Raw genomic sequence first — 576716 nt, 5'->3', positions numbered from 1 at the left:
CGACCAAAGCGAATTTCACAAATAATACAGTATAATAAGGAGTTTATCCACTTTTCCTTTGCTTGCATTTAAACCTATTTTGATCATCAGTTTACAACCATGAAAACATTCACGTTTACATTTATGCTTAGACATATGTACATATGTATGTACCGTAAAATACTCGTCAATATTAGTATATAGTATAAATATGTATGTCCGCACGTTCTGAGTGTAGTAAACTCTTACATGCTAAATACAATTTACGTTCAACAAGAGGTTATAGCATCGGCATCTCAACCAAGTGCCATAAAGTAACAGTTTTCGCTATAAAAGTTCGCATTGTTACAGTTAAAACTTACAGTACTTAAAAGTAACACTGTCACCGTCTAAGGATCGGGCAGGGCCATAGCGTCCCACTGCCAACAAACCTCAAGACCTAGACGATAATACTGAGCGGTAAAGTATGTCCCTTACACTCTATATTCGAACTACGTAAATTATGTACTTAGACCTAAGCCTAAGCCTAAGCCTATGCGCATGTACCAGTATGCACATTGACCCGATGTCGAAAAGGACCCCTTCCGTTTGGACCGTTCACTGAGATGGCAATCACGTTGCTCAGCTGAAACGAATATCTAGTTTGCCAATATTGAACCTATGGAGAGCTGCGTAAACGGGGCTTCGAACTAAACATAAAATCGCAAGTAAGGATAATAGTCTTATTCCAAATTCCAAATACTAATATCAATGTTATTGCCAGATTTCTTTAGAATTGTTTCGGAAATTGTCAAACACAGTCTAATAAAGTAACAAGCTGTTTATATAAAATGTATAGCCTTGGTGTAGACCAAAATAATATTACGCGTAATTCCCTAAAGTAATTAAAAAAATATGGGAAGCTGAGGTACATATTGCTTTACGATAGTATCACCTGAGTAGATCATTATTATAGACAATCCTAAAGACCACTTAGTTATTAGCCCTTCTCCGTTATCAGTCATGTTTTGTTCAACACAGTATTAATAAATGAATTCAATGTAACAGAAATTATAACCCTACTATACTTCAATACAGTCATATCCTTTGGTTGCATTCGTTTGGCATTAAAGTTCGGAAACATTGGTAAATATTTTAAATTTCAGATTGGAGTTTTGGGAGCATTGATGAAAAGTCTATGTTCATCAAAAAATTGCTTTACAAGGCTAAATGCCGAATCGATTTAATTGATTAATAAAAGGATTTCGGGTAAAATAAATTTGTATATTAAAATGAAATTAAAAAGAAAAGCTGATAAAGGGATATTAGTTTGATAAAACCGTTGAATCAGACATATTTCTAGACTAATACGAAAAACAACTATTTTCTTATTTAACATTTTTCAATGGTAATTGAACCCATTCGCCTAACAAGACCATATTATAGTTGACAAAATACATTTTTCAAAGAAATGAAAGCTTCGCATAATGGCTCAGCTCAGTGGACGGTCCAGAAGGTCTGTTTCTCATGGGGCTTTTGTTAGCACATTGCATATCTACCCAGAAGGTGTTTATCCTTTGCACATGCCAGTTTAAAATGTCTCTTACACACTAAACAGGAAAATGTATGTTTTCATCTGTACACGTTACATACACAATAATTTGATGCACTTAATTTGTAATATATTGAATGCGTTTCTGCGCTTGCTTTTGTTAAATAAAATTGATATGTCTAAGAACTATTATCAATCGTTTTCAAAAGGTTTTGTATTGTATTTCGTAATATAGATACTTTTCAAATTCTGCATTCTGTGGCAGAGGAGAGCCGATCTTGCCACTTATTTTCACCCTCACCCCATCATATATTGTAGCATGAGGTTTCGTGTGTTTGAAAATATGGCTAGAACTTAGGAGAACCGCTATATGTACTTGTATACATTAGGGTTTCTTTTTTAACCAACTGTATTTGAATATTTTATACAAGTATAATTCACTTGAGCACATGAGTTCGAGTTGAGATTTGAATTAAATTTGTAGGTAAGAGTGAATCGAAGGCCGGGGTGTCACCCGCAGGACCTCCCTCGCTGATTTATTGCGGCCAACATATCGTAGGTTTATGTACAGCTTAAACATGTATGTATTAGTACGTGTGTATAATTATGTATATCTTTACATACACTTAATGAACAATCACAACGCAGAGTATTCGAATAAAGTGGCGCCGCTGACTTTTACAGTTTAGTTTTTCCTATTTTTTTTTTGTTTGCTTGGAAATTAGGAAAAACAAGTGTGAAAATAGCACAAAATACGAGTACCTTCCTCAGATTGTCATTTCTACTTTGTTTGCGTTTTGATCAAAGCAAAGAGAGTAAATGAAAAGCATAAATAAAAATGCAACCAAAATTCATAAGGAAATAATAGCAAAAAACGTTTAATTCGAAACAAAACCCATAAAACGCTTGGCACAGATAACATAACAGATACCTTAACATCTAGAATTGTAACAAAGGTGGGAAAACTGCATTTGACTATTTGTAGAAGAGAACATAACTTTCGGATTACTTAATCTATATATTTGCCTCTTTGTTTGTCTTTGGGAAAATTTGCATTTGAAAAGCAACGAAGGACGCACTTACTTCTAAATTATTTACTAATTATGCAGCTACTTAAGTAGACTTTCGCCATAATTTATAATATTATAATTTATGTCTACATCGCATTATATTTAAACGTACATATTGTGACTTTTAAGTTACTTAGTACACGTACTTAAAAATTACGCTTGAAGGCATTTTTTTCGAAAATTTTTTAATTTTTGCGTAGAGAACGGAAGGCGTATGAAACGAGTGTCGAGCAGTTCTGTATATTATGGCTTTGAGAAAATGCAGACAACAAAAGTTGGCCATAAATTAAGGTCTGTTCACATGCCAAATATACTTGTAAAAATAGCTGTAAGAGTCTTTAAACGGCTTTCGAGGCCCACAACAGTTTTGAGGATGCTTAGTGGTGGGTTGCTTTGGCATTCGCTATTGCTTACTCCTATGCATTGTAGTATCTATACTCGTATATACTCGTATATACTCGTATGTACAAGTATGTATGTTTGTCACACCAAACATCAAGCATTTATTGATCGAGCATTAACTAAACTATGGTTATGGCTATAATAATGGTTATGGCTATGGCTATGGCTGTGGTTGCGGCATTCTAATGCAGAACACGAGACAAAGAATGAAAAACAGACATTCGGACACAAGTGGTGGTGGCCTGACCGTGGGTCAGAGAAGACTAGAAGTTCGAATATCTGCGTCTAATATTTACACTAGCAGATTTCTTTGTCAGTTAAAAGTTTTTATTGCGAGTACTTGTATGCATATAACTATTTAAGTACAACCATGAAAATTGCTAATAGGTTTGCTTTGTGTTCCTGTTCTTTAGCCCAAAATTCATTAGCGGGCGTGTGGATGTGTAGTGTCTTTGGACGCGTATTTTGGGTGTGTGCGTGTGTGTGTGTGTGTGTCAAGATACGGTCAGACCCGTAAACTCTCGGTAATTAATACGTGGCAAGTCTGAGAAACTGACTTGCGTGTATTTGCTTGTTGACAAATAAAAAATCGTAAACAACGAACCATTTATGGGTGAAATTTGAAAGCCGAAAACAAATACTGATTTAAGAGAAGGAAAGAAGTCATCGGTAAAAGCTACGTCTTAGCTACAGAGTTTGCATGCAATTTGTTTGCCTGTCTGACCGTAGATCTTGGTGTGTGTCTCTTTAAATTACATTAATCATATGCCATCGGCTTCGTACATGTTTTTTGTTTTTGTTTTAATCATTGCTGTCAATTTAGTTTACACTCAAAATTGTTCAAAATCTTTTGTAGTACATTAGCTCACTGTCCAAATGGAAAACGTGTGATTCTTGTTGTTTTACTGGCAGATATACTGTTTATCGTTTAAGTAGCCTTTATATAGATGTATGTATGCATATATGTAGGGTTGGCAGCTCTTGAACCAGCAGATAATCATCGGACTATCGGGGTGGTCAGTCCAGGGTAGTCTAAGAAAGTATATCGTTTTAGGAGTAAGAGTTTGACTTCGGAAGCGAGCAGACGTTGTGAACAAGTTATGAATAAACTTTAATTTAATTTGATTTAATTTGCACATGAATAAATATTGTACTCAATTGATTAAAACGACGACGTGTGGTGTACTTATTATTGACGGAGTTTCTGGAGCAGATTTTTACTCACTCGTAGGGAACTCACTAAAGATCCCTACAATTTTGGGGGCTCGTCCGGGATAGAACCACAAGTGAATGTGCAAATTATAAATTAACATTAAGAAATTGTACAAATGAAGCATTTAATGTGTGTGTACGTGTATGTATAAGTTGCCAACCACTAAGTTTTGCGCAACATTGTGAAATTATCACGAACGACGCAACGAAGATCAGACGAAAACAGATGCAGAGAATCAGCATTGCTAAACGCAGTAAAGAGGACGTAAAATGACGCCATTCGTTTTCGTCCAAAGTGTAGAACGAAGAAGTAGCTAACGACGAAGAGCTAAAATACGACGAGGCTACAGTACGACGCAAAGACGAAGGTACTGTAGCAAACAGTAGAAGCAGAGCAGAGAGAAATCACAACGACGACGAAAATAGAAGGCAAAGAAGACTTAATCGACGCTATTCGTTTTCGTGCAAGGCGAACGAAAGAATAGCGAACGTTAAGGAAAGGAGAAAACGACGGATCTACAGACCAAGAAAGGCGAAAACCGACATTATTCGTTTTCGTCCGCATTGCGAAAGTAGAGGAAATCAGCAAACAACGAAAGTAAAGAGTAAAGAAGATGTAAACGACGCTATTCGTTTTCGTGCAAGGCGAACGAAAGAATAGCGAACGTTAAGGAAAGGAGAAAACGACGGATCTACAGACCAAGAAAGGCGAAAACCGACATTATTCGTTTTCGCCCGCATTGCGAACATAGAGGAAAGCAACAGACGACGAACAATACCAGTGGCCATTCGCACGGCCACGTGCGGCTTGTATTCCCTGCGAACGACGTAAAGAAGACCAAGAAGAAAAAGCACCATCTGTTTGTGTGTATTCACATATGATGTCTGTATACGCAAGTATTGATCATATAGAAGAAATGCATGGTGTAGCAAATTAAGCAAGCGGACTCAACTTAAACTTTATTTAATGTAAATTTAATTCACAGACTTTAAAATAAGCTAATATTGTAATATGCAACGCGACGAAATTTTAAGCTTAACAGTGGCAGAGTTGAAGGAAAAATTGAAAGAGTTACAGTTGAAGCATTCAGGCGCTAAAGCAGTTTTACAGGAAAGACTATTGTCCTATTTTGGATTCGATCAAGACGAAAACGAGGAATCTATTTATGAAGAAACGATTAACATAACTGGGGACGAACAGACAGAAGACGCTCAAGTTTTAAATCCAGTAAACGAAGCAGCAGTGGATAGTTCGGTAAATATGGCGTTCACATTAAGAGACATCGAAGATTCCCTTTTAGCATTTACTGGCAATGGCTCTCCGGAAGTTGATGATTGGTTGCATGATTTTGAACTTAATGCTTTAACAGTGAATTGGAATGATTTACAAAAGTTTGTTTATGGCAGGACATTAGTAAAAGGTGCAGCGAAATTATTTTTGAGTAGTCAATCCGGTATTAATGATTGGAATTCTCTGAAGGAAGCACTAAAACGTGAATTTAGTGAAAAGTTAACAGCAAAGCAGCTCCATAAGTTATTGGAAAATAGGAAGAAGAGTCATAAGGAAAGCTTAATTGAATATTTCTATAGTATGTGTACTTTGGCAAGTCAATCCCAGTTAGATGAAGAAAGCATTATTGAATATATTATTGAAGGCATTCAAGATACCAAGCAAAACAAGAGCTGCTTATACCAAGCAAACAATTTCAAGGAGTTTCGTGAGCAACTTAAAATTTATGAAAAGATCAGTTCGAATCAAGGAAGTACACTAAAGACAAAATCAAAATTTGAGAATAGTTCGATTCAAATCAAGGACAATAGGCGTTGTTTCAAATGTGGAGGTAACAACCATATTGCAAAGGATTGCAAAGAAAATGCCGTCAAGTGTTTCAATTGCAATCAGCTAGGCCACAAGGCAAATCAATGCGAAGCAAAAGGTCCAAGAATGGAAAGGGAGAAGAAAATGTCGAATGTCCAGCAATTTTCTCAGACCAGTTTCAATCGGGCTTTTAAAAATGTTGCCATCGGTAATATAGAGATCACTGCATTGTTTGATTCTGGCAGCGATATTTGTACGATGAGCGAGAAAGTTTACAGAAAGATTTTCCCAGTTGCATTGAAAAATGATGTAAAAGAATTGATCGGAATAGGAGGCAAGAAAATCTATACATTGGGTTCGTTTAATGTGGTCACTAAGTTGGACGATGCTCCTTTGGAAATGTGTTTTCACATAGTCCGTGACGATGATACGCTGTACGAAGGTGTGATCGGAAGTGATGTTCTCGATTTTGTCAGTGCGAGCATAGGAAAAAAAGGAGTGTTCTTTCATTCGACAAGTGAAGGGTGCCAGGTTATGGAAGGAATCAGTTCATCGGAAAAAGCAATTAGCAGTAGTTTGGCAAAGGGAAGCCGTGACTTAGAGTTCACTCAACATAGTGATACTCAAGGGACCAGGCCTTCAGAATCAGCGAGTTCAATAAATGATTTGGAAAATGCGTTCCGTCAAATACTGTCTACCAATGTTATCGAAGAGTTTTCACGAGGAATAGAGCTGTCGCATTTGAACCGTGATATGAAGTCAAAAATAGGGAGATTGGTAGAAAATTATAGCCCAGTAAAACCAGAAAGAAGCCCTGTCGAAATGAAAATAATATTGTCAGATGAAGTACCAGTCCGTCAAAGACCTAGACGTTTACCTTTCGTGGACAATGAGAAAGTCGATAGGCAGATCAGGGATTGGTTAAAGGAGGGGATAATTCGACATAGTGTGTCCGAATACGCTTCCCCTGTGGTGCTTGTCGCCAAGAAGGATGGCTCAAAAAGACTTTGCTGCGATTATAGAAAACTTAATGAGAAGATAATTCGCGACAATTTTCCAATGGTGTTAATTGATGATGTTTTGCTCAAACTTCAAGAAGGACGTATTTTCACTACATTGGACTTGTCTAATGGTTTCTTTCATGTCCCGGTACATGAGGATTCTCGTAAATATACTTCTTTCGTCACACAAAGTGGACAATATGAATTTAATTACGTACCATTCGGGATTTCTAATTCACCCCCGGTCTTTATGAGGTATATATTTGCTGTTCTAAGACCATTGATAGACGACGGTACATTGATCCTATATATGGACGATATCATTATTCCATCAAAAGATGAGCAAGAAGGACTCAGAAAGTTAGAGAAGGTATTGTGCCTCGCAGAGATTTCAGGATTGCGCATTAAATGGGGAAAATCTCAGGTGTTACAGCGCAAGGTGAATTTTTTGGGCTACATAATAGAAAATTCAACAATAAGACCATCTAAAGAGAAGACTTCGGCAGTTGAAAGCTTTCCAATTCCGAGAGACCGGAAACAAGTTCAACGTTATTTGGGCCTCACATCTTATTTCCGTAGATTTGTTAAGGATTTTGCTGTCGTTGCCAGACCACTGACAAATCTGATGAAGAAGGATGTTTGTTTCAAAATGGGCGAGGAAGAGTTAGCAGCATTCAATCAGTTAAAAGTTTATTTATCCTGTTCCCCTGTTTTAAAACTGTTTGATCAGAAGGGCTATACAGAAGTTCATTGCGATGCAAGTATGTATGGGTATGGTGCCATACTCTTACAAAAGGACTCGGAGGACCAAAGTCTCCACCCGGTAGAATATATGAGTCGTAAGACAACCCCAGCTGAAGAAAAGTATCCTTCATACGAGCTTGAAGTACTCGCTATAGTGCAGGCTCTTAAGAAGTGGAGAGTTTATTTGCTTGGTAGAAAGATAAAGATCGTTACTGACTGTAATGCTTTTGCGTTAACGATGAAGAAGCAAGATGTTCCAGTGAAGGTATCTCGTTGGGCCATATTTCTGCAGGACTTCGATTATGAAATTGAGCATCGTTCAGGGACAAAAATGAAACACGTCGATGCATTGAGTAGAGTGCATTGTTTATTGTTGGCAGATTCACTAAGACACCGAATAAAGCAAGCTCAGCGTCAGGATGAGTGGATAGCAGCAATTTGTAAAGTGTTAGAGTCCGGTACTTACGACGACTTTTATTTGAAGTATGAAATCTTGCACAAGGACCCAGTTAAGGAATTGATTGTAATACCAACCAGGATGGAAAACGAAATCATAATGACAGCTCATCGTCAAGGGCATTTTGGTGTTAAAAGAACTACCGATTTAGTGCAGCGAGAATACTTTATTCCAGAGTTGTTAGGGAAAGTAGATAGGATTGTTAAGTCTTGTGTAGAGTGCATTGTGAGTGACGCGAAATTTGGAAAGAAAGAAGGGTTTTTGAATGTAATCGACAAATCTGATGAGCCTTTGCAAACATATCATATCGACCATATCGGACCGATGGAGTTGACTAGGAAACAATATAACCACGTTTTAGTAGTTGTCGACGCTTTTTCTAAATTTGTTTGGCTTTATCCAACAAAGAGTACAGGCGCCGATGAGGTGGTTGACAAGTTGCAGAAACAGGGCGAAGTATTTGGAAACCCAAAGCGCGTGATCACCGATAGAGGTACCGCATTTACTGCACACGTGTTTGAGGAATATTGTAAGGAACAGAGTATCCAACATTTGCTGATAGCGACAGGAGTGCCGCGTGGTAATGGACAGGTGGAGCGAATTAATAGGGTGGTCACTACTATGTTAACCAAACTTTGCGCAGAGGATCCGAAAGCCTGGTACAAGCATGTAGGTAGGGTACAATCGTTTATAAATTCCACCCCTCCGAGAAGTACTAAGATATCTCCATTTAAGATTCTGACAGGCATACAAATGAGAACCAAGTATGACAGTGATATAGAAAAGCTTGTAGAGGAAGAGTATATTTTGGAGTTGCAGCAGGAGAAAGAAGATATTCGCAAGACAGCTAAAGAGAACATAGCACAAATACAAGATGAAAATCGCAAGTTATTCAACAAGTCCCGAAAGCCAGAAAAAGAGTACCAAGTCAATGATATGGTCGCTATCAAGCGTACCCAATTTGGCGCCGGATTGAAGCTGAAGGGAAAATTCTTGGGTCCTTATGTTGTGACGCGTAAACTAAGACATGGCCGGTACATTGTTGAGAAAGTGGGCGATGGTGAAGGGCCATTAAAGACCAATACGCTGGCAGAGTATATGAAAATGTGGTCTCCATCATTCGGGTCGAATAATGAATCAGGACGGCCGAATGTAGGGTTGGCAGCTCTTGAACCAGCAGATAATCATCGGACTATCGGGGTGGTCAGTCCAGGGTAGTCTAAGAAAGTATATCGTTTTAGGAGTAAGAGTTTGACTTCGGAAGCGAGCAGACGTTGTGAACAAGTTATGAATAAACTTTAATTTAATTTGATTTAATTTGCACATGAATAAATATTGTACTCAATTGATTAAAACGACGACGTGTGGTGTACTTATTATTGACGGAGTTTCTGGAGCAGATTTTTACTCACTCGTAGGGAACTCACTAAAGATCCCTACATATATATACACACATATATGTATATTATATATAATAATTTAAACTAGATGTCTAAGCAATTTATTTCAAATTGTAATTGTATGGTAAATGGGTATGTCGGTATGTATGTGTGTGTGTGTGTGGGTGTGTGTGTGTGTGTGTGTGGGTGTGTGTGTGCGCGTTGAATTACTTGTAATGTCTTTTATGCATTCAGGGTAACTTTAAAATTATCTGGACTTAGTCTCTATGTACTTCTCGCTATATTTACAATTACAACGTACAGCTTACAATTCTCAGTGTTAAAAGTTAAAATTTTCAATTTGAGTTTCACTTTGTATGTTTAGCTAAAATCGTTTTTTGATCTCACTCAATATCACTTGATTTCACTAGATTTTCAATTTTAGTTTTTGTTTGGTTTGGTTTCGTTTTGTTTTTCCGTTTAGCCATTTATGTATATAGTATGTATAAGTACAATTAGTAAGTACAATAGTAGTGTAGTTAAATAGTAAGTATAATAAGTAAAATTTCAACTACCTGGAGTTGCTGCCTTGCGCTTTTAAAACTAGAACAACAATCATATATCCATGTATCGTATATTTAGTATTTACGCCTAAGCTATAATGTATGGAGACATTTTCTTAATCACTAAACATTTATCGCACTAGTAAAGTATTAGTGTGAGTGTAAGTGTGGGTGTGCGTGTTGGTGTTGGTGTTGGTTTGAGTGTACCTCTGAGTGTGTGTGTGTGTGTGAATGTGAGTAGAAAAACTTCTTGTATGTGTAGTTAACAGTAGTAGTTGTAAGTATAAGTACATGCTACTATTGGATTAGAGTAAGCCTACAGTCGAGTCGAGTTTAGTGAGTTGAGCAGAAAAAACGTCTACTATAAAAATACATATGTATGCATGTAAGGGTATACGTTGTTAGTACGTATGCACGTGTGTATGCGTGTGTGTGTGTGTGTGTAACAGAAAAAACATGTATTATATATGTATCTAGGTATGCCGCTGACTACTACAGTAATAACAATTCAATTTGAACTTTTACCAATCCATGGCTATAGTAATACCTTAGACTAGGACTTGTGGATCAGAAGGATCAGAGACAGAAGAGTGTGTGCTTTTGTATAGAGACTTGTAAATGTGTGTGGTTCGAGAAGAATATTATCAACTATTACGAGTACATAAAATTGTCGGTAAGTAATAGTAATTATATATTACACGATAAATTCTTCTGTATTTATTTCTCTACTTAATTGCGTGAACTGAAGTGGGCTAATTATTAAATTCTAACAGTTTGCTTTGATTTGTAAACAATGCTTTCTGCTTGCTTAACGCGATTGTCAATATATGTACGTATGACTGCCGGGGCTGCATTAAGGTCCTTCCGATCCCTATGCTACTAATGATGCGGACGCCGTGTTGGAGCTGGAACTGGAGCTCGATGGTTGATGATGCTGCTGTTGCTGTTGTTGCTGTTGTTGTTGTTGTTGTTGTTGCTTTGTATTGGGCGACTGATCGGGATCCTGAACACGATGCGTCTTCATATGCGCACTGCGACTCTTGACCTTATTGAAGACTCTGCGAAGAGAGTGAGAGAGAAGCAGAAATGGACAAGTGATTTTATTAGAGTGGTCCGTACACGTTGTGGGGAGGAACGTGAGACTATTTACACACAAACAGACTATGGATAGATAGCTATGTACGATTATATAATACTTATATATACATACGAAGGCACAAATAGACATTAAGATTAGAATATAGATCATGCTTCGATAGATTGGCGTTGATAGAGCGGCATGCAAAAGGTATGAAGAAAAGCGTTGAACTGTTCTCTTTTTCTTCTGTTACTTAACCTTGTGTGGAGTTAAAATTGCTTTGTTGTTATTATTAACAATGGAGAGTAGAGAGGTTTGTTGGTTGGTTGGTTAATTGGTCGATTAGTTTCGGAAACTTAAAACAGAAAAATAGTTGGTTAATAAGTAAAAGAACGCAAGAATAAAGTAGCTTGTTTTTAAAATACGTATATGAGTACACCCAGACGAAAATACTCGTACATTGCAAAATGTAATACAAGTACCTGCCAGATTTTGTGTTCATTTTGCTTAAACACAATTCATTATTTACTTTTTGGGAGTTCTATAAGATCATCAAATTTTAAATTTCAAATATATAAAAAGACAAAGCAAAGCTATTCGAATTGCTTAGCTAAGTAATTTTTTCATTTAGCTTGGTTCCATTAAATGAGGAAACTAGACATAAAGACTTTTTCCATCCATATACAAACTAAGTTTGTTAGGGAAGAGTTTGAAAGATAGAAAACCGCTTATACGTAATCAGGAATTAAGTTCGAGAGACTCTAACGTTCTGCTCGTTCGATTCTGAGTTGACATCTGCTGCTATTACATCCATCTACAAAATACATATTGGATGTGCTATATACTATATGCACTTATGTTCAGCGGGCTTAACGGTGCAATCAACGGAGAGAACAGTCGAAGGCAGTAAGTTCATTTTCTGCACACATTAATGTGCTCGTACCAGTATGTGCAACAAATAAAGTATAAGTTATGATTTCGATTTTGGACACATTTTGTAATCATTTATTATTTACAAGTTTTTGACGAAGCTACTAGTTTTAAACGACAACCAATAAAATTCAAGGCTGAATTGAAAATGTAGCTTCGTTTTTTTTTAGACAGGATAATTATTATAAAATCAATTTATAATCAAATATTAATGAAATTTAAATTAGTCCAAAATTGTTATTAGATTGGAATCAAAAGTGTGTGTACTTATATCGTATAGAACTAAAATATCTTTAACTGGCAACTTATTATAAAAAAAGCTTTGGATAAATCTAGCAGCTCAGTGCCGAAATCTCGATAGATACATACTTGTATAACGAAAACGAAGTTCACGAGTAAATAAAATTGACAATAAAAACCACTTAAATTAAGTTAACATGGAAACGGTTTTATTTAATACGTATTTTCTCTGGGTGTGCTCAAGATAATTGTTAATATGTGCGTTTGAATGTTATAGTACATTTATATAGGATCACAGAGGCGGCTGCCGTTCAGTGGTGATCGCCGGGAGCCATGTTTATAATTTTGCATTATTTTTGAGACCAATTCAGTTGCAGAGGATCACGCTTGAAGCAACAAGCACTGTTATATGTATATTGATAAAGATTTCACATTAAGAATGGATTAATAAATTTGAAAACGCACCCCGAAACCCAAAATACTGTGGCTTGTGGTTATACATAAGTATTTACAAAAGTATTAACTGTAAATGGCATTTGGAGCTGTACGATTAGACGGAAAGAATAAATAAAACGAACACAAACGATTTTGGGACAAATTAGAGAACATATAGTCGATATATAAATGAGCCGTAAATGAAACAAAGAAAGGAACGCAAAGTAAACCCAAATAATAAGCCGTACTTACCGATAATTCTTCTGCATTCTACTCTCTATAGGCGCTCTGTGTCTGTGAGTGTGGGGGCTGATTCAGATTTCAGATTTCAGTAACGTCTATTTGCGACTTGTGACTCTTCGCTTTAAAATTTCGATTTATTTTAATGTTTTATTCAGTTAATGTTTTATATACGTTATATAGTAGTATGCAGTAGTAAGTATATGTGTAGTTTGATTGATTTGGTATTTTGGTTTGGTTTTGATTTTTGTTTTTGTTTTTGTTTTTCAATTGGCATCATGGAACAATACAATACAACAACAATAACAACAATTAATATCGCTTGATGGAAACGCTAGGTAACTAAAATTCGAGGATTGGGAAACTTGTCATACGCAATAAAACGTAACTGAAGAGTTCGATAAAAATGCTACGGCAAACCAAGGAATTGAAGAGCAAGAAACAGAGAAAGATAAGTAGAGAGAGAAGAGAGAGAAAGAGAAATATATATATGGAAATCAAATGTGAATCAACAAAACAAAAATGGCGTTCAATAATAGCGATTTATAACTAAAAGGTCAAACTCAGGTACAGTTGGCACAGCATGGCGTACGTTTTAATGGAAATTAATTACGATATAACGTGCTTTACGATCTCAACACAATACGGGCACTCAAATCGTTGACTATGTTTGCGAATTTTCTGATAACATTATTTTTTTTCTTTTGTATTTTGTATTTTTTTGACAGTTTTGATAGTAGAAATTTGCTTGGGGGAATCTTACTTGCCGCACACCTTGCAGGGGAATTCGCCGTCCTTGGCATTGTTGGAATTGTTGGGTTCTTTCGCATGGCTGTTTGCCACGGAGGATGTGGTGGAGGCAGCATGGCTGTTGCTGCCTCCGCTATTGGAAATATTGGCATTGCTATTGTTGTTGTTGCTACTGTTGCCATTGCTACTGTGGTTGTTGTTGATGATGCTACTACTGTTGTTAGCGTGTATTTGTGCCTGACTCGCATTGCTGCTGTTGCCGGCCAGAGGCGCGCCTGCGTAGCTGTTGTTCGCATTGCTACTGTTGATGCTGTTGGGGGCGTTGGAACTGTTCGAAGTGGCATGCTGATTGTTGTTGCTGCTGGTGTTTCTGCCATAGGCGTGAATGCGCACATGCCCATGCAGCGCCGCCTTGGAACTGAAGCTCTACAAATGGATGACGGGCGAGCGAACGAGCGAACGAGCGGGCGGACGGGCGGGCGGTTGGTTGTTTGAGCGGGATGGTTATGTACAAGAAAGAGAGAGAAAATAAACAGAGAGTCCCAGTGAGGATAAAGGTGAAGTGTGGACATGTGGGCGTGAATAACTATACGTGGATGTGCAGGACTAGACATGCTGCTGCAACTGAAGCACTCCACTTACCGCTGAACAATCGGCTATCTCACAGACATAGGGCTTCTGCTCCACCACCGGTGTCGTGGGTGTCACAGGTTCCATTTTCAAATGCGACACCTTATAGTCCACGCACAGTTTCTTCCAGAAGTAGTACATTTGCACGCAATCCCCCGAGGACTTTGTCAGAAGCTAAATCAAATATTAAATATTGTGTGAGTAACTGGCAATTCTCATTTGGCACTCTTACTATATATGCTGGAACTAAGAAGCATCCTTGCACTCAATATCAAGCCCAACCTTATTATTTAAAATAACAATACTTATCATACAAAATCGAAACCTAAAAGTTTCACTATAACACCAAGTTAGTTCAGCTCCCGACTTAAAAAATACTCATACAGCAGTATTCATCTTTCAAATTTTCTATTTCAATTAATCGTTAAAGGGTACTCGTGAGCTCTTGGAATGCGTCGTAATATTATGAAATTATAAAATAATGTGAATAATGGACGACACTTACTTCATTAGCAATTTTTCCAAAGTCTTTGCCATGCTTTTCTAAGCCGCGCAGAAACAGTTCCAGCTCTTGAGCATTCCACTTCATTTGGAAGGCACTCGATTGGGTCTGCAGCAGCGTGAGAACCGCAGCCGCCGAGTTGCCTTGAGCCTTGAGCAGCGCTTGCAGCGCCACCTCCTCAGAGTGGCTGCCCATGGGCACGGCTGAAGACTTGCTGAGATCTATGTAGCGCATTAGTATCTTTTCGTCCGTCTGCACGCTAGGATCCCACATAAGCTCGGCACCCAACACCTCGTCTGCTGATTCTTGAATTGCTCGACAAGCGGGAATTTGTGCCTGATAGGTTGAGCCTAAATTTACCTTGGACTCATCGGAGAAATCGACGAGTCCTACAGGATCTCCAAAGTCGTCGTCGAATACATCGAACAACCCCTGACCAAGCTGCTTGCGCACATTGCAGTACAAGCCAGTGCCTTTACGGTCCGGATTGAGGATCGGCGCTGGGGTGTAATGCGTCCGTGATGGTTTCCGTAGCTTGGAACGATGAGGCGAAAGCGTATGGAATTTGGAGAAATTATGCGCATCCTGTGAGCCATTAGGTCGCAGCCGTCGCTTAAGTATGGAATTGGTTTGATTGGAAAGTGGTTGCAAGTTCGTCACGGTGGCGCTAGGCGCGGGTGTGGAAGCGACAGCCACGGCAGGTAAAGTCGATAGAAGGGGTTTGTTATTGCAGGCCACATACATCATGCTATTGTCCAAAGGTCCAGATGTACCGATTCGATTAGCATTGGCATTGCAATCGACTGGCAGCAAGGTGACCTTTGCGTCAGAGATGTCTTGTTTAATGTTACTGACCAAGCCACCATCGCTAAAGCTGCTACCGACTACGGCACCGCCTCCACTATATATCAAGGGCTGTAAAAGATTGTTGAGCGCCATCGGCTGCTGATTGCTGGGATCTAAGAACTGGGACTGATTTTGTACGGGCTGAAGATTAGAGACGGCGCCAAATTGCATTCCATTTGTAGCCGAACATCCTCCTCCCGAAGCAGTTGTAAGTGGCAGCATAAAGTCCTGCTGTTGCGCTTGAGCCTCTACTAATTGAGGTTGTCCACCTGTTTGCTGCTGTTGAAGCATCTGCTGGTGGTAGAGTGGCTCCGGTAGCTGTTCCGCCGGCTGCACAGGTGCTATGGGCAGCTGTCGCTGTTGTCCAAACTCCCGCGGCGACGAAGAAAGCAATGGATCCTCAGAATTGGGCATCATTTGGGACTGAAGGCCTAATCCGGGCAGATAGTAGAGATCAATAATATTTTCGCCTTGCTGTTCGCTGCTCATCTGCAATTGTATATTCTCATCTGGTAGCACCTCACGTAGGACCTGCTTGACATCGTCAGCGGATCCTATGCCACTTGTGAAAAATGATTCGGACAATGGGGACGTGGCATTACGGGAATCATTAAGAAACTCCTGATCCTCATCCAGGAACGAGAGATTCGTCTCTGCGAATTCGCGTAAGTCACACTCAGTGTCGTCTTCTGTGCTATTGAGTAGATCCTCGACCTTAATCGAGGAATCGAAAGTACTCTCCTCGAGCACGCTCTTTAGCTTAAGTATTTTCTCATTGTCACTAAGCTCCTGCTGGGTCTGATCGTCCGTCTTGAAGTAGACGTGCGAAAAGTCCGTCTTGTCGCCAAAGAACGTTTGGCTGGCGTCCACAAACTGGGCGGCTGCATCCTCAATAAAAGGTGATGATTGCGCCACGTTCTCGTGGCTTGAAGGCGGTGTCGGATAGGCCAAAGGTGAGTGCAGCGGCGAAGCTAGCACACCAAGCTGTTGTTTGAGGTCGGCGGGCAGGTTAAGCGTGGTGCTGCTGCTGCGCATGGAAGCGATGGCCTGGATCTGGGAGCTGTTTTGCATAATGAGCTCCTTGGAATGGAATTGCTGGAAGGTGGGCAGCGCCGTTGTCTGACTGCAGTGAATTGACTCAGGCTCGAGCTTGACCAGTTGGGCGTTATCAGCATCGCTGATCAACGCAAAGTCGGCATCGGAATGTTCGGTTTTGATGTGCGAGACATCATCGTCATTGAGTAGCTCCATTGTATCCACGGTCTGCAGTAGCATTTCCGTATCGGACACATTGTACACCTCGGCATCATCAAACAGGTCAGATGTATCGGAGGTGTAGGTAACGGTGTAGACATCGCCCCCTCCGGTACCACCACCGCTATTGTTCTCGTGGCTGGGCGCAATGGTCAGCGAGAGCGGGGTACCATCAGAAAGTGAGATGCTAGCAGGCGTTGACGATCGTGCGCCACTGACCCCGGATACAACGCTTCCCATGTTGCTCAGTTTCGTCTTAGTGGAGACCACCTGCACGTCCGACGGTATTATGACCGTTCGATTATTATTCGTAATGATCTGTCGCCCAGCTTGGGTTGTCGTTATAGTAGAGAGATCTGAATTGGTAGCTCCACTGCTAGTGCTGGTCATCAGCAAATTTGTACTGCTTTGCGTTTGAGTTTGTGCTTGGTTCTGAGTCTGAGTCTGGATTTGGGTCTGTGTTTGTGTCTTCTTGGCAGTTACAGCTATGCGGGTGCCCCGTTTCAACAGCTCGATGAGCGTGGAGTCCTTGGGATCGCCCCCGTTCTTCTGACCACTGCCTGTCAATGCTGCCAACGATCCCATGGTGGCCGTAGTAGGTACATTGTTGGTGGTGATGGTAATGGTATTGGCACCACTGCCTAAGTTCAGCGTCTTTTGTTGCTTCTGGCTGCTAAATATTTCAATACTCTGGGGAAGACCAATCTGCTGTATACTCAGGCCGTTACTGCTTTTGATAGTGGTGGCTGCCGGCAGTACCGCCGTTGTGGTGGTTGTACCGCTTGACAATGTCTGACTTAGGCTGCTGCTACTGGCTTTGGGGTTGAGAAAACTCTCCAAATCGCTAATTGATCGGCGAATGGTGTTGCTCGTGTTGTTGGCTACGCTACTGGGTGGTGCAGGAACTACGAAGGCACCCTGAAAGAAAGGGAGATATTAAAAATTATTTTACAAATCAATTACATCATATTCCACATTTAAAAAGACAAGATTGTTCTAACGCAACAATCACTTTGAGTTTTTCAACGCCACTTACCTTAGTTATGTCTTTGCGCTTGCTAATGATTTTCTCCTCGATCAACGCACGCACTCCTATACTGGCGGTCTGCAACGGCGGCCCACTTGAGTCCTTCTTCTCATTTCGTTTCGTATCGGGGTCTTTTTTGAAGTAACCGCCATGCAGACGCATGTGCCCATTGAGGGCGGGTATGTTTTTGAACTTACGGTGACAAAGATTGCACTCGACAGGTTTCTCAATCTTGACAATATTAAGCAAGTGCGGATTAATAGCAGCAACTAACTGCTGACTAAGGTCGTCATCCTTGACATCCACGGGCGAAGCAGTGGACGTGGCAAGCAAATCAGCGCCATCCTCAACAGTTACAGTGACATTTTGTGAGTTGTTGTTCAGCTGTAAATGAACAGGGTAGGACCATAAAAGAAACATTTTTAAAAATGTGGAGTTGTATAAAGTTAATGCCAAATGATAGACAAAGTACAAAGTAACTCGACCTATTCATAAGATTTAACTAAATTTCATAAAATCTATCTTTAGAAGACACATAGCGATGAAAGATTTTTAATATCCATTCTGAGTCGAAATAAAAAAGATGCTGATATTAACAGATTTCATAAGATCAATTTTGGTTTGAGAATTTAAGTAAAGGGGGTGGAAAATATAATCAGAGATTGTATGAACACACTGTAAAGATGATCCTAATGATGATCCTAAAGATGATCAGGTCATAACCCGATAGTGGGTCAAGAAGTCAAGAAGAAGAGGGATACTAAAGCTTGGACAACATATACAGACAGGCCTTAAAATTTTTATACAGATGGTATACACATGTGTTTGTATTCGTACAACCATGTATGTATTATGTGCTTACAGCCATTCGCAGCTCAAAGAGTGCATCTAATACAAATATCTAAATGTTACTTTAAGCTACGAAAAAACCCAAATAACAGAATCGTCGTTTTATTTTTCATTGAACAAGATCAACTGTTGAAATGAATATGGCATCCAAATTGAAATAGATAAGTATACGAGTCTTTATATGGAGTGGTATGGTCACACTGGCCGTTTTTCATGAAACAAATATTTATTTATTTCAGGATCTCTACAATCTTTATTTTAAATTACACCCAATTTAAATATTTGTTAATAAATTATTCAGGGTTGACTTCAAAAGTCCTGCTGGATCCACAAATCAAAAAGATTTCAAGCCAGAGTCACTTCCGTGAATTTAAATCTAAATCTTCTTAAAGTATGATGCAACACCAAGTGCGAAAATATTACTGTGTATGGTACTGTGTAGTGTAGTAATATGCCACCACCATATTACATCCAAGACGATTCACAATCATCCAGCAACCATAGAAAGGTCACTTTAAATGTTCGCAACTGCATCCCGACCGCGACTTAAAACTCTTATTTTGTAAATGAATTATCCGATAATTGTCAAGTACTTGCTTGCGAAGCCACGTAAGTACCCTTACGTTCCAGAGTGAGATCAACATACTATATTCTTAAGATATAAATAGCGAAGAATGTGCATTTTTACTCTGATAATGTACAATATGATATATATGGAATATATTCAGAAACAAAGCACATTGATTTCTAATTATTAGTTTAAACATTAGTTGCATTTGCCGTGAAATAACTAATTGACATCCTAATTCGTTCTTGTAGATCCAGTGTTCTCGCTGATCATTCTAAGCTCATAGTGTGTATAGTAGTATATGGAATGTGTACAGAGTATATACTTGTATACTATTCATGTATTAAGTATTTAGACTACACACTTACCAGTTGCATGTTCCAGGTGCGCGGTCGGGACTGTGTTGGCGCCGTCTCCGTATTTATCTTGTAGGAATTGACGCTAGTTGGGGACGACACGGTGACTTGAGCGCTGGTCTGCTTAGTCTGCTGCATTATCTTGCTAATGAGGTCCAGCTGCTCACGCGTCAACCCCTCACCCTCGAGCGTGGCGCCATCGCTGAGCGTAATAGTGGGCGAACTGGCGAGCAGAGGGCCGCTGCTCGAGGATGAGGATAACGACGAAGATGAGGACGATGCATTCGATGACGTCGACGTTGTGGGCGAAAGCAGCGTAACGCCTGTTTTTACGGGCAAGTTCATGGCTTTGATTTGCTCCTCGGAAAGCGCGATACCTGTCGCAGCATCCACGACCGTGCCGCCCGAAGAGATGTAGGTGCGAATGCAGGTGGCGCCATCTGGGGAGCTGGCATCGCCACTTGCTGTAGCCGGAGAGAGGCTTAGCGAGCTGGTGGCCACACTGCTGCTACTGCCGCCACTGGAGTTGGTGGTGGGTGAGAGCGACTGGTTCGAGGGCGTCACAATGCCGCCATGATGATTCTCGGTGTGGCGGCGAAGGGAACGCGCATCACAATAGGATTTGCCGCAACCCTCCGCCTTACACTCGTAGGGCTTTTTGTTCCGATGGGTCATCATGTGTCCGTTTCTGCAAGAAATGCTTTTAGTGCTCTATACCCAGCCTCGCATTCTCCCCCTCCCGTACTCACAGGTGATCTTGTCGCTTGAATGCCTTCGAGCAGAGCGTACAAATGTATTTCCGTTCGTCGCTGTGCGTCAGTTTGTGCTTGGCCAGCGCCGAGGCATTTCCAAAAATCTTGCTACAAATCTACAATTGTACATAGGCAGAGTGAAATGTAATTAGTGTTGGGCCACATAATTGAAATTGCTGCGGCTGTAGCGGCTGCTTTTGCTTTGGCTATTTTAATGAGCCGCACTGCGTATGCGTAATATTTGGCTCAATATACTATATGTACTTGCTGGGGTCGTTAAAATGCTGCCCCACAGCCTACCGAAACTACTTTGGACGGCGTTTGGACGGCGCTTTTATGTGCCAACTTTGTTATTTCGTTTTTCCCCTAACTATTAATGTTCTTGAGAGCAAGAAGAACCATTGTCTTGGCCCATAACGATTTTCTTCTTGTATGTGCCTCGATTTACATAATTTATTTGGTGTATCTTGAAACCTGCTGCAATATGTTGCCTGACCTTCTCGAAACTGTACAATACATACATCGTGTTTAACTTATAGAATTTAATAGTAGCCTGGTGCTGGACTGGATATTGTTTAGTTTTATTGGACAAAGTTCGATCTAAATGCGTTAAGATCGTTAGCAGTCTGATCCTTTTTGTGTTCAAAACTAAATTTTATGTCACCAATCAAATATAACTTCCAATTTCAAATCCAAAACAAACTAGGCTTCACTATTTTTAGTCAGTCACCGTTTTCATTGAAGTATTTGCATAACTTTCAACTCTTGAAATACGTAAGACGCTATTCATTATATGACCAGCTTAAGACTATTTATTGCAGGCCTTGTATAGCTATGAGTAAGAGTCGTTTCGTCAAATGAACAGGAGAACGTGTACGCCTATTCTGGCCTAACTAGCGCTGCCTGTGAACTGAAAACTGTGGTGGACAGTGAAGTGGCAGTACTTTGTGCGTCTGGCCATTTAATATGCAGTCGGCGCAGACTGACGTCGGCACGTGGGCATTCATTCAGATGCCTCTATAAAGTGTATAGGTAGATAGGTGTCTATGTATAGTACTCGTATGTAGCTTTGAGTGTGTGTGTGTGTATTGGAGTACGCAGCTGATGCCAGCTACATGGGCTTTTCGCTCAATTAGCGTGTTTTATTGGCTTCCACCATAACATATTCCTCCAAGTGGCACTGGCGACTGCTGCCTTTTACGAGCGCATTTACGTACTCCTACCTGTACGCCCACCCATCCCCCTGCCTTTCACGACCTTAATGTCTGTTTATAAATATTGCGCTCATATACTTACGCACGCACAGAGACCGACATCCATTTTAAAGCTTTTCAAGTGGCCACCAATAAATCAGCTATTAAACCGCAAAGACCAAACATCGAAAACCGAAAACCAAAAACCTCCAACCTCGACCAATGTTTCAATACGCACCTGACACTGTTGTGGTCCGTGGCGGGTCGGGGAGGATATTTTTGGGCGGCTCTTCTTGGGTGCGCCGCTGCCCGCCGCTGTTGGTGTGTTTGTGGCTGCCGATGCTGTGGATGCTGTAGTTGTTGTTGCAGTTGTTGTTACGCTAACGCCAGGAACATGTTTACCGTTGCTCTTAAAACTCAAACTATGATTGCTGCTACTGACAGTGCTGTCGTTGCTGCTGCTGTTGCTGCTGCTGCCGTTGCTGTTGCTGCTGGCAATGCTGACACTGCTGCCGACCGATGAGGCGTTGCTGAAGTTGCTGCTGTTGCTGCAGTTGCTGTTATTGTTGTGCTGATTGAGGAGACTGGCTGCGCTGCTCGTGCTGCTGTTGCTCATAATCTGCGCCAATGTGGTGACATTGGTGGCTGTATTGCTGCAGCTGCTGCTGCGAATCAGACAGTTCTTGATGTAGCTGGTGTTTGTCTTGCTGCTGGTGTTTGTGGAGGTGGAGACCGTTTGGACAGTTATCCTGTTGCTGCCGCTACTGCTACCACCGCTAATGTGGTTGTTGCTGCTACTCGTGGCGTTTGTGGTGCGTCGCGTTATCGTTATCTTGTTGGGATTGCTGAGATGGCTGCCAGTCGTTGTTGCTACGTTTACGGTCGCTGTATTGCTTTGAGTTGCTGATGCTGCTGCTGCTGCTGCGCTATTGTGGTTATTTTTGAGCGCTGCAATGAAACAAGAGATATTCTAACAATAATATCTATAACAATACTTGTATACAAATTTATGGATAAGCACTTAAAGAAGTCACTATTTCTATATGTATGTATATCACGTCGGAATATTTGTAGCCCCGAGCGCATTATGGACAAGTGCTTAAGTACTTACAGGCTGTCTGTATGGTTCCCAAAACATCAGCCAACATTTCCGGATCCGGATAGCCAATGGTCAATGCATTTTCTAATGCCGACGACGCCGAGGTCGTTGTTGTTGCCACTGTTGCCACTGTTGTTGCTGCTGTTGCTGTGACGCCATTTGTTTGGCTGACCGCTGTGGCCGTTGTTGTTGATTTGCTAATTGTAGCTACCGCATCCAAGGCGCTCGCATCTCTCAGCTGAAGTGTCACGGAACCCTCAGTGCCCACAGAGGCACTGCACATCAACACACGTGGCGTGCTTAGACTTGTCAATGGCAGATGAATGCTCTTTGGTACCTGCGGGTGGAGAGACTTATGAAAGATGAAATAGTCATGAACTGAAGGCACTGACAACACTTTGTCTAACATTTATCTATGTATATGTACATATACTCGTGTGTGTACTTATGTGTGCGTGTGTAAGTTTAGCCACATTTTATATAGCGCACAGCATGGATGCCAAAAGCGCCTGTCATGTGGGATTAGTTGAGATTATTGATAATTTACAGCAACTGTCGCCTAATGGCTGACGCTTCGCATAATTAATTGAATTTAAATGCATTTCACTTTGAGCTATTTTGCCAAGTATCCATGCAATATGCACACACACACACACATTATACAAACGCATACACATACAGGAGCACTTCTCAAAGTAAACATGGAAGTTAAGTATACGCCAAGTGGCCCAGGCAACTATATCGGACGGAAAACGGCAAATGGCAAGTGCGCCGTAATTCGGGCACCAAAACAAATGTAAAATATTTCGCTTATGAGTTTCATATAAATTTGGCACCTCACCCAATGCTCTTGATATCTTACGTCCAACAACATACAACAATGGCCCCCCATCTAATCCGTCTAGCCCGTCTGTATTTTTAGGCAGCCTTTTGAAATTCTCTGACTGATGCTGCCTCATTGTGTGTCCGTGTACTCTTGTATTAATTTAAATGCAATTAAAATGGGGCCATAATTCACAATGCAGACGACCAAAACGACCAGACACACTCACTAACTGCGGTGTACACTGGCCTAGGTTACGTTTATGATGCCATTTGCCAAATGGACATGAGGTGTGAGGCAATTAAAGCTTTATAAGCTGAAACAAATGCCAATTTAATGTAGCCTGCGATTGGGCAGCATTAGGAATTAAAAAAAAAGAACAACAGCAGAAAGTGGAATAACAAGTGCAAATAAATAAAATGCCAGTGAATATTGTTGCTATTGCTGTTACTGCAAAGCCTCCTCTGGAAACAATCCCAAGACCTGCGACGAAGTCGGGGCATAAATCAGAGCGAGAAACGCATAAAAATCGTGTCGAAAAATAAACATTTTGTTATTGTTAATTTCTTTGCCACGGAAAATAACAAGATATAAAAAATAAATACAAAAAAAAAAAAACAGAACACCCATAATATAGTATGTATAAAGTCTCTGCCGTACTCTGGCGGGGCGAATTGGAGCAACAAAAGCAGCAAATACTGAATAAGCAGCGGCAGCCACAAGTGGCTGTGTTTTGTTAATGCCAACCTAACCAAGATTGTTTATTTTAAATTTTCTACAGATGGGTCTTTCACTAGACCCAACATTAGGGTGGCCACTCAGCACGAGCTTTCCGCCCATCGTCACTCGTAAATGTTTTCCTGCGACTATTACGATAACCTTGCAGGGTCTACGAAACAATTTAAGTGCGCCCTGCCACCTTGTATATATTGAAGCGCATTAAATGTAAAATTACGTGCATTGAGTTTGTAATACACATAACGATTTTGTAAATAGCGAGTTGAACATTTTGCTCGCCAGCTGCAAGTCGTCTTTTATTTTCATTAAACCTTAAATTAAGAATATACGAATAAATGCTGTTGCTGAAATGTCCAACTTGACCAGCTGCCAGAGAGTTGTTTTATGTAATTAAAATTACAATTCCTTGTTAAAACAATTACAATATACAAGTATTTCATTTTCCCTTTTCGTTTGTTATTTATCCAAATGCTTGTAGAAAAACCTGCCGTAATATAATTGCAATATTCAAGATAACAAGATAATCAATTATAATTTATAAATAAGACTCTTTCGACTCTTTTGCTTCGAATCCAATGTTTGATTTATAAAAATTCAATCATGAGTAAGTACATTATCAACACTTTCGGTTAAGTTGAGTTGTAATGACTGAACGTTGGTGAATACTATTTATTTGATCGCGCTGCTCTTAACTGTAACAATCAAGAATGGATCACCCTATCTCGAGTCAGCTGTAACTGTTTGCCCAACTTCTTTGGTATTTACTGTGCTTAGCCATAAATTATGCGAATCTTAAATCATTGAATGTATGAAATACAGCTTTTTTTCTTTCACGAGCTGGAAGATTTATGCTCATGTACTATCTTCAGTGTGCTGATGATATTCGCGGATGTACGCATTGTGGCATCATTTAAAAGGCCCAGCTGCCAGATGCCAGCAATGACAACAGCAACATGTCCGCATATCCTGTTACGACATGCCGCCAAGATTACCTGCTGCATTATTCACATAGCTCGAACGCGCACACACACACACACACACACACAAACACGCACACACACGCACGCACTCACATGCGTTGATTTATTTTTACTGCATGATTCACGTGTCAATCAAATGTCAATGTCACTCCAAAAATTGTGTAATAACCGCATCGACGAGGTCGTGGAAAAGATGAAGCGCAGACTTGACTGCCGGCTCGCCATTTCATTGACGAGCCTCTGGGTCCCGGACTTTGCGGAGCAATTTATATTATTTTGTTCAGCAACTAGTAACGGGGCCATTAAGATCCTTAGGAAAACGAGGACTTAGCGCTTATGCCGCTGAGGTTTTGGCAACCCTTTCATTTTACATGTGTTGTATTTTCTGTTTAAAGACAGATAACTAACACTGTTTGAATTTCATTAATCCTGTTTTAAACTGTCCAATATTTGGCTGACTTTAGAAGTGACTCTTGTTTACTATATTTCCAAATCAGCAGGCAACTCCTTCAGCAAATAATAATAATAAAGTCAAAAATGAAATGCCGTGTGTCCTGTGTACTTGGATACATAATCGACAGCCTTAAGTGCATACTAAATGTCAACGCACAACTTTAATGTGCCCTGCTTGGCAATTTGTCATCGGCTTTTGCTTATTAGTAAAATGAGCTGAAACACATGTCTTCCAAAACGTTTACGCACACAAAGGTGGGGCGGGGCGGGGCGGGGCGGGGCGGGGCGGGGCGGGGCGGGGCGAGGCGAGGCGAGACGAGGCCAGACGAGGAGAGGTGGAACGAGGCTAGGCAACCCAATGGCTTCGTCATCATCAATAACAGATTCATCAACGTCGTCGTCTATACGCCGATCTCTCAGTACACTACCATAGCTGTCTGTTTATTTCAATTTAATTTTTTAGGCATTTCATGTATGTGTATATTCCCATGTATGTATGTAACTATGTATTTATGTATGGGTGCCTTTGAACTGTTAAATTATGGCAGTTTTTGGCACGCAATTATCACAAATTGCGCAATTTTGTTGTTTGAGTGTTTCAATGTATTACATGGCGTATGCGCAATGTTTTGAGTTAAATATTTGATTAGCTCTCTTATTTTAACTATTTTATGGCACTTATACAGTTTGCATTCAATTTTAATGAGCGTTTCATTTGCGCTGCCATGCAACATGGCGCATGAGTAATATCTAAGCTATCGTACTTATATATACATACATATATGTATATATACACACACACAATCGCACACATACAAGCAATTAAATGTTATAAATAAATGATATTTATGTTTAAATAGAGAAGGAGAGACGAATATACTAAGTACAAGTATATGTATATGTATATATATATATGCTATATATTATTGGACTTTATGAATGATTGCACAGAAAAATGGGGTGCTTTGTTGTTTTTGTTGTTGTTGTCGCTGTTGTTGTTCACCTGCTGTTGTTGTTCATATTATTTTTGTTGTTGGCATTGCTTTAGATCGCGTACTTACCGTATTAATGGCTGCCATCGCACTTGACGCAGTTGCTGGTGCTGTTCTTGTTGTTCTTGTTGTTGTTGATGATGCTTGTTGTTGTTGTTGTTGTTGTTGTAGTTGTGGTAGTGGTGGTGATGATGGGGGTACAAAATCAAAAATCTGCAAAAAGTTTTGTATGATTGCTGTTTTGTAAAAGAATATTTGTCTGCATCTTTCTTCTTCTTCTTTCTTTTTTTTTGATTCGTTTCGTTGACGAAAAAACTGAACAAAACACAAATGCTTAAAGATGTGCGCATAAAATCGAAAAAGAGACCCAAAAGCAAAAGCAACAAAAAAACAATAGAAACAAACTCATTCATATGTATATGTAAGTAGCAAACCAAAAACGAGACGCACGACGAATCAGAGGGGGCGAAAGCAACGTAACGCATAGAGCTTGTATGCGGGATGCGAATAAAGATACAGATAGATATATACAGATATATAGGAATGTATAACACAATCAAAAAGTATGAGTTAAGTGACAAGAGCAACGCGCTGGCTTAGCGTTATGGTAAAAGGGGTGGTGGTCATTGATCGATTGTCTGCCAAGCAAAATGATTACTGACTGACTGACTGACTGACTGACTGGCTGACTGACTGTCAGTCTGACTGATTGAATGGCTGACTGTAGTGCTTGGAGTAATGCAGGCTCCAAACTCGTGAATCCCATCATGCAATTGTCAATTTTTTGCAATTCACGAATTGAAGAATCCGCATCAACATCGGCTGCACAGAGGCTTATATAGTACATATGTATGTACATACATATGTCTGCTTTTGTACGAGTATGTTTGAATGAAAGTGTGTATTTTTGTGTCTGTGGCGAGGTTGAGCATTAGGAGTTGGATTAGATTCTGTTTCGTGGCAGTGAAAATATTCTTTAGCCATCTTTTGCGGCCTTTGCAAAACGAAACGAAACCAAACGGAATTTCCCTTTTCCAAATTTTTTGAACGCAAATACGTACCACCCCACAATATGCACTGCATACAGATTCTCAGTTTGGTTTTGGGGTTTTGGGGTGGTGCGGGGTGACGGAGGAAAGGGCGGCATATGACAACAGTAGTTGGCGCACTTACGAAAATTTCAAATATTCTGGGCACTCGTTCGTTTTGCATTGCTAGCAAGTTTCTCGTTCATCCTCAACGCCGCTGTTTGCCTGACGTTGCGCATACACTCTCATATACAAATATACGTACACAATTACAAGTATGTGTATGCATCTATGTGCATATGTACATATGTACTCGTATGTATGTATGTAGCATGCATGGATGTCTCTTCGTGTTTTATTTATTTTTGTACACAATAGTTTTTGCCAGCGGCTTGAATGCTTATTTTTGTTTTAGTTATTTAATTACAATTTTCTGCAGTTTTATTTTTAATTTAATTCATGTTTTCCCAACCCGCGCCGTCTTCATGTTGAAACATGCGCCAGAAATGCCACAAAAGAAAAACTAAGAAAAATTGGCAAAAATGGGTCTTTAATTGGATTAAAGCTCTTTTGTAATACCCTATTCCAATATTGCATCTAAGCATTACATTTCTCACTATGTTTCCAAATACATACGCGTATATACCGTTATATGATCAAACTTAATAATGGCAAATAAGTGAATACGAAGAGAGTCTAATAATTTCATTTATCAAAAGTTTCATTTAAAGTTAATCAAACCACTTCAAAATGTTAACCTGAATTACATATACATCAGGCAAAAAGAAGAGGGAGCTTCACAATACTATACACAAAAATGTTGTTTTATGCTCAAATATATACTCTAACAAGATTTTGTAGTATAACACTAATATAAATTAAATAAAAAAATATTATTTATCTGAGAATAATATATAATATTGAATTAGAACATTTATTGATATCGAAAAATGATTTTTTAGATTCAAGTATCTGTAGGAAAGTATGATAATTTCATTTAGAGGGTATGCAAAAGCGATTGTGAAATGAACATCGACCAACAAACGATCGAGACGAATAGAAGGCGCTGGCAGCTGACTACGGTGGTGTTTTGGCAAAGGACGGGGCAGAGGAGGGACACACGCGTACACATGTTGTCAGACATCAGGCCATCAAATAAACACACATACACACACACACGACCCATGGGAGCTGCACTAGAAAGCAGCGAACAGATGCAAATGCATGCGTAAGATACTCGTGTTCAGTTTTTAAGCAGCATCGACAGCGGCGGCTAATGTGAGGGCCAAGCCAAAGTATCTTTGGGCAGCCACTCGCTCCAATGTGTCCTATGAGTATGACTGTCTGTTTTTTAATTAAAAATATGCCTGCACAGTGGTACGCTGGCACACTGTGACACTGTGACAGTGTGAGAGTGTTACAGTGGGTCGGCGTCGAGGCTAGGGCGGCAGTAAGCGCTCGGAATGTTGTCGAGCGCGACGACAATTTGTTTCTGAAAATGTTTGGCAAGGTGCCCAGTGAAACACACTAATGAAGAAAGCCAAGGCGCGCTACAATAACAACAACAACAGCAGCAACAATATCTAAAACAAAAAAGCCAACGACAACAACAACAAAAAGCGCCAAGAAGTAAAGAGAAAACAAAGAATAATCGGCAGCTACGTCAGCGATAGGAAAGAAGTCAAGAATTCCATAAGAAACAGAGATTTTGTTCCCAAAGACCTTTTGTGGATAGATCATAAAATTGATTTACGTTGCAAACAGCTTTTTGTTCGCACTCACTTAGTGTCCGAGAAGCGCAACAAATTATTTAATTACAATAACAATTGCCATATTTATGGCGTTGAAATGTCCAGCATTGCGCATACGCCCCGTGTCAACAGCTGCATGCATTATAAAACTAATAATATTTATAATAGCACAGACCAAATTAGATGTCAAGCAGAAATATTTTCAATGCTAGGCGAAATACTCGGATTCGTAGGCAAGAATAAAAAGAGCCACTAAAAATATTTCACGGCTGCATGGTCGAGGAAAGACACAAAACGGCCACAATGATGCTGATGATGCTGATGGCGATGATGATGACGGTGTCAGCGGCTTTTGGCGGCGGGGCGGCGGAACATATCGAAATCAAAATCCAATTAAAATCATTCGCGGGCATTGTGAATAAACAAACAAGCGGCAAACGCATGATATACTTCTTTCTATATAAACGCCGATGCCGATGCCGATGCTGTTGCCGTTCCTACCAACTACTTATTTAGCCGGTCGATTTGTTTTTGTTTACACTCGTATTTGTATATGCAAATATCTGGCTGTCGACAATCGTGTTGCATCTGATTTGGCGGCTAATAAACAAAAACAAAAACAACAACATCATTAAAATGGAGTGGACAACGTCAAGTAGCCGCAAAATCTTTGATGATTCAATACTCGTATCAGATAAGTTCCGTGCTCCGTCTGTTCTGACTTTTGCCGCTCCTAATTAGAGTGTTAATTTTGACACGTGTGTGGAAAAACGTTCACTGACAGTTGCCCACCCGCTGGGATTTACAATTTGATTTAATTATCGAACACTTTACCTAACGAGAGCGCTGCGCTCATAAACTGCCTCCCACAGACATATACATACAGTGGCCCACAACTTATTTTATGCCGTACATATTTTCGTCTTTGCAATGAAACTATAATGCCTTAAACGAACATTTTCATACTATTTGAAAGTTCTAAATTTCACGTTTAATATAGGATTATAGTTATTGGGCCCAGTAACCAGTAACATTTTACAAACAAATCCAAAATTTACCTTCCAAGTTAAAAAATCAGAATAAAATGATTGTAAAATCAGTTGCAGAATCAGATCAAAAGCATAAAATTATAAAGAACGCAACATTGAAGTACCATTCCATAAAAAAGTGCATAAAATAAGCTGTGACATAAAAATATGCAGTATTTTTATAGCCTGTACCCAAAGGGTGAAAGGCTATACTAGTTTTGTGCGCATGTATGTAACACACAGAAGGAGGCGTGGCAGACCCCACAAAGTATATATATTCTTGATCAGGATGAGAAGACGAGTCGATATAGCCATGTCCGTCTGTCCGTCTGTCTGTATGAGCGCAAGGATCTCAGTAAGTACAAGAGCTAGGATAACCAAAATTGGTATCAAGGTTATTTTTTCTGATACACCCCCCCACTCCCCCGCAATTCGTATTTTTTCTTATAACTTCCGTAATTCTCGGAATTTAAATTTTTGGTAGGTACATCCAGTTAGTACTAATGTGTCCGTGTGCCAAATTTCATCATGATAGGTCAATTCTGAAGAAAGTTATAGCCATAAGTAAAATCGCTGCTCATGCGCTGCCTGCAGCTCTGTCGGCAGCGCTGCCCGCAGCTGTTGTTGTTGTTGCTGCTTTTGTTCAACTTTGTGCTGCAACATACACGCATATGAACACGCATAGGTACGTGATGTAAATGTATGCTGTTTAAACTGAACATAAACATGTATTCTAATTTAATTAAATTAATTATTTTAATTAATTAATTCATTCATTTTTTTTAATAATTTAATTTTTTTTTAATTTTTTTTTTTTTTAATTTTTCCTTTTTGTGGAGAGTACAGGCTATTTTACTGTCGGGCTTGCTCGACTGTAGCGTTCTATCTTGTTTGTTTATGGTACTATTAAATGGTCATTTATTGCTAATAAATGAAATCCCATGTTAAACTAGAGGTTATGCTTTTTCAAATGGTACCAATATTTTCGTTAAAGGCGTAATAGTTGTTACAGACCTCTAAAGCCGAGAATATACACTGCATAAAATAAACTGTGTACATATATTCCTCACTGTACATAATTTCCCACAAAAACATTTTCATCATACACATACATAGTATGTAAGCACTGGCCATACTTCAATCAAATACGGACTAGTTCCAGAAGATACACACTGGGGCTACTTCGATTTAGATTAAATAATCTAATTAAACAAAATAGTTCGAGTATTATTGTAAAGCCTGTTACGTTTAATCGCATTGCTGTGTCTCTAATCAAATACATCATAAATGGATTTATAGAAACCAAACTGCCTAAATATACTTCTGCTAACTCTTTAATCATTGAAAACCCTGCACAGCGAATAAATACTACACCGGCTCTGTACTTGATACGGTCACAGTTCTCCAACATTGTAAGGTTCAGTTTTGCTCCTGCTTGGCATTCTACACATGTGTCAAACAAATTGAAACAGATTAGTTTGGCCCAACACGCGCTTCATATACAATAAATTTAAGTTCAGTTTAATTAAGCTCATATTTGGAACTCCATTTAATGTAAGAACTAGTTCAAAAAGCTCCAAAATGCTGCTCAACACCAACACACAAATGCACACATTCGCTTCCCGTTGGAGTGGTGGAACTTATTTTTAATTTTTATTGCATATTATGGTTAAATGGCTTCCGAGAGTTTTCATTTTCTTTTGTAGTGAATTGGGTTAATAGTCCATTGAGTATGAAAGCTCGAGCTGGTGGCGTTGATTTCAATTTTGGCGCATGAGCTGTTAATTGCATATGGTTTGAAACTTTGGGTCTCATGGCAAGATTGTTATAAAGTGCGAACACCAAATGGCAAATGCTATGGAGCCTGGAGAAAATTTAATGCCTAATAAAAAAGTTTACTAAATTGAAAACAGCCCAAGAATTTTTGAGGTGGATTGCCTGCATAACTGGTGTATAAAGGCAGAAATAGTGAGGTAAGTATTTAAAGTGGGACATTTTTGCAGTGATTTGTTAATAAAATGAAAAAAACAAATTGTTTACTGTCCTGGTACATGAGTTGACAGAATAACTTTTGACAAGAGCTCAATATAAAGCTCATTCTGATGTTCTGTTTGGTGTCAATTCATTTTGAAAAAAAGTCCCTCAATGTTCAACGATTTGTTCGAAGGTCGTCTAAAAGGCCATTGAAAGATTTTATGAAAATTGTTAGTTCAAAATTTAAAAGGATTTGCTTTTTAATTCGGTATACCAGTACTCAAAAGGCAAACAATTGAAATAATAATTAATAAATATTAACTAATGCTTATAAGTTTCGAAGACTACAAGCCTAGCAGAGTGGAAAAACAATCTGAAACTATATGCACAGATTTGTTATATTCCTTCACTCACCCACGCAATTCGTGATTTTTCATAACTCTCGTAATTCTTGGAATTTCAAACTGACAAATACCTTCATTTAATGATTAGGTGTCCATATACCAAATTTCTTCGTGTTATGCCGATTTATCAAGAACTTATAGTCATAAATGTAATATTGTTCGAATAACAAAGGAGGTAGAATCGAAAATTTTTTTTTTAATTTTCTAAATTTTTTTTAATTTCTATAATTACATATATGTATGTACAGAGTATTTCAATGTTATATATTGTTATCAGGAGAAAAGTATTAATTGAAACTAATTGATTATATCAGCTTTCGTCAAATATTGTATACTTATTGAAGACATACTGTATCTTATAAACAAAAGCGATTACATATGATATAATAAGCTTTGCCCTACCTATGATGGGGTGATCTTAACATATTGTTACCATTTTAATAATGTTATTTCGTCTCATAACAGATGATAGAATATTGCTACTTACAGATAAACACAAAGAAAATAACAGATACCCAAATATGAATTGATGCCAGAGCCCCCCTTGAAAGGTACTCATCTATTCAGGCAATGTTTTCCTAATCTTTTTGTTCTGCCTACAATTTAAATATATGTATGTAAATACTTATATACGATATGTACATTCACTAAAAATAAATTTTCGTATTTTATGCTTTGAGGATTGTGTGAGCCAGCGGGAGAAAAGGCATAAAAATTAATCACATTTTGATGACATTTCATTTCAAGAATGTTTTGCACGAGGCGGGCTGCCTATTGTGTCTTGCATGTGCGATAGGTATATACACATATGTACATATGTACATACATACACACGAATGTACATAGCTACATATTTGTAGTATGTATAAATAAATAAATATCGAGATAAATTGCGAACGCTGGCACAGTAAGTGAAAATTAATTTTATTTTGAAAGACGACATTTCGAACGGTATTTTGCTACAATGAAACAAACTTGCGGCACATCAAAATCAAAAATCAAATTCGAAATGCAAACAATATACGTGTATGTGCAGTTATGTATGCATGGGTGCGAGTATGTACAAGTACTTATATACGATATACACAAGCGAAATTAGTCACACGTTCAGTCAACAATAAAACGAGAAAGATGCGAAAAGTTGACTAATGCATACAATTAATAATAAAGAGAGGCAAAAGAAAACTTGCAGCAACAATAGCGCATAATAAAAATAATGCTCATTGTTGTACAACAGTGCGGGCATGGGGACGAGGCTTGCATGCGCAACAAGAACGGGCCAAATGAAGCTGATTAGAGAAGAAAAGGAGGAGGCACAAAACGCCAGGCATAAATCAACACACACACATACCATACAGTGGGGCAAACGCATACATGCGCGATTACAGACAATGGTGGCTGTGAAAATCCATGCTCATATACATACATGTGTATATGTAAGTTTACACTTGGGCACAGTGGAGCAAATGAAATTATTTAATTAAACAGTAGCCCGCACACATCCATATGTACACTATGACCGCAGGAGCAATCTGTGCTGTGCAATATCCAATTCCTTGGCTAACGCGACGCGCAAACTGTGACGCCGACCATCCATGAACAGCCCCCGACGCATGGCCGCCGAAAATCTTGGCTGACGCCTTCGACAGTGACAGTCCATTCGACAATGTGGCAACGGCAATGGCGACATAGACTGACACGCCTTGTGAGAGACGGTTGCATGCCCGCCCCAGCCCCAGCCCCCGCCCATGTCGCAGCCATAGCCCGACCGTGCGCTGTCCGGTCCGGTCTGGCGACAATAGCTGCGCTTTTCTGCCAACAAGAACCAAACGAAAGACCCAAAAGCCAACAAAATCAAGCAGAGAAATCACATGCATTATTCACTGCAAGAAATGTCGAAATGAAACGCCAAGTTTTGCAATACAAAACATTACATGTGCTCATCATTAGGGCCACACACTCGTGCCGACGGCTATGTGGGCATACTTTGGCACAATCATCCACGTTTCATCTATTGTTAAGCACACATACACGCGTACATATGAATTCATATACACACATATGTACATACTCGTACATAAGTAGTGCGCTTGTGGCATAAGTTCCACTTCAAAAAACATAAAATACGCGCGCATGTGCTATTTTTATCAATCTGCTCATTTGATTTACGATTTCATTAAATCAGCTAATGGATATGAGATTTCGCTTGTTGGATGTTGGCGCGCGGCAAGCGTCCGATCAACGCGTTGGCCAGTCTGCTTTATCAGCGTCCACTACGACCACCTGTCATTGTCTATAGTCCCACCCGTCATGGCCCGATCCGATCCGATCCGACCCGAGTCCGAGCCCCCTCAAATGCCTCCGCCAGACGCCCAATTATGCTCAGGATGTGTGTGAGCGCCTGTGCACATGACAAAAATGCAATTTGGGCAGCACCAGAACGTTCGGAATTGGAGCTCACACATACCTTTACACACACTGACAGACAGACACACACATACATATGCACTTAAGTTGACTAAAGAGGCAGGTCTGTCTGCAAATTTAATTACCAACAACATCAACTTTGCAACAGGCACAGTCTGACACAATTTATTTTGCCTTACCAAGGGTCGAGCGTAAAATACTATTTGTGTTGTTGTTTCATCCTCATTTCTCTCAAGTAATTGGACTATGAGCTGTTCTTTCAGCCAAAGATTTGCTGTAATAACAGAATTCGTTCATCTTTCTAAAATACATTAAGCAAGAACTGCAAATTTCTTCAATTACAGTAGAAGGGTCATACATTCGAAGTCTTAACACCCCTTTCCTAATTCATAATTTATTAATTAATTATTTAATTAATATATACTTTTTGTGATGTTGTTTCGTCCTTATTTCTCTCAAGTAATTGGACTATGAGCTGTTCTTTCAGCCAAAGATTTGCTGTAATAACAGAATTCATTCATCTTTCTAAAATACATTAAGCAAGAACTGCACATTTCGTCAATTACAGTAGAAGTCTTAACACCCTTCTCCTAATTCATAATTTATTAATTAATTAATTTATAGTTTTTGTAATGTTGTTTCGTCCTCATTTCTCTCAAGTAATTGGACTATGATCTGTTCTTTCAGCCAAAGATTTGCTGTAATAACAGAATTCGTTCATCTTTCTAAAATACATTAAGCAAGAACTGCAAATTTCGTCAATTACAGTAGAAGGGTCATACATTCGAAGTCTTAACACCCTTCTCCTAATTCATAATTTATTAATTAATTAATTTATAGTTTTTGTGATGTTGTTTCGTCCTCATTTCTCTCAAGTAATTAGACTATGAGCTGTTCTTTCAGCCAAAGATTTGCTTTGATAACAGAATTCAAACAGAAAACATTTTGCTAAGTAATAAAATACACCAAGTATAAATGTGTAGTAGTAGTAATCCCTTACTTTATACAAATAAATTGTTTTTCATTTTTTTTTAACTTTTCATTTTTATTTCTATCTTACATGCAGGTTTAGATACATGTATATGTACATTGAAAACGAATGCTTCTATCGACATTAAACGTGGAACGCGAATAAAAATTGGAAACGGACAAAGATTTCAACTTCAGTAGAGAGCTTTTATTTTCGTCCGTCCACAACCAATTTTGTCACCAAGTGGTAGAGCGGTTTTATTGCCTCTCAGCTAGCATTTGAATATTTTATGATCGCGCCTTAAGCTGCCATATTTGAAATGATGTTGCCGGCACACGTGCCGCATTTGACGAAAATAAATTTTGCCGCAGCCGCTAAAAATTTCTTAATAGTTCATCAGGAGAGGGCGCTGGCACGCTGACAGACAGACGGCAAGAAAGTCAAGCAGACAAACAAACTAATGGACATGAGTAGAAGCACAAGCTGACGAACATATAAATCGATTCATTCATACATATGTACATACTATATACTCCTATATATGTCCCAAGTAGCCGCTGCTTAGTTGCGCGTGTTATTCTTGATGCTGTTCGTCTGAATTTGTTTGTAGGTGGTATAAGCTTTTGACTTCTGTTGCTTGGTTTTTTTTTTTTTTTTTTTTTTTTGTCCGGCCATGAAGTATGCCATGCCTTTGACTAATTACATTTCTAGCATAACTCGACTTTCACTTCATCAGCCATAGATCAATGTTGCGCCTCCATACATATGAACATACGTATATTCATATACATACATACATACATACAGAAATAAGATGAGACATACACGAATACATGAAAACGGAACTGAGAATGTTTGGAAAATTTCTTCCCTGCTTCGGCGGGTTATTTTGTTTTTGGCAGCGCTTTTGGTTAATGAGGGTCTTACCACATGCGTAATGTCTTAAAAAAAACGCAACAGTGCGACACGTAATACATAAATAATATAATAAATAAGAAATTCCTTTTTATGGTGACGTCAATTGTCTATTATTTCGCTTTAGTCATAAATCTGACAGGCTGACGGTCAACACCGATTATACGCAACACTGGCAACGGCCATAGAGACAGAGAGAGAGAGAGAGAGAGGGAGAGAAAAGAAACTTGGATGTCGCGAGGGTAGACAGATTAAAGCAGCTCAATAAAACAAGGCCATTTATATATCTCTCACATTCTAATTAGAAATGCTCCAGCTGTACTTCGTCCACAGATTCTAGCTGAGCAGCAGCTTATACGTGTCTTGGAAGTTGTGTTTTTAATATTAGTTGAAATCCTTAATTTTATTTAATTACTATGTTTTGCAAAAAACCCAAAGTAAATGAATATATAAACATATATTTTTGAGTCTGTCTCTTTGTGTATAGACGAAGGGGTCTTTAAAAATTTTAGCTGAACTGAACATTTTAGTGTTTGATGTGATTACAATAGACAACAAAAATAAATAAAACAAACTTTTTTAAGTTTTAATATTTGAGCTAACTTACTTTTAGTTTCGCTTGAGTTTCATGAATACCCTGCAATTTCATCAACATTATTTTAATCGAAATCTTTTAATCCTAATCATTTTCACTATCGGAACTACTAAAACGGACCTCGAACTCATCAATCTTTTCTAGAGTAGCGATGGCCTTTAACTTATTTAAAAACTGTGTTGATAGTCGTTGCATTTTACATTGCGACACTTGGAATACTTTATTATTATATAATCTGAACTTATTAATTCTCCGATTATTTTTAAATTAATTTTTAACGGAACTTGAAATCTTTAATAAGTGCCTCTTCTAAAAGTTTACCAACTGGTGATATATTTCTTGTCCGGAAACTAAGTGTTTATACATATATGCCTCCTTTAAATATCAAATATTTAGGAGGTGCTTTAATCAATGAAAAAGGTTTCTATGGAAAGTTATATTCGAATGTTGCGACAAAACATCCTACCAAAATGTTTGAAATATGTTGATATTAAACAATTTATCGCAAATGGTATATTGTTCATGATAATTAAGATTTTGTTTGATTTTCTTTCCGACACCACCCCCCCCCCCCCACCCACTCCGCTGCAATTCGTGGTTTTCCCATAACTGCCGTAATTCTTGGAATTTCCAACTAAAATTTGGTAATTACATCTAGTTAGTTTCATCACGATTGGTCAATTCTGAAGAAAGTTAAAGCCATAAACTGTCTGCAGCTCTGCCGCATACATACACGCATATAAACACGCAGAGACACGATTCTCATGTACATTTATTCTATTGAAATTGTACATTAACAACTATTTAATTAATTAAATATTTTCCATAATTTTTTTTAATTTTCCTTTTTTGTGGAGAGTACAGGGTATTTTACTGTCGGGCTTGCTCGACTGTATCTACTATCTTGTTAAACAAGTGGTTTGGAGGTACTCGTAGAAGGTGGGTTATCGACTAGTTAACAGCTTGCCGTTACTGCAGCCTTAACCTTTTATTTTTAGCTAGAATGCATCAAATTGCCAATGACGACGACAAAGTCATTGAACTTTAAGCGCACATATAAAAGATACAGCTCACAATATACATACATACGAGATTATGTATACATATCTTATACACACATACGAGTAAATGCATACACACATATTTGGAATATAGAGATAGTTGAATTGGCAGCACGTTTCTGCCGCGTGAAACTTTCCAATGCTCAAACCCACTTCTGTGTAGATGTGTATCCATGTGTCATTCAATGTGCGAATAACGATGTAGGTGTTTATTTTTATGGACGAGTTAGTGGGTGTCGGTTTCAGCATATATTTTAAATGCTTGTTAATACCACACATAAATTTTAAAAGCACGGCAATTTCAAGAACAATGCCACTAACAGCAAAAGATCAGATGTGATAGCACAGCATTAGGCGCAAGGTCTTAATTACTTTATAACGCCCACAACATAATTCGTCGATACCCAACCTCAAGGTGTAATTTTTTTACGGTTTCCCGCACATATAACCAAAAACGCATTTTGAAGAAAAATCAAACGAAAACTCATAAGCTGGAAAAATAACGTGCGCCCCTTCCTCTTCTACTCACCTATGACTTTTTTGCTGCATTTGCCAGCGCGCGTTCCACGGTGCGTATGATTAATATTTTGTTAGTTGATTGTCGAGGACAGCAGCGGTGGCGGCGACAACGGCTGCTGCTGGCTAATCCATGCAAAGCACGGCAATAGTTTATATTTGCTTGCTTATGTTTTAAAGACATATACGTATGTATGTATGTGTAAGTACCTATGTTGTGGATATAAATATGTATGTTGTTGGTGTGTTTCCTCTTTGCTGCTTATAATGCGGCATGGAATTGGTTAGTGACTTTTTCTTGTAGTTGTGTCTCTGCTCAATTCTTTTTATTGCTTGTTGTTATTGTGATTGCTGTTGTAGTTGCTGTTGTTGTTGTTGCTGTTGCTGTTGTTGCTCTTGCTGCTACTTCTGCTTCCGTTGGGGTTGGTTTCTATATATTTTATCTCACTGTGCGTTTCTTCACACGCGCGCGCATTACTTGGCCCAAAGACAAAGCGGCCATTTTTATTTTAAGTTTTTGTTTGATTCTTACTCGGTCTGGCTTGGCTTTGCCTCTCGTTGATTGACAAGATACGCCTTCACTTTATATTATTTTATTTACATTTTAATTTAACAATTATATTGGAAAAACGTTTTAACTTTCAGTTTTATAGTTTTATAATTATTTTTCTTTTCATTTCTTTTGTATTGTAAAGAGGACGGCTTGACACGCATTTAGACTACATTTACAGCTAGCTGTGGAAACGAATTTGAAATTATGTAGTAAAATTGAACGTTATCCTATGTCTAGTATTAATCTTGAATAAAGTTAGACCGTAATTCGTGTAAATTGTTATGTACGAGTAGTAGATGGGCTGAGTAAACATCAAAGCTCTCATTTAAAAATTTAGTTAAACATAGGCAATGAGAATATCCATTCTGAAATGAACATATGCAAACATATATTTTGAAATAAAAGATAAAATCTATTAATATTACACTAATTTAAGTGCACTCGTATGTATAACATATGGCTTCAACAGCGATGGGGCAGTCATGATATAACACAAGATTATTTATTTACAAACATGCCAGTTAGTTTTACAACATTTTGATGATGTAAATCCATATCATTAAACAAGCTTAAAATGCATCTAAGACAAAAAAATATCAAGAAATCTATATATAGTACTACATAAGGAAATGGTGTTAACATAAATTTAAGTCGGTTTTCACAAACACATCGTTTTGTAATTTTAAAGAGTAGACTCTACTCAGAAAGCTACATACAGCATTTTTTGTTTATGTTTAGAGTAAAAATTTAATCGCTGTTTTCGGTTTGTTTTGGCTTTTATTTTTATTGTTATGGCAATTGCTGGGCATTTGTTTTTCTGGTATGTATTTCATTTCGGCACTGTCTGCTGAAATAAAAAACGCTCTTAGTCATTCGTTTGGTGTGATCTGCCCTGGCTTTATGTTTATGTAATTGCTTTGCTTCATTAAACAGTTTATGAATTCGCTCATTATTCTCCCTTTTTGTTTTCTTTACATTTTGTTGTGTTTCAACTTCACTGCATTTTCTTTCGTCGTTGTTAGAAAACAAAATTTTTGCATCGTCTGCTGTTCGGGAATAACTCCCAATGGCAGCAGCTGAACCTGCTTCGAGCGTTTTTGTTTAGAAAAGGAAAAGCTTTTAAAAATGTGGACTGAGCTGAAGGCTCGCCTCTGGAAATTACTTAAGTTTTCAATGCGTTTTAGTCAATTTGACTTTCGGTCGTTGCCGAGTTTTTCTTTTATTTTTCAGAAGAAGAAGCTTCTTCTTAGTCTTCAGTTCTTGTATTTTTTGTTGCTACTTGTTAAAATTGGCGCATTAAGCGCAAAACTTTTTCTGGCTATGGACCCCAAAAGCGCCCTAAAGTTACTTTTGCCCATCGTTGTTTTTGTCCTGAATGTTGTAGTTGTTGTTCCTACTTCTGGTGTTTTTCTTATCGTTGTGCTTATATTAAATAATACGCTTGTATGTATTAGCACATGTACATACACATACATACACATACATACACATACACAGCGCATAAAAAGAAGTCAAAATAAATCGATAAATGCTATGCTATATAAGCGCGCGCCTCACACTTACACAAACACACACACACACACACACACACACAGATACACAGATACACACAAATACAGAGGCCATGAAGCAAACAGCAGGCTCCAGCAGGCAACAACAACAAGAGGCAATAAACAGCCTCCGCCAACAACATCACAAAATGTGTTTCGCTTGCCTCCTTGAATCGTCCTAACTGCTCCTCATTCATACACAGGCGGCTAGCAGGCAGCCTCCTCCACACCAGCACTCCCCCCAACTGGCCGCCCACCCCTTCTGAATTCCCTTCCAACAACGCTGTTCGTTAAGTCTGTCGTTGATTTCATTTCGTTTGTGTATATATACATAAAATGCTACATACATACAAACGTTTGTATGTAGCTTTCGTTTATTCGCACGCCTGACTGTCTGCCTCTTCGTGTATTTGTACGTGTGCGTGTGCGTGTGTGTGTGTGTGTGATTGTGTATACATAGATATATCGGATGCTGTCGTGTACTCCACATTTCGCTTCGTTTATTTTTGCGTGTTGTGTGCGTGTAAGCAGGTACATCTCTTTCTATATCTTTCTATATAAATATATATACATATATATATATATATATATATATATATATATGTGTGCATACGTGTGTATGGAAGCATGTGAGTGTATGCGTGTGTTTCCAACTCCTCCAGTAACATTTCGTTGGGAAAAATCAATTAAAATTTAACGCACGTACCCAATGTGCTTAATACGGGTTGCCTTTGGAGTCCCTCTCCCCCCTTCGTCTAACAAAAATGCGTTTACAATAAAAATACAATTTTCATTGAAGCGCCAAGAAAAGCGCATTTTATTTGTCTAATTTGAATTTTAATTAAAAACTTTTATAGGTTCAATAACTCGAAACGAAAATGTTTGTTTTGTGCTCCTCAGCCGATTTGTCAGCCATGAAATGAAATTTGTCGGGGCTTCTATTCCCGTACCTGATTTCCATGTAACAGCTGTCTGCCAACTGTTTGTTTATAATGCCTTAACAAGGGACGATTACCAAGTTGAAAATTGCTTGTCCCTTGCTATGTGCTGTAGGTATGTATTTATTAATACGTATTATTGAATTATTTTTCACAGAAGTGGGGGCAGCCATTTGATTAGGAAAATGTTCAAGGAATAAAGTCAACATCAAGCATCAAGCATCATGTATAAGAGCTGATAGATAAATCTGACCTTGAACTCCTACAATTCCCAGAAGTTCATCCAATTACGGACCTGCGTTTCTAAACAACAGTCCGAAAACTTGCTTACTTTTTCTTCTTTACTACATAATGTTGTTCATAAGTCCCTTATGGCGATGATTTTATTTAGAGATATGAGGACACATAAATACTAACCAGATATATCAAATTTGGATAAACAAAAATTCAAAAAGTATACAATTATGAGGCAGTCGGAGGATTTATTTAGCTCTAACACTTTCTCAGATCCTTCCATTTATACGGACGTACGGATGGAGAGACATATATGGCTATATTGACTCGTTTTGTCATCCTTTTACTTGTTTCAAACATTACTTTAATTGTATATACTATATACCTTTCGGTACAGGGTATACAAATGCAAAATAATAACGTGCATATTTCGCGAACATTTTAGCGGTTATGTTGTCCGTTTTGTTTTGCTTTGCATCGCCAAGAATATAAATAAACATGCCCAAGCTTTAAATATATAGTACATATATTAAAGGCCCAACAACAACTTTTTAACGCAGGAACAATGAAATTGACGCACCCACAAATGCGACGCTCCTAACACACGGCAGTCAGACAGGCAGGCACACAATCATATTGACACACACATCCATACACACAATTCACAACAAACGAACAACACAATAAGCTGATTTATTTTCAATCTTTATGGGATATTGTAAATGGTTCTAATGACAGCCATTGTGGTGCGTCCCCTCTCCGCCTTTTTTTCCGCTGATACTTACACACGGCTCGTAAATTTTTGTGCGCGCCAATTTAAAAAATATATATGTTCTACGTATTTTAAATTTTCTACGATACTCGTATAATTGATCATAACTCTGGGAGCGAAGCGTGGCAGTGGAATTTCGCCTACTCCCATCTTGTTTTACTGTCGGCCACACAGAAACACTCACACATACTCTTACTTACATAATTGTACATGCGTACATACATAGGTACTTAGGTATATCTTTGTATATCACTTTTAATTGCAAAGAGAATTAGAATTTATTGGACATTTGTATTTATAGATTTTTCGAGTACTCGAGCGTTCATTACACCGCAAAGTGCCACAGACATAGTTTTTCTATTCGGTTCGGTTAGATTTTCAATGCAACTGCACGATATTATAATTCCAAAAGGTAAAGCAACTGAAAGTGAACACAAAAAGCGCTACCAAGGCAACTAAAACATAACTGTACTCTAGGCCCCGGGCAACCTGTTCGCAGCATTGCATTGCTACCTGTGGATACTGCTAGTGCACTCCCTTAAAGGCCATCCCACCCTTATATAAGCACAATCCACTCTGGTCCATAATGCCCAACTGCAGCTATAGTCGTCATGGCAATGGCCCGGGACAAGTACTCGCTGGCTCTGCAATGGCGAGAACAATGAAATTTGTATATCTAGCAGCGCATAAGAGTAGACTACACATACGAGGCCAGTTTAAGAGGTAACTGCGTAGGAGTTTTCACTTATGAATTGAAGAACAGTACAAACATATAACCATGGTAATCCATGAGGGTAACTCTCCCACGAAATGATAGGACAACAATTGTTAAGCCTTTTGAACATCAACATTTAGTCCCGTACTTAGATTTCTTTTATTTCTTATTGTAACAATGCATACATATATATATGATTAACCAATTTAAATATTTGTTTTTAGTGTGTATTGTTACAGTGATTTATTTATTAAGTGCTCTTAGAAAAAAGCTATAGTCCGAAGCCTAATGCTAAGTTACATAACTAAATAAGTTGGAACTAATAGCTGGTATCAAACAATTTAAAAAATTTAAGTTAAAAGAGTTTAATCTTCCATTTCATAATATCAAATTTACCGCTTGAATTCGAAGTTACAGAATTTTCTACATGCAAGAAGAGTGATGAGTTGTATGTCATTCAACTCAGCATCTCATTCATCGAATATTCTACCACTATACATATTTGTATTCTATGCATTTGGATTCTAGTATTTTCTTTATTATTTAAAATAAAGTTTACTAAATTCCATAAAAATATTACCCATTCGAACCTCGTATGACCGATGTTAGTTTAGATGGAGGGGCGGAAATCGAACAGAGAAAAGCAAATCGCTATCTTACATCAAAATGGCGGGCACTATGATTGTGTAGGTGTTTGTAAAGTATTGCAAAACAAAATGGCGCCGATGCACACTCGCCAGTGTTGCAAACGGAAAAACAAAAAGCAAGCAAGCAAGCACTCTTCATGGTTGAATGTGAAATTGTCGCATTAAAGGTAACAGTTACGTTGAAAACGGGTTGGAAAAATGGCAAATGAATGGAGCGTTTAACTTACGCTACGTTAGTCAATGGTTAAGTGTCGAAAAATAGGTGAAGGTCGATGGCGCGGCTTCACTTTTGGCCCTACCACCACTGCAGCTGTTGCAGTTTCGAGGTCCTTTTGATCCACCACCACCACCACCAGCTCTCTCCTCCACCTCTTAATGCAACCCAAAGTGCACACGTAGCGCCCGCAAATTGTGGGCTGCAGTAATGCTGGGCCATCAACATCGACAGAGGCACCAGCAAAATGCAACCAATGCGAAGGTAACCAAACAAACACACTCGCACAGCTGCATAAACAAACACAAGCGTGCGTTATACACACAAACATGCGCACACCCACACCGTTACAAGTTCAACATACACATACACATACACTTAGAGAAAACAGCTACCAAACAACCCCCACCCACACATATATTACATATGTATATGGAGGGAGACCCATCAGCAGGCATGCTGCTTACTCAAACCCATACTCAAATGCTTTCATAATTTCGCGTACACACACACACACACACACACACACTCAAACAAAGATAAATCTTCAGCTGGCGCCACTTCACTCCTTTTCGTGCCATAAAACCCAACAACAGCAGCGCAAAGTCGAAGGCAACGGCAAGCCAACGTCTGCTTGGCAGCATGAGTAACATCAATGTTTTGCTTGTTGTCGTTTGCTCTCTAGCCACCACTCCTCCTCTCACAGTGCCTTACCCTGTCGCCCCATGCCACCCACCCATACTCCGCCCCTGCAGTGAGCAGCTGTGGCTACTTGGGCGCAGACAGCATCCTCCAATTACTCACACATTCAACGAGCACTCATTTAAACGAAGCGCACAACGCTTACGAAATAACGGTAAAGTTAACTCCCTGAATCGTTGGAGCGTTCGTACAGCGCTCGTTCCATTCGTGCGTTCGGTCCGTTTGTTCGTGCGTTGTTTCGTGTATCCTTTTCACCATTGGCTGTCTAACTGCACAGTGGTATCGCATGTTGAACTGTTAAATACCCATTAATCTAGTCTCACTTTATTAAAGATCACACATGGCTTTAACTTAATTTAAAATGAGTTAAATAAGATAAATGGCTTAGATAAACAAACATACATTGTGCGCAGCAGCAATTACCCGACCTGGTCGGAACGCCCGAATTAACAGTAACTGATGTACTGAACTGGCAATTGCACTTTTTCCTTTGAAAAAGTTTGCAATTTTGTTCGGTATACGTGTTCAAAACTGCATATACTTTATATACTATATATGCTTCGACTTCCACAGATAAGAAGACAAAACGTTTTAAAAGTGTTTCATATGGGACTCAAACAAAATGTCACCTATGAAAACCTACAAGTACAATAAATAAATAAATAAACAATTTTTTTTCCATCCCATTGAGAAAGCATAAAAATAATTTGAAATATTTACTTTTTCATTTATATTAAATAAAGGAAGGAAAACATTGTTAGACATGGGAGTTCGGCATTTGTAAGAACTATACGTACATACATACATACATATAAGTATGAAATTTAATTCAAAAAAGAAGGCTAAACAATGCTTGGTAAGAAACATTGATGTTCAAATTTGCCTTTTAATTAATATTAAATACCAAATAGTAAATATTTTTTTAAGATCCGAAATTAAGTTAATAAAATAAATGTAGTGCAAATATTTTCCATCAGTATTAGGAAAGGTTCAGAACCAGTAGTTAAATGTTCTCAAAAGTATATAGTCAAGTAACATAAGTGCAAACAAACAATGTTTTATTTTACTGGTGTAGTTTTTGTTCTAAAAGTAATTGAATTTGATATGTGTACATGCCTAATATGCCTCATCTTTAATTTTGATCGATTTTTGGTCAACCTTTCGACAAAAAAAGAAACATTTGATTGACTAAGGAATAGGAAATGCCTATTAAATACTTATCATCGATTCTGCCCACTGTGCGGACATCCATTTATTTGTACATCTTTAGAGATAATGTGTAATATGTCCATTACATTTTTTCTTTACGAATGTTGTTACAACTTTGACACAGTGTGCAGTCGTATGTATGTCCTTTCATTTATTACTGTTGTAAATGTGAGCTTGTATGCTGAATGTATGTGCATTTATGTGTATATGGGCTACTATGTTAAAAGTTTGTTTTCTTCATACAAAAATGCCACACCTCCGCATTAGGGGGATACATCTATATACATATGTATGTACAAGTATATGCGTATGCTGTGAGGATATTTGTGTATATTGATATACAGATATATATACATATACACAGAATGCGGCTTTCAAAAGTTTTCGGCTACTTTTTTATTATTTAATTGCTTAGGTTTTGTTGTTTTTGGTGCCTCGTGTTTGACTTCTAAGTTATTGTTGTTGCCGCCGTTGTAGTAGTTGTTGTAGTAGTTGGTGCTACTTTTGTTGTCGCTCGGCACAACTTCGCGTGTTTTCGTGCTTTTTATAACTTTCGGTTTAACTGTCAATGAAGCCAATTGAAAGTTGCCAGATTGTTATGAGTTGACGCATACCGTTATACGTGTACATACAAACAACCATGCGAGTATATATGTATATACAAGTGTGAATGAATCTTTTAATAAATTTACATTTATATGTAGTATGTATGTTTCTTCCAATAACAATTAAACAGGAATATCAATACTCATTAAAGACTTTACGCTGTATAAATTTAAATGTATGTATGTAAATACATGCCATGCTTTAAGGATGCATTTCGAAACTCTGGCAACATGCTGTCTACTACGAGTTGTACATATGTATAAACATATGAATGTGTAAGCTTGCAAGATATTCAAAGAAAATGAAACCTCATGCGTTTTTGGCATGGCGTGGATGTAGTAAAAAGTTCCTGCCTCACACGCACGCACACACGCACACGCACACACACACACACACACACACACAATGTGACATACAAACAAACGGAGGCATACATTTGTCAAACGTAAAACTATGTTGAGCATGTCTCACTGGCAGCCATCTGGGCGTCCAGTTGCTGGCTGCCACCCAGCCTCCGTTTTATCTGTATATGTGTGTATCTTTGTACGTAAGTACATACATACATATTTATGTTCACGGAGTCACATAATCCCTACTCACACACACACGCACAGGCAGAGCAAGCAACTTACTGTATTATATTATGTATGAAAAATTGAAGTTGTTTTCTTTTTCCTCCTATTTTTTGGTTACTGCTTTGTGCCAAATGCCTGCCCTCTGAAGATTTTCATGTGTATGTATGGGTGTAAGTTGGTTTTAATACTTTGCAATTTTTACAGTTATACAGACGAATACACAAATCTTCAAACAATTTGTTTGAAAATTTCTCGCTGTAAGGTTTTCTGTCAACTTTGTTGGATGCCAGCGCATCACTTTAATTTAACACTCAAAAACTTGTAATTTGAATTATTGCGAAATAGTTAAAACTAAATATTTAGTTAGAGCTATCAAGATATTCAGCTTTACACAAAACACGCACATTTTTCACACGCTACCTTTTTGGCGTTTTTTCTTTTATCGAAAATTATTGAAATTTTATTAATTCTTATTATATACATATGTATATACAAATTATACACGCGCTTCTTCACATTTATATATGTATGCCATGATAAAAACAACAATTTTTACTACAAGTTTTTGCTAATTTTTTGTTATATTCTGATTTAGGTTGTTTTTTTTTCTATTTTTCTCTATTTTTTGTACTGTAGAAAAAATTAAAAACGCGCCGTTGGTATAAAAATGTTTTAGCTTATGCGATTTTAACGTTTTGCATGCGAACCAACAACTATTTTGGCAAATGCGCGCTAGCCATAAACGATGCTGTGAAGATGTTTGCTGGCGCAGCAGCAGATAACGGCTACTGTGCGCGAGAGCAATTGAGAGAGTGAGAGAATAGAGCATCAGCCACTGACAGTCGTGTCAAACAAATGAAACAATTCGGCTCCTTCGCTTGGTGCTTTTTGTTTTGATGCTGCGAGAGAAAGTTGGCGCCTGTGCAGAGGCCCCACAATTAAGAAGAAGAGAACGGTTTAGGCATGTCCACTTCTCTGCCATTCACATAGTAAATGCAGAGCTTGGGCGCGCATTTCAAAAACCAGGCAGTACTGTCCTAATGAGCTTGGCACTGAACAACCTGAGCGCTAATTACATTACATTTACGGTTTCGTAAGAAGTACGTGCCGAATGCAAACAAAAGGTGAGCGCAGCAATAAAATAATGCCGCGTCTTAGGCTGCAAACACACACTCACGCATAAATGCAAACGGACAGGCAAACGAATAGTTAATATTCCAAAAAGGGTCAGTACAGTCTCATTGGTCAATGGTTGGTGATCACGTGAACAAATCGCGTGGCACGTTGTGCTAGACGGAGACCCGAAAGCCGACATATAGGCCGGGCGGAGCTGATAACGCACATTGAAAAACAGAAATTGTTTTTAAAAACAAATACAGTAACGTGCACAGGCAACAACCGCCACCAATACCGCGGATCGCAATCAGTTGTAGTTTTTCCATTATCTGCTGCCTGTTATGAAATCGTTCATACAAACAGACGACACCATAAGCATGAGTTGCGTCTCCGCCTCCGGGTTATGTCCGAGTGTGTCTGTGCACTATAAATAGTCGAAGTCTCGTGAGACTTGCTATCAGTGACAAGTAAAACGTGCAACGACTAGTACAATTCGGAAACGGATTTCAATGGACCTGCTGATGCAATTACTGGTGATAGGGGGAGTGCTGGAACTAGGGGGCACGCATGGTGAGTTGAAAGTATTCCATCTTAAAAGATGCTATGAGCATAGTGAAAAAATGACGAAAAATGAGCTATACTATATACAAGTATATACACAAAGATATCCTCCTCCGTAACTAGAACTTTCTTTGAAAAACGTCGAGGAATAAGTTATTTTTCTTCAACCCATCGCATCCAAAATCAATGCTCGGTTCCTTTGATACCTGAGGAATCTACAAAATAACGAACAGACCAACCTTTCCGCATCCTGTTGACATCTGTCCGTTATGAGCAACTACAACTTTATAGGCTTTTGCAAGGTTGTATATACATACATACCTACAAGTATACATAGCTACCAATATAGTAGCAATATACTCTTTGCACGTTCTTCGTATGCATAGTTTGGACACAGATAAATAGATTGCTTATCCATTAAAGCTAGAGCTAGATGTTTTCACCTCACTTTCGATAATGACTGTTATGTAATCATTTATTTAATCTGGAATAACCGAAAACCATTTTAAATTTCAGTGTTACGGTCAATCAATGAACAGCGCATGCATCCACTATTCACGATGACAATGGAGCAGACGGCGCGTCAAAAACGTGCAATGCCGAAACTATATTTTGATGCGAGCACAGCGGAGGAGCGATATGGCGAGTATTGGTTGGGTCAGGCACAACAGACGCTGGAGCAACAGCTGGAGACCAAGACGCAACTAAACACCCATCTGGCCAAGAATATAATGCTTTTCCTTGGTGATGGCATGTCGATACCAACCATTAGCGCCGGTCGACTTTATCTAGGGGGCGAGGAGAAGCAGTTCGCCTTCGAGCAGTTCCCTTATGTTGGTCTGAGCAAAACCTACTGTGCCAACATGCAGGTAGCCGATTCGGCGTGCACGGCCACGGCTTATTTGGGCGGTGTGAAGGGAAATTACGGCACGGTTGGAGTCAGTGCTGCTGTCCCGCTAAATGATTGTCATGCGCAGGCGCTACGGGAACACCATGTGTCCTCTATAGCAGCATGGGCACAAGAGCAGGGAATGGCTACTGGCCTCATCACCACCACGGCCGTGACGCATGCCTCTCCAGCAGGCGTCTACGCACACGCTGCTAATAGGAACTGGGAAAACGACGCCGAGGTCCTATCGGACAATGGAGATCCGTCCATTTGCCCAGACATAGCAATGCAGCTAATTCACGGCCAAGTGGGGCAGAAGCTGAACGTTATCTTGGGTGGCGGACGCGAGAATTTCTTACCACAAAGCGCTACAGATGCTAAGGGCGCTCCAGGTCGCAGGTTAGATGGACGAAATCTCATCGCGGAATGGAAGCAGCAACACACCAATAGCGCTCACTTTGTTCAGACGCGGGACGAACTGATGAGTCTATCTAATCGAACTTCTCGAGTTTTGGGTCTCTTTGCGCCTTATCACATGCCCTATCATCTGGACGCCAATGCGCAAGAGCAGCCCACACTGGCGGAGATGGTGCACGTGGCGCTGGATATACTGAAGCGTCAGAGCGCGGGACGTGGCTACTTCCTATTCGTCGAGGGTGGTCGCATTGATCACGGACATCACGATACTATGGCATTACGCGCCATCGATGAAACAGCAGAGTTTGACAAGGCTGTTCATACGGGGCGTAGCCAAACCAGCGTGGAGGACACTCTGATTGTTGTTACATCGGATCACTCGCACACCATGTCGTTAGCAGGATATTCCAGCCGCAAGAACAACATTTTCGGCATTAATAACGGCCAGCTGGGTGCCGACGGCCTGCCCTACGCCACTCTTAGCTATGCCAATGGGCCCGGCTATAGTACAAATGTCTTACGGGAGGGCAGTGAAGTCAAACGAAAGAATCTGCGTGCCATCAACATGAAGAACAATGACTTCATGTTCCCTTCCATGGTTCCACTGCCCTCGGAAACACACGGTGGCGATGACGTTGCAGTCTTTGCCAGTGGCCCCTACGCACATCTCCTCACGGGTGCCTACGAGCAAAACTTTATACCCCATGCCATGGGGTATGCATCTTGTTTAGGCGTGAAAAAAAGCCGTAGCATGTGTACGGACAATGGTATTGAGCGTCGACCACGATGAGGCCTTACATGGCTAAGACAACAACAGTAATTACAATAATTTATGAAAATATGATTAGGGTAGCTTAATAAGTTATATTTGTAAATTCTTATATACATACATACATATGTATGTATGTACATATTTATAAGCATATTTATGGATCATCAGGCTTAAGCAGCTTAATAATCAGAAAGATTGTAAGACAAATGTTTAAAAATATTTGTGAAACTATATTTTATAAGATGCTGGAGAACAAGAGAAATTGATTTCTAAGCTTATTAGAGTAGGGAAAACCAGTACGGACTAGTAGGATAATTAATCGAATTAAATCATAAATTAAATGAAGAAATAAAACCACACAACCGAAACCTAATAAACGAAATTGTTATAAAACAAGTGGAAAAGCTAAAGCCCGACATTGAAATGATGTGTACTTATGTGTAAAACAAATCGAAAAATTGTAAAACGTTAACAATAATAAATAAAATCGGAATTGTGAGTGTGTGTGCCTGTGTGTAAGCATGCGTGCAGTACATAGTTGAGCCAAGCATCAACAAAACCTACAGCTGCTGGCTTGCTCAGACATTACATACATACATACATACATATCTATAACTTCCTTTTAAATTGACATACAAGTATGTATGTATGATGAAACTTAACCAAATTGCCAAATTTGAGTTCGAAATTTTACGAATTCCGGGAGTTCTGGAAAATCGCGGATTTCGTGGGGTGGATGGAGGGAAATTCCAAAATACACATTTTCTGCGTATTCACAAAATGCATCTTGGAATAAGATTTGGTGCTTCTTGGTCTTCTAGTCTCCGACAGACATACAAACATACATATGTAGATCGACTCGTCTTGTCATGCCGATCAAGAATATACATACATGTATGTATATATGTACATACTTTGTGTGGTCTGCCACGCCTCCTTCTGTCTGTTACATTTTTCACCTCCCGCAACCTTATACGTACATACATATGTATGTATGTACATATTCTCTTGTACATAGATTATAATAAATACATATGTATGTATATACATACATACATATGTATATGATTATATACTAAGTCTTATCGCGAAAAATCAACTCTTAAGGATGTTATACCCATAAATGCTATCTCCATACATATGTACATACATCGGCAGTTGTTAAACTTTATTCTTTGTTAAATGAGGTGTTTTTCCGCGCCATGCGCAAAATTGGCCGCACTTTTGGGGCTGCCGTATAACATAGCGTGTTATCGATACAGAGTGTGTTATCGATATCTGTGGGAGGTTTTTCTGTCACCTATAATCACTTTGGTACGAAGCAACAAAAGCAAATATTTAGTATATTTAGATGCACGTTTAAAACAAGAAGCATTTACAGTGAGTAAAATATAATACGAATACATTTGAGAACAAGTAAAGACGCGCGCGTCAATGTGTATGTGTTTGCTCGTGCACTGTGGAAACAAACAACTTTCGACTGCGGTTGGTCGGATTCCATAGTGTGTATGTAATAAAAACAATAACAACTCTTATTGCGTCGCCTTCTTCGCTGAACATAGGCATGTGTCAATTTACATTTGCAGAACAGAAATTATAATTTCGTAATATGCAGGTGAAAAGCGCCAGCTCTTTCGCGCGCACTCCCAATTTCAGGGCTCGAACACTCCGCACATAGCTTGATTTATTAATAATTTCTATTGGGTATGTGTACATACATAGGTATATATTGTACATATATTTGTGTGGTGATCTCAATTGTTGTTATTGCGGCTTGCTACTACTGAGTTTGGTAACGTCATTCACCTTGACTCGCAAAACACGTCGTCGTCGCTTTGTCGGGTGCAAAAGTCGTCCGTCCAATAACAGCAAAAATGGTGTCGCTTTTGGTTTTTTTTTTTTTGTTTAAAATCGGTTGCGCTTCATTGGTGCTCTTCAGAAATAGTGCCTCAGTCGCTGCACGTCGAATGCTTTAGGTAATCAAAACCACTCGATGGCCCCTTGGCTTATCAGCTCTGCTAGTTGCCAGATAAGCATATGTTTCCAATTGGACATGTGTATTGGTCAGAAGCAGATGCGTTAGCTGTCCGTTTGCCAAAGTGTCCGAAATGCTTAAAGTATTAACCAACTGCTGGGACAGCCTCCGCTCTCATTTGGCTTCTGTGACTAATACACCATCATTTTTCTGGCCGTCTCTTGATCGTTGTGTGGTGCGGCATGCCAACAATCGTTTATTGGTTGCAAATTTCATATGCAATTTGGCTCAGCGCTTCTGTCAGCTAATTTCTAATTACGACTACATTTTTAAAACTTGCTGTATGTATCTAGAAGTATGCAGATATGCATGCAGCTGCCCCCTGTCGCGCGACCTTTAAACCGATTAATCGTTCATTTTTATATTTCGTTTTCTTTGCATGACATTTCTATTATTAATTGGCCGCCTCGATTGCTTGCCCAATCTCAGAGAGAGAGTGAGAGGGAAAGAGCCATTGCACAGTGGTTTAAAAAGGTTTTAAATTCATTATTTGGATCTTGCACTTCAGTTTTACTTATTTCGACAATACGCTGGAATTTAATTATGATATTTCAGTGGATTTTCATTACTATCTATCTCTCTTCTTGACTGAAAGGAATCAAGTTTTCTCGTCCCCATATAAAACCTCGAAATTTAAAACTTTTGACAATCTGCCTTTTTTCTCGTCAGCACACTTTGAACTTGACAAAATTCCAACAATTGCTATATTTTTCAGCAGAAGCTCGAAAAGGGTTGGGAATTCATAGTGACTGCCAAATCAAATTGAACCCCAGCTTAGAGCCTTATGGCTTTTTTATGTGTTGTACATACTTTTATAATCAATTATATCCTTCGAATTTTTCAATATATCAGTGGCTAATGAATGTTTGAATACAAAAATTTTGAATTCTGAATGACTGATCCAATGTGCTTGCTCTCTTTAGCTCGTCGTGGTCTATAAGTTTTTCTTGGTGCGATCCGCTCAGATAGTTTTTGTTTGTAGCCCATTGCATGCATTTTCTGACGCTGTCCACTTGTTCAGGTGATAAAGAGATATTACATTGAGAATTATTAAAATTGTGTGCGAATTATACAAATACCTGACGTAATCTTGACTCCCTTCTATACAATGCCTATACACCTCCTTAGAGCAACAATAGCCCATTATTTATTATTATTGGCTTGATAATTCACACGAATTGTGCATTTGGTTAAAAGTCATTGAATTTCATGTCCTATTCACTACACGAGTCTGCTTGGTATGAATCTATACTTTATTCTACACTAGTTGCACAGCTCAAGCATAGGCAGATAGAATGGCAATGTGTCTAGTATCGGAGTCGCCGCCGACGTCACCACCGAGTCGGTCGAACGATCAAAGCATAGCGCATGGCGTGCCGATGTCATTAGCTGACGCACACTGTAAGCCACATCCTCGAAGCCAATGCGATTGCTCGGATCCATCTGCCAACAGTTAAGAAGCAGTTGATATAGATCTTCATATACAAAAGCAGGTTGTGCCGGTCGCGAACCACTGCGTATAGCATCCAGTAGCTGTTGATTGCTGGCCAAGCTGGCATAAGGAGTGCCGCCCAAGGCGCAGCACTCCCAGGCTACGCAGCCAAAGGACCAAATATCCGACTTCACCGAGTAATGTTGATAGCGCAGCACCTCTGGAGCTTGCCATCGCGTTAGATCCACTTGCTGCCGATTGCTGTTGACGTAGTGAAGTGGCCCGAAAACGCTCAATTTAAGCTTTGATTCGCTAGCAGTAATGTGAACGCTATGGGAACAGAGTTGACGATGCAGTACCTGGCAACTGCCTAAATAAGCCATAGCGCTGGCTAGTTCGTAGATCCATTGAAGCACCAGCTGTTCTGAAAGCGTTGTTATCCGTTGTACGGGCGCCGAGTGCGGCGCACGTCGACTCTCGATGAGGCGACGTTTCAACGATACCGGCTGGTGCTCAAAGACCAAGTAGAACCAATCGGGGCTGGCGGAGACTCCATGGAAATCCAGTATGTGCTCGTGCCTACGCAACTGCGCCATATTGCGCATCTCCCGCAGAAGCTGAGCCTGAGCGGTGGCAGTCAGCTCGTCCAGGGCCAGAACGTGCAAGGCACAGTCGGAGGACGTATCGCCAGAGCTGGATGTCAGCTTGCCAGTAATAATCTCGCCATAGCGACCCTCGCCAATGACGTCATTCACATTTAGACGCAACGCATTCCGCGGTAAGCGTTTCATCAGTTCCATAGCCTCCACAATTGCCTGCAGCTGCTGTTTAAAATTCTCCAACGTGGGCGGTAGTTCATCCTCCACTAAATAGCCGTTATTTTCGCGTTCTATAATGGGTGTCTGCAAAGTCATCTCGTGTGCATTGCGTCCGCCCAAGCCTCGAGCACGATACGTCTTGTATCGTAAATAAAAGTACGTGATAAGGCTGAGCAGTAGGCAGCTGCCAAAGATTATACAGGTAACGGTCAGGGCTACCACCGACGACCGTCCCTTCTCGAAGGTCGCGTAACTGAAGTCGTCCAGGGAGCTGCCGTGCTGTTCGTGAGTGCTGTGCGTGTAAAGTGTCTTGGTCACTCCATTTAGAGTGCTCACCTATCCATAGGTTTGGATTGTACAAAAAATATTAGCAAATTTAGTTCTTTACTATCGTCGATTTCCGTCACACTTACCACGCCTAAGCTAATGTGTACATGGGCCTTCTCCTCGCCCGGAAGCTTTTCAAGCTGTACGTTGCGATATCGACCATAGCGCTTGCCATCGCCGATCACAAATTGACGAGTTCGATTGTCTTCGGGGCGGTCATAATCCAATTCCGCAGCTATATAGTAGGGCAGTCCATCCTGCTGCGCCTGCTGCCAGCTGCCTAGCAGCTGCGGGTCAAACGGCTGACTCAGTGAGTCATCTACACGCTCCACTATAATGAGCAACTTGCTAACAGGTCCATTGTCATTCCTTAGAGGCGACAGCTCTACAGTCAGCGTTGTGTCTGCGCGTGACAAAATCTTTGGCTGAGGAGGCACCGGGCTCGGCACCCCCACCTGGGTGCTCGCCAGCAGCAAGGCAGAGCCGCAATTCCCATTCAACTGATCCACACATATGGCTGTTACGCTTACATTGTAAAGGGTAGCTGGTTGCAGATCCGTCAGCTCGAATTGTGTCTCCGTACTTTGCACTATGAATTTGGCGGGCAGAAAGGCGGGCAAGGAGCTGTAGGTCTGGACTACTTGCGATTCGATCACAAAATTGGCAATCTGTTGCTCTGGTGGCATAACTTCACCTGCTCCAACAACTAGAAGCTTGCGCGGCTCGTAAGAATCCCATTCCAGACTTAAGCTGTTTTCTGTGCTGTTCGCCAGACGCAGATTATGGGGTGCCGGCTGATTTACTAGTGTCGTAGAGTAATAGGAATGAACACCCACGCCACCACAATACTGTGCCTTGTTGGCCTGACAGCGTGTGTTGCACAACTGCTCGTCCTGTTGTTCCTCGTGTTCTAACTGATTGGCACAAAAGCACTTTTCCGCTGCCAGCACGGCATATTTGTTGCCCTGATGTTCACAGATCTCGATGCAAGTCTGTGGCGTCTTTGCATACACACTCTCCTTAAGAAGATCAGTGCGCGCGGTATAACAGCCCACATAGTAATAGGCCGGCTCATCCACGTTCAATGGCCGTTGCGCGATGACCATCGAAGCCACCAGTAACAGCCTGAACCACGAGGTGAGCACATAACTGTGCCAGCTGGCATTTGGGCGGTGTCCGGTGTTGGTGCTCTTCATGCTAAGCGACTGGCTGGCTGACTGACTGGCTGAGCCTGCCTTTAGAAGTGATGCACCCTCCACAAAGCGGCTACTGCGTTTTTGTGTGTCGCTTTGATTGAGCTAATTAAACACTTTTTGGGGTCTAATTAACCTATTCTATTAATTAAACGTTTATTTTTCAATGTTTTGCGCGCTCAACTATTTTCTTTCATTTTTCATTTAATTTAAAACGCTGTTCAGAACTTTACTGTTTGCTGCTTCCACTTTCAGTTTGCGTTGCTCTCAGCAACCAAAAGCCGTCGACAACAATTCCAGTTGACTGACTAATCGCACTGTCAGCGTCGGCGCTTGCGTTGGCGTCGCTCTCAACTGTTGCTCTTGCTTCATGGCTATATGTTTCAATGTTTACAATTCGTGTTTAGGCCGCTAAGAGCATTGAAACAAACGAGATGGCCAGCAGCATTTTACTTTTTCTCGATCGGATCGTTGGTGGCTGATATAGTTATCCTTTTCGCACCTGAGAGCTCAGCTTGGTAAACAGGTAACGGCTGATGGTCAGCATTGCCAGCCCAGCATAAAAATTTGAATCTCATTGTGGATGTCGAGGGCAAATTAATAGATATAATTTAAACTGTCTCATTTTATTTTCCACGGATTTGCCAAAAGAAGTCCATCCAATGTATTTCTGCTGCCAATACAACTGTTCATGTTTAGAAGTATCCTGGGAATGCTGAGCTCAGTATTCTAATATCATGTATTTATACATGCACATATAGTTGTACGTATACATATTGCTTACGCTCTCTTCACGATCGCTCACTCATTTAACGCACACAAATTCGTTACTCATTGACTAAGCGGGCTCCAAGGCAGAGACAGACACAGAAACAAAAACAACGGCAGCCACCAAGGCAGTCGGTGACTTGCGTGTTGTGCAGTTCGATTTGGTTGACAGTCGTGACGGTCGATGCGTTGCTCTCCTCCGCTAATTCAATTCAATTAAATCACAGCTAGGCACGCAGACTGGTGGCAAAGACTTGTGACCCACATGGAACCTACATATAGTAAACTGAAAGGGTATATGAATATGTATATACTTGATTAGTTTTATTAGTTTTCATCGAGGTACGTGGCGAAGCGTCGCCTGCTTGTCAATTGTTATTTTGTTTTGGGCATGTTTTTAATTAAAGAATTAAAATACTGGTTAACTGCGTAGCCACGAAGACAGTCGACGTCATCAAAAGTGAGTGGAGAGTACCTGCGCGTTTCTGCCTTATTACGTAGCGTTCTGCAAATGCATTTTGAATTGCGAATTTGTCACTAAATCAGCATAGTTGTTGACGTCGTTGACTTCGTTAAGCAGCTGCTCTTGGTACCTTGGCACCTGCGCCTCCAAAGTGCGTCCCAATGTTGTGTTTTTTTTTTTTACATATCACAGTCGAGACAATGTCGCTGTCGCCGTCGATGTCGGCGGCGGCGGCGGCATATGTCACGTCTGTTGATGCCAAGCTAGCGAATTGTTAGGGTTTATTTTTGGCCGCCTCATAATTGCGGAATGGGACATTATGTGCCAAATTCAAAGAAACACATGAACTTCTGCCAGAAAATATTCTAACTATCAGAACTTGCGCAATTAACCATTACACTCTGACACTATTCAGTTGAAAATAAATAGCCTGCCCGCCCTTAAAATTTTTGAAATCACCAACTTAATTTTTTTGTTTTCTTCGTTACAGCTTTTTAACAAAATCCATTTAAATCAAAACTATTTTTTCAACTCCATCTGACTCTACCACGCTGACACCCACACACAAACTCATTAACGCTTACAGGCATATACAGACAATCGGAGCAGCAGGAATGGAAGGCTCGGCAGTGCAGGTAATAAATGCATCGGAGGAGCACACGTTCGTACTCAACGAGGATGCCCTGAGTGAGGTGCTAATGCGAGATGAGATCAAAGATCGTTTCGTCTGCGTAGTGTCTGTGGCCGGAGCGTTTCGGAAAGGCAAAAGCTTTCTGCTCGACTTTTTCCTGCGCTACATGTACTCAAAAGTATGTACAGATGTTTGTTATCATTCGTTAGATAGCTATTTTAATTTAATTTACTTGGCAGTATGTGCGCCATGATGTCGGCGATTGGCTGGGCGGTGAACAGGAGCCGCTGTCCGGGTTCTCGTGGCGCGGCGGCTCAGAGCGCGACACCACTGGAATACTCATGTGGTCTGATATATTCGTGCACGACTATCCCAATGGCGACAAGATTGCCATCATACTGCTAGATACGCAGGGTGCCTTCGACAGCCAGAGCACGGTGCGCGACTGCGCAACAGTGTTTGCCCTCAGCACCATGCTATCTTCCGTTCAGATCTACAATCTCTCACAGAATATACAAGAGGATGATCTGCAGCATTTGCAATTGTTCACGGAGTACGGCCGCCTGGCGCTGGCCGATACTGGCAAGAAACCATTCCAGCGGCTCCAATTTTTGGTGCGTGACTGGAGTTTTCCGTACGAGGCTGAGTACGGTGCCATTGGCGGTGATAAGATACTAAAACGCCGCCTTGAGGTGTCCGACAAACAGCATCCGGAACTGCAGTCGTTGCGCCGCCACATCTCGTCGTGCTTCATGGAAGTCGCCTGCTTTCTGATGCCACACCCCGGTCTCAATGTTGCCACAAATCCACAGTTCGATGGTCGCCTCAAGGACATTACGCCCGAGTTCAAGCAGAGCCTTCGCACCCTGGTCCCCATGCTATTGGCGCCTGATAATCTCGTCTATAAAGAGATAAGCGGCCAACGCGTGCGCGCACGCGATCTCATACAATACTTCCAGTCGTACATGAACATATACAAAGGGAACGAACTTCCCGAACCCAAGAGCATGCTGGTAGCAACGGCTGAGGCAAACCATCTAACAGCTGTAGCGGCGGCTAAGGAACTTTATAACCAGCTTATGGAGGAGGTTTGCGGCGGCACGCGACCGTACTTAAGCACAGCCCATCTTGAGACGGAACACCTACGGGTGAAGGACAAAGCACTCTTTCAGTTCGCAGCGAAACGCAAAATGGGCGGCGAAGAGTTTACAGAGAAATTCCGCCAACAACTAGACGAGGACCTCGAGGAGGTCTATATCAACTACAAGGCGCACAATGAAAGCAAAAACATCTTCAAAGCGGCACGCACGCCGGCAGTGTATTTCGCCTGCGCCGTCATCATGTACATCCTCAGTGGAATTTTTGGCCTTGTCGGTCTTTATACATTTTGTAATTTCTGCAATTTGATCATGGGCGTGGCGTTGTTGACGCTGGCACTATGGGCATATATTCGGTGAGTATTATTCAAACTTTTTTAGTGTCGCACTAGTATTTATTTTAGAAATTCCGTAAAGCGCCCATTTTGTTACTGTTAAAGCTTAAGCTTTTAGCTCAAAATAAATTGGCACTAATTTACATACATATGTATGTATGTATGTATACATTGAAATTCTTAGAGCATAAGGTATAATAAAAGGAGAAGATTGGAAAGTCAATCCGCAATTACATGCTTAATTGCAGCTTTGATTAATAGTTGCTTCAGTCAACTGCATAATTAAATCTTTAGCTTGTTGTAACGATAGATTAGACAAATAAAGCAACCATACAAAACGGTTCAAAACCAAAATTAATTATTTAGGTAATAAAATACATATGTGTATGTACCTTTAAATATATTAGTTATACAGTAGATGTACATTTTTCAATATTTTTGGGGGCACTAACACGAATTTATCAAAATTGTGTGCTCCACAGATAAGGCGCATAATTCGTTTGAATTGTTTAGTTTGTATTATAATAGGGGACTTTACCGTAATTAAATCTTGTAATTACCTGAAGCTAATGATCTCTTGTAATTTGTTTTTACAGATATAGCGGCGAGCTGAGTGATTTTGGTGGCAAGCTCGATGACTTCGCCACCCTCATGTGGGAGAATGTAAGTGAAATGGCCACTATTTAATTAATTCCAAATTAATTGAATCTTCCTCCACAGTTCATGCGACCCATCTATCAGGGCTGCATGGAGAAGGGCATACAACATGTTGCCACACATGCGGCCGAGGCGGCTGTAGGAGGAGGTGCTGCATCGCGATCGTCGGCACTTAATGGCAAGATGAAGCGTTCATGAGAATACGCCCAATCAGCGCAGCTAAAAGCGCAACAGTCGCCGCATCCGCCACGGAAGCAGCTTGCAAATAAGAATAATAACAACAACAACAATGTGGCATGCAAATCAAGCGGCAACCAAAGCTCAGGCAGAGGATTTCTAAGCAATATTTGGCATATGGTCAGCGGTGGTGGTGGCGGCGGAATCGGCAGTCAACAAACAAATCAAATCGAATCACAGACCAAACAGTCGGCCACGTCCTCGACCCTGTCACGAAAAAAGCGCAAATCGAAACGTAACTAAATAAATATATCATTCTGCCCGGCCATCAAACCATCTATGATGCCAATCCCATGCTCACATGTGAAGCCGTAGCTGAAAATTTGCAATGATGGTCCTTTTATTTTGTGTTAGATTACTTTATAGTTAATAGCTGGTATCGACTAATTGAAGAAATCTGTTTTTTATAAAACTCAATATAAAATTGTAGTTGGTCTATATAACTTTATATATAAAATGTAAGCGCAACACAAGTGGCTCATATTTGTTGAAAGAAAACATTTGCAATTGTTTTATATCAAATAAATAAAAAAAACTCACGCTGTAATATAACACGAGAAAATTGCGAAAAAAAGAATTTAGTTCGTTTAGTTCCACATGAAGTTCTTGCCGCACCCAGCTGTAGAAAAATGTTTAAGCCGGTTTGTGTAAACAATCTCTTTTGTAAGAAATGTATAAACTAAATAAATCACATTTTGTCATTTAAACACAGCGCATTAGTTGTTGGACAGTTTGTTATGTCTTCTGGAAACTCTATCTATTCTTTGTTATTTAATTTAGTGAAGTAATTAATTACGATTTTGGAACATTGCCACCCCTAGAATGTAATGAGAAGTTAAAACTGGTGTTCAGGATTACTTTATGTTTGCAGTAAATAATTTGCCTTTAAACAAATAAATGTGTATATACTAAATGTATATGCAGATGTAAATAATATCAGGCGTCAGCCACCTTCCATCAAATTAGTGACATGCATTTGCCCGTTTTCAGCACATTCCAGGCGCTCGTCCTATTTTTTATCGCCGGCACCGCCACAGCAGGTGCTTTTGCCATCCCCTGCCCCAGCCTTCTTGCAACAGCCAGCACCCGATGTTGCAGGTGGAGGATTGGCGCTCCCACGGCAGCCGCACTTGCTCGCCTCCGTGCACTTGCAGTTCTCTGCGCACTTCTCGCTAGTACATTTGCATTCTGTGCAGATAATGTCGAAAAAGGACAAATAGCAGCAGGTATACATCGGTTAAAATTTTTTACTGCTTACCTTTCTCACACCCACCGCAAGGCATTTTTTTAAAATTATTATGTATGTAGATGCTCACAAACTGAAAGTATCTTCAATACTGACGACTGCTCGAAACTGTGAAAATTATTATTCAGTCGGAGAAATTTGACTTGGAGCGGAGCATGCGCGTCAAAATAATTTGCTTTCGGGGTTGAACTCAACAGGTGCAGTTCACGAGCAAAAGGGGAGCGAAAAGCAAGACAGCAAACAGATAAACATTAAATCGAAAGCGCTTATTCCTCTATAAACATCTTATTGCTGCATACAATAGCAAGAAGTGACTTACTTAAGCAGCTCCCGGGTTTGGCTCCCGTCCAGAGTGGAAGCCACCATTGAAGAAACGCAATGCGCCATCTTCATAACGATATTGAACGGTTGTCTACTGCCTATCTAGAATGCCAAGCTCAGTAGTGAGATATACATAAGTAGAGCATGTTTGATAAAATGTCATTATCTTTGAGCGCTCAAGTTGCCGGCGGAGCAATGTATTTTATCAAATGAAGAGACCAAGGGTCCAGACATGCAAACAAATAAATTATTCAAGACATATGTATGTGTCTTGGATTGCTAAATAGAAGAGTCATTATCAGCCTGAGGCCAGGTTTGTTCACAAACCTTAAGTATGATGAAAAGTATTAATGAATCATTTGGTACCCGCTTCGGGAATGAAATGAATAAAGCCATTATAATTATCATTTGAGTTTTTATAAAGGAAAGTATTAGAAACAAAGTGCTGACAAATGGCAAAAACAAGTAGAAATGCTTCCCAATAAAAAATAATTGTTCAGGCACATTGCTTTTTCTATATAAGGAATAAGGGATTTTGTTCAAATTATGTTCCTTCTGTTTTTTGGTTCACACCGAGAATAGCGCATTTACTTGTACTCATAATACGAGTAAATTCAATTCACGTGCATTTAATGCATACTATTGAAAAAGTTGTAAACTATTTGTACAAAGGAACGACTTCAACTAGAATTTACTCTTATATGCTGCATCATTTATTATATACTCAAACTGTGTGTGTACGGGTTTGATATTTAACACACATACTAACATAAATTGTAGTTTTCGTTCGCCTTGCTGCTTACAACTAATAGATTACGATCATTTGTGTGTGTGTGTGTGTGATTATTTTGTGTATTATTATTTTTATTCCTTTCCATTGTCCTTGTTTCACTTGGACAATATTCTAATCTTACATGCTACATTACATTGTATACGAAAATTATTTAATCAAACATCTATCAACTGTTAGCACTTTACACTCAAAGTTCTCGTAATCGATTAAAATTTGATTTTTTGTGTAATATCTGTTCCTTTGTAATTAACATACATATGTAAAGTCGTGCATTAGAGTAAAAGGAAGCAAATAGTGTTATGGGTGGGGGCTAAAAAATTAAATACGTGTTAAGCTTAGCAGCGTTTCGACAGTACCTAAAGGTTTCTACAATGTATAGATATTAGCGTCTCATAAGCCTTTGTTTATTACTTTTTGTCAAAGTTTGTATTCCTTTTTATTTATCGTTTCATTGCCCACTCGAATAATTTTATTTGGCATTGATTATTGTATAATAACAAAGTACTAGTGTGAATTTGTTTAAACGTTTTGCTTAGCTATCTTTAATAGGGGATGCCAAGTGTTTGTTTTGATGCGTGCGAGTGACTGCGGGTGGACTATGCTTATAAACTACTTGTAGTTACTGATTTCTGGATTTCGGTGTATGTATACATATATGTACGGGTATGAGCATGGGCTTGTGTATGCGGCTGTTTGTAGTTGGTGTGGATTTATGAATGATTTGCTTCAATTGTGTATGCTGGCATACATATTTGAATATGTTGTAAGCCTAATTTAAATCTATAACGTTTCTTCAAATTTCTGTGCCGTTTCCAATCCTCCTTCTCCAATTCTCCCCATTTTCATGTTCCTTCTCCTTTTAAGCACTTTCCTCAGCACCAACCTTGGGTTGTTCACATGTATTGTTTTGCGTTTTAGCTTGACCTTTGGCCAGAAATTCCTATTAATTAAGAGTTTTCAAAATGAAAATATTAAATCATGCAAACTAACTTAAGAACTTATTAGCCAAGCCGCGTTCCTCGCACTCGTCGCGAGCAGTGCATCAGTCTAATGTCTTGCCAAAAAACAAAATATTCAGCAAATCATTAAACGACAACTAAATTTGCGTTGGACTTGTCGCCTGCGAAGGGGAGGCTGTGGCCACTGAAGCACTGAGTCCGGCGGACTCTGCACTGGATTCTTTAATCGATGGCTCCTTAGAATGTTCCAATAGCTGGCCGCTGCCGCCACTACTGTTGCTTCCATTGGCTTTGTTGGTTAGGACCGGCGGCTCAGGACATGCTGTGTCCATTTCCATTTGATCCACGCTCGGCTCTGCTTTGGGCTCTGGCGGAGTGAGGGGCTTGAGTTTTCCTTTGGAAGCTGCTGCTGCCGATGTGGACGCCCCCTGATCTTCGTTGTGCGCTCCAGCCGCGTGTGCATTAGAAATCGCATTTGAGTCGCGCTTCATAATGGCCAAAATGCTATGTATATAGGAGTCCATAGTGATTAGTGTGCTCAGACGCTTCTTGCGATCCTCATTAAGGCGATCTTGTGCAGTTTTTTTCTGCGCCGATTTCTTTGACGTTTTCCCGCGCTTTGGTGTCGGTTCGAGCTCATCCTCGAGTTCTGTCTCGTCGTCTGACGATGGGGCTGATTTCTCCAATTTCTCTGATGTACTCTCCATATGCTCATCCTCACTTTGTGCTACGGGTTCTGTACCGGACTTCGGTTCAACGTCAGTCATCGCACTAATGCCTTGCGATTCCATGGCTACTTCAGCGACGGCGTCAACAGTTGCGCTTTTCGCCTCACTGTTGCTTTTGTTTGATGTCATGGATTTGCACTCTGCAAGCTCAGTTTCCGATTGTGATTGTTCTTTATCTTTTTCCTTGTTGTAGGAGTCCCGCTTCTGCTTCTTGTTAGGCGTTTGGTCTAAAACGATATACGATAATTGATTATATTAGACGCATTTAAATGGTGGGGACTGCGACCGTATTTTTTAACGCTTCAACCGCTGAATACAAGGAAAGAATTATATGAAGTATCCGAGACTCGTATTTATATTCTCCTACGCTCAAGTGCGGGAAAGTATTTTTGTTGTTGTTCAACTATAACTAATATTTATTTAATTTTAAAATAATGTTTGCAATCATAGTTGTAGCATACTCAACAATCATACTATATCTGCCGCATAGCCGGGCTAGTCCAACAATCCACTATATACCTGTATAAAAATAGCCGAGGTATATTGATGATTGCTCGAGATTGAATATTTAAAAAACGTTTAAAATACAAAGAGCGATTTAATTATCCTATTTATATTTTGGTATTTCTCTGAAAACATAACACCAACCTCGCTCGGCTTCCTTCTTGAATCGCTCGCTCTTGTTGAGCAACGCACGCAGGGATCCACGTAACTCCTTTCGCACCGATGCCGGCACTCCCGTCGCATTGGCGATGATACGTATGGCAAACAGATCGCCACATAACTCATCAATGTCGTCCTTAGAGTGCATACCATAGTTGATAGTGTAAATCATGCGCGCCACCGGTAGCTGAGTGGCCACCTTCGGATAGTAGGTCTCCAGGAACTCGCGCACAAATGCATCCTTCAGCATGGTCCGCTCGTCCCGGAGCACAATGTGCAGATACTCCACCAGCAGCTGATTCTTCACGAGAAGATCGGCATACCTGTCATGCGTTAAAATGTTTAGATTTATATATTACAATATGAGTGATTGAATAAGTTTGTGTAAGAAAACGTCGGGGAGGTGGACATATTTAGGACCAACCTCGTCGAACGTACTTGATCTAGCGATCACAAACGGGCCGAAGGCGAGTGTATCAGAATGGACAGATACTCTTTCTCAGAACACCGTCAAATAGTTTTTAAAGCCAAATTTATTCACAACAAACTCATAAAGCAGGAGATCCCCTGTGGACACAGAAAAAATGTCCACGAATTTATCAAACTAGCTTAATAAGTAAACGAAAAGAGTTTCTGTAATGAATACAAGATACTGTTACGAAATTTCAAAAAGGAAGTGAAAAAGGCGAAACAAGACTAATGGAGCTATTATTGTGGCAGTCTAGAAAAAGTCAAAGAAACAGCGAGACTCAGAAAGCTGCTGTCGGGAAGAAGAAGGTATCTGAACGAAATGGGGCCTATGCGGAAAAATATTCCTCGACCATCAGCTCAATCATAGATAAACCTCTACATTAGACACAAAAGTGGGCATTAAGCGTCGCCAATAGTACACGTTGAGGGTCAATGTTGAGGGAAGGGTGAACAATGCCACAAGCGCACCCTAGGCATCGCAAAAAATTCTAGGTACTACTTGGGACTCTCACCAAAACTGATACATTGGATCTACATTTCAGTGATGCGACTAATACTGCTCTATAGTGTACTGGTATAATCACAAGCTACAGAGAAGTTCAGGTACTTGAAACTGAAAGAAAGATAATCAATATACGAGTAGGTATCTTACTAAGAGCACTCCACAGCAGCTGGCAGCATAAAGCTTGAAAAAAGGTGGTTAGCAGTCGAATAACACTGCTAATTGCGAAATTGCTCAAAAAGGTTGTCCCTACAGTGATGAGTTCCGAGCCCGACCTGAAACCGGCACACACATTGGTAAAATGTTATATAGGTTTATCTCTTACAAGACAAGTCGCTTGTTCACAAAGTCGAATATGTTACAGGAGTGTATAGGAGTCACATTAATAACTACATATGTATATCCAAAAACATTATAAATATACATATGTAAGATTACAGAAAGGCACCTAACCGTTGGCAAAGTAATTGTCATTATCGTCAACTAAATTTTGTTTGAATTGTTTCACTAAGCTTTTACCAGAATAGTGTGTAACCCATTTTACATCATCAGTCCATAAGGAAATGAGTCGATTTCATTCCGATTGGCGCAGGTGAAATTTCAATCCACGTGATCTTTGGTGACAATTATTCTCCATTCAAGTCCAAATTTATAAAACCGAAATTGCGAATAATTGACCGAGTTAGTATCAGGGCACTACATATTTTCCAAAATTTCCAAAAACCGTCTTAGTTTCAGTTAAGCCTAACTCCAATTTTTTTATGTACCGGATTTTCTCCTTATTAGCATTTATGTTAAACACAATTTATCTCACAAATGAATCGACCTATCAAGAATTGTCACCTCACCCTTTTTTTTAGAGTGGAGGTCTATACTTCCAATAAGAACATGAATTACTGTAACAAATACTTTACAAATCAAAACATGAAAGTTGATTAACTAAAAAATATAATCCCGTTTCCGCAACTCAATATGATAGATTGTATAACCCGATATAACGATATCCGCTATCTTCATATAGCGGATTTCGCATGCATATTACATTCTTGCAGGACAGCCTACAAACCCGAATGTGCAAACTTGTAATAGCATTAGAGCCGAGGGGAAACAGAAAAGTGGACTGATGGCATCTCATCCCGTAGTTAAAACACCAGACCAAACAAATATCGAACCAAACAGGGTATAATAAATAGGGTATAATAAATATATGTTAAGAATAATGGGAATAATGATGTGGGGATATTTGAATATTAACATGAAAACACAATCACTAGTGGAGGAGCTTCAAATTCAGGGGTATTGATATCTAGTACTCACTTGTGTGTTAGCGCATTGTTGTGTATGCCAACCCAGAACTTCGGAAAGTAGTTAAAATGCAAGGGTGCCGATTCAATGGCCACCAGGCAGTGTAGCTTTACGAGAGTGTCGTTAAGTGCGCCCGTGTTAACACACATTCGCAACATCACATCTATAAAATCATGATAGGGTCTATAGAATGCATCGACCTGCGCATCGTATTCAGAATCCACGCCACGTGGTGTTAATTCAGCGGGCGCGATACACATCTGCACCATGGGTCGTGGCGGACGTGGAGAATTCTTTGCACCCAAAGGCCAGGGCGACTTTGTGCCTCGCCGAGGGAAATACGGTCCCAGTGGTCCAATCGCATTCGGGGCATTGGCCACCGAAAGGTGGAAGTTAATCAGTATTGGCGCCAAAATGCTGGTGGCTTCCAGGCTTGTGTTGCGCACTAGCTCTTTGAGCACCTCCAGGGCCATGCGGCTGATTTCGGGCGAGTTGAAGGTGTTCAGAAGAGTGGCCAAGCGCTTGATGGCGTCGGGGAGTCCCTTAGCTAGCGAGGAGTGCTGATGTTGCTGGCGCAGGAAGTGGTGCTGCATCTGCTGCTGTAGTTGGAGGTGCTGTTGCATTTGCTGGTGTAGCTGTTTCTCCTTCTGCTGTTGCGTCTGCGCCTGCGTCGACTGTGTTTGTTGTTGCTTCTGCAGCAACTGTTGCTGCTGTAGCTGCAGCTGTTGCTCCAGTTGTTGCTGCTGTTGTTTCTTCTGTGCCGGACTGTCGGTGCGCGTGCGTAGCGTAGCTAGCAACAATACCAGCTCGCCGAGCAGCTCCAGGAGATCGCCCGCCACATGGCAGGCGGTGGCCTCGTGATGCATGGAATGTAGCGTATGTAGAGCATCAAAGCACATTTCAATGCCGCCATTAAAGATGACCAGCATGCGATCTTCGTCGTTATCCACTGAAAATTTTACAATATAAATATTTTATAACCATGAAGAAAAAACCCACAAATTCAAATATCCGATCTATTTGATTTTCTAATAAAATACCATTTGTTTTAGAAAAAATGAACAAACTCGTCCTTTCTCGGACTCAGGAGAATCTGGATACCAAGTTTGGTTTTACTAGGTCTTATACTTTCCGAGATCCTTGCGTTCATACAGACAGACGGACATGGCTATATCGACTCGGCTTGTCATGCTGATCAAGAATATATACTTTGTGGGATCTGCCACGCCTCTTTCTGTGTGTTCGATGTACACTCGCACAAAAGTAATATACCCTTTTACTCTTTGGGTACAGGGTATAAAGAGCATTCAGAATATTGACCTCATATTGCAGCTATAGGCTTGGAAATAGCATTTTCTAGTAAATGCAATTGCATTTAAATAAAAGCGGTTAAAGCACTATAAGGTATAACGGAAAATGTTTGTATTTAGTCGTGATGAAAACTTGATCCTCAAAGTCGGCAGGAGTGCAACAGCAAGCTACGAATTGTGCTGTTGTCTGCTTCGCAACTAATAAACTCACCAAGTATTTTAAGAGCACTGATAAGTGTGGACCAGGAGACACGCGCATCTAGACTACCCATATAGGAAACAATGGTCGAACGTCGGAATGAAATCACATCGAGTTTCTCCTGATCGCTGGCGTCGGCATGACGCGTGGAGAAGAGTGTCATTAGTTTGAACAGCTCGTCCACGGCCGCTGCGTATTGTGTGGGATGTGGTGTAATATTTTTGAAGGCCCACTGAAGATTTTGATGTTGAGCCAGTTGACGAGTGAGTGCGCGGCTCTGCTCACAGCAAAGACGCAACAAGCCATAGTAGGCGGGCAGCATGGAACGATTATATGTGACTATTTCGGAATCATCATGGTCGGCTCTTTAAAAAGAAATAAGCATTATAGCAAGATTTCGTTTGCCGCTGATTTCAACAGCTTACAGTATATAATTAAATGCAATATTGCGTGTGATCTCCGGACAGTTGGCAACCAGTGTTGCGTTCTCGGGGCAGTCGACGAGCGAATGGTGCCAGAAGGTGAGCAGGGCGTGTTTATTGTGGTGTGCGGGCACGCTGGGTTCGGATAGGCGCGGATGAAATAATTCCCACAATGACCGCATAAATGAACCTATCTGTAAATACGCAAAATATATAAGAGAAGATGGAAAGAAATCCTATTAGCTGGTACTTTATATCTCTCAACACGCTGCAAAACTTGCCATTAGTTTTTCAGTCTTTGAAACCATACAGTAGCTCAGCAGATTAAAGTAGGCGGTTAGCTTGGTGGTGCCGTGTGCACCAATATCGGCATAGACTCGCGCTGGCCTTAGCAGGCGCAACAGCAACGTGATAATCTGATGAAGCACCACCTGGGCATCGTTGTTGATGTCACTTCGGGGCAGAGAGGAAGAAAAAAATATAATTTTTAAAGAACCTAGGCACAAAAATGATTAAAAAAATATATCCACCGTATTCGTATTAAGTTTTACAAAACAAATCAAATATTCAGACTTTTTAAAATAACTTCGAAAATAATTCTTATTGGGAACACCTGCATCACTAATCTGAATTCTTATTGTTTATATTTGGATTCTAACAAGAATCCATATACTTAGCCAGTGAGTACATACAAAATCCATATTTAACTAATTTTTTAAAGTTATAGTCAGAAAATTAAGGAACCGACAGAGATATGTTGTTTGAGATAATTTAACAAATTGTTTGCAGAAATATTAATTAGTATTATTTACCAATGGCCACACCAACGGGAAAACGGCAATTAGTGACATTTAAAAAATTTGTAGGAAAAATAAATTTAAATAATCCAGGGCTACTGCACTACATTTGTTCTATGTATTTTAGTGTTATTATTTCTTATTATTATTATACACAATAACAATGGGTCTGACGACCATTGTAAGAATCACCACCACTTAGTACATATTTACCGATAACTGTGCGGATTGAGGGCCAGCAGTTTATGCTGTGAGTGCGCCCGAAAGTTGGCGCGGAATGGCTGCGAGGGCACAAGAGCGACAAGCAGACAGGCGGCAGCTAGAAAAACAAATTAAACTTAGCAATAACCGAAACAATATTCTATGGGTATTTATTGAACGTTATGGTACCGTTGCGCACGCGCGTGTTGTCATGGGCTAACAAAAACTGCTCTACCCAGCTTTCAGCTGACTGTAGGATCCACGAGTGCGCTATTTTGTTCTTAGTTGCCTGCAGTGAGAGCCAGTCTAGGACCGATTGCGGACAATACTCGGCCGCATCCCACATGCGTGGCAGAACCAACTGCGTGAAGCAGGGGAGGCCAACGGGCCCACCCTGTGTCTCTGTGAGTAGTGTAAGCAGTTTGAAGAAAGGTGCGCACAGCTCCGTGTGCTTGGTGACTGAGGCGAAGAGCATACCAATGATTTGCGTGGCCAAGCGCTCATCCCAACGACAGAGGGCATGGATTAAATGCTTGGTTTGGTGCAGGTTGATACCATCCTTTATTTGTTGATACAAAAATGGAAAGCCCTACGAAATATAAACAACGGAAGCAGAAAACAAATAATGAACACAGTTTGTGCGTGGTTTCCAAGACGATTCGATATTCAAACTGAATACGCAACGCCCTCGAACTTTTTGAGTATCACCTTGCCGCCGGCGATGGCACTGAAATCTTTTGGTGAAAGGCGCAGCCGAAAGTCGGGTCCGCGAGAACGCTCCACCAGACTGGCACATAATGCAATCATTTTATCTAGAGAGGCTGGTCGCATTTTCTCCACCGATAGGGCCTCTTCAGAACTGTTATCTTCGTTGTCGCTGCTGATTTCGATCTGTAAGTGGATAAATCAGGAGAACAGCAAATTGGTTAAGGAATACACCAAGAGGAAGTTAGAGTTTGCAACTAACACTGTCCGTTTGTTTGTGTCCTAAATAAAAATCGACAAGGCTTTTCAGTATTCCAACACGAAGAAGGAACATAGCTTCCTCATCGCCCATGCGCGAAAACTCAAGCAATAGACTGAAATATTCTGACAAATGGCGCAAATGCGACCGGGCACCATGTTCAAGCAGCGAGATGAGCGACGTAATAAAACGTGTGACGCAGGAGGCCTGCCCGATGAGCTCCTTGTCATCATCATCGGTTTCCACGACCAAGTACAAATCCGCATGCGAGCCACTGAAAGACATTAACTGTAACATTGAAACGCCTGACTTTCAACATTAAAGTGTGCATTTACCGTAGTCTTTGTATGACGTGTATGACCAGCCTCTGGAACATTTGACGCACCATTTGATTCGGACACTGTATAAGTACCTGCACCGGCCAGAATGGTTCTATAGACATATGCGAAAGAAACCATTCGCACGCTTCCTGACTGGCATTAAATTGTTTTGTCAAAAGCTCCACCCAGGGAACCATTGTGGGCTGATAAAGAATGAAAATAATTTCAAGAAGTTGATTTATTATTCTAATATTGGGAAAGCAATATATTTTTAAATTGTTATGTAAAGTATTTGTTTATTAATTGCATGAAAATAAAATATGTGTCAGTTATAAATATAATTCGCAGCCATCATTAATGTGATATATCTTAATTGTATTACAGAAGCTAGTTGGTTCGAGTTATGATCACTCACCTTTTCCTTGGCATGTATAAAAGTCTCAATGAAGAACGACATGGACAACTTGGCAGCCATGCAGGTAACATCCGTTTCCGAGATTAGCGTTTGCGGTATGTGCCCGCATATTTGCCACATGAAGCTACAGGAAATGTTTTATAGTTGTTTTTGCTGACAACACGTTTCAATATCTAGAAGCTACTCACTTGAAATATGTGTGCTCAAATATATTGCGGTCTTGAAGAAACTGTCGATTGTCCTGCCATATCCAATCCTCCAGCTCCTTGTTTAATAATGGACGTAAAAGTTGTAGTTTATAGGCAGATTTAGCCTCTGCAATGGCGCACTTGGAGGTCGACGCATGCTGGTCGTTGCCTCCGCTCCCGCTGTTGGCTTTGGGCTTAGAATTATCACAATTGGCTGTTGCTTCCTCCTCCTTCACTGGTAGCGCCGACTCATTGTCGACCATTTTGTTTGAGCTTGTGCTCACCTCTACCTTTGTCGTTTCATCTGCCTCCAGCTTGTCCTCATTGGTGGGACTTGGTGTGGGGGTAACCAACAATTCTGAATGTCGACGCTGCAAATGTTCCGGCAAGCGACGCTCGTAGAAAAGCATGTATGCCGAGTTGGTCTTCTCAAAGCTAAAGTCTAGATACTTTTCTGTAACCGAGTCGTATGTCTTGCTCTGTGTAAAAATAAGAACCGTTAAGCGGACACAGCTCGTCGATTCTTCCTAAAATATTACTCACCGTCATTTCACCCCCAAAACACTCGGCTGCAATCTGCGAGGGATCAAAGGGCTTCACTTCAGCATCGTTGAACAAAAACCAGCGCTCATGCGGATGGTAGCCGGACTTCGTACGTTCCTTTATGAAACTATAGTAGTGTCCCCCGTCTGCAGTGCCGGTATGGACAGTAACACCTACCAGCTCGTACCTGCCATGAGTAAATATAAGTATGATTATCTTAAATAGTGGTCTTACACAAATATCAACAAAGCAGCAGAAACAAACAATATATATAGTGAGGCTATATTAAAATATATATATATATATATATTAAAATTACTTACTCGAAACACTCCTCAATGTCCTCATCTAAAGTTGCTTCAGCCTTTTCGTTCTCGTCGCCGCCATCGCCAGACTGCTCGTTCTCCTTGCGCTCGAGTTCGCGCTTCTCGCGATCCTCCTTGTACTGATGTGGCATTAGTGTCTTTTCTACATAATGACACATGTTTAGCCGCAGTGGAAAGGAGAAATGGGTGTTAACTTTCTCCTTTAACATTGTGACCATGTTAAAAGTATATCGCATTGTGTTAAAGCACAGAATCTGCGGCAGCTTTTTAAAACAAGCGCGTTTCTCAGCGCGCACTTTTTTTCCGCACTGGGAACATGTGTACATGTTGTCGCCCTCGAGAGTGTCCTTCACAGTAACCTCATCTAGGGACTCTTGTAGATTGCGCATGTCTGCCACCTGGCACCGCACTGTGTAAAACTCCTCAGCAGTTCGCGAGACGTGTCCACAGTCCAGCGAAACGACGTTATTACTGAGGATGCCACAGAACAGTCGCTTAACCAAATGCTTTAAGTCGGGAGTCATCTCTTCTAGCTTCGACACGAGATCAATGAAAAACTCGGCCATGTCCTTCTGCTCGCCTGTGTTCAATGGTTGATGATCCATCTGATAGACACGGCAAAAGGAGCGTGGATTATAGGCCTTGCGCTCAGACTCGAGCAAATAGGCGAACATGCGTTGAAGCTCCAGCAGCGTCGGCGCATGTTTCAGTGCACCCGTAGGTGGCACGCGGAGAATTGCGGCACGAGCTTGTGGCATCATATACAAATGCTGGATACACGAGGCCATGTAACAAGTAGCACCTAAATTCGTCAGCCCAACGTAGCCGCACTCGGACCGACCCTCGTCACGGGGCCAATAGTCCCAGGGATACGGTGGTTTGGGCCCCGATTTGTGTTGCGCCAACAGCTTGCCATGGAGGTATCTATAGTTGGTGGCACAGCCGCGAGAGAGTTCCACAAGAAGATCATATGCTGCAGCACGCGACGTCGCAGACTTGCACTTTGGCTTCTGACGATTTGCAGGCGAAGGCATTTCGAAAAGGAATTCGATGATTTGCTCAATGAAGCGCACCGCCTTGTTGGTGTATTTGAAACTGGTATCATATTTGATCAGGTTAGACATGAGATTAAGCAGGCCCACTAAACCATCGTCCTGATAGCCATGACGCAGCTCATGATAGTCACGCGTTAAGATACTTTGTGAGACTGACTCGCACAAAAGCTCAATGTCAATGTCCTCTTCGGCGACCATTTCTGGAGTTAATGTGTCCACGAGCCGTGCCAGAAGCCAGAAATAATCGCGACAGGCGGGCCCATAGGGTTCCTTGCCCTCGTCCGACAACAGGAACTGCGTGTGCTGTGCCGTCGAGGTCATCTTTTCGGCCACGGGCAGAAATGATATGAGCTTGTGGAGCAGCGGAGCCAGCAGAACCTGGTAGCTTGTTGAGTTCCCAAGACAGATGCGATAGAGACCTGCACAGATCTCACGTCGAACAGCCGGTTCTGGATCTTCGAGGATGAACTTTTGCACCCAGCAGCAGTTTTCTGGCTGTGACCAGAGCAGACGTCGGGCCTCCGCTGAGGCATGCACAAAGCTCACCATTATATTCATGGTGAACTGCACTACCTGTGCTCGTCCCCAGAAGCCAGTCCGTAAGTGATGGAATTGGTAAGGAAACACCACGGAGGTGGCAGCAAAATGCTGATAAACCTCATCATTCAATATTGTTGAGAGGCGACGGAGACAGACACCCACATCCATTAGTTCCAACATGAAGGCATGAGGCCGCGCCATCAGCATATGTATGTCATCCGTTTGAAGCTCCTCGAAGCCGAGTAGCCAAAGTATGCGCAACAAGCTCGCCAAGCAATCATGACGCCATTCGTTAAGTACCTCCTTGGGGTGGGCGCTCTGCTGCATCTGACCGCTGCTGAAGATATCGTATAAATGCCGTAATCCGCCGCACTTGATGAACGCTTCACTCCACTTGCTTTCATTGAGCGCGCTGCGCAGCACGGGGGGCGTGGCAGACGGCGGAGGTGCCAAGGATGATGATGGTGGTGGTGGCGGCGGTGGAGGTGTGCTGGCCAGTCCTCGTTCCTTTTCTACGCTGTCACTTTTCTTGTGCCGCTTGCTGTGTGGCGGTTTTTGTGACGACGGCTGGTTTTCTTTGTCACCACTACCAACCTCGCTGGGATCACTTGAATCGAGGGCTGGCGTGGGCGTTAGCGATGGCTCCTTGGTGGGTGAGGCATCGCTATGCTCCTTGCTGGAGTCACCGCCAGCGCTGCTACTCCGCGGAGTCTCCTTGCTGGTCTGGTTGGCCAGCAGCAGTTGCTCATTGCTATTACGACGACGACTGTTTCCACCTCCTTTTTTGGACGAACTGCTACTGCTCGTCTTGTGTACCCGCGGGGAGTGTTGCTCCGTAATTACCAGACTGCCATTTGCGCCTGACCCGCAACAGGAGCCTGCGGCATGTCTGCTCTGTTGCACACTGTTCACTGCTAGACTCTCGACAATGTGCAGCGAGTACATAAATTTTTGCAGATTGCTTGGATCGAGCAAGTCGCTAAGCTTTTGCTTGATCTCCTTGCGTTTATTGGCTTGTTCCTCCTCACTTCCTAGCTGTTCAATATCGCTCAAATCGGTAACAAGACTCTTAAATGCATCCAATATGAGCGGATTTGTAGGCAGCATCGCCAGAATATCCCACACGCGACGGGAGAGCAACTGAGCTTTCGTGTGATGTTGCATGTTGTTGGATAGCGGCTTCATATCGCCAAGAGTCTGCATAAGACAAAATAGCTTTTCGAAGTACTTCGGCTGTAGCAGCAGAACCGTTGGCAAACATTCTTTAGGCGGAGGGGGCTGCATTGATGGGTGCTCCAGATTTGTCTCTTTGCGGCGCGCGCTTCGCCCACCCAGCGACACATACACAATCTGATTGTCCTTGAAGCCTGCATCCCCTAGGCTGCGCTCATCATAGTCAGAGGTAAGTTCTTGACCTTGAGTTATGATGCGTAATGGGCCATCACTTAGCAGCAGACCCAAAACTGGCGCCGCAATACCTGAGTTCGCATTACATTGCAGACTCTCCCACCATTTGGACACCTCGGCTTTGAGATCGGCGATCAGATCGCATGCGTGCATGTGCAATAAACTTTTCTCTGATAAACCAGCCTGCTGCAGCACGATGCGTACGGGCGGCCCCGCTCCTTCGTTTTTTAGATTGCTGTGCGATCCTATTCCTTTGCCCTCGATAGCCCAGCGTCGTAAGTGAAATGCATAACGGCGGCGGAATGTATCCAAATGCGTGTTTAAGAGCAAAAGTCCCCGTTGTACGCGCATTAATGCATTCTCGTCTTCAATGCTAAATATAAATAAAAGTAGAGGTCTTAATATATGAGCGCATGTTTAAAAATGAAGAACGATATAGCCAAAAGATTAGCGGATATAAAAAAACAAGTCGCAAATAGCGCTCATCTCAAGGGAACATTGAACTATATTGGTCATTTTGACTTAATGTAGAAGTAAAATATGTAGAATTATCATATTGACGAGTGGATAAGCTACAATCATGCCTATGTATATTGTTGAACAGGATTTCAGTTCGAGTATTTGTTGACTATGAAACACAAACTAAACTATGAAGTGAAATGTAGAACATCATTATCCTTGGTAATATCACAATTGTTTACTAGAAGCAATCAAAATAAAAAAACAAACTTGACCTGCCTAGGGATTAGGGGAACCTGGATGCCAAGTTTGGTAATTCTAGCTCTTGTACCTTCTGAGATCCTTGTGCTCATACAGACGGACGGACAGACGGACGGACAGACGGACGGACGGACATGGCTATATCGACTCGGCTTGTCACCCTGATCAAGAATATGTATACTTTGTGGGGTCTGCCACGCCTCCTTCTGCCTGTTACATTTTCAGCTCCCGCAAACCTAATATACTCTTGTACATTTTATGTGCAGAGTATAAAAAACCTATAAGCTGTAAGGAAAAGCTGACTTACCTCTCTAATGCTGTGGCCGCCTGCACTAAATTATCCATGCATTGTGACACGAACTCCTTTTCAAGACGCAACTGCTGTCCCATATAGTACATGTTGATATATTGTATGGCCGCCAGAGAGACTTCGTTGCTCTGGGCCCGCAGGGCTATCTTCCACAGATGATACATTCCCACAGCATTGGAGCTGGTCGATATAGGTTCGCTGTGCTTCTCGTACTCAGCCATGGCAATGCGTGCAAAGCTGCACAGCTGCTGAAATAGGCCCAGCGCCACCATAGAGAACTCTTCAGGTCGTAGCTCCGGCAACTTCTTGAGATACAAATGCTGCAGTGCATCCATGCCGAGAGCATGTTGGTCGCCGCCCTTTGCCTGCGCTTGTAACCACGAAAAATAACAATCTGCACACTCCGGATCATGCGCCAGCCACTCCCACAGGGCATCCAGCTGCTCCACAGTCAGGCGAAAAGTTTTTGGAGAACCAACCGTAGAGAAGATAGAAGACAGAAATTGTAGACGGACCGACACCTGCGTCTTATGCGAGTATAGTTGCAAGCCTAGCTGCTGCTGCTGTTGATCTCCATTTTGATTAACCAGCATCTCAGCATGGCGACGTGCATAGTGCCGAATATTGCTGAAAAAGCAATGCATCATGCGATGATTCCGTTCTGCCCACAGTGTCATTGCGTGTGTGTCCGATGGCCGAAATTGCTGAAAGCTGGCGAACAGCTTAGGCAGCAACCGTAAGCTGACAATTACGCTCCGATTATTGGCAACGTTCTGCAGACACCCTTCGATGAACTTGGTCCGTAGCTGACGATCCATGCTGAAACACAGCAATGTGGCTAGCGCTTTCTCAGCCTCCAGTGCTAGAGACTCGCCGAGTTGACACTTTTGAAAAAAAAAAAAAAAAACGTGTTGATCATATAAAGTAGTTGTGTGTTAATTAAATCATATAAGGGATGCAAAAAAGTGAAAACAAGGTTTGGATGGAAAGTACAAGGATACTCTTTTAATATCATAAACTTACAATTTTTTCATCTTGCAGGAGATCCCAAAGCAATGTGTTACCTGGCTGGCAAACATCATTAAGTTTAAAGGAGGGCTGCACAGGTGTACTGGAAGCAGATGTGGACTCCTTGGGCGAATGTTCCTTGCTGACATCAAGCAAATCGACATCCGAGTCCGAGGGACGTTGCGACGATGAGTTTGCCGATGCTGACGATTTCGCAGCAGCAGCTGCAGCAACGGCCTGTTGTCGCATTGCCACTAGAGATTGCTGGGCATTACCTGTGGCGACAGCGGCTGCACAGACGGCTGCGGCAGCAGCCGCTACGTTTGTGTCGCCAGACTTTTGCATGGCCATGGCGGATTGAGCCGCCACCATGGCAGCAGCAGCTGCTGCAAATGCAGGAGGCATATGAACTCGACCCGCATGTGAACTGACCAGCTGTGCCAGCTCTTCCTCGCACGGGGACACATCCTCATCATCGAAGTCGGCTAGATTCTTTTCCGATTTGTTGCTCATGGGTGAGCTGTAGCTGTAGCTTCCATCGTTCTCGGCACCGCTAAGCAACTCGCTTATATTAGTTTCAGCAATGGCGCGTATATATGGACCCTCTCCGTGCAAATGCTTTAAAACGGCGGCGGGAACCACCTGACCGGCACTATCGCTACATTCATCGCTGTCGGCGAGAATCTCGCCATCTCCATCCTCACTGCTTGGCACATCCTCGCCACCATCCCAGATTTCGACCAACTCGTGTGGTAGCATCAGTTGCTTATTCTTCTGCCGCCTTCGTTTGATGGTTTTCTTGCGATGAAGCTGCAGTTCGAGGGCTGCGCGCGACTGCAATTCCTCCTCGCTGCTGGTATTGTCGATTATGTTCACAATTCGATGGTTTTGTATTCTGTAAAGTAATAAATCAGTAGATGGTTAACTTATTCGACTTAAGAAATTTATTGCCATCTTATATTCAATCTTAAGAACGGTTGCTATCTACACATTTAAAAAAGGATGTATATTTTTTGAAAAACATTAATTTAAATTTGTTTATAAATTAATTCATTTCACTTAAATAAATATTAAATCTGATGTCTAATAGATAATAACTCATAGGCAGCTTTAACACTTACTTCATATCTACTTTAGCCATATCTTCCTCGCTGAGTTGTTTTGCCTTCTCAGTGGTTGGGTCACAAATATGCCGCCTGTGCCTGGCTTGTTTGCAGGGCGGCACTCCATCATTGGGGCTTTTGTGGCCGCCCACGCCAGAGCCACCATTGCCACCTCCACCGCTCGCTATACTACTGTCATCAGCACCCACATGCTCATCCTCCGTGTTGCTGCCCTCAATGCTTCCACTGTCCGAACTGGAGGCTGTTACATTTGAGCCTAGCATGTGTTCATGTTGCATTATATTCATTTGGCTACGCGAGCAGTCTCGCGTCCAAATAAGCTTAGTCAGCGCGGATGCGATGTAGATACTCTGTTCAGTGTGTTCCTTGGGATCCATGCGACAAAGCAGCGAATACAAATGCATAGCTGGGCGCGGTGCTAAATTCTTGACAAGTGCAGGCAAAATATCAAAAATTGTTTTGGAGCAATGCTTTAACTGTGTGGCCTGCCAGATGAGTTTGATGTCCTCTTCAGAGATTTGATTTTCGACAGCTAAAAAGTTAAGCAATACATGTGCTTGTTTCACAATCTCAACATGTAAGTTTGGTCCGAACAAATGCTGCACAATATGATTCTCAGTTAACCAATTGGCAATACGCTGGCCAAACAGCTCAACCTCAGTGACCGTCTCTGTGGTGCAGATTTCATTAAAAAGATTGATGTGTGCGTTGATTTGGGCCATGCCTAGGGTAAGAAACAATTGTTGTTAAATTTTATTTAAGTAAGAATAAACTGACACTCACCTGCTAGTCGCATCGTCAGCGTGGTCGAAGTAAAGTACTTAAAGGCCAGAGCCAGACCTTCGGTGTCAAAATTAACGGCCACATCGAGCGGATCGCGCATAGAGGACCACACAAAATCGGCCATAGCGCGTGTGGCCGCAGAACGCAAATTCTGATCTGATAGCTTGCACATATACTGTAAGATGCGACTTCGCAGTGGCACAAACAGTTGCGTGTTACAATGGTAATTAAGCCAGAGCTTCACGTTCGATACTGTGGCGGTCATCGAGTGCGCCGTAGACACAGGCAAATCGGGATGCTCAAAGCACAATGACATGGCGCCAAAGCCGCCCGAGTTGCAGAACAGGCTCACATTGCGCAGCAGGTAAATTGGAAGATCGTTGTCGTGTAAATCACATATGAGGGCCAAATGGTGGGCCTCCTCCGCCTGCAGATCATCCAAACGCGAGTGCATGCCATGCTTATGAGCAATATAGAGCGGAAAATTGAGCAGAAATACTTTGGAGACTAGCACAAGCAGCTTTTCAACTTCTGGCAATATCCACGGTTCCTCGGTGTATTGTGTGTGCGCCTTAGTAGGTGTGCTTGGACCAGCAGCTGGCAGCTTTGAAACCGGACCATCACCAGCACCATGTTTGTCATCTTCACTGGCTTCTGGCGCTGAGTTCTTTTCATCGCCGCCACCATCGGCACCTACAGAAGGTGATGATTCATTAGATTCCTTGCGGTCTGTCTGCTCACTGTCTATCTCATTATCCGCTGGCGAATCCTTCTCATCTGACTGCTGACGCTGCTGCTGGGCTTGAGCAACTACCTGTGCCGCACTGGCTGTCAGCCGCTTATAACTTTCAATCAGATGATCGATGTGCTTTAAATGCTGCACTGTCAGACAAATTAGCGACTGCACCACTAGATTGAAGCGATCATAGTTTTTCGTGTCCCGATACAAGCACATGCATTGCCGCTGTGGCCACGACTGTATATAGTTAAATGTAGTTTCGATTTCGCTCTTTAGAAGTAGCTGAAACTTGATCTCAGAGCTCGCCACGCGTGCTTCATCTGAAACAAAGGTGGAGAATGAAGATGAAGTAGTGGCCGCCACATTGTGTTGTGTGCAATTGAGCGAACTTCTTTCAACTTCGACTTCAAACTTCAATGCTACTTACACAGCTCTAACAGAGTTTGGAAATCGGCGCAAACGTCGCACATTGTTCTAGTTTGTGGGCCGCTACCGCCCCCGACCACCAGTGTTGGTATTCTTAAGCGTCTGCCGCCTCAAGTCCGTGTAGCCGTAGCCGCCTTACCGCTGCCACTGCTGTCGCTGTCACCGCTGTCGTTCGTCGTCGTTTTGCTGGTGCGCTTTTATTTGGTCTGTTCACTCGATCACAGCACTCGTGCAATTCCATTTATTACACGCGTTTTATGCACTAACGCTTCTGCACTACATTTACAAAACGGACCTATCCAGCATTTGTTCACAGCACTTCTAAATTCTAGTAAATAAGTTTTTGCAAAAAATTTTTCTACTTTCTTATACTGCTGCTGCTGCGCTTCTTCTTCCTTTTTGTCAGTTCACGCTAGGGTTGCCCGTTAGGGTTGCGTTCAATTTCGAGTGTGTGTGCTTTGACTCTTTTATGACTTTGTGCAATTAATTATTGTTAACGAATGCAAATCAACCATTTAAAAACTTTTGTGATTTTAAATAATTTTAAAATAAAACGTACGTAAGTGTACGACAAAGATAGACTGATGCTTATTGTACTGCGTGCAGTGCGGCCTGTCAAACTCTTCTTCTTCCGAAAACGCTGCTTCTGCAAATCATTGTGTGTGTGTCCGTTTTTGCGGACATTTGTTTACATGTTTTCTGAATAAAATCTTTGGTATAAATTGTCCAAATTGCTATGAATGAAAGCGAGCCAATGGAGACCAACTCCCCAACGACAAACTCTGAACTTAACTTTAATCTGGACGACAGCAAGCAACCACGCGTTGGCAGTAGCGTCAGCAGCGGCGGCGCGCCGACTGCAGCCGGCTTTTGTTATTGGTACGGTAAATTCACAATTATGCAAATGATCATAGTATTTTAATTACATTCGTCACTTTGCAGCGGGAAGGAGCGTAATCTGAATCTTGTGGAGCTCCTGTGCGCGACATGTGCACGCTGGTTTCACGAGTCCTGCATCAGTTATCAGCTGGGCAAGCTGGTACCGTTTATGACAAATTATGTATTTGTGTGCAAGAATTGCTCGGCCAGCGGCCTCGAGAGTTTCCGCAAGAGCCAGGCTAGTAAGTAGGAACAGCTTAGAGTAGAAAATACACATCTTAATGTCTGCATAAATTACAGCAATTGCCCAAATGTGCCATTGTGCAATTGCTAATATGCAACAGGCTGCTCTACGCGAGGGCAAGCAGCAGATACAGTTCAGCAAGGACAAGGAAATTATACCCTATATTGAGCAATACTGGGAGGCCATGACCACAATGCCCCGTCGCTTGACACAGTCCTGGTACGCGACGGTACAACGTTCTCTGGTCAAAGATGTGCATACACTGTTCACTTACGAGGAGCATGCAGAGCTTGGCGCCATGTATGGACTCTTCAATCAGGAACTGCGCGCCATAAAGCCCAACTACGAAAGCATGAGCAAAACAGGCGCCTTGCGCATCACTGAAGACGGCTATACGCAGGGTGAGATAACAATAGGCACTTTGCTTGTCGCGTTGTTTGTTTTGCATGCGATTCGTTACAGCTGATGGCGCACAGTGGTGCAAGTGCTGTCGACAATCAAGATGTTTTACCTTTTCAACTTTGTTCGAAGCCGCATATTTGTTCATGTTTGATATGACTGCGCTCTCGAAAAAAAAAATAGCAACAAGGCAGGCAGAGCGTCTACTCTTCCGCGCTCTCTTTTTCGTATTCCTCTCTTGGTTTTTGCTTGTATTTTTGTATTGCAACAATTGAAAGAAAGTTGATCGTCATAATTACGTTTCGCGTAGTTTCTGATTCGTCGTCGTGTGCGCCATACCCACACATACACACATGCGAATTAACTTTATCGTTCACATTGGACGCGAGGTGGGGCAGTTGTTGGCGATGCCATTCATTACAATATAATAAATAGTTACACATATGTACATATGTATGTATGTATGTCTGTTCGTACATGTGTGCATTACTTAGTCGCCGCTTCGTTTGCTATTTTAGTGCCTTGTGTGCTTGTTTTGTTCTGGTGATTGTGGTTGCTCTTAGGTTTGAGTTAAGCAATTGATTTTGAACGCGAATCAATTCGAGTTGCCTGCCCTGTCCTGCAATGACGTCAACGTCAACGCTTGGCGCAATAGCGACTGCTAATGTTAATGCCAGTGAGGAGGACTGTAAGTGCACCATCCATTGTTCCGTATACGCCTACCGCACACACACATACCTATCTATGTGCATTACTAGCAGTTAGTCACGTAGTTGATATCGCTTTCGCACATAATCGCAAATATTTCGACCCCTCTTATGCAGCCACACTTGCGAAGAACAATCGGCAAAAGCGAAAATTTCCTGGAACCGACGCGGGCCCCACTGGCAAAAAGGGTCGTCCCAGTTCGGATGTAACAGCCAATGTGAAGTTGCCACCTCATGGTTACCCCCTTGAGCATCCGTTTAACAAAGATGGCTATCGATACATTCTCGCTGAGCCGGATCCTCATGCTCCTTTTCGTCAGGAGTTCGATGAGAGCTCAGATTGGGCGGGTAAGCCTATTCCCGGCTGGTTATATCGCACACTAGTTCCGCACGCAGTGCTTCTTGCTTTACATGACCGTGCACCCCAGTTAAAAATCTCAGAAGACCGTTTGGCGGTGACCGGGGAACGTGGATATTGCATGGTGCGGGCCACTCATTGTGAGTACATATTATTTAGTGGTAGATCAATAGAAAATTGTCTCACAATCAACTAATTCCAGCTGTGAATCGCGGACGCTGGTATTACGAGATCACCATTGAGGAGATGCCCGAAGGCTCCGCCACGCGCCTGGGTTGGGGCCGCGAGTATGGTAATCTGCAGGCACCGCTGGGCTATGATAAATTTGGCTATTCTTGGCGCTCGCGAAAGGGCACAAAGTTTACCGAGAGCCATGGTAAGCACTATAGCAGCGCCTATGTCGAGGGTGACACTTTAGGCTTTCTTATTGAGCTGCCCGAAGAACCGCACATCAACTACCTGCCTAACACATTTAAGGATCGTGTAAGCTCTTATTATAAACACCAAACTTCATCTATCATCTAAAGATTTATTATTTACAGCCATTGGTTAAATTCAAATCGCATCTCTACTATGAAGACAAAGATAAGATAACAGAGACTTTAAAAAATTTGCGCACATTGTACGGCAGTAAGATTGAATTTTTCAAAAACGGACAATCTCAAGGGGTGGCATTTGAAGACATCTATGAAGGCGGATATTACCCGGCTATTTCTATACACAAGAGCGCCACGGTCAGCGTAAACTTTGGTCCTGCTTTCAAATACCCGGAAATTTTAACTGAGCGCAGAGTAAAAGGCGTAAAGACACAAATTCCTTTGAGAGATCCTTATTGATCCTTAAACTAAATTCCATTCAATTTGCAGATGAACGAGCGCGTGGAAGAGCTTATTACGGAACAATGTCTAGCAGACACACTCTACCTCACAGAAAACGACGGACGTCTACGCTTGGACAATCTGGGCCTTTAGCCATGTCAACATATATTTTCCCACATTTGAAATAATAACCACGAACTGAGTTCAATCATTTTATTGTTTTTTGTTTGCACGTTGAGGTTACTTAAAGGCTTTGAATTTTGAGGCACTATATGGTATGTAAAATGCACTGTTCACGTACTCAGATGGTCGCGGATGGTGCACTGCCGCCGATATAGAGCGTCCCGTCGATGGCGTGTTACTCGAGTTAGTTGGCGCATTGAATTGGCGATGATGATAGAATTGATGAGGATACTGCTGTTGGCGCTCCATAGGACGGCGTCCATTCAGCGAGGAACTGTTACTATGGCTGTTATGAGCGCCACCACCGCTCGAATTGCTCTGACTAGTAGTTGCGGTAGCCATCGAAAAATTACGCTGTCTGTTGAGCGAGGGGAGAACAATGGCGTTTTTGTTGTTGAAGAAACGGCTGCTGAAGGAGGCGGCCGCCATAGGCATATGCCAAGCGGATCGATTTCCTTGCCGTTCAGCGCTATTGGCGTGCGTGAGAGCTGCCGACTTAGCCTGAAGCTGTTGCTGCTGCTGCACCTGCGTCAGTTGCACAAAGCTGCGGTTGTTGAGGAGGCCGCGGAAACGGCGATTCGAGTCGAGTACGTTGAGGATAGGAGGCATGCGCAATCGAGAGCGGGACGCTGTCGCCGAGTGTGTATCGTGGAGTGGCTGCTGTGGATATTGGGTCTGCAGATGTGGTTGATTGGTACGTTCGCGGCTGCGAAGCTTGACTGAAGTGATGCGCAAATCCTTGTCTAAAACGTCCATCAGAGTATGCGGCTGTGTCGATCGTAAATATTGCTGCCGGCTGTCCTGATATTTTATCTGTCCCAACTGACGGTCGGCCGTGGGTGTTAAAAAACCATCGTCATCATCATTGTCGTCGGATAGCGAGTTAAGGCTAAGATTAGACATGGAGTCGATGTCTCCCGAATCATCTATCATTCTGTGCTGGTGGTGGCTGCTGCTACTGTCGAAGCTCTGCTGCTTCAGAGGCTGCACTTTTCGACCAACCAACGATGGGAATTTGCGTTGCCAGTCGGCGATTTCATGACGCAGGTCCGGTTCTTGTTCTGGCAACGCCTCCTCCCCGCTTAGCATACGCTCTACGCGATCCCAGTCCAGTTTATTCTTCTTGATGGCATCGTCTGCCCATGGAATAGAAGAACCAATGGAGCTGCGATCCACGCTGCTCGATGAGAATGGTACATCTTGCAGTGATTCTGAATCGTCGTCGTCTTTCTCAATATCCGGTTCACCGTTGGTCTTCTGTTTAACGTGCGCCATTTCATCGCGATTGTCTTTATTGCTACATGAATATGGATACAAAAGTTCATCATCATCGTTGCCTTCAATGTCGCCCGAAGTATTGTATCGTTGTTCTGTTGCGAAATAGCTGCGAAATAGTCTAGCAGACATTAGACGACGTCCTCGTCCTTAAACTGGATCTGTAAACTGGTTGCTCTTGTTCTAGTTCTAGTTTTTGCACTATTTCTAAGGACAAATCGATGTCGGAAAACGTTGCATCTACAAAGATACATACATATATATACCACAAGGCGGCGTCGACGACAGACAATCGACAATTGTTGTGTTGTGGCTCATTCCAGTTTTCTTTGTTATTTATTATCCTTTTGTTGTTTCCCACCACTGCAGCGCACGCGCAATGCATTTCGGTCGTTGTCCTTACGGCATTACCATTCTTATGCAAAGAATGCAGCCGGCACAAAGTCCGCGCTTAGAAAATTATATTCTCATACTTATTGTATTGTAATATTTAATTAAATTGAAGCAGATATGATCGTTTCTGCATAGTATTTAAAAACGAGCCGCTGTATCTCCGACAGTTCGTTGAGCTAGTTCCTGAAATAATCAAGTATTTTTTGGATTTTAAGTGGACGGTCACACTAATACTTTCAGAGTTTAATTTTTTCCGGCCGCAACATTTTTCGGTGCGTGGAAAAAGTTGGCACGTAGATTGTAAACCGCTCAAAGATGTGGCACGAGGCGCGCAAGCAAGAGCGTCTCATCCGAGGCCTCATTCGCATTGATTACCGTAAAAGGGCCGAGAGAAGGCAAGACTTTTATGCAAAAATTGTGAGTGTGGTGGATGCACCCAGTGTATGAGTCGCTCTTCGAATATACATAAGGTTGCAAGTGCAAATAAATAAATTTGTTTCCATTCCAGCAAGCCGATCCCACACAATTTATACAAGTTCACGGCAGGCAAGTATCAAATTACAGACCTACTTCTAATATTATACGTACAAATGTATATATGTATGTACATTTATAATAGTAGAATAACCATATTCTGTGTATATTTGTAGGCGTTGTAAAATACATTTGGACCCAGCCGTTGCTGCCGCCGGCGACGGAGCCGCCATCATGCAAGTGATATATTGAGCCTAAGTTTTATACCCCATATTGACAAAATTTCGTGCGGGAGCTTAAGCTAAATGTCCTTTTCACTTTTCTACAGTGTACCGTGGCAAGGGCAGCAGGACAATCTTATTGATCGCTTTGATGTGCGTGCCCATCTCGACTATATACCGCCCGTTGTGAAGCCCAGCGCTAACGACGGGACAGATGCCGATGCCGATATCACACAAGAGGAGCGTCAATTGAATTACGAACGCTATCGCATCTTGGCCCAAAACGATTTTCTCAACGTCAACGAGGACAAGTTTTTGCACCAGCTTTACTTGGAAGAACAGTTTGGCGCCAACGCCCAGCTGGAGGCTGAACGTAATCAGGGCAGGAAGAAACAAAAGACTGGCGGAGCCACTATCGGCTACTCCTATGAAGATGCAGGCGAGTCAAGTAGCGCCATAGGCCCGCAGCCTTTCGGCCATTTGATGAACGTGGCATCACAGCCCCCAAGCACTGCCAGCTCTGGCGTGGCTGTCAAAACCGAAAAGGAAGGCTCCGACGAATCGGACGATTCGGACATTGATATGGACGTTTCCATCGATATAGCCAAACTAGAGACTGCCCAGGCGCATGAACTTAATGCATGTGGCCGCAACTATGGGATGAAGGGCAACGATTTCTTCAGCCATTTGACGCGTGATGCAGACGAAATCGAATCCTTGCGCATCGCTCGCGAAGAGGAGCAAGAAAAAATGTTACTCAGTGGTCGTAAGTCACGCCGTGAGCGTCGTGCGCAAAAAGAACGAAGAATTGCTAATCGACCTTTTAGTCCGCCCAGCTACGCGGCTAAGGAAGAGAAAGGAAAACACGACAAGGACGAAGAAAGCGATTCGCGATCGCCATCTCCGGCTGATGGTGGCGGTGAGAAAATAACCTATATAACCTCATTTGGCGGCGAAGATGAGATGCAGCCTCACTCAAAAATTACCATTAACATCGCTAAGCCTGGGCAAACTCTGGGAGAGTCGTGCATTAGTGCCAGTAGTGGAGCTGCCGCTTCTGGACATGTCACTTATGCACAAAAGGTGAAGGACAATCTCGATAAATTGAAAATCATGAATGAGACGGCCAAACGCACGGGACGCCGTCGTTCTCAGTCACGCAGCCGCAGTCGTAGTCGCAAGCGAAGCAGGCGTCGTAGCTATCATCGCTCGCGTAGTCACTCCAGGCGCCGACGCAGATATCGTTACTCCCGCTCTCGTTCTAGCTCTAGAAACCGTTATGCCTCACGCAGTCCCAGCTACAAACGATCTCGTAAGCGCTATACTTCTTCTTCGCGGAGCTCCAGTACAAGTTCTTATGAGATGTCTCACAGAAGGCGTACGCGTACCAGCACAATCTCACGTTCTCCGTCTCCTGCACGACGAGATCGGCCGTTAGCAAAGAAAAGGTCACCGCCTACAGTAACTAAAACATTCTGCATGAGCACCACAACCACGACCACAACTATAACAGCGCCTGCTCACGTGCCGACAAAACTTATGCCACAACAAAAGCCAGTTATTAGTCAGGCGGTAGCCCCAACACCACCTATGATCAGCTACCCGTTGCCTACGCGAACCATGACCTTAAGCACCGCAATTTCAGCTGCAGCCCCAATCCCTGCGGCTGCCTTGCAGCAGGTAGTGGAGCCACCGCCGCCGCCCTTGAAACGCTACTATGGACGGAAGCGCGACGACACATCCTCGTCCTCAACGGAGAGCAGCGGCGCCAGTGATGCTGAGACCGATCCGACCAAATTGCAGCGCAACCGTGCGGAACGGGACGATTCGGAGGAGCCTGATGTGGACACTGCGTAAGTTTGGGCGCACTCAAGTGGTAAAGTTGAGCAGCCAAATATGAGTAGCAGAATCAATCGTCATGGAACTGTAGACTTTTCTCTATCGGGATTATCTTCTCTGTTTCAGCTCGGAATGCTCACATCCGCTGCAGCCATCAATGTCGTCATCCACCAGCACTGGTAATCAAACAGGCAAATATAGTTCTGCTACCGAAACCAAAGTCAGTAAGCAAAGCCAAGTGTCTTATTGCCTCACAAAACCGGAGTACAACACAAAATTTCACGTCTCTACCTCCAAAATCCATATCAATGAGAAACATACGATTATCCGAAGCTCACTATTACGACATGAACGACTGACAAAACCGATCAGTACGGGTTTTTCGATAAATCTTATTCATTGCACGTAAATTAAATAACACCAATTAGTTCCCGACTTTTGAAATAAGAGCCCTACGTATCAACTTATACCTATGTGTATTTACATTTTAACACAATTATCCGATAGCCTGCCCAAATCAGACCGTTATTTTTTTGTCTAATTTTCCTACAAAATAGAAAAATCTGTATTTTGAAACTTTGCTTTAACCTTCATTGGTTTGGTGATCTTGACAAAAAAACAACATGTTATTGACTAACTTTTGAGAACACAGATTTATTTATAAACGTGTGATAGAGGAAAATTTGAAGCGGGGAGTTCGTTGGAGCTACATTCCTCCTCACATTCCTTTACTACATTTAATATCAGTTTCATAATGATTACTCGTCAGTCCGGCGGAATATTATTTGTTCAATTATAGCTAAACTCTTTAATGTGTTCATAATAGTTGGGCTAGGATTATTTACACAAAAAAGGGAGAAAAATAATTAGAATTTACCATTCGGACGTAGTACTTGTTTTTTTTTTGGTGAAGTGATTTTAGGTTTAGGCGACCTTTTTGACGTTACTAGTTTGACCGAAAACAAAGAACGCTAAACACTGCTAAACGTTCATTGATGGCTTTTACAGGGCTGTGGACAAGGATCGAGTGCGACAGGCGGAGGTGGACGTCCCAATCTGCGCGAGCGGCTTAAACGCAAGATGCAGAACTTACTTAATAGGCAATGTAAGCCGCAAAGTGTAGTGTGAAGTTAACCAAGAGTACAAAAATTGAAGCTGCACGGATTGTACCTGATACATCTCTTTTTGTTTTGCAGATAAAGCCGATAAGCGTGCAGAAATTGAGAAAACCGAGAGGGAGCGCCAGCAGCAGCAAGTGCGCGAGGATGAGATGCGGGAGCTAGCGCTGAAGCTACGGCGAAGGTGAGTGAATAGGTGTGGGTGGCTCTTGGGAAGCCCTCTCACATCTCTTCATTTACAGGCGACGAGAACTGCGGCACAAGTACGGTACACCATCAAGTGGAAAAATAACAGACAGTGAGGCCGAGTCAGTGGAGTCAGAATCGCAAAGCAAGCTAGTTAAGCCTCCCCGGCGTAGTCGATCGAATAGCTACCGCAGTCCTAGTCGAAAACGAAGCCCACCGGAGGCTCAGTCGGCATCGCATCGTCAGTTCCGCCGCAGCAACAGTCGGGGTATCCGTAGACGCCGGAGCACAAGTCGGGATCGCCGACAACGTTCATGTTCGCGCAGCCGACGTAGCAGTAGTCGCATGGAGCGGAAGAGGCGCTCACGCAGTCGCCGCAGTGTCAGTAGGGATCGCAGACGATCTAGGAGTCGGCGTCGGCGCAGCATGGACAGAAATCGTGATAGAGAACGTAGCATGGAGCGGAATCGTGAGAGGGAACGGGAACGCGAACGGGAGAGGGATCGAGATCGAGAGCGGTATCGACAGCATGGTCGTGGAGATCGAAGGGATCGCGTTGAGGAGCATAGACATGGCAGCGGCACCGCCAGCAGCGGAAATCGTGGCCGCGTTGTCATTTCCGCACCGCCCAAACTTAAAAAACTAGTTGACTATTGATTTTCTAAATCAACATAACAAATTTTCAATTGTTTTAGGCAGTACGATTTTGTATTGTATGATCCAACGTTTATTGTTATTCTATTGTCCTGAATAAAGTTATTTAGGTAAGCACTTGGTAACAAAATTGTTTTCGGCTTTCATATCCTCGAGACAAGCGATAGATTAGTTATAGCTGCATACCTCGATTCAACACGGACCTCTAACACCTTGTGACGAATCTGAGCGCACGGAACTAAGTATGACAACACATCTGTAAAATCAAATTATCTTACCCAGCATTGCAAGCCTTCAATTACAGATCCTTAATCCGCTGCTTGTGCACTTTTTTCAGACGCCAGATATGTTTTCATTTATATAGATATATCCAAGCAATTCATAGGGCATAGCGACATATCTCCGTCGAACTAAAAACGACTTATGTCCGCGCGAAGCTATGTCGTTTTAAAACATCATAGCTTCGATAAGGATATAACTATACATATGTATGTATATAATGACATACATATGTACATAAAAACAAAACACAAAATCATAATAGGATAGCTTACTTGAATTAGAAGCATCCGATGAAAGCGACGATGTCGAATACTTTATTTCACGCAACGGTCCAAATAAATGTTTCATACTGTCAAGCAAGTCCTATTTCAGTGTGCTCGTGAAAATGATAATAATTTTTAAATATTTAATTTAAATAAATGGAATTTTTAATTAACTATCCAAATTCCAAGAATTACAGGAGTTATGGAAAATCACAAATAGCGGTGGAGTAAGGGCTGAATCAGAAAAAAAATGAAAAAACTTGACCTTCCTAGGGCTTTAAAAGTAAAAAAACCTTCGACAATTTTGTTGGGTGGCAGAAGCTTGTTTATTGCATTTGAGCATATGCTCAAAACTTATAGCCGACTTTTTGAAAAAACGTATCGGAGAATTTTCTCTCTTCTTGCCAAAAAGGCTCATTATATTTTCATCAACAAATGCCGCGCGTACATTTTCTGGAGGAGTTGGAGATTTGGACAAGAAAGGCTCTCTTTATTTGCAGGGTGGGTTTGACAGTTTCGTAGTTTATTTCAAAATCCGATTCTCCCTTTGTTTCCCTAATAAATTAAAAAAAAAAAACAATACAGGAAATTAAAGTGAAATTTGTTAATGCATGTTTCTATACATACATATACATATATGTATGTACATTTCATACTATTTGTAAATAAGTAAAAAAAAACTAAATTTTATGCTGAATACTAAGCCATTCAAATAAATTATGCGTCTTATTTCTGAAAATGTATGTTTATTATTGTATTTTCATGTTGAAAAACCGTTTAGATATGTAAGTTAATAAATAAATTAAAATAAATAAATAAATAAAATAAATTAGTTATTCTGGGAACATTTAGGTTGTCTTTTTCGAGATTTTACTGAAATTGACATATTTTTTAAATTTTTTTACTTCATATAAGTTATTACAAACTACCGTGTTTTGATTTCGAGCATAATATTTAACTTATCGCGATTCATCGGTGCAACATTTCATGTTCAGGCCCACATGGATATCTCTTATACGCGCCACATAAGTAGCTCGAACCAGTTTAAAGAACTGAAATTTGACAGGTTCGAGTTCAAGTGTCACCCTGTGCGTCGTGTTTTTGTTTATGTAATTTCTATCAGCTGTTTAGTCAACTTAAAATATGTTCGGCTTAACTTTCCGTCGATTTGTTGGAGTTCCCTCACAAAAACTAAATCAACTATTAGTCTCCGGTAACACATTTGGAAACTTATATCAATTGGCAGCCATGTCGCAAACTCCTCAATATCCGCCAATTGAATCAGCCATGCGCAAAGCTCTGGACACCAAGCTGCAGCCGGTCTACTTAGAGGTTATCAATGAGTCGCCACTGCACAATACTAGACAGGCTGAGTCTCATTTTCGTGTGTTTGTAGTGTCGGCCAAATTCGACGATCTGACCTTAATCAAGGTGGGGAGTCTGCTCTTTATCTGCATTGCCTTTAATTCAACTTTTTTATTATTTAGCGTCACCGTCTGGTGAACGACACTATAAAGAACGCGTTGCAGGAGGCTGGCTTTGAGTTTATGCACGCGCTCTCCATTGAAGCTAAGACGCCGAAGCAGTGGGAGCCCGAGCAGGAGCCGGAGAAGAGTCCGCCTTGTTTGGGCGGGTTTGGCAAATAAATGATATTGCTATTAGCGTAAAAATTAGGATTGAACCAATTTATATTTACAAATGGAATACTACTATGAAATCAACAAATATACACGACAGAGAGGGAAATGTAAAAGTCGAGCTAACAATTTAAGTTCGGAAATAGATGCCACGTTTAGGCGGTGCTTACTGGTTGCAATGCCTCAACCTGCCGACGCGCAGACAAAATCACGTCGTTGATACCCACACCATCGTAGGCAGCGCCACAAACTGATAAAGGCAGCTTGTAGGTCTTTATGTAGCGCCGAATTCCCTCGACGCGCTGCTTGTGGCCCACCGTATACTGAGGGATACACTGATGCAGTGTGTGGACGCGGCTGAACTTCGGTGCCTCCTTGATGTCCAAAATTTTGCGAACGTACTCCACTGCGATATCGAGAAGTTGCTTCTGGGTTGGCCGGTTTCCGAACCATTGATTGAACCAATGTCCTCCCATCATAACCGTGAGCACTGTATTGCCTGCCATTTCAAAGCAGCAACTGTCAAATATAATGCCCAGCAGTGGCAGTTTTTCCACCGGTGGCACCAGTAAGCCAAACCCCTCTCGTTGTAGCAGCTCATCGCTGTCGTATTGCATATTGACCACAACGACGTCTACATAGGGTATGGCTTGCAGTTGCGCCGCCAATGAGGGGTGCTGAGTCTTAACCAGCTGCGCCATCTTGTAAGCTGGCAGTGAGCTCACAACGTGCTCCACCGGAACCTCTGCATCGCGTAATTGAAGACGTACGCCATTGTTGTTGAAGCTCAGACTGCGGCATTCCGTACTCAGCTGCACGTTTACATCATGCTCACCGAGATATTTGCGCAAGGCTCGAGGCAGCTGCTCCAAGCCATCCTCCACGCCGTACATGGCCCATTTTTCTTGGCAGGCTTGGCTGTAGAGTGCAGGCTGGGATTGGGCAAAGAGCCCAGCGCTATCCTTTTTCGCACCGCCCGAGAAGCGGGAGTAGAGAACTCCTTTCAATACACCACCGTATTTCTGCTCCTTTTCAAACAGACTCTCCATCAGGAAGCGGACGCTGATCTCTCGAGCATCGCCTGCACAAATGCCGCATATCATTGGGCTAATGGCATAATCGGCAATCTCCTTACCAAACCTTCGTTCCGCAAAACTGTAGATGGACTCGTCGTCGTGCTTGGCGGGGGTGCTGCCCGTGATCAGATCATGCCACAGTGCCTTGTACAGGGGCTGGGTAAACGGCGGCAGTGTGCTGAATAGGCCCTTGGGGCTGTTCGGCAGCATGCACAACTCTCCTTTGGCATAAATCATGCGATTGCGGGCCGCCACATGTGACGAAAGTATTGGCTTTATAGGCACTTTCAGTTGCTCCACAAGCTCCAGCGTATTGGCACCTGCCAATCCTTTCGGACGTATCGTACGCGGACCACTTTCAAATATGAAGCTTCGGTCCCTGTGCTTTTCAGTACGTATCCATCCACCAACCCTAGGCGAGGATTCATAAATTGTGAGAGGTTTTCCAAACTGGCGCAACAGGTAGTAGCCGGCCGAGAGACCGCTGATGCCGCCACCGAGCACGGCCGTTGACAGGGAGGCCATATCTTGCAGTTGTCCTGCGGCAGTGAAACGTTCCTAGAGCAGGAACAGACCAGGGCAACGGACCCGGCGATTCACAAATTGCTGTCAAAACATATAAGTTTCCTAGAGATGATTATTTCTGTCTATTTCGTTTGTAACGAGTACTGGAAAAGCACAGCTCACGAATAAAATGTAGTGGTATTATTCATAGCTTTTGATTGTTGAATAAGGTTTCAATTTATTTAACAATTGATTTGCGGTGGCTAACATGTATACATATGTATGTATGTACATGCGTACAATCGGAAAATAAGAACATATTATGTATGCGCAAGCGATCTTAAATTTTCTGAAAGATGGGAAAACGAATATTTACAATCTAAGCCTGAAACACCCAAAATCTAAAAAAAAAACGTTATTGCCTAAAACGAATCAAGAAATGAAAACATGATTTAGCTCTTAGTTTATATTTGAACACTCCTTTTTATATAATGGAAAATCAAATAAAGATATTTATATTTTTCTGTTCTGTTCTGATGTTGGACTCCCCAAAATAGAATTCAAAATACAACAGTCTAGAGGGCGGGAATGTCATGTTTGTTTGTCAGTGTAACGAATCTATTGAAGTCTTTGTCGCAGTGAATGAAATTTTAAAGTGGTGCTCACGCACGGTGTTGCCACTACTTTAAAAAAACAAGTTCGGCTTCAATATCTTGTTTGGCTAACTAAAAAAAGTAAAATTTAATAAAGACAGTTAGTATTAAAATATTCATGTATATTTTTCTATTAAGCAGATGCACAAAATTGTATTATCCCCCTTTTATGAACCGCCAAAAAGCTTACAGCGCTTCTGCAAGACTTGGCTCAGAAAATAACACATACGCCATGTGCGCAAGTTACATTTGCAATTAATTTTGGCGCCACTTTCACATACAATGGGGGTACCAGACGCCCCACATCCTCCGTCAACAGGCTCGGCACTCCGAAAAGCTCTACATTAAGCTTAGCTGCATAGCTGTCAGAAAGACGACGCTCGAATTTCCCGAGTCCAGTTTTGGCAGAACTGTATACGCTGCTGACAAGTAAGGTTGGTTGGTTGGTCTGTGCGCGTCGAGTGCTTGTGTGAAAAGTAAAGAAAAATGGCTATTGTACATATACACACACACTCACACAAATGCACACTGTGCCACAAACAAGAAAGTGAAAATTTTTAAAACTGCGTATGCGAAATTAAAAAAGGCTCGAAGCGATGATAAAAATACGCCTATACCAAAATGTGTAACAATACATAATGATATTATGCAAAAATGTTGCGAGCTAGTGATGAAAAAATCGGTATCCATTGAAAATTGTTTGTGTGAATGAAGAAAAAGTGTTTGTGCGACACACATATACAGGAAATTCAATTAAAATAGCAAGCTGAGATGTGCGTGCTGGTAGGCGTGCGTGTGTGGCCCTTCTAAAGGTGCGTCTGTGAGTGTGTATATGTGTGTGTGTGCCCTAAAGCACTAGTACAGAACAAATATTAAAAATTTGAAGCGCAATTAATGTAGGAAAAATTTGGTGGTTTTCCATTGAAATAATAAAATTTCCTTGCCACCGCTTCTTTTCAATTTAACAGACACACACTCAACATTCATTTTAAGCACATATTTATATACATACTTACTCGAATTCATGTTTATGTACACGTATGTACACATGCATGTATGTGTGTATGTATGCATGTACATTGAAACGCACAAAACGAGCACACAAGTTTCTAACGACGACAGCGACGACAACGACCACGCAAGCGAAAGGACACGATGATAAAGTCGATGGGCAGGAGATACACTTGTATCGTCGTGCAGCCCTCCCGCCTCCACCTCCGACCCCGTCCCATACGTGCCAACGCAATTCCTTCGTTGTCATCGCCAATGTTATTTTTGTTGTTTCCCACTCGGCGCGTCGCCTTCGTCGTCGTCGTCGTGGTCGTGGTCGTGTCCGCTTCTCTGTATAAGTGTGTCAGTCATTGCCCGATTGTGTGTTTGTGTATGTGTGTCAGTGCGTGCTAGGGAGTAGATACCTACAAAGGAATTAAACCCAATTCCAAGCGAGTTCAATGCGCGCGCTCACAAGGAGCAGGACATGCCATGCAGTATGTTTACAATTTGACCCACAATGGCAACGCTGGACACTCACACATACGCAACATTGGACACGCACTAAGGCACAGCTCCTTATCTTGTACAATTGCTTCGCCTGCCTATTAATTATGAGAATGCAACAACGACTTGTTGGGAGCTTAGACTAAACCAGCGAGAAGAAGCAGAAAAGTAACTGATTGCCTGGCAGCGAGCTCAATGCTCAGCGTGAATTCATATATCAGTGTGTGCTCATAGATTTGTGTGTATCAGTATGTGTTTGTATGAGTGAGTGTGAGTGCACCACGAAGGCAAACTGAAAACTAGGGCAGTGTGTTTCCGTTTCAACAGCAGGCTACCGCAGCAGCATTGCTCTTGGAAGCGTTCATTGCCTTGCACAAGTCCCACGTCTCACTCGCCTGCTTGCTAGCTGGCCGCACGCCCACTCATCTGCTCGTTGGCCGCCAATATAAAAAGTTATTCTTAATTTCCAATTGTTGTGCATTAACTAATTGTGGTGTATTTTGACATACAAATTGTTTAAATATAGTGGACTATGCTTGGACTGGGCATACGCCACGTATGATTAATATGCACACATTTCATCGTTCAACTCCAACATGGAAGAAAAAGCTTTCAAGCCCATCTCCCCCACACCCATTTGCTCACACATTTAAACGCTGGGACGCATTCGGAGTGTGATAACGGCACATGCGCTCACACTCGCAACCGAGCGAGATGAAGAGAGAGAGAGAGAGAGAGAGAGCTAAAGCATGGGCAATGAGCGAGTCCTAAAAGAATTTTACTCAGCTGCTGTTTTTGCTTTGAAGTTTGTTTCGCGTCTTTATTTATTTATTTACTTGCTGGTCTTGTTTTTGCTGCTGCTGCTACTGCAGTTGTTACTGTCACTCATTGTCGAAGGGAAATAGGAAACAACGCGAATTCCGTTAGCGAAATTTGTATAGGAAAAGGGTAATGAATGCATGTCGCTCAGCGAGACATCAAAAATATTCGGCACTGAAAATGTTAATGGCCGTACAAATATGTAAAGTGGCAATTCGTGGCACAATAAAAAATAAACTAGCTCTTAATCTAGAAAACTCGCTGCAACTAATATAAAAACAAATAATAAATCAATCAAGTCGAATCGAAGCCAATGACTGTGGCATATAAATCGATAAAATTATCCATTTAATATTGCATTATCTTTTCTATGTTAAACAAAACTCGTGCAACTTAAGAAAGTAACGAAGAAATAAGAAAGTAAGAAGTTCGTAGGCAGTGGTGAACAAAGTAAATACTATACATGTGAATTCAAATGAAGCAAACAATCGATCAAAATTAAAACTAATAAATACTGCAAACAAACGCACAATGAAGCTGATAACGGTATTTTAAAACAATAACAACAAAAAGCAACTCAAGTCAAGTCTAGACAAATGCAAATATGAAGTAACAAAATAAAAACACACCTTAAATTAAGACGTGGCTTAAAGCGAAGAAGAAGTAGAACGCCCAAAACCAAACACGTTTATGTCTTTGTCATTTGGCAACACATACGAAATTCAGCAAACAAACAATCCAACCGACAAACCAAAATCGTCTACACATTGATGTGCGATTTTAAAGTGTGAATGTTGGCAGCCCTGGAGCCCTGCCTCGGTGGTTTAGCCTGTACTAGGTAAGTCCTATGCTAGGCATAAATATATTAGTTTGGAAAATAGACCATTCCTATGAGTGAGGACTGTGATTGCGATTATCAAAAAGCATTTGTGACTGGGGCTCATGATCTGCATAGGACAGAGAATTATTAGTAGCATGAATTCGAAATTTTAATTCGTTTTTTTTTAACAATATCCGATTATTTGTGAGATCTTTCTATTACTAATTTAGGATGAATATGTGTTTCATTTAAAAATATATTCTAATTTTAATTTCAATTAATCTAAAAGGATTGGATTATATTTTAATATTGATCGTGTAAAAATAATCGAATTATTATTATCGTCCTACTGTCGAACAACTTTTAAATAAATATTTCCCACACTTTAATGTCGAATGAGTAAGGTAAATATATTCAGTAGAGCTTTTCCAATCGGAAAACCTATTTCAAAATGTGCGAATTAAATAATCCAATTAAGCTCTGTAATAAAGCTAACTTGTTCAGTTCATAAGTCATATTCTTACCAGGCGCAATCGCAACGAATCACACTTTACATATGTATATATAGTATACCACTTATATGATAAATATACATATGTACTTCGAGTGCAGTTGTAAAGGCTCGATTTAACAGCGAACTCTTTGCATTTACACGACGACAAAAACATGTTTTGAAGATGCGAATATGACGACGACATTAGCGGCTGCTAAATTGGCTATAATTGGAAAACAGCAAATATGGAGAACTGGTGTCCAAACTGTCATGAATTGCCTCCTTTTTATCCGCCCATCTCGCCAAAGGTACGAATAAAGCGCCCAAAACAGCAAATCACATAGTAGGCCAGTGGCACCCGCGAGCGTGCCTCCATCAATCAGACAAGCAATCAATCCATCACAGAAGGTCATCATCATTAACGCTATGCCACAAGAAGTTTTATGCGTACTCGTATATAGTATATGTAGTACGTGTTGACAATTCGCAGAGCGCAGAACGACTCGTGCGACCTTTGCACGAATGTGGCACAAACCGTAGACAGTTGCGTTCAATTCCCTGTATTGGCAATTGGCGGGTGAAGACCGAGAACCAGCGGCAGTACCAGGTGGTCGCAGGCAAGTTCGCCACATAAGCCATTTGGCATTGAGTAGGCCGTGTAGCTGCCAGCAATCAGTAGCCACAATCAGAGCAGCAACAACGACAACGTTGTCGGCTAAGTGAGAGCGCGACCCATAAATTGCTCAAAAAGTCGAAGGGTATTTGTCAGAAGCGCTCGCAATATGCCCCAGCCATGTGTCAGTTGATGTCTTTTTGTTTTTTGTCTTGACGACACGCCCACCTCCGCCCCCACCCTGGCATTAACAATTTGACGGACATGCGTCAAGTTATCTTTGGCGCCCCTTCACTGGTCTGCTGGTTCGTTGGTTCGCTGTCCCGCTGGCCCGTTTTCTTAACCAAAATCAATATTTCACAATGTGAATTATTATTATCAAGTTGGTGTACTCCCCCATTCAAATGTCTGAGTCAGCGCGTGACTGGAAGAAACATTTTCGATTGCAGCACGTCGCAATGAAATTTGCAGTTAGCATTTGGCCCGCGACGACTCGCATTCACAGCTTAGTTCAGTCTTGGGACATAATTTATATCGTTCGCTATCTGACATCGGACCCACTGCCGCTAAGCCTATTTAAGTTTAAATTAAAGTTCTAAATAGGCCGCTGCAGCCAAAGCCAAAGTTCATAAATAATTCAATCAAAGCACCATCGTAAAAACACATTTGGCATTTGTGGGAAAACTAGCGGCACAATAGTTCTGCGGCATAAATATTTACAAATTGAATGGTTGCAGCTGCACTTCCACGAATTCTTGGCACTTATGACAAGGTCAGTGCAGTTCGTTGTGAACTCAGCACATCAACCATGAAGTGGTTCATTTCTAATAAGTTGAAAGTGTTTCAAGCGGTGGAAGGTCACACAGCTAGTCAAGACATACCCTAAGATTTAATTCCTTATTTAAATGGATGTAGTATTTCTCAATTTGTCAACAAATTGCTAGTTAAAAGTAGGTAAATGAAATGTATGTAATTATTGTTATTTTATGATATGACAATTTTGATAGGGTGTAGAAATTAAATAAAATTGTGAATTCAAACGTTATCTCCGCAAAGTATTGGTATATATTTTATTTTACTTGTTTTGTGGCTTTATGTGGCAAGTTTTGAGTTTTGCTTAGAACTTTAACATTTTTATCGTAAAATATCAAACAATAAAAAATGTAAAAAAAAATCTAAATTTGAATTCAATAATTTAACAATAATTCTTTAGGAGTAATTTACCTACATTTTTTTCTATAAGTTTCATCTTTAAAATGCACCTAGTTACAAATACGATAGAACTTTTTTATACATGCTTAGGTTTTTATTTATTGCTTTCTTGTTGAAGACTTATTGCTCACACACAGTTGTCCTTTAATAAATAATAATTATGGACGGTTCATAAAATATTGGAAAATGAAACATTTCATTAGCATAGCATCAGAAACATTCGACAGCATATTTAAATTAGATTTTTGTAAACTGTCAAAAGTATTTTTCTATTGCCTGAATGAGAAGCACACATTAATTTTCATAAAAATTACATTACGTATACGTCATGTGTTTTCACAGCAGTGGCGGTCCCTTGAGCGCTAACCATTTCACCATTTCAAGGCTTCTAAGAGGTTAAAAATAGCTGAAAAAGAAAGGCAACGAAATAAATTAAATATAAACTTTGTAATTGGGAAAATTCAATCAAGTGGAAAAACAAACTATAAATAAAATGAACGTCTTACTGAAGATTGTGATTCGCTTCTGGTATTGCTGTCGACGATGATGAAGATGTTCACAATGCTGATTATGAGCAATTATTATGACAGTAGGGAAACTTGTTCGCAGCACTAATTACGCCAATTCTTCCTTTTGTCCTGCCGTCAAGTTGGCCACCCACTCAGGAAATAGCAAACAAAGCGCGTAAATTATGAAATGGCAGCTAGTGGCACACATCGCGTGACTAAAAGACGTTAGTGGGGCAAAAAGTTATAGCCCCGGGCATATGCCGTACTGGTCCCACACTACATGAGCGGGGCACGCAGCCAAGAAAGAAGGAATACAAAAACCAAATGGAAAGTCTTGTAACTAGCGCTGCGAAGATTTTACACTCTTTTACCCGTTACCCCAAGCAAGACTATTTGTACGTTTTGGATGATCTGAGATCTTGCCCATACGAGTATTTCATTGTAAATGGAAAAATTCATTCACGCACAGCCAATTTTAATTTAGTTAACTATACATAAGAATAATGTATTAGTCAATAAAATGTTTAGCAAATCATCAACAGCGCCAATAAATTTAATTTTAATTTTTCTAATAATTTTCCAAAAACAATTCATTACACATTTGCTACTAGAAGTGTTAAGAAACCAAATTAAAATAATATGGATTATGTTTGTAATAATTGCTAGTATTTAAGAATCGTTGTAAACTGCAAACTTTTTAAAAATATTAAGTACCCGTATCAGTTCATGTTCTGATTAATTGCGTGGACCAGTATAGCCAAAGTATGTAACTACATAGATGTTTTCCCCTATCTTTATCATTTTTGATTACCAATTAAATAATGTTTTTTGTTTATTATTCTGTAATTAATATTTACTATGAGGTAGTTTATTCCAGAGAAATGTGTTTAAAAATGTCTACAATTGGCTGTCTTACTGAATTGCTTGTTCTCTTAGATATCTTAAATATATGAACGGCATAATAAGGACAATCCGTTTTTCATACTATTTGAGATCAGGCTTAAAATCAAATATCTTGAACTTTATTATAACTTTTATAATAAATACTGCAATTCAAAAAGATTCAGTTTCTTGTAAATTCTGTAAGTTTGTTACAAAACAACAAACAAATATCATTTTCTTTATAAAGTCTGCAAAACTTCATTTTATTGTAGTTAAATGACATTTGAAAAATATTGGGGCTATTAAAACCAATTTTAAAGCGCTATGCTTGCTGTTCAGGATATACGACATAACACAAGGTGTTTGAGGTTCCGTAAATCAAATTCTAGATAGGTTTTAGTTGCTAGAAGAAATGGAAATATAGGCCGAGATTCCATTAGTATCTTTTGTATTATTAATATAAGTTTCAAACATTATCTCGCATGCATTACAAACATAAGGACGGACCCATAATGCCATTTACAATTGCTAGAATCATAAAAATAGATGAAATAGAGAGGAAAAATGGCATAACTTATTTATTTATTTCGCTGTTGTTGTTACTGTTGTCTTGAATATTGTTGTTGTTGCTACAATAATTCATTGTTCGCGTTGGCAACATATTCACAAACACACGTACACACATTATGCACACAAAGGCGCGGATTAATACCCATGTGTGTTTGTGGCTGTCTCTACACCTAAATATTTTGGCTTTTAATTAAATTCAAGTTTGTCGCCTGCGCCAAATGTCGGCGTTTTTCGCGGTCAACGGCGGTCTGACGGCTAATAGCTAATGGCTGACTGCTGAGAGCCCGAGTCCCCAGGGCTGCCCGTGCCGAGCCGCAGGAGATAACGCTGCTCGCTCACATTTGTGGCGCTTCTGAAATGCGTTGGCACTGCCAGGTCGCTCTGAACGATTCGTTCAGTTCGTGCTCGTCAGTTGGGCCGTGCGCTCGCCTCCTTTATTTTTCCACCATCGTGCGTTTTTATTATATTGCGAAGTGCGGCACGGGCGCGTGTGACAAATATTTGCGTTCCTACCTTCACGCATAGATACAAACACAGATATGTACGAAAATATGTTCGAGTATATTGAGATGGATCCAAACATATAGTATTGGTCGGTTGTACAACCAAGTCATTTATGCGTTTCGGGAATCGTTTCGTGAATCACTGAGTGTATTGGCCTTTGTTCTACGATCATTAATTAATCAAATTAATTATATTCGCAGCAGCAGCAGTATGTTGTGATCTGTCGGTATCTGAAGTGTGTGATAAAAGAGGCCAGAGAAAGGCGCAAATTCCAGGGAATATACATATGTATTACTCGTAGAAAGAAAGTCAAGTCGAGCACAAAGGTGCGTTTGTATAGAGCGAAAAGTGTTTTTAAATACTTATAGATCATACTGTACCATACACGTATATACACGAGCAGCAGCAGAAGCAGCAGCAGTATTAGCGACACTTCGCCAGTTGTCCACTTGTCCACTTGCGAGCCAAACTGTCGCTGCCCGCGTCCGTGTGTGTTGCGCGATCACTTTAAAAATATAATTTGTTTGTCGCTATTTATAAAAACGTGCAACGCGGGCCAAGTTTTCGATGTGATCTCTTTGGTGGCGTCATTGCCCAAACCAACGAAATGCCGCCACTTGGCAATGCCGACCGATGCCTGAAGTTGTGCCACCAGTACCTCTGAGGCCTTTTTGCCTCTAGGCGTGCACTTGAAATCGCAAATTTGTGCCAATTGTACATGTCAAGTGAAAATATTCAAATATTACCAAAAAGAAAACAAAGAAATCATACGCCCTGTTGTGTCTAGGCCAGAGTGCCGAAAAGGGTTGAGTACATGTGCGGGCCTTGCAATGTAAACAAAAACGAATAATCAAATAAAAGCAAACACAACAGCAACAACAAAAGCAACCACAACAACAGACACATCAATAATGGCGAACATTCTGATCAGCACAAATATGAGTGAAGTAAGCATTTAGTTCTTGAGTCAGGGAGCTGTGCAATTTGATAAGCGAGTAAGAATTATTTTTCATGGAAAATAATTTTAAGCATTTTGTCTAGCAAAATCATCAAGCACATTTAGTCATATGAAAAAATTTATTGCCTTCTCTAAGCTTTTATGTATTTTGTTGGCAGCCATTGGGTCTGACGATTTTTGTTTACATTTGTGCGCAATAATTAAAAGCAATAAAACCAAAGACCACGACGCTGACACTGACACACAACAGCAATGGCGGAATGGGTCGATGGAGACTTGGGAGGGGGACGACACAATTTAAGCTAAAATTTTAAATGACAAACATGACATATCAGCTATTTACGATCTATAGTACGTGCATGTAGATAAGTGTGGACACATTGTAGTTTTATCAATTGCTCATCATTATGTTTAACGTCAATATCTATTGCCAAGTTACTAATTCTTACACTATTTCCATTCTTTCTTATTTCTCTCCCCCCACCACTGGGCTTGCTATTTTTGCGTCGTATTGTTTGTAGGGGATGTCGGGGTGTGATCAAAGCACTGTCGAATCATTGGCTGAAGATCCAACAGATTCACCGTTCGATGCCGATGATTGTCTCAAAGTTCGAAAATACTGGTGTTTTCTGCTCTCCAGCATCTTTACATTCCTTGCTGGGCTGCTCATCGTGCTGCTATGGCGCGCATTCGCCTTCATTTGTTGCCGCAAGGAGCCAGAGCTGGGACCCAACGATCCCAAGCAGAAGGAGCAGAAGGCGTCACGCAACAAACAGGAGTTCGAGGGAACATTTATGACAGAAGCAAAAGACTGGGCTGGAGAACTTATCTCGGGTCAAACAACAACTGGTCGAATTTTGGTAAGTACCATATATATTTTTCATAAAACAGCAGGAATCTTCTCTAATGAACAAGAAACAGTAGAAGAGAAGGGACTATAGAAATATATTCCTATATTTATTATTGTATATGTTTTTGTATTTACGGGCCCAATATCTTACATAGACGCCAGGAAATAATGAAAAGTGAATGATATATTCAGACTCTGTACGATGCCAGATCGTTTCGGAAAATGTGTGTATTCGTTGGGGAATCTAAAATAATTAATAAAATTACTTATAATGTTGAGTTGCATATGTATTATGACTATATATTAAGATACTTCTTCATTCTTTCAAATTCCATTGTACTTACAAAGGTGGCATCCAAGACGTCACTGCCCCTCTAGCTGTAGTCAACTCCTCATTTTTTAGTAAACACTTTCATACAAGTGATTAACATGACGAGACGATGGGTTCAAAAAGCATTCTACGGATTCAGCATAGTCTATATGAGAGTCCGGATATTCAATGAAACAGAGATCAACAAAGATCAACTTAAGATTTAATCTTTTAAGGATTTTAAGGATTTCGATTGTGATTTTTCAGAAGGAAACGCAATCAGATGTTTTGAATTAGTATTATTTATAGCAGAATAGAATTTATTTAAAATATATATATTAGTACAAATTGCTGTGCTTAGAAGTCATGAAGGTAGTCAGAACAAGAGAGAACGCTACAGTCGAGCAAGCCCGACAGTGTAATACCCTGTACCCAGGTAAACTTCCGTCACTGAGTTATATGCGCCCATAGCAGCAGCAAAAAGAGGAAGAAGAAGAGCGAACTTGTTGCTGCAGTTTGTGGGGGTTGTACGGTAGAGAATTTGTTTCGCTAATAACTTTTCTCAGAATTGACCGAATTGGATAATTTTAAACAACTGTAGACAATTATATATAAATTATGTGTGCAAAGTTTGGTTGAGGTAGCATTTGAAATGTGGACGCTATTGACGAAATTCTGTAGCGGGGGAAGGGGGGGAAAATTAAAAAAAATAAAATAAACTCGTCCTTACTCGGACCTAGGAGAATCTGGATGCCAACTTTGGTTATTCTAGCTTTTATAGTTTCTGAGATCCTCGCGTTCATCCAGACGGACAGACGGACGGACAGACGGACGGACATGTCTAGATCGATTTCTCTCGTCATGCTGATTCAGAATATATATACTTTATGGGGTCGGAGATGCTTCCTTCTGCATGTTACATACTTTGCACAAACCTAATATACCCTTTTTACCCTACGGGTACAGGGTATAAAAATGACTAGAAATGACACTTTCTTAAAAAATTGATTATTCGTTTGAATGTTCAAATTCTAAATAAACGATGCTCTGCCCAAAACAAATAAAATAATAAAATAAGATGTGCGACACGTAATTTCAATAAAAATAGTTCCACTTCAATTTTGAAAAATATTCTTCCTCCCTTCTATCATACCATCATGTGTGCATGCGTGACTATTAAATACGAGGACTCAAGACCCATGTGGCTCATAGTTTTTTATGTATGGGAGCCATGCATCTGACCTGCCGCCACTTTTCATTGTTTGCACATATGTCGAGTCAGAGCTGTTGTTTTTGGCATGTCCCTCATGTTGTGGAGCAGGTCATACAATTCCCAACGTGAAATGAATTATTCAGAGGCACACGCAAACACTCACTCACACTCACACACACACACAACGTGGCACACATGGTGACACAGTTTAGCTCGTGAGAGCTGCAGCACTAATAATAACAACAACAACAACAACAACAGCAATACCTAAGGAATTTTCATTGGCTAATGGCCGGCCATCATTGCAGCTGGTTAGTTTCAAATGCAGTCTCTGAAGGGATGGCAAAACGGGGAAAGGGCGCCAAAAAAAAAAAACACATGAACATGCTCATCAAATTGTATTCGAGCTTTACCTTTTTAATTAGTGTGAAAGGCAATGCGACGAATTCTTCGCGTGTAACTTGTTCAGCATTCGCGTTTTAATGCGCTACATTTCGATATTATTGTTACTGTCGCTGTTGCTGTTGCTGTTATTGCTGTCGCTGTTGTCGTTGTTGTGGGAGTTGTTGTTGCTATGAGGCATTGCATGTCAACAACGGAAGCAGCCAAGTAAATGTGCCATTTCCATGTACAATAAATAGTTACACACAAAATTGATGTTGGGCGTTCGCTTTATGGAGAAGAGCAAGGGTGGTGGCAGGGCGCGAAAGGGATTGCCGAAAAGGCAAAACTATGTAGCCAACTAAAATTTATGTTGGTTGGTCGTAGTAGCTGGTTGGCTTTATTTCCGAATAATAACAGTTGATACCCACCCATGCTTAAATATTACGTATACGCCTAGTGGAAACCCATCCATTAAATGGTATTAACTAGTGCGGATTTTCTTTAATTATATGCAGCTTTCAAATTTCTATCACTTGCTTTATGTTGCCGACCTTTCGGTTGCCATGTCTACGAATTAATGTCAAATTATTTATTTATTTAACTTACCTGATTCACGTTCTCTTTGAGCGGCACACGCTGTCGTTAGACATTAAACAACAAGCAAATAAGCAGAAGCAGAAATGGTGTCAGATAGCGTTGCTTTAGTCGAGGGCATCATTAGTGTCAGTTAATACTGATACAGTAAACACTCAGAAATGATAATATCAATTAGGAAAGTTATGTTTCTATTTGATATGAAAACACATTTTAATCATGTGTCATTTGTTTTGTGTCTGGAAGAAAATGACAAAGTCTAAATGGTAAAAAGGCGTGCAAAAACACAAACGTTAGAAGTTTGTGATGGGCACAGTCCGATCGTGTTGATGACCTAATATTTATCGATAGAGCGCCATATTATTGTTACATTTACCTTAAATTTTCAAGTCGTTTTTGTGGGTTTGTTTCAAGTTTGTTGGGAATGATCGATTTGGGTGAGATTTAAAATACTGGAAGAACATTACTGTGACTTGACTTTATCCGGGAAATTTTGCAGGCGTAACCAACTTCTTAATAGAACAATTGCGTACTCTAAAATCTGAAAAACTGAACGCTTAGACAGTACAAATGAATTGTTTGGCTATTTTTAGTGAAAATAAATTTCTAAATTTAATATGAAATAAATAAAATTGGTACTTTCTTAAACAGTGTGATAAAGCGCCATTTGAGACATATTCAAATTTTTACATTGACAATCCTAATGCACAAGCGTGTTAATTGTTGTAACACTATATCTACCTTTTCCAATTTCCAAGATGAGCATTTGATTCACTCTACTCTAGAGGACAGAAAATCTCCGCTTTAGTACGTATTTATTATTTAAATTCAGTATGGCACTCAATGATTAAGAAAGTTTGCGCACATTACAGTTCTTTACATATTATTAATGAGTTCTTGGTCAAAAGTCGAAACATATGCAATTCAAGTGCATGGCGTTCGCTGAGCCCAGCCCTATCATGTCTTACTAGTATTCACTTGCCATTTGAATTCTGCCGTTTTGGCTTTGTTGGCCAAGTGATGGGCCTGTGCGCATAGCAAGAGTTCAAAGCTACAACATCCATTCTGACCGAAGCAGCTGCCGTATTATCACATGACAGCTCAATGTTGAACGGTTCTTTGCCGTGACAGCATGGAAACAACAACAACAACAACAAGCTTCAAACTGCGCACAGCAGTCGATGTACGTTAAATGGGTGCAAGCCCAATCCCAAGCACAAGTCAACGCAACAACAACAACATCAATAACAGCAACAACAATTACTATGCTCATGTGCCAGTCGCACACGCCCGCAACAAAACTGCTTTGTGTCTAGGCCATTTATACATACTATACATACATAGATAGTTGTTGTGTCCTATGCAAAGCCAAAATAAAATGGCACAACGACTTTCAGCTAATAAAGTGAATAGGAGAAGAAGAACAAGAAGTACGAAACGAACGAAACGGAACGCAATGAAATGAAATGAAACGACAGCGACAGTGGCAGTGGTTATGCCAGCGGCAGTGACAGCGACAAGCAGCCAAGTCGGATTCATGTGTATGGGTGGGGGCTGGGCGGCCAAGCAACCACAATAGAAATGGCAACAACAACTATTAGTAAATATGTAATACGAAAAATGTTAGTGTTGTGTTGGGAAGATGGGCAGACGAATGGAAGCGACTTAGGGCAGAGTGGACTTCAGGAAGGCAGTAAAAAAATCGATGAAGCGCGCATTTTGGCGCAAAAGGTTTGGCAGGAGCTGTTGGAGCACTGTGTATGTTTATTGCTAGACCTAGCAACATGCCAATTGGCTGCCAGACAACGTTCTAGGCTTCATTATTTTTTGGCTTTTGTGTTATTTGAGCTGCACTCACATCGGGTTTTCGGGCCCTTTGCGTTGTGTTGCTGATGTTGTTGTTGCTGTTGCGGCGCCTAATAAATAGCTTTGCATTTCATGTTAGACAATCCATATATAGCACATACATGCACGTATATTATCGTACATATTGGTATATGCCATTTACGTGTGGACGCCGCAAAGTATGCAACTAATTGGCTTTAAAGTTTATCAACTTACATACTTCGACTGAATGCGGAAGAAGTCTGTCAGGTTACATACCGTTGTATTCAATAGTAGTTGAGGCTTCTAATACCCTATAACCGAAGGGCTATAGCAATAGTATACCCACAATAGAAGGTGTGTGTCACAGGGACTAGGAGTTGTACACTCCATCGCATAGGTACTATCTATACATACCTAAATATAGATTTGATCAGCATGTCCGTCTGTACATCCGTAAGAGCAATAATATCTTTTGGAATTACAACATAAAAAATCAAAGTTCGCGCCTGAGACTCGTCCTATTATTTTGCAGACGAAGTTTTTTTGTAATATGTAGCCTCATTATTGAATATAGCTCGAGTATTTCAATTTGCCTTGTCATATATCAGTTGATTAGTTTATACCAATAACACTTCTGTTTATTATGAATTCGTAACAAAACTTGCTATAACATAAGAGATTAAAGGAATTTCAACTAAAACGAAGCTGGAAATCATTCAATTTTCTTATAAACAACAAAGTTAATTCTACTTGTAGTTTAAGAGAATCAGAGAGAAAGGGAGAGAGATAGAGAGCAGGGCGGTAGTGGAAAATGTGATAGCCCTAGTTTCAATATGCCGTGCACCCCACCTTCATTCATATGGTTATTATTTCCTTTATAATTTGCCCATCAAAAAGAAACTTCTCACTAGGATATAAGTCCGGAAGAAATACTGGAGTCGAGCGGATCCACCTATTAAAAACTTGCACCTACTTACACAAAACAAAAAAAAAATTAAATGAAACATATATTTGATAATATATATATTTTTACTTTGTGTGGTACGCCTTTTTGTGTGTGTTTAATTTAAAACTATGTATATTGTCGAAATTTTTTTAAGTATATTGTATATTATTGCAATACAAAAAAAAAAAATCAATTTGGTTCAGTATACGGCCCCAAATGGCCAGCCACAGAAGGATTTTCGGAGCTCATTGGGGAGGATTGCAGGGGCAGACGAGACTTCGCATCCGAATGCAATTTTTCACACCTGCTTTGATAAGGCAGTGAACAATTTTAAAGTGTTGCGGAAATGCGCCTCATCAAGGTTCATGGCGATTGCGGCGCCGTCGCCATCGCGGCTGCCTTTTTTAATGGCAACCGCCAGCAGTTGAAGCCATTAAGCCACTGGCCTTGTGGCCGCTGCAATCATTTGTTTCGTCACGCTTATTCGCCGTGATGTACAGTGGACTCAAATTAGTAAATACTTCGTAAAATATGTTCAGTGTGATTCATGAATGAATCATAAAAAATTCCACTGTGACTTACAATGTTTTGCCATTCACTCTTATTATTAAATAAGTTATTTCTTAAAAAAAGTACATTTATTATTTCAGAAATTAACCCAAACATACTTCATTTGTACAAAGTTGTTCTGAAGAAAATGATGTGCTGTTTTAATATGGCAATTTTCGGAGAGGGAAGTGACTCAACAATGCTAAATATATGATACATTTTGGATAAAAAGTTCGTTCTAAGCTAGTGCATTGACCCCATTGTACAGTGTTTGAAATTTATGGACATAAATAAATTGATATTTGTGTGCCGTTCTATGGAGTTGCCTGCCAACCAGACTGACATGAACAGACTGGCTGTTTATTTACCCTGAACAATTTTATGCTCCACTCGATGCGTGGCAAAATAAATAATCATTAGTGCACAAATCATATTCAAATGAATACATAAATGAAACAAAACACGTTTATTTCACACTGAATTCATCTTGGCCCAGATTTCTTGTCCGTGCACTTTGCGGCATGCGGCTTAAGTGCTTTTTTCGCCCAATCAAATACATTTCTGTAACATTTTGGTCGATGGCGCCCCTCTCGCTGATGAAGGCTGACCTAGTTTTGAGCCCGCTCCCAACAGAACGGTCGCCAAGGAACACGAGAACAACAATATTAACATTTTTATGGACCCAAGGCAACTTTATGCCTCTCATCTACATAGATTACCATGTCTTGCGACTTTCTTGGGCTGTTGACGTACAAGTGATGACGCCAGCTGAATGAATGGTGCCTTCAGCTGTATTTCGAACAGAAAAGTTGACCTATTCAATATTTGGTTTATTTTTAAACAATCTCACATGAGTTCGTGTCTCCCTGTTCAACTCCGGGGCAATTTGTATAAATTGTTGTACTTGAAATAGACAACACACAAAATTATAAGTTTTAACTGACTATTCATTCGCAACAATCCACAGTCATCCAATGACGTATTCATAATAGTTTGGGCGTTCCTTGAATGGTTAAGCAACTGTTCCCACTGAGCCGTTTACAAAGTTTGCTGCTGAGAAACTTTCTCAAATAACTATACAGACAATGTACTATTGTTTTATTAGTGTTGTGTTTTATTGTGTTGGTTATCAAATAATAAAATAAGAGTAAATAATTTCTCAGCAAAAAAGGTCACTAAAAAAACAGGGTTTGTACAAAAATATATACGAAGGATTATCTCTGTAATAAAAAGTATAATTGTATTGCCAATTCGTAGGTGACAAATATAAAAGAAGACATACAAGATGCGTTCGAAAGTAAACAGGACTTTTTGAATCTAGCGCCTCCTTGTGGCGTTATCTATATGTCGATATGGTGCGTTAGAATCTGCTATCGTTATCGATTGTCCAGTGAGAACTTCATGACATTTAGTCGTTTGGAAGTGAAGTTATTGCGTTTTAAGTGTCAGTATGTTTCTGTTATCGGTGCGAAAATGAGCTTCGAACAAAGAGCCAACATTAAATTTTGTTTTAAAATTGGTAAAACTTTTACCGAAACGTTTCAATTGATGGAACAAGTTTATGGCGATGATTGCCTATCCCGTAGCAGAGTGCACGAGTGGTTTCAACGTTTTCAAAGTGGTCGTGAGGACATAAATGACGATCAACATGTGGGCCAATCAAAATTCGTGATCACCGAAAATTCCATCGAAACTGTGCGTGAATTCATCAAAAATCAGCGAAATCATCATTGAAATTGATGGAAATGGAATTGAACATCTCCAAAACATCGATTTATCGCGTTTTGACTGAATATTTGGGCTTACAAAAGATGTGTGCACGGTTTGTTCCGCACAAATTGACTGACGAACAAAAATTGCCCTCATCGATCGACGTTTGTGACCGATTATTTAACCAAAAATCACATTTTAACCATTAACCACTCGCCTTATTCACCTGATATGGCACCGTGTGACTTCTACCTTTTCGGAAAAATGCCTTTGCCCATGAAAGGAAAGCGTTATGCAGACGTAGAGGCCATTTAAAGGCTTGCACCGGCATACTGACGGCCATACCGGCCTACGAGCTAAAACACTCGTTCGACATGCGTTTGGATCGTGCAAAAAGCTGTATTGAAGCAGAATGAGTCTATTTTGAATAAAATAAATTGATTTTGCCGAAAAACTATTTGTTCTGTTTTTTTTTTTTTAAAGTTTACTTTGTTTACGTTGGAACACACCTTGTACAAGTGCTGATTAATATGGCTTCAAAGTAGAGCTGCACAGTGAAAGGTGTTCGAAAATTAAGCTTACACAGAAAGGATACCTGTTAAAAAAATTATAGCCTGTTGTTTGAAGGATTATGACAACATACTTAATAATGCGAAGAAGTACTTAAAAATACATACATCGTACATACGATGTTTCCTACTGATTGTGTATCGTCTGTAATTTGGAAAAGCTGGCTAACGCAAATATGGATATCATCTAAAACATCATAAACAGCTTTTTTAAATTACAATATATAAATAATGGAAACCAAATGGTGTATACACAAGAACTATAAAAACAATAAATCAATATTCCATCTGTAATTCTACAAATATTTACCTAGGCAAGTGGAATAGTAACTGGTGTTGATGTTACTTAGTAACTGTGTCGATGGTAGCGAGATTTAAAGTGTAGTTTTCCAACGAATTCCTCGTCATCAACGTTTGCAGTGCGGCGTGTCTACTCTTATTCAAGATTCAATTTTTATTTGTAATTGGTTGTGATATCTACACCATTATCGTGGCCGATATGATCAAAAATTTAATGCTGAAGTGACAGTATTGTTTAAACACATATATATTACACACATATAGTATATGCAAAGAAGTCTTACGTCAACGATTGATGTGCTTAATTTCATTAAGTTAGAGTAGCAATTAATTGAACTAATGAATGGGCCGCCTCGCCACATGGCGTATGGGCAATGTTTTTGTCGTCGAGCGCTGGAAATGCCACTCTTGGCAAATGCTCTGAACTTCCATGTAGCTTAACAAACAGTTTGGTTTGCTTATGTATCTTGGCCACTGCTGCTGCTGGTTTAAATATTAAAAAACTTTGGCTCGGTCGGTGAGCCAAAAGTTTTGTTGTGTAAGAACCAGAGAACATTTTAGACACTTTCTTTGCATTTGCATACAAGTAGCGTCGAAACGAGCGCCAGCAACACAACCATCAGAAACAACTACAGCAAATGAGAAATGCGCCCTAGTGACGCATTTATTTATGGGCCTAAGTAGCTTGCGTGTGGGCCAAATGCTTGTGTGCCAAATTTAGCTTTTCCTTTTCTGTTTCGATTATCAAAATAATTACGCGCCCAAGGCTGGCTCAGCAAAGTAGAAACGCAAGCACTGGCAATTATTGTATAATAACATTAAGTACGAGCATATAACAACATATTGTGCCATAAGCATAACCACAACTGAGTCGAGCAGTGGAGCGGGAGGTGCAGATATAGAAGTTGAATTACCTTTGGTGGCCCTTTCATTGGGTTAAGAGCCACAGGCACAAGGCTGGCCAAATGTTGCAGCTGCTGCCTGACAGTCAGCCCTGACATTTAACTGTGCTGGCCCGTTGCCCATCGACCGCTCTAAAACGTAAAATAAAAAGAACTGAAGCGCTTTGCTTTGCGGATGGCCTGAAATTACCTTGTAAAACTTTCATGACTACAGCAGATTTATCAGCGGGGCGCCACGACTGACTAATTGCGCTGTGCTCGACACCGCCCCATTGAATCCAATGAGCCATGCTTGCCAATTAAAAATGCACATCGCCCACCGCGCCCTTTAGGCCCGACTATCTTCCTTCACAGTCATTGTGCAATGGCTTAATGCGAGCGCGCTCAAAAAATGAAAAAGAAAAAAAAAAAACGCCACTGTCCAGTAACCAGTTGCCAAGAACTCGTACTATATATAGTATACTTGTAGTAGTATAGTAGCCAGTGACCATTTGTATAGTTGGGCGCCTGCTTGGGTATGCGAGTTCAATCGTTGAAATCGTTCCGGTTAGTGTGGGTGACAATTTGGCATGCGTTTGATTTATGCGCCTGCAGATGCGACAAATGTGCGGATTGCCGCACTGGCGGGTCTCCAAGTTGGGGCTGCTCCATTAACCACAATTTAGCCGCAATCGTAAAATCTACAAATATAAATAGGATTCAACAAATTTAAGCGGTGTTAAGGATGACGTTACCAATTGAACTGCAAGTTTATAAAACATTAAAAATTACCAAATTCCTAATAACTCCAAATCGACGCTTCTTCTGAATCTCTTAAAATCGATTTACGGGCAGTTTAATTGTTAGTTTCTTCTGTATATGTTTGCTGAGATTTCTCTCTGACAAGAACCAATAAGTACTGGTTGTCGTTTATGTTGCCCTTGATCCAGATATTGCTGGGTCTATATAATTTGTACAATTTAAAAACATATTTTTTATGACTTCTCCCAGCTGTACTGTTTACTTATAAAAGGCTCTGCAATCCATTATTCCTATAATCACAGGCAAACATTGGGTTACAGGAATAATGAGGACCAACACCTAATAGTTTTAATCGTTGTGCCCAAGAATGTATGCAACTGCTTAAGATCATTAGGTGTTAAGTTCGATTAAATTAAATTAATGCTTAAATAAATGTCTTTCTCTTTGTTGCAGGTCGTACTCGTATTTATACTCAGCATCGCATCCCTCATTATATACTTTGTTGATGCATCTAGCGAAGAAGTCGAAAGATGCCAAAAATGGAGTAATAACATTACTCAACAGATCGATCTCGCATTCAATATATTTTTTATGGTTTACTTTTTTATACGAGTAAGTTGCACAGTCACAAGCACACACCAAGTAACACCAACGACAACTTACAGTTTATGATTTACAACTAACATTTACAAAAAAACAACAATAACAATTTTATTGGCTATGCTAATTTGTGTATTTATGTTTCTGAAATTCTTAAACATTATTTTGTTTACTTTTTTACCAAAAATCTTTTGCAGTTCATAGCGGCGTCCGATAAGCTTTGGTTTATGTTAGAAATGTACAGTTTTGTAGATTATTTTACAATACCCCCGTCCTTCGTATCAATATATTTAGATCGAACATGGATCGGTAAGCGCAACAACCCTAAATTAAAAATCAAATCAAATTCTAAACACAATGCATACAAATCGGTTGAATATATTGAACATAATTTCCAGCACACCTATCATATACATGTAAATATAGATATGTATATATGTCTTATACATACAAACGAGTATGTAGTACCCAATTATACAGATACAGAAACACAGCCAGAATCGTACTCAGTTGAACTCGTGGTGGTCGATTTGTATGCATGCAATGTGCTTTACTCCATATATGTGTATAAAAGTGAAAATGAACAGACATTCGAATCAATGCGGCCACTATATATTTATCATATCATCATATCAAACAGGTCTTCGATTTCTTCGAGCGCTACGTCTCATGACTGTTCCAGATATTTTACAATATTTAAACGTACTAAAAACATCGAGCTCGATACGCCTGGCTCAACTTGTATCAATTTTTATATCCGTGTGGTTAACTGCAGCGGGCATTATACATCTGGTATGTAGACACACACATCCACTCACACTCACACTCACACTCATACAGACACACCCAACACTATTGAAAATACAAATTATGATGGCGGCGCGTGGGCAGTGCGACCCTTTTGGGGGGCTTTCTGTTCCAGCAATGCGACGTGCGCTCCAGCCAGAGTGAAGTAAAAAGGACGCATTGCGCATACGCCACGTTGCATGCTGCCACAGAATGCTTGGCCAGCAGCGGCCCCTGCTTCTGCTTCTGCTCCTGCTTCAGCTACGCCTGCGCACGCGCCTTCAACATTCCATTTCGTGTCCAATAGCATAGAGAAATGTGCAAGTTGATCTGTAGCTTATGCATGTTTGTTTGCAATTGAAAATTGCAATTGCATTTACTTAAAATTTAGCTGGAGAACTCTGGCGATCCGCTGGATTTTAATAATGCTCATCGTTTATCCTATTGGACCTGTGTCTATTTCCTAATTGTGACCATGTCAACGGTAGGATATGGTGACGTTTACTGTGAGACTGTCTTAGGAAGAACATTTCTCGTGTTCTTTCTGCTCGTCGGCTTGGTAAGTTTTTGCACTACGCACATATAAACACATCCACACAAATATACACTCACACACTGAAATACACGTTTAAGAACCGAAATAAAAATACTACAAAGTCTTCTTTTAGTTTCCGTCTACGATAAATACTTATTATAAGACGTTGTTTCCCCCTCTCTTCCTCTGAGTCTGAGTCTGATTCTGAATCTGAACCTGTGTCACCGGTGCAAGAGAACGTCCAATGAGTTTAGGTCAAGCAAGCAACGAGCTGTCGCGGGGTTGGGTTGGAAGTGCTTAAGTGTGTGAATGATATCTATATATAGTTTTGATTACCGCCTAACTATCCAACTATCTAACTAGAAAAGTTGTACTCAAAACTAGCTTAGATTACGTACCGAGCGTAGCACTATTATTGCCTACTCGTAACTCGAGAACTAGTTGTAACAACAGTTGCAGTTGCAGTTCCCGTTGCCGTTACCGTTACCATTACCGTTGCCCTTAAACGACCTGTACAACCTGTGCCATGTGTTAACCAACTTATAGCCACAACTTCAATATACTCTTTACTCGATAGATATACAATTTTATTTCCTATTACTTATACATATATGAAACGTATTTAAAACCGAATACCAAAAGCTACGTTTATGTAAATACATAGAATGATATTACTATACGTATGTATAAGCGCTGCACCTTTTTTATTATAAAACCCGTTTTCTTTGAGACTCATTATGCCAGTTTTGTTCTTTGCGATCATCCAAGTTTTTGGTTGATTTTTCTCACCCATGCTTTCGATTTGGCTCCGTTAACGGGCTATTTACCAATTGCATTTAATTTTGCGCATAACGGTAAATATTACTAGTCTCACCCATACAGACAACGACACCCACACCCACACTTACTTACTTGTATACACAGGTGGCCAAGCAGCTACATACTACAAGTATACTCGTCTTAGTTGAGTTTTATTTTCACGCTGCTCCTCATTCGATTCGATTGCGAACAAAACATTTGCATGCCGTTGTCCCTTTTTTTCAATGCCAAACATTTTCAGTTTGAGTTTTCAATTCTGCCTTTGGTTCTGTTACGGTCAAATAGTAGAAATAAAACACACACTCACACACATGCAGAACACACAACGAACACTTACACCAAGACACTGCGCCAGTGATAGGGAAACCCCCGTTTAGGTGTGTGCTAAAGCTGCCCGCCCTCACTTGGTTAATTTTTGTTGTTGCTAGCAAGCCTGAAATATATTCAATGTTACTACCAGCTCGTATCTTACATACTATACATACAAGTACAGTATAAACGTAAACGAGACTTTTTATTATTTGCATGATACATATATAATGCTGGCTGCCGCATATACCTATACTCGTACTTTTATTCACCAAACGCTTTTAGGATTAACTCGTTAAGAACTACCAGTAACCAGTAACCAGTAGCCCGTGTGACTGTCCTTTGGCGTTCAGAGCCGTTATGCACTTAAACGTTTAAGGTTTAAGAAAAGAGGGAATTGGAATGGGCACCTATCGTGCCAAGCTAGCTAGGAGTAGGGCACATCAACAACAACCACCATATATTTACATGTTAACTATTGCATAACAATTTGATAATCTTGCTGTTATTGTATATGTGTATGAAATATTTTAGGCAATGTTTGCCAGCAGTATACCGGAGATAATTGAACTCGTCGGTAGTGGCAATAAGTATGGCGGTGAACTCAAAAGAGAACACGGAAAGAGGTAGTCTATAACAATCCACTTACAAAATCATTAAGCTTTATGTACGATAACTTAAAAAAAAAAACAACAAAAAACATTTGATCATACAAAAATGAAATAACTGTAATATAAAGTAAAAACTAATTTAAAGTAAAGTCAAAAACAACCACAAAACAACAACAAGTTGTCGCAGCCCAACTTCCTTCTGATTTGTATATCTCTCTCTCTCTTCAATGTAAATACTCGAAGCTTTCGAGCATACAACTACATATTTCCTATTTAACACTCAGTTCTATATTTACCTGAGTAGTACTTTCTAAGTCACGTTCCTCAGCTGCAGCAAAGGATTATTTTGATCCAAACTCCTCGATGTGTATTTTACACAGCACCCCGCAACAACTTTCGAATCCAATGAACACCCCATTCAATGGGAAATACCTACTACATGTAATTAGCTACAAAAAAACATACATACCAAAACTACCAATACCTAGCATATATATGATGTATATATATATATGTATATATACAAACATATATGTAATGATTAGTGATGTATAGCCAAATCGATTCTCGATTTTCGATTCTCTTGATTACAAAATTAGTCTGTTACCCTTAAAATGTTACTTTTTGTTTTTGTCATTTACCCGAGTTGTACACCGAATTGTAATTTTTGTAACCAGCATTCGATTTTGACTATCAAGTAATCGTATCTTTGAACACACATTTTAAGTAGTTGCAGTTGCAGTTGATACTGAGAGAAGTGTCACAAATTGTCTGCATTTTTTTTTTTTTGTTAAAATAACTACTCTTACAATAAACATGACATTTGTGAACATGGCGTGACTGCTGTGATAAATCATAACAAATAATAACTACAATTTAAGTAATTTTTTCGATTACTTTGTTAAAACATGGTTTGATTTTCTGTTTCCGTTTTTATTTATAATAATTTTGCGTTCCCAGACAGACTAAAATTTTTAGTTCATTATGTTTTGGTGTTCAGAAAAGTGAGACACAGATAAGTCATTTAGTTTAAACATTCAAGTTTATCCGAACTCCATCAGGGATCTTGTTCTGTTTTTTTGATTTTGATTCTTTCTCTTTTGTTTTTCTTCTTTGCTTTTTCATAAAATACGTTGGTAATTTGTGCCATTAATCACTCAGTAGGCGTGTGTTATAAAAAACATGAAACATTTGATCAAATTTGTTGAACAAATCGCTTTTTCCCTTTCGTACACCTTCTTCGTTTTTATTTCTTGCCATGCTTTAAACGTTATTCCGTATTAACACAAAATTTAATATAAATATGCGTTTATTCATTTTGAATAGTTAAAGGTTCGTTTTGATATCCTAAAGCATATGTGCAAAATATTTAGGCGCATTGTTCTAAACACACACCAAAAGCATCGGTCACGCATTGCCAAGTAAAAATTGCAAGTCGAAGTATACATAACTATTGTTTTCGTTCGAAGAGAGCAAGCAAAACATAATTTTACCCACAATATTATCATTGTTTTTATCAATATTAAGTTCACCTACACACACTTTTATGTCTCAGCCTCACGATAACATTTACAAATTTGAATACACTTTTAGTCCAATGTTCATTAGATATGATCAATCTAAAACAACACTTTCCGAAAAGCTGAATTTTTAGCTACAAGTAATAATGAGCATAAGCAGGAAATTGTGTCTGGTAAAGGGTTTGACGACTATTTACTGATTGCGCTGATTTTATAGGAAATTTCGAAATGTACATTTATATTTGAATATGTAGCACGTTTCAATCCTTGGGATCTGTTTAAAAACTTAAGCACAGCACCTATTCAACTATTCATACAAAGAGCGTAAGTGATCCTTAAATATAGTTGTGCAAGTGACAGAAAACAGACCGGAAAACACGGACCGCAATACAAATAATTTGAATTAATTAATGGACCAAAATCTGAACAGATATTCTGCGCTTTAAAAGACAATCTCAAGACAAATCAATAAATATGCGATAAAAATCTATATCTGCTACAGACAGGAAGTTGACCCATTTCAAAACCAGCTTATTTTTAAAAATAACATGTTAATGTCTTTTTTAAACATAGAAGCTAACAGTTTTTGTCGATTTTTAGAGTTAATTGTTAAACGATATCGTTTGAATGTTTAACTCTGTGCACGAAATGTTTTTCACCTTCGGAAATTGTTTTTGCACTTCGGCTGCCCGAAGCATTCAATTGTATTTTTGTTATCATGCCATTTACGCATTTCAGCGTAACAAATGTCAGCATCATATCTATTGAATTCCTAGGATTGTAAAGTACGGCAAATCAACTAATTACAACCACATACTTAACATCTAGTTCACCACCTTAAAGTACCGCCCGCCCTATTTGTACAAAGAATATTCTCACGACATTTTGTTTATCTAAAAAGAAGCTAACTGTACTGCCTAAGACTGATGAGTACTCGTAATCCTGTGATCCTAGCCGAGAGCTGCCTGTACGTACGAAGTATTCCTAGGCAGAAACAGCGGCCGTAAGCGCACTCACTGGTTAATTGTAAACTAAAAAACTGTAAATTATTAGACGTACTCGTATACAAGTACAGTAAACACATACTACTACATAGCAGCGGTATCTTACACCTGAAACTCCTAACAAAGTCCAACTCTGTAAAATAATGTACAACTAGCTAAGTATTGTGAGTGTCTGTGTGCGAGTGTGCGATGAAAGAGCGAGTGCCTGACTGAGACCGAGTGAGTGTGTCAGTTGTCAATTGTATATAAATACTATACATAAGTATACTCGTATATGTATGCAAGCACCGTGTGTCTGTGTTCGTAGATGTACAAATGACAGTTCGTGCCTGTGCGAGTGTGCGGGGGTGCGGGGGAAGAAGTTCGGTACGGGCGCCTATTCCATGCACTGTTCACGTCGTGCAACTAATCCGCATCGTCAGCCAGCGTCAACGTCGTATTCCTAAAGTGTAACTCGTCGCCGCATTTACCCGACAATTGTAAACACACACCCCACCCATTCCTCAAAAAACAAAAGAATAAGACCCGTCTTGGCACAGCTCTTTTCTAAATGTGTATGTGTGTTGTTGAATCTAGGCTGTGTTCGCTAGTTGGATACCAGAAATCACTGAACTGGCTGCCCAAAGAAGCAAATATGGTGGAACATATAGCAAGGATCCTAGAAAAAGGTACACAAAATGTTGCTGGCTGTACCCACTAAAAACAAATTATGAATTATGAAAAAAAATATGAAAATGCAAATGCAAATACAACAAGACAAACACAACAATGATCAATTACCCAATAAAAGTATATAAAGCAACAAAACACCGCAGCAATCGAAATAACTTGAATTGTTTATTTTTATTCTACATTTTACTAAACTCCAGCAAAAAAAGAACATGCAATATTTTGTTAGTAACGTTATTAATTTTCATTTCTAATTATTCTGTTACTTTATTCATTTATTTCCTTTCTCTGGCGTCACGTGAAATTGCATAAAAATGCTCAAACATTTATTTTCAACATTTGCCCAACAACTGCGCATGGCCAGAAACAGCAAACAACAAACAGACAAACAGACAAACAAACAACAACAACAAAAACAAATCACACAATTGAAAATAAAAATTTGCAAGCGGTTTCCAATATTTTTCAAAACGTACGTTTTTATTGTTTTCATCAAGAGGCAAGTGTATTACGACGAAATTACATCCAAAAAAGGCATTGGTTTCTTGGCGGCATGTGTTGTAATACTATATATGTACTGATATCAGTATAACACCAAATTAATTGTAAAGTCAAGCAAGCAAAGAGAGAGAAAATTACCAAAAACTCACACACATACTCGTATTTTGGCGCAACTACTTACTATAAACTAACCTGAAAATAAGCTAAAGCTAAAATCCGTAATTTGACTCTCAAATCCTTCTGTAAAGTTAATTGTTGTTTCATAAGCAAGTATAATATAATTATTTAATACATACAGTTACAGTACATACGAGTTACATACTCTCGTACATACATACATGCCTACTTAGTATACCTATATATGCATATTTCCTTTCAAACTTGGCTTCATATTTGTGCGTTTCATTAGAGAGACGAGAAGAAAAAAAAACACTGACATGAAATAAAATCGGGTGCGCAAAAAAAGCAGCAAGCAAATTTTGACTTTTTCCTTTTTCCCTCTGTGTCTAGTTCTTAAGCTACATTTTTTAATTGTTTCATTCACAACTAATTACAAGCTAAAAATTGCAGCAAGAGCAGCATGAACGCCAGAGGCTTAGACTTGACCTCTTTGTTTTCCAAAAAGGATAGCTCTGTCCTTCTCTTTGCGCATGATCTCCTCAACTTGTTGTTATCTTTAATTGAAATCCCACCTGTGTTTACACTCCAACTTGTAGCTTTAGGCACATACAGTTAAGCAGCAATCCGTTGCCTAGCTAAGAAGTTTAGAGCAACCGATTAATTTTAAATTTGATCTACCGTTGAAGAATATAAGTGAGGAAGTCTAGTTTAGATGGAGCGCAAAAGAGTTCTTTTAATATATATTTATTTTTCAATAGGTCTTAATTAAAAACAAATGTTTACTATGCTTACAATTTAATTTGTTTTATAGATTTTTAAAATTAAAACAACACATTCATAAAATATAAGGTGTCCATTTTTTTTTTTGCTCTGTTATTGAATAAATATATAATTAAGATAAAGGACCAAATTTGTCCTACCTTATGTAGAGCCAATGTATAGTAAGTTTCAGGATTTTTTAATTTCGCGTTTTTAGGACTTAGCATCTCATTTTAATTTTTCGTATTCTAAACCCTTGAGAGGAAGAGGAAGAGAGAATTAAAATTAAACAAAGCATACTTTTGAGAGTTTTCTTTTATTTCAAAATTTCCAATAAATAGTTTGAGGATATGGGGCTTTAAAAATAGGCAAAAATTGAAAAGCAAAGCATGCAAAAACTGCTTAAAGAACGGACACAGAGCTTCTTTATGTTTTACTATTAAAGATAAAGAATTCACTACAAAATTTGCATGTGAAAAAGACGTTTTTCATAATCTTGCCAAGGCGACTTCTGACATGAAGTGACTTCATAATGCTTAACTCACTTAAAACTAACTCATCTATTGATCCAAACCAACTCAACACAATCAATATTTTGTGGCTTTTTTGTGCTATATACGAGAATAGAAAAGCAAATTTCGTGGCGTGCGAAACGGCATTCATATGCATATTTTTCCCCCTTTCATTTAATTTTGTCCCGATATTTACAGCCTGATATTTGTATTGCTTTTTGGTTGCAGCTGTGCTTATTCTGTTTACTTACATTTTCAACATGAAGCAAAAACACTACAATAACAACTACAGATGATGATTTTGAATTTTATTAAATTATTGCATAACCAAAGCATGCACCTTTTCACTTTCCCCATGAAGACAAAAAGCAAAGCATAAGAAATCAACACAAATAAGGTTTGAAAACGGATGGTTTACAGAAGTATTTGAACGTGTGCGTGTGAGTAGAGTCAATGTAAAGGATACGATAGAGCACGGAGATAACTTTGTGTTCGTGTATATATTTGATATTTTTGATGTACAGCGCGTTATCAATTGAAAATATTTTGGAAACAGCAAATGTAATGACAAAAAGAAACACAAGCAACAACTGACCTTTTTCAGTTTTTACACTACACGTAAGAGGAAAAAACTCAATTTTACTAAATGAAAAATTAGCTGAAAGCTTCTACTTTGAATTTTTAATGTGTAACTACTTATAATGCTATAATTTACTTTTTGTATATACATAGTCGGCACAACAGAAGTATTTGCATAACTCTGGCAAATGCGAATGAGAAATGTTCGTTTTTTTATGCAACTTCAGCAGCGTCAGTTACCGTTACCGCATTTTCTCTAATTTCTCGTTTAGCCTTAGTTCAAACCAGTTGTTAAGTGCTCCCCCTAGTGCTTTTACTTTCTTTGATCCATAAAAACTAAACTGCATTTCGTTGAATTGTTTGTTGAACACATACCGAGTTGATATTCTGTTTCTGTATTGTTTTTGTCTATTAAGAGAACTTCTACTACTCTTCCACTACTACTTTTTACGAATCTAATACATACAAAATACCGTACATACAAAGTGCAGTAGTAACGTTTTTGTAATTTACAATTATAATACGTACCCTATATTTGTAACTATATCTAAAACAAAAAACCAAACAACAGATACTTTACACCTTAATTAATAATTTTCAATTAAAAGTCGTTAATTTGCTTGCACCTACTTTGTATGCCGCAGCCACGCATAAAATAAAAGCGAGCCCCGCCCCTGCTCGCCAGCGGGTGGTGCTCCTAAAACGTAAAGCGAATAATTTTGAAGATATTTGAGTTGATTTTAAACATATGTACATGTCATGTATAAAAACGTATATCAGTTTTACAGTTCCAGCATACATACAAACATATGTAATCGTAATCAGTATCAGTATCAGCATCATGTCAACATTATTTATGACTCTCTCCCAGCCCCCCCGATGTATCGATATAAGTCACTTAAACACATAGACGAACGCACATCATATGAAGTTTAGTTTGTTGAATTGTTTTTTTTTTTTCTCTCTATAGAGTCTACAACAAACACACACATAGACACACTCGCCTTATGAAAAATTATATGTAGTTGTTTTGATATTATGATATTATGTAGTGCAAGGTGTTGTCTGACAGCGTCATAAGCGTCTCAATGATAACCGGATTTGTGTTGATGTGTGTGTGTACTTGGCACTAATTTCTTTGCAGGCATTTAGCGCGATATGTTAAGACCAGAAAGTTTTATATACATAGATGCGGCTTTAAGTTGTTCCAACACACACCCCCAAGAAATCGAAAGCCTACTGCAAATTATTTACTTATGTACATGTACACAACTACCGATCACTCATTAGTGCAAGAAATTAGCTGAAAACTGTATAAACGGTTCGTTAACTTCTATGAAGATGATAAAAAACGTAACAGTCCTATTTTGTTCATTTTGTCATTTAACTCGTTTTAGTTTTCTACTTTCTGCAGCTTAAGTTTATCTAGTATGTTAAACAAATAAAATGGCGCTTGACACCACAAAGAGCGCCAAACAAGAAAAACAACAGCAAAAAAAAAACAAAACAACAACCAACAGCAACAGCATCGAACAAAATTAATCCCACAGCAAAAAAATCTTCTGCGTCGTTGCTAAGTAAATCGAAGAAAAAAACAACAGCATACTTCTGGGGGTCCCATAGCTGAGATACTCGAATTTCACTGCCTCCTGTCTTCTGTCCTTTGCTCTATCGTTCTCTTTGTATCAAGGTCGCGCCAAAATTAAATTTGAGAAAATACCAACCTTTTACGCTTATTTATTTATAATTTTCAAAAAAATAAAAAATAAAAAAATAAAAGAACGCAAAAAAAAAACGAAATACTTCACCATCATCATTGTCTTTCATACTGTAAACAGGCGATTTTTGCAAGTTGTATACCTGAGATTATAGACTTGATTGGAACAAGAGCCAAATATGGGGGCACATTAAAAAATGAAAAAGGGCGAAGGTGAGACAAATGAAATTTTCTTAAAATCAATAATTAAAACCCGATAAAAATGATAAAATAAAACAGACTACTACTACTCTCCAGCTACTACAAAACATAAATACATGCATTAACTCAAGTCAAGAAGCAATTATCTAACAAATTCAAACACAATCACTAGATATATTACTAACAGAAAACTTGTCTTTGTTTCCAAAGGCAAAGCAGAAGAAAAACAATAATCGACCCAAAATCAAAATGAAATTTCCGCTAAAATAAAATTCGTGCAGTACTCGTATTTATTTTTACTCTGCGTTTCATTCTTATGAATTGTTTTCGCAAATGTTTCAAGAGGAAATTAACCTGAAATTTTGTTTTGATTTCCAAACTAACCCAAAAACACATGCATAGACATACCTACACACATAGACATACCCCACACATAATTCTTGCTAGCCGGCAAGGGCCAACAACAGAGCTACTCTGTTTGAAGCAACTAAAAAAATGTACTAGCTAATCAAGCATTGGGCAAAATATTACTTACACTCCATGTGCGCCCGCTTGTCTAGCCGCTGAATTAAAAACAACAAAAATATTTCAGCTCCCATCATCAAACAACATTTGAACTCTGCACTATCAACCCATTAAACAATCAACCAGATATCCACTGAAGTCCTATTCAGACCTTACAATCGATCCAACATACACACATGAAAACTCTACCAATATTGAACAAAATTATAACTGAAAAAAGCGAAAATCAACAAGAAGTTCAACTAAAATATATATGCTTATGTTTTCACTTCTCAAGAACTCATTTTGTACTTCCGTTTGGATTTGGTTTTGGTTCTGTATAACAAATTCTTTTCGGTTATTCTTGGTTTCGACATAGACGTGTCGCCAATGTAGATCAACGTAAACCTTAAATGTATCTAAGCGTTGACGTCGCCTCTTGATAGTTTCGTTTCCTTTAAGCGACCCAATCATATATTTAGTTTGTTTCATTTGTTAGTTTATCCTGTAACTTATGGTTTGAATTGGATTGGCATTTTGAAACTATTGAGAGACGTGTACCAAAATTATTTCCTACTTAAACCATTCTGAGTATTGTGTATGATGTGCGTACTCTTGACTACTCTCTATCTATCTTGTTGTACTTGTAAGTTCCATACATTCTATTCTATTTGAACGCCAATCTTCAATTATAACTATGTACTATCTACCACTAAACACATCTTTCTCTAAATTTGTTTAGATTTTCAGTTCTCTGGGCTCATCAGCGCTCATTTTGCACGTTTTCAGTTATCTCTTATGTTGCCTCGAACCGAGTAATCCGATAAATCAGGTCGGTGGGGAGACCTAAGTAGGGGAGGCGATACGATTGGCTAAACTTATGCAGAGAATATTTTTTTTTTACTTTGTACATCTTTTGTATGCCATCTACCCATTTTGCATTGTATTAGCCCTTGAAGAATCAGTGATTGGTGTTTATTATTATGTGTTACATAATTGTAATTGTCTATATAGTCCTTGATATCGAAGTCGTAATCCGTATATATATGTATATTATGCAAACAATTTTAAGCAATTAAACATTAAACGATAAAATGCATATTACCAAGCTAAATTTTGTACGTAAATGTTAGACATATATATATAAAAGAACGTACACACACATATACATATGACAAATTCTTTCCGTATTTTGAATGGCGTCCATTGGAAATACCAGGCGGGCAATTCGGTATAAATGTATTTTTTGTTTGTTCTTTGTATACATTGATAATATGTTTGTGTATGTGTATGTGTGTGCCACAGTAAAAAAAAACATACTTATAAAAATTTAAACAAAGTTCATATATATATATATACAAGGCCATATTCATACATAAACTCTGCCTTTCTCTTTATCTCTCTCTCTCTCTCTCTCTGTCTCTACCTCTTGAAACAGTTATGTTTCTATAAATGTTGTAGTTCTTGAAAAATATACTTATATTTATAACTCCTTCTACATAAATACATACATATACAAACTCCTACACATGATATTTTTTTATGGCAATCATTATGTTTGATTTTGATTTCTCAAAGCTCTTCTCTTCTATGTTTTCAATCACAACAAATACAATTAACAATATACATAGTATAAACAAGCAATGAAATAATTGAACAAAAAAAAAAAAAAAAAAAAAAAAAAACGAACGCGTATAAATATAATAAAGAGCGACATCAATCACAAAAAGGAACAGCCTGATATACATAAATATACAGACAGAAAAAATTTATTACATACAATAGCATATACCTATGTATATACAATACATACACATATATTTACACACACAACTCTCCACATTACAACTACAACAGCCAATCAATAAGCCTCTCTCTTCCGTATTATCTCGTACATTGTGTGTGGATGCCCCGAATCGAATTGAACCGAATCGAACCGAATCGAACCGAATTGACTTGATTTATGTTCTTATAGTTTTGCTCTTCATACACCTTCAATCATTTAGATGTATGCTCAGTTGCATACACAAACACATCTGTAACCGTATGATATATGATGTAAACACGAAGTTTAGGTTTGAATCGAGTAATGGTTGGTGCAGTTATTATATATTAGCATATAGAGGACAATAACTCACTTCCTGCAAGATTGAACCACCCTAGGTGACTGCGTCCAGTGCTACTGACTGTTTTTATCGTCGTCGTCGTCGCAGTGTACAGGCCAGCAAGTCGCTGTACTCACAGTTAGTGTTACTCAATCCGTAAGCTAATCCGCTTCCGCCATCCGTACCCATGTCCCTCCACACACCCGCATCGATGATAAATAAATCTCAAATCTCTCTCTCTCTCTCTCTCTTTCTCTATCTCTCAATATAATATCTGTAACTATCCTCTCCTGTTTACTAATCACTGATTAAAACCAATTATTTAATTCACTCACTTAATCGCCAACATTCTATCCATTAATGGCACAACACTGAAAAAAAACAGCATATCTGCAGAAAAGGAATTTTTTGTTTTGTGTAAATGAAAAAATTAAAACAAACAAAAATCTGATTGTCATGTGCTTAGACGCTCATGAGCAGCAATTATATGGATATGTAATGATGAAAATGCGTGGCCATGCATCAAGTTATTAACTTTTCACCAAATTTTTCACACAATTTCTGTTATGAAAAATTACGAAAACAAGCAATATAATAAACCTGTTTAAAATTATCACTATTTGTTCTTAGCAGCAGTAAAAACACAAGAACTAATGCAATTTAGTTAATCGTTCCTTCGATCATTTGTTTGTTAAATGCAAGTTCAATTCTTAGTTAATCTTTCCACACCTACAACCACCACCCACCAACCATACGATTACTTTTTTGACACAGTAGCGGTTACTTTTGGATCATTACCGTGCACCATCATCTAACACAGATCTACGTAGCAACCCACAATCTCAGCATATCTCCATCATGGCCAGCAAACTATATAGTATGAAAAATGTAATGAATGGAAAAACTTAATTTGCAGTCTTATTAAGCAGTAAAAAAAGTTAATTTAAAATTAACCACATCTTAAGCTTCCTATGTATATACGTATTAACGCAATTTACATTTGTTTGACAGATATCGAAATGCGGCTATGCACAGAGGATGCAAGCGCGATTCCGATTATAATAAATGATATCGATCGAGCGATAAATGAGTATTGGATTCTTCTGCCTTTCTCATTAGGCCATTTTACCAAAACTGTATAAATGTAACAACATTTAATACCAAAAAGTATATAGTAGCATATTTTATTTATTCTATCTATATCAGGAAAAGAGGATGCTTGCATTCCTGAAGTTATTTTGTCTAATTTCTCTTCCACAACATTTCTTGTCATAAACAGACAATAAAGTCAACAACTTTTCTTATATAGAAAGGATATTCTGTGAAGTGGCTTGACTTTTATTTACTTACTTTCAAGTAAAATAAACCGATTGAAGTTCCTTATGCTGCAACAAAAATTGAACTATAGTGCTATGAAAAGGCTTAGGAGTAACTGTGTGTGGGTAATGCGTTATGAAGAGGTTGAGGGCTTGGGGTTCACACCATATACTGATAAACTCATACTTATACTGATGAAGTACTAAAAAACTTATTCGATAATATGAAAGCATACATCTAATCAGTATATGTACATCGAAGCATGGTTTGTATGATGCGGTTCGATGCTCCACTTACACCAAGATGATGCATGATGACGTAGTTAGTGCACCCCACATTCTAGGTACTAAAGTATGATCGCCCGGTTTGCCTGTCTGCCTGATTGCATGCCTGTGATAATATATGAATACATTTACATATATAAATAGCACCCCATATGTAGTTGGTAGACATGAATTGGAATGAGCGTAGTGTATATAGAGAGCTACTTACTTAATAACAAGAAACCAAAAGAGATTGAAAAGTTTACTCGATGCTTTACTTGATGCATGTAAGTTGAATATATAACAACGATGTGCGTAGATAACCGTATGACTAATTTTGTTTACCTTACTACTTGTATTACATTTTTTGTTCCATTTCGAAAATGCACTTGCAAAGTATGCACTGCCAAGAACTGCTGCTTTGCATATGCATAGCATTTGAGCCAAATTATTTGTTGCCTTCGCTTTCATTTGATGATTATTTAAACAAACTACTGGGGTAGCAGACTAAATAAATGCATATTGCAGTGTTTGTTCATTTTGTTGTTTAATTTTTATGATTTTCATTGATGATTTTACTTCAAATGGATTTCTACATGTATACAAGTTTTACTTTAATACCAATAATATTAAAAATCTATATAACATGAAAAGTAACAACGAGCAGTTGATAACGAAGCAAATAATATAAAAGTATAAATACATATAAACGATTATGAAAATACAATACAAACCTACTATAAATACTCATTACTATACTATATACACCTAAGTACACGCATTCATTAAATACCACAGAAACACACACTATACATACACATGTGCATACCTATATACTCGTACATATTTTATCTATCATACACAATCGCTCTCTACTATATATAAACATACATACATATATATTTGTAGAAGAAATAACATAACAGGAGGCAAACAATTTGGTTCCTAATTGACGTTCAAAACGAAGAGGTTCACATTTCTGAAAAGCATAATCTGCTTTATCTGTTTATCTATAAGAAATGTATGTATATATTTATAGTATATAAAAGGCTTTTAACACAACGCATTGTATGTGTATGAAAGTCTTTTATCAATTACAAATGTATGACATACAACTAAATCTGTAAAGTAATTATCTGATGGATGCGTTAATTCATTTTTTTGGTCGTAACAAGGCGATCTTGCGATACAGCTGTCTGGAGCTCCTGAAGCAGACCAGTGAGAGAAAATGCCCGCTTATGTGTGGGGAAGCGATATTTTTATTTTAATTTTGAACGCCATTATGAACCAAACCTCATTTGCCTCTCACCAAAATTCAGTGTTGTTTGATATAAAAAAGATAAATATGTAATAAAATTTGTTGTGTTATACGACACTCACACTAACACACACGAAAACATAACTACTACTTAAAATCGAAACTTGCACAGCGCTTGATTAATGCATCTTAACTTATACCTAAGAATATTTGTTGCTTACATTCATTGTCTATGATGGCTATTTACTAATGAGGTTTCTTTTCTATGCCACTCGCACACACACACATACACACATTCTCCTGTACCCAACTCGCAGACATATTGTGGTATGTGGACATATAACATACGAATCCGTGTCGCATTTCCTGAAGGACTTTCTGCACGAAGATCGTGAAGATGTCGATGTCGAGGTCGTCTTTTTACATCGGTAAGTCGTGAAAAGCCTTGATTTCAGTACTTTGTTATTCGTGTTGTTGATTTGATGTGCCTTTATTATTTGAATATTAGTTTTCAAAGTACTTTGTGTGTAAGCATTTATGATTTTGTGTTATTGAGCAACTACAACAACAAAAAGAACAACTATTTAGTGCAGTATTTAAGAAGAGAGTAAATACTTAAGGCGAGCAACTGTACCACAGGAGCCCATGTTGGCCCATGTGCGGCAGCTGCTGGCCAGCACTTATTGATGTAGTATCAGTATCCCGATCAGCTAAGTCTATGAATAAATTAGACGGAGGCACTTATTTAAGTATTTCAATTAATTTAGTAATTAGTAAAAGGCACTAATGCATAAAGAATTTTATTAAACAGAAGGCATTTCCATATTAATCCTAAATCTTAAACTTAACTAAATAACGTAATGCAATATTAGCAAAGAACCTGACCTGGAGCTAGAGGGACTGCTGAAGCGTCACTATACAACAGTGGCCTTTTTTCAGGGCACTATGATGAATGCAGTCGATCTGGAGCGAGTCAAGGTACACAAATACACACCAAGGCGCGATCTAAACTATACGACATACACACACACACACACACACACACACACACATAAATATATACATATAACGACATATAGACAGTATACGCACACACACACACAAACGCCAGACACACACACAAACACAAATGTACATGAAGACACTCAATCAGAGTTTGCATTTGCCCGAAGTTAGGAGGAAACGCTCCCTCTCTTTCTCTTTTCCCCCATCTCGCTCTCTTCACACATACTCTTACAACAAATCACAGTCAAATGATGCGCCATTTTGTGAATGTGCCTCACACATCTCACACATTTGTGTCCGTGCTTGTGCCCGGAGCAGGCCTACACGCCCACACAATTACTCGCAACTACTGACTATCGATAGATCTAACGCGCAAATCTATAGTCTTTCACTTGTGTCTGCAAATCTAGAGTATCTCATAGCCCGCAAAACCAATGGATTGTTACCGTTGCCAGCCCACAGCGACCTGCGAAACACCCCCTGTTCTCTCTCTCTGCTCGCTCTACTTCCACTCTTTTAATAAATTTTTCCTTTATTTTATTTTGTTGCAATTTTGAAGATTCTATAATATTCTTTCTACTTATGTATTTGTTTTGATATGCAGCTGCCGCTGAAAATATTTTGAATCGATTTTTAAGAAATTTCAAAGCTTTCAAAATTCAAAAGAAACAATAATATATTGAACAATAGTACCACTAGTTTTGGTTAAAATGTACAACTTAGTTTCACTTTCTTTCATACTTTTTTCGTTCACTTTGGCTTCAAGTTTATCAAACTGCTTATTTGGAATGTCCTCTTTAGCTGAAAATTACAGTTCTTAAAAGTGTTAACCATATAAACAATCCTTTTATGTCATACATAAATATTAGTTCAAACCAATAATATTTATTTGTCATACCCACACTTAAAGCTTCTCCATTTGAACTTCCACATATTTTTAGATGAAAGATAATGCGGACGCATATTTAACATATCGATCTTCCTTTTGAATTGTAGCACTTTATGCTTTAATTATCTCGATTTATCTAATCCGATTGATATGTATCTGTATACTTATATAACCGCCTTTAGTAGTGCAGCACATTGAAAAACTTTTAACAGGCATTTCAAATGCCATTTCAGTATATTCCATTCAACTTTATTAATGTTACAGTAAGGTGCCATAGTGATTTATATATTTATATACTTAATTAATAGTTAGTTAAGAAAATGTTACACCTAAGTATAGAAATGAGTAATTGAGGAAACGTTACCTTTTATATTTATTGATTTTGGTGTAGACCGTCCGACGACCTTGTAACGAGAGTTAGTTAGCATCTTCGGAATCGCCAAAGGTTTCTTACTTGCTAATATACTATATGTACAAAATTTATTTTCTCGAAAAGTTAGATTATTATAATTTAGTTATAAAACATTATACGCATTTGCTTTCGATGCACTCAAATTTTCACATTGATTTATTGTGTTGAGCCCCTATTCACGGAATTAGATTGGCAAGCTAATAATAAAGTATATTATTGAAAACTATGTCTTTGGTCCAAGGTGTACAAAAAGGGTGAATAGTAATGCACAATCTGCTTCTTGATAAACACACTGCTTCTTAGCTGTTGGCTCGCCAATCTTATTCCTGAGGGAGCCTTACTAGAACGACCACAAAATAAGAATTTGCATTTTTTTTTATTCTTTATTTTCATTTTCATATATTTGCCACCCACCTGCACAATTTCTGTAATGTGTGTATTTGTTTGTGTTACATCACACCGATAAAATAATAATTTAAAAAATACAACAACAACAAACCCACGTAAAATTTGTACATTGGAACAACAAAAACAACACGAAATACCACTCTAAAAAACCTCTGTATTATTTTCCCAAAAAAATGTATCGAAAATATAAAACCAATCCAAAAATTCTAAAGTAAACCACCCGATTTGGAACTTGAGGGTTTGTTCAAGCGTCATTTTACCACCGTGGAGTTCTTCCAAGGAACCATTATGAATCCGATTGATCTACAAAGGGTTAAGGTAAAATATTTTATTATTTTATGCGTTTCTCTATATTTTCGTCGAATGATTGTTTGTTTAATTGTTGATTCATTTCAAACCTTTCGTTTGTTCCTTTTCTGTTTGTTATTTTTTTGTTTTGTTTTTACAAGTATGTGTGTTGTATAAACAGTTACTATCTATACTCAGGCTTTAATAAAATCAATACAAGTATCAACACATATACCTTTTAACTAAAAGTGACTAAGCGAGTTGTACTGTACTACATACATATTATCATTTGATTGTAACAAATAACGAACGCTCTTATGTATTGTACTACTTAATACCTACTACCAACATGTATATGTATACTTACACGTGTTTATGTAAAAATAAAAACAATATCATTTAATGTTTATATGTATATGTAAATCATAGCTATCATATAAATGTCCTCATTATGCATTTGCGCGTTCTGTTTGTTCGCTTTGGTTTTGTTCTGTGCGTCGTACCAATAAACAGAAATCACTTTTTTCGTTGGTATCCTTTGGTGTTCTGTAACGCGTTAGGAGCAGCAGAATTAGAATACGCATACATACATACTCGTAAATCAAAATTCCAAAACGGATTTGGGTCCACCCACACCCGCCTACATACCAACACACCCATCTCCATACACACACTTAGTAATTGTTAATTGCTGTTGACGTTGTTGTGTATGCAAAGTGATTAAAGTTATTGTTTTAGTTTACTAAAACTGCATTACTTACCAAGTATCAGACATTGGTATAAATTACAATTGGCTTAACTTATAGGTATAATAATATACGGGTATACTATATTATAGATGTTAAGTTCTCATATCAATATTATTATATGTACAATGATTGAAATGATTTAAAAAAACTACTGTTCGATATCCAAATATTCAAAAAATAAAAAACTAGTTGAATATACTGAAAACATCGTCAGTATCAATGCAAATTTTGATCATATTCTTGATAGTAATACTAATATACGACCTAACATCAGGCGGAAAATGCGGTCGCTCACTCGGAAATATTTTATGTGCTTATAGATCAACCGTCATTTTGAATTTTGAAGAGATTTACTTAGTTATTAAGGCTTTACTTTCCGATTATGTTGTTAAGCGATAGGGTGTAGGTGCATTATGTATTAGAAAATATTAGAATGACTGTGTTGAAATAAATTTGGACCAGCGCCACAAATATTGAAGGAAATTAAGAATTAAAAAGACAACATTTTATATTTCGATTCATTCGCAAGATTCAATTTAATAAATGACAATAACAATGTGCATCGATGTGTTACATTGCATCATGATCCTATAACATTCAGAGATTTAGAATAATATGAACTCATCAGTAATAATCAGCATTTTTGTGCAACTAATGCAGGTCTTGAATTTTTAATTAATATACAATGGTTTTTCAAAAAGTCAAGACTTACAAAAATATAAGTTAGTCATAATGCGTACATTAAAAATAATTGCCACTCGTGGTACCAATTTTGTTGAAAAACTAACTGACCATACTTATAATAGAAATGTAAAAATATTTCCACACAAAACAATCTGCATAACTTTAAACTTAAGTAAAGTACTTCTTTTGTATTGAAACTCGTATAAGAATTAGTTTAAGCCTACCTAGTTATCGTTAATAATGATTACATATCAACAAAAAAACAATGTACTCGTGGTGTACAAGTGCTTTTAACGCGAATTATTTGAAAATCTTTTGTCGATGTTAAATTTGTTCAGGCACCTAAATACTTTTTATTAAAGGTTGCAAACTTAAACGTCCTGATTCGAAGCACATTTAAGATCCAAGCACTTGAGAGAGTCGCATCAACAAACAAACCATTTTCTGTTTATTTGGGATACTTTTCCTAGCAATAATAGAGTATAGCTTAATAAGAAAAAGGGCTTACAGGAAATTATTTATTTCCAAATGGTCCCTAGTGTTCGTCGACTTTTTGTTAGCCCATATTAGCTCGAGTATTTTGTGTAGGATCAACACATTTATGGAAACTTTGGTTAAGATTAATAAATAAAGACGTTATTATTATTCACAAAATGGGCCAATTGTTTTGTCAGCTATAAAAATTCCTGAGCGCTTTATTGACGGAAACACGGTCAGGGATATAACTACAGAGCTTCTCGTGCTGATTATGAATGTGCTACATCATGCCGCCTCAGAGACTTAACACACTAATGAATTGATTCAGGACACTAGGTGTTGATTTAAACGATGCCTGCCCTTGTGTTAAAGGATATAATGAAAATACAGAGCATTAAGCAAAATGGAAGCGCTATTTGATGTGAAGGACACCCTAAAGCTTATTACGTACGGCTGTAAAGCATAAAACGCAAAAATGCCTTTGTGCTTAAATTTATGTAGTGTACCGATATGCAGCAGATAAAAATAATTTTACAATTAACTCATACACTCACGAACTATTACTCGTACACTGTGCCGCATATTGTGGCTATACAGCAATATGAATCTTGTATATAGGTACTATATATATTATGTAAATGAAAGCCGAGCAAAATCAATACACTTGTCACAGAAGATTGCTATCTAACCACACCATTCTTTATTAAACTAATCCAATCCAATCGCACTTGAGCCTTTCCACTGCATGCCTCCTCCGGTCTTGCCTTGCCTTCATTTCATAATTGTATAAAGAAAGTAGAAACTGTTGTTTGATCCGATGTTGTTGCAAGTGTTTTAATTTAAGCAGCCTGCTTGGGTGCCCTCCACCTTTGATTCCTTTTCAATCTCTTTTGTTTATTAATTGCATTGACTGCCTGCTGCTGCATGTTATACTTGCCACTCAGTACTTGCTGCATGTTGGTATTGTTGTTGCTGTCGATGCTGCTGGAAGTCTATGTTGGTAGCAGCTGGAAGCAACTGTGCCCGCTCAGCAGTTCTGAGCCGAGCGAGTGCTGCAGATGATGGCGCTGCGATACGACTTGTGGCACATTATATTGCAGTATCTATTGTCTAATGCCCACTTTATTTGACTCTTTAGTTTGCGAATGGCTTTAATTTTGATTTCGATTTCGATTTGTGTCCACCACCCAACGACACCAGCGTTCTGTCTGCCTCCACTCACTATCGCACCGAGCGTTCGCTTTTTGATTTACTATTCTTTCTTACTAAAATTGAACCAAAGTCCACTAACAGCCATTTACTCACAACTACAAACTCTATCGCTTACTGTCCCCCTATCGCCAATGTTGCCAGCTAAAAAAAAACCTTTAATAAAACCTTAATGTATGGTACTCGTATGTGTAAGCTTTGACAACAAATGCAAGAAGCTGGCAATTATCCTTGCTGACTATAAAAATAAATTACAATACCACCTGTGACATTTTAACTGCATAGTTGTCCAATCAATGTGCGTGTGAACCGCTTGCGTGCAAAAACTACAACATACTTACTACCTAAACATACTTACTCCTCGTTCAACCAAGTACTACTCGTATATACTATACATACGTGACACGTGGGCAACCACATAGGCCAGCCAGCAATCAATCACCCACTCACCAAACTACAGTATAACCATATCATGTCAGACTTATACAACGATCAACAGTTCAACATAACCTCACACGACACAATCATCTAACGTCTATAGCTGTGCCTAAAATACCGATATAGACATAATAACTGAAGCACGAACCGTGCTGGAACCAATGCTAATCGGTCTACTCCACTGTCACCAAAGGTACACGAAGCCGATGCCTGCCTAGTGCTTGCTAACAAATATTGCCAAGATCCCGACGCAGAAGATGCTGCCAACATCATGAGAGTGATCTCAATCAAGAACTACAGCGATGACATAAGAGTCATCATACAGCTTATGCAGTACCACAATAAGGTGAGTGCCTGTCAAGAAAACAATCATATTTTCATTTGCAGTTTTAAATACTAAACACTTAAGTGCCCTTAAGGCATTTGTTCTACAAGTAATAAAAACATATTCCTTGTGTAAAATTTCAAATGCTTTGGGAATTTAAATTATGGTGAACTGGCTTCCAAAGAAGCTGTGTTCTAGTTGACTGTAGACAGACAGACAGATTTTTAACTTTGACATCACAAAATGTAATCCAAGCACATTCTGAGGAAGAATACTACTTAGACCTAATACGAATATGTCAAAATTTGCTCAAAAATGACTCCGTTTTCTTGATCATAGAGTACATGAAATATGTTATAATATTATTAATGATTTTTTCGAATAGGATGCTTTTAATGTAGATGCTTTAACATATACATAGAGACTAATAAAGTGCACTCTGTTTTATGTTTGCAAAATAAAAAGCTTGTTCGAATACAGAGCATTCGTCTGCACATAAAGAAAATGCCCGTCTGTCCATCCGTCTGGATGAACGCTAGGATCTCAGAAACTATAAAAGCTAGAATAACCAAAGTTGGTATCCAGATTCTCCTAGGTCCGAGAAAGGACGAGTTTATTTTATTTTTTGGAATTTCCCCCGCCTTCCCCCGCTACAGAATTTCGTCAATAACGTCCACCTGATCGCGTTTTATTTTCCTAGGCGTATTTGCTGAACATACCATCGTGGGACTGGAAACAGGGAGACGACGTCATCTGCCTGGCCGAACTGAAGCTGGGTTTCATAGCGCAGAGCTGCCTGGCGCCTGGTTTCTCCACCATGATGGCCAATTTATTCGCCATGCGCTCGTTTAAGACCGTAAGTAGTGCAATTGGTTTTCCGTTAAGGAATTACACAACTTTATCAGACACACCTACACAACTCTTTGGAGTCCAATAATCAGCGAAGAGCGCTTTACTTGTTCTTTAAACGCGGGCCAACAAATAATGTTGCAATAAAATACAAGGTTTCAGTGATCTGCGTTTCTGAGCGTTAAGCGTTTCTAATATGTATTTTTGTAAATGCAAAACGAAGATAGAAGCCCAAGAGTCCACTACGAAGTAACAAACAATTCATAAAATATGTGTCTATATTATGTACGTCTTTAACCCCTAGTCGCCAGACATGCAGTCTTGGACAAATGATTACCTCCGCGGCACTGGCATGGAAATGTACACAGAAACATTGAGTCCCACATTTATTGGAATACCATTTGCTCAGGCTACTGAGTAAGTTGCGCAGCAGGCCGACGTTTTCTATATGCTACAACATACAATACTCGTATCGTATCTACTCGTACCTACTACTCTATTCTACTACTTGTTAATCGTGCAGCGTTGAACATAAGAAACACATACACGACACACATACAGTCTGCTAAATGTTTAAATTAAAAAAAAAAATTCAAACACGAAGACATACTCAGAACACACTCGCCTAGTTTTTCAACTCGGTTATGATTGTTGTTGTAAGAATTTTCTTTTATTTGTGGATTTATTATTTGTCGAGCCAAAAACATTTGAGTCTTGGCCCGTTTACACTGACAGAGTTTTGCTTGCAATGTGAACGTGTAAACGTGTGGCCGCGCCTGTTTTGGCTTGCAATACTGTAATTTTATTATTTCTTGATATAAACCGACTCACATACACGCCCCCCGCCCCACACACACACAAATACACACACACACACACACACACACAATTACAACATACATACACCTCGACGTACACTTTGAAAGCTAGTCGTTGTTATAAGCTAACTCTTTGTGTAATTATTAAGTGTTCTAAGTGTTCAAATTGCCTTCAGTGTTTGCAAATACAAATGATATTTTTGCTCAATTGTTTTACTTTTATCTTCAGTTCAACTAAATTGAGAAAATTGTTCAGGCAGCTGTTGCTGACTCTTTGTTTAAGGCTCCCACATCAAACCACATAGACACCCATACAAACACACACGCACACACACAAACACAAGAAGAGCAAAGTGCATTTAAAAGCTATGCATACAATATCTTTGTGAGCTGAGCTCTGTTTACAGACTTGCGTGCATTTTGGGTTTTTTCATTTAACTTGGTTTTGTACTCGTTTCGATATTTTTCTTCCTTTTTATTTTGAGATACATGTATTTATCCCTTGGTTACAAGCTACACGTTGTTCGTTTTTCTCCGAGGAGTGCCAGACGCTAAGCCTAAAATGCTGATATGAGTGCTAGAAAGTGTACAAAAATGCCAATTGCGTATTAAATCAAAGAGATCACATATCCCCATGTCCATATAAATGAAGTATGCCAAAGCTGAAGCTAAGCCTAACCCACACATCTGACCCACACAACTACACCCCCCACGTGCTATTACGAATAATATATATGTATGTACGTGTCTACGAGCGCCTACTTCTTCCCCAGTAGTGCCAAAGCAATGCGTTTGAATGTCCAGCACACTGTCCAGCTACTAGCAAGAAGGCTAAGGTGACAGCCACAGCCACAACCACAACTACAAGTCTACCCTCTATTTACACTGTACCCCAGCTGTGATACCAACAGTCAAACAACCAATCAACCAACCCATATAACAATAATAAACAAACAACAAAAAAGTCACGTAGTTACTTTAGTATACTTACTAAATCCAAACCACAACAAAACCATTTTCTAACTTTCAGTCACCAGACACACAGGCCTGGCAAAATGATTATCTTCAAGGTACAGGGTGCGAGATGTACACCGAAACCCTATCACCTTCATTTACCGGCATGACATTCCCACAAGCCAGCGAGTAAGACTCCAAACTGAGAAATTAGCGAAAAAAACTGTATAAAAAGAAATACTACTCTACTACTTTTTGCATTGTACAATATGTTCGTTTAACAATACTACAGTACTACTACGTTCTTTTTATGATTTCTCAACATGAATTATCGGTTTTGTTTAATATACTCTTTTTAACAAAATACTTTTTGCCCTATTATTACTACTACTTACTTATTTACTACCTACTTACTAATTATACTTAGTTACTCCTATCAACTCCAATGAAAACTCAAAAGAAAACAAACAAAGAGAAACGCATCGATAAACTTGTATATTTAACATTTGTATGAATTGGTTTTTGGAATGACATCGTCTTGCATCCGTTTCCAATACTCGTTCTTAAGCCAGTCACCAGTGATTTAGAAGCAAGAATCCATAATTGAGCAAACATTTACAATTTTGACACTATCCTGTTCACCTCTTAGCCCACCACCACAAACAGCAATTGGTCCCGAACTAAAGATAGAACCCACACCGACACATCTACTTATGTCCTCGTACACCCATGGTACTTGTACTTCCACAATATAGCCCCGAAACAATCAGCGCTTACCAAAACAACCAACCTCAGCAACCGCAAATATCATTGCATGCGCCTTCTAGAACTACTATTCCTACATACATATATAGTTTAGTCTACAACCAACCCACAGCCAATATCAATACAAACACCACAACAGCAAAAGCAAAAGCAACAGCAACCATTAACACTGCGTCCAAAAAGCACAGACAGCTATGCAGCCACTACTGGATGGTCTTCCTCAACTAAATAATTTTACTTTGTAGCAATATTTTGTCTGTAGTTTCGGTTTTTGGAACAGAGTTTTCTTTTTTTTTTCAATATTTTGTACGCATTTTGTCCCGCATGAGTTTTATGTGCGCCGTCGTTGTCCTGTGTTCCCGAACGAAATGTTTTTGTTATTTTGTGTTTGTGTTTTTGGTCTTGGTTTTTTACAATAAATATATTCGTACTTGTATTCTCTAGCCTGTTAATAGCGAGCTTCTGTGCAGACACCTTCAACGCACACGACTGCATGCTAAGTTTTTAATATTTTTAATGGAGCATTATAGTTCTAAGTTTAAATACACTCTGTACGATTTAACTAGATGTAGACCTAAGAAATTCAAGTACGTTTGCCATCATGAAACTAATAACACTTACCGGTTCTACACCAATCCCCATATAGGCTGTGTTTCTCGAAGCTGAAGTTGCTGTTGCTGGCCATTGAGATCAAAGGTGCTGAGGAGGGAGCCGACAGCAAAATTTCAATAAACCCGCGTGGAGCCAAAATACAGGCAAATACGCAGGGTTTTTTCATAGCACAAAGTGCCGACGAGGTCAAGCGGTAAGTTCAACACTTTTCAATCCCTCAAGTTGACATACGGCCCATTTCTCTTCAACTATAACCATTAACTTTCAACTTTTGCAAATACTTGTAAGAACTGGTTTTGTAAGGAAGTTAAGATTAAAATGTGAAAAGTTAGATCGCTTGCCACAAATTGGCAGAGATTTTCATGAGGGGCTACTATTGGCTTTCTAAGGACTAGTTGTGTTGCTTATCATATTATTTATAAAACATATAAATGAACATTTTTTTCAACATAGAATGGTTGATTAACACGTTCCTAAGCATATTTATATTGCATATTTTCGTTGTACCAATCTTATGGCATTCTATACCCGGCTCAAAAAAGTACTTTCATGTAATATTCAAACTAGTTGAATACCCTGTGCGTGGAGAGTAAAAAGGTATCTTGTAATAAACAAAAGAAGACAATCCAATGCTTACCACATTTTGCGATTGGAAGTCTCTAGCATTGCTATGAATATTCTAAAACAAAATGATCGAAATCAAATGAAATCATTTAATAGTTGGTTTGTTGTAATAGTGCTGTAAAAATATGTTACAAGTATTTTCCAGCAAGTAATCTTAGAAAGAACGTTAACATTTCCGAAACGAAATTAGTTGACTGCCATTACTCGGATATTAATTACTTACAGAGCCTGGTTCTACTGCAAAGCCTGCCATGAGGACATCAAGGATGAGACACTCATCAAGAAATGCAAATGCAAAAACTGTAAGTAAATTTTGTTCCATTTCATTCGATGCAACTTATAAATATATCTACGTATATGTATTTGGTTTTACTTATTTCTTTTCACTTAAATATGTAATTTAATTTTGTCATTTGATTTTGGTCGAGCGATATAAGAACAACAAAAATAATCAAATATATACCTATATTTAACAAGCAACGACATCCATATATACATAGCAATAAGCATTTTTAAGGTCAGGCTCTTTTATAATACCACACTCGCAACGATTTTTAATTAAGCAGCCGTCTGCCAGATGCACTAATCCCAACTGTTTGCTCTCTAAAATGTTCCTAAATCTATATACCACATACTATCTATGACTAAATATTTAATACTCAGCATAAAAAACTCAACATATATTTAAAAAATAATTTCTTTATTATGTATTTTTCAACATAAATGTGTATGTTGGCGCGTTTGGCCCTCAAAAACAAAACCAATATGAAAACAACAACAACATCTACTACAATAACTGCATCAAATAACAATCCTGATGGCGTGTTGGCAACACATGCATATGCCAATGCGTGTGCTTGTGTGTGTGTGTGTGTTTGCGACATGGCATAACATAATTTAAAAAAATCAAATCAAAAACCAAATTCAAATTCAAACTAATACAAAATAATACAAACAAATACCATAACTTTGTCCCACAGTGACTGTTCAGCCCAGGAGCAAGTATGACGACTTAGGTAAATCATGCAAAAACCGTTTAACAATAAACACTAACAACAAAAACAACAAACAACCAACAACAATTAACAAACAAACTTTAACCCACTCACACTCAGTTTATGAATTTTTATGCCCAACTTCCGCATACCTTCGTTACCTTTGTTTTTGTGTTTGAGACCGGAAGTAAATTCAAGTCCACAAGTCCGTCTTCCAATTACCAACCAAACCAAACTCAACACCTTCAAGTGCACTTCATGCTGTAATGGTTTTGGTTTTTTTATTTGTTAAATTTGTACTTCCCCCGGTTTCATTGATTTTTGATAGAACAATTTGCCATCATTTGAAGCATTTTGAAAGTGTACTATATATCCATACTGCCCTTCCTTTGCAACAACTCTAATTTTGTTTCTATACCTCTAAACCACACGTACACCCACATATTATTACTTCTACTACTACTAAACTACTAATATATACACAACGAACAACCGTCCCGCCTGTAACCCTTGCCCATGTGCAGTTCCATTTTTTGTCACAGTTTGTTTGAAATGCGCCTCTAAGTATACAATATAATCCACCATACTAAGATATTTACTACAAAATTATTAACTACAACGGTTAACACATAAGACTGCATACTTACATATATACTACATACATATATACCCTACCGATGGCTTACAAATGTACCGTTGAATTTGTAAATATGTTTGTGCGAAATGCAACCCCAGTTTTTTTTTTTTTTTTTGAATACTACTCGTACTTCAGCAACAACCAGCAGCAAGAAATGCTTGAACTTTATCCATTTTTCCACCCAACACACGATTCTAGATTCATTTAGTTGTTTTGAAACTAGAAACTCAAGGAACATTTATGTTTTGCGGATTTGAACCTCCGGACAATGATGGCCTTTTCGGCGAGTATGTTTCATTTTGATGAGCATACACCACCGTGTGATCTGCGTTAACCATACCCTTTCTACTGTCATAAGAATTGGAATAAAATGAGTTATTTAATAAAGTAACACTTATACCAATTATAATATGTATGCTTGAAAAAAAATTGACTCGTCAAAATATTTTATAGTCGATTTGAACGTGTGCATGGAAAGGGTATACGGGTTGGCGCGCATCTTTTGTTCTGTCGTTTAGTTAAATTTTTGGTCATTTCTCGCCGGAAAAATAAAACTTTTTATTTACAAATTTAAAAAAAAAAAACAACATTTTTTTAAACAAATTCTAAGCTGCACTTTGTTAAAAGTCTGTTTCGCTACTCCTACTGCTCCTCTCTCTCTTTTATATTCGTATTTAACTTTCGCTCTATTACAACAATTTATACTTGATATGTATTGCGAGCAGAGAATAATTTAACATTTACTTCATATAAAAAGAAGTGCATGGAACTGAGCACAGAACTCGATTTACAATTTTTATCACACCTACCACAGCCACATACTCGTACAATACTACATCAAAGATAAAAAGTATCTTTTAAATCATTTTGCAGCATACAACTCTAACTACCGATACTAATACAACTAATTTATCTTTGCATACAACTATATAATTGTAACTGTTGAGATCGTATCTAAGAACCTTATAATATACTTATGCCGGGCCGTTCTCTTCAAGCCGTTGCTTTACAGTTAGTGTTACTCGTACCTTATGATTTCCTTGGTGGCACAACTTAACACACTCACCACCAGCAATTGTACATAACTAAACAAGTAGTTGCAGTAAACGCCCGAAAAGAAAACGTGTAAATAATTCTAGAGCAGGTTTATATATACATCTATCTACTTACTGCTATCGCCTTATGACACTAGACTAAGAACTGGAGTATAACTCTTCCTTAAATTCGCTTGTGAAAGCAAAGAACATAAATCGCACACAATCCAGAAATGATGTATAAATTTTAAATAATTTTGTTGTTCTGGTGTCAAAGGGCGATTACGTATGTTTACCAACGTTGTTTAAACATATCCATAAAGCGTGTCACAAGTTACATCCAATTAATCCGAAGACTAACGTTTGTGTATTATAATTTCCTTAGCATAACACTTGTATACGAAACTTTCATGAACTTACACAAATCTAAATACCTACATATACTATCTACAATTAATTTAAATTATAAATATCTACATATATCTAAAGTTTTAGCTGCAATGTTCTCAAGTAGTTAGTAAGTTAACCAATTTGCGTTGCCTGAGTTTGGCTTAAAAATCAAAAGACTGCTGGAAAGCCGCGGTCCGATTGGGCCTGCAACTACCGTTATTTGGAGCTGCAATTATCAACGCATATAATATATATATATATATATATATATATATATATATATATATATATATATATATATATATATATATATATATATATATATACTATATATATATATATATATATATATATATATATATAGTATATAACCAGAGCATTTTAGCGCCTCGAGCTTAAGTTTGAGGCCAAACCATTTGTTTCCATGTGTGCGTTTGTATATGAAAACCGTCATCGTCTTGCAGATGTGGGCATGATTATGATGCAGACGGGCATGGTCAACCAAGGCATCACATCGGTGATGAATACAATGGAGGGTACGCTTAAAATCAATTTGAAAACAACCAAAAACGAATTCCAAATACAAATATTAATCAAAGTTGCAGCGCGCTATACCTATTATCTATATAAATATCTATACGTACATACATATTTAAATACTGCCAAGTGATTTATTTGTTGCTGCTAGCCACATTTAGCTATTTGTGTTTTCTATAAAAAAAATACACTTTCCAAAATATCTAAGCTATTAAAAAATATAAAATATCCGTAGTGAATTGAAATTCCCCCCAGGGGGAGCCTCAGAGAACATAAACAAGATAGAACGCTACAGTCGAGCAAGCCCGACAGTAAAATAGCCTGTACTCTCCACAAAAAGGAAAAATTAAAAAAAAAAAAAAATTAAAAAAAAATTAAATTATTAAAAAAAATAATGAATGAATTAATTAAAATAATTAATTAAATTAAATTAGAATACATGTTTATGTTCAGTTTAAACAGCATACATTTACATCACGTACCTATGCGTGTTCATATGCGTGTATGTATGCAGCACAAAGTTGAACAAAAGCAGCAACAACAACAACAGCTGCGGGCAGCGCTGCCGACAGAGCTGCAGGCAGCGCATGAGCAGCGATTTTACTTATGGCTATAACTTCTTCAGAATTGACCTATCATGATGAAATTTGGCACACGGACACATTAGTACTAACTGGATGTACCTACCAAAATTTATTTCAAAATTCCGAGAATTACGGAAGTTATAAGAAAAAATACGAATTGCGGGGGAGTGGGGGGGTGTATCAGAAAAAATAAACAAACTCGTTCTGCCTAGGGCTTATAGGAACCTTGATACCAATTTTGGTTATCCTAGCTCTTGTACTTACTGAGATCCTTGCGCTCATACAGACAGACGGAGAGACGGTCAGACGGACAGACGGACAGACGGACATGGCTATATCGACTCGTCTTCTCATCCTGATCAAGAATATATATACTTTGTGGGGTCTGCCACGCCTCCTTCTGTGTGTTACATACATGCGCACAAAACTAGTATAGCCTTTCACCCTTTGGGTACAGGCTATAAAAAAGTCTTATGTCCGTCTATAACTACATTAACAATGATTTATACTATATATTAATAATATTCAAGTATATTTTTTGGATAATTTTCAAATTTTCTGATAATTTGTCGAGGACTTAAAAAAAGTGTGTATGTATACATATATATCGATTTAGGCTAAAATACCAACAAATTAAATGCAATGAAAATAAAATTGCTCGACTAGAAATTGGAATATGTATTTGAATTCGGCCAGCCGAAGCTCCTACTTATCAAAAAAATTATTTAAAATGCCTTTGCTAACAAATAAATCCGTGTAAGCCATTTAAATCCAAAACAAACAACTAAAAAATATAAATGCAAGAACTATCTAAAATTCTTTGTAAATTTGTGTTTAAGCGTGTCAGCCAGCCCCAGTGCTAAAAGCTAAACCTTTAGGCTTATGCTTAATGACCCAGCTATCCAACTCAATGCAAACCTATCCACCAGAACTGGCTTAGCCCGACCCCGCTAAAATCCCACGCTACCCGGAGGTGCAGTTAAAAAGATACAGGACACCTCAATTTGACGCTAAGTGGGTCTGTTAGCTTTGAGGGTAGGAGAGCAAGCGATACAATTTAACTGCAAGGAATTATGTACATATATGCATTAGGAAATCGTGCCGGACTATCTATAATAGCGTTCAATAGTTACTTCCTTGCTCTCTTTCTTTTAATGGTGCTATCTATTGTACTTTCAGTGTAAATTAAACATAGAATTAAATTAGCCTTTCAACGAGTTTGTTGGTTTCCTAAAAGAAAATTGTGTGCATAATGCATAACTAGTTAATTTTTTTGTACACACCTTAATATACATATATACCTATTCATAAATATGTACACTTCACAATATATATTAAATGAAATTTTAAATATAACGTGTGCCGTGCGAATTAAATTTTGTAAGTTTCAAATCTGACATTATTTTGGTATTGGTATTATTTATTGGTTTGAGTTTATACTTATATACATTATTATAAATTAATTTGATGTACGAAGTTGAAAAGAAAAGAAGAAAAGAAAACCAACTATCATTACCTTACCATCATTTACCTATTCACACAAATCCTATAAAATTCTGTTTTCATGAAACAAAACAGTGGCCACCTTCCGGAAAGGCGTCCGAGCCGTACAAATGGTTGGGCGTGCAAGTACGTATAACTCTCTCTACTCTCTCTCTCTCTCTCTCTTCTCTCTGTCTCTACTCTACTCTACTCTACTCAACTCAACTCAACTGTACTTCTAAGCATACAAAACATATCAGAGTCAAAAACGAAACATACAATACAGTAAATTCTAACAAAAATCAAAATTACTCCACATTACTTCTGCTAACTAATTCTAAAGATCTGCGCCTCAAACGCCCACTAACTAACCTTAACTAGTACTTACATGTGTTATTGCTAAGCAATCTGTCAAAATTAAACCCACTATGAAACATCGGTCGGTCAGTTAAGCAGAAAAATGCTCAATTAATCTAACCATGAGTAGTCACTCAATTACATTTCCTAGAACCCACACATTACACTCCATTTACACAGTACACACAGACATGCCCAAAATTAGGGATAATACTCATACATACATAGTGGACACTTGTACACACATACTCGTATAAACGTTTCTACTCGTTCGTTATAGTAACTGTATACTTTTAATAACCAACATTATCCTTAGTGTGTGTGTGTGTAGTTGAGTCGATAAAAAACCAAAATGCGTTCAACTCCAAATTAATCGAACTATTCAAACTTTATTCCAATTGAGTCTGCCGTTGTGTTTCTGTATACTCGTATGATCTACTCATATAATCGATTTTGTAACAACCACATATATATGTATGTATACTAGTATATCAAGTCGGATCATATATAATACTTACATGACCCGGCATAAACCGCATTTTGTACAAACCTAAATGTATTTATCGTAACGTAACTATATCTTCGTACTGTCTATTTGTCCTATTTGTCGTGACCTTAGAATTACAAACAAACGTAGTTTAATCAAAATTTCAAAATTCCGATATGAAAGCATCAAGATGTTCAAAAGCTCTTCGTAAATTTCGTAAGAACGTTGACATATAGACAATAACTGAATACACAAAGACATGATCTACAACATATATTGAAGAGAACTTAAAAACCAGAATAATATGAAATGTACATATGTTTCATAATGCGCTGAAGGCAAATTAATAATAGACCGTAAGAATAGACTCCGAAAGAGAGGACTACTTAGTAAGGAGATATACAATAATAATATTTCTTTAATAATATGTACATGACTTTTGTATAGTACTTTTTAATTTTTGTATTTCTTAGGGCCCAGACCGCAAAAGAAAGAAGAGAGTGGCTTCTTGTTGTACAGTTACATAGAGTGACGAAAAATCCATAATGTAAAATGTACTTAGTTAGATATACTTATGTATATTGTCTATGAAAACAACGTTTACGATATAAGAGACTTTTAAATCTTATTGGATCGTCCAATATTATCACCGTTTCTTTGTATGCCAAAATTCGTAGTTGTGCGAAAATATACGTTTCCATTATGTACATACACATAAATATTGCCCACTACAGATAGTATGCCACAGAAAAGTAAATTTTGTTATAAATACTCAATTCCTATTCATTAAAAATGTATTCATAAAATCAGCATTACACGTTCATACAAAGAACTCAAATAATACTTTGACTTTTCATATCCAAGTATTCTCTGTAAATGATCTGGGGCTATGTCCTTTTCCATATATGTAAACGTATCCTATTTTTATATACTTCCCTTATCCTTCTACTCACTTATATCAACTTCTACTACTACTAAAAAATCGTACTATTTATATGTCTGTGTGTGTGTGTGTTTGTAGAAGACGATGAATACTCGTTGTCAAGTAAGTCAAACTAAGTCATATAATCGTATATCCAAATAATATTTCAGCATTCGCATTCGTTTTACTTCAATATAGTCCATAAACAGTTTTATGATTTTTACAAATAGATTTCATTTGACCAAAATATTTACATTACTCGTACAGTGTGCCAGTGCACGGTTTTATTTTCAAATACACAAATATTTTTAGTACTTACATATATATTTTTTTGTAATTTGTATTACATATGTTTTGGAGTGTGACTTGTGTTGTATGTACTTTGGTCGGTTTTTCGTTTTAAAGTTATGTGCAATTAGTTATACAAGTTTAACGTAAGTTTTGTTAAATCTTCAAGCCTAGTACTCAGTTCAGAAGGCGAAGAACAGTATGCATTTCCAAAAAAATTGGTATTGTATTTCCTGTAAGTTGGTCTTTACGCTTGTGCCGAGTACTAGGCTTCGTTTCACTCGTAAAAACCACAAATAATAAACTTAAAGTGTTTTGAAAAGCAACGCAACTGTTGAAAGTTTATCAGCCAATGTTTAAAAATCACCAAAGCGCAAAGCAGCTTCCTGCGTGCACGCCAAAGCCTAAGAAAACAAATGGAGAAGAAAAGAATTGAGTCGGCTATTGGCAATTGCAACGCGAGAAAATTCCAAATTCAAAGCAGTTCAATTGCTGACAAATACAATATTTTATATGTTAAAATGTTCAATTTAGTTCGGGCGTGTAGATAGTGCAACTCGTAGCTGACAATGAGAAGTTTAAGTTGAAGAGAAGTATTCCAGAGGCGTATCTTGAGGAAGTTGTAGTTCATATTTGTAACACCCATAAACGCTTTAACCGAAAGCCCAATGTGACTAAAGTAAATAACCTAAACACTCTCAAGAATAATGCTTTTATACAAGTAGTAGCCTATTACTTAGCTTTTAAACCACCGCACAACTGCACATTGCCAGCGTGCTGCTTGACTAATATATTACCCATTTCAACTAAGAAAACAAATCGATTTGGTTATCTAAACTACTGTTTTAAACGAGACTGCTTGATGCTGTTCCCATGCCTATGCAAATGCCTAACCCGATGCTTATGCCAATGCCTGATTGTGCTTGCTTTTGCTTTCTGTACTGTCGTTGTGTTCGTTGTACTATACAAGTAGTTGTTTCTCAACTCTTTACACTCTCATATTTATTTGCATGTTTTTCTTATGTCTTTAGTTGTACAAGATAATTAGAGACCTTACAATGATCCCAGAAGCCATTTCCCAGACCATCTTCAACACTCTCTTTAATTTCGGTGTGTCCTTGGTTAAACAAAAATTTTATGTTTCCTTAGGTAATCCAACAAAAGACACCAAATGATTTAAATTATTTTATATTTCATTTCTAAAAAATCACATTGATTTCCACTTTTTGTTGTTACAACAAACTCAATTTTTACAATTTGTGTTCCTGAAAATGAAAAAAAAAAAACACACCACAATGTACTTCCCCTCTTAATGAAATTTATGTATATTTCAAAATCAAATTATGAGCTTCACATAAAGGCATATAAACTACACAACAAATGAAAAAAAGAAAACCCACACACAAATGAATTCGACTACCTGAAGCTGTGCGATAACAAAACCAAATATCTTACAGATGAACACCATCCTGCACCCACATTTACGCCACCAGAGCTACCCAAACGGGTGCATGTGCGTGGATCTGTATCTGGTAAATTCTCAGCTTATATAAGACCAAAACAAACACATATATTTATATTTGAAATATCTATATCTCTATCGAATAAACTCGAAAGCAAACGCTTACATAAGTCAAGTTACAGCAACTTGCACCTTGCAAATGATAGAAAGGTTATTTTGAACACAAGACGTCGACGACCATACCACAGTTCTTACACAAATTTTGCCTCAGTTTGACTTTTGCCTAAGTTCGCTTTTTTCGATTCAACATCATGCAGCGCTCAATAAGTCTCAACAACATGCTTTGAAAAAAGAGCCAAGAAAAACTCCATCTGTCCAAGCCAAACCAAACACAATGCGTTAAATCAAATACCATACAGCTCATAATTGTTCTTTAGCTATTCGTTTGCATAAAATTGTTTTATTTGCTTATAATCATATGAACAGAAATTGTTTTTGCTAATGTAAGATGACAACTATTTTCAATAAATTTACTCGTTATACATATATATATGTATCTACTACATACATGCTATATAATGAACTGAAATATCTCTATATATTGAACCTTAACTACTCAACTGCCATTTGATCGATGTCTATTTAACGACTTGTTTACTTTTGTATACATTTTTGGTGTGTTTTGTTTTGCATACAATCTGCTTGTTAACAACTTTGTTTATTTACATTTATTGTGTCGACACTGTTGCAACTCACACCACATACTACAATACTTATACGTATACGAGTACACTTGAAACTGCCCTCAACTACTTACAAAACAATCCAACAAATGTAACTGCCTAACCAATTAATACTTATTAAGATCTACTACATACATGTACATACATACATACGTGTATGTTTAACCATACGCGGCTCAAAACTACCTTTCTTGACTAACTTGACTAATGCAAATACTGCTACATACCCGTAGAGCTAAAGTTAAATCTCCAATCGATCGATAGACAAACACTTGCCAGCCAGAGCTGCCATATTTTGCGCTGTTACTAATCGATTAACGTTTTCTCTTACAATTGCCGCCCCTTATCGCGCTTCCTCATCTCACCTCATCTGCTCTGCCTCAGGTGATATCACACGCGACAGAGAAGATACGAATCGTAAGTTTTGCCGCTCTCCCATGCCGCCCACCTGACTCTTCACGCCTCCTCTCTTTCTTACAGTACTCAATCGCAATGTGCGCCGTCCGAATGGCACTGGAAACGGTACAGGGGCCATGCATCACATGAACAACACTGTCACCGCCGCTGCCGCCGCCGCTGCCGCTGCAGCGGGCAAGCAAGTGAACAAAGTGAAGCCCACGGTGAACGTGAGCAGGCAGGTGGAGGGTCAAGTCATATCGCCGTCTCAGTACAACAGGTGAGTGGGCGCACGGAGGTGTGGGCTGGGCTTGGGCTTGGACTTGGACTTGGGCTGAAGCTGAGGCTGAGGATTGTAAGCCTAGCGGCTCCTGTCGGCCTGCCTCAAGTCTATTCCATTTAAAGACATATACGTACTTACTACTTACTATATAAATATACTTATAAATAAATACACGGCAAACGGCACTTTGTATTACAAAAAATATAGCAACAAACAAACCAAAACAAAAATTCGGTAATTATAATGAGCAAGACAAGAAGCGAACACTTTAGGCCAATGCTGTTCCACTATTCCACTGTTCCATATTTACTCGTACATACTACTATATACATATTTCTATATAATTTATTCAATGGTTTGCCAATTTCCGTTTCCGTTCCACCAGAACTAAATCTAAAGCCAAAAAAAAAAGAGTTTTTCTACTAACACTTACTATCAACTAATGATTTGTGCCAAATTATGTGTTTTATTTTACACCTTTATGTTGCTAAACAACTAACAACAGCAACTACAAAAAAAAAAAACAGCAAAACAATAACAACAATCTCGTACATATGTAAATGCTCTCTACTAATTACACTTCTTATCACTCACACAAAAAATTAAAAGCAGAAGAAAAAATATAAAAATAAGAACTATAGCCACAACAACAGCAACAAGAACATCAACAACAACAACAACAAACAATAAAACTTATAAATTTAACAAGTCTAAATGTATAAAAAACGAAAAACATTTTGTTTCAGGCCACCAGAAAATGATGCTAACCCTTATGCGGGCTATCAACTTGCTTACGAAGTTAAAAAGCTCATGTATGCGTCCATAATTTCCTAGAATCTTTACTAAGCGAAAAGCAATTCAGTTTTAAACTACATACCTACATACATATAACTAACTATAAAACTACTATCTAGCATATTCGTAATTACTCTAACAACATTTATGCGCATTTTGTTTAACACACTCTCAGCTGTTTTGATTGATTGATTCATTGATTGATTGAAAGCTAATTAATCTCGTATTACATACATACATACTACTCGTACATAATTAAAAATGAAATTTGAATACATTTGTGTACGTGTATGTATATAACTCTGTCTGCGTACGTATGTGTTGTGTGTCTGTGTCTCTCTCTGTTTAACAAACTAATCTGAAAAACACTAACCAACATTTTACGACAACAATGCATTTCACATAACTATACGTACAAACTATTTTTTTAACATCTAACACAGTATTTTTTTAATCATAGAACGCCAGATAGCAAGGTCGCCAACTCCTTTTAGGCTTGCAACAATGAAACCAAGCTTGCGTGGAAGAATTTCCACGGCTGCCACTTGATTAGGTTTCTATAATTAGTAAGAGGGCGATGAAGTTGCAGGGGGTATATTTTATTATTATTTCATTTCTATAGTTAGGGTTATAAAGTATAATTCCTACGTTATTGTCATTAGCGACAAAGGTGGCAGAACGAGGTGTTTCAAGATCCAAGTATTCTGGATCAAATGCTATTCATCGATATAGAGTATTCTGTTCATAATAAGGAATAAAAGATTTCGAAAAAGAAGTATGTATATATTTTCGTAGCAAAGGCTGGTGGCAACGGCCCTCCCCTGCCCCCCTGCCTTAAAATTTTTTATAACAATTGCCAAGTCAGTTTCAATAGGACACATTTGAAAAAATAGATTACAATTTGTATCTAATTTAATACATTTGTTCGCGTATAATATCTTTGTACTGAAGGAGAATGAAAGGAAAGAATATATTTTTCGTTGGCTTGGATCAAGTTTTTGGAGAATAAGTAGCGGCAAATGTTTGAAATATTTAATAATTGGATGCCTTCAACTAGGTATTATTTACAAAATTGGGATCGGGTTTTGATATTCATTAATAAATTGGAGCTTATACGTGGCATCTGTGATTGTTTTTCGTATTGCCCAGAGAGGTTGGCAGCCTTGCAAAATCAATAAGAACCGGCCCAAGAGTATGATATGTCTGTGTACATTTTTACTTTGTCAGTGTGTGCCTTTTACTAACTATTCTTGCTACTATTACTAATTTTACCAAAACTAATTCAATTTGTAAATCAAAGCAATTCATAACTTGTGTGTGTAACTAACTGTATTCGTAAATGTAATTAAATGTAACTACGTTTTTGGTCGCATCTTACTTGCCTTCATTCTCAACATACTATTGTTGCATATAATACTCGTAACTACTACTTACTACATACTTACTAACATATTGTAGTTGCATTTTTAAACATACTATTATACTAAAATTAAGACGAGCAGCTGTTCGTTGAACACAAAACCTAACACATACATAAGTAGTATAAGTATGTACTTATGTATGTCGAATCATAAGTCTACCAATACTCGTAAGACACATGGCCAACAGTCAATAGTCAGCGTACACTGAACAAAACAGCATCGACATCTTTGCGTATTCTCTGTACTCTGTGTGTTTCTCGTTTTCATTTCACTTATGGAGCTTGTGCAGACCGTGCACCTTTGGTTCTCGAGCTCCTTCTTTATTTGCTAATTGCGAACGGCATTCATTATAATAGAGTAAATTTTTGTGTTATTCCGAGGCTGCGGCACGATGTGGGGTCCCTTGTGCATGCCAACAATTTGCCCGCACGCACACACACACACACATATACACGTACTACACACGCACACTCACCTGGGGACTGCCGCATGCCACAAGCCGCACTCGGAGCCGGAGATAAGTTTTTAAGCTGAAGTTTTGAGTAGTTGAACGAATGTGTTTCATTTTATTCGCATTGGTATATTGGTATTTGGTATTATCGTACTATATAGTATATGTATGTATTTTGTTATTAGCACAAGCTCTACTCTTCTTTCTCTCTGCCACTACTCGTAATCTCTATCTTACTTACTACTTACTGTACTCTTTTCAATATCAACGAGTTGCAAGTACTCATGCATTTTTTGAACGAAACGTACTCGTAGAGTTACCAGAGCACTTTGCATTTGGATGTAGCGTTTATTTTGATTGGTTGATAAAATGATATGCCAAAAACCCAAACACCACCACCGCATTGCAAGCCGCACAGACCGCCTAGCTAAAACCGATCTCCCGTCTACTTGCGTATTTAGGCCAACGAGTCGCAGCTCTGGCACGGGCACGCAAAATCAAAATGGCGGCGTTACCTTGCCCGCCGGCATCGCGGACGACCAGTCGAAGGACTTTGATTTCGAGAAGACAGAAATGAAGTACGACTCGACGGGCATGTTCCACTGGAGTCCGGCGAAAAGCTTAGAAGACTGCATATTGGTATGTACACGTGTAATATGGACAAGCTAATAAATACGGATCGTCGCATATACCAGAATATTCGAAGGTTTCTCTTCAGTAGCTTCGGGTTACTCGACAGTTTTCGACCAATACTATACAAAAATATATATATTCAAATATTTAGAAATCCATAGTGAGAGCTATTTATAATATATAAGGAATACTCGTAGTTGGTAATCTAATTAAAGTCTAGTTAGAGTTATCCTAAAGATGGAATTAATACCAATCCTGCCAAATTCTTGAATAAAAGATGTTCTGTTGAATGTGCTCTTTATCGCTTAACAAATACTAGCCATTAAACGAAAAGTCCTATAAATTGCAGAAAATTTAGAAATCCATAGTGAGAGCTATTTATAATATATAAGGACTACTCGTAGTTGGTAATCTTATTAAAGTCTAGTTAGAGTCATCCTAAAGATGGAATTAATACCAATCCTGCCAAATTCTTGAATAAAAGATGTTCTGTTGAATGTGCTCTTTATCGCTTAACAAATACTAGCCATTAAACGAAAAGTCCTATAAATTGCAGCCACTTTTTTATTATTTTACTACGGAAACCAAACAAAATCGTAATTTCTCTATAAACAAAAATAAAAAGTAGCTCACGTTCTTTTTTATATTTTTTATATTCGAATACTCGTAAATATGTATATACAAATATCCTTATTGAACTTTATTAATTATGCAGCATATATACGATGTTCGTTTCACCTTAATTCACTTTCAAGTTCAAATACTCCCGAACTTCTCTCAAAGAAATATACGGAGAACGATACTCGGAAAAGTCCTAAAAAAGTTTCTCGGCAGTTAAGAACACTGGAAAACTAAATTTATTGTTGTTCAAAATCAATTCGACAGTGGTGTTTGACAAGGAAAACCTCGTATCAAAATCATTGACTTCATATGAACAATGGTTTTCTGCCTCTTTCAAATATATTCCTCCTTTACTATTAATCGCGGGCTTTAATCGGTATTTTTGAATTTAGGAGCTTTAATTCAATGTATTGATTTTTGATATAGATATACAAGCTCTTAGAGGCCTGTTGTAACTTAATATAAAGCTATACAAGTATACATATAAAGACAGACTCATTGCTGTCTAATTCGGTTTTAATCACATGGCCATGCAAAATTATTACTTACCACTGATCATGAATTTCAGGATCGCAATCAAGCGGCCATGACGGTGCTAAACGGTCACGTGGTTGTCTGCCTGTTTGCGGATCCGGACTCGCCACTCATCGGGCTACGGAATCTGGTTATGCCGCTGCGGGCATCCAATTTCCACTATCACGAGCTCAAGCACGTGGTAATTGTAGGATCGGTGGATTATATTCGACGCGAATGGAAAATGCTACAGAATCTGCCCAAAATATCGGTGCTCAATGGCTCCCCACTGAGTCGCGCCGATTTGCGTGCCGTCAACGTCAATCTGTGTGATATGTGCTGCATATTGTCGGCCAAAGTTCCTAGTAACGACGATCCCACGCTAGCAGATAAAGAAGCCATTCTGGCCTCGCTAAACATCAAGGCTATGACCTTCGACGACACGATCGGCGTGCTCTCCCAACGCGGTCCGGAGTTTGACAATCTGAGCGCGACCGCTGGAAGTCCGATTGTGCTGCAGCGGCGCGGCTCAGTGTACGGCGCCAATGTGCCCATGATAACAGGTAAACTGCATCGCACTAAGTTGGCCGAGTTTGCGAACGACCAAGAGATTAACGCCCGAGCAGCGTGCTTACGAAGCTGGCCAATGCAAGCTTATTTAAAAGTCCTCTGAATTGTCAAGTCTTCACAAGTGTTCATCTGATGATTCATGACAGGGGTGTGAAGTAACAGACAATAGTTTTCAGTTCTAGTCTAGTAATTGTAGGAACACTGGTGTCCCATGCATGCCACAACATAAAATTTATCTCTGATCTAACAGGATTAGAAGACGTGCCAATTAGGGGCATTGGCCAGCTTCATGCGGCAGCTAATGATATCCCACCTGGCGTTGATTACTAAAAACACTTTGTTTTGTTGTTGGTTGTCGTTTAAAGAACTGGTCAATGATAGTAACGTGCAGTTTCTCGATCAAGACGACGATGATGATCCAGATACAGAACTATATCTCACGCAGCCGTTCGCCTGCGGTACTGCGTTTGCTGTGAGTGTATTAGACTCGCTGATGTCAACGGTAAAATCACGCCCCATACCTCCGTCAAGTTATACTCCACTGCATTGTTCTCTTTCTCCTTTTCCCCCCGTCCCCGCTCCCTATTTTATTCACAGACATACTTCAATCAAAACGCCTTAACGCTAATACGCTCTCTGATAACGGGCGGAGCCACACCGGAGTTGGAGTTGATACTGGCCGAGGGCGCAGGCCTGCGCGGAGGATACAGTACAGTCGAGAGTTTAAGTAATCGCGACAGGTACGTATGCACTTATGTTACTTTTCAAATAGGATCTACATTAAACAGAGATCAACTTTAATATGTACTACCATGAAGACTTAATATTTTTAAACTTAATTGACCCAGCACTCCTTATAAAAAGCTTGTTGTATACCTTGGACAATCGGCTTACACCGAGACATTAACTATGAATTATAGTATAACTAAGTAGTATAAAAAGTAATTTTTTGTGGTGTGGCAGAATCACATAAGTATTTAAGCTTTTGGTCCAAAGATGAGCCTCACACTGAATAGAGCTTCTTTGCAAATCTGTGCAAGAATTCCTGACCGATCAGTCAAAGAATTCGTTGAAAACAATTAAGTTTTGAGTATTTTTAAAGCATACATTTAATACGCTTTTAAAAGCTGTGCAGAAGTTCTAAAGAAACGTGCTTTAAAAAATAGTTGTATTTTAAAAAGCGCCTTTTAGAAAGAAATCAATCGGCTACATTATTTTGAAATAAGTATTTGGTTTGTAATGGAATGTTAAGATGACAGACAAAGTAAATAAATGCCTAATTTAAGATCGTTGGAAGCAGTCTTGTGGTTTGCTGATTGTTCCAATGATAAATATAATACAATAAATACAAATTCCCCCAAGGTGTTGGAGGTGGTCATAGACATTACTCTAGTATTGTTAGATTATTTTTGAGGATTTATTTCTTATCATTAAAAATGATCTTATGGTCTAAGGGAAATTTATGTTAGTACGGACACACAGTCGGCTGATAACATAACATATAGTATAGACGTATACTCCTTCTGCCTGTTACATACTAATATTAATTAGTATATCTTACAGCCATTACAAAATTTTGAAAATACTGCATATAGGTTGAGAAACGCTTCGATTTTTATTAAATAATGAACTCTTGATCTTTGCACTTTGAACTTTAATATTTCTGGCTCGCGCTTTCAGATGTCGTGTGGGCCAAATATCCCTTTATGACGGCCCGCTGGCTCAGTTCGGAGAGTGCGGAAAGTACGGTGATCTGTTTGTCGCTGCACTCAAGTCCTACGGCATGCTGTGCATAGGTCTGTACAGATTTCGTGACACGAGCTCTAGCTGTGATGCGAGTAGCAAACGTTACGTAATAACCAACCCACCCGACGACTTCTCACTACTGCCAACAGATCAGGTAAGCTAAGCAACCACACACCTTAGAGTTATCCATCTAGTATTCTCATTATCCTTTGACTGCGATTTGCAGGTGTTCGTTTTAATGCAATTCGATCCGGGCTTGGAGTACAAGCCGCCCGCGGTTCGTGCACCGGCCGGCGGTCGCGGTACCAGCACACAAGGGTCCGGGGTCGGTGGGGGCGGCTCCAACAAGGATGATAACTCTTGATTGTTACTGTGTAGCGCCTTAACTGATGGTCCTTATTCGTACATTTGAACGATGGAGAAGTTAATTGTGTACAGAGCGGCGCATTTATGGCACAACTATTGGCATAAGATTTGGTTCAAGTTGTGGCGGCATCGTCACAAAAAAGCTGAAAAGACATACAATGTAAACGTAAAATAAAAATGAATTAAATCAAAAATTCTTAACTGGGCCAGCTTAGGCGTAGATTAGTTATAAACGTGCTGCACACAAATGCGTTGCTCTGTACTTTTATATTTGTCGAGACACCCGCATAATGTATTTTGTCCAACCTATCTAACAATCAAGGGACAACTGCCACCGACCAGCACGCCCACAAGCCGAACAACAGCTATCAACGTGCCAGGGGGCCAGGTGAAGTCCGGTGTCTCCACAAATATAAAAGACACAGACTGTCAAAAGAACCAACAACTTCTTTGATATCCATCGTTCAATTGCTAACTGATTGCTTCCCACACCATTCCGTATGCCTTTTTAGAACCTTGAAATTAACATACTATTATTATTATTATAATTATTACTATTATTGCACTATACTTATTTTACTTATTTCTTCCATTATTCTTATCCTCTATTTATCTGTGTACGTAATTTTATTAGTTTTTATTTTGTAATTTGCGTTTCTGTCCAAACTTAGTTCATAGATAGCAATAAAAACTGGTTCAAATCATTTATTTAAAACTTATTATAATTTAAATGCCTTTAGTTTGAAAGCAGCAATCATTAGTTATAAAAGGGTATGTATGCAAATTATCATTTACGTGTACATTCACATTTAAAATGCACTTTGTATTCTGAATTCAATTCTATTTTCATGTCTCATTTATTTACATTTTGAGTTCACTTCATGGCGCTATCATTGCATTACATTGAAATAAATCAAAAGCAAATCCATCTCAATGGTGTGAGGTAAGCAATTGGGAACCATTAGTGAGGTAAGCTACACATTAAACAAGGAAAACCCGAAAATCCAACCAAAACAACAAACTCGACTTCAAACAGAGACAACCTATTCTAGCTATAAAAATAAAAAATGTAATATATATACTTATATATATATATATGTTTTTTGCAATTGATTCTAAATGCTAAAATGCTATTATACTAAAAGTCCTTATGTACTTATGTACTGCTCTAAATGCGAAAACAAAACAAGAATCAGAAAAGAAAGCTATATGTGTATGTAAACTTGCTGCAGACACTTACAACTCAAGTCTACACAAGTCTCTCTTGGAAGCAGCAACAACAAATACGCTACAATTAATATATACGTATTGTAAATATAAAGAAATAGTTACAGAAACAAAAATTGAACAGAAAATTAAATGCTACACCGCCACGTCAATTTCGTTATTGGAAAGGGGAGGATCGGTAGAAACCAAACAAAATCTGTGTCAGCATACACTTTCAAAAACTGCATTTAGAAGTTTCTGAGCATGCGCAAAGCGATTTATATATATACATATTGTAATCATTTAACTTTAAACCAACAAACATAAACACAAATAACTCTTAGCGATACTCTATTAAACATACCTACATACATACATGCAATCAGCTAAATATTGAATACTTACAAGAAGAAAAAAAAAACCAAAACATACTCTTGAAACTTGAAACTCTGGCGTGGGGTTTTTAAAACACTTTAAGCATAACGATTGTTACAAATACTGTTGGAAATACTGAGAACAACAAAGGGAGGAGCACATACTTTACGAACTATCGCTATTTCAACGATGAACAATTAGAAAAAACTCACACTTTTAAGATAATTCCAAACTTTCGACAGGAAGGCAATATCAGCCAAACAAAAGCCAATATTTTAGCTGACGCCTCTAAGAATGGCGATACTGAAAACTTCTTGAAAATATATAAAAACAAGAGAGAACGCTACAGTCGAGCAAGCCCGACAGTGTAATACCCTGTACCCAGGTAAACTTCCGTCACTGAGTTATATGCGCCCAAAGCAGCAGCAAAAAGAGGAAGAAGAAGAGCGAACTTGTTGCTGCAGTTTGTGGGGGTTGTACTGTAGAAAATTTGTTTCGCTAATAACTTTTCTCAGAATTGACCGAATTGGATAAAATTTTAAACAACAGTAGACAATTATATATAAATTATGTGTGCAAAGTTTGGTGGAGGTAGCATTTGAAATGTGGATGCTATTGACGAAATTCTGTAGCGGGGGAAGGGGGGGAAAATTAAAAAAAAAAAAAATAAACTCGTCCTTACTCGGACCTAGGAGAATCTGGATGCCAACTTTGGTTATTCTAGCTTTTATAGTTTCTGAGATCCTCGCGTTCATCCAGACGGACAGACGGACAGACGGACGGACAGACGGACAGACGGACGGACATGTCTAGATCGATTTCTCTCGTCATGCTGATTCAGAATATATATACTTTATGGGGTCGGAGATGCTTCCTTCTGAATGTTACATACTTTGCACAAACCTAATATACCCTTTTTACCCTACGGGTACAGGGTATAAAAAAAAAACATTTTAGACATTCGATAATACTTTCAAAAGTAAAGCCGCCTTTAAATGCAATTATACACATTTTTAATCAACTGCAACATACTTTCTGGGCTTACCTGGGTTGTTTCTAATATCTTGCTATACTATGTTTAATGAAACAAGAGAAAACCAAGCATCTAAGGCCATTAAAGAATATTTGAAAATAAACATTTTGCTTGGTGAAAAATTTTAATTTGCGAAACCTCAAAAACAGGATAGCTCTTTATAACATTTAAACAGCAATTTATAACAATACTTAAAAACGACTTCAACTTTAGCGACCCTGATTTGCAAGATTCTAAAGGCGTGCTCTTCTGAAATAAGAAGTAGAATTTTAAATTTATTAAGAGCTGCTAAGGCAGAGCACTCGAGCCGCGTTCCAGGCCTCTTTGGTACTGAATAATAAGCCATTTCTATAAATAGCCATTTCTTTGAAAAGTCTTCGGAAGCATAATACTTCAAGCTTTCTAACACAGAGTCACATTTAAATGAAGTCACATTCACGATGCATATTATAAGTAGCGGAATCGAATCATTATAAATTATACGAGTATGTATATACATATAGCGATATGAAATTCAGCTGATAAACGTAGTTAGTAACAATTTTTTAGTGCATGTGTGCGCTTTTTACGTGCATGCGTAATTCGATTTACGAGCAGCAGCTGTGGTGTTCTAAACAAATTTTTGTAGATAAACGAAACAAAAGTACGAGAAACGAATCAACGGCTACTTGGTCAAATTCTTATCGACTTTCTTTCCCACTTCCGGTCTAGATTTCGCGCGCTCGCACCAAGAGTTAATGAAGACGCCCTATTTTTGTACATAGAGCATGTTGTAAATAATTACCTTCTTTATACTTAAATGTATGTATATGTACATGTACCCTTAATTATCACTAAAACTACTACTACTCGTGCTTATTTATCGTATACTCGCTCGTATACAACTTACAGTCACTTGGTTTTGTTTGTGAAAATGTTCGAGCATTTCTGTTGTCGCTTACGAATTATTCGGTACACATAAAATGTATTTGTTCAAATGAAAAACACTGCCAAAGCGTATAGAAATCACAAATTGCAAACATTCCAGTATACTACTATACTATATAGGAAGGTGCAGACGATTTTGTTCTCGATTATCTCAGTATCATCAGCATCAGCATCAGCATCAGCTTTCGCCTCAGTGCGCTGATGAAGGTTTTGTTTTACTTTAGTTTTGCATAGCAGCGAAAATTTTCGTCACAAACAATCAAAGTATTGCAAATAATAGTATATCATGGGAAGAAAAACAAAACAAAACAAAACAAAATTAAAGTAAAACGAATTCGAGCTTTTAAAATTAATAAAAACAACAACCTATGAGCCTAATTAAGTGCAAGTACGAATGATGGTTTTTTATGTTTTTAAGTTGTAGAGCAAAGGTTTAGTTTAGGTTTAGCGACAAAACAAAACAGAACGTAAATTAAATACTAACGTAAATATTATAATTAAATTGTGAGTATTATGCGCCTTCAAAGTTATGTATAAACGTATGTATGCATGTATGTACTCGTATCGTGCCCGAATCAACAAGATAGCTCGAGCTTTGTACGTACATATATTATACATATATACATATATATAAAAACACACGATTCGGGGGCGTGAACAGTTCATTTATCGTTAGAGCTATATGAAAATAAAAGACAACAACAACAACAAATAATTAAGTCAGCAACACAAAACGCATTTGCAATCCTAAAAACAAAGAAACAAAAAAGCGTAGCAAAAACCCAAAAGTTAAACATAATTTTTAAATTGATACATATTTAGAGTTATAGGTATTATAAATCAGACTCACATATAAACACTCACATACAAACACTCACAGTTACAGTCACAGTCAAACACACACCAACAGCGAAAGCCCACAAGCAACAACAAAAATGAACTCTCGATGTTGTGAAACTTGATAAAATCATGTTTACGCTAATGCATAATTAAAAAAAAATGAAATAAATATCAATGAAAAAATCTATTCAATAAAAGTGCATATATTAAATACAACTTTACAACTATCCGAATAAAACCTTATTCAAAATAGAACACATGAAATGACACAACATTGCAAAAATCGGCATGGCTGCGCAGTTCTAAAGGACAGACGAATTGATTTCATCCACCTACTAGACTGCCAATATAGCCCCGATAAACACGAACTAATTACCATACTTACTATATTGCGTAATGGAATACTTAAAGCTTACAATTAAGGCAACGTTTTTGTAGAAAAAGAAATGGGAAAATGCATTAAAAAAATTATCATACTCGTAAATGTGAAGCTATGCAGCATTTTACTGTAGTTAGATTTTTTGTATAGAATCAACGTTTGCAGCTAAAAAACAAACCAAAACGATCATTTTACAAGGTTAAGCAACAGCAACAAAGAAATGTTCATTTTTTAATAATAAAGGTAAAGAAAACACTTTGAACAGTGATCAAAAAAATCATTAAACTAAAAACAAATAATTCTAAAATCAAGTAATCTTTGCTATTATTTCGCAGCACTTTTCACAAAATACACATACAAATACACACATGCTATGATTATTATTAGACATGCATTCGATTGAAAATGTATAGACATTATTATTTTTTTTTTACTCGCTATTTATATAAATTATATTTACACGAACAAATAAATAAAGAAAACAAAAAATAAACGTAGACTTAAAAATAAATTTAAAAGGCGATAACATAAAAATTATTTACTTAAATTTAACGCAAACAGACAAAGGAAATTATATAAATTATAATGCAAAAAAGAGTTCAGTCTAAAGCGGCATGAGCTGAAGTTAAATTATATTTGAATAAAAACGAGCATTTTAAAATAAAACAAAAACTTGAGAGCTAAACTAAATATTTTAAACATTTGTCTACACGCAAGATAACAAACAAAAATACAAAACAGGACGAGCAAGCAAAATGATAAATGTATAAACTAAAATGGAATAATAATAAAATTATGTTGTTAATGTTTAAAAAACCTTGTTAAAAAATATTTCAAAATAAAATAAAAATACTGACAATTTAACGATTGACAAAATTCCCAATCTACATACTTATGTACATATACTTGTAGTATGTATGTATGTAGCTTCACTCATTAAAAGTGAAATTTCTTTCAGTTATGACAATAGCCCAAAGCCGCCCAAAAACTGACCCACATATAGATATGGCCTCCCTCAGAAATTCCGTTGACCAATTCAGTTTAGAAATTTGCAGTCGCGCGCCGCATAAATCGCGCCCAATTACCCCAAACGGCCCACCGAGCATGTCACGCGTTTCATAAGCGCTTTCAGCCGCTTTGCATAGCTCATTAGCGTTGTATAACAAGCGCGACGCAATGAGTCTTGGCTTAGCCCTAACCCGGCAACACTCATGATATTGCTGGTGTCATTAAAAAATTAAAGGCACTGCAACAAGTGTCGCCCAAATGCCAGACGTTTCGAAACGAGCCCAGATCCAGACACTTGCCACGTCTGGCCGGCGACACAGCCTGCTCCTGTTTACTGATTGCTGCACCATCGCATTTCATGTTCATGCGCGCCTGGTTTATATTGCTTTTTAAGGTAAAGACCGCGAGCTGTTTGTTATTGTTTTCTTGCTACTGGCCGCAACGCTGCCGGCGACAAGTTCGTTGCCTAAGTCTTTTGTATTGGCTGCCCCACCAAGAACAGCTAGAGCGCAAATCACTTTCGTTTACGTTTCGTTTACAAGTATATTGTGCACTTGCCAAGTGGCATTAAAGAGCCTATTTCATCGCTTGCGTTTCATGTTGTGGTCGCGTGCTAAGCCTGACCGCTAAACAAGTTTTCTACCCGTATTGCTTTGCAAAGCGTAGACGACGCTTTGACGATGACGACGACTGCAAAGAAAAGCCGACCACTTTCTTTGCGGCTTCTTCCAATGTGCGTTGCCTCGCACAGTGGCACGTTTGTTTCTACAAAACGCTATTAAAATTTATCTTGTGCTTGCTAATTATAAATACTTCGCTATAACTATGACTTGGATATCCCATATCCTATATTAGACGAGTGCATTTATAGTATTAGATAGCTTGAATTGTGGTAAGTAAGAACTAAGTATACGAGTATATGATATCTCATAATTCTTCAAATATATAGAACGTGCCCCCAAAATTATCTTGTTATAGGAGCGACTTTAAAAGTAACTAATTTGTGTTTTGTAGGATAGATACGAATCTGTATTTAATATTAAAGATGGGTTTGTGAAGAACCTTATTGGTATCGATTACAATGAAATCTCCTGGTTGATCAGTTTTTTGTTCCAGTAATAAAGCAAGTGGGAATTTCAGGCAATATGCGCGAAATCAAATAAAATGACAGTGGATGGGTGAACTCGATAAAGCTTCATTGTAGATCGAAGAGGAGGAATATGAAATGCTTTCCTGTCACGAGGGATCAAAGTGTTGCAAACTATTTGCTAGGTTACAAACCAAGTAAACGGAGCTTGTAATGTCCGTTTATGCAAGCTTAAATTCCCACTAGTGCTGGCAGGCTTTGCTTCAATTTGTGATCAGGAACGTGCAAGTGAGCCACTGTGCGTTCGATATGTGTGCCTGTTCGCACATAGACTTCAAAACGCTGGCTAACTGGCCAACTGGTTAGCTGTCTGGCTGCTTGGTAGCAAGTGCAATCCATCAGTCAGTTGGCGCAAGCGGCGATTGTTTTTGTCTGCACACATCGGCGCAGCACACTTCAGTTGTCTTCGCGACTTCAAAGAGTGCAGACGTCTGCTCAGCTTTAGCTTCGAAACGATCCGATTCCTGGACGAACGACGGTTCTGTGTGTGTTTGTGCCTTGCAACGTGCATTGAGCGTTAGCCGTTGACAAAAGAAAGCGCCGCTCTGTACGCTGACATGAAGTTAATTGATGTGATTATTCACTTAATTGCTATTTTGATCCTCATCTATTTGCTGTTGGAGTAGAAGTGGCAAAGTCTTTCAAAACTAAACGTAAGAGTCACTCATCTATAACCCGAGCTTTCTAGCAATAACTACGTCAACAGCAGCAACAACAACAACAAGATAGAAATGAAGGTAAGTTAATGGAGTGGCTCGAGTTTGTTGGCTGCTGTAATTAAAAATTTGCGGTAGTTGTGTGTGTCATTAAGAAATGCTGTGAATAATATCATGAAATTGAACGAGATTGAATTTAATTTGCATGCCGATCTGCGATTGCTCGCTTTTCCTTTTACTACCCCAGCCAGTACATTGTGCATCGTACATCGACATTCGAGACTCGACATTCACCTTCAATTTCAATTTCAGCTACAATTGTGGTTTTGGTTACCAACGGACAGACAAACAAACAAACAAACAAACGAACGAACAAACCAGCAAGCAAGCAGACAAACAACGTGTTGCCGCTCATCTTCAATTTCCAGCATTGTCTGCTGGCTGTTGATTGAGTTGTCGATTGTTTTCATTTTTGCTTTGAATATTTGTCAAATCGTAATTGCGGCCAATTGCGCGCACTTTCATTTGCGGCCTCTGCTGATGAAGTGCAAGTGCAGCAGCACATTGAGAGCACCGAGCACTTGATGCGCCAAGTTTTCGCCAAAGCAGACAGCAGGCACCAGACAATGGGTTGGTCGCTTTATGCGCACCAATTACAGTCGCTTACTCTATTGTTGGCACTGCCATTGAATTTACCTCGATGTGCAGCGCAGTGTGGCCGGGAGGTGGTGCCTCAGCTGCGTGGCAGGGACTGGGGACCGGACGGGCCGGGACGTGACGGCAGCAAGTGCCGTTTAAACTTGAAAATAAAACGGTGTATTTTACTCGCATTACGGGATATGCTCGTACATACTCAAAAGTTGCATTTCAAGTTAGCCAAACGCGTGTTTGACTCACAACATACATACATGTAGTATGCATGTAGTATGCTGCTCGTCGAATCGGGGTTAGCATAGCTTTTGTTTGGAGAAGCCACACAGTAGGTGATCCGCACTCTAGTTGTTAAACAAAGCCATATATTAAAAGGAAACAAAGCAATTTTTAATTAAAATCATGCTGCGGACAAACTCAATAGGAGACTGTCTCTGTTTACCGTTTTCAATGAGGTTAGCTCATATATTTAACTACAATTTTCAATAAATTTTCATTTGAATTTTGAATAGAAATCAAAACAATATCTAGCATCCATGTGTCTTTTTCTTCTTTTCTGCGAAGGGAACAACAATTTTTATCTTCACGTACAGCTGTCTCCTATATGATCACTCCATCCATTTATATCAATGGGATATGTAGACAGCGTTAAACAAATCCATCGCTCTCGTACCATTTAAGAAGGTGCAGAGATGGTCGACTGACTGATGCGCTAAACACAATTTTCGATATTGTCCTCCCTAATATCATCGGAACAGAATAAGCTACCAACACACTCTTAAGTCTAAGGGAGTCCTCTTCATTATAGAATGCCATCAGCAAAGGATGACTCCAATAAAAACGGAGAGCCAGATAAGGAGTCTACTCTCCAGACCTAGAGATAAGTTTCCTTTGCCGGGCGCATTCGCAAGTAGAGAAATCACAAACATCGACAATTAAATTGCAGCTCTTTACAAGAAGGAAGTCTGTCATAATGCTGCTTCTATATTCGTCCTTAATTTCGCAACTTATTCAAGATGTTTTGAAATTCACGTAACAAGTTCATTTCTCAAATCTTTTGCCTTTGCATTGTCGCTAGGCCTCCCATTTGGCCAGGCCCACGGAAGCAATCAATGACATAAATTTATTAAATACTTGCACATAACTATTTCGACTTTCTTTAAACAAGCTGCAACACTCAATTGCATACCACAAGGCAAGTTCATTCACCAAGCAACATCAACATCGAGTGACACTCTCTAAGACAGCCCGGCTATTATGAATATGCAAACAAACCGACAAACCGATCTGACAACCGAACAACCAACCAATCCGCCAAATAAGGCAGCAATTTTGTCTCAATTACGTCTGCGATTAAGCAAACGCAGCACGTAATCAATAACCAGGCACATTGGCCATTGCCCATTGGTTAGACGTCCGTTTCACCCGAAAGTAATGCTTGATTGACGGACTGACTGCCTGACTAACGGTAATACATACATTGTCATTGCCAGTGTCGTTATGCCTACATACATACATATATATGTATACATATATGCTAAACATATATATATATATATATATATATATATATATATATATATATATATATATATATATATATATATATATATATATATATATGTACATTTTTCTTCGCCCCTGGCCATCTCTTACATATGTACATGTGCCGGACAAGTGAAATTTTTGATGTTACAATTGGCCAAATTATTGGCTTCCAGTAACCAATATGGTTGTCCATCACTCGCCCGGCCACAGAACCAATCGATCGGGCACGCTTTTCACTTTCATTCTACGACGACATCGCATTCGTCAAGTCACGCACGTTCACATATCGTTTGATTCGTCGAATCGGCCTCAGTGAAATGCACTTACTGGGACAACTCTATAGGCGGAATAACTTTTTGAAGACTTTCTAAGCCGGCTGAAAATATGAATTTCGATAGATCGATATCGTAATATACACCGAATATTCTATACTCCATACCAAGTACATATATAGTGTAAGTTAAACTACCTTTAAAATCCTATATACGATGAGAAGCACCTTCTTCTGTTATTCAATAATATATTAAATATATTAAAGTAAAATCTCTTTTTCGATGGATTGTTCTGGTTGTCATATAATATTCAATAACATAGAGCTTTTAATTCAATCTTAAGATGCCACATCATTTTTGTGGGGCCTAGCGTAACTCAACGAACTAAAAGAAATCCCACAATACATTGTGAGATCGTTCGTGATTATACTTGTATGACTCGGTTCGAATCACGGCGCCAATATCACCGCATAATGCATGCTTTAAAAACTACTTGCAGTTGTAAAGATTCTGTATGATTTCATATCAAGAAAAAGAGTCAAACTTTTCTGTTATGGCCAAATCTGCAGACCGATTCCACAGTATAATATTAGAAACATAAAACAATCTACATTTTTAATTTTTATGTCAAATTTGGTATTTTTAATTTTTTTTTAAGCCTCACCAGTGTGACATACATTAATTTATAATACAGAAATTTAAAAGAAATTTTATTGTCCTACTACGAACTAATAAACAAACCATATTTATCCCTTTATATACAGACTGGTACAAGATAAAACGCTTTTAATCGTGACGAACTATAAAAAAGTCGATATTAGAATATAGTATATCTTTATATGTACTGTCAGCAATGTTCCATTTTCCTTATAAACTTAATGAATATCATGAACATCAAACTGAAAATGGTTTCTTTACTTATAAGGGACCGGTATGTTTGTTCGCTGACAAACGAACTGCCATCAGTTGGTTTGTCGTGTTAGGTAAATGTCTCATAACAAGCTTGGGCTAAGAGTCTTAGAATAATGTTTCAGAAATAAAACAGCATTGGTATGAAAATGCCATTTGCCGTGTCAATTACATCAACTTGTAGATATTGGTTTTTCAGGAAGTTACTCTGTAAAACCAAATTTATGCTCTTAGTCAAATGCTTAGAATAAGGAAAGGGTAAAATGTAGAAGAAAGAGCTTTGCGTTAATAGTGTTAAGATGGAAGGATTGAAGGTCCACGAGGTATCTTTATTTATTGTTTAAATGGCAGAAGCTTTGATGTAGTTATTCAATTCAATGCAATGCCCTTGCGTTCGTTGCAGCGTTTGCATGCGTTTCGCTAAGGCATTTACTACTGTAACTTTAAGTATGTGTACATATAGTACATATATCGGGATGTGCCATGTGCATTTATGTATTTCTGTAGCTTCAACATAAACCAATGTATAACACTTTGTTTGGATGTTTGTTTTCGAACCGCACTTAAGTAGCTTTGCCATCGGTCATTTGGTAAGCCGTGACGACGTGACGGCACATGGCGTGGATTCACGGCAGGCAACGTGATAAAATTTTAGAAACCGCCAATTTTTACAAATTAAGTTCATTACTGTGGTAGCCGCGACTGGCTCGTTGAGCGATTACACGCTCAGCGCGTTGTCCAATTGTCGGATTATCGTTAGCAGAGCTTAGAAAGTTTTGTGTTCGAAGTGTGCATTAAGTAATTAAAATTTTGATGAGTTTTCATTTTAATTAATAGTTCCCAGTCACTCATGTCTATGCCCTTTTTGTTTCTACAGCCTTTCGTCATTCTCACCCTGCTGTTGGCTCTGGCCAGCTGTGAGCCACCAATTTCCAAACGGCCACTTATCTTCAGCAATTGGCCACCAAAGAGTGCCAAGCAATTGTCCCAGCCCGGGAAGCAGCGCACACTAGTTGTTCAAATTCGCAGCGATCAGCCCGTGCCGCTGATCCTTAAGGGTCGGCCAGGTTCACAAACACATGCGCACCAGCACCAGCATCAACATCAGCTTCAGCAGCATCATCAGCTTCAGCATTCACATCAGCTCCAGCATCAACTAAATCATGGTCTTCACACTCAAGTGTTGTCGCATCCTCACTCTCACGCTCATCTGCACGCTCACACGCACATGCTTCACGCGCCGCCTCTACAGCATCATCATTTGCGTGGACCACGCCCACTGAAACTCAGCGCCCCCGTGTATCTGAAACCGTCCAGTAATGTGCCGATGCAACAGCCCAGCTCTGTGCGTAAGCCTCTGAAGATTAAGCTCAGCAGTTCGAAACCCAAGTCGAAGCCAACCTTTGGCTACGAGAAGCCCTTCAAGTATGAGAAACCTTCGGCAGTGGCCTACAGCGAACTTCAAAATCTACCGGTAAGTTCTCAACTAAGGTGAAAATTTGGCCTTGGAGTTGTGCAGTCTACTTCTATTTGGTCAACTTGGTGTCTCGCAAGAAGAAAATATTCAAAAGTAGCCATTAACAGACTGCCATCTTAAACAACACTATTTTATACTATCAGGCCTATTTGGTCATAAATGCTCAATCCGAATTAGATTTACACTATTTGCATTCCGAAACAAAATAGTTCGAAAAGTTTTATTCTGGAAAGTCAAACAAATGCTTTCAGACACGTATTTTTCCCCCGTTCTGGTTAACGAGACAGTTCACAAATACTGTAAGCGAATGATTTAAATTATTTAAATTATTTATTTAAATTTATATTCCAATATCTAAAAATAACATAGTTATTGTCGAAGGTCATACCGAAACTCAGCCACGGGATTTAATTGCGCAGGAATTACATTTTCTGTTTAGTATACATATTGTATTTAAATATATATGTCAGATATATATCAGTTACATTTTTAAAGGAGTAGAAAATACAAACTTTCTTAAAACTGTATAAGCCTACTTGAAATGAAGTGAATTCGAAGCCTGATTTAAAACTTGTTATTAGGAGAGCCGATCTCTTTGCAGAATAGTATTTGGTTACATTTAATAAAAAACAGTACAAACAAAGGGTTCTTTTCGAATTCGGCCCTATTGTTAGTTTGGCAATTAAATTTTGGTTATCTTAAAAAATATATATTAAATATGTATTAAGTATGTAAAGCAAGATTATTTAGTTAAAATTATTCAAACCCCCAGTATATAAGTATAAAAAGATACAGAGCTTCCGGTGGTATGAAATAGAACGAATTAATTATGAAATACAGTTATTTTATACAAATAATAATAATGATCGATGAGTCGACAGATTTAAATTAAATGGAGCCCAATAGAACAGCGATTTAGTAGACAAAGTAGCACAACTCTAGCAGAGGTCTGCTTACAAAATGAAATCAACTTTAATCAACAACAATCAAAAAACACCTTTTAAATACTACTTAGTTCAATTAGCCACAATTTTAGAAAACCCTCTTCTAAAATAAGCGTTCTCGTGCGCTGGAAATGGGGTAAATATATGTTTATGTTAGGAAATATTTTCTGCAATGCAAATTTGTTCGTTCTTAAAAGGAAACTATTCCCTATAATAGAGGATTTTAATTAAATGCGTCTTACAAGTAGATACAGATACAATTAGGTTGTTGTATTTAAAGTTGATTTCGCTCTGTGGACAGACCTTTGTAAGCATTTACACATACATACATACAATCATACATGAAACATATCCTCAACAGTTGGAAACGAACCCCAACTTCATATCCGAGCACTTTGCACCCATTTACACGGTTCCTGCACCGAATCTGGCACTGCACGACAATCAGCTGCACGAAAACAGCGGCACCGCCTACCTGCCCCCAACCCAACAACAAGAACACTCTTCCCCAACGAGCACACTCCGACCACAAACCTATTTGCCACCCACACCACAATCCTCAACTTTGGGCAGCCAGTACAGCGTACACGAGGACGAGACCAATGACCAAACCATACGCGATCCCATTTCGGGCTCGCAGAAATTCTTTGCCCCAGATCCCGATCCCTCGCTGCCCACATCGAAGATCCGCCCGGCCACTGAGTCCTTCAACACGCCAAGCAACAATAAGCCATTGCCCGCAGATGTGCAGAGCAACCACCTGCCGGCGCCAGCCCAGCCCCTGGTCCAAATAGTGGGAGCCCAGGCAGCTGCCCAGACGGCTCCAGAAATCTATCCCATTCAGTTCGCTCAGCAAGCGCATCTACAGCCTTTCATTGCGGCTGTGCCCGCAGCACCGATACCCATCTACAATCCCACGTATCTCGTCACCCAATCCAATCAGCTGTACACGCAGCACAAGCAACACCTGTTCAAGCCCAGCACGGAGCACATCATTGAGACGGGGTATGTGAACGCGGATTTGACACAAGAGGTGGCCAGCAACGGACAGATCTTGCAGGCTGCCAAAGATCCCCATCACAACATTCATCCCGTGCTGGACACTGCACCTCAGTTTGCCGCGCTCATTGCGGCTCCCGCGCTAGGCGAAGAGGCAGTATATGAGACGGCGCCGTTCCACCTTCCTAATGTGGCGTCAGCCGTGAGCGCGACGCCACCGGAAAGCGGCTTCGTTGTTTCCAACTACTATGCCAACCCACACGAGTCTTCGCAACTGTTCCAGGCCTATGCCGAGGAGGAGGCTCGTCACCAGCAACTTGAAACACAGCATGCCGCTTTAGAGTTGCAGAAGCAGCAACAACTGCACTTGGAAGAACTGAAAGCTCAAGTGCAGATTCAGGAGCAACAACACCAGCAGCAGCAGCAGCAGCTCCGCCTGGAGGAGCTGGAGGCGCTCAAAGCGCAGGCCCAAGAGCAACACTTCTTGCGCCAGCAACAGCATCAACAGCAGCAACAATTGCAACTGTTGCAGTTGCAGCAGCAACAGGAACGGCAACAGCAACAGCAACAGCAGCCGCAGCCACAACCGCATCAGCTTGTGGCCGAGGATCCTGCAGCAGCCGCGTTTGAGGAGCACCAACGTTTAGTGCAGCAACAATTGGGAAGCAATACGCCATTGCGAATCTTCGTCCCGGACGAAGATCCGTCTACTGAAACGGTAAGAGGAAACTACGAAAAAACTTACCTCTAACCCACCCTCTAAACTTGTTCGAATAATTTACACATTACAGCGACTCCAGAAACGCTCTGACAATTTTAAGAAGGGCACTGTGGAGGATGCTTTAGTAAGCGCAAGTAGCAAGACACCGGACCAAAAGGATTCTTTCGAAGTTACGTCGTCCGTGGAAGTTTCCGGGGATCACTCTGAAAAGGCCAGTAAATAGTTACTTGTGGTTAAGTCGTAGTCTTAAGCTCTGTGCATTATTTAATTTCACGAAACATTTGTACTCATAGAGCGGACAGTCTGTAGTTTAATAAAAAAATATTTATTTTGATTTGTAAATGTTGAGATTTTGTATGAAATATACGGGTAAGTCTTAAAAATTGCTGGATCTAAAAAATATCCTAAATGTGCTAAGTGTATCCAAGACCATCTATTGCATTTTTTCGACTGATACTTTCTGTAGGAATAAAATAACAAATAAGCTGCAAAACGTTATTTATAATTGCTTTGCTGCGTCACTGAATGGTAGTGCTTTTTATACTCTTCACATAAAATGTACAAGAGTATATTAGGTTTTCGGGAGCTGAAAATTTAACCGGCAGAAGGGGCGTGGCAGACCCCACAAAGTATATACATATATTCTTGATCAGCATGACCCTGTCTGTCCGTCTGTCCGTATGAACACCTGGATATCAGAGACTATAAGAGGTAGAGACACCAAACTTTGCAAAAAGATTCCTTATGTATGTACGCTGAGCAAGTTTGTTTTATTTTTTTGATTTTCACCCCCACGCATTTGCCAAAGCCGCAACTCCCATTCTTGTTCCATTCTATGGCTCTAGACGTAGATGCCCTTTCGAAAAGATCTTGCAAACGTTATTCGCGTTCATCGGCATATTCAGCTGCATTTTTATACCCTGTACCCGTAGGGTAAAAAGGGTTTATTAGGTTTGTGCAAAGTATGTAACATGCAGAAGGAAGCATCTCCGACCCCATAAAGTATATATATTCTGAATCACCATGGCGAGAGAAATGTCCGTCCGTCTGGATGAACGCAAGGATCTCAGAAACTATAAAAGCTAGAATAACCAAAGTTGGCATCCAGATTTTCCGAGGTCCGAGAAAGGACGAGTTTATTTTATTTTTTTAATTTGCTGCTATGGCGCATATAACTCAGTGGCGGAAGTTTACTTGGGTACAGGGTATTACACTGTCGGGCTTGCTCGGCTGTAGCGTTATAAATAATATGCAGCATTTTTGAACGCAGTTAATAAACTCGAAGCATACCTAAGAAGTAACACAATGTAACGCACACATTATACATATATCGCGAGTTATACATATATCCAGGAGATGGATTCGACCTCTCCAGTTTGTTCTTGGGTTTGATTAACTGCTTCGTCTGTTCAAATCATGAAAATTTACCAACTGCTTTATTTGTAGTGGAAAACAAGAATGTTTTATTCAATTCAACAGAACTTCCTAAGCACATGACTAAGTAAATACATTTACGAGAAATTCTGCTGACTTCGCTATAGCGGTGCTTCGTTGTTGGTCAAGCACTCCGACGCAGTTTAGAAATAAGCCTATTCAGCATCAACCGATGATTGCCTGTTGGTGCACGGGGTGGTTGTGCTGAGGGGGCATGAGCATGGAACATGGACGCAGCCGCCAAGATGAAAAAGTGCTTACTCAGAAAATATGATAATTCTGAACGTTATTCAAGCGTAAAGCGATTCAATTCATAACGCGGAGATATAACACAAATTTATTTTCAACATTTTCAGCGGAAAAGAGCTGCAACTATTAAAATAACACACATATGATTAAAATAATATATAGACCACCCTGTACTTGTACAATAACCAAATTGTGGTGCAGGTGCGTAGACCGCAGGATATGTGTAACACCCCAGAGCTGTATGCAATATGTCAACATCTTGGAACGCCTTTCTATCAGCGAGTACAGTCTGAGAAGCTTAAGTTGTTTTCTGGTTCTTTTACGTGTGGAAATCATGTAAGTCGTCTGTTCAAGATGAGTCCAAGGCATTTAACGGCGATGTGTAGCCGTTCGGTTGGAATAATTCAAATGCAATGATGCTTCCGTGTTCTGACTCTTTATTTATAGTCAGTGAAGTTCGCTGTTTTGCAGAATATTGGATGTCTAGAATTTCCAGGTGTAACAATATATGCAGATTCATCTGCAAAGGTTCGGCTGCCTTGAGAACTCCTACTCTAATGCTTTTAATGACCCTTCAACGTAAAGGCACCTATCATCCTTGTTATTATTCTTCCCCCTCGGCATCGAATGTCTCTTTTATAGAAATCAAAGAATGCCGATTAGCAGTAGTTTTTGCGTTTTGCGTACTCCACAGTACATTTTAGAATACATTTGCCATTCAATATTATGTCTGCTTATTGGCATTTTCACTTGCTACCAATCTACAAGTTGTCCCTTCAACTATTTAGTAACCTTTCATAGATTATACTCTGGCCTTGTTCGTACAGTTCCGCCAAGTATTTTGGAGATTCAGTATTTGCCTTTGCTGCAAAATAAACAAGAGAGAACGCTACAGTCGAGCAAGCCCGACAGTGTAATACCCTGTACCCATGTAAACTTCCGTCCCTAAGTTATATGCGCCAATAGCAGCAGCAAAAAGAGGAAGAAGAGCGAACTTGTTGCTGCAGTTTGGTGGGGTTGTACTGGCGAGAATTTGTTTTGCTAATAACTTTTCTTAGAATTGACCGAATTTTACACAACAGTAGACAATTATATATAAATTATGTGTGCAAAGTTTGGTTTAGGTAGCATTTGAAATGTGGACGCTATTGACGAAATTCTGTAACGGGGGAAGGGGGGGAAAATTCCAAAAAATAAAATAAACTCGTCCTTACTCGGACCTAGCACAATCTGGATGCCAACTTTGGTTATTCTAGCTTTTATAGTTTCTGAGATCCTCGCGTTCATCCAGACGGACGGACAGACGGACGGACATGTCTAGATCGATTTCTCTCGTCATGCTGATCAAGAATATATATACTTTATGGGGTCGGAGATGCTTCCTTCTGTATGTTACATACTTTGCACAAACCTAATATAACCTTTTTACCCTACGGGTACAGGGTATAACAAAGCCAATGTTTCTTTTGAGTCGCATCTGGCCAATCACCAGGTCGACTGACAACTACATGATTATGGAAACTACTACAAGACAACTGAATCCAAAAAGGACTCCCACTACTTCGATGTCTGATGTCAAGAATGGCGCTGGAACCCCCAAGGAAGCAGACGGGATCGGCAGACCTAAAAAAAAGACGGCAACCTGGCGGCGGATGCACCCTTCAGGAATTCTCCCAGAAACAACAACACCACATGGGACACAGGCAGACAGACGGCTAGAAATAGAGAGTGTTAAGATTGGAAAAATGTCCTTGTAGTAGCCCTAAGCTCCCAAGTGGAGTACAAAGGAAATAATAAAAAAAATGTTTCTTATGTGTATTCAATTCAAATGAAATTTGTGTTTTTGGCAAACGCTTTGCCTGTCTCACCTTAGCTTTAATTACAATATTTAATAACACATTTCATATATATATTTATTAATATGCACATACATATGGTGTGCTGCTTTAGCTACAGCAGAGTGAAAGCACTGGATCCTTGGGCTTTTAGGTTTCATCGTCCTGCAGCTCCAGAAACTGCATGCATGTATCGCGAGTGCAGTCGCCTTTATTATTGAATAGGAATTTATAGTAATGGCCATCGGCGCAAATGGCTATTAAAAAATATATTTTAGTGGAACACATCAGTATAAAAAATGTAAGCAAATAAATGTTTTTGATCATTGTTTTCAAAACTCACCGACAACAGCGTTTGGCTCGGCGCCAAAGGCACAAATACAACGCGGTCCTTGTGGTATGGAGAACTTGACGAAGCTCCATTGACTTAATAAATACTTGGGTATGATGGGCAGCGACGACTCACGCTGCTTGTTGTCTTCGAGATTAAAGACATGTATGGTGCCATGATCGGAGGCCACCACCACCATGGTGGACTGGTGATTGAAATTGATGCAAAAGATGTTTGCGTGATTGCTGCCACGCCTGAGTTCCGAAACCTTCTTGCCGTTCTCCGTGTCGAAAATACGTATAAGAGTACCCTTTTCGCCAGCAGTAGCCAGACGAGTACCCTGCAAGTTCAGGGCAATGCAACTGATGGCTGCCTCGTGGGCTATGACCTCCAACGGTGCACGCTCCGTATTGGCAAGATCGACGATCTGTACATGGCCCGTGCGTCGACCGGGGAATGCAAGTAGACTTTTATTGCTGTGTGGACAAAGGACGCACAGACCGTTTGGGTTGGCGCTCGTCTCATAGACGTGAAGCTGCTGCGGCTGTTGTGTGAACGTAAACACTTTGATGACGCCCTCAAGCACAACGACAATGCGATCGCGTCGCAGACGAACTGCGCGAACAGGCTGATTGAAGTCCAATGAAATTGCCGGAGATTTCTTTAAATCATCCCACACGATGACTTTGTTAGGCGGATACAACGGTCGTATGCCACCGCCAACTAATGCCAGATAATTGCATCGGAAAAGCATTTCCACATGGCTAAGACCGCCTGCAAGTGCCAAGACAATATACAATTTTATGTTAGACAAGACAATAGGGCGTGAGATCTCCCAGGGCTCTAACTCGCGCACACACATACATTAAACTAAAATGAAACTGGGGCACCACACAAATGAACACATGTATGTAAATATGCATACCTTCAGGAAAATATTGGCGTTCCTTTTCCTTCAGCGGGTCGCAATTGTAAACACGAAAGCCCGTGTCCGTAGCACAAGCAAAGCATCCTGCGTCGCAATTAAAATAATTGGGCAGTCCGACAAAAAAATGAAAATACATAATATATACATTTTATTTGATAGCGGGTCAAGCTCGTGAGTGTGTGAATATGTAAACAACAGACCTTGATCCTGGTTAAAACCGGCATAAAGCAGTCCATTCCCATACGGATTTTGCTCCGTCAAATTCATTGTTCCAAGTTTGTGCACCACCGATCTTTCGCTGATTTTCGGAACTCTGCTGTTCTACGAATTCAATCAAATTTAGGCAGCGGTGATTTTTTCTTCGTATAAAAACAATGGTAATGCGCGTTTAAGTGTGACCAAAGTTGAAGAACGAGAAAAAGCTATGGGTCTCATGCAAATAAATTAGTAATAGCGTTATTGCTCAACACTTGACCTCTAAAATGCATGGACATGCCATTCACAAGGGACGCGAACATAGTCTGGGAAAAACAAATAGATTGCTATATTTATGCATTTAAAAAATTGATTGTGTCGAGTTAAAATTGCGCTATAATTATGGAAATGTCCACAGAAATAGACGCGGAAATCGGCATCGAGCCCTGCCGAGCGTGTGGCATCTTCTATACGATGGAGGAGGCGATAATTCGCCCAATGTTTAATAAATCTGGAGAAGGCGGTATCGCTAACATGCCGGAGATTCTAAAACAATTGTCTGCCTGGCACATTGAGGTGGGTGATAAAATAAAATAAGCCTATTTGAAGAAAATATATAAATGCCATCTTGCAGGTAACTCAGGATGACGGGAGACCGCAATACATGTGCGTAGGCTGCATAGGAGAGTTTAACAAGATTTTAAAATTCAAGAGCAGTTGCCTGGAGACTCAGGAGCATTTTGTCGAATTCGATTATAAGCGGCTACACAATGGCATTGTCATAAAGAGTGAAATAAAGCCTCCGGAGCAGTTTTGTGGCTTCATTTATTTAGACACAGACGAGGAGGAAGCCGACAGCGAGGAGGACGGCAGCAGGCGGGTTTGTGCTCCTTTAGACATACCGCATGTGCCCATCAAACTGGAACATATGGCGAGGGTGCCAGCGGGCCAAGATGAGGAAATTAAATTTCAGCCATCTGCCGAAACCACTGCTGACACAATGAAAAGCGTTTTATCTGATGAGGACACCTTTCAAGTTGTCAAAACTGAGCAATTGGCTACTTTAGCCAACGGATATACCTTGCCATCTACATCGGATATAACTGTAATTGATGACAGTGACGACGACGACGCCATTATAAAATTTACATACGACGATGAAGATGCGCTACCACCAGCGCCAATATCTCAGCCCTCATTCCTATGCAAGTTGTGCAATCATGAATCCGAAACGCAAGATCTCCATATGGAGCATATGCAACGCGTTCACTTGGTCAAAGACAGCGAGTGTCGCATTTGTGGCAAAAAGTTTACCAATTGCTCGGAGTCGCGATTCAAGTTCCATATGAAATTTCATAAGCTAAACAAACAAATAAAATGCACCACTTGTGGCTTCCTCTGCAACTCGAAAAACTCACTTAAGGAACACAAGCTGGCGATGCACACACGTGTCAAGTGTAAACTGTGTGGCAAGAGTAAGTGATATCTGTATAATGCTTTCGAAGTCACCCAATATCTGAATAATTTTATGCTGTTGCAGAAATCAAGCATAGGCTTTTACAAACACATTTGGCTCAACACTCTAGACGTGAGTAATATTGTGGGTTTGATTAGGTTCCGAACGAGCACTAATTTCTTGTTTCGTCCCTGTAGAGCTGGATGTGGAACTTGCTAGGAATATGAGCAACCTGTCAACACCACATAGCGACACAAGCATAAATAATTCAACGAGCTCACCTTCCTTAATAGCTCAAAACTCCAGAAGTAAGTAAAATAAAAAACAGGATTGATTATGTTCGAAGTGAGCCATAATTTGTTTAATCCCTGTAGATTTGGATGTGGAACTTGGTAGGAATATTAACAACTTGTCGACACCACTACGCGACACAAGCTTCAATAATTCAATGAGCCCTCCTTCCTTAATGGCTTCGCAATCCAGACGTAAGTTAAAATTTGTACTTATGTTGGAAGGCGGCTATAATTTGTTTAATCCCGTAGTGTTGGACGCGGAACTTGCTCGGAATATGAACAACTTGACCACACCACGAACTGACACAAGCTTGAGTATGAGCTCTCATTTCATAATGGGGCCGCAATCTAACCGTGAGTTAAAATTCGTGTTTGATTATGTTGCGAATGGGTTATAATTTGTTTAATCCCTGTAGCGTTGGTTGTGGAACTTGCTGAGGATATGAACAACTTGTTCACACCACAAGCTGACACGAGCTTCAATAATTCAATGGGATCTCCTTTCATAAAGGGTCCGCAATCTAGCCGTGAGTTAAAATTCGTATTTGGTTAAGTTGCGAATGAGTTATAATTTGTTGAATCCCTGTAGAGTTGGATGAGGAACTTGCTCGAGATATGAACGATCTTACATCACAAAACGAGCCAAACGCCAGTAATTCAATAAGCCCACCTTGTTTAATGGAATGCGCGTTTTGTTCACTCCAATTTGATGATGTGCAGCAATTGCAAGCACATGTATTGGACACACACAGAAATGCTCAGCTACCAACGAGTGCGACAAGTGAGTTTCCTGCTGCAGTCGACGTAATGTCATTGAATATTAGTCCTGATGGAGCAGCTAGCTTTCAAGATGTATCCCCATTATTTGCTGATCATTGGGCTAGTGAATCAACAGCTTCGGAAACGGAAAGTAGGCCGCTTTCCACTACTGAATCTCAGATATCAACGAGCAAAGTACTATGCAAATGTCACATTTGTGATAAGGTGTTCGATTTGCAAATTAAACTAAACAAACATTTAAAGACGCATCAAAAGAATCCCTTTTGATGGGCCATTTACATACTAATAGAACAGCCAACCGACTGGATTTTGTAGTGATTAAGATACAAAAACTACATATAACTACATAGCTTAGATTAACTTAAGTGCTGCTCTTAAATTCCACCCTGCCATATATGCATTATATTTCAGTTCAACTTTTTGATTCAATATTTAATAAGATGTTTCTACAAGCGCGTTATTATTACAATTTTTTAACGTAGGTATATATAACATCCGATCGTTAATATTGCTCCACAATGCAATAATTATTTGTGTACAACTTTCAACCTATAGATCTAGAAAAACTTTACAAATCTAAAAGAACGACAAACAGAAGTGAAAGAAAAACTGCAAAAATACGCTCGCTCTTGCTGTTGGTAGCCTCTGATTTCCCTTTAATTTCCGCTGCCACTGCCCGTATTAAGCACTGCTTGCGGCAATATTTTTTGTGTCAATGTTTTGCCGCCTCCATCTGTGGCAGCTACAACCGTGGAAGATGCCGCGACGCTCACCTTGGCGCCCGTTGCACTTGACATCGGAATTACTTTCATGTTGGAAAGCGGCTTTAGGTTTACGCCCTGCAGCGTTGGCGAAAGAAAGAGCTGACCACCACCACTTTGCACAGCAAAGACCACGTTGTTGGAGGATGTGGTAATATTACTGGCGATCTTGTTCCCACTACCACCACCTGAGGCGGCTGCCACAATCACATTCTTGCCCGATTGCAGCCGTAACGTTTGACCACCGGAGCCAATGACTAACGTCTTCGGGGAACTTGCAATGCCACTGGACGCTGTTGGCAGGCTGGTCGTTGTGCTTGTGCTGCTGGTCACAGTGGTTCCCGTTGCTGTCGACACATGCTGGAGGCGGAGTAACTGGTTGCCCATAATTACAGTTTGCATGGGTGCACTGACAACGGCGGGGATGGAGGAATTGCTGGAAGTGGTCACTTGACGTGGCAGATTTGTCTGTAAGAGAGAAACAACATAGATGAGACTAGTTTTCGAGTAAGGACAAAGCTAAGAAAGAACCAGCTTAGGGTGCAATGTCAACTTTTATAAATTGTTTATCCTTATTGTGGACTTGTGTCCAAAGCTTATGTTAAATATATTCCATTATTTATGGGCAAGGACCTTATTTGAATGCTATGAATACATGCTAGTATGTAAATATGCCTACAGTATTACGAATAATAAAACAGAAATACGTCTGATCAAGAGGGAACTGAAATATTTGCTTCGAAATACATTTTTCTTTCTATACAAGTATGTGGGCTACAATCTTGCTTCACCACTAAGTAGTTCATACCTTTAGTTGGTACCTAAACTGTGCTTTAGATATATACCATGCGTTTGTTTCTACGAACTTCGCAATCGAAACTTATCGGTTCAGTCAAAATAAACAGGGCATAATATGTAAAATAATATAATAGAGTGCATTGACTATTTTCTTTGTCGAAGAATTGTTAGTGCCATTGTAGTATTATGAACTAGGCAATTCCTGCAAAGCCGTAGTTGGTGGTGGTGCTTTACTTACCGCACTCTGAAGCTTTACTGTCTGGCCCCCGATGACAATGTTTTGGAGGTGCGTCGCTCCGCCTAGGGGACGCACTGTCGTTGAAGTGGACGTACTGGCGGCCACGTTCTTAAGAGTCACACTGCCGCCGGCATTCAGTGTCTTGGCGTGTAGAACTAAAGGCTTGCCCTGCAGCTGGGTCGTTCCTCCAGGGATTACCGTCGTCTTGCCAATAATTTTGGGCATGGCGTTTGTGGTCACAATTCGATGACCCGTGGCTAATTTTGTCGTGGTTGCGCCAGAGGTTACGAGACGCTGTTGGGTTGCGTTGCCTGTCGCCAATGTAATTACATTTCGTGGCGATGCCACCACTTGAGTGGCAACACTGGTGCTGGAGGAACTGGTGGCCAGTTGGAAAATGTTGGAGGTAGTTAGAACTTTGCCAGCGCTCGCTGTTTGCTTTTGCAGCAAATTGTCCAGAGTGATGATCTGGGCAGCTTGTGGCACTCCTCCCGTTGTCGCTGTGGTCACTGAAGGTCGTGCTACACGGGTCCCTTGTGTTTGCGAAGCCACCGCAACTGTGGCTGGAGCTGAGCTCACGGGCGTGCCGCTCTTTGCCTCCACAATCGGCTTGAACTGCATCGTCTGCTGCTTGAAATTTTGCAGTAGTATCCGCTGTTGCTGAGGCGAGAGATTCGCGGTGTTTAAGGTTTTAGTCGACGTGGTCGTGGTCGTGAGTATTTTAGGCTGCGTGATGAGCTTGGACTGCACGGTGCCGGTGTTTGAGGCAGCGGAGGTGGGCAGAGCTTGAAAGACGATGTTCTTGTTCGAAGAAATAGCCGTGTTGCCTGCAGAGAAAAATTCAATTTTTAAGTCTAGCATTGAAGGGGGGTTTTAAGACGGAGTCTTAGTTTTTTCTTGAACGCTCATAACTTAAAATCAAACTTACCAACGAGGATGCGCTGTGGCGTCTGCAGTTGCTGTGTCGTGCCAGTCCCTGTTGTCGTAGCAGCCGCCTTGTTCAGCAGTTGCTTCTGCTGCAACGTTGCAAACGCCTGCGGGGACATTTTGACAATCGTGCCGCCTGTTCCAGTGTTGGGATTGGTCGCCGACTTATTGCTGACTATTGAAACAGCACCAATTTTTTGCTGCACCGGTCGCACTGTGGTCTGAGCAAGCACACGTGGTCCAATAATTTGCACAGTGGGATGCTTAGTGGTTGTAGCCCCAGCCGATGTTGTTATTGGTTGGGCAGTTGTACTGTTGGTGTTGTTGCTGGCCGCGGGCAACAGTCGGATAATGTTTTTGGGCATTTGAGGACGTGGCGAAATGGCGCTGACTGTTAATGATTTGGGAGCGGTATCCAGCAGAATGTGTTGCTGTGGTTCCTTGGCTTGTTGTTGCTGCTCCAAAGGAATGATAAAGTTGCCCACCGGCTGTTGTTGTTGTTGTTGCGGCTGCTTTTGCTGCTGTGGAGGATTTGGCGATTTGACCTTGAGCGCTGCCGCTGCCGTTGCTCCTGTAGTTTTGGTCGTCTGGGGGCCCAAATGGTTAATTATAATGGGCTTCTTAATGGCTAGCTTCTTGGTAGCTGTAACCGGACTGTTGGTTTTGCTTGTACCGGCTGCGGGCGAGGTTGTGGCAACGTGTACCGTTTGCAGGCCACTGGGTGTTGATACCAAAATTGGGGTTGTCTGGCGAGCGGGACTGATCTTATTGGTCAGAGGGGTCTGGGGTAGGGGGAAGGTGTACTGCTTATTTCCATGTGGCGTTTTCTGAGCCATTTGTTTGTCCACAATGGTGACCACACCACTCCTCTGGGCAAGATGCAGCGGAGATTTGAGCAGAGATTTCTGTTGTTGTTGCTGCTGTTGCTGCTGCTGCTGTTGGAGGCTAGGCGCAGGTATGTTATATTTGAGGGGCGGCACTGGCGGACATTTGGTGGGCAGGGTCTTCTTCACTAGCAACGTTGCCGCTGGCGAGCCCGTGGGTGTTACTTTTGTTGCTAATGTTGTAGCTGCAGGCACCAGGGCAGGTAGTTCTGATTGCACAGATCCCATGGCCTGCTCTATGCCCAGTTCGCCCTCCTTCTTTGGTTTGCCCTTCGCTCTTTGCACCTTGTGCTGCTGCTTTTTGACCAGCGATTGGTTGTGTTTATGCATGCGCTCGAACTCATCTTCGCTGCGATTACGGTGCAAATATATCCATATCTTGCGCTTGGCATCGTACCGGACACAAGGGTCTAATCCGCCATGCATGCGATCCAATGCCCCACTCACTATCGTCTGGAGCACATTCTCCGCGGCATTATGGTTAATGTACTGAGAGCACTTGAGGAGCTCTGAAATTTCCGCTCGTGTGCCTTCGCCATTGGGCAAACGGGCCGTTGCATCTCGCACCAGAGTCAAAATTGTCACATATGGTGGTCTATCATCCACCATGACGGTGTGTCCGCGCGCCTTGTTCAGCGAGAAAGTCTGCGTGTAGATGCCCTTAACGGGGCCCACAACACTCTCGTAGCCATGCATGCGATAAGTAAAGGGCCGATGTGGTTGCTCAAATCGCAATCGTTCTTGCCGCTGAAATTCGAGTGTTTCCGCTTGAGTCGCCGTGCGCACCGTCCAGCTGGTTGGACAACGAGGCGGAGGTGTTGGCGATGCCAACAGCGCAAAATTATCTACAGGCACTTTGCCAATAGATTCCACGGGACTTAGCAGTGCGTTAGACACAACCACTTGTCCTTCTACTCTAGGTGACGTCTTCAGTGATTGTCCCAGGGCTCGGGGACTATGTGTTGGGGTGTGCTCTTTGAAATCTTTGCGCCGCTGCAGCCAATAGTTGCATAATGTCAACAAGCGTGCATCCGAATCTCGGCCAGCTCCGATCCATTGATATATATTTAACTGGGTCTTGTGCTCTATGTATGGCACATACTCCGCAGGTAGCGCGGCAAAGTCGCCAGAGAGAAAATTAATGCCCGACTGCAGGAGCACAGTCCAATCCGGCAAAGCGCGATACCAATCATTGGACGTGGAGGAGGGCGTGCCAGATAGCACGTTGTTGTCCTTCCATGCAACTAACATCGTCTGCAGCTCGGCATAGGTCATTCGATGATTAGGCGTGGCTACAAAGAAATCGCGCAGGAGCGAGAAAAAGCTGGACTGCTGAGATGACTCCGATGAAGAGGATAATATTGTAGGCTGCTGCTCACGCGTGGGTGAACCAGTGATATGAGTGGTGGCTGTGGTGGTGTTAATAGTGCAACCCTTGATCAGCGCCTTGTGTGGCGATGGGTTCAGGCTGCCCTTGGGGCGTCCCGGCGAATGCACTGCACCTATCGCTCGCACACCTATAGGCTCTAGCTTGGGCAGCGGCTTACTTGCAGGCGTAAGTTTTGGTTGCGGCGTCGTCGTCGGGGTAATTGCTGCATCGTAACCTAAACTGTCCAAGTCCAGGCCTTCATCATCGTCTTCATCGTCATCGCCAATGGCTGCGCGACCATAAACCTGCTGCGGCTCATCTGTAAGCAGTTCCGATTGCGGCGTCTCACACTTGGCGGCACCAATAGGCACCAAGGCAGGTGGCTCAGTTAGGCGCGCTGTTAAAGCTTTGGGCTTTCGTCCGGGCCTGAAAGTGCCAACAAATTGGGCCCGCGTGCAAATGTCACGCAATCGTATGTCCGTTGTATCAAAATCGGGCAAATCCTGCAAAAATGAAAAGTTATAGAGAACTATTCCCTATATTATTGTGTTTGTACTCACCGGCTCAGCGAGTTTTCTTCGCTTGTAGTCTCGAAGATACTTCTTAAAATTCTTATCGTTGAGCCGCGGTATCTTGGCCGCTTGCATAGTTCGTAAAACGTGCTCATCATCCACGCCATGGCGACGCTTGAAGAAGGTGCTGTAAATGCATTTTTTGTCGGCGGCATTCGAAGGTTTGGCCGCCAAAGCCCCTCCATTGCCCACCTCCACAGGCGCCCATTCCTGCTCAATGGCTGCCAGCTCTGCCGCCTTGATGGCATCTTCGTCCTGCTCATCGGCGCTAATATCATCGGGCTGCAGATCCAGCTCTTTTGTCAGCTCGTACAGCTCCAAACAGTATCGTTTACGCGCACGCTGAGCTAGAAACTTACTGTTCATTTGCAACGTTGGGGGCTTTCGTTTACGGGAGCGGGCTGAACGAGAATTGGAGTAGAGTGCGCTATCTGGGGGGGCTGTGTACACATTACGCAGCAGGTGCTCCCTCGATATAAAGAGTTCCTTAGCCAGTTGGCTCAGACGTTCGTATTGCTGAAACCGACGCTCCCGACGTTTGGAATGCTCAATGCTGCGACGCAACTGTAGGACATCGGGACGCAGACTACCATCCTCAAGCTGACGCTGTAAGACTTCTAAAGGGCCTTGACCAAAACGCTCAATGTCACCATTGAAGAGGTCGACAATCGTGCGCTGGAGCTCTTCGGCCGCCAAATCTGGCGTCAGAAGAGGCTCAAATTTTGGCAGCAGCGATACCAACTGAGCCTGCATGCTCTGTGGCAGCATATTCCAGGTCTCCAATGAAAAGAATTCATTGAAAATAGTGGCGCTTTCGCAAAGACCACGAGGTAAGCGAAACGTATGTTCATCCGTGAGCTGCGCCAGCTCCAACTCATTTGATTGCGTGGTGGTGGCATCATCGTCCGACTGCGAGCTGGTCTCATCATCATCGGAATTCGATGTAGACTCATTGTCGTCATCACTTAACGCGCTACTCGAACTTGAAGTTGAAGATTTTGTGCTGTTATTGTCGCTGTTGCTTCCACCACTGGCGCCGCCGCTGCAGTCACCGTCATTGATGTTGTAAGACTCGCTCAATTCCTCATCTTCGTCCGATTCCGGCGCATACGGCATAGACATGGACATGTTGTTATTCCTGGCGATGTTGTTGTTCATTGGTAGCAACGATTTTCACAGTTTTTCGCACTATTAGCACATGCAGCACTCAGTTATTTGCACACTGTGCGACTTTTTCTCTACACTAATTTATAATTTTGCCTCTTACGCCTCGTTATATCAAACATTTAGCTGCTTGTTTTCTTCTTTTGTTGGCAGCGCGCCTCATTGGCCATTCACAGTTAGACATTCGCTGTGGAGCGCCAACATCGCACATAACATCTGTGTGCGTGTGTGTGTGTGCGTGTGTATACCACCAAATAAATTTTTAGCGGCGACTTGACGACGACAACCACGACGTCGGCGCTTGCATTGTTTAATTAACTGCAATTTAATTAAACATCAGCGCTAAATGTAGTCAATATATAGTCGCTGCTTCCTGATTTGATTGAGAGCTATTGTAAACGCTGCTCTCGGGTAACAAAATGTACCGCAGGCAAGGATCCCAAGTAAAAAAACTGGGTAAGTGTAAGTCCAAATCGGTGTGTGTGAGTGTGTGTGTGCAATGTCTGTGAAAACGCGCGACGCTCACTTAAATGTGCAAAAATGTAAATTCGCTTAAAAATTAAGCATTAATACACTGAACAGAAATGCAATCAGAATACGAATTGAAGCCTTTAGGATTGGAAGTTTTTGTGAAATAATAAAAACGCCGACGCCAGCGTCAGCGAACATTGTGCAAAAAGTGATTGAAGAAGAAGCAGCAGTATCTTTAGCGGCAGTTCCTTATACTATGTATGTATGTACATACATACATATGTATGTACAAAAAATGCCGATTGGCAAAGCGTGTGTAGTAAGAAAAGGTTTAGTGCATTAAATGTTTTTTTTCTGCTTCCTCTACTTGCAGCATTCATTTAAGAATTAGAAGCGTCGCAAAGTACAAGCAAGTACACGCTGTTACCTATGGGAGAGGAGGGCACGGCAAAAAATGTCAAAGCTGCGACAAAAACAACAAGCCAGTCGGACACTGACACAACAGGCAACAAAACTAATGGCATTAGCAATGAAAATGGAGCAGCTCTAAGTGACGGATATAACGACGGCACCAAAGCTGATAAAAAGCCTGTATCCAAAATACGCATTGTGCCGCTAGAAAAATTGTTAGCCAAGCCGCAAAATAAGGAACTGAGGAGTCCCATAACTTCCTCCAAACTACTGTCTCGCCCCAGCACGGAGAAAAGAAGCGCTAGGTTACCGCCACGCCGGAGCAGAAACAAAAACGTCTCTATAATCGAACTGACCGACAGTGAAGTATCTGAAGAGGAGGAGCAGTCAGATCAGTCAGAGCAGCAACAGCAAGAGAAGCGACAGGAGTCAGTAATAAAGACAAAGACCGAACGCACAATTCGCAGCGATTCCAGCTCTGAGGAACTGTCGACAAAAGTGACAAAAAAACGAACAACGCGAGGCATAAATTCAAATCAGCCTGCGGCCAAGCGTAGATGCGAAGCTCGTTCCAACACAAGCACTAGCAGTAGTAGCGAGACCATTAATAGAAGAGGCCAAAATAACCGACAACTCAAGGTGCTGGGCGACAGCGAGGAAAGCTGCGGTGCGAGTGTAGTGGGCGATCACGGAAGTGCGCCAAAAAAGCTACGCCGCTGCGTGGTACGTGTGAAGCGCTTGAAACTTACGATTTCGACATCAAACAAAGAAACAAAGAATCACAAGGATAAGCATAGGCAGTGCTCGGCTACACCAGGTGCAATATCCGAGAGCAATAAAATGAGCACCGACGCTGAAACTGAGAAAGCTACGACCTCAACGTTAGCGGCTAAACGTCAGCGACGCAAAAAAAGCGATAGCAATGCAGAGGACAGTGACTATGAACAGGAGCACGAGGAGGAGCATCAGGCTGAGTCCGAGACAGATCAAAAATCCGATGCTGATCCAGACCACGACGAAGATGCCAATAGTAGTGGGAGTGAGGTAATGCCGCAGCGCAAGAAGCGCAACTTTACAGGCAAATCAAAGAAAAATAGCGATGCCGAGTCCAATAACTCCTCGGATTTTGAGCCAGATGAAAAGAAAAAAAAGAAACGTAAGCGAATCAAAAAAAATTCGAGTGACGAAAGCGACGGTGATGGCGATGAGAAGAATAAAAATAAACGTAAACACATACGCAAAATTATCAAGACCAAGGATTTGGATGTAAGCACTAAGGAAGCGGCTAAAGAAGAGGAAGAGCGCCGCAAACGCATCGAGGAACGCCAAAAGTTATATAATCGCATATTTGAAAAGTCGGAGAGTGTGGAAATCAACGAATTGGTGCTGGACTTCGATGAGGAATCACAGAAGACATTGCTCCAAGTAGACAAGGGACTGCTAAAGAAGCTCAAGCCACATCAAGTGGCTGGCGTTAAGTTTATGTGGGATGCATGCTTTGAAACCATAAAGGATATTGAGGAGAAGCCCGGATCGGGCTGCATCTTGGCCCATTGCATGGGACTGGGCAAGACGCTGCAGGTCGTGACTCTCACCCATACGCTGCTCTCCAACACGCGACGAACGGGCGTGGAGCGTGTGCTCGTCATCTCTCCTCTGAGCACTGTAAACAATTGGGCGCGTGAGTTCGTCCATTGGATGGCTTTTGCACATAAACGCGATATTGAGGTCTACGACATTTCACGTTATAAGGACAAACCAACGCGTATCTTCAAGCTGAACGAGTGGTTCGAGGAGGGCGGCGTTTGCATCCTCGGCTATGATATGTACCGTATACTGGCCAATGAGAAGGCCAAGGGCTTGCGTAAAAAACAGCGAGAACAGCTGCAACAGGCACTTGTCGATCCTGGCCCTGATTTGGTCGTCTGCGATGAGGGCCATCTGTTGAAGAACGAGAAGACCTCGATCAGCAAGGCCGTTACACGCATGCGGACCAAGCGGCGTGTCGTGCTCACGGGCACCCCACTTCAAAATAATCTCAAAGAATGTAAGTAAAAGTAATTACCTTTTGATGTCCGTATGAGAACTTATCGACATCTTGATTTTTACATGCTCTTAGTTCTAAGTAATTCTTTTCTTGAATTATTCCCATATAAACCTTGATTACTCTTCACAGATTATTGTATGATTCAGTTCGTCAAGCCAAATTTGCTAGGCACTTACAAGGAGTATATGAACCGGTTTGTCAATCCCATTAGCAATGGCCAATATACAGACTCCACAGAACGTGATTTGCGTTTAATGAAGCATCGCTCGCACATTTTGCACAAACTTCTCGAAGGTTGCATTCAGCGACGTGACTACTCTGTGCTCGCACCCTATTTGCCACCCAAGCACGAGTATGTGGTGTATACCACTCTTTCGGACCTGCAGCAAACACTTTATGAATACTACATGACCACGTATCGAGATCAGAGCAGCTCAGACATTTGCGGCAAGGGTGCGCGTCTGTTCCAGGACTTTCAGGACTTGCGTCGAATTTGGACGCATCCAATGAATCTGCGAGTTAACAGCGATAATGTCATCGCAAAGCGACTGCTGAGCAACGATGATTCCGATTTGGAAGGTTTCATATGTGATGAAACCGATGAAGAAGAGGCCGCATCCAACTCAACGGACAGCAGCAGTGAATCCTTTAAATCATCGGCAAGCAATTCACTTGCCATTGCAGGTGGTAGCAAAATGAAGAAGCGAAAGACTCGCAATGGCACTCGTTCCGGTGTTATAGACAGTGATTCGGATATGGAAATGCAGATCGGTGCTGGTGGATCCAATGCCCAAAAGGACGATCCCTCCGAATGGTGGAAGCCATTCGTCGAGGAGAAGGAACTGAACAACATAAATCATTCCCCAAAGCTGCTAATCCTAATGCGATTGTTGCAGCAGTGCGAAGCAATTGGTGATAAACTATTGGTCTTCTCACAATCACTGCAGTCGCTCGATGTTATTGAGCATTTTCTCTCACTGGTAGATAGCAACACTAAAGGCTATGAGTACGAGGGTGAGTATGAATACGAATATTATAAGAGGGATAATCTGATATAAGCCCATTTCAGGAGATGTATGCAATTGCAAGGGTTGCTGGTCACCTGGCGAGGACTATTTTCGTTTGGACGGATCCTGCTCAGTGGAACAACGCGAGGCCATGTGCAAGAAGTTCAACAATCCCACCAACTTGCGGGCTCGTCTGTTTCTGATATCAACGCGCGCCGGCGGTTTGGGCATAAATCTTGTGGCTGCCAATCGTGTGGTCATTTTCGATGTCTCCTGGAATCCCTCACACGATACGCAAAGTATATTTCGTGTGTATCGCTTTGGTCAGGTCAAGCCCTGCTATATTTATCGACTAATAGCAATGGGCACCATGGAGCAGAAAGTGTACGACCGCCAAGTGGCCAAACAGGCCACAGCCAAGCGTGTAATTGATGAACAGCAGATTTCAAGGCATTACAATCAAACGGATTTAATGGAGCTTTACTCATACGAGCTGAAGCCGAGCGTCGAACGAGAAATGCCCATTCTGCCGAAGGATCGATTGTTCGCCGAGCTCTTGACCGAGCACGAGAAGCTAATATTTAAATATCATGAACACGACTCATTGCTGGAGCAAGAGGAGCATGAGAACCTAACGGAGGAGGAGCGCAAATCGGCCTGGGCTGAATACGAGGCGGAAAAGACGCGCACTGTGCAAACGTCACAATATATGAGCTATGATCGCGGTGCCTTTGGAGCCCAGGTGGTGGCCAATCAGTTTGGCAATGCATCGGGCAGTGTCACATCGAACAAGATTTTCGGTTTCCGCTCGGACATTTTGCTGCAATTGCTGAACATGAAGATTTCCAAAGATCACCCAGAGCTAACGCAGAACCAGGTCATCCAATTGGTGCCTAGCTATTTGCAGCAACTTTACAATGAGATGAATAATGGTGATCCTACCATGTACAAGGACTTACTTCAACTACATGCGAACATTGTGCATCCTAGTGGCATGTATATGAACCCATTGCTATATGCCAATCAAAATCCATCGGCTGCGGGCTATCAACAGGGCTCAGCTATGGCCACAGGAGCGGTTCAGCAAGTGCCACCAGCGTCCAATCCCAATGCGCCAGGCTTTGAGGCGGACAAGGTATACGAGATTGATTAGAACGCTGCCATGGCTGGCGTACGCTTCATCATTTTCAACAATTATTATTATGATTATTTCATTTTGAATTTAAAACGTAGTTAATTGACGACGATACTTGTACGTTGGCAACATTGATCGCCGCGTATCCTTTACCTAAAATTAATATCATTTACTTATGTTTTTTTATATGTAGCCAAGCGATAAGTTTATAGTTTCTACATCAATTAAGTTCAAAACTGTCCTAACACATATTATGAGATATATAGATACAGTAGCTATATATGGGCCCTCTATATGAAATTCGACATTATTTATAGTACGCAAAAACATAAATTAAAACGAACTTAATAATAAATGGCACAGATAATGATAAACCTAAACGGAGCTGTTACAATATATATTTATCATTTATTTATTAACCTTAAACTACAATAGAAAAAGTTGATAATATTCCTCTTAAATTACTTGGGTTTGTTCATCATGCGTAGCTGCTGCATTTGCTGTGCCTGCAACAAGTGCTGTTGTCCAGGCGGCAGTTGGGACACCGGCTGCATCATGCGTGGTGGCATTGGAGGTCCGCTCATTGAGGGTCCAGGCATCATTGGCGGCGTGGGCCGATTGTGGACACCCTGCTGTATATCTGACAGGCAGGCCTTCCACTCCTCCAAGCGATTGTAGTGCTTTTGCAAAAGCGCGTCCTTGCGTTGTATTTCAATGCTCAGATCCTGGTTCTCGTCTTTGATGAGCATGTACGGCTTGAGTGTGGAGACAAGAAAGCGCTTTTGCAAGAAAAATGCCTCCATCTGGCGCGCCACATCAATAAAGCGGTTTGTCGTCTTTTGAACTTCCAGTTCAATTTCCTCCTTGTTTGTTCCAGAATTGGGTTCTTGCTTGGTCAGCGAAAGAAGGCATGCCTGAAAAGCTTCTTCGAATTCGTCCATAAGGTTGCCACCGCCGGTTTCATTGTTAGGTGTAGACATTCTTGAATATACTCTTAATATTTAACTAATTATATTCATTCGCCGATTTAACTTGAAGAAAGCCAATTTCGTTCGTGAATAAAAAGTGCTACCAAACTGCCCTAAAATGTAGCTATTTACATTTTGCATGGTTATTGTTGAATGTCTGGCAGCATTCTAGTGTTGGTAATGATGTTGTTAAGCAGCTGATTAAAATATGCGCTCATATGTAATTGGCAGAGCAACAGAAAAATGTCCGTAATTGCCATAAAACGCACGCTGCATATCCTTCACACATGCATGCGTGCTCGAGTACCACGAAAAGCCAATCCTGGCATTGGCTACCAATTGCAACAGGTAGAGCCCGAGGACGCCACTGAAGATTACGGCGAGTTTGAGTCTGACTTTATGTCCGTCAATCAAAGCCATCGTCAGCATGAGGCGCAACTGCGAAGTGAACGTGATCGGGTGCGTCAGTTTATGATTAAACACAAATACTTTCGCGATGCCAAGCTGCCTAATTTGCTGCTGCACGCGGAGAAGGAACAAATGCGTCTGCTGCACGAGCGCGATCCCGAGGAATGGAGCGTGGAGCGCCTGGCCGAGAGTTTTCCAGCGACACCGGAAATTGTGAAAAAAGTGCTGCGCGCCAAGTGGCGACCACAGAATTTTCAAAGGATACGGGCCCACGACGAATCCGTTATACGGAATTGGGCGGATATGCGGGCGGGAAAATGTGACGTAAACATACCGCCAGCTTTAATGGAACATCTGCGAAAGTTTGGCGCTCGCAAATGGGCGGACCTGAAACAAATGTCACCGAAACAGTGGCCCACACGTCCGGAGCTCCCCATGCCACAAACAAATGAGTTTCGTGCGCTAGTCAGCGGTGGCAAGCAAGATTCGTTTACTACCAGTCCAGCACCGCAGTTGACATCGGGTGCCCCATCATCGCCTGTGCCTCCATCTGCAGCTGAAGAAGAAACCTATTTGCTAGACAAGGTGCGCATTAGGAAAAATATGCGACTACAAGAGCTTAAGGACCTCGTCCCACACATAAACCAAATTGACATCACAGAGCAGGCGGCCCAAACGTTAAAAAACCCCAGTGGCACCGGCAAATTACCCAGCTTTGTTGACAAGTTCCAGACCACAGAGATTGCGATCAGTGCAGCAGATCAGCAACGGTACGAGATAAGCCGTATAAAGGATCGTATTGTTATACCCAGGAAGTTACATCGTAATGGTGCCACCTATCGCGTGAAGGATGCATATTACGACGACGATGGCGAATTCCTATACAGAGTGCCCGGCATGACCGGCAGCAATCCTTTCACCTGAAACAACAACAAGAATCGCATTGTACTTTAAGCCTTTTATTAGCAAAAGATAAAAAATACGCATTACAAAATACACGCATCCAAAAAACTAAGAGCTACATGAAAATGTCATTTTGTGCAATCCCTGTTTTTTCGCCGATTCATTTAGGAAAGGCGTTTGCGATTAGATCACTGCCTGCAAAAAGAGTATCGGAGGCCACAGTGATCTGTGCACCCATTAGCTTTGATACGAAATCACAGGCGCCAACTTCGGCATAGGTCGAGCCGCCAACGACGAAAACAAATAAATTACGCAGGCGCAACGGCAAAAGATCCGTTTGAGATTTGCAGCTGTGGGACTTAAATTGCGTGGCATAGGCCTTCGGTGTTAGGGGCGGAGATTTGTTTAGATGGAGCTGCACGCCCTCCACCATCGATAGCTTGTTGGCAAGCTCATCGGCGCTGTTTGACTTTAGGAGAATGGAGCAGAACTGGGCCACTAGCGGGATGTAAGTGCCATTGAAGACGAAGCTGGGGCATGCCTGCTGTGAAGCTTGTTTGCTTTCTGCGTGCCCATCGGCACCATCAATATCACCATCAGCACAGGACACCAACAATTTGAGACGATTGGCGTTTGCTTGGAACTCGGTCTGCTTAAATTTGGGCAGTGGCAGATTGGACAGCAGCTTGGTGGGCGCCCTCTGCCCTTTATCCTTATCTGGCAGAAGCGGAGGCAGCAGCCCAGCCTGTGCCAGTTGCTGGAACACAACCAACTCCTGGTGGCCAAAGAGATTGCAATAGTTTCGGGCAAATGTTTGCAGCTCTTCTGGAAGAATGCCGGCGCATAAATGCAGCAGGCATAGTAGGCGCAATGTGTTAAATCGTTGTCCATCCGTGATCAACAGCTCATCTATTTCGGATAGCAGCCGCTTGCGCGACACATTGTTCAGAATGTCCTCCTCTAAAGATTGCACCTTGCGAAAATTGCCTGCGAGCATTTCGATTACAATTTCGCTTGCATTCAAGTGGCGCAGCACCTTAGCCTTCATTTCGGTTATTTTGGGCAGCTTGCGGGCCACATAGTCGTGCATTTCGTCCAGCTTCATGTCACTAAGCTTTTGCACCTCCAGGCCCAGGGCTTTGGCTTGCGCCCGGACCAAGCTGCTGGCCTGGGAGAAGTGCTTATATCTATTGTCCCCGTAGATTTCATCACAGGCGGAATTCATACGTATGCTGCTTGCCTTGGCCGGTGCTGCAGTGGATCCAGTTGATTCGGTTTTGAGATCTAGCACCTGCAGCTTTTGACTTCGTATTTTATTCGTTGTATTATCGATGATAATTTCGCCGGCCCGTTGTTGAAACACCTCCAAGAGCAGGCCGGAGTAGATGGCGGGCGTTAATAAACTGGAGGCATAATCCTTGTCCCGATCCACAATTATTATGGCGCCAATTTCTGATTTTGCGGGACTTGGCCAATCGCCCAGTGTCTGTAGCATTTTAAGCAGCTGTGTCGAGTGGTTGCCAAAGGTGACCACAAGTTCCGGACGACCACAAAGGATTTGAAGAATGCGAAGGCTCTGCGCCAGGGCAGGCAGCGGTGAGGTATTCTGTTGCAGGTACAAGCACTCGAAGACATTGGGCAGCTCCATGCTTAGCACGCCCTGGTCCAGATATATGAAATCCCAGTTGTAATGATGCAGTTGTACTAAGCCCCAAAGTCCAGACTGTTCCAGTAACGTTTGAAAATATGCATAGCAGCTGGGCACGCAGATAATGTGGTACGCTGTTACTTGAATTGATGTTTCAGCATCATTTCTTCCGTACATTTTCAGCACATCTGATGCCACATCAGTGGGCGTGGCCGTGGCCTGCAGTTGGCTGAGCAGCGCTTGAAACGTGCTCAGTGTGCTGCGAATCATATAGATGTGCACTTGGTCATCGACTCGTGGGATGCACTGCTTGGCATCGTGCTTATAGATGCGCTGAATGCCCTTTAATCTGTAACACACCCTTTTATAATACATGAAGAATACGGGGATGCAGATATACTCACTTTAACCAGGATGCTGTGCATACGTGTTCAAGCGGTTTTATTAGCGCCGGCTCAAGAATGAGCTCCTTCTTTCCCGGTATGGAGCATAGTATGGCCTGCAGCTTTTCTTGCGCAATTAATTGGAAACCCTGCAGCTTCTTATCCAGCGTTAATGTCAAATCCATTCCTTCCTCGCCCACAATCCACAATAAACAAAATCAGCTGTGCCACTCAGCAGAAAATACTGAAATGGTGAATGCAAAGCAGGTTGGCAGGACTGACCAGTCGTTCAATTCCTGATGGGCAGCAGCAGCGCCAGCTGAGTTTCAGTTACTCGCCGTAGTTCGCCGCGACTGGTTGTGCAAAGTTTGGAGTGTGTTTGCACGCAAGAATTTTTGCGAATCGTCGTGTTTCTGTTATTATTTACAACATATTTTTTGCACGCGTCGCTGTCTCTGTCGTCGTCATCATCAATATCAACGTTGTCTACTTTTATCTGTATGTGTGTGCATGAGTGTGCGCGTTTCTTAATATATGCAAATCAATTGGGAAATTAAATGCTTTTAAGTTCAATTCGGTAAAAGTATAATTGCGAGACGACACAAAACCACAACAACGACTAGTTCGTATATGTACGTCTACGTCCACCTTGAAATAGAGAGCGCACCGCATAATTTTCATAATATACAGGAGAACGTGTCTACGTTACGACAACAAATATTAAAAAATCCGCGAAAAAATTCCAAAGCGCTCGGCGCTTAGCATGAAAATCTGTGAAAATCCACAACCCCACGCAGTAAAACAAAACAGGCACAAGCAGCTGTAATAAAAGTAAAAAGTGTACAAGTGTTTAATGCCGCCCATTCTGCGGATGCGTTCGTTTGTTTGGTTGCGATTGTGAACGTCCCATTGTACTTAAGTTTATGTTTATGTGTGCGTGCGTGCGTGCGTGTGTGTGTGTGCATGTTTTTATGTTAGACTGTTCGTTCTTTTGAAATTCTATAAAATAAATTAAATAATTCTCTCATTGGCCAGCCAGCTCAAGCAACAATAATAAGCGAAGATTACCAAAACCAAATACGTAAACAAATAAAAAAAAGAAATCAATGCGGCAAATTTACAAACAATAAAGTAAAAAAGCGCAGACGTATCGCTATTCACAGTTAGCCACAAGGTGAGTGAGTATTTTGAAATATTGGATATTGGTATTTGAAAACAACAACAGCTCGGCAGAAGCAGAAAGTGCTCTCGCCCTGTTTGCACTTTTACTTTTTCACCAAATATTTGGCACACACACAGACACTTCCATTTGAAATGCGGCCGTTGAAATGCATCAAATATTTTCGCTAATGAGTAAAAATACTTAAGTAAAAAAGCCATTTCATTTGCGTATTATTCATTTCGAATCTCCCATTCCCTGCACTGAGAGAGTGAGTGGGAGCCGCTTGTTGCATGCAACAACTCAAGTGTTGTCGCCCAGTCAGGTCTGTTTTATTTTCATTTTGCGTCGTCGTTGCCGTCGCCGTTGCCGTCACCGTCTTCGTTGTCTCGACGTCATCGTTAGGCATTCGCCGTTTGCCGTTGCTTGAACCTGTCAGCATGTTTTTCTTTTGCTTGCACATTGTTGCATTTTTTGTTGTTGTTTTCGCCCCCTTGGCTCATCATTATCATTGCCTGCGTGATTCTGCTGCTGCCGCTGCCGCTGCAGTTGCTGTTGTTGCTTTTGGCATGCGGCGCGCCATTTCATTATGCAGCTACATACATGTACATATGCATACATACATATATAGTACATTATTTCGTATGTGGTATGTAGAAGGCTTGCTGTTGTTGTTCCTGTTGTCTTCTCACTGCGCTTCACATACTTTTCTGCCGTTTGTTTGTTTGTTTGTTTGCTTCTCATACCGGTTTTCAGAGACAATCACAACAACACCACGGCAGCAGCAGCAGCACCACCACCACCACCACCAACAACAACAACAAAAACTCCAACGAGTTGTACAGGTAGTTGTGTGCGTAGTTTACTTTTAGATTTCCTCTCAGTGCTTCTGTTTGTGTGCGTATCACTCCGATTTTTATTTTAGGCCTTCTTCGCTTTTCCCTAATTAGTATTTGTTTGATTTCTTTCTCTTCCATCAACATTTTCTTGCAGGTTGTTCCCGAAGCGGTTCTTGCAGCTGTTAAAAGATAATTTTGTGACGATTTTTACTTAATTAATTAATCGAATACGAAGCTGCTGTCGCAAATTTTTATTGTTTTTTTAGTTGTTGTCAAGGCTTTTAAACTTTGTTAACGGGTTTGAAAGCTCATGGGCTTTGTGTGGTGTTTTTTTATTTAACGTATTCTTACTTGGATAATTTTAAGCGAGTTCAAAGAACTTGTTTGTAAGTATTCAGGGGGAATGAAAAATCTTGTTTATCTCGATTCTGTGTCGAATGAAAGGTGCAATTTATTTAATTTATATTCCAATTTTAATTAAAATTTTTTTAAAAGTACGAATCGCATTCAATTTGCTTGAACACCTCTGTTATAACCTGTGATTGTTTCGTTCTTAGATCCCAAGACCATGTAACATATTTTTTCAAACGATCATCATTTGCTTACAATCTCTTTGCCTCTCCAGCAGGCAGATCATTTGTCAAACATCCAATTGGACCTAGCCATAAATCTTTTAGACAACACTACCACGATCAGAAGACTGAGGAAACTTCCCCCATTACACTTGCTCTTTAGAACATTAAATTAACCATCTATCCGCCCCTCTATCTGTCATTACATTGCTAAAAACCATTGTTATATGATATACATAGTACACATTATTTTAAAATCTAACATCAAATTGTTCTTTACTTTTAAAATTTTATGGTTGTTCTCTTGAGGACACATTTTCAAAAAAGATCACAAAATAAAATTGTATAGGTGTGAGAGAAATATAATCAGGGTTTTAAAAAGTCTTTGTATGAACATACATACCTGAAGCAGAGGTACTCGTACATTTAGAAGTGTATATAAGTTGCTTTCTGGTAAAGGTTTTACAGGGGTGCCACAAAAATCTCTTCCGCCCAAGTTTCGCCTTAAAAAAAAGATTTGTTTAATAACACTAACAAAGACATTTATTCACATACAAAAAAACAATGTGTTATAAACCTTACGGTTTTTCTGAACAATCGCATCAAAAATATTTTGTATATCCTCTGTAAATATCATTAAATTACCAAATTACTTAATCTCTTGTTAAAACAGTAGCATTCACACACAGCATCCAAAACAACTGAATAATAGAGAGGCCCACTGGGCCCAAATAGAAAATGATATATTTCGAACATCACATTGTGAATGTGAATTGCATAGCTTGACGGAAAATAACTTTAAATATTATGTTGGTGTTTAATTATCAAACTCTTTAATAATATTTTAAGTTGTGTAGCTAATTTACTAAAATTGCGAAAAGGAAAAAAGGGGGAAGTTCAAATAAATGAAATCTTTCAAAGTTCTGTGGCAGCGACGGTTTTTTTTTAGATTTCAAAAACAATTACATCCGAAATCTCAGGAGTTTATTTATTTCTTCTGATAATAACTGTTTAATTAGAACTAAACATTTTGAAGTGTTTTTGGATAGTTTAAGATATTTACTTATAGATGTTTATTTATTTACTATAAGATGTGTGTTTAGTATCTTTTTATATTTAGCATCTTCAAAATCTTCATGCATTTGTGAAGGTGCGCTCTAAGAAAAATTAATTGGTTCTTTTTTCTGCTATCAGCATACGAATCTTGATGTCTCTCTAGCTTTCGCCCACACGTTAGATGATTTTACTGGGATATAGATACTATAGCTTCAGTTAGGACTTTGGTGAATTGGATGTGAATAATAAGCGAGTGAAAAAGGAACTTACACATTAATTATGGAACTTCAAGTTAATTTGTACATCAGTGAGTCGGTCAAGTTTAAATTTAAGTTTAAGATATCTAACAGCTTTCGAACATTAGAACATGGTTGGTGGATAGTGAAATTCATAAAGGACGGGGCAACCTTTAGTACCTTCAGACAAATTTTCCTAGTCGAAATGAATCATCACATATTTTAAATGGGTGCTGCATAGTGTTAGCTACTCGTAGTGTATACAAATACTTTCTACTGCGTGGTTCTCCCATAATTAATTTTATTTACGTTTCCCAACCTTAATTTCACTAAAAAATCACCGTTTCAATTTGATTATATAAACTTTGGCATTCCTATTCATCAAACATTTGTTCATATAGTTTTACATCTTTCGATGTCTTTTCTTTAAATGCGTCAACAGTATTCCATATGATTTATTTAATAAATAAATACTGAAATCTAACTTATGTATATCTAACTAACTCTTGTATTTGATTTGGTTAAATGCTTAAGAAATAGTCTAGAACTTCTGCCTACCGACGCAAAGCTAAAAATAAACAATTTGTTTTCTCTTTTGTTGCTATTGTTGTGATGATAAACAAAACTTTTGCACAAAATGCCAAAACGAGAGCCAGAAAAAATTTGAAGCGAATTTCCAGCCTTTGGCAGACAAAGGTGATGGTGGCGGAGGGCGTGTGAACTTTGTATGCCTTTTATCCGAGTCTATTACCATCTGCGCATATCAAACTCAATTAGTATTGTTATAGAAACATACTAGTTATATACACATGTATATGTATGTAAGTATGTATGAGCACACAATATGTCTGTATTGTGCCGCATTTAGCAAATGTTTGCCTTTGCATTTGTTGAATTTTTATCTAAATTTATTTAGTGGTTTTCCTTCCAACTGTGGGCGCCTTTTCGCACATACCCTCAGCTATTTTCGTATAAGTTTAACATTTCTGCTTCTCATCACTGTCACACAGACACAGACACATCCATAGACACAGACAGAGACAGAGACAGAGGCACAATGTGTTTAATATGTTTATAATTGGACATGATTTATGTGTACATATGTACTTACTTGTATGAATGTATATAGATATAAGTGAATGTGCGTACATATATACACGTGCTCAATGGCTTGGGCTCCCTTGACTCTCCACTCAATTGGTCGCTTTGGCAACCGCGAAAGCTACCGCACATCACGATTAATTCTCTCAAGTCAATGTACTTAGCTCTGTTGTTTGGAATGTGTGCGAGAGTGTTTCTCATAAAGTTGCCTCTTTAAGCCCCTTTCATTCATTACGCATTTCACTTTTGCATAACCCCCCAGCTGCCTCAAAAGTTCTCTGTTTATCTGTCTATGTACGAATGTATGTTGTATCTTATCTTTTAGCTGTTGGCCAAAGTCTCTCGAAGACTTTTGTGTTGCGTGCTGCCAAGCAACTAACTCATCTTTCATTTGGCGCTTAATTTATGTTGCCGCCATAAGTCATGTTTATTATTATGAGAAAATTTTACAAATATACCATGCTCCGGATGTACATACATATGTACAGCTATGTTGATGCTGCAGGAATGAAAAGAATTTTCAGACAGAATTTTGAAGATGAAAAGCAAAGATACAACAAATCGTAAAACTGATTTACTGCGTTAAGGTTTATAAGCGCCATGCTAACCAATGCAGGACTGATTGGTTAGCCTTCGAACGAACTGTAAGAAAGGCAAGTCCAATCAATATCGATATCTGTGTTCGGCTATCTGTCCGTCGCAGCGTATGAACGGCCAAAACAAAGAATTTAGAAAACCTTATGATTTAAGCCAATTATATTTATTATAATTATTTTTTTCAGAAGTCTTCAAAGATACTCAAAAAAACTCAGCAAAGCAAAAATAAAAGTTACTTAAGAAACTTGATTGATAAGGCAATTTCTAATGTTTGAAGCTAAGTAAGTGAACCAAGTTGTATATGGTGTGTTTTTTATTATTATTAGGAGATGGAATACCTGTTTTAAGCTGCAAAAGGGGGTCTGTTCAAAGGTAATGGAACCCTATTACAGCCTGTCTAAGGTGGAGCTTCACAGTCTACCGGTACTGATATAGCATAATGAAACATAATGAAACAAGCAGAGAAGGTGGAACGTGTCATATATGTAGATATCATAGGAACTATCGATTAATTTTCTTAAATTATACGTTCCGTTTTTTTACAAAAGCCAAATCTTTTTAAAATGGGATAACCATATGTTTAAATGAAATAATTTGCTGCATTTGTTAGATAGGCGGCGGGATGAGGTGGTCAAAATTCTAGATTACAATGAATCCGCAAGTCTCTGCAAAACAATGAGGTGGTGACTCACTGGCCTCGACGTTCGCATGGGATGCGCATTCTCCAAAAATAAAGCAGAGGCCCGAGCTGCATTTCTGGCAAGCTCTGACTGACTCACTGTCTGCCTGGCTGATTGACTGACTGACTGACTGAATGACAATGCAAGTGTGAGTGCGCCTGTCTCTGTGTGTTTGTGTGTTGGCCAGGGGCGCTGTTTTGGCGCGTGTCCAACAACAAAAACAAGTACTGCGCACCACTAAGTAAATAATAAATATATACGAATAGTATATAGAGATAAATGAGCCCATGAGCTGGCATATTTTCGCAAATGCAATGCTCTCTCCCTCTCCTACTCTCTCCACTCTCTCCATTTTGTGTTGCCTAAATCAAAAATTTTAAATGAAATACGCTTACAACATTTTTATGCAAAACAGCTACAGGCTACAGCTGCTAAGCTATCAAGTTAACTAGTTTAGGCGTTTGGGAAAAACAGGCTCTTAACCTTCACGCAATTCATTTAGGAGCGATGCCATTTCGAAGTGAATCTTGTCACGTCTGCTGTTGGGACGCTTCGGTCTGTGTTTCCATCTGTCTGCCAGAAACTCGTACTATACATGGGTGTACAATCCACACAACCCACACAGGTATTTCCCCTAACGCCCTAAAAGAGGAACAACAGCAATAACAACAACAACATATAGGTAGACATTTCAATAGCGCGCGCCATTGACAAACAAAGTCAGCACTGACTACGTCATGAACGTCTCTGTCAGGTCAGGTCAGACCAGCCGGCAAATTACAAAATTTTCAGCAATCTAAACTTGTGTGTCGGCTTTCTTTTGAGCAGCGACGACGATGAGAAATACGATGATGGCGACGTGCGTCGCATAGCAAGAGCCGGAAAAGCGTCAGCAATAGCAGAACGTTGGAAAAGAGAGGGGCCCAGCAGCTGTCAGCCATTGTTTGTGGAGCGTTGCTGTCTCGCGCTGTTGTCGCTCCAAAAAACAGAGAGAGAGAGAAAAAAAAACGGAACTAACTAGTTAGTTAGCCGGCATTAGTTGATGTTGCTATTGTTGCTCGCATCGCTTGTGAAAGTGTAGCCCCGCAAGCACAATTGCCCAAGATTCTCCAGTCAACTAAACTCGGCTGAACTCAAGTGAAGTAAACTGCCATCTTTCTTTGCACTTTGACTCAGCGCAATTTCTTTGGCCTTTTGTCTTTTGCTTCGGCCGTCTTCCATGCTCTGTGGCCGACTTCATTCTTTTGTTAATCCAAATTACCGGATATTGCAGATTTTGCGCTGCTTTCTACGCCTGAATTGAGGCGCGCTTCGATTTCTTACACAAGCATTTTATTGCGTTCTCCATTGCCGTCGTTCTCATTGTTGTTGTTGATTTTCTAAAGTTTTCCAGAGCGCTTTTCAAACGCCACACACGTGACGCGTGGGTTACAATTGCCGGCGGCAGTTTGAAAAAGAATCTTGGGAGAGGGGGGACAACGACAGGGAGGATGTGAAACATGCTGAGTGTTTTTATTTAATTGGGTAGATCGTGACAATGACAGAGAGAAACTATGTGTTCAGAAGCTTATTAATTATATTTTTACTGATTGATTGAATCATGGTTGTGTTTTAAATTCCCTTCCCTAGCTATTGTCTTACCCAACTTTAGACTTTAAAATGTTGTGGTAGTTCCAAACTGTAACTTTTGGATGAGATAGACATGTCTAGATCAATAAGTCTCACCTTGTTGATCCAACACACTTTTCTAAGGTAGAACAAATACAAAAGAGAAACCGTGAAGCCCTTCCGGCCAAGCAATGTCTGCTGTTACGCGTAAAGTGAAAAAAGTCGTGCAATATACTATATCTATGTACATATATGCAGCTAGCTATGAGCACCTAACAAGTTGACAAGTTATAAATAAATACATAAATAACATCAAATAACGAGTAAAAATCAAAAAACTAATTTTTATTCCGGCCATCAGACAGACACAAACCTACTACATGGAGAAATCCAAAAAATGCAAACATCGAAGAAATGTTGCACAAAATATGAATAAAGCTTGTGAATTTGAACACATGCTTTGATATGCAAATATGAACAATGCAGAAAGTAATGGCACGGTTGGGGGTGATGACAACAAGAAAAGCTAACGAAAATTTATGTGAAATCACAAAATTTATGGCCTTTTCTTTGTTGATGCCCTGTGGCTCTCGAAGCCCTTTGCAACTCGAACTAACGATTTCTTCTTTTCGGAACTTTTCAGCTTGCAAATATTGATAAGCAAGTGTAATCAAAATTGAAAACAATATGCAGTAAAATTTGTTTGTCACTTTGGTCAATTAGCTATAGAATTCTAGAATGTTTGCAAAAACAGCTCGCTTCGAAAGTGTTAGTACAAGTAGTATATGGTATAACAATTTATTTTTTATAGAACATGTATTTTTAGTTTCGGACGGAAAAAAATTGCAGCAAAATATAAATGATTATATGTACTTTAAATCGATATAATTATTATCTATAAATAGGAAGCATGATGTTTGCTTTCAATGTGGCCGCCCAAGAACGGCAGTTAATAATGCAGTCAATAGGCAGTCCTATTAACCTGCTGATCGAAGTCGCAGAGATAGAGATAGTTCTCTATAGTGGCAGGTCACTAGGGCGCCTTCCTCAGGGTACTAATTGGCTCTGGTCCGTCGCGATTATAGGAACGAGGCTATCTCTGCATCGTTTAGCGACATGCCCTTCGCAGTGGGGGTTTTAAGTTACTTCAGGAGGTGCTGGAAGTAGTATCTCCTTCTCAATACAGCGAGTCTAGAGTTTTAAATGCTATAACGAAGGCTTTCATTTCTCCTCTAATTAGCGAATTCGGGCCACTGAAAAAACTGAAAGTAGGCGCTTGTCATTGGATCCATGAACTCATCATGGCGCAGATATATAAGGAGAACAGCGGAACTAATGAGATCCATGGGAAAATAGGCTATAGATGATACAAAAAATTTAGGAATTGCCGTTTCTGAACAAGCTAGACAGCAGATTAATTTATAATCTATGCTTCATCTTTCGCCATCAAAGTCTCTTATTGCTTATTGCACCTGACCATCTGTTACCAGAATTTACTGTAGTTGTATTTTAAAAGATGGGAAGCGACGCGATAAGGCCAGAGTTGCCCCACCACCTCGTTGGAGCACCTGAAGTAAGCGGTTCAGTTCTAGTTTAAGTAACTATTGGGGCATGTCCGTGTGGGTGTCCAATGTTGAGCGACGGCGACGCCAACTTTGCCAAGAAGTTGCCAGTACTATTTTTGTTCTTGCCTCTTCTGTTGCATTATTTTCTTATTCTCACAGACTTGTTTGCAAAAGTTACACACAGTCTTATGCTGTGTGTACTTTTTGGCACGTGACAATAAATTGTCGCTGTTGTTTTTGTTGTTGGTGTTGTTGTTGGTGCTGGTGTTGGTGCTGGTGTTGTACTTCCACTACTTGCTTTAGTTGTTGTTGCCGTTGTTTAACTTTCTGGCGCACACACACAAATTGTGTGTTATTTTCCAGCTAAAAGAAAAGTGTGTCATAAATGTCATAGTTAATATTTGCTTGCTGTATATTTTTGGCAAGTGATTTAAGCGCACATTTTACAAGTACATATATACAAAATATATGAGTGCGTGTGTGTGTGTGTGTCTGTGTGTCTGAATGTGTGCCACATATTGTATTTATAAATAAAAGCACTCTGCTTGTCAACCTTGACCCGTTAGTCAGTCGCGCATTTTTCATAAAGTTTTCACAAGGCAAAATATTGCAATGTTGCATTTATATGTGGATGCAATAACAACAACTGTCCCATATACAAACGTATGTATATATATATGTGTCTCGTATGTGTATCTGTCCGCTACTTGCCATTGCTACTGCACTCAATCAACAAAATATCTGAGGCAATATGGGCAAACCACAAATGGGAAAGAAAAACCACAAAAGATACATATTTTCAATTAGATGGCAGGCCAAGGAAGGAGCAACAAAAAGTTTCAGATATTTGCCGAAATCTGTTGGGCTGATGCCACTACTTGTACATCGAAATTTCAGGTCCCAATGCAGTTTGCTGCGCGTTTATAGAGCGCAAAGAAAAAATGCGGTCTGTGCTTGTAACTGGATTTGAATTTTAGAGAAAGTAAAATCTGTCCGCTGTACATAGGTACATAAGTATAGCTTTATGCAGCAAATAGAAATTGTATCTTGTGTGTGGATCTCACATGTGTTTGACTGTATTGTGCTGTACAGTTTTATCAAAGTTAATTAATCATAAGCTTATTGAAATGGAAAATGCAATGATACTCGTATGTTCGTTGACTTCACATTGTGCTTAATTCTATGGAGCTAACTGATTGCGTATTGTATTGTTGATTTTGAATGCATTATTGGAAGGCCTGTTTTGTCCATTAGTTGATAGTTCTGCATGGCTAGCTGGTAAGCTTAACTATTCAATTCAACTCTACCTCCCAAAACCCAGTTGCTAAATACAAGAGCCAAAGCAGCAACAACAACTTCTCACAGAGCTTGGGCAGAGCTTATATTAATCTATCACAATGGAACTCGATGCCGGACACATAGGGAATTAATTACCAAGTAAATATTCCAAGAAATAAGGGAGTTATGGGAGTGGGCGGGGAAAATACTAGATTAATCTATATTCCTACCGACCACGACAAATAAATTGGCTATAATTGTTATAAGTAACTAAGTAAATTTATTAATACATTTAACCAAATATTTATAACAAATAACATCATAAATCTACTTGTATTGCTGCCGAGAAGGCACTATCCGTGCTTTCATTTTTTTTTATACCCTGTACCCGTAGGGTAAAAAGGGTATATTAGGTTTGTGCAAAGTATGTAACATACAGAAGGAAGCATCTCCGACCCCATAAAGTATATATATTCTTGATCAGTATGACGAGAGAAATCGATCTAGACATGTCCGTCCGTCTGTCCGTCCGTCTGTCCGTCCGTCTGTCCGTCTGGATGAACGCAAGGATCTCAGAAACTATAAAAGCTAGAATAACCAAAGTTGGCATCCAGATTCTCCTAGGTCCGAGTAAGGACGAGTTTATTTTATTTTTTTTAATTTTCCCCCCTTCCCCCGCTGCAGAATTTCGTCAATAGCGTCCACATTTCAAATGCTACCCAAACAAAACTTTGCACACATAATTTATAAATAATTATCTACTTTTGTTTTTCAATTCTGTCAATTCTAAGAAAAGTTATTAGCGAAACAAATTCTCGCCAGTACAACCCCCCCAAACTGCAGCAAAAAGTTCGCTCTTCTTCTTCCTCTTTTTGCTGATGTTTTGGGCGCATATAACTCAGTGACGGAAGTTTACCTGGGTACAGGGTACTACACTGTCGGGCTTGCTCGACTGTAGCGTTCTCTCTTGTTTTTTTTGGTTATAGTGTAGTTCTTAAGCTACCTTAGCTTGGTAAGACATTCGCCTTTACATTCGAGTGACCATATCTATCTCCCATTTCATCTACAGCTAGTCCACAACAGCCCAGACTATGTCATATTGCACCCGATGTCGTTGAAATAGAAATCCATGCAACGCATTAATCTGCAGAGGAGCACCTTGCACCTGAAAAACCAAGTATAAGGTGCGAAGAGGCAAAAGAAAGATCAGTAGATGTATATGTATATATGTATGTGGAGGTGTGATCCTTTGTGTGTGTGTGCGCGCAAAAATAGACAATAAATTGTACGTTATGTATACAAAAGCACTCGACGAAAAGGTTCATTATTGTTTTTGCAGAGCTTGTAGAGATTGCTGCTGCTGCTCTGGCTGATTGCAGCTACAGTTATATGTTATAGTTGTTGTAGTTTGTTGCCATTGCCATAGTACTTGGCCTAAAGTTGATTGCATGACATTGTTCTTAGTTTTCATTTGAGCTTTCCACTTGTTTGTTGTTTCGTTTGTTTGTGTGAGAGTGTATGTGTGTGTGTGTGTGTGTGCATTGTTTACACTTATTTTGTTGTACATACTTTTTAGTTACGTTGAATCTCCCACAGAAAGCCGGGCAAACAACCTTAGCCCCCACCCTTCCGTACCCCTGAGACCCTCTCCCTTTAAAGCATTTGCAATAATATTGAAAACCACTTGGACTGGTTTGCTGTTGTTGTGGTTGTAGTTTCTGTTTCCACGCTGCTGCTGTTGAACTGTGATTTTTTATTTCATTTGTTTTGTTTTTGTGTTGTTTTTTTCAAAATATTTTGTATGCATTTGTTGAGTGCTGTCTGAGTGCGTTTCGTTTCATTTTGTGTTTTTAGTGATGTTGGTGTTGTTGCTGTTGCTGTTTCTATTATTGCTGTTGCAATGATAAATACTGAAGTAATAAAGTTGAAAAATGTATATTGAAAGCGTCGACTGCGGGTCGGTAGCGCTAAAAATTCCATGAGATTTCCACGTACCTATGTATTAACATTAAACACGAACGCGTGTCGGTTGGCGAGGCCGACAAGTAGTCTTCACTATGCGAGTATACCAGTACCAGTTGCGTGTGAAATGATTTATTGAAGTGTGTCAAAGGAAAATGGAAATGGGGTGCTGAGATAAGCTGAAGCTTTTCATGTGTTGCTAAGAGGCGTGCAACTATGCGCGTATCATTCTTAAGTACTTCTCCATTATGAACACATTATTATGGCCACTATTCAAAGATATAATGGCTGTGTCCAGAAAGGCTAATAAATAAATAACACATGTACATATGTTGCAAGTACAATACTATTGCGAGTTGAATTTGCGAAAGAGTAAGAACAAATCAAGTAAATGTAGATGAGTCTGCAAATGATTTGCCGAAACCCAGGCGCACAATTTTGTTTGTACTTAAATAAATACGTTGAAGGAGCACTCAAAAGTCCCGTTAATTAATAATGCTATGGATGTATTTAATTCTACTTCAAGTGATTTTCATCCGTGCCAGCAATATAACATAATGAGGCTTTAAAGGTTTGTGGTACCTAAGCTTCTATGGGTGTATGGGTGAAGCAAGTCTACATGCCAAGTTTAGTGTTAACTATTAAAGCTCTCAATGTTCATAGGAACGGAAAGACAGACATGTCCTCATGTTGATCATATTTGTACATATACTTATATAATGGGGTCTGTGGCATCTATTTTTTCCACTTACGGATACGCAGAATACAACATTTTAAACAATTTTATAGGTGTTGAAACACACCCACGCATTGCAGTGTTGCGAAGCGCTTTGATTTGTTTGAGAAGAGCTTCCAATACTTGTTGCAAGATGTGCAGCAACATTCATGAAATTGCCTTTCGGAAAGAGAGAATTATACGAAATCGATGTGACAAGTCAACCTCGCCGTGACCTGCTTAGTATGCGATATCTTTTTTTTTTTTGCAAGCTTCGGTTTAAATTTTTTATTATTTTATTTTAGAGTTGTGAAAGCAATTTATTAAGTTTTGAAATGCAATTTAGCACGAAGAGCCATTGATAGTCATAAAGAACAGAGAGGGCCCGCCCATTATTGACATTAATGCGACATGCTGAGACAAACTTTAAGGGGCGTTGATAATAATAAACGATAATGTGCTTGCAACGTTGAAGGAAGTAGGAAGAGTGGCAAGAAAAAACCGCAGCAACAACAACAATAACGACAAAACCGACGACGATGGCTACACTTGACTTGTATTTAATGAAAAAATTACTTTTTTAACAGCGCAATGGGTACGATACAAAAGCCTTGTAGTAGGAAAGTCGTTGAGGCGACTACATCTACATCTACAACTACAGCAACAGCAGCACCAAAAAACGCTCAGTGCAGAGTTTTTCATGACATTTTGTTGCCGCCCGCAGCGACTGCAGCTGCGAAAGAGTTGTCAGCGATACACACACACACACACACACATACTTTGCGCTCAGACGACAGCACCAACGCTTAGCAGCCCGTCCGCTTTTCTGTTGTTGTTGTTCCTGTTGCCCAGTTGACATGCCTTTTGCCACTTTGTCGGTTCTTTTTCGCTTATGGCATATTTTTTTTTTGGTTTTGTTAATTTTAGTAACTAGTTGCATCGTTTAATTTAAGTTTACTAAATTACTATTTGTTGTTGCTCGACTGCCTAATTGAAGTGCCATTAATTTGTATGCATCAGCATACATACTTACATACGAGTACGCACACATAGTACACACATGATTGTGATTATGAAGACAAAGCCAAAGCATGTTTGAAAACTACAAGTTCAGCGAAGTGCAGAGAGAACTTTCGTGTTTATTATAATTTCTTTTTTTATAAGTTAATGCACCCAGACATAATGCAAATCATGTATTAATTTGGAAAATTGTTTTCTCTCTCCATTCAAATTTTCACTGTTGTTGTTCTGGTTGCGCGTCAGCAATTTGTGTATTCGGTTGTTGCTGCTACTGTTTCTGTATCTTCTTCTGCTCGTGCTCACGATCGCTGGTCAGTGAGTCAGGGATGAATTTTAAGTACGTGCGAGGGCGATTTGATGAAAAGGTGGCTAGCAGTGCGATTAAAATTACAAATCTCTATGTTTTATCGGATAATCAGTTAAAACTCACAAAGCATGCCCTGGCCAAAAAGAAAAGAAGAAAGAGTGTTACAAAGGGAAAGTTCGACCCTACGTTAAATGATCGCATAGCAGAACCACCTCTTTGAACCCGCTGCTATACTTGTTTCCGCTGAAACTTTTCTCAGGATGAACCGAATTTTATAAAAATAGAGATGCCCATATAAGAGAAGTGTGCAAAGTTCTGTTTATGTAGCTTTCATATTTCGGACCATATTGCCGACAGAGTCTAGTTATTGAGTTTGAGGTATTAAATATTTTAATGTGTTTGTAAAATTGAGCATCCATTCAGGGTTTATAGATGTTGCAATTTCGAAGAAGCCTCCTCCAAATTCATTGTACAAGTATGTACATATACTATATAGAAATAAAACAAAATTACAAGTACAAATCTGAGCAAGCTATTGAGGAATTCTAATCGTTATTCATGTCAGCACACCGATTTGACCCACATATAAATATATGGTGATTCAGTTTGTTACGAAGAACAAGAAATAAGGTGACGTTAAAACTTGGGTATGTACCTCAATTCGACATGAAAACAATGTTACTCGACTATGGCTCCAACGCACCGGAAATCATCTCCAATCTAACAATATGTTATATGACTTTGACCTTCAATAGCTCAAAGTTAAACATTTTTTATAAGACCACCCTCGTATGTAAGCTTCTATATGCTGCCATGCCCCACCAATTTCACGTGAATATCATGAAAAACGTTTTCCATCAGAGCAGTAGTGTTTGTGTGCGAGTAGTTTTGTTGTTTGTGTTTGATTGTCTGTACTTCCTAATTGTGCATATTTTAATCAAAATTGTTTACTTTAATGCCAATGTTTGAATTTGAATTTATTAAAATTTGTTGGTAAATATAATTCGGTTTGTTGAACTTCCTGTGGATATGCATTGATTCATGCGGTCATTAACTTGGTCGTGGTAGGTCGTAGGTGTAACCGTCAGTACAACACATTTCCTCTCTTCCCCACTCTCTCGTCTTTATCTAAATGGGGTTTCTTCATAGTTTATTTGTATTAGTATACATACTTATATGTATACTTGTACTTGTCGTCATTTATTTCTGTAACATTGCCCACACATTAATTAGTTCAGTACAATTTCGTTCGAGATACTCTGCTTTGGAAACAATTTATAATTACTTTGGCAAAAGGCGTTTTTTATTCCAATCCTTTGCTTGATTACTTGTATATTTCCTTATAAATTAACTTTTTTAAGTTCTTTTTGCCAATTCTCACTAAAACTATCATTAAAATCGTAATTACGATCTCTGAAACAACTTTGGAAATAAGTCACGTATGTATATAAATGTTTATGATTATATAATGAGAGCCCCATCACAACTCGACAGAGATTTATTTTGGAGCTGTCGGCTGCCAAGCAAATAATCAAAATCGCCATAATACGAGAGCGGCGCCTGAGCAAAGGCGCTACCCAAAAACCTAAAAATCAATCTTCGGTACCATCAGAATACGCCCCAAAAATTGTAGTCATTAGTTTTGGCAAGAGGCCAACGAAAACAAAATAACAATGAAAGAATAAAGAGCGGACTGAAGCCCTAAACATGGCGCCGTTGCAACAAGTCAACAAAAGCCAAAATTGGAATTTATAAGTATAGCAACAATTCCATGACCACGAAACTACTTAGGTGAGGGAATTGCGGTGGTGGTAGCTACACTCGAAGAAAAATGGGGGTTCCTTTAAGGAAACATGAATTTATTGTGATTTTTGAATTAACTTTCAGGTATTAAAAAGTAATAAAATTAAATTTTAACGTATTCTTAGAAACATTTTTTTCTTGAAAAGGAATAATAATAAAATCTCGAATTATAATTGATACACCGTAGCATCTTATATATTAAAATGTTAAATTGGTTGATTTTACATGTTCATAAAGTATATATATTCTGAATCAGCATGATCCGTCCGTCCGTCTGTCTGGATGAACGCAAGGATCTCAGAAACTATAAAAGTCGGTATCCAGATTCGCTTAGGTTCGAGAAAGGACGAGTTTATTCTATTTTTTTGTATTTTCGCCCCCTTTCCCCGCTACAGAATTTCGTCAATACCGGACATAGGATACCAAATTTGGTTGTTCCAGCTTTTATAGTTTCTGAGATCCTTGCGTTCATCCAGACGGACGGACGGACATGTCTAGATCGATTTCTCTCCTCATGCTGATTCAGAATATATATACTTTATAGAGTCGGAGATGCTTCCTTCTGCATGTTACATACATACAATTGCACAAACCTAATATACTCTTTTTACCCTACGGGTACATGGCATAAAAAGTAATTAACCGGAATCCCGCAATGTGAGCTCATTCCTTGAGTAGGGACTCGGTTCGAATCACGCCGCAACCATCATTACAGAAGCATGATTAAAAATGTTCAAAGTTATCATTACATTTAATAATTGTCCAACTTAGGACAGATCTGAAATAGAGATTAAAGATATTTACAAAAAGAGAAAACTTTTTTGTTTATTAATTAATAATTTTAAAAAAAAAATTGTTCAATAGGTTTTTTTAGGTGTAGGCTCAGTTGTTGGATCGCGAATTGGGAATGGAGGGACCATAAAACTTTCTTGCCAGCCTGGTCTGGCATTTTGACGGACTGCTGATGATGCGCATCAATCAGTTGTTCCGCAGTTCTGCTTGTATTGAACTTGAAATCGTCTTTTAAATGGGCTACACACACACACACACACACACTGACAGAGAGGAAGACAGACACACACGCACAGTTAGTGGCGGCGCAACCGCAAAAGCCGCAATACAAACTCTGCTTCTTGCTAGCCAGTCATCTAAAGAGCCATTCAGTAAGCCATTCAGTGAGCCATCCTAATGATCTCAGCGTCAGCGATTGAGTTACAGATTCTGCGTGCGAATTCATCAGGAGTCGAAAAATATTGCAACATAAGCAGAGCTCGTTCGTTTGGCTTACCACACGCTCAACAGTTAATCACGACCAGACCGAGAAGGTGCAGTAGAGGAATGCCGACGCCCGGCATTGTAGAGGGTTGTCGTTTCTGTTGGTGCTGTTATTGGTTTAGTTGTTGTTGTCGACGGGATTAAGAGCGCGGTGAACCTGTTTTTGGGGCGCTGATGTAGACGCCGGTTGGCGCTTTAGCCTCGCTAGAGGTTTGGTCAACTGAATGAGCATGCAGAGCATTCCGAGCGTGATGGGAGCATGGTTGTTGATTTTTGTTGTTGTTGTTTTGTTTTTGTAAATCAAGTTTGAAGTTGGAGCTGTGCAGCTATGTTTGTAATTCTGCTGCAATGAGTTCCGCTGGGGACCGCAGAAGCAGTCGTTGAACAGTGGGACATAGGAGAAAAGTTAGAGATAAAAAGAACAACTTAAGTTCGTCTAACTATTGAACCAGTCATGTGTCTCAATATCATTTATTCTATTAAAATTTTCAAACTACATTTATTATTTTTGAAAGCAGAAGTCTAGTTAAAATGTATCATTGGAGCCTGGAATAGCTCAACGAGCTAACAGGAACCACATAATGTGAGTTGGTTCCTGAGTAAGACTCGGTTCGAATCACGGTCTCATATATGTAATGTTAAATAAATCTATAGGGGATTTGGGGAATCGGCCCAAATAATTAAAAATATATAAAAAACAATACAAAATTTGGGAAACTATTTATAATTGTTAATTTTATGTTTCTTATACATATTTAAAATTTAATTTAACAAGTAAAAAAGCTAAAGTCGGGTGTCCCGACTTTGAAATACTCTGTACATATGCTTACAATAATTATAGAAATTAAAAAAAGTAAGAGAATTTAAAAAAAATTTTGATCGCTTTTACCTCTTTTGGTATTCGAACTCACGTATAATAATACATTTTCTGCGTATTCAAATAAGGCATCTGGGACTAAAATTTGGTGTTCCTAGGTCTTAGTCTCCGAGATATAGGCGATTATACGAATAGAAAATCGGGAAAACCCCCATAGGGGGGAAGTGGGGGAAAATCAAAAAATAAAACAAACTCATATAGCGTACATACATAAGGCATCTTTGTGCAAAATTTGGTGTTTCTATCTGTTATAGTCTCTGAGATCCAGTTGTTCATACGGACGGACAGACGGAGAGACAGACAGACAGGGCTAGATCGACTCATCTTGTCACGCTGATCAAGAATATATATACTTGGTGGGGTCTGCCACGCCTCCTTCTGCCTGTTACATTTTCAGCTCCCGCAAACTTAATATACTTCTGTACATTTCATGTACAGAGTATACAAACTGCCTACCTAAATATAAATATTATAAAATGGATTAGCTATTACGGGATAATTCTAATTTCCACCGATTTTTTGACGATTCAGACAAATAGATAATGCCCATTAAAATTTTAATACTTGGGATCGGAAACTTTTTCTTTGACAGTTATTATAAAGACACTAGATTTTAAAATATTTTGGAAAATTACTACTCTATAGTTATAGTGACATCAATGATCAGAATGAGGAGACGAATCGATAGAGTGTGGCGGTTTCCGTGTAATGAACAACTTCTTGGTTTTGATCCTTTCTCTACCGAATTTTATAAATATATTCGACCTTGAACAAATTTCGATATATTTTAATTGCAATTGTAGGGAAGCTTTGTTGTTTCTAACAAAGCTTTAGACAACGCTTCTAAATCCAAACAAAGTCGGCAAAAATACCTGCCGCTTTAGTTTCAATTGCGTTGCATTTCCAGTCGACGTCCAAATCTGGATTTTAGTAATGTTAAGAAAGCTTTCCGATGCATAATTTTGTATATCTATACCACATAAAATGCCCACTGTGTCTTGTGTTGCCTTGCTGGTCTTGTTAGGGTCGTTCGGACGCTGATTTGAGGCTCGGGTCTGGTGGCTGGCCTGGCATATTTGTTGTGCGGGGGCGCAATGAGCAGAACAAACAACAGAAACGTGAGTGAGCCAAAATATGCAACTGCAACAACTAACTGGAAAAAATACGACAACAACAGCAGCACAATGCCAAGAAAAAGAATGCGGTGCCTTTGCCTTTCAGAGGGGTCGTCAGTCGGTCTAGCTGGAGCTCGACTTTTTTCTTTACTATAGTTTGCTTTGCTGCAAGTTGACTTTTTATATTTTGTGGGCTTATGTGTGGCTGCCGCTTGGCTATCTGCCAATTGCGTTTTTGGCAAATTAACAGCCAAAAGGAGTTGGATGTTGTATTTGCTAGTTGCTGCCTACCGAGGTGCACCCACAAGGTTTTCGGAGTTAAGGTTAACTGTTTTGCCGCGCAGCCGCATAGCTGTGTTGCGTGCTTCAAAATGTTGGTAACATTTAAATGCCTTTGTTTGACTTCCAGCTCTCAAATGAGCTTGTCGTGGCCTAAAGTTACCGCCAGTTGCGACCACTCAGATTATCTTGGCATGCAGCGCGCATTTGTTGTATTTGTGGCTGTTGTTGTTGTCTGTGTTGCCTGTGTTGCTGCATCGTTTGGCTGCCTTGCCTTCTCTTGGCTTGTCGGCTCTAAGTTTTTCCCAAGTTTGTTTCTTGCTTGCTGACTTGGCCGGGTCGGCAGCTTCATCGTCTTGGACGTCGGCGTTTTCGCCGTTGTATACGTTTTCTTGGTTGGGTTTTTATTGCGCCATAGTTTAGTGCGTTTATCTTCATTATGCCATTGAATTTATTCATGCATCCATATTTAGTTAAATTACATGTTCGCGATAAGCTTCACTGCTGCTGCCGTTGCCGCTGCCCCAACACTTGCGCCCCACTTATGCAGCCTCCTTAACTTAAATCAACGCAATTGCGCTCTTTTGGAATTTTCACCCTTGCTTCTTAGGTCCGTCTGTCCAGTGGCTTCACTCTCGGCCCAACAGTTTAAACTGATTAGTGAAGTGTTTTTTGGTTTTGTGTCTTATGTTTTTATGTGCACGCTTCCAAGGAATTTTGGTTTTATTTCCGCACATCCATAATAAGGAGGGCTTCGCCCAGAGCGCAGCAAGTTTGATGCTACAATTCTCTGAATTAAATTTACTTAACCACTTTTGTTTAAATTATGGCATTATTTAACAATTTTCTCTTTCTGCCTCTCTTTCTTTGCAGGTAAGCCATGTACAATAACTCATTGCCGTTGGCAACTGCTCCATTCAGTGAGTAAATAATTTCAACTTTAAGTTGATGGGCGCTTCATAACAGATTTAAATTTTGCTGAAATTAAATATATAGCATGTGTGTTAACAACACACGAGTAAATGTGATGTCTTACAATAAGTCTATCACATTGATGTTTTACAAGTAGTATAAAGTAAAGATAGTTTGTAACCTTAAACACAAACCTTAAATACTATACATCAAATAATTTGTATACTATTGGTTCCCTTAAAAAGGATTGAACCCACTAGGAGTATTTATGCTATGGTTACAAAGAGTTTCTCAGAGTTTCTTTGGAATTTTTTAACAATTTTAATTATTATTGAAAGGAAGTACAAGAAGAAAGTTTATGCCGCAGTCTTTCCGCTAAAATACACTTCTAATTCCAGTCGTTACTATCACAGCGATATAATATAAAGATTGATTTTTGTTCCCATGGCAACTATGTATATAAAATAATGTGGTTTGCAATAAATCTTTACACTGCTTATTATGATAAGTCTACAAGCTAAGCGTGTCGTCCTCGACTGCTACGGCTTAGACGAACAAATATGAAAGTGTATCTATAACATCGGTTATGCCACGCTTTTAGCTTTTCCGAGAGCCTCTGAGAGCGAGAGTGTAAATGGCTTATGAGCTAATCTTATTTTTAATAAATTGTTTTTATTTCTTTTCGAACACATCAGCAGTATACTTTACTTACATTAACAATATACTTATATTTCTGGGAAAATATCGTTTATAATAATAATGTATTTAATAAAGCCGCAAAATGGAGAAGCAGATAAAAAATATTTTCCGTCCACAGAATGCGAAAGTAATGTGAGAGCACCTCGTCGACATCATCGACTATTAATAAACACACTGTGTTTTGTGTTCTCCGTGTTGTATAAGCGTATATCAACAGAATAGCACTAACTCGAGCTTCACTATTTATGACAGTAAAACCAGATGTAGTCTGACCAGTAGTATTATTAATCGGCGAATTCTGTTCAACATTTTGAAGCAGCTGGTGGCCTGCAACACACAGTCAGTATTGCCTTATTTAAGTCGCAGCGAAAATCAACGAAGGCAACAACACCTCTCAATGGCATTTTAATTGCAAAACTTTTACAACAACAAGTACAACTAGCACAAAAGCCAACAGACATACTACTATTCTACCATTCACCAAACGGCCATCGTGGCCTCTTGATGGCCGTCTGTTTCCGTTTGGCCAACTTGTTCTGGCTCTTCTTCTTCTCCTTCTCCTCCTCCTCCTCCTCCTTCTTGGCTATAAGACTTAAAATTGATTTTCTCTAAGATAAAGCAATTTTTTATTTTATTATTTTATTGGCGAACAACAGCAACAACAAAAGCGAACAAGCGTATGAACAAACAAAAAGCTGAGCTTGTTTCATATTTATTGTTTCGCCACTTGAACGACTTGTTTTTGTTTTGGTTTTTGTTGTTGCTTTCTTACTGTTTGTAACTCGATCGAGCATAAAAAGGTAAAGTCAGCCAAAGCCAAAGCAGTTAACCTATAAAATTTATATTGTGCATCAATACAAGTATATGTAGCTTTGTGTGTCTGGTTCAAGAGGCAGAGCGCAAACAAAGTCATAAAAATCAGTTGAATGGACCGCTGACGAACTTTGAATTTAAAAATGTTGCTGACAATTTCGGCTACTTGTACGAGTAAAGTTGGCTGCAGCTGCTGCCTCTTTAATCGGCTCTGACGAATTGAACTGTTCAAAAAATCCAAAGACGGCATTGATGCCCATACAGATTGTGTGCTTTGGGGCCCGTTTCAAGCAACCATGTGCTGCTTCATCGACTAATGGTCGCCTATGCATAATTTAATTGCCAAGCTTACAAATTGCAACTGGCCGATTATTGCCAGTGGGGAATGTGGGCCTTGAGCTCCTATTTGGTTATTTGATTATTTGGTAATTTTTTTTAGAAAAAATATTGAGACCTCTTCAAGCTCGATTGCTTTCCTGTGATCAAAATTTCAATATATCTCACTTCTAAGTTCTCATCATTTGGATGCCGTTGATAAACCCATCGTTTGTACAGGAAATGTCATTGCAATAACTCAGGTTAGTTTATATGTATCTACGTTCGAATAATTCCAAAAATGAGTATGTATGTACAGCATAATTTGCTTCCAATACTTTGCATAGACTTTTGCAGCAGCTTCCCTAAAAAGACCCTAACATATGTTTTTTTTTTAACTAAAATTTATATCTTTTGGGGTTTGTATACAATATATGAATACATACTATACAAGTATATGTATACATTTTTTAACATATATCAAATTGCTTAGAAATAGTCTGTAATTTGTCGTCCAAAACTAAGGGATTTACAGCGATCAGTTGTTATTTTACCAAGATGCTTCTATTCTCTAATTTAAACGAGTGTTTAATGCCTTGGTCTAGACGCTAGAGTCTAGAGGCTGCATTAGAGTATTTGTATTTGGTGAAAAATTTAACATTTTGACAGCCATCTACAAACTCAAACTCACGATTAAAACAATAAGCAGTTGTAAAAAATAAAATATTTGATAGATGCCGCAGCTAACTTTCTTAATATTCATAGAAAATGACAAAAAAGACAGCCGATATGAGGCGCTTAAGTCCAAAAGGCTGTTACCTTGGATGCACCATACTCAATTATTTTTATACGAAATCAACTAAGAGTTGATGCTGCCAAAATCAGATTTCATGCAGCTATCTTGCCGATACACCTAAATATCGGGGCAGCTAAGCAAATTATAAGCTATGAAATTCTTTTTGTAATATTTGGAGTGTGCCTCAAGTATTTATCTTGTAGCTCGTGCAACAACTTGCTAGGTTTTCATGGAAAACTTTCTCACCTATTCCAAGATTGTACTTATGTATGTATGTATGTATGTTTTTGACATTCGACATATAAGTACAATATGTAGTATGTGTGAAGCAAATGTCAAACAATCAGCTCAACGCAACTGGCATACAAATGCCGCTGCACACAACATCAATAAATGTAAACTTTATGGCTGTTATTACCCGGCACTTGTCCCATTTCCCATTCCCATTCCCATTTCCATGCAATTGTCGTCATCGTTGCCTTGACTGGTGTGTGAAAAATGTAACAATAATTGAAATTTAATAGCCACGGCGACAGTCTCAGCACCAGAGTCAGCCTGAGTTGTAGCCTCGGCGGCAGTCACGACGGCGCGTTGGCGACACGGTTGGAGGAAGGAACGGAAGGGAACGTCAACGTTGGATGCCGCAAAAATTTGTTGCAAACATTTTAACGGCGTTGACTTCGCATTTATGCGCCGGCAGGCGTTTGGGAGCTGCTATTGGGCCGCGGTTTCCCTGCATAAATGCATGAATGCTGAAGGAGTGATGGGTGGCAGGGGAAGAATGAGAAGGAGCAGAAGCAGAAGGGAGAAGCCACAAAGTAAAAAATCTCATTCACTTTTACTATTATATTCATAGGAAAAAATGCATACGGTTGCTGCTGCTGCTGCGGCTGCCGTTAGCGTCTGCGGCGGCTCATGAAAAGGAGCTGGAAATAAAAGTGGGTCAAAAACTGTAAATGATATTTGTTCTACTTGGTTTAAGATGTTGTTGGACATGTGAATATGTGCATATATACACAAGTATGTAGTGTGTGTGTGTGTGTGTGTGCATTGCCTTTTAACACATGCTTTTATGTAGAGGGGGCACTGCTTCTGCCACACTTGGGTGGGTGATGTTTATGCAAAAGCAATTTGTTTGCACGTCTCTGATGAAGTTGCAGCAGCACGTAAGCAGCAATCCACTTAAAATGAATCGGAGTAGGTGAAGCCACATTCCAGCTTTAATATTTACCTGCTGATAAGTTTCTGCTACAATTATTTAATGGCCGAGACGTGCCAATCTTTGTTTTCCTCCCAAGCGCATCTCACACTTTTACACATCATTTGTGGATGTCCAAAACAAATGATGCCATTGAACTTTGCTCGACGAACTGTTGTCAGTCACATTTGAATGTACGGACGAGCGGATGTTGGACGAGTAGTCGGCGCTTCACATGCCTCAACCACTTGAGGTGAACAGCAATAATTAGCATATAGCTGTTAAATAATCTCATAAACAAAAAGGAAACAGTTGAATGCGTCTCAAAATACCAGTTTGGAACGTATCATTTTTAATCGTTGTCAGTTTATATATACTATATACATATATACATATTTCATTTGCTTATTTATTTTTTGTAACTGAAAAAACTTTTTGCGAGCTCAAAAGTACGGGTACGATTATTTTTACGCAATTCAACTTACTCAGCCCAAGTATTTCATCAACAGATATAGCTTCTGGTTCAAATATTGTGTGTATTACAATATATATTATCTACCATATGATAAAGGTAAAGCTTATTATACTCTGTACCCGTAAGTTGAAAAGTGTTTCTTAGGCTTGTGCGAAGTAGGTAAGAGGCAAGAGGAATCATCTCCGACCCCATAAAGTACATATATTCTTAATCGATTTAGACGTCCATTGAATGAACGCCTGTATTTTGGAAAGGGTTGACCAAGCTTGGTAGGTAACCTCCTCCTCTAGTCCGTAGACAACACGAGTTTATGAAATTTTTGGCTTCTTGCCCCCTTCTCCTCCTGCAGAATTTGGTCAACACTGTCTACAATTCAAATCTACATACATTATACTTTGCATACGAAACAAATATGTATGTATATAATTTTCTACTGTGCATGTGTGCAGTACAGAGGTGAGGCAATACAGCAGCAACAAAAGGCAGATATTACAAATGTGACTATAGCTTTCTTCATAGTTGATTTATCATTATGAATCTTAAAATGAGAGCAGTTAAGCACTAACTAAAAAACACACACACACACACAAACTCAGTCTTATGAGAATCTAGATACCATATTTGGTTACTCTAGCTCTTACACTGTGTGAGATGCTCGTCTTCTTATACTGATCAAGAATTTATATACTTTGTGGGGTCTGTTTATATTCTTTTACCCTCTGAGTACAGGGTATATAAAGAGATTAGCGAAATCAAAATTGTGTACAGGGTATTTCACTCTCGAGCTTGCATGACTGTAGTATACGCTCTAGTTTTAAATCGAATATCAGTTATGCTTAAATATGTTTTGAATTTAAGTGCACTTATTTGAGGGACATAAAAAGAACATTTGAAAAGTACGAATCAAGCGCCTTTATTACGTGCTAACAGATTTTGCAAAGCTTTATGATCGAAGCAAGAACAACAACAATAACAACTATGACAACAACATTTATATGCTAAATTTAATTGCTCGTTAAAGTTGATTGTGCTTGTAATTTGCACTTGACATTTGCAATTATCAATGCAAATGAATATTTTTACAACTTGCGACGCAAACTAAATGACTAAATGGCATATCATCTAATTTCCGGCGAAAGTGGGGAATTGTTAGAAGCAAGAAAAACCACCGTGGCGCCGTTTTCGCAGTCTATTAATTTCTCCTATCCATTTGTTATTGTAGAAACTGGAGACAAACAAACAGTACAACGTGCCTGCGTTTCCTGTTTGGTACTTTAGTCGTTAACATCATTATCACCAACACCATCATCATCGGCATCAACATCAACATAATAATGATCAGCATTATTTTGCGTCACGGCAGGCCCATCATCTGGAACATTTCCTTGGCACATTATTAATATTCAAGTCAAAATATAAAGTTAGCCACAAAAATTTTAATGAAAGCTTTATTAGGTTTTATGAAAACATCAAGCAAACCGTCGCACCACCCCGCCCCCAGTGACCGTCCCAGTGGTGTGGTTGGCAAGGCTTAGTTGAGCTTGATGGGAGGGGGGAGGGTCAGCCAGCTACTGTAAATTATATGAAAGGGTGGCCTCGATGGCGGGTCAGGAGGGGATCGCTGTCGTCGCTTAATTTATGTGGCTTTGGTTTGTTGATTGTTATTTTGTTTTTCACTCCAAGTTTAATTTTATTTTTTCATGCACACCCTTTAATTCAATTAATTAACTACCGATTTTAATTGAGACAAAACCATTTTTTTATGAATTATAAACATGCATATAAATGCAGCAATCGTATCAATATACCCTACACCCACGAGAGGAAAAGGTATCGCGGTATTGTAACAAAAAAAACATATTCTAGATGTATGAGCCTTTTAATGTAAGTATCAGCAAGGATTAGAAACATCAAACTGATATATGGACAGATGACTTGTGTTTTAGGTATCCGAAATATGTACACCCGATTAGAACTGGAACATAGCTCTCAACAATAATTTAATTTAAGATATGCTTTAACATCGCAGGATACCTATAGAGCATCGTAAAGCTAAGTTTCCTCGACTATCGTTTCTATTTAGCTATTCTCTTTTTATTGATAATTCACCTGCTATTCTACTATCTCTATTTCATAAATACGTGTATATTAATTTAATGTCGTGTGTTTGTTAATCAATTGAAATTGTATGCAAATTTATTTGAAGAAAAAATTACCCATCACCTGTGCGAGCTCCATACCTATAACGCATTTGTTTCTATTTGCATAATTAATTACAAATGCAATCAATTTTTTCCTGGTATCTGTCTGTTTTGCATTTCATAAATTTATTTACTTTATCGGGCATTAGGAGTCAAATTTAATAAATGAGCGAACAGTTTGCCGCGGAAGATTTATGCAGCCATCTAATTAATTATAAACAATAACAAATTATGGCGGACCTTAAACATATTGACAGTTTAGATGGAAGTATGCAGTTCTGCAATTAGTACTGAAATTAAAAGTATTAAATACATACTTAAATTTTAAAAAAAAATTTAAGACACTTAACCTTGCTTTCAACTTGCTAAAGTCGCATCTAATGAATGAATTTGTGAATGAAATGTATCTCAGCTTTTAAGTTGATTTTATACCTAAACACCAACAAATAACAGATTTTATATAAGGCGTCTGTTATTTAAAAAGTTTTTCCGGTTTACACTGGAAAATACTTAAACAAGAAATCTATATTGAACAGCAGATATGTCTATCAAATTATTTTTGATATTTTTTCGATCGGTGCCTTTCCCTCCATTTGCAATCTTATACGTGTACATCTCTTTCAGATTCCTTAAGAGATAAGTCGATATTTTACCAAGTGTTTTGCCCGACTCTTATAATTATATATTACTTGAACTTTAAACGCTTTTAATGATTTGTTTAATGTGTAAGCTAAAACAAGAAAGGAATGCTAAAGTCGAGCAGGCTCAACTCTTAAATACCCTGTACCACCCCACAAAAAAGTAATTAAATTAATTTAATTAAATTAATTAATTAATTTAATTTAATTAATTAACTAAATTAATTTAATTAATTAACTAAATTAAATATAAAATATTTCATGCATGCATAGATACATTTACATTTACATCAGAATCGTGCCTTATGCGTGTTTGTGTACTTGTACATATGTATGTATGTGTGCATTGGGCCTGGTTATATGGCTATAACTTTCTTTCCGATCATTCTTTCATAATGAAACTTGGTATACGGATATATAATTACTAACCTAATGTGACTACCAAATTTTAGTTCAAAATTCCAAGAATTACGGGAGTTATAGAAAATCGTTAATAGGGGGGAGTGGGGGGGTGGATCAGAAAAAATGAACAAACTCGTCCTTTCTCGGTCTCAGGAGAATCTGTATACCAAGTTTGGTTATTCTAGCTCTTATACTTTCGGAGATCCTTGCGTTCATACAGACAGACAGACAGACGGACAGACGGACATGGCTATATCGACTCGGCTTGTCATGCTGATCAAGAATATATATACTTTGTGGGGTCTACCAAGCCTCCTTCTGTGTGTTCCATGTGCACTCGCACAAAACTAATATACCCTTGTACCCTTTGGGTACAGGGTATAATGAATCAACAGATCACGGCTGACAGTCAAAATACCCCAAAAAACAAAGTTCTACTCGTATACCATATAGACTTTTCTTTGTATTCTCTTGGTATACTGAACGTTTTTATTTTGTTGTACCCTTCGGGTATTCAGCTAGACTGTAAGCCTTTTGAATTATAAAATATTTATTATTATCCTAGTACTTATCACAGACTTAAATATTTACTACTTGGAAAAATCAAGATTTTCAGACGAGTGTGCACTGGGGGGCCATTAAGTCGGAACACAAACAAAAGGGGCGCCTATATATCGTAAGAAGCAGCTTCGATAAATGTTATGAGTAGTGAATAAACAACCGGTCTCAAAGGTTTATATAGAATACACGTATGGAAATAAGCATACCAAGAAAATGGTGCGCAAATAATGTCAAGGTTTACAACATACTATACAGAGCCAAAGCTGATTTCAGTAATTTATTTCTTATCTCGACCGGCTTGTTTATTCAACTGATAAGGCAGCGGCCTTTGGTGCGTCGCAAAGGCTGGCAAAAGGGCAACATACTTATCACTCAACAAAAATCATAATTAATAATAAATATTAGATAAGTGGTTTGCTGTTTTTCTGTATTTCTGTATTTCATGGCATTTACATGACACGAAAGCGCACCTAAACAAATAATAATAAATCATAACGGAACTGTAAGCACTCGGGATCCCAAAAAATATGAATGATTGAAATGAATGAAAAGAGTCAGTGAGTCAAGTGCAATTGCTCCGGCTGCTCATTCATGCATTCAAATGAAAAGAAGACAGAAAAGAAGAAAAATATTAAGAAAAACATTTCCCTAATGAAAATACAAGTATGTTGCCGAAAAGCTGAAGGACAGAGAATGCTTTTTATTATTGCTATAAACTTTTTCTAAAGAAATCAAAGATGGAAAATTGCGCTCACTTACTCCAATCCAATAAAAGCATTGCGTAAAAAAGCATTTTAAAATATAACTAATCAATGACAAGAGGTAGATTAAGAATGAACACAACCTTAAGCCTACCGTTTTTATACTCTGTACATGAAATGTACAAGAGTTCACTTATATTCGATTTGCGGGAGGTGAGGCAGAAGGAGGCGTGGCAGCCCTATAAAACGTATATATAGTATGTATGTATTCTTGATCAGCGTGACAAGACGAGTCGATCTAGTTCTGTCTGTCCGTCCGCATGAACATCTGGATCTCAGAGGCTATAAGAGCTAGATCCACCAAATTTAGCACAAAGATGCCTGTGCAAGTTTGTTTTATTTTTGTTGATTTTCCCCCCACTTCCGCCTATGGCAGATTTCCCGTTCCTATAATCACCTATACCTCGGAGACTATAAGACCTTGGGATACCAAATTTTAGAAAAAGCTTACATGAATACAGAATATGAATGCAGAAAAAGTGTATTTTTGGAATATCCCTCCCTCCCTCCTCTGCCCGGCAATCACTGATTTTCCATAACTCCGGTATTTCTTGAAAGTTTTTTTTATTGAAATTCAGAAAATCCCTCCAGTTAGTACACTCACAAACACGCATAGAGACGCATAATTATTCTACAATTAATTAATTATGTGCACAGTATTTCAAAGTCGGGACACCCGGTTTTAGCTTCTTCATTAGCCTTTTAAGAAAAATAAACATTGTTGTACCAGTCGCCCCAATGGAAGCTGTATAATGCATTGTGTAGGCTTTCATAAAATTTTCGATTATGTCGAGGCACTAACAAAATACATTCAAAACTTAAACTGAACTTAAACAAAAATTATTGATTCCTGCGCTAATCATTATTTCTACGACAACTATGACCCGGACCTTTGGCTATACCTTTGAAAATATTTATTTAATAATAAAGATCTCTTGTGTCTCTTAATTAACTCTCTCCCATTGCAATACATATTTGCCATCCTCAAAGCAATCCAAAAGTTCTTTTCTGCAATTCTTCGATTATTATTAAGCCTCCTCAATCGATATCAGGCGAATATTGTGATTGTGGTACGATATGCGTTTCATTTGTTGTGATGGGAAGTGATGAAATGTTTTTGGAACCAAAAGAGATTTGACTCTTACGAGACACAAAAGTTCTCTTAAAATAGTGTTGACTGATCCGTCAGCAATGCCAAGATCATCTGCAATGTCTCTTGTTGTCAATCGACAATTTTGGTGTTCAAAGTCGTTTTTAATGTTGTTAGTCTTCCACACGTTCTATCCTTCACACAACATTTAATCGAACTTCTTTGTTGAACAAATAAATAACAAAATTCTCACGTATTGACTTACAAGGACTTGTCTGATTTCACTCAAGGTAATTAGTGCTTAAAAGGCATCGGAAATTTTTTCCAATTCTTTCCAAATTAAATGAAAATAATAATTATATACATACTATAATTGGACTATAGTGTTGAGTGCTCTTCAGCTCCACAAATAAACAAACGAACAACCAAAAATGTATTTCTGTAAAACAATTTTGGAAAGCGTACAAGTATGCTCACATTTTGGGTCATGTTTAAATACAATTTGACTGCTAAGATGCTTATACGCTTAAATTTGATTATAAGCTTTATAGTAGGGTCATAACTGCCTCACTGTTTGTAGGAAAACTACTTGTACATACTTCCTACAAAAAACTTCTCATTATCATCATTCTCAGGCAAAAAAGATTCCGGAATTACTCGTATGTTCCACAATTTTGCGCTTCACTCCCCCCTTCAGTTGCAAAAAAGACCATAAAAAGGACGAAATCAAAGCGCTTTGGAGACACGCAATTTCCAAGATTAAATGCAGCACATTACATCAAGAGCAGCCGTATGAAACTTTTTTGGGGACCTTCCTTTTTTGTGTGTCGCTCGTTGTACGCTCTCTATGCTGACCAGTTCATCTTTCTCAAATAACATGGAATGCCGGCAGCGCAAAACTTTCGACATAATAATAAAAATTTCATGCCTGCAAGGCGACGGCGACGGCTACAGAGCGAAGGAACAAATCGAGAACGCCCCTAAAGGATTGTCCAGCGTGGCGCCTGGGGTAAATTTTTGGTTTGATGATGAGGGGGTGGTTGGCATGGGTAGCGTTAAAGCTGCTTAAAATCATGATTACATTACATACATGGACAACGATATATGCGACGATAACAATGGACAGGGAAAATGACAACAACAATGTGCCATATGATGTGCGAAATGTTGCAAAAAATCGTAGAGAGAAAGCTTGGAGGAGTGGAATTAGGGGATAGCTGGTCTGGCCAGGACTGCTAATGCTGTTTTGCATTTGTACCCTAACCAAAGGGTATCAGCATTTTGCTATTAAACTATAGATCTAGCCAAATGGAAACAGTAACATTTCTAAAATATATTCTCGATTATATTCTACATTAGAGTATTTCACAGTCTTCGACCATACCCTTCTTTCTTCAAAAAGGGTGAACCGCTATGAACCATGCAATTTTTCTATGGAATGTATTATGTAGAACGAGTCGTCGCAGGCATCAGAAAGTATGTATGAACTATATATATTCTGGATCATCATCGCTTGTCAACTCTGTGGGTGGCATTTGTCTGACCGTGTGTTTGTCTGTATGAACCTAAGGATCGGGAAAAGTATAGGAGGTAGGTTATCCGAACTAGGTATGAAGGTTTTTGCTTAGTTCGGGGAGGGGTGCATTTTTGTTTCCGATGCCCATACAGGGTACACAAGAGTCGCAAAAGCGCACACGCCCATAGGGCTGTGCTGCCGCTTATTTTGGGCTACACTTTAGGGCCAAATAAATGAGTTTCTTGGCCGCAGCACGCACTGCTATCCTACAGAGTTGCCTAGTCAACTGGGAGAAGTTGGACTTAAGAAAGCCGTGGTGGCCCCCAGGACGCAACCTAGTCTAAGCCGTTATTGGTTTAATATTGCCGAAGTTTTTGCAGCGCTCGCTCTCGTTGTTACATGGCTTTGTATATATCGGCGCGACGGGCAACATACTTATATCGCAGAACATGCGTTATATCGTACGAGTGTACCATACATCGATATATTTATATACTTATTTAGTACTTGTTGGCTTAACTTTTTTGTCGCTGCTTGCCGCCGCTGAAAGTTGCTTCCTTCTGCCATCGGCGTTCGTTATTCCTCTTACAACTCACTCCTGTTGTTGCCGTTGCTGCTGCTTATTCGCATATAAGAAAGTTAAATTGCGTAGAAATTCAAGTCGCGTCCTCATCTTCCTTGTCGTCGTCGTCATCGTCTGTCTTGGCCACCCTTCTCCAGCCTGTATAGTTCTTTTATGATGTGCGTGCTGTTGTTGGTGTGTTTTTTTTTTTCTTCTTTTTTATTACACTCGTGCCATTTTATTTGCACATCTTTTTTGGCTTATTAGTGGCGGGTTCCGCGACTGTTTGTCTGCCAATAAATTGCTTGGGTCGTCCATAAATTACATTATATTTGTTTATTTTATTAACTTCTCAAAACGAAAGCGCCCAAAACCAAAATTAGTGCACATTTGGGTATATATGTATTTTTAAATAAATAAGAAAATAAGGCAGCCCATCTAATCAAATTTGAAACGAAGAGCAGTTGCATATAAAACAGTTTCCAACTCTTGCTGCTTAAAGGATTTTGTTCGCTTAAGTCCGCTTGACTGTTTTTAGGGACTGCTGCAAATTAATTTTGCTCATGTTTCTGTGATTTTACGACTTTGCCGGGACACAGCGCAGAAATTCTTGTTGATTTATGCTGAAACGTCTGATGGCTATGAGTAGGGAATGCAGAAAACGAATCTAGACGCTTAAATAAAAGCAACATTTACAGAAAGAAAGTAAAACAAATTTGCTTGCTTTTTTTTGTGTTGAAAATTGTATATATTTGTATGTCCAACTATGTGCAGAAAGCTCTCTTCTTCGTTTATGTAATAATTCATGTCATTCAAGTGAATTTTAAGCACTCTTGTCGCCTACTCCCTGCGACACATGTAATAATGTGAAGGCATAAAATGCATATTAATCCTGAACACTTTTCAAAAATATCTATTTTTAGGTGTGAAGACTTTGATGAATTAATTACATCTCTTCCAATATAAATGTTTAATATAAATAGCAATACTATATACATACAAGTATATCGTCGTTATGAAGCGATGAGAACTAAGACAGCATTATGCTCAAATACAGAAAGCGATTAATCAGTCGGTGACGAAATTTCGTGAGCTAAACATACATACATCCGTTAAAGCTTCATAAAAGTCAGTATTTTATAATAATGTATTTTATAATTGTAATTATTGAAATTGAATTCTTAGCTGGTGATAAAAGTCGTCATTCATCATCCCATTGCTCTTTGCCAAGAATTTATCAAATCCAACACAAACTACGAGAATATCTGTAATCACCATGTCCAAGCAAATTACACATCCCCTGTTATGGGCGAACGACAAACAAAAGCAATTAGGGGCAACCCTGACGAATGTTTCTTCATATCTGCTAATCAAACCGACAAACAATTATGCGCATAGTGTTCCATAAAGCGACTGTCATCCACCCAGACATTGCATTGCAATTTTCATGGAACTGGCGACAACTGTTCTCACCCCGAGCTGTGCATTTACCAATTCAGAGATGTGGCGGTGGAGAATTTTCCAACGCTTTTCTTTTTGGCACGCAAAATCCTTAATTACATCCGTTTGGTGTCTGCGCGTGTGTCCGGGGTATAAACCGTCTGGGTTTTCTAGTGGAAAACCGCAGCGAAATACACGTACAAACGATACTCGTACGTACATAGGTAAGTGAACCGCACACTCCGGCTCTAAGTTTTTGCTATGTGTCACGTCGCTATGTGGCACGCAGTCGTCGCACCCACACATTCCCTTCCCTGCCTCGTACCATGTTCGCCACCCATCAACAACAATTGGTTGTCACCAGCTGTCCACGGTTTTCCGTTTTCCGCTCCTGCCAGTTGGACTGCTTGTGTTTTCTTCGCATTTGTCGCACGTATTTTCCGTACTTTGAGTGGCTGCTCTCGTCTCAGCCGAGCCCACCCCTGATCCCAGCTCGGAGAAGCGGCACTCACTCTAACCAATTTAATTCAAACTCACACCACACCACACCCCACTGCACCGCTGTTTTTGTCACCTCATGTGATGTGCGCATTGCTGTTGTTCTTCTGCTTGTTGTTCTTCTTGTTGTTGCTGCTGGTCAGCGTTTTATTTGAGTTGAATGCACGGTGGCTGCTGGGTTAATCTAACTATCGTACCAGTCGCATGCTTCATATTATGACTAAACTGCATAGTTTGTACGGCAAAGGAAGAAATTGTGCTCGTTATTGAAAATTAAGGCAGATAAGCTCGACCCAACACACCCCTCCATAATAAATCTACCGATAGCGTAATTGGATTCTATGGAATATAAATTGCTTTTTAGTAATGATCCCGCTTAATGTGGTTCTGACCCCATAGGAGTGCCCAAAAATAATGATGATACCACATTTGTCTGCTCTAGCAGTCAGAAGGGGCAGAAGAACTCAAGAACGTACAGAAAAAATAATTACGTCACAAAAATAAATATCAAATAGTTTGCAGACAAACCGAAATAAACTAATTTTAAAAGTAACTCACAAATCTTTTCGCTAAAGAAACAATTCCTTGAAGGTGCATAAAATTAGGAACATACTCCAGAAATCAGCCCAATTGATGTGAAAATAAAAACCACAAATAAAGGAATCATGACTGCACACTGTCTTTAATCCAAATCATATTTTTATTTACCAATAAAAAGGTATTCCTCCTCTTCTCTCCTTAACAAATAGCTTGCAGACAAACCAAAATTTAACCAATTTTAAAAGTAAATCACAAATCTGCTCGCTAAAGAAATAATTCCTTGAAGGTGCATAACAATAGGAACATACGTTCGTACCTAAGAAATTAGCCCAATTGATGTGAAAATAAAAAACACACATGAAGGAATCACGACTACACAGTGTCTTTAATCCAACCCGTATTTATTGTAAAAAAAAAGGTATCCCTGTCCTCCTTGTAACAAATAGTTTGCAGAGAAACAAAAATTAAACCAATTTTAAAAGTAACTCACAAATCTGTTCGTTAAATAAATAATTCCTTGAAGGTGCATAAAATTAGGAACATACGTTCATACCTAAGAAATGAAGGAATCACGACCACACACTGTCTTTAATCCAACCCGTATTTATTGCCAAAAAAGGCATTCCTCTCCTTATCTCTCAGCTCACGTTACACTATTCAATGATATCAAAAAACCACAAATTCCATTACGAGACTAAATTGCATGATACAATACAAGAAGAAAGAGCTCAAATTAATCACACCTGGGAACCTCAAATGTCAGGCACTGTCATCCATGTCAACAATGTGGCCTGGGCTATAGGCCCATATAGTCTTACACGCATACGAACATACTATATTCGTATTTACTACACACATATTATATATTGTTTTCAAGCGGCGCTTATTAGATTTTGCCGTAAAGCGCGCGTCCACACACTTGACTCAACGACAACCCAGAGAGCAACCCACGAAACCCACGAAACCCAAGTGCGAGTATTAAGACACACAAACACTCTCTTGTCGGCTGTGTTTGACAAAGTGCGAGTGCGTCGGCGGCTGGTGTTCAGAAATCGCAATGTTTATTGTCAACTGGCAAAGGTGGGGCCTCAAGTGCTCTTTGAGCATAGGCTGGGCAGGAGCACTAGGGGGACGTAGCCTACAGGCGAACCTCTCGAAATTGTAGGTACGTATGTTGTCTGGGTGGGGCCATGGGGTGTTGTCTGGGCAGGGGATGACAGAGTTTACCGTTAAACTTTCATGCCGACGCTTCCGTCTTCCACACTGGGCACTTCATTTCTTCACTCAGTCTTCCTTAAAGGCTAGCGACTACACTTAGCAAAAAATAAAGATCCAATTTGAACCCAACAAGAATCAGTTTAGAATTGAAACATTGCTATGGCATCCCATTGTCTTACTGTGCTGCTCACATGTTGCATGTGTAAAAATGAATTAAATGAGGCAACGTTTACTTGACTTGCAAAATTTAAGTTTGATTTTAACTATATACGAATAGATACTAATCTTATTCTCATATTCAAGTTGCTGTAGTTCGCAGAGACTCCCTAATAGTTGCTTCAAAGAAGCCATCTTCGACCGACACTTATAACTTTATTAGTCAAATCCCTGTATTTATCTGAACATATCCTTCATACGAGGGTCTACAAATATATTGGCAATGCTGATTGTTTTTCATTCCTAAGTTATGGTATTTCAAAACAGCAGTATTAATTCCATAATATATCTGATTTACATTGCCTTTTTAAATAATCGATAATGTCTAGATACTGTAGAGATAAGATTAATGACCCACATTCTACGAATTGCATTATACCGGCATAAAGTCAAAGTCAGATAAAAAAATTGCTTCTGTATATAGATTCCTTTCTTTTTCGCTATAACCTTATGTTCCTTATCCCTTACTGGCCTCATGTTGACAAATTCAAGTCGGTTTTTGCAACTAAGCGAATTTGAATGTCTATTTGTGACAAATGGAAATAAAAAACCAGTAGAAATGGCAAAGCTATTCGTTGTTTATTGTATATATGTATATTAAACTATATTCAACATACTCTCAACACAAAAAATATTAATGGATGTTTTGTTGTGATATATCGTCTCACCACTGATTTTGCTCGAAAGTATATCGATAGTACCAAACATCGATGTTTTGTAATATTACATTTTACAATCCTAGATCAAACTACTTAAAGACTTGTTGAACGTGTTAAATAAAATGTATTTATTGCATTTTAGTTGTACGCTTGGCATATAGTATTAAGAAAGCGAAATTTTCCCCAAAGATCTGGGACACAATAACACTGTGTACCTTTTCCAATGACTTCATTCAATTAAATTCAATTCCGCATTGAACCATAAATGATTTTGTGAAGTGTAGGGAGCCATTTTGTGTGATGACTGAGCTGGGCAGGGTCGCCGTGCTTACTTATACTTTACACTTGTCTGGACATTTGATTAATGATGCTTACGTGTCTACGTGTTTGTTGTTCGTATACTATACTATATGCGATGTTGTTGTGCACTTAAAGCTTTCATGGCTTTTCTATTATATTCATTTGAAAATGCTTGCTACTTTTCTACCCCAGTAACCATGTTGGCCCGACTCGTCGGTCCGGCCGCTTTTGTATGTGTCGGCATTGTTGTCATACACATCCTTGGTTTCAAGTGTTGCCATACTCAACTGATTTTTATTAAGCACCCCTACAACATATATGTATACTTCACTTCGAACTATGAGCAGGCTACACCCCTACACCTGTCCCCCTACTCCACTGCACTCTGTGTCCACATTTGTTGGCCGCTGGGCTTGGGAGACGCCTAATTAAGTTTGTGGCACGCTTAAATGGCCAAGGCTATTATCAAGTCGGGTCTAGCCTTAGGGGTTGTCGCAGTCTCTGTTGTTTGTGCCATGTCTCAAGTGTTTTGCGCAATTGTCTGGCACTGGCTCTGGCACTGTCACGCGAGCCAACAAGAAAGTGAGCTATATGTCTGAATCTGAGTCATGCCAGCGATTGATTGTTCAAGCGATGACGGTGATAAGATAAAGAGCACAACAATTTCAAGCTGATAGGCGATTTCGCAATTTTCCGATTCGCATACAAAAAATAAAGTTTACCGCTATAATTGGCAATCACTAATTTATGCACATTCATAAAGCATGTTTAATTAATTATTTATTGAAATACGTAAATAATTGCAACTAATTGCCTGTACTTTTTAAATCTTAAATCATAAAACCCTTAAATACAATGCTTTTTATTAATTGCTGGCAACAAATTAGCAGAGGATAAAACCTGCTACTGTTTTTTTTTTATTTATTTTAATTTAAGCTGCAAAGAAAACACAATTATATAAATTGTTGGAGCTTTACAACAGCGCTTTATTGCCACACACACACACACATTGTGTAAATAAATTCATATGGCATATACTACAAGTATATATACAAACATATTCATGTATGTATAGTATGTGCGCAGCCCATGTACCTGTAAAATACAATGGGTTCTCGCACATAAACACCTAATGGCGCCACACATAAATGTTGCACATAAACTAAAACTAATTGGGTTGTTGCAACAGCTTGTTCCAATTGTGCATTTGTCCGCTGTATCGTTTGGGCATGCGAAATAGTGATGAAAGGTTGCAACACACGGTTCCATGCCGCCACTGAACAATAACCACGGCATACGAGTATGTAGGTGCAATATTTAGGATGAAAAATAGGAACCCCCTCTACCAGTCTAAATCTTTAGGAAAAATTCCCCTCTTTAGAAAAAGCTGCGTATAAAGATATATACCTACTTCAAAATAATATTTGTATTTCATATTCTTTATCAACAAAATATTAGCTGTCGACATAGACATACGTTATAAATGCTACTTAAAAGACAAGAAAGCGTCAAAAATAAACTGGAAAAGACGTTAACAAACTATGTTATTGGTTCTTCTTGATGACGTGAAAGTAATTTTTTCGTGTAATAATTCTATGCAAGAAGATCAGATTCGCTTTATCCAGGAATCAAGTGTCCTCTTTTAATATTGAAAATATACCGTGCTATGCTACTACGTGCTACTTTTATCTTGTTTTGACTTACAGAATCACAGTTCCCGAAGATTTATATTCCATAAAATAGCAAGGGTGTGAGGCAGAAAATTCTGCGTCAAAGGAAGTCGCCTTAGTGCACTATAGAGCCTTCCAACTGCCTTTAAATATAGTTTTCCATTGTCGAATGTCAATTTTTGGTTGACAAATATAAGTATAAATAAATAATTTCTCCATTAAATCCTGTCTGTGTTAGCTAAGTTGACTTCATTGGGATGGGTCACCTCTAGAGTTATTGCTGCGTTGCCAGCTTATAATGAAGTCTATTGTCCTAATTGTTTAAATATTTTATATTTTCTTGAAGATTTCATTACGTACTGCAATGCACCAAAAAAATCGAAAAACATGATGATGTTTTTGGGCATAGTTTTTTGTGAAGTACTTTATTTTTGAAACCAATACGTGCAGTTGTGTGGCCAGATATGTATGTATATACATAGATAACATTATAGCGGCTGCCATTTTACTTGTATATGAACATAGGTTTTCACTACAATTCTACTTTAACATAACATAAATGTAATTTTGTCTATTTATTTTCCATGCAAAGTTTATTTTGAGTGCAATTAAATGCAACAATCAACAACGATATATTTTCATTCTAAAAATTATTATTTTTCAGAATGTAATTAGTAATTACACACTGTTTTGCTTGAGGGCTGGGTGCACAGGAGCGGCTCAGAGTCACGTTGATTGCAGGCGTCGTCGTTGGCGGTCTGCATTTAAATTGCTGTTTTTTTCTGTTTGAGATGTCAAGTGTTCGTTTTTAGTTGTTGTTGTTGTTGCTGCAGTGGTTACTTTGTGTAAAATTGAAAATAATTAAACTAGAAATTAGTAGAGCGTGACTATGCTCGTACGTGGTTGGGCTGTGGCGGGTTTTCGGACCTTTAACATGGCCTGTATGTGTTAGTGTTCGTTTGTTTCTATAACGCCAGCGCAAGGTTGTTTGAAGTGTTGACTTAATTAGAGGGGAAAACACACACTCCTTAGTTCGTATGTTTGTTGATTTAATTGTGGTAGTTGTTGCTAATTTGTGTATAATATTACATGTTACGGGATTTTTCGCACCGTCTAGACTAATCCCTTGTCAAGTCGTTCATATAAATTATAGATTTTTGCATCTACGATATAAGTAAAGCTCGCTCTCCATTTCGTACATGATTTTATAAATGTGTTTTCTTTGCGGCGGGATTGAAGGTTTTATGGACGCCTTTTTTTAATAAAAGCGTTTTTAACAACCTTTCCGCAACAATATATTACAAAATGTTATTATCAAGTAAACGAAAAACTTGCCGCGCATCATTCGAGCTAACGCTTTTTGGCTCACTTTTTATGGCTGTAGCACTTTAAGCGTCGTAAAACCAAAATACTTAAGCCAAGTTTAACACATTTCGTGTAATTAAAAAGGGGGTTTGACAGCAGCTGCTTAAAGATGATGCCAAACTTGCTACTCACGCTTTATGCCGGCACTCTATGTCTTGCCAATATGCACAAATGGGTTAACAATTTTGCTTGCCTTTGTGTGTTGGTGCTACTTTGTGGGTAGCACTGGCTTTTATTGCAAGTTGCTAGTTGAAATTATTTTTGCTGTTGCTGCTGGTGTTGCTGCTGTGGTTTCTGCTGTTGCTGCGACAAAACACTTAAATGTTGCGGTTTGTTGCTATTTTTGTAGCTGTTGCAGCTCTATGGATTTTGCAGTTGCTCTTTGTCTGCCTGCCTTGCACAGTGGAAGATGCCATTCATTATGTGGCAATTGTTTTAGAGATGGGCCTCTTGTGCCCACAAAACAATTTTGGTGTTGTTTCAGCACTTGGTGCATTTTCGATTATCAATTTCCGGGTGAACTCAACTAACTTTTCTAGAAAGTACTTGACTAATTCACTTATTTCTTCTTCAAGTTCTCTGACAAGACTACATTCATGTAAATGTTTTTATATAAATGTAAAATATTTAAACCTAAAACAAGAAAGGAATGCTAAAGTCGAGCAGGCTCAACTCTTAAATACCCTGTACCACCCCACAAAAAATAAATTAAATTAATTTAATTAATTTAATTAAATTGATCTCTTATATAGTTATATACTATTTTTGCGACACATTTTTTGTGATCACTAAATTTGATATTCTATGATCTCTTACCATTGCATCCAACAGTGACTGATCAGTGATCAAAGTACTATACTCTGGTGTTGTTTTGTGAATTAGATTAGCATAGTAATCAGTGATCAAAAAAATCAGTGGTTAATGAACAAATAACAAATACTTTTTTATTACATCAGTTTATTGAAAAAACGTGAATTTCTCTGTAAAAAATTGTGTGTTGCACATTGTACGAAAAATTTGCAATGCATGGTGTTAATAGCCTTTGGACATGTTCTTTCAACTTCTTTAGTTTTATACCCTGTATCTGAAGCGAGAAAAGAGTATGCGTACATATAGTATTAGGTTTGTGGTTCGAGAATCTGTGCCCATAAAGTACACAAATTCTTAATCAGATATTCATCATTAGACATTTGTGTTTGTCGGAATGAACGCTTGCATTAAGAAAACGGCAGATTCCAGATTGATCAAGACTCTCCTAGTTCCTAGGCCAGAAATGTTTTTATTCCCTGTACCCAAACTAATATACCCTAGTTTTGTGCGGGTGTACATGGAAAACACAGAAGGAGGCATGGCAGACCCCACAAAGTATATATTCTTGATCAGCATGACCAGCCGAGTCGATATAGCCATGTCCGTCAGTCTGTCCGTCTGTCTGTATGAACGCAAGGATCTCAGAAAGTATAAGAGCTAGAATAACCAAACATGGTATACAGATTCTCCTGATCCCGAGAAAGGACGAGTTTGTTCTTTTTCTCCGATTCACCCCCCACTCCCCCTATTCACGATTTTATATAACTCCCGTAATTCTTGGAATTTTGGTAGACACATCCAGTTAGTGATTATATATCCGTATACCAAGTTTCTATATGATAGGGTGATTAGAAGGAAAGTTATAGCTATATAACCGGGCCCAATGCACACAAACACGCATAGACACGATTCTGATGTAAATGTAAATGAATGTATGGAATATTTTTTATGTAATGTAATTAATTATTTAAATTAATTTAATTTTGTTTGTTGTTTAATTTTCTTCTTTTGCAGCTGAAGCCGCAGCAACAACAGCTGCTAACTGTTCTGCCATCTTGCTGCAGCTCCCTATTTCTGCTATTGTCATTTCATAATCGTGCGCACGTGTCACGATTGTTGTTGCAACATGCCAAATATGCAATTGTCGTTGTGCGTAGCACGCATGCGGCGCAAAGACTCCATTTTGCCAGATACGTACCTTTTAAAAGGCGTGCAACGACTCTTATTGTGCAGCAGTTGTAGCGCCGTTGCCATTGTTGCCACTGGTGCAAAAGTCGCTGGTGTTGCCTGGCAATTTGCAGGCATCGCCGTTGCCATTACATATTGACATGAGCTGGCTTCCGCACATGTTTGCTACACCTGCCTGCCTCACTTTCGCTTCACTTCTCTGCCATTCTGCATGTTCGTTCTTTGGCCTCTTGAGAATGCTTGTAGCCGTAGCTGTTGTTGTTGTAGTTGCTGTTGCTGTTGCTGTAATGTCTATAGGCTTATTGCCGCATGTACTCGTGTGCTAGCACCAATTGCGGATCTGCAGCTGGCTACTGTTTTAATTGATTTTCCCCTTTTCCACCAGATACAGCGGATGAAGAGAAATTGAACAATTGCAGCATCCATTGAAACACTTACAATCCGCTCTATTGTTGTTGCCAATTGCCACGTGCTGATTAGCTTTTAGCATAATCCGATTTTCTCGGCATCTCAAACAAATTTAAGTAAAGAATTCTATATTATTTATAGATAGGCGATAGGGCTGGCAAATTTATTGTCCGTTAAATATTGACATTGAAACGTAAGTACATACTATATGTTGACAGTGTTCAAATTAAAAACTCTTTATCGACAAATATTTGCAGAGCAATTAAATTTATTTACACGTTCTCCCATTCATTTTGCAGGTATGTACGAGCGTTTGTGTTAAATGTCCATCCCAGTAGCTGAACGTAAGTAACACACACACAGCACACCTGCCATGAAGGCAAATAAATACTAAAACATTTATTTAAAAAATACAGACAAAAAGAACACACAAATTAAAATAAACAAAGTGTTTCGGCAACAACAATTCGTGCAAATATGCAAACAGGAAAAGAGAACCGCATTTTCGTATCAGCGCTGACTCACTTGGTTATGTCGACCCATATGTGTGAGCAGAATAAATAAATTGCTTACTACCCGTTGTTGAAAAGTTACAACCTGACGCATTTCTGATTGAGCTTTGCTCACAGTTTGTGCTTTTATTTACATTTTAGGGAGTCGTCGAAATCGCATAATGAACTTGACACACTTGCGAACAACGCCACTTGCTTTTTGTGTTTTGAAAGTGCAACAATTTTCATTTGATGTGATTTTATTATGTTGCGCCTCTTCGTCAGTTCCATTAACATAATTGCGCCGCTCAAATTTCAATTTTAAACATAAATGCAGAAATGCGCTCTGCAATAAAGCTGACTCAGCGCTAAGCAGCAGTTGTTCAGCAGGCCCAGATGAAAGCGAATCGGAATCCCAGTTGTTGAGAAGCGTGTACAGAGGAGATGGTATTTATATTACATGCCAGCTGCGATTGCCGCATATCCAAAACTTAAACGGAATTCAAGAGCCCGCAAAGAGTTATGGGTTATTTTAATTTTAGATAATTGGAAAGGCACAAGCTCGTATATCCACTGCAAAATAAGCGAACAAGCGGTAAACTTCTGAACGATGTTAAGAATCTAGTGGGAAAAGCTAAACTTTAAGTTATACGAATATTTTCAATAAACAACGTTTTTTTCTGCCATTAATACAAAAATATGCGAGGGAAGGGAATGTGAAATATAGTATTTATATATACTTAATAAATAGTGAACAGTGCCAACTCACTTAAAAATTGATAATGTTATGTAAAAGCCATATGAATGGTTGTGCATGTGTAGCCAACTATGGGAATATTTTCCATGGCCCAAGAATACTTCCATAATTTTGATTTAGTTGATTTCATCGTACTTTCCCCCCGTTTTTATACCCGTACTTGAGTCGGAAAAATTGCTTGTGCAAAGTATGTAACAGGGAGAAGGAAGCTTCCATATAGTATATATCGATACAGACATGTCCGCCTGCCTGGATGAATGCCCAGATTTCAAAAACGCCTATATGGTAGTTAGAACATGCACTTTGTCATAAAATGTATCGTCTCTAAACTAGTTGTATGTAATAACTTGTTAAATATAATGTTACTTTAGATGGTAGAACAGTGGTAAAGGGGACAGTACTCGATGGAGGTATTCTCAAATTATTTACTTAATTGAAATTAGCTCTGTGTTTTGCGGCATTTGTCAGCCTTATTAAGTCAGTTACTCACACATACTGGTACGGTGATCATTATCCGAACAATTACTCCGAATGTCAGCAATTTTTTCGCATACACTGTAAAGCACTCACTTGTAAAGCACATACCTATTAATATTAAATAATATAATATGCAAATTGTATGCAGCAGTCACATGTTTTAAGTTACACACTCACTAAGTGTGAGTGGCAACCACAAGCTGACAATGACATACAGACACGACAAACGGACAGACGTTCGGCATGGCATACGGGCGCACGGGCCCAGCTCAAGGCCCGACCTGCTCGCACACAGACACAATCAGGCAAGCCTGAACATCTGGTGGTTTCATTAATCTCCAAGGCGCATTGTAGAATATTAAATTGGGAACACGCATTAACATTTAAATTTGTTTTCAATTTTGTCAACCAAGAAATATTTATAAGATGAGCTGCCACTTAGACGCAGCATTAAGATTTAAACTAAATGTAGCACCTCCACAGAAACAGCAACAACAGCAACCATATTAGAAACAACAACAAAGTGTCTTTGGTGTTGGTTATGTAAATCAGATGAGCGGCAGTGAACGTTTTCAGCCCTTGATGACTTTCTAAACGAATAAATTGTACGTTGTAAGAGAATGTGTGACTCTTTTCGTTGCTGTTCCTGAGCTAAGACAAGGCTAAGAAATTTCTATAAATATGTAATCGCTTTGATTAGTTTATGTAATTTGGCAAAACATCAAACATTTTTAGGAGACACATAGAATTGCTGGTTGTGCAGGGATAAAAATTAATATCAGCTTATTTGTTGACTCCTTTTGTAGAAGCACGTAAAATTCACGATACTATTCACGATAAATGTGTGTACATTAAAATGTCCTTTGTCCAGTCAAATTTATATGGAATGGCTTTTTTATATATGTATATGTGAAATTTAAAACGAAAGTTGAGAATATACGTATGCACTTTAAAGGGCGATTCTTCCTTTCACCTGGGTCATACTCTACATATACCTAATACACGTATGTATACCTTGTACTCGAAGGGTAGAAATGTTCTGACTTCCATAAATAAGGAAAATAATAACAAATTTTAATAATATAACCATCAGATCAATTAAGATTGCATTTTCTCTCATCGCACAATACATTCTGATTAACAGGCTATACAATTGCATAAGTTTATTTTTTTTAAATAATTTCGATATAATTTAGGCTGCTGACTGATGAAATTTAGAGAGAAAATTAGTCGCCCTTTTGCTCCGACCTTTCATTTTATGTTCATACTCAGAAAATTTTATTAAAATAATTAATCAATTGCTATTTTAAAATAAATTAAGCTTGCACAACTTCTATAAAAATTAAGGAACGATTGATGATAAGAATTCAGTCATGTTCAATCAAGTTCATTCAAGTGACGAGCAGTGCATTATAAATCTGCCATAGGACCGAAGTGTCTGCCGAATTGGTTAGTTAATTAATTTTGCTCAGTTACTTATTTGTTTTTGAAGATATTTCAACATAAATAATGTATTCGTTCCATAACATACTCCATGTGTTAATATGGTCGAGAACTGCTATCTCTACATACTGGTGTTCTGTTTCCATGTCTGTTATGATTCCAAAATGTTCACTAACGCTATCAGGCCTTCCACTGCACCACAAAACACACCATATGTTTCGTGGTTGGCATGATTCCAACACATGATTCCAACACTCCTCTCACCTGGATATGTGCAAGTACGATATGTTTCTGGGCGCGACATCTAAACAAAGCGTTGTTGGCATCTCTAGTGGTTTTTTGGGTCACTTCTGTTCTGTTGCACCAAAATCGCATTGGTCTGTGCGCAGTAATGTGGAATTAATAAATCGTAGTACAGAGCTCAGAGCCACAACAAATAGAACAAAATAAACACACACTCATACACATACAAATATTTAGCTAGAAAATAAAAAACCCCAATTGTTGCTAACAGACGCGCCAAAGTAGCTTTAGCGTTCAGTTTTCGTTTTGAAAGACAATGCGCTGAGCTGTTGCTATAAAAGCGATTTATTAATGTCAGTCGGAGTTTGGCAGCGTTGCAAGTGCCGGGGGCGTTCGAAATGCTGTTGTTGTTGTTGCGGCTGCTGCTTCCTCGCCACCGCATGTTTGTAATCATGTTGCTAGTGATGCGTTCGGCTCATGTTGCCGTTGTCTCTGCCGCTGTTTTTGTTGATGTTGATGATGATGGTGGCGTCGCTGTAGGTTGCTGCAGATGTTTGCTCAATGCTGCAACAACTCCATGTGAGTGTGTGTGTTTTTCTGTGTGTGCGTGTGGCGCAAACAGAGTGATTCATTCATTCGCTCAACCCTGCAACTGTTGCACACAGACATGGGCCTAGTTTCAGCAGCAACATTAACATTAATGTTGATTACATGCCCGCCCGACACTATCTTATAGAGTTGTCGTTCACAGCGACATCAGCTGCCAATTCATTGTGACTGGCTGCCCCATCCTTTTACTCCCCCCTCCCAGATTCCAAACCCCTCTCCTAGACAACGACATGTCAGTGGAGCCAATTGCCATTCCGCTTTAATTCGCTTTTATTTATTAAATTGTTGCACTGAGATTTTACTGTACGCTGCTCCCCTAAAGCATCCAATTGCTGTTATTGCTGCCGCCACTACTGTTTTTCATTAACGCCGAACTTCATTTCCTACTCCGAGTTCCCGATGCGGTTCGAGTATTTGAATGGCCCCACTTGCAACGAAACCTGTGCGGTGGTTTCTTTTGTAATTCACATTTTGTTTATTTAACTGTTTTTGTGTTTATGCTATTCACTGGAATTCGCATTGGGATAGCAGCACAGAGTTTGTTGTGTTAGTGTTTATTTAGGCTTTGGTGGCATTTGGTCAACCAATGCTCGTGGGCTGCTGTTTAGCGTTTATGTAGTAGTCGCATGCTCGTATCAATGGGGATAGCTTAATATTATCATTTGTATGTGACAGTTGCCAATTAGCAGTTGGCTTTTGTGGGATGCGTTGGTATTGCATGATCGCTCTATTTAAACGTTATCTAGGTTACTTCTATTGAATCTAAAAATTAGCGCTGAAAATTGCGTTTGCGGCGAGGCATCCCAATGAACATTCTCGACATATTTGGTGCCTTCTTCCATTTTGAAACAGTCTAACAAAATACCTAGTGTGCGATTTTCCTTTGGCAATTTGGCAAAAATTTCTTAATGTATGAGATAAAATTTGGATATTTGTCTCATAATTTCTGTTTTCTTGTCTGCCTGTATATTTTTAATGAGCTTTCCAAACACCCAATTGGTAAAATCTTCAGTTTCACGCCCACCTTCAATATTTACCAAAGGCGCAAATACAATTAGTTACATTATGTTAAGCACATATTACTGAACACAAATGCATTATTAGTCTCGAGAAGGTGCGAGATTATTGCCTACTTTTACTCCATAAAACTCGTAATTTATAGGTTAGATTTGCAAAAACAAAACAACACGACAATAACATTTAAAAGCAAAGCCAAACACAGCATAACACATTCATTGATCTACATACCTTTACCGGTGGAAAACACAATGTTTATTAACAAAGACAAAGGGTTAAAATTGAATAAAAAAAAAAACAATTTCAGTAGCAGCAAAATAATTTCAAAGTAATGAAGCATAAAATCATCTGACTTTAAGAAAGCCGTAAAAATACCAGGGCTGCACAAAAAAAATTTTACATTGTATTTTTATCCCTTTGTCTATATTCTATCAAAATACTAAGAGATTTTTTCTGCATTTTAAAATTTTACTTTCTGATGTTATGCCCCAACTTTTGCTTTTTCGGCCAGTGTAGAATGCAGCAAAGCACATGTTTGATAAAAAAAAAGTTTTCAAATGGATATTGATAAAACGCTTTCGTCGGACGATTTCCTCCTCATGGTGCCAGGCTTTAATATGACAATCAATGGCAACGCAACCGAAGAGTTTACGTAATTTCTTTAAAAATTTCTGTTAATACATTGTTCGATGATACAATCAGATTGATCCAACTATTTGCGACCTTTCGAACAACCGTCGGAAAACTTCAGCAGCCATTTTTGCGAGTCTACTCTTACTTCCACATCCGTTGTTGTCCCTCATTCTTTTTGGTCCCGACAGCCTTCGATGCCGGATATTCCTTCTGTCACTTTAAACTTCCAGCGGAGTTATACCGTAGTTGTATCCTTTACCTTTACCACGCCGTGCGGTTGTGCACGGTGAGGGGTACGGGCTAGTTGTCGGACACATGCGATTCTAACATTGAAAACGTTTTTATAAACGACTTTGAAGGGTTTATAGCTTGAACGCCGTCGAGGATAACTTCTAGACCCTTTTTCTTTCCTATTTTGATGCTTCATGTTGTTGCCGTAGTGGCATTCAATTGAGGATTATCTTTGTTTTCTTCTTCTTGGTATTACAAGGCATTCGGTATTGGATAGTGGCATTATTTGTTTTCATTAACTCTTTTTTTCCGCCCGTTCTTGCTATTTTTGCTTCCCCAGTTCTTGCATTTAAATTAAGGCTTCCTTCTTGATGGTTTGTATTCAATGATTGAAATAGCTATTAATAAAAAGCTCCATGCCAGTGCCAATCAGTGGCCGGGAGCTGTATTTCGAGAGCTTTGCCTGTAGTAGTGCCTGTGAGTGAAGTTGTTAGTTGCATTCAATTGCGAGTGGCAACGAACTTATGTAATACGGCTACGAATACTATCTGTATGCGTATTAATTAAAAAATGAGCATAAAAGCAACTGGCAAACTGGAGCTCTCCTGCTGAAGCAGTTCGAAAGTTGGAGTGCTCAACTGAAAAAAGGGGGCCGAGAAACTTTTGCGCTAAAACTTTGGCTTTAATTTGGTGCACGGCCCAGATAAGTGTAAAGAGGCGAAAGAAAAGTGCGTAGAAATAAGGGAAATTTATTCAAATAAAAAAAAAAAACAAAAACAAAATGGCGCAATTTTTACTTAGAATTTACATTAAAATTCGAAGCTCAGTAGTTCATGCACGAGAAAATCAGCATTTTTATGCAAATTAACAAAGTATGTATTTTTATTAGCATGATTACCACCAGCGAAGGCAAAGGGTTCTTTCGACTGAGTTATGCGTTCATGTCCTGGAGGACTAAAAGCACTAAACGGAAGCAGAACACATGCAGATTGAGGCCGGCAAGTGTGGCTAGATAGAAAGAGAAATGAGATCCAGCAATGACATAAATCTCACTCAAAGGCACTGGCAAAAATGTAATCAGTATTTGTTTATTTTCCTCCTACAGAAAAGGAAAAAATGCTTTTGATAAGGGTTAAATATAACAGCCGAAAATTTGCCTGCCCCGCCTTCTTGAAGAGCCAAACCACAACATGCATATTTTACACTCACACACACCCACTTAGCCCGAATATATTTCTAGAGTGACCCTAATTTTGTTGCTTAGTTGTTGGAAGGGAATAAGGGGGCAAAAAATTACGTGCAAAATGTGAAAAATGTGCAATTTCATGTTTATTTTCTGTTTATGTTGTCCAGGCTCTTGGCAATGTGAATGAGTGTCGGTGCCTGTTTCTGGGCTAGGTTTAAGCCTTGGCTTCGGTTCTGTTTCATATTTCTATGCAGTTGTATTTGTTGTTGTTGTCGTAGTTGCCCTTATTGTTGGTATAGTGTGTAATATTGCTCGCACAGTTGAATGAATTTGACAAATTGTGAAACGGCTCAGGGCAAAGGGTAAAACAGCGACAAGCTCCTCGGGTGAAGTTGTTGCCCAAACTATTTAAAGATGGAGGAGCTATTCTCAAACATATACTATATGTACATCTATATACACTGGTCGGCACAATTATTTTGACGAGAAGAAAATCATACATTTTTGTCAATAACTGGTTATTGGTTTAAGATATCAAAGGAAACTTTTTTTCTCAATTCCATATTGGTATTACAAACTTAAAAATAATTCAAAGGATATATTTTTATAAGAACTTTTAAAATTATAAATCAAGGTAATTTTCATGGGTTGGCATAAGTATTTTGACAATGGATATAAACAAAAAAAACAAAGCTTAATACTAAACAAAACATAAGAAATTGATGGTAGATTAATAAAATGTATACCCGCCTTTGGCTTCGATAACTTTTTGAAGACGTCTTGTAACTGAGTCCACTAAATTTTGAAGGACCTCTAATGGTATCTCTTTCCAAAGAGAAGTGACTTCGGAAATAGTTTCTTCTTCGGTTTTATGCAAAGACGCATTTCTTTTACGTTTTACAAGAGACCACACATTCTCAATAACGTTTAAGTCCGGACTTTGTGGTGGCCAATCCAGAGTAGTAACACCAACATCGGTTAAAAATGCTCTTATCATTTTGCTTTTGTGGCATGGGGCGTTATCCTGTTGCAGGATAAATGATTCTCCAATCAGCCTGTCACCGGAAGGGAATGCGTTTTCGTTAAGGGTACTCAAATATTGTTGCTGGTTAATTGAGCCGATGATGGGAACGAAATCACCTAACCCATTGTACGCAATGCATCCCCAGAACATGACTGAGCCTCCGCCATGGCTCACTTTTTGACATACGGGGATATTTTTTTGTCTTTGAAACTGTGGGAGCCTTACAAAAATCTTTGTTTTTGATGAATTATATTCAAAGGAGCTTTCATCTGTCCATAGAACGCTTCTCCAAAACTCTTTTGGCTTATGCAGATGCTCCTTTGCAAAAGCCAATCTTTTGAGCTTGTTCACCTTTGATATGTAAGGTATGTCCTTCGCTTTGTATGTCTTAAAATCTTCTTCTTTTAGGCGTCGCCGAACAGTACGCTCACTGATTGGAGTCTTGGTCGACTTATTCCATTGATCTGCAGCAGCTTGCGGATTTAAATGAATATTTTTTTTAAATTCCCGCAATAGGACTCGATCTTCAATGGGTGTTGTTTTGCGGTTAGCACCTGAACTAGGCAAGTTTTTGACGTCATTGTGGGTCTTATATTTGTTAATTTGATAGTGGACTGTTTGCCGCGACAAATTATATTCATTTGCAATGTCTTTTGGTTTTACGCCGGCATTAAACTTCGCCACTATTGAGGCTCTAACAACATAATTTAATTCTGCTGTTTTTCCCATTGTATTTATAACTTTTCAATCAAATTTGAATGAATTTAATGTTGAAAGGTCAACAAAAATGGTTACAGCAAAGTTATTTTAGTATCACTTGACAAAACGTGCGCGAAAACGGCGACAAAGATTTGGTCAAAATACTTATGCCGTGCCTGAATCCGCAGTCAACTCACATTGTCATTTGTAGAAAGAAGGTGTGAAGAGTAATAGACAAAATATTTTGCCTACATATTGTTGTTGCTATGAACTCTATATCCCGTATGAAAATTGTACCGTTATTCCTTGAAACTAAAAACAACCAGCACCGATAGTCGTGAGTACAGTTCGTCAAAATAATTGTGCCGACCAGTGTATATATATATATATATATATATATATATATATTTATACTAATGATTATTAATGGTCATAAGGATTTATGATGAGTTCTGCGTTGGCGTTTTTCATGTACGTGTGTATGACGTGGTCTTTCAATTCTTGCAAGTCTAGGATTTTCGAGTTAAATTGTATAAAAGATGCGACTATTGCCGACTGTTCTGTGCAATGGAAAAAATGTAATTGAATACCAATAAAAAGATGAAAAGATGAGAGACTGATCGTGCGAATTTTTCACTTGTTCAGGGTAACATCGACTGCCACACTCAACACATCGTAAATTAATTGAGCAATTAGAACACATAAGCGCATAAAAAAGACGCTTTAAAATTGGAGTGCAGAATCAATGAGACAATCAACAAACAATAGAAACTAAATGAGATCGGTAATACCACATATATAAGTATTATCAAATTTGATTAGTTTTAGTATAAAGTAAACTGGCTCTTAGACTAAACTGAAATTGTGGATTATTTTTATAATCACTGATAATTGATTACCACTCTAATTTATATATTTCAGATACTTAATTCTAGAAACCTAAAAACGGTTATACTTTTTTTTTTAATAATATTTGACTTTTCGAACCCTCTCCCAGTTTTGGTGAATGTAAAGAGTTGATGATTTCTACCATGTAACTTTGTTACTACTCCTTAGAAATAAAATACATAATTTTCGAAAAATTACAGAAAATAATTAATATGTCAAGAAAAAAAAGACCTCTTAATTTACTCGATATATTTCGCAACAATTTAGTTATATGATTCTTATTTGTAATATCTATCTAATGGCTCGTATAGATATGCGCGCTTTAAAATAATTGTATGCCGAACAGCGATACCGAACTGAATGCTGCACATTTTTACCAATTAATTAAACCAATATAGATTGTTATTTGCAAATAATGGGAAATAAACGAAATGCTTGCTATAAACTGCTCGTGCGTCTAATTATTTACTAATTACAATTGGTTCAATATATGTATGTAGGAACAAAAACAGAACGGAAACGCATCATACCCAAATAAATGAATACATTTTTATAGCCTGTACCCAAAGGGTGAAAGGCTATACTAGTTTTGTGCGCATGTATGTAACACACAGAAGGAGGCGTGGCAGACCCCACAAAGTATATATATTATTGATCAGGATGAGAAGCCGAGTCGATATAGCCTTGTCCGTCCGTCCGTCTGTCCGTCTGTCCGTCTGTCTGTCCGTATGAACGCAAGGATCTCAGAAAGTATAAGAGCTAGAATAACCAAACTTGGTTTCCATATTCTCCTAAGGCCGAGAAAGTACGAGTTTGAGTTTTTTTTCGATGCACCCCCCCACTCCCCCGCAATTCGTGTTTTTTCTTATAACTTCCGTAATTCTCGGAATTTTGAAATCAATTTTGGTAGGTACATCCAGTTAGTACTAATGTGTCCGTATGCCAAATTTCATCATGATAGGTCAATTCTGTAGAAAGTTATAGCCATAAGCAAATCGCTGCTCATGCGCTGCCTCTGTCGGCAGCGCTGCCCGCAGCTGTTGTTGTTGTTGCTGCTTTGGTTCAACTTTGTGCTGCATACATACACGCATATAAACACGCATAGCTACGTGATGTAAATGTATGCTGTTAAAACTGAACATAAACATGTATTCTCATTTAATTTAATTAATTAATTCATTCATTCATTTTTTTTAATAATTTAATTTTTTTTTTAAATTTTTTTTAAATTTTTTTTTTTAATTTTTTTTTTTAATTTTTCTTTTTTTGTGGAGAGTACAGGCTATTTTACTGTCGGGCTTGCTCGACTGTAGCGTTCTATCTTGTTATACATATACGGAATGCAATGCACGGAAAACAGATTTGTTTGTGTGCGCGCATTGGAATGCATAATTAAAATTATCGCATCGTACTAATTGCTGTTAATGATATCCAATTTTGTTGCTCATTACCAAATTAGAATTGCAAAGCGTTGGTATGTCGACATAGGGAATATCAATTATCGAAAACATCGGGTGCTAACAATAGTCTAGTTCACAAACAGAAAGGCTTGAAAGCCAAATCAGCTATTGAAAGCAGACTCAATCCATAGAGTTTGTCCCTCCTAAAGTCCTCAGAGAAGCCAAAAGGATGTTAATGGCAAGGTTTCTTAGTTTCTGCTAAATGTCAAGACAAATTAACAACAGAATTTGCGCAACAATTGATTTGGGGTTAATTAAAATTCCAAAGAAAAAAACGGAGAGAGGGTCGAATAAAAAAAAGTTAAATTCAGAAGGGTTGCTTGAGGGCCACGTGACCAGCAGGCAGCCAAATTTTTGTTTTATTAAGCTATGGCCAGACTGGAAAATTTGTTTACGTGCAATCTTGCAATGTCTTGCTTTGGTATGAATAAGCAAGCAATTATTCCTATATTTATTACTAAAATAAAAGAGTCCGTTTTTTTACTCTGCTACCAAATTGCGGTTGGCATAACGCTGTTAATAGTTAGATCGCTGTTAATGCATCGCTACTAACATTTCACTGATATTGCTGCGCTGTTAATCGATATGACTGTTATCGGCACTGTCACATCTTAGAGTCGGTATTCATAATTAATTAAAAAGATAATTTGCGCTGGTGCTAACAAATACGAAGTTAATAAAAACAGATAATTTAAAATTAAATTAATATAAGAAACAAAACAGAAACAAAACTAAAATCGTAGCACGCTCGTGCACACACTAAAAAAAATTATAAATATTATTATACACTGTGAGAGTATACCCGCTCTTAGATGTGCACACGAATAAACTAAGTTTTGAGAGTTTGGCTACTAAAAAATGAATGAATGAATATACGACATGTATTTTTTATTTATCCCCTCATTCTCAATACTTTTCATTATTCAAAAAATTTGTATTCAACCCTTTTATATCGGTTTTTTTTTCAACGCAACAGACATGAGTTACGTACAAGCCACGGGTTTACCAAAATACAGAATTGGGATTTCAATAATCATACTTTTTACGTGTAAAGAATTTGTGTATCCGGCCGCACTTGCTTGACTTTTTAACTCTTTATGATTATTATGTTTTTGTTTTTATTAATTTTTTTTTGCGGTAGTGAAGTTGTAAGCCACTGTGACTGCTAAGAGCTGGCTTGTGGGCGTTGGCAACCGCTAAGCCCAAAGTTATGCCCAAGTCGAAAACCCAAGGATGTGTTAAACAACAGACCGTCAAGTTCAACGGCAGCAGAGCAAACTTTTTTGTTTGCTACTAATGATTGTTTGATGTGCAGCGAAAGAGCGGAAAGAAGCCTAAAAGTAGACTTTGCCAAACAAAATTGGTACCACCCCGGCAGCTGTTGGCCTTCAGTTTTTGTTCTCTTTTTTTTTTTGATAAATCAATAAAATGGCAGTAGTAAGAATTTCTAGCCAATAACAACGATGACAACAATGACACCCACACTGTCCATTGATCTGATCTGCTGCACCACAAAAAGTTTTGCAATTAAAATGAACGCTGGCAACCATTTTAAAGAGTCGCAACACTGCCACAGTCAAATTCATGGTCTATTTTATGGCGTCCGCTGTATGGTGCAAAGTTTTTGTGCATGCTGGCGGAAGTTGTTAGTATTGAATTTTATTGGCTTGGGTGCAGTAGGGTCTAGGGGTGGGATGTGGGTGTGTTTCTGCCAGTATGTGTGTGTGTGTGTGTGTGTGTGAGCAAGCGATTTCTGTTTCGTATGGGGTGCTCTGAGGTTGAAGTGAACAGACAGGGCAGACGAAGAGAGATTGTGAACGTGTACTGTCTATTGCTATATGTTGCTATTCGGCTAGACTGTTACATAGTTAGTTGAATGAACTCTGCGGTTGATGGTTGTGCTTGACCTATGCTCCTTTTAAATATTTGATTTTCGTTTTTGTGTTCAAAGGTGAATACATTTTAGCAATTTTGTATTCCGTTTTGTAGATTATGATGACGAGTGGTCAAGAACTTACCGACTTCATGAATAAACCTTGAAGCCATTTAAGTGTTTTATTTTTACTTTTATCTTTACTCACTGGTAGTATCTTGAAAATTGAGCTGAAATTGATGCAATGCGAACTCTTTAAAGTGAACAATTAGTGACCCGTTCTTCGTATCGCTATGAAACCCTTTGTAGTCACCAGACTCAACTTGTATCCCTTGGTACTAATTAATTAATTACATTTCAAATACCTCTGCACCTGCTCTACCGCTATCGAACAGTTCTAATCCGTTATAATACATGTGGGAAAAGTTAAAAACTCGTTTTGAAAGGACACACTTGACCTCTGCTTCACATATCCCACCAGCAAATTACAATACAGACCGCAAAAGTAACATAAACAACGATTATTCAAATTAACAAAATATAGCCAGCTGCATACACACGACACTCAGGCAGACCACACGAGAAACAGTAACAATAATAGTAATAACAACGGCAACAAAGTAACACAAGAGTTTTTAATTAAAAATTACAACCCTGCACAATTCTCTTGCTCCTCCATTCCCATCAAATCATCGTCCTCGTCTGCCTCTATTTGCATGTCTGTGGAGCAAAAATATTGTTGACAACATTAAATTAATTTCACCCTTAGGGCTTTTGGCGGCAACTTACATTCGCTTATATGGTTATACTTATGTGTATGAGTATGTGACGGTCCAGCATTAGAACTCACAACTTGTACACACACTTGTGCTTTGTCGGTTTGGTTGTATCATGTTTGGAATTTTTGTTTAGCCGGCGGCTGAGCAAACAAACAAAAACAGCGAGCCAAAGCAATTAGTGTGGTCTTTGATATGCTCAAGCAAATAGGAATGAAGACAACAAAAACAATCATAAAATCAACACAACCATTTTAGATTTGACTCCGTTTTCAAACTGGGCTTCACCATTTCGATTTGCATATGGGGGGAGGGGGATGCTTGGGCCAAAGACTCGTTGGAAACTTCCCAAAATGTGGCTCAACTACTCAATGAGAAGTGCTTGCCAAGCCCATAAGTTTGCTAACCACATAAATCACATGTCGTTCTAATCTTCCCTTTCCAACAGAATATTTATGCCACTTTCCCCTTTCTTTTTCGCCTCGCCTGACCCATAACCCAATAAGCTGCTTTTCCCAAACTTTGCCGCTTCGAAAACCGCAAATTACTACTGTAATAAACCCAAACTGATTTTGATGGCTGCCGAGGGTGTGTGTGTGTGTTTTGCGTTTATTTTTTAATATATTGTTTTTTGTTTAGGGATGGCTTAAAACCACAATAAAATTTCAATTTCAAACCGTTGCCAAACTAATTTGAAATGCGCATAAGTGTCAGCATCCGATACGGTTTCCATTATCTGTGTGGCTATGCCTGCCAAAATATTTTACGCTGATTTTTATATGGGTTTAGCATCAATCCTATTTCGCAATGTGCGGGAAACTTAGTTCTATGTTATATGTAATTCATTTAACACTGTACATTATTTATGATTTTTATAAGTTTTTTAATTTTTTATTTTTATAGTATACATAGTATTACACCGGCTTAACTGCATCTTTGATTATCATGAGTTACAGATGTTCCCCAAAATCCAAAACATCACGACCATTCTAATTATTGCTCCTATTTAATATTTTATGGAATAAATAATATCTGAATGTACATGTATTATGCCGGTTTTCTTTCCCTATCGATATCGTGAGCTATTCGGATGAAATTATTGTTCAATAAATTAAAAAAAATACAAATTGTTATATGACCCCGACGTGATTTGAACACGCAACCTTCTGATCTGGAGTCAGACGCGCTACCGTTGCGCCACGGAGTCGGGTTGTTATAGGAATGTTCAAAATATACTTTTATTTGATGCGCACTATCAGTTGAGCATGTGAAAATATGTAGATAAGGCATTACGAGTTCCTATGAACTTGAATAGATTTGAGCGAAAAAACATAATATAAACAGTCGTAAGATGATAAGATGTGGTTTAATAGCGATAATACGTATAATATAACCGATCAACACTACCTATACCTGGATATTGCGGTTGTGTATGAGTAGAAACGCAAAATGCCAATAGATACCATTGCCAACCGTTGCGAATAAATCAATCCTCTTTATACTTATACATATGTATAAAACTTTATCTCCTTTAATTGACTGATTCAGTTATAAATTAATGTTTATTAAAATTCCACTTTAGCACGATCTGCAATGTTATTGTGTCTGTCAAAATTGGTAATTAATATAAATTTAATATACAACAGTTCAAAAAGAGCACACATTAACGCTTATCTGACAAAAGAGCTATTTGTTATACTCTGTACATGAAATGTACAAGAGTATATTAGGTTTGCGCGAGCTGAAAAATGTAACAGGCAGAAGGAGGCGTGGCAGACCCCACAAAGTATATATATTCTTGATCAGCATGACAAGACGAGTCGATTTAGCCTTGTCTGTCCGTCCGTCCGTCCGTATGATCACCTAGATCTCAGAGACTATAAAAGCTAGAGACACCAAATTTTGCACAAAGATGCCTTATATGTGTACGATATACGAGTTTGTTTTATTTTTTTTGATTACCCCCCCCCCCCCCCCCCCCGCTTTTCCCCTATGGGGGTTTTCCCGATTTTCCATTCGTATAATCGCCTATATCTCGGAGACTATAAGACCTAGGAACACCAAATTTTAGTCCAAGATGCCTTGTATGAATACGCAGAAAATGTATATTTTGGAATTTCCCTCTCTCCCCCGTAAATGCGATTTTCTCTAACTCCCGTAATTCTTGGAATTTCAAACTAAAATTTTGGAAATACCCCCAGCTAGTTATTATGTGTCCGTGTGTCAAGTTTCACTATGATAGACCGATTTAACAAGAAGTTATAGCCATAAATATATTTGCTGCTGCAGCGCTGCTCAAGCGCTGCCCACGGCTGTTGTTGATGTTGCTGTTTAGTTGACTGCGAAAATGCTTACACAGACACAAATAGACGCACATAAACATATGTACATACACTCACATAGACGCAATTGCTTTGTATATGTGCAATTACATACCCTTTACGTGAGTTCGAATACCGAGAAAGGTAAAATCGATCAAATTTTTTTAAATTTTCTTATATTTTTTTTTTCTATAATTATTGTAAGCATATGTACAGAGTATTTCAAAGTCGGGACATCCGACTTTAGCTTTTTTACTTGTTTTTATAATGCAAAGATTTGGTGCAAAGATAGAATTACCATGATTAAGTGATACACAAAGCAAACATCCCCATTTGTTTTGTGCCTCAAATTTTAATTATAAAATACGGGCATATTTGATCTGCCTGAGGTTTTGTGCATATGCTTCGTTAATCTGTGCTTTTCGGCGAGGATATGTGGAATTCTCATTTAGTCTCCTCCTTGTTTTTGCTCAAATACCTGGTGTTTCTGTCAAACGTCAACGTTAATATGATCAGGATTTCTTTTTTGGTGTACTCGAATAGAAATGGAAGATAGAAACTGACAAAATACCCGCAGTCGCAACGCCATTCCAATTTTGATAGCCAGCACCAGATTCGAAACCTAATGCAACTTGTTCTATTTGCTACGAACATTGTTAAAATGTTGATACAAGTTTATATATCTATAGCAAAGTAAGGTAGATACCACACATAAGTATGTAGAGAGTATATGCCTTGTTTTGTTACAGAAAAGATTAATAGTGTGTGCCAGAAACTACAAGGTGCGTTCGAAAGTAAACAGGACTTTTTGAATCTAACGCCCCCTGGTGGCGTTATCTATATGTCGATATGGTGCGTTAGTATCTGCTATCTTTATCGAGTGTCCAGTGAGAACTTCATGACATTTCATCGAAGTTATTGCGTTTCAAGTGTCAGTATGTTTGTCTTATCGGTGCGAAAATGAGCTTTGAACAAAGAGCCAACATTAAATTGTGTTTTAAAATTGGTAAAACTTTTACCGAAACGTTTCAATTGATGGAACAAGTTTATGGCGATGATTGCCTATCTCGTTTTCAAAGTGGTCGTGAGGACATAAATGACGATCAACATGTGGGTGTGAAAATTCGTGATCACCGAAAATTCCATCGAAACTGTACGTGAATTCATCAAAAATCAGCCGAAACCATCATTGAAATTGATGGAAATGGAATTGAACATCTCCAAAACATCGATTTATCGACGCTTGTGACCGATTATTTGACCAAAAATCACATTTTAACCATGAACCACTCATATTCAACTGATATGGCACCGTGCGACTTCTACCTTTTCGGAAAAATGAATTTGCCCATGAAAGGGAAGCGTTATGCAGCGTTAAATAATGGCTTTCAAACTTTGTTCGTGCCTGGGGAATTTAAAGGATATTATGTTAATGGCACCTCAACCATCGAGGCAAATCTTCAATAACGCCCACAGGCACGTTTCAAGATACACAGAAAAAATTCGCGGGAATGTATGATTCATGATACCAAAGTCCCCACCATGCAGAAGTAAACAAAGCGCCAGCCATTAAAAAGGAAATTAAATTTCAAGGAAATAAAATGTATAAGGACCTGACTGTAAAATGTAAAATGGAAATAGGAGTACAATATCAACAACAATAACAGCTACACGCCTAAAACAAAAGGAATTCATTTAAATGCAAATGACTACAAATGAAAACTTATACAAAACATACGCAACAGAACCAAAAAAACAACAACAAACAATTGGACGCATTTCCAAAGTTTATGCCACAAATGGTTTTGGGAATTTGCTGTCGGTTTCCATAGGTAGTTTGAGGGCAATGATTTAATTACTTTGGCAAGGGAGTTGATTACTCAATAACCCTACAGTTTATATATAAATACGAGACAAACTAAACTACTTCCGGTACATGGTGACCTTGATACTGTCGATATTTTAATGATTAGATTTGATAAGTATCATGCATACTACCTAGAGCATGTTATCTGTCAGGGGTTTTGATTAGAAGGTCCAAATCGCAAAGCGCACGTTACACGGTTCGCGTTAATTAACTTGTCTAGCTGTTGTTTTATTAAAAATCTGAATAACGAACATTTCAAATACGGCAGAGGATACGAGTACTGCGCTAGCTTCAGGCGAAGAACTGCAATCGAATGGTTGTTCTTTTTGATCCCGGGTTCATTTACATATTTTCAAATGCATATAGCTATTATTTCACAATACTCTGATGCTACAAAAGCAGACACACACACGGCATTCGAGAATTAAATAAATATGTACATGCTTCTAAAACATTTGAAATCCTATTTTTTTTTAATTTATGAATATTTGAATATGCTAATTTGTGAGTATGTACCAAATGAAAAGCATAAACCAGCTTAAAAAGATAAATAATGTAGCTAATGCGCCAAATTTTTCATTACTGGTGCTAGGGATGGGTTTATTAATGGATGCGGTTTCACGACGATCACTCCATTATCCGTCTTAAAAGAAGACGAAGAGAAAACTTAATAAGTTAAGCTGTCCTTGGCTTATGTGCACTGTCCTTCAAATTAAAACAAGAGAGAACGCTACAGTCGAGCAAGCCCGACAGTGTAATACCCTGTACCCCGGTAAACTTCCGTCACTGAGTTATATGCGCCCATAGCAGCAGGAAAAAGAGGAAGAAGAAGAGGGAACTTGTTGCTGCAGTTTGGGGGGGGGGGGGGGGTTGTATTGGCGAGAATTTGTTTTGCTAATAACTTTATTTAGAATTGACCGAATTGAATAAACAGTAGACAATTATATATAAATTATGTGTGCAAAGTTTGGTTTAGGTAGCATTTGAAATGTGGACGCTATTGACGAAATTCTGTAGCGGGGGAAGGGAGGGAAATTAAAAAAAAAAAAATAAACTCGTCCTTACTCGGACCTAGGAGAATCTGGATGCCAACTTTGGTTATTCTAGCTTTTATAGTTTCTGAGATCCTCGCGTTCATCCAGACGGACGGACAGACGGCCAGACGGACGGACATGTCTACATCGATTTCTCTCGTCATGCTGATCAAGAATATATATACTTTATGGGGTCGGAGTTGCTTCCTTCTGTATGTTACATACTTTGCACAAACCTAATTACCCTTTTTACCCTACGGGTACACGGTGTAAAAAGAAATTTAAATTATTAAACATCCTACTGAACGAAAATTAAGGATGATTCATATCGACACAAACTATAATTAATATTGTGTTCGTTTTGACGCCATAAATGCATGTCATCATTCATCAAGACTGACGGGAGCACATGCTGCATTCAAAATATCTCTTTGAAATGTGCAAATTACTCGAAACAAAATGTCTGATGCATCTATACAAAATGGCGGTTGAGCAGCGCGGAAGTTGGGGATGAAAATGGCAAAGGGCACATTGAAATCTGCATAATTATGTAAGGATGAAATTTTGGAAGCATGTACCAATTGCTAATGGAGCTGCCAGCAGTCAGAGACTGTTTGTTGGGCACGTCTTCGTCATTGGTGTTGTTGTCGTACTAGGAGTGTAGTTGTAGTTATGGCACTGCTTGTTAAGTCAATTGCGTAATTAACATAAGCAGACTACAGCACATAGATACATACAACCTACTAAATAAACCAACCACTCGCACTCAAGCTAATTGAAATTAGTGTAAAGGCAGCATCGAAATCTACAAAGCATCAGGCCCCGCACCAAGGGGCGGCAGCAGCTCAGTGGTTTCATAATGCATAGTGTAGAGTGTGTATACGTGTGTGTATGTGGCTGTGTGTCTAATTCATAATTTTACAAATGCGCCCAGAGATTTACTTGTGGCCTGTTGGCCAACCCACAATTGTTGTTATAGTTATATATGTACGTAGTAGTTGGGAATGCTTAACATGCATGTCATTAGCATAGTTTGGAGTTGCTCCTATGGATTTGTTATACTTGACAGAGACTGCTGTCAGTCTGAAGTCACTAACAAGAACTATATATCTATATATACTTATGTATGTACGCATTATTGTAAGCTGTCGCATTTGGATGCTGAGCAGAAATCTCATTATTATCAACATTATACTAAAGTACTGGTAGCTTTTTGTTTATTGAAGTACGGTCGTCCTTTACCCAATAATTACATTGATCAAATTCAAATATAACGAGCAATTGAAATATGAGGAATCGTCATTGTTATATTGGGAAATAATTATGAAGGAAGAAAATGTAATACATTTTCAATAAATTTGATTAATAAGCGTACGCATCAGCAGTGCCATGATTGTAAAACATTATTGATTTAATAATAAATTATTGTGGCACAACTGATTCATTATTAATTTGAACATTTCTATATATTTGCAGGTAAGACACGACAAATGAAGGCAATTGTAGGTGAAGCAAGGACAGAAGTCTCTATGTGGTAAGCCGTGGAACGAAATACACGTACATATAGAGAAAGTATAGTCGCAATTTATGACATTGTCAAAGAAAGAGCGATATTCAACCGTTCGCCAATGTTGCCTAAATCACCGAAATACTAGTCTATAGATAGTCGATTGAACCACAGAACTGGCTATAGCGATACTACGAAAGTAAAACTAATGAAGCTAATCTCTCAGTTCCAGAATCGTACAAAAAAGTGGTCCAAGAGTATCTGCTGTATCACAATACAGAATATATTTTTATGGTACTTATTTTCACAACCATGTTTACAATTGAAACCGGAAATTGATTCTAAAACTCAATTTCAAATTGAAAAGATTTTGAAAATATTGAATGTTGTGTTTTTTACAGAAAATGGAAATATATTGTTGGTTAGTTTCCATTTATTGACTCAGTATATCTATTTCCTAGAAATACCACTGAAACTATTTTCTGTGTTGTTTGGAGAACTGATTATAATTCGTAGAAATGTTGTTTCCTTTAGTTTCTTATAAACACCATGTGATTTAAATGATATTCTTTATTCATACACTTGCGCACAAATAGTTGAGTCAGAGCTACAAATAATATTAAATGAAAAATCCATCCAATGATGAAATAAAGATTTCGTGCCTGATATTTTTGTGCCCCCAAACAAAATCGAACAATAGCGTCTTTAAAAGCCACGCTGTGAATTACTTAGCACAATGTTAATTTATTGTTAATTACACAAATAGCGGCCTATATATAATTCTAGCTAATGCATGTACGTAACGTAGAAGTAAACCACAGCATCGTGTTCAAGAGATTGACCAACAATTGAGCGATTTTACATTTTTCGATTAGCGCAGTCAATTGAGTGCACGTAACTGTAAATGAAAATATAGCCACTTGTTAATTGAATTGCTCTGAATTTGTTTTGTTAACGATAAAATGTATACAATAGAACTAAAAAATTATTGTGCATCCATCGCACTTTGAATTCTCTCATCATTAAAACAAGTATATAAAGGAAAGTAAACTGAATATTGAAATTTTGAAGAATTTTCATTCTACATTTTAAAATTTGTCGAAAACATACAAAGGAACACTAATTAAAGGTCTACAAGTATATTTTAAAATTATACCAAGTAATGGTGCGCCCTCAAATATTCCAAATTCAAAAAGACATAGTCACATTCTTTTATGAAAAGTTGCTTCAATTTATTTTCGTTGAATAGAAATAGAGTAGAATTGATTATGTTTTATAACCTGTACTCTTTATTATTAACTAATTATAGATACACTCCAATTTATGATGCCAATTTTTTTTGTGAATAAATGAAATGAAAATTGAAATGGAGTATAAATACAGTGAAAACTCCCTTAATGGACACCTCTTTTATCCGGACACTCTCTTCGCCGGACATTTTTCTAAAAACATTCGATCGATGTATAAAGTATCCCCTTAACCGGACACTCCCCTTGGGTGGACAAAAATTGGACGACCGTGAGTGTCCGGCCAAGAGAGTTTTCACTGTACACAGTTCTATGTGGACGTAAATATTGAAGCATACTTATGGGGTTATGTATAACATTTGAAGCATCTAAAGCCATCGCAATTCGATATCACATACAATTGTTAAGTTACTCTATAATGCTCAATTGCCAGGCAAAACTGTACTAGCTTAACAGAAATGACAACTTATTTATGGGTATTTCGCATTTTTTAGAGTACATAAGCACGAGTACATGTACCTCAATTAAGACATCTATGTACAATTAGTGATTAAATGACTACACATTACAAGCTTCATAATAGATTCAACATACATTTCATTTTAACTAGAGCACAAAGTCATTGTACTAGACTCTCCCTAAAACCAATACACTTGTCACAAGTTTGTTTTTCTTTTTAAGCTCAAAGTTTGCGAGATAAGAAGAACATTGAAATGTCGCAACATAGGTGTGGTTTTCGACGCTGGCCCACCACTCACAACTGTATTACTCATTAACATGCTATTTGAGTCAAATTGAAAAATTATTTAGCACTCCAAGAGCAACAACAAAAACGAAAAAGAAACGACAATTTGTCTCTTGTATACACTTTCGGGATGCTTTTTGTGCCACACAAACACTCTGCTACCATGGCGAAGACTCGCTATGGGCCGAATGTGTATTTGTGTCCCCACATATGTATGTATGTATGTGTGTATGGGGCTGCAAATTTGTGTTTTTCATTAGCATGTTCAGTGCGCTAATGTGCTAAATAAACTCGCGTTTTTTACGTGTCTCGGCGGCGGCGGTGGCGTTGATTTTCCTCTTACATATGCTTTACATGTTTGTGTATTTATGGTATCTTGTATCTAATCCACAAAGCGGGAGCTGCTGCCGCCATTGCAACGTTGTGCAAACCAAACGCTAATTGTGCTGATTACAGTTTTTTAATATATGGCTGTGAATGATGATGCTGGCAACTTCAAAAGTTCAGCAACCTTTGCGCGATCAAGTCAAATGTGGGCCTTTTTTTTGACATAATGATTTCAGTATAAACGTATATATTTTTGTTGATGCTTGCTTATCATCAAAAGCAGAATCAGCTCATCACTTGACTGTGCTACTGTGCTAAAAAAATTGTATAACAAACGATAAGAACTGCGATAAGAACGTGCACTCTAATTTTTTTTACATCACACAGAGAGAGAAATATTAAATACAAATTTAAAACCCAACAGGCAGCCAACTTCCATTTGTTGGTGCAACTATTACATGAAATAATTTTCCCGTAATTAGCTGTGATGCCATGTTCGTCGGCTATTAGTTCATATTTATTATTTGCACGGATCTGAGTTCGCTAAGTTTTGTTGTTACATGACCTTCAGCGTCAATTTGGCAGGCCGTATGACTTAGTTGCCATCATTATATTTAATTGATTACGAACAACTTTACTTGCTGGTTGTTTTGTAGCTGAATGTTGCTGCCTGTTGCCCGCTAATGTCTAATGACTGCCTTTGTTTTGCTGTTGAAAGTGATAAGAGCAGACTTTTCCCCTGTTCAGTCGGGAACAGACTCTGCACTTTGTCGGTAGTAGGAGCGCAGTCCGCGAATTGTGTAAAATCAAGTTTATGTGTATCGTACATGCCTACGGTGAAAATGTGAAAATGCCAGTTCAAATAATTTAATGTGATGTTTTAACAAAAAAATAGTGTTTACAGTCAAGCCGTAAAAACGTTTCCGTTGTGTTCTAAGCATTGTAGAAGCAAAGGAGGGGAATAAATTAAACCGGTTTTGCAACTTTGGTAAATCAAAAATTGTTTCCCTCAAGGTTTTCTTAAGATTTACCCTTTTGATTTAATTGAAAATGGAGAGAGAATTAAATAATGGTGATCAACAATTAACTTTTATACTTTCTGTTACAAAAATTTCCATAAATCTAATAAAACCATTTTACTCTTCGGATACAGGGTATAATATAATTCATGGGCTTTTTTCGGCTCAAATAATCTGAAATAGCCTGTCCTATTGTGTATTTTTAACAAATATTTGATGACAATATTTTGCTAGTATTACTAATGCTGCGCATGGGTGATAATTAACGAGATTAAAAGCCTACTACAATGCTCCACAGCGTTCAATGCTCAGCAAAAAAAGTCAAACATATTTAAAATCTAAATAAACAAATAAGCCGATAAGCATTGGGTTGTTCGAAAAGTAAAGACTTTATTTGTGTGTGTTTTTGTTGTCGTTATTGCACGCATTTATTTATGTTGAAATACGTTTATTCGCACCGTAATTTAAAAATAAAACTCCTAAATACCCTGTACACACCCAAAGATAGGAAACAATTTTTAATTTTAATTTAATTAATTAATTACATAAAAATTATTTAATACATACACACATAAGTGGAAACATATGTGTGAGGTACTGAATTATGTCAACAAACATCATCAATGACAATATTTATGGCTATATTTTTCTTTCTAATTGATCTATATAATGAATAATGAATCTTAATATACGGACACATAATAACTAACTGGATGTGACTACCAAATTTTAGTTAAAAATTGCACAAATTGGGTGAGTTAGAGAAAATCGCGATTAGAGGGGGTGTATCGGAAAAAATGAACAAACTTGCCCTTTCTGGGGCTTAAGAGAATCTACATACCATGTTTGGTTATTCTAGCTCTTAAACTTTCTGAGATCCTTGCGTTCATACAGACAGACAGACGGACATGGCTATATCGACTCATCTTGTCACCCTGACCAAGAATATATATACTTTGTGGCGTGGTAGGCCCTTCTCCTTCTGTGTGTTACATGTACATTCTCGCACAAAACTAGTATACCCTTTTACCCTTTGGGTACAGGGTATAAAAATTTAGGTATTTGACTTGAATTATCTTATCAGAAAAATCGTTAGGAAATATTTTCCTAAACTCTTTTTTGATAAAGGTTTTAATAAGCCTTAGTGTAGGATGGATTTACCGCAATAATGTGGTGCGTAAATGATTTTCGTCCTGAAACAATGGCAAATATGAATTTTTTTCATATCTCATTTTGTAAACTCTTACCAATAATCAAGGCCAACCGCAACAACAAGTCAAGGCCTCTATTAATCAAATTAAGGACTAAACAATAACATACATATTTATGTTCCCATATAATTTAAGATGTGTTTATAAAGAATGTTTAATGAAAAACCAACTGGAGGTAATAATATTAATACATATTAGACAACATTTCATCGAGAGCTCCGGCTGACGTCTTGCTTCTGCAGATGTTACACCGAGAGTGTTCGTATGCTGCCACATCGCCGCTGGCATCGCAATGACGCAGCCCGTGCCACCTTAGGTATATTGTTATTATTATGAAAGATAATTTCTTAAATTCAGAAACCTTAAAACTCTCCTTGTTTTCCCGATCAACGCATTAACTGTTCCTCAAACTTGGGCTTTTGAACATAAGATGAAATATGATATTTGAAAGTGTGTTTTAGAAGAGCTTCAGCCTAAGTGATTATTTCACAACTCCAAGGAAGCCTTCTAAGCTTTAAAGTGGTTTCATGTGCAGATATAACTGCCTAAAATCTGCTTGTCATTATTTCGTAGCAAGCCACATGAGTTTTAATTAAGGAAATACATACCCCACTAGCCGGCAGAAATCACAAGCATAGCAAAATAGACTTTGGCGTTAAAAGCGCAAAGATGATATTGCGAAATAGATTTCCACTCGTACAATTGCCAAATTTGAGTTACATACGGTGTCATAATTGAGCCAAGAATTTCCGTATAGCGACGCGAGCGAAGCTTAAGACCAGCACTCGAATCAAAGTCGAATCAAAGCCCACATGACAAGTTAAAGTGCAATGAATTTTTGAAGAAACAAACACATTTTCAAGGTCCACTTGTGTATGGGGAGCGCGTGAGCTATTTTTAAAATACTTACCATTCTATTGCCTTTTAAGATTTTTATAATAATAGTTGATCAAAGGTATTTAAATAAATTCGATGCGCTTCACAAACATAACACTGACGACAACAATTAAATGGCTCCGCCACAACAAGAAGTGAACGGACCATGAAACACATTTCAATGTCAATGATGATGTTGCTGATGCTGATGACGATGATGACGATGATGAAGATGAAGAAGACAAAGGCACAGCTCGGGGGCTTGTGACTGACTGACTCTTGGGGCAAGTCGAGCGACACAAATGAAGTCACTTGACTAGACTAGATTGGAGGGCAATGAGAGAGAGAGAGAGAGAGGCAATGCTAAAAGGTCAGCACGATTGGTGGTTTGTTGTTGTTGTTGTGGTGGTGGTGGTGGTGGTGGCGGCTATGTGAAGTGGAACGCAATGTAGATGAAGATGGAGCTGTGGATGCCTCTGCTATTGCTATTGCTGCTGCTGCGGCTGCTGTTGGTCGTGCGTTTGCTCATTCGTTCAATTGAATTGTGTAACTTGAAAATGTTTAAATATAATTAAGGCAGCGGCTCAAGGCAACAATGGAACTGCTAACCAAACAGACAACAAACACCAGCATGGAAGCAACAGCAGGCGCAAAAACTCAAGAGGCTTCATTTTATTTGGTGTCTTTTTCTTTCCCCTCTAGTGGTGTTTCCACTAATATCTTTAGCTGTTCTTGGCTTTTGAAGTTGAGCATTGTAATTGGGCGTCATTGTGTCGTTGTCGGCGTTTTTGAGTTATGCATTATATCTTTGATCTTTTGAGTTACGCTGCTTGCTTGTTTTGGTTGCTGTTTAATGTTTTATGGCGTTATTTCACTAATGGCGTGTTTTTTGTTGGATGGTAATTTCAGATATTATAATAAAGTGCAATTACTTTATTGAACGAATGCTTAGCCCATTTTATAGAATCAACTCTCGGAACTATGCCAAATGCAGTCATAGCTAAAAACTGCATTTCCAAATTTGCATTTTATCGAATAACCGCAATGTGAAAAAGAAAATAAAAAATACTATTAATGCTTTTACTTCATGCGCCGATGACTTTCTGAAATGTCTGCGCCCTCTGCATATGCCAAGCATAGCATTAAAATCACAAAAAGAAAAGTATAAAAGAAAGGAAGGAAAATTGAAAAAAATTGAAGCGGCAGTAGAAATATTTCCATATGACCTGCTTTAGATTGCCACGTGTCTGCAATGCTGTGCGAGACATCCATGAGTTCATATTATGCGAATAGCTTTACACATACTTGAAAACAAAACGGAAGGCTGTGTGTGTGATTGTTCAGGGATGGAGACGATTTACAGTGTTGTACACCTTTGCAAAAGTTGAATACTTGAAAACAAAACGGAAGGCTGTGTGTGTGATTGTTCAGGGATGGAGACGATTTACAGTGTTGTACACCTTTGCAAAAGTTGACTGGTAATCAGTTGTTCAACAAGACTTAATTGACTTTGAAAGAAAATGAGATATATTTTGGGAATAAAATCGTTACTTCTAGAACCAAAGGCATATATGTATGTACATATGAGCATATACATTCAGCTGTGTATGTGCAGCACACTTCCTCATGCGCAGAAACTGTGCTCAGAAAACGGTGCACTGAGCAAGTCTGAAGCACATTGTGCAGCAAATAATGCTGCTGTGTACACACTTTCTACATATGACCGTGAGTACAGTCCATGACATTTTGCAATAACGTTTTTGTAAGCACTCCGGTCTAAGCAGGTCGCAACCTTTCCCCGATCACTTGCCAATGCACTATAGTATCATTAAGATATTTACCACAAATTTAGTTTGTACGCATATTTTGGTACCTCAAGACGACATACCAAGTTTGGCTGCCGATATAACCGATATGGCCGACTTTCACTAACTTCCGTATTTTTAACTGTATCAAACCAGAAACTGGCCTGTATTTTTGTCATCTGCAATATATTTCAGTTCACAAAATATAAATAATTATATATTTTTTTTTTATTTCCCCACTCTCCCACGCTACATAATTTCCTTAATACTGTATTTCAAAAAATTTCAATAAAATAAACTTGCACACGTAATTTATATGCAATCATCTATCTCTGTTTTAAATTTCAATCGAATCAGTAAATTTTTAGAAAAGTTATTAGCGAAATAATTTCACTCTAGTTCTACGCCCACAAGCTACAGCATCAAGTTACCTCATTTTCTTCTTTTTGCTTCTGCCATGGGTGTATATAACCCAGTGGTTGAAGTTTATCTGGGTACAGGGTATTTCACTGTCGAGATTGCTCGACTATAGCGTTTTCTATCACGGCTCCAAATTGGAGAATAATTTTACTTTTTCCGATATTAATATAGTATGGTATTCATCTAAGATGCTTACGTTAATTTTCTGCAATATGTTCTGCTTAAATGCGTCTTCTGAGTCTTTGTTGCTGCTACAAATGCAACAATTTCTGCATGCCCAAACAGTAGTTTTGCTGCAACAAACGCAATTTTAGAGAAAACGTGCAAATTGGGACGAGGTTCCTTAGTAATTCCATAATAAACATATATTAATTAGTATTTCCACATTTATAACTTTTTGCAACTCTTTACCATTCAAAAGTACTATTCCACGAAACACTGCGCAACTTATAAAGGTTAATTTTAAAAAAACACATGAACAACACATGGCGCAATTACACGAACACACTTCAACGCTTAAAAACAGTTTTGGATTACATTTTAAATACCTGTATACGTACATTAATGTTTTCCATTATAAAACTTAATATTTGTTGGTTCTTTTCTTAATTCTGCAAGCTCTGAAAGTTTACCAAAAATTGCCGCCAAAATCACAAACACATGTGTTTTATACAATCAGATAACTTTGACTGCGCGCCAACAAAATGGTGTTACCATATCAGCAGGAATTAATTTAATTTTCGCTTAATTAAACAATTTATAATAAAATAAAAACAAAATTTTTTAGATTTGGATAAATTTTTTTTTTGACTTTCTGCACAAAAAAACTGGCACAAAAAACATAGTGCAATGTGGTAAGTAGTGGTGTCCGAGAGAAGGCAAGATGTAGCAAGAAAATGAGATACGGTGTAATTTAATGGAACCTTCATATGGCTCTAGATACGTGTATAGTTGATAAAAAAAAGTTCTGCACTGTCGTTATTTACAAAACTAGGAACATTCTAAATGTAGTATTGACTTTCCGTCCCTGCTGTTTCATTGTACGCCAAGCACCATAATCAAGCCAAAGGCTATCAAAAAATTGCTCATATCGGTTTGTCTGACCATTACTCAACTGATTAACTTTGGCCTAAATGCCGAGAATAGTTGTATCAAGCACTACCAACTAGGGAAATGCAATCACATATACTCGTACAAAGTTTGTCATTCACACTGCCTGCATTTCTTCGATTTCATTGCCTTCTGCCCTTTGATGCGTTCAATTTCGAGTTTGTGCCTTTGATGCCTTCATTTCTATTCGATTTTTGCACTTGTCGATATGTATTCCCCTTTGTGGGCCCTTTCCCTCCCTCTCCTTGTTTGGGTCTCACTTGCTCTGTGAACTGTTTGCACGTAGTCTTACTTCGGGGCATGTTTGTGCTTCATCAAATGCAGCCGCAAGTCGTCAGTCGGTCAGGTGTTCTGTGCCAGAAGAGTGAACGAGCAGAGAAGGAAAACCCAACTAAAATCTATGGTTGATTTTGCCACTTGATGTGTTGCCCTATACAACAGTTGGTTTACCCTGCAGCCCATACCTCAAGTTTTTCTTTTGAACGATCCCATAGTTACTTAAATGAGCCCATTGCATGTGTTAGGAGATGGATGAATTTGCTCGTTTAACTTGGCATTTTGGTCTTGTTCTGGGCCAGCATTGTGGGCTTTAAGTTTGTGTTGTTGGTTTGGAAATGAATTTCAAATGGATGCTTTGTGCAATACGTAGTTTTTTTTTCTCCAGGGAGCTGCTGGTTAGCGTGTTAAGTCAGAGGCCAACTATGTGAGCATAGCGTTGAACTTTGGCTCTTTTAATAGCCTGGGAATATTTAATTATTGCACTTGACTTGATAGGCCGATTTCAATTTCTTAAATAGTTTTTTGAGAAGAAAAGAATTCTCGTAGGTGGATCATGGGGCACTATGCAGTCGGCAGACATTCTGCGAGACTGGGCTTCCCCGATTTCTGTACAAGCTGTAGAGATGAAAAGCACTGCGACTGCCTTGCACTAAACAGGCGCAGGTTATCTATCCTAGTGCAGCATTTCTTGAGCGACCCCTCGGAGATAAGAAAGATCGAGATCGGACAATCCGTCAAAATTTTAAGACAAACTAATACAAATTATATAGTACTCATACTTAAAGGGTCTTAAAAGCCTAAGTGAGCACCATCACCAACCCATGGCAACCTAACCTAAAATGGTTTTTAAAATAGTACAAAGAGCAAAGTCTGAGTTTATTGAAATACTTACGTACTTCAGAGAAAGAATTCCAAACACAATCGGAATGATTCAAAGAATTCCTCAATTCATTGGAATTAAGAATGCGTTTCTTCATATGGTTTGGGTTATCAGCCAGTTTTCAGCGTACATTAGACTTATTGCTTATTTAGCTGTCGGGGAAATTAAACAGGTTACAGCTGGGTTTCAAGTGAGTCCGATATTGTTATATGTCGAATCTGTGGGTAACCCACGCTGCGATAAAAAACCAATACTCCACAAGCAAAGAACAGAATTTGCCTATTCTTCAAAGTATTATCAAAACATTTGATTTATTTTTATTATGTAGTTATTATTGTAAACCCTTTAAACGAAAAATTAATGTGCATTGTGAAATCGTTTCGTATTTTTTAAATAAATAGATCGCACAAAGTGTATATATATACTCGTAGTATTCTTAATCAGTATGACTTGGAAAATTAATCTGTGTGGACTTTTAAGACGGTGTGTAGAAGAACCTAATTCCTAGAAAATTGAAACATATATTCTGCCATTCTCATACTCTACATAAACCAATATGTTTCTGTATATAATTCTCTATCTTATTTTTAATTTCCCATAAAATAGTTAAACCAAAGAAATTGTTTAATTGGAATGAATTCAAATTCAAAATCACATGCCCTTAGCCCGTATTATGGAATCTGTTTTTAAAAATAACTTTAAATGTTGATGATGGTTAACAATTGCTTTACGATTCAACAATAGCTGAGAATATATGAGAGTTCAAAGGTATATTGACAACATTTTGTGATCCAAGCATGGCAAAATAAGAAAAATGGGGCTCTACAAAAAATAATAAATAAGTGGGTTTGTTTTTCGAAATAAATTAGTTGTTCCTCTTCCAACAGAACACAACTTGTGCCGAAATCTCATTCAGCCGGTTAACCACAGGGACCCAACCGACAAATTAGCGTGCATATAAATGTGAGCGTGTGTGTGTGCAAAGCAATTAACAAACACAAAGCCATCCGTGTTTGTACACGCGGTTACTCACGGACAATAAAACAACAACAGGAGGGATTTCGGCTTAATTCGTATTATGATTGTCTGTTGGGATGGATATCCAGCCCATTGCACACTTCGCGATGCCAGAAAGTTATTGCAACTGCCTCGTCCACTGAGGGAGCTGGGTCAAGAGTGTTGCATCCAATAATCGAAGCTAGAATGGCTGTGGCTTCAAACAGTTGCTGGAGTATTAGCCAAATTCAATTCAATTGTCAATCAATTCACTTTGGCCTGCCTAACCCTCCCCTCAGTGATGTGCGAGAGCTTTTGGCTTATAATTAACAGGCTGTTAGCGCTGACCCCAAAATCTCATTCCAACACACATGTATGTGTGTGTGTATGCTTCGTACCATACGTATATATATATTTCACCCCTTTTGAACACTTCGAAAGGCGTTGGCAGTGGCAGCAGGCAATAATTGTTTTTGTCTGCTTATATATGTGTTTGTCTGTGGTCGAAAAGTCGGTCGATATTGCATACTTCATGGCGTTGCCTGCTGCCAATGCTTCATCATGTGGCGTGACGCCTTCACGATGCTTCTGCTGCTGCTACTGCTGCTGCTACTGCTGTTGCTACTGCTGCTCCCGTTGATGTCCTTAATCCATGACCCAGCAATGACCACACCGGCTCAACTCTTTGCAATAACAACTGTGGGAATTTTGTAACTGCATTTTATATTGAAGCCGACCGTTGTCCAGCAATGGGGCTGCATATATACTCGTAGGTATGGAGTGCGAACTCGAGTGTGAGCGTGTTGGTATACGAGTGTGTATGTGCGTAAGTCCCCCTTTTGTAATTTGCTCATTCTGTCCTCCCTCCTCCCCACGCACATCAATTCAAAAATGTTGTGCGGGCGGTTAATGTCACAATTAAGTGCCTTGTCAATTTGTCTGCCCATTTCGTCTTTTCGTCGTCGCTTTGGGCAGTGCGTGAAACTTGTGAAGGTTTTGGGGTTGGGAAGCGAAATTGTTGACATGTTCGGGGGTATTAAGGCTGTACCTCGAGTTGGAGTGGCTGGGTCAGTTGTTTGTTTTTGTGGTTAAACACATATAGGTATGTGCAGAGATAGAGAGAGCGAGACAGACGCTGAGAGAGGGAGAGAGAGAGAGAGAAAGGGAGAGAGATAGAGAAATCTGGAGGGTGAGATAGAGAAAGATAGAACTAATTTAAAAAATTGATTGCTTTTGATAAGAATTCTTATTTTTCATAAAAAATATAAGGGGACCCATTTTAAAAGGGTAGGAAAAATATTCCAAACCGCCTATTTGGGTTACTTAAGGGGTTTTGGGTTTTCATTCACGCTTATATTAAAACACTAGCAGGTATTGCCCGTCTTAACCCGGCTCAATATAATGTTTCCAATTGTATTTATTTTGTGTGTGCATAACCTACCCATATGTTTTCACCAGGAGATAACGCAACGTTTTAAGATAGACTATGTGCAAAAAAGGGGAATAATTGTAAGGGTATATCCTAATTTTAAATTCACATTTGAGTCTTTTCTTGCCATATTGAGTCAATACGGTCACGCACAAACTCGGAATATGAAACACGGCACTCGTGTCAATGCCGTGCAGCGATGAGCCACGATCAAAAAGCACTGACAATTCTCATCTCAATTTGCTAGAGTAAAACTTTCGATAGTTGAAGCCACCGATACCATCAAAATATCGAAGTTTGAATGCAATAAGCAGAATATTTAAATAATGAAATCTAATTATTTATTGAGATCAATAAGAGCATATCATATACATACATACATCTGCCCGCAATGCGAAGCAGAATATGCGTAGCTCCGTTATTCGGTTTCTGCTTTACTATCGCTTACGCAGTCGTTGCCTAGTGACGGTAACTGTAAACTTTTGGCGTTTTGCCTTTGCAATTAACATTAAATGGTCAAAACGAAAGAAGAAGAGCGAGCCAATTACTTGCAGTTGTTGTTGTTTTTAGAGCATTATTTTTTATACCCTGTACCCGTAGGGTAAAAAGGGTATATTAAGTTTGTGCAAAGTATGTAACATACAGAAGGAAGCATCTCCGACCCCATAAAGTATATATATTCTTGATCAGCATGACGAGAGAAATCGATCTAGACATGTCCGTCCGTCTGTCCGTCCGTCTGGATGAACGCAAGGATCTCAGAAACTATGAAAGCTAGAATAACCAAAGTTGGCATCCAGATTCTCCTAGGTCCGAGTAAGGACGAGTTTATGTTTTTTTTTTAATTTCCAACAAAAAATTTAAAAAACCGAGTATGCAGTTTTGTTTGTATTCTTTAATTGATTTTAGAAACTAAGTTTTAAGTCGATCGGTTGAAAAATGCGGATTTTTCTAACAAACTTTGGAGCTCGTTTTCCCCCTTTGGAGCTCCAAAATCCCTTCTTACTGCGCATCTACACCATGATAGGATACTTGAGCCCAAATTTCAGCATCCTAGCTTTTACCGTGTGGGCTGTGGGCTGTTGACGCGGTTTGCTTTTGTGCCCCAACATTTTTATACCCTGTACCCAAAGGGTACAAGGGTATATTAGTTTTGTGCGAGTGCACATGGAACACACAGAAGGAGGCTTGGTAGACCCCACAAAGTATATATATTCTTGATCAGCATGACAAGCCGAGTCGATATAGCCATGTCCGTCTGTCTGTCCGTCTGTCTGTCCGTCTGTCTGTTCGTCTGTCTGTCTGTATGAACGCAAGGATCTCCGAAAGTATAAGAGCTAGAATAACCAAACTTGGTATACAGATTCTCCTGAGACCGAGAAAGGACGAGTTTGTTCATTTTTTCTGATCCACCCCCCCACTCCCCCCCTATTAACGATTTTCTATAACTCCCGTAATTCTTGGAATTTTGAACTAAAATTTGGTAGACACAGTTAGTAATTATATATCCGTATACCAAGTCTCATTATGATAGAATGATCGGAAAGAAAGTTATAGCCATATAACCAGGCCCAATGCACACATACATACATATGTGCAAGTACACAAACACGCATAAGGCACGATTCTGATGGAAATGTAAATGTATGTATGCATGCATGGAATATTTTATATTTAATTTAGTTAATTAATGAAATTAATTTAGTTAATTAATTAAATTAAATTAATTAATTAATTTAATTACTTTTTTGTGGGGTGGTACAGGGTATTTAAGAGTTGAGCCTGCTCGACTTTAGCATTCCTTTCTTGTTTTTACAGGAAAACTCCCATATTTTAGGCCGCAAAAAAAATATCAAAAAACCAAGTATGCAGTTTTTCTTCGAATTGTTTTGAGGGTATACAAACTAAGTTTGAAGTTAATCAGATGAAAACTGTAGATTTTTCATGTTTTCCTGTTTTCCCCCCTTTGGAGCTCGAGTCAAAATCCCTTCTTAGTGGGCACCTAGACTATGAAAGGATACTTGAGTCCAAATTTCAGCTTCCTAGCCTTTACCGTTTGGGCTGTGCGTTGATCACCAATCAGTCAGTCAGTCAGTCAGTCAGGACAAACTGTTTTATATATATAGCTTAATTTGAGCCAAAAACCATATAGCATTATGCTTCAGCTTCGAAAATCAAGATCAATTCTACTAAGATACAGTGTGCAGTTAACTCTAAATTAATTATATTTTGGTTTAATCTATGTGATGTATAGACCAGAGAGGTGCAGTCCTCCTGCGCCTAAAAGTACACCACAAATTTCACACACGAACTATGCATGTGACTATGCAACATTTTTGCATAATCCGTTTATCGATGGTTGCTTTTATTTGTTTATCCAACACAACCATATACACACTCTGAGACATACTCACCCACACACTGACACACACCATGATACATTTTTAGAAAAGCCATGTCCACACTAATGCACACAATGCTTGTCATATTTGCACTGCGTATTATGCGCTACAATTTGCCATGGCATGCTTTGACGGGCGGGATGGTGGGAGGTCCTGACTGCCCAGGCAGGATAGCAGTGAGCTCTGCCAGGCTAGCTGGACAAGTCCTTTGTCAAAATGCGGCTTAAAATATTTTGCGCAAATATTTTTATGACAGGTGCATGAAAAACAGTAAATACACTAACATAAACACGCACACAAACACGCCCAGTCAACTATTGCGCATGTGTTGGTGCCTGTTTTTTCAGTTCCTGTTCGCATACATATACATATGCATGTACACGCATACATATTTGTATATACACGTGCATACCTGTTCGGAATTGTGTATCTAAGCCGTTAATGAAAAGCGCTCAAGTTAATGGAGATTTATTGTTTCTGACGTTGTGTAATAAAGTGTCATAGTTTCCTTGTGGGGTTGAATAGTATTGTTGTTTCTGCTGTCAGCACGGGGTTATCTCTGCTTCTTCGCCATATATCGGTACGTACCACGTGACACCATGTCTTCTCATTTGCCGCGTATGTTGTGTCTGTGTTGTTTGTCTGGCTGCGGTTTAGTGTTTTTGGCAGTTATTTTTCTTGTTAATGGGTTAAGCTCTAAAATGATTTATTATCCATGCTATGTGACACGAGTGGTTTTGATAAGCGAATCATATCTGTGGTGAAAGGCGGAAATCGTAAATGTACATACTTGTATATGTGTCGGTATGTTAGAAGTCGTCTAATTGTTTATATTTCTGATTGTTTTATGACGGATGCCTTCATGTTTATCTAATTTGTTGTTCTTCAACACTTTTTATACCCTGTACCCAAAGGGTACAAGGGTATATTAGTTTTGTGCGAGTGCACATGGAACACACAGAAGGAGGCTTGGTAGACCCCACAAAGTATATATATTCTTGATCAGCATGACAAGCCGAGTCGATATAGCCATGTCCGTCTGTCCGTCTGTCCGTCTGTCCGTCTGTCTGTCCGTCTGTCTGTCTGTCTGTATGAACGCAAGGATCTCCGAAAGTATAAGAGCTAGAATAACCAAACTTGGTACACAGATTCTCCTGAGACCGAGAAAGGACGAGTTTGTTCATTTTTTCTGATCCAACCCCCCACTCCCCCCCTATTACCAATTTTCTACAACTCCCGTAATTCTTGGAATTTTGAACTTAAATTTGGTAGTCACATTAGGTTAGTAATTATATATCCGTATACCAAGTTTCATTATGATAGAATGATCGAAAAGAAAGTTATAGCCATATAACCAGGCCCAATGCACACATACATACATATGTACAAGTACACAAACACGCATAAGGCACGATTCTGATGTAAATGTAAATGTATGTATGCATGCATGGAATATTTTATATTTAATTAGTTAATATTTAGTTAATTAATTAAATTAATTTAGTTAATTAATTAAATTAATTTAGTTAATTAATTAAATTAATTAATTAATTAAATTACTTTTTTGTGGGGTGGTACAGGGTATTTAAGAGTTGAGCCTGCTCGACTTTAGCATTCCTTTCTTGTTTTAAAACTCTAACATTATTTATATATTTATTTATTTATAATATTTATAATATTTATAATATTTATAATCTGCAGGCAAGTGAACATAATTTTCAACCAAATACCAAATAATTTATTTGTGTACTGCTTAGGCGCCGCACATCGCATTCAAAATATGAGTTACCCCTAAATTTCTGCGATTGTTATTGTACATATATTATCTAGGAAATCAAATAAACAGTTAATAAATATTATCAAAAAGAAGCACTTTTTTCTCGGGAAAACGACAACAAACCAAATGAATAAAGGAAAACAAATTGCCTTCCTCAACTGTAACTATTCCGAGCCATGTATAGGGAGATACATTTACAATTAGATTTGCAGTCTGATTTTATTTTCCATTTACGCATAATTATTTTGCCAGCGTCATTCGTGTTGATTGGGCAATAACTATAACAATTAAACTAATTAGTGGCTGGGAGATGTTAGCTGTAATTAAGTCTTATTCAAAACATTGTAAAATATCATGGTTAGGCTGTGGCACGAAGAGCTGCAAAAGCTTCGCTTGCCTAGGTTTTTTTTGTTGACTGCAGCGAAGACTTAACCACGCACAGCAAACTTCAACGATTTGCTCTCTGACCTACCACAAAAAGCTAAATGAATGAGCGAGTGAATGAACGAATGACAGACATACGGACAGACATAGCAAGGGACTGCTGGCAGCACTCAGAGAAGCTGCAGGAACAGCCGAGCGGGGACCACTTGACATACTGACTCGTACATTGGGTGCTCCCAAGACTGCGCAGTCAACAATGCGGCGACGGAGGCGCCGACAGAGGCGGTGACGGTGACAGTTGCGACGACTGACGACTGTCTCTGCGACTGGGACGTGCTGCCAGGCAATGTCGCGCTCAGCATTTACGGGCAACACCTTTGGCGGGTTAACTCTACGGCCCAGCAACCGATTTTTCTTCTGCTCAGGTGCAAATGGAAAAAATGCGCGCAGAACTTGTGCAATTTTTTATGCCATGATTTTTTTTTGCTTTTGTGGTTGTTGTTTTGGCGCTTGTTGTTGTTGTTGTTGATATTCTTATGTTTTGCTGTTTAACTTTGGCATTTAGATGCACAGATATTGAGCGTGAAGGTGTGAGCATTCACTTTGTGGATCCCAAACTTTTTGCTTCGCATTTCCAACAGTATAATATCAAATACCAGCAGCTTTGGTTGTTGGTCCCCTTTCTGTTGCTATCAAAAGTTGTGTCTTTGATTTTTTTAGTTTGGAAAAAGTTTAGCGGAACAAAACTTGCACTGTTAGGTTACCGTGCAACCATGACTGTGACGCGCTACACTTGTCAGTGTCAGAACTTTCTTCGATTTCCTATTAGATTTGCCCTTACTTTTGCTTTCGGTTGTCTTTATGTTCATTTTTTTGTCGTTAAAGTTTAGATCCGAAGCGCGACCAGCTACTAAACGGGGGTTTTCAACTTTTGGTTCCAAAGTTGGCACTGCAAGTAGTGAGGTTTGAGTAAAGTTGTGAAGACGTGTATGCTACAAATCAGCGAAAATACTTTTGATCAAAGATAATTTTCAATAATTATGTGGGCAGTAAACGGCGAATCGGTTTATTTTTGTTTTTGAGCTGGCTTGAGATAATTTATAGGGATGGGATGGACCGAGTTAAGGGATCTTGCAAGTCCAGTATTATGAAGCATTTCAAGAAAAAAAGTCATTAAAGAAACTGAAGCATTTAATTTCCCTACGAGTTCTCTCCTGCTCTTCTCAAACCAGATACTTAATTAATTTTTATTTACATTCTGATTTTTCTTTTCCACTCCTCTTTCATGCCCACCCCAACAATAAACAACAAAAAAAGTTGAAAATGTATGAGAAGAAATCTTTTCCTTTTGGCAGTGGAGGGCCCTCGAAATGCTTGCGTTAATTTGCTTCACATTCGCGTAGCTAACAATTCCCAATGAGCATAAACATTTAGCAACATTAACTTTTTGGCCGATTTGTCGACAGACAACGTTGAGGAGACGCCCGAGGGTCGATAAGAACAACAGTTGCAGAAACAACAACGAAAGCTGCCAACAAATGAAACTAATTGAGTCTTTGACTTGAATTCACTGATTTTGGCACATAATATGAATGTTTTTGTTACGTATTACAAATAAGCACACATACACTTACATATATACTAATGTAAGTATATTTGGAATTCCTTATCTTTGCAGAAAAGTCGACTAAACGTTGATGTTGTTCATTGTGGACTCGCTTCATTCTGCACGACTCCCGTTCCAGTTCATGGTCGCATAAAATGTAAGTGTTAATTTATTCTGAGCATACTTTTTGGCACTGGCCAACTATGTAAACACACAATAAATATGCATAAAAAGAGAGAGCATCTTTAATAGGAGGAGGGGTCACGCCTAACCAATTTTGGTGCTCCTATTGACCATGACGAACTCAGTTGATTAAGTTGCTCGTGCTTGAAAGGAATTTAATGAATTCATTGAACGAATAATTTCCAACGACAGTAGTTCAAAGTTTGCCTAAAATTATATTCAATTGGCAGCAAAGATGAGACAACACTAAGACGGATGATTAATGAAGGTTCGACTTGAGTGACTGACTCAGTGAGGACAGAAAGGCGATGAAAAATGGCGATAAATGAATTGGGCGTCTTGCGGTCTAAACAAGATTCTTCTGGCATGTCTAAAATCCATTTGCATTATGGCTAACACATACGTATTCAGTTGTTTTTGAATGACCTCTTCGAAAAAAGAAGATGAATAGAAAATACATCATCATATTGTAACAAATAAATGGAAAGAGAATATAGTCTAAGCTAACCGTTGATTTCCTTGACAATTGATAAACAAATCGTCAAAAGTAGAGGAGCCTGCCATGCCCTGGCATGGCACTTAATATTCCTCGCCATAAAATAAAAATAAATGTGCATAACTCTATAGTGCTTCTCAAAAATGTCTTGGCAAGAAATTGTGACAAGCAAGGAGGCGCCTGACTATGCGGCTTTTCCTATTGCTTGGCGACTTGCTGCCTATTTGCTCGTGCCATAAGCTTCAATTTCAAATCAAATTCCTTTTTCCTACAATTTATTTTGCTCATATTTAGAGCACACAAACATTTGTCTGTTTCAGCAACAATAAGTACAACGACTGCGGCAGCAGCAACAACGGCATTGGTGGCATGCGACATTTGACATTTCGTTGTTGCTGTAAAAGTTGCTGTACCCCCGTTACGGCCCCCTTACAGCTTCTTGTCATTGTACTTTCTTGTTATGTTCGGTTTGTTTGACACAAACATGAAAATGCGATTTTTAGTTTTTTCTTTCGTTTTCTTTTGTTTTTTGTCGCCATCAGTGCTGCTGTTGTCGTCGCCACTTTTTGTTTTGACAGGGATCTGCTGCTAAAAGTATTTTCCCACCATTTTTTTCTTTTTGGGCATGTCGCGTTTTGTTTTGGCTTAGATTTTGTCGCTACGCACGTGCGGAATTTTCGTGGCAGTTTAGTCTGTATCCTCCCCCCGCCTACGAGCGCAATAAAATCAAATCGTGTGCAACGCTGCAGGAGGTGCGGAAAACTTGCAAACACTGTTTTTCTTCCTACAAAAACGAAAGAAAATATTTGAAAATTTTGGTCAAACGAAAATGTTGTTACTACTCACACATATGTACATAATTGCATGTGTTGCTACTGCAGATGCGTTTCCATTGAATGGCGATAGCTGATGCGAAAATAATAAACAAAAATGTGTTACTACTATATAATTTCTGAATTATTAATGGGAAAACTGTAAACATATAAAAAATACCAATGAAAGTCAATTAAAAATTTAGTTGAAATTCATCAACAGGCAACAAACACACACACAGATATGCACACATACTTTTTGTGTAGAAATTTTAATCAAAACAATTTCAATAGTATGCATTTGAGCTGTGCAGACGACCGCGAATATGTCAGAAATGCATTAGTAAAAACCAATTTCAACATTTTTATGCCCTGCACGCGAAGTGCAAAAGGGTCTATAGATATAGGCAGAAGGACGCACCTCCGGCTCTATAAAGTATACATATGCTCTTAATCAGCACGTTGAGACACATCTGGACATTCATCTGGATATTGGAAACGGTTATGTCCACTCTCCTAGTTCCTAGGCACAAGTTTATTAATTTTCGAAAACATTTCATAATCAATTATAGGTAAATTTCTACCTCCATTTAAGATTTAATTGGTTAAGTGAAGTTATTAGCGAAACAATATTACGCCTTCCAAACTGTAGCAACAGGATCGCTGATAACAGGAGTATTTTTTTCACAGGGTATGCAATCTCTCTTGTTAAAATGTGATTTATGCCAAGGTTTGAGAGGCCTGTGCGTTTGTTATGGGACGAACAACGTGGCGTATGCGTAATATTTTCTGATGCCATTTATTGTGGTTTATTTTGCTGCTGTTAATTTACCTTTTAGAGCTATAAAATGCAATTTCGTAACCATTAACCAACATTAAGTGTCTAGCTTGACTGCCATAAAATACACAGCTGAATTATGGGCACAATGATTAGCCAGAGAAACAGCAGCAGTTACAGAAAAACAGCCAGAACAGCAATAATGGTGAGACTAAAAACCAGGCAAAGGCAAAACGCCAGCAGCTTTGTATAGCTATTAAATTAGCTAACTGAGCCAGCAGTCCCCCGCCTTGAAAAGTGAATGGAGGGTACAGCACAAAATCGGAACCTAAAAACGTCTGTTTTCGCTATAATTGGCCACATATTTTGTGTTGGAAGCGCGCTTTCCTTTCAGGTAGCGGTAGCAAACAGCCCCAGCCGTAATATGGCTAAAAAGAACGGCCAATGAATTTTCGTGTGTATGAGCATGTGTCCGTATGTACATTCGTGTATGTGTGTGTGTATTGCTTGTGGCATGTGCTTGCATTTGGCTAACTGGGTCGCATAGGGCATATCAATATATTTTAAGCAACGCGGACTACTGTGTAAAGGGCACACGGTACTGATGTGGATAGTAGCTTGTTTGTGTGCCAACTAAAAAAAACTGTCCCTGGTTGATGTTTGTTATGGAAATGCTCTTTTCTAGGCTTACATAGATAAGCTGCCAACTGATGGGGCAAAGGGTTTGAGTGTCTCTAATGGAGAGGGAATATGTACAAGTATTTGAGGGCTAAAATGTGGATCCAAATGAGATTGCAGTTGTCCTGCAGTATGAAATGTTTCAAGATACTTAGGAACGTGAGGTCTGTTGGAAAAATCACTTTTTGTTTGTAAAGACTAGAGCAAATAAAGGGATCACTATCAATAGTTTACTTAAATGGTTAGGTGATAGTTTAGCTAATTACTGAGAAAAGATAAAACTTTATTATTATGAAGCACTGTTGGTGCTTTTCCGATATACAAGTATGTTGAAGACAAGCAAAGAGAATACCATTCTGTTCGACAATGAACAAAATGATGAGATAGATATAGAAACATTTTTACCGCCGTTTACTCTGGTTATTCTTGTAATATGAGTATCTTGAATATTCATTCAAAAAAATTTAAATAGTTGCGTTTTCATTGCAGACGAGTTGAATAGAAATTTTTTCAAATTGGTTAGAAGTGGGTTCTGCATTTTCGGCAGATGTTGAACTGTGTTTCTATATCATCATTTAAACTGTACTGCAAGGCGGTCGTCTGTAAAACAAATTATTGAAACCTCGACCGATGATCCTTTAGTAGAGTTTTTGTTGTTGAGTACACAATTGAATGCAGTTTATTTAAAGTGCATTCGTACATTAGTTGTAGCATAATGCGTTTTAAATATTTATTGAGCGTGAAAAGGGCATCAAACCTCTTGTCGTATGTTATGAAGCACGCATTTACTCACACATCAGTGCACTTGCCGAAGAGAGATCGCCAATCTACTATTACGGCTTAGGAGGGAAACAAGCAGAAAAACAATTGTCGCATGCCAGTAAAAGGAAGTGTAATAACAAGTAGAAATAGATAGAAAGCATGCATAAATTGGCATCAAGTATTGGCAGTAAAGTAGAAAATGGCGCAGCTGAAGCTAAAAGGCAATTTCGTATCGACTACAAAAGCGACGACATACAAATTGAAAGACCAAGCAGCAGTCATGTGTGTAGTATATCAGGCGGAGAGGTGAGGCCGATGGCGATAGCGATGCAATGACGATGGCGATATGGTTGGCGTTGACATTGACTGGGCTGTTGAAACATATTGGCAAATGCCATTGCAAAACAAACACAAATACTACTTCAAGCATAGAGAGACACAATGCTTCATGCAATTCTAATAATGTAAAGTTTACGTAAATGTTGTCTTTGCAAATATAAGCCAAACGACAGCAGCTGATGCGAGCTAAATTGCTGCCCATTGTGGGTGGACATTGAGCTGCGCCAATCGTATTGCAATTTGTCAGAACGTCAGCTAGACAGTCTGTCAGCCAGTGAGTCAGTCAGTCAATTTGTAAGTCAGTCAAGCTCTCGAGTGGAATTGGGTTTTTTTTATCACGCAACTGGTTTTTTCTTTCAAATTTTACTTTTTTCCTCCACTTTTCTTACTTGTAGTTTCTGTCACACATGTCGTATGATTGATTTATATAACAGCAGGATTGTTGCATTTCTTGTTGTCGTTGTTATTGTGTTAGTACAGTATGAGAAAAATAAATGCATTTTCAATGCTCTTCCAGCTGTTGCAATAGCATTGCAATAATCCATTGATTGCATGACTGATTTATGCATATACTCGTATATGATTGAATTCATAAATTGTCTCGTCCAACCTTCTTGGGATCTTGAAGTCATGCATTAAGTTGACACCCGTTTGGCTTAAATTGCTGCCAAGGCAACTAACTGTCTACATATTAAATGGCATAGGGAAATTTCTCTTCTAATTAAAAAGTTAGAAAATATCAGGCAAGTTCATAATGAAAATGAGCAACAACGTCGAGCTACAGTAGTGACATTAACAAAAGCAACCACATGGGAGCAAGAATTCTGCTCGGCTTACAAGTGACGCCACAGTGGTGCAAAAAATAGATTAACTGATTGAAAATATTCGCAATTTAAGCAATTCTTCTTCTTGGTTGATTCGAGTGAAGTAAGTAGGAAATGAATAACCCTTAGTGCGCTTCTATAGTGTCAAATTTTAAGGCTTCTATACGTGTTAAATAACGATTTATTAGTTTCAGAGAAATAGTAATAATGCTTACAAACTATCTATTATTCTCTTTGTTTGCCAAAGAAATACAAAAGAGATTGGCCGAAACGGGAATATTTTTCTATCACATGTTAGATTTGGCAATAGAGGAGCCCTGAGCCCTCGAAGCGACTGAAGAGGGACTCTGTAAAAAGTTTTGAATAAAGCATGCGTTGATTTCCGAATTAATTTGCACCTGAACTAATGGATGCATTTTAAGCTTTCATTCAACCAAAAATGAGCAACAGAAAAAATGTTAATCAAGCTTAAATGTGCATATCAATTCGCTAAATTTTTTATCTTTTGAATTATAATAATAAACATATTCTTTCGGTTTTATGTTGTATCTAAAACTGAAGAAGAATGCTTGAAAACTACTGTTTTTCTTATTCAATATTTTCATTTACTTACTCCACTGTCTTGTAGCCCCAATTTTGGTGAGCGGAGTCAGCAACAATTCTATGCCCTCCACTGCCGTCAGTTGCTGCTACTGGCCAAGCGCTGTTGCAAGTCTGCAAGCCAGGCAGGCACGTTGACATGACAACTTGCTATTGTATTTGTTACCGAGAATTTTGGCTTGGTCTAAAGCATTCATCAGGCAACAAGCTAACTAGGTGTCTGCTTCAGTTAGCTACACTAATTAAACAGACTTGAGTTGGTATCACACGTAAACATACCCTCGGCCACAAGGTACCATCTACAACCACTATATATGTTAGATACGATGTTCTTCATGTGTGTGCTCGCATCTGGGTTAACTAATAAATTGACCACAAAATGGCAAACATGCCCGTGGCCTTTTCCAATTGATGGTATGTGGGGGGGTATTGGGAGTCAAATGAATAAAATATTGCAATGTTTGTTTGTGCGAACGTGTACTCTCTATAAATGATAAGCAAATAAAATGAGAAATAAAATGCGGCTTGTTCTAGCCAAGGCAATGAAGCGAACGGTATTTTTGCCGCTTACTACGAGCTGCATCTGAACAACAACGACAGCTATTCACGACGACAACAGCAACAATTCATTCTCACATAACAATAACCATAACAATGAACACACTCAAAATGCCCGCAAAAGGCGAAACGGGAGCGAAACGGAAACCATTTTGCACAACCTTCCACGCACTCACTTTCACGTCCATACACGTACAAGCGCACTCACATACATAGCACCAAAATACACTTATACACTTTCATACATTTTCTCCTACACATGTATAAAATGTTATAAAGGTTATTGAAAAGTATTGGCAAAAAATGTCCAACCAATATTTGTGCAGGAAAACTATATTTTTTCGTACAGTACACGGGATTGTTGTTGGCTTGCCTTCAGGCATTTTTTTCCGCTCTCTCTAACTCTCTTCCCCCCTTCTCTTTAATTTGAGTGACAGCAAAATGACAACAACAACAAGAACCTCTTATTTTATTGTTGTTGTTGTTTCTGGCCTTTTGTGACCGCGTATTGTTCATTTTTTCGAGTGGGGAGAGCAGAAAAAAAGTCGTAATGCCAATACATATCCACACACACACACACACGTCAAAGGATAAAGTCACGTATGTACGTATATGTACGTACAATTGACCAAATATGTTGGAAACTTGGCCAAGTCCCGCGGGTTCAAGTATTGTGAGTGCCGAGTTGACAAAGCAAAAGAAGTTGATTCCGGTCACTATATTATGGTTTGTAGATCAAGTTGTGCAGAGTGAGATTAATAGCATTGAAAAAAGACGACTTAAAAATATCGAATCAAGGAGATAGAACTAGAAAATTAATTGTATAAACTGTTTTCAGGCTATCGATGGGTCTAGTTTCACGTTACAAAACTCTCCAAATGAATATTAAACGGGAGAATTTTAAATCTTTTCGGAATTCCAGCTCATATGAAAAGTGGCTCGGTTTTTTCAATCCACTCATGCAATTTGTATTTACTTTTATTTCATTTCATTTCATGACGAAAAAGCTATTCCCGCTACACAATTTTATTGTTGGCCATATCTTAAGGCGTCCTGTGGCGTGATTTTTGATTTATACGATGCACTTGTGCTTTTTATTGTTGGTTTCTGTTATATCCGTTGATTTCTTAGAAAGTGGAGAGGGAAACAAATCGAATATGTCTATAAATAAAATGGCGAATGTTTTAGATGGGGGAACGCTCCCAGTTATGTAATAAACTGTGTTTAGGAAACAAATGAGCTTAGTAAAAATAAGCCTTATAAATCGTTCAATCGATTCAAATGCAAGTTATGTGTACATATGCGTTGTATCCAATCCTGCTAGGATTAGGAGCCAACAAATACATAGTTAACAGCTTTTGGATTCTTGAAAACAAACAAGTGAGCACATAAATACTCGATATGATACGAATATCCATGGTGTGTGTTAATCCAGCTTTCCACTATGCTAGTTAACTACAGACAGACTAAATGAAAAACATAAAATTCCGCGCAACAATGTTCCATAATTTGAAAAGGTGAGCATCCGCTCGAACTTTGTTGACGAATAACACCAACAAGGAGTCTGCACTATTTCCCTCTTGTTAAGAGCAAGATGAAAAATGCCAAATCGGCAGAGCGTGTCCAGCTCTGGCACTAACATCAACCCCGCTGCCATCAACCCATAGCTTATCTGAGTAAACTTAACGTAGTTAATTAAGAAAATCACAACTAAAATTAGCTCTTTTAAATAATTGCAAACGGACTGGCATACTGCAGGCTTGACTTCGTACCTCAAATAGGCCAAGCTCTTTCATTGAGTAGAGCGGATATTGCTGCCATCAGCCTCCACAAGTACTTCATTTGGAAGGCACATCAATTAACGAACAACTGCTTTGTCAATCGCTTCCATAAATCAAGCCATTTTTCCGATATACTACCTGAAATTGGGGCAGCGCGTTTTATGCAACACAATTCCACCTCAAATTGTTTAACCACGTGTGCTCGATTATTTCGCACAGCGTTGCATACTTTTATGCGCTGAGTTAAAAAAAAACACTAGTCATCGCTCCCATAGTAGCAGCAGGTGTGTAAAATATGTAGAATCGGTTCTTTTTTGGAAAACCTTTTTTCTGGCACGCTGTTTGCTTTAATATTTAATTTGTAGCGTTATCCGAATGAGAATTTTCATTATTTATGTATGTATTTGATGTGCTGTTGTGTTTTTACTTTTATTTATTTTTTATTCTTTTTATTTACCTTTGGCGTGGCATGCCAAAGCGTTTATTTAGTTTTTACAGTTGCGCCGACGAAATTCAATTGAATTTCCATTAACAAATTGCACACTGACGGCATTGACGCCACTGCTGGTGGTGGCAGCTTTCCTCCCTCTCCGCTCCTCCTCATGCTTCTGACCTCCACAAGCTGGTCTGCTGCTCATCATGAGGCATTGGCCGCCAGCGTGGCATGGAATTCGGAAGAATTTCCTATTTTTATGTGCACATCGATTCAATTTTTCTTTTTGCACTGTTAAATTTATGGCCAGGTCTGCAGTTGTTTTGTTTTAGGTGAACAAATTAACGCTATTTTGCAAAATGCTGTATTTTTTGAAACCATTTCTGCAGATATGCTAGACGCATTTCTACGACTATGTCTGTTTGTGAAATTTACTGCACATGCTCATCAATGTGCATGTTTTTTGGGGAAAATGCGAGGTGTGATTAAAATAATTGGATTAAAAACTTGAAGCTTGATAAAGTAAGCTCTCTAACATTCTTTCTAAAAGTGATTCAATTTCAAGTTTCTGCTGCATATTCCATTAGCACATCAGCTTTCTTCCTCAGGAAACTTTAACGGGCTGTGTCATTCCTCCTTGCCGCATTGTGGGGTTGAGGCGAAAACCATTTGGCAATTGACAGCTGTCACAAAGTTCCTTGAACCGCATTCAAAACAGCTGCCTCATATTCTCATGCTGACCGCATGACAAGCACAAATATTAAGCTAAAGACGGTAAAACGATATCAACCGCAAGCAATACGGCATGTCGGAGCCAAGTCTTCGAACACCAGCAGGCAGACAGAAGGACCGAAACAATTGCTGACCTACTCGACGCTGTTGCTCGTTATAAATTTGCAACTTTCAAACCAATTAACCCACAAATTTTGCACTCAATTAGCCTGACGATAGGCAGCAGTGTGGACGAGAAGGGGCGGTGGGAGGAAAATTTAGTAAATGTGATGAAAAGATGGGCAGGGGGGAGTGGTAAAGATTCGCATTTGATTATGTGTGTGCGCCATCATCATAATAATAAGAGACATTCTTTATATATTTAAATGGCATAATTTATTTATTGCGTTTCCTTTTGCGCTTGAAATGCAATTGTTGTTGCTGCTTGTCTGCTTTTGATGTTGTCGTCGTCGCTGCTTCCTTTTGTGGCTCATTAAACGAATGCTGTGCATTAATTCCAATTAGGCTTGACGATATGGAAATAAAATGTAGTGTTGAGTGTTCAAAAGGAAAAAAGCGGCCAGACAGAACAGAAGAGTAGCGAAGAAGGGATCCTTTTTCTATTGTGCTGTTGACGTCATTTCGTTTTTATTGTAGTTGTTGCTGCTGCTGATGCTGTGTAGCATAAATAATTGAATAACTAACTCATTAGCGCAAAGTGGAAGTGTGGAAACAACTTTTAGTTTTTATGCTGCCAACAGTCACAACAACACCAGCAACTATAATGGCATGCTTCATTTTGTGTTGCTGCTGTTCCTCTTATCTAACGTTGACATGCACATTATGCTACACAGTTGCCACCGTTTTGTATGCCACATTCCCACAATGTGTACGTGTCTACCTCAGTCCCACTCCCAGGCTCAGTCCCAGTCTCAGAATTTGTCACCGTCTCTCTGTCCGTTGCGCAAATTTGTCACCATTTTGTTAAAGTTGCGTAAAAGTTGCTGCCCCGACAGTGTTAGGCACGTTTAGTCTACTCTGCTGTGCGCAGCATCTTGTCTTCCCATTTATCAATCATAATGCTGCTGAGTAGTCTCATTAACGTTTTTTCTCAATCTCTCACAGTCTCACAGTCTCCCGACTCCCTCAGGCTATTGCCTGCTGGCGTTCTTCTTCTATGTGCTTTATCTGTCGCCTGGCCATTTCCTTATTACACAAGATGGCTCACGTAATTGCTTTATGCCCTGATTTATGTTTATCTTCTGTCATATTTTTACATTTACCTTTATCACTACAACTTTCACGATTGCTGTGTGTCCTAGTGGGGTTTGTAGGGCTGGTTTCACCTAAAAGCTGACCTAATTTTCTGACCTGATTAGAATTGAGAGTTTTTATGCGTTGAAAAAAATACTTTTTGCATACAAATACAGGGTGTCTGTAAAGGTGCACACTTATCAAGATTATCAATATTAAATATACTTTATGATAACTTGCACAGATCCAACTCAATCTAATAACTATAAGAATTTCTAAATTAGTTCACAAATGGGATTTGTTAAATTAACAAATAATGCTCATAATCTGCTTAAGAAATAATGTATCCAATGTCTCGGCACCGCAGCTTGCTTGCAAGAGGACTCCATCCTGCCAACCCTTTGCAAAGGCTAAAACTATTAGGATTTTTCAAAACAGTTAGATAAGCGTAGACCACCACTTACTTATTAAACCTCACGCGAAAGTGCTCGAGGTTGGGCAATTTTTAATATTTGGATTCAATGCTTATGTAAGTTATATTATAAACACAAGCAACAAAAATCTGAATGCATCATATTAAAAAAAATTAGAATTAATTAGGCTAGAAATTATCCATCTGGCGAGGAAAGATAATCGTTAAATTTCAATGTGATTTCGAAGTTGATTTTTTTTGTAACGTAAGATATTATGCATGTATTTTTATTAATTTATTTTTTATTGATTCATTTTTTATTAATTTATTTATTATTAATTTTTTCCATTTATTAATTTTATACAATGCTGAATTTGGAAAAATCTTTACTCGCTTTTATTTAATTGGATAATATAATCTGTCTTAATAATTTGGTGTAGATGCGCATCTTCATTTACACTAGTCACCCTTTATAAATACACAATCATCAGTAAAATGCGATTACCAGTGTGCGCTTGAAAAAATCATTTCACCGGCTGCCAGGTGCCCACATAATTTTGTATTTTCACACCGATGCTTTCGACGCTTATCAATGCAGCAGTGATGACCAGCAGCGCCTCACAGCTGCAACAACATAAATATTTATTTTTATGCGCACACACATATTTTTAATTTAAACGCTCCGTCCTCACGCCTCCCCCTTCCTCTGCATGATGCGAACGGGGCAGACAACAATAATTTTCCCAGGCGATAGCAACTATCACACAGAGAGCGCCTTCATGCCGTGCACACGTAATGAGGAAGTCACACAGCAATTAATGTTTTCATTTTTCTGGGCGAACCCCAGCACTATTGCCCTCTCCCTCCCGCCATTCCCTTTTACACATTTCCGCTCTCTTATCGTGCACTGCACATAAACTACATGAAAATATGCAAGACAATGAAAAAAAAACAAGAAAAAAAATTAAAAAAAAAGGTAGAGAGTGATGAGGGAAGGGACATAGAGCGAACTAAGTTATATGCTATGGTCACGATGTCGCCGTTGTCCAAATTAAATAAAAACACAATCAAGCGGCGACCGAGCAATTTCGCTCGGTATGCGTGCCTCGGCATTAATCTGCAGGACTCCTCCTGCTGCAACATTTTCTCCTGCTCCTTCCATGTGATTCTTCCGCTTCTACTTCTGCGCTTTCATTAAAACATAAATAGTGAGTGGCGCGGTGGGGTGGTGCGTCTATACATATATATATGTATATGTATATGTATGTGTGTATGTGCATGCCGTGCTGAATGCGTACGTGCTTGCAACACCTAAATGTATGCAACTTTAGTTTGCACAAGCTCTAGATGCCGCATGTTGCTCAAATTGAAATTCTTTGTGTGTTGTTTTGTTAAGACTGTGGCACTGACACCGCTTTGTTTGTCTAAGCGGCATGTCGTTTCTGAATTCTACGCTCTCAACCATGCAAATGGTTTTATAGACAGTCAAGCGTCGCTACTGTTTACTCTTATTATTCTTTCAAACACATTGGAAAAGTTTAAAATGGTAATCATAATAATCGGTACTAAACATATTATTAAAATCTATTGACGAAATATAATAAACTGTATAACAGACGTGGATTTAAAAATTCTTAGGGCATTGATATAAAATTGTCACACAAATTAATCAAAACAATAGATGGATCTCTGAAAGTTTACTTAAATCTATTGATGTAACCTTTACTGGGAAAACAAATTAACAGAAATACTTGTCCTTTATGCCTTCATGTTCATTACATTAAATGTCCATACCTAGCAGTTGCGACCCATAGGCTATGCAACATCATCAGATATATTCCCAGAATGCAATATGGCTCAAATATCTTTACAAACAAATACAGATGTCATTGCGACTCGGTCTCGTTATTTATTTTATGTTATTTATTTCGTTAGTTGGCAGGTTAGCTCGATGGACTGGAAACTCCCGTTTAAGGAAATAATTGGTATAGGAAATCTACCTTTACTATTTATTTAAAGTAAAGTTATTTAAAATAAATCCCGCAAAGGTTCGTCAGGAAACAGGAAACAATATTCATTATAGCCTATCATATTCATTATAGCCGCATATAAACACGCATAGGTACGTGATGTAAATGTATGCTGTTTAAACTGAATTTAAACATGTATTCTAATTTAATTAAATTAATTAATTCATTTTTTTTTCATAATTTAATTTTTTTTTTGTGGAGAGTACAGGCTATTTTACTGTCGGGCTTGCTCGACTTGTTTTTTTTTTTTCATTGGTTGTATTCGAAAGAAAGTTCAAATTATGATATGCTTGTGAAATTTGCTTCTCTGACCATTTCTTTACATTATTTCAATTAAATGCAGTGGAATTTTTGTATTCAAATTTATTTATTTAAATGTTGTTTTTTGAAATGTTTGCTTTTTAGTTGAGCTGTCAATCACCCCAACTGCTAATTAAATGCTGTGTGATATGCATGAGAAATGTGTAATTGATATTGTCATTGCAATTGAAATGTGTCATTTTGTTGTCGCTTGCATTTAAATGATAGTTTTGTAATGCATTCTCACCACAGGACTAACAATAACAAGAGTAAAACAATTTGATTGACAACTGGTGAGCCAACAGATAAAAAAGAAAACAAAAATCAAAAATTACTTTGCATATTTGTAGGCTGCTACACGCATGTGTACATGTTTTCGTGTGAATGTCTGCGTTTGTTTGTGTGCATTGGTTGCTTTTATTTGTGTGGGAAACTTTTTAATTAAAAAATTTGCATTGCATAGCTGAGGACGCAAATGGCATAGTGCTAACACCTTTAAAGAAGATATACTCGCAGATGAGAGAGCTTTACACATATTAGTCTACTCATCGTCTATCCGTCCCGCCCGTCTGTCTATTACTCTCGACTTGCCTGCAATTCAATTAGAGGCTGCATATTTGCAGGCAAGTGCAGACACAAACATGCGAATGTGTAGCACATTTTAATTAAATAAATTTGGTGTTGCCTGCTTTTAGGTGCTTGTCGTCATAAACATTGCCTCCTGCCAACACTTCTGCTTTGGCCACACATCTCTCCCTCGCTCTCTATCTCTCTCCCTCTGCTGAAAATGAAAACATTTAGACCTTAGATATGCGTGCCGCACTCTTCTGCTTCAGCTTTTTCCGTTGCAGGGATTCTGCATGAGCTGAAATGATGCCTAAAAGCTTGCAGCACAAGCATTTTCAACTGCCGTCGTGTTACACAATTTTAGTTGCAAGAAAATTGCCTCAACTGTTTTAGTTGCTGGATGAAGTCCTCTGCGTAGAAGCGTGTGTGCGTGTTTGCCTTTCTGTTTGTGTTTGTCTGCAACGAAAGCAACACACTGTTGTTGTTATGCTGCAAAATTTGTTGCCAACAACTCGACAGATTTTCATATATGGGTATGGTGTGTGTGTGTGTATGTGTGTGTGTGTGTGTGACTGTCGGCTGTAATCAAATTTAAGTTGACTGCTGCTATGCCTGTTGGCTGTTAGTTGGCGCAGTTATTTTAGCCTGACAGGCGGCATTTAATTGAACCTTGTACTTTTTGCCTGAGCCGGAGCCAGCTTGTGTGAGCTATGCATTATACACTAAGAGAAATAGTGGGCTAAAAACGTTGGCAACGAAAACCTATTTTATTTTAATCTTAAACGCTCATAGTAGATTTGAAAACGTACACCCCTTTTTATGGTAATTAAAATTCTTCTAAAATTGTTGATATTTATCGCTTAGCTGCAGTTGAGAATGCGATTGCAGAGTACGTGAACAGTACAGAGTGGAATTACTTTAATGGATATTATTCAAATGAAGTTATAATTGTGCAACGTCTACATTTAGCTTATTCTGCTATGCATTTTGTTGTATGATATGCATATGCCAAATTTTGCTGCACTTAAACGAAGCTGAATTTTTCTAAAATCCTATTTTTATAGCCTGTACCCAAAGGGTAAAAGGCTATACTAGTTTTGTGCGAATGTATGTAACACACAGAAGGAGGCGTGGCAGACCCCACAAAGTATATATATTATTGATCAGGGTGACAAGCCGAGTCGATTTATTATTTTATTCTGAACACCCCCCACTTCCCCGCAATTCTATTTATTTTCATAACTCCCGTAGTTCTTAGAATTTCGAAAAAATTTGGTAACTACATCCCGTTAGTGATTATTTATCTGTATACCAAGTTTCATCATGATAGGTCAATTATGAGGAAAGTTATAGCCATAAATAAAATCGCTGCCCATGCTCTGCTTTAAGCGCTGCCCGCAGCTGTTGTCGTTGTTGCTGCTTGGGTTCAACTTTGTGCTGCATACATACACGGATATAAACACGCATAGACACGTGATGTAAATGTAAAACTGTACATAAACATGTCTTATATGTATGTATTAAATAAATTTCCTTAATTAATTTAATAAATTAATTAAAATTTTTTTAATTATTTAATTTTTTTTAATAATTTCTTTTTTTAAATTTTTTAATTTTATCAGTTGTTTATATGGATAAAGAAAAGATGAAAATTAAAATTTATTTCAATACATATGTATTCTGTGGTTTCAATGTGCCGGAAACCTGGTATGCATTGTGCGCCCAATTCACAGTTTGTTCCTCCTGCAAACATGTATTTAATGAACATAATAAAAGTCTATGTACCGCAAAAAGTCTTTAAACGTTTTCTTTAGTTATATACTTTGTGTAAATTAGGTATTTTGTGTAATATTAGCAGAGTCCGTTCAAGCAAGTATGTTTTTGTTTTAAGTTCATTTGGATCCATTCAGTAGCGATTCAACTTTCCCAACGACCACAAGAATTTCAACTTATATAATTTCTAAGTTTTTTACCCACTCAGCTATAGTGTGGTATCGAAGCAGACTACAGTGGAGTCCGTCCGATCCAATTCAATTCCTCGGTTTATAGCACAGATTTTCGCACTAGCTGCTATTCCTCTTGCCTCTGCTGCTGCTTCCGCTTCTGGCTGTTTTGTCTGCATGTATTTTGCGGCTTTTGGTTTCATAGTAAATTATTATTATAATAGGGCTGACTGCTGCAGTTCAGCATCACTATTATCAGCAGCAGCAGCAGCAGAAGCTACTCGGTCAGTGTGGTCATGCAGTGTTGAAATTAAACACTGTAAGCAGATTAATAAGTCCTGGAGAAAGTTGTGAAGCAAGCACGATGTTTAAAATGAAGCGGTAAAGTTGAGTTTGTGGCTATAGCTGCATTAAATTAGGCAAGAGTAAATAATTATTTATATTTTGTGCTCGGTTTTGAAACAATCAACCAAGGCATTTCGGTTATGCTTTGTTCAATGTTCAGCTCAGGCAATTTATCGGGGTTTCTGTGCATAATTCCCCGTGGCTGCGCTCTGCAAACTTGTCAATGGTTTATGAGGGGTTTTGGTTAGGCACAGCCTAAAAGCATGCTTCAGTTTGTTGAGTTGATGAGTTGTGGTGACAACGGTCTATGCGGTCTTACATACACATTCGTACAAATAGAGTCAAATATTTCTATGTTTATGCATGAATTCTGGCAGTTGATGAAGGCGGCAAGGAAACACATTACATTTCTACATACACTATGGTTTTGTTTGTTTCCTTTTAAATTTAGCCTGAACGACTGCAACAATAGCGCTACGACCTAACTGATTTGGAGAAATGAAACAAGAAATACAATTCGAGCCCCCGCATTAAGTTTGCCTCATTTAAAAACTTTACCTGAGTCTTAAGTAACATTTTAAATATGCAACCACCCACAACAACAAAACCGCCGACGACGACAACAACAAACAATAATAATAACGTTTAGTGGGTAGCGCTTCAGAAAACTTTAAGGCAAATAATACCCGAAAACAGAAAACAAAAAACATAAAAATGAAAAAGCTTAACCATAGGAACAAGGAAACTGGGGCTGTGGCTTTAGATGTTTCTGTTGCTGTTGCTCTACCAACGCTGCTTCAATTTGATGCTTCGTTACCTTTGCAACAAATGTCGAAAATTTTCGAGTGCCATGCCACTTGAGTAGAAAGTTTAAGGTGTTTTAAACAAAGCGGCAAGCACGATGAACAAAATGGCTAAGGCAAGGAATATGAGCTCCGAATATTCTTTTTCTCTCTTTTCATGTTGTTTATCTGATATAGGGGGAAGATGTTGCTTTTGTGTACAATTACGCAGTTGAAGTTTAAAAAACGGACTTGTAGCTCGTTGTTCAATTTTAAATTTGATAAAAAATTAAATCACCTAGCTCCCGCCTGCAAAACTCTTTTACTTTTTCTTTTCTCAGTCTCTTTCACATAAAACCATTAACTGTGACACATGTCATTGCGTTATCCACAACTTTTTCGCTGCTTAATCCGCCGCTTCCGCTCATCTCAGCAGGGCGGGATCAGATACTCACTCATCAGTCGCAACCACTTCACTTGAGCGTCATTCGTGCCAAATCATTAAGTTTTATCATTTGTAAACGACAAAGTGGCGGCGATATACACACACATGCACATACATGCATATATGCATGTACTACTTGTATATAGGAGTATGTGCACCGCACCTGTTTGTTGGTTGCTTGCCAGCGGGCTATCAACGTTACAAATCCTTTGAGCAAATAAAATTTTAACAATGGCATTAAAATAAATTTACATAATTAGCTGTAGCTTAGCAACCAGTCAGGCACTTGCCTTCCCTTTGCTATGCTACCTAGCCTCCCCGTCCCAGAGCACCCATCGCAACCCCAAATCCTGTGTCTCTGCCAACAGCAGGGAGACCCACAGACATTGCTGATGTAGCGCTTAGTACCCCCCATGGTGATGACATCTGCCTTCCAAATGCATGATGCATGTGCGCAGTTTGAAAACACGTTGCCAACTGGCACTGCTCAGTGGGAGACTCCCCCGCTCCCCAATCCTGAGAAACACACCGCGCGGAAGTTGTAGGTTAGATTGGGATTTGAGTCAATTGTGAGTGCAGTTTATGCTAAACGTTGGAGTGGCGATATACATAGCTTTGCACACATAAATAAGATGGGAAACGTGACAAATTTGTGCCGTCTTAAGATATGATAGCGGAATGCGACAGACGAGCTAAATCCTGTAATCGCTTTTAATGCAAAATTCCATAAATGTTATTTACTTATGTACATGTACCGTTTATCTCCGTTTCTTTAGGATACTTGGTTGAAATGGCTTTAAAAACAAAGAAGCTATTTCAAAATCATTCGACTGATGATTGATTATATTCATTAAACCTGACAAGGCTCTTTCCTGATGTTACAAATATCAATAAAATTTAGATTCATATCAATTATATCTATCCTCTTCTAATTTGGATGGTCTTATCCCCTATTCAATACATATGTAGTTATTTACTAAATTGAGATTTTTAAGGAATTTTTTGCCATTTTTTGTGCATAATGCAACCATTTCAAGGCATTCTACTACAGATCACATTATGCGAGTGCAGAAATAGTTGAAATGCTGCAATTTTTTTCGCGAAGTAAAATTGGCAGTTAGTTGACAAGTTGGTCGAGTAGACACTCTGACTAACAAATTTGATTTACTTTAAATTCTATATATATAGTAGTAACGGGTTAGTATGTATGTATAGAACTAAATGGCCCGCATGTTGCAGAGTGGCCCCTAATTTTTCGCCTCAAAATATAAGTAAGGATTATTTAGTTGCTTGCATTTCGTTTGTGAAATTAGGTAAGACACCATGAAGTTCTTGGTCTGAACTTTCTCAACGTAAATATATGTATGAACTTCTGAAAAACAGAATGGACGCAGTTCGTTAAGCATTTAATAAACTTTTTACGCAATGTTGTGTTTGCCTCAACTTTCATACTGGCCTTTTAAAAGTTGAAGCTCTTCTTTCCTTTTTATTTCACTTAAATTTCAGTGCAGGCTTTAACTGCCGTCCATTTATTGAGCACGCGTGCATGAAAAGCCACACATAATTAATTAATGCAAAATGATTGCTCGTTTAGACGATTACAATCGGCTTCGTTTCTCATTCATATTCATATTAATTTTGTATAAGGTTTGCCTTGTCAGTCGCTGTCTCTTACATCATGACAAGCAAGCTGCCAATTTATTAAAATCGATATCATTAACGGAGCCAAGGTATCATTGGCTTTATTAACAGCATCGATTACCCCAACCAGCAGGAATGACAATATTTCCATTGCCTGCAAAAAAATGTCAAAAATTTCACGCCATCATCGGCAGAAGGAAGAACTTACCACTTTTTAAGATGCCTTCCAGCCGCCATTTTGCTTGCCGACACGTTTGCTGGCATTGATGATGCTTTCTTATCGAAATTATTTTTTTCCTTTGTCTTGTGGCGCTTCCAATGTTTATTTATACCCACGAAATGCTCTCACCCTCATTTTTAACGCATTTTTAACTTAGCTGCAATTTTTTCGCAATACGGATTTCACGATTTGCTTCTTGGCCATTAGCAGAAAATGGCAGCCATTTCCATAATTACTGGCTTAAAAAATGCATAAAAAATTGTATTTTCAACAGAGTATGTCGTTAAATGTTTATTTGCTACTACTTGAGCAGCACTTCAGTTACTCGCAGTGTCTGATTCCCAAAACGAATAGCAGTTTTTTCTTTTTTGTTATCTTTTGTGCATTTTTTATGTAAGCCAGCCAACCATGGCTTTTTGTGGTTCGTCATTGCTCTTAAGTGCTTTAGAATGTTAAATTTTTAATGAATATGCTGTCAATTAATTGAATTAAACTAATTGCTGCAAAGTGTGAGTTTTATGTATTTGTTTTTGAATATAAATGAGCTTTTCGTTAAAGTTTCCTTAAGTATCAGCGTGCACAAAACAAAAGCACACGTTTAGTGAAAATTCAAGCAAATGACCAAAACTGCAATTAAACTAAATGTAAGTCCACCAGTTACGCTTCAACCACGACCGGTTCACCGCAAACTTGTCCTGACTATTGGTTATGCTCCAACAATTTAAACTAACGCGCAACCCTCCAGCTATTGCAGCCAGCCATCTTTTCAAAAGCTCATTTGTTATTAAGCAAGATTAGGGTGACCCAAGTATATACCATCCAAATAGTTAATAGGGTTAATTGCTTAAAACCAATTAATTTTGTAAAAGTATTTATTAACATGAAGAAGCTAAAATTCCAATCGCCATTCTTTATTCAACCCGTTTCATAAATTTAATTAAACTTGTTAGTATACCCTTACAGTTTGTGACATCTCAAGGCTTATGTTTATCTATTTTAGATGCACAATAAGCGTAATTTAAAAGTTGTCGCACTATGGCCTATAAATACCAGAATACTTATGTATGTCATTGCGCAAATGGTCACCCTGTGAATTAGGCGAAGCCAACCATCATAAGCTGCTGTTGATCTCACAATGCACACACACACACACACACCCTCATGCCGCCTACCGAGTCAATCTTAATTGCACACTAAAATTTTAATGCCAGCAAATATGCTATGGTTTTTGGGTTTTGCCGCCAATGTACCGCCTAATTGCAGGCGTGGCAAGCAGGCAGCACAATTTGTGAGCCAAAATCGCTGAAGCCCAATGAAGCATTCAGCGCAGTGGTGAGGTGGGGCCGCAAGTGAAAGGGGCATCAGGAAGCATCATTTCGCGTAAGACACAGAAAAAAGTACAGAGAGCAGGAAATGAAAGAAGATGGAAAACCCAAATGTAATTTACAATTTCTGCGGCGTTGGCGAGAAATTTTGCACAACTTCAACTTTTGCGTTGATTAATTTGTGCAGCCAAATCAAGTGCAGAACGCCAAAAAGTATGCGACGAATGCGCAAGTCAGTAATTTCCAAGCTTTTTTGCTATGTTTGTGTGTGCGTACTTGTTTCTTGGTAACACTGCACTTTGATGCAGTTTGATTGAATTTGCATTGGCAATGCATAAAATCCGACTGAGCACTGCAATTTCTGCCAGTGCTTTTGTTGCTGGTGTTGGTCGCCCAAAGCCCGTACTGGACTGCCTGGCTGCCTGACTGCCAACTGCACAGCGCATCCGTCCAACAATGCATGAAATGCGTTTGCGTGTTTAAAGGTGGGGCAAAGCCTTTTCTTTTTTGTCGAAGTTGCACATGCACTTTCGCTTAATTAACTGCCTTTAGTGGTGCCCGGTGCCACAGCGTGGAGTGCGACTCAATTAAGTGTGCCAAACACACAGATAATATGCCTGAGAACGAACCCCCACCCTCCTACACACCGAGGCGGTCTAATCCGCACTCACACGCGTAGTTCGCATATTTCGTTGCATACTTTTGTGGGCCGCATTAATTTCCACCATTATTTAAGCCAATTATGTGTGCCACACAGGAAAGAGTGTATATGTGTTTGTAGGTATATGAGCTATATGCTCCCGTTAATCTCTCTCAGATACGTGTTGCACATTTTCCATTTTTTCCGCCCGTTGAGTACTGCCTGTACATATAGTATGTATGCCTAAACGTTCTGTGGCCATGTCCTGACATCAGTCGCTTTTGCTTTCCTTCGAACTTGACGCCCACATTTATCAAAGTTTGTGCGTGTTGATTGCGTGTGTCTCTAGATATGCGTGGGTGTGTGTGTTGTGTGTGTGCTCTGTGTAATTAATGCACGTGTGCGCACGTGTTCGATTGCGATAACTTTGCGGATATGCTGGTTACCAACAGTTAGGCATGTTCTTTTAGTGTTCCCTAGCTTGATTTAGTGAGCAGAAAGCAAAAGGCTTGCGTAGAAAAACCTCTATCAGCGATATATTTTAAAGCAATGACAAAGAAATAGAAAAATGTTGTAATGTAGTAGTCAATCGTATCCTTTCTAGACAACTAATTGTGTATTACCACATTCTTAAAGAAAAAAACCCGATTTCAAACACAGACAAGCTTTATTACGCCGCTAATAATGAGTTCAGCCTAGGATTCCGAGCATAATATCAACTTTTTCACAGCGGATGAGCATGCAGCTGGCCAAGTTACCCCAATTAGTAACAGGCAGAAGGAGGCGTGGCAGACCCCACAAAGTAGAGATATTCTTGATCAGCATGACGAGACGAGTCGATCTGTCTGTCTGTCCGTATGAACACCTGGATCGCATTAACTTCAGACACCAAACTTTGCACAAAGATGGTTTATGTGTGTACGCTGTGCAAATTTGTTTTATTATTTAGATTCTCCTGAGCCCCAGAAAAGACGAGTTTGTTCATTTTGCCCGATGCGCCCCCCCACCCCCACCCCACCCCCCCCCCTAATCAACCTATTTTCTATAACTCCCGTAATTCTCGGAATTTGGAACTAAAATTTGGTAGACACATCCAGTTAGTAAGTATATATCCGTATACCAAGTTTCATTATAGGCAGGTTGATCAGAAAGAAAGTTATAGCCATATAACCAGGCCCAATGCACACATGTTTAATGTAAATGTAAATGTATGTATGCACGTATGGAATATTTATACTCTGTACATGAAATGAAGAAGAGTATATTAGGTTTGCGCGAGCTGAATAATGTAACAGGCAGAAGGAGGCGTGGCAGACTCCACAAAGTATATATATTCTTGACAAGACGAGCCGATTTAGCCCTGTCTGTCTGTCTGTCCGACTGTCCGTCTGTCCGTCCGTATGATCACCTAGATCTCAGAGACTATAAGAGCTAGAGACACCAAATGTTGCAAAAAGATGCCTTATGTGTGTACGCTATACGAGTTTGTTTTATTTTTTTGATTTTCCCCCAATTCCCCCTTATGGGGGGTGTTGGTGCTTCGGTTGACGCAGGCAATTCTTAGAAGCGCCTCGGCAGTCACCCCAACGCACTAGCGAGACGGCTGCTCTCTAGACCCAGGAAGAGAAGACTGAAGAAGTGCCATCCAAAGGATCTTCCCACGAGATCCCTTGTGTAAAATATATAGAATAAAATATCTTAAATATATATCCTATTAAATCTAAAATATTGTAAATATTTATACATAGATATAAGTGTGTCCTATAGCTGCATACTATAGACAACTGTTGTATTCCCCATTAATTTTCAACTAGCTTAAGCTGCCATATTGGTAGCAGAATACTGGTTTAATAAATTGTATATATGTAAATAAAAAAATAAAATAAAATAAAAATAAATAAATAAATATATTAGCTGCCTAAGCGCTGCCCGCAGCTGTTGTTGGTGTTGGTGCTTCGGTTGACTGCAAACATGCTCACACAGACACGAATAGACACGCATAGACATGCACACAGATGCAATTGCTATGTAAATGTACAAAGATAGGTGAAATCGATAACAACATTTTTTTTTAATTGACTTAATTTCTAATTTCTATAATTATACTAAGCATATGTACAGAGTATTTCATAGTCGGGACACCCGACTTTAGTTTCCCTACTTGTTTTTATTATAATAAAACATAAGCATTGATTACGTACATTCATATTGAGCACCTTAACAATTCAAGTTTAAAAATAGTATACTATTGAGCTATAAAGGACGGAGAGAGATCCTCCATATGTTCTCATTGGGTCTGGGTAGATCAGTAGTATATTGCTAGTAGAGCAACGGGGCAAGTACACTGCATTGCGGAAGTCCAGCTCTTATTAGGCAGGGGGCTGAGTAAATATCCTTGACCCGGACGTGAGGAAAGGCCTGTAGGATGTGCCACGCCTGTCTCTGAACCTCTTCTATCGAATTCACCTAATATTTCCCCAATCTGGTTGGGAACAAGTCTCTTCCACACCTAAGATAAGGAAGGTGGAGACTTATTGGCTGATAAAACTCGAGATCAACTTATTTTGTGGAAAATGGATCCCCACAGCCTGTGTCGCGCATTCCGGTCGCCACCAAAAATGTACCTTTGGCCGCAAGCACAGATAATGTAAACAAAGCGCATTTCCTAAATTTTGTTTCGTGGAAGGCAGTACAGCAGTTCCACCACGGCTGTGATTATTTCGCGATGACTTGTTCGCTAGATAGAATGCATATCCGTATATTTTAATTGTATTCCCTCGGTGAAGCCTGATCTCAGTCAGGATGTCGTCGTGATGTTGTGCACGAAAAATTCAACTTCTTGAGCTTTTCCTTTGTGAGACTGAAGCGTTGTTCTGCATTTGAAGATTAGAGCTATCCCCAGTCTATTTCATGGTTTTGTTGGTCATGTCGTACAGCTGTATCCACAGAATCAATAGGTGCTGCTGTAGGCACAGAAGGACTTGCTGCTGCTGCAGTTGTTGGATCTGCTGTTGCAACTTCTTACATTGTTGTTGCTGCTGCTGTTGTTGTTGTTGAGCTTGAAGATTAAGTCCATCGTTGCAACTTCCTACTGCAGCAAATGAAGCACTTACATCATTTATTTCCATATCTATATCCATATCTATATCCATATCTATATCCATATCTATATCTATATCCATATCCATGTTTGCCAAACAGACAGCCTTTTATATCATGACATCAGCTGCACCTGAAGGTAGGCAACAATTGTTTTGCTAATGCTCCGCCTTAAGGAAACAATGCAACAAGCAGTGCATGAAGAATTATTGTAAGATGCTTAGCACAGAGTATTGAGCTGCTGATAGAGATCCGCTTTTACACATCAAATTTTGAAAATGTCCACCTATCGAAGCCATCTACAACGCCATCCTGCAAAACTCTGAGGTGGCATGTCAATGCAACATGCCGATAAGGCTAATTCAAAGCCATTTCGTGCAATGCACATTGGGCCAGGCAGCAGATTTGTTGCCATAAATTCGAAAGATGAAGTTAGAGACTTGAAATTTGGTACTAGTACTTGCAATGACATGCATAAGAACTGTGTTAAGTTTTGGACCGATCCGAACACGCCCACTCCTACCGCCCATATAACCCATAGATGTTGTCACTTGTTTTTCAACTAATGTGTGTTCGTGTATTGGTATTATACTAAATTACACTTACTGGTATATTTATGATTATTTGTGCTTTAACTTACAAATAATACAACAAATTGAATGAAAACCATCCATTTCAAAACTCATGCCAATCTTTAAATATTGCCATTTTGCATAAAATCCTTTGTGCTCTCCTACAGATGCACAGAGTATTCAAGAGTTGAGCCTGCTCGACTTTAGCATTCCTTTCTTGTTATAACCCGTACCCAAAGGGTAAAATGGTATACTAGTTTAGTGCGAATGTATGTAACAGGCAGAAGGAGGCGTGGCAGACCCCACAAATTATATATATTATTGATCAGGGTGACAAGCCGAGTCGATATAGCCATGTCCGAGCGTCCGTCTGTATGAGTGCAAGGATCTCAGAAGGTACAAGAGCTAGAATTACCAAACAATTTGGCACACAGACACATTAGTACTAACTGGATGTACCTACCAAAATTGATTTTTAAATTCCGAGAATTACGGAAGTTATAAGAAAAAATACGAATTGCGGGGGAGTGGGGGGGTGTATCAGAAAAAATAAACAAACTCGTTCTGCCTAGGGCTTATAGGAACCTTGATACCAATTTTGGTTATCCTAGCTCTTGTACTTACTGGGATCCTTGCGCTCATACAGACAGACGGACAGACGGTCAGACGGACAGACGGACATAGCTATATCGACTTGTCTTGTCATCCTGATCAATAATATATATACTTTGTGGGGTCTGCCACGCCTCCTTCTGTGTGTTACATACATGCGCACAAAACTAGTATAGCCTTTCACCCTTTGGGTACAGGCTATAAAAAAAAGTTTTTTTTTTAATTTTTGATTTTTGTGGAGAGTACAGGCTATTTTACTGTCGGGCTTGCTCGACTGTAGCGTTCTCGTTTGTTTAAAATTAAGAAATTGACAAGCTCGCTAAGTTCGCAAAAAGTGTCGTGCCTTTTTTAGCAAAACGCCTTGCAGATCGAACAACTAATTTTGAAGTGCTATCAATATTTCAGTGTTGCATAAAGATCAAAAATGTTTATATTTTTGTTGTAGTTAGGGTATCTGTTTTAAGAAAGTAATATCAAGATAAGCATTTGTTTCCATGCAATTTTTGAATTTGTGCCAACAAATTGGTCATCTGGCCCAATGTGTAATGTGCATATACATACATAGAACTATAATGCAACACCTTTTGTAGTATGACACCGCCTTTTGGAAACAATGCGACAATTAGTGCGTGATGAATTATTATAAGAAGCTTAGCACAGAATATTAAGCTGCTGAAAGCGATGCGCTTTTATATTTCAAATTTTGAAAACACCATCCGTGGATGTCATCTTCGACGCCATCCTCCTATGGTATGTACATGTGTAGTAAAACAAATTTAATTATATTATTGGGTTTTATTCCCTGTAGCCAAAGGGTAAAAGAGTATATTAGTTTTGTGAAAGAGTGTACATGTATCACACAGAAGGAGGCGTGGCAGACCCCACACATTCTATATATTTATGATCTGTGTATCCATCTGTCTGCCTGTAAGCAAGGATCTCAGAAAGTATAATAGCTAGAATAACCAAACTTGGTATGCAGATTCTCCTAAGCCCGATAAAGGGAAAGTTTGTTCATTTTTTCGGATACACCCACCGCTGCCCCACTAATCGCAATTCTCTCTAATTCACCCAATTCTTGGAATTTTGTACGAAAGTTTTGAATTCACATCCAGTTAGTGATTATGTGTCTGTATATTAAGTTTCATTGATGATAGATCAATAAATCTATAGCCATAAATATAATCTTTGTCCAAGCTCTGCAGCTGTTGTTGTTGATGATGTTTGTTGACATTACTCCGTACTTCACACATATGTTTCCACTTATGTATGTAGTGTCTAAAAAGGTATTTAAGTGTTAAGCCCGCTCGACTCTAGCATTCCTTTTTGTTCTTCTATATATATAATATTTGTTTTCTGTTTATATGCATGTATGTATATTTGGTTTTCTGTTTATATATATTTGTTTTTATAGAAAAGTATACTAGGTTTGCGGGGGGTGAAAAATGTAACAGACAAAAGGAGGCGTGGCAGACCCCACAAAGTATATTCAAAGTATATATATTCTTGATCAGCATGACAAGACGAGTCGATCTATGTCTGACAGACGGACATGTCAGTCTGTCCGTATGAACACTTAGATCTCAGAGACTTTGGCACACAAAACATACAAAGACGTATAGACACGCATAACTATTTAATACATATTAACAGAGTATTTCAAAGTCGGGACACCCGACTTTAGCTTCTCCACTTGTTTTAAATATTTTTGTATACCCTATATTCCAAAGGTATATAGCATCCCCGACCCCATACAGAATACACATTTTTAATGGAAATGACGACTCGTCATTGACGAGAGACATTGATACAACCATGTCCCTCTGTCAAAATGAACATCTGGATTACTTAATAAATAAGGACCTTGTAGAAATCTGTCTATGAATTTTTCGTAGTATTGTTTTCTCTTATAAATCTATGATCTGCATTTCTGTTTTCGAGGGTTTCCTCTTAAAGTTTCCTCAGTAAAAATAGCATTTGTGGAGTGGTCTTTCCTTGGTCTATTAAAAGATCCTTTTTCTTTTACATGCTAGGACATGCCATATTTCTTATGTATCTTATTGACCCAAACATCCGCGTTTCCATACATAGAGTGGTTGGATGGATTTGGATACTGGACACCTGTCCAATGCTTTAAATGTTCGATTGCGCCCTCGCATACATATATAGCAAGACTTGAAACCGAGGTTTTAACTCTACTGTGTTTGCCTATAATGTGGTATGCCTCATAAATGGATTTACCAGTTGCTATCAAACAAATGCTAATTAAATATTTTTTTCAGTCCAATACCAATTCCGATACCAGCCTCGTTTTCTATCAGGCCTGAGAGCAATAATAATAACAAAGAGTCTCTGGTCTGACAATGTGCCAACACTCTTTGAAGGTGTTATTAATGGTTTTAGTAGGGGAAAGGGTGACGCCAATTTGCATAAAAAGGTAAAGCAGCCAGTCAGGAATAACGGCAACATGAAGAGGCAGCACCTTGCCGGCATTAAGCGCACCCCTTTGGTATTCTGTGTACCCATGCCCCACCCCTCCAATAAACAAGTGGAGAAGCTAAAGTCGAGTGTCCCGACTTTCCAATACTCTGTACATATGTGTAGAAAATTTATGCGTCTATGTGAGCGTTTGTGTGTGCCTGTGCAAATCAGGAACAACAACAACAGCTGCGGTCACTGCTTGGTCATATATACATATATGGCTATAGCTTCCTTTCGGCCTACCAATATGAAACTCGGCATACGGACTCATAATCACTAACTGGGGGTATTTTCCGAATTTCAATGAAAAATTCCAAAAAACACGGGAATTATGGAAAATCACTAAATGCGGGGGAGAAGAAGGACGGAGGGAAATTCCAAAATACACATTTTCTGCGTATTCATATATATATAGCGTACACACATAACGCATCTTTGTGCAAAATTTGGTGTCTCTAGATCTTATAGTCTCTGAGATCCAGGTGTTCATACTGACAGACTGACATGTCCGTCTGTCAGACATAGATCGACTCGTCTTGTCATGCTGATCAAGAATATATATACTTTGAATATACTTTGTGGGGTCTGTCACGCCTCCTTCTGCCTGTTACATTTTTCAGCTCGCGCAAACCTAATATACTCTTGTAGATTTCATGTACAGAGTATAAAAACTGTTGCTTGGGGCACATGGGGCAAAGGCAAACGATTTCATTCCGTCTCGTTTCATTCAGTTCACCCTTTTTGCAGTTTATGCGCATGAAACGTTTTGTTGATTAAATTTTACAATTTTCACGCACAATTGCTTCGTATATAATTGCGGTGGGGCAGGTTGGTATGAGGCTGCAAGTTAACTGTATGGTTAATGGATCTTCGTGTCGACGCAGTCTGCAATTGTCAGCATCCAAAATCACAATTACATTCCCTCATATTTTGGGTCCTAATTGCATTGCATACTTTTATGCAAATGAGCGTCGCAAAGTTTTCAATACAATCACCAGAAACTGTCTGTGAAAATACAGCTAATTTTGCGCCCGGTTGGTTGGAAATTAGAAATTATGAGTCGGTTGCTTTGTGATTATTTAAATATGAAATTCATAGGTTTCGAGTGTATATTTTGCGTAGGATATACTATATATATAAGAGTGCTTTGTGTTACAGCCTTTATCCAAAAGGTAAAACAAGTTTGCTTCTTTTTTTGTAGGGGATTTTCGTATCGTATAAACACCTATATTTCAGAGATTATAAGAGCTAGAGACACGAAATCTTACTCCAAGATACCTTATATGAATACGCAGAAAATGTAAAGAATTTTGTTCTAATTCTAGCTATATGGTAGCTATATCAAGTAGATTATGGGACGAAAAAGCAGAGTAAAATCACCTTACTAAAAATTGGCGGGGTTCTTTACCAGTCTCCTTATTTATCTTCGACTTATTGAATTCGGGAATTTATTTATTTGGAACACCCTATGATTACAAAATTTAAACTAGGAATTTGCATGCATATTTTATGTACTTAATGGGTGTTTGCATAGCCCTGGGGCTATTTGAAAAGTGTTTCTCGGTTAATTTAGGCGAATTAAATGCCTTGCGATAATTGTTGCACGCTTGAAACTATGCAAATATTTATGCACAACATGGATTTGTGTGTGCATGTTGTTTATGTATGTATGTCTGTGTAGATAGCAAATATTTATTCGAGCATCGGCTATTTCTAAATTGAATTGCTTTAAAATAGGACCCACATGAAAAGTACTTGCGCTTTGGGATGGCCAACCACTCAAACATTTAATTTCCTTTTCCGCATGGTTCGCACATTCACACACACATGCATCATTTCATTAGTCGTGATACGTAAATGTAATTCCGTAATTGACCGGGCATTCTATGTATTCTCATACTTACCACTCGAGCTTTCATTTCCTCTGTGTGTGTGCTCGTTGTTTGTCCGTGTGCCACTTGATTTTCTCAGTGTAAAAGCTTGATATGCATTTCCCAATTTAATTGAAAATTTATCAGTGTCACATTTCATTTGCATTTATGCAAGCATAAACGAGTACACTGTACACACTGTGCCATCCACGGCCAAAGAGTTCCAAACTCTCACACCACACACACTTACGTGTACATGGAGAGGCAACGTCCCCCAACTTTTACCCTATTGTTTACCCTATTGTTGTTGTCAAACTATGATTTCACAATTTGCACAAGTGACATCTTTAATGCAGTTTATGCTGCCAACCTGTGTGCATAAGTTTGTATGTTTGTTCATATACCCAGCCTGCAATTCAAATATTGTGTCTATAACAATGCGCATAGTTGTATGCTATAATATTTTTAAATGACCCATGTCTTCATTTTCTCATTTTCTCTCCCTCACTGCCACACTCTTCCATACTTGTTTTTGTTATTGTTGTTTACTTGCCCATCTAGTGAAGTTCTCCTTCATTCTGTTTACTTAATTGAAATTTGTTTGTGTAATACTACGCCATTTTGTGCCAACTTAGGCTTCTTGATGTTCCCGTTGCATTTGTAATTAAGACATAGTTACAAAAAGTGAAGTGTGGCATGTGTGTGGCTGTGAAGTTCTGTGTTTGTTGCCTTCTTGCCAAATCAGAGTATAATTAATAAAAACAAGTAAAAAAGCTAAAGTCGGGTGTCCCGACTTTGAAATACTCTGTACATATGCTTAGAATAATTATAGAAATTACGCAGAATACGCAGAAAATGTGTATTTTGGAATTTCCCTCCCTCCCCCCTCTCCCACGCAAATCGTAACTCCCGTAATTCTTGGAATTTCGCACTAAAATTTTGGAAATACTCCCAGTTGGTTATTATGTGTCCGTACGCCAATTGTCACTATGATAGACCGATTTAACAAGAAGTTATAGCCATAAATATATTTGCTGCTGCAGCGCTGCTCAAGCGCTGCCCGCGGCTGTAGTTGATGTTGCCGTTTGGTTGACTGCTAACATGTTTACACAGACACGAATAGAATGTGCAATTATACACCCTTTACGTGAGTTCGAATACCGAGAAAGGTAAAATCGATCATTTTTTTTCCTTAATTTTCTATAATTATTGTAAACATATGTACAGAGTATTTCAAAGTCGGGACACCCGACTTTAGCTTTTTTACTTGTTTTATTTTTTCCTCGCTACAAATTTTTATAAATACTAAACCACAATTTACTTGTTTGCCATTTAAGTGTTTTTGTTCTGTTGCCATTTTACTACACTTTTAAGCCACGTTTAAAATGTAGCAAGGATTTACGTGTTGGCAATCGCACATTTGCAATCAAATATCCATCATCATCATCATCATCATCATTAGCAAGCCAGCATACACCACCTGTGGTCAATGTAAGTAATTATTCAGTCATGCGATTGCCATGACAATCAACTAATGAAATTAACAGCAGTTTGCATTAAACTCCTTTTTGGCCGCAGGCACCAATGGTGCGGCTCAAGTGCCAGCGACCAATGTCCTCATGCATATAATTGGCTATAAATACCAAAGAGTAATGCACTTTAATCAAACCTACACACAAACAGACAACACACACCCACACACTATTTATGTGTGGTAGCTCTGGGGTAATGCAAAAGCATCGCAGCCGCGGAGAGCACAACACAACGGCAGCAACAACAACAACAGTCTCAAAAGCAACAAATACTAATTAATCAGCTTGCTATTAATTAAACGACCGCAAATTGTGAATGTGCATGCCATGAGCGCAGGCCATATCAATAATCCTGTACTGCGGCGGGTGCAGCAACAATAACAAAGAACATACTATACATACAGATGTACATATATACAAGCATGTCTGACCGGCATTTAGCTGTGCGTGTGTGATTGCGAGTAAATGGACTCGCGTAGAAAAGCTGAGGAAGGGTCGGGCATGTGCTTGACCACGGGCGGTATTCAATAAACGCCAAGTCAGGCACAAGCGTAATTAGCACAGCCCTTAATTAAATGCTGTACTTTAAAGTTTATAAAAAGCAAAAAACATATGCATATACGAGTACACGAACTTATGTGCATGCAGGACTGGCGTGAGAAGCCACGTGATGGGGATCGGAATTTATGACGCCGATTGATTACTTGACAACCAAAACCAAAATAAGCCATGTGGATCGTTCTTATGCCTCAGATAAAAACAAATATTTTTGTGCTCGCCTCTTTTTCTGATTTTATCAAGTGCATCGAGTTCCATGGCTACATACACGTACACGAATACTTAGTGTATGGGGCTGTGTACTGGGCTGCCGCCTCAATAAAGTTGTTATTGATTTACGCAATGAGGTGAATATTGACAACGTCATCGACTGGCAGCCGACGGTTCTGACATTGTTATTGTTATGGTTATCGGGCGAAACACACTTAACGCGTCAGCTGCCAGTTGGATGCCTCCTGTCTGCCGCCTCTTCCCTTGATCGGTGCTCTGTAATGTTGCAACAGACGACGCTAAAACACTTGAACATGATGGCGCCGTCATTACCGTTATGGTGTGGCGACGCTTGTTATTAAACATAAAAATAAATTAATAAAAGCATGTCAGGCGGCAGCCGCAACACATTTCAATTAAGCGCCAGAGCATGCAGAGGCAGTTAATGTTGAAAACGCAAATATTTAAACGATGCGAAGATAACTTTTCTCGGAATTTCGCAAAACTTCTTCTTCGTCCACTTCTACCCATATGTCTGGATGGAATGGATCGTACTTGTCGTTAAAGTTTATCTTATGCAACTTAAGGCCATCAGCAGTTATGGGGCGTCCGTGCGTGTTGAATAAATTGCCAAGCGGCACTTGCTTCGTAATGCACAGAAGATGTAATTAAAATTTGTTTTCTTGGTTTGATGGAGCAGTAGAAGATCATAAATAATAACAAGTTTATAAAAATAAAATAACTAATTGTATCCGGTTCCGTAGGGTCAAGGAGTATACCAGAAAGTATAAACATCAAATGTAATTGTATAACAGTCAGAAGGTGGCGAGACATTAGTGTACCATATACCGCCTCATTCGAACACCTATATAGATTTTTGATTCTCTAGTGGAACTTAAATTGCGTTAAAACATATAATTAAGTACTTAGTGTAAGTACATAATGCAACTCGAGAAACAAAAAATGTGTTGATACTAAGCGCGAAAACAAACTTCAACTACTAATGAACTATTAACGAGTAGTATGAACAAAATAAATGAGTGCGTAAACTGAGAAGGTAAATAAACGCACTGATACAGGTCGCAATTCGAAAATGAAAGCATACATATGTACGTGATTTAACAAAATTAGCTAGAACGTTGAATTACACTGACTGTTCAATTCTAACGAGATCCTAAGTAAATGTAAATTAATTGATAAGCTAGATTTGCTCTGTCTAGACCACGAATGGTACATTATCATATTGTTATAGATAAAACCTCGATCAAATGTAATTGTATAACAGTCAGAAGGTGGCGAGACATTAGTGTACCATATACCGCCTCATTCGAACACCTATATAGATTTTTGATTCTCTAGTGGAACTTAAATTGCGTTAAAACATATAATTAAGTACTTAGTGTAAGTACATAATGCAACTCGAGAAACAAAAAATGTGTTGATACTAAGCGCGAAAACAAACTTCAACTACTAATGAACTATTAACGAGTAGTATGAACAAAATAAATGAGTGCGTAAACTGAGAAGGTAAATAAACGCACTGATACAGGTCGCAATTCGAAAATGAAAGCATACATATGTACGTGATTTAACAAAATTAGCTAGAACGTTGAATTACACTGACTGTTCAATTCTAACGAGATCCTAAGTAAATGTAAATTAATTGATAAGCTAGATTTGCTCTGTCTAGACCACGAATGGTACATTATCATATTGTTATAGATAAAACCTCGATAAACAGACATGCTCTCTTATACAGATAATAATGAGTTCGGCCTTAGATGCCGAACATAACACCAACATTTTCGTAGCTGGCAGGCGCCAGCTTAATAGATAAGGATGTGTAAGTACACAAATCATTAGCTCAGGCTCGCCACCGCGCTGGATGAGCATGCTGCGGCTGGCTAACATGAGCTACCTGATAAAGTACGCACACATGGTAGAAGATAAGGAATCGATGATAGTATGTAGGCGATAGCATAAGAACTAGGATAAGAATTTATATATAAATAAAGCAGTCGAGCTATCGACGTTGTTCATTCATCCACAAAACTTTGTCGCGTATTATTATCCTCCCACCAATCCTGCTCCGCTCAATACATTGGTGACCCCTCGAAAAGTACACGCGAGTTAAATAGTGTTGTGTTGTGCTGTGTTAATATATTGTCCTTAAAAAATAAAAAGGACACAAGTGTAAGAAGTGCTGCGTTGTGTCCCTAAAAATAAAAATAGTGGACTAAAACATCCAGCTCTCAAAGAAAATTAAAAAGTGTTATGTTGTGTTGTGCTGCGTTGTGTCCCTAAAAATTAAAATAGTGGACTAAAACATCCAGCTCTCAAAGAAAATTAAAAAGTGTTGTGTTGTGTTGTGCGGTGTGTATTTATATTGTCCTTAAAAATCAAAAGAAGGACTTATAAGCCCAGCACCCGTGCGAATTTCAGCCAAAAAATTAAAAAGTGTTGTGTTGTGTTGTGCTGCCGTGTGTCCCTAAAAAGTAAATAGTGGACTTAAACACCCAGCACCCGTACCAACAGCAACCAAATATATATATAAAAATAATAATAAAATCATTTATACCAATATAAAATTATTAAATATTGTGCGGAAATTTAAAAGTACTGCACTAAAAATCAATATGGCAAACGAAGCCCAAATAATAAAAGAGCAAGAGGGCATTGGAAGAGTTTTGGAGGCCATTTACAATGCAGCGGCAAAGTGGGATGGATCGGGTCAGCAGCTGGACCAGTGGAACCGAAAGGTAGAAGAGCTGAGGATCCAGTTCGAGGCAAATAAAATCGGACTGCAAAATCCTTCAGCGACAATATTGAAATCACCATATTTTAAAGAAAAATTTGGAGAAAAGGTAAGTGAACTTTTTACAGTTACTTACTCATTATTGGGGCAAATGAATAAACAGATAAATAGGAATGCTGATTTGCTAGAATCGCAGTCATTAGTAGGCCCAGATAATACAAAAAGTACGGCTGTTAGAAAGATAGAACATGCATTAAAATGTTTTAAGATGTCCTTAAAAAGATATGATGGAAAAGATTTAAGTGAAATCAAAACAGCTAAAACCCGTGCAGATGATCTTTATTATCAATATTCAAATGAATGGGGTATAGGAGAGTTAGAAGAAAAGTTTGAGAGGTTAACAGACCAATATTACGAATTGGATATGAATCCGGAATTAAAAAAGGAGAATATGAACTTCGACTTGCCAAAAATTGAAATACCGTGTTTTTATGGAAGCTATACAGAGTGGAATACGTTCAAGGAACTTTTTATGCAGTTGATTGGCTCAGCAAACATTTCGAACACACAAAAAATGTGTGCCTTGAAAACCAAAGTAAAGGGCGATGCTGCAGCAACAATAGAAAATTTGCCGTCAACAGAGAACAATTTTGATTTAGCATGGTCCCTGTTAGATAGCAAGTTTACCAACCCTAGAGCAACATTGGCTATTTATTTGAACAACATAATTGAAGCTCCCTCGGTTAGTGAGTCCGTAAACAGCGTAAAGCAATTTTTATACATAATTAACAAAAATATTCAGGCTATAAAAGCAATGAAGTTGTCTGAAGAACTCATCCTACAAAGCCTTTTTAACACATTACTAACAAAAAAAATGAACGAAAATCTTAGAACTAGATATGAAAAATCCCTGGAAAACCCTAAAACTGTTCAAAAAATTGACCCCCTGTTAAAATTCTTAGAGCATGAATGTTCTGCATTAGAAGCTTGCCAAATGGATGGTAACAGCAATGCGCAGAAGAATAAAAATGAAAAGCCAAGTTTATATCACAAAATAGAAAAAAAGACTTGTGTTTTGGAATGCAATTATAGTCACCCCGTATATAAGTGTCAGAAATTTAAAAAACTAACAATAAGAGAAAGATGGCAAATAATAAAAAAGAACCAAATTTGTGGAAAATGCTTGCAGATGGGACATTCCTTTGCTACCTGTAATTGGGTTTGTCGCACATGCAGCGGTCCACATCATATGCTTTTACACATAGACAATTCAGTAGTGGCTAGCTCAAAATGTTTCAAAAAGGAGAAAAAATGTGTTTTGCTATCAACAGCAGTCGTTGAAGTATTAGATGGAGAAGGCAAATGGCAAAACTGTAGAGTATTATTAGACAGTGGCTCAGAAGTAAATTTCATCACTACAGAGTTTAAGCGAAAATTAAAATTAAAGGCAGAAAAGGTACAGGAAACAATTGAAGGGTTTTCAGATAACTTTTCTCAAATAAACGAAGGTATGAGTGTTCAGATTAGATCGAAAACCACAGAATTCAACACCGAAATTGAGGTATTAATTAGTAAAAAAATTGTATCTAATATGCCAAAGAAAAGGTTTGAAATTGGAAATATTCAACATCACATAGAGTTAGCGGATCCACAGTTCAACATTCCACAAGGTATTGATATGCTTCTCGGTATAGATCTGGTGCATGAAACGGAAAAATCCGGAAAGATTCAATTGAACGAAGGAAGATTGCGTTTACGAGAAACGCTTTTTGGTTGGGCTGCTTACGGTAAAATAGAGTTAGAGAGTCCTTCAAAAGAAGGTCGAGTAGTGACCTATTCTGGAGTTGGAATTGAACATCAACTTAAAAGGTTTTGGGAAATTGAAGAAAAAATGACAGAAAACATTACATTATCAAAGGAGGAGGTAGAATGTGAACAGGAATTTGAACAAAATGTGTCAAGAGGAGCGGATGGACGATATATTGTTGCTCTGCCATTTAAAAATACACCGAAAAACTTAGGATATTCTGAATCTCAAGCAAAAAGACGTTTTTCGGCATTAGAAAGAAAATTCAATAAAGACCCAAGCCTAAAGGAACAATACACAAATTTCATAAAAGAATATATCGAATTAGGGCATATGAAGATAATTGCAAATGCGGAAAAGTTGGAATCAAAATATTATCTCCCTCATCACGCTATTTTACGGCCGGAAAGCACTACTACCAAGCTGAGAGTCGTGTTTGATGCATCATGCAAAACGTCTAATGATATAGCATTAAACGACGTATTGCATGCAGGTCCAAGACTGCAGGAAGATTTGTTTAACATATTACTTCGATTCCGAAAACACACTTATGTCATTACAGCAGACATAGAAAAAATGTATAGACAAATTTGGATTAAGCCAGAGGATCAAAAGTATCAGCTTATATATTGGAGATGGGAACAGGGAATGCCTTTAAATACATACGCTTTGCAAACAGTAACGTATGGAACAAAAGCTGCGCCATATTTAGCAGTAAAATGTTTGAAAAAATCCGCAGAAAAAATAAAAAATAAATGGGCTAAGGCGGCTGAAGCAATTGAAAATGACTTCTACATGGACGATTTAATGACTGGGGCAAATACAATAAAAGAACTAAAAGAAGTACAAAAACAAATAACTGGCACTCTTAAAAAAGATGGATTTCATTTAAGGAAATGGTGTTCAAATAGCGTAGACCTTTTAAAATCAATGTCAGTAGCAGATAGAGGGATGAAAGTAGAATTTAATATAGAGCAAGCTAATCCCATTAAAGCATTAGGAGTTGCCTGGTTACCAGAAACGGATGACTTCTCGATTAAATGCAACTGGGAATGTGATAGTAAGGTAACCAAACGCAGCATTCTGTCAGACATTTCGAAAATATTTGATCCCTTAGGTTTAATAAGTCCAGTGACAGTGACAACGAAAATTCTGATGCAAGATCTATGGAAATCCAAGTTAGACTGGGACCAAGCGCCTTCAGAAGAAAGTGTAAAGGCATGGGAAAAAATAAAAAAAGAACTCCCAATACTAAATGAAATGAAAATACCCAGAATGTTAATTGGAAACAACGCCAAAACAATAGAGTTGCATGGTTTCGGTGATGCATCTGAGAAAGCATATGGTGCAGTAATCTATATTAAATCAATAGATTGTAACAATAAAATTAGAATTAACATAGCCGCGTCCAAATCCAGAGTAGCGCCAATTAAACTTTTAACAATACCAAGGCTTGAATTATGCGCCGCAGTACTTTTAGTTGAGTTAACGAAAAAGGTTAGAGATAGTTTGAAAATCAAATTCAGCAAAATTTTCTACTACAGCGATTCACAGATTGTGCTTAGCTGGTTAAAACTTGACCCAGCGTCATTAAAAACATTTGTGGCAAATAGAGTTAACTTTATTCAAACAGAAACAAAAATTGCATGTTGGCAGTTTGTTGAGTCAGAGCAGAATCCAGCGGACATCGTGGCTAGAGGTAAATACCCATCGGAGTTAATAGGAAACCAGCTGTGGTTTCAAGGGCCATTATTTTTAAAAAGTAATAATCACCAGGTTCAACATAATTCAGTTACATTAAAGGAAATCCCGGAAATAAAAAAAATTACATATAATGCGTTACTTGTTAAAACAGGATCCATATTTCATGAGATCAACCACAAAAACAACTTTGATTTTTTACAAAATGTGCTGGCAAGGATAATAATGTTTACAGAGAAGTGCAGAAAAACAGAAGTAAAAACATGGATAAGCTATAAAAAGGAAGCGCTAACACTAATAATTAAAATTGTGCAGAAAAACCACTTTCCAAAGGAGTTATCTCTTCTGCAGAATAAAAAGGAGTTGCCAGGAAAGTCAAATATCAAGTCCTTGGCTCCATTCGTAGATAACAAAGGGATAATAAGAGTAGGGGGACGAATTCAAAATTCGCAGTTGTGTTTTGAAGCCAAGCATCCAGTTCTTTTGCCGTATGCAGATAAATGGGTGGAGCTCCTAGGAACTAAACTTCATAAAAAACATTTGCACATAGGACCTCAAGGGTTACTTGCAATAATCAGGCAGCGGTTTTGGCCCTTGAGAGGGAAGCAAATAGTCAGCAAAATTACAAAAAATTGTATCCGCTGTTTTAAGGCACACCCAAGACAGATACATCAGTTTATGGGAAACCTGCCCGAAGATCGAGTAATTCGAACACGTCCGTTTTTGAATATTGGAATAGATTTTCTCGGGCCCATAGCCATTCATCATAAAATCAGAGGAAAACGAGTTGACAAAGCCTATGTGTGTGTATTTGTTTGTTTTGCTACGAAGGCAGTGCATTTAGAAGTTGTGTCAGATATGACTTCTGCAGCCTTCATAGGGGCTCTGAAAAGATTTGTAGGTAGAAGGAGCGGTCCACAAAAAATTTACTGCGATAATGGAACGAATTTTATAGGCGCAGCAAATAGTCTGAATGAAATATATAAATTATTCAAAGACCAAATTCAGATAGATACAATAGACAAGTTTTGTGTGGAGCGGCAAATTGAATGGGTAAATATTCCTGCTAAATCTCCCCACATTGGGGGACTCTGGGAAGCATGCGTGAAGTCCGTTAAAAAACATTTTACGCGTTCTATAGAAGGAATAATGACCTTTGACGAAATGACCACACTAATGATAGAAATAGAAGCGATACTAAATTCAAGACCATTAACTCCGCTGTCAGAAGATCCAAATGATCTTCAGGTTCTAACCCCAGGGCATTTTATATTGGGAGAGTCTTTTTCTACAATAGTAGACTCAGTAGACAGTAAAAGTTATAAAGGGTTGCGAGACCACTGGAAGGCAGTTCAAGAAAACAAAGAACAGTTTTGGAAAAGGTGGTCGTTAGAATATCTGTCCGAATTGCAAAAGCGTTACAAGTGGGATAAAGTAATGCCAAATTTAAAACCGGGAACCCTTGTATTATTAAAGGAAGAAAATCTGGCCCAAATGCATTGGAAGAGGGGCAGGGTCACAAAGACCATTGTAGGTAAAGATGGCCTTTGTAGAATGGTAGAAGTAAGGACAAGCAATGGAATATCGCTGAGGTCGGTGCACAATGTTTGTCCTTTTCCTGCCGAAGACGAGGATAACTCGTCAACTGCGGTAGTTACAACCGCAATACAAACAAGTAACCCAAATAAAATACAAAATAGTTATGAAAATGAACAGTATAAACCCAAGCCTGTAAAGTTAAAAAATAAGAATGTAATTTTATATATTTTAACATTTTTGTCGATATTTAACAATGTTAAGAGTCAAAAAATAGAATATTTAGAAAATAAGGCAGGGATATTTTTTGAGAACGTTGGCGACGTGGGATTAACGCGGACATCATGGAATATAATTATTCACGCAGATCTGGATGAGTATTGGGCATTTAAGCATCGAATAGAAGCATCTTGGTCCGTATTACTACATCTTAAGGAGAAGATTCAAAAAGACACAACTCTAGACTCAACGATGAAGCTGTTAGAAAACAAATTCAATAGGCTAGAACAAAATAATGACATTATTGTTCAAAATCAGAGGAGCAAGAAAGAACGACAACCTCGAGCGCCGCTCAGTTTCATGGGCAACGTTTTCCACGCCGTATTTGGATTAATGGATGAAGACCATGCGGACGTATTGCTCAACAAAATCAACCAGAGCAGAGACAACGAGGAGTATCTCCGGGACCTAATTCGTAACCAGTCATCAGTGCAGGATTCTACAATAACCATTATGCGGAAACAGAATGAAGTCATTTGGGACAATTTCAAAGTTATTAACAACACGATGTATACGTTGTCAAGTGCTATAAATAAGAAACTAGACAACGATAACATTCTTTCCGCATTAGAAAGCTTTTCAATTGGAATGGATGCCTTCGAAGAGTTGCAGCGGGACATCATCGCAGTAGTCTGGAACACTAAGGGGAATTTTCTGGGGAGCTTGATGCCGTTGAAGCAATTTGAGCAGCAGATTCAAGTCATGGCTCTAAATATGCCTGAGGGCGTCCAATTAGCAGATACGGATCCCGTCGAGCTGGGTAAAATTGCAAAAATAACGACGAGGGCTACAAGTACCTCACTGTTATTTAACATAAGAATCCCATTAATAAATCACAATAAAATGAGAGCTTATGTAATCTATCCATATCCCACATTACACGATGGAAAATTCGTCAGTATTCAGCCCGAATTTACTCAAATACTCGTCGATGACAACTCAGCCAGTTTCTATGGACTAACAGAAGGAAATCTGAATTACTGCCAAAAGATGGAAAGGCTGCTATTATGTCCGCAAATCCACCCAATATACAACGTTAACGCTGCTACAAATTGCGACATATTACTTTTACAAAAAACAAAAACGCTACCGCCGACCTGCCAGGTAAACGTGATGAACCCGCGAAATTATTGGGCTCAACTTCACAAGGCTAACTCCTGGATATTTTCACTGCCAAATAAAATAACAGCGGAAATGCATTGCAAGGAAAATATCACAAGCCTCACCATATTTGGTCAAGGGATCCTTCAACTTAATACAGGATGCTTCCTACAAACTGAAGAAGCCAACTTGTGGGCATACGAGGATACTACTATGGATGTTAACTTCCGTCTACCAACAGTAAATCTGTCCAGCCATTTGCCTGAAATAAGCCATATGCAGGTAGAGGGTGAAATCAAAACATATAAGGTACGCGATATCCCAAGGATCAAAACAATCTTCGATTTCCCGATTCATCTCGATACGCATCAAATGGCACTTTACGGTATCAGCATCACCTCCTGGATTGTCGGATTTTGTCTCATCGTGGCGATCGTTATCATCTTTAAAAAGATGTGTCAACTTTCTACCCAATTTCTACCCGTAACATTTGCCTTACCACGTTTATCCTAAAAACTAAGCAAATATATGTAATCGTGTATAATTAAAATTAACCTTAAGAAACAATACTAGTTGAAAGGGAGTCCTTTCAAGGTGGGGAGCATGTTCAATTCTAACGAGATCCTAAGTAAATGTAAATTAATTGATAAGCTAGATTTGCTCTGTCTAGACCACGAATGGTACATTATCATATTGTTATAGATAAAACCTCGATAAACAGACATGCTCTCTTATACAGATAATAATGAGTTCGGCCTTAGATGCCGAACATAACACCAACATTTTCGTAGCTGGCAGGCGCCAGCTTAATAGATAAGGATGTGTAAGTACACAAATCATTAGCTCAGGCTCGCCACCGCGCTGGATGAGCATGCTGCGGCTGGCTAACATGAGCTACCTGATAAAGTACGCACACATGGTAGAAGATAAGGAATCGATGATAGTATGTAGGCGATAGCATAAGAACTAGGATAAGAATTTATATATAAATAAAGCAGTCGAGCTATCGACGTTGTTCATTCATCCACAAAACTTTGTCGCGTATTATTATCCTCCCACCAATCCTGCTCCGCTCAATACACTGACAGAAGGGCCACAATAAATCGTTGCCTTAAATAGAGACAGCTCATTCAAATTGGCGCTTTAAGCTTAATTCCTTATTTCAAAAATATTTATTACTTCCATGCTCTGCCGCTTTCCTGGCTGGCCCATGGGCAATTGTCAACTTCAGATTAACCAAAATTTTTTATATAGAATTATATTGCATTTTTATTACCTTCACACACGCCCATCTATACTATATATAAATAAATATGAATGTGCTTTGAGATGTAAAGTGGGTAACGCCTCTGTTGCCACCCACGGGCACGAAACATTTTAAAAAACAATTTTGCACGATACACTTTTTATTATCGCCGAAAAGTATGCAAAACGTGTATGTGTATTTGTACATACGTATACACATACATAGACGGTTGCACACACAGTTGTACAACTCGCATAAAGTTAAGCAGCCGCGGCCGCAAACACGTGCAAAGGCGCGACACACAGGGCGTATGCGTAATTTTATTTCGCCCTACGGCGGCTTCACGACCTTCCTGAGCGTCAACGACGGCGACGACGACGCTCATCACTTGATATGGATGTACAAGTATGCACGTACATATATACATTTTTGACGAATTTTATTGTGTTGTTATTGTTGTTGTTCTTCCTTCTTCTTTATATATATATATATATATATATATATATATATATATATATATATATATATATATATATATATATATATATATATATATTCATTGTATATGTCGTGTATATTTTATTTGGATAATTTTGTTTACACATAAAATAAACAAGTTGAATTTAATGTCCACACGACGCGACATGAAGTAAATAATTTTGGGCAGTTATTGCTTGTGGTGTGTACGAGTAAACCATGGTTCGGGAAGGGTTGGTAAGGGGAGCGATGAGGCAATGTGTAACCACGCGCACATCCTTTGAAATGTTGTCAGTAATGCATTTTCATGCCTTATTTAAAATGATTTTCGCATTCTTTTGCACGCAGGCAGGAAATTGCCTTCATTTATTGTTTTTAATGAATCTCATGGCACCTGTTGCTATCGCGCTGATTGGGATTTTTGCATAATTCTACGGTTCCTATAGATATGCATATTTATATGTATATATAAGGGCTGGCCGACGAAGCACCCTAGTGCGTAACAAAATTGTACATATAATAGTGCGTTCAGAGCAAAAAGAATATTTACTTATCTAATTTATTGAGAATTCAATTGCTTTATGAACTTACTCGAAACAATTTTTCTTTCCGCCTTGTACATAAACTTTGCGCAAACTCATCCGTAATCAAATGGAAAACTACGCATAAATTACATTAGCATAAATTCCAAGCTAAATTTGAAGCACTTTAAAAGCCATAAAAACTTAGCAAAAGCAGGCTGAAGGGGTAAGGCAAAAAGACACAGGAATGGAGCGCAAAGGGATCACATAAATTCAATTTGCAGACATGATATACACGCACGCATACCAAGACAGGCTGTCCTTTTCTCTCCACCACATACTAGGTCAGGACAAAAGAAAACGCTGGAGGGCCAACCACAAAATTAAAACTCAATATGGCAAAAAGCTCAGAGCGCCAAAATAGAAGGGACGCTGCCGCTTGAGACGTTTAATTAATGGAGTGGAAAGACACATGAGTTCAGTTTGAATTAGTGGAAATGGCAAAGACAAATATCCCGCATAGACAAATGGCAGTGAGGAGATATTAGTATAGTGATGACGGTGAAAAAGAAAAGCGCAAACTCAAAAGCAAAGCTTTCCCCATTTCCCATGCGCCCTCAGGGGGTGCACGGAAAAGTTGGAGGGCAGAACAGAATGACGACGACAAAGCAGGCAAGAGTAGATTAGATTGAAGTGATGTTTGTGTGCGCTCACAAGGCATGACAGCTCAGCGTTTTGGGCATGAGATGGGTAGGCATCGCTTCACAAAAAGTATACTGTAAAAAATATCCAATACCAATGACATTTAACATTTCAATAAGCAGCCCCATGTAGCCTTCGATGCCTCAGACGCAATGACAGCGCATAAGTTGTCCATTAGGCGTCCAAAAGCAATCAAAGTGAAGCAAACTGAAACAAATGTACGAGCTACCGAGCCTAAAGGAATCAGTGCGCAACTAAACTAAATATGCAACACAGGCGACAGCTGTCGAAGGATCCTTGGATCCTCTTTTGCTCGCTTAATGCTAAAGGCGTTCACCACTGGGCGTGTCCAATAAGTGGCCATAATCATACGTATGAGCTCTAATTGAATGTGCGCCTATTTTAGCTCAACTGCTTAGCATGCATATACAACCAACGCTGCGTATGTGTAATGCCATCAAAGAGTTGCCCGTTTAGTCAGAGCCCTTAATCCATGTGCCGTCTGCCTTTGTTGTTTACTATTTTATTATAATCAGCCTACGCAAATTTTACGACAGGAATCTACATATGATTATTTGCGTATCTGCAAGTGTATAAACATTTATCTAAATGTATTTTTGTTTATTTGTATCACTCTAGGCAGTGCGCCTTGCCATTAACTATCACAATGTTTGCAGGGATATAAAATAAGCAAAAGTGTTGGCATTCTAATGTACTATATGGCGCTATTTATGGATTCTATAAATATCCTCGAGATAGAAGCTGCAGTGGGTACTGAGCAGAGAAGACAGATATTAGCACATTCGTTATAATAACATCTGGAATAAATGCGTTAAAGAATTTAGGATTTGTACCATCTGGGTGGAGGCACGTGCAAAAGCCGAACCCATTACGTGGGTGGCTACAAAATTTAAAAAACAACATTTTACAAGTACAGCTTCAAGTACTAATCTACAATTACCTATTTTATCTCTTTTCAGGTAAGCTAACGATATATACTCTTGCTGTTGAAAAAAATGTGTGATATCTAATCGAAGACGACGTTATTAAATTTATAGAACATTTTGTCGATTTTTTATTTATTTAAAAATTTATTAAACTACATATAGTCTTGCAACTAAGAGAAAATATTTGTGACAAAAAAATGTAAATATTTAAAATATAAAAGGTAAGTGGATAATAATTAAAAAATACATAAAAGAAAATTACGAAAAAAACTGCGTCAAATTACAAAAAGGAAGAATGAATTCCTATTTGTATATCAAAGAATTTCTATCCGGAAATTACATATAAGTATTTGTTTTTCTTTTCAATTTACCTAAAGGCTTCAAGCTACCCGTGCCTGCTTGCACTCCATACGCACTTTTTATGGCCATAAGGCCATGTCTGGCCAAGGTTTTGGGATAGGGGAGAAACAGAACAAAGATGGCGCTCAAAGCAATTACAAAACGCGATAGCGAACATATTTTTGTGTGCCATGTTGCAGACATGTTTTAGAATGAAATAAAAAAATGGCGGCACTTGCCAGACATGTTTATGCATGCCAGGCGACTGTTTAAAATTTCAACCATGCGCGTCTCTTCCTTTTTTCTTTTCTGGTTTTGTTGCCGTTCTTTGTTTAAAAGCATAAAACTTCGTCCCGAGCAGATAAGAGGACGGCACTAAAATTCCAAGGCAGACAGACACACACCAAAGCTTTTATTGTTCTGCGTGTGCATGTGTGTGGGTTTGTCTGTGAAAGAGTTCCGGCATTTGCCCAGTCAGCTGCCCCAGCACGCCTTTTATTTCGTCGCGCTTGTCTGGTTGAAGGGGCAGCCGCATCCAATCAGTGACATCAATCAGTTTTTGGGCATAAAAGGCTTCGCAACGGCATTCAACTTCATTTTTGTCGATTTCGTGCGCAATCAAGCGAGAAATCGCAGATGCCAGTCGGCGGGCAGGTTAACTTGATGCCATTTTGTTTGCATTTTCAGACACGCTAGCACCTGCCTAACGCACCTTCTTTATTAAGTCATGAGCGAACAGCAGGTGTGGCAGTAAAAGTCAAAAGGAAAATATGTGTTCAGCTAAAAGCTCTATACCCTTGCAAATTCTTTCATATTGAGGACAATACTCACTGTACAGAAAAATTACCCGGAAATATGACCCTACATTTGAGCGGATGTTTCGATTGGGACAACAATTTTTTTATTTTTAAGTAAGCAGCACTGTCACGGTTTTTTCATTTCTGTCATGGCTTGTATTTGCTTATCTGAATATCTAATAATGTTTTTTTAAATTGTTTGCAAAAAATAGAATTTATATTTCCGAAATGTTAATATAGTTCCAAAGACTCTCGGCTAAGAAAACACATGAACGGCATAAAATGTTCGTAAGAAGGTCGAGAACGAGTTGAACACGAACCGCATCCGAGACGAATAGGAACATCATTATTGGAGCTACAATATTGTCGACTGATCATTGCTCATGCTGATTGCATTTTTAATGGATAATTCAACACCATTTAAAGATAATTTTGTGCCTTAGACAAATTTTGATTACTATATTTACAGATTTATTAATCAATCCTGTCGAAATAATTATATTTGTAAAAGTATCTTTTATTTCAACAACATCTATCGATGACTCGTGCTCTTCAACTAACCAGAGCTGGTTTTTGGTTTTGTGTGGATACAGAAATATATCATTGGTGTTGCAAACGTCACCGGCAAGTTCTGATGCTCTTTGGAAGCTTAGCAAAAGAAAAACCCTTAGGCATTAGTGTTTGTTGCTCGGCTGATCCTTTTCATTTTTTTTTTTAGCTGTCTGCCAGTCGCTGTCTTTTAGCCTTAGTTGACAATGGGGCGGAACGTGTGGACATCTGCCATGTTGAGCCGACACGCAGTTGATGCGCCACGTCTGGCTTACTGCCCACTGATTTCGCATTGAACCGATGCGTCGGTCCGACCATTCCTGCCCCTCCCGCTACATTACACAGAGTTTGCTCTGCCCTTTCAGTGTTTACCTTTATGGGACACCGCTGCGGCATCATCGGCGCCATCATCATCATCATCAGTGATTGCTTTTGTGCATTTTTGAGTGTCATTGCTATACCTGTGTCTGTTGTGTTGTGTTTGCGTATGTCGTCTGCCTATCTGTCTGTCTGATGCTATTGAAAAATGTTCATTGGAGTCGCTTGTTGGCCACGCTCTCTCGCATTTGACGCCATTTACGCTTCATTGATTTTGGATTGTGACCGCCAAAGTTGTTGTAGTTGGTGCTACTACTGAGTGGGTTGGATTGTTGTTTGTCTAACGGTGTGTAAATCACAGTTTGTGGTGCAACACAAAAGTGTTATGATAATACGTTCGGCTTCACTGAACCTTAAGATGCATTAGTACATGATATGGCCTTATTGTGTGCCCCTACACCTTCTAGATGTGATTGCAAAATGTTGTGAAATGTAACGTAAGACGAGAAGACAGAACTTAATCGCGCCATATAATATATATAAATCAGATAACCTAACAAGAGAGTATATGCGGGACCATCATCATCGTGCCGTTGTGCCTTTGACCTCTCTAGCAGGAGAGTTTTAGTGAAAAGTAAAGAAATAGAGTTAACTAAATCTAACGATTTTGGTTCAAAATAGAGGTAATAAATCGAACAAAGCAATACATGATTAATTTGCCGTATTTGTCATCCAACGCCGATTTTATATCCTTGTAGCAGCAGTTGCCTTAGGGGGCTAGAGCAAATATTTTCTACTCAGATTTGTCGAATGCCTTCAATGTACTTGCCATCGGAACTTTGCACTATTGCAATAACTTTATTGAAAATAGTCGTTATTGAAAAAAGTTTTCTGGCTTGCATGTGAACTTGGCTGAATTTTTATGCACATTTTTTGCCAGCCTGATTACTTTATTTGTAAGCTATTCGCTATAGTACTGCTCTGACTAAACACTTGTCAATAAGTTATGCGTGAGATTTTAAAATACAATCAACTCTTTTAAATGTAAACACAAATCTCTGCTCTGCCTATCCTACATACTCGTATACTAAATGTTTGTACGTATAGTATAGTATCTGTGGAGGCTTGCGAGCAGTCAGCCGATGATCTCTGAAATTTATTTTAAACACTTTATTGCCAACATGATTTCCAAACAGTTTGGTCTGCAACTCAACGTCCTCGTCATTACGGGCTCAATAATATCCGACTACATTATACGAGTATATTGTAGAGATATACATTTCATTCAATGATCTGAGGAAAATAAAGTTTCCTGCCGCAGCCTTCCGGCACGCTCACAGACACGCGCATACTAATGCTCTGCAAATAAAAAAAAGTGGAGAAAAGACCAGCCAGCTGATAGAAAAAGCCAACAAAGTTACGCTAAATTGAATTTTTGTGAAATTTCCTATGCCGCACCAGCAAAGTTTTCATTTCTGTTAGGCAAATTTTCGTTGCTTCATCTTCTTCGTCAACTGACAACTTTTTTATTTTTTAATTCAATTTGTTCTCCGTTCACTTTGGGGTGATAGGCGGAGAAGGCGTGGTGGACGGGCGGGGCGGCCTTCACATAAACTCGTGCAAAATTATTGACGATGGCCGCATAAAACGTAGGCGTATACGTACGAGTGTGTAATACTTTTTTTAAGATTTTTGCCTTTTGCCAGTAACTGTACCCGGAAACATTAGCAGCGCATTGGGCGCAGATTTGCAGACTGTTAGCTGCCAGTGGCATTTTTTGTTGTAGCTGACAGCTGCTGCCGCACACAAAGCCACGTCGGAAGTCGCTTACAAAATGGCGCGTCTCCAAAGCAGCAAAGGCAAGCAGCTTCTCATCGCTGCATTTGTTGCCACTATTGTTGTTGGCAGCAGCCAGTATAGTTGTACTTTAGTTGCTCCTTGTACATTTTATTACGGGTTTGGTTGCTGCCGCGCACATTTGCATATCAATTTGTTCATTGCATTTAAAGCTGTGCGCGGCTTCGGCGTCGTTTCCGTTTGTGCCAAATAGTCGAAGCGTTGCATACTTTTGGGTGCCGCCAGTCGTTTCTTGTTAGAGTTGGAAGTGCATTTTGTTTTATATATTTTCTTTTATATTTATTTGTATGCGCATTGTTGTGCATAGGTTAGGCAGTTGCTGTTTTTGTTGTTGCTGCTGCTACTACAGCTCTTTCGATTGCATTTGCCACTCAAGATGCATTGTGCGCTGGCTTTGTTGCCACAAAGTTTTCTCGCATCGGGCGTAATCAAGCAGAAATCTAGCTTGGCTTCTTTCTATTTTTTTTTAACGAGTCTTTTCTTTATATTTTTGTTGGGCTGTTTATATTCCCCACTTACGTATGTTTTAGTGCCTTACTTATTTGTCATTGTTGTTGCCGTTATCGCTGTGACAAATGGCGCACGTGGCAGGAATTTGTGGCAAATAAGCAGATTGCGGGTGCTGTGTGCTTTGTAGACGGCAGCTTCATTCCCAACAAGGACAATTTTATTGAGAGCACATATATTTGAAATAAATGCTAAGTCTTAAATCACAGTTTTGTAGTTTAGTGAGGAAATTGGCTCTAAGCGTATTTATTGATTACGCATACATCCTCAATGACACTTCAACGCCTATATAGTGAGAATATTATAGTCTTCAGGATGGTTGCATGCAGAATAATTCTGGAGAAATACTGATCAATTAAATGTAACACTCTGCTTATGTTATTTTTCGCATTCTCCTAAACGCATTCTCCTCTTTAAACGATTTTATAAAAATAAAAGCAATTATCCACAACCAATCACATATTTTACCTCGATGTTAAAAGACATTCAGCACCAAAACTAACGAGTTCCCTTTCCGGTTTGTCGACAATTATAATTAAATATAGTTAAAATGAAAACAAGAGAGAACGCTACAGTCGAGCAAGCGCGACAGTAAAATAGCCTGTGCTCTCCACAAAAAGGGAAAATTAATTTTAAAAAAGATTTTAAAAAATTAAATGATTAAAAAAAGTTGAATTAATTAATTAATTAATTCAATTAAATTAGAAGACATGTTTATGTTCAGTTTTAACAGCATATATTTACATCACATGCCTATGCGTGTTTATATGCGTGTATGTATGCAGTACAAAGTTGAGCCAAAGCAGCAACAACAACAACAGCTGCGGGCAGTGCTACAGAGCATGGGAAGCGATTTTATTTATGGCTATAACTTTCTTCATAATTGACCTATCATGATGACACTTGGCATTCGGAAAATAACCACGAACTGGATGTATATGCCAAATTTGAGTTCAAAATCCCAAGAATTACCGGAGTTAGGAAAAACACGAATTTCAGGGGAGTGGGGGGGTGTAGAAAAAAACACAAACTCGATCTGCCTGGGGCTTAGGGGAATCTGAATGCCAATTTTGGTTATCCTAGCTATTGTACTTGCTGAGATCGTTGCGCTCATGCAGACAGACGGACGGACGGACAGACGGACATAGCTATATCGACTAGTCTTGTCATCCTGATCAATAATATATATACTTTGTGGGGTCTGCCATGCCTCTTTCTGTGTGTTGCATACATTCGCACAAAACTAATATAGCCTTTTACCCTTTGGGTACAGGCTATAACAAACTAAATCCCTTTTGATAACTTTACAGACTCATCTATCCAGCGAACTGTAGTAAACCAATTAAAATGTTTTCATAAAAAATAACCAGAAAAGTATGCATGGAAACCATTCTAACAATTTTGTTTTGACATTGTGCTAATACCTAAAAAAATGACTGTATCTCTTGACAATGTCAATGTATCTCAATAATACATAAAGCAGAATATAGCAGCAATTTTTATGCATCACAAAAAATCATAAAAGCAGCCAGCGGTCGTCGAAGCACGTTTCATGCTCTGCAGAAAAAAGTATTATGAGAAATATTAAAATAGTTTCAGATAGATAGAGATGCTTTTCAAATTAGTCCAAACCATTTTTGGCTGTTTTAATGGCGTGTATATTATGGTATTACGGTGAATTTTAATTAAAGTTAAATAAACACATTAAAGACTGACGGTTTAGTACCGCTTGAATGACGATTGCTCTTTACGAGTGTTAGGATAAATGCTGACGATACAGTCGGAAGCAATACGCTGTGAGATCGTACAGAGTGGGTTACATAAAACTGAGAAGGGAGTCTGCACAGAGTGTCAGAATGTCAGAATGTTCTGCGCGGCTTATGGTGCGAAAAAAAGCTGCTGCATTTAAAAACTGTTTACTTGTGCAATTTAGCCACTTAAAGCGAGTGGCGGGCATGGATTTTTGCATATATACTAGTCTATGCATGGTTATAAGTGTGTGCCTGACATGGGAACTGCATGTTCAGAAGGCAAAATGGTGATGACTCGCTGTTAATCCAAGCTCGAACGACACAATTTGCGCATTGAAAGCAAACTGCGAGTGTCGGGGATGCTGAAGGATTACAGGCACGTTCTCACTCTATGTTTTCGTTGTTGTTGCTGTCGATTTGTGCAACATCAGCATTCGAGTTGCTGTTGCTGCTTATGAAGCGTTGTGCAAATATGAACGCAAGCTGACAAAACATGACAAACAGCGGAGGAGTAAGGTGCCTGAAGTTGAGCTGCTTAGATATCGCCAATGTTGGTATCAGCGAAAAAGGCAAGTAATTAATACCTTTGCGAAAAGCGAACGACAACAGTGGAAAAAAGTAGCAACAAATAAACCAGTTGTAATCAGCAACAACCGGTGAATGAAAGATATGAACTACTAAATACCTCCTAGTTTGATAAGTTGTAGAGCAATCTGAAATGATGTGTAATAATGCAGTACTTTTAATTACCATACCTAACATGAAATTGGAATATGGTACTAATGTGATGCTTAATGTACTATAGTATTCATGCTAAGCAGTTTGTTGAAAAACATTGATTTGGTTTTCCCACATATAGTAGACTATCGCTATCTCTAAACATAATGATATTTGGCCAGATGATGAAATACAAGTAGCGAGGTACTCTGATATATACCATAACTTGTTTACAATAAATGGCCAGTAATTAAAGCGTACTCGATTTTAATAGTCTGGGATGCTCAACTAACACATTTTACACTGTTCAGAGAAGGGTGTAATTAAGCTAGATTTCCATCAATTTGAATAGCCTGAGATTTGATCAGTAACTGCAACCCATATTCCAGCAGCACCAACAATCTAATATTGTTAGAAGTTATAGATTCAACCGTGTTCGGGAAACTTTAGTGTCAACAACTTGGCAAAACTTTCACAAGAGTTTCAAATCCAAAGTCACCCTGTAATCAACAACAATACGCACAGGGTGCCACGTATACAAATTTGTCTTGCAAATAAAGCAGAAAAGTCAAGCGCCACAACAACAGGTAAGAAGAACAACAATAACTGCAATAAAAGCAGCAGCCAAACTACAACGAACTGTTACATGTGCAAACTTTCTAATTGTCTAAATTACATAGACAACACACTTACAAACTCACACACTCACAGACACACACACGCACACACACATGACTACACGTGACTAACGAACGTGTGCGATGGTGCTGTTGGAGTTTTGTGTTCCGTGTGTGTTGGGGAAGTGCAAGGTTTTCGGATTGGTGTTAATTTTTATTGACGTTGCTGTCTGGCATGCAAAGTAGGCGACCCAAACGCCTCCTCGCCAACATTATGTAATGCCTATTTGTAAGGGTGAGGGGCGAGTCTTGTTTTTGATCTTGTTCCGGCTTTTAAGACTGTGTTGTGCTTGCTAAGGCAATGCGGCTCAAAGTTTGCAACTCAGATTTATGCTACAGTGTGCACTATCTACAGTGTTTTCGGATAGGTTAAATGTCTTACAAACTGGGATTGATATATGTACATATATACGTATATGTAGCATCCAATACAGCAGAGAATAATTAACTACTTATTTAATAACTTAACTGATACCATCAAAAAGAAATAATAGGCAAGTTAATTAGGTTTTGTTGTTCTTCTCTCAAATTAAATAACCACACAACCACAAATGCAAATTGAGTTGACAAATTGCCTTTGGAGCATAGCATTAAGAATGCCACAATGTGAGTTCGTGCGTTGGTAGACAATCGGTTAGAATCATGACATAGGCATGATTACACATTACTTTCAGTCTTAAAATTCTAAGAATCGGTCACTTATATATTTTAAAAATGGCCAACTTTCGTGTTAATCCTTCGTATGTAGTTTTTTCTGATTTGGTTCTATGAAATTTTTTAATTGAAAATGTACAAAAAATTATTCTTATTAAAGCATAATGCGATCCCACATTTTTCGAATTTGAGTTATACTTTTTATATTGAAAAAATATAAAACACAGATCCTCTAATTTGCTTGCATCCCACGAATCACAAAATTGGCTCCAGAAGTGATCATAATTTCAATTCATCAGCTTATTTCAGTGTAACCAAGTCAAATAGACTCTGCAAATTTCGCGCATACATTGTAAAATAATTGAATTTTAGCGGTAAATATGTATTACAGAGATACGAAGACTTAAGGCCAAAGCTGCAGACCGATTCGCAGCAACAACAAAATTGTCCTTAGTGCATGAACTGTCTTTAAGTGGAACTCCATCACATATGTACAAGTTCATGCTACAAAATTGTTCATAATCAGTGCACATCGTTCACATAAATCCCATTTAACATATACTTGGCAAACATGCCCATCTCTGATGCCTGCTGCTGTTTTTTGGGGCATGTAAAATTATGTATAAGCGCGCAGCATTATTGCTGCTGTTGTCAGAGTGCATTTGCACTTGGCATTTGTCGCTGAAAACCAGCACGACAAGCACTTGGCATAATAATGAAAAATTAATAGAAAAATCAGCATGCGCATATAAGGGAGGCGAAAAAAGAACTTCGTTGCATACAGTTTGGTGCAAAGTTTAATTGAAACGGCAAAGGCGCACAAAAACCGATGCCAAAAACGCGATGCACTGAACGCGCGGATGAGGAAGAGGAAGAGAGGTGCCGGCATGCTGGATGCATCCTCTGTGCGAACAGCAGCTCTCAGGGTAAACGAATGCGCTGACACGCATAAATTTCAACAATTACGCGAAAACTGGCAGCCCAACAGGCGCCTCCGCCTAAGAGTATACACCATGCTGTGCATACTAATAGCATGATGGTGGTATTGATGTTATTGCTGTTGCTGCTGTTGTTGTTGTTGTTACTATTGTCGCTACCGCTTCTGGTCGGAGCTGTTGTGGCTGCTTTGCGCTGGTAACCGATGCGCTTGGGCACTGTGGTTCGTTGTTTTTGCTGCTCCATCGGCTGCTGCTATTGCAGTTGGCATCAAATCTGTGCATATTAAGTTGTTGATTTTTTGATTTACATTTCTGGCAGCAGTAACAACATCTACAACAAGCTATAGCAGTAGTTCAACCGAAATAACATCAACGCCAGCCAACCGCAAATGAGAGCCGCAAACAAACGCGATTTGTGCGTTACATTTTGACTTAGGCCAATGCTAGTGTGTGTGCTTTGTGGTCATGGTTTTGTACCATCAGTTGGCAGCTTGATTGAAGCTGAAATACAGAAAACAATTGTCCCACAAGGCAGCATTTTCATTGTCAATGTGACGGATAATGCTGGCTCATCAAAGTCAGTGGCAAGTCACACTCAAGGGTTTTCCTGATGCAGCTGTCAAGCAAATGCACGTGGCTCTGAATGCCACTTTTCTAAGCCAACTTTAGCATTCCCATCAACATTATCCGCAGCCGTGGAAGCAGCCGGTAGGTAACTCCTTGCTCACCGGTGCCAAGCTGCACTTTATTTTGTTGCCAGCTAAAAATAATAATGCCATGCTTGACGTGCAAAACGTCGAGCTGCGAGTGAAGTATGAGATAAGAGACTAGAACAGAAACTGCTGCACAGTGGACCCGTGCAATATATTGGAAAATAAAAAGCTTTGGAACTATGTATCTATAATAAATACTTGGTACTATGTTCATTAATATTAAATTCTCATATTCTCTCTGTGGCGTTGCCATTAGACATTTGACGCTAATTACACATTTATATATAGGGTGGTCTATATAACAGTTTATTTTTAAAAATTAAAATCATGTATCCTATTAACCCAGTTTTCCAACACCTTGGTGATAGTTTCTTGCTCTATCTCACGATGGCTTGTCCGATATTCGCCTAAAAGGCCTAAATCCTCGGAGTATAGTTTGCACATCACGGCACTTCTAATAAAAAGTCGAACGGCGTCCAATCGCCGACGACTGACAATACGATTACCAAACTTGGCGATTGTGGCAAGGCGCGCCATCTTGCTGAAACCAAATCGCAATCGTCAAAGCTTTCTTTCCACTGGAAAGGAGCTGTTACTGTCAAAATAATAAAGGTGTTTAAAAAAACACACTATGTAGCACTATGAGCCACAAAAAGTATTACTTCAAAAACAATTACGAACATCTTCGAGCAATAAATATAATTTTTTATTCATCAAGCCAAAGTCAATAAAATCTTAAGGGGATGAACATTTTCGTTGATCTGTCACTGCTAGAGGCCAAGTCTCCATCTCTATCTAATGTACTTGATCAAGAAATTCCAGTTGGGACATTTCAAAATTTGTGGTTACACAAATAATCACAAGTGTCCCACTGTGCGCTGTTTCCAATGTATTTCCGCGTTAGCAAAGTTGGAGGAAAAACTGACGAGCCAACAAGAAATGCAGCATATCCTTTGGAGTATATTGTTGTTGTTCCTGCTGTTGCTATTGCTCAAGTGTTTTTAGCGTAAAATTGAGAAAAACGCATAATTATGCGCCTGTTGGTTAGGCAACGTCATGCCCCATCTTTTCATCCATCCACATCCACATACATGGACACATTCCCCACCATCCCGACATTGCCGCCAGCGCCATCGGCACGGGCAAATGCCGCAAATGAATGAGCAACGCACAGTGAAGTTCTTTCAAGTCGCACTTGACGTAGGTGCCCCGTTGTTGCCGCTGCCGTTGCCGTTATTACTATATTGTTGTTGTTGTTGTTGCGCTGGCTGGGCTTCTTTGTTTTTGCATAAAATTGTATAAAGACCTGCATACTTTTAGGCGCCTTTCAGCTTAATGTTGGCTCTTAGGAGAGCTAAGCTGTTTTTATGCTGTTTCTTGTTCTTTTTTCGTTGTTGCTGTTGTTGCTGTCTTTCGCAAGCAAGTATTGTTAGCTGGCACAACAGACAAAGGAGTTAATTTTGCAAATGGCAAATGCTTCAACATGATATACATATATATAAGCTGTCGTTTAAATGAAGAATTTATATTGCTGCCACTGCCTCCTGCAAGTGACCGCCCATTTTTAAATAATTAAAGGTCGGTTAATCCTTGTAACATGCGCAGAAATCGTTGCCTACCGTAGTCACGTATGTGCACCGTGTTCAGTGCTGTTCGCCAATGTGTTTGCACAAGCCCATACAAGCAGACAATCTGCAATATTACTTTCTTTTCGGCTTCACTTAATATGCATTCTTGTTTGCACATTAAAAAGCAATCGCATCGCCAGTGAAAAAATACATTCATTTCACACGCACAGAGAGTACAGTGAAAATATATACGAGCACAAATATTCGCAAGATAAAAAAAGAAAACGAAATTCCTCACGGCATTCTGCGCGAACGTGTGTATTTTTGTGAATGTGGGGCTGTGTGTTGCTGTCATGGGAAGGAGCAGCAGACACGCAAAAAATCCCAAATGATTAAAATTCTCTTGGTCATTTGAATCGAAGGATTCATTAACACGTAAAGCAATAATATCATATGATTTACATTGACAAGCCGTTTCTTTATACATTTATAAATTGAATCGAAATGCAATGCGGTCCTTTAGAAATTTAATTGTGGACATGCACAATTATACTTAACTATAGGCTGGGGATTATAATTTATGTGTGATATACATTAAATAACGTCAATGCAGTGACATTTTAGTTGTGAAAAGAGATCTATTGTAAACGTCTTGACAGTTGGCATTATCCAATATATTTAACCGTGCATTCTGTTTGAGAGTAACACAGGCATTTTGGTAAGCCACCTCTGACGAAATTAACGCTTCCCTTTTCTCCGGTATCTGTCTGTTGCATCAGAAAAGAAAACCAAGTTGCATTAACTCGTGAAAAGCGCAGTCTTACTTAGATGCTTTTTACAGAAAGCAAAAGGTTAATCTTATATTGAACCGAACCTTTTGTTCATTGTTTATTTGTGTGATTGACGTTGGATATGCCTTTTATATACCACATTACGGATTCTCAATCGAAATCCATCACAATGAGAGATCGTTTATCTCGCCGGTGATATAACATTCCTCCCAATCACTCGTACTCTCGTAGAGACTTACCTTTCGTCCTATCGAGGACATAGTAAGGTACGAATACTTTATTTTCCTGATCTATGATTTGCGAATATGCCAACAATTAAATAAGAGCAGTGCTTCTTTCAAGTTAGAATTTGGAAAATATTTAGTTAGTGAATCACTGTTAAGTCGCATTCGGGTTTCCAAGCATAGTGCTTCGCGTACGTCTCAACTGTAGACGTACCTGCCTAACAGTAAGCTTCAGCTGAGCTGGTTTGCGTCAAAACTCATAGACTTAAAACCCGTCAGCTGCCTCTCCAAAGCACAATGCAACGCACAGCTATAGAGTCTTGCTGTGCCTTTACTACAGCCAACATTTGATTTGTGCAACACCATTTCTCGCTTGGCTTTTAGCAAATCGCACAAAGCAACACCTTTGTGTGTTTGCAGGTATGTCGGTTGTTTGTTTGTATGTTTGCTGATCGCGTGTGCGTGCGCTAATATGCAAACTGCAGTTGTTGGGCATTTGTCAGCCGCAGCTGTGGTGGCAAATGCTTCGCTTGACACTTTGCCTGAATGCATTTTTATTTCCTCTCGTGCCGCACCTTTTCACATTTGTTCGGCCCACAGACCACAGCATGCAACAAAACACAACTAAAACGCCAAGCGCTGTGGGAGGGGAAGGGGAAGGCTGAAAACGTTTTTCTGCGGGCGTTAACCGTACCGCCACTTCTTGTTGACTTTGTTGTGCTCCACTTGCTCTGGTTGCTGCCACTGCCACTGCTGCGGCTTTAGAGAAAAACGCGGGCCGAAAAAAAAACATAAAATGGAGAGCAGACGTTAGAAACTGCATATTTGCTTTTGTGAACTATCATTAAACAAGCGCCACTAACCACCATCACGGCAAACATTAAAAGCCAGGAAACTGCAAGACAAACAGCAACAAAGGCGGCACACACACACACACACACACACCCCGTAACACTCACACACTTACACATTGACGTGCATTTACCGCTACTGGGTTTCGACTCGTCGCACTTCTTTCAGCTTTGGATTCTTCTTATTCCTCACACGGAAAAAAAAGTCGCAATTCAAAATAAATAGGTACCAATATCAGTAAGAGATCCAGAAGTAGAAAAATGGGGGATATACTCGTGTCCTATACTTTACGTTAGGCTTTCCAAACATGAAAGGGTGCATCTACAAACACGAAATTCCTTGTTCTAAAACGTTGATTCAGTTGATGAATATGAAGGTGATGAAAAAAGTCAGACCCGGACCGGTGGTTATAATTAAAATGCGAGTAGGCGCATTTTATTTTCAAATACAAAGGAAATTCTATTTTCCCTCTTTGAGTTGCGTCATTAAGGCTTGTGATGAAGGAATAATAGTAGCATCAATACTTAAAACTAAAATAGGACATACGTATAAAATAAGTATTTAAATGTGAACCTGATTTTACTCGGACTGGTATTATAGCTTGGCTTTAATACGTTTTACTCTCTTGCTAATCTTACTCTTACTTTACACTGCTGGGAAATAAGCTGAAGGCGACTTTCCAACCGGTATCTCCGAAATAATATTTGCCACATTTTCCAGCATTTCATTGTAAAAAGTTTGTAACATTTTTTTCTCAGTGCATTTTGTAGCGCCTATTTGAAGCTTTTAGTTTCAAAGGCATAAGCAAAATATCGTATGGCAGCAGTGTTGTACTTAAAAAGTGAACCCAGCATGGCATTCAACTTTGTCCGCTTGCATTTGACATGCCGCCCGCCATTCTTGCTGGTGGGTGGGGGCGGTCGTCTTTTGCTGGCTTGCAGTTTGCATAGAACACCCAGCCTAGGCAGGGAAAGCCACAAAGGCACTACACAGAAGAGTGTCAGACTGTTTACGAAAAATGCCCCAAGTGTTGCCAGGCAGTGTCGTCTTTTGGCCCGCCCTGGCTTGACTTGTCCTGTCCTGCCCTGCCCTGCCCTGCTCCACTCTGCTCTGCCCTGAACTCGTCTGCAATGGTCTGAAATGTTTCTTGCCTGCTTGTTGTGCCTTTTTGTGTGAAGTTTGCTGAAATGCGGCTTTTATTGTAGCCTGCGGGTATTCTGTGGAAATACTTGTGGGGCATTTTTCATGTGCATATATAGTTTATTTTTTTTTAGGTCAGCTCTTGTATAATATATCATATAAATATGAATGAGTCGCTGTAGAGATTTTAGCAATTAGCCTAGTTTATGTGACTTAATTCTTTCTTTACATGATGCTACTAAAACGAAACTAATGGTTAAATAAATAGCGGCACGAAGTGGTTAACTTTATTATTTAATTCCTTGTATGGTCGCTGAGGTAAGGTTCCAGCCTCAGCCCAGTGTTAAGATTTTCCAATCCTTATAAAATGACATCGATTTGATCACATATACAGCTACATTATGTTATACTAATGGAATACATTTTCTTAGTTTGACAAAGTTTCATTGTATAGCGTTTTAATTAAATTGATGCCCACAAGCTCAAGGTCGCATAAATTTGACGTTCCCATAAGGATAAGGAGTATGTGAATAATCAAAGGACTAAAGCGTTCTGTGGAATCGTTTTGTTATGTACAGCATCTAATCCTCTGTGATGACCCAATCTAGACGTTCTTCGTTGAATTTGTATCGCTTGAAGTTTCAATCTGATAGGTCTTCTCTTAAGATTATGAACTGAAATCTTGGCTGCCAAATACAAATGTATTACGGCACATAATTACTCAAACAAAAAAAAAAAAAAAACAATAATAATAATAAATAGAAGCCAGCAAAAAAAAAAAATCTAATTGCCTGGTCATGACGTTTCCCATTTGAGAAAATTGCAAAAGAAATCTGTACAAGACATCTGTGCGCTGACAGCTTAGACCACTACAATAACAACAATACTCATTAACGCCTGTAAATATGCTATGCTGCATGCCCAACCTATCACAAAATACTTATGTACATAAACATATATGTATGTATATATATTATGTATTAGCCACTACCAGACCCATTAATTGAGGCAGGGCGGAAAAGTTGCTGCCGTTCGATTTCTCTCAATGACGGCAGCAAATGGCCAACAAAAGGAATAAGAGTGAGCACAAGAAGAAGCTCAAGGCCGTAGAGACTGGAAATGGAAAGAGACACTGCGACGATACTCTATGCAGATGGATATATTGATGGTAAAGTCGTGACAGTCAAAACACATCAACAACAAAGCAAAAACACACACTCGCATCGACCGAGCATACACAAAATCCATCGGGCTTCAGCATAAGCATCAGTATCAGTGACGGCTCAGCAAATCGCACTGATTGTCGCCTGTGGACAAGTTTCGATTGCAAATGAGTTTGCCAAGCGGAGTAGCCAATGGACTGCCTCCCATTGGCAAAGGCAGCCAAACAAAATGGATATGCATGAAAAGCATTTTGATATTGGGCTACGGGCTTTGCGCATTGTCAGCGAGCTGACTTTTGACTAATGCCCCATTGTCGAAATATGCTTGTGACTGATGATGAGTTGCCCCTAGCGGGTAAGCTCTGCAGAGCCGACAGCCATATTTCAACTATTGACGACACTGAGCGCATAATTAAAGCTACTGACAGCGGAAATATGGCTTACGGCCTCGCCCCATAGCCACCCCACTATTGGGGATGTTTCACGGCTAAGTGTGTACGATGAGGAAATTGAATTTTGTCCGGCAATGAAGGAAATTGCCTAGCGGCTCTCAATTTGAGGCCTGCAATTTCTGCTTCCACAGCCTCTGCTGATGGAAGCTGCGAGCAACAATAGTTGTCCAAATATTTCGTTTTGTCCAAATGTTAGCCAACTTTTCTGGTTGGAGCCAAAACGAACTTCCGTGTCTCTAATTTGGCTAATTCATTGCCGAGTCTGAGCTTGCAGTCTGAACTTCGGCAACATTCAACGGAAACTGGCGTCGAACTGAAAAACTTTTCCCTTCCAATACATGCCCTGAAAAGTCATTAGAAACTTGCAAATGGAATACTTCAAAATATAGCCAAAGAAGAAAACTCTATCCTCACAATCAGAACAGTGCGAACAGCGACCCATGCTGGAAGACCGGAAAGCGTGCTACGTTTTGCTTAAAAGGCAGTCAAGTTGAATCAGTCCTTTCTTATCGTCGCCCTCACACATGAATGCGCAACACCTTTGACTCTCAACAGCTGCACCGTGAAATGCATGCATGCGTCTTTTGTCTGTCACTTCTAGGGATGGGAGATTGATTTGCGTGAAAATCTAAAATAAACCATTTCATTTCATTATGACAATTTCCAAAGTACTGCTGAATGATATCTTCAGTGTGATGGAAAGAGAGAAAACAATAGAGAACCTACGTGTACAGTCGAGCAAGTCAGTTTGCGGACGTAGTATTGGTGAAATTGCTTCGCTAATAACTCTTCTTAGAATTAAACGATTTGCACGAAATTCGAAACAATAGTAGATAATGATATATCGATTGTGTGTGATTTGGTTTATAGAGCTCTTGACAAAATTCTGAAGCGGGAAGAGATGGGGCGAATAAAAAAAAATAACCTCGTGTAGACTATTAAATAGGATCTTCTGCATACCAAGTTGGGTTAACGTGCGCTCAGCCGTTTCCGATCCAGGCGTTCATGCAGGTAGATGCACGGACGGACATTTTTAGATTGATTTCTCTCGTCATGCTCATTCAGAATATATGTATATTCTTTATGGCGTCGCAGATGCTTCCTTCTGCATATAACAGAGAAAAACAATAAACTATAAGCAGTATCAATTGAAAATGTTCGTAAAAAGAATGTAGAGATTATGGCCCAACTTTATCATCGACAACAAGAATAAATTAGGGAATTCCTGGGATTCTGGATCAATGCATAACATTAGGAATTAAACTTTTCGAGTAGACTCTTGAATCGTGCTCCCACAAAAGATTTGCATGCCCACACAATTCTGTTGATGGTAAAACTAAAGCTTCTCGATCACCAACAACTAACAGTGCTCGTTGAATAGATCTAGATGAAAACTATGATGATTTTTTGGACGTTAACACGATAGCCAAAATGCTACATATACATATTATATACACTACATTTATGTTATGTATAATTTATATACACTACATTTATGCTATGTATAATTTGAATTTCTCAGACCTCATTGTGTTCATTATAAAAAGCACATCCACATATACGAGTGTGTAGGAACTCCCACTTGGAAGCATAATATTGTAACATCATTGGGAGATTTATTACTTAATAGACAGAATACATAGAACATATGTTTTTGACATTCCCGTACCTTCATCCCAGAAGTGGAGATGTTGAATATCAGTAATCGTAAAACCTCCATCACGAAGCTTTCTCAAGTAGCGGGAAGCGGACATTACTGAAAGGATTTGTCAGCCGCCTTCCACTGCAGTTTTGTGCTCAGCTTCGACTTTGACTGACGGCATTTGTCAGCGGCAGACACAAAGTAATCATTACTTTGCGCACTTTAAGTCTGCACTCGTCTTTTGCATGCTGCACACAGTCTAGCGACCCACCGAACGTATACTTAATAATAAGAAAATAAGTGCCTGTCAAAGTGACAGGCGCCGACAGAGGCTCGTAATATGCTCAGATGGGCGTGCTCATATGCCTCAAGTAAACGAAAAGTGCAAAACGGTGTCAAAGTCAACAACAGCACCAACAAAGGCAACAACTACTATATTTGGGGAGTTGACGCGCCAAATTGCTGATGAAAGTTAATGATGATGATAATGATGATGATGACGACACTATCATCAAGGCGACAGGATGTCTATGCTACTCGAAAGTGAAGTGTCGCTGCCACCAACTTGGAAAACTTGAGACAAATTGAATGGTGGGAGTGAGTGGATGCGTGTGTGTTTCTGTTGTATAGTATGCATTGATAAAATTCCTGTGATTTAGTTATGATGTATGGCCATTTGATTTGCTCAAAATGTAGGAGAAGCGGCGTCAATTTTGAAACATTGCTATACTTTATGTGCATTACGAATGAATATCAAATGCAGCCCAAAGGTAGGCAATCAGTTCGAAAACAAACAAAAAGTGGCAGCAGACATGAACGAACTCGTTGTCCTTTACTTAAGCTAATATTTACTGAGAATTGTAGACTGCAGGGTCTATTTTTCAGTTGACTTAAATACGTATTTAAGAGCGTCAGAAGTATTATGGAACTGTCAAATATGCGGTATTCATTTTTATACCCTTTGGATAAAAATCTGTGCATTATTAAGAAAAGTTGCTATACGAACGATCGGACATAGACTATAGATTTATTAATATATAAACAACGATTACAGGACATATACTACTGAAGCTCGCACAACTTCAACGCTCTCTACTCGCCTTACTCATAATAATTTATGACATGGCAAACGAAATATCTAAAATGTTATACCTTTTCAAGCTCAGATACCAAATATATGGAAAAAGTGCATACAGAGGTCTCGATAATTAGAAAGCTCAACTAATGTACACATACATGTACTGAAATTTGTGGAAGATATATATTTGTGTATATATATTAAAAGCGAATAGTCATATGTTAATATTCAAATTATGTAATTATACCTCATATGGCATCCCTTAAATAATAAGAGACATCTGGCAACGCACATGTGAAAGTATAGTGGCAAGAAAGAGTATGTATTCATTCCTAATTTAGCAGTGTTCGAAGATAGGCGCAGTATTAACAAGTACAAAGTCGGGTGTCCCGACTTTGAAATACTCTGTACATATGTATGTTTACAATAATATATATATAAATATATATTATAAAAATTAAAAAATTAAGAAAATTAAAAAAAGATTTGGATTGATTTTACCTCTCTCGGTATAAGGGTGTACAATTGCACATATACAACGCAATTGCGTCTATGTGAGCGTATGTATGTTTATGCGCGTCTATTCATGTCTGTGTAAGCATGCAGTCAATCAAAGCACCAGCGTCAACAACAGCCGCGGGCAGCGCTTGAGCAGCGCTGCAACAGCAAATATATTTATGGCTATAACTTCTTGTTAAATCGGTATAAACTTGGAATACGGACACATAGTTATACCCTGTACCCGTAGGGTAAAAAGGGTACGTTAGGTTTGTGCAAAGTATGTAACATGCAGAAGGAAGAATCTCCGACCCCATAAAGTATATATATTCTGAATCAGCATGACGAGAGAAATGTCCGAAAAAATAAAACAAATTTGCACAGCGTACACACATAACGCATCTTTGTGCAAAGTTTGGTGTCTCTATTCTTATAGTCTCTGAGATCCAGGTGCAAACCTACTGTACTCTTGTACATTTTATGTACAGAGTATAAAAACTATTTGAAAAACGTTATGTTAAGTGTGAGAAACTATTTGAATAAAGTATTCTGTGGTTGTCATTAAATACCAGTGCTTAGCCAATGATATTGGGACACCCTTATATTTGTTGGATTTTATTGTATACATAAGATTTAAAATGCAGTATCTGCTAAAGCTCTAATCAATTATTTGCTATATTCCTCTGTTTTTTGCAGAACCTAAAACAAATGTTTTTCTAACGAGCCGAAATTCCCTTCATACTGCACTCCTCCCAACATCGACGCATCAATAAATAAAATCGGGCATTTAACGCACAGCTTAAGCAATCGGAGATACTTTGTCACGCCGACAAATACACACACCGGATCAGCAATTATACAAATATATAAATTTGGTGCTGCAAATAAAACGCACAATGAAAAACGACGTCGTACGATGGAGCCGCATGCAGCACCCAAATAGTAATATAAGTAGCAGCAACAACAACAGCACCAACAGCAGTAGCATCAATAATAAACAAAGTCCAAGATGTCGGAACAGTGAAGGCTGCAAAAGTAATAACGCACATCTAACGCCACATGTTGCTCGGAGTCTTGTGCCAGAGATTTCCGCCTGGCAACAACAACAACAACAAACAATCATTGAATGTGATATAACAAATTTCAATTGCAATTTATTCAAAACTAGTTTTTTACCGCAATGCAAAACACAAAAACAAAGAAGCAGACATTGTTTAACGTCGACTGCGACGTCAAAAGCAGCAGCAACAACAAAAACGAGATCATCGCGCAGGTTGCTGCTAATTTTGCAATTTAGTGCCGTAGTTTTTTTATATAATTTTAATGTCGGTTTCGTGGCCGGAAATGCGGCGGCAGCGGCGCACGCAGCGAAAGTGGAGGCCGCCACACCATCGGTTCTCCCGCCATATGTACTTGACTATGAAACGGCCAGCGGCAACGCCGGCAGCGGCAGCCCGAGCAAGCTGATAGGCGCGAGCGTCAGCGGAGAAGGCGAGAGCGGGTCAAATGGCGTTGGACACTATACGCACACCTGGGCGGTGCACATACCGAATGGTGATAATGGGATCGCCGATGCGGTGGCCAAAGACCACGGTTTCATCAATTTGGGCAAGGTAAGTGAAATATTTATTTATCAGCGGTCTTTCAGACCTGAACTATGCATAGTTTTGAAATCTTTCCTTTGATTTTAATTTTGAAAATCTGATGCTATATGTTTAAGTGCAACATGTAGCAGGGTATGCCTTCTGCAATCTATTGTGGTCTCCTCTTGGCTGGACACTCACCGTCGTCCAACTTTTGTTCGCCCAATTTTCTTAATGTTTTGCTTGTTTTAAGTGTTTTGCTATTTGAACGATTATAGATCGTTATGGACTTAATATATTTTCGAAGATAAGATTCTGCTTGCATTAAAGTCATATTTTAAAAATTTGTTCAAGCTTTTAAATTGTGATTAACACTATTTGGTTTAAGACTATTTTCGTTAGAAATATCTTCAAATCTTGATGCAGGTTCATAACCACTTAACTTTTCCATTCGGGCCTAGTTCACTTACATTAACACTGTGCGCGTCCGGTTAAGAGAGTGTCTGCCCAAGAGAGGCGAAATGTTCTAGAAGAAGTGCTCGGCTAAGAAGGGCCTCGTAGCCTTTAAAAAGCTATCACTTTATTTCTTGAACTTTATATTTTTCTGTTATGTCTTTTAACTTACTGTCTATTATTGCTTTTCAATAAAATTATACAATATTTGTCCATAAAAAAAGGCAATGTAGTAAGCTTGTAAGGATAACCCTAAAAGCATGATCCATCATGTCCATTCAATATAAATCTATAACTACCCTATTGAAGCCACCAAAAGTGTTTTTCAATGGACAACGAAAACTTTGTTTTGCTGTTATTTACAGAATTCGTAGGCCATTCGTCCAAAGTTTCCTAGAGGTGAAAACTAAAGAGATGTGTCATGTGGAAACTCACAAAATAAAGTACTCGTATTTATCGAAAATTGACATTCTTCAAATAATCGCTATTAATTGAAACAGTTGTACGCTCCATATTTCGTAGTTAAATGCTTTAAATCCATGTTAACACCCGACATTAAGTTTGTAGAGCAACTTTATGTCCTTATGTTGATGCTATCGTATTGCTTAAAACTTTTCTCCAAAACATTTCCCCCTCCTGTTTGCCATTCACCTGAACCGCTTTTTTATTTTGCACATACAGCGAAAAATGTGCGAAAGTTTGAAAAGCAACACTCTATCCCGCATAAATGGACGCAATCTCACCAAATACACACACACACGCATATATTTATATATATACGCTGGTTGACAGTTTAGCATATGTATCATTAGAAACACTCAAATGTGAGACTATTAAAACTTTATTACACAAATCTATTCAAAACACATTTGACTAACTTTCTCGCTATGGGACCACACACGACGACCACAGCGACGACCCAAGAGAAACGATATGAGTTGCAAATGCTGGACAAACTTAAAAAAAAAACCAAAAAAATTGCAAACTTGGGAAAATTTGCACAGAACCAAGATTGTGAATGTGTGTGTGTGTTAGTGAATCTGTGTGTCTCTAGATAGATGCTCCTGCCAGACACTCATCCACCATTCACAAACATTGACAGACAGCAGGAGCTCAACTTTTTACTTTGTGCACAGTCGAGCAAGGTGGACGGACGTAGACCAAATGATTGCAGATGGGGGCCCACTCGCACAGGTGTTGTGCCCGGCACAAACACAGACCACAACTTTAATCTGATTTGCACTTAGTGCAAGCGCCTTTGCTTATGGCTTAGCTTAGACCGCTTTTGCCATGTCAATGCTGCATACAATTGAACGCGCGCTAAGTGACTGTCAAGCTCAGGAGCAGCAAGTAACAAGTAGCGTGCCAGCTGCTGCCGCAGTGCTACTTGGCTTAAATGGCAACAAAATGGCGCGCAAATCGCTTGTAATGGCACGCCTGACAGCCGTGCAAGGTAAGACAAACACACAGGCACAGTAGAACCTCAAAAAAGCCAACCTCTGAGCAAAAAGATCTACCTTTCCTTATCTTCCCTGGACAACAAAAAGACACGTACTACAAGTAGATCTGGGCAGGATGGACGTCTCGCTGATAGTGGGAACGCTCACTGGCCACTGCCCAGTAGGGAGGCATGCTGCAAGACTAGGCATCCCTCTCAATGACTTCTGCAGAAGCTGTATAGATGAAGAAGAGGAGGAGGAATGTGCGAATATCGCAAGGGTCCTTAGAAGCACCGGGTGGCTACAGGAACGAGGAAGGTCAAAAGAGATTACATGGCCTTTCAGGCCGAAGTGAGCGTGTTATAACCATAACCCCAGCCATACCAACCTAAACTAACCATACTACCTTTCTCAAGCCTATTTGTCGTTACATTGCCGCAGAACATCTGAGCAGATTTCACAATTACAAATGAATCAAATACAATAAAGAAATAATTGTCTGCTCGTTCAGTTCCATGCCACTCTCATGTTAGGGTCGATATTCAAGTCTGTAGCGAGTAGTGAATAATTCTGTTTTAATAAGCCATTAGAACCCATATCCCATAAAACACCATATAATTGAAGATTGCAATTTGCATTACGAACATTTATATTTCGAGGTATATAAATAGATAGTGGTCTTTCCATCGCAATGTTTAAAATCCATATTATCACAAATGATATAACTGAGTATAAGTATGCTGGAGACTTTTGGTAATCGAAAATGAAACTTCTTCTGTAATACACGGATATCGAGAGTCCACTATACATATTTGTGGGCGTGCCTGCCTTCTGCTGCATTTGAAAGTTAAATACGTCCGCAAGACGACGAGCTAGAGTTACTTTTTGTGGCTGCCCAGAGTTAAGTTGTAAGCTGTAAAGTGTAGATGCGCCGAGCCAAGACAACGTCGCAAATTGAAGTTGGCGTTTGAGTTTTCAATTTGCGTGTGCAAGGTGGCCAACAACGGGCCAGAAACGGGAAAACGACCACAGAGTTCCACCAGAATGACTGCGTTGAGCTCTCGTTGAGTTGACAGCGTCGATTCTCATTTACCGAGCGGCGAGTGGCGAACTGTTGTTGTACACTTTGTTGGCCCGCCATGTCTAGTGATGGTAGTGTTTGTGCCCAAGTAAGCTTAATCGCCATCAAAATGGCACGATGCCTCCGGACGCAGTTTCAAATTGAAATTAGTATCATTTGCAACGCCATTGTATTAATTGGCAGTCTTAATGCGCCGGTAAAAGGGTAACTCAATTTATTGGAGGCCACAGTAGGCGTAGACCAGGTGCTAAGTTGAAAACTTTGGTCGCTGATTGTAGAAAATGTTCAATGCGAGCAGCAAGCAGAAAAGTTAATTTGCTATTAATTTTAAGTGACAATGTTGAAATGAGCTGCCAACTTTTAGGCGACTTCACTTGGCGTAATAAGAATGGCACAATTTGTGTTCCAATGTTCCAAAAGAACATGTGTTTGTTCATATTTAAAATAATATTATTACTAGAGGCTGCATTCAGCCACGTTCGCAATAAACACTGAGAAAGAACTTAGAAATTTGTACTTGGGGTTTTATTGATGTACTTTTTGAACAGAATTAATACTTGGTAGCCAACTTGTTCGAAATTAAAAACAAGAGAGAACGCTACAGTCGAGCAAGCCCGACAGTGTAATACCCTGTACCCAGGTAAACTCCGACACTGAGGTATAAGCGCCTCTAGCACTAGCAGAAGGAAGAACAAGGAGCAAACTCGATGCTGGAGCTTGTGGGGGTTGTACTGGAGAGAATTTGTTTCGCTAATAACTTTTCTTAGAATTGACCGAATTGAATAAAATTTAAACAACAGTAGACAAGTATATATAAATTATGTGTGCAAAGTTTGGTTTAGGTAGCATTTGAAATGTGGACGCTATTGACGAAATTCTGTAGCGGGGGAAGGGGGGGGAAATTACAAAAAAATAAAATAAACTCGTCCTTTCTCGGACCTAGGAGAATCTGGATACCAACTTTGGTTGTTCCAGCTTTTATAGTTTATGAGATCCTTGCGTTCATCCAGACTGACAGAGGGATGGACGGACATGTCTAGACCGATTTCTCTCGTCATGCTGATCAAGAATATATATACTTTATGGGGTCGGAGATGCTTCCTTCTGCATGTTACACACTTTGCACAAACCTAATATACCCTTTTTACCCTACGGGTACAGGGTATAATAAATACGTGTATGTCGAGTTGAATTCATGCATACATGTACCTCTAATGTGTGGTAGAAGCAAAACATTTAAAATTACCAAAAATTTTGAAATAGTTATTTTGAATCGCAGCCAAGTAAATTTAGTCTATCCATAAATTCAAAGGCACCAACTAAATATATAAGTAAGTATACGTTTCAAGGTAGTAGAATTCATGCGTACGTTTAGGTTTCCGTTGTAAAAAATCTAACACGGATTCGACAGTTGGAAATTATTTTTGACGTGATAGCATCACATACCGAATACAAGTAGTACTTCGAAACTTGTGCGTTACCTGAAGTTTTTGATTCGAAATCAACATTGTTTTGTTCAGCACTTGCGTATTCTGACTTAGTTTATCCCCCTCTTGTTGTCCCACCTCGTTTGATGAGATTAAAAACTAAAATGCGACAAACTATGCAAACAAGTGCAAGTGCCAACAACAAAAATTAATATACTGACTTTTTCTATTTGCCAGGACTCGTTTGCATTTGCGTTTGTTTCTGTTACAGTCGGAGACTGAAGAGGGACTCTTGCGTTGGGCAAACGTGCAAAATATCAACAGAAAAGCGCGACAGCGTTGACAACTGTTGTGTCAAAAGTTTTAATGAAAACTACTAGTATATAGTATACGAGTATATGAATTTATGTTGCAGTTTGGCGAAAGTTTCAAGTGCGCTGCACACTCAGCGAACTTTTTGGCAGTGCCATCATGGAGATAAGATAGAAAGCGCGCAAGGCGACTCTCGCATAATAGTCTTGCTTTTAATTTCATTTGCGTTTATTTGTGTAGCTAATTAAACAGACAGGCTGGGAGTGTTGAGTAGCTCAGGTTGAAGCTGCACTCTTGATAAATGCGTTTTTGGCGGTGTGCTGGGGGCGGCATATCCTTAGATAAGCAGTCGCAATTTATGCGCTGCATTAATCTACGAAGGCAAGCTGCCTTTATGCAGCCCCCCTCCCTCTTCCCATCTCTGTCGCTTGCAGCGCCAACGCCGCCGGCGCAGCTGCTGTTTGTCATTCGCTTATCGTGCGCGCGATGCCGTCGACTTTTTGGCCATTGTGTGCTCTCTGAAGTGCCTTTGTCGTTTGTCGGACATTTTGTATTTACATAACACAGCCCAGAAGAGCAGCGATGAGTTCCTGGCCATTGTTACAAGCAGCCATGGCCAACATCTTTTATCGTCTGCCTACCATGCCTGTCTCTCCGTCTGTCTGTCTGATAAATGCTGCCTTGCCACTGTCCACCCAACAGCCACTCATCAATTTAATTGAAAAGCGCTGCGGCCACGCTGCCAGGCCAGGAGTAAACTTTACTTTGTTATTTGCCTTTTATATGAATTTCTTCTTTCTTCGGTACTTGATTGTGATTGCGTTTGTCTGTGTGTGTGCCTTTAATCTACACAGATTTCAGCTTTTTAATTAATTTTCTTTTTTTCCTGCGCCGCTTCCACTTTGTTAACATTGAACGACCTTTTAGTAGCGCTTCCGCCAACAAGGATATTCATACGCCCTTCTGTATAGTGTCTGTCGCGTCTTTATTTTCTCCCGCATTCAATCAATTATTGATTGTATGATGCGACAGAAGGAAAATTTATTCACTTCCCGGTCACTTTCTTTCATTAAGTAATGTTGCGCACCTTACGACAAAAATCACATGCAATGATGTGTAAAGCCTTTTGCGCAGGACAAGTTTAATTTAATTATATTTCCACCTCACAACTTTTCACTTGTATAATTTCGTTTTGATAAAGGTCGTTGGCTCATTAATGTGCGGGTAGATGTGAGAAAAATCGTGCTACTTGTGCGCCTAAAAGTAATCTGTGATAAGAATTTTCACAGTTTCACAATCACCGGAATTTGTTTCGTAGAATGCGAGCAGACGAAGTTTTCAATGTAAGTTCATTTTAAATCTTACTTTTAGCCCAATGAGACAGACTTGATGGAATTGGACACCAAATCTGTCAATCATACTCTCAATAGAGCTGACTCAGCTCTGATGCTCTTTTCCAACTATAGCTGGTTGTTTATAACGATTTGCCTACAGTTTAGGAAGCACTGCCAGTCTTAACCTCTGCTTGCCGCTCTGGAATATTTGCTAAGCCAGCAGACAAATTTGTACGGCTTGCGCCATTCGCTTGTGTGTGGGTATGCATTCACTGCCAAAAACCTGTTAACGTGTTACAAAATCTAGTGACGAAGTCTACATAAATGCATTTTTTATTTGACTTGTTAAGGAAGGTATAGCCGTTAGTGTAATTTTGTCCCTGCCGACACACATCGACCCAATGATGATGTACATATAATGTATACAAACTGTGGGACTTTAAATACATAATTTAATTAATTTAAATAAATTAAAAAAATTTAAATGCATTTTTTATACTCTGTACATGAAATGTACAGAAGTATATTAGGTTTGCGGGAGCTGAAAATTGTAACAGGCAGAAGGAGGCGTGGCAGACCCCACAAAGTATATATATTCTTGATCAGCATGACGAGTCGATCTAGCCCTGTCTGTCTGTCCGTCTGTCCGTCCGTATGAACACCTGGATCTCAGAGACTATAAGAGATAGAGACATCAAATTTTGCACAAAGATGCCTTATGTGTGTATTCTATACGAGTTTGTTTTATTTTTTTGATTTTCCCCCCACTTCCCCCCTATGGGGGTTTTCCCGATTTTCCATTCGTATAATCGCCTATATCTCGGTGACTATAAGACCTAGGAACCTTGTATGAATACGCAGAAAATGTATATTTTGGAATTTCCCTCCCTTCCCCCTCTCCCCCGCAAATGCGATTTTCTCTAACTCCCGTAATTCTTGGAATTTCGAACTAAAATTTAGCAAAAGTTTGCCAAGTTTCACTATGATAGACCGATTTAACAAGAAGTTATAGTCATAAATATATTTGCTGCTGCAGCGCTGCTCAAGCGCTGCCCGCGGCTGTTGTTGATGCTGGTGCTTTGGTTGACTGCACACATGTTTACACAGACACGAATAGATGCGCATAGGCATACATACACTCACACAACCGCAATTGCTATGTAAATGTGCAATTATACACCCTTTACGTGAGTTCGAATACCGAGAAAGGTAAAATCGAACAATTTTTTTTTTTTTTTTTAATTTTTTTTATTTTCTATAATTATTGTAAACATATGTACAGAGTATTTCAAAGTCGGGACCCCCGACCTTAGCTTTTTTACTTGTTTCTATTTATACGAGCGAATTTTATTAAATTTTTTAAAAAATATTTTTAAAATGCTGTAGCGTTTCCTTCTTGCCACAGGCGATTACTTTCGTGACAGCGATCCCTACTGTGTCTCGAGCTCGTAAATTTTTAATCAGCTGTCATGTCCGCATTTACGCACACCATTCGGAGATGAATTAATATCTTAATGTTTTTCCCCCTTTCGTAGCATTCTTAAACGTATTCAATTGAAATTAAATGTATTAGGCGAAACGCATACATAAATCAGTTGTACGTGTATCCTAGAAATACCAACAAATGTGTATATTTTATAAATTGCAACATTCTTGTAGTGGGTAGTAGTAAGATAAAAGTCCAATCATAATACATATATAGTAGTTTGATGGTAAACTAGGCTGCATTATAAGATACTCAGCATGCACAAGCTGCAGATGATGCTGCGTTCGCCACTACATGGACCGATATTTGAGTCTATCTGCAGCTTTAAAACTTTCTTACACTGTGCCAGCCAGCAAAAGTTGCACGCTCTGTGTAAGGCCATAAGTTTGTATGTTTGTGTGTGTGAGCGTACATTACTGTCAGATCCATGGCTGTCTGTCCCTTCGTCTGTTTATTTGCTCATGTGCGCTGGCGTGCGGATATCGTTGATAAATTTTAAGTCAAAAACTCGGAAAATATTTATGGCTTAACTTTTGTTTAGTAACAATGCAATGCAGCCACACGTACATATAGTTTTACATACGTACGTATATGTATGTGTGTGTGTATGTGTGTGTGAGGCATACTAAGACATTTGTCGCACTGATTCTCTCACGCCTTTTGTGCGACTAGCTTTGGAATTGTGACAAAAGTTTTGCCAAGTCCTTGGCGCTTATGCAAATAGGATTTTGCATCATTTTTGCTTGCTTTGCTGTTTGTCAATGGCGCGCATAACTGTTCTTGCAAAAACACACACACTCACTCACATACACAGACGCACATTTCCAGACAGTCTCATGTGTAGAAGGCGCTGTAAAACTTTAATCACATGACATGAAATATCACAAGTTCATAAATTTGCCATTGATATGGCAGCGAGTGTTTGCCAGACGCTGTAAGACTTTTAAGGCTCATGCTTCAATTTTCTTCAAGACGAGTAGCCCACCCACACACACAGACACTCACACACATATACGTATATATCGTTCTGTCATTGGCATTTTGCCTTGAGCCTCTTAATTGAATATGTAGTACGTTTGAGACTTGAGAAACCGAATTCGATTGAGTGTGAACTGAGTGGGCTCTGAGCTGCTACGAGCATGTAAGTATGCTGCGGATGTTTGAAGAAGTTGTGCATATGAATGAGTACAGTAAGTGACGCAAAAAGTTTCTGCCAAGGCAAATTTAATTTTATACAGTTAAGAACATTTTCCACTCGCTTTCTATTTTTTTAAGTTTTTTGCTTCTCCATCAAGTTGGCAAAATCTAGTTTATTACTTCTGTGCGGCAAATGAATCAATAAATGAACGCTCAGCTATGTCTCGATATATCTATCTATCTATCTATAGGTATGTGTGTGTATTGTGTATGCCCTTTGGATAAAAAGTTTTTGAGGGAAAGCTGGCAAAAAGTTTTACAGCTAATAAATATTGTGAAATCCATTGGAACTAAACTGTGCTACGAATTTACTTCAAGTGAGCCACTACCTGCTTAACATGCTATTCACACGCTTCAAAGTTCACTACATTATCATTCATTTACAGATTTACTGCCACAGTCGTCACACTCATTGCCCACTTAATATGCACTGTTGTTTCATAACAAGCTCCGTCTCAAGTAGCTTAATTAAATTGCACATTCACTTGATGAGCCACACGAATTTCCTACGGCAACCGAATACAACTTTGCACCTCGTCAGGGGCCAAAGCGCCTGTTGATGTTTGACGATAATTACATGGCTGGTGAGAAGCGCGCCTGGCCTTACGGGCAAGTCGTCAAACAGGCTGGCAAGCAGGCGGGATGTTGGACAGTAATATTAAAATTAATTAGTCTAATTTATTAGAACGTCGCGTCAACGTTTAGTTTTCGTGATAATTCCGTTAATTAAAGGAGAGTGCAAAGTTTGCAGGGATTGAGGCAAAGAAACTTTGCAAGCTGTGTATCTTCTGAACGGAATAATTGCATTTTGATTTGCGATCTCTTTATTAAAATGTGGTGTATTAAAACGACAGAAAAGTAAATTCATTTCTTAAAAACTATCCCATTATGTTACACTTAACACACTATTTAAATAAGTACATACTAGTCTCTACTTTTAGAAAATCGAGGTGGAAGACTTTAGACACATATGATGAAAATATATACGATATAATATGAATACTTGGAAGAACTGGAATTTGAAAATTAGTTACAAGCCATGTTTCTTTGCCACAATACGAAAATATGCGTTGCAATTGGATTTGCAAAAGTTAATGATATCAAAAGTCTCTCTTACGTATAAATTGTAAAAGCTGTTGGAAGGGATTCAGCCATTTACAAGGACTTATCTCTTTCATACATAAAAAAAAAACGAAATATGCGGAAAAAACATTCTTTAAAACAAATTGAAATGAAAGCAAGCAAATACGTGTATTGTGTCCAGGCAGCCATTTAAGCTTAATGCATCTTTCGATACTCCTTTTTCCATATATTTACACAAAAAAGAAACACCAACAGAACCTTACATACAGAAAAAATGTAAATGAAAAAATGACTGAAAACCTGCTGCAACAAAAGCCAAAAGCATAAAAAGTTTTCACTGTACACGTCGTTGTCGTTGTCCACGCTGTTGACACGCCAAGCCACGCCTTGTTCACTGTGCTTATCTTTTTGAAGCTTTTTTCTTTCTTTTCGTGCTGACAATGACAATGGTTGAAAGAGGACGGCACCCTGTTGGATTTGGGCCATTCAAAGTAAACTTTACAAAAATTTAAAATTTTTCAAAAAAAAAAAAAATACTGCACTTAAAGACTTTGACCAATTGTGAGCTTCAGTGCCAAAACTTTGTTCGCACTCTTAAAGACAAAAGTGGAAAAGTGTGCTGAGACCAAGGCCTTAGGGGAATTTAAAGTCGAAAACTAAAACAATGCTGTGCTAAAAGCAAGCCACGCCCGATTACTCAATGTCTTTGTTTGCAAGGTAGGAGCAGGATAAAGTATTCCCTACTTGCAGGCGCGCCCACTGCTACTTTACCGTTTGTTTTTGTGCGTGCAAAACATGTTGCATACTTGCAGGCGATGCCATACCAAGGCTGAATTTATATTTGTTTTGTTGTTGTAGGATACAAAAATCATTAGTCCATGCTGTACGATACTCTGCTGTGCTTGCGTTTACTTTTGTGCGCCTCAAAGGCGACTGTCACTTTTTTGTTTTTCTCTGCTCCGTTTTGCTGTCCTGCCTGCCAGGTCGCGCCCGGTCTTTCTGTTCGAGGCGCCCACTCCGAGCACAGCAGCTGATCTCCTCCTTTTTACTGTACGCTCCACTCAAGCGTGAAATTGCTAATGGTCGCCAGTTGGCGGCGGCTTCACAAAGTGGCGCCGTCTCCCGACGCCCTATGTGGCACCAAAAAAAATCGGGTGACTGCTTGTAAATTGCCGCTGTTATTTTAATTAAAAGCCAAGGCACAAGGGGTCCTGAAAAGCGAATACAAATCGTAAAATATAAGCGAGCAAAGTCAAAGTTCAGTTGCTTTTAAGGTTGGCCTAATTGCCTGCCACCCACACTCTCTTAAATTTCACAAAATTTATACAATGCTCAATCAAGCGATCCAGTTTTTATCGTACAAACACGAACACACACATAACGTACAAAAGAGTTTTTCATTTATGCTTTACATGCATGGTGCAAATATTTTTAGCATATTTTTTAAGGTACAGGAAAACGAACAATTTTTGTGTTTAGTCAAACAAATCGTTAACAATGCCATTTAAATATGTATGAGGTGTTGACCAAGACCAACAACATCAGCTTGCGCAATCAAATCAACACTTCCGCTTCAATGGAACAGTTTTCAATATTGTGCCCTAATACTTAACAATTATTCAGTTTGGTTGTTTGATTCCTTAGCTTAGTTTCGACTCCAAACAATGCTGTCTCGTATAACTTCATTCGTTATAATGCGGGCGAATCATGTCTAAGCCCATAAAGACCCTCTTAAGTTATCTTTTCAACCTAGATTGGCCAAGCAACCACCACTAGTGTCGAAGTAATACGTTATGAAATAGGTTTAAGTGAAATGTATATTTATTTAGAGTAAACCAAAAAGGTAAATTTAATTTGAGCCTGCCTGTACTTACAAATTAACGTAACTAATGATGTAGATATCAGCATATATAAATTGTAGTTATTAATTGATAAACCATGACTGCTCCGTACACTTTCCTTGGCCAACTGTGCAATTAACATGCAATTACTAAGCCACAAGCGTTTGTATACTCACACAGATATGGATTTCCATCAAATGCTCAAATGTAATACTGTCTGGTGCCTTTCGTATCAATGCACCTTAATTCCTGCCCAGGCGAGGCTACCTCCAATGCATTATACGTGTACTGCAATAAATCATTAATCGCCTTCGATGCCTACACACCCACCATCGTCAGGACACACGACTATATGACTGAGTTATTGCGGAACGTGCTATATATCATGGCGGGGTTTGCGTATCTGAATGGATTGGCATTTTAATTGCCAGGCAGTTTGAATTGTCGCTTAAAATTGAAGTGCCATTTGTAGGACCAATTGACATTGAGAGGCAAAATTTGCCCTGAAAGGCCATACATTTTGTTCAATGGCAAGACCAAATCATGATTGTTAAATGCCTATACCTACATATATATAAAGATTAAATATAAATTTAAATTGAGAAATGAGCAAAATGAACGGAAAATCGTTGGCTATCCACAATTAGCTGTTGCTTTTGCGAGACAGTTCTGAAGCTACTGATTAAAATTACATAATGAACCGGCAACAGCTTGTGTCAGACAAAAAACCGAATGTGGTTGACGACATCAACTCGTTAAGAATGTAGCTTAATTAACAAACACTGATGATTCCAATTATACTGCAGCATGCCTGCTTTTGTATCTTTTGTGGTCTTAAAACTGTCGATATGTGCACCACGATTCGATGCAGCTTCAGCATCTGCTGTTGGCGCCAATGGTTCCTGCATGTTTAATGACAATGTTCTCGCACCTTCTTTAACGTAAAAAAAATAAACTACAGAATACAAGATACGATTTATCTTCGCCTGCATACCCTTTACTGTGCCTTACTTTATTAACCCCATGGGTTGCGAATTATATGATTATTTTTGGTATTATTTTTATTTCGTCATCCATAGCCAACTATTCTCAATGTGGAATTTGGTTCCAATATCTTTATATAGTACATAAAGTGTACTCTTTCTAAATCATTTCGTTTGTAATATAGTTCAAAAAGAATCCTCCGTTCAACGCAATAGCTCTAAAACTGTGAAATGAACTATTACTGAAGCAGTCAAACAGTTTAACGTCATCGTGAATTTGATTCGTCTCGATATGCTGATGATCATGCGAATATAACGTGTGATCTGCCATGCCTTCGTCTGGATGTTACAAACGTTCGCACAAAAAACAAAAGAGCCTTGCAATTTTTTGCAGTAAAGGGTATACAAATAAGTCTGCTGTATTTTCGTCCTGCTCCAAATTGCTCTCCTTTATCCATTTCACTCACTGCCTTCGCTTTATAAATTTGTAATTAACTCGATGAAAGCATTTCCAAGTTTCGAAAGCATTCCCAACTACAAATCTACATGGCAACAATTACTGCTTTGTCTTGACTAACTGTATATTTCACTTTGGCAGGCATCTGCAATTTGAGTTACCATTTGTCGAAAATTACCCATCCAAGCGTTCTCGCTTCTCTGACCTCCTTTCCAATACCTTTCCCTGCCGCGTCGCCCGCGGGACTTTGTCAGAGTGCGATGCACACTAAGAGCTCAGCATGATTTGGCATGCATTCAACTTTTGCATTTTATTCAGCAATGGCTAAACAAAGAGCCCTGCCATGCACACACACATATTCACATTTATACTGTACATAGTACAAAGACACAAAGTACATGACATTGAAAAGTTGCCTGGGCACCCAAACCGGATGACAATCAACGCCACAATTATATATACATACATACTCGTACATACTTGTATCCCTACAGTCTGTGTGTCTGTGTAGGTATGTATGTGCGTATTGAACTTGCCAGAACTGACCTTAGCCTGCTTTATACTTGCCTTCTATGTGCCTGGCTAGGTGGCCAACGCCCATCCCTTTTAGCCATTTCTTGATTTACTTGTTAGACGTCGCATTGAATTGCATATTTTTAGGCACCGCCTCTCGTTCATGGCCACCGAGCGCGTCAAGTGTGCCACTCAGTGTTGCACTTGAGCCGTAATGAAAGCATTTGCCACTTATCCTCTAAGCAGGCACACACTTTTCTCATGCACTTTTCTGGTTTCCATTGAGTGCGCGTGTGTGTGCCACAGTTTTATTCTTACTAAAATAATTCATTGCAGGGGGAAATTGCATAATTGATCAAACAGGCATTATTTATTTACTAAATATCTTAATGGGGTGAATGCTACAGTTCTTAATATGATAATTTGTTAAGAAATTACTTTTTCAATGGAATCGTTTAATTTTCAATAATGTCGATAAAAGTGAGGCCACGGTGTCCTTGCTTTTTGTCTATTTCGAGGAAAGGCTTAACTGATAGATGTTAGTAGCGCAGAGATTTATTCCGACAAACAACAAATAATAACGAGACAAAATTTTCAAATAAAAAATACTGCGAAATAATATTCTTCACATTCCATATCCCTATGTTGTTTAGCTAATCTTCTGTCTGCGTGCACCGTCATCTTTAATCAAAGTCTAATTTGATTAGCATTTCCACTTCATCGCAAAGCTTAGGTTTATATTCGTGTTCACATTCTTGCATTCATAATAAGCAGAAAATACAAGACATTCCTTACTTATCCACAGTCACATACATAAATTTACCTATACTTATCCGAGTGTACATATATTTATGTACATTTTATACAATAGCGCATTAACACCTATTAAGGATATGTACTCCGAGGCTACGACCATTGTAATGGCCTGAATTTAACTGTGTGTGTGTGTGTGTGTATGGAAATGGACACATAAATAAAAGCCCGTGTCTGCAAAGTTATGAATAATAACGACAACGATAATACCAACACTAAAAGCAATCTCAGGCTATACTGCATGCATACATCGGTAAATTTTTTTGTTTTGTATTATTATGCCCGGTAGTTCAGCTGGCGGAGGGATGTAAAAAGACATCGATGTATCGCCGATGTCTTCAACACGAAGCATCGATGTTTTTTTTGTTTGCGATGCATCGCCGATCCAAACATCGAACATTTTTCATGTTTTGTTGGGCGATCACATTTCTTTGTGTGGTCTATCGGAGTAGGTATTTCTAAATTTAATTTTTTTAATGTTTTTATTGAAATATGTATTTTGTATGATAGATAGTTAATAATTTGATCTTCATTTTGATTTGTACATAATACCAATGTAAGTTTTTCTGCAAATTGCAGTATTTAAACAAGTAGAGAAGCTAAAGTCGTGTACCCCAACTTTGAAATACTCTGTACATATGTGTAGAATAATTATGCGTGCATGTGTGTGTATGTGTGTGTTTGTGTGTATTTGTGTGTATTTGTGTATGTCTGTGTATTATTCGTGTGCCTGAGCAAAGCAGTAACAACAACAACAGCTGCGAGCACACTGGGCATTGGGGGAAAATCAAGAAAAATAAAACAAACTTGCACAGCGTACACACATAAGGCATCTCTGTGCAAAATTTGGTGTCTCTAGCTCTTATAGTCTCTGAAATCTAGGTGATCATACGGACGGACAGACGGACAGACAGGACTAAATCGACTCGTCTTGTCATGCTGATCAAGAATATATATACTTTGTGGGGTCTGCCACGCCTCCTTCTGCCTGTTACATTTTTCAGCTCGCGCACATTTGTGTACATGTACATTTCATGTACAGAGTATAAAAATATTATTGAAATGCGTAATTGAAAAGCGTCTGATTGATTTATTTTTGAAATACAAGCTTAATTTAATTTAATTTATTAGTTAATAACATTAAGTAAAATACTATGCCAGCTTAAAATTTTTGACTTAAAACAACCCTGTTTATTTTGTCCCTAATATTAGATGAGAAAAGTTAATTTTTGAAAACAACGATGCATCGATTTTTTATGCGATGCATCGATTTTTTTTAAAGAGACATCGACGGACATCGACATCGATGTTTTCTCTTCGACTTACGACTTAAGTAGGGATACGCAGCTTTAAAGTCAAACGAAAAACTCGCGAAAAATGGTTCATTAAGTACTATAGTATATATAAACAATAGGTATTGAGAATGGGTATTTCTAATATTTGATTTAAGTAAAGCTCAGCCCATACTAGGGAATCCATTCGTGCAAGCAGATATTGGGCTTGTCCGTCGAACTGCAGGGTATGAACTCGTATGAGTGCATGTTCATACTACCCCCCACCAGCTAACTGCCAGTCGTAATAGTAATTAAGCTTTTGGCTTAAGCAACTTCTGTTAAAAGCTCTAATGCCTTAGCTCGAGGCTATTTTTATTGCCATTTTTATGCCTGGTCGCCGCTTGGTCTGTGCAATGAACTGGACAAAAACACACACTTATGCACACGCACACAGACACACACATACACAGACACAGACAGCAAAGGCGAAGTTTGCACAGGTGGGAATTACATAAATGGATTCAACTAAGGCGGCTGGCAAAAAAGGAACGACAACGACATGCCACAGATTAGATAAGACAAAAAGCATGTGTGTGTACGAGTACTTGTATGTATGTATGTATAGTATATTATACAAATCTGTGCACTAATTAAAAGTCATTAGTGTGTGGCTAATTATTTGCAGTTTAAATGCCTGAAGCACAAAATGAAAATGAGCTGGAAAAGCCGAATTGTGGCTGCTTTATAAACTACAAGTAGTATAAATCTATCCTTAGATGTGTTGAAGCTTTTATATTTTATTCGCTTTTTAAGTGTTTGGCATACTGTATACCTATTCTTATTGTACCATCAATGTACAGAGCTGTGTTAGAACAGGCTTTTTAACTCGGAACACTATAGATAGGCGAAGACAAACCTAAAATTGATAAAAATAACTCAAGTCGTGTTCAACATGTTACCTTCCTTTTTCGATATTCGAAATTTCATTCAAATTCCTTATAATATTGGTAATGTGTTAAATTATATTAATTATGTTATAACCTACTAAAATTTTCAATTTTTAAACTTTTAAACAAAAAGATGTTGATAGAATGTGTAGTCGTATACTGTCTAAATACAACTACAAGTACAAGGCAACGTCTGACATTCCATATTTCTCATGCCACATATATCTTCTTATTCTCTTGCAGGTAAGCACCCGAAACTTTTGTATTTGCGAGGCGCGGTAACAGGTAACATAAATTACACTTAAATTATGCGCCGCATAACTGCTTGTACATACACACATACTCACTCACACAATTACAACTGAAATATGGCGTCATGTATAATTAGGAGGGAAACTTTTCAAACGGTTTTATGAGCTTTGGCAGCACTTGAGCAGCATGGTATGTAAAAGTTTCGTGCGAAACTGAAAGCCAGGCTGAGTGGCGCCCATTCATCGAAAGCCAAAACCAATGGCAATAAATCAAGTTAGTGAAGCTGCCACCGAACTCTTTTACACTGAGCTGGAAAAAGAGCCGCCGTCGACTTGCAATCTTGGTGCTCCATGAATATTTTAGGCAACAATTCTTTAGAAGCTCACGAGTGGCACTTTTAAGCAGCTTGTTGTTGGCGACATTGTCAACCACTCACCTGCTGAGAGGGTGGTGCGGTTGACTGTGTTTCATTGTTTGTCATTAAAAATTAATAACTAGGCGCACATTGAGTTCTCATTACCATAAAAGCAATGAATAAGTAATAATACGATATGCCCCCTCGTGAGACCTCAAAATGCTCTACAATCGGCATATTGGCCAACACTCTGGCGTCATTTCCACGTTTCAATTTCATTGAATTGTCATTGAAAATCTCAAAGGCACACTGCCGCTTGCCTGCCTTCGTTTATTTCACAGAATATTTCGCGCCGTTTTTCTCTGTCCTCATGAAATATGCAAGTGAAAAGCTGGCATGAAAATGCTGAGTTTCCGCTGCATTTGTCTACACGCGACTTCGCCAGGCGCTGCCAGAATTACAGCGCACTGCCTTTTTCCATTATCTCCTGCCAGTTTTCTTCTTTTTCCCTCCCCAACTCTGCACTCGGCTCTTTTCTTCTTATTACATTTGCTCATTTTTTGTTTTGTTCAAATAGTTAGTTTGCAAAACGCCATAGTTCCGGCCAGCGTTCGTCTTACTGGCGCAGCATAACTCTGAAAACATAGCCTGTTGTTGGACCTGACGTTAGCTCCCGCTGTGGAACTGCGCAAGAGATTTTAAAATAGTCGTATATATATGTATGAAAATTAGATATTTTCTTTTGTTTTACAAACGAACGCCAAGGGCCGTTGGCCATTTGCACGGCCCCGACGCTGGCCTCGAAAAGTAGCTGCATTTATTTCCTGTTCATAATTCACGTAAATAATTTGCGAGATCTTGAGTTTAACATTTAAGTAGTTGGTAAAAAATTAAAGCGAAAACTATTGAAGCACAAATAGCTGCTCACTGATGAATATTCATTAGTTTCGCCGTCTTAGTAGGATGTTATAGCAAATATAAACATTTAATTAATCATTATCAAAGTCAAAGCAAAAGGGCAATTAAAACAAAATGATCAACAGTGTTTTTTAATATCAACATATAACATCTGTATCTTAGGATTGCATAAGTGTATGTAACAGGTTGAAGGATACCTCCAGGATCAAGAAGGATATCTTTAGCATAACAAGACAAGGCGTTAATTTAAGGCGTTCATCCAGACATTAGATATGTAGATGTCTAGATCGATTTGTGCCTTTATGCTGATGGAGAATATAAATACTTGATAGGGTATACAAATATTTATATTTGTTAAGTGTGTATAGTCAAGGGTCCAGGGCCGACTCCAGCATTTCATTTCTTGTGTCCCCCTTTCTCCGATGCAGATGAAGTGCAGTGCTGTCCTAAATTCCGAATATACATACGATCCATTTGTAGTATAGGAAGAACAATTATGCTATGATTGAGAAATCATGAAGCTGTGACATTTTTGTGCATGATATCATATTGATAAAAGCTCTCTATAAACGACTTCTTTCTTTGTTTAAATATGTATAAAGCTTAATATTCATAACCATATTCAATTGTAAGCGGTATATGCGAAGGGTAAAGAGAATGCAAGAAAATTCTATCAAAATATAATTGAATTCATATTTTGTTCGTTTCTTAAATTCCAATTAAATTTAAATTATTCACATATTTCATTGAAAAAGCCTGCGCAATATTGTAATCACCCACATTACGTATACGCCACGTGCCTTTGACACACGCACTTCAAAGTGTTGCACACTTCTATGGGTTTAAAATATATTTGTCTACTTGCGAGCCAATTTCAGGCCCCTTTTACTATATACTTCCAGGTTCGCGTGCAATTTATGTTTTCCTTTTCTTCTTTTTGCCATTTCACCTTCATTTTGTTTCTGCCCTCACACGCGCTCGGCTCGCTGTGCGCAACACTTCATTATTTATTGCCATAATAATTTTAACGCACAGCAACAACAACAGAAGTACGATAAGCTAAGGGAAAAACGCGCATCACGAAAATCATGTTTATTAACGTTTTAACTTAATCAGCAAGCGAAATGCATGCAAGCGATCCAAGCCAAGAATCAGCTACAACAACAGCTTTTGACGTTTTCGTGTATATGTCTGTGAGGTCTGCAAAACCATTAGCAGCTGAATGTGTCTGCCTTGTCTTCAGCACTGTCCGACATACTCGTTTAAAGCCATAAGTAAAAGCCCTGTTGTTGGTTGGCAAGTCTTCATGCATTTATCAATTGGAACCATACCTCGTACCGTGCTTATGAAGAACAAATTCCTTCTGCTTCACACATTTTTATGCCTTAAACATGCATACTTTGTCATATTTTGGGTGCATGGGTTCTTATTTTCAAGAACAGCCAACAAATGCTTGTGTATATTTTTGACATATGCTCATAAATTGTATGGCTTTAAGCATATTTGTGCAAACAGGAATACATACTATGTGTATGAATGTATACATTTATTGTATATTGGTATAAGGGTGTGAGCTTGAGGTTTCCTTTATGTGTGATACTGTTATGAAATCACATTTGAAAGTCTGGCTTCTCGTCAAATTTTTATATGAATTTCACATGTCAATAACGTGCCCCCAGCTTTAAATTTAAATAACTTGCACAATTATCTTTCGAAAAAAAAAGAAATATGTACAATAGAACATTTTATTTGTTCTTAGCCGAAGAAGATTCTTAGCAACCGCACCTTTTCAACCGCTCGAATACAGGATATAATAAATGTTAATGGCAAGACAAAGTGATTTAGAGGTTGACAGATGGTAAGATACCCTGTTCATGAAATGTACAGATCCCACATGTAGTTGTATATATATTCTTTATCAAGGTGACGGACGAGTCGATACGGCGATCTCAGAAAACATAAGACCTAGAATGGCCAAACGTGGTATCCAGATTCTCCTAAAACTGAGAATGTACGAGCACTCCTCCGCTATAAGAGATTCTACATCACTGCTTGAAATTTGTTACTCAAATTCGACAACCATATTTAGTCAGTCCGTTTTCTTTTAAATTATGAATGTAAATCATGACAATAATTAAATTTCGAAATATTTGAGTACACTGTCTAATCATTAATAATTCAAAAAATTGGTTAGAACAATTTTAAAGAGCACGTAATATTAAACTACTATGGTTTTTTTTGTCTTAATGAATGAATGTATGTACGAATATGTATAATAATATACACGCATACCAAATATTCACAATATTCTAAACGGCTTTCCTGTCACCGTTTAATCTTGTAATGAAGCCACACATTCACACACACATAGAGAGAGAGAGGGAGGCGAAGAGACTCATACGAGTACGTATGTCGGCATAAACCCATAAAACATTTTCATTTAATTGAAACAAATGCGTGCTGCGTATCAATTTAAGCTAAAAGTACAACTAAACACACACAGACTAGTTGTGAAGAGCAATAAAAACTAACGACAACAACGCTATATACAAGATCACAGACAACATATATAGCACAGATTGTAGCAATCAAGTGGCAGCCAACAAATTCTGTGTTCCCTCAACAGCAAATGAAACTCGAGCATGTGTCGGTCGATGTGTACATTTGACACCGTTTGCCCAGTGAACCCACTGGTGGAGAGTGGGAAGGAGGGGGGAGGAGAGCGCACAACCAAAACATAACAATGGACAGTTGATTATTGCCGTTGCTGTTGTTATTGTTTTCGCTGGTTACCAGGTGCCGGTGTCGGTGCCGGTCCTGATGCTGATGCTGATGACGGTGACGGTGCCGTCGCCAATTGAAAAGCCGTCAATGGGCACCCCAAAAGACAGCGAGCTCGCTATCAAAATCTATGTAAATTACACATACTCGACAATAATCATGCTCAGAGAGTGTGTGTCTGTATCAAAACGACATCAAACACGAGTGCGCAGAAATATAGATAAATATACTCACGAGTATATAGACATTTTATTGTCTGACCCGCCATAACGACAACAGCACGAGTACAACCAGATTATGTGAAAGAGCCATCGCGACGGTTGCTCACAAAATGCGAAAATGGCGTCTGCACGCACCTGATGTCTGATTGTTGAGCAGATGTTGCATACGTATGTGGAAGTGGCTCAAATTGCTAGAGATTGTACACTTTTTTATCAAGTAGTCCAAAGATCCTTTAAAGAATATACTAAAAACATCAATCCGATCCCCTTATAAATTACCAACAGTTGCATGTGGAAAGTGTTTTTAAACCTCAAGGTAATTGTTTTTGCTGTGTAAGTCGATGACACGTATTATGGGGAATCGTGAACCGTGTTCTCCTGTCTGTTTCAATTATAACTCCTTCCCTAGTTTTAGAGTCATCGTGATTAAATAAAGAGCTTCATTTTGACGAGCACAGATGTCGAGACCAACTTAATATTAATATTAAATCCTAAGCAAAACTCCTGTTTCCTTTAGCTTAAGATTGGAAATATATTGCGTGTTCAGAATGTTATCTTACGTAGATTTTAGATTTTTTATTACAATAATGAAACACAAGCAAAAACAAATCAGTGTTCCATTTTGGAAGGCTTTTGATAGCACATAGATTTGAAGCAGTATTTGGAAACTGCGTCAATTTACTAAACAAATGGCTGGTAGCAGAGAATACATACGTGGCTTGTAACAAAAACATTATTCACAACCTCTTACTTAATAGCTATCCTTCCTCTCTGATTTTTGTTTTGTCGTTAAAGGCCTTAATTTTCGACCCTCATCATTAGATCATATGCTCCTAATTTTTTAAGTGAAGCAAACAAATCAGAATTTCTGTGTAATGGCAGAATGACTATATTTTTACAGAAATAACTTTTCTTTAAATCTATCTCTATTTGCCTATCGATTCTCTCTTTCGATTTGCCTGAAACCACGAAATTAAAAACCATTTCATCTTATAACTGGCAATTTATTTGCTTTAACTCTGATAACCACTCAAAAGATTTTCATTGTACTGCGGCTTATTGGCGAACCACACGCTGGGATTTTGGTTTTGTGCCGCATTGTTATTATTTGAGGTACCGGAAGAGCCTTGCGGTCCACGTGGTCCTGTCGGTCCTCGAGCGCCAGGCAAACCTGTTAATACGCAAGAATATGTGCAGATAGTTAAAGATGCGCCAGACCGACATTTGTATACCCTCTACCCATCCCCTTCTTCGCCACAGTTCTTCAACTATGGCAGCCATGTGACATATTGAACAGATTTTGGGATAAGTATGGTGAGGATTATAATAAACTCATAAACTGTGGCGCTCAGACTACTTAGTATAGCTTTTAAATTAAGTTGCCAATATAGTATGAAGATTTACCTCGTGGTCCGGGTGGTCCTGGTGGACCGGGTGGCCCTGGTGGACCTGGCACTGGTATGGGCAGGAAAGCAGTGGTCTGCAGTGACTCTTCCTTTTCGGCAGCGTTGATGGGCATTTGACTCTGCAGAAGATTCAAGTTAATGCCGGGCCAATTGATGCCTGTTTGGCCCTGCACATTGAAGCCCAACTGAACGCGTGGCACCACATAGACGGGTACAGTATTGGTGCGAACATTGTTGTTATTGTTGTTCGACATTATGGGTGGGCCATACGCAGCCAGAGGGTAGCCCGAAAGCTGTGGCAGCATATACTTAACATTCTGATCGTTCATCACTGGTATGGCATTGGAGTAAAGATAGTCCGGAACCTTGCGACTATCTTTATCGCCTGCGTTAGGCTCCATAATCTGCGGCTCATGAAAACTGGGCTCCTCATTGTCCTTCGTGTGCGAATCGCCCTGAGAGTAGATGACGATTTGTGGGCCCGAGTCTGAGTTTTCGGCTGCACTGCGTCCTGTGCCCAGCGTGCGTCTTTTGGCCGAGAGACGAGAGTCGACACCATTGTTGATTGCGAGAAACACGAAGAGCACTTAAATGAAACAATTCAGAGTCAAGTGGAGCAAAATTTTTTATATAACTTATATTTGCTTACCCAATATTTTGGTCGTTGCCGACATGATTGGAAACTGTTGGGCATTTGAAGTTGTGCGCATGCTTTTATACGCCAACATTTGGAGATCAACTGGAGCTATGATTGCAATCAGCAATTTCTTCGAATGGCAGAGGCTCAGTTACATATTGTCAGCTTGGGCTAAAAGGCAGTTCAGTCAACTCGCCAAAGATCTTGAAGTAATCAATTAAAATAGCTAAGGAGCTAGATACATGCCCGTTCATCGCTAACTGGGTCAGTATAGTCACAAACAAGTTTTACCTAAGCAAAATTTTGCCTTTCGATGGCATCTAAGTAGCTCATTGGCTTACAACAAAGTGGTGGAGATTGCTAATCTAGACATAAACTAACTGATCTGAGTGTGCAGAGGCTTGTTCAAATCGATGCTATAACGTATTTAGTTGGAGTCAATGCGCTTAGTTATATTATTTATATTTATAGATACTCATTAAATTTTGTCGTTTGCAATAAATTTCAGAATACATTACATTACATTTGAAATACTATACTCGTGCATACATTATATTTTGCCATGTGCACTAAAGATTTGCTTGCGTGCTGGCCCCTGACCATTTTGGCATTTCCTACTTTAAAAAACATTCATTTTCATCAGGCAGACAACACAACAAACATACTATAGACTATAGTCTGTATGTATGAAAAAGTAGTAAAATAGTTGCGAAGAAATAAAATAATTCTAACCAACAGACCAACCAATGAAACCGAAAGTTCAAAATGTGGCACAAAACTACGAGCAATACAAAACTGTACCATCAAGTGCATAAGCAAGATCCAATTCAAAGTAACCCAAACAATGCCAGGGCGTTTAATTGAATTAAATCAGTATTGTCGAGCGACAGATAATGCTGGCAATTAACTTGCAGAACCAAATCTGCAGCCAGCCAAATAAGAGGGACAGAGATGGAGGCAAATAGCGATAGAGACTATGACAGCAGGGGATCGCAAATCAGCGCGCTTAACTTAACCCCTTTTTTATTTTAAGAGCTGTAATTGAACAACCCGCAGCATTTGCTCTGGGGCTTTGGGGGTGACACAGAATCGGATGCTAATGCAGCAACATACACCCAAAACCCAAATGCCAGACTAGTCATGCAAATACACCGAGTGCCAGTGAACAGTTGAATAAGATTTGTCGTGGCGTGCGCGTCGTGAGCGCGCACGAATCCATCGAATCCTGCCACTCAAGCGTCTGAGGTTAATAATAAAGAGGAGCTGCCGGAGTTCCAATCGCGTTGTGCGGCCATGCGGCGTGGCTGCCATCGTTGGCCAGTATGGTGGCTCGTGTGGAAATTGAAGCTGCTTATGCTGCTGCTTTTGATTCCAATGGCCACGGCAGTCTCTCTGCCCAGCTCCGGTCAGCTGCGTCGCATTTGGCTGCAGGATCACTGCAATGCGGGCATTTGTGCGAACGTAGAAATCGGTCGCAATGACTATGTTATATTGTCGCAATCGCCGATTGCCAAGCAAGTGATGCTCACGTTCGTGAACTCCAGCATTGCCAAGATACCGCATCTGATGTTCGACACATTTCCCGACCTGCAATTGCTGCGCATGGAGAACTGCTCGCTGGAGACGTTCGAGAAACCGCAGTTCGAGGGCGCCAGCAACTTGATGAGCCTTTTTCTCGGTCACAACCGTCTTAAGGATATACCAAAGAACATCTTTCTTGGCGCTGATAATTTGAATACACTACATCTGGAGGACAATCAACTGCGTACTTTGCATAATCACAGCTTCAGTGCCCTGAAGGAGCTCAAAGAGTTATCGCTCGCAGACAATCAGCTGGAACAGCTGCCTTTGGGCGTGTTTGCGGGCATGCGCAAGCTTTTAGATCTAAACTTGGCGGGCAATCGGCTGACGGGCTTCCCACGCGGCATCTTTGACCGCAATTTGAACTTGACACGCGTTAATTTGGCACGAAATCGCTTCACAGTCTTTGAATCGGAGCTGTTTAAGTTGCAGCCCCGCATGGCGCTTTTGGACTTGTCGGGCAATATCTTGCACGAGTTGACTCTGAACTTTTCCCTGCTAGAGCTCATTGTGGCCCAGGGGTGCGATCTGCGTCGACTCACTGTTTACGGAGTTGTGCATGAGTTGGACCTGCGCAATAATTCGCTGCGAGAAATGCCGCATATACCACAGGCAGTGAATGTGACAACCCTGGATTTGTCACAGAATCCCCTCGGCAATTTGCAGGGCAATCCTTTTCGACGTTTCACCTCCTTGCTGCGTCTTAATCTCTCGACAACAAATATTCACGAGCTGGCCGAGGGCTTGTTTAAGAAACAGACGCAATTAAAAATGCTCGACATATCGGGAAATACAATATACTCGTTGAAAATCACGCTCTTCGACAGTCTGAAGCAACTGCAGTATTTCTACTTTCAGCAGAACAACTGGAACTGCGATTTTCTGCAGCTGCTGATGAGCTCGTTTGTCAAGCGGCGGGACATATCCTTCATGGAGGATGTTACAGCGCCCGAGTTAGTCGATGATTATGTCGATGGCATCGCCTGTTGGTATGAGAGCGACAAGTTTTCGAAAAAATGCGACGGAGATGGAGGCGGCAGTTCGCTTTCAAATGCGGCCATTGAGCTCTCCGTGGTCCGCAACGAGATCAAAGCATTCACCGAAGTGGTAGAAAAGAAGTTCGTAAAAGTCTATCGCATGTTGGAGGAAATGAAGTTGAAACTATAACCACATTTATATATCAATCAAATAATCAAAAGACGCATTTTATAAAATGTGTTCTATAACAAGTATCTACTCTCTATTTTACTCCAAACATTATTATTATCTACCATATTCTCTGAACCTATTGAGTAAGAATCTTTGACACAAGCAAGCAATGGATAGATTAATACTAAGGCTAAGTTATGACTAATAAAGCATATGGCAAAACTCTTTTAATTCTCAATCGTATTAATTTCATCAAATTTACGTCGATATTCATATCGCAATGGCTAACAATTAAATTGTAATCTAATGCAATAGCTTAATATGTTCTACGTATGTTCTACCATACCATAAAAAAACGCACCATATAACTAAAGCAAATTCTGATAAATTCTATCAGAACACACACACACACACACACATATCACATATCAATAATCCCACATCATATTTTTTAATGGGCTGCCAACGGCAACGGCGATGGAAGCGCGGTAACCGACAACATTGATAAATAAATTTATAAAATTCTTTGTATACTCTCTGCTCAGTATGTATATGTGAATGTTTTTTACGACTGTCGAAATAATCAATATAAACATTCACAACAGCAATAAAATAGCCATTCAATTGTTGAGTATATCAAGCCAAAAATTACGCGCAACCACGACGCATGCCATTGTTGAACCAGCAACGTTTTTGCAGCATACTTTTAAGCGCATCGCATTTCGAATTTGGATGGCAGAGTTGCCATATTGTTGTCAAGTTTTTGCGCTCACCAGTACTTACAGCATACGTGAGCCTGTATTTCAATTATCCGTAAATGATTAAAAGCAATAATTGTATGGGCAGGTTCGCTTTTCTTTCTTTATTCAGATTTGTTTTAAACTGATAATTGAAGCGCCTAGAATAAAATGCATCCGTAGCTCTATAAAGCCAACAAATAAAATTTGCATTTTGTCTATCTTTGTTTAACGGATAACCTTGCCTTTTATCTTCCAAACCATAGAAAACCAAATCCAAAAGGTTTTATAATAGCTGGTATGTCATATAGAAAAAAAAACAACAACAAATAATACAAATTTTATATAGACAATATTTCACAGATACATACGGAGTATAATCGCTGCCATGCTTATGGTTGAAATTAGTAAAATATAATTTGTGAGATTCATTTTGTGACGACTGCTGCTTTAGAAATATGAAAACCAAATGAAAATAAATAATTTTGTTGGGGTAGCAAATCTACATTATTATGGTAAATATATTTTCATGGCTCATTATGCAATTTTCTTGAAAATTATTAACGCTTAGACAGACGTAAACCTATAATGTACTTCCCAACAGTACACGTGTATACCGCATACGTATGTTGGTATTGCAATTATCAGTAAAGGAATTAAAGGCAATAATTATATAGGCACGTTCGCTTTTCTTTTCTTTATTCTGATTTGTTACAAACCGATAATTGAAGCACGTAGAGTGAAATTCTCTTGTTGCTCTATAAAATTAGAAAACAAATAGGATTTTACATTTTTTCTTTCTTAATTTTAACATGAACTCTTGCGTTCTATCTGCCAAACCATCCCAAACCAACTGGTTTTATCACCGCTGGTACGTCATATTGAAGAAAAAATAATACAATTTTTATATAGAGAAAATATTACAGATACTTACGGATTATAAATGCTCCCATTATTATATAAGTAGAAATCAGAAAAATGTAGTTTGTCAGATTCATTTTGTGGCGACTGCTGCTTTAGAAATATATGAACATATTAAAAACAAAATATGTTATTAGGCGTAGCAAATATACATTTGTTGAAGAGTTGTATATTTGATTATCGTGGCAAATGCATTTGCTACCTCATTATGCAATTTTCGTTTAAATTGTAAGCCCTCAGACAGACGTAATCCTCAAATTTACCTAAAAACCAAAATTCTGTCAGCCAGGGGGCATGACAAATACTTTTACAGCTTTTGCCATTAAGTCGTTTTGTTTCTACTACTAAGACTTTAGTACGCTTCTATGTAAGCAACTTCCGTTTTCCGTATCCGACGCGTCGTTTGTCTTGTCATTGCATGCGAGCAGCTGTAGGAGCAACAGGATCAGGCGTAGCATCTGCGCTTTGTCTACATTGTCATCGTTACAGCGTCTGGCAAGGACACACACACACACACACATACAACCACAAGGAAAAACGTAACGGCAACGTTAAGGTTATAACGTAAGCGCAACATATGCGGCCCACCCACACAACGAGGGAAGAACGTCTGCGTCGTCTTATGCCTGTCTTCAACTAAATACATTTGGCAACTTTATGAAAATGTTTTCTTTGTTGCTTTTGCCGTTGTTGCTGTTACCCTTCGTGTGCCGTAAGCTCATTAAGAAAACAAAAGCTGCAACACAAAAGTTTTGCCTTACTTTGCACCCGTGCTCCATTGTTATTGTTGTTGTTGTACATTTATTGCTGCTGTTGTTATAATTAAGTTGACTTTATTACAAAATTTTACTCCAACAAGTGCACACTGCTTAGACTCTATTTTGTACAACAGTCAGCTGGAACATCTATTGAACTTTTACACTCTTAAATTATTAATTATTTTGTTGTTTCCTGCCCTTTGGGCGCCAACAGCTGCTACTTACCAGAATTTTATTTAAGCTGGACCAAGTCCAAGTAGTGGTAGTTTGTTAAAGTTGCGCAGCCCGACTTAGAAAGTTCATTTTTCATTTGAACTAGGGAATCGGAATGCTCATCAGAGGTGGCGTTAAACTGAGTTCCTAGAAATATTCGAAGGAAGACATGCAAATGTTTCTTTGGCAGCTCACTTAATCCATTGATTCAGGTTGGCATAGTATTTGCTGGTTATACTGCAATCAAATTTCCAATCATTTGGTTTTCGGAATTATTGGCCAATACGAATAGCAATATGTTGGCATTCTAGTCTCAAATCAAATAGAAATACGTACTACACGATGCCAATGTGCGTGAGTATTTGGGAGCCGTTTGGCGAATAAATACGGCCTTCATACGTGAGTATACATTCATGCGGACGTGCTGTATGCAATGCCTAAAAGGCTGCAACATTTTCTGTTTGTTTAAATGCGTCCCGATAAGCGGGTGGTTATATACCGAAATGTTGATTTCAAAGCCAAATGTACAACGCTCTGTGTTTGCCACTGAGGAATTTCACCTGCAAGGCAAATATCAATTTGAATCAGCAAAATCATTTATTCTATAAATACGGCTTTAAATTGTTTAACACGTCTTTAAATTGCAAGCAGACGTTATGTTTTCCTATATCAGCTTGATTGATAGTTTCAAAAATTAAACATGATTGCTGTTTCGAACTTTTTAAAATGAATTGCGATCAGATTCAACATTCATAATTAGGATACCTTGAAGAAAATACCCAGCAGATGCCATATAAAGATCCCAGTGACAAATGCGTAGATGTTTGCTTTGTCCAACTCCCCCTGGAGTATACAATAGAGTTGGTTCGGCTAGGGCACCTACTTCATCTACGGCAGGAATTCAGTAACCATTGCCATGTTAGTTCAAGTTCAATAAGCTACATCGATAGGTCATGGAGGTATAAAGGTGGTATTAAAAGACACAGTAAAGCTATATGACGACTCTACAGGTGAGGATAACTTTTCCTTTTGTATTTATTTCAATGTTCTAGGGCTACTTTATAAAATCTTATGAAATATGACTAATTAGTCGTGCACAAAATACTTAGCTAACCGTAGAATAAGTTTTCAAGTTGTTTACCTCACCAGCTTTATAATGATTCTAGTTATGAGCCGGAACAAAATATGCAATATATTTTATTCAAAACTATTTCGGTATTTTCCTCGAAACTGTTATAGGATGTGCATAAAAATAATAAATGATTCACCTACAATTACACACGCAATTAGGCGTTTATGCTAATTTTTAAATAATGTCCACCTCGTTTGGGCCGGACATTAGCGGTGCAAACAGTTGGCTGACGAGCAAAGCGTAAATTACGAACTGCAAACTCTCAGGTATACAGGAATGAGAAAATATGTTGCACACTCTTGTGGACTTCACTTTTTTCCGGCATGACTGTTGAGCAACATTTCTGCGGCGCATAATTAGACGTCACATGAATAATATATGCATGAATATAGTGTCTGTGTCTGTGTGTGTGCGTCTGCATGTGTAGGTGTATGTGTGTGTGTGCGTGTGTGCACTAGCAAACGAGGCGTATGCGCAACATGCGTTTGCATAAATTCACGCTTAATTAGCAGCAGATACAACAGGAGCAACAAAAGCAACTGCCACTTTGTTGTCATCCACATGAAGGCGCAACTAATTAGCGGTTTGAAATAAGCTTAAATGTAATTTAATAAAACAACCAAACAGCACAAATTTTGGCAACTAATTGAGCAAAGAGCACACAAACACAACACAAACACATGCACGAAAAGGCAACAACAATGAGAATAAAAAAGAAGAGAAAAAGAAAATTAGTTTTCTACATGCATGCAACAAATTAAATTTGCCACGCGCTCGCTTTCGTGCCACGCACGTTCCTCTGTGTTATTAACTGGCTTTTTGGCGCAATTAGCGTGTGGCTACGCCCACCTTCTTGCGCCTCTCCACTCATTTGCCACACGATGTTCCGCTGACGCTCGTGTCTGTACGTGTCTTCCAAGAATTTTCGGTTAATTCTGTGCTACTTGCAGCACTCGCTCTAGGTGGCAAAGTCAACTGCAACCAAACAAAGCCCTGCCGCACTCTCAAGTAAGCATCTGACTGTAATGCACGCACGTAGCTCTGAGTATGAGTGTCTGTGCGATGCGATGCGTTCAGTTTCATTGTGGTGTGTATATTGCAACTTTTAACAAAATTGTTTAACCAAGTCGTAAGCACGTAGGGACAGTAGAGTTGTGGCCAAACATAAGTAAGCATACCTCTACTTAAAAGGTTAATGAAAAGGAAAACCAATTAATATCAGACCTTACTTAAGGTAAAGAACAACTGAAATCGCTCACAAAACGAGTTAGGAAAATAAATATGCCTGTGTTTTAATAAAGTCGGAGAGTTTTTTGACGCTCCCTTTTGAAATTACTCCGTGACCCCAGTTGTATTTGAACAAGTTTGCATATTCATAAACTAAACATAAAGCGTAAACGCAAATTTTAATGGAAATTGTGGTTTTTCCAAACATGATTACATGTACATAATTGAAATAGAAGAATACAAAAAAAAAAAAAAAAAAAAAAACACAAATATTTTACTGTCTACACCTCTTGCAAAGAAACACAAAAACACGCCAAATATCATTATAATATACATAGGCCAAATGCATTAAATAACATTTCCGTTTCATCTGCATTTTTAAATCGAGATTTGTAAATAAACGGTTGGAAAAACAGTCCTCATTACGTGGAGTCCTACCCACGAGTCAAGATTCGAAAAATGAATATTGTGAATCATTTGTAGCAACAACACTCGTTTATAAATAAGCGCATATAAAAGTTTACATGTTTAATCCAATATTAAACAAGAGAAAACGCTACAAAAACAATTGGAGACAACACCACATTTTGTTCGTATTGTTTGGTTACAAGCTTTTTGTTCTGACATATTCATTAAACAATCACTTAACAATGCCAACGAGTAAGTTTGCATATTTATATTGAATTCCTAGTAATTTTTTTCCCTGCTATTGGAGCAATTGAACGAAATGCTCGTGGTCCTAAACCACTGCACCGAAGTAAAACATTTAAATTGTCAATCCTTAGCCCCAAAGCTCATTTGCTGTTGAGTGGACTCGTACACAAAAAACACAATACATTGGCTTAACATTCGGTATCTGCTCCCCTGCTGCCCAAAGCGAATTGCATCTCATACAGAGAGTTCACCCGTTAGCGACAAATGCCGGACTGGCAGCAGCAGCAGCTCACACGACAAATCATTTACTTATTATATGACCCACAGTCGAAAGTTTTGCATTTGACAATGGTAAGAAAATTTAGCTCTTGGCCATGCAGCGGAAACAATTCGTATGCCATGGATTACAGATAAAGCCCAAAGCGTTCTGTTGTTGCTGCAGTGGCTTACCTTTTGCATTAGACATTTTGTTGGCAGCTGACCAAGCCCGCACAAAGAGAGCCAGAAAAATGAAAAGAGAGCGGGAGGAAGGAAGATGAGAAGGGAGAGCGCACATGCATTCCACTTCAATGGACAATGCTACGAAACCAACGCCGGCTCGGTCTGACATGCTTGCCATTGCATTCAGCGGCTGTGCCATTGTTGCGTCCCGTTCAATGGAATGCGCAACTCCCTAGACCGCCCAAGCTCGCTCCTCCTTAGGGATGGCTGCCAGAGGCGATCGTGATTGAGAATTTCAAGATAGTCACGACTTGGAACTTGCATAGCATACTGCAATTGAAAGAATTTGTTTCGAACTTACTATATATATCATATTTCCCGCTTAGGTTATTCTTGAATCGGTTTTTGTTATTTACATGAGTATTTGTGAACATTTTATAGTCATCATAGTGATCTCACTATAGCTCAAAAACTATAGGAAATAGACCGATGAATAAATATCGCGATTTAGATTCGACTTGTTTTGCTGATCCAACGGATCCGGAACCCTTACATTTATCACTTGCATAGCATACTGCAATTGAAAGAATTTGTTTCGAACTTACTATATATATCATATTTCCCTTAGGGCTTACGTTATTCTTGAACCGGTTTTTGTTATTTACATGAGTATTTGTGAACATTTTATAGTCATCAAAGTGATCTCACTAATTCGGTCGAATTCCATCAAAACCAACGCTCGATGCGATAGCTCAAAAACTATAGGAAATAGACCGATGAATAAATATCGCGATTTAGATTCGACTTGTTTTGCTGATCCAACGGATCCGGAACCCTTACATTTATCAGCGAATTGTACAAAACTAATTATACACCTGATTCAGTTTATAAAAGAAACCGTGTAAAAAAAGACATCGAACATATGCAAAATGAATCGTTGTAAATAGAATAAAGCCGTGTAACCATATATAAAATTTTTAATTTTCAAACCGTGTAAAAACAGTAATTGAATCTATGTATGCATTACATTGTCCAAAACATCCTTAAGCCATACTCTTTCACGAACACACCACTATTCTGGCACTGCTCTTGGCATTTGCCATTGCTAACAAAATTTATTGCATGTTCATGAACATGTGTGCAGTGTTCGTGAGTTTGTGTGAGTGTGGGAGCGTGGCTCTGCTTTGATAACAAGCGAACTGCATTGCTGCATAAAGTCTTATAAATTGAAAATTGAATTTAACGATACACATCGAAGCGCTAGTAGGAAACATCGTTAAGCAGCGCATTTGCATGGCAGACAACCATATTGAAATTATATGGTCATTGTAGTACTTGACAATTCTTCTTCTTCGTCTACTGCGTCCACTTTGCAATTAACTTGGCTGCCACTGACACCGATTGCATTTGTATGTGCTTGCGTGTGTTTGCGAAGCTTAAAACACTTGATCAACCAGCGCACCGCATCCACGAGATACATTCGAATTTTTGACTTTAAAGCTGAAATAAAACATCTACCTCAATTTTCATTTATACTTATGAAGATTCTACATACATGTGTTTCTATTTACTTGCAGGTGAGTTTTATTCGAAGCATAAATGGAGCAATGGTTTGTTAAACTGTCGAAGCCACAACATTTGGTGAGTCACAGTTGGAAGAAGACAGCTGGCTAAAGGTGCTTGTTCTAATTCACAATTGAAGCCATAATTGTTGCTGAATGCGGTCTAGACGTGGTCTGCCAACCTGCATACAAATTTTGAAGTTAAAACCACAACAGACAGTCGGCATAAACTCAAAGTAATTGCTGCCTATGGCAATGAGCAAAGGTCAGACAGTAGTTGGGCATAACACACTGCATACTGATGCTTGTAGTATTTAACACTACGCACTAACTGAAACTTAAACATACAGACAATACAGCAATTAGGCTGATAATACTGCTTTCAAAGGAAATAAAAACCCACAGCTCACATTACACTCAGAGAAGATGCGCACAAATTCATTTCTTAATTCACATAGATAACATATTAATAAAACGGAGTTGTAAATTAAAGATCTGGATATTTTATCTTAGTTGGAAGTTGGAAATGTGGATGTACTCCTTTGTTATCGATATCCACTTTAACTATTGGGTGCGTGCAGAACCTTTTAGGTTTTAAAACCGACATTTGCACCACGAAACTAAATATTATTTTAAAAAATAATTTCGATTTTTTAGCGATTAGCAAAAATAGCAAAAATTCCTACATCAGCAGAACGACACTCTATTTTCGTACTTTTCTTGCTAAATTTAAATTAGACTAGGAATACACAGCCATGAATCCCATATCGACAAATCTACTGCAAAACAAGAACACCACTTTAATAAATGCGTACAGCTACTATTTAAAGAAAAGAAAAGAAGGCAATACTATTGAAAAAGTGCACCCTATCGCCATAAATTTACGATGTGAATGTTATGTTCGTAAATATAGTACATACATGTGAAATGTATTTCTGATGAGCAGATTACTTACAAAATCAAAGTGATTAGACTTTTAATTAGCTTGTGCTACTTGGGGAAAACGTTTAGCTAAAATGGGAATCTTGTTTTTAGAGTAATCGACTATTTGTTTGTCTTTTTAAATTTAACCTCTTCTCTTACAAAATATGGTCGAGTTAAGGTACAATATTTCTGCAAGTGTGATAAAGCCATTGTTGTAAGCCATGCATGCAGTCGCCCATAAAGCCAGTCGGGCAGGCATTTTGTCCATAATTTATAAGGACCCAAAAAACCCAATGCAAAAGCCAGACAGCGTGGCGCCCCTCACATTCCATCCCTATCACAACCGCCATCCCTTCCCCAAACACGCAATATGTGCAGGAGAAGGACGAAAAAAGGGTAGTCCAAAAACACGGCAGTCAAAAGTCAAAAACTAACTGCCCTTTGTTAGCCATCGCTGTCGCCATGTGGCCCTTACAGCTGGCCCTTTGTGGGCGTATGTATGTATGTGTGTGTGTGTGTGTGTGTGTGTGTGTGTGTGTGTGGGTTTGTGCGTGTGTGCGATATGCGTCTGTTTGTCAGCTAGCACGTTCTGCTGTTTAACCTTTTTGTATGGCCATGTTGCTATTGCGGGCTCTATTGTTATTGCTGTTGCCATTGTTGCTGTCGTGCGCGCATAAATAATGCAACACACACACACACAGACACACGTTTACAGAAAACAGAGACGACGGCACGCACACATTTACACGCCCGCCCGCATTGTTTTGTGAACTTGGCGATCCGACTTAGCTCTACCTTTCTTTTTGTTTTTGTTTTTTTTTTTCGTTTTCCGCTGCCTACTTTGGCGCTGGCTCTTTGTTGCCCACGGGTGATACTTTTTTCTTGGAAAGCGATGGGGTGTTTCGACTGATTTGTGGGCAGACCACAAGAGGACCCACAAATATGCCGCCGCTTCGACTACTATTGACAATGGACTCGGTTACTTACTTACCTGTCTTTGCTAGACAGATCAGTAAGACATTAGGCCGATTTGTGTAAATGCTCAGCAATCAGATGGGCTTCAAAATAACCTTCTACAACTAAATTAAATGTTTATCATAGGCCCATAGCTTATCTATAATGCTATAATCCAACGCCGGACAATATATATAGGAGCTTAAAATGTTTTCAAAAGCTTAAGCGTCACAACTTTTACCTCTTCACTGCAAATTCTGGCGTGTTTCTCACATTTTACTATGTATTTAAATTTGTGCACCAAATAGTCATTTTTTGTTGCTTGGTTTTTGTCGACTTTGTGCCTCAATAGCCGGCAGCGGCACCAGTTTAACAACCACTTACTGATGAGGCAAGAGTAAAACTTTTGAATGCACTCATTTCCCATTTTTTGTCCTTATATTCCTTGCTCTTTAATTTGATAATTCTTTTTTATTTAGTTAGGCTTTATTTACTCACTTTCGGACTGCAGGCTCTTTAAATTGCTCGGAATTGTTGAGCTTCTGCAAAATGCTATTGTGCCAACATGGCAGGCGAATGCTAAATTCCCTCCTGCCTAGACGTTTAAAAGTGTGCTTGGCATTTCAAAAAAGAACAAAATATATAACATTTTGCTTGACTACGCTTTTTTGACAGCTCAAAAGTACTGTAGACTCCGTGGGGACTTTAAAACGAACGTGCTGTCGGAGTCATAAATTTTCCACAGTTTCCCTTATATGTTTTATATGATTTACACCCAATGCTTTTCCCACCACATTCCCACATGCAGACACACACCCAAACGGTTACCTCTCACACTCGTAGTACATATGTTATTTGTATTGCGTTTATGCTGGCACTAAAGCAGGAATAGTTCTTGAATTGAAACGGCAGGGACATCAAAAACACTTGTTCTTTGCCAGTGTTACATTAGAAAATTGATTCATGATTTCGTGTCTGACGCAGCCAGCTTTATTTATTTCCCTTACTTGGCACAGTGTTGCCAGACTTTAAGAAACAACTCTTGAGCGTTCTTTTTATACCATGTACCCAAAGGGTGAAAGGATATACTAGTTTTGTGCGAATGTATGTAACAGGCAGAAAGAGGCATGGCAAACCCCACAAAATATATATATTCATATCAGGATGACAAGACAAGTCGATATAGTCGTGTCCGTCCGTCTGTATGAACGCAAGAATCTCAGAAAGTATAAGAGCTGGAAAAACCAAATTTGGTAACTAGATTCTCCTAAGTCCGAGAAAGGACGAGTTTGTGTTTTTTTTCTGATGTTTTTTAATTTTCCTTTTTTGTGGAATTTACAGGCTATTTTACTGTCGGGCTTGTTCGACTGCAGTGTTCTCTCTTGTCTCCAATTGTCTTCAAAAGCTTAATTCAACGAATGCCTCCTCTTTCTTCAATAATTTAAGATCTCCAGATTCTTCCAGTTATTACACAGCAATAATTCAAGAGCTATCCAAATACAAATTTATTTATAGTTATTTGTAACAGACTGTCTGATTTTAGTTAAAATGTTATTTTAGCATTTAACTCAAATATTTTGTCATAGTATCATCTCAAGTTTAGTAAAGACATAGTATATTATCAGAATAGGTGGGAGATCCGATTTCTTGAATTCTAAATTTCGTGATTAAATAGGCATAACCGTAGTACAGTATATTATGTGTGAGGCCGTCGTGTAGTCGCCACCGAGCTGTTTGGCACCGCATTTGGGCCAATTATTCGAAAGCCAGCTTTTGGCACCGCAAAAAGTACTTTCCTAAGCGATTTCTCAATTTGCATATGTTACACTTATTCATTCATTCATTTTCATTTGTTCAAACGCCACCGACACACAACTTTCTGCTCTATATGTGTGTTTGTGTGGATGTGTGTATGTGGGCTAACTCTGCTGACTTGGGCGCCTTTTTTTAAGTTTTGTGCGCCTGGCAGTCAATTTGTTAAATAAACTGAATTATGTTGCGTTTCAGTTTTCAGATATATAGTTTCGGCCAGGCTTATGTGTTGGCTAACATTGAGGATGTGTGTACATGAAAGTTCACTTTTTGTGGCTGTTTTGACAGCGTGTGTGAAAAAATGCTTATAAAATATGATGTAACACTTTGTGTTTTAGAAATGTTTGACATCTAGTTTAATAAAGTGAAACGTTTTGTTGTCGATGTTAGGCAACCAGCTGAATGTGGTGGAGGCTTTCAAAATATTTTAAACTACAACAGATCCCTTAAAGGATCTTATTGTTTGGTTGTATGTTGATATGTTGGTTGGTATGTTATTTTGGTATGCAGCTAAAGGATGTTTATTAACGAGGTGTTATGTAATGTAAAAATAAAGACATGAATTCAGAGCAACCATCTAATGTATTCTATAAGACCATCATCACCAGATCGTTTTATCAGACGCCGCTCAGCCATTTCCTGTGGGCGCATTTCAAATCGAGATAAATTAACATTCTGCTGAAATACAGTCTTAAACACTGAAGAAGTGGTTAATAATTTTATCTGAGCAGTATCACGTGTTACTCATATTTTCGAACTGTTTTTTCGGCATAACTTCATTTCATTATAATTAATGTGTTTTTTGAGTTGATTTCTCTAGATATACATATAACTCAAGTTATAGTTAATCATTTAATGTAAAAAAATATAATATTTTTTAAAACATTATTCTATAATGAATAACATTCATTTATAATGGAAAAGTATCAGCTTTAATTTAATAAGGAGCGGATTGAAAACGAAAAGAAGATGCTTAGATTGATGCCCTTAGTTATTAAAGTAGTTAACAACATTTAGTTTAATTTGTATGTATATATGTGCATATATTCGAATATAAAGTATTTAAATAATGTAGTTGCGTACGAATACATTTTAAATTCACAGTCAATATTAGTAGATAAAATTAACATTATTTGGCAAAGGCAACAGAAATCGCTTCCTTCCGTCTTACAAAAAATTGCATTATAAAAAGGCAATTTGCATAATGCCGGAAACAGCAATCCAAACATAAACAGAAAACTACCCACACAGAGAAATACACAAAAAGGTAGCGCGAAGCCCACAAATCTAATCTTAAAAATCATAAATTCAAAAGCCAAATAGGAGAAGCGCCGCAACTGAACGGCTAGGATCCACAGCGGGAATCGCAGCGCCGGTTTCAACTTCGTAAATTCAACGCAAATCCATGGCATGGATACGAAGCGATGGGCTTGGGCAACACAACAAGAAAACGCCGCTAACTGTCGACACACACAGCGCAACGTTTAATTATTTATGGAAATGAAAACAAAAAATATGAAGCAACTGCCAAACAAAATGCGCCGAAATCCAATTAAAAATTTGGCGCTTCCGTTTTGCATTTGGCAAGCAAAGAATTATTTTAAACTTCGTATTACGTAAATGTTGGCCTTTGGGCCATTTTGTGCTTAGGCGGAAAAAATGTATTTGCCAAAATGTCCGCTAGCCCAAAGCTTCTCATTTGATTTACCCAACATGTGGTATACTTAATATGCTTTTCCACAAACTTTCTCATACATAAATTTGAAGCATGTGCTTGGTGTATAGTGTTCGGCAACCGCCCGCCATCCGCCACCCACCACCCACCACCCACCAACCACCGCCCACTGTGCACCCGCTAATGAACAAAAGCCAATTGCGAATACGCGACTTGACAAACTTTTGTTTTTATGCCCACGCATTAACGCCGCCGTCATGGCTGCTCTTAATTAGATTTTTGTTGCTGCCAGTTAGCAGAGAAAGCCTAAAGGAAGAGCAGGCAGGTGGCCATTTGTCTTTGAGTGTGTCGTAAGTGGTCCACACACACACACACACACACACACACACACACACACACACACACACACACACACACACACACACGCACATACACACACAGTCACGCACGGACATATACCCTAGGGATAGAATCAAGTGAAGCGCCGTCAAGTGGGTAGCCAGTCGCCAGTCACCAGTCACCAGTTTCGGGGCAATTGTGCACATAAAATGTAAATGTAATAAAACCTTTTTGGTGGCAGGCTTGTAGCTTGTTGCTAATGGAAATTAACACATGCATGCGTCTGTGTAGGTGCGACTAGTTGTCTACCTGTATTGTTCCGACTGAAGCAGCTGCCTTCCTTAAGTTTCTTAATTGACTTGCACGGTCGGTGCCGGCTCTAAACTTTGTCAAGTTTGGCCCGTCTAAGTATTTTGTGTTTAGCGGGCTTATAAATGAAAGCCATTAAAGCTAAGTTGTTGCTTGCGACAACGTGCCTAATCAGCAGCAAAATATGGCCCTAGTCGTTACATTTTTAACTGCTTTATGTCGTTTATAAAAATATTGCACTAATAAAATGAAGCAGCTTCCAGTCCATTTAATAAGTTCTAGAAAGCCGTACAGCAAGACTTTAGTTCTTTATGGCATACACTGTAAATAAACTCTTCTATCACCCCAGAGATATGGCACTCATCGATATGACTACATAATTCTCATTTTGCACGGTTTCAAGACAAAAACTAGCGCTCAGACTATGTCCACTAAAACACACGTCGTGCTGTTCATACATAACATGTGATTTGACACGTGATTTAACACGTGCTCTTTCACTTTTTATAAAGACATTTGATTCTATGATTGCCTGCATATGTTGTCTAAGATGAATAATTGCATGTTATTTAAATACTATAATCAAATATTTACATTCCCGGTCAGAAAGGTCCCAGCCTACATGGAAACACATCCACATTGTTCAACACATTCACATAATTTTATTTTATGAAATGTTTTTGGTGAGGAAATATTGAATGAAGCCGTATCCAAATATTTGCGCCACAACACGCAAAGACAAGCTGATGAAAAATGAACTTCCTAATAACTGTTGATAGGCAACTCTCAATTAATTTACACCCCAAGAGAGTTCAGCAAATATGATCCAACCCACCATTTATATACAAACACATACACACATACAAGTATGTGCCACACACAAGAAAAAACCCCACCACTGAACGCAGTGAAGCTTAACAGGCAATAACGAGCAAAGCCACAGGCCATACATACTGTACACAGACACACACACACACACACACACACACACGCATGCAGGCACGAGAAACTCATAATACATACGTACAATGTACAGACGTTTTTATAATACATCGGCCACTCCTCGCTGCCTTTGGCACCTTCGCTGGCAACTGCAGCTCCCCAGAGACAAATAAATTTTGCAATTTCTTCATTGCCTCTAATTTATATGACACGTTGGCCCGACTGTGTTGAAAGCATTGCTGTCTCACCTCTAGCGACACCGACAGCGAAAGTGGTGGCACGGCGGCAACGCCGACAACGCCGACAACGAGCACAAGGACACGCTAATACAAAGCAAATACATGTTGCATAACACCGGGCGGCGTGTCAACCCACGCGGCGCTGCCGCACTCAAATTGCTTCATGGCCAAAAGTGGCATGAGGAGCAACAGAACAGAGGCCAACGCGTAACTTTTGGTTAACCAAAACGCTGTTGTATGACATAGTCGTCCCTGCCTGGCCCGAGAACCAGCTCCCCAAATGCAGACCGCGACTCTGCAGCACAGTACACAGACATGGGCGTGAGAGTTAGTTCAAATTACCTGAAAGTCCCTTTGAGCATTCGAGAGCGAGCAAGTCACTGTAATTTGCCAATTCGTGTAGCAATCCTTGTCCAGTGCATCCTTCGGCACCTTAAAGCACTGTCTCCGTGGCCACCCCTACAACGCACTCCATTTAATCCTCAAAAATAACTTTTGTGCATAGAGTAAGTGCAGACAACTAGTGGGGCGTTGAAGCTGGGGCGGAATAGTTGACTAAATCGCCAAAATTCCTTTTATGAATTTTGTAATAAAAGTGCCGGCGACGAGTAGCTGAGCTGCGCATTTACATTTACCCACTTATCCAATGTTATTTGCTGAGGTTTATGCGTAGTAGTTTATAGAGTTCTCCATCAGCATAAAGTATCATATTTTAACTGAGTCACTGCATAGAGATTCCGCACTATAGCACTACTCTATTTGACAGAAAAAGATATCATATTATTAAACTAGCAATCTCGACTACTGCCAAATTGTCGAATTTAAGAAGTACTATGTATGTCTATTTATAGCCTGTACCCAAAAGGTAAAAGGCTATATGTACGATACTACTATATGTACTATACTACTAAATACATGAAGGGTACAAAAGTATATAAGGTTGGGAGGGAGGCAGACCCCACAAATAATTAATTCTGAGTCAGCATATCAAGATAGGTCCATTTATCCCTATCTGTCTGCCTGTCCGTCCGTACGAATACCTAAATCTCAGAGACTAGATGGAGACACAATATTTAGCATACAAATGCCGAAGTGCACTTGTAATATGTACTCTTATAAGGCATTTGAGTGCCACATTTCTACAAGTAGCTCTTATTGGATCTGAGATCTAGGTGCTAATACGAACGAAGTTTTATAAAATAACTCATAACTTCCGCTTTGTCAAGTTTCGAAGAATCTAGATTTCAAGTTTGGTTATTCCAACTCCTACAATTTCCGAGATCTTTGCGTTCATACAGACGGACATGGCAAAATCGACTCGTCTTTTCATACTGGTCAAGAATAATTATTATTAAAATAATTATATTTTTCTGTGTAACACACATTCACACAAAACTAGTATAAAGAAAGGGAACCCCAAATTTGCCTTAATATTATTTGCAATTCTTCGGGCTTATGTTTTGAGTTTAGTTTATTCTTAGAGCTGGTCAGATTAGAAAGACTCTCCTACCTCTTTGTCTCTCTGTCTCCACCTTAATGTTTATTTGTCCTCATAATAAATTCTTTCTTAAACTAAAGCGCCAAAAATAACATTTCCAAATGTTTTCTCGCATGAACATTTAGTTTTAATTCATTCGCTTTAATACTTTTGTTGCTCTGAATTTATATCGCTTATCCCCACAGCCAATCCGCTTAAGTCGAGTGAAATTTGTGTGAATTAAGAGATTTCATTTCATGCAACAAAAGGAAAGCTTGCTTTGGCATTAAAACAGACATGCAAGCACCCACAACTTGAGCTCGTGCCCCGGCCATCAACTCTCTCGAACCCGAACACGCTGACACAGACACACACACACACGCACACAAACATAAGCACACACACATGCGAACTTTGTAGCAATAGTCAAGCTTTAAACGGCCACTTGAAAAATGTCTGTGGAGTTTTTGTTGCCGAAACTGCAAACTGCAAGAGATGTCTGTTGTCTGCTGGAGCCATTTTCAAGTTGCACAATTTGTGGCATCCCCGCATGTATGCAACAATGTATGCATGCGCCGCATTTTGCATGACCAGGCATAATACGAGTAGAGCACACAGAACGGGCGAACAGGCATACGAGTATTTAGTAGTTATAAACTGAACAATTTGCTGTCAAATTATGCTTTTGAAAGCGGCCCCTAAACATGGGAAACAGCAGCCGCATACCCCGAGCTTCAATGAAGGTCGTAAAAAACGCATGAAATCTTGCAAGTGTGCGAGTATGTGGTGAAGGCAAGCTGAGAGCCAGTCGAAAGAGATATGCATGGCAACATTTTGGACATTTTTATGGCAACAAAAACTTTAGCTGGCCAACAGAGTGTAGCCAAGTGGTGTTGTGCATGCAAGCATGTTGCAAGAAATATTGATTCAAACAAAAAAATGTAAGAGGAGTGGCAGTGAATAGACCAGCAAACATGATGGACATAAGCCCATACCCTCTACTACCATTTACAGGCACTTATGGTGTCTGTGAGTGTGTAAGAAGCCCATATCAAAAAGTCATAGCCGCAACATGTGAGCACGTGACTTAGAAGCTTGCTCTGAAGGTGTTGTTCAGGTACAGTCCTAACTACTTAAATGGAACTCCTTAACTGTAAGTTCGTTCTACAACGAAGTGGCATTTCTAAACTTAAGCTAAGCTATATTTACTCAAGAGCTTTGTGTTTTTCTTTGCTGTGCGTGCTTGGGCGCAATTAACCGCAACAATTCGTTGCAAACATCGTTGCGTGAGTGGCGCCTGGATAATTGCCATAAAAATGCAAGCACCAGTAAGCCTAATATGTGAATTAAATGCAAAACAGTTACACCGGCCTCTGTTTCCCAATCTTGGGAACGATTTTTACATGAAAGATAAAAGGATATTGGGTTTGGAAACTCTGTAATCTCTCTGTCCCTCTGTTTAAATAGACGCAGGGATTTTGGAAACGACTGAGCCCGCATTGACCAAACTTGGTCTATAGAGTCTCTTAGTCTCATTTACCAACTGACAATGCACTCCTCCCCCACCCCCTATATAATTTCTTTAATATTCTCAACAATTCCCACTTAAACTTTGCATACATAATGTTCATGTAATTGTCCAGCTTCTAAAAGCTCCTCCTGGAAACTACAGATTTGATTAAGCACAATTTTTATACTCTGTACATGAAATGTACAAGAGTATATTAGGTTTGCGCGAGCTGAAAAATGTAACAGGCAGTAGGAGGCGTGGCAGACCCCACAAAGTATATATATATTCTTGATCAGCATGACAAGACGAGTCGATCTAGCCCTGTCTATCCGTCCTGTCCGTATGAACACATAGATCTCAGAGACTATAAGACCTAGAGACCAAATTTTGCACAAAGATGGCTTATGTGTGTCCGCTGTGCAAGTTTATTTTATTTTTTTTTGATTTTCTCCCACACTTCCCCCCTATGGGGGTTTTCCCCATTTTCCATTCGTATAATCGCCTATATCTCGGGCACTATAAGACCTAGGAACACCAAATTTTAGTCCCAGGTGCCTTAAGTGAATACGCAGAAAATGTGTATTTTGGAATGGAGGCCGATTTAACAGGAAGTTATAGCTATATATGTCATCTTTGCCCAATCACTGCCCTGTCAGCTGTTGTTGTTGTTACTGCTTTGCACAGACACACAAGACATACACAGGCACACACATACACGCATAATTATTCTACACATAGGTACAGAGTATTTCATAGTCGGCGCACCCGACTTTGGCTTCTCTACTTGTTACTACTTGTATATGTGTTGGCCAAATGAATCCTTAGGCATACTCTCCTGGCTTAGAGGTCTCCCTTTCAGTTGGTACTTCACACATTCAATTGAAAATATGCGATTCTCTTCAACTGATATTTGTTTTATTTATTTTTTAAAGGTGCTTAAATATTACTACTAAAATTTTTTGAATTCAAAACAAGCGTATTGAAGAAGCAATAAAGTCCATAAAGCCTTTCAACGTTATATAGTTTAGTGTGGACAAATAAATTGTTGGTGCCGTGCGGCCACCGTACAATGTTCATTGCATAACACCCAGCTGCACCCTCTATGCAGGCACGTTTTTCACACCTATGCATGCGTTGCCTTGAGCTAGAAAATGTGTGTAGACAGGTGATGGCGCCTAAAAGCGGGCAATGGGCTCTGAAAGTAAGTCCTTGCATTTGTATTGCTTAGGCATTTTAAATGGCCTTTTTGATGCTCTGCCTAAATTCAACACTCGGCTTGACCTTTTAGACAGTAATGAATCTTGCTTGGCAACTGTTTGCTTTACATTTGTTTTCTATTTATCTAAAAATACTTGTAATAACGATATTTTGGAAGTCGGAAAATAAAAGAGAATATATAAACAAAATATATATACCGATTATGAAATTATATAATTTTTAAACATTTTAAACATTTATGAATGTTCATGGTGCGTGGCTGCTGCTTTTGTGACGCGTGATGGTGCGCTCTTAAGTATTTCCTCAATAAAATTCGTTCTACTTTCTAACCATAAAATGCACGAGGTTACACAGACAGGGCGCAACCCTATGCAGAAACCCTAGGCGCAATGTCAACAATGTTTAACTTCGCAAATCTGCACGGAACGCCTTGGTTGGCAGGCAATCAAAAGGAAAACTTTCGCTGCTGTTTAGCACGTTGGCGCCTCTAAGTACGCAACAATTTGTTTTTGTTTTGATGCTGTTGCACTTCTCCCCTCAGCGCTTAAGCCCCTGCAGCTTCTGCAGCTCCTGCCGTCGTGACGGTACTTCACTGGCAACCCACAGCCACACTCTGTTGTCGTTTGGCGCTGTGCCTTGCTTTGGGGGAGATTGAGCCCCAGAGAACGAAAAGAAGAGATTGCTGCCTGAGCTGTTGCAAGCACGACAAAAACCACTAAAACCCAAAGCCTTTAACTTTACCGACATCGATGTAGTGTTTCCGACATTGTTGCCAATGTTGAAAGAGCACTTCAAGTGCTTAGTTCTTCATGAAACACACTTTTTCTAAACTTTGAGCCTAAAATGCTCTAATATTCCTGAGCGAGAAGCCAGTTCCTTTGGCCCAAAAACTCGCACACACATTGAATACACACTCTCCACTGTGTGGGAAGCTCTTTGTATGCATCCTCCCTCATTTATTACCTTCAAACGATTCCATTAAATTCCCACGCGGTGTCTGTGTTTATTTTGGCGCACATAAATTTCCGCTTTTCACATGCGTTTCTCTGCGCGCATTTCTCACGTTGCCAAATATACATACTATATGCGAGTATAGTACTATGTATTTACATGTATGCCAGGCATTTCCATTTTTCAAATTCAATTTTCCGGCATTTTAATTTTTCATTATTTTAGGAAATTAAAAGTGAAGCAGCCACATTGTGTCCCCTCAACGTTGGGTTCGCACGCAAAATAAGTTGAAGCGCGTTTCCGCAGACGATGTAGAGGAATGTAGAAATGTGCGACAAGTCGCAGTTTCGCGTTTGGGTTCGCGTCGAGTTCTTCTAGGCTAGGCGTTTCTAGTACGTGTGTATTTTAACAGATAGCTACAAATCTTCCACATACCTTTTACGACTGTGACGGACGGGATTGCTTTTAAGAAATTGCTGCTTTTATTCATACGTATTTACAAGTATTTACTAAATGAATTAAAATCTGATATCATTTTCCAAAAAGTATACATATACAAGTATTACAACTTCAAATTCATTGGCAACAGCTTCCTTATTATTTTTGTTCATTTATCGATGTCTTAAGTCTCATATTAATAGAAAAAGCAGGAATTATAGTTATTTCAGCAGCTGTTGTTACTGTTTTAATTTAACTGCGTACTTTTGACACAAAATAAATTCCCATAAATTTTATTAGAAGGAAGCATCCATTAATGTGAATATGATCCGCATGACAGAAGCTGATATGTCTGTAGATTATCCTAATCTCTAGGCAATTCCAAACCACTTACATAAAATTTCCCACTTGCAATCCGTTTGTATTTCCATCTGTATTTCAAAATTCAATCAAGTAACTGATTTTAATCCTAAATAAATTTATTAGCGAAACAATTTTACAGAGCTCTACAAAGGTTACGTTCTTCCTACCCATGTATTGCCACCCCATACGCCAACCCCTTAAGAAGCTTCAATAATTTTGATTATTGGATTTCAATGATATGTTGTTTTTGTTTATCTCGGACATCTTTACCTTCATGCCTGCCTACAGAACTCGAAAGTTCATAATTCTACTCCAACTTTTCACCCACTTAGGAGCTTTTTTCCGATTTTTGAGTCCTTTCGGTTGTTGTTGGTATTGGTGTTCAATATTATGTTTAAGTATCTTAGGAAGCTAGTCTCCTTTTAAGATTGCTTTCATTGTTTGTTTTAAATTACTTTTTAAAAGAGTTGCCCTAATTGTTGTACTTCACTTACAATTACATTATGTGCGCAAAACTTTTAAGTAATTTAACTTTTTAAGAGTTTTTTTTTTCAAGCGCATGCAGCAACAAAGGAGTAAAACCTTAAAAGTTGTATGCACATTTTTTTGCACACAGTTTTAAGCTTCTGAAAAGTAAGTTCGTATTTCAAGTTTTTTACATTCGTTGCAAAATGCTTTTGAAAGTAAAATCGAACATATTGACGCATTAATTTTCGCAATAAGAATTAATAAAACGTGAGTCTTTCAAATATTCATATATAATGAATATATAGTATTGTACATGTGTGCATAGCTTTTGTACCACATTTGCTTTTAAAAGCTATTCTGAGATTGATTACTGTGACTGTACCCATCGATCTATAGAAAGTTCTCTAGTATACGTTTTATATACCAATTCTTTATTTCTTTATTAAATTGAACATTTTATTGACTTCAGAATAAAATAAAACGTGAATCTGTTGCTTTGTATTTTTTAAAGTGATATTTGGTGATATTTTTATACACTTGTTGATTTCAAAAATCGTTAAGTTGGACTTTTGTAGCAATACGAATGTTGCCATATTAGGTAGTTGGTATAATTCATAAATAGCCGGACTGGTATTTAAAATTTCCCCCACCGGGTTGGAGATTTCCCTCTTCTTCTTTTCGTCTCTCTCTTTCCACCTTTCTCTTTCCCTGTTTCTCTATCTCTCTTTCCTTCTTTCTTTTTCTCTTTCTACTTCTTACTCTTTCTAATTTCTAAATAGAATTAATTTTCCTCCTCTGTTTACATTTTGTATAGTTTTTTAGGTCTATAATGTCTCTGAGCACATATGGCTGTGAATCGGGGCATAGCTGGCCAACTGACAAATAAAATTCCCCCAACGTGTCGGAGGCATTAATAGATGTTATTGTACAGCTTTGTGTTAGGCTTTCTTATTTTTTAAGTTTAGTTTAAATTGTTATATTAAGTTATATTATATAATCGACAGAAATATTGTTGATATTCTAAATAAAAAAAATAAAAAATTAAAAAAAAAAAATGAAACTCCAACTACCCATACACTATATACTTCAAATATTAGTAGAAAAGAAAAAGGAAAGCAAAGGTCTAACTTTTACAAATGAATCATTAACAAATACAATCTAAATGTCTAATCTAATATCTGCTGAAACATAACTTTTATTGTTTTATATTATTGCGTGGAAAGATCCGAAAATAGGGATTTATAAAATTTTGTTTTCAATGCTCACAATATTTTAAACATCGTCCGCCACACCACGCCACGCTTTTTATACCCTGTACCCGTAGGGTAAAAAGGGTATATTAGGTTTGTGCAAAGTATGTAACATTCAGAAGGAAGCATCTCCGACCCCATAAAGTATATATATTCTGAATCAGCATGACGAGAGAAATCGATCTAGACATGTCCGTCCGTCTGTCCGTCTGTCCGTCTGTCCGTCCGTCTGTCCGTCTGGATGAACGCGAGGATCTCAGAAACTATAAAAGCTAGAATAACCAAAGTTGGCATCCAGATTCTCCTAGGTCCGAGTAAGGACGAGTTCATTTTTTTTTTGGAATTTTCCCCCCCTTCCCCCGCTACAGAATTTCGTCAATAGCGTCCACATTTCAAATGCTACCTCAACCAAACTTTGCACACATAATTTATATATAATTGTTTACTGTTGTTTAAAATTTTATCCAATTCGGTCAATTCTGAGAAAAGTTATTAGCGAAACAAATTCTCTACAGTACAACCCCCACAAACTGCAGCAACAAGTTCGCTCTTCTTCTTCCTCTTTTTGCTGCTGCTATGGGCGCATATAACTCAGTGACGGAAGTTTACCTGGGTACACTGTCGGGCTTGCTCGACTGTAGCGTTCTCTCTTGTTCTCCCTGTTTTAATAAATTTATTCTTTTTTAATTAGATAGTCGTTACTCTACTAGCAAGAAGAAACAGCGAAAGATCACAACTAAAATGTAAAATTGTTACTAGTTAGTTAGTTAGTTTTTGTCGATCCAATGCAATCGTGTAGGTTAATTTTTCTTCGCTTATCTAATTCCAAGCCAGCCAGTTCATTTCATTCGGAACAATAAAATCAAGAGATGCAAGCAAACTTCTACAACGGAAATGCGTTAGTTGCTAAGAAGGAAAAATGAAAGAATAGGAATAATGGCCTTTAGCACCAAGTGCAAAATAAATATGTTATTACAGCAACTCACATGACTCTTACACTCATTTTAACATCGAAACGCCTTACGTATTGTCACGTACCTTGGTCCCCAACCCGATGCGACTTTCCTATATTTATGATTATTGTTAGTGTATGTGTGGGTGAGTGTGTTGGTGGGTGTGTGTTCACCCGCGTACGAATTGCACCCCCATTGCAACTCGCTCGTGCTGATTTTCCAACTGCTGTCGAAGTCAATTTGTGTCAGGGCCATCAATGGCTTCCACGCTTGTTGCAACATAGTTGAAAGGTTGTTGAGACGGCGTTTATAATTCTGCCACTAGTGTTGAGGGCGCAAAACTATGCAGGAAATGCTGGAGAGTATATACACATATCCGTGTGTGGGAGTATGTCATAGCCACGTGCTAGCAATTACATGGCCCGTAAACGGAAATCGAAAATGCATTGCCCTGGCTTAGGCACATCCGACCGCCAACGGTTACCAAGTAATAACGATTTGGTAGCTCGGGGGCATAGAATCTAAGTTTGAATGAAACCTTCGGGGTGCGCCTCATGCATGGCTGGCAACTGACACTGATGCTGATGCCCAGCAATTTCCTTCTGCCTCAAACATATTGCATACATCCAGTACATACATACATACTTACTTCACCCGCATGGATAACTTCTCTTTGGTTACCTTTAATATGTTATCCGGTTTTTTGTACGGAAATGATTTTCAAGTTTTCGTCTGACACATAAAAATTCATAAAGGAGCTTTTTATGAAGCGTCCGTATAATAAGTTGTTACACCGGAAAAAATACGCTACCTTTTCCCATTTGGGTAATCTACTTTTGTTCGCTATCAACATTATCCACACAAATGCATTAATTCTACTAAGCAATTTGTGAATAAGAACACTAAACTTTGTACAAGTAATTTATACATAATTCTCTACTATATCTTTTGCCGATTCTAAGAAAAGTTATTAGCGAAACAATTTCATTCCATTACTACTCCCACAAGCGCAGGAATGGGTTCGCTCTCCCCCTTTTTTCTGCTTTTATTTCTGTCGGGCTTGCTCGATTGTAGCACTAAGTGAATATTAATATCTATATTGAGCCGCATACTATTTATGTTCTTCGCACTTATTCTTGTGTGTTTAAGCCTAAAGAATAGTCTCCTTAGTAACTATAACCCATTATTTTCTCAGTGCAGGGTTACCCCTCTTAGCTTGTCTCTACAGCTGCTTTTTATACTCTGCATTCTGTGTTGCTAGGTTTTCTTTCCTTGCCTTGCTTCCTTCCTGCCGCCGCTTCCTTTGATTTGGTTGGCACTTTTATTTGAGGTGCAATAAGAGGTAGACATTCTCGCCTTGAAGTATGCAACATGTCTGTTGTGCGTGGTATACTATTACAAAACTGAAGGTTGGAGGATGTTGTGGAAATTCGTGTTCTTCTGCTCCAATTTGTTGCATTGTTTGGCATTCATTACACTTATAAGGTTCTAGCTGCATTTCATATATCCTTGAGTGTCTTCAATTCAAATACAACTCAGCTTTAATGAGCAACAGAAACCAATTACATTTCAAAACCAAATCATTTGCTCATGTCTGTCACAATGACAAATAGTCAAAGTCTACAATCGAATTGCAATCAATTTGGCCCAACAAGGAACTGCAGTTGTGGTTACAAAAACCAAAGAAAACTAACAAATCAATTTATTTGAGACACAAACCTGACAAAGCCGACAGCGACAATTTTAACACCAACCGACAGGGCCGACCGATAAACAAAGGGACAGACAAATAGACAGCAAGAGAGGTAGACGGGTAGACGGAAAAACGAATAGACGGCAACAAATTCCATGCAAACTTAAAAGTTTTTGCCAAAGGTATCAAATGTAAAGCGGTAAACGAGTCGATTTGTGCCATCGGCAAGTACTTAATGCCCCCCTCAGACATGCACTAAATTGATTTCAATGGCTGCCGATGCAGCCACGCCCACCGCCCGCCTGCTGCATGTGCTGCAAATTGCAAGCAATGCAAGATAAAGCTGCACGATAGCATTGCAGCGAGCTGATCAGCGCATAAACGAGCAAGCCAGAGAGCAGACCAGACCAAGTGGCATCATTACTCAAGCAAATGGGGTCATCATCATCATCGTCGTCAGCTCGAACCACATCCAGAGCCAAAGCCACAGCCGGACAGACTCCCAGACCCCAGACCCAGGCCGAGACCAGCCAGTTCAGAGTAACAGCAGCTGAGCCATGCAGTCAGACAACAAGTGCAATCAATTTGCAAGCAAACCGATTGAAACGAACGAAGCTTCCTGTCCCAGCTCATCATCTTCATCAGGGTCCATACAGAGGCTGCAGCCTGGCTTGTGGGCGTTTATTCGGCTCCCGCTGTCGAATTTACGAGCTGCTGCTGGTAATTGGAATGCAAAAATATTTGGAAATTTGCATAGAAACATGCTCCATGCACATAAGCTTACATCCATCTACAAGTATACAGTTTGAGCGGCATTGTGGTGATTGGCGCAATTGCTGATTGAAAAGCGTGCAGGGCGCTGGCACGTAACAAGAGGCCAAACAACAAAAACAACATCAACTCCAACTACTACAATAGCAGCAATAAGAGCTCTTGCGGTTAATGATGATGGGAATGTGCGAAAAATATGCTTATGTGTTCCTTTGTGTGGGTGTGTGGACTTAGCAGGAAATGCACTTCTTTCCATCGCTTTGTAAGTTACGAAAGAGGCATCCCGTACCCATAGGCTAGATGGTTGCGTTCGTTTCCCCCTCTGTATTCACTCGGACGTTGCAATTCGATATACTGTGCATAATTTAAAGCTCAATTACAGCACATGCACAGTGGGCCATAATTAAATCGTATGTGCTTCTCGGATAATTGTCACCAAGCTAAAACGAAAACTTCAAAAGCCTCAATAAAACAACTTGATTATTCTGGCCGATAGGCCGATATACAAGTATAACTAACATACATATGTATATCACTAACAGTAATGTGTAATTATTGAAATTTGGAAGCAAGTTTCTTTGGTTAAACTACAAGTATGCACTATTTAACCCGAAAGTGGTAGAGAATTTCTGGCTAAATAATGTACTTGAAAGGTGAAGTAGCTGGTTTGTGGAGGATTGCAAGATCTTTAGTAAATAGTAGCTAGTACATATGCATACATATGCGAAGACGTACTTGCATGTTTTTAGGACGGTTTTATTGTTTTTAATATATTGTCATATTACTTGTATTTCAATACGCAAAGAGTAAGGGGGTACACTAGTTTCATGCGAATGTACGTATGCAACATATAGAAGGAGGAGCGTATGTTTATATAATCGAATAAATGTAGCCACCAAAATCTCGGTTCCTTAGGGTTTTCATACAAATATGTATGTCGAATTTCCAATTATGTATGTATGTGAAGAATAGTATAATGTCACTTTAACAAGTAGTATGTGGCTCTAAATAGTTTTGTGCTACAACAAACTCTTTTCCTACTTGTCAAATCTGACAAATTTGTATGTCGATAAGAGTTGAACCCAGATATCGATATCTTTTAGCACTTCTGGTGCATTGAACGAGTAGTTAGTATCCAAAAATGATTAAATTAAGTCCGTTTAGCTTTTCTGCAAGGCTTTATTCTTATTTTACCAAAAATTGACTTCTTTCGAAAGCTGCCAAAATTTCAATGTTATGTTCGTGCTGTTTGGTCGAAATGCCCGTGTCGAACTTTTTGCCTTTACAATCTTCCCTTGAATGTCGTGACACTTACAATTGCATGTCCAAGAAGTGACAATTCATAAATATGCATGCGGCCATGTCAAAAATCAATGAAGTCAAGTCCTGTTTGCCGAATGCTAGTGGCATCGAAATTTCCGAGCAGATCGAGGCACGCGAATGCAAATAAATGACCAACGCAAGGATGCAAAATTGACTCACAGGAACATGTTAATGTGCCTTTTTCCATTTTCATTCTCTTGATATCCACTGCATTTCAATTACTTTACAAATTTAAATTTTTCTGGACTTTAAAACGGCCGCTGATGCTGTTGCAATGGCGACTGATTTCGCAAATTGAACTCATAAATCATTTTTGGCACAGCTGTCGCCTGGACTCTCTTGTTCTCAATTTTGCGAACTACTCAGAAATAGAGGGAACAGGGGACAGAGGGAGGCAGGGCCCGGAGCGTTGACTAATGCGCCTTTGATGGGACGCTTGGCTACAATAGCCGAAGTTCTTGGCTTTCAATTAAGTTTATATTTGCAAAGAGGCGAGCAAACAAAATGCCTCGAACCCGACTCCGTTTTTCACTTGGCCAGTAAATTGTATCTGTAAGTCGAGCCCTTGATGCTGTTAGGGGTGGTTTTCTTGGTTGTCCGAGCCAAGGCTGCATCTCGATTCCTGTTACTTCAGATGTCTGCGTGGTGTATACTCTAGCAAGGTTATTCAATCCGACTTACTCCATTTTGCTGTGCGTGCCTCTTGTATGCCTCAGAGTTAGGCCACCTCTGCTCGAATGTGTGCATCGAGTACAGTTTTACAGTCACTTCTCCTCTGTGTGATGTGTAAATTTCGGTCTCAACAATTTAATAGGCTTCCATATTTGCATTTGCATGGTGTATTCAATTAATTAAATAAATAAACAGTACAATTATTTGAGAATCATAACAAAATTACAATTGTGAAGTCTCAGTGCATGTGTAATTAAATACACAACGAATTTAATGAATGATATACATAATTTATATATAAATGAACAAATACGTGTATATTATGTATCGAATATGATGCGTTATAAACGGGCGTGCGGTGCAATATTTAATGAAATCAATTAAATTAAAACATGGGACATTGACTTCTTCCTGATGTTGCTGCTGTCTCTATTTTTATTGCTGGTGTTGTTGTTGTGAGAGGGGCACCAGCTGCTTTTCAATATTCTTGTATTGTTGTTGCTGCCAATGTCATTCACAATTCACACGCTTCTCCGCATAATTTAAGTACAATTACAATTTTCAATTAAATCGAACAAAGACAGCAGCGAAAATTGAATATAATGCGAGAGAACTCAGGTGGATGCATTTGTACGCCGCATCTCATCCACGGCTTTTATCCTTAATCAATTTGCTGGTAAACACAATTTTTAAATAAAATTCGATGTACTTTTTAACGAAAATTTAAATTGATGGACTGTGCAGCAGTCCGTTTTTATATTCCTGCATCAAAAACTACCAAATGGTTGATAAGTAAAGAAGCCACTGAGTCCCACAGATCTATTGTACTGTATTCTTCGTGGTACAAACTTTAATAATACCTAGGCCTAGTGACGATGAGCATATGTATGTACTTTTTTCCTTTCGTAGAGTACTCCACCGTTGCACACCAATCACTTGATCCGCCATAAAATCTGCGTCTAGCTGTGCCATAAATACTGTAAAAGGATATCCGAATAACCACTTTGGTACTTTTCCATTACACAAAATAGTGAATGCAACCCCCAAAGGTGGTATAAAATATTTATCCTCTACTATGTAGCTTGAGCGCAGCCCAACATGTACGAGTATACGAATCCTCAAAAATATTTGCTCCCCCATTTCAGACATAAAACAGCTCAAGCCTGAAATGCAAGGAGAACACAAATGCTGAATTTACAACAGCTGATCTTTTGCTTTATTAAATTTGCCAGGAATGGCATTGTTAGTGTTACCCTCAGGCGAGGCTGCGTCTATTTTTGCGCACTACCCACAGGGGACAGTTTGGCATGCATTTTGCTACGGCTGTAGACGTGGTCCTGGGTGTGGGTGTGGGTGTGCCGAGGGTGGACTCACCTCGGCTAAGGGTAAGCCACCGTCTTACCTTGCGCACTCGATTGTATGTAAACAATTAAGTCCTTCCTAACCGGCTGCTGTGTCTGTAGTTTTATATTGGGCTGTCCATATTCGAGGGTTGGCAACACCACCAACAGCACCAACAACCAATACGGTCGACCCTCCGGCCGGGACAAATACTCGTACATAGGCATGAGCATCAAGAGGCCGACAGAGGGTATACTGTATGTTTACAGTTTTGTTTATCTCATGGCCGCTGGGCCCCAATGTGTTGCCAGGCGTGTATAAAATCGGAGGCTGGGGCTCGGGGCAGTGGCGCATAACTTATGCCTAGCCCAATATTACTTTATTACGATATTTGAGTACTGAAGTTAAGCCCGCCGTCGACTGGAGCTCTGCATGCAACTGAGCAGCAGCTCGAAAAATACAAAAAGAAAAAAAAAACAAGAAGGAAGAAAGATACATACCTTATTGAAATATTTAATTCGGTGGCAGCGCAAGTAGGCGTAAAGGGGCGTGAAGGAATAGTAGACGCATCAGACTAACCACAGAGCCGCATATAAACAAACGAAATTTATTGTTTGCTTTCAACAAACATACACATGCGAGAAGAAGGAAAATCCATAAATATGCATGCAAAGTTTTTGCGCCTCTTTGTTTTCTTTTGGCACAGGATTTTCCTTTTTCCCATTTTTGGTTTTATTTGCGTATGCAGATGGCAACACTGGCCACATAACTCTGACATTTTAGCGCCACGCTCTGACATGCAATTGTTTGGCACAATTTGCCTTCTTGTTTTTCTTTTTATAAATATTTGAACAAAAGCATTGCGGGGGGAATACATACAGAAACATTTTTATGTTTATGGCGTTCGAATAAAAATGAAACGCACAGGCAATGAGTGAGGCATGTAACGAGCATGTAGCAAAAAAAAAAAAACAAAAACAAACAAAACAGAAAACAGCAGACAACAAAAGTACCTTTCATCCCATATTCATACATACATTCTTGTATGTATCTAAATATATGTACATACACGTGTAGTATATGTACATATGTATATACACACTATAGTATATGTATGTAAATGGCAACACTGAACGTTAAACGATTGGCTACATTGGGACAGCTTGATGGGGCTGTACCAGCGTACCATTTGAGCGAAAAGGCTTTGACGATATTCAATGGGAATCTCAAGTAGATAAAGGTTACAGGCAATGGGAAAGGCTGTTGAATTTTGCAGCTGTTGCTGCTCGAATTGCGAAGCTGTTAAAAGCTGGAAAGATCACCAAAGATTATCTTTAAATGTAAAGCTTAGCATTTTTATTCGCGCTGGTGCACAACATCGAGTTTCCTACTTGTTCATAGTTACCTCTCAATTTATGACCCTCTCTACTGTTTCCAAGACCACTTGAGTTTAATTCCTTTTTGGTTTCATAAAAACTTTAAAACATATATCCTCTAATAACGCCAATTTCGACTTCATTATTAACTGTATCTTCCTGCTTGAAGGGACGATAAAAGAACCATTCTGAATTCAAATTAGACTTTTCAAAATGTTTTGAAAAAACGTATATGTATATAACTGCATTATTTATTGCTGCATATCCACTAGATGTACTAATTTAGTAATGTCCAAGTCTGAGGTCTAGACTAGTATGACAGCTTAATAAATCGCCTCAAAAGTTCAAGTGCTGTATTATAGTTTTTAGCCCACCTGAATGAAAAGGCAGCTCAGAAGAGCGAGAACATTGTGTGCTTTTCTCATTCTCATCTTATCCCATCATCGTCAGCGTCATCCTCAACATCGTCGTCTGTCGCATTAGGGCTAAATTAATTAGCAGCTAATTAAACGGTGCACATATTTATATAGAGCTTCCTGTTTTGCTCCACCTCCCCACCCTCTTTACCTGTGAGTAGCTAATCTAACAGTGTCAGCCAAGCCCGTAGCGGCTTTCAGGTGCATTTTTTGCTCAACTTAGCGCCTTGCTGCAGTCACGCTGCATCTCCCACCTCCTACCACCTTTCCTCACTGCCTGCGGTGTTAAAAAATTAACCATTTTCATTGGCAATTGAGTGTGGTAAGCGATAGCGCTTTAAAAGCATTCATTCACCCGCTGGCTAATCCGACATACACACGTACACCTCCAGAGCATGCACACTTATACTATATAGTATAAGTGTGCACATACACATTTGCTCCACTTGCGCCATCACACTCAACTTGATTAATTAAATTGTTGACAATTTTAAAAGCATTGCTGAGTGTCGGCAACAAATTCAATGGCTGTCCTGCTTTACTGCCCATCCATCTGGGGTTCTCGCAACATCCTCCCAGCTCTCCTGCAACAGTAAGTGTTGCTGTTCTGCTTGTTCTGCTACTGCTGCAATTGTTGGTCGCGTTTTTATTGCCTTTTATGTTGACCACTTAGTTGTTGGTGACAAATTCACTAGAAAATTAGCTTTTCCCGTCCCCCACCAGGACATCAGTTTCTGCTGCCATAAATAATGGTGGGTTTTTCATGCGAACTATATGTATACTGACACCGAATGCCTGAAAAGTAGCCATAACTTGCCTTCACGCTGGATGGATGGAACGATAAATGCATGACTTCCAAATGAATATTTTCCGCACTTTCTAGTTTCTAGTTTTCTGGCACTAAACACAGTATACAAGTTGTTTGATCTTCAAAACACTTCAAGCTTTAACAATATGTATCTTTTCTGAGATCAGAAATTTGAAATTTAATATCCTTCTTGTAATAAAAACAACTTTTCCGCAGATCGGTCATGTGGCATTTACACATATGTATTAAAAACGAAGCTATTTGGTTATAAACTTGATCTATGTAAGGATACCTAGTTTTGTGTCCCTACCTCTATTCGGATCATAGTCGAGAGCAACAACAACAACAACTATTGAGGGGAGACATATTTTGTCTCAAAGAAAGAAGAATAGCATAAAAGTGAAAATCAAATTACTGATGAACAATTGTCAAATTATGTCTTAATATAAACTTTTTAAATAAACTACAGCTACACGTTGTTAAAATACATAATGTGTGTTGTTTAAATATAAGAAACATTTGGTTTATTGTAAATTGCAACCACATCTAAGTATAACATGTATATGTATCTGCCACCCCTCCTTTTGCCGCTTTCATACCTTTGACGTATTGATATTTTAATAAACCCCGAAATAGTTCGGGTAGAGGTTATAATTTAGTCACTTTTACGATATGCGGAACCATGTACGTGCTACGAGTCATTTGGATGGATATAGGAATAAATGGGTTTAGGAGCCTACTCACAGTTCAGACGTACCCAGGAGGGATACCCTCTCAATGCTTAACAATGATTAGTCATTTTATTTTATTTGGACGCAAATGGACTGTAACACTTGACGGCCTCTAGTTACTTTGATGGTCATAACCAATGACGTCCAAGGACGTGGATCAGTATGCAGTGCACATAAGGACTTAAATTAGATGCAACAGTAAAACAGTAAAATAAAAGGCAATTTTAATTGAAACAGCAACAGAACAATTACAACTAAGCTAGCCTGTCGCAAATTTGTGCCAGCCGGGCACCCGGATAGTTACATAAATACAGACACACACACACACATACAGAAACACAATAAATACATACATTTGCATAAAATGTTGATGGAGGCGGCAGAGTATTAACTTAACTTTTGCTGCAAACTCAATTAAAATGTTGAACACAAATTGCATATGTTTGTGAGCGTGATAGCGTATGTGTATGTGGGTGTGCTCGTGTGTGTGTATGTGTGTGTGTGTGTGTGTTATATGCGTCAGTGTTGCTCCGTTGCATAAATTAATAAACTTCATAGTGCAGAGAGCCGAGTGAGCGACACTTGCCAAGTATAAAAACTAAACGAGCTTTGAGCGCTGGGCGACACGTACAGTAGCAGCAATTAAAATTTTAGTGGTCGCCCGGTATCCAGCAGAGTGAGGAAATGGGAAAAATGGGGCGGGGCTCCGTTCCCTGCCGCACGCCTGGTCATATTTACATCACAGTCATGGGGGTGGGGAAGGGGGAGCGGGCAGGTAACCAATGGCAGCAACACGTACACAACGCTTGGTTTGAAGTGCTCAAATTTCAGCACAACACACGTGCTCACATGCATACAGACACACAGATACACACACACGCACACACGCAAACACAATCAGACTATACACGACCACTTCCGCTGCAAATCGAGAGGCAAACGACTGAACATGAAGCATAAATAAATTGTGCTTCATACTTTTATGCTGTTAGCCTGGCTTGTGATACGCTAGAGAAGGGAGGGAGCGGAGGGGAAACATCGACGCAGTGGTAATATTTGTAAAGCGCTTAATGACGCGTCTGCGACTGCGTGTGTGCGTGTGTGCGTGTGTGTTTGTGTGTGTGTGGAAACATCGACTCAATCAAGCGCTAGTCGTGCTCATGAGTTCGGCAACCAACACCAAAAGCATGATTCCCCCTGGATGTCATCAACACATCTTAGAGAACATAAGCTTGGCTTAATAGGGTTTCCAGGTAATAGTTAGGCGAATGACTTACAAACTCAAGAAAGCCACTTCAATCATTTCTATGTAACGGAAATATTCTGAACACACACTCAAATATTTGCCTGCATAGTGTAGATAAGAATTCTCTTCTTCTGCAATTGCAAGCAATTGGACAAAGGACAAAACGCATTAAGCTTTCAACGAACTTTCTTTCTGCACGACTAAATATAATTAAAAATAGTTTTGCAGTAATTTGTCGTGCGGGCACTTACAATTGCATTTAAATTGCAATTTGTAAAAGAATTTTGAACAACTAAATGAATTAACACCAACAAAAGAAGCAACAACAACATGTCAGCACAACTTTACAAAATGTTTAATGGCAACCATTCGTACCAATACAGCAGCAATAGGGACCACCATTCATATTACAGTTTGCGAAACAATGGCACAATACACACACACACACACACACATACATACAATATCAAATGGAGCTTTTACAGGACACGATATCAAAACAATTTTGCATAAATTATAACAATAAATACAAATTTGTGGCGAAATTGTGGTAATGTAATAGCATTTACGTTCACGCAAAAATGTTGGGTGCCTTATTTCTAAAGTATTCGTCTACACACTGTTTTTATTATTTTAACTAATTACTTTAACGCTTTGAATGAGTCTAAAACAAGCATTGATTACTTCGCAAATGACTCCAAACCCCGTTGGCGTAAAATAGGAATCGCTATCAAGGTAAATAACACAGATGGTGAAAACGAATTAACATTATCTACGAGTGTACATATGTATAAATACACCAGATATTGATGGATCAGATATGCCTTTCAAGGTTTTTTCCTTTATGCCCAATTAAATTGTTAAAATGCGTTATAAATTTAAGTCAAAGCAGGGATATTCTAATGTTAAATAGATTAGATCGAGATCAGACATACGATGCAAATCAATCTGATATGATAATAATATTTAGTACATTTGATGGTGAACCACTGTTTGAAAACAACGTGATTCATTTCCAAAAGGAAATGTAGTAGATTCTTCCTTAGATCCTCTAATGCTGCAACTACCCCGAGAGGTAGAGTCAAAATAGCCATGCTAATTGTAGACAAGACTATTGTGCGTTTGTATTTATATTAAAATTTCGAGAAATAATAAACATTATAACTGACACCACACATCAATAATCTTATACCTAAAGATCTACATAAGCGATTCTAGTAATAATAGTCGAAACACTTCAAACAAATTCTTCCCTAAGAATAAACGTTTCGACAACCGGGCCTCTATCGATCTAGTTCTAAATGAACTTTAATTAACTCTAGAAGAATTTTCCGTAAAATGTTAAACTCTAAGAAGTTATATCTTTCAATTTATGCGTACATATATTTATATTTGTGGCAACAACATATTTGCACAACTGTAAAAAGTTAATATGGAGACTTAACGATCGATTTCACCGAAAACAATGTCCAACGATCCAATAATGGCGACAATATCGGCCAGCATGTGCTGCGGGGCCATTTTGCTGAGCAGCGCCAAATGGGCATACGAGGCAGGGCGTATCTTGCAGCGATAGGGACGTGAAGTGCCATCGGAAACCAAGTAGACGCCGAACTCGCCCTTGGGTGACTCGACAGCGGAGTAAGTTTGACCCGGCGGCACGAATATGCCCTGCGAGAAATGCTTAAAATGATGTATTAAATCCTCCATGCCCGATTTCATCTTACGACGCGGTGGCGGGGTTATCTTTCGATCGTCTACCTTAACCTCGCCCTCGGGCATGAGCTGCAGGCATTGTTCTATTATGCGTATTGATTCGCGCATTTCTCGAATGCGCACCAAATAGCGATCGTAGCAGTCTCCATTCGCGCCAACGATCACATCGAAATGGATCTTATCATAGGCATCATAGGGCTGTTGCTTGCGAAGATCCCACTTGATACCGGTAGCGCGCAAGACAGGACCCGTACAGCCACAGTTGAGGGCATCGTGCGCCGAAATGCGACCAATGCCAATGTTGCGCATGCGCCAAATGCGATTATCTGTTACCACATCTTCGACCTCATCCAAGCGCTCGCCCAACTGTCCGATGTAGGAATGTAGGTCCTGAGAAAAACCCAGCGGTAGGTCATAGGCCACTCCACCAGGTCTGATATAGGCGGCATGTAAACGAGCCCCCGATGCACGCTCCGAAAACTCGTACAGCTTCTCGCGTTCTTCGAAGAGCCAAAAGAGCGGTGTAATGGCACCACAATCGAGCATAGACGAGGAAACGGCCATGGTATGATTTGTCAACCGCATTAGCTCCGCGAACATAGTGCGTATGAACTTGGCACGAGGAGGCACTTCAATGTTGAGTAACTTCTCCACAGCCAGGCAATAGGCCTGCTCGTTTGCCATGCAGGAGACATAGTCTAGGCGATCGAAGTAGGGCAGTGCCTGGACATAGGTCTTGTATTCGATCAACTTCTCGGTTCCGCGATGCAAAAGCCCAATGTGCGGATCGGCCGACAACACTGTCTCATTGTCCAACTCGAGAATCATGCGGAGTACGCCATGAGCAGCGGGATGTGCTGGTCCAAAGTTAATAAACTTGGTGCGAAATGAGCGATTTTCAGGCGGTCGAGCACGGTCGGTAGTACGCGGCTTTTGCTTCCACTGATCACCCACGGGGTACAGCATTGCTCCAGCGTACCGCTTCAAAAATTCTGGATCAGGATACCAGGTATGCGATTTGCTGGGCTCATAAGGGGCCCCCTCAGGCTCATCCCATTTCCGCTCCCCACCACCATCTTCATTTGAGTTCTTAGCCTTATCCCCCTCTTTATTGTGGTCACTGAGCATGGAAGAATAAAAAGGAGAACTCTGAATGAATTCGTCGGAAAGGAGATTTTCCATTTACCTAAATTTTCGGTTATACTGGGCTCCAAGCATATTTGGCCAACGCGGCTTTATACGCTTATAAGGATCGCTGGTATCGTTATATTTAGCTACAATCAGGAATCTTACAATTATAGCAAGAAGCGAAGGAAATGGTGATAATTTACCTGCCGCATAATATTGTGTGCTCAGCCATTTTACCTTTTCCCGCAGAGTGGTGCGATATGTGTCCAAATTCAAAAACTTGTCATTAAATTGACGTCTATATGCATCAAAGCGGCGGATTTCGCTTGGCGTGAAGAGCTTGTTAGCCAAATTGCGAACTCCCTTCAAAGAGGCTGGGACTTTCGTCGGCATTGTAGAACTAAAAATGTTATGTTGCTAAACTTTACCTTACACTGACAGCAAGGCCAACTCGATTACGGTTAAGGGTTGTTCCCGAAAAGTAATCAGCATTTAATAGTTATATTAAGAACAACTATGTTTACCATCGACTTACTCTTGCATTTATTTCATTTTTTCCAGATCTTCGATGATCACTATCATTTCTCACATCACAAGGTCTCCAAGCGATCCCTTTCGCCAGCCACGGATCACCAGACTCGGCTCGACTTCGACGAACGGGTGCACTGGGCCAAACAGCAGCGTGCCAAATCGCGTTCCAAACGGGACTTCATCCGGGCGCGTCCTTCGCGCACCTATCAGCGTACGACCGATTCTATGAATTTTAATGACCCGAAGTGGGCGGGCATGTGGTATTTGGTAAGTGGCAGCCATCTCACTGCCGACTAAAGGTTGGCCTATATACATATTTGCTTTTAATTGTATTAGAATCGCGGATTTGGCCTGGACATGAATGTGATACCTGCTTGGAGGGAAGGCATAACAGGCAAAGGCATTGTGGTGACCATTCTTGACGATGGCCTGGAATCGGACCATCCAGACATTGTACAGAACTATGTAAGTGAATTATATATAACGTTGGTACAAAAATCTACGAATCGTAAGCTCGAAACAAATCAATATAAATCTATATTAATGTGTACACTACAAGTATATTCCAAATATATTTGCAATTATAATTTAGCGATGTATTCAGTTCTCAGGATCCCAAATCGACTACACTCGAGAGACAGAAATTTATGAAGCTTGACTATGTCTTTACAGGACCCGAAAGCATCGTATGATGTGAACAGCCACGACGACGATCCCATGCCGCACTACGATATGACCGATTCGAACCGCCATGGTACGCGTTGTGCGGGCGAGGTAGCCGCCACAGCGAATAACTCGATTTGTGCGGTGGGCATAGCCTATGGAGCGAGTGTGGGTGGTGTGCGGATGCTGGATGGTGATGTGACTGATGCTGTGGAGGCGCGTTCGCTCTCGCTCAATCCGCAGCACATCGATATCTACAGCGCCTCGTGGGGGCCAGACGATGATGGCAAAACCGTGGATGGGCCCGGTGAATTGGCCTCGCGGGCCTTCATCGAGGGCACCACTAAAGGGCGCAAGGGCAAGGGCAGCATATTCATTTGGGCCTCTGGCAATGGTGGTCGCGAGTTGGACAATTGCAATTGTGATGGCTACACGAATTCCATTTGGACGCTGTCCATATCGAGTGCCACCGAAGAGGGCTATGTGCCCTGGTATTCGGAGAAATGCAGCTCTACGCTTGCCACTACCTACAGCAGCGGCGGGCAGAGCGAGAAGCAGGTGGTCACCACAGATTTACATCACTCCTGCACCTCATCGCATACAGGCACCTCGGCCTCGGCACCCCTTGCGGCCGGCATTGCCGCCCTCGTGCTTCAATCAAATCAGAATCTAACGTGGCGCGATCTGCAACACATTGTGGTACGCACAGCAAAGCCGGCCAATCTAAAAGACTCGACGTGGGCGCTCAATGGTGTCGGTAGACGTGTCAGTCATTCCTTTGGTTATGGCCTAATGGATGCGGCGGAAATGGTGCGTGTGGCACGCTCATGGAAAACCGTTCCGGAACAGCAACGCTGTGAAATCAATGCGCCGCACGTGGACAAGTGAGTTAATGAGTCGTCGGAATTTCTTTTCAGTTACCAGTATATTCAATTTCAACACTTTTTAGAGTCATTCCACCACGCACTCACATTACTCTGCAGCTTTCTGTGAACCACTGCCGATCAGTCAATTACCTGGAGCATGTGCAGGCCAAGATCACGCTCACCTCACAGCGACGCGGCGACATTCAGCTCTATTTGAGATCGCCAGCTAACACGAAGGTCACGCTGTTAACCTCCCGGTAAGTCATCTGATATGTATAATAGGAATATGTAGTCGTTTTGAGCACTTAAGGAACGATCCCTTTTTGTCGTACAGCGCCCATGACAATTCACGTTCCGGATTCAATCAGTGGCCCTTCATGTCGGTGCATACGTGGGGCGAGTCGCCGCATGGAAACTGGCAGCTGGAAATACACAATGAGGGTCGCTATATGGGTGAGTAAACACTATTGAACTAGGCTCCTTAGAATCTTAACACCCCAAAATGCTTATGTCTTCGAACTGAATTACATGCTGCGCTTTTGTGGAATTCTCACCATTGCTGCATTACTAACACCCAAAAATAACAAATCAAATCGAATCATCTCCTCAATAACCAACCATCATGCACGACTGCAACCACAGGCCATGCCTTGTTGCGCGAGTGGTCACTCATCTTCTACGGCACCACACAAACCATCGACCCGAACGATCCCATTTCGGTGCCGCGCTCCAGCAGCGCCGAGGCCACCACACCCAACTCGAGCACCACCAGCACCACAACCAATCTGCATCAGATCTATTCGCCGCAATATCCGCGCATATCGCCCAACAACTTCGGCAATACGGCGTCAGGCGGCGCGAAGGTGCCCTTGGGGAAATTGCCACCCAACAAGTCCATCTATGTGACCAACAACCCGCTTGGCGCCAGCATAATGGGCAAGCAGAACAACAACAATAATAATAACAACAACAAGCAGCAAGTAGCCAAGCAAGGATATCAACAAATATCAGCCACCTATGGCGTCATACTGGGCAAGGCGAACAATGGCAAGGCTAACAAGGCGAACAAGGGCAAGGCCGGCGACAAATCGAATGCAAACAAAAACGGATCGGGCAAGGGGAGTGCCAAGAAGGAGCAGACAACCCAAAGCACAACAGCAACAACGACCAGCAAGAACAAATATTACCGCATCTCCCAACAGCAAGGCTCCAGCAACAGCAACAAGTCGAACAACAAGCAACAGAATGGCGTGCAAACGCCTAGACCCAAGGCCAGTTCCGGTGAAAAGTCCGGCACCTACGACACGGAAAAAACGCGTAAAATTGTCGGTGAAATTAGCGTTGGAAGCCGTGTGAATGGCACACGCCTGCCGGTAAAGGCGGCCAAGCAGGTGAAGGACAGCTCCAGTTCCAGCTCTAGTTCCAGTTCAAGCTCCAACTCTGATGCTCGCATACCCAAGCTATTCGAACGCTATGAGAAAATCCAAGCCATTTTTCCCGAATTACAGCCCTACGAAACGCCCAAGGCCTCCAAGAACACAACATCTGCATCGAATAAACGTAAACAGGACAAACAGTTCGAGGTGGAGCTGCTCAAGATCTATGACCATGCCCGGCCTGGCAACACAAGCAAGCCTGCGAATACTAAGAAGTCACCATCGGCGCCACCACCGCCGCCACCGCCCCCGCCGCTGTCCAGCAGCTTTATGCCCGATCAGAAAATCATCAAGAAGCAGGAGCTGCTAATGCTTGCCGCCGGCGTCTTAGCCTCATCCGAGGAGGATGTGCTGGAGGACACCCATTCTGCTGTTGTTGTTGGCAATCGGAAGAGTTCTGGCGTCGGACCGAACGGTAGCGGAAATTGATTTTTTATGCAGTTTATTTGATTTGCCTTAAGCAAGAACACAACCAGACACGCCCTTACATGCCACTTAATATTTGCGTTGTTTCATAGTTGAGCGAATATAAGTTTATACTTTTTTATTGCCCTCCTCTTTGTTGTCACAGAGTTTCAAGGCAACAAGCACAATAACAACAACATCGCAACCCTCAAAAATAACAAAAAATAAAAGTTGTGCATGCAAAAGTTGTGCAGCCACTGAGCTCGCTCCATTCATCAATCAAAAGTCATGGGAAAGAATTTGCAATCGTTTTATGCTATGCTCTTTAAAATCAGGCTAGTATAGTTGCTTCAGCATACGATTCGTACTTTAGGGGTATTTGTTTATCATATTGTGGATGGAACTTATTCCATTTCCATTGATTTCGGAAGGGTTCGATTACAAAAACATGTAATGCAACTAAAAACTCTTCAACCTGAAAATACGCGTTATGCTTTCATTTACATTTAAATTCGAAAAACTTAACCTGATCTGCTTGTATTGATGTTTTCGAATACAAATTATTGAAATTGAAGTCGGATAAGGAAGAAATCATACTAGAAACGTTCCATTCATCTTCTTTAGTAAAAGTGCGTTGATAGTAGATAACTAGTTGTGGAACATTCTATATTTTTTATTGGTTAGAGCATTTTAGCTTCGGTATATGCCTTCTGTTATTATTTTTGCTTGCATCATTGTAAAAGTCATAAAGTTTGCGCTTCAATATTGCAAAATAATTTTTCTTCATAGCGTTTTGTGAAACTATTCCCCCCTTAAGTGATGCGCTTGCACTGTCAGGCAACACTTTGAGTTATTTTTCTTCTTCTATTTTGTTCATAGTTTTGTCGCACTTCATTTTATTTTTTTATATGACAAGCGCTCAGATTTATTGCTTCACTCAAGCGCTTGTTTGCGATTCATATATCATATGTTGAAATCATAATTTTCTTCTCAATTTTGCTCACACAATTTGAACACTACCATTTTATTTTATTTATTTATTGGTGAAACGGAGAAGGTGCTATCTCTGGATAGAACACACAGCTAATGTGATTTTTGTTCTGTATTACAGCGCAAGTTACGCAATGGGACATGATTTTCTACGGCACGGACCAGCCAGCACAGCCCGATGACCAGCAGCATGATAATCAAAAGAATAACTTCTCTGGCAGCGATATGTTGCACAACGATATAGAATTCGATGCCAGTGATCAGTGGCGAAACATGCAGCAGGTGAGTCCAAAAATTAGGCTAATGAAAGAATGTGTACACCACATATGGTATTTCATGTACATACCATAAGGTACGCGAAAGAAGTAACAAGGAAAACACATTTTGAAAATGCACAAAACCAGGGTAATCTAAAATTTTTAAATCAAGAAATAACTGAGAGTGTCATAGACGAACAAAAAATAAACGATTCTTATAAAAATTTACAATTCAAATTAAATTAATCCTTATGTTCTTTGGAAACCCATTGGATGAGAATTGGCCAAAGAGTGCCCAAAAATATATATCAATATGATTACGATATTACATAAAAAGACAGTTCGATTAAAAAATCATAACTTTTAAGTTTAAGTAGCAATGTGATATGTGTTCTTTTGTTTTTTGTATTATTTGGCAATTCCCTAAGAATTTTAGGGAAATTGGCAACATTCTTCAAGTAGTATTTTGTGCAGTTTCTCACAAAATGTGTTATCCCATTTACTTGTATTTATTTCGCATACCGTACTGCTGCATCTGCTGCTTATGGCCTGTCGCTTGTTGTTATTATTGCAGTGCTTCACAAACTGTTTGCAAGCAAACGGCAACGACGTCGTTGTCGCTGACCGCCCTAGTCGCGGAACCACGCCACTTGCCTGCCTGTGGTTCACCTAAGCCAAAAGCCAGTGCAATCAAAACTCTAGCAACGCTTTGCAAACTGTAAACAAGCTCAGTTTTAAGTTGGGTTGCGTGTAGGTAGCTTGCTTCGTTTTGTTTTCTTTAAGTTGAATTTCTGTTGTGTTATGCAGCTTTGCATGCTATATCCCCGATTTCCATTAACAACAAGTCCCAATTCTTGCCAAATTTTACAGCGTTATTTATGAATGAAATGTGTTCTATCATTGTTTATAGCTGCTCATAAATCCTAATGCAAAATGCTAGGCCGACATAAGCCAGCATCTTAATTTCATTCGGTTCTCATTTTATTTCAAATGCCGCCAACTTTGTACATTGCCAGCGGGCATTTTGCCAAAGTCGCGAACACATGGCTTTGCCACATTCACATTTCCTTTTTGCAAACGAGTACATACAGTTTTCAAGCCAATTCCCTCACAACTGTATTCAAGTGCACTTGCCATGAACCGCGCCTGCTGGTATGCAACACTTTTTAGTCCAAAACTTTGCCGGTGTATGTACTCGTATATTGTGTGGGGAGGGTTCTTTAACGTTTTGGCACCTACAATAGCCACATTTTTAGTTGCTGCTTTTTTAACTTTTTCATTTGCCAACAAGGATACAAATGTTGCAGCAACTCAGTGTGTGTGTGTGTATGTGAATGTGTGTTGTTTGGCTGTTACCAAACAAACGATAAACTAAAAGTGCAGTGACCTTAGTTTCTGTGTTTTAAAAGTTGTCGGGGGACAAACGGCTGGCTTAACTTTTTTTGCATAACAAACACGCTATGCCATTGCATGTGAAAGTACAGTTATATAAACGAACACACACATACACAGACTTGTGTATGTCGATATTCGCATTGTTAGACACTTTAGTTAGTCATGGGTCGAGAATAATGGAAGGCCTCTAAATAAACACACATAAGTGCTTAAAATGCCAGACAGCGCGGCAACATTGAATGAACGAAAACGGCAATCAGACAAACTAGCCGAGCTATAGAAGGAAGATGGATGGCAAAAAAGGACGGGGAGAGAGGAATAGAGAACGAGTCCTAAATGCTAAAGTGGCACACAACTCTTAGGTCGAGTTAGGTTGAACAGACCTCTGTCCGTGAATAAGCCCACGCAGAGGCATTGACACACGGACTCTACATTCCTGCACAGTCCTGTGGTTCGTGTAGCCCTAAACTGGGAGTACGGCTCCGGAAAAACGAGCCATTCAAATTTTGCTTGGTTCCATATATGGACACTTGAAGAAAGTAGGGAAGTATTTACTGAAACTTACTAATTGTTGGGCTGTCCAGTTTTATTCTATTTGCATCCTATTTGGTTCAAAGATCTCTGGAGCTCGACAGCTATTACCTGCAAACATTTGTATAAGTTAATTTGTTGTCTAACTCTAAGTGTACGCAGTAAAGGGGACTTATTAGTTTGTTAAAAAGTATACTAACGCCATGGCTGAACCGCATCTGGCTCATTCATTCCACCAGGTCGGTGCAGGTGTAATGGAGAGAATCCCGATATAGATCTCCCCATCACTCAGTCCAGACAAGAATTGCACACGTTTACTTTAAAGCCAACTAATGTTCGAAAATTGAGAATAAACAAATATAATTCAAGTATCAATAAATAGTAAATATATAATTATTTCTCTCTATATTTCAGGTCGCTGAAGATCGCAGCAATACCGCCGCGTGCCTTAAATGGAGCGACCAAAAATGTCTAGGTTTGTCATTTATTTTTATTTTTATAACACAATTCCTCTGTCTAAACTTTAAACAAAACGACAAAAAGCACAACAACAACAGCAACAGAGTCAATAGATAATTTAGGAGGCTGAAGAACAAAAATTCCAAAAAACGAAAACTGAATCACAATGAAAAATTAAAATTGTAAAAAGAACAACCAGATCATTTCGCAATCTCTTAACTTTCTTAATGCATTTCTATACAAAGTCCAAGTACTGTCACTATCATGCAGAAAGCTGGATAGATACTATATACTATTCATACATATACAACAAATTTATATATTTTTGTGCTGTAAAATGCAAAATTCGACAAATGGAAATCAAGCGATGAGAACGATTTAAAGAAAAAATCACTGCAAGTCCAAAAATATGTATTAAAATTTTTTAGTTAAATTTAAATGTAAGTCTAGATTTACATACACGCATACTGATTAAAACATAAATACATATATACATACATATATAAGCATATACATATAGGCGTATATAAGAGGTAGTTGGTGAAAATACGAAAGGTTGTTCCCCCCAAAAATGTTCGACCACTTTTGGCGCACAAAGTTCTTATTGTTAGTTAAATATGTGTGTACTTTGTTTTAATCAATTTAGTTCAATTTGTTTTATCATTTGTTTGTTTTGCCTAATGTTTTTAGTTTTACGTTTAAATAAGTGTGTGGAAAATTTGCCTGTGCCAAATTTTGTTTGTATGTTTAAATGTTTGTTTAAAGCGCCTTTTCGCTCCCATACCTCCTCGATAGTTTGACATGGATTCCTCCTTTTGATTGGTCGGCGACAGTTTTACATGCCCTTTATTTTGCAGTGCTGCCAATCCGATGACGGATTTCATATACTCCGCTTATTGGCCCTTTGCTTCCTTTATTAAATGCTTTAATTAATTACATATGCATGCATATAGATACAGTGTGCAGTTTGTATAGTTAACGGCTCCATTTGCATTATTTCAGCACAAGACTTAGCCAACGCTGCTTTAACGCACAGAAAGCCAGCCAAATAGTTGTAGCACAGTTTGAGCAGCACTGCCTTCTAGCGAATGCTTGCAAAACGCGCCCCAATTTCAAACTGTTTACATCTTGTGCAATTTACTGTGCAATAGCCATGTACACGTATGTAAATGTTCGATACAGCAGTTTAGAGTTCATAGTAAAAGACTGTTTCTTAAAGTAAAACATAAATCTTAATGAGATATGAAAAACCATTAAAACAAGGAACTAAAATTAAACGTACACTTAACAACAACTAGAAGCTGCATTCAACTTAATGTTAAGGCGCCAAAAAGCAAAATAAAAACTTTTTGTATTTTAAAAAACTGCTAAATTAATAATAATAATAATAATTAGAATAAATACGTGCAGAAGTTGTTGTGCAAATAAACAAAAAGAAAACTGAACTAAACTAAATGCTAGGCAGTAGTGTAGGGGAAGAGAAGGCATTTCTATGCGATTAATTATGTAGGCAACATACACCTTAAACAATAAATATAAATTGCTAAAAACAATTGCAAATTAAATTTAACAATTCATACAAAAAGTTCCTGCAGTTTTCAACAAAGTTGCAATAAAACAAAAACAAAATTAGGAAGCAAATAAGCATAAAAATGAATTAATTAGGCGAGGAGAGCGCACAAAAATTAATGAAGAGAAGTTAAAGCCGTGCGAGAAGTTTCAAATCTTTCTGATTCTAGTCATGAATTTTTGTGCGCCCCTCGCAATAACAATAACCATTTAAAACTGAAATATTCAAATAACATTTATCATACAATTGTGCAACGCAAAACTTTAATTTGTTTCCATATCAAAATAAAGTCGAATTGATTTAAAACATATCCTTCGAAATAATTATAAAACGGTAATATGGATTTGTTACAACTTCGTTGCTTTGTTAAACGCCAAACGCACATTATTATAATTATAATCAAGTTGATTTTTTATACATATACATACTATATACATACATACTACAAACGAGTATTTAAACAAGCATAAAACAAAATCAAAAGCAACTCGAGTGCAATAAATAATTAATTAATATGTAATCCTCTGTTATTATGATAAGCAACAATCATCCAACAACAATTTGCCAATTTATATTTAACCAACCAATACATATTTATTTGTGTACCTCAATTATGATAATATTTTCAGGCAATTGCGGAAATTCCGCAATGACTTAGATCCTATTTACCGATCAGTTTGCGGAAGTCCCCTTATACTTTTTATTGCCCCTTCTCTTTTCAATATTTTATTTACACATTGCATTTATGTAATGCAGTTTAGTTTATGATTTCTCAAATTAATCAAAATCTAGGTGGTCGGGTGTGTCAAAGAAGTGGCGTCGTCCATTTATAAGCTACAACCATACATATGTCCATATACAAGTATGTATATTGATTATTCTCCATTACCTTCAGATGGAGTGTGTAGGCCAGCAACTACAGGATTCATGTTGCTCCAAAACTTCCATTAGTAGTCCCAAGTACATTACGACGCCTACTATTCCATACCATTCCTATTAATAATGGGATTTCAGTTTCAATGCAGCATAGAATATTCACCGCTAACTTCTTCAGATAGTGGGGAAATAGAAACAAAAGAAATGATCAGCCCATATTCTCCTTCATTTTCGGGCAATTTCTGTGACACATCCCGGTCGTATATTGTTTTAAATGAATAATCATATCGAAATGGCACAATAGGTGTATTGTGAAGTTGTTAGTTTCGACTTTAGTTGTTCGAAATGGTACAAAATAAATGTTTTACATTTTTCGTTGCTGATTTAAAGTATAGAAAACAAACACAACTCTTTTACAAATAGCATCCTTATACACAGTTATATTCTAACAACCAACATTAACCACAAACTTCAACAGTAAACAATAAACAATCGTGGTAGCAAGTTAATAGTGCATAGAAAACAATATCATATTCACCAAAACTTTTAAGGGAGTACCAAGAGCGGCGGCGGGAAAAAGAAGAACTAAAACCAGTTTCGCTTACCCTTATAATTTAAAGAATTGAAATGCTCTTCCTTTTGTTTAACTTCTATGCTGGCGTCGGTACTTAAACATAAACATGACTTAAGAATTTTGGTAACAGGAATAAGCACGAAAAGTAAATGTACGTGTAGGATTAAGCATAAAAGCCAAATTAATTTGTAAGCCTGTACTAGAAAGGAAAAGAACAATTAAACGATTAATTAAAAACTAAAATCTAAACTGGTACTAGGGCGTGGGGTAGCAATTAATGTAAGTAAACTAATTGAAATTCTAACTGAACCATTGTAAAAACAATACAGAACACAACAACAATTCAAGTTTTTTAATGTAAAAAAATCGAAAAGAATTGAACTAGCAAACTACTTATATACTGATATGATATGATGTACGAGTACTTGTAGGTATGGTACATAACTGAAAATGCCGCAATTCTAATTCAACAATTTTATGTATGTTTGTGTATATATCTATATATTATCGATACAATTAAATGGATTGAAAACAAATCGTATGAAAATTAATTAATAAAACATATTTTAAACAAGAAGCCCATACTTTTTTAAAAGCTAGCTCTTCAACAAGCGCGGTCCAAAAACCAGCCAACCAACTCCATAGATCCTTTGCTTTATGCCTATAGGTAACATATGTACGTTTATATGTAGGTATGAAATCATCCAAAATTAATGAATAATCCAAATTCTAACTGCGCTTCAAATGTTCGTATTTCGAAACCATAAAAAAAAAACAGAAACTTTCAATTTAAAGGTGAGTTTAGCTAATACTCTATAGACACTAAATTGTTTTGTAACTTACTCCTAACCAAAAGAAATTTCCGAAAGTATTTTCATTTCTCCACTGCTGCTGTATTGAATTAACATTTGTAATTAGCTTTCGTTACGACTTACAACTTTTACTTAACAAATTTACAACTCACACTTTTTCATGCTCAACGATTTCATACTACATACAATTTATGCTTTCCAACACTGGTTGCGGTACAGAAAACACACATTTTTACAAGCTGACCACCACGAGCATGTTTTTGGACTGCGCTTGCTTTGAATTGTTACAACAACAAAAATACATTCATTTGTTAAAAGTAAAATTTAAAGAATTGTTATTATTATTGATATTATGTATTGTTATTATTTTTCGATCGTTTGAAAGTACCTTTCCATTGTTGCTTTTGTTTTGTACACCATTTCTTAAACACATACTCAAAACTAAATTTACTGTCTTTTCAATCACTTTTCCAATTTCCATTCAAAGCTCAGCTCGGCTCAATATTAATGCGCCGTTTCTGAATCACTTTTTCTTGAGCTGAGCTGAGCTGTGCTCTCTCTTTAAACTAACTCTCTAACACTTGAATCTTTTCATTCTTCCCGAAGTAAGGTAAATGGCTCCTATAGCTTTTAAATCTTACACCCGAAAAATTAGTTAATTCCCTTCAAATCCCATTCACAGAATGCAATGCATCCACCTACTATTACCTCGGACTCTGTTACGACCAATGCCCTGCGCACAGCTACCCCAGCGCTCATGCCGATGACTCCGCAACGGCAGGGGCTTCAGATAACAGAACAGACCAATCCATTGGCGAAGGTCGCCCAGAAGTTCCCACAAATGAATTGCTCGAGCCGGAGAACAGCCTGAGCGAGAAAAGTGATTCTCTGCTGGCGGAGGATCGCCGACGTCGTCGCCAGTCGGTACTGCTTGCCCAGCGTCGCATATGCGCCGCCTGTGACAAGAGCTGTCTACGCTGTACAGGACCACGGGTCTCCGAGTGCAGCAGCTGCTATCCAGGGAGCCAGTTGCGCCAGTTACCGGGGTCCAATGAGACATTTTGCTATGTGTACACGGTACGGAGCACGGGCAGCATCGTTGACGTTTCCAATACCTCGGCTGCGACTGGCGAAGGCCAGTCCTACAGAGAGCTGGCAATAGTGCTGCTCTCGATAGTTGCAGTTGTGTCCTTGGTGGGCATAGGCGTGGCAGGCAAGATTGTTTATCAACGACGTAAGGAAGCCGCGCGTTCCAACGACCTCTACACGCGAGTCGCTCTTATAGCGGATGATGAGAGTGACGAGTGCAGCGACGAAGAGATCTTCACTGCGCGCATAGTCAACGGGTCCTTCCATGATGTCCTAGCATATCATGATGAGCAGAAATTGCATCCCATTGAGGACCATTCAGCGCCGTTGAAGAGATGGGCGGATGAGGAGAAGAAAGAGGAGGTAGAGGAGGAGGAAGAGGAGATGGAGCACGCGCAGTTCCTGGCAGCTGATTGCGAAAGCTAGACTGAAGTTTGAAACCTACAACATGCATTTGTAACTCACGATCAGATTCAAGATAAAGCTCAATTTTAATCTGTTTTATTGAATTCCCTTATACACACTACATACTTTTACGACTATATACTAGATAGATAAATATTTAATTAAAATGTTTTGCCACACACGTCATTCACATTTCATAGCATGTAATGCTACCTATTTATATATACACATGTACCTACTAAGTTTTCAATATTTGTTATAAGCAAATAAACGTATTTAAAAGTATTACCCTCAAAATTGTGAGTCTTTTTAGATTTGCAGTGGAAGAAGTGTAGTTTATAGAAAGCCGTTTGACTTACAGTTTACATTACTGTCGGGTTCCATTGATTTCGACCTATCTGGCAGATGGAACGAGTTTCACAAATAGTCTCTCTCATCGTAAATAGTATTTTTGATAAAACTTTATTATGGTAGGGAAGCCAATTGCCAAGAATTAAGGAACATCACATTAAATACATACTCGTACATGTGAGGGACAATATTTATTTTTTATAATTTTTTTGTGATTTTGCAGTTGAAGTGGCAAATATTTTACATATATATAATATGGGGAGTACGTATTACATTAGGAGATAGATAGGAACTGCGAATCGCATCCGTAAACCTTTATTCTGCACCTTGGCGCCATCACAGATTTGTTAAAACAGTCTTGCAATGCAGGCGGAGTTTGCTTTTGTGGACTAGTATCGAGTTGAGATTAGCCAGATTCAGTCTGCACTTGGTGAGAGTAGCCAGGATGGACGGCTTAAGTCTCTGTCTAAGACAATATTTCGAGATATTTCGCCTCCTCAGCTACTTGCAACGTTTCCCCATTAAATCCACTTCTGCAGTGTCCTCTGCACAGTGTGTAGCATACATTTGAACACATAGCTACTGTTGGAGGAGAATACTTGTAGTTTATAAGTAATGAAATTATTTGAAGTGCTAAATTTGAACACAACGACTTGTATGTAACTAAGTTTGTAGTCTGGCAACGTAAATTCTCTCTCTCTCTTTACATCATTTGTCATTCTCTATATTTTCGTCATACCATTCGTCATACCATGTCATACCATACACGCTTAGCATGGGGAGTTCAAAAGGTGAAGCCGTTGAATAAAGACACACTCGCATTATATTTAAAACAATATCAAGTGTGTGGAGTGCATCTCCTAGTCATATTTGCGAACTGCAGAGGGCAGTGGTGCTGAATAAAAAACGCAACAATTTTACCGGCCGAGAAAGCCGCCAACAGCTACATTGAGCCGGTTGTTTTATCTACTGACCAACCAACAAGTTTTTAATAGTACATTTTATGATCCTACCTCCACCTGACACCTGTTTCATGTACTATTTGATTAAAAATTTTCTCGCCAAAGCGTGGTTTCTTTATAACTTTAAGCAGTTCCATTCAACCCAGTCCCCAGGCTTTAATTCAATCGAGCATCACTGAGACATGCTGGAATGGAAAGTTATGCAACAAGGGCGTAGACAGCTTTTACCGAAGGGGGGGCCAAACAATTAAAATGTTGATTAAATAATGCACGATGCATTTAAAAAATAACGTATGCATATGATCAATGAAAAAACTTCAACAAATCCAACTCGGATCCATTTTAAGGTGAAATAGTGCGTCATAATAATGAACGTGTGGTCGTCTTTATATGCCAAAGTTTTTTGAGGCCGTTACTAAATTTGAAATTAAACAATTGTTAGGCAATAAATTTAGTTAGTAATTGCTTCGAAATAACATACATTTTTATTTAATCGGTGACGATGCACATCATTGCGAAATCGGTATATCACTATCTCCAATACCAGTTAGTCAGCACCATACTCGTATTGGGCAATATCATACTTACCCACACCAATGGCTCATGAGCCGGGCACACAGCAAACACTCTCCCCCAGAGTGTAGCGGAACAATGACAACAGTACCTCACCGGTACTCAATCGCCTCTGTTATCAGCTACTACGACAAAGCGGCACTGTCAAGTGCAATTCATAGTCAGTTGCGTTCCGTCAAGTCAAGTATTTTATTTATTCTTGCCTATTTCCTTATCGGTGCTTTATAGCTATATAAGAGCCCGGTCTGATAGGCACAAGCAATAGTTCAGATTCAATAGCTAAAGAAGATGCAGCCAAAGCTTCTCTACCTGGGGCTGCTCCTTCTTGCCGCAGCAGCCTCCTTCGGCAGCGCCTGTAAAACAATCGAGCAACGTTTTGGGTTCGCCGATAGCGGAATCTACGTGCGCTTGCGTCGTGGGGAGAAACTGCAATATGAATTGATGAAAGGAAGCCAAACGCTGCAAACTGTGACGTTGGACAACTTTGTGCCCATCGGAAACTTTGTAGCCACGCAAACCGGCTACAAGATAAGCGACGGCACCACAAGTATCGAATTTAGCCTGATCAAGTCGGGCAGCGATGTTACCCATGTACGTGTGTCCCGCGATCGGGTGCTGAAGGGATCCCAGCCACGCGACTGCGTTGCTCTGAACACGGGTCGCACACACTGGTACAGCGGTCCGGAGCATCGTCAGCAGTATTGGCCTGTACAGTAATTTTTCGTATTTGCCCAAAGAGGAGTACAATGTGGGTCTGGCCGAACGCTATTGGTTGAATAGCGATGGACTTTTCATCTATGTATCGGAGAATACGCCCCTCTTTATCGACCAAAATGCACCGGGCTATGAGGATCAGTTGTGCCTCAGCGCTTTTACCGCTTTGCCATATGAAACACGTTTAGAATCAGCACAATTTACCTATGATCTGGGCATAGCCCGGAATGCAAAATCCGCCCATATGTACGCCGTGACAGCGCTCCTGGGGCGACCTGAGGGTCATCCAGATGAGCGGATGGTCCAGCATCCCATTTGGTCTACGTGGGCGCTGTACAAGGCCGAGATCACAGATGAAATTGTGCGAGAATTTGGGCAAAAAATTATAGATAATGGCTTTGAAAATAGTCAGCTAGAAATCGATGACGACTGGGAGGATTGCTATGGCGCTCTTACGTTCCGCAAAAACAAGTTTCCCGACATCAAGAAACTAACCGATGACCTAAAGGCGCAAGGTTTTCGAGTAACCCTCTGGATACATCCATTCATCAACAAGAACTGCACTGCTATCTATGATGAAGCCCTAAAGTTGGGCTATCTGGTGCTCGATCATGAGGGAAATGCGGAGACCCAATGGTGGAATAGTAAGCCCAAGGATGCGGCCTACATAGACTTCACCAAAAGTGAGGTGCAGGCTTGGTTCAGCAAACGCTTGCAGCGTCTGCAAACAGAAGACGGCATCGACAGCTTTAAGTTCGATGCAGGCGAGACCAGTTGGGTGCCAAGCGACGCAGTCCTTCAAGGCGACTCTCAGCGCACTCCGTTGCAGATAACCAGCGACTATGTTCGCACTGTAGGCGCTTTTGGCAGCATGGTCGAGGTGCGATCCGGTCAAGGCACTCAAGATCTGCCAATTTTCGTGCGCATGATTGACAAGGACTCTGAGTGGGGCTGGAACAACGGTCTGGTGACTCTCATAACAACGCTCCTGCAAATGAATTTGAATGGTTATCCTTTTGTGTTGCCTGATATGATTGGCGGCAACGGATACAATGAGAAGCCGCCAACCAAGGAGCTCTTCCTTCGCTGGCTGCAGGCCAACGTATTTATGCCCAGTCTACAGTTCTCCTTCGTACCCTGGAATTTTGATGAGGAAGCCATCGAGATTAGTAAACGCTTTACGCAGCTGCATGCACAGTACACCCCCTACATAATGGAGCTCTTTCAGCGAGCTGTGGACACTGGCGAGCCTGTCAATACGCCCCTTTGGTGGACTTCGCCTGAGGACAATGTCGCACAAAGCATCTACGATGGTAAGTTAATACTTGCACACTCTCTCCACGCTCTCTAAACCCTTAAATCGCATTGTGTTATCGGGCCTTCCTATCTATAAATTTGTCTTGTTAACCTAGCAGGGAAATGCAGCTATTCAATCGTATATCTGAATTCGGCCAATTCTGACAAATAGTGTTTCGAGTCTCTCACGCCAGTTAAAAATATAACTTATAACAGCTTCATTAGGGGAATATCGTATTAGACCCATGAATTTTTAAATTATTATTCCTTAGACTCCTACAACCAATACATAGCTCCACATATTTTAAAATTACAGAGTTTATGCTGGGAGACGACATTATAGCTGCACCAATCGTTACTGAGGGTGCTGTAAAGCGCGATATATATTTACCCGCTGGCCAGTGGCGCGATGGTAATGGCGAAAACGTTTACAAGGGTCCAACCTGGCTGATGGACTACTCGGCGCCTCTGGACACGCTACCGTTCTTTATGCGCGTGGGCTTTGAGCAGAGGACATAGATTTGGCTAAATATATTCAATTTATTGCATATAAAACGCGAAATTTGTTAAAGGAGGCGTGTTAAATGGCTAAAATTGTAGTTAACAGTAAAATGAAAATCTATAAATAAAGTATTCAAAAATATCACAGTTAATTTGGCAGAACAAACAAACGAATGAATAAGGATCTGCTAGATGACTTGCGAGTAGGTCTGCTTTTTGTACGGCAGCGTTTTTGACTTGGATTTGAGGCACACTAAAGACGAGGGATGGCCACGGAGGTATTCCTGAAGCATTGGCTCAAGGCCATCGCCAGATGAGGGGGTGGATGAGATGGCAAAGGTTAGGTTTGAATTTTGCTTCCGGAACTTCCCATATTCGCGCTCGAACTCGACTGCGTCTTTGGTCAAAATGTTCTTCAGATTTAGGAAGCTAAATGGTCGAATTAAAATAGATTATTATAATAACGCATGAAACATTTGAATGATTAATAAGATTTAGGGCTGAATGACTTCGATGTAACCCTAGTAACATCAAGAAACAGGCTACTTACTTTGCTTCCATATTCTTGCGCTCATGTCGAACATTCTTCTCATACATGGCCAGTTTAAGGGCGTGGACGCGCTTCGCACAGCGTCGCCATTGCTTCTTGTAGCGATCCTTCGTCTTGGACAAGTCCAGAAAACGCTCATTCTGCGTGCGCATATCACTGAGTACCTGCTTTAAGTCCCTTCCATCTAATCCCTGGTTGCCCAGCTCCGACAGTTGTCGCTCCATGTGCAAGATGCGGTGCTTGAGCTGGGTCCTCTCCTTCGCTAATTGTGAGTTCTCCTGACGCATTTCCCTGTTGCGGCTCTCGAATAGGTGCAACTGCTGCTCCATTTCGGCCTTAAGCTTGCCTATGTGCTCTTCAAGTTCGTGCAACTTATGGTCATAGTCTACAACTGGTTGCTCGCTGGTGCTCTTCTGCACCTTCTCGTACAGGACCTTGTGAATGTTGAGCAGCGTTTTCTCCATTTCTGCGACCTGCTGGATATTTGCCCCCAGATTGGCACAGTCTATTTTATGCTGTTCCCTTTCCTGCTCCTCCACATTCCGCATGTATTGCTGCTCCTTTCGAGTGAGCTCGTTTTGAAAAAGCTCCATTTGCCGCTGCTTCCACTGTTCGAGTTCCTGGCCCATATCACGATCGAAACTGACTGGGTCAGTGTCGGCGGTCTGGTCAGAGCATTGTGTCGCTTCACCTACACTTTGCTTACAGGTATCGTCGTATTGGTGGACATTACCATCCACGTGTGACATGGGAGCACTTTCTGCATGAGCCACAGAAGCCTCAAGAGATTTTCTTGCACGCAGCTTCTTTTTATTAGGGGCCTTTACATTGATCTCTTCATTACATGGGTCAGTTTTGACACAAGTGTTCTGTCTCTTCGTAAACAATTTATTGGGAGTTACTGCTACCTTTACGTACTCATCTTCCTCTTCCGATGAGAAGATTTGCCGCAAGTATTTCTGCATTATAGATGTGTGGGGCTGTTCAACATTGATACTACATTCTGTGGTATTTTTACGGTTGAAGTCCCCTCTTTCTTTCGAGTGAAGTGAAGAAAATATGTGTGCAGTATTTTCTTCAACATGTTGCATCTCATCACCTTTGTGTACACAATTCTCCTTGTTTTTACTTTTCTTTGTCAGTCTCTTCTTGTTGTTGGTAACAGACTGTTTTTTAGGAACTCTTTTCAATTGAATGTCTTCATCGATTTCCTCTAACTCGGAAACTCTGCTTATAGGGTCTGTGTTTTCCGATTCTAGAGAGGACATTTTTCTACGTACAATCTTTCGTTTTACCAATTTCTTGGAACCATCGGAATTTATGACTTTCGTAGATTTTTTTCTCAACTGGACCTCTTCACATTCCGTCGTTGTATGTTCTGAATCTTCAACAAGTTCGATACCCTCAACCAGTATCTGAGGAACTGACTTCTTAAGGACCATTTTTGTCTCCGATTTGACTTCATGCGTTACACTAGTTTCGTGAATAAAGGAACTTTCATCATAGCTCGATTTAACAAAACTCGATTCAGCGTCTTTGCTGCAGTTCATGTCAGCATCTTCGGAAATCTGTAAGTTTATTTTGCTCTTTCTTGGGCGATGACAGCTAGTAGCGCTGGGTTCACCAATATAGGAACTTTCCTCACAGCTTAATTTAGCAAAATTTGATTCAATGTAATTTTTAGATTTCTGAAATTCTTCACAGTCGTTCAATTTTAACACTTTTTTTATCTTTCTAGGTCGACGAGAGAACTCTGTTTTCACCATTTCCTGACCATCTGAAACTGGTTGACATGTTGCTGCTATAAACAATTCTGTTTCTTCCAATGCTTTTGCCTGATCATTGTTTACTTTAACCCAACGAGCGCTCAGGCCCTCTTCGGTTTTAGTGACTTTGGCTTTCTTTTTCTTGGCTTTAACTTTTGGTGTGTCACCCCCAAAGACTTCTTGGGCCTCACTTGATAGAGCATACTTCAACTTATTCTGGTCCATTCTTCGCTTCTCCCTCAAACATGATTCATCCTCTGAATCGGTGGCTGTGCTGAAATCTACGCCACTAGAAGTTACCGATCTTCTTTTCTTCTCCCTAGTAACTACAGTCTTGGACTTACGGTTTAGTTTCTGCCAGACACAGACCTTTTCCTCACTATTACTATGATCCAGGAAATGATCATTCAGCGTTATTATTGTGTCGCTGTCACTTTCTTCACATCGTCTTGGTGGTGACCGTATCTGAACAGAGGTTTCGTTTTTCAACACTGATTGGGCAAGATTCACCACATGGGTCGACTTTCTTTCTGGAATAGGCAGCACCGAAAGGGATTCTACAAGTTCACGTTCCAGAGCTTCAGTTGTGGAAACTATATTGGCTCTGCGCACACTTTTCCTCGAGCTTTTCTTCTCTGCTTGTGGCAACGTTTTCAAGTTGTCATTTAAATCGTGACCACAGAAGAGCTCTTCAGTAGATTTGGAGCCTATAGCCTGACTACTCATTGAAGTCATTTCTTCCAAGTTATCGGTCTTATCGGCCTCTTCCAAGTCACAAAAAAGCTTTTCTTGCGCGTATGCTGGGGCATTGATAAGCTTTTTACATTTACCCATTTCTGTTGATTCCGATTTCAAACCTAGGTTACTCATTGAATTTATTTCGAAGTGAAGCCCCCCTTTATCGACTTCTTCCATGTCACACAGAAGATTGTTTTGTGCATGTGTGGGGGCTATTCTTCTGGATTGCTTCAAGTCATGCAGATCATCGTTTTCCTTTTCTATGGGCCTAATGGTTCGGTTGGTTAAGACAACTGTCTTTCCATCCAGAAGCATCTGTTTGCTGTGTTTTTTTTCTTTGGATGTTGGAACTGGGACTCTTGCGACATTATTATCGTCGATTTCGACATGCGCGACTTTATCAGGAAAGACCTCAACCGGCTTTTTATGGTGTCTTTTCCGTTGAGCGGTTTCTTCTGTACTCTCGCCTATTGTTGATAGATCCTGCTCTGCCACAAATATGCTGGGTTTTCTGTGCCGCCTAGGGTTACTCGGCTTTTGTAACTGAGATTCGTCAGTTGGTGTCAGCTGTTTCTTCAAATATTGTCCCGTGACATCAACCAACTGATTTGCTTCCAATTTTTTCATTGCACTTTCATTCTGTCGTGGTGAGTCTGAAGTTTTAAAGTTGCACAGCCTTGACACACAAGATTTGTTATTTTGAACGACAGGCGCATCGAGCGATTTCTTTTTTGTTGGGGTCTGCGCTTTTGCTTTTCCATCCGGCTCTTCCCTATGCACCGATTTCTCGTGATCAATTTCAAAATTGTTTGGTTTGGTATTTGGTGCCTCCACTGTATTAGCACTCAATTTATGTCCGTTGCGGTTTTTGCACTTGTACATGGCCAGTATTTCAACATCAGAATCATCATCCATTACTTGGGGCTCTTCTCGCGTAGACGAACCTGATAGCTGGCATTCTTTGGCTTCACTTGTGACTGGCATTGGCTCTTTTATTATCATCAATGAGAACTGTTGCCTCAAACCATCATCGCTGAGCTCATCCCTTTCAAAAGTCTTTAAAACAACATCATTGTTAAGTAGCCTCGTAAATTTCTTCTTGTTTGCTCGCCCTTGGCGGATATCAGTAGATGCATCCAAGTTTTGTATAGGATCGGATTCAGAGTTTGCGTGACTTTCAGATTCCGATGCAGAAAGTTCTGCGCCCACATCTAGACTTGCTATAGAAACCTGATCTGGTGAAAATGGTATATGTTGGACTCCAACCTCAGAGCTGCTTTCGTATGCAAACAACTCTTTTTCCTGTAACGATGCAATAATTTTGATAGCTTCCAGCTGCTCTTTGGAAGTTTCATCTACAGCGCCAACCATGTCCTTGCTCGATGGCAACTCCTGCTCCTGGCTAAGCTCACGTGCGACGCCATTCATGCGTTTATTCAATGGCAATTCTTGCTCCTTGGGCTTCAATCGAGTGATGCCGTTTCTGCGACTACTCAATGGCAGCTCTCGCTCCTTAGGCATCGCACTTATAAGGTCGCTTCGGCTATTGCTTATGGGAAATTGTTCCTCCTTTGTCGTCTCATGTACGACACAACCCCTTTCACTTCTCTCGAACACCTCATTATTTACTTTTGTAGACGGTTCGCTGACCATTTGTCGGGAATTAATGGTCTTAATGTCCACCGTGAATGTATACTCCATAATAGGTTTAAGATCCCGCGCACTGCCCATTCGACCCAAGCGATCAAATACAAAAATTCCATTGCGCACATATCGGCGAGTGTCGTTAAAAAATGTGTCCGCCGGAAGTAGCTTTCCGAAGTCCATACGATAGTTCGCTGGAATCGAAACGATTATATCATGTAACTTAACGTAAACAAACAATTTTGGCTCATGCAAGACAAGTTTGGAAAACTTACCAATGACCGTGCCATTAAGGTACATATTAATTGGCAAATAGAATATGCGTTGAAAATAGAGTCTTATGCTGCGAAGCGAGGACTTGAAGCGTAGCCCAAGAACGTCATTCAAAGGATAGGAGTCAGACTCGTTTAGTTTCAGCTCAATATTGGTCACATTGCCAACGAAATCGAATACAAGAAGCACTTTATCTGTGGGCTCTTTGGCCTGGTGCAGCGACTTAATCAATTTATTCACACTCTTTAATTCCTTCATCTGCAACACTACCTCTATGATATCACAATCGATCATCGGATCATTGCCCACCTGAAGCAGTCCCAATTGCACCAATGACTGCACATAGACATTTGCCTGGGACTGCAGCATGCAGGCAGTGATCGAATGACCGGGCGATCGCAGCTGGGCGCCGGCAATCGCATCATTCGATGGAGTTTTGCGCTACAAGACAATACAGGAAATTAATTGAGAAATTGAAGTAATTCATACTCGCACTCACATTATTAAATTGCATGAGGTGCTCAAACTGCTTGGTATTCAGCAAGGACTTCTTAACTATGGCCAACATGAGCAAAACTTCCGGCTTGTGCGATCGGAACTCATTGCTAATGCATATCAACTTGTGCCAGAACATTTTCAGCTGCATCTCCGTGCCTGTGCTTGCCTGGCTCACAATTGGTAGTCCCCGTATGGGCAGTAGGAGCGTTCCGATTGCCTTGCGCTCCGTGCCCGGACGGCAGGTGTAGAAGACCACCTTCACTGGTCGATTGTCCGTCTTGATACGCTTGATTCCCGGCATATCGCATTCCCAAATGCAGTTGCTGTTGAATATAATGGTCTCGGCCGTGGTCGATGGAGCACCCTCAATCTCAAAGTCCACTGTGTTTAATGCAGCATTCATAACAATCTGTTCGCGCGTGCGCAGCGTCGGAGAGGTTTCCCCATCGCGTCCACGTGCATAGAAGTTGATGCCTGCAAAGACAATTTCGCAGTGAGCTGGATGTTGGCATCACCATGAAAAACATAAGAAATGTTTACATACCTTCTACCACGTGGAGTACAACACAGTACACCTGATCCCTGTCATAGCTGCAATTCTCACTGTTATTAGAGCCGGCCAGGGATGGCAGTGTTGGTTTGTAGCGCTTCACCATTATGCGGCATACGAAGCTAGAAAACTTTAACAATTTAATGGAGGGAAAATACAATATCGCAAGACCGAGGCAAACAATCAATTATAACTGCCCTCAACTTGCTCAAATTTAAACGTTTATATGTGTATTCCTGTCGATGTGTATGTGAGTGTATTTACGGTGCTATAGGCCAATTAATCGATCTTTTCTCAGCCGTTTGTCTTGTTGTTGTTGCTGTGCTTCAGATGCTTTGAAAGCGAATGCAAGGCCAACCTGAAATTATGTACGAACCCGAACCCATTCATTTTTAAAAGGCAACCCTGCGGAAAAGTTTCCATGACAACAGGTTCACAACAAGAACATGTGCAACACCTGTCGCCAACAGTGATGAAGAGGCATTTTATATCCTGAGTCCGTATAACAATATTATCTTAGAATAATGGTTGTGTTAGCCCTCCAACGAAGAACTGTGAGATTCCACAGTCAGAATTATAACAACACTAACGAACATGCACGCAGTGCAGAACCTGGCTGCACTTCTATCAGCACAGGACATTTGTCTACGTGCTCCGCGTTTGAATCTGCTAATCAATCTTTTAAATTGAATGCATATATTTGAATTGTTCATACTAATGCTACATATGTATGTATGTACATATGAATGTAATACGTAGGAGGCGTGGCAGAACCTTTCGTACATGTATGCATGTACATACATACATATGTATATGAACATGTCCATCTTTAATGCAGACAAAAGGTTGTTAAGTATAAGTAAGGTAGCCAAAAAAAATTGGCATGTATGTTTCTCTAAGGTCGGAATATTTCAAATAAAGGCTGATTTTAAAAAGAAATCCATGGGTACCGTTTTCGGTGTCATCTTTTCCGACCGATATTACTTGTGGTGTACCTTTTGAAATATGTAAATGGCTCTAGCTTCTTATAATAGCTGAAGCATACAACTCTCATATTCGTCGTTTCCAATCAATCAACATTATATTCTTAGAACATAATTAGGATATTCGATTAATAATAATAAGTGTGGAGCAATTCTTGGGTGCTCAGCTCGATAGACCCAATTGGTCTATTCTATTTCACTCGGCTACATATTCCGCTAACATCGCGTGGCCGCCCTTTGGCTCCTCTGCAGTGTCTTCTTCAGCAGCTTCGTAGTGGCCTTGCTGCATCCGATGGTTCTTCAGCGCCGTGCCCTGTATGAAACGTTCACCGCAGATGCCGCAAGGATAGGGACGCTCCCCGGTGTGCCGTCTTATGTGGAGTGTGAGGTCGTTTGACTGCGTAAAGCTCTTCTCGCAATAGCTGCATTTGTATGGACGTTCGCCGTTATGTATTCGCATGTGTTGGCGAAGTTTATAGGAGCGTGAAAAGCCTTTTTGACACACCGTGCAGACATGCGGACGTTCGCCCGTATGCTTTCGCCGATGGCACTGCAAGTCGGAAGAGCGCGGAAAAGCCATTTCACAGTATTCGCATTTGAATGGCTTTTCGCCTGTGTGGCGACGCATGTGTATGATAAGATTCGATGACGAACTAACAGCTTTGCCGCAGAAAGCACAGAGGAAACGTTTGGGCTGGTTTTGATGTTTGTCTACCAGCAGAGCGGCCTTCGATGTTGATGGTAAGCTCTGCGTGTGCATCTTTTTAATGTGTGCTGTCAGTCGATCCTTGCGATTGTATTTGCATGGGCAGTTACTGCACTGGAAGATTCTACCCTGATCGATGACTTCTCTGGCTATCGTTTTCTGTTCCAATGGCATAGTGGACGACTCTGTTTCCCCGCTGTGCTGCAGTTGCATGTGCAACAACAAGTTCGTCTCCCACATAAATTTGTAGTCGCATTTGCTGCACTTCAGCTGTTTCTCTGTATTCTCACACTGTACACGTTTGTGATGCTCGAGAAGCGCGGGTGAAACGCTCTTGAAGATGCAGTGCGGGCAGCCGTCGGTAATACGCTCCAGGGGATGCATAGCTTGTTGATGCTGATAGAGCTCATACTTGCGTCGGACACGGAGCTTACAGATGGAGCAGGTATAATGTGGTGGAGCATTCGGCGCCTTGCTATCCTCATCCGTTTCAGAATCATCCAAATGCAGCTCGTAGCCAAGTTCATTGGTAATGGAATAGTTCTGCAGCGATCCATAATCAAAATGCGTGCCCGCTGGTGTGTTTTGAAGATGGGCCCGCAGTTCAGCAATGCTGCTGAAACTACAATCGCACACCTTGCAGAGAATACACTTTTGGCCATTAGCATGGCGATTGACATTGACTAGAGCTTCGGCATATGGAAGTTGGGCCGCATTGATGCCATGCCGCTCGATGTGCTGAAGTAAGTTTGCAAGCCGATAGAAGCGACGGGCACACCAACGACAACGATAAATGTTCGCATCCTTCCCATGCATAAGAACGTGCCTGGTGAGATCTTTTTGCATGCTAAAGCTGCGCTTGCAATCTGCACAATTGTAGTTCGAGGCAGCGACCTTGCTGGTGGTGTTTTCAGTGTTTTCTGCCTGCAGCATTGAATTAAGTGCAGATGAATTAAGTAGGGATCTTTATATGGGTGTTAAAACTGTGGCCATCTCACCTGCTTTGGCGCCACTGCATCCTCTTTAACGTGCACCTCTTGATGGGCCACATTCGTGTGCAACCTGAGGTTTCCCTTCCACCGAAAGCGAAGCGGGCATTTCTTGCATAAAAAACGCTTTTGTGTATTGCGACATAGCGTACGATAATGATGCTCCAACAGCTTCGCATCCACAAACCTAGCATTGCAGTGTGGGCAGACATTACTCGCTTCCTGCCATTCGTGGAATTCCAGCTGATGGGCATAAATTTCGTGCTTTCGTGGCAGGGCCGCTCGGCAAAGTTCACATACATAACGAGCCTGCTTGAATGAATCACCGACAACTAGTTCTCCCTCCGAGTCACTGTCTGTTTCGCTGCTGTCCAAGCTGAGCTCGTTACCAGCTTCATTGGTGATCGAATAGAAGCGTTCCAGCTCCACGCTTTGGGCTACATCTTTCATAATGCGCTCGACCAATTCCTGTTTTAACAATGGAAGCGCAAGCTCTGGATAAAGTTGACATGAAATACTGGCAATCGCTGCTGGTGTGCTACGCTCATCTTGAAGGTTGACGACATATTGATGGGTCCGCAAATGTGTGCGTAAATCAGAAATTTTTGTGTGTTTTGTTAGACAAATCATGCACTGAATTTGCTTGCAACCATTGGGATATGCTAGTTGTGTTAGCACCACTGGCATTCGATCAACAGCCTCACGCTTCACCAAGGCTGCAGAATTTGTATCTGTTGTGGCTGCCAGTTCCTCGTTGTGTACACGCATATGTGATTTCAATCCATCCTTGCGATGAAATTTTCGATCGCAGTATGCACATTCAAACTGATCTCTGTTTGGCTGATGCATGCGCATGTGACGATTCAGATCCTTGCGCCACATAAACACCTTTTCACAATCGGAGCACTGTAGCTTTACGGAGCCAGAAGATTTAGGTCTACCTCTACCTCTGCGAGTGGCAACAGGTTCCGAGGCTATTGGCTCCGAATCTGTCGGAGATCCCGCTGTTTCTCTTTTGAAATGCCCCAACTCATCATGATCAGCAGATTTATGATGGGTGCAAGCATGTCTAACGAGATTCTGTTGCCACATAAACTTTCCCGGGCAATGGGAACAGACCAAACGTTTTAACGCATTGTTGCACTGGCTCTTCATGTGCTGCTTTAAAAGTTTGCTGCAGACAAAGCCAATGTGACAGACACTACAACTTTGCGGTGGCGCCGATCTCTCCTGGCTGTGTTCCTCCAAAGTGTGACGTATAAGACGATGTTTTCGTGTATACGGCAAATTGCATGGCTCACAATAGTATTTGCTGTTATCATCATCAACAGAAGGCTCTTCATCCGAGTCGCTAAGGCACAGCTCGTACCCATGTGCGTTTACCACTGCATAGTATTTTTCCATATTCTGTGATGCAATGTCTGAGCATATCTGATGTTTGATCTCATGCATCTCCATCTGATTGTAATGCACCTGGACTATATCGCTGTTCATTGTTAGGTTATCTAGCGTTTCGATGTTGGCATGCAGGGACAAATGCTGTCGCAGTTCAAGCACTCGCTGGCACTTTAAGCCACAGAGCTTACATTCCACAAGTTTTAGTCTGCCCGAACTGTAGAGTCGCTCCGCAAACCGCCATTCATTGTTAAGCGTTACAGCCTGGCTTTTGGCATCCCTTTTTTTATGAGAGCGCAAATGAAATGTGTACTTGTCCTTGCGCAGAAAACCTTTGCCACACATCTCACACACGTATGAGGCTTGCTCAAAGTGAACACGCGCATGACGCTGCATATCGCGGAACCAGGAAAATGTCTTGCCACACACATCACAAGCATGTCTGCCACTCTCGTTTAGGGATTCTGTTCTATCATAGAGTGCTGGACGCCCACGTCGACGTTTAATGGGCGACTCCTCCTCATTTATTTGCGTTTTACTGAATGAGACAATAATTTATACGATTTTGGCAATAATATTGTTCGGCAAACTTACGCTTCGTTCTGCTCTTTTATTCCTTCTCTATTTCTGTTTTTACGCAAGCTACGCCGAGTGCCCAAGGGCTTGTGGTCGTCATAACTAAAGTCACATTTAAAAAAGAAAAACATTAAATTCGGTACTACCTTGCGTGTTCCAAATACCCACTCGTCTTCGTGTACTGCATCTTCCATATTGTTGTCTTCCTTCTCCGGTTTTTTCTCAGAGCTGGTCACGTTTATATCCGTGCTGCTGCTACCGTTTTCAGGCAGATAGCGCTCCTCACCAATGTCAATTTCAGTTTTTATGTTCACCTGAATTGGTATGTCTATGGGCGTCTCGTCCAGTGAGCTTGCGCGCAGTTTTGACAGCAGCTGTTCGTGCGCCTGTTGCGCATCCAATACAAATACATAGGCACTTATCAAGCGTTGGTGGCACTCGCTACAAATAGATTGTGGCATATCTTCCGCGTGTTCAAAACATAGCTTAAAGTTAGAACAGCGAATGTAATATCACACTGCAAGTCATCTGTAAATATTGTACTGCGCTTACGTCTAGTTTTGTCAACTCTCGCAACACCTCCAACAAACTCTTATTTGCACATTTCTCGGAATGAGTTGAGAGTTCAACGAAATGGAAAGTCTGTCTCGCGCATGTTCTACAAATTTCGCCCACCGGCATTTTGGCGACATTTATTTGCCCAAAACAATAGCCCAAACGGTTCGTTATATTTACGTTATTTGTAGTAACAATGCAACTGCAAGCGGCGTGAAGATGGTTGATATCGATAAGTCGATATTTTATATTGTTGTCGAAAATAGTGTTGGAACAAGTGGCAGAAGCAATGTGAAACCATTGATTATGGTGAATGGCAAAAGTTATCCCCTTCTACCTCGACAGACGGCTGAAATTTTAAATATACATATGTACATATTTAAATTGGACTAAACAATGGTAAAACAATGCAGGACCTGCAACAGCAGGGATATCTCGACCTATTTCAATACGCTCGATGCCGTAAGCAAGGAATATGATGGCAAAACATATGCTCAGCTTCTTGCGGAGTTGACAAGTCTTCATGTACAGGCTAATAAAATAATTTTCTTTAATTTAGTAACTAATAGTTTGTTAAAACTTTTTAGGATTCAACAATACTACCGCGATGGATATGTCGCAGCTGCACTCAAAGGCTTATTGGTGCCTATGATTTTGTTCTTCAAGCTCAAGAAGCAAATGAACATTTTATAAACCATATGAAATTGGAGACAGCATCCGAAGATGAGAAATGTTTAGACGAGCAGCCGGTTATCTTGTGTAGCGTTACTGGTAGAGGAAAGCCATTATTGGCTGGGAAACAAATTCAGCAAACAACAACTATAGATCCCTTAGTATATCAGGAGGAGGAGCACTTAAGCGACAGTACCAATTATGAGCATAAACTGTAAGTTGGTCGCAAATATTTGTATATTTAAGCACTCATTAAAATTAAAACAGCGAACCGGACGATGAGCCCCAAATGCGAAGGGCCGGAGGCAAGTACAATTGCAAGTTATGTACAATGTCTTTTAAATACTTGCATAGTCTTAGACGTCACGAGCAAGGAACGCACAATGGGAGACCCAAGCGTCGGAACAAACGAAAGGAAAATCGCCGCCTGATTGACTTTGATTTGAATTGCTGTAAATCAAATGGTTGCAAAACAATAGAATGTATGATTTGCTTGCAAAGGTTTGGTAAGGTTTCCCAACTACGAGCACACTTGGAAGCACACCCCACAGATATTTCATTTGAGGCGCATGGTCAGCCTATTGCACGCATTGCCGAGAGCTTTTATAGAAAAGCAGAGGAGACTACTGCAGATGACCTAAAGCAGCACATATTCGATGATCTTGGAGCCGGTATTTATTCTCCCTACTACTCCATTACCAATGACGTTGGTTATGAGATGAGCTTGGATAGTTCCGACACAGACGGCGATAATGACGAGAAAAGCTACGCTTGTGAATTGTGTGAATCAGGTACCTGGCCGCGTAAATTTATGGTTAATGAACATCATTTATTGAATCACTCTTGGCTGGAGGCAACAAACGTCTGTAAAAGATGTAATGCACGTTTTGTGAATGCCGATTTGTTGTTACATCACACGAAGACACTGTGTCGCAATACACAGAAACGCTTTCTATGCGACGAATGTCCCCAGCGCTTCTTCTGGCGTCACAATTATAGAATGCACTTGCAGAGTCATAAGGAAAACAATGACTTGGCGATAGAGTGCAAGGACGAGGTGTATCAGTGTGACAAATGTGATCGAAGCTTTGTGGCTAAAAATTCATTCACCAAGCATATGCGGGATCATGATAATGAATCCATAGTCTGTAATATATGTAAGCGTTCATTCAATCGTTTGGCCTTATTCCACAAACACTTGCTGCGCCACGGCATCGCCGTTCACGACTTGCCTTTGGCAGAGACATATCAAAAGGCTGGTGCGAAGTCATTCGGTCCGAAGAAAATTATTTGTAAGTTATGCGATTTGGAATTTGAAAGAGTAAAAGAGTTGCGCAGCCATATTTTAAGTGAACTTGAAGTACATGAGGAAGCCAAAAACAGTTACATGATAGCAACTGAAGTTGGCTTCGAGTTGCAGCTTGACGATACGGATAGCGATGATAGCGATTTTTCCACTGAGCATAAGTTAAATATATACAACTGCGACCTATGCCAATTACAATTTAGGCGGAAATATGAAATCAATGATCACCAAATGAGCATCCATGCATTTGATGAAATGCCATACTCCTGTGGTAAATGTATTTTTACCACCGTCAGCAAGGTCAGTAATAAATTAAAATTTACACTTTCATAGCACTTTTTACCCTTTCATTATTTTTTCAGAGCATATTGGAACATCATGTAGAAACGCAATGCCACAATGAGGGCAAGAAATTGGACTGTCCCCATTGTCATTTCAAGTTTCAATATCAGGAGAATCTTACCAAGCACATTCGCACACTTCATGTCCGCAAGCCATCGATGCTTGTAACGGAGTCTTCGAGTCCCCGACCATTCCAGTGTCCACAGTGCGACCGCACCTTTGCTGTTCATGGCTGTATGACAAGGCACATACGCAATGTGCATCATAGCGAGCAAGTGGCGATCAAAAAGAGCAAGTACCTTTGCTCACTTTGTGGCTTAGATGCACTAAGCCCTAGCAAACTGACTATTCATATGCGCCGGCATACTGGTGATAAGCCATTCAAATGCGATCTTTGCGATAAGGCCTATCCGGTTTACTTCGAACTCAAAGTCCACCGCCGTCAGCATACGGGTGAGCAGCCATTCCAATGTTCAGTTTGTGGCAAGGCTTTCGCACGGCAGGATAAATGGAAGCAACATGTGCTGACACATGGCATTAAAAACTAAATCCATTCCATAATAGAAATTAGATCGGAATTAATTGTTTAATTCATTGATTGATTGTACAATAGCTGTTTTTAGCACATGAGAGTCGATCGCCATTTGTAGAATACAATGTTTGCCGTCCTTTCTAAAATTATTTTGAAATAAAGAATGAAAGTATGAAACCGGTTCACACCCACTTCTTATCAAATACATGTATAATCTCCCGACAAGGACAATAAAATACTTAAGTTATAAAGTTTGCACGACAAAGAATTTAAAATATTGTAAATAAATCAAAAATGGATCCCTTCCCTACCACGTGCTTTTAAATTAATGGAATGTGCCTTCTTCCATTTGAATGTTATATCGAATTTATCGGTCTTCAGAATTTTAAACATTTTGTAGTTTAAAGAGGTAGCTTTATACACTTTATGTATTCGAGAATTTATTAAGTTGCCTTTTGGCACCATTTTAATTGCGAACGTTTGATCGAATCCCAAAACCTTGCTACTTGTTGCAAACATCAAAATTTGCAACTTTTGCAGCCAAAAGTACAGCCATTCAAGAAGTCATAAACTATTGAAATAGATTATTTGAAGTTATGAGCAACTGCTGTTGCAAGAACTGCTTTCCTTTACACAGCGAACACGTAAATATCCACGTATGTATGTGAGACCATTGAAAATGAAAGACTTAAATTGCATGCATATTCCGTCCCAACTGTATTCTGGTTTCAGAGGAATAGTATTAAACATACTTAACTCTTTACACACTAATTGATATTATAACTTAGTTTTATACTCGCCCCAGCACAACATTCGATGGCTTATTAATTTGCTATCATACCGTAAGTAAATGAGCGGCAAGTAGAGGATAAATGTTCGAAAAATGCATCTGGAAGATTTTGTTTTTTTTTTAAATCAATTTAAACTGATATTTCTATGCACTCTTTTGAGTGGCCGCGATCTTTAAGTTTTCTAGTAAAATACTTGTACATAAATAATTTATTTTATTGCAATTTATTTTCGCTAATTAAAGTAGTCACATTGATATGTTACAGTTTATTCAATTTGGTAAGTGCAAACCAATTTCACTAGAGCCTGTCCATTTCGAGATCTTACAGGCATTCAGTCTCACGCACATAAATAATTTATTATACAAAGATAATACTAAGACTAAAACTATGGAACGATGTGTTTGTGAATTCGCTTAGTCCACCTCTTCGACAGTGGGACCATTGTAGCTGGCTCCCCCGAAACCTCCCGACTGTTGACCGCAGTTGGCAGCGTTCGGCTGACCACCCGCCTGATGCATTTTGGTCATTATGGGCGAGCAATGCTGTGTCAGCTCCTTGAGCCTGTACTCGAACTCGTCCTTCTCGGCGGTGGTGTTCGTATCCAACCATTTTATGGTCTCGTTGCACTTCTCCAGCAACGAGGATTTGTCGCTCTCGCTGAGTTTGTCTGCACTGGCTTGTTCCGCAGCCTGCTTCACGCCAAAGACATAGCTTTCCAGACTGTTGCGTGCCGCTATGCGCTGGCGGTGTTTCTCATCCTCCTCGGCGTAGCGCTCGGCTTCGTTCACCATGCGGTCGATCTCCGCCTGCGACAGACGACCCTTGTCGTTCTTGATCGTGATGTTCTTCGCCTTGCCTGTACTCATCTCCTTGGCCGTCACATTCAGGATGCCGTTGGCGTCCATATCAAAGGTGACCTCGATTTGGGGCACGCCACGAGGCGCTGGCGGAATTCCGGAGAGGTCGAATGTGCCCAGTGCGTTGTTGTCGCGCGTCATGGCACGCTCGCCCTCGTACACCTGAATGGAGACACCAGGCTGGTTGTCCGCATACGTGGAGAAGGTCTTGGTCTGCTTGCAAGGTATGCGGCAGTTTCGTTCAATCAACTTCGTCATTACGCCACCGGCGGTTTCAATGCCCAAAGATAGTGGCGCCACGTCCACAAGCAGCACGTCCTGGATCTTGCCACTCTGGTCGCCGCTAAGAATGGCAGCCTGCACTGCGGCTCCGTAAGCCACAGCCTCGTCGGGGTTGATAGACAGGTTCAGACTCTTTCCGCAGAAGAATTGCTGCAAAAGGCTCTGAACCTTAGGAATGCGTGTGGAGCCACCGACCAGCACAATATCGTGAATTTGCTGCTTGTCCATCTTGGCGTCGTTCAGCGCTTTCTCCACTGGTGCCAGTGTCTGGCGGAAGAGGTCGGCGCACAACTCCTCGAAGCGGGCGCGGCTCACCTTCGTGTAAAAGTCCTGGCCCTCGAACAATGCATCTATTTCAATGGTAGCCTCAGTGCTGGACGAAAGCGTCCGCTTCGCACGCTCAGCTGCTGTTCGCAGACGTCGCAGTGCACGTGGATTGGAGCGCAGATCCTTCTTGTACTTGCGCTTGAACTCGTCCGCCAAATGGGTCACCAGGCGGTTGTCAAAGTCCTCGCCACCCAGATGAGTGTCGCCGGCAGTAGCTCGCACCTCAAATAGCGAGCCCTCGTCGATGGTCAGTATGGAGACATCGAAGGTGCCACCGCCAAGATCAAATATCAACACATTTCGCTCTCCCTTGAGGTTCTTATCGAGGCCGTAGGCGAGAGCTGCAGCCGTCGGTTCATTGATAATTCGCAGGACATTCAGGCCGGCAATGTGACCTGCATCTTTGGTGGCCTGGCGCTGGGAATCATTGAAGTAGGCGGGAACTGTGATAACGGCGTCTGTGATGGTCTGTCCCAGATACGCCTCTGCTGTCTCCTTCATCTTCGTGAGTACCATGGAGCTGATCTCTTCCGGTGCAAACCTTTTCTGTTCGCCCTTAAACTCGACACCAATCTTCGGCTTTCCACCTTCGCTGATTACCTTAAATGGCCAGTGCTTGATGTCCTCCACAATTTTGGGATCGTCATATTTGCGACCAATCAATCGCTTCGCATCGAAAACTGTGTTCTTTGGATTCATTGCCACCTGGTTCTTGGCCGCGTCGCCGATGAGGCGCTCAGAGTCTGTGAATGCCACATAGCTGGGCGTAGTGCGGTTGCCTTGGTCGTTGGCAATAATCTCCACCTTTCCGTGCTGGTAAACACCCACGCAGGAGTACGTGGTGCCCAAGTCAATACCAATAGCAGGCATTTTGGTTTTCCTTGCTTCTTTACTTTACTTTTCTTCAAACACTTAAACGAAACTTGTTGCTAAAGTTCAATTCTTTTTCAACGTTGTACTTTTTAGCTTTATTTTATTTAATTATTTCACTTGTGGATGTAAACGCTTTGGTTTAAATATTTTTTTCGCTTGGTTGCCTTCTTGTTGCTTAGCTTTCGCTTCACGATGTGTTTGCTTTGATTGCTTGATTTCAATTGTGCCGAAGAGAAATTCAGTGGCCCTATTTATACTCGGGCGGTCTATAGTGGAAATTTCGAGACCCGCTCTTCGAGAAGCTTCTCGATTATCCGGAATATCTGTGCGCGCGCGAGCGGGATGACTATAGGTTCCTTTTTTGGTGGCGAGTGAGAAGGTAATTTTAAGAGAGGGAGAATGCTTGCATTTGTATGTATGAATGCACATATGTATGTACATAAGTAGACATCTGCCGAACCATAGATATATAAATAAAATCGAATTATATGTACATATGTTTATGCATGTATGATTCTTTTTACGTATTGATAGTAGTAGTAATTACTTTAGTACGTATGTACATACGTAGTAGATTTTTGATATGAATATTGTCCCTTTTAGAATGAAATTATTTTAGCTGAAATATTTAATGCACTATCATATCTATACTAATATTATAAAGAGGAAAGATTTAATTGTTTGTTTGTTTGTTTGAATTGAAAAGGCTCCGAATTTACTGGACCGATTTAATATATATTTGGAAGAATGGAATCCTTACTAAAATGCCAATAATGTAACCAAAGGTGTAAACAAATTGCTTTAAAAAACTCCTAAATAGCATGCTGTTAGTTCATAATCATCATCGAAACATTGTCACTTTAAATATTAAGGCAATATTATTCATAAGCCCCCAGCCAAATAAAAAACAAGTAAAAAAGCTAAAGTCGGGTGTCCCGACTTTGAAATACTCTGTACATATGTTTACAATAAGTATAGAAAATAAAAAAAATTAAAAAAATAAAAAAAAATTCAATGATCGATTTTACCTTTCTCGGTGTTCGAACTCAAGGGTGTATAATTGCACATTTACATAGCAATTGCGTCTGTGTAAGTGTATGTATGCCTAAGCGCATCTATTCGTGTCTGTGTAAGCATTTTCGCAGTCAACCAAACAGCAACATCAACAACAGCCGCGGGCAGCGCTTGAGCAGCGCTGCAGCAGCAAATATATTTATGGCTATAACTTCTTGGTAAATCGGTCTATCATAGTGAAACTTGGCATACGGACACATAATTACTAACTGGGGGTATTTGCAATTTTAGTTCGAAATTCCAAGAATTACGGGAGTTAGAGAAAATCGCATTTGCGGGGGAGAGGGGGGAGGGAGGGAAATTCCAAAATATACATTTTCTGCGTATTCACACAAGGCACCTTGGACTAAAATTTGGTGTTTCTAGGTCTTATGGTCTCCGAGATATATGCGATTATACGAATGGGAAATCAGGAAAACCACCATAGGGGGAAGTGGGGGGGGGGGGGGGAATCAAAAAAATAAAGCAAACTCGTATAGAATACACACATAAAGCATCTTTGTGCAAAATTTGGTGTCTCTATCTCTTATAGTCTCTGAGATCCAGGTGTTCATACGGACGGACAGACAGACAGACAGGCCTAGATCGACTCGTCTCGTCATGCTGATCAATAATATATACTTTGTGGGGTCTGCCACGCCTCCTTCTGCCTGTTACATTTTTCAGCTCCCGCAAACCTAATATACTCTTGTACATTTCATGTACAGAGTATAACAAGTAAAAAAGCTAAAGTCGGGTGTCCCGACTTTGAAATATTCTGTACATATGTTTAGAAAAATTATAGAAATGAAAAAAATTAAGAGAATTAAAAAAAAAAGTTTTGGTCGATTTTACCTCTTTTGGTATTCAAACTCACGTAAAGGGTGGTACAATTGCACATTTACATAGCAATTGCGTCTATGTGAGTGTATGTACATATGTTTATGCGCGTCTATTCGTGTCTGTATAAGCAACAGCTGGGGACAGCGCTTGAGCAGCAAATATATTTATGGCTATAACTTCTTGTTAAATCAGTCTATCATAGTGAAACTTCTCATACGGACACATAATCACTAATTGGGGATATTTGCAATTTGAGTTCGAAATTCCAAGAATTAAGGGAGTTACGAGGGGGAGGGAGAGAAATTCCAAAATAAACATTTTCTGCGTGTTCACAAAATCATCTGGGACTAAAATTTGGTGTCCCTAGTTCTTATAGTCTCCGAGATTATACGAATGGAAAATCGGGAAAACCCCCATAGGGGGAAGTGGGGGGAAAATCAAAAACACTTTGTGCAAAATTTGGTGTCTCTACTCTTATAGTCTCTGACATCCAGGTGTTCATACGGACAGGCAGACAGGGCTATATACTTTGTGGGGTCTACCACGCCTCCTCCTGCCTGTTACTCAAGTACAGAGTATACAAATATTTTTACTAAGAAGAGTTTAAATATCTTCAACAGGCTGAGCTCACTGTATTTGTTATGGTAGGTCGAAGATTTTGTTGATATTCAAGCAACAACAACAAAGTAGCGAATGATTCTAGAAATTTCTTTACACTTATTTGATTTCTGTGCTAGTTTGTTAAAACAAGCATTCTCCCTCTCTTAAAATTACCTTCTCACTCGCCACCACAAAAGGAACCTATAGTCATCCCGCTCGCACGCGCACAGATATTCCGGATAATCGAGTAGCTTCTCGAAGAGCGGGTCTCGAAATTTCCACTATAGACCGCCCGAGTATAAATAGGGCCACTGAATTTCTCTTCGGCACAATTGAAATCAAGCAATCAAAGCAAACACATCGTGAAGCGAAAGCTAAGCAAGAAGAAGGCAACCAAGCGAAAAAAAATATTTAAACCAAAGCGTTTACATCCACAAGTGAAATAATTAAATAAAATAAAGCTAAAAAGTACAACGTTGAAAAAGAATTGAACTTCAGCAACACAAAGTTTCGTTTAACTGTTTGAAGAAAAGTAAAGTAAAGAAGCAAGGAAAACCAAAATGCCTGCTATTGGTATTGACTTGGGCACCACGTACTCCTGCGTGGGTGTTTACCAGCACGGAAAGGTGGAGATTATTGCCAACGACCAAGGCAACCGCACTACGCCCAGCTATGTGGCATTCACAGACTCTGAGCGCCTCATCGGCGACGCGGCCAAGAACCAGGTGGCAATGAATCCAAAGAACACAGTTTTCGATGCGAAGCGATTGATTGGCCGCAAATATGACGACCCCAAAATTGTGGAGGACATCAAGCACTGGCCATTTAAGGTAATCAGCGAAGGTGGAAAGCCGAAGATTGGTGTCGAGTTTAAGGGCGAACAGAAAAGGTTTGCACCGGAAGAGATCAGCTCCATGGTACTCACGAAGATGAAGGAGACAGCAGAGGCGTATCTGGGACAGACCATCACAGACGCCGTTATCACAGTTCCCGCCTACTTCAATGATTCCCAGCGCCAGGCCACCAAAGATGCAGGCCACATTGCCGGCCTGAATGTCCTGCGAATTATCAATGAACCGACGGCTGCAGCTCTCGCCTACGGCCTCGATAAGAACCTCAAGGGAGAGCGAAATGTGTTGATATTTGATCTTGGCGGTGGCACCTTCGATGTCTCCATACTAACCATCGACGAGGGCTCGCTATTTGAGGTGCGAGCTACTGCCGGCGACACTCATCTGGGTGGCGAAGACTTTGACAACCGCCTGGTGACCCATTTGGCCGACGAGTTCAAGCGCAAGTACAAGAAGGATCTGCGCTCCAATCCACGTGCACTGCGACGTCTGCGAACAGCAGCTGAGCGTGCGAAGCGGACGCTTTCGTCCAGCACTGAGGCTACCATTGAAATAGATGCATTGTTCGAGGGCCAGGACTTTTACACGAAGGTGAGCCGCGCCCGCTTCGAGGAGTTGTGCGCCGACCTCTTCCGCCAGACACTGGCACCAGTGGAGAAAGCGCTGAACGACGCCAAGATGGACAAGCAGCAAATTCACGATATTGTGCTGGTCGGTGGCTCCACACGCATTCCTAAGGTTCAGAGCCTTTTGCAGCAATTCTTCTGCGGAAAGAGTCTGAACCTGTCTATCAACCCCGACGAGGCTGTGGCTTACGGAGCCGCAGTGCAGGCTGCCATTCTTAGCGGCGACCAGAGTGGCAAGATCCAGGACGTGCTGCTTGTGGACGTGGCGCCACTATCTTTGGGCATTGAAACCGCCGGTGGCGTAATGACGAAGTTGATTGAACGAAACTGCCGCATACCTTGCAAGCAGACCAAGACCTTCTCCACGTATGCGGACAACCAGCCTGGTGTCTCCATTCAGGTGTACGAGGGCGAGCGTGCCATGACGCGCGACAACAACGCACTGGGCACATTCGACCTCTCCGGAATTCCGCCAGCGCCTCGTGGCGTGCCCCAAATCGAGGTCACCTTTGATATGGACGCCAACGGCATCCTGAATGTGACGGCCAAGGAGATGAGTACAGGCAAGGCGAAGAACATCACGATCAAGAACGACAAGGGTCGTCTGTCGCAGGCGGAGATCGACCGCATGGTGAACGAAGCCGAGCGCTACGCCGAGGAGGATGAGAAACACCGCCAGCGCATAGCGGCACGCAACAGTCTGGAAAGCTATGTCTTTGGCGTGAAGCAGGCTGCGGAACAAGCCAGTGCAGACAAACTCAGCGAGAGCGACAAATCCTCGTTGCTGGAGAAGTGCAACGAGACCATAAAATGGTTGGATACGAACACCACCGCCGAGAAGGACGAGTTCGAGTACAGGCTCAAGGAGCTGACACAGCATTGCTCGCCCATAATGACCAAAATGCATCAGGCGGGTGGTCAGCCGAACGCTGCCAACTGCGGTCAACAGTCGGGAGGTTTCGGGGGAGCCAGCTACAATGGTCCTACTGTGGAGGAGGTGGACTAAGCGAGCTGTCATACAGTTCTAGGGGCGGGGGGTTAGCTTTCAAGTATAGTCGTAGCACATAAAATTAAGTATTACAATTTATTTATGTATTTTACGTTGAGACTGATTAAGATGTTTGTTTCGCCAAACTAAATTTATAATTTAATGGAAACGTATCTAAAAACGAAATTGGTTTGCACCAACAAATATCAAAAACGCTGTAGTATAAAATGTTCCTAGTCTACCTATACATAATTGATTAAAATAAAATAATTTATTTCAAATTAAAGATAGTCTGATCTTTTTCTTTGTAATACTTACGTTCGTATCAAATTTCCCAGGGGAGAGTAAAACTTTTAAATAAGAAATTTCTACAAGAATCGTTTTTTTGTGGGCGTATTATTGTAAATGGTGGAAACGGTCTCATATTTTTGGCACGCCAATGTAAAAGATAAGAATCCTTTCAATGGGAGGTAGTAGATAGTTGTCCCATGAGTCAACTTGTGTAACATCATTGGACGTGAGAGCGAAACAGAAGCATATGTCGATTAAATGATATCATGATAGTTTTTCCCGTGTTATGTCTTATTCCTTATGTGTAGAATGTAATGATATTTCAAAAATGTTTCAAATAACAACAATGCTTTTCACATAAGAAGAAGTTTGCAAAGTATATACTATACTAAAATAATTAATTAAGATGGATTTAGGGATAAACGTTATATTTGTCAAGATATACAGGTGTACATTAATGATATCTGACAAAAAATGACCAGTCAAGATTGTATTTAACAAGAAAGAAATGCTAATGTCGAGCTCAACTCTTAAATACCCTGTACCTCCCACCAAAAAGGAAAAAAATATTAAATATTAATTGAATTATTTAATTAAATTAAATACAAATTATTCAATACATACATATATTATATGCGTGCATGTATGCAACACAAAGTTGAACCAAAGCAGCAACAACAACAACAGCTGCGGGGAGAGCTCCAGACAGCGCATGGGCGGCGATTTTATTTATGGCTATAACTTTCTTCAGAATTGACCTATCATGATGAAACTTGGCACACGGACACACAAGCACTAACTGGATGTAACTACCTTGATTTCAAAATTCCATGAATTACGGAAGTTATACAAAAAACACGAATTACGGGGGAGTGGGGGGTGTATCAGAATAAAAACACAAACTTGACCTGCCTAGAGCTCAGGGGAACCTGGATACCAAGTTTGGTCATTCTAGCTCTTGTACCTTCTGAGATCCTTGCGCTCATGGACGGACATGGCTATATCGACTCGGTTTGTCACCCTGATGAAGAATATATATACTTTGTGGGGTCTGCCACGCCTCCTTTTGCGTGTTACATACATTCGCACAAAACTAGGATAGGCTTTCCCTCTTTGGGTACAGGCTATAAAAATAAATAGGCGACACTCGCGATTGCTCATTGGCCGCTTTTCTTTTAACAACTTTAAATTCCGGACACAGCTATTAATGCAGTTAAAATACTTTCGTTTCTATTCACTTTTTAAAAACTTGTTCTCGGTGCTGACTGGACTCGTCTGCACTCTCTGACGGTAGGAAATAGAAAAGGCCGAAGGTTAGCTTCTATCGTCTGATATAGCCCTTTCCATGGGCGTAGCCAGGATTTAGTCCAGGGGGCGCAAGATTTTTTTGGCCGATTTTTTACTATCAAATTATTTGCACTCTAAAAAAACACATGAAAAATATGGAAGAATAGGAAAAAATTAAATTCAAAATATTGAAAATTTGAAATTTCAAATGCAATAAAATGTAAAAAACTTCCTAGAAAATAAGAAGATTTGTGATCGTGGAACTAATATAAAGTTGGCCCCATGCGACATCGAGAGTGTAAAATTTAAGAATTTGAAATTATGTATTCTTACATAAATGATAAATTTTTATATACTTTAAAATGATTGAAATCTAGATGAATAACACCGGCTGCGAAAAAAATAAAGTGGCGTGCAAACGGGGAGAAAAATATGTAATTTTTCTAATGGGTCCTGCTCTCAGTTTGAAAATCAATTTATAGTATCAACTCTAGTTAGAATAGAATTTGTTTACAAGCTAAAATGGAATGGGAGCCGTATCTGGGGTCGGGGCAGTTATCAAAAGCACGTTATGGCAGATAAAGAAATCTAAAATCATTTTGTTTCGACAGTTCAGAACTGAAACTGCATTTTCTGAACTGTTATACCAAAACTATTTTTAAGAGACAATAATGCACAACGTTTTAAAATTAGGCGCATTAATATATATTGCCTCAGGTTTCGATAAAATCAGCGAACTGTTGGCCGGTAAAACAACTTATTTGCCCCGTTGCCCAAAATCAACCTTAGCACTAAATATAGGGCTAGTAAAGAGTTATAAGTTGGGCATATATATATAGGTATATATTCTCAACATTATATCTTCAGAGCAATCTAGCTGATAAATTAACCGTAGCCATAAAATGGATATTTTTTCGTGATTTTTGTACAATGCGGCACAAATTCAAATTTGTCTGCAACATTTTTGATCCATTCAGAATCTAGGGGGGGGGGGGGGGGGGGGTGGGGGTTCAGCTGCCCGCTTTGCACCCCCCTCGCTACGGCCATGGCGCCATGATAGGAGATAGGATAAAATTTTCGCCATGCCAACCGTCAACAACTAAATAAGGCCGCTAGGTGGCGCTAAGTGTAACAATAAATATTTACGATCTACAACCGTTGGAGCCTCGATAAAAGCCCCTATTAGAATCATTTTGTTTTTTTTAGAATGTTCTTTTATTTGTTTATAGAAATTGTGTTTTGAAACAATAATTAGAATTTCGAATTGCTGTCTCCAAGGTATAGCTTATCGTCGTCCGATCCCAAAATTATAAGGAGGAAGAGCCCGGACGTAATTTAAACGATAATCATCTGAAAGAAAATGTTATACTTTGTATACCCTCGGACTTCAAAAAAGTCTTAAGAGACTTTAACTTATAATAAAGCAAATAAAGTTTATGTAATAATAATTACTTGGGGTTTGATGGGGTTCTTGAATTATTAAATAAATGTAATTCCGATGGAACATACAAGTATGAACAGAAAGAACATAGGTGTGCAAATTTTTGTATAAGTCTGTGGTAATAATAATAATTTTCCAATGAATAATTTGATTTTATAAAATTATTGAACGGTCAGAAAATGCAGTATTAGGGTAATAAATGTATTGATCGATTGAGATTGAGATGTTTTTAATTTTCAAGACCGGTAAAAAAATATAATCCACGGGACTGCGATTTATTATTGGAATAGTCAAATGAATCTGTCTGCGCTGCTTCATACTATGTGTATATGGAATATATATTTACTCCGCTCAGATGACAGCTAAAAGCTCACAAGACATTTTTATTATCTATACTATTATAAAGAGGTAACATTTGATTTTTGTTTATTTGAATTGAAAAGGCTCCGAAGCTATTAGAAAGAATTCATTGTAGGAAAGCTACACTATCCCCGGCTAACATAGGTAATATATTAACAAAAAAGATAGGAATCCATACTAGAACACCAATGAAATGGCTTACTTAGAAAGCTCCTGAACAGGGTGCTGTTAGTTCAGAATCATCCTCTAAACATTATATCACTTTAAATATTAAGGCAATATTATTCAAAAGGCTCCAGTAACTCAGTTAGTAACTCATAGCAAAAAGAAGGGTGTGAGTGTGTGTGTGTAACTAGAATTGGAAGACGTTACCCGCTTTCTCTAGCTATCCATACATACAGCTTATTAAACTGCAATGTTGTATTCACTTTGCGAACTCACTGTAAGGGTACGCACCACGATAATAAATTCCCGGGGGCCCCTGCGCGAGTGAGTAGAAGACGCTGCTCAGGCAGAAGACCGCCAGCAATAAAATTTTGGCGTACATAGCGTTTATGTCTTTTGGAAGAAGATGATATTTCGTCTGTTTGGCTATAAATAGAAGCGAGAGAGAAGATGGGCTAATGGCAAAATTAAGGATTCCAAACAGGTAGAGCTATGAGTTCCACCCTTAAGAAATGAGGGCTTCTGTGGTTAGTTTTAAAGAGCACCAACAGTCGAAAATGTTCAAATAAATCATTTGTAGAATCAGATGTAAAGCCAATATTTCTCAATTAATTTAATTTCACATTCAGGTGCTGTGATCTCTCAAACCTCAGTGATCAGTGACTCGGTCACTTACCAAAGAAGATCCATATCTTCGGCTGAACAACTCAACCGAAACTTAAAACTTTGGATATTATAGCTAGTACCAAAAATATTTACCCGAAATTTATGGTGATGTTCACTTCGATGCGAATATAACAATAGAAACAGAACACTCTTGCACCATTATATATACCCGTAGTTAATTCGAAACGATCACCGTAAAGTTATGAAATAATTGTGTATCGAGAAAACGGTCTCTATGTCAGGTTCATACCCCTTTGGTCACAAGGGTATTTGTTCTGTATAGCGTTTTAAATTCAGCATCTCTAATGTAGCATCTGATTATATAACGGTGTATCTGGTAAGGCGGGGAGTAACTGCTATGTATCGAATTGCTATCGAATTATCACAAAGGACAGCAGGACAGGTAGTTGCGAATGCACCCACATATGGCGTGATGCCTATATATATATAACGAATATAACGCAAAAGTGGAGGGGTAGCAGACCCAACAAAGTATGTATATACTTGTATATATTTTTTTAATCAGGCTAGACGAATCACCCGTCTGTTTGCACAAAAGGTTCTCAGGAAGTACTTGTTGTCCAGGTTCCCCAATGCCTTAGGCAGAAAAATTGTATGTTTTTTATACATTGTACCCAAGGGGTAAAAGGGTATGCTAATTTTGTGCGAATGTTACATACATGTAAGGAGGCGTGGCGGACCCCACAACGTGCATATATTCTTGATTGGGATGACGAGGCGAGTCGATATAGCCATGCCCGTCAGTATGACCACAAGGATCTCAGTAGGTACAAGCTGGGATAGAGAACCAATATCTAGGTTTCCCTAAGCCGTAGGCAGGCCAAGTTTGTATATTTTTCTGTCAGGACAAACTATTTTATAATTTAATTCTAGAAATTACTAGCTCTGAATGTCACATTATTTATACATACATACATATATACAGGGTGTGCCATCTTTTATGTCGGTATGTAAATATTGAATAACTTTGTCATTAGTGAACCGATTGACTTGAGTAGACCAGTGTTGAAAACCTCAATTCAGCACAATTTTAATCATGAATCGCTTCACTCCGAAAGAACGCGCTGAAATAGTGATGCTTTACATTGAAAATAGTCGTTCAGTTGTGTTAACTTAACGTGCATATCGTCGAAAATATCGCGACAAACAGGCACCATCTGACAACACTATTCGGCGTTTGTTTTCAAATTTTGTTGAGCACGGGACAGTGGGAGATCGTCCATCAACGTTGATTGTTCATCAACGACCAAGACGTTCCAATGAACTGATTGAAATGGTAAGAGAGAGTGTTGCCCAGGACCCAAATGTGTCGTATTGCCCACCGTGTTCAGCATTTTAACGTCAGTGGAACCACTTTGCGGCGCATTTTAAAGGACGATTTGCATTTGTTTCCGTATAAAGTGCAATTAACTTAAAGAATTTTGCCGACAGACTGTCCACGTCGCTTGAAATACGGCCAAACAGTTGCTCGAATGGTTGACACTAAACCTGATTTTTGGAAGCAAATTTTGATGACTGACGAGGCCCATTTCACACTCTCTGGCGGCGTTAACAAGCAAAATTACCGCATTTGGGGAACGGAAAATCCACACGAGATTCATGAAACACCATTGCATGATCAAAAAGTGACTGTTTGGGCCGGTGTCTGCGCCAAAACCATCATTGGGCCATTTTTCTTCAAAGAAGGCGAAACAGTTGATGGGAATCGATATCGGTGGATGTTGGCTCATTATGTCTGCCCGCAATTGCGTGAAAAAGGTCTGAACGGTTACTGGTTTCAACAAGACGGTGCGCCATGCCATACTGCAAATAAAACAATTCAGTTTTTGCAACGAAAATTCCCTGGACGTCTGGTATCAAAAAAAGGCGATATTGATTGGCCATCCAGATCTCCAGATTTGACGCCTCCGGACTTCTTTTTGTTGGGATATTTGAAAAGCAAAGTTTACGCCGGCAAGCCTCAAACCATTGACGAGCTCAAGGCAAATATTCGTGCAGAAATCATCGCTATACCACCTGAGATGCTAGAAAAAGTGATGGAAAACGCAGCAAAAAGGGCACATTTTGCTGTGTCCAATAAAGGCGGCCACTTGATTGATGTTGTTTTCAAAAATTAGTCTGAAGAAATTGTACAGAACCAAAAATAAAAATATCTCATACTTGAAAATCGGTTGTTTATTTTCAATGATATTCAATGTTTACATACCGACATAAAAGATGGCGCACCCTGTATATATATGGAAAGTAGATTTATTTGTTTAATTCTTACATAATTTCAAACGAGAAAGTACTTTCATAACAGTATATGTCCACAGATATACTTACATTAAGTGGTATGGTCACGGAAATTGATTTAAGTTAAATCAATTTTCAGCTTGGGGCCTTCTCTTGGCAACAACGATAAGTTACGGTAAATGTTCCGGGACAGAAGGGTCTTCTTCCTAAGTTTACTTTCAAAATAAATTAAATTTTAAATACAATAAAATTTACATAACGCTTATAACTTCTGAACGAATGATTTTGTCGTTCTAATTGCCGTTGGACACGGATGAAATATGTATTCTTATGTCAGGATCCTTCCTAAGAAGAAAACCTCCATTAAAGCCGTATCTCCTTTTATAGTAATGTAACGACGCTCTAGGATGCTGCGACATGCAGGGCGTCGTCACGAGCGAGACGGCAGCAGAGGCGTAGGATATAAGTGTAGTTGTAAGTTTAACACAGAAGTTTAGTGAATTGAATTGGAATTGAATTATTTATTTGAGCTCTGGGGTGGCCATTTACTACCATTTACCATTACCATTTTCGTATTATTTATCATTAAATTTCCATGTAATTTAATTGTTAATATTTTGTAGGCCTTCCTTTGGCCTTAATAACGGCTTGTAAGGGCTGGAATTCGCCAAACTGTATATTAATGAACCAGATTAGTTTTGGGAAAACTTTATTTTTAGTGATGAACCTAAATATAATATAATTGATGAGCTATGGAGCCGCGTGCAGACGGAGTGGTGCATGATTCCAAGCGACCACATACTAAATCTAGTTAATAGTATGCCCAATCACAAAAATAGGGTAATTAAAGCTAAGGGTATTTGGACCAAAAATTACAGAAAAAGTTATACATAAAAACAAGTAAAAAAGCTAAAGTCGAGTGTCCCGACTTTGAAATACTCTGTACATATGTGTACAATAATTATAGAAATTAAAAAAAGTAAGAGAATTAAAACAAAAATTTCCCAATTGAGATCGAAATTCCAAGAATTACGGGAGTTATCGCGATTTGCATGGGAGAGGGGGGGTGGGAGTGAAATTCCAAAATACACATTTTCTGCGTATTCACATAAGGCATCTGGGACTAAAATTTGGTGTCCCTAGGTCTTATACTCTCCGAGATATAGGCGATTATACGAATGGAAAATCGGGAAAACCCCCATAGGGGGAAGTGGGGGGAAAATCAAAAAAATAAAACAAACTTGCACAGCGTACACACATAACGCATCTTTGTGTCTCTAGCTCTTATAGTCTCTGAGATCCAGGTGTTCATACGGGCAGACGGACAGACAGACAGGGCTAGATCGACTCGTCTCGTCATGCTAATCAAGAATATATATACTATGTGGGGTCTGCCACGCCTCCTTCTGCCTGTTACATTTTCAGCTCCCGCAAACCTAATATACTCTTGTACATTTTATGTACAGAGCATAAAAACATAAAATTTTTCTGCCTAAGGCAAACAGACGGGTGATTCGTCTAGCCTGATTAAAAAATATATACAAGTATATATGTACATACTTTGTGGGGTCTGCCACGCCTCCACTTTTGCGTTATATTCGCACTAAAATAGTATACCCTTAAACCCTTTAGGTATTATATATACCCATATGTGGATGTTTTCGTAACTACCTGACCTACCGTCCTTTATGATAGTTCAATAGCAATTAGATACAGAACAGTTTCCAGATACACCGTCATATCATCAGAAGCTATGTATATTAGAGATGCTGCATTTAAAACGCTATACAGAACAAACACCTTTATGACCAAGGGAGTATAAACCTGACATAGCGACCGTTTTCTCGATAGACAATTATTTCATAACTTTACGGTGATCGTATCGAATTAGCTACGGGTATATATAATGGTGCAAGAGTGTTCAGTTTCTAGTGTTACATTCGCATCGAAGTGAACATCACCATAAATTTCGGGTAAATATATTTGGTACTAGCCATAATATCCAGAGTTTTAAGTTTCGGTTGATATTTCTAGCCCAAGTTCCATTCTTAGTAAAACAACAATCATGTCTTAAAACAAGTAAAAAAGCTAAAGTCGGGTGTCCCGACTTTGAAATACTTTGTACATATGTTTACAACAATTATAGAAAATAAAAAAAATTAAGAAAAAAAAAAAAAATTTGATCGATTTTACCTCGGTATTCTCGGTTTATAATTGCACATTTACATAGCAATTGCGTCTGTGTGAGTGTATGTATGCCTATGCGCATTTATTCGTGTCTGTGTAAACATGTTAGCAGTCAACCAAACAGCAACATCAACAACAGCCGCGGGCAGCGCTTGAGCAGCGCTGCAGCAGCAAATATATTTATTTATTTATTTATGGCTATAACTTCTCGTTAAATCGGTCTCTCATAGTGAAACTTGGCATACGGACACATAATAACCAACTGGGGGTATTTCGAAATTCCAAGAATTACGGGAGTTACGATTTGCGGGGTAGAGGGGGGAGGGAGGGAAATTCCAAAATATACATTTTCTGCGTATTCACATAAGGCATCTGGGATTAAAATTTGGTGTTCTTAGGTCTTATAGTCTCCGAGATATATGCGATTATACGAATGGAAAATCAGGAAAACCACCATAGTGGGAAGTGGGGGGGGGGGGGGGGGAATCAAAAAAATAAAACAAACTCGTATAGAATACATACATAAGGAATCTTTGTGCAAAATTTGGTGTCTCTATCTCTTATAGTCTCTGAGATCCAGGTGTTCATACGGACGGACGGACAGACAGACAGGGCTAGATCGACTCGTCTCGTCATGCTGATCAAGAATATATATACTATTGACGAAATTCTGTAGCGGGGGAAGGGGGGGCAAAATTCCAAAAAATAAAATAAACTCGTCCTTTCTCGGACCTAGGAGAATCTGGATACCAAATTTGGTTATTCCAGCTTTTATAGTTTCTGAGATCCTCGCGTTCATCCAGACGGACAGACGGACGGACATGTCTAGATCGATTTCTCTCGTCATGCTGATCAAGAATATATATACTTTATGGGGTCGGAGATGCTTCCTTCTGTATGTTACATACTTTGCACAAACCTAATATACCCTTTTTACCCTACGGGTACAGGGTATAACAAGAAAAGAATGCTAAAGTCCAGAAAGCTCAACTCTTAAATATCCTGTACCTCCCACCAAGAAGGAAAAAAAACAGCTGCGGGCAGCGCTACAAGCAGAGCATGGGCAGCGATTTTATGTATGGCTATAACTTTCTTCAGAATTGACCTATCATGATAAAACTTGGCATGCAGACACATAATCACTAACGGGATGTAGTTAGTTCGAAATTCCAAGAACTACGAGAGTTATAAGAAAATAAACTTGACCTGCCTAGGGCTCATGGGAATCTGGATACCGAGTTTGGTTATTCCAGCTCTTGTACCTTCTGAGATCCTTGCTCATACAGACGGACGGACGGACATGGCTATATCGACTCGGTTTGTCACCCTGATGAAGAATATATGTATATACTTGTACTTTGTGGGGTCTGCCACGCCTCCTTCTGTGTGTTACATACATTCGCACAAAACTAGTATAGCCTTTTACCCTTTGGGTACAGGCTATAATGATTGATCTGAACATTTTCGACTGCTGGTGCTGGTGCTCTTTAAAACTCACCACAGTTAGTCACAATTTCTTAAGGGTGGAATTCATTTCTCTATCTGTTTGGAATCCTTTATTTTGCTCACTAATGCCATCTGCTCTCTCGATTCTATTTATAGCCAAACGGACGAAATATCACCTTCTTCAATAAATAATAAACACTATGTTCGCCAAACTTTTATTGCTGGCGGTTTTCTGCCTGAGTAGCGTCTTCCACTCACTCGCGCAGTGGCCCCCGGGATATTATTATCGTAACCCATCCCCATACGGTGAGTTCGAAAAGCGAATATAACATTGAATTTTATAGGCTGTGTGGAGAGCTAGAGAAATCAGTTCTTAAAGCTATCCCTTTTCTGGGTAATATCTTCTAATTATAGTTATTTATTTAACATAATAAACATATCTTATGACCTTCTAGTTATAGTTATCTCAGCGGAGTAAAATATATTCCATATACGAAAAGTATGAAGCAGAGCAGACAGATTCATTTGACACTTCCAATTCTAAACATATTCGAATACTCAATCGATCAATACATTTATTATTCTAATACTGCACTAATTCGCGTCATTTTTATACCCTGTACCCGTAGGGTAAAAAGGGTATATTAGGTTTGTGCAAAGTATGTAACATACAGAAGGAAGCATCTCCGACCCCATAAAGTATATATATTCTTGATCAGCATGACGAGAGAAATCGATCTAGACATGTCCGTCCGTCTGTCCGTCTGGATGAACGCGAGGATCTCAGAAACTATAAAAGCTAGAATAACCAAAGTTGGCATCCAGATTCTCCTAGGTCCGAGTAAGGACGAGTTTATTTTATTTTTTGGAATTTTGCCCCCCCTTCCCCCGCTACAGAATTTCGTCAATAGCGTCCACATTTCAAATGCTACCTAAATCAAACTTTGCACACATAATTTATATATAATTGTCTACTGTTGTATAAAATTTTATTCAATTCGGTCAATTCTAAGAAAAGTTATTAGCGAAACAAATTCTCGCCAGTACAACCCCCACAAACTGCAGCAAGTTCGCTCTTCTTCTTCCTCTTTTTGCTGCTGCTTTGGGCGCATATAACTCAGTGACGGAAGTTTACCTGGGTACAGGGTATTACACTGTCGGGCTTGCTCGACTGTAGCGTTCTCTCTTGTTTAATAAATAGTAATAAAATACCATTAAAGAAGACTTCATTGAAGATATACAAAGTATACAATTTTCTTTCAGCTGATGGTCGTTCTGATTACTTCAAGGATATTCGTCCTATTGGGCGATAAGCTTGACCTCCCTCTATACCTTGGAGACAGCTAATTGAATTTTTAAATATTGTTTCAAAACACATTTCCGGTAAATAAATAAAAGAACATTCTAAAAAAAAACAAAACGGCTCTTAAACAATAGATATTGTTGTGATTTCAAATCGGTGTACTATAAAAAGAGATACGGCTTTAATGGAGGTTTTGTTCGCAGGAAGGATCCTTCTGTGTTCAACTTACTGCTGGCTAGAGCGTCGTTTCATTACTATAAAAGGAGATACGGCTTTAATGGAGGTTTTGTTCGCAGGACATAACAATTTATATTTTATCCGTGCCCACCGACAATTAGAACGACAAATAAAAATTTTATTGTTTTTTTAATTTAATTTATTTTGAAAGTAAAATTATCGACACCGTAACTTATCGTTGTTGCCAAGAGAAGGCCACAGCTGAAAATTGCTGAAATTTGAACAAATTTCCGTGACCATACCACTTAATGATATTTGTCGACATATACTGATAGAAATGTACTTTTGAAATTATGTAAGAATTAAACAAATAAATCGACTTTCCAAATTTCGAAAATTGGTTAGGGATTACAATATTTGCGGCTTTCTGTTTAGCAATTTATTTACTCCCAGTTTTTATTGGCCCCTGACAAATGTTTAATATATATATATTTACGTATATTTGACACCAAACTAAAATACATGTCTTAAAACTACATCTACAAATACCTGGCTGATATTATATAAGCCAAAACTTGAATTCTTAAGGAAGTTCTTACACTGAGGAATGCTGATATTTTTAAATACCATCTTGATTTGTGCTTTTTTGTCAGATAACAGAATAATTATTTAAATAAAAAGTACATCTTGACAAATATATCGTAATTATCCTCTAAAGTATATACATTACTAACTTCTTGTTATTCGTAAAGCATTGTTCTCACGTCCAATGATGTTGCATAAGTTGGTCCATGGTACAACTATTTACTTACTACCTCCCTTTGAAAGGATTCTTATCTCTTACATTGGCGTGCCAAAAATATGAGACCGTTCCCACCATTTACAATAATACGCTCACAAAAAAACGAATCTTGTAGAAATTTCCTATTTAAAAGTTTTACCCTCCCCTGGGAAATATGATGCGAACGTAAATATTACAAAGAAAAAGATCAGACTATCTTTAATTTGAAATAAATTATTTTATTTTAATCAATTATGTATAGGCAGACTGGAACATTTTATATTACAGCGTTTTTGATATTTGTTGGTGCAAACCAATTTCGTTTTTAGATACGTTTCCATTAAATTATAAATTTAATTTGGCGAAACAAACATCTTAATCAGTCTCAACGTAAAATACATAAATAAATTGTAATACTTAATTTTATGTGCTACGACTATACTTGAAAGCTAACCCCCCGCCCCTAGAACTGTATGACAGCTCGCTTAGTCCACCTCCTCCACAGTAGGACCATTGTAGCTGGCTCCCCCGAAACCTCCCGACTGTTGACCGCAGTTGGCAGCGTTCGGCTGACCACCCGCCTGATGCATTTTGGTCATTATGGGCGAGCAATGCTGTGTCAGCTCCTTGAGCCTGTACTCGAACTCGTCCTTCTCGGCGGTGGTGTTCGTATCCAACCATTTTATGGTCTCGTTGCACTTCTCCAGCAACGAGGATTTGTCGCTCTCGCTGAGTTTGTCTGCACTGGCTTGTTCCGCAGCCTGCTTCACGCCAAAGACATAGCTTTCCAGACTGTTGCGTGCCGCTATGCGCTGGCGGTGTTTCTCATCCTCCTCGGCGTAGCGCTCGGCTTCGTTCACCATGCGGTCGATCTCCGCCTGCGACAGACGACCCTTGTCGTTCTTGATCGTGATGTTCTTCGCCTTGCCTGTACTCATCTCCTTGGCCGTCACATTCAGGATGCCGTTGGCGTCCATATCAAAGGTGACCTCGATTTGGGGCACGCCACGAGGCGCTGGCGGAATTCCGGAGAGGTCGAATGTGCCCAGTGCGTTGTTGTCGCGCGTCATGGCACGCTCGCCCTCGTACACCTGAATGGAGACACCAGGCTGGTTGTCCGCATACGTGGAGAAGGTCTTGGTCTGCTTGCAAGGTATGCGGCAGTTTCGTTCAATCAACTTCGTCATTACGCCACCGGCGGTTTCAATGCCCAAAGATAGTGGCGCCACGTCCACAAGCAGCACGTCCTGGATCTTGCCACTCTGGTCGCCGCTAAGAATGGCAGCCTGCACTGCGGCTCCGTAAGCCACAGCCTCGTCGGGGTTGATAGACAGGTTCAGACTCTTTCCGCAGAAGAATTGCTGCAAAAGGCTCTGAACCTTAGGAATGCGTGTGGAGCCACCGACCAGCACAATATCGTGAATTTGCTGCTTGTCCATCTTGGCGTCGTTCAGCGCTTTCTCCACTGGTGCCAGTGTCTGGCGGAAGAGGTCGGCGCATAACTCCTCGAAGCGGGCGCGGCTCACCTTCGTGTAAAAGTCCTGGCCCTCGAACAATGCATCTATTTCAATGGTAGCCTCAGTGCTGGACGAAAGCGTCCGCTTCGCACGCTCAGCTGCTGTTCGCAGACGTCGCAGTGCACGTGGATTGGAGCGCAGATCCTTCTTGTACTTGCGCTTGAACTCGTCGGCCAAATGGGTCACCAGGCGGTTGTCAAAGTCTTCGCCACCCAGATGAGTGTCGCCGGCAGTAGCTCGCACCTCAAATAGCGAGCCCTCGTCGATGGTCAGTATGGAGACATCGAAGGTGCCACCGCCAAGATCAAATATCAACACATTTCGCTCTCCCTTGAGGTTCTTATCGAGGCCGTAGGCGAGAGCTGCAGCCGTCGGTTCATTGATAATTCGCAGGACATTCAGGCCGGCAATGTGGCCTGCATCTTTGGTGGCCTGGCGCTGGGAATCATTGAAGTAGGCGGGAACTGTGATAACGGCGTCTGTGATGGTCTGTCCCAGATACGCCTCTGCTGTCTCCTTCATCTTCGTGAGTACCATGGAGCTGATCTCTTCCGGTGCAAACCTTTTCTGTTCGCCCTTAAACTCGACACCAATCTTCGGCTTTCCACCTTCGCTGATTACCTTAAATGGCCAGTGCTTGATGTCCTCCACAATTTTGGGGTCGTCATATTTGCGGCCAATCAATCGCTTCGCATCGAAAACTGTGTTCTTTGGATTCATTGCCACCTGGTTCTTGGCCGCGTCGCCGATGAGGCGCTCAGAGTCTGTGAATGCCACATAGCTGGGCGTAGTGCGGTTGCCTTGGTCGTTGGCAATAATCTCCACCTTTCCGTGCTGGTAAACACCCACGCAGGAGTACGTGGTGCCCAAGTCAATACCAATAGCAGGCATTTTGGTTTTCCTTGCTTCTTTACTTTACTTTTCTTCAAACTGTTAAACGAAACTTTGTGTTGCTGAAGTTCAATTCTTTTTCAACGTTGTACTTTTTAGCTTTATTTTATTTAATTATTTCACTTGTGGATGTAAACGCTTTGGTTTAAATATTTTTTTCGCTTGGTTGCCTTCTTCTTGCTTAGCTTTCGCTTCACGATGTGTTTGCTTTGATTGCTTGATTTCAATTGTGCCGAAGAGAAATTCAGTGGCCCTATTTATACTCGGGCGGTCTATAGTGGAAATTTCGAGACCCGCTCTTCGAGAAGCTACTCGATTATCCGGAATATCTGTGCGCGTGCGAGCGGGATGACTATAGGTTCCTTTTGTGGTGGTGAGTGAGAAGGTAATTTTAAGAGAGGGAGAATGCTTGTTTTAACAAACTGGCAAAGAAATCAAATAAGTGCTAAGAAATTTCTGGAATCATTCGCTACGTTGTTGTTGTTGCTTGAATATCAAAAAGAGCTTCGACCTACCTTAACAAATACAGTGAGCTCAGCCTGTTGAAGATATTTAAATTCTTCTTAATACAATATTTTTCGTTATGTTGGAGTTCAACATAAACAAGAAAGGAATGCTAAAGTCGAGCAGACTCAACTCTTAAATGCACAGGGTATACCACCTCACAAAAAAAATATTATTAAAAAAATTTCATGAATTTAATTAATAATATAAAATAATTAATAATTAATAAATATAAAATATTCCATACATTTTTTTTTATTTATTTAGTAACAGTTCGGCTCAATGTAAAATGTACAGGCGAACAAATATTTAGCTATAGCTACGAGGCCTTAAGCTAGCATTAAATAGCAATTAAGGATATTTAAATTTGTTACATATAAATATATAGGACGGGGCTTAACTTATTTGTATGTACAAATTATGTTATAGGGTCTTAAGGGTATTACTATTGTTGAGGTATCGGATTATCGTTTCTATATTAGGGGGATTGAGATCAAAAAGGGATTGGACGGGGCTTATTGTGGGGAATAGAGAATTTCTTTAGGTTGTAAATGTGGGTATTCCGACAGGATATGTTGAATGGTTATTCGCTGCGGTGCACATACGGCACAGGGGAGCTATGTGAGGACGATTAAAAAGGTAACTATAAGTGAGGTTGGTGTGGCCCAATCTTAAACGAATAATTTTCGAGAAAGTGGAGCGAGGAATTGAAAGCTTGGATTGAATTCGACGGTAGTCGTATATTGTATTCGCTTTTGTGTTGTAGGAATTGTAGTATGAGTTCATTTGATGAAAAAGAGATATTTGTTCGGATTCGAAATGTTTTTATACCCTGTACCCAAAGGGTACAAGGGTATATTAGTTTTGTGCGAGTGCACATGGAACACACAGAAGGAGGCTTGGTAGACCCCACAAAGTATGTATATTATTGATCAGGATGACAAGCCGAGTCGATTTAGCCATGTCCGTCCGACCGTCCGTCTGTCTGAATTTTGAACTAAAATTTGGTAGTCATATCCAGTTATATATCTATATATACATATATATATATAAATTATATAATGTTTAATGCACACATGTACAAGTACACAAACAAGCATAGACACGATTCTGTTGTAAATGTAAATGTACATATGTATGGAATAACAGTATCACCTTAAACCTCGAAGAGTTAAGACGTGAAACTAGCGATCTGTGCACAAGTGCTTATCTATCTATTAAAAACAACAATAACTCAAAACAAACCACTACTCAAAGTAAAATTCGCAAAGATAAAAACAACTCTACAATAGTGCAGTTAATACCTTATCTCTAAAGGGCCCCGCCCTACATATAAAAAAAAAATGAATCGCCATCCCGATTTAATTCAACACTACTGTGTAAAAACAAAAAAATAATAACAACGGCAAATACGTACTAATTACTAGAGATGACGACAGTAACTTTGGTAATGTAAATCCATTTATAATTAAAAAAGTAGTCGACCACACCTGCAATGTAAAAAAACAATAGCAGGCTCTCTACTTATCCAAACAAAAACTTACCTACAATCCCTACAACTCCTCAAACTAATGAGCTTCGTACCATCAGCGAAACCGAAATTAAAGAAGAGGTTAAGCCACAAAATGTGGTCGGTGTACACAAAATTTTCCAAAACGTCAAGAACTCTCTTAAGGAATCCGGACTCATTACTTTGACCTTTGCTTTCCTTACTCTCCCCGAAAAAATAATGATTGGCTGCGAGCAAGATGCCAACAATTTCTACGATTTGGACATCCAATCAGCGCCTGCAATCAGACTTTCAAAACATGCCGCAACTGCTGCCAAGAGGAACACACTAAGGATGACGAGACTTGCAACAGAACCGAATTCTGCACCAATTGCAAAAACGAAGCTGAAAACAACCACTCACCCATGGATAAAAACTGTCCTATATTCAGCTCCACAAATAGCCAATCCTCCGAAACAGTCATCTCCCGCGCAGCCGAACACGTCATCTAGCACATCGAAATTCGCACACAATGCCATTAATAACCTCAGCACCACGCCTACAATCAAATCTAAATAGAATCATTACATCTTACGCCGATATCGATATGGACACCACACCACTGATGCAAGACCAGCCTAATCACCAACACCCCCAGGGCGACCCCAAGCTTCGAATTTTTCACGCTAAGCAGAATACTCTTACCAAGCCCCTAAAATCTTAAGAAAAACTTGACCCGAAACTTTTAAATTCAAAAACTTAATAACACCACTGCACAGTGGTCGGGCTTGTATGGGAGCAGCGGCCAAAAATACTTATAGTGGAACTATCGTACTGAAATTTTTGCCATAGGTTTCTATATATAGTAAGATGACAATATCTCAAAATCGTCAAGATCCGATGACTATATCACATAGCTCCCATATAACTGACAGATTCAGAATGAACTCTTAGTACACAAATTTTTTTGTTTTTTATCCGAATTAAACAAAATTAAGTTTGTATCCATTAAAGAACTTTCTACATCACCTGACCAAATTTCATCAAGATCGCACCCATATATCACATAGCTCCCACATAACCGACCAGCAGCCAAAAATACTTCCAGTAGAGTTAAAGTGCTGAAATTTCGTTCTGGGCATCTGGAATATCTATACTGGAATCTATACTGTAAATATTGGTGAAAACCCTCTCCCCCCTACCCACCAGTGATTAAAAATATAAAAAATGGGTTGCTCTAGTTTTTACAAAAAAAATGTAGTTTTTAATAATATAAAAAATAAAAGTGATCAAATTTTAATATGAATGGGTTCAACAAATATCTTCTAATAAATCATACGTAGACGATAAAAATGTCGATTTGTCTCTGTTTGACAGTTCTCGTTTACCTGTTATAAAAGGGTCTGATCTCAAAAGAAGTGTTCTAATCAAATCTGTATTTGTCCATATGCGAGACATCTTCCGAGTATGCTGCAGCCGACACTTTTTGATTTCCTTATTGTTTGACTCTGCAGCTTCCTCTGAGAGCTCTCCAATCGACACCAACGCGTGCTCTATCACCTTCGGTCCATGAATTAAAATTTTATGCACTGTTGCTGGAAGATAGTACCAGGGATATATTTTGACTAGTTGTTTAGCCGTATCCAATGCATAGGTTTCGAATTTTTTGAGATTTATGGGGTATCCTGATGCTAAGGCTTGCAATATCGTTGTGCAACGGGTTATTAATTCTTCATCAATACCTGTAATTTCAGATGCCAAACTCGGGTTACTGAAAAATTTGCTGGCTGTATTTCCATCGTTGGAAGTTCCCCTGCCTCCATCCCTTGGCTTATCGACAATTAACCCAATTTTGCACTCGTCCTTTTCTCTCCAATACGTTAAGCTTTTGTTCTGCTGATCTTACTTGCCAGAGCTTAACTTCCAATTTATAGGAAATGTGCAAAAAATACTCAAAGAAACGGATATAGGAATGAAGTGGTGATAAGCCGAATTCAAAGTACTTCTCTTACACTTCTTTTAAAAGACATTTTTCTATATCCGTATCCATTTGTTGAGGAAAACAATTAGGTTTCATATAATAGTTTCTTTAGTGTTTAGCCATTCGGATTGATATTCTACAACTGAACTTTTAATCCGTTTGTACTGAACCCAAAAAGAAATTATTTTCTTGCAAATGTAACCAATACATTTCTTAAGCTTACTCAACTCGACTTCGTAGCTCTTATTTGGTCAGCCCTACCAAACTGATTACATTCTGCTTTTTTTCTGCATTTGTGCCCCTTTCAGTGCACCAAAGATCAAATATATGCATGCGTGAAAACACACAAGTATAATAAGCGCCTGCAAAAACAAAATAAAAGCAAAATGCCCAAAGAATATATAATATAAATTTCAAAAATTGAGTAACAAATAACAAAAACAAAAGCAACATCACAAAAACAAAGGGAGAGCAGCTGATTGCGTTGAAAATTGTACGCTGGAAAATAGTAAGCCGGCCTTAGTTATTTAATGAATGCACACAAATCAGCAACTTTCAGCAGCTAAACTTTACAGTTTTATTACCTAAGAACATTGACAAATACAGTGACAATACTTACAATGGGGGCATCGGGGTGCAACACAACTAAAACTTTAAGTAAACACAGAAAAGACGTTCACAAAATACACAAAAAAAAGGTTAAATTAATTAAAAACACGCAGAAAAGATTTAATCAATCAAATCAATTTAACAATAAGAATTTATTAAAGTAAATACCTTCATCTTCAAAATTCATTTTAAATTGTTAATTTTGGAACAGTCTGCCAAAAGTTTGACCACTTTGAAATGCGCTTTTGTTTTCACAAAAAGAATACTAAGTGCAGAAGTGCTGCAAAAATAAACACGTGTTCATGCTTTTAATGCTATTTTTAGAAAGTCTGGCTAGATTTCCGGGAAAAACCGGAACATTTAAGAGACAATTTGTTTACATTTTGTCCAATTATCTTGTAATCACTTTTTGGATTTTTGGCCTATGGACGCAACCACTGTGCACTGGAGAGAATTTGTTTCGCGAATAACTTAGAATTGACCGAATTGGATAAAATTTTAAACAACAGTAGATAATTATATATAAATGAATGTGCAAAGTTTGGTTATTGTAACTTTTGAAATGTGGACGTTATTGGCGAAATTCTGTAGCAGGGGAAGGGAGGCAAAATTCCAAAAAATAAAATAAACTCGTCCTTTCTCGGACATAGGAGAATCTGGATACCAACTTTGGTTATTCTAGCTTTTATAGTTTCTGAGATCCTTGCGTTCATCCAGACAGACAGACAGACGGACGGACAGACGGACGGACATGTCTAGATCGATTTCTCTCGTCATGCTGATTCAGAATATATACACTTTATGGGGTCGGAGATGCTTCCTTCTGCATGTTACATACTTTGCACCCTACGGGTACAGGGTATAAAAACAGCTCCCTACTAGCCCCTCCCAAGTACCGGCCGTCCACCTCTGCCTTAAAAATAGAGTCACCTATTTCCACTCTCGAGCTTAATATAGTTCTTTCAAAATTAAAAGGAAAATCCCCAGGCCTAGATCGTATATTTTACGCCATGCTGAAAAACCTCCATCCCTCAGTAAAGCTCTTTAATAACCACATACCTCAGCACTACAAGCTGAGTAAAATAATTCCCCTAAACAAGCCACATTCCAATAAAACTTCCCTTAACTCTTACCGATCCATATCCCAAACCCCTGGACAAAATTATCGCCAACCGGCTATGGTGGTTTGTTTCCCATAATAAATCAATTGATAGCCGTCAAACAGGTTTCAGAAAAGGAAGGTCGATTTCGGACAGTCTACTAGTTTTAGACCACTTGATTTCGTCCTCCTAAAATAATCCAATACTGCGTTAACTTTATGACCAACAGAAAAACTAAAGTTTATGCCAACTACCACTTTTCCTCAACCCTTCACCAACACAACGGCATCCCTCAGGGATCACCCCTGTCAGTTATCCTATTTACCATCGCCTTCAATAAACTTAACTCCGTAATTAATAAACATAAGCAATTTATTTTTTGTGCATACGCCGATGACTACCATATATTTAAAAAATTAAACAATAGCTCTCAAATAGACATAGACCCTTTACTCACCGGAAACTCCCCTGTTTCCTCTTTAAAGCCAATTAAAACAATTTACCATTCCGCAATAAGATCTGCTCTTGGTGCCTTCCGCTTCACTCCCATATACAACCTCCTCTTCGAAGCCAACATGATGCCAATAGATATCAGAACCAAATTTTCCACAGCCAAACTTATTAAACAAATTTTACTTTCAAGCGGATCACCACTGAAACCAACAATAGAAAAATACTTAAATCAGAAAAGCCAAACCTTAATATTCCATCCGCGCTACACAGAGCCATGAAATCAGTTTTAGATCTTGGTCTACCCTTCAAACCTTTTACCCAAGAAAGACACCCTATTCAAACCTTTTACCCAAGAAAGACACCCTATTCCTGGAATGATGTATCTTCCGCAATAGACATCTTTCTACAAACTCATTACTTTCTTACCCAAACTCATTACTCCGTTGCAAGTTTACCACCAAAAATTCCTAGAGCTGAAAAATACCTACTCATCTTACTCAACCATTTATACCGACGGCTCCAAAATGAACGGTGCAGCTTCTTTTAGCATAGTAGCTAACGATTCTCACCAGCAAAATCTATTACCTTACTGCAGTTCCATCTATACAGCCGAAATTATTGCCATCCACGAAGCAACACTTTTATCGCAACTCTCTCCTCACCCTACAGCTATCTGTACTTACTTACTCCTTCAGCAATAATCGCAATCTCCAATACTTCATATTACACATCTGCCATAAGACAATTACTATTAAAATTACAATTACTATTAAAATTAATTAAATTAATTAATTAATTAATTTAATTTAATTAATTTAATTTAATTAATTAACTAAATTAATTTAATTAATTAACTAAATTAAATATAAAATATTCCATGCATGCATACATATATTTACATTTACATCAGAATCGTGCCTTATGCGTGTTTGTGTACTTGTACATATGTATGCATGTGTGCATTGGGCCTGGTTATATGGCTATAACTTTTTTTCCAATCATTCTATCATAATGAAACTTGGTATACGGATATATACCAACTTAATGTGACTATCAAATTTTAGTTCAAAATTCCAAGAATTACGGGAGTTATAGAAAATCGTTAATAGGGTGGAGTGGGGGGTTGGATCAGAAAAAATGAACAAACTCGTCCTTTCTCGGGCTCAGGAGAATCTGTATACCAAGTTTGGTTATTCTAGCTCTTATACTTTCGGAGATCCTTGCGTTCATACAGACAGACAGACAGACAGACGGACATGGCTATATCGATTAGTCTTGTCATGCTGATCAAGAATATATATACTTTGTGGGGTCTACCAAGCCTCCTTCTGTGTGTTCCATGTGCACTCGCACAAAACTAATATACCCTTGTACCCTTTGGGTTCAACATCTCCTGTCGGAATACCCACACTTACAACCTATAAGAAATTCTCTATTCCCCACAATAAGCCCCGTCCAATCCCTTTTTGATCTCAATCCCCCTAATATAGAAACGATAATCCGATACCTGAACAATAGTAATACCCTATAACATAATTTGTACATACAAATAAGTTAAGCCCCGTCCTATATATTTATATGTAACAAATTTAAATATCCTTAATTGCTATTTAATGCTAGCTTAAGGCCTCGTAGCTATAGCTAAATATTTGTTCGCCTGTACATTTTACATTGAGCCGAACTGTTACTAAATAAATAAAAAAAAATGTATGGAATATTTTATATTTATTAATTATTTAATTATTAATTATTTTATATTATTAATTAAATTCATGAAATTTTTTTAATAATATTTTTTTTGTGAGGTGGTATACCCTGTGTATTTAAGAGTTGAGTCTGCTCGACTTTAGCATTCCTTTCTTGTTTATGTTGAACTCCAACATAACGAAAAATATTTTTACTAAGAAGAGTTTAAATATCTTCAACAGGCTGAGCTCACTGTATTTGTTATGGTAGGTCGAAGATTTTGTTGATATTCAAGCAACAACAACAAAGTAGCGAATGATTCTAGAAATTTCTTTACACTTATTTGATTTCTGTGCTAGTTTGTTAAAACAAGCATTCTCCCTCTCTTAAAATTACCTTCTCACTCGCCACCACAAAAGGAACCTATAGTCATCCCGCTCGCACGCGCACAGATATTCCGGATAATCGAGTAGCTTCTCGAAGAGCGGGTCTCGAAATTTCCACTATAGACCGCCCGAGTATAAATAGGGCCACTGAATTTCTCTTCGGCACAATTGAAATCAAGCAATCAAAGCAAACACATCGTGAAGCGAAAGCTAAGCAAGAAGAAGGCAACCAAGCGAAAAAAATATTTAAACCAAAGCGTTTACATCCACAAGTGAAATAATTAAATAAAATAAAGCTAAAAAGTACAACGTTGAAAAAGAATTGAACTTCAGCAACACAAAGTTTCGTTTAACTGTTTGAAGAAAAGTAAAGTAAAGAAGCAAGGAAAACCAAAATGCCTGCTATTGGTATTGACTTGGGCACCACGTACTCCTGCGTGGGTGTTTACCAGCACGGAAAGGTGGAGATTATTGCCAACGACCAAGGCAACCGCACTACGCCCAGCTATGTGGCATTCACAGACTCTGAGCGCTTCATCGGCGACGCGGCCAAGAACCAGGTGGCAATGAATCCAAAGAACACAGTTTTCGATGCGAAGCGATTGATTGGCCGCAAATATGACGACCCCAAAATTGTGGAGGACATCAAGCACTGGCCATTTAAGGTAATCAGCGAAGGTGGAAAGCCGAAGATTGGTGTCGAGTTTAAGGGCGAACAGAAAAGGTTTGCACCGGAAGAGATCAGCTCCATGGTACTCACGAAGATGAAGGAGACAGCAGAGGCGTATCTGGGACAGACCATCACAGACGCCGTTATCACAGTTCCCGCCTACTTCAATGATTCCCAGCGCCAGGCCACCAAAGATGCAGGCCACATTGCCGGCCTGAATGTCCTGCGAATTATCAATGAACCGACGGCTGCAGCTCTCGCCTACGGCCTCGATAAGAACCTCAAGGGAGAGCGAAATGTGTTGATATTTGATCTTGGCGGTGGCACCTTCGATGTCTCCATACTGACCATCGACGAGGGCTCGCTATTTGAGGTGCGAGCTACTGCCGGCGACACTCATCTGGGTGGCGAAGACTTTGACAACCGCCTGGTGACCCATTTGGCCGACGAGTTCAAGCGCAAGTACAAGAAGGATCTGCGCTCCAATCCACGTGCACTGCGACGTCTGCGAACAGCAGCTGAGCGTGCGAAGCGGACGCTTTCGTCCAGCACTGAGGCTACCATTGAAATAGATGCATTGTTCGAGGGCCAGGACTTTTACACGAAGGTGAGCCGCGCCCGCTTCGAGGAGTTATGCGCCGACCTCTTCCGCCAGACACTGGCACCAGTGGAGAAAGCGCTGAACGACGCCAAGATGGACAAGCAGCAAATTCACGATATTGTGCTGGTCGGTGGCTCCACACGCATTCCTAAGGTTCAGAGCCTTTTGCAGCAATTCTTCTGCGGAAAGAGTCTGAACCTGTCTATCAACCCCGACGAGGCTGTGGCTTACGGAGCCGCAGTGCAGGCTGCCATTCTTAGCGGCGACCAGAGTGGCAAGATCCAGGACGTGCTGCTTGTGGACGTGGCGCCACTATCTTTGGGCATTGAAACCGCCGGTGGCGTAATGACGAAGTTGATTGAACGAAACTGCCGCATACCTTGCAAGCAGACCAAGACCTTCTCCACGTATGCGGACAACCAGCCTGGTGTCTCCATTCAGGTGTACGAGGGCGAGCGTGCCATGACGCGCGACAACAACGCACTGGGCACATTCGACCTCTCCGGAATTCCGCCAGCGCCTCGTGGCGTGCCCCAAATCGAGGTCACCTTTGATATGGACGCCAACGGCATCCTGAATGTGACGGCCAAGGAGATGAGTACAGGCAAGGCGAAGAACATCACGATCAAGAACGACAAGGGTCGTCTGTCGCAGGCGGAGATCGACCGCATGGTGAACGAAGCCGAGCGCTACGCCGAGGAGGATGAGAAACACCGCCAGCGCATAGCGGCACGCAACAGTCTGGAAAGCTATGTCTTTGGCGTGAAGCAGGCTGCGGAACAAGCCAGTGCAGACAAACTCAGCGAGAGCGACAAATCCTCGTTGCTGGAGAAGTGCAACGAGACCATAAAATGGTTGGATACGAACACCACCGCCGAGAAGGACGAGTTCGAGTACAGGCTCAAGGAGCTGACACAGCATTGCTCGCCCATAATGACCAAAATGCATCAGGCGGGTGGTCAGCCGAACGCTGCCAACTGCGGTCAACAGTCGGGAGGTTTCGGGGGAGCCAGCTACAATGGTCCTACTGTGGAGGAGGTGGACTAAGCGAGCTGTCATACAGTTCTAGGGGCGGGGGGTTAGCTTTCAAGTATAGTCGTAGCACATAAAATTAAGTATTACAATTTATTTATGTATTTTACGTTGAGACTGATTAAGATGTTTGTTTCGCCAAATTAAATTTATAATTTAATGGAAACGTATCTAAAAACGAAATTGGTTTGCACCAACAAATATCAAAAACGCTGTAATATAAAATGTTCCAGTCTGCCTATACATAATTGATTAAAATAAAATAATTTATTTCAAATTAAAGATAGTCTGATCTTTTTCTTTGTAATATTTACGTTCGCATCATATTTCCCAGGGGAGGGTAAAACTTTTAAATAGGAAATTTCTACAAGATTCGTTTTTTTGTGAGCGTATTATTGTAAATGGTGGGAACGGTCTCATATTTTTGGCACGCCAATGTAAGAGATAAGAATCCTTTCAAAGGGAGGTAGTAAGTAAATAGTTGTACCATGGACCAACTTATGCAACATCATTGGACGTGAGAACAATGCTTTACGAATAACAAGAAGTTAGTAATGTATATACTTTAGAGGATAATTACGATATATTTGTCAAGATGTACTTTTTATTTAAATAATTATTCTGTTATCTGACAAAAAAGCACAAATCAAGATGGTATTTAAAAATATCAGCATTCCTCAGTGTAAGAACTTCCTTAAGAATTCAAGTTTTGGCTTATATAATATCAGCCAGGTATTTGTAGATGTAGTTTTAAGACATGTATTTTAGTTTGGTGTCAAATATACGTAAATATATATATATTAAACATTTGTCAGGGGCCAATAAAAACTGGGAGTAAATAAATTGCTAAACAGAAAGCCGCAAATATTGTAATCCCTAACCAATTTTCGAAATTTGGAAAGTCGATTTATTTGTTTAATTCTTACATAATTTCAAAAGTACATTTCTATCAGTATATGTCGACAAATATCATTAAGTGGTATGGTCACGGAAATTTGTTCAAATTTCAGCAATTTTCAGCTGTGGCCTTCTCTTGGCAACAACGATAAGTTACGGTGTCGATAATTTTACTTTCAAAATAAATTAAATTAAAAAAACAATAAAATTTTTATTTGTCGTTCTAATTGTCGGTGGGCACGGATAAAATATAAATTGTTATGTCCTGCGAACAAAACCTCCATTAAAGCCGTATCTCCTTTTATAGTAATGAAACGACGCTCTAGCCAGCAGTAAGTTGAACACAGAAGGATCCTTCCTGCGAACAAAACCTCCATTAAAGCCGTATCTCTTTTTATAGTACACCGATTTGAAATCACAACAATATCTATTGTTTAAGAGCCGTTTTGTTTTTTTTTAGAATGTTCTTTTATTTATTTACCGGAAATGTGTTTTGAAACAATATTTAAAAATTCAATTAGCTGTCTCCAAGGTATAGAGGGAGGTCAAGCTTATCGCCCAATAGGACGAATATCCTTGAAGTAATCAGAACGACCATCAGCTGAAAGAAAATTGTATACTTTGTATATCTTCAATGAAGTCTTCTTTAATGGTATTTTATTACTATTTATTAAACAAGAGAGAACGCTACAGTCGAGCAAGCCCGACAGTGTAATACCCTGTACCCAGGTAAACTTCCGTCACTGAGTTATATGCGCCCAAAGCAGCAGCAAAAAGAGGAAGAAGAAGAGCGAACTTGCTGCAGTTTGTGGGGGTTGTACTGGCGAGAATTTGTTTCGCTAATAACTTTTCTTAGAATTGACCGAATTGAATAAAATTTTATACAACAGTAGACAATTATATATAAATTATGTGTGCAAAGTTTGATTTAGGTAGCATTTGAAATGTGGACGCTATTGACGAAATTCTGTAGCGGGGGAAGGGGGGGAAAATTAAAAAAAATAAAATAAACTCGTCCTTACTCGGACCTAGGAGAATCTGGATGCCAACTTTGGTTATTCTAGCTTTTATAGTTTCTGAGATCCTCGCGTTCATCCAGACGGACAGACGGACGGACATGTCTAGATCGATTTCTCTCGTCATGCTGATCAAGAATATATATACTTTATGGGGTCGGAGATGCTTCCTTCTGTATGTTACATACTTTGCACAAACCTAACATACCCTTTTTACCCTACGGGTACAGGGTATAAAAATGACGCGAATTAGTGCAGTATTAGAATAATAAATGTATTGATCGATTGAGTATTCGAATATGTTTGGAATTGGAAGTGTCAAATGAATCTGTCTGCGCTGCTTCATACTTTTCGTATATGGAATATATTTTTACTCCGCTGAGATGATAACTAGAAGCTCACCAGATATGTTTATTATGTAAAATAAATAACTATAATTAGAAGATATAGGGATAGCTTTAAGAACTGATATCTCTAGCTCTCCATACAGCCTATAAAATTCAATGTTATATTCACTTTTCGAACTCACCGTATGGGGATGGGTTACGATAATAATATCCCGGGGGCCACTGCGCGAGTGAGTGGAAGACGCTGCTCAGGCAGAAGACCGCCAGCAATAAAAGTTTGGCGAACATAGCGTTTATTTTTTATTGAAGAAGGTGATATTTCGTCCGTTTGGCTATAAATAGAATCGAGAGAGCAGATGGCATTAGTGAGCAAAATAAAGGATTCCAAACAGGTAGCGAAATGAGTTCCACCCTTAAAAAATTGTGACTTACTGTGGTGAGTTTTAAAGAGCACCAGCAGTCGAAAATGTTCAAATCAATCATTTTTTACATAGAATCTCATGTAAAATCAATATCTCAATTAATTTAATTTTATATTCAGAAACTGTGATCTCCCCAACCTTTGTGATCAGTGACTCGGTCACGTAGGTCTATGAAATTTTTAAGATATTTTTGTTATTTTACTAAGAATGGAACTTGGGCTAAAAATCTGAACTGAAACTTAAAACTTTGGATATTATAGCTAGTACTAAAAATATTTACCCGCAATTGATGGTGATATTCACTATGAGGCGAATGTAACACTAGAAATACAACACTCTTGCACCATTATATATACCTGTAGCTACAATTTGTGTTAAACAAATTCGATACGATCACCGTAAAGTTATGAAATAATTGTGTATTAAGAAAACGGTCTCTATGTCAGGTTTATACTTTGGTCCCAAAAGTATTTGTTCTGTATAGCGTTTTAAATGCAGCATATCTAATGTAGCATCTGATGATATAACGGTGTATTTGGAAAGACGGGGAGTGATTGCTCTGTGGGTGTATTGTTCCTATCCGATTGTAACAAAGTATGCATACTTCGCTGTTATGTAACTAATTTTTAGGTTTTTATTGTAGTTATTATAGTTTGGCATAAAGCTCATAGCCTCATCCTAATGATAAACTTTCTCTCCACGTATTGGGACTTTGAACACAGCAGTTCTAGGTCCGGTTTGTCTTTTTTTTATTAAATCCTGCTAAACTCGCTTAATTCAAGCTATTGCCAAAATACTTGTCAACTGTTCATCGACCCACAACTTTTGCGGCCTTGGCTGATCCAGTTATTGGCATGTATTTACATGCCCATTTGGGTTGATCTAGAATGGGGTAGGTAGCAGTCTGAATGGAAGATCAGGAAAACGTCAAGCTAAAGAGCTTCCTGCCTGGAGAAGAACCTTCGGCTATCTCAAAAGTCATCATTAGGTAAAGTACCAAATTCGCCTTCGCCGACGAAGTAATACGGTCGCTAAAATCGCGCCGGGTCTCTTGAACTACTCTCAAGCCATAGCATTTTCGCCAATAATTCTTTTCTTCTGCACAAATTATGCATTCTCCGACAGGAGAACAGCTTTCATTCATAGGGAAAGTGGAGCTTCTTTTGTCCCTGCAGGGAGCACGCAAATTAGAGCACAAAATACCACAAAAGGTCGCAGAGTCTTTTCCGATGACTTTCAGTTCGTACTTATTTCAAAGTCAAAAGATTAATTTTCAGAAAGAAATTGTATTGTCAAAAATTTACAAATTTAATTTCAGCGGTTTATTTATGAGTGCTGCCCAATTGGTTCTTGCTTTTCAATTGCTTGCAGCGTTGCCACCCTTTCATCGATATATGTGCCTGGCAACGCTTTACAGCACTGGATGCTGCTGTCTGGTCATATTTAAATAGATTAGCAGCTCGACTAGCGCGGTATAATTTAAATTACGGAACAATTGCCATAATTTACTCTCAAACGTATTTAGAATTATTCTAAAATAAGATCTTAATTATCTGTTTCAACACTTAGTCGTTAATTTTCTTGAAAAACACAAATGTAATAATGGTTTATCTGATGGAAGGAAGGATGAAGGAGATTTTGAGTATATCATAAGTACATATACGATACATGTATCTAATGTGAATTAAATATTAAAGAGTACAGGATATATACTGTGGGAATGAATGTTGGAGTCCCTGTACAAAGGATTTGCTTGACAGAAGTAAAAGCTAAGTGCCCCAAATACGGTGTGTGCAACGACAACCTGTTCGATTGCCAGGACAACAACGGCCATCGTCATAGCCCATCACTGTCTCGGATCTGCCGAAGGCTAACGAAGCACGCTCGAGCTTTGGCTTTAATGCGCTTTCGTTGCTGATGCTGCGTTGTCGTTGTCGCTGTCGTTGCCTCATCGTAGCTGTTCAGTTGAGTTCGAGCTGTTAAAGAACACGGACGCGCGCGGGAATCTAAATTCGAACGTATGGTGTGGTCCATGTGCCGCATTAAAATTGGTGTAATAAACAAACAAATTATGAATTTCAAATTGAATTTTCAAAGCGGATGCCAATAGATGGGAATACTTCTTTGTGCTTTTTGTAGACTTTATTTTGAATGATCAAATGATCTTCTAGTAATCTGGCGGCAAAAAAATAGCGCGCCTGATCTAGGCGTTCGTTTGATCGTTGAGTGCACTCCCTTATCAGCTAGTTAGCCACTCAGATAGTCAGTCGGTCTGTGAAAATCGCGTTGCTTAGCGTTATTTCCGAAGTCATCAACAAACATAGCATGTTGTTGCTACTTACTACTTACTGATAGAAGCAGCATCCAATAGCTATAAATAACAAACGACACGCTTGCAGTGCGCTCCCTCTCTCTCTTTCTCTCTCTATCACACTTAACTCCTCGAATCTCGCAGCCCTCCTCAGCGGTAGCGGCGGCGCTAGTGACAGTGCAGTGGGTGTCTCAAACGACGACCGCGGTGGCGGCGACGCATAGCATCGCAACGCATTATCTGTCGGGTAGTATTTACTGTGGCGCGCACTTTGCCGCGTGTGTGTTTTCCGCTTTTCATTCCAAAGCGCACAAACAAAAGCGAAACGCAACGAAACGATTCGAATTGAAACGCAAATCGCCGCCAATCTAAAGGCCGTCTGCGTAATTAAAATAGAATTTCTGTTTGTGCATGCTCGTACTAATGGATCGAAGAAATTGTTATGCGTATGTGAATTTATACAAGTACTTGTAGTATACTTACGAGTTACTGAAAAGCAAATAAGGAACAACGTCAAAAGTCAAGGTGCCATAAGCAGGCGTGTAAACAGCGTCGATGCCCGTTTCATCGCAACTGCGTCAGTGTCAGCATCAGCATCAGTATCAGTGTCAGTGTCAGTTGCTCTGACTTTGGTAGCAACGAACTCGATCGCGAGGCATTGTTCCCTACCTTTGTGCCATAACCATAACATATCGGCCATTCGCTTAATTTGGGCCGCAACGATCGTCGGTCTCGTAGCCCGCGGCAAGTGCGGCTGCAATTCAAGGTAAGCACTCAACTTAAACGCCGACTGCAGAGCCAGCCAGCCAGGTATTAGAGTTAATTGGCTTACGCTGCCGACCTGCCTGCCTGCCTGCCTGCCGCTTGCCAGACTGCTTGCCTTTCCATTTAGGGCCAAGTTTCTTGCTGACTTTCTGTTGCCTTGCAGAGTCTTGGAAATTAAATCTTATGGGCAAAACTTATGCTAACAATTTGTAGCCAAAAACTCCGCATTCACACCTCATGTTCGCTACCTGCTACCCCCTACTTGTTACCCTTTGCAGTTTCCATTCGCCAACTGTCCACATACAGACAAAGTAGCCTGATGCTTTTGTCAGTTAGATGGAAATTTATGCGAATCCGCTAGACAAAAAAGGACACGAAAAATATGAAATTCAAAGCATTCTCAACCCACAATCCGCCCTCCCCCACCACAATCGCCCTTCCAAGGGCCTCCTGCAGCCTCCTCACTCGACGCTTCAACACTTCCGCCTGCCAGAAAATCAACTTCCGCTGGCAAACAATTGTCAGCGGGTGGTTGGTGTGAAGGAGGTGAGGAAGTAAGGAGGGGGAACCTCGAGAAGAAGCGACTGCTGCTGGCAGTCAAGTTGGCTGCGTCGCTTTTGTAGCAAACGCAGCACAAAAGGCGAAGCATTGATATTGTTGCCAGGTTGCTTACGCTCGGCTGCACGCACACACGCAGACACACAGAGCTACACACACACACACACACACCTTCACACAAATATACAGTCCAATAGAAAGCTGCATGCTACGCATTTCACTTTTTTCGCTTACCAGTCCAGCGTCATTTTGTGGCACTCTGCCGAGCATTGCTATCCTGCTTATTGCCACTGCCATTAAGCATTGAATGTGACCCTGTTGCCAACCCACCCACACCACCTTCATCTCCATCTCCATCTCCATCCCCATCCCCACTCCCATTACCAATCCATGGCATACTTATTAAAAAATTGCGCGCGTATGCAATTCTCAACAATACTTTTGGCGTTCCTTCGCTGTCGCTGACGCTGACGCGGACACTGACAAAAGGCAACAGCAAAGGAACTACGGGCCATCGCAGCTGGAAAATACAAGCAGGGAGCATGGATATGGGTATTGGGCAAAGGCAAAGGCAATGGCAACGGCAACGGACGACATTTCATATTTCTGCCAATTATGCTTTGAATAGAATTCATTTCGTTTTATTCATTGCTTTGCCTTTCACACGCACTTTACTTTTCACTTGAGCACGAGCGAGCGCGTGTTTAACAAATTTTTGCTGTATATTCGGTTTTTCTCGATTTTCCGACGATTTTTTTCTGCTGTCGCAGCTCTTTGCCAGACGCATCTCCAGCACTTCACACACACAAGCACTCACGCACACACCCCACATGGCGTGAAACCAAAAATTAAAAGCGAATTATGTGCATTGGCGTTGTGGTGGAGACAAGTCCAAGACAGCGTTGACGGGTTCGGGGATGTGGAGTGTAAGGTTTTAGACCTGCACCGTGGTACTGCCCCGAAAAGAGCTCTGAAATTTAATGGTAAATGATGCAACGGCTGGGGTTATAAATACTTGATCAAAGCATTTGATTCTGTGAATCAGTACCTGCTTTTCGTTAAGCTTGATGGTTTTGAATATTCACTGATTTCAGGATTGGATTGTATTTGCTCATATTTTAAGAATAGAAGTCAGCTTTTGGGCGAATAGCTGCTCATGCAACTTCTAGTTTCATTGGCACTTTATTATATTCTCGCGTACTTATGTACATATATCTGTCTGTCGATGATGTGATCGTAACTGTTATTCAGACCATTCTGAACTGCATGCAGCTTCAATCTTTACATCTCAATTTTTGCAAACAACGCTGTGGCTTTACTTGGGTTCATTAAATATTGGTCCAAAGAAATTATTAATCCCTAACCACTACCAGATTGATAACACTTGAAGAGTTCCTTATCTTTAGACAACACGACTGTGTTTCAGGGGAAAACCCCCTACGACATACACAAATGCTTCAACACTATTCGAAATTTAAAATAATCATAAATTCTATTTTTAATATCTATTTGAAATCGGTTAATCAATAAAGATTATTGGATTAGTCAGATTCGAGCTGGATTCGTTATTAAATATTATCCTAATTTTGAAGCATTTTTCGATCGTATTAGGTTATCAGTTGTCTTCATCTTATTTTGCTTACTTGTATATGGACGGCCTTATTATCGGTAAATACATGAAAATAACAATAATTAATAAATCGGACAATATCTTATAGCTGTTATAGAAACATTTGATATTTGAAATGCCTTATCTGAAAAATATTTTGTTTTTAAGAAATTTTATATAAATTGGGCGGGGGAGAATAATTTTTTAGTGAAGATTTTACGGGTTGTGGCTATGGAACAAATACTACTGAAACAGAGTGTTCTTGAAATAAGGGTTTTAGATCCACATACGATGTTATGTATATTTATAAAGGTGTACCAAATCGTTTAGATATTACACTCGATGATTTACAGTTAGAAGGGTATACAAAATAAAAGGTGTTTTTCGGGTCCCGAAGTTAACGTACATATGTACTTGTTTAATAAAAGGAAAGTTCCTCTTTGTTCTGTTTTCCTATATATAGCTATCAAAATAAAGTATTCATTACGTGTGAAGCAAACGGAGATACATACATTTGGTTCGAATCTCGAAATATTTAAAATATTTTAGATAGAACATGCAATGTTTTATGGAGGAAAACTCTTGTAAAAATATCAGCGACGTTTTTGACTTTGAGTGAATTTCTAAAATATATATTTAACTGTACTGAATATTTTGGTAATGCAGGACAATTTCGATTCACATTTTGTTTGGAGTTTTGTAATTTCTTGTCAAGTCAGATTTATTAGGGGAACACGAAAAGTCAGTTATTTTAAGATATAATTAGGACTTAGCTGTGGGCACCACTGTGGTCCCGGTAAATTACGGGCCTCTCTTGAGTGTGTAACAGGCGAACACACACAGCCATATTTACATATACACTCACTGGAGATACGGAGACATTCATATCTGGAAAACTTGAAGGCTTCTGCTTGTCTGGCAAGCGATTTGAGTTATGAATATTTGGGGGCTGTCGGTGTCGTTGTCGTGTAGGCGTTGCGTCAACCCACAGCTGGCGCTCCTTCAGACGGAGGGACTTCTGCTCTCCACTCACAAATACGTACATCTTCCTCCCCCCGAATTCGAGCCCCAAAACCCAACCCAGACCACATGCGATGAGTTATTTCTTTTCGTATTTCACTTCATCTTTTGCGACACTGGCTGTTTCAGCTGCTTTGAATTTTTCCTTGCCCTCTTATGGTGTGCTGTTTTTGTTGTTGCTGCTGACGCTGTTGTTGTATTATAAAGCCAAGTTAATGATATGTCGCCAGTGAGTGTGTGTGCTTGGAACTGGCGATGACATTACAAGTGCGCTTCCGTTGCGCCGAGTGGCGCGCTCTTATGTCCCTATTCGTGTCTATTCCCTGTCCCTCCTCCCCAAGTCCGGGTTGCTAAAGCGACCAAAGCGGCCAATCTTCCGCCGCCAGAACTTTTGCGCACCAAACAGCAAGTGTAATTAATTGAAGTCTGAGCAGATTTTTTTCTCTTTCCTCTCACTCGCTTTGCCATGCTTAAGACAAATTTATGTTATAATTTACTGAAATATATTTGTTAAATTATAACATTTCGATTCCATCCCACTTGCTTTACAATGTTGCGACAAAGAATGTAATGATCTTAAATTTGCATTTCAAGACTCTTTATTTTAAAAACCACAATTTCTCTTCAAAGCGCATTAAAAGCAAAATGCATGAAAGCAAAACAATTCACTCCTCTTCTTTTAAGTGAATACATTTCCCATAATAACATCTGAATGTTATGTCGATGTTGTAGGTTGTGCCAGTGTATGCCAGAGGTTTTTATAAAGAGGGATAATTTTTCTTTTCTAAAATTGTAGGCTACTGGATTATTTTATGTGGGTATATTTGTAATTATTGATCGAATTGATTGAATGCGGTTTTGTATGATCGTAAAGGCGAAGCCTATATGCATATAACAAAACAAGTAAAAAAGCTAAAGTCAGGGGTCCCGACTTTGAAATACTCTGTACATATGTATGTTTAGAATAATTATAGAAATTACAAAAAGTTAAGAAATTTAAAAAACATGTTTGGTCGATTTTACCTCTCTCGGTAATCGAACTCACGTAAAGGGTGTATAATTGCACATATATAAAGCAATTGCGTCTATGTGAGTGTATGTGTAGTCTCTGAGATCCAGGTGTTCATACGGACGGACAGACGGACAGACTAACAGACGGACAGACAGACAGGGCTAGATCGACTCGTCTCGTCATGCTGATCAATAATATATACTTTGTGGGGTCTGCCACGCCTCCTTTTGCCAGTTACATTTTGTGCTCCCGCAAACCTAATAAACTCTAAGAGTATTACTCTTTTTTTATGTACAGAGTATAATTATTTCTCGAAATCGCACAGCAATCGTGCAAATTTCATGTTTGTGCCCACGCACCACAGAGAAAATTTCGGAACTATCACCTATCCGTACATACTTGTATATGGATTCAAGGCAAAGTAACATTACTATACTGGCGTGTTCTGCCTTAAATGCATACATGTACGAGGATATTACTTCTTTCAGTTCTGCCTCTGTTCACAGTTTGCAATTCAAGGACAGAAGTTAAGCCGCCATTCGGCAGCCATTTCATTCTTTACTTGTCTTGCCCATCCTTTTGGTCATGCTAATTTGTACGTCGGCTTTCGCGCATAAAGGACCACTCCCCTTCACTCACTCGCTCACTTGGGTGCTCGCCCAGTCGTCGGCAGTGCGCGCTCCCAGTCACTTTTATTTGGCAAATTAAAAGGATTTCATTTGCCTTTCATATTTGCATCTTTTTTATCGTCCCTGCGGCAGGCGATTTCTAGTCGCGCGTCCCTAGCCCAGCATTTTTCCCACGCAATCACCATAAAATGGAATCTCGACGCCATATTCTGCTGTTGTTGTTGTTGTTGTTGCTGTTGTCTTGGCCTGTAGTACACAGCAGGCCAATTGTTATTCATGCCCCAAAACAATAGCCGAGGAGTCAACGGGGAAGCTGCCACTGGGGCTTAAAGGTGAGCACGATGACTGTGGTCAGACGGCCTTCATGTTCGTTGTTAGTATTAATTATTTCTTAACTTCAGTGCCCGACTCGGACCGGCAACTTTATAAATAAATCGCACAATATTCTTTATACAATAAACAGAGCGATGGCGGCGTCTGCCAGCGGTCATGCTGTCTATCTTGGCCAGCGTTTGTTGGCAGCTACGGGTTTCAGTTGCAGATTATGGCACAGGATGTGGCAATGGTGCTGACCTGGTCGAGGGAGGGGGGTCATTGCCGGTTGCCCGCTGCCTATCTGTCTGCGGTGTATTTTATGGCTGAACTTTATTTACATGCACGTGCGCCCCACCGGGTCCTGGTAAGGCAACCAACCAGCCATGGCCAACCTGCTAAATAAGCAACTGCAAAGGCAACGTCAACGGCAACGGCAGTGGCAGTGGCAGCAGAGACCACCGATGGTGTTGCTACAGTTGCACCCACCTGGTTGTTGGGCCACAGGTGCTAGCTGGCCAAGTTTAATTATTTGCTGCTGGCTTTTCCCAGCTACATGGTCTTCTTGTCTGTCTTTCTGTCTGTCTGTGTATCCGTTCGTCTGTTTGTTTGCCAACCAAATGGTGTTGTTGTTGCTTTTGTTGTTGGTGCTGCTATTGCATTTTGCGCTTGTAAAGCATTTTAAATCGCATAAAGCACGCTGGACAGTGTCGTTCTTGTTGCTGCCCAGCTGTTGGGATGCGGGGCTGGTTCACGCTGGCTCTTTGGTGTTTTCATTATATCATTTCAGCTGGCAGTTGGAGGGCTACTGAACAGGACCCCCTCACAGTACTTCCCCATGCAATTCTTTACTGAGTGTGCCGAAGGAAATTGAAATTAAGTTGCTTTTGAAATTGATGGCAGTTGTTGGCGTTCTTTTTTTGCTCAATGATCGTCGTCCTGATCAGAGAACGTCAAAGGTACTATGTTGTTCAAGACAGTAAATAATTTTGGAATAGTTGATGTTTCTCAACCGCTCGTGGCTAGCAATTGATGGACACAAAGAAAAGGGAGCGCCCCACTCTAGGATTTGACTCGTTGATAAGGAAAGCTGATACAATCGTCCGAGTCTGAGTTTTCCACCTCTTTTTTTCATTCTCTATCCATAAGAGGGAAGAGACGAAATCGCAAAACCGCCAAATTTGTAGCACTAGATTTGGTGTGGATATAAAGTGCGCCTGCTGCTATACTACAGTTTTTATACCCTGTACAAGAAAAGTACAGAAGTATATTAGGTTTGCGGGAGCTGAAAAATGTAACAGGCAGAAGGAGGCGTGGCAGACCCCACAAAGTATCCTTGATCAGCGTGACGAGACGAGTCGATCTAGCCCTGTCTGTCTGTCTGTCTGTCCGTCTGTCCGTCCGTATGAACACCTGGATCTCAGAGACTATAAGAGATAGAGACACCAAATTTTGCACAAAGATGCCTTATGTGTGTATTCTATACGAGTTTGTTTTATTTATTTGATTTTCCCCCCACTTCCCTCCTATGGGGATTTTCCCGATTTTCCATTCGTATAATCGCCTGTAGCTCGGAGACTATAAGACCTAGGAACACCAAATTAGTCCCAGATGCCTTATGTGAATACGCAGAAAATGTATTTTTGGAATTTCCCTCCCTCTCCTCCGCAAATTGCGATTTTCTCTAACTCCAGAAATTCTTGGAATTTCGAACTCAAATTTTGCAAATACCCCCAGTTAGTTATTATGTGCCCGCGGCTGTTGTTGATGTTGCTGTTTGGTTGACTGCTAACATGTTTACACAGACACGAATATATGCGCATAGGCATACATACACTCACACAGACGCAATTGCTATGAAAATGTGCAATTATACACCATTTACGTGAGTTCGAATACCGAAAATCGATCAAATTTTTTTTTTTTAATTTTCTTAATTTTTTTTTTGTATTCTATAATTATTGTAAACATATGTACAGAGTATTTCAAAGTCGGGACACCCGACTTTAGCTTTATTACTTGTTTTTGTTACTTCCTGTGCCGTTTCTACTGTTTTTATTTTACGAATCGTAACTGCAAATGCCACGCCAAGACACCCCATGCTAGCTTTCGAGTACAACTGCAAATGTCAACTGTCAGGCGACAGCTCAAATCAAAATTAAGCAAACAAAGAGATGCGCCAGACAATGGGAATGTGAGGCTCAGGAAGCAGGGGCAGTGGAATGCAGCCTGCTTCCCGAGACGCGTCGACACTAAAAATGACAGCAGAACGAGAGCGAGGAAACGCAAGCTCTGACACTATGCCAGCTCGCTGAGCTTATCCCGGCCAACAAGCCCACTCCGGATTGCAGACACTTGCTGGTGCTTGTCATTGTCAGCCATGTAGTTTGAAACTTGCGCGTACTTGACGTCCTTGATTGATGGCTGTGAGTTGGGAGCCCTTAGCTATGAGCTGTGTGCGAGTTGAGCGCCGTAACTGTAAGCTGCGTATCTAGCACACTTATCTCATATAATTAAACTAAAAATAAATAGCGCGTAGCATTCAGAGCAGTGCTTGAATTCTGTTTGAACACTGCCTCCACCTTAACAGCGACATTTAAAAGCATTTAATATCATTTATTTATGTAAACAATGCACCCTGGGCCAAATACGTTATATATATTAAAATTCACATCAAAAACCAATTACATAGTATACTCGTATACTTTTAAATATCTTCATATTCAATTGTAATAATAACATATTGTATTAAATCAAATATTAACAACGTCAATTTCATTAAAAACATGTTCAATTCCGTCCCTGCTTCGCACGGATATTATACAAAATTTTAAAAATTATAAATTAATAACACCCACACTTACAAATATACACCCTTCCTTTTGCTATGAGTTACTAAGAAAAGTAAAATTATAAACAAAGTTTGGATATTATTATTTTGATGATTTTATTATTATTCTTTATTGAGTCCGAGCTTTTCTGTAAACCATATTTCATGTTGTTTTATTTTACGGTAGCAAAATATATTGATTTTTAGGAGCTCCGACCCTCGATAGGTGAACATACAGATGGCCATGAGTAAAACATTCCTTTCGTAGGTCGATCTCTACTAATTCGAAGGTTTGGCCGTGGAACTTGTTAATACTTAGTTAACGCCTAATATACGATTCTTTAATTTATAAATTTTTTTTGTTTTAATACTTATTCTGCTATTCGTGGAACCGGGTCAGCTACCAGGACAAAAAAGAAAGAAGAAAGTTGATAAGTCAGCAATTACATTGTCAAAAAAAAAAAAAAATTATAAAACCCTTAAATTCCTTTAATAGTCACTAAAAAATCACAATGAAAATTAAAATTTCTGATTTCTTATTGTGATACCTACTTATTAATGAGCATACAATATCTTTTAAGATTATAATGTTATACTAACTCATATCTTCATTTTAATTTTTTTATTTTAATATATACAAAATGTTAAAATATATTTTAATAATTATAATAGAATGTATCGACAGAACGATTGTTGATTTACTAAATAAAAAAATAGTTGGCCTGGCTCCGTCATATTTTAAAGAATTGACTCGAATCTCTCTGCAGAAATGTGATAATTTTAGGCGACCTAGTATCCGGCAAAGGCATGGGTTTTTGTTCATATGAAAAGGGAGCATGTAATGTGAAAAGATTTGATAATCCCTTTCCAATTTCAGTTGCATAATTATTTATTTATTTCATCAACAAACAAAACTCTCGTTGTGAAAAACAAATCAAAAAAAAAAAAAAAATAGAGAATAAACATAATTAAAGAGTAAAAGAGCCTATTCAAATTATAATAATAGCATCATTAGGGGAATTCTGCGAGAACCTAAATATTGTCATGATAATGCGTATGCGATATACTTGTATATACGTAAGTACTATATGAGTATAGCATGTACTGTATATGAAGTTATTGAATGAAATCTTGCGACTACAAAAACAAAGCTCATGTTCCACGAGACTGGATTTATTGTTGAATCCGATAACATACAAGATTTGCAAAACATTGAACCATAAGTTCTCGTAATTGCCATTTCAGCTACAAATCAAAAATGTTGGGCTTGATTCAATTACGAATGTCGTCAAATGCCTTATAGTCATAGGAAGGCTGCAAAGGTTAATTTTGATAATGACCGAAATTTTCCAAAAGAGAATATAAATATAGTATATTGATATATATAAACACCAATTATCAATCAACCAACCTTCTCTCGTAATTTGTTCAATAGATCTTACAAATATTATAGGTGGGTGCCATTAGTTTTGGACCACTGTGCAATTTGTTAGTCTGCTCATCAATGTGCCATGCCTTGCTTGCCGCTGCGCATTCTCGACTTTCGACTCCTGTCTATACGTATGTAGTATAAGTAAGTACGTATAGTACAAGTATGTCTATAAAATGCTTTTTTTAAACAGAAGCAGCAGTTGTTTTTTTTTTGTCGTTGCTGTTGTGTTGAATGGTACGTAGAATTTGTCTTAAGGCGGTTGTGCAATGAAATTTTAATATGTTTACGTTTAGAGTGCGCCAACAGATATGAGGACGACCTTTCGCGCAATTTCACACACAACACACAGATACTAACATACACACACATGTACCGATAAGCGTAGGTGAGCAGCCTGTGGGCGTGTAGGGGCTGAGAAGACGCCCGCTGCTAAATTTCGTTGAATGATGATAAGAATTGTGACATTGAATTTTTTGTAAATGAAAGCTCAAGAGGCAGTCAAAGAATTTAAAACAATGAGTCCAATTCAACGGTATCCAACAGCCAATTTTATGTTCATTTGCCTTTAATGTGGGCAGAAGTGGGTGAGATCAAGAGCGACGACAGTGAGTGAAGCAACGTCTGCCAATTAACATACTTTTCAACGTTTCTTTCATTTCCAAAGTTTCCCTACTTTTTCCTCCTCTAGTTAGGAATTTATCAATTGCATTTTTAATGAAAAGTTGCGTCGTCATAATCATCATCGCAGTTGTAGGATCCTCATTGGCATTAGCGTTGGTGTTTGGTGTTCGGGTTCGCATTGGCTTCGGTCATTGGGCCCATGTGGCGTATACGTAATTAAGCGCTTGCGGATTATTAAAATGGTTGCGGTGCGTAAACAAAATGAAATGGAATAGAATGGAATTAAGAAAATATGTTACGGGCTTCTCCTTTGCTGTTTGGCCACAGCTTTTCATTGTTTTGCGTTCGCACGTAGTCCAACCTTGGCAAGGGCTGGTTACATTTGCTTAAGCTTCTGCTTTTTATTTGGCTCGACTTTTCTGCGCCTCTACTTGTATTTGCTTGATTTCGTGCTTGGTTGGTGCTTGGGCGAACAAATACTTTGCAATTAAAAAAAAGGAATTTGTTTAATAGCAATTGCTTTAACCTGTCCCTAATTTCAGTCAGGATTTTAAATCGTAATTGGTTGCGTGTCTTTAATTGGAAAAGCGCACTCTTTTGGAAATCTAACTATGAGTAATAACAAAAAACAGTTGACAGTAAAACTACTGGAGTAGGGAGAAACGAACAGAAGCTTAATTGGTGGAAAGAGGACTTATAACTCGTTTAAAATATTTCTGTTTATCTTATTGAAATGAATATAAACATCATGCCTGAAACTGGAGAAATGTGTATTTGTGAAACAAGGTGAATAGGTTAGAGTGTAAAGTGCGAAGGAAGGAATTTGGAAAACAATTTTGTGAACTCTACATCTTATAAGTATGACGATTCTTTCGATCTTGGTGGTGGGAGTTCGGTTATTCGTATTAAAGTCTGAACCATAAAGTGTTTTACTAAGTTCCTTGAACAATCCTTTGCTTAAGGTCTTCAATGTGCCACTGAACTTCAGTTTTTGCAGCTCTATGGAGAGATCTTTTATAATGTGTCTATATAATAAAGGTGATCTAATTACAGGGCTAAAAGTCTTCTGCTATACCTACCTATATTTTTCGTAGTTATCTCCACTTTGCAGCATATTCGTAAATCAATAATCTTCCCTTGGAAACATGGTTTCATTGAAAGTTCTTCAACTGCGAATGATTGGCATACATTTACCTTCTAATCTATAACATTCAGTAAATCCCTTGACTCTGTGGTTTTCGAGTCAACTTGGTAGTTTACTATTTCATCTTTTTATTAACTATTATTTTAACATCTTTACTTCCCTTTACGCCCCTTTAGGCCCCCATTAGCCACTTGCAAAATAACAAAGTGTCATTCCAACGTATATTGACAGTTGGACTACTTTTTGATTAAAAACTAACTTATAAGTAGTATTGCAGTCGCAATTCAAATGTAATTTTAAGCAAATGTTAGGCCTGAATGAAGAAACTTCGTTTGCTATTTCCACTTGCCGAATAGCGAACTTGGCAGTTGTTTGATTCACTGGTTGCTTTGTTGCATTTATTGTTGTTGTTGTTGTTTTCGGTGCGCAGGAAATTAAATGATTTAATGAAATGGCTACAATTTGAGAAGGGTTGGTCGTTTAGTTAATTGAAAAGGAGTTTTGAATCGAAGGCAATGGCAAGGCGCGGCACGCTCAAGCGGCTGCGGCAGGAAAGCTGGACAGCAATCCGCACATCTGGCGAAGACGGGAGCGTTTGCCTTTACTACTATATAAATGCGTTAAATGATTTTTAATTACCTGTCTTTGTGTTCAGGCAAGGACAGGGGTCTGTGTGTGTGTGTTTGTATCTAGGTGGGCGCGTGCGCTCGTGCTGCGACATCTTAGGCTTGAGTTAATTGAGTGGTAAGTTGTCATGAATCTTTTACCTGATTCTGCAATGCCGAGCGCTGTCTACCCCGCGCTCTTTCTCTTGCTGTTTATCTGCCTATCCATCTATGTCCGTGCCACATGCCGCCAGCGTCTTGTTTGGGTTTGCTCTTGTCTGCGTCTTCAGCCACATGTGCCTCGCTTCTTTCCTTCCACCATTTGCTGCATGTCGAAATCTTACACGTCTTTTGTTCTTAATGTTTCATGGCAGCTCTGCTACTGCTACTGCTACCGAGAATTGTTTCAACTAAATGCACATGGCTTAATGAAGTTGCACATACAGCTGTGCACACACAGACACATACTCTGTGAATCTGAGTCTTACGAGCACGTTGGTAAGCATATATGTATGTGTGTAAATTATTGCATGTAATGCGTACGGCAGTTGGCGTATTTTCTTTCATCTCTGCGACGAGCACTTAGGGGCTTGCGAGGTTACTTGAGCATTGTGCGCATAATTTGTACAGCAGGATAATTTATTTTCGGCATGCTCATATGATTTTAAAGGCAATCATACGTACATACGAGTACTTACAAATATGCAGACAAGCAACCTTTCCAGTTGAATGCAAAAATATTGAGTTTGTACATTACTTGATTGATTGAATATAATCAGCGACTGCAAATTACTTAGTTGTTACCTTTTTATTAAGTGCATATTATAAGAACAATAACCCTCCTTTAAACTATTATATAGAGGAGGATATCCTTTTGAAGGGTATAGACACAAAATATACAATTTTTCCATGCCCATCCCTAAACTTAAGCAAGGAACCCAGCTGGCACGTTTGGGTGTCAATAGACAGTAATATCAGACGGTGGTAGCCTTATTTTTATATACACTCAAAACTTGTAACTTGTAATCCCTAAATCCTTCTATCTTGTAGTTTATGAGCTTTGCAATGTGATGGATGCACTTTATTGCAAAGGTTTTGTGATAAAGCGAACTTTTGTAAAAGCAATTACTTTGTTTGTACTCGATAGAATGCTTCTTATCTCTAACTCTCTTTAAATTACGACAATTAATATCAAAAACCGGATAAAATACTTGTACTACAGTCGAGCAAATTTGAAATTTAAAAAATACACATTTAGTAAATGCAGTCATACATAGTGTTCCAAGAGCTAAATTTATGTTATGTGGCTTAGAAGTTATGGACAGCATTGACGAAACTCTGTAGCACGTTAATAAATATCTAAACTCGTGCTGCCTAGACTAGAAGGGCTTACATATTAGTTTGGTCAATGAGCGCTCAGCCGATTTCCAAAATCCAGGCATTCATTTAGATGCACACGAAGATGTTTCCTTCTGCCTTTTACATATTTTGCACCAATCTACATACCTATACCGTTTTTATTCTTCTCAGTCGAATAATAAAACGGTATATCAGAAATATTATTTAACATACTGACAAATCAATTTAACATAATAAGTACGAAACTATGTCATCGTCCGAAAAATTAACAGATAACAAATCGTACAAATATTCAAGCTCCCATAACTCATGTCAAAATCGCGTGAGTCCGAGCTCTGTATACCCTGTTCCCGCTACACTCATATACCTAAAATATACATAAGTTCACTTTAATGACAGATATGTTTACGATATAGTACCGATTGCAGGAAATCCAAGATTATATATGTTTCCGCGTTATTTAAAGCTTTAAGCTATCATTATTTTGTACACAAGAATCCTCGAATTGGTCGAATTGAAGTTATATAAAATAATAATGTTATACATATATGGAGTACACATATCCATATATAAATATTCCTACACAGAAGTTCTCATTAAGAAACTAACAGGAGGTATTTGGCAAATTTCCTTGAATAATTCCAAGAATTACTCGTCTTTGACTTTGGGGGGTCTTCCTCGCCTCTTTCTGTCTGATACACTTTTCGCTTTCCTCAAACCTTATATACTCTTGTACCTTTCAGGTTCAGAGTATAATGAGAATTAGCCTTGAGTCGTTGACTTAACAAAAACTCATCTCATATTCAGACATTCATTCAAAAACAAAGGCTTATCAGCAGCCAAGCTCAGCCAAGCTTATTTATAAATGCATGTATGTAGGTACATACATGCTTGTATGTATGTATATACATACATACGAATTTATTATATACGTTCCAGTACAAACATGAACGATTGTGTAAACACAATTCCTAAGTATCAGCATGAGCTGATCATTCGAAAACCAATTCAAGCCAGCGTCGAGTGGTTTGTGGCCACCTGCCCAGAATCGCAGAATCCACAACACTCGTACACTTATACTTGTAGTATCTAAATAGGTATGTAATACATAAGTACGAGTAAAAGTATTTACATAAATACTGTACGGTGTTTTAATGAATTTTTCATTTGTTGTGCCAATTGCAGACCACGTGAAACACGAAAATGCCACGATTATAGACTTATCGGTCTGCCACGAACCCCGAGAAGAAAACAAAAGTCACACGCGAAATTTAAGACACGCCGCTGCGAGCAAAAATAAACAAATAAACAAACAAGCGAGACAAAACAAATTCAAGAAATGGCAGCTCTTCACAAGCTGCACAAATTCCGGCGGGCCGCGTACGGGAGAGGGGGAGGAGGCCCCATGAGCTACACCAACTATGCACTGCTTGTGGCCACAGCGCTGCTGGTTCTAATCTCGGCGCATGCCAAAAGCGCCAAGCTCCACGAGCCAAACGCTGTAGCGGGCCATGACTACGTCAACGTCAATGCTGACAATTATGGCGGGCATAGTAATACCAATGATAATGATGGCAACAACAACAGCAAAAACAACAAGAACACCAACCCTCCTGAATCGCCGCCGAGCATAGAAGTTGCTTTCCAGAGCGAACCCAAAGCGCATCGTAAGAAGGAGTTGCACGGCGGGCGACCACATGCCACAAACCACAGGTTGCACCCGCAACCCCCCCACCACCAGCAACAACAACATCAACATCAACATCGCCTGCTGCTGCCTGCTTCGGAAAAGCGACACTCTTATCACAGCAAATACAGCATCGAGCAGCTCCTGCATATGAAAGTGACGCCCAAGGTTTCCAATGACATCGACATGGATCCGTGCAAGGCGGGTGAGTAGCACTGCGTTTGCAATATTGCACCCATACGTCAATCAGTTCATGATGCAATAAATGGAAATTTCAATACATAATATGTATGTATGTAGATTGTTGACTTCTCAAAGAGTTTTGATAGGACTTTAGTTATATGTTGGAAAAGATGGTCCATTATGGGTCTACCACCTTTTACAAATACTTGAAACAACCAACCATGCGCTTTGGGAATATATTAAATATTCGTGAATGTAGTATAGATGCTATTGCGAAAACTAGAATTAAGACTATTGTTAATATTATTTATCATTTCCAAAGATTCATAAACACAAGCAATCCCTATACAATTATGTATGTCTACTTTCATCCAAATCGGTCAATTCTAAGAAAAGTTATTATGTCGGTCTTGCTCGACTGTAGCGTTCTCTCTTGTTATAAATTCATTATTATATTAAATTCTTAATCAGCATGAAGAGATGAATCGATATACACCTAATTCTGTTTTTACTCGGTTTGATTAATGTATTTTTTTCACACGGTTTTTTACACGATTTTTACTGGAACCAATCTACCGTGTAAAAACAGAATTAGGTGTAGTCATGTCCGTCTGTCTGGATGAACGCCTGGATTTAGTAGTGGACTGAGCGTACATTCACCAAACTTGGTATGTAGACTCTCCTTATATCCAGACAACATGAGTTTATTTTATTTTCTTATTTACCCGCCTGGCTTCTGCTATGGGCGCATAAAACTCACCGCTGGAAGTTTGTCTGGGTACAGGGTATTTCACAGTTGGGCTTGCTCGACTGTAGCGTTCTCTCTTGCTATTTTAAAGAGTGATGAGAGTACCATAAGGGTCAGACCTTAAAATATGCGAAAGCTGCAGATGAGCTTTAAAATTTCAACAGTGAAAAGTGTGCATTCCCACATGTTGTTCTTTGATCATAACTTTTTATACCCTGTACCCGTAGGGTAAAAAGGGTATATTAGGTTTGTGCAAAGTATGTAACATAGAGAAGGAAGCATCTCCGACCCCATAAAGTATATATATTCTTGATCAGCATGACGAGAGAAATCGATCTAGACATGTCCGTCCGTCTGTCCGTCTGGATGAACGCGAGGATCTCAGAAACTATAAAAGCTAGAATAACCAAAGTTGGCATCCAGATTCTCCTGGGTCCGAGTAAGGACGAGTTTAGTTTATTTTTTTTAATTTTCCCCCCCTTCCCCCGCTACAGAATTTCGTCAATAGCGTCCACATTTCAAATGCTACCTAAATCAAACTTTGCACACATAATTTATATATAATTGTCTACTGTAGTTCAATTTTATTCAATTCGGTCAATTCTAAGAAAAGTTATTAGCAAAACCAATTCTCGCCAGTACAACCCCCCAAACTGCAGCAACAAGTTCGCTCTTCTTCTTCCTCTTTTTGCTGCTGCTATGGGCGCATATAACTCAGTGACGGAAGTTTACCTGGGTACAGGGTATTATACTGTCGGGCTTGCTCGACTGTAGCGTTCTCTCTTGTCCACATTTAACTATTGCGGTTTGGTTTTGGAAGTACAGCTCCTGCTTCCGGCCTGTTTTGGTCTTGTGTCATGAGAGCGGTTTCACATTTCCGTGGCTGCAGCGCAAATCCGATTTAGGTAAAGCCAATATATGACATTGAGAGAAAAGCTAGCTACGCTCACAAACACATTCGCTAAACAAAAGCATTCTAAATTGCGTTAGCTGCTCATGCCGGAAGTTCGAGTGTGAGTGAAAAGTCTTGTAAAGCTTAAGTTCGTATCGAAGTCAGCAACTCATGCCGCCTCACACACGTGCCAAGTCCGACTCAATATTGTTTATAGCTGCGAGCATAACCCGCTCCCTCGCTCGCTCAGTCCCTCGCACCCACACCATCACGCATCTTCCAACTGCAGCGTACAAAATTAAGCGCCATTGTGGCCCTTGCCAACGCTTGCTGTCGCTGTCGCTGTCTCTGTCGATGTCGCTGCCACTGCCACTGCCCGACTTGCTGTTCAATTCAATTGAATTTACCTCAGTTTGCAAAAAATTGACTAAGCAATGCGGCACACAAGCATTCACTTTTGTGGGGGTATCAATGGGTGAGACCCTGTTGTTCAGCCGACCAACCTATAGCCCGACTTAAACCACTTAAAGTGGCCGCCTGATCAAATCTCGTTTCAATACTTAATACAATGAGTTTCACGTTTTCTAAAAAGTATTCGTAATCTATGGAGGTTAATTTTTTTAGAAAAGCGGAAATGCTAGCGCAATTTATTTGCCTCATTTTCAATAACAATTTTTGTTTGAATATAACTAACTACTTTTACTTAACACTTCATAAATTTTTATTTAAAAAATAAAAAGTGCACAAGATGGATATTGATAAATAAATAAATGAAAAGGTGAAATTTGAATTCCTTTGAAAAGCATTTCTATATTAATCAATATCCATCTTGTCCCCTTCAAGGCAATCCCCCTCAGATATAATGCACTTATGCCATGGCACTTATGGTTCCTGCGATTTTTGCCTATTCCCAAAACTAAAGAGACCAATGAAGGGAAAGCTTTTTGTCACAATGGATGAGATAAAATCAAAATCGAAGAATAAGGTGATGGCCATATCGAAAAGGGCATTTCAAAAGAGCTTCGAGGATTGGAAGAAGCAATATGGATACTGATGAATAACTAAATACTTTAAAGAAATCTCAAAATTCAAACAAATTCACATTTTCTACGTACATTTTAGCAGACTATCTTGATAAGCAAGAGTTGGACCTTTTCGAAATGGCGAGAGATCCAATACTTGTGTATGATAGAAATCATACTTGTATATGACATAGAGCCCTGAAACAAAATAAATATATAGTTGAATATTATTTGTAAACGCATTCAATTTTGGTTAAGCCATCGCGTAAGCCATTGGTATACCAGAAATCTGTCCAACATTAGACTAAAGGTGCTATCACCTCTACAACAGCAGGGTCTTGCGTCTCAATCTATGTTTGTGTGTGCCACGACTTTGTGCGGTGGCTGCAATTTGTCTGGAGCCAAGTCGGTCGAGCGACTCACCAGGCATTGTGAGTGGGTCTGACTTACTTGTACTTATACGTGGATATATACGAGTACTATATGTATTTGCGCACATCAATTGTCAAAAAGTTGGCTTCACGGCAAACGGCAACCGATTTCCGCCATGACTGTCATTGGCATTGTGCGCCAAGTATTGAAAGACGATTCCGTACAATGGGTCTGAAGAGCAATAAAAATATGTAAAAGATGTAAAGTATGTGACTATACAAGTATTTAAAGTCTTCGTTAAGCTTTTATTTATGTGTCAATGATAAATCATGAAATTCCTAGTCCAAATAATCGGTCTAATAATAAGCACATTTCTTAAACTTATTTTTTCATTACAAACTAAGAAGATGAATTTCTATCAAAAGTATTCCACAATTTTTGTTTAGATTTGCGGTTTTCCTTAAATAGGTTTCGAGCCCGGAAATAAGGTAATTTTCTTCTTACAAATATAATATATCCGAAGGATGCAAGGGTATACTAGAAACTGTTATATGTACTTATATAGAACCGAGAACTTTTGAACTGTAACAGCTAGCGAAGCCAAACAGGCAAGTTTATCAGAAACCACATACGTACATCAGTAATATTTTATAAGTATCGTCGCCCTAGGATCGATCGTTGCTACAATTACTCTACGTATTAGAACTTATTTGCTAATTGGCATTTAATTATATATGTATGTTGTCGATGCTTGGCTTGGAAGGATATTTTAAATTTGACAGAGTGTATGAAATATAATAGAATAACTTACAAGTATAGTATAAGTGTATCAGAACTCATGTCAGAGGCTAGTTTTTCTCAACTGCTACAATACCTGTATATTTTTTAAATAGTAGCTGTGTTCCTTGAATATTACGGATAAATTAAAATCGGATCATGTTGTCGCACTTGTATAGATAATAGACTAAAAGCATGTCTGCATTCCATTGTCAATTGCGTTTGCATTGCTCCAATATTGGGAAAATAATCAGCTGGCATGGGCCACCGGCTTCATTCAATAGTTACTGATATATGCCTGCAATAACCCATTGAATGTGAATAAGCAGCCATTGTGTGTGAGGATGGAAACGGGGATGCTATTGGTGTCTAGGCCAGGCGTAGGTCGTCAGCGTGTGGTGTCTGGCCTGTTCGGCTTTTGAGATAAGTCACATATTTGTGCGATATATAGTATATGTATGGTAAGACCCACCCGACTTGCATAACCGTTGCACTATCAATCATGACGTGCGCGCTGCTTTTCCAGCGCCCGTTTTTTGTCACTCACATAAGTGGCTGAGCGGTTCTTTCTTTGCATTGTTCTTTTATTTTCGAAAACATATGTGGGTCACCAGGCAACTGATTTATAATGCACACTCATTCGTGCTAATGTATGCAACTGCACGCACACACTACCTTCAAAATAAACAATATCACAAAAAACAAAACACCGACAACAATCCATTCTTGGATGTTTTATTTTATGTGAACATTTTATTTTTTGTCTACTTTGCAATGCAAAGCCGACTAATTGAATTTTGAAGTGAGCTCAAATTCATAGCAACGCCTAAACCTAAATGCCAACAAATGTGTGGCATCAGCAGCCAAAGGAACAACAACTCCAATAACAATGACAATGACAACAACAATAGCTAATCAACTGTCAATTCAAGTTGACTCAAGTTGGCGCAATTCGAAACTCGAAAATGTAATCTGCTAGCAAAGCAATGAGTGCATATTTCTCTGCCGACCTGCGTACGTGTGTGTGTTCGTTTGTATTTATGGTATATGCATGTACATACATATGTATATACATACTTGTATGTATATACAAGTACTCTATGCGCTTAGTATGTGAGTGAGTGAGTGCCTTAGAAATTTAACTGCACGCCATTTTGGCTTTCAGTTGCCAGCATCAGTCAGTGCCAGACTCAGCTCCAGTCTCACAATCGGCTTCAACTTCAACTTCCAGTTCTGCTTCAGAGTCGAGGAAGCCGCAGCCTTGCTAATGAATTTGCATACACCAAATACTATACATAAAAGTTTTATCAAAGCTGTGATGGGGAGGACTACAACAAAGACGTCTCTAAGCCGACTACGATATCTTCAAGCGACTAACAAGAGAGGGTGAATGGGGAGGGATAGGCGTGGCGGTTGCGGTGGGCTGATGGTTGGGTTGATGGTCCACAAGAAATCAAACCGCAAATGGCACTACAAATGTGAAAATGGCGAGAATGACGCGAGCCTGGAGACAACGGGACAAAGTTAGCGCCACCAACATTACGCGACAGTAATGATGGCAACAACAACAATCAACTACATCTACAACACCAACTATGATGGCTTCAAGTGGCATGTCTGCCCGCCCGCCTGACAGTCGGCAGCCCGTTAGCCACACAAACAACATGCCCAAGTGACTGCAAATAATTCCCCACATAGTAGAATTTGCAACATGCGACGAGTAGAACACGGAACATGCAACAACATGGCCGACGGCCATTCAAAAGCTCCAAACTAACGCGACGTTCCCACTCCCCGTTCCCCGTTCCCCTTCCCATTCCCATTTCCGGCGCTCTGGATTTTTTTGTAAAGAGAAATAAAAAGCCACTTAGAAGGCATTGCCTGCATTGCCAGCCAGTGAGGCTGTCTGGCTGCCTTGGGCAGTGAGAGGAGCAGAGGATGTGCGTCTGAAACTATTTACAATTCGCACTTTTGGCGGCATTGTATGCAGACGGATTGAGTTAGTTTGCTCTGGCTCTGGCTGTGGCTCCGGCTGCGGCTGCGGCACTTTCTGAGTGTTCACTCACACACTCATAGTTGCACTCACACACACAAGTGCGAAAGGGTTGGAGTGGTGGGCATTCTGAATGACAGACACACCACAAAATAGCAGCAGGCTCAGTTTACAAAACCACGACACTGGAAAATGTAACGTACATACATCATGGACGGGAGCACATCGAATCTTGTTTACCCTTTTCATCTTGACCAATGCGTTCCACATTACGTATTAACTCTCATGTCTGTAACCAGAAAGTGTATTTTATTGAGCTAACATTTATGATTACCCTGGATTTAAAGATTTCTGATAGCCCAGGATTGAATATGTAAATATTCTAAATTAAATCTAAAATCGTCATGCTGATTCAGAATATATAGCATATACTTTTAAGATTCGAAGATGAATCCTTTTGCATGTTTCCATCGGACATTCAGGCGGACAGCCTGGATGAACGGAAACGGCTGATCACAAATTAACCAAACTTGGCATGTAGACGCTCCTAGTCCCTAGGTAATACGAATTTATTTTATTTTTTTGATTTTTGATTTTACCCCCCTCTCCCGGCTACAGAATTTCGTCAATACTGGTCACATTTCAAAAGCTATAAACCAAACAGGAAAGGGTATTCCACTGTCGGGCTTGCTCGCCTGTAGCGTTCTCTCTTGCTTATCATGCATTCAATTTTATTTATCTTAATTTATTTATATACTTGCAGCTCAGAGTTAATTCATCCTACATTATAGTTTAATAGCTAGAAGTTGTTTACATTGATCGATGCCTAACTATTTATTCATCTCTTGTAAGCTTTAAAAGAAATTACCTATAGAGACAATTTCAGCCTTTGACAATTTAAATTCATAACTTTTATTCAAATTAAAAAAAATTACTATACCTTGAAAGAATTATAAATGTTTCAAACAAATATTTATCGAGGAAATCTCGAAAAAGTTGATTAATTGTTGTTAGAGAGAAAATTATTTGCCTTTCTGACCGTTACATGATTGTCGGCCTTCTAGCATGAACTTATATTTGAAAGTCGGGCGCAAATATAGTAATGACTGAGACTCTTGCCAAAGTTGATGAGAAAGTTTTTGTACTTTTGCTAAGTCCATTTTAAAGGGAAACTCATTGAGTTTCCAAAAGGGGAGGAGGGGGAGGGGAAAAGAAAGAGCAAATAGCAGTACCGGAAATGTTGCAAAATCGGAAGCGCAAATACAAGAAGAGAGAACTGGCCTTATGATGGCCCTAACTCCTCCCTCTATCTCTGGCCTCTTCTGCCCAAAGGCAACCAGGCAGCCGTTGACTTAATTTGTTGTGCTTTTTGCTCAAAATTGATGTTGTTGAAAAGATTTCCTTTTAGTTCTCCCTACCACAGCTACCAAGCTGTGCTTATTTCGATTTTTTGTTTGTTCACTTACTCCCAAGGCCCTCTTATTGGGACGCGGTCATGGCCACAAAATGTTCTCCATTACAAACTCAAAATACACACTTAACCATTTACAATTTAAACCAAAACATACACACACATTAGCACACACTTGCATGCTCTCATTTAAGGAATTTTTTGCTTCCTTTATTAAAATACAATTGAAGGTGATTGCAGCGTGGTGGGGTGGAGGGGGGGGGGGGGGCGTGGTTGCGGTGCTCTATCAAGGACCCATGTGGTGACATTTTCAGTAACATGTGTAAATAAAATAAACTAGCATTTAAGCTGTTTACATAATTAATTAATGCCAAAGGGCCGACAGAGCACAATGCACACAAAGCATTATTGTTCGTGTGTGTGAGTGTGAGTACAAAGGTATGTGTGTGTGTGGTCTTGTTGGGTGGTGCAGTCTGTCTGTCGCCCCCTCCCTGGATGACGGCCTGCTGTACGCACAATTGCATCTGTGAGTCAGTGGAGGGGGCAGCCAGCTTGAAAGGCTCCGACTGCCATTTATATATGTTTGTACTTATGTACATACGCTTACATACTAAGTATACTATATACTTGTATGGATGCTCATGAGGGCTTTATTGCATTGAGAATTGCACAACATGCCACTACCAAATTGAGCATTCCTTCACCATTTGCACACACTTTTGCATGCTCGCCACATTAAGTACTCGATAAACATATGCAGTACTACTGCGCACCCGTTTGTAACTTGATTTAGAGCCTGGAATCTGGCAGCGACTCTATTAAAACTTCATTGTAAAAAATTAAATTGAATCATTTATGTTTGCTTCTGCAACTAGCATTATAGTATATACGGTATACGTTTCCTAATTTCAACGGAGATAGGAATTGTAACTGACGAACGAAAACTTATACCCCACAAATTTTTATACCCTGTACCCAAAGGGTACAAGGGTATATTAGTTTTGTGCGAGTGCACATGGAACACACAGAAGGAGGCTTGGTAGACCCCACAAAGTATATATATTCTTGATCAGCATGACAAGCCGAGTCGATATAGCCATGTCCGTCTGTCCGTCTGTCTGTCCGTCTGTCTGTCCGTCTGTCCGTCTGTCTGTCTGTATTAACGCAAGGATCTCCGAAAGTATAAGAGCTAGAATAACCAAACTTGGTATACAGATTCTCCTGAGACCGAGAAAGGACGAGTTTGTTCATTTTTTCTGATCCACCCCCCCACTCCCCCCCTATTAACGATTTTCTATAACTCCCGTAATTCTTGGAATTTTGAACTAAAATTTGGTAGTCACATTAGGTTAGTAATTATATAAAGTCTCATTATGATAGAATGATCGGAAAGAAAGTTATAGCCATATAACCAGGCTCAATGCACACATACATACATATGTACAAGTACACAAACACGCATAGACACGATTCTGATGTAATTGTAAATGTATGCATGCATGGAATATTTTATATTTAATTAGTTAATATTTAGTTAATTAATTAAATTAATTTAGTTAATTAATTTAATTTAATTAAATTAATTAATTAATTTAATTACTTTTTTGTGGGGTGGTACAGGGTATTTAAGAGTTGAGCCTGCTCGACTTTAGCATTCCTTTCTTGTTTAAAAACTAGTTCATTCGCATGCCCTAAATATACATAAATACTATAATGTAGTGTAATTCAGTATATTTGGTATATATTTAGCGGCTTCCTGGGTTCTTCCAGATCAGCTAATGTGGAGATATAGCATATGTTACGAATAAAAAACTTTATCGAAATTGTGTATTTAAAGAAATGTACTGTACAAGTATCTTGTTTATTTTATTTGTACTCAATATTTTGTACGAGAGCCCAGCTTTCCGATTCCTGTTTTCACCTTTCTAGTTTCTAGTTGTACTAGAAATGACATTGAAATGCCGTCACAGACTTTAAGATATGATTCAAATTTTTTAATTGAAATGGATTTTATCAACTAGTATACCCTTTCACCCTTTGGGTACAGGGTATAGAAATATATACCATAATAATGGATGTTCTGATTGATAGCCCAATTGGTGCCACACTACACCACCACTTTCTACATATGAGGCACATAGGTATTAAATATTAGGAAACAAATCGTATAATCGTATAATCTACAGTACTGCTCGGTGACCAAAAAGCTGGAGACCCAAAATTGTAGTCCAAAATGCATTATATGAAAACGTAGAAATTGTGCATTTCAGAACTTTTTTCAATCATCCCCCTCTCCCGCAATTAGTGTTTTCCAAAACTCTTGAAATTCTTGGAATTTTTAACTCAAATTTGGTTAGTGTGTCCGTATGAAAGAAGGTTTGAAAAGAATTTATAGCCATAAATGTAACCTCTGCCCATCCTCTGCTGTTGCCGCTGCTTCGGCTCAACTCTGTACTGCACACATGCCTGCACACAAACACACACACGCACGCATAAACTCACATAGACACAATTTCTATGTAAATATGCAGTTATACATTCTCTACGTGAGTTTGATTACCCAATGAGGTAAAATGGATTTTTTTTAAATATTTTTATGTAATATTACATTTTTTTAAATTTATTTAAATTCCATAATTATTCTAAACAAGTGCTCAGTGTATTTTATAGTTGGGACATCCGACTCCCGCTTCTCCACTTGTTTTTTATCAAGTTTTGTTTTTATCTTTTAATAAAAATATTTCTAAAATACTTTTAAAATGTATTCGTTAGCGCTACATACAAAAATTTGTACATGCTTAGTGGCTTACATGTTACTTGGTTAAAAGTTTACGCAAAACATGTATGTTCAAAATCCAATGTGTGTCTGCCTTTGGCGACAGAACTTTGTGTTAAATGAACGCGGCGAACAGATGTATACCTGTCCGTCCGTCTGTAAGCCACGTTTGTATGAACGTAGAGAACTCTTGAGTCATAAAATATTGAAGATTGGTAAACAGGCTTGTCCACATGCAGAGCTGCCATATGACATTTCCTTGCAGAATATCTATTGTTCTTATTGGTAAGTTTTGTAAGGTGTCATAACATATTGCAAAGTAAAGGAATGGTCGATCTTAGTACCAACGAATCGACTTACTATATCATAAAAGCGATTGGTGCAACAAAGTTAATTGTAGTTGAAGAACTGGCAGGCAGGTACGGGCATAAATTAGATTATTCGTTAATTAATAGCTTTCACATTATAAGAAAGTTCATTAAATGTTAATAATAATTAATCGTTGAATTTCATGGGACTTTACTCTACAAGACTCTTTACCTATCCGAAACTAAGCTCCAAGCTTAGTGCAAATGTTCATTGCATACTTTGCAGCGCGCTCGCAACCTTTTCTGTACCGTAACTTCTTTACTGTGTATGTGAGTATAAGCTCCTAGAAAACGTGCAGAAACTGGCAACTGACCTTGTCTAGCATGAACTCATCGTATCAATTTATTTGTTATGCACACTACACTCAAAATGTCGATGTTGTTGGTGTTGTTGGTGCTGTTGACGATGCGCTATGCTATTTGTTAGCAATCAGTGTTTATTGAAATTGCCACAGCAAGTGGCATAAATAAGTCAAGTAAACAACAATAAAGCTGGTCGGCAGCAGCAGGAGAAGCAGCTGTAACTAAGATAATGCCACTACAGCCACAACAATAGCAACAATAACAGCAATAAAGTCGAAAATGTTTTGCCACAACATTGAAACGGCAACAGGCAACAAATTGTTAGACTTGCTGTTTCTTGCCAGTATTATATATATTTACATTTGTATATTAGTATATGTGTGTAAGCGTATCCTTGTACAAGTATATACTCGAAAATGTGTGTTTGTTGAGCGCATGTGTGCGTAATTTATGCAAATCGCATTTTAACTTGCAAATGTTATTTTAATTGTTTTGCCCAGCCACAAAATATGCAAAATGCAAGCAAACGACGAAAAGCCATACGTCTAGGGAGCCCCAACCACGCCCACTTACAGCCACCCACAATGGAGCACCCTCGCACCCCATTTCAGCCCCCCTAAGCTGCAATTTATGAGCATGGGCTGTACTCCCATGCATTATTTGCCGGCATACTCCATGCTATGCTATGATATCTGTTGCTGCCTGGGATTAGTTTAAAAGTCTGTCGATAGCTGATTGGTGTTCGGTGTTGGGGTATTGGGGTATTGGGGAGATGGGGTGGTTGTGGGTGTTTTGGAAAGACGGCAGGTTGCAAACGACAGCATGTGGTAGTTCAAAGACAAATTGAATACGCTCGGCATATTTTTGCCTCTTGCTGTGCCTCTTGCTGTGCCTCGGTCTGTGCAAATTGCGAAAATTCGAAACAGAATTTATGTGGAATACGAAATTGAATTGTGAAAAGACAGAGAAAGAAAAAAGAACAACACACGAATATCTGAGTAGAAAAAACAAACAGAAACCAAAACGCAACAGAGCGTGTGGCAGGCTTCATTTGCAGTTTAGCCCTTTGCGGCCTTTGGCAGCTCAGCTTGTTAAATTTACAAGCGCTCGTCCTTTTTGCTTTCGGTCGGGATTTAGTTTTGGATTTTCGCACGCCCGCATTTGCCTAACCCGAATGTGTTGGGAGGCCGCAGAGTGCTGACGAGATGCCTGCATTTCAATGCGCAAAAATGCATTTCAAAAATAAATTCAACATGGCATTTGCTGCTGCTCTTGTCACGGCACAATTATCAGATGCAACACCGACAGACGGAAGTTGGTGAAAGAGGGAGCTAGTCGGGCGGGAACCACAAATGGCAGCCAGAGAGGGAGGGGAGACGCGTATTGTGCATCGAGAGTTTATTGAACCCAAGTGGCTGCTGCCGCCAGCCAGTAATAAAGTGGCACCAACAGCCCAACAACTGAAGCAAAAGTTGTGGCAGTCTGAATAGGTGCAACACATATGGACACACACAAGGCACTCAGACATCATGGGGTGGCTGTGGTGGTGGTGGTGTTGGTGCTTGCGGTGGCATCACATACGACTTCCCCATTTCAATTTCAAAAACTATGTGCTAAAATTTTTTTCGCGTTCTACATGGCAAAGTTGTTTCTTGTTTCTAAAAATGCTCGGTGAAAAATGTATGAGCATGCGCTTATTCTATATTTTTGTGGCTGCAATGGAATATAGTTTCTATATTTTATGAGGCTGCTTTTGTTCTTGTTTTAAAACTGACCAGTAGTAGGCGTTATGGGAGGGAAGAGGGAGACTGAAATGGGCGCCCATGCAGTGCTGCATAAATATTTTGACGCAGTTGTCCATCATAAATCTGTTGTGGCAACTCAAACATCGGCCCGCTTGTGTTTGCACTTAAGTTCTATCTCCGTTTGGCCAAATACAGACACATGGACACACATATACGAACTATCTCACAAACACATATGTGCAGTGGTTTTATAAGCCTAGCCCGGTCATTGACAGGCTTCAATTTACAGCTGTGTTCATCGATATAGATGCAATTCGGAATACAGATACTATTTTCACAGTTGCTTGGCTTGCTTCCTCCAGTTGAATGTTGCCTTACCTTCTTTACGCCCATTATATTGACAAATAATAACACAAAAAAATGACGATTCAGCAAGAAAATCTTCTTGCACTAACCGGTTCCCCCAAAAATCAGTTACTTACAAAGTAATTATTCCGCATACGGGTGTTAGTGCTTTCTGTGGGTTGCAAAGCAAGGAATGTAATACAAGTTGGGTGTATATGGAACTAATTAGTTATTCATAAAGTCAAATAAAATGAGAGGAATTAACACTGTACATATAATAATCTAGGTAGATCACCGGTGGTCCCTTTCCTAGTGCAGTTCATTCTGTCTACTGCTTACATTTGTTTAAATGGTTCGATTGGGAATACCTATAAACTATGACTTTATGCTCAAATCAATAGTAATATGTACAAGTATATACACAAGTTATGTAACTTAAATATCATTTAGGAGATTGCTTGTATATCGGGATTGATAAGCGTCGCGGAGTGGGCAAGGATCAGTCATAGCCTCTTCTATTTGAGAATAGATCAAATCAAATATAATTATATAAAGCAATACATGTAATAATAGTATGAATATTGTAATTAAGAAATAGAGAAAGAAAATAAAGAAATAAACTGTTCGGTGCTTAAAACGGAAAATGAATGTTGGTCGCAGCTGCAAAGGTTTTAGTTTAAGTTAATTAAAGAATCTACTGAAACAATGCAGTTTTACTATTATTGAGGATTTTTTTAAACATTTTTTAAGAAAAATAAGGTAAAGAGCGAGTATGTACTAAATATTATCGTTTAAGAGTTAGAAGGGAGCCTACGTCTGATATGGTGGCTAGCACTGTTCGTGCATGCATGCATATATCTTTTTAGACCATTAGGCCGCAGGCAGAGCATTGGCATGGCCGATAGTGTTTTTCATTGTATGAACCAGAATAGGAGCGGTTGAAAAGTCCCAAAAACCTACGCAAGAGCTTCAAACGTGCACTCACCACGTTCATACTCGAATCAGTAATCGGTCTATGTCTATCGCTCACTCGTTCAAATTTTGACCGATGTGCCGGAAATGCTGTTGCGGCATTGGCATTGGCATCATCATCATCCTCATCCGGGCAGCAGGGTGAACCGGGATGAAGGAGAAAAGGGCAAGCATTTTGTGCCACCGGATTAGCCTGTCAGTGGGGGCTGTGTGTCTGTTTCTGTGTTTGTTTGCCTCTCTGTTTATTTGCTTGTTTGTTTGTTTGTTTGTGCCTGCGTGCGTGCGTATCTTTATTTGTCGGTTTCTATTTGTTTTGATTTCATCTTTAATTTCAGGCTGTTGCCACCAGCCTGCCTTCCCTTCCGCTCCTCTATCTGTCAGTCGCTTATCAAAACATAATTCAAGCCTGATAAATTTGTATATCCGCTCATTTAGCATGTCCGCGGGCGTGTGTGTGCTGCAAATTTAATGCCATTGTGGCAGCCATTGTAATTACAGACACACACCCATACTCGTACTGCAGATGCACTGCCATTTCCGCCTTTCATAACTCATACGCATCCGTGCCAGTTTCTGCATAATTACGGCCAAAACCGCCAGCTGTGCATTGTTGAATTAAAACAAATCCGAAAAAAGACAATAAAAAGGGAAGAGAAACAGACAACTTGCTGCTCAGTCAGTTAGTCAGTCGGGCAGTCAGATAGTCAGATAGTTAGTGTCTGTGTGTCAGTTAGTCGGCCGGTCATTAGTATTTGTATTTGTGTGTAATCGCTTGTGTTTTATTTGCGTGAATTATACTATTGTCAGGGCGATATCAACCAGGGCTTGACCAACCATATACATACATAAAGTGCTCGTTCGTCGGAAATACTTGTATGTTGCCAAAAAAAACAGAAGTAATGGACAGGCAGAGGATGGAGCAGCAAAGAGATGTTGCATGTACATAGCATTACAGTGGCAGCCGGCATGGCGTCTCTCCAACGACATGTTGTTCAATTATTTGTTTTTTGACCCACAAAATGGTTGCCAGTATTGCTCCCGCTGCCGATGCTACCGCTTCGGCCAGCATATGACGCGTAAAAAGTGGCAAACACGTTGCCCAACAACCATCAGATATTTGTTGTTGTCGCTGGTATTGCTGTTGTGTTTGTTGTTTCTGTTGCCATATCACGCACATAACTCGCCGCCTAAAGCATATAATCAGTTGAAGTGAGCGTGCAAAAAGGGCGGTGTGCGTTATTTTTAATTAAATCAGCCCTTTTTCCCACCCATAAACAGCCGGCACGTTACGCATACGCATCATGGACCCGGCCAAGTCAGACCAAGTCATGCCTGGTCTGCCCCGGCCTGGCCGACACCGGCTCGGCTGCAACTTGTGTAAATGTGTTAACATTTTTGTGGTCGCTATTAAAAGCACTGGACGCAGGGCTGCTCGACTTGCCTTCTGTTGTTGGCGCACTTTCTAACGCTCGATTTAAAGGCACGTCCGCACCATCTCGCAACGCAGTTTGTCGGTGTGAATAATAGTAGGGTATGGTGGTGTGAGGATGAGGAACTGTGAGTGGGAAGTGCGGAGTGGGGAGTGCGGAGTGCGGAGTGCGGAGTGGGGGTGCATAGCAGACGCTCAAAAATTTAATTACTTTCACTTGCGATCTGTTTGTCTAACGGGCGTTGCGAGAAAGGACGGCCGACCGGCCAGCCTGCCGGATAAACCATCAGCTAAAGGCATTTAACTTAATTGTAGCCGGCCAGTCAGGACAACAACAACAACTACTACTACCACAACAAGAACAATCGACATCTAAGCTACGCAACCAGCAATATGTGTGTGTCGAAAGTATGTCTGTGGGTGGCTGGATGGCTGGCTGACGGTTGGCTGGTTGGCTGGTTGGCTGAGTGGGTTCCACAAGAGGTTGTGTGTGGTAAGATGCGTTAGCACTTTACTTTAACAACGACGAGAGCTGCAGTGGCCACTAGAGATGTGCATTCTACATAGCGATCAATATAATGAGAGACATTAGGAGCTCTGAGCCAATGCTCATAATTTCAAACAAACTAGAGACTCCATTTATTTATGAAAAGAATTTAAGATGCTAATATATTTTTTCCACTGCCATTTTTTTCCATTTTTTAAAAAAATTTTTCAGTGGTTAATGATTGCTATAAATACGTTTGCATAGATCATAAAAATTATAAATATTAGCTACTTAATAAGCTTGGAATTCCGATTGTGAAAACTATTGCAATTTAAGGAATAAATGCTTGTTTGTAATATTGAGTGCTATCTTTTTTACGTGACCTTCTGAGTTCTTTTATTTTATTTTGAGAAGGATGATTTGCTTAAATGTAGAATTATCAACGAGAGCTAATAAATAATTGCTTCGACACAAGATCAGGGTCAAGGATCGGATCCATAATGAGAGATGGTACAGTTAAAGTGTTGTCAGAAATCTACAAGTATTTTTTGTCACTGCCTACATGCATATGTATGTGGGCTTGTAAAACTCTAAAAGTTATCTTTTCGATTAAAAAAAGAAGTTTGGTTATGTGTTGGGTCTATAGAGCTATGGCGATAAACAGGCTATAACAAAAAGGAGTTTACGAATGCATACATTGTTCTCAGAGGGCCAAGGAAGCGTTGTACCGCTGACGTTTCACACTTCTTTGAAAAGCCAACCAGTTATTATTGTAAGCTCAAAGGGACTTTTAAAAACCGAAGGATTTTTATGTGATTGATTGCGGGATGACGATGTAATTTTCCACATAGCTTGCATAAGAGAGAGAGAGAGAGTTGGAAAGTGCTATCGTATCAGGATAGGGATATGGCATTTTAGATTATAAGTATATTTGATCTTAAAATAGCTTGTTCTAGACGTGGAAAAGACAGTAAATATATAGTGAACTAATATTGCAATAAAGTGTGATATTTTTGTTTTTTGGGACCTTTTTTGCCTCTGAGTTTGATTCGGATGCACCCATCTCTAGTGCAAAGCTGTTGAAGTGCGTACGGCTGTGGACTTTGGCTTGTCGTACTGTCGTTTGCGCTGGCTTTGTGATGCTTTATTTGTCGAGTTGAGACGATTGCCGTGCACTTGGAAATGCAGCAGGAGCAGCATAAACGCTTTTTCCTGCCACTTCCATTTTTGTTCTCTCGTTGCCTGGCTGCTCCTTCGGGCCGCTGTTAACAGGATTAAATGCCAACTGCACACGTGGCTTGGGCTTGGCTGCCATTTTACTGGCCTCTGTTGGATGGCTCTCTTCCACACTCTGCCACTTCTTTATGCCATAGTACATTGTTGTTTAATGTGCACATCACAAATTTAAATCAATCATACGCCACGTGGTGCTGCACTGCTCCGGACAAGGTCTAGATGGGGAGAGTGTATAAATTTAAATTTCGTTTACAATATGTATCCACATGTTCGTATGTGTTCTCTGGTTTTAAATCAAAATCATAGCCCATGTGTCGTACCTGTCGTACCGCCTCCCCTTTGGCGTCCATCAAATATTTTTTTTGCGCATACATAAATATTTGAACTATGCTAGAAATTGTTGTGCTGTAAAATCAAATGCAAATATTTAAAGTCAACACGTTTCATTGGCTGCCAACAAAAAAGTTTGCGCTCTGCGCCGTGTGTTTTGATTTGGCCGCAATTATATCGAGCCATTTGCCCTTGCCAACAGCCAGTCAGTCAGTTAGTCAGACAGGCAGTCATTTAGCCAGTCAGACAGTCAGTTAGTCAGGCAGGCAGTCAGTCGAGCAGCCAAGCGGATTAATTCCTAAGCTCTCTCTCTCTCTCTCTCTCTCTCTCTCTCTCTTTCTCTTGTTCTCTCTTCATCTTGATACCCTATTATGGCAAGCCATAGAATAGTTCTTGTGCAAGCTGAAATTAATGCATTAATCTTTCATTTCCCAACGGTGCATGAAATTTTTACTTTTGATTGAAACCGTTGCTCGTTCTCTCTCTATCTAGCTCTTTCTCTCTATGCAAATCTGTTTCTCTGTGTTTGTCGCCCACCATCCAATGGCAAGCCATATTTCCTTTGCGTTTTTGCTTGCTCTGCTCTGTCGAGGGTCTGGCTTTGACTTAGTCGTAGCAACTTATAACGATTTTACTGCTGCTTCACTGGGCATCTCCTGCTGGGTGCGGGTGGGAGCTAAAGGGCGGAAGCTGGCTGCCATGCTGTGATGTTTTCAGTGCTTCTGGTGGAAGAGTGCCGATGCCAGGCGAGCGATTGCAGCAAGGCAACCACAGTGCGTATGATTGACATTGATTGCAACAAAAACAAACTTGTGCTTACTCTGTGCGTTCGCTCGCTCGCATCTGTTTGCTGTATGTGTGTGTGTGTGTGAGTGTGTGTGCATAACGTTGCCATGCTTGCATGCACTTTCAAAAACCAAATCAGAAACGTTGCCAGCTTGATAAATACGTAATTTGCAATTTGCTAAACAACACTCATATACGAGAATATACGCACAGTTCAACAAAAGTGCATTACAGTGAGAATAGAGCTGAATTAAATTTGTTTTAATCGAAATAAAATGTGATTTGCCTTTGATTTCAGATTTTAGTCATTTTTGTATATTTTAGCATGTATTCCAACTTCATATTACTCTCATGAAAAGGAAGGAAACCCGTTATATAATTATAAGACATAATATATTAGCGAATCTTTTGTCTGCAACGTAGATTGAATCCGATTTCTTCTTGTTAGGAAGAGGAAACCGGTTACATAATTAGACATAATATATTAGCGAATCTGTTTAGCGAAGCATTTTTTAATGCCGCGATCTTTACAGTGTCTTGGGCAACGTTTTAGCAAACAAAAATTACACAACCCATATGCAAGTCCATCAAATTGAGTCCAAAATTGTAAATAATCTTGCCATTAACAGTCAAAGCGTCGTTATTCTCCATGAGCATTAACATTTTGATTCAATTTGTTTCATCTTGGGCCCAATCAGCAAAACGCTTCAGTTCTTCTATCAATTTTAAATTATTTTATTGCCAAAATTCCCTAAATTGCGGTCATAGTAGGCGACGAGGTTTCGAATTTAATAGAGTAGGTATTTCAATTCATTGTAGAATGGTGTACTGCTTACCTTAGACTTGGCCAATTGTTGTTTCTATATATGTGTATTCCATGATGTATTACTTCATGGGTTACTTGATATGTTACTGTATTAAGTAAGAAAGAGCTTCATTAATTTATATCCTCTATATCCTTAAAAATAATGATGATGACATCAAAAAATCTAATCTAATACCCTTCCCTCTATTTTACAACAACAACTTGATTTCTTTATGTTCATAAAGAAGCCTTGGTTATTGCTTTATAGCTGTAATACTGTGGGATAAGTAGTGATTAAAACTAACAGCCAGACATCGCGGTTTAGATTGGAAATATATTTAATACATTTCATCAAGTTAAGAATGTGAAAATATCAAAAAGACAGTTCTTATAAAATATAATAAAAATCAAATGGATTTATATGTAAATATATATGTACTCGCACAAGTACAAGTACTTTTTTCACTAGAAGTTAAGTGATTTTAAGGCTTCAGTTTACCAACAAATTGGAGTTCATAGGGTTTCAGAAAAATGAAGTCGATACTTTTTTGATGTTTTAGGGCAACTGGCTTCTGCCTGTTTCATATTCGCATTTAATGTGAATTTGGCATTTTAGTTGCTGCAGCGCACTCATTTGGCACACCTGGGCATCAATTTGGGATTCATAAGTACACGCCGGTCCCTGACAGTTGGAAAGCAATGTCCGTTCTCTGTGGCATAGATTGCCGTACAAATAGTTTGCTATGATCGGTCACACCAGAGAGGCGCATTGCATGCACCTGCCAGCCTTTTGGCAGTTTAATTTGCGTGTTTTAAGAGATTGTAAGCCTTGTCGAGCTTATCTGCAACTCCCCCAAGTATTGACCTACTTTACTTGCATGGAGCGTCTCGGAGCCTGATTTCATTTGTGGGGGCGCATTTGCAATAATCAAATTGCTGGCAATGCAAACGAAAGACGAAACTGGGCCAAGTGAAGTCAAAAAGCATGAACCATCCACCTCAGCAGGTCCCACTGTATCAGTGGCCTGAATAAAATAAAGTTGCACTATATTTATGTTTAAAAACGGTGCAATTCAAAGCTCAAACGAGTGTGCAAATAAGCCACGCAAACGCCGCCACCGCCCAGTTTCCCAACGCAAATGAGTTTTTAACTCTGTTGTTGTTTAATCTTTATTTTCATTTTTTTTTAATAGATAGCAAACGCACTTAATTAATTTTATTTAACATGCCTGAGAGTCAGTGCGCCAACATTTTCATATTTGTATTAACTTTTTTCCTGCCACATGCGGGCCACGTTGCGCATACGTCGCGCGGCACCATTCGTGCTGGCTTAAACTAACAGCAACCCCCTCAGCACGCTCATCCCCCAACTGGCCACTGCACTGATTAAATTGATATGCACTGTCTATCCACGTCCGTACATAAACGGCTCCGTCCGTGGTCTGTGTAAATTATAAATTACCAACGGCGCGCGGCAACAGTGAAAGTGTGCTGCTCCTCGCGAATGTTCCATGGAATCTGGTTTCGGCCACCACATGAAATTTCAATTAAAATAAAAATGTATGCGCTTGTTCGCGTTGTCGCTTATAATTAAAATAATATGCGTGCCACGACCACGACCACGGCTGCGCGACAATGACTTCTAACTTGGCTTTTAAATGCGCTTCAATTTTCTGTTATTCATGTATTTATTTATTTTTGCTGTCCAGGCGGCTTCATGGGCGATATAGCGCTGCCAGAGGGCGACGAGGTACCCATAGTAGCGCGCACCCCTATCACTGATCCCGTCGAGTCTGAGTTGGAGTTTGAGTCGGACTCTGCGTCGAACCAAGTACAGGACACGGCCCTGTTACAATCGGATGCGCCGGCTGCGGCGGCGCCTGCCAAATACAATGCCAGCTTTCAACTGGATCTCGAAAAACTCAAACAGGAAGTCTATCACGAAGGACTGCAAGTGGAGGAAGAAGGTCTGACGGACATCATTCGGAAGAAGACAAAGCTACCCACGTTTCTTAGTCAATCTTCCAATCAAACTGGCGGTGGACAGTCCTTTCAACAGACTAATTCCCACTATCCGAGCAACGAGGCCACTCTGGTAAGTTTCCAGCCTAATCCCTTCAGTCGACCTAATTTGGTATCCGCAAAGTATGCTTTGAGGACAGCCAGAAGCATACAGTTTTTGTATGCTTATTCTTGCTTTGGAACCAACTATCGAATCAGAACAAGTATTTCTTTATGGTGTAGAAGCAGTTTTATGTTCGTTTAGATACAATCTTGAATTTTCAAAAGTCATGTTTTATTCAAACAATATTTTATTAAAGAGAATGGTTTCTGTGCTTGAGCGCCAAAAATGCTCGTCCTTACCTTTATTATTCCTTCAATGAAGCTGGTGGATTTCTAAATCTATTTAGTTCTGACATCTCATTATATTCTCAATTTAAAAACTCTTAACATTGAATTATCTTGCACACAAGAGATTAGTCGCCCACTTACCAATTTCCACCTATAAATAGCATGTGAATGAGCTCGTGAAGCCTACCCATGAAACGGCTGCGGACTATGCACAGGCCGGGAGTTACAAGAACGAAGTGCTGACAACGACCACCCATCGACGTAGTCACAAGGCTGCCAAACCTGCTCCACTTGAGCAGGAGGAGGAGCAGCGGGCGCCCGACATGCCGCACCTAAACAAATCGCAAACTGTCCTCAACTTGCACCGAAATGTGGACCAGCGCAAAATTCAGTCGGACAACAAGGACATCGAATACGATTCGGGAAATAATTTTGTGCTGTCACGCAGGCAGCCCCACATAGTCCCCACCTCACTGCCCACGCAGCGCTCCACGCTACCAAATGTGTACAGTAATGCCGGCGGCAATGGCATGCATCTGGACGACGATGTGGACTTTCTGCATGCCCGTGGAGTGGTCCGACGTAGGCATCGGCGAGGCCGCAAGAATCGGTAAGTAGAGCCGACAGACGCACAAGTTTGAACAACTTGCTACACGATTGCACCAGCAACTACAATACGCTTTAAAAGTATAGTATAGTACGCTTGAAATAATTTCAAAATGCATTCGGGCAGATACTGGAATAGTGGAATAAGAAAGGATCATCCGATTGACGCATAATTGGGGTAGGAAAAATGTCATGTTAACCATTACAAGTACACTTAACTAACAAAAAACTACACTTGATAAAAAGCCAGAGCAATAGTAAAAAGTAATTAGTAGTAGAAATTGATTGTCGTCAGAGTTGGGTACAAATTGTAAAAATACAAGTACATTACTGCTGTTAACAAAATGTTCTGGTTTATAGAGTTTTCGCGTTCTTGACTAACCCATTTGTTCAATAGTCGTTAGTTCTCTTAGAAAAATACTGTACAGCGCTTTTTAAATTATTGCCATTTGTGGTGAATCGTGAAGCCATGAGTTCTTTTTATCGTGACGAGGTCCTTCATATGGTACCTTGTTACGAGTCCATCTCTAGCGTCCACATGCACAGCTAATGCAAATTAATGATAAACATGGCAGGCGCAGTAGCAGCGGCAACAACAACAATAGTACCAGCAGCAGCACGGACTATGCCCAGAAAGTGCAGCGTTTACGGGAGGAGCTAAATCGACCAGAACGCCAGCACAACCACCAGCACCGGCCAAAGCATCACAATCAGAAAAAGCAACGCTCGAAGCATCGACGCCGTCGCATCGGCCATGCCACTCATAGCATCGATGACATCACGTCCTACGCGCCACAGAGTTTTAATTACTCGTCCGCGCATGCCGATGAGCTGGAAGTATTAACCAAACGAAAGGCCACCATGGATGCCATCAATGCTGAAGTGCAGCACTCCACGCTTGAAATGGATTTGCAAAATGCGGAGTAAGTTTCGAGACCAAAGCCATACACATGTACAAGTATATTTCAGCCTTCCAACCTTGCCATCACTCAACCCACCAACCTACCACCCGCACTACACTACTATATCTCTGTGTTGCCACCTCAGCCACATCCGTTTCCGTCGTCGTTGCCATTTCCTGCCCTGTTGTAAATTGTAGCCAGAGGTTGGCCATTCAATTCGTGCTGCGGCTTTGGCTTTGCCTGCCACAGCAACTGCCACTGCCACTGCCACTGCCACAGTGACTGCAGCTCCTCGGCATAAATTTTAAACAAACAGCAGTCATTTTTGGCTGGCTTTATGCGATTTAGTGCCTTTCTCCCGCCCGCACACACTCCCACACACCCATGCAAAAGCACGCCCGGTTGATGTGTGTGCGTGCAAAGTTGAAAAGTTATGAATTTTAATAGAAATTCGCGTGCCAAAGTTTTGGTAACAGCAACGAAAAATGTTTGAAAAACTGTTGGCAATTAAAATGCGCATACGCCACGTGAAACTTTGCGCGCCCCCGCACACTCGACACTCGACACCCCACCTCATACCTGCAACAAAAGCAACCTTAAAAACCAACTGTTGCACTAGCACGCTGTAAGCTGACACCACCGCCCTTTTACTTGTATTGTGCTTCGCAGCAACCTCAAGCAATTGGAGCAACATCATCGCGTTGCACGTGCCGTCACGGCCAAGAAGGAACGCATCTGGGACTATGGCGTCATACCCTACGAAATCGACGGCAACTTCAGTGGCCTGCACAAGGCACTCTTCAAGCAGGCCATGCGCCATTGGGAGAACTCTACGTGCATCAAGTTTGTGGAGCGCGATGCGGAAATACATCCCAACTACATTGTATTCACGGTCCGGAGCTGCGGGTAAGTCTGACCATCGAGCCTACCTTAAATCTAACTGCAAATTTTTGTATAACATTAAAAGATCGAAAATCTATCCATTTATTTTATTGATCGAACTGCCATACAAGTATATTCTATATAAAATAGGTGCTGCTCGTTTGTCGGCAAGCGCGGCAATGGACCGCAGGCTATCTCGATTGGACGCAACTGCGACAAATTCGGAATTGTGGTGCACGAGCTGGGACACGTGGTGGGCTTTTGGCACGAGCACACGCGACCCGATCGGGAGCAGCACGTGGTCATAGAGCACAATAACATCATGAAGGGACAGGATTACAATTTTAATATGCTCTCGGGGGATGAGGTGGACTCTCTGGGCATGGCATATGACTATGATTCTATAATGCACTATGCGCGCAACACATTTTCCAAGGGCACCTATCTGGACACCATTCTGCCCATTGAAATGAAGGGTCGCAAGCGACCAGAGATCGGTCAACGCCTGCGCCTCAGCCAGGGCGATATAGCTCAGGCGAATCTGCTATACAAGTGCCCCAAGTGCGGTCGCACCTTCCAAGAGAGCACGGGCATCTTTGCCAGCCCCGCTTACTATACAGCGGGCGCCTTGAGCAACGAGACAGAGCAGTGTGAGTGGCGCATTACCGCCACCCATGGAGAACGCGTTGTCCTGCGACTGGAGAACATGGTAGGTAATCCAACCTGTCAAAATGGTCCAAATTTGTATCACAACTATTAAAAAGGAAAGGCGAAACAAAATAATTTCCATGAATTCATAGCAGCAACTAACAATTTATTGATCGTTTTGATATACAAGTAGTTGGGTAAAGAAGAAAAATCCTGGCATAATCCTAACATAAGAAGAACCACCTTAAGACAAAGACTCTTCGTTGCTTTTGCAGAACATATTCAAGTCAAACAACTGCGAAGCGGACTACTTGGAGGTACGTGATGGCTACTACTTCAAGTCACCGCTAATTGGACGCTTCTGTGGAAAGGTGGCCAACGAGGTTATAACAACGCAATCCAGCCGCATGCTGCTCACCTATGTGAACACACATCGCAGCGAGGGCTATCGCGGCTTTAAGGCAGAGTTTGATGGTGGGTGCAATAACAATAGCAAGAACAACATAAATAGCAGCAACTATAAATTGATTATACTTCCCTTTCGATTTTTGCAGTCGTTTGCGGCGGTGAGTTGTCCGTGGATGATACAGAGGGTCGCCTGGAGTCGCCCAACTATCCACTCGACTATTTGCCGAACAAGGAGTGCGTGTGGAAAATAACCGTGCCAAAGGGCTACCAAGTGGCGTTGAAATTCCAGTCGTTTGAGGTTGAGAACCATGACAGTTGTGTCTATGACTATGTGGAGGTGCGCGACGGCCCGGAGCAGGATGCGGCGCTAATTGGCGTTTTCTGTGGCTACAAGCCGCCACCAAACATGAAGTAAGTGCAGACCCAGCCAGATATACCCACAAACAGGCTCCAACACCCACGGCATTGTTCGCTGCACTTTCAGGTCAAGTGGCAATTCGATGTACGTCAAATTCGTGTCGGACACATCGGTGCAGAAGGCCGGTTTCTCGGCTATATTCATGAAGGAGGTGGATGAGTGCGAAACACAAAACCACGGCTGTGAGCACGAGTGCATCAACACGTTGGGTGGCTACGAGTGCAGTTGCCACATTGGGTACGAGCTGCACAGCGATAAGAAGCATTGTGAAGGTGCGTCTTCCCATTGCCATTAACCATTCACCATTCACCATTACCCAATTGCTTTTGTCCTTTGCCCGGTTGGCCATTGTGTGGCCGCTGTATGTCACTCACAGGCCAGTGACCGAGCGCCCATCCGCCCTGCTGCCAAGTGTCGTTTTAATGACCATGTCTGTGTTTCGCTTTAACTCTCGCCCTTCTTTTGTTTAGATGCCTGCGGCGGCGTTATCGAGTATCCGAACGGAACCATCACCTCGCCCTCGTTCCCGGACATGTACCCCGTGCTAAAGGAATGTATATGGGAAATTGTGGCGCCACCCAAGCACAAAATCTCGTTGAATTTCACCCACTTCGATCTAGAGGGCACGTCGCATCAGCAATCGGACTGTGGGTACGACTCGGTCACCATTTACTCCAAGCTCACGGAAAACCGCCTCAAGCGCATTGGCACATTTTGCGGTAGCGCCATTCCTCCGACGGCGACCTCGGAGAGCAATGCACTGCGCGTTGAATTCCATTCGGACAAGTCCATACAGCGTTCCGGGTTTGCGGCCGTCTTCTTTACGGACATAGATGAATGTGCCGTAAACAATGGCGGGTGTCAGCACGAGTGCCGCAATACCATCGGCTCCTACATATGCTTCTGTCATAATGGCTACTCGCTGCACGAAAATGGACATGACTGCAAGGAGGGCGAGTGCAAGTACGAAATATCCGCATCCTTTGGCACCATCTACAGTCCGAACTATCCGGACTCGTATCCCCCGAATGCAGACTGTGTGTGGCATTTTTCCACAACACCGGGTCATCGCATCAAGCTCATCTTCAACGAGTTTAACGTGGAATCTCATCAGGTGGGCAAGAGTTCGACTCTCTCTATAATCTGTTTTATACAAAACTTTTCATATTAGCCTAATGAGGCAGCCCAAAAAATTTTTTAAAATTATGTATTTCGAACTGCAATTCCAGTCCTTCGTCAGAAGGCCTAAAGCCCTTTTCTTTGAATAGCGAACCTTATTGCGGAAATCTATTCTTGTATGAAATGCACATTAAAAATGCAACTTTAAGTATTGCTAGCGACCACATTTGTATTCTGAATTCTGAATTCTGAATTCTGATTTAAATACTTTAAAACTAGGCTTAGGATTTGTTTAAAGAATTGGAAATAATGAGGGTCATTGCAGGAATGCACCTATGACAATGTGGCCGTCTACGATGGAGAATCAGAGGCCAGTTCCATTCTCGGCCGTTTCTGTGGGGACAAAATACCATATCCAATATCCTCGACCACCAATCAGTTGTATATGGTGCTGAAGACAGACAAGAACAAGCAACTCAATGGCTTTACGGCCATTCATTCAACGTGTAAGTGAAGCTACTATCTACTATATTTTTAAATGGTCTATGTTCAAACCTGGAAGTTGTAGCTTGTGGAGGCTACCTGCGTGCCACCAACCAGATCCAGCAATTTTACTCGCATGCTCGCTTCGGAAACCAGGACTACGATGATAATATGGATTGTGAATGGACCATACAGGCCCCACCAAGCAGTAATGTCCAACTGCTCTTCCTCACGTTTGACATTGAGAGCAGCGAGAACTGTACCTACGACTATGTGCAGGTCTTCTCGGGCATGGAGGACACTAGTGGACCCATGTATGGCCAATACTGTGGCAATGTGGTAGGTGTTTTAAGATATACAAAGTCAACTCGAGTTCATCTCTGGAACTTTCAAAACAGCTCCCACAAGACATTATATCGCTGACGGACTCGCTGCTGGTTCGATTCAAGACCGATAGTTCGGTTCCTATGAAGGGTTTCTCGGCATCGTACGTGGCAGTTGATCCCTTTGAGAACAGCGATGAGGATGTGGAGAGCTCGTACAGCTCCGAGATGGTCACGCCGTTTCCTGGCTCCCTAAAAAGTATATATAAGGAGGACACTGAGGAGACGGATGACTACAGCGACTTTAGCGAGAATCACTTGGTCCTGAATAACCAGTACCGTGGGCGCTTTAGCTACCCTAGCAGATACTCCTCCTGGACGAACTAGAGCGAGCAGAAACACGCACAAAATTCATGACAATATATTACAAATGGAATTTATATTAAAAGAAAATTAGGCATATCGTCGCGTACATATAGGAACATTTGCCCCCCTCTCTCTCACATACACATACACATAAACATACAGATTAACAAGTAACATACATAATCATTGTACCAGAATAAACCCAATGTTAGTTCTTAACACTCGTTAGGTTTTATCGTGCCAGGCATATCGCGAAAGGGTTCAAAAACCAAACAGAAACCGAAAGACAAACAAAATACACCAAAACAATTACTATACATATTAACATAAATATTATGTCCATGCATGTAGATTCCTACATATAGTACACAGCTTAATGAATTTCTTGCAAACTTTAAGCTGTTTTATTTCAAATAGGATCACTACTATATATAAAGGTACAACGCACACGTTTGAAAAGTCTGTCTTTACATCAAAGAAATCAAAACAAAAAACAACAAAATGTTGAAATCAATTTAGAATTTAAATGTACTCATATACCCAACTATCCGTAGAGTAGGTCGGTCTTACAGTAAGCCCGCTTCCACATACTATATGTTAGTATAATATTGACATTGCTTTGCGCAGTTTTCAAGCATTTCCGATGCAATTAGTTTGTGTGTGCCAATTTAATATACACACCTATACCTACTTTATGTTTTAAAAATGTGCTGTTGCTATTTATGTATGTATGTATGTGCCATACAAGTCTGTGTGTATTTACTGGTCTAGTGCATTTCTATACTTCAAAATTATATTTAGACTAAGTCGGGAGGTGACAAACTCGTATGTCAAGCAGAAATTAAGGTTAACTTTACACTTGAATCTTATGTATAATTCTAAAATTTTGACTTGAACTTAAACATTTTAATCATACGTAATTACATAAATAAATTTATAATTAGTATGTTTAACAATTATATCAGCTGCCTTTTACTAATTGTACAATTATTAAGGTGTTTTTTAATTCACCTAATACGGGTGTGTGTTCACCAATATCGAAGCCGTCTCCCTTACGATCGGCTATAGCCTCAGCTCGTTACTACAAATTCTATCGGCAACGAAAGCGATAGACTTTATCATTTCTGTGCCCACGAGATATACATATGCATTACATTGTAAGCGCTTTAGGGGTCTCGTGGGGTCTCAGTACAATAAACCACACAAAAACTACATTTCACAAAAAGCATGTAATAATTCAACCAGTTTCGTTTTATTTAAATGAGAATAGTTAAAGTGTTCGGCCACATTCAATTTCAGAAAACTGTGCCTAATCTGTACACAACTGTATTTTATAACTAATTTTCCGCCAAAGATAATATCCCTGGTGTCACATTAGTATAGTATAATTCGTTGCTCAATACGTACATATGTATAAATAAAGGACCTAAGTTGCGATGAAAAATACCGAGAAAGCATCGAAGCCTAGTTAGCGGAAATATACTTTTAGCTACCAGTATTTTCACATACATCTTCTAATTATAATTTATTAGCGTAAGTAAGATGTCGAATTCGAAAAATAGTGAACAAATGATTAGCATCTCCAGTTTTACAAACCAATTGCTTCGCCTTGAAAATGAATGCGAACAGAGTTTAATATTTTGAGCGATAAAAACTGTTGTTTGTTGTTGTTTGACATGGGACAAGAGAAATTATTCGGCGAAGAATCAAAATGTAATATAGAAACACAACCTTCTCACTAAATAAGTATTTACTTAGCATTCTATTTTGTTTCAAACTAGCGTATCCGGCTTGCGTTCCTGAGCCGCGACTCCCATTCTTGTTTTGCTTCGAGGGCTCTCGATGTGGATGCCCTTTCGCGAAGATCTTGCAAACGTGATTCGCGTTCATCGGCATTTTCAGCAGCTCTTTTTTCGCTCATATTTTTTTAATTTGTGTTTTTTTTTTTTACCAATATATGCTTTTTGATGTCATTTTTTTAAAATTAGATTTTACAATTTGATTTATTTACGAATGAAACACTGACAAAAAGAGTAAAAAGCGACTGTCAAAGAATTGACAATTAGCAGAAATAAGTAAGCCAGAAAACTATGGTTGATCGCTTCGAATCATCGTCACGAAACTTCACAGGATCACCCATGTGACTATTTTGAATATTGCCAATAAATTTTATTAAAATCGGTTGAGTTTCGGAGTAACAAACGAAGTAACAAACAGAAATAGACGTGGCAGACCTCACAAAGTGTATATATTCTTGATCAAGATGACAAGCCGAGTTGATATAGCCATGTCCGTCCGCCTGTCTGTCCGTTCGTCTGTATGAGCACAAGGATATCGGAAAGTACAAGGGCTAGAATAACCAAAGTTGGTATCCAGTGATTTTCCATAACTCTCGTAATTAAAGATTGGTAATTACATCCCGTTAGTAGTTATAGACACGATTCTATTGCAAATGTAGGATGTTGTGTCTATTTATTTGATATATATACGATACGTTATATATGCATATATAAATTAAAAACAAATGTTTTAAAAATAATTTTAAAAAATTAAAACAATTAATAATTTAATTTTTTTAAATAATTTTTTTTTGCTCTAGGTTTTATAGTTTCTGAGATCCTTGCGATCATCCAGCCGGACGGACATGTCTAGATCGATTTCTTTCGACATGCTGATTCAGAATATATATACTTTATGGGGTCGGAGATGCTTCCCTCTGAATGATATACACTTTGGACAAACCTAATATACCCTTTTACCCTACAGGGTATACAATTTTTTTTTTGTGGGATTGGAGTACAGGGTATTTTAGTGTCGAGCTTGCTCGACTGTAGCGTTCTCTCTTGTTTTATATACATACATACATATAGATAGACAGATAAATACATAAATGATGTCGTCACTTGTGTGACAATTGGTTAGACATTTTTTAAATTTCTTCTTTACTTGTTCCTCTTCCCGTCCTCAGCTGCAAGGCCTTTCAAGTTGCAAACATTTTATGATTACCATTCGGTTCGAAATAGCACCTTGCCGTTATAAAATACAGTCTTTGGTCATTACCTGAAAGCAATTTTGAATATGATTTATTAGTGGAATTACCGCGAAAAGTTTCGTTCATAAGCGAATATTAATGACCTGCCCTAAAATGCCACCTGATCCAGCAAATGCACTCGCGACAACAACGCGACTCGAAAGTTCGGCTCAAAGGCGATCTTGAGTGTCACTCGCCACAGGTAGGCAGACAGATGTGGACGTAGATGTCGATGGCGATGTCGATGTGGATGTGTATGCGGATGAGCAGCAAGCGGTCGCGACAATGTCAAGGTGGAGGGATACCCAAATCAAATCCATTGAATGCAAACAAACAGACAGACAATGGGAAGCACCAACAACAACTACAGCAACAATAATAATGTGAATTGCCAATGAGGAGGGCCGGTCGCCGGTCGCCGGTTGCCGGTCGCTGGCCTCTGGTCCTTAGTCGTGGCCAGTATCAAAAAGACCACTCGATGGTGTCGCAGATATGATTGTTGTTATTGTCGATGACGACAGCGTTAGATTGAAAGCACGCACACGCTTCTTGCTGCTGCTGCTGCTGCTGCTGCCTCGGTTCCTGCAGCCGACCGTCGCTGTGGTCCATGGTTTCTCTCTCTTACCTCTTACCTGCTTAATCCCTGGAGCAAAACCCTTAAGAATTTCTGTTGAACAGACAATTGAGCGATATAATTCGACAGACCCGGCATTTGAGCATTCAGTTAAATCGTTGATTTTGTGTGGCGCGGTTGTCTGCGCACGATCGGAAACAAACAAAACCTAAATCCAGATAATAAGCCGGGCGCCATGTTCAGGTCGTTGCAAATTAAATGTATTGTGCTTTTCGCGTCAATGGCGATATCGGCATTGACGTGGAGTGTGGCTCTGGATCAAGACGACTGCGAATTTGATTTTCGCGAGCAGCCGGAGGATTTCTACAGCATTCTGGATGCTGTGGATGTGAGTCTAGCTACTTTAATGAGATAATCCATTTTAATGCAATAATGAGATGTATTATTTTATAGAATCAAAAATCGTTGCTCGAAAGTGAAACAAAGTATACCACCGGGCCAGCAAAAAGCATCAAAGAGACCGAGCTAATTATACCGAAGAAGCACAGAAATGATAGGAATGGGCTCAAAATAATGCGGAACAGCTACAGGGCGAGTGCCAGGCGTGTGTCCAGGTAAGTGAAAAACCTGCCACATTGTCCACGTTCAGAGCGCGCAACAATGCACACAATCAGCCAGTGGGCCAGTCAGCCAGTGAGTTATCCAAGCATTTCATTTGTGTCAGCGGCCACTCGTCGGAGACCACTCGATGCTCCTCTTATTGCGCACTTTGTGCCTCGTCAAGTGGGATTGGCTCGACGCTCAAACAATAGCAGCAGCCAATGCCGTATAAATCAGTCACTCATTCTTTTTTGTACGGCTTTGCAGACGGCGCCGGAAACAGCAGACAACTGGAGCCAGAACCGCTGTGACATCACCATCGGTACCTCTCCTCTGGACTGATGCTGCTGCCGACCTTTTTGAGCGACGGCGTCACCGCCAGCGACGAGCTGTGACCGTTAGAAAGGAGCGCACTTGGGACTATGGCGTGATACCATACGAAATCGATGCTATTTTCAGTGGCGCGCACAAAGCGCTCTTCAAGCAGGCGATGCGCCATTGGGAGAACTTCACTTGCATCAAGTTCGTGGAGCGCGATGCGAAGCTGCATGCCAACTACATTTACTTTACAGTCAAAAATTGCGGGTAAGTCTTCTCCCATCTAATATAAAGACCCATTGATTTAGTTAGCCCAATACCTACATATGTTGTGGCAATGTAATCAATATTTATTCATATGTACTATATTCTGAAGCGTAGCTTTCAAAAGGTATGGCGTGCAAAGGCCTAACAAATCCTAATTCTGTGTATAATCCACATAGGATCTATTCCATAAGCCGCGTTCATTTTTCCATGACACTAGACTAAACATCAGACTAGAAACTGTGCTTGATTGCTTGAGAAAACACATCTCTACATACATACATACATAGTATGTAAATAAACAGCATCATACATACAAGTACATACATACATATGTATACAAGTGAATGTATATAATATGTATGAATGTACATACAAATTTTCTTATTTTAGACAAATGGCCGGCACTTCAAAGCTTTGGCTTCTTAAGCAAGACGGGTTTCATTGTTCCTTGCTTACTTACTTACGATTTCTTCGACAAAGACCTTTGCATATAAAGACTTCAATCGAATGATCTCCCCAAGCATATTTGTTTGTTTATTTATTTGCAACATTAAATATTTAATATATATGCTAAATCACAGTAAATCATGAAAATAAAAAGGAGTGTATTATTCATTTTCACTTTTCTATTGAATAACAAAAAAATCATTTAAATCGGAAATTGCGCCAAACGAAGGGTTAATATACAAGTATATTGCTTTTATATTTTAGGTGCTGCTCGTTTTTGGGGAAAAATGGCAATGGCCGCCAGCCGATCTCTATAGGCCGCAACTGCGAGAAATTTGGCATTATTATCCACGAGCTTGGCCACACCATTGGCTTCCATCACGAGCACGCGCGCGACGATAGGGACAAGCACATAATCATTAATAAGGCGAATATTATGCGTGGTCAGGAGTATAACTTCGATGTGCTGTCTCCGGAGGAGGTGGACCTACCACTGCTCCCCTACGACTACAACTCCATAATGCACTATGCCAAGAACTCTTTCTCTAAAAGCTCATACCTGGACACAATCACGCCAATTGGCATTCCGTCGGGCGTCCACATCGAACTGGGGCAGCGGCGGCGTCTCAGTCGGGGCGACATTGTTCAGGCCAATCTGCTCTACAAATGCGCTCCCTGCGGTCGCACCTTTCAGCAGAACTCGGGTCGCATAATCTCCCCACATTTTCTGCAAACAGACGTTGTGGGTAGCAATGGAGGGGTACCTAACGATTTCGAGGGCAGTGGGTACTCCGACGAGGATGAGGATAAGCGGCAGCTCGATGCTGCAGTCGGAAGTTGCGAGTGGCGCATCACGGCTACCAATGGCGAACGCATTATTCTGTACTTGCAACAGCTACATCTGTTGGCATCTCCGAACTGCACGCAGGACTACCTCGAGATTCGAGATGGCTACTGGCATCGCTCCCCAGTGATGCGGCGCATTTGTGGCAACGTTACGGACCAAAAAATTACCACTAAAACGAGCCGCATGCTCATTAACTACGTTAATCATAATGCGGCACGTGGCTATCGTGGGTTCAAGGCAAACTTTGAGGGTAAGTCGAAATATACAATTTCAACGTTGATACGAATTTATGGTTCATTTGGGGGATAGTGCAAAATTCCCATCTGAAATACTTGTAAGCCGAAAATAGTGCATTCATACTGACAAAAAATTACTAACTAAATTCATTAGTATGCAATAAAATTTAAGGATTATGATATAGTATTACTTATGTGTAGAATACAAGTATATTACTTGTAGATTACTGCAATTTTAATCAATTTAATTAATACTGAACTGTCGTAGTCTATTGCAATCGAACACTCACAATTTTCTATTCCTTTTTCACGTTTCCAGTGGTCTGTGGAGGCGACATTTTGCTGGACAAAGACCAATCCATTGACTCGCCCAACTACCCCCTGGAGTACATGCCCGATAAAGAGTGCATCTGGCGGGTTACGGCCCCAGAGCACCACCAAGTGGCGCTTAAGTTCCAAACGTTTGAGCTGGAGAAGCACGACAGTTGTATATACGACTTCGTTGAAATTCGCGATGGAAGTCGTAATGACTCCCGGCTAATAGGACGGTTCTGCGGTGAAAAGATACCCCCAAATATTAAGTAGGTGTCATCTTATAGGCGCTGTATGTAAATATCAACCTTTACTCACTCCCTTTCTATTCTCGGTAGGTCACGAACCAATCAGATGTACATCAAGTTTGTATCGGACAACTCTGTGCAGAAGCTGGGATTTTCCGCCGCCCTCATGCTAGACATGGATGAATGCAAATTCAAGGATCATGGCTGCCAACATATATGCATTAACACTTTGGGTAGCTACCAATGTGGCTGCCACGCCGGGTACGAGCTGCAAGCCAATGGCAAGAGTTGCGAAGGTAACTTCAAACTATAGATTAGGATTGTTTATGTTTCTAATCTGTGCCATGTCATTGCAGATGCATGTGGTGGCATTGTGGATGCCACCAAATCGAACGGCACTCTGTACTCGCCCTCCTATCCTGAACCCTATCCGAACGCCAAGGAGTGTGTGTGGGAAGTTGTAGCTCCGCCAAATCATGCCGTGTTCCTCAGATTCACGCATTTCGATGTAGAGGGCACGAAGTTCCAGTACAGCAAGTGCAATTACGATTATCTGGTCATCTATTCAAAGATGCGAGACAACCGTCTCAAGAAGATTGGCACCTATTGTGGGCGTGAGCTGCCCCCAATGGTTAACTCAGAGCAAAATGTTTTGCGCCTGGAATTTTATTCCGATCGGACCGTGCAACGTAGCGGTTTTGTGGGCCAGTTTGTCATAGGTATGTCGGTGTCTATTTAACTCAATAAGTTTCGGGGCTCAATTGAAATGATTTTCTGCTTTTCTCGGGCAGATGCTGATGAGTGTGCGGTGAACAATGGTGGCTGCCAGCACCGGTGCCGTAACACCTTCGGGAGCTATAAATGTAGTTGCCGAAACGGCTACACACTAAGCGAGAACAGCCACAACTGTACAGAAACGAAATGTAAGTTCGAGATCACTTCGTCGTACGGTTTGCTGCACAGCCCCAACTACCCGGGCGATTATCCGCGAAACATCTACTGTTACTGGCATTTCCAAACCGTGCTGGGCCACCGGATACAACTGACTTTTCATGACTTTGATGTGGAGAACCATCAGGAGTGCATTTACGACTATGTTGCCATCTACGATGGGCGCTCAGAGAACAGCTCCACTCTGGGCCTTTATTGTGGAGGCCGGGAACCGTATGCTGTTACGGCCTCCAGCAATGAGATGTTTATGGTACTTAAAACCGACGCCGGCCTGCAGCGCAAGGGCTTCAAGGCTACTTTTGTTTCAGAGTGTGGTGGCTACCTTCGAGCTACGAACCACACCCAGGTGTTTTACTCACATCCGCGATATGGAAGTCGCCCCTATAAAAGGAATATGTACTGTGATTGGCGCATTCAGTCTGATCCGGAAAGCAGCGTCAAGATCAAGTTTTTGCATTTTGAAGTGGAGTACTCGGAGCGATGCGACTATGACTTCTTGGAGGTTACAGAGGAAGGATATGCTATGAACACTATTCACGGGCGCTTCTGTGGCAAGCGCAAGCCTCCAATAATTATCTCCTACTCGGATACCTTACTGCTCCGTTTCCAGACGGACGAGAGCAACTCATTGCGAGGTTTTGCCATTTCGTTTATGGCCGTTGAGCCGCCCGATGATGACGGTGGTGAGGATTTTGAAACGGTTACTCCGTTTCCAGGCTATCTGAAGAATATGTACGCGTCTGAGACGGCCAGTGACGTATCCGATTTGGGGACAGTTGTGGCTCAGCGAGCACATTTTCTACCCCCAAGCAAATTGGTTTAAATAAGCTTTTAATCAGCAGTAAAATTATGCTTTATGTTTTGTTGTTGCATTTATAAATAAATTAAATAACCACAATGTTTTTCTTTCTTTTAAATTTAAGCCATATCGAATTATGCATCAGTTTAAGTATTTTTTGCTATATCTTAAATAAGTTTAAAAAAGAACGGTTTTAAAACAACAACTATAGTGTATATCTGTTCTGTACTGTAACGGTTTTACTTTAAATGATTTTTAAATGTATTTCCAAATATTATTAAATTGGCTGGTACTTATATATTCTGCATTTAGTTTTAATTAAACATTTTAGTATAATTTATTAAGACCTGCTTTCCATCCCTGACTTTTTAAAGAAACCGTTTATTTACAATGCGCGCACTACCGAATAAGGCGTTGCCATACTTGCGTAAACAGAAACACTAAAAAAGACCAAAACGCCAAGATGCAAGTCGGTCATTTACGCAACCCTAGCAAGCCATTTCAAAATGGAAACGGCGGCGTCGGCTTCTAGTCGCTCGTATTTTAATTAGGCGCGCGCTAATTTGTAAAGGCGCCTGATGTTAGTTGTGTTAATTGCTGGAATTTCGCCTCTCGTATTTGTGTATTAACTGTTTTGTGAACCGTGTATAGAAGAGGTGTTGTTGGTTGCCAAATTCAATTTGCGAATTTTTCGCTTAAAGAACAACAATTTCAAAGCGTGAATTCCTGCATTCAAGATGAGCGCCTTTGAGGTGAGTTTCTATGTCAAGGAATGTAGAACTGCCTGTAGCGGTAAATTATTCATTTACAGATTTCTGTAACACCATCGCGGCTGAAGCAAAAAAAGCGCGTAGAGGGTCGCGAGCCGGCGGTCGTGGTCATGGCGCCTTTCTCCGCCAAGGCCATTGTGCAGTTTGAGGACGTTCCCATTACAAAGACCGCCAAGCGTACTGTGCGCGTACTCAACCCCAGCGACGAGGACATTGAGGTTAGTTGGCCGCAGATATGGATCGCTGCGTGTCTGCGCTTGAAACCTGGCAACGGCGTCGAGTTTGTTAGTTTATTTCTATATTTGATCAATGTTCTTAGGTAAAAGTAACCAGGCCCATTAAGGTTGAACACAATTTGAGTCTCGAGTGGACGGAGCATATTGTTCCAGCACGCGATGAGGTGTCCATGGAGCTAGTGTGGAGTCCTCAACTGGAGGTTGCGTGCAAAGAAACTCTGCAGCTGCTTGACAGTCGCAACTTCCGCAAGGATGTCATGATTATACTTAAATCGAAGGGCAACCAGGTAGCAAGGGTAAGTTTGTGTGTATTCAAATATGTGTTAAACTCTCAGTGTCACTCATCCCTCTTACCTGTTGCAACCCCAGAATTCGCGTAAATTTCCTACCGTTGGCAAAACGCTGCAACTTAAATCACCGACGGGTGGGTTGAAGATACACAAGAGCACGGTTAGTGCAGCTGCTGTGCAGCAAAAAAAGCGTTTGTCTGCCGCTGCGTCGACCTCTGCCAAGTCAACAACTGGGGCCTCTGAAAAACCGCCTTGGAGAAATGTACCGGTACGGAAGGCAACAGCTACGCAGGCACCCCTGACCGAGCACAATGTATACTCTCAAGACTGTTTTAGTGCACCACTGCAATCGTTTGTTTCGCCTCCTACTCCTGGGCATAAGGAAAATGTTAGTCCCGGAACACCAGCCAATGTATTAAGCATGATCGATAAATTTAAATTCACACCGCTCAACGATACACGCAACGCCCAGAATATGCCAGATAACCTAGCTAACTGGCCGACACCCATCCTTAATGTGGAAGTGACGAGCACTTACTTGACTAGGGATATAAAACCACGCCGCCTAACGACTGCTGAGCTGGCTACCAACGATGATGAACCCTTGAACCTAACTACTACACATTTTGTCACAAACAAAACCTTTGAAATAAACCAGGAGGGCATGGAAACTTCCCTAGATGTCCAGGACTATGCGCGCACAGATCTAGTCCTGCAGACACCCACGTTGAACAGAACCACTACCATTAGTCACGGCACTTGCACACGCCCTCTGGAATGTATTCGCGAAGAGGATGGCAACAGTCCCCCCAGAATAAATATACGTACAGCGCCGGAACAAAACCGCATGAACGATCTGAAAAGGGATATTCAAATGGTCGGTTCACCGCTGCGCAAATATTCAGAGTCTATGAAAGATTTGTCACTGCTCTCGGCGCAGGCAAAGATTGCCATACAGGGCTCCATGCCCAATCTCAACGAGATGGCACAAATACGCTCCATTGAACAAAATCGTTACTATCAGCAGCAACAGCAGCAAGAGGAGCAACAGAAGCTGCCGCTCCAGACGAAAAAGCTGCCAACATCACTGGATAATTCCAGTTGCAGCGAGACGAGTATAGTTTCCCATCAGGATCTGCAATTCAATCAACACGAGATTCTTGCCCAGTCTAGTCGGTTTAATCTTCACGAGGTGGGTCGTAAATCGCGTAAAGGCAGCCCACAAAAGGATGAGAAAACGTTGAATATCAGTTCCATCAGCCATGCGAAAAAGCGGCGCTCTCACGAGTTGTCTTTTTCGGACGCTCCCAGCACTGAGTCGTTAAACAGGAAAATGACAGCTACAGATGCGTTGGAGATTTCTCCTCCAAAGCGTCAGCGCGTCGGGGGCTTGGACGTTTCGCATCTGCGAAAAGCACCCACCAATGCCTCAGCTCCGCGGATTAAGGCCTGGACGCGTACTCAGCCCAAGAAAATTAAGCTTGCGCAGACACTATCGTTAATGAAAAAGCCGGCAACGCCCCGAAAAACTTGCGAGCAGCCCACCGTTAAGCTGTACGACTCTGAACTTTATATGCAGTCATATATAAATCCGGATCCTTTTGCGGCCACCACAACTCAAGATCCTTTTCTTGCCTGCACCATGTATTTGGATGAGCAAGCTGTGGAACGTCATCAAGTGGACTTTAAGAAGTGGCTCAATGCCCTGGTATCCATACCCGCTGATCTCGATGCAGACACCAATAATAAAATTGATGTAGGCAAACTGTTTAATGAGGTGCGTAACAAGGAACTTGTAATGGCGCCTACAAAGGACGAGCAGTCAATGAACTATTTGACTAAATATCGCCTTGAGTCTTTGCGCCGTGCTGCTGTGGAACTCTTCTTCAGCGAGGAAATGCGTCTGCCTTGCTCAAAGGTCGCAGTATATGTAAACAAGCAAGCTCTTCGCATTCGTAGCGATCGCAATTTGCATCTGGATGTGGTCATGCAGCGTACTATTCTGGAGCTGCTGCTCTGCTTTAACCCGTTGTGGCTGCGCCTGGGATTAGAAGTCGTCTTCGGTGAGAAGATTCATTTGAACTCCAATCGCGACATTGTGGGTCTAAGCACCTTCATCCTTAATCGGCTCTTTCGCAACAAATATGAAGAACAAAAGTACAGCAAGGCCTATATGTTGACTGATGAGTATGCAGAGACAATTAAGAGGCACACGTTACAGAAAATGCTCTTTCTGCTGCTCTTCCTAGATCGTGCCAAGCAGCAGCGAATTGTGAAGCACAATCCATGCCTTTTTGTCAAACAGTCTCCTCACAAGGAAACCAAGGACATTCTGTTGCGGTTTTCTTCGGAGCTCTTGGCCAACATTGGAGACATTACGCGTGAATTACGACGCCTAGGATATGTACTGCAACATAAGCAGTGCTTTCTAGATGAGTTCAACTATGCTTTTAACAATCTAGCCATCGATTTACGAGACGGCGTACGCCTAACGCGCGTCATGGAGATAATCCTGCTGCGTGATGATCTCACCAAGCAACTGCGCGTTCCTGCCATCTCCCGGCTGCAGCGAATTTTCAATGTGAAGCTCGCCCTAGGTGCTCTCGGTGCAGCCGACTTTCAGTTGGGTGGCGATATTTCCGCTGCCGATATTGTCGACGGTCATCGGGAGAAGACTTTGTCCCTCCTCTGGCAAATCATCTATAAGTTCCGATCGCCTAAATTCCATGCCGCTGCTCGCACTTTGCAGCAGTGGTGGCGACGACGTTGGCTTCATGTTGTCATTTCTCGTCGCATTCGTCACAAGGAGCAGCAGCGTAAGGAGCGGGCGGCTACTCGCATTCAGGCGCTATTCCGTGGCCACCAGATGCGAAAGTATGTCAAGCTCTATAGAAAAGAGCGAGTCGAGGCTGCCATTGTTTTGCAGAAGTACATGCGCCGCTATCTCGCACAGAAGCAACTTTATCTTGGTTATCGGAGCCTTGTACTTATCCAGCACTGGTGGCGTGCGCAACGGGAGGGCCACGCCCAACGCCAGCAATTCCTACGCATGCGCGCCAGCGTTATATTTCTGCAGCAAATCTGGCGACGTCGTATTTTTGCTAGGAAGCTGTTGGCAACAGCCGCCACAGTTCGGCTCCAACGTGACCAAAAACATCTGGCGGCAGCGGCTTGCATTCAAATGCATTGGCGAGCCTTTCAATTTGGACGGGCCCAGCGGCAAAAGTATCTTCGGGAGCGAGAAGTAATTATAAATGTGCAACAGCGCTGGCGCTCTAAGCGCCTCATGCGACTACAACAATTCCGATATAGGGAGATCAGAGAGGCGGCGCTTACTCTACAACGTTCCTACCGGGCCCGATGTCTTATGCAAAGCCAACGGGCTGATTTTCTCCTACTACGAAGTGTCAGCATAAAAATACAGCGACGGTGGCGTGGATTGCGGCAAATGCGGGTGGAGCATACCCACTTCCTCAGGGTCAGATCATGTGTTGTCCATCTACAACGACGCGTGCGCGCCCGCAACCTTATGAAACAAAAACGAGCACAATTTCAGCGTGAACGTACAGCTGCTATCGTGTTGCAAAATCGTTACCGTGCCCGCCTGGCTATGCGAAGGGAGCGCAATAACTATCAGACACAAGTACAATCCCTCATTCAACTGCAGCGACGCTGGCGTGCCACACTTTGCATGAGACAGCAACACCAATGGTACCTTAAGCTCCGATCAGCTGCCACTACATTGCAGAGAAAATATCGCGCCAATTGCAGGATGCGAACGGATCGTGCCAAATATTTGGAACTACGGTCGGCCGCATTAGTAATCCAAAGACGCTTTCGTGCTCTGCGCTTAGGCCGTCAATTACGTGCTGAGTTCCTGCGTCTGCGTAAGGCAACTCTTACTATACAGGAGCGTTTCAGAGCCTACAAGGCTATGCGGTTTTTGCACGCCAAATATCGCGGCACCAGGGCCGCTGTCACCTGCCTGCAGATGCACTGGCGCAATTACTTGAGGATGAAGCGGGAGCGGAGCCAATACCTGCGCCTACGCTCATCCGCTATTGTGCTACAACGAGCCTATCGTGGGCGCCAACAAATGAAGCAACAGCAGAGCAGTTACCAACACATCCGCGCGTGCATCAGCCAATTGCAACGGCGATGGCGTGCCACGTTGTACATGCGGAAGCAGCAAATGCAATATATGGAAGAACGGCAGCTCATCATTTCGATTCAGCGCCGCTGGAGAGCCAAACTGAAGGCACGTGAGGTGCGGAGAACTTATGGACGTACTATCGCGAGCATTGTGCAGGTGCAGCAACGCTTTCGGGCTACCCTCCAAATGCGGTGCTGCCGTTCCCAGTACGTGCAACAACGGGAGCTCATTATTTCGGTTCAGCGCCGCTATCGCGCTCTGCTGACCATGCGCAGTGAACGCACTGCGTATGAGGAAAAGAGAGAAGCTGCAATTCGCATACAGCGCTGGTATCGCGGTCTTCTTGAAACCCTGCGCCTCAAAAAGAGCTATCAACGCATGCGCTCCAGTGTCCTTCTCTTGCAACGCAAGTTTCGTGCCACTCTCGAGGCGCGTAGAAAGCGACAAACTTATCTACACACTCTATCACGGGTGCGTCTGTTGCAGCGTCGACTACGTGCCACTCTCGCCATGCGCAAGCAACAGTTGCAATTCCAAGGTCAACGCCGGGCGATCATAATTATCCAACAACGTTTTCGTGCTTATCAACAAATGTTAATTGTTCGCAGCCAATATCAATTGCTCATTAAAAATGTAGTTGGGCTGCAGCGCAGATATCGGGCCCGCCGTCTCATGCGGCAAACACGCTCTGATTTCCTGCTCCTGCGTCGGACAACCATCCATCTGCAGCAAAAATATCGTGGTCATCGCATAATGCTGGAACAGCGGGATCACTTCCAGTTGCTTAGACGCTCCACACTGCAGTTTCAAGCACATGTGCGTGGGTATTTGGCACGGGCTCGGTTCCAGGCCCTGATGACGCCCGAAATGGTCGATTGCTTGCGACGGAAGCGAGCTGTCAAAATTATTCAGCGCTATTGGCGAGGATACCGAACACGCAAGCGGCATCGCCACTTGGGGCTGCAAGCCATACGCCAACGAGTTTTACAACTGAGGGCTGAGGCAACAACAATGAATTCTGTGCGTTCCCGAGTTCAGGAGGCAGTGCATTTCTTACGCGGGCGCTTCGTCGCCTCCGAGGCGCTGGCAGTGCTCAGCCGATTAGGTAAGTGCTGTTTATACAAATACACGAAGCAGTATGTGCGAATTGCTTAAAACTCCTGTCCGCACAAGAAATAACATGAACCCAACGGAATCAGCATGTCAAGACCCTTCCAAATCTTAATGTCCGTCTGTGGGGTATCTATCTTAATCACTATTCCTCCCATTGGTTCAGATCTATCGCGATAAAACTTTCCATCGAGGCTTCCTCTGATGAGAACGTTCAAGCCAGATCACGCTTATATCATAAACTCTATACTTTTTCCAGATCGGCTTTCACGCACAGTACCGCACTTGCTTATGTGGTGCTCAGAATTCATGTCCACCTTCTGCTATGGAATAATGGCCCAGGCTATACGTTCCGAGGTGGACAAACAGGTCATCGAGCGGTGTAGTCGAATAATTCTAAATCTGGCCCGTTACAATAGCACAACAGTAAACACATTCCAGGAAGCTGGGCTAGTTACCATAGCCCAGATGCTGTTGCGCTGGTGCGACAAGGATAGTGAGATCTTCAACACGCTCTGCACACTCATCTGGGTCTTTGCGCATTGTCCCAAGAAGCGAAAGGTAGGTTGCCCGAAATACATTGGCAACGCAACAATACAATACAAAACAATTCTTTTACCGCAGATTATACACGACTTCATGACCACCACCGATGCCATTTACATGGTGCGTGAGACCAAGAAACTGGTCTTGCGGAAGGAGAAGATGAAGCAGAATGCCCGCAAGCAGCCAGTGGTGGTCAATAGCCGATATGGACAACAGCAGCAGCAACCAGTCTTTTCGTCACGAGCACTTCCCAGCTTGGAGCCGGACTTTGGCATTATCCGCTACCGTCCCTATACATTTATATCGTCGGTCTATGCCTTCGACACCATACTCTGCAAACTGGGCATTGATATATTCTAGTTGCCGCTAATAGACATAACATCAGTTGAATTCGTACCTTTATTAACTTTATTATCGCGTTTAAATATTAGTTAAGTTGACTTTTGGTTTTGTTTTGTATTAATGTAATTAGTTCTTACGCATATCAGTTAAGTTGACTTTTGGTTTTGTATTAATGTAATTAGTTCATACGCATATTGACTTTGTGATTTTGATTTTGACTAAATTTGTTACGCATGTGGACTCTTTAAATAAAAACTATTGTAAAACATTGTAATATTTAATAAAACCTATTTGTATACAATGTAGTAAAGATAAGGAAGAAACACAGATACGCACAGCTTGTTTTTGAAAAAATGCTGAAATAAAAAATATATATGTATGAATAAAATATAAGATAAAAGGGCTACCAAACTTTTTGAATTCATTTAGATATTTGGTTCGTAATTTAAAACAAGAAAGGAAGGCTAGTCGCGAGGGATCAACTCTTAAATACCGTGTAGCCACTTCCACAAAAAGAAAAGTTTCGTGTACGTGTGCAGTACAGAGTTGAGCCAAATCAGCAACAATAACAACAGATGCGGGCAGACATTAAACTTATAGCTATAACTTGCCTAGCATTTTACCTATCTCGATGACACTTAGTATAAGGACAAATAGAGACGGTTGGGAGCTGTTTCTTGTCGGCTGTGCCGACTGGAATCGGTCGCATATGTCGAAATGGCAGCTGCCGCCTAATAGTACATCTTCAAAAATATGTATGTTGACTTGTGTATTAGTATTAAGTGTTCTGCGTAAGTAGTATAAATTATGGGTTAATACGATGATAATCCTGTTTACATTACTTTTAATATGTATGTTACTTAATATTTATTTGGAATATGCAAGCCAGCCAGAGTCCCATTTAAGAGAGCGCAGCTGCCCCAAGGACAACACTTCCTCAATGGCGCGTTTTGCTAATATTTGCTGAGTGGGGTCTAAGCGGCGGAAGGATGTAGACCAGCTGGTCGCATAAATCTCTGCTTCCTCGGCAGTACAGGGTGGTGGAGTTGGTTGTGCATTTGGTACTGGATTTATACGTATGTTGTTGCCTTTTAGGTGCTGATAAAGTTCCTCGACAGGCGAGCACTGTATTGGCTGATGGTGCATTAAAGCTGGTAATGTCGGTCGTGGTGCAGGATTCACGAGCAGAATTGGTTGTTGATGAGGTACTTGAGATGGAAAGGTTTTTTTCGGCGCCAGATTACTAGATTGTGTGGTTTGCCTAGGGGAATCACTAGCTGATCTAGTATCAGATTGTGACTCACAATCGAACACATGTTCGATATCTTCCCGTGCATCGGGTATTATATCCAGCTCATCATTAGCCAGAAATTCTAATTCGGAGTCTGATGATTGGACTTCCTGATCTTGGCTCGTTATTTCCTCGTTGACTATCTCTGGCGTATCCTCTTCGGAAAGTGAGGCGGGTTTCTCATTCCATTTGTAGGCCTTCGCTCGATCGCTCCATAGAAAGCGCAATTGTTCATAGTACCACAGCGTTGAAGTATACGATTTTCCCTTACGCTTCGCATCCTGCTCTCTCCTCCATTCGCGTCTATGGCTGGAACGTATGCCCAGTAAACGTTGACGGAGACGCACTACATTTGCACCCGGCTCTATTTTCTGATAGTAAGGCAATAGAGCCTTCAATGCACGCTCTCGTAACCGGGTCTCGCCAGAATCATTAAAACGTATGCCCCAGAGTATCGGAAAGGTTTTGTAGGCCTCCACAAATGCGTTCCAATGTGAAGGATCTGATGGTTTTCTTGCTTTCTTCATTTTTGATATTGTTTTTCTCTTTCGAAAAATAAGGTACAGCACGCACAAGTGTATCGTATCGATTGAAGACCAGATATAAACAGAGCACGAAAGTAGCTCGTGAGCTGCTTGCCCTCACGAGTACAGTTGAAAACGGTCGTGTGTGAGAGGCCGGATCGCGAGAGTAAAGAGCGAATGGACAGCATTGGCCTGCGAAATTACGAATACATATGTATGCACCTGTGTGTGTATGTAGGTACACACTTTTGGTGGTGTGTATTCAACATTTCAGTTTCATAACAGGGTTTAATACGTTTTTTACTAACGAGACAACATGCATCACAACGAAAACGTCTCATCGAAATTGTCAGCACAACTCCCATAGCCGTTCGGCTGTACAGCCGAGGCGTACAAATTCCAAAACATTTTTCAATACCAATAATATAAACATTTTTATATATGTATGTATATATAACATCATATTTAATATTGGCTAATTTGCTTTAACTGCTTAACTGTTATTTTAACCAAGAACATAAACTAAATAAAATATTTTTAAATGATATGAAACTTAGCCAAACAAATTCGTTAAGAAATATTCAATCAAAATCATGTTTCATTTACATAAGTACATATGTATCCCAAGTACATCAGGTAAAATCTCAAAACGATATTTAAACTGATGCTCTCAAAGCAGCAAAAGAATATTCGCTCTCAGTACGAATGCGACGGATCTTAGTCGGCTCAGCCGACAAGTAACAGCTTCCATTCGGCTCTTCAGTCGAGCGGCTGGAAAACACGTTCAAATCCTGTTATAAAACTAAAATGTTGAATACAAACATCCAAGTGTACCTAATTACACACACATGTGCACATGTATTCGGAATTTTACAGGCCAATCGTTTCCATACTCTCTTTACTCTTGATGCGGGCTCTCTCACACGAGCGTTTTATGACGGTGCAATAGCTTTGGTTTATGCACCTTGGCCTCATATTAGAGACCCAACTCTTTTCGGCAAGTTTGTTGCACCCCTTATCCGTTATTAGCAGCATCCCTGTCAGCTGCGAAAAAAGTGTACGCGTAGTTTAAAAAGGGTATATTAAGTTTACGCAAATATTGTAACAGGCAGAAGGAAACATCTCCGACCCCATAAAGTATATATATTCTGTATCAGCATGACGAGAGAAATCGATCTAGATATGTCCGTCCGTCCGTTTGACTGGATGAACGCCAGGATTTCAGAAACGGCTGAGCGTACATAAGCCAAACTTGGTATGCAGACGCTCCTAGTCCCAAGTCTATACGAGTTTACTTTTTTGAATTTTCCCCCCATTTCCCCGCTACAGAATTTCGTCAATACCACATTTCAAAACCTACATTAACCGAACTTTGCACACATCTGACTGACTGATTGGTGATCAACGCACAGCCCAAACGGTAAAAGCTAGGCAGCTGAAATTTGGGCTCAAGTATCCTATTATAGTGTAGCTGTGCATTTAGAAGATTTAGGAATATTCGAGCTCCAAAGGGGGGAAACGAGTTCGTTTAAAAAATCCACATTTTTGAAACGATCGACATAAAACGTGGTTTCTAAAAGAGAAAAGAATACAAATAAAACGGCATACTTGGTTTTTTAAATGGGTTTGAAGTTTGAATTATTGGGGTTTTTATATTTCTTCACTTTTTTCAAATGAAAAGTTTGTGTTATTAATGTTGTCTGCTCGATTTCAAATTTGGTAATCAACATATATGTACAAATTGGCATTCAACGATTTTCGAAATATAGAAATATGGGCAAAATCGGTGCTTCTTATTGTTCGTGGTACATCGCTGCACTGCGTGGACACGAGTGTCGTGTTTGATATTCCAATTTCGTGCGTTTTCGTGTTGACTCAATATAGCACAAAAAGACAAGAACGTGAAAATGCGATGGAAAAAAAAACAAGAAAAGAATGCTAAAGTCGAGCAAGCTCAACTCTTAAATACCCTAAAAAACTCTTAAATACTTTACAAAATTAAAAAATGTATATCAATTATTTTTTTAATTAAATTAAATACATGTTCATGAACAGTTTCAACAGCATACATCTACAGAATCGAGTCTCGGCGTGTTTATATACGTGTATGTATGCAACACAAAGTTGAACCCAAGCAGCAACAACAACAACAGCTGCGGGCAGCGCTACAAGCAGAGCATGGGTAGCGATTTTATTTATGGCTATAACTTTCTTCAGAATTGACCTATCGTGATGAAACTTGGCAGACAAACACATAATCACTACCGCGATGTAGTTAAAAAAATAAACTTGACCTGCCTAGGGCTTATGGGAATCTGGATACCGAGTTTGCTTATTCTAGCTCTTGTACCTTCTGAGATCGTTGCGCTCATACAGACAGACGGACGGACATAGCTATATCGGCTCGGCTTGTCACCCTGATCAAGAATATATGTACTTTGTGGGGTCTGCCTCGCCTCCTTCTGTGTGTTACATACATTCGCACAAAACTAGTATAGCCTTTCACTCTTTGGGTACAGGCTATAACAACACGACCAAAATATAATTTAATGTAAGGAAATACTCAAATATTTATTCCATTTTTTTGCAAAAAAGAAATTTGTGTATTCATTCACCGTGCATACGGTTTCGTGATGCCCATCTCTAGCACCTCTGTTGATCGCATATTTACAAGCGATTTACCGTTTGTCTTAAAAGGTTGCGTCAGCTTACAACGCTACAAATGTATTATGAAGAATCCTGGGAGACATTAAGCGTTAAGTTTATTCCATGAATGTATTCTTGGGATTTACAAAAGCAGAAACACGCCATTTACGCTCACAACATTCATATACAAAAAACACATATGCATAAGTGTTGAACTGTACAATTGAATATATACACTTATATGTGTGTACTTGTATATGTATTAGAGTTGGGCACGGGCCGTGTTTTCGGTCGTGGCACTTCGTGCCACGCGTGGGCCCGTGTGTTCGTGTTGCAAAAGGCACGACAAAACACGCAGGAGCAAGCACGAGAAAACACGAATATAACACGAACATAAATTAACAATTAAAGTAATAAAACAAGAGTGAACGCTACAGTCGAGCAAACCTGACAGTGAAAAACCATTACCCAGGTAAACTTCCGGCACTGAGGTATATGCGCCTCTAGCAGAAGCAAAAGGAAGAAGAAGAGCGATCTTGATGCTGCAGCTTGTGGGCGTAGTAGCGAAGTAAAATTGTTTCGCTAATAACTTTTCTTAGAAAGTAGATAATTATATAGAAATTACGTGCAAGGTGCAAAATTTGTTAGGGTAGCTTTTGAAATGTGGACGGTATTGACGAAATTCTGTAGCGGGGGAAAATTCCAAAAAATAAAATAAACTCGTCCTTTCTCGGACCTAAGAGAATATGTATACCAACTTTGGTTATTCTAGCTTTTATAGTTTCTGAGATCCTTGCGTTCATCTAGACGGACGGACAGACGGAAAGACAGACGGACGGACGGACATGTCTAGATCGATTTCTCTCGTCATGCTGATTCAGAATATATATACTTTCTGGGGTCGGAGATGCTTCCTTCTGCATGTTACATACTTTGCACAAACCTAATATACCCTTTTTACCCTACAGGTATAGGGTATAAAAATAGTCAACAAGACTCTGAAATATATAACTATATACATACGTACTGCTGTTGATCCAGGAATTTGTATGTTCAAGAACTGGAAAAAAGCTAAAAAAAAATTTGGAATTGCTAAGGCATATATCAAGACATATACATACATACATAGTCAATATCCCTGACTGCTTTTCAAACAAGTTAGCGAGTTTTTTTCGTTTCTGGAGAAATTTTAAATAGGCGACGAGCTTGGCTTCTTAGCTCAAATATATAATACAAATTTAAAGTGCTTAATATGGATATTTTTTTAGTTTTTACATTTAATGACCCGTTCGTGTTGGGCCGTGCTTAGAAATATTTTCATCGTGCGTGCGCGTGCGAGTTTCCGAATGTTCTTTTCGTGATCGTGTCGTGTCCGGCCGAAAATCGCCGGCCCATGCCCATCTCTAATACTATGTATGTACATGCATCTGACGAAAGATAGCGCCTGCATCAAAAAATAAAATGTACATATGCATGTACATATCACCGTTTCTAGACGTCCCGATTTTTAAATCAAAATTAAATATTTCGCGCGGGACAGGCTCAAAAGCTGTCAAAGTGTAGATGAGCACCAAGAAGTGGTTTTAGAGAATTACTTGTAGAAATCCGATTAGCTTTGAACTTGGCTTATTTACTTATATTTACTCTGAGAAAGAATACAGAATAAACTGCGTTGTATTTTTGTAAGCTTTCATTAAAGAGTAGAAGAAATAATTATGATATACATATATGTATATGTATGCATATAAGTACATACATATAGTATGTGTGTATGCTCATTTAAATGTTGTGCAGTTCCAGAAGTTGACCAAATAACGTTGCCAAATTGTACAGCTTTTAATTCTAGAAATTACTTGCCTTGATTTATCCCTATCATACTAAATACATATGTATGTACATATGTATGTATGCACATATAACCATACATAGTATTTATGGTACTTTATGGCCTAGCTCTCGAATCGTACCAAAGTAATTCGCTATTTGGGAAATTAACTCTTTAGAAACTTTAGATAGTGTCGGAAGAGAAATATCATACTATTTAGTAAAAAAAACGTATAATTGGAAGCACAAATACTGAGCCAGCAAAGACGGTCAAGATCTGCTAGTAAATTATATATAATTATCTACTTTTGTTTCAAATTGTATCTATTATTATAAGAAAAGTTATTAGCGATATTCTGCTAGGGGCGCATATAATTCAGTACCAGAAGTTTGTCTGGAAACATTTTTGGATCATGCGCGTGTGTGTTTCTACAATTCTTTGTAGGACTCGGCGGTACAAGGCATTCAAAAGTTGGGCCTGCTTGACTCCAGCATTCTAGTCTTGTTTATTATTTCATCTACATACTATGTTGTAATATATTGGTTTAGAAATTGACTAACTCTTGAAAATGAGAATAGCAAAACGGCTGGGCTTCAATTAAGTTTGCACAATTTTGCTGTGCTAAAATTCATGTTTATTTAAATATATTCACAAAACAAAATTACAGGTAGTAAAATTAATAATCACTTTGTTAAAACACATACATCGTTACATCGATACATTTGTCATACATCATTTTTCTGATTTAGGTGGTTGTTGTTGGTTGGTTTTAACGAATGCCGCTCCTTGTGCTGCTTGTTTGCTCCTTGCGAGAGTGCCCCATATAATAAGTTATGCCCCATTAAAATGTACATCATATACCATATAGTATGTATAATAGTAGTAAGTATATGTCTATATATATGTATATTTATGTATATTTATGTATATTTAAGTGGATCGAATATGCATACGTACAATATGTTGGTAAATACATATAATTGCACACACCAGCTACTTTTATTTGCCATTACATACATATGTAAATGTTCAATTTTAAAATTGGTATTGCATTTTAAAATTGGTTGTAATATAGGAAGAGCTTAAAAGTTGCTGCAGAACAACACTCAATACGTGATTAATAAAATAAATTAAATAAACTAAAGCCATCAATTGTTGGTTTTCATTGAAGACGAAGGACATGTGCATAGTTTTCAGTTTCTTTCGAAGACGTTTAGATTACTTAGTTATCGTACTTTTGAAATGTTCCTTTATTAACGTGCATTTAGAAAAGACTGCGCTGAGCAACAACAATTTGATTTAATAGTTAAATAATTGCGTCATAAAAGGACCGCACATACAAAGGACACACGGCTGGAGTGTCGCGTTGGCACGGGGTGTGCGTGTGTGTGTGTGCCATTTGTGTGCGCGCCACTGTATCCATACTAAGTATACCGATAAGGGCTTAACGCCGGCCCAGGCCAAAGCCGTACCGGTTGGGCACGGTGCGTCGATCCACCTCATCAATACCCCGCTTTCCTAGGCCAAAACTGTAGGGTCGATTGCGTTTCTCATCTGGAAGAAAGAGTGAAGAATGAATAATATTGAGGGAAGATCGATATGGCATTTACTGCTCAATATAGTTGGATGTTCCTTCTTATACATACGAACTATCCTTGAGGAGTGTTTCCTAAATTTGTGATCAACTCACATTGATCTAGACTTTCAAACAGCTACAATACTATTTTCAACTTGAGGATTAAGTGTTTGTCCTAATTGGAATATATATATACTTGTATTTTTTTCTTAAACATCTATCCACCTATCCAGGCGGTCATCTGTACTAAATTAGGAGTTTCCGGACGGGCATGGCTATATCGACTTGTATTGTCATACTGTTCAAAACTATATATATACAAAGTATAAAAACTAGTATACCACATTACCCTTTCGAAGCAGTGCATAAAATGATCCCAACCTGTCAAAAAGTGAGCCATGCTGGAAGCTCAGTTATGTTCAGAGAATGCATTGCTGACAATATGTCAGTTGAGTTGGTTCCCACCAAGGCCAACATTTGAGAATCCCTAATGATAACCCCTTGCTTTCCGATGACAGTGTATCGGGCATTTTTCAACGTTCGGACTGGAATGATAAGTATTGCAAATACGTAGAAGAAATGCATTTATGCGTAAGCCCAAAACAAGTGTTTCGCTAATAACTTTTCTTAAAATGTACCCTATTCAATGAAATTTGAAACAAAAGTAGATATTTGTATATGGATTACGTGTGCGAAGTTTGTTGTTTTTGACGAAATTCTGTAGCGGAGAGAGAAACTGAAAAAAAAACTCTTGTAGCTTAGGAACTATGCGCTCAACTATTTCGGAAATCCAGCCGATTCGATTTCTCTCGTCATGCTGATCCAGAATATATATATATATATATATCTTATGTAATCAGAGATCCTTACTTCTGCCTGTATCATACTTTGAACAAACCTAATATACCCTTTTTACATCTACCCATAGGAGTACAGGGTATAATTAACTGTTGAAGTTGTGTCCAATACTAATTACTTTTCAAAATCTGCCATTTTAAGAAATCATTTCCTGCTTTCATAATAGAAAAAGTACAGCAAAATGAGTCTGAGGTGAAGATAGATCTGTTTTAATTTACCAGAATTGAAAAGTATTTTTATTTGACTAAATACCGAGCAAATAATGAACTTCCAATTCATTCATGAACTGAATTAAACGAGCAACTTGAGCTCCCGCCCTCTTACCTGCCATATAAGACGCTGGCGCATCGAAAGCAGCCGCATTGTTGTACTCGCTGCCTTCGTCATAGTCGTATTCGGTGCGCTTTCCCAGGCCAAAGGAGTAGGGACGAGAACGCTTTCCCAGTCCAAAGTTGTAGACGGGCAGACGCTTCATGCCGGCTCCGCCATTCGTGTACATGTAGGCGCGCCTGCCCAGCCCGAAGGCGTAGCGTTCGGCGCGTTTGTCGTAGTTGCTGCTTCCGCCGCCTCCACCAGCATTGCTGTCCTCCAGTGCGTCTCCTTCGCTGACCAACAGGGCATTCCCATGGCTGTTGGAGCCTTGAGCGGTGGCTGGCAAGCCGGAGCCACCTTCCCCGTAGGCGGGTGTGCAGCAGACGTAGCTGAGGTAGAAGACCGCCAGCAGCAGAAGCTTTGCTTGCATCGCGTTCATTGCTTGTGTGCTTGGGTGTTGGATGGGGTGGTGAGTGTTGGGTGTTGGGGGCAGCACGTGCTGTTTTGCTGCAAATGGCGGAGGTAAAGAACACACAGAATTGGTAAGCACATTTTGTACTTTTTGTACACCAAGAAGTTAAAGTTATGTATGGGTGAAGGCTAGTATCATCGTCGATGTCATCGTCTCGACTCACGCGTGTCTGTCAGCAAACGCGCATTGCATACTTTACGGCTGACAACTGGCGTTCTAGTTTATTTGGCCGGGCCTTTTTCAGAACAGACAACAAGAATTTCTCACCCACAAATACACACACACACACACGCACACAAAATATGCGGACAGTTACAAATTTTCGCAGCGCTGACATGCGAAAAAGAAAAACCGCCGCACGCTCAAAAATGTGGCCTACCATGTCAGGTGGTGTGTTGAATATGTGTGTGTATGTAGGTATGTGTGTGTGTTTTGTTCGCCCTAAGAATGGGTGCGTGAGCAAATGCTTCGATCAAGTTGTGTTGAGCAACAGAGTGTGGGACAGACACTGTGGGGGCGCTTTTTGGAGCCCTGCCTATAGCCTGTCTCCTTATCAAAGCTCTTCACTATGGTCCCAATCGCCAGCTGAGGAAGTCTCCGATTTGTTAAGCAAGGCGTAAATACTGAGCTTCAAATACTCTGTTGCTCATCAGACTTTGTTAACATTTATTATATTAAACAGAGGGCACCGCATCTTGACGGCCTCTGGGAGACTTTTGGTAGAGCGCCAAGGGTCTTCTGAATCGTACATTGGCAAATTTCAGGTTCGCATTTGAAGAGCTGAGTACCGTGCTTGTTGGGATTGAAGTCATCCTTAATTTGGTCATAAAAATCAGCACTACAAAGCCTATCACTTTCTGATTTCTAATGAATAAAAAAATACTTTAAAAAGCTTAATTTACTGGCATACTACTGACAGAAACGTTCATATACAAATTGCAAAATGCAAAGTATTTACTAGTTTATTTTGTTTTACTCCCTTATCCTGTACACTTAACGAATCAATTAAATAAATTAGCTATAGTTTATGTGTATTTGGGCTTTGAGTCGGATATTTTAAAGAGCACGAGCCGACATTTTTCAAACGAATTGGGTAAAACTTTTAAAGACCACTTTGTAATTTTTACCTTCTTTAAATAATAATAAAAACACACGATTTCGGTTTGAAACAATTACAACTTTTGCTTTTAAAAGTGTACGAACGATTCGAAAATTATTTCCATTTAGCTTATTTTGCTCTACTTTGTTATATGCGTTTTTGATGGCTTAGTGATTAATTCTAATTCCAATTTAGAACAGTCGAAGAGTTACGTGTTACTATTTCTCTTCCTTTCAATTATCACTCCAATTTCAATTATCGTCTCATTTCAGTAAAATAATCGACTATACAGAACGGCAGTTTGATTTGCATAATATATTTCTATTAATTATAAATCATTCATTTTATCCTCGAAATTAATTATCCCTACTTACAAAGTCACATTCTCATTACTCAGCGACATATTCACGCTCCGGAACCATCTCTAATTACGATTGTCCGTTCAGTGACTGCTGGTAAAGCCATAATTTTGGGAAGTCCGTGGAACTTCAATTGCAACAAGTTCAACAAGTTTTCTGCTGACCTTGCAACCTTTTGCGCATTCAACTCGTAAAGAGCTGCGAAATTAGTTTTTGTCACTGTCGTCCTGCCTGACGACTTTGTGTACCTATTGAAGTTTGCTGAGTGCGTGTTCTGCATAGCTTAATCCTCAGCTCGTTGCCGGGCACGAAGTCTCAATTAGGTTTGCCAACTTTACTTTAAAATAAAATAAACTTGAACTCAGTTGATAAGATGTTGCGATGATGGCTCCTTTATGGACAATAAGCGAGCGTTAAATGGCGGCGTGAGGACCTGCCATGTAACCATCAACATTAACTTGCGCGATGCTGTCAATAAAAAGAGCACGCATTGTCATGATTGTCAATGCGAGTGCGCGTAATTGAAAGTACACTTGCACACAAACTCAAACAACCACGCATACACACATCACTATTTGCATTGGGATGCATTTCCGTTTCCGTTGGCGCTGACTAAGCGAGAAAATGAAGACTATGTCTGGGAAGTTACTCTGGTTGTCAGGGTCGTTAGAATTCCGCGCACGTGCGCGCCAAGTGCCGCCGACGAGTGTACTTAGTTGTTAGTTTCGTTACCAGCCACTTGTTTGAGCCAATGCCAATGGTATGCTTTGCTGGAGCTGGTTGCTTGAGGACGAGGGCGTGCTGCCTTCAAACATGACCAGACGAACAATTTTAATTTAACGAAATGCTGCAAGCTGGCAATCTGACCTTGTCTTGCCCGCTTGTGGCTCTTAGCTGGCCATGACTATTGATAAAGTTATAAGCCATTCACCCTGGCGTGCTCGCTTCTCAACATAAAGATACGACAACAGTTGCTGCAATTATTTCAAGCATACGCTCAGGCGCTAAGCATTTTCCAAATATTGCGCATACGCAAGGCTGGCACTTCACAGTGAAAACACTGTGTCTCAATAACAGTATTTGAATAAGTTTGTGCATTCAACAAATAAAATCAAATTTTCATAGTTGATAAGTGCTACACACTTGCAATGGCTAAGGCTATGATATTACAAAAATTAATTCAACTTGGCTCCTATTTTAGGTTTCTGTTATATCAAAAAGGTTAGAGCTTATAGAAGGAAGTTTTCACAATTTATTTCCCAGAAGAATACATTTTTAAAATTAAACTACATAACGTGTCGGATTATCAGAATGAGAACCCGGAAACGAAAAGGTCTGCGGCGAAGCTTCTTTTATGAACTGGAAAGCGCACTTTTTATATGGGGCTGTGCGCATACCGGCTTGGACTAATATAAAAGCGATTTGGGGAAATGCGATCCACAAGTAAACGGAGGTACGACACCAAAAAACAAATTTCTTCTCTTTGAAACTGATAAAGCTGAGCTTTAGATAGATATAGTAAGCGAACGTTGGGTGGAATTAAAAAATAAATATATCAAGTCACTGACAGATAACAGCGACTATAAGTGGGAGGCTGAGGATCCGTAACAGAGCACGTAGACTAATTGCTAGTAGTCATAGAAAGATTAAAAAATTGAACCTGAAATCTTGATACTTTTTGGGAAAGGTAATGTGTGTGTGCTGTTATTCTCAGAATATTTTTTGGTGCAAATAGACTTTTTCGTGATTGTGGCAATACAACATCATTCTGGACGGCCAAAACTCTCCCACAGTGCTTTCGGGCGCTGCCTGTGTCATAAATTGCAGAAGGCGCCTCAAAGTGCAGCCAGCAGTGTCAACAGCAACATCAACAAATCATGCAACAGGTTACAAGTACACGCGCACCGCCAAGCTACACTATCAACATCATGTCTGAGTGGTGTGTGTGCGTGCGTGTGCGTGTCAGTCGCAGCTCGAGCGTTGCAAGGAAGGCCAACGCCATGATTTACAATCATTCACATATGTACATAGCTGCGGCTGGATGTGTTTGTTTTTGTTGCAGGCAGCAGCTGCGCTCTTCCACGCAGGACAATAAAAGTGCCGACCAGCGCGATAATAGGCGGAAAATCGTCACATTTGTTAGACTTTATCAACCGATGGTAGAGACAACAACAAAAACAACATCGGCAACACGACCAATACGAACAACAGGCCACCACGATAACACCGCCCCAATCATAAATCTAAAAAAAAAGTAAAAAGCGGGAAACAACTTTTGTAAGGCCAACACCTTTGGTGCTGGTGCTGGCGCTAACGCTGACGTGCAAAAAATAAATACTTATTTGTCGCAGCCAGGGCATTATTGCAAACAATAAACCTTTCGCTCGGACCCATGGATAGACGCAAATGAGATTTTAACGGAGAGCGACATTATCTGTTTATGAATTTACGCATTTACGCGCTCACACTTTGTGTCTGTTGTTGTCCATTGTTGGCCAACTGGACCAAGTTTGCAAATTGTTGTCATAACTTTTAGCCCTGGGCTTTCTCATATCCGTAGCGGCGATTAGTTTGTCACCTGCCCGCGGGCTAGCAACACGATGCACTCTCCTCCGACCCCCATTATACTAGCCAGCGGAAATTCAAAGGGCGCGCATCAAAGCGCAGCGTTGCTATTTTCTAATTAAGCGGGAAAACTGAAAACTTTGCAGCCAGAAAAGAGCCGAAGAAAAATTCTGCGTTAGATGTCTGGCAAATTGGCTAAGCTGAGAACATAAGCAGGAGCTGCTGGCCAAAGGATATGAGCAAATTTGTAGCCTCACCTTTAATCCTCATTTTGTTGCGCTTGCCAGTGCGAAGGCAAACTGAAAATTGAAAAGGCCACCAGCAGCCAATTCCAGCTAATGCGCTAATATATGAAAGCCACAATTTATAAATATATGTGTTCATATACGAGTAGGTACATATATATATGCATGTATTTATATTGGGGTGCGTAGCCTCAGGTAAAGCTGCGGAAATGAGGCAGAACATTTGGAACGAGGCACGCAATTTGCGAACATATCTTGAATTGGACGCGCAAAAGGTTCTACAGGCAGCAAGTTGCATCCGAACAGATAGAAACACTGTTGTTGGTAATAAAGTTATCCTGGAGATAATGAAGTGGTTTACTTCTTTACCGTTGGTTACCGTAAAAAGTTGCGGTTCACATCGTTGCCAGCTCTGGTCAATTTCTTTGCCTTTCGGTGGGCGGCATGACTTTTTTAGCGAACACGCTTTTCCTGGGGGTCAGGACCTTTTTATCTTTTTACTACATAACTGGCGACACATGTTTTTCTTTAATTTTCCAACCAAATACATGCTTTATGCTTCTATTTAGCTTGAGAACGAAACGGGCAGTGTATTTACGACTGTCGTTCCTACGCCCCCGGGCAGTTGGTGACCCCCAACTACAAACCCTGCCATCAATCAGCAATTGTCTTTGATTTGTTTATTTAATATTTTGGCTTTCGGTTTTTGCGACTGCTGGCGCTGTTGTTATTTATTTAATTGTTATTTGATTGAGGCATGTCTCTGTGCCCTTCTGCCTCATTTTGTCTTCGAATTCTGTGATTTCTAATGCTTTCACTTGACAAGCGACTCCCGCTATCTCCCCTCACATTTGTGTACTACATTGCGTATGTGTGATGTAAATTGGCGGCTTCGGAGGCCGTTCTCCCTTTGTTATTTGGGGCTGGGCTGCAGGCGATTTATATAATCAAGTTTGTTTTGCTACACTTGTGAGAGAAAGTAAATTCAATTTGCGAATTTTTGTTAGATCTTTTGCATTGATATAGGAAGTGTTGGATATTTTTTGAAGTCTTTATAAATTAGATTGAACTCTGTCATTCATTTTCTTATTGACAAATATAAGTACATATGCAAAAAATGTTATTTCGGGTTCTAAATCTGTCATATCTTAAGGTATTTAAATGCGAGTACTTTAAAAAGGATATTGATCATTAAAAGTGCGCTTATTATCACTTCTATCCTACTCATATAATTCGCCCGATTTCTTAAAGTTGTTCATATAAGAGAGTAGGTGTTTGTTTTTTATCACAGATTTTCTTGTGGGTAAATTTGTAACAATCAAGAGGAAGAAGTGTAATCTCGTATCTTATCTGTTCGTTTGTCCTTCTGTGTATTTCAATTCATGGAAACGATATGATTCAAAAATAGTTTTTGTATCAAAAACTTGAATGTTGCCGCGAATGGCATACCAAATGCAAAATAAATAAAAACGCTTTCTAATAAGACATACCTGAACACTGAAGAAAAAAGTATTTGGCTTAAGATACTATATAGTAAAGGGTGTACTCGTATAGTTTTGTCGCAGACGAAGATAACTTTTGAACTCTTTTTATATTTATTTGTTAGTTTTGAATGTAGTGCGTGGATTTTATTTATTGTTCGCTAAATACAATTTTAATAAAGAAAACTGTCTAAAATGTTTTCTAAAATATTTCAAAAGCAATCTGTTTTTTATAGATATTAACAGCTATAAATTTTACTTCACGGGACTCGAATAATCCTAGAGACAGTTTTTAATAAAATAGGGAGCTGGGGTAGAATTACAAGCTTCTATTAGAGATATTCGATAAATTAACATTAAGGTAAGGCAGTTCTTTTAGTTTTCAACTATCAACTTAAGATTATTTAAAATATGCACAATGCTAAAGTCATTGCAATTTTTATGCTAATTCCCGAGGTGCATAAGACTGCTTTAAGTTTTTAAGGCAAATCACTTTTGTTGACATGAAAAAGAGTATATCATGAACCCCAAATTTGTCTCCCAACATTTATTTAGTTTGCGAGAACATGGCCTTAAAATGTTAATGTGAACCCTTGGAGAAACGAAATCACAATGGGAAATTAAAACAATTTAAGCCATACATTCAAAGTAATATTTAGTTTGTTGAATTCATGTGAATAGGGCTAGAAAAATGAAAATCCTTTGACCAATTTTGGTAAAAGTTAATGAGTTCTTTTGGAAAGTGACAAAACTTAAGTTTCACAGTCGGAACTACTTACATCCGAGCACAGACAGCGAATTTGATTTGCAGCTACGAGCAACTGAACAGTGTCTAAAGAACTTTTAAGTAGCGATTCCGGCTTTATTTTCTTATACTTGTATGTATTCAATATTTGGGTTCACAGCACAGTTTTGCACAATTCACGGTGCGGAGAGAGTATTTGTAGTACAGATAGTAAGTCTATGCTAATGCGCTTGTTCCGTCGCCTGCACGTCGACAGACCAAATGTCGGTTAACTTTTGAATCCGCATCCGCCGATGCGTTCGTTCTTATATCGACGCGCGTCTCGGCTAACGCCAACGCCAACTCCGAAAGGTTTGTTGCTGTTTTTGTTGCGCGCAACACCCACAACAAGAGCGGCTGCTACGGCAACAACAACCACAGTCGCAGCGCCATCGACGAGGACGATGACGACAATGCTGTCGTGGTGAGTTTCCCATTTCACCACGACTGTTACTTCACACATTCTTGGCTGCCTGTTGGCCGCCCCGAGGATGTAACAAGTGGCGGTAACTGCGGCTTCTTTGCGTGCGGCAACGACGCGTGGTAATTGCCACACAAATGCAGATGCGAGGTAACAAAATACTTAACGGCTGGTCCGTCAGAAATCGGAGCACTATAATTCAGACTGCTTCTGAGGCAGGCAGGTGCGAAAGCCGCACATGAAATATAAATAATGCTCGAGTTAGAATTAGAAGGAAACAATATTCTATTCTCTGGTAAACCACTACGCGTATGATGGGCTTAATTTGACAAAAGGCGGGGCCCTGGGCCACTGCCTGAGCCACTGCCCCACCCACCCACGCTATATCTGCATATGTGCTCAACAATTTCTCATTTCGTGCGGAATCGAGAAGAAGGTTGCAACGAAAATTGTCAGCTTGGTAAGCACGCATTAGTCAAATGCTCAGAAGGAGCTTCGTCCTGTCCGTCTGCCTGCTTGCCTGGAAGCGCTCAGCTTTCTTTGTCCTCTGTCCACGATTCTCATGCCCTCCAATCGGGGTAGGCAGTCAACTGACAGTTTAAATGACATGCATGCTGTTTGTTCGTTTGCGTTTAGCTTTTCTCCTCTTATTCGTTCCCCATGCTGGCGTGGTCGAGTCCTTTCTCGATATACTTGTATGTGCTGTGTGCAGCCTTTAACTGTAACATTTCAAACGCGACACGCCTTGGAATTTCATGCTGCATGCCAGCATTCATTTCACAATGTCGTCGGCATACTCGTTTTGTTTGTCCTGCGGCCGCATTTGTTGCGCTCCTTTACAAATGTCGTGTCCGCCTCGTTAGAGACGTCATCGCCACGAGTGGCAAAATATTACCTCCACAGCATTTGATGGCAACACTAGATAGCTTCCATCCACATAGTTTTGTGTTCAAAGTTCAATAAAATCAAATTCACGAGTAATTCATACAAATTTCATCTACGCAACAACCACAACAGCAAGGCTTCACGTCTGATAACTTGTTTTGACATTACGTACAAGTATCTAAATATATAGCGTGACTTTGTTGATTCATTAAAGCAATGATCACCAATAGTTCCAATATTACCCACTTAAAACCACTATTAACTGATAATAAATCCTCTTGACAGGAAACATAAAATTCAGGCGAATTGGGTTTGTTGTTTTACCATGACAATTCCGAAAATATTGAGAATTTACGTCAGAAACCATTTCAAATTGTTCTTGGTGAAAGAGAACCCGTGAGTGTTGGGACTCCTGATTCTGCTTTTGCTTTTCATAAATCGACGGGATTTTGAAACAGCTGAGGGAAATAAGACACATTGCCATAAACATTTTTCTAGGCTTTGTACACAGGAACTTTTAATTTCAATGTAATTTCAAAGCAGTTTTGAAGAGATTTGCACTACTTAGATCTTATAAGTGTTTTCAGACTTTTCTGGATTAAATATGGATTAAATATTTTTATTAGGTAACCATTTAATTGAAATAATATTAATACACGTAATAAATAAATTTGAAAAGGTATAATAAGTATATAGTTAGCTTAAATATATAGTTCTTGTAGCGGAATCACTTGTACTCTACATCCGATCAAAGAAAAGGAACTCGGAGGATATCAACCGCCATTGTACAGCGGAAGACTTCATACTTCTATATGGAATTATTGCACTTTTACTTTTTAAACTGAGCTAATAATTGTAGATTTTTTCTGCTCATCATTCCACCTATTCTATCAGATACCAAACATGATATTTTTTTGACAATATTATATTTAAACAATTTATAAAAATGTTTATTTATAGTTGTATAATAAATATACGTTGGAGAGGAACTTTTGTGGACAGATGGACAGATCTGCAGGCGGACATGGCTATATCGACTCATATTGTATTACTGATTAAGAAAATATGAGTAGAGCCCTGAGACGGGCGGACATGTCTATTCGTCTATTCCTTTTAAAATTTGAGTACAGGGTAAATAAATATTATATTTGAAGATATTAATTGATGCCAGCTAGGTAATTAAAACATAATACATAATCTGCATTTATCAGCTTTCATGACAGGAAGAAAAGTAAAAGTAAAGAAAAGTTATGACCCTAAAGAGGAGAACCAAGGAGATGAAAATTCTGCTATAAATGCTCAAACGTTTTAAGGGTTTGGTTAGTTTTCTCCCTGATTTAAGCAGGACAGTGGAATTCTTGATTTTGTGGCAAAAATATGTATGGTGTTATAGAAAAGACCGTTACAAAGTACCCGTAAGTTAAAAGGCATAACTTTTCGTTATTAAGTAAGCCAAGCATATGGCGCCAACGCTTGGCTTTTATCTAATAGTTAAGGTAACTTATAGAGTCATTTGCTTCGGTACATTCCCTATGCCGTTTCGTTGGCTTCGTCTTTACCTAATTCTACACATCGATTCTGTGTAATCGCCCCTCCTCTTATCGACAGCTAACAGCTTCCCCACTGCGAGTCTAGCTGTAAATAGTTTAATTACGTAACAAAATTATCGTTTGCTAATTGAAAATTATTGTGAAAATATTTGTGTAAGCCAGCTCCGGTCCCCGGCCAAAGCTACCAATACAGCTATTGCCGTCTTTATTGGGCTATGTGTGTGACGCTAATTGCCATTCGCTTGCCCCTCGGGTCGTATACACAATATTGTTTGAAACGGCTGGGAGCAGGAAAATAGTTCAGATGCTGTGGCGAAAAATCATTACGAAAATCGAAGTCGCAATGAGATTTGTGGTGTAATTGTTATTTGCACACACAAATATGTTTATGGAACTCAATTCAGCCGAAGGATGACGTCAGTGAAGTTCAGTATAAAAGAAACCACAAACTAACAAGCATTGTTCATATCGGCTTAATGACGTTTCTATAGCATACGTAGTAGTAGAGCCACTTTAGAGTATACGTTTAGAACATACTCGTAGCTTTAAAAGCAAGACCAATTGATTCCGATCCAACAATTAGTGCATTCTTAGAATGTGGGCTACAAATGTCACAGTGCTTGACTCTAACATGAAATACGGGCATAAAAGTTACATACATAAGTGCATATTTAAGTTTATTGTTATTTTTCATTGCTTAGTAACATTGGAATCGGGTGTGCATGTGTGTATGTGGGTGGAAAAGTTTACATACTCGTATATCCACTTAAGCAACTCCTGATCAAGAATATACAGTCATACAGTCATACTTATTTAACACTTATCTTATATTTCTAGTACTAGAATATTAAAAACCTTCATGCATTTTTAGTATACAGCTACAGCAAGTTCTTTATTTCCATGAAATTCTGCATATTTATGAAAACAAAACTACTTATAATTTCAATCGATTTTGTATATTAATAATAATTAAAATCTATACAGGTAAAAGGATATACAACATAGTTAGGTGCGAGTGTGTGTTACACCAAGGAAGACGTGTGAGAGTCTTTATGTATATACATATTCTTGATAAGTACAGCCAGAATGCATTCTTTGCACTCTTTTACCTTTTCGGAAAAATGGGTTTGCCGACGAAAGGAAAGCGTTATGCAAACGTAGAAGCCATCTCAGCCATCCTGAACGCCATCTCAGCCAACGAGCTAAAACACTCGATTGACATGCAAATCACTGTATGGAGTCCAAAGGCACTATATTTAAAAAGTAAAATTTATTTATTTTAGTTTATTTTAATTTTATAAAGTCCTGTTTGCTTTGTAGCATACCTTCTACTATATAATATGATCGGGAGAATAAATATAAGGTCTAATGTCATTGCGAGAGTCCGGCCTAGAATCTGGAAAGGAGCGGCAATGACGTATTCGGCTCCGGGATGATGCACACAGAGCTCTTATAGTCTGAAAGAAATTAAAGAGCGCATTAAGGATATCAGTTTTTTTGTGCGTTTTGTTTTCTTATATTTTATGTAGTCATGCCTCTCGTATATAAAGAAAATATACTATTTTTGTAGCTACACCTAAAGAAAACTCCAAGATATTAACACTCAATGTAGACTTTTCAAACGCTTCAGCAGCTAGGAGCGTTGAAAATGCATGCGACCTTGTGGAAATTGATCAAACAATTTTGCTCACTCTTTCAATGATGCACTCAAAAAAATGTCTGATTTCCTATAACGCACGTAAATCTACAAGTAGGACTTGCCAATTACAACAGGTTGGTGCTTCATTTTGGTAAGTCGATTGTAGAGACATTTATACCCATTAATGTAATTTCTGCTCAATCTGTGCCAGCAGGTGTTGTTTTTGTGGCTGCTTTGGCTAAACTCTGCACTGCACACATAATCACACACGGACACTCATAGACACAAGGCCGATGTAAATTAATTCTATTGACACAGAACATAAGCATAAGTATGTCTCCAGTTAGGTATTGGATAATTATTATTTAATTAAATTATTTAAATAAATTTAAAAAATTAATTAATTAAGAGTTTGGTCCGCCTGACTGGCATTCCGATCTGGTTTTCCAATCTAGGCCGAACAAAGGAGTTTCTTCTGTTACTGTTTGAGTGGCAGGCGTCTCAATCAATCAGTACAAGCAGTTACCGAAAATAGAAAATATTTTAAATTATGACTGCGAATTAGGGGAATTAATGGTACTAAGTAGTTCATTCAAGCTTAGGTCTTTTAAATACAGTGAAACCTCTCTTGGCCGGAAATTCATCGTCGACCAACTTTTGTCCGGCGAAGGGGGGTATCCGGTTAAAAGGAAATTTTTTTTTCCAAAAGAGGCTTTAGTTCGAATGTGTCGAAAAATAGTATGAAAAATATTGTGCGCACAAGAGAGTTGAACTTGCTCTCAAAAGTACACCAAAACGAACGTTCTAGAACAAGAGTCCGTCTAAGATGGGTGTCCGGTTAAAAGAGGTGTCTATTAGGGGAGTTTTCACTGCATGTTTTTTAAAGTTATTTGGTATTGGATATAGCCAAGGAGAAACGGGCGCTTGGTCTTCTATCGTCCGAAGCATTAGTCATGCATTCCTGTGAAATTGCTGGCAGGCAGATCAATTAGGCAAGAATACAGGAAACGACAATTATCCACCTGTTTTCGCAATCCGGTATTTACTAACACACATTGTATTTTTTTTAAACATACATATTGCGTGAATCATATTTGCGCGTGCTGTGCGCTGAGGCGCAGGAAGCCTTGCTGTCCCACTCGCAATCGGATCGAAATCTGAAGGTCCACGTGGGCGTTTCTCCCCACAGCACAGCACATATGTTTCGATGGCGTTCCTGCATTGGCAATCGATCATAAATCTTTGCTGATAACAAAGTCGCCAAAAAAGGCAAATAAGAACGGAACATCATGACGTCGAACAGAGCATGCACAACATGCGGACAGGCCATAATGATTTGTTGATGGCCAACGTGTGTAAAGCGTGACAACAACAACAATAACAAAAGCACAAACAGGCAACTTATCATACCCAGATATCCATATCCAAATATACATACATAGTATATGAACGTATGGATAATACATATAGTATGTAGGATTGTTTGTACGTGATGGCAGCGTCACACACCGGAACAGGTTCATAAATTTCCCAGTGGTCTAAGCCGCAGCCACACTTATTAGGCGGAGGTGACGACGATGACTTCGAAGGCGAGGCCGTGGCCAAGTTGACCAAAAATTTGCAATTCGCTTGCAAGCCGCATGGCTCATGTCGCGGTGAGCACAGCTGTCGCTTGTTGGGCTGCCTGTGGCATATGTTCAACTTTGTTGTGCCTGTCAGCAAATGGAGGATATCAAACGTGGCTATCTAATGGCAGCAGAAACGAGTGTGCGGCACTCAAGTTATTTCAATTTAGTGTTCCAGAAGACAAGTTCAGCTATAAATCATCATCAGCGCAGCACCGGCGCAGTGCACGGCTGAAACCTCCACAGCCGGCTAGTCAGCCAACCAACCAACGAACCAACCAGTTTAGCCCACACCTACTCCAACACACACACACACACTCACACACACACACACATACACACACATATGTATATAGTATATGCAGCCCGCAAAGCTTCCCACCAAAAATGCATAAGCAGAAACATAAAAATCACCAAAGAAAACATTTTTGTTGTAGTGGTGTGGCAGAAGAAAAAAATGAAACAAAAATGAAGACGTAGAAGAAGAAAAAATACACCAGCAAAAGCAAAAAATGAAAATCACGATTTTTATGCAGGTTTTCGGAGATTTTTCCCACAACAAGTTTTCCGTGGATTTTAATTGATTCTGCGCATGAGAAAAAAGCAGCGCCATGCAATGCACTTGAGGCTGCCACTGTCGTCGATGCAACCACAATCCAGATGAACTTATGTAGCATTAGATATTGGCAACAAGCCGCAGCAACAAGGGAAACACAAATCCAACATGTGAACAATTGTAAGCGAGTATAAATAAATTTATAATTAGAATAAAGCATGGAGCACAGCAAAGGCAAAGGTGGCCGCTGACCAAGCGTCGATAGACGCCGCAGACCCACACACACATATGCCCCACGACTCACAAGCACAAATTACAGTAGTCGGCAAATGTTACTTAACACGTGAAAAAGAAACCCTTTGCAATATTCCCTGAAATGTTTGCACCATTCGAAAATGGCAGCACTGTAGATAGATTACGTAATAAATAATGGATTCTAATTTGATTTTGGTTTTCGCAATGAAAGAAACTTAAGTAATTTGGAGGTTAATCAGTTTCAGTTTCAATATATTGTAAAAGTTCCTTATGTACTTGTAATAAGAAACCATATTAAGCATTTAATAATGAAAAACAACTTTTAGGATCGTTATGCTAGAATTATATTGGAGGTACTTTATTGGTGTGTAAGCATTACATTACTACTAAGTTACAAGTATTAGAGATTGAGTTAAGCTTAGAAAAATAAAATGTGATACAAGGAAATCATTATAGCCTGTACCCAAAGGGTGAAAGGCTATACTAGTTTTGTGCGCATGTATGTAACACACAGAAGGAGGCATGGCAGATACCCACAAAGTATATATATTATTGATCAGGATGGCAAGACAAGTCGATATAGCTATGTCCGTCTGTCCGTCCGTCTGTCTGTATGAGCGCAACGATCTCATCAAGAGCAAGAGCAAGAATAACCAAACTTGGTATCTCTAAGTTATTAGAGAGTGAGTTAAGCTTAGAAATATAAAATGCGATACAAGGAAATCATTATAGCCTGTACATTCGTGCGAATGTATGTAACAGGCAGAAGGAGGTGTGGCAGACTCCACAAAGTGTATGTATATATTACTGATCAGGGTGACAAGCCGAGTCGATATAGCCATGTCCGTCCGTCCGTCCGTCTGTCCGTCTGTATGAGCGCAAGGATCTAAAAAGGTACAAGAGCTAGAATTACCAAACTTGGTATCCAGGTTCCCCTAAGCCCTAGGCAGGTAAATTTTTTTTTTATTCTGATGCACCCCCCACTCTCAGGCAATTCGTGTTTTTTTCCATAACTCTCGTAATTCTTGGAATATCGAACTAAAATGTGGTAACTACATATCGTTAGTGATTATGTGTATGTATGCCAAATGATCATGATAGGTCAATTCTGAAGAAAGTTATAGAAATAAATAGAATCGGTGCCGCTGTCCGCAGCTGTTGTTGTTATTGCTGCTTTGGTTCAGCTTTGTGCTACATACATACATATGTACATACACGCATATAAGCACGCAGTGTCACGATACTGATGTAAATGTATGCTGTTAAAACTGCACATGAACATGTCCTTAATTTAATTAAATAATTTAATAAATATAATTTTTTTAAAATTAATTTTATAAAATTTAATTTTTCCTTTTTTTCTTTTTGGTGGGAGGTACAGGGTATTTAAGACTTTAAAATTCCTTTCTTGTTTTTAAAATTCTTAAATAAACAAGTAAAAAAGCTAAAGTCGGGTGTCCCGACTTTGAAATACTCTGTACATATGTTTACAATAATTATAGAAAATAAAAAAATTAAGAAAATAAAAAAAAAAATTTGATCGATTTTACCTCTCTCGGTATTCGAACATAGCAATTGCGTCTGTGTGAGTGTATGTATGCCTATGCGCATCAATTCGTGTATGTGTAAGCATTTTCGCAGTCAACCAAACAGCAACATCAACAACAGCCGCGGGCAGCGCTTGAGCAGCGCTGCATCAGCAAATATATTTATGGCTATAACTTCTTGTTAAATAACCAATTGGGGGTATTTCCAAAATTTTAGTACGAAATTCCAAGAATTACGGGAGTTACGATTTGCGGGGTAGAGGGGGGAGGGAGGGGAATTCCAAAATATACATTTTCTGCGTATTCACATAAGGCATCTGGGACTAAAATTTGGTGTTCTTAGGTCTTATAGTCTCCGAGATATAGGCGATTATACGAATGGAAAATCGGGAAACCCCCATAGGGGGGAAGTGGGGGGGAAAATCAAAAAAATAAAACAAACTCGTATAGAATACACACATAAAGCATCTTTGTGCAAAATTTGGTGTCTCTATCTCTTATAGTCTCTGAGATCCAGGTGTTCATACGGACGGACAGACGGACAGACAGACAGACAGGGCTAGATCGACTCGTCTCGTCATGCTGATCAAGAATATATATACTTTGTGGGGTCTGCCACGCCTCCTTCTGCCTGTTACATTTTTCAGCTCCCGCAAACCTAATATACTCTTGTACATTTCATGTACAGAGTATAAAAACCGGTTATACATTTTATTTAATCGAGCTCCTATTATTATGTATAACCCTGATTATACGGGATTCCATTAGCATAATTATTTTTTGAATGATTATTCGCATAATTTTAGCTCATTTCAGGCTACTATAGCTTATTTGAGAGATTTAAAATCTTAAACTGCATTCCATTCCCTTATTTGAGAGAACCCCTAAAGGTTTTTAATTAGATTTATATCTGGGTTTTGAAAAATACAAAAATCCTCCTTGGTAGAAAAACAAGATGTGCGGGGAAAAATAAATTTAGTAGTTATTTCAAGAATTTATGAACTTAATCTAACAATTGGCACACGACGTGTAAAAATAACTTCAAGCTCATCGGAATTTGTTTCATATCAAACAAAAAAGGGGGCTAAACTATCAAATTTTCTGTACCTACCTTAAGAACAGAAAAAAATTGTTTATTTTTTGAGTTAATTGCTAAATTAGATTAAATAAATAAGTTTAATTAAATCAAATATACAACTAAAATGAAAATTCCCTTAATGGGCCCCTCTTTTATCCGGACGCTCTCTTCTAAAACATTCGATTGGTGTATAAAGTATTTAAGTATCCCCTTTCACTGTATATCTATCTATATAATCTATATCTATCTATACTATATATAATACTTCCTGATAAATCAGTGCATTCTTAAGAATTCTGGATGTGATTTAGCGTTAATTTCAGTCTTTGAATGTATTATTGCAATCTACAAAAGCAGAAACACATTTTTAACAATCAGAACGGTGCTATTTCATATTGCATTAGGGCATAAATTGTTCTTGAAAAATTGGAATAAGAAAACTAATATTTGAATGTATTTGCAATCAACGCACAGTCCAAATGGTAAGCGAGAAGAATTTTGTAGCATACCACAAAAGTCTCCTCAATTTTGAATTAACTCATAAACAGTCTTTAATATGCAACCTGGCATCAATTATACAGGTCAAGGAACGCATCTGTACTTAATCTTTTACACTGCATATGACAATATCTTCCATAAGCAGACTTTTCGTAATGTAGCTCTTAGCAGGAAATTTGTAAAACCTTACAGCTTTTCTTTTCTGCACAAATGTGGAGGCACAATCGTTAGTGACGTCATTCCCTGTACTGCAGCTTTTAAATGTGTATTTCAATTCGTCATTCACAAACCTTAAAATATATACATAATCTTACTACTTATGTAGACACATGTTTATACAAGTATCATAGCCATATATTCGTACATTTATATTAGGTTTGTCAAAATACAAATGACGATTAGTGTCTCTGTACGTACGGTTATGTGAATCTATAGTAAGCACGTATAGTACATACATACCTACTCGTGCTTATATGCACGTGTAGATGTGTGTGAGGCAGAAAGTCGGCAAAGAATGTTGTTCGTCGCGACGCTAGCGCTCCGGCATTGCCGGTTCGGCTTCTTGTTTGGTTCTCCAAGACCCCAAGTGACTGAGTAACTCAGTGACACACTTTTTGGCAGCTTGGACACTAAAGACAGCACTGATTATGGCCAAGAAGTCGAGTATTTGTGAGAAGCGCAGCGCGTTCTCCATTCTACGCCTCGCTGCATTAAAATTTCTTTTTCGCTTTCTTTTCGAACTCTCCAAAGCTCAACACTTACACTCTCTGTATGCTCACTGCTCACTGCTCTCCGTCTCTCTTCTGCTGGCAACGATAAGAGCGCGCTTCGTTCTCGGCTGACGCTGCTGCCACCCACTTCATACTGTACGTTGATATGAGAGTGTGTGAGTCTGTTTGCGTATGTGTATATGGGTCAGATTGAAGTTCTTGGAGAAAACTGGTAGTACAACTCGTTGGCTAGTTGGCAAGCAAAATGGTCGAAAGTGATTTGCCCACTTGATCGAAAGCGAATGCTATGCCAGCGTCGTCGTGCCCGTCGCTGTTGGCAGCGCTTTGACTGCGCGCTGTTTCTGTTTATGTCATGCATTCTAAACTGGGTTTTCGTTGTTATAGAAACGCCGCCTAAAATTGAGGTCAGGTTCAGCTGTGGATTGTTTTTACGGGACGGAACCCAAATCAATCTTTACGATCCATTTCGCCTATTGGCCTTTCAGTTTTCGGGTTTTCCTGCCGTTTCATCTTCTAGCACATAGAGCTGTGCAAATATGTATGTAAGTACAAGTTGCGTGACAACCTCTACGGACGGCTACAGAGCGTATGTGTAATATGCGAAGTGCATGGCGCAGTTGGCACAAAAGCAGCGACACAAGCAACAACAACAATAGCCAGAGCGGTAAACGTTGCGCTGCGTGATTAAAGTCGCGCACTTGTTTGCTTTTTAGCTTATTTGCATTTTAATTATGTAAATGAAAGGCAGCCGACGTCGCAACAGACAGACTAAAAAGCAACAGACAGACAACACTGTTTTTTTTTTTTCTCAAATAAGTGTTTTTTTTTTGTTTTTAAACTTTTGCTGCTCTGCCCAGAGGTGAATGAAACCTGACGAATGCCAGCAATAACAGCAAAAGCAGCAACAGGTGAGCACTGCAGTGGTGGGAGCGGCGACGACAACAAGTTAGTGATTTTCACCCAGCGGCAACAACAATAACATAGCATTGGCTAGTGCATTGAAATATTGTGGAGCGTGCGCTTGGAATTTGCAAATTGTTGTAAACAAAAACAAAAGCAAAAAGCATTCAAAAGAAAAAGCAATACAAATTACCGCTTCACAAAAGGCAGAGCAGCTCGAGCAACGAAGAAGAAGAAGTAGCAGAATAAGGCGAGGTTGCTGACTGCAAAAGATTACACAAGCGTAGCGTCAGCGCCTGCGTCGGCATCGTTAACGACGAGCAACACAATATTACAGAAAGAGAGGAGGGCGGGACGCTGACATTAGAAGCGCCAACAACAACAACGTCAACAGCAGTGCAATCAAGAAAGCTCACGGCCGAAGCTTGCTCAGTAACCGACGACGTCAGAGCCGCAACAGCAACAACAACAGCATCCATGCCCACGATCGACAACATCAGCAGCTGCAGAGTGTAGAGAAATTTATCATTTCACTGTGGCAGCAACAACAACAGAAACAACAATAACTACCACTATAACAGCACTCATGGCAAGCTCCACTGCGTCGGCAGCAAGTTTTATGTCTCTCTTTGGAGCTCCCACGAGCAGCACTCGCTCCAGCGGCGCTCACGTCTTACGTACGCCGCTCTCTTGTGCTCTCAACTCTCCATGCATATGCTCCATGTACTGTAACTGGGGGCTGCTCATCGTCGGCAGTCTTCTGCGATCGGCGACGCCATCGTTGACGTCGTCGCTGCCGTCGTCGTTGCTTGCCAGCCACAAAAACAACACCAAAGTTTTTCGAAATTAGTTCTAGTGAGTCTGTGAAAGTGTGAGCGACTGTGACTATCGGGCTTGCAAGCGACGTTGAGTTTTGTGTGGTGCCAGACAGAAAAGTTTCGCTGCTCCCGCTGATCATCCTAATCATTGAATCATCTGTTCAGCTAATCTAAGCGTGCAACCATTTTAAACGAATCCCAAGATACTGAAACACAAATAAACTAATCAACCGAAACGGGGAGGCTGGAAAGTTTTAAACTACTTACGTGTATCAAATCGATCAACAACAACAAGAATATGTCACATCAGTGCAGCTGTGGTCGGGATCTGAACAACAATTATGTGTCGTACACAAGCGCATACGCCAACAACGCCAATGCGGGCCTGGATCGGGACGCCAACGCCACGCTCTCCAGCGGAAAGTCCAGCACCACACAGCTGACGGCCAAAGTGATGTTCGGCACAGTGGGTGCCATCAAGGAACTGCGCGAGAAGGAGCAGACCCGGCATGCGGCGACACGTGCGGGCGAACGACGCAATTGAGACGCAACAGCTCCTTCCTGCGCAAGGGCGTGGCAGCAGCAGCAGCAACAACAACAACAACAGCAACCTGTGTCGTCTCTCTCTCTCTGCCGTGCAGGATTTTCTCTTGTGCTCCAGCAGCCTGGACAGAGCAGCAGGTGCAGACGCAGAGGCGGGCTGGACTGCAGGCTGTACGACTCATGTTAGAGGCTTCAAAAGTGTTTAGGGTGGGCGTTAAATAGGCGTTTAATGTTTTGCATGTGTTATGTGTTTGTGCGACAACATCAACAACAAAAACCACATTCCGTTAAAAGAACCATTGAAGAAAAAACTTACAAGAATATGTCACGTGAAATTGTTGAACACACACACACACACACATAACGTATACAGAGGGGCACAAACACTCACGCATTCAGACATTTGCGCTGTCGCCTCTTCACTTCTTCCCCCACTTCATCAACACTTCCACCATTCTCTTGCTTCATTCTTAATGCTGTAGACTAGACTTTAGACCATAGGTGTGCATGTCTGCTGCGCTTTCCCATTTTCCGCACAATTTTTCATAGCGTGCAAAAAGTTAACAGTTGCCAGCTGCCAATTAGAAGTTAGCGAGCGCAAAACTTTTTTGTCTTTTCCTTAAATTCAATTTGAAATGCAAATACACACACGCACACATAGCTACTTATATTTTTGGGTATCCATTTCAATCTTTAACTCTGTATAACACTTTTTCAATTACCCTCCTTCAACTCCTATCTCAAGATGTAATCACAAGGGCTTTTGGTTGTTAAAATGTAAGCAACTCCTATGTGGAAAATGTTTATTTTTATGAATTTTGTATACCCATGTAAATTGTTAATCATATTTATATACATATATATATATATAGTGCAATACTTTAGCTGTACACACGCAGACACACACACACATGCAGTTGCATAGCTTTAAGTTTGTTTTATTTTTAAGCGCGACTCAAACATTTTACAGTTTTTTACATGCTTTTGAGCTTTGCCTTTGTTTTTTCGGGTCTGTTTCTGCTTCTGGAGATTTCCAGTGGCTGCAGCTCAAAATGCAAAGCACGTAGCGTGAATACGCACACACAGACGTACATATGTACATACATACATTAACACTTATACATACATACATACATACAAACATAAGTGTAAAAAGTTTTGATAACCATATTGTATGCTTGTAGGCTATTGTTCCTGTGACAAAAACTGCAACGCGAAACGGTTTCATGTTTACACAAGTGATTATTTTTGTACTAAAATGGAAACAATCGCAACAAAACGATACGAGAAGCTCAAACTGAAGCTGCAAAAGGCGAATCAATTGTTTCAACTAATGACAATGAACTTCTCCACACTCACATACACAAACACACACACGCACTTTCTCGTTAAACTTATTGCCAAGCTTTAGATCTTAGCTTAAACTTTAAAACTCAAACAAAAACGTAACTACAAACTGAAAACTGAAAAACCTTCTTTAATGCATATATACATACATAGCGTAAGCCTAACATACATACATACCTACAATTAAAATGCAAATAAAATCAATTTTTACTCAATAACTGCGTAACTTAATTTATATGGATTTCAATTAGCCACAAACAATTGAAGTCAAACTTCTCAAAGGCAAAGGTTCGACCTGAAATCGGAATAGAGTGGGCGGAGTTGGGGAAACCCTTTCAATTGTGTGAAAGTCAGCGAGCACCGAATTGAAATGAAAATAAATTAAAAACCGCTTTAAAAAGAAAAGATGCGAAACGAAAGCAAAGTCTGGGTCTGGGTCTGCTGTATAATTTTAAAAAATTCTTTTTTTTTGCTGTTCTTATTACTTTTGTTGTTTCGTTTGCTTTAAAAAAAACACACATCTCCCGCGCTCACCGTTTCTAATTGTCACAGCAGCTTGCTGTCAGTGTTGCACTTTTTAAGCCATAAAAAAGCTAGATCAGTCATTAAAAGAAGTTAGAGATAACCAAATACATTAAAATTTATGAAAACTATTACAACACATTTATATATTATTATGTATTTGATATTTTAAGCCGATATCTTCACAGGTAAAAATATTTTAGATAAGACTTATTTTAAGACACTTTATTTTAATGACTGATAAATGAGTGTGATCTCTGCATTATAAATTCTTCTTAGCACAATGACAAGTAATATATTTTTGGATATTTTATTTATAAATCTCGCCAGCATCAGTTAACGATTATGCCTGAAATCGGCTTTTTGTAAAACTCTAGAACTGTCGGAAAAATAGTTAAATGAGCAACACCGCTTGCGGTTTGGGTCTGCCTCAGTGCCAGATAGGTAGAGTGAGAGTGTATCTGTGAGAGTATGATTGTTCTTACGTTTGTAACAGTGACCCAGTCTCTGTGTACGCTGTTGCTGTCGTCATTAGGGGAGCAGAGAGGCAGACTTAACAGTAGTGGAAGAAACGTTCAATTTCGTTTAACATCAGCTTAGCTCATGTTCTGCTCTCTCTCTCTCTCTCTCTTTGTTTGCTTTCGGGCGCTTTCGGATCAAAGTCACATACGCTGTTGTTGGTGTTGTTCTTCTATTTTTGGAGGGCGCTCACAGTTCAATTGAATTCAATTGCCCAGTGCGTGCCTCTTGTCAAGCAAATTTATTTGCTTACGTATACTTAATTAAAGAACCGAATACGTAATGCAACGCCTACCAAGATAACGGTGCAGTTGCAGTTGCACTTGTAGCGTGACCGTGATATGCCGACCCGTTGCCGTTGAACAGAACAAACCGAATGAACGCTATCATGTTCGTTAACTCACTTGGAAACATCTACAGGCGCGGGTGAATAGTAAGCAGATACTTATAAAATGGTAACCTCTATTTATTATAACACAAATAGTATATATTTTTTATAATATCATACCATAACATCCAGAGGGAGCCGTGGTAAGCCACACAAAGTATATACATACATTCTATATTAAGATCTCCAATCTTTCCTAAGCCCAGGTTTATATTTCTTTTCAATGCACCCCGCACTTAAACGTTTATCGATCGCAAACTACAATCACATTCCTTTGATGCCAACTTGTCCGTATATCAAGTTATATCTGACAAGCATCATTTTTATAGAATTTGTAGCCATGATTGCAGTCTCGGTGCATTCTCTGCGGCAACAGCTATGTTGTTGCAGGAGCGTATTGGTTGTGGTAGTATTTTGTTTTTTAGAATACCTTATTATAAGTAGAAAAAAATTTCGTTGACATCGTTGTATTATATAATATAGCTGTCATAGGAACGATTTGTACAACACAGTTTGTTCCCATTAAAATACTGGAGAAAGGAGGTAGATACAGGGTATACAAGATTGATTAATAAACACTTTAAAGAATTTAAAATAAACGAGTCGGATGCGCGCCAGGTAAGTGGCTTTCACACAGTTACTGTTTTTGATCAGGATCTGGGAAAGTATAAGATTCCCCAGACTCCCCAGACTTGGTATTCACACTCTCATAAGTCCTAGGTCGGATATGTTTGTGTTTTTCTCTATGCAGTCTTTATGTGTCCTTATGTTAGGTTATAGTAATAACAATGGGTCAACTCCTACGGAAATTATACAAATGTATGCAAATTTTATGAAAACGTTCATCAATGGATGTATGTACTTTATACATCGGCGGTATATATTTTAATTGCATTTCATTTATTTTAATAAGACACTTTAATAAAACAATTCAAAACATTTTTTGGCCAGAATAGACGGGAATTCCCCCTTCAACCAAACCGTTTTAAATGAAAAACCGCGGCCGTTAAAATAGTTGATGTTGTATAAAGGGACTGAAATGGTGAATAAAAGCTACTGGAGCTACTAATAGAAGAATGGTAAGAAATCGTGAGTCTATTAGTTATTCTGTTAGTTCATCGTACCCAAAATCTTTGAGAATGTATTATCCTCCCCTACAAGAGATTCTGGCCAGGCTCATGGTATATATCCTCGCATATGTAAAGATTACGGACTCAAAGCCGGACTTTCGGATAAGTAAGGCATGCGATTGAAGTTCCGGTCCATCTGCCTATATAGCATATCAATGCTAAGTGCCGCGACTCTCTAGAATCTAGCTCTGCCAGATTGCTCGCCATAAGCCCACCGGTCGGTTGCCAAGCACAAACGTAACGAGCATACATAAACAACTTAATTTATGAGGTGCAATTTTTACGGCCACTTCCACCACCCGCCGATCGCCGAACCCCGACTCCGGCCACCATTGTCGATAGCTGGCTAAGAGTAAAAGCGTCTTGCGCGCTGGACAACATTTTTGTTGGATCTTTTATATTGTTGGTGTATGTGCGTGTGTGAGTGTATTTTGTGCTGTTGATTTTTTCACTTTTTCTTGCATGCAAGAACTTTCTCTTCTAATTGAAAGCAGTTCGATGGGGCGGGCGATAAGCGAACAGTGGGCAGAGCCGGCGGCAGTGGCAGTGGCAGCGGCATCGCCAGCTAAGTAAGTATCCAGTCCCGCCATAGTTGCTCGAACCTCCAACCTCGATCATCGAGTGGTTGTGAATAGTGAGTGGAAGAATGAAGAATGAATGAATGAGGAACGATGACGGGAATGTTATTCAGCTCCGGGGCATTTTATCGCGACTACATAGCCACGGTTCAATTCAAATACGAAATCACCAACAAAAAAGTCACAGCTTGTTTGCAGAGATAAGAGGAGACCACAAATAAGTAATAAATATTTAAAAGTTTATATGAAAAAAAAAAAAAAAACGGAGACTACCAGACATTGAATGAAAGCCAGCAGCCGCACCGAGAACTGGTCGCTAGCCTGGAAGTATTCGTTGTAATTTTGTTTTTTTTTTATTTGGTGAGCAACTCTTCCGAGACCGCTACGACGAGCGATCGTGGAAGCTGTGGCATGGCTCAGAGCCTCAAGTCTCGGCGTCTGCGTCTGCGCTGGTGTTTCTTTTAGCTTCTAATGGCAGCTGTAAGGTGAGAATCGATTTAGTTCGGTTTACGGCGATCAGAGATACAAACGCGAAAAAGTTTCTATTTGGTGAGTGCGCGACCTGCGTAGAAAAGTGAAAAAGTTCGAGTTTGAGGGACAATTCGGATTCGGGCTCGGACTCAGACTCAGACTCGAAGTGGCAACACAACAAGCCACAGATTGCAACTACAAGTACATCTGGAAAAACACACACTGACCCACGCCATCCATTTAGGTCTGTGATAGTGAGTGTTTTATTGGACCGATTGATGTGGATGCCGACGCCAAATTGCAGCTGGCTATAATTAATTCATTTGCCTGCAATTTGCTTACTCACACCAATATCCATTCGGTAAATTAATTTCCGCTTGCAAAAATTAAACTATGTATTACTTTTAATGTCCATAGGCGGTTGGGCAGGTGAGCGTGTCTTAGTGCTTTTCGAACAGAGAGCGTCGCTGGCTTAAACATTTTCTCCGCCGGAATCACTTCCTGGCTGGGAATGCGTCTCAAACCGCTTAGGCCCCTAATACGATGCACTAGCCGTTGCTCGAAATTTCGCACTGATTGGCAGCACGAATTGCATAATTCTTTAAATGAAACAGAAGCAAATCAAAAAAACAATATTTGCGCGTTTTCACGCGCTCTTAAGTTCGCATTGGTAGCATGAGGGGGCCGGGACAGTGACATAACATTTCCGTATGGTTCAAGTTCAAATTTAATGGATACACATACACAAAAATCTGCATATGTATATATGTTAAGATTGTGAAAAAGTTAGCACTTAACCGAAGCTATGAATATTCTGAACGACTGTTGAATAAAAAACTGAAATCAGAAAATAAACTAAATCTGACCTCACTTAAAAAACAAGTATTGCTTATGAGAGAACATACAGTAATTCTTTAATTTTATTTCAAATCTGAGCGTGAAAATAAGTAGAAAACGAATGAAATGAATTCCTATACAATGACTTGGAATATCGAATTTTAGATCATTTGGGTCTGCGGTAGTATTAGTTTAAATATATTGGCCCGGGCCCGGCACGATGTAATAAAGTTTAATCATCTCCTGCACATAAGTTTAAATGTGAGCTCCAAGAATTATTGCCACTAGTAAGCTTTCAAAAAAGAAAACAATGTTTCTGTGTGGCAGTGCCATAGCGCTTGGGCAATAAATCTGATTAAGAATCAAATGCATGTATAGTACCTCTACATTTCCTACATAAGAAACAGTATAATTTAATTTTTTTTTTTTTTTAACTGTTTTTTAAGTATGGAATATTCTATAACTATGAATAACCGTATTTAGATTAATAACACAAAGTCTACGTATGCGTAATTTTTTAATTTCTTTTAAACAAGAGAGCAAATGAAAAAGTTAAGAAGAGAAAATCAAAATATCGCTCAAATTAGTAACTAAATAACTTTAATACTATCTCTATTACTTGTAAAAGTTTATACATATGTACATACAATATAACTTGCCCGATTATTAATGTAGGAGACTAATTCACATTTTCGCCGAGATATGGGCTTATCTAGATTCTTGTGCGACTTAAAACCTATTTATAAATGTTACTGCGGCTGAAAGCTCTTTGAATATTCGCTTCGGTATGAGATAGAATTAAAAATTGAACGATCATTCCTGTACTAAGCTGCGTTGAAAATGTCGAGTGGTCACAATAAAATGTTAGCAACAAATAATTTAAATAATGGAGGGTATTTGAATCTTTAATGTCCCATGACTAATAAAGTACTAGGTACAAGTGGCCTTGTCACATAATTTCGCTCGTTTCTTCAGGTTGAAAATATATATTCGTCCACATAGTATAACCAATTGC

At 39.6% G+C, this 576716-nt stretch overlaps 37 protein-coding genes, 5 long non-coding RNA genes and 1 other non-coding gene across 68 annotated transcripts; 21 read left to right on the top strand and 22 right to left on the bottom strand.

The window, feature by feature from the left end:
• Positions 1 to 9760: 9760 nt before the first annotated feature.
• Positions 9761 to 27058, bottom strand: LOC115625119 (serine-rich adhesin for platelets). The gene is made up of 10 exons (XM_030520028.1): positions 26962 to 27058; positions 22919 to 23243; positions 22046 to 22755; positions 20612 to 20730; positions 19875 to 20550; positions 18099 to 18473; positions 14966 to 17980; positions 14473 to 14634; positions 13844 to 14256; positions 9761 to 11215 (listed from the first exon to the last, which is right to left on the bottom strand). The coding sequence occupies exons 1-10, from the start codon at positions 26977 to 26979 to the stop codon at positions 11029 to 11031; spliced, it is 6000 nt and encodes a 1999-aa protein (XP_030375888.1). The 5' UTR covers positions 26980 to 27058; the 3' UTR covers positions 9761 to 11028.
• A 22807-nt stretch (positions 27059 to 49865) lies between these two features.
• On the top strand, positions 49866 to 52442 carry LOC115625344 (alkaline phosphatase). Its single transcript, XM_030520372.1, has 2 exons — positions 49866 to 49962; positions 50470 to 52442. Exons 1-2 carry the CDS (start codon positions 49902 to 49904, stop codon positions 52047 to 52049), a joined length of 1641 nt encoding a protein of 546 aa, XP_030376232.1. The 5' UTR covers positions 49866 to 49901; the 3' UTR covers positions 52050 to 52442.
• Positions 52443 to 53336: 894 nt separating this feature from the next.
• LOC115625616 (atlastin) lies at positions 53337 to 62735 on the top strand. Of its 6 annotated transcripts, none has more exons than XM_030520756.1 (5): positions 53337 to 53411; positions 59558 to 59876; positions 59938 to 61151; positions 61727 to 61793; positions 61851 to 61985. In XM_030520756.1, exons 2-5 carry the CDS (start codon positions 59682 to 59684, stop codon positions 61983 to 61985), a joined length of 1611 nt encoding a protein of 536 aa, XP_030376616.1. In that variant the 5' UTR covers positions 53337 to 53411; positions 59558 to 59681. The 6 variants fall into 6 exon arrangements, with proteins under 6 accessions (XP_030376616.1, XP_030376614.1, XP_030376618.1 ...); XM_030520754.1 differs by lacking the exon at positions 53337 to 53411 and adding an exon at positions 53426 to 53537; XM_030520758.1 differs by lacking the exon at positions 53337 to 53411 and adding an exon at positions 53430 to 53537 and having other exon boundaries at positions 59654 to 59876.
• On the bottom strand, positions 55171 to 58512 carry LOC115625615 (putative tyrosine-protein kinase Wsck). Its single transcript, XM_030520752.1, has 2 exons — positions 56730 to 58512; positions 55171 to 56652 (listed from the first exon to the last, which is right to left on the bottom strand). The coding sequence occupies exons 1-2, from the start codon at positions 57837 to 57839 to the stop codon at positions 55330 to 55332; spliced, it is 2433 nt and encodes an 810-aa protein (XP_030376612.1). The 5' UTR covers positions 57840 to 58512; the 3' UTR covers positions 55171 to 55329.
• A 131-nt stretch (positions 62736 to 62866) lies between the features above and the next one.
• On the bottom strand, positions 62867 to 63381 carry LOC115625618 (metallothionein-3). The gene is made up of 2 exons (XM_030520759.1): positions 63283 to 63381; positions 62867 to 63212 (listed from the first exon to the last, which is right to left on the bottom strand). The coding sequence occupies exons 1-2, from the start codon at positions 63305 to 63307 to the stop codon at positions 63034 to 63036; spliced, it is 204 nt and encodes a 67-aa protein (XP_030376619.1). The 5' UTR covers positions 63308 to 63381; the 3' UTR covers positions 62867 to 63033.
• A 900-nt stretch (positions 63382 to 64281) lies between these two features.
• LOC115625316 (ubiquitin carboxyl-terminal hydrolase puf) lies at positions 64282 to 83316 on the bottom strand. 2 transcript variants are annotated; one of them, XR_003995523.1, is made up of 21 exons: positions 82811 to 83316; positions 81645 to 82703; positions 80859 to 81585; positions 79753 to 80632; positions 78727 to 79613; positions 74695 to 78072; positions 74372 to 74558; positions 73829 to 74307; positions 73641 to 73764; positions 73241 to 73428; positions 72909 to 73179; positions 72650 to 72832; positions 72131 to 72530; positions 71954 to 72059; positions 71225 to 71396; positions 70947 to 71137; positions 70534 to 70886; positions 69025 to 69961; positions 66720 to 67057; positions 65375 to 66298; positions 64282 to 65324 (listed from the first exon to the last, which is right to left on the bottom strand). XR_003995523.1 is itself a non-coding variant. In XM_030520337.1 (20 exons), the coding sequence occupies exons 1-20, from the start codon at positions 82851 to 82853 to the stop codon at positions 65481 to 65483; spliced, it is 11721 nt and encodes a 3906-aa protein (XP_030376197.1). In that variant the 5' UTR covers positions 82854 to 83316; the 3' UTR covers positions 64282 to 65480. The 2 variants fall into 2 exon arrangements, 1 of the variants encoding a protein (XP_030376197.1); XM_030520337.1 differs by having other exon boundaries at positions 64282 to 66298.
• A 124-nt stretch (positions 83317 to 83440) lies between these two features.
• On the top strand, positions 83441 to 86425 carry LOC115625317 (set1/Ash2 histone methyltransferase complex subunit ASH2). 2 transcript variants are annotated; one of them, XM_030520338.1, is made up of 7 exons: positions 83441 to 83688; positions 83752 to 83930; positions 83989 to 84333; positions 85156 to 85536; positions 85599 to 85879; positions 85939 to 86196; positions 86263 to 86425. In XM_030520338.1, the coding sequence occupies exons 1-7, from the start codon at positions 83546 to 83548 to the stop codon at positions 86365 to 86367; spliced, it is 1692 nt and encodes a 563-aa protein (XP_030376198.1). In that variant the 5' UTR covers positions 83441 to 83545; the 3' UTR covers positions 86368 to 86425. The 2 variants fall into 2 exon arrangements, with proteins under 2 accessions (XP_030376198.1, XP_030376199.1); XM_030520339.1 differs by lacking the exons at positions 83441 to 83688; positions 83752 to 83930; positions 83989 to 84333 and adding an exon at positions 84877 to 85019.
• On the bottom strand, positions 86414 to 88161 carry LOC115625318. The gene has a single exon (XM_030520340.1). The coding sequence runs from the start codon at positions 87802 to 87804 to the stop codon at positions 86455 to 86457; it is 1350 nt and encodes a 449-aa protein (XP_030376200.1). The 5' UTR covers positions 87805 to 88161; the 3' UTR covers positions 86414 to 86454.
• Positions 88162 to 88341: 180 nt separating this feature from the next.
• On the top strand, positions 88342 to 92674 carry LOC115625069 (CLK4-associating serine/arginine rich protein). Of its 4 annotated transcripts, XM_030519953.1 has the most exons (8): positions 88342 to 88482; positions 88574 to 88611; positions 88716 to 88775; positions 88868 to 90613; positions 90726 to 90819; positions 91608 to 91704; positions 91796 to 91901; positions 91960 to 92674. In XM_030519953.1, the coding sequence occupies exons 1-8, from the start codon at positions 88381 to 88383 to the stop codon at positions 92558 to 92560; spliced, it is 2844 nt and encodes a 947-aa protein (XP_030375813.1). In that variant the 5' UTR covers positions 88342 to 88380; the 3' UTR covers positions 92561 to 92674. The 4 variants fall into 4 exon arrangements, with proteins under 4 accessions (XP_030375813.1, XP_030375816.1, XP_030375815.1 ...); XM_030519956.1 differs by lacking the exon at positions 91960 to 92674 and having other exon boundaries at positions 90726 to 90778; positions 91796 to 91897; XM_030519955.1 differs by lacking the exon at positions 91960 to 92674 and having other exon boundaries at positions 90726 to 90823; positions 91796 to 91897.
• Positions 92675 to 94236: 1562 nt separating this feature from the next.
• On the top strand, positions 94237 to 94855 carry LOC115625184 (bolA-like protein DDB_G0274169). Its single transcript, XM_030520148.1, has 2 exons — positions 94237 to 94533; positions 94590 to 94855. The coding sequence occupies exons 1-2, from the start codon at positions 94246 to 94248 to the stop codon at positions 94746 to 94748; spliced, it is 447 nt and encodes a 148-aa protein (XP_030376008.1). The 5' UTR covers positions 94237 to 94245; the 3' UTR covers positions 94749 to 94855.
• On the bottom strand, positions 94761 to 96405 carry LOC115625183 (protoporphyrinogen oxidase). The gene has a single exon (XM_030520147.1). The coding sequence runs from the start codon at positions 96338 to 96340 to the stop codon at positions 94895 to 94897; it is 1446 nt and encodes a 481-aa protein (XP_030376007.1). The 5' UTR covers positions 96341 to 96405; the 3' UTR covers positions 94761 to 94894.
• Positions 96406 to 104872: 8467 nt separating this feature from the next.
• On the top strand, positions 104873 to 163344 carry LOC115625550 (calcium-activated potassium channel slowpoke). Of its 12 annotated transcripts, XM_030520631.1 has the most exons (26): positions 104873 to 105838; positions 106371 to 106709; positions 117198 to 117356; positions 117542 to 117653; positions 117985 to 118136; positions 118522 to 118689; positions 120328 to 120419; positions 133751 to 133861; positions 134306 to 134411; positions 140186 to 140338; positions 141018 to 141173; positions 141471 to 141583; positions 144350 to 144508; positions 145165 to 145241; positions 150695 to 150745; positions 152464 to 152487; positions 154110 to 154184; positions 155242 to 155274; positions 155338 to 155533; positions 156283 to 156348; positions 158665 to 158842; positions 160026 to 160533; positions 160906 to 161042; positions 161138 to 161280; positions 162221 to 162440; positions 162513 to 163344. In XM_030520631.1, exons 1-26 carry the CDS (start codon positions 105803 to 105805, stop codon positions 162648 to 162650), a joined length of 3702 nt encoding a protein of 1233 aa, XP_030376491.1. In that variant the 5' UTR covers positions 104873 to 105802; the 3' UTR covers positions 162651 to 163344. The 12 variants fall into 12 exon arrangements, with proteins under 12 accessions (XP_030376491.1, XP_030376492.1, XP_030376494.1 ...); XM_030520632.1 differs by lacking the exons at positions 134306 to 134411; positions 156283 to 156348 and adding an exon at positions 136360 to 136465 and having other exon boundaries at positions 162513 to 163342; XM_030520634.1 differs by lacking the exons at positions 134306 to 134411; positions 141471 to 141583; positions 150695 to 150745; positions 152464 to 152487; positions 156283 to 156348 and adding exons at positions 136360 to 136465; positions 143015 to 143127; positions 145920 to 145955 and having other exon boundaries at positions 162513 to 163341.
• A 6954-nt stretch (positions 163345 to 170298) lies between these two features.
• LOC115625459 (bromodomain-containing protein DDB_G0280777) lies at positions 170299 to 177967 on the top strand. The gene is made up of 4 exons (XM_030520506.1): positions 170299 to 170304; positions 174481 to 175077; positions 176386 to 177741; positions 177815 to 177967. The coding sequence occupies exons 1-4, from the start codon at positions 170299 to 170301 to the stop codon at positions 177965 to 177967; spliced, it is 2112 nt and encodes a 703-aa protein (XP_030376366.1).
• A 3294-nt stretch (positions 177968 to 181261) lies between these two features.
• Positions 181262 to 182898, bottom strand: LOC115625299 (WD repeat domain phosphoinositide-interacting protein 3). Of its 2 annotated transcripts, none has more exons than XM_030520314.1 (4): positions 182722 to 182898; positions 182519 to 182605; positions 181606 to 182367; positions 181262 to 181519 (listed from the first exon to the last, which is right to left on the bottom strand). In XM_030520314.1, the coding sequence occupies exons 1-4, from the start codon at positions 182786 to 182788 to the stop codon at positions 181413 to 181415; spliced, it is 1023 nt and encodes a 340-aa protein (XP_030376174.1). In that variant the 5' UTR covers positions 182789 to 182898; the 3' UTR covers positions 181262 to 181412. The 2 variants fall into 2 exon arrangements, with proteins under 2 accessions (XP_030376174.1, XP_030376175.1); XM_030520315.1 differs by having other exon boundaries at positions 181262 to 181471.
• A 156-nt stretch (positions 182899 to 183054) lies between these two features.
• LOC115625132 lies at positions 183055 to 185694 on the top strand. The gene is made up of 8 exons (XM_030520046.1): positions 183055 to 183292; positions 183351 to 184191; positions 184257 to 184304; positions 184370 to 184480; positions 184547 to 184657; positions 184715 to 184819; positions 184882 to 184992; positions 185055 to 185694. Exons 1-8 carry the CDS (start codon positions 183119 to 183121, stop codon positions 185510 to 185512), a joined length of 1959 nt encoding a protein of 652 aa, XP_030375906.1. The 5' UTR covers positions 183055 to 183118; the 3' UTR covers positions 185513 to 185694.
• On the bottom strand, positions 185657 to 192073 carry LOC115625131. Its single transcript, XM_030520045.1, has 4 exons — positions 190783 to 192073; positions 187971 to 190725; positions 187043 to 187869; positions 185657 to 186474 (listed from the first exon to the last, which is right to left on the bottom strand). The coding sequence occupies exons 1-4, from the start codon at positions 191950 to 191952 to the stop codon at positions 185902 to 185904; spliced, it is 5325 nt and encodes a 1774-aa protein (XP_030375905.1). The 5' UTR covers positions 191953 to 192073; the 3' UTR covers positions 185657 to 185901.
• A 185-nt stretch (positions 192074 to 192258) lies between these two features.
• LOC115625166 (transcriptional regulator ATRX homolog) lies at positions 192259 to 197188 on the top strand. Its single transcript, XM_030520097.1, has 4 exons — positions 192259 to 192414; positions 192803 to 194887; positions 195017 to 195901; positions 195957 to 197188. The coding sequence occupies exons 2-4, from the start codon at positions 192859 to 192861 to the stop codon at positions 197045 to 197047; spliced, it is 4005 nt and encodes a 1334-aa protein (XP_030375957.1). The 5' UTR covers positions 192259 to 192414; positions 192803 to 192858; the 3' UTR covers positions 197048 to 197188.
• A 229-nt stretch (positions 197189 to 197417) lies between these two features.
• LOC115625167 (mediator of RNA polymerase II transcription subunit 28) lies at positions 197418 to 198071 on the bottom strand. The gene has a single exon (XM_030520098.1). It carries the CDS (start codon positions 198007 to 198009, stop codon positions 197491 to 197493), a length of 519 nt encoding a protein of 172 aa, XP_030375958.1. The 5' UTR covers positions 198010 to 198071; the 3' UTR covers positions 197418 to 197490.
• A 169-nt stretch (positions 198072 to 198240) lies between these two features.
• Positions 198241 to 199426, top strand: LOC115625137 (neugrin). Its single transcript, XM_030520056.1, has one exon. The coding sequence runs from the start codon at positions 198241 to 198243 to the stop codon at positions 199327 to 199329; it is 1089 nt and encodes a 362-aa protein (XP_030375916.1). The 3' UTR covers positions 199330 to 199426.
• Positions 199349 to 201549, bottom strand: LOC115625136 (vacuolar protein sorting-associated protein 33B). Its single transcript, XM_030520055.1, has 2 exons — positions 201361 to 201549; positions 199349 to 201305 (listed from the first exon to the last, which is right to left on the bottom strand). Exons 1-2 carry the CDS (start codon positions 201522 to 201524, stop codon positions 199469 to 199471), a joined length of 2001 nt encoding a protein of 666 aa, XP_030375915.1. The 5' UTR covers positions 201525 to 201549; the 3' UTR covers positions 199349 to 199468.
• Positions 201550 to 201740: 191 nt separating this feature from the next.
• LOC115625534 (furin-like protease 1) lies at positions 201741 to 425074 on the top strand. 3 transcript variants are annotated; one of them, XM_030520613.1, is made up of 12 exons: positions 201741 to 202513; positions 283756 to 283840; positions 348471 to 349387; positions 412547 to 412783; positions 412853 to 412981; positions 413189 to 414063; positions 414129 to 414302; positions 414380 to 414498; positions 414688 to 415896; positions 416998 to 417158; positions 419474 to 419534; positions 424033 to 425074. In XM_030520613.1, exons 3-12 carry the CDS (start codon positions 348671 to 348673, stop codon positions 424863 to 424865), a joined length of 4515 nt encoding a protein of 1504 aa, XP_030376473.1. In that variant the 5' UTR covers positions 201741 to 202513; positions 283756 to 283840; positions 348471 to 348670; the 3' UTR covers positions 424866 to 425074. The 3 variants fall into 3 exon arrangements, with proteins under 3 accessions (XP_030376473.1, XP_030376471.1, XP_030376472.1); XM_030520611.1 differs by lacking the exon at positions 414688 to 415896; XM_030520612.1 differs by lacking the exons at positions 201741 to 202513; positions 414688 to 415896 and adding an exon at positions 268291 to 268477.
• On the bottom strand, positions 259577 to 259648 carry Trnaw-cca. The gene has a single exon. It is a non-coding gene; the product is annotated as a tRNA-Trp (tRNA).
• On the bottom strand, positions 371538 to 372604 carry LOC115625373. The gene is made up of 3 exons (XM_030520410.1): positions 372580 to 372604; positions 371929 to 372516; positions 371538 to 371677 (listed from the first exon to the last, which is right to left on the bottom strand). The coding sequence occupies exons 1-3, from the start codon at positions 372602 to 372604 to the stop codon at positions 371538 to 371540; spliced, it is 753 nt and encodes a 250-aa protein (XP_030376270.1).
• LOC115625537 (leucine-rich repeat-containing protein 15) lies at positions 373831 to 375528 on the top strand. Its single transcript, XM_030520615.1, has one exon. It carries the CDS (start codon positions 373861 to 373863, stop codon positions 375313 to 375315), a length of 1455 nt encoding a protein of 484 aa, XP_030376475.1. The 5' UTR covers positions 373831 to 373860; the 3' UTR covers positions 375316 to 375528.
• LOC115625538 lies at positions 376132 to 376516 on the bottom strand. Its single transcript, XR_003995531.1, has 2 exons — positions 376406 to 376516; positions 376132 to 376329 (listed from the first exon to the last, which is right to left on the bottom strand). It is a non-coding gene; the product is annotated as an uncharacterized LOC115625538 (long non-coding RNA).
• Positions 376704 to 377006, bottom strand: LOC115625539. The gene is made up of 2 exons (XR_003995532.1): positions 376969 to 377006; positions 376704 to 376902 (listed from the first exon to the last, which is right to left on the bottom strand). It is a non-coding gene; the product is annotated as an uncharacterized LOC115625539 (long non-coding RNA).
• On the bottom strand, positions 410524 to 412394 carry LOC115625535 (NADH-quinone oxidoreductase subunit D). Its single transcript, XM_030520614.1, has 3 exons — positions 412189 to 412394; positions 412044 to 412131; positions 410524 to 411977 (listed from the first exon to the last, which is right to left on the bottom strand). Exons 1-3 carry the CDS (start codon positions 412376 to 412378, stop codon positions 410582 to 410584), a joined length of 1674 nt encoding a protein of 557 aa, XP_030376474.1. The 5' UTR covers positions 412379 to 412394; the 3' UTR covers positions 410524 to 410581.
• A 1944-nt stretch (positions 425075 to 427018) lies between the features above and the next one.
• Positions 427019 to 429393, top strand: LOC115625457 (myogenesis-regulating glycosidase). Its single transcript, XM_030520505.1, is given in 3 exon segments — positions 427019 to 427440; positions 427442 to 428757; positions 429057 to 429393. Coding segments are annotated over 3 exon segments (1941 nt in total). The 3' UTR covers positions 429260 to 429393.
• LOC115625577 lies at positions 429261 to 435716 on the bottom strand. Its single transcript, XM_030520677.1, has 5 exons — positions 435255 to 435716; positions 434712 to 435184; positions 434215 to 434653; positions 429792 to 434133; positions 429261 to 429670 (listed from the first exon to the last, which is right to left on the bottom strand). The coding sequence occupies exons 1-5, from the start codon at positions 435364 to 435366 to the stop codon at positions 429430 to 429432; spliced, it is 5607 nt and encodes a 1868-aa protein (XP_030376537.1). The 5' UTR covers positions 435367 to 435716; the 3' UTR covers positions 429261 to 429429.
• Positions 435717 to 436315: 599 nt separating this feature from the next.
• On the bottom strand, positions 436316 to 440610 carry LOC115625578 (zinc finger protein Xfin). The gene is made up of 5 exons (XM_030520678.1): positions 440462 to 440610; positions 440078 to 440394; positions 439928 to 440011; positions 437948 to 439871; positions 436316 to 437873 (listed from the first exon to the last, which is right to left on the bottom strand). The coding sequence occupies exons 1-5, from the start codon at positions 440588 to 440590 to the stop codon at positions 436440 to 436442; spliced, it is 3888 nt and encodes a 1295-aa protein (XP_030376538.1). The 5' UTR covers positions 440591 to 440610; the 3' UTR covers positions 436316 to 436439.
• Positions 440611 to 440799: 189 nt separating this feature from the next.
• On the top strand, positions 440800 to 443499 carry LOC115625226 (zinc finger protein 26-like). The gene is made up of 4 exons (XM_030520209.1): positions 440800 to 440989; positions 441052 to 441350; positions 441404 to 442742; positions 442805 to 443499. Exons 1-4 carry the CDS (start codon positions 440861 to 440863, stop codon positions 443330 to 443332), a joined length of 2295 nt encoding a protein of 764 aa, XP_030376069.1. The 5' UTR covers positions 440800 to 440860; the 3' UTR covers positions 443333 to 443499.
• A 798-nt stretch (positions 443500 to 444297) lies between these two features.
• Positions 444298 to 446633, bottom strand: LOC115625055 (major heat shock 70 kDa protein Ab). Its single transcript, XM_030519917.1, has one exon. It carries the CDS (start codon positions 446441 to 446443, stop codon positions 444521 to 444523), a length of 1923 nt encoding a protein of 640 aa, XP_030375777.1. The 5' UTR covers positions 446444 to 446633; the 3' UTR covers positions 444298 to 444520.
• Positions 446634 to 449204: 2571 nt separating this feature from the next.
• Positions 449205 to 451596, top strand: LOC115625049 (major heat shock 70 kDa protein Ab). The gene has a single exon (XM_030519901.1). It carries the CDS (start codon positions 449503 to 449505, stop codon positions 451423 to 451425), a length of 1923 nt encoding a protein of 640 aa, XP_030375761.1. The 5' UTR covers positions 449205 to 449502; the 3' UTR covers positions 451426 to 451596.
• An 8207-nt stretch (positions 451597 to 459803) lies between these two features.
• On the top strand, positions 459804 to 462926 carry LOC115625530. The gene is made up of 3 exons (XR_003995530.1): positions 459804 to 459846; positions 461663 to 461812; positions 462770 to 462926. It is a non-coding gene; the product is annotated as an uncharacterized LOC115625530 (long non-coding RNA).
• A 1171-nt stretch (positions 462927 to 464097) lies between these two features.
• On the bottom strand, positions 464098 to 466481 carry LOC115625061 (major heat shock 70 kDa protein Ab). The gene has a single exon (XM_030519934.1). The coding sequence runs from the start codon at positions 466173 to 466175 to the stop codon at positions 464253 to 464255; it is 1923 nt and encodes a 640-aa protein (XP_030375794.1). The 5' UTR covers positions 466176 to 466481; the 3' UTR covers positions 464098 to 464252.
• Positions 466482 to 474471: 7990 nt separating this feature from the next.
• Positions 474472 to 476856, top strand: LOC115625209 (major heat shock 70 kDa protein Ab-like). Its single transcript, XM_030520178.1, has one exon. It carries the CDS (start codon positions 474779 to 474781, stop codon positions 476699 to 476701), a length of 1923 nt encoding a protein of 640 aa, XP_030376038.1. The 5' UTR covers positions 474472 to 474778; the 3' UTR covers positions 476702 to 476856.
• A 1171-nt stretch (positions 476857 to 478027) lies between these two features.
• LOC115625523 lies at positions 478028 to 479753 on the bottom strand. Of its 2 annotated transcripts, none has more exons than XR_003995528.1 (3): positions 479649 to 479753; positions 479129 to 479278; positions 478028 to 478184 (listed from the first exon to the last, which is right to left on the bottom strand). It is a non-coding gene; the product is annotated as an uncharacterized LOC115625523 (long non-coding RNA). The 2 variants fall into 2 exon arrangements; XR_003995529.1 differs by lacking the exon at positions 479649 to 479753 and adding an exon at positions 479379 to 479393.
• A 1721-nt stretch (positions 479754 to 481474) lies between these two features.
• LOC115625275 (dorsal-ventral patterning protein tolloid) lies at positions 481475 to 525710 on the top strand. Its single transcript, XM_030520277.1, has 14 exons — positions 481475 to 482445; positions 496761 to 497467; positions 517952 to 518337; positions 518756 to 519204; positions 519776 to 520123; positions 520772 to 521008; positions 521135 to 521693; positions 521908 to 522106; positions 522187 to 522451; positions 522525 to 522730; positions 522929 to 523572; positions 523903 to 524083; positions 524146 to 524399; positions 524459 to 525710. Exons 2-14 carry the CDS (start codon positions 496915 to 496917, stop codon positions 524768 to 524770), a joined length of 4593 nt encoding a protein of 1530 aa, XP_030376137.1. The 5' UTR covers positions 481475 to 482445; positions 496761 to 496914; the 3' UTR covers positions 524771 to 525710.
• Positions 525711 to 529429: 3719 nt separating this feature from the next.
• LOC115625456 (dorsal-ventral patterning protein tolloid) lies at positions 529430 to 533403 on the top strand. The gene is made up of 6 exons (XM_030520504.1): positions 529430 to 529539; positions 530251 to 531083; positions 531389 to 531650; positions 531720 to 531925; positions 531986 to 532348; positions 532421 to 533403. The coding sequence occupies exons 1-6, from the start codon at positions 529445 to 529447 to the stop codon at positions 533401 to 533403; spliced, it is 2742 nt and encodes a 913-aa protein (XP_030376364.1). The 5' UTR covers positions 529430 to 529444.
• Positions 533404 to 533913: 510 nt separating this feature from the next.
• Positions 533914 to 541099, top strand: LOC115625140 (protein abnormal spindle). Its single transcript, XM_030520058.1, has 6 exons — positions 533914 to 534131; positions 534191 to 534367; positions 534469 to 534681; positions 534755 to 539933; positions 540198 to 540499; positions 540563 to 541099. Exons 1-6 carry the CDS (start codon positions 534117 to 534119, stop codon positions 540842 to 540844), a joined length of 6168 nt encoding a protein of 2055 aa, XP_030375918.1. The 5' UTR covers positions 533914 to 534116; the 3' UTR covers positions 540845 to 541099.
• A 6610-nt stretch (positions 541100 to 547709) lies between these two features.
• LOC115625304 (allatostatin-A) lies at positions 547710 to 557076 on the bottom strand. The gene is made up of 3 exons (XM_030520323.1): positions 556859 to 557076; positions 549871 to 550365; positions 547710 to 548666 (listed from the first exon to the last, which is right to left on the bottom strand). The coding sequence occupies exons 2-3, from the start codon at positions 550295 to 550297 to the stop codon at positions 548557 to 548559; spliced, it is 537 nt and encodes a 178-aa protein (XP_030376183.1). The 5' UTR covers positions 550298 to 550365; positions 556859 to 557076; the 3' UTR covers positions 547710 to 548556.
• Positions 557077 to 560720: 3644 nt separating this feature from the next.
• On the bottom strand, positions 560721 to 567559 carry LOC115625599. The gene is made up of 3 exons (XR_003995540.1): positions 567377 to 567559; positions 561045 to 561176; positions 560721 to 560969 (listed from the first exon to the last, which is right to left on the bottom strand). It is a non-coding gene; the product is annotated as an uncharacterized LOC115625599 (long non-coding RNA).
• Positions 567560 to 569413: 1854 nt separating this feature from the next.
• Positions 569414 to 571441, top strand: LOC115625597. Its single transcript, XM_030520719.1, has one exon. The coding sequence runs from the start codon at positions 569665 to 569667 to the stop codon at positions 569908 to 569910; it is 246 nt and encodes an 81-aa protein (XP_030376579.1). The 5' UTR covers positions 569414 to 569664; the 3' UTR covers positions 569911 to 571441.
• The last annotated feature ends 5275 nt before the right edge of the window (positions 571442 to 576716 follow it).

Source organism: Scaptodrosophila lebanonensis, unplaced genomic scaffold, assembly GCF_003285725.1.
Source record: "Scaptodrosophila lebanonensis strain 11010-0011.00,11010-0021.00 unplaced genomic scaffold, SlebRS2 tig00000072-arrow-pilon, whole genome shotgun sequence".
In the NCBI taxonomy this organism is placed as follows: domain Eukaryota; kingdom Metazoa; phylum Arthropoda; class Insecta; order Diptera; family Drosophilidae; genus Scaptodrosophila; species Scaptodrosophila lebanonensis.
Note: the sequence above shows the minus strand (reverse complement) of the source record. Positions and strands in the feature narration are given on the sequence as shown.

What these genes read in the sequence shown, in the direction of transcription:
- LOC115625119 (XM_030520028.1), bottom strand. An exon ending in GGGAACCATACAGACAGCCT is followed by an intron (nt 22,756 to 22,918) that starts GTAAGTACTTAA and finishes GTTTCATTGCAG; the next exon opens with CGCTCAAAAATAACCACAAT. An exon ending in AGCGCAAAGACATAACTAAG is followed by an intron (nt 17,981 to 18,098) that starts GTAAGTGGCGTT and finishes CCTTTCTTTCAG; the next exon opens with GGTGCCTTCGTAGTTCCTGC.
- LOC115625344 (XM_030520372.1), top strand. Translation starts at nt 49,902, where the DNA reads ATGGACCTGCTGATGCAATTACTGGTGATAGGGGGAGTGCTGGAACTA. An exon ending in GGAACTAGGGGGCACGCATG is followed by an intron (nt 49,963 to 50,469) that starts GTGAGTTGAAAG and finishes TTTAAATTTCAG; the next exon opens with TGTTACGGTCAATCAATGAA.
- LOC115625615 (XM_030520752.1), bottom strand. Translation starts at nt 57,839, where the DNA reads ATGAAGAGCACCAACACCGGACACCGCCCAAATGCCAGCTGGCACAGT. An exon ending in TACACATTAGCTTAGGCGTG is followed by an intron (nt 56,653 to 56,729) that starts GTAAGTGTGACG and finishes ACCTATGGATAG; the next exon opens with GTGAGCACTCTAAATGGAGT.
- LOC115625616 (XM_030520753.1), top strand. Translation starts at nt 59,682, where the DNA reads ATGGAAGGCTCGGCAGTGCAGGTAATAAATGCATCGGAGGAGCACACG. An exon ending in TGCGCTACATGTACTCAAAA is followed by an intron (nt 59,877 to 59,937) that starts GTATGTACAGAT and finishes TTTACTTGGCAG; the next exon opens with TATGTGCGCCATGATGTCGG. An exon ending in GCACTATGGGCATATATTCG is followed by an intron (nt 61,152 to 61,726) that starts GTGAGTATTATT and finishes TTGTTTTTACAG; the next exon opens with ATATAGCGGCGAGCTGAGTG.
- LOC115625618 (XM_030520759.1), bottom strand. Translation starts at nt 63,307, where the DNA reads ATGCCTTGCGGTGGGTGTGAGAAAG. An exon ending in TTGCGGTGGGTGTGAGAAAG is followed by an intron (nt 63,213 to 63,282) that starts GTAAGCAGTAAA and finishes TTATCTGCACAG; the next exon opens with AATGCAAATGTACTAGCGAG.
- LOC115625316 (XM_030520337.1), bottom strand. Translation starts at nt 82,853, where the DNA reads ATGTGCGACGTTTGCGCCGATTTCCAAACTCTGTTAGAGCTGT. An exon ending in TTTGAGCACACATATTTCAA is followed by an intron (nt 73,765 to 73,828) that starts GTGAGTAGCTTC and finishes CATTTCCTGTAG; the next exon opens with CTTCATGTGGCAAATATGCG. An exon ending in AACAATGCGCTAACACACAA is followed by an intron (nt 67,058 to 69,024) that starts GTGAGTACTAGA and finishes AACGCATGACAG; the next exon opens with GTATGCCGATCTTCTCGTGA.
- LOC115625317 (XM_030520338.1), top strand. Translation starts at nt 83,546, where the DNA reads ATGAATGAAAGCGAGCCAATGGAGACCAACTCCCCAACGACAAACTCT. An exon ending in GCAGCCGGCTTTTGTTATTG is followed by an intron (nt 83,689 to 83,751) that starts GTACGGTAAATT and finishes GTCACTTTGCAG; the next exon opens with CGGGAAGGAGCGTAATCTGA. An exon ending in TGAAGACGGCTATACGCAGG is followed by an intron (nt 84,334 to 85,155) that starts GTGAGATAACAA and finishes CCTCTTATGCAG; the next exon opens with CCACACTTGCGAAGAACAAT.
- LOC115625318 (XM_030520340.1), bottom strand. Translation starts at nt 87,804, where the DNA reads ATGTCTGCTAGACTATTTCGCAGCTATTTCGCAACAGAACAACGATAC.
- LOC115625069 (XM_030519953.1), top strand. Translation starts at nt 88,381, where the DNA reads ATGTGGCACGAGGCGCGCAAGCAAGAGCGTCTCATCCGAGGCCTCATT. An exon ending in GGCGACGGAGCCGCCATCAT is followed by an intron (nt 88,776 to 88,867) that starts GCAAGTGATATA and finishes ACTTTTCTACAG; the next exon opens with TGTACCGTGGCAAGGGCAGC. An exon ending in GAGCCTGATGTGGACACTGC is followed by an intron (nt 90,614 to 90,725) that starts GTAAGTTTGGGC and finishes TCTCTGTTTCAG; the next exon opens with CTCGGAATGCTCACATCCGC.
- LOC115625184 (XM_030520148.1), top strand. Translation starts at nt 94,246, where the DNA reads ATGTTCGGCTTAACTTTCCGTCGATTTGTTGGAGTTCCCTCACAAAAA. An exon ending in ACGATCTGACCTTAATCAAG is followed by an intron (nt 94,534 to 94,589) that starts GTGGGGAGTCTG and finishes TTTATTATTTAG; the next exon opens with CGTCACCGTCTGGTGAACGA.
- LOC115625183 (XM_030520147.1), bottom strand. Translation starts at nt 96,340, where the DNA reads ATGGCCTCCCTGTCAACGGCCGTGCTCGGTGGCGGCATCAGCGGTCTC.
- LOC115625550 (XM_030520631.1), top strand. Translation starts at nt 105,803, where the DNA reads ATGGCGAACATTCTGATCAGCACAAATATGAGTGAA. An exon ending in TTTAGATCGAACATGGATCG is followed by an intron (nt 117,654 to 117,984) that starts GTAAGCGCAACA and finishes CATATCAAACAG; the next exon opens with GTCTTCGATTTCTTCGAGCG. An exon ending in TCGCCGTCTCAGTACAACAG is followed by an intron (nt 155,534 to 156,282) that starts GTGAGTGGGCGC and finishes ATTTTGTTTCAG; the next exon opens with GCCACCAGAAAATGATGCTA.
- LOC115625459 (XM_030520506.1), top strand. An exon ending in GCGAACTTCAAAATCTACCG is followed by an intron (nt 175,078 to 176,385) that starts GTAAGTTCTCAA and finishes TATCCTCAACAG; the next exon opens with TTGGAAACGAACCCCAACTT. An exon ending in AAGATCCGTCTACTGAAACG is followed by an intron (nt 177,742 to 177,814) that starts GTAAGAGGAAAC and finishes TACACATTACAG; the next exon opens with CGACTCCAGAAACGCTCTGA.
- LOC115625299 (XM_030520314.1), bottom strand. Translation starts at nt 182,788, where the DNA reads ATGAATTTGACGGAGCAAAATCCGTATGGGAATGGACTGCTTTATGCC. An exon ending in CGGTTTTAACCAGGATCAAG is followed by an intron (nt 182,606 to 182,721) that starts GTCTGTTGTTTA and finishes ATTGCGACGCAG; the next exon opens with GATGCTTTGCTTGTGCTACG. An exon ending in ACGCCAATATTTTCCTGAAG is followed by an intron (nt 182,368 to 182,518) that starts GTATGCATATTT and finishes TGGCACTTGCAG; the next exon opens with GCGGTCTTAGCCATGTGGAA.
- LOC115625132 (XM_030520046.1), top strand. Translation starts at nt 183,119, where the DNA reads ATGGAAATGTCCACAGAAATAGACGCGGAAATCGGCATCGAGCCCTGC. An exon ending in TGTCTGCCTGGCACATTGAG is followed by an intron (nt 183,293 to 183,350) that starts GTGGGTGATAAA and finishes GCCATCTTGCAG; the next exon opens with GTAACTCAGGATGACGGGAG. An exon ending in TTTGGCTCAACACTCTAGAC is followed by an intron (nt 184,305 to 184,369) that starts GTGAGTAATATT and finishes TCGTCCCTGTAG; the next exon opens with AGCTGGATGTGGAACTTGCT.
- LOC115625131 (XM_030520045.1), bottom strand. Translation starts at nt 191,952, where the DNA reads ATGAACAACAACATCGCCAGGAATAACAACATGTCCATGTCTATGCCG. An exon ending in GCCACAGCGCATCCTCGTTG is followed by an intron (nt 187,870 to 187,970) that starts GTAAGTTTGATT and finishes TTTTCTCTGCAG; the next exon opens with GCAACACGGCTATTTCTTCG. An exon ending in CAGTAAAGCTTCAGAGTGCG is followed by an intron (nt 186,475 to 187,042) that starts GTAAGTAAAGCA and finishes TCTCTCTTACAG; the next exon opens with ACAAATCTGCCACGTCAAGT.
- LOC115625166 (XM_030520097.1), top strand. Translation starts at nt 192,859, where the DNA reads ATGGGAGAGGAGGGCACGGCAAAAAATGTCAAAGCTGCGACAAAAACA. An exon ending in TCAAAATAATCTCAAAGAAT is followed by an intron (nt 194,888 to 195,016) that starts GTAAGTAAAAGT and finishes TACTCTTCACAG; the next exon opens with ATTATTGTATGATTCAGTTC. An exon ending in TAAAGGCTATGAGTACGAGG is followed by an intron (nt 195,902 to 195,956) that starts GTGAGTATGAAT and finishes AGCCCATTTCAG; the next exon opens with GAGATGTATGCAATTGCAAG.
- LOC115625167 (XM_030520098.1), bottom strand. Translation starts at nt 198,009, where the DNA reads ATGTCTACACCTAACAATGAAACCGGCGGTGGCAACCTTATGGACGAA.
- LOC115625137 (XM_030520056.1), top strand. Translation starts at nt 198,241, where the DNA reads ATGTCCGTAATTGCCATAAAACGCACGCTGCATATCCTTCACACATGC.
- LOC115625136 (XM_030520055.1), bottom strand. Translation starts at nt 201,524, where the DNA reads ATGGATTTGACATTAACGCTGGATAAGAAGCTGCAGGGTTTCCAATTA. An exon ending in TGCACAGCATCCTGGTTAAA is followed by an intron (nt 201,306 to 201,360) that starts GTGAGTATATCT and finishes GGTGTGTTACAG; the next exon opens with ATTAAAGGGCATTCAGCGCA.
- LOC115625534 (XM_030520613.1), top strand. Translation starts at nt 348,671, where the DNA reads ATGAAAAACGACGTCGTACGATGGAGCCGCATGCAGCACCCAAATAGT. An exon ending in CAGACATTGTACAGAACTAT is followed by an intron (nt 412,982 to 413,188) that starts GTAAGTGAATTA and finishes ATGTCTTTACAG; the next exon opens with GACCCGAAAGCATCGTATGA. An exon ending in GAGCGACCAAAAATGTCTAG is followed by an intron (nt 419,535 to 424,032) that starts GTTTGTCATTTA and finishes TCCCATTCACAG; the next exon opens with AATGCAATGCATCCACCTAC.
- LOC115625373 (XM_030520410.1), bottom strand. Translation starts at nt 372,604, where the DNA reads ATGTCGGCAACGACCAAAATATTGG. An exon ending in GGCAACGACCAAAATATTGG is followed by an intron (nt 372,517 to 372,579) that starts GTAAGCAAATAT and finishes GTTTCATTTAAG; the next exon opens with TGCTCTTCGTGTTTCTCGCA. An exon ending in AGGACCACCCGGACCACGAG is followed by an intron (nt 371,678 to 371,928) that starts GTAAATCTTCAT and finishes CTGGCGCTCGAG; the next exon opens with GACCGACAGGACCACGTGGA.
- LOC115625537 (XM_030520615.1), top strand. Translation starts at nt 373,861, where the DNA reads ATGCGGCGTGGCTGCCATCGTTGGCCAGTATGGTGGCTCGTGTGGAAA.
- LOC115625535 (XM_030520614.1), bottom strand. Translation starts at nt 412,378, where the DNA reads ATGCCGACGAAAGTCCCAGCCTCTTTGAAGGGAGTTCGCAATTTGGCT. An exon ending in CACACAATATTATGCGGCAG is followed by an intron (nt 412,132 to 412,188) that starts GTAAATTATCAC and finishes TCCTGATTGTAG; the next exon opens with CTAAATATAACGATACCAGC. An exon ending in CAGTATAACCGAAAATTTAG is followed by an intron (nt 411,978 to 412,043) that starts GTAAATGGAAAA and finishes TTCCATGCTCAG; the next exon opens with TGACCACAATAAAGAGGGGG.
- LOC115625577 (XM_030520677.1), bottom strand. Translation starts at nt 435,366, where the DNA reads ATGGTGAAGCGCTACAAACCAACACTGCCATCCCTGGCCGGCTCTAAT. An exon ending in TGTACTCCACGTGGTAGAAG is followed by an intron (nt 435,185 to 435,254) that starts GTATGTAAACAT and finishes TTGTCTTTGCAG; the next exon opens with GCATCAACTTCTATGCACGT. An exon ending in CGCAAGAATATGGAAGCAAA is followed by an intron (nt 429,671 to 429,791) that starts GTAAGTAGCCTG and finishes TCGACCATTTAG; the next exon opens with CTTCCTAAATCTGAAGAACA.
- LOC115625578 (XM_030520678.1), bottom strand. Translation starts at nt 440,590, where the DNA reads ATGCCGGTGGGCGAAATTTGTAGAACATGCGCGAGACAGACTTTCCAT. An exon ending in GAGAGTTGACAAAACTAGAC is followed by an intron (nt 440,395 to 440,461) that starts GTAAGCGCAGTA and finishes TCTAACTTTAAG; the next exon opens with CTATGTTTTGAACACGCGGA. An exon ending in ATAAAAGAGCAGAACGAAGC is followed by an intron (nt 439,872 to 439,927) that starts GTAAGTTTGCCG and finishes TGTCTCATTCAG; the next exon opens with TAAAACGCAAATAAATGAGG.
- LOC115625226 (XM_030520209.1), top strand. Translation starts at nt 440,861, where the DNA reads ATGGTAAAACAATGCAGGACCTGCAACAGCAGGGATATCTCGACCTAT. An exon ending in ACCAATTATGAGCATAAACT is followed by an intron (nt 441,351 to 441,403) that starts GTAAGTTGGTCG and finishes AAATTAAAACAG; the next exon opens with CGAACCGGACGATGAGCCCC. An exon ending in TTTTTACCACCGTCAGCAAG is followed by an intron (nt 442,743 to 442,804) that starts GTCAGTAATAAA and finishes TTATTTTTTCAG; the next exon opens with AGCATATTGGAACATCATGT.
- LOC115625055 (XM_030519917.1), bottom strand. Translation starts at nt 446,443, where the DNA reads ATGCCTGCTATTGGTATTGACTTGGGCACCACGTACTCCTGCGTGGGT.
- LOC115625049 (XM_030519901.1), top strand. Translation starts at nt 449,503, where the DNA reads ATGCCTGCTATTGGTATTGACTTGGGCACCACGTACTCCTGCGTGGGT.
- LOC115625061 (XM_030519934.1), bottom strand. Translation starts at nt 466,175, where the DNA reads ATGCCTGCTATTGGTATTGACTTGGGCACCACGTACTCCTGCGTGGGT.
- LOC115625209 (XM_030520178.1), top strand. Translation starts at nt 474,779, where the DNA reads ATGCCTGCTATTGGTATTGACTTGGGCACCACGTACTCCTGCGTGGGT.
- LOC115625275 (XM_030520277.1), top strand. Translation starts at nt 496,915, where the DNA reads ATGGCAGCTCTTCACAAGCTGCACAAATTCCGGCGGGCCGCGTACGGG. An exon ending in CGGCGAGGCCGCAAGAATCG is followed by an intron (nt 519,205 to 519,775) that starts GTAAGTAGAGCC and finishes TAAACATGGCAG; the next exon opens with GCGCAGTAGCAGCGGCAACA. An exon ending in TCCTGCGACTGGAGAACATG is followed by an intron (nt 521,694 to 521,907) that starts GTAGGTAATCCA and finishes TTGCTTTTGCAG; the next exon opens with AACATATTCAAGTCAAACAA.
- LOC115625456 (XM_030520504.1), top strand. Translation starts at nt 529,445, where the DNA reads ATGCGCCATTGGGAGAACTTCACTTGCATCAAGTTCGTGGAGCGCGAT. An exon ending in GTTCAAGGCAAACTTTGAGG is followed by an intron (nt 531,084 to 531,388) that starts GTAAGTCGAAAT and finishes TCACGTTTCCAG; the next exon opens with TGGTCTGTGGAGGCGACATT. An exon ending in TGTGGGCCAGTTTGTCATAG is followed by an intron (nt 532,349 to 532,420) that starts GTATGTCGGTGT and finishes TTTCTCGGGCAG; the next exon opens with ATGCTGATGAGTGTGCGGTG.
- LOC115625140 (XM_030520058.1), top strand. An exon ending in AGGGCAACCAGGTAGCAAGG is followed by an intron (nt 534,682 to 534,754) that starts GTAAGTTTGTGT and finishes TTGCAACCCCAG; the next exon opens with AATTCGCGTAAATTTCCTAC. An exon ending in GGCAGTGCTCAGCCGATTAG is followed by an intron (nt 539,934 to 540,197) that starts GTAAGTGCTGTT and finishes TACTTTTTCCAG; the next exon opens with ATCGGCTTTCACGCACAGTA.
- LOC115625304 (XM_030520323.1), bottom strand. Translation starts at nt 550,297, where the DNA reads ATGAACGCGATGCAAGCAAAGCTTCTGCTGCTGGCGGTCTTCTACCTC. An exon ending in GCCAGCGTCTTATATGGCAG is followed by an intron (nt 548,667 to 549,870) that starts GTAAGAGGGCGG and finishes TCTTTCTTCCAG; the next exon opens with ATGAGAAACGCAATCGACCC.
- LOC115625597 (XM_030520719.1), top strand. Translation starts at nt 569,665, where the DNA reads ATGTCACATCAGTGCAGCTGTGGTCGGGATCTGAACAACAATTATGTG.